This window comes from Scophthalmus maximus, chromosome 12 (genome assembly GCF_022379125.1).
Source record: "Scophthalmus maximus strain ysfricsl-2021 chromosome 12, ASM2237912v1, whole genome shotgun sequence".
NCBI classification, from domain to species: Eukaryota; Metazoa; Chordata; class Actinopteri; order Pleuronectiformes; family Scophthalmidae; genus Scophthalmus; species Scophthalmus maximus.
In genome coordinates, this window is record NC_061526.1 from 2,332,722 (window position 1) to 2,824,589 (window position 491,868).

Sequence of the window (491,868 nt, forward strand, 5' to 3'; positions counted from 1 at the left end):
AATATTTGAGGTTGTCCTGGACTCGGGAATTATATCAATAGATATTCGTTTGTTTACCCTGAGGCACAGCGCACGTCTTGTGCGACAGTCGAACCTTGAGCACAAGGTCAACAGGGTAATCTACTCGTCAGTCCTTCAACGTAATGCTCGGTTTTGCTAAGCATGGAGTGACTTTGCAAAATCTGTCATTTATTTGATGCCAAGGAGGAAAAGCAAACCTTATCTTTGACACTTGTTTAAACAGACCATGGATGCATATAATGTGTAATCTCCCATCATCCTCTCCTCATGCATTTGTGTGAACAGCTTTGGCTGCAAGGATCAGTTGATTGACGTTGTGCAAGCAAACACAATTAATGCTCTCAAAGACTTTTTAGTTTTCAGAGTAGCAATTTTTTCGTGCTCTGTTGTTCCTTTGCATGTTGCAAATGATCAAGCAGTAACCCTCTGGTGCTCCTAGACAAAGCACAAAGCGCTGGAAAACTTGTTGGGCAGGTGATAATATAAATATGGTAGTCGGTAATGATGTTATATAGCCACTGATTATTTCATCCTAAGATGTAGGACAGCCCATGCAATAATTCAAAGCCTTAACAACTTTAACACCACAAAGGAAAAATTCAGTCGTAAGTTTTCACTTGGTGATGAGCCGGCACATACAAATGCAAAATACAAATCAGTTACACAAAACTGGTTTTGGACACTGTGTGAGTTGTCCCTTTACTCATCTCAAGTACTTCCAGTAGAGGAGAAGTGTACCCACGATAATCATGCCAATCATAAACAACTTAGTTTTCATTAAGCCTCTTTATGCCTTATGATAAATGTAATTTTTACTCTATCTTGTGCTTAATGTTCTCAGCTGACTATACTTAAGTGGAGCAGTGGGGCAGCGTGCACTGCTCTGAGCACAGTCAGGGGAACACACAGAATAGTAATCAGCATTCATTGTTGTTCATCGCTCCTGTGATGGTTGCGATACGCACAAATGAAAGACACTTCATTTGACAGTTGGGAAAAAAAAACAACAACTGATCTCTCGGATTACATGACTTGTTCTTCTGCGACAGGGATTTTAGTTTTTGAAAACTTTATTTTGAAAATGGGCCAGCTACATGTCTCAAGATGATTGAAGAGCAAAACACACGAAAGGTCAGTGTTGAAAACAAAGGAATTTCAGTGTTTGACTTGAGTTTTATTGTGAATTATAATATCAGGCAGGCGGTTAACCACCAGCAAGGAGTGCGTTTGAAAATGACAATGTACATTGTTAACAGAGGCCAATGTAGCATGTGTGGATTTAAAGCTAATACTGGAATTTAGAGCAGTCTTTGTGAGATCAGGGTTCTGGCATGCCTCGTGTCATCCGTTCGACAGTCAGCTTCCTGTGCTGTGCTCATGGCCCTTCTCTTCTCCGTCCCACGATGACAATGTCTCGCTCGCACACTTATTTCATAGGGAAAAGTACATGTAAATATTCGGTGACATTTGACAGAAGCGTGCGCACAGACAAACACGTGCGTATACAGAAACGGATCACAACCCCCACTGCTGTCATCGAATTAATTCATTTTGGATCTCACAAATATGACCTGTGATTGCTGGTTGTCGGGTATGGCGGGGGGGGGGGGGGGGGTCATTCGGCAGCTGATACATGAAATGATTGGGAGAGTGCAGCGTGTTCTCATTATCTTGTCCCTTGCATTGTAATTATCACTCCTGCTCTTTCTGCACCACTGCTCCCATCTCTCCTCGCCATTGTAATCGTGATTGACTGGTGCGGCGGCCAAAACAGCGCAGTCTGAAAAGGCATCAGACACACATCTCATAACCGCCCTGCCATTTGATCTTCTCCTCCTCCTCCTTTACACTGAGTGCTCCTCCATCTCTCCATCCCTCCAGTTCATTTTTGATGATTTGATGTGCAAAAAGTCTCTTTTCTGCGCGAATACAATTACAGTTTAAGTTATAGCCACGCATGCGTTCGGTAGAGCTGAGGGGCTTATGCAAACACGCCGCTCTACTTTCTACTTTCACATTAACTCAAATGTTCTAAAATTCGAGTTAATATGGGATAGGTGTTATTCATAAACAAGTATGTGTGGACACTGCAGTGTCAAATTTTTCACAGTTCCCGTGGTGCTTTGAAATGCCAGACGGTTTTGCTCTGCGACAGGTCTGAATGATACACCTTGTCAGAGAGGGAAGTTCATCAGCAGCCACTGAGAGTGCCATCGATTGAGCTGCCCTGAGCCTCGCCAGGTAATGGATTGGATTTATCCCTCTCTGGATAAGGCTCGTGTTCAGACGTATATACACATGCACGCATGCTCCCACGCACACAAACACTAAATTACAGTAGTGCTCCCTGCACACCTGTGTGTGTGTGTGTGTGTGTGTGTGTGTGTGTGAGAGAGAGAGTGAGAGTGCGTTGCACGCAATAATTCAACTACACATTTCATCCACACCTGCATTGCACACATTGCTCACAATGTTGGTCCACACAACACCCATTGACAACCTGTCTGAAAACTTGTGTGACATTCAGCAGACATTTAGACAGTTGGGATCAAAGGCAGTGATATATTTTCAGCAGCTGTATGGATGGGGGGGGGGGGGGGGGGGGGACAAGACAAGGAGATAGGACTTTGATAGATATCAGGACATTTGTCAGGCATCCGTCTGTGCTTATTTTAGCAGTGAGAGATGAGTATCATCAGATCCATATATTTTGTGGAGGAGAAATGGCTCAAAGTTGATGGGAAATGTCTTTGATGAAGAAAAGTCAGAGCGGCTCAACTGCTCCTTTGTGGGTTTCTGCATTGTTTTTGTGGCCCGGCTTTCTCAACAAGATATTAAGCAAATCGTCATCAATAAATCGTTTGGAGAGCCATTTAAGCATTTCAAGTCTCATTATTATGATAAGCGTAAACAGATTGGAAGATGTGAAACACTCTATTAAAGTGGCGTTCTACTTGCTTCTCTAAAATTTAAAGAGGCAATGCATCATGAATGTGTCCAACCAAAGACGAGCATAGTTGAAGAGAAAACTAATTAGACTAATCTCTTTGCCAGGAGGTTTACCTATAATGGTTATAATCTATGGACTGTAATATGATTCAGAGAAGCACTTGGTGGCAATTCATCTTCCCCAATGCCTCAAGGCGATGTTGTGTCTGTTTGTGTGCGTGCCTGAATTTGCACGCCCATTTCTATAATGTAGAAACAGCAGAACCATGCTCCTCAAGAGCAGAGCAATGTCCGCTGTTCAGAAGCGCAACTTTCAACAGTGGCTGTCAATTAAATTCTTGCTTTAGCACACACACATATATATATATATATATATATATATATATATATATATATATATATATATATATATATATATATATATATATCACAACACTGCTGTTTGCCAGGTGATACATTTGAAGAAATTATGTCATAGTTTCAATTTTTGACGTTGGCATGCTTCAAACCGATGCACAGTGTTTTTAGAATACAGATGGCTGTGGTCAAAGTTGTAGTTAATGGTTCAGAACCTTGATGGCCTTTGCTAATGAGTCTGTGTGTCTGAGGCATCTGTCTGCATGTCTAATGTAGCTCGCCATGTGGAGAATGTCATCCGCCGTCTGGCCTCGAGCCACTGTCAGGTCCCTACAGGCAGGGTTTACATTATAATTAATCCACAATCAAAGCATCCCGAGAGGTTGAGCTTACTTTGTGCCGACCATGACTTATCAAAAGTACTTTTTTCAATGGGAGTTGTGCTTTTCAAGTTCCACTTTAACCACATGAGAAGCAAATACATGGTTATGGGTCAGATGGATTTTTTTCTGCCTCACTGTTGTAGAATTGAGGAAGTAATGCGTTGCATAGTTTGTGGTGTTGATGATTTACGTCGGTAAAGGCATAACTTTTGCGTGCACTTAAGTGCCTGTAATGTCAGAGCTGCATGGTGGTTGTGGTCGTGTTACTGAAGTTGCCATAACATTGTCAATAATTATATATTATATAAAATTATAAAGGGTTGAAATGCTTGATTTGCGTTTAAAAGAATCAATTCTTCCATTTCTGGATTGGAGTGAGACCATGAAACTTGCAATTACTGCAGTTCGATACTTTCCTGCCACCATGTAGCCAGCATAAGGACTCGCAACCGTTCCAGTTTAAGGGCTCTCGGAGCATCTTTTTCACTCTATGGAAACTGGAAAAACTGCGAGCAAATACAGGCAACTCTGCATAAAAGCTAATGAAGCACCCACGTACCCGCTGTCGCAAGGTAATGAGTGTACTTAGCTCTAAGGGAAAGGACATCTCCAAAGGACTTTCAGTGTGTGCCCACTTCCCCAAGTGCTTAATCATGGTGCTTGATTATGAGCAGCCATTAGGAGCCTGTGAGTCAGCCCCACTCATACACTGCAAGGAATTATGGTGTGCTTGATTGAATTCAACATTCTTCGCCTCTGGACTATGAGAGCTTGCCAGAAGATGCCCCCCCCCCCCCCCCCCCTCCCCAACAAAAAAAAAAAAGGCCAACAAAAGCCTGCCTCTAATGGTGTTTCACATTAAGCAAGCAGACTGGCTTTGTGTGGAGTGTGCGTTTCATTAGAAGCACCTCCGAAAACGGGCCCGCAACTCACAATCGGACTCACTGACGTTTAGCCTGATCGGTTTCTGTCAAGTCAAGTTGAACACATACCAGCCCAGGCCCCCGGTGGCCTCTCTGGCTGGGCTCCAGAGATCCTGTGTGGAAATGTGAGTGACTTCCAGAAGGAAAAAAACCCAATTCCTAACGTAATTTCTACTCTCTCCCAACATGATGATTGGAATCAAGGCTGTGACGTGTCAGTCTTGGATTCATCAGTCCAGAGAATCTGTTCCCCCTTTTAAAAACCTTTTTTTTTAAAAAACACCCCAGATGGGTGGAGTGCTACAATGATGGGTGTCCTTCTTGAATGAACTTAATACTTCTCTGGAGCTGAGCCAGAGTTACCTTCGAGTCACCTCTCCTACCGAGCCCCTCTCCCCCCACCAATGGCTCGGTTTGGCATCTTTCATTGATTTATTACGGAGGACAGTGTTCTTGGGACGACCGGCCATCGTAGAAATGTTTTTCTGGCCTTCCCCAGATCTGTGTGTCAACACATTTCTGTCTCTGGGCTCTGCAGGCAGTCCCCCTTTTGACCTCCTGGATCGCTCCGAGTGCACTTTTATCATGTTGTGGTACATTTTACCTTCCTCCAAAAAATGCCAGCGCCCTGCAATTTGCATATTGAACTTGGTGACGCTGTCATTTCAAAGATTTTGATTAAATGTTCATTCCTGAGCTGATATATAGTTCTTTTTTGAAACCGTATGTCATGATACCACCGCCCCCTTAATAAGGTCGGCATTTGCACCTAAAATAGAGATACAATAGGCACCACGTGCACCGCCACCAATTTGTCTTCGGTGATACTAGGATGAGTTGCATTTAAGTGTTGAGTTCAAACATTCAACACCAAAGATAAAACTGAAACAACCCACATTTCATCTTAATGCTTTTTCTTTGGCCCCTGCATCCCCTCCGTCTCTCCCCTTTTGTTTTTTAGTTTTTTCATTTGGACAAATAAACTCGGGTTTCCTCTTTCCATCTCCCTATTCTTAGATATCTGTGCCAAGGAATGGTCCTTTTCCTTTAAAATAAAATAAAAAACCCCATTGTCCCTCCTGCTTCCTAGTGCCATCTTGTGATCTCTCTGTGCCTCTCTCCTCTGGCTCTGTCTCTCTCGCCTGGTGCCACCGTGTCACCGGGCACACCTGCTTTCATCCAGCTGTCAATTACAGCACAGCATTACAGACCGGCACGCCATCAGGGTCCGCCTCCCGCACCGGCCCACGCCGGTAATGAGTTTCCCCAGTCATTGATCAAAGTCACAATCACACTTTAGGCCAGAGTCTCCCAATTAATTTTTTTTTTGCCATCCACAGAACGTCTATGTTGAGCCGCCCAAGTCTGTTTCTTCACGTCTGTGTGCCAAAGCAGCAGATTTTCCCGCCCAGGAAAAAAAAAGAAAAAAGATAAGCCAATGTCCGTGTTAGGGTATGACTCTTTTTTTAAGCGGAGTCTGTGGAGGGAATTTATATTTGCTCATTAAAAAAAATTTGTCTCACCGTTCTGAGGATTGGGAAGAGGGAGGCTAGCCAGTGAATGAACTGCCAGTGGTATTACGATTGACGTTATACTGATAAACATTTGGGGGGATTTTTAAAAAAAAAAGGTTTGTCACCACGTCACGTGTGAAGTTTTTTTTTTTTTTAAAAGCACATGAAATGCAGCTGCGAGAGGAAATGTTTGGCTTCGTTTCGGAGGAAATGTTCATGCGTTCTGCTCGTGTGTATTCTTTTCCACATCCGACAAAGTGTGCAAAGTCCTTGGGCTGTTGTTGTAGATCATTTAATAGAGCGCTCATCTGAGAAGGGTCCGCATGTACATCTACTTCTCATCGTGCAAGTGTCAACACTTGAGTGGTGGGCTTCCTTGCAAATAAAAGAGGAATGACATTGCTTGTTTGTTTTCCCTTAGATTTGAAATGCGCCGAAGACGGATGGAAATAGCTTGCGTGGAGGGGTGCAGGCGATAGTAAAAGAACAAGCCGAGCATGGCCGCACACTGTGCTCAAAGCCACCAGGCACAGGTTTCTGTGACTGACAACTTGCTGTAGATGGGAACCTCCCAGTCATACTTTCCTGTTTCAGGGAAATTGCCTCAGTGATATCGTGACACTGTGTTTTGCTTTATTCACTCAAGCAGCTATATTGTAGCCAGTTTCTTCATAGTAATTGGATTATTTGGATTCATCTAGGTGGGTTTTTGTGAGGAAAATATAGAAAAACGCCAAATGTCTAAGTTTGAAATGAGTCCAGAAAGATAGCAATCTTGTGGTGAAGACAAGGTAATGAGTTAATTTTGGTTCATGGCTGAGTAGTGAGGAGAACAAGGTTGAGTAATGAGAAGAGGAAGCTGTAATAATGGAAATCTAAATGATTAAAGTGCGTGTTTGTGTGGGGTGGGGGTCGGATGGTGGGACTTGCAAGAGGGTTAGGGAGGTGTGATGGTTTGCAGAAGTGCAGCAAAAGCAGTTCTGTGGTAGAAGTTGTATAAAGTCCCCAAACTTCCTTGCGCTATGCAGTATTACTAGCCCAAGAAAAACCTCATTGCAGGGCCTCAAGGCTGCTGCCATGCAATATCATTTCCCACCACAAGGTGGCTGCGGTTAACTCCTACAGCGACATTGTTCTTAGAATTTATTTCTTTGTTGCAAGGCAACTGACTTGACGGTAAATCATTTCTGTTTTGCTTGCATTTACAGATGGTCAAAAATGGCAAGAAAACATTTGCTACATTTGTAATCCTCCAAAGCCATTATATGCTTTCCTATATGAAAAACTTAATAGTCAGCGTTCCCAGTGATCGTGGCTACTATTTTCTGTGCAGACGAAAAGCTGTAGCTAGTGTTCAATTTCATTGTCGCAGTAAAACCCAAGCACAGACGTCACAGCTTGGTAGGTTCACTACCAAATCCCTATCGCATCCATTGCTAAAGAAAATTCTCTACATCTCCATTTAAATAAGGTTGGTGCAAGGTTGGTCATTTGTAGAAGTGGTTCACTGTATATATTTGTTACAGCTTATATTATCATTGTCAATTTTGCCAATTTTTTTTTTTGCAGAGCAAAATCCCCATGCGGTGCTCAAGGATTTGGCGTAAACATCGAAGCTCCATTGCTCTCTATAAGGTAGACAGGCAGTGTGATTCAGTAGACATGCTCATAAAAAAGCAGATTTCTGATAGTGTTTATTTGCCTTTAAAGCACACTTCGTCTCTCAGCCTCCTAATATGTCCCGACGACCCAACAAGTTATGGCTCATTAAATGAAATGGTGTCAGTGACACTTGACTGACCGGAAATGACCTCACCCATCCACTTGTCTCCTCTGTTTTTGTGCTGCGCTGATGTATGCAGACCCCACTTGTACACACTGGCATATACACGCACAGTACACATACATCAAACACCGTGGGTACATACATACACTCACAGCGCCTCTGTGGAAGAACAGACTGAGGGTAGACATTTCCCTAATGGAAAAGCTCATTGCAAAAAAATAACTGTAAAACCAGCCCGTGCTCTGTCAAACTATTTTACAGTGTCAGCACAAATGCGGCGGGCTCTCTTCACTCTGCAATGAAATTTATGGCCATTGATGACTGATTGCATTTCTCCCCCTCACTGTACCCTGAGCCTTTTGAAAGTAACCCAGCAGCACATTAATTTCTCCTAAGTCATCACTTCCAGCGCAGTGACTTGGTGGAAAAATAAAAACTCGGATGAAGAGAGTCTAATTTTAGCAGTTCTTATCAGTGGTGCCGATGGAAAGGTTCCTAAATCGCAATTTAGTCATTTTTCATGTTTGTATAGATGTGTGCAGGAGTGTACATAGTTACCGTGTAAGTGATGTCTGCGGACTCTTTTTCTCATCATTGAATCAACCGGTGTCATCACAAATTAAAGGTATTATGTTGTCACGCTCGCAGGAGCAAGAACAATCTAAGTGCCTGAGAGCATTCTCCTGAGCATCAATATGCAGCATGCATTTAGTGGAACCACTGAGGTAGACACAGTGGCTCAAAAGTATGACTCCAATTAAAGGTCTAATGTCTCATCGTGTCCATGCCTTTTCCATTCCTTTCTTGCCATTCCCGTTGAAGGAAAGGAACGCTCAAGCAGAGATGGACAAAAAGCCTGATGAAAAGACACTGATTAACCTGTCATGTTCCAGACAGGTATCCATTAGGCTTTTTAATCAGAGTCTATATGGCATGAAATTGACATTTTCAACCCACCATGATGCCACACGAGAAGCATTGAAGTGAAGAGACACCGCTCTATATACGTCAGTGCGCTTGTAGCCGTTCCAACCTGTACTTTCATTCGCTGTCTTCACGTGTCAATGCTTCCGAGAGACCACTTGTTTTTCCAAGCCTGCATTGAAAATCATTGTTTCTCATCTTGATGGTGTTGGAGGTCTGTCAACCAAGCTGGTGGCCTAATTGTAAGACATTAGTAAGACAGGGACACTCTCCTTCTTCTTCTTAGGCTGCAAATATTGACACATTTTCAATAAACATCAGATTTACCTGCTCTTAAATTGCAAAAATGATTTGTTGATCCCAGACAATGAGCTAGAGGAAGAGAGAGGGAAGCCATCATGAACTAAGCTAAGCTAAAGTAACCAGCAGACCTGAATAGTGTATGAACAACTATGGTATTGGTGAGAAAGGGAGTCAAATATAAAGAAGAAAGTGTTTGAGCAATGTGTAAGTTTAAATTTACAGTGGGTTATTAGCTGCTGTACTGTCTCTTTGATTACTCATAATCTGTATCGACTTTGAAAAAGCCATATCATTTGACCCCTAATAAGTTCATTTTGTAGCCCTTCATGTTGTCCATTTCCACGCACCACAGAGGTGAGTTTCAGTGTATGTAAGATATGATCCTCTGAGCAATAATTGTCTCTCCCTCGTCAAATACAGTTTGCAGTTATCCAGGATTGGAGCCAAAGGGCTCCCTGGCTTAGGGCTTTTCTGAAGTCGGCAGGTCGGGTCATACATTCAGTACCTCTGCCTCTTCTTCCTCTCCTCCCTCACATCTCTCTTCTGCTATGTCTGTCCTTAAGTCACATGGAGAGAGAGAGAGAGAGAGAGAGAGAGCACGGTTGTTTTGATGTAGGATTTGATAGATTTGTTTGCTGCTGCATTCATTTGCTCTGTATCAGGGAGCTGACGGGCCGTAAAATGAAAATTTGCCTTAGATTTTCAGCATGACTGTTTGGGGGCAAATGTGAAAGAACTCCCCATGCATTCCAGATACATATTTTTCTCTATCTTAAAGTGTGTGTGCGTGCACTTGCGCGTGTGTGGGTGCGTGCGTGTGCGTGCATGCTATGCTTTATATTCAAAAAGGATTGTAAAGTTCTTATTAATTGCAAAAGATGTGATTCATGTCTGTTAAAAAGGCAAACTTTTACCTCCACATATCCCTGGCTTATACTACACCGTGAGGTTGTGGTCCTGTGATGAGAATTGCTCCCACTTTCACTTATTTTGTTGCTCTTTAAAAGGAACCTCATGATTAAAAAGTGACAGTTATGGATAGAGTCCTGCTTTTCAGGTAATTAGATTAAATTAAAATGCATGCTGTCCTCTTGCGATGCCTACAATCTCTAATTAAAATGAATGCGATGCAAACAACGGCGAGCGCTTCTCTCGTTAGAAAACAAGTTGAAGGAGAGAAAGTCAAACAGCAGGTATGCCTTTTGTGCAGCTCATCGGACACCGGTTGCACTAATGTCTTGTTACCGGAGGGACATTTTCGCTATAGATGTGCTCGCTGAATAGTGTTGATGGTGGTCCACACTCCGATGAAGTCCCCTAATGTCTTTGCCCAAAAAATGAAATCTGAAATCTGTGACCTATTTCATTGAACGTATATTTCTTTTTTTTCCTCTTTTTTTTTGTAACTTCAAACGGGACAAAAACACATTATCTTTCATATTGGCGACTGCCGTAATGGCCTCGATAGTGAGCAGCCACCAAGGTGCTCCCTCTTTGTTCATGTGCAGTCGATGCGTGAGGTGAAACCAAAGCACGCCCGGTCGCGCCACAAGGAAGGCGCTCGTGGGAGAGCACGACACCCCATTGCTCTTTCCACCCTGTTGCCCAGCTGATGTCACAGGGTGCGTTGGATGATGGAGCACCCTCATTCCGAGTTGAGGGAGCACTGAAGGTGAGAGTCAGCCCGAGACCCACTTCTTTAATCCTGGCTGGCTTCTGCCACCTTGTTCAGCAAGATAAATTGACTTTTGACACGCAGTCAGATCACACTCTGGCCAAGCTTTGATAAGCAAACACTTGTTTGCTCTTTCCCATCTCCTGTAGCGGTTGCCTGGTGAGAGTCCGAGCCCATCAAAGACATCAGCTATTAAATGGGTTGCAGTAACGTTTGCGGAAAACACAATTGCAATAGCACAGAAAAAGGCAGAGCTACTCATGCCGTTTACATCTCCGTCTATTTCACTCTCTTTAGTGTAACAGAAGTTGCTCACTATGTTTTCAAAGCAATTCTATAGCTAATTGACTGAAGGGTTGTTAAAAAAAAGTGAATCTGTTCTGCGCGACAAGATGCTTCTTGTGTCGGTCTCAACTGTGGGTGTGCACTGGAGAAGTTCAGGTGCGATGCACACGGGCAAACAGGGAGGGCACTTAGAGAGGATGTCCAACACCTGGGTCCAGAGGTGAGATGGGCACTGGAGAACATCCCAAGTGACACTTTCTGCGACATCACTCAAATCCACAAAGATAATTGCTGTGTCTGACACGGGATACTTTTAGTACAGTGACATGTGGTGCACCGTGTGCACGGTAAAGTCAATGTGAATTCCTAAAAAAAATAAAATAATTTAAAATAATTACTAGCCCTTATGCTCACTCCTGGTTCTCACCCTGATTTACACAGAGGGGAAATTACATCGTCGTCTGCGCCAATGCCGTCTCCTCCTTCCTTGGCCGCCGTTTTCACAAACTTGAATCCATCGCTCTGCTCTTTTGTGCATTTTGTGCACCTTCTGGGTACATGTAGTGTACTGCATGTTGCCTTGATTGTCAGTGTAGACAAGCTTATGCCCTTAAAAAAATGGCAAGTGTATGGAAATACACGAACTGAGACACAGCTTTGCTGGCACACAATGTGCAAATAATAAAAACAATGTAAATGTTTCTGTCAGAGGACCAATGTCAGCACAACTTAGACCTTTGAAGCCAACAGCAATGACCAATCACAAAAGTTATTCTAAGACAGCTCAACTGTCATGTCTGTTTGGCAGTTTGCTCTGGAAAATAAACCTGTTATGTGGAATTGCATAGTGTATTTGTCAGTTTTCACTGAGGTACCTTGCGGTACATGTACTTGAATATGATTTAGTTTGCTACTTTGTTACTAGAATAAAATATATGTACTTGATTTTGTTACTTAAATTTAAATGCATCCTACATAGCGGAATCCTAAGTCACATTGACGTGGTTTAGTTCCATCACAGCGCCTCTTATGCCTCACTTTATGACAGGTTAGGGCCACAAACTTTGTATTGCTGAAAATAATATCTTTATCATCAATCTTTTGAATGAAATCAGACTTTGTCTCACGTCTACTATTGAGATGCCAACAGTGAATCCCCAACACTGAAATTTGACTTTGCTTAGTGGTGCCATTGCTTTTGGCCATAGACCACCAGCAGACATGCATCTACCCTTCTATCCATCTTTTGTGTCTCCCTCCCTCTTTCTCTGCATCGTCTTCCCTACTGGCTTGTAGCATAAATGGATTTTCATGCATCAACCGACCGGGTATATTGGAGTTGATGGAGTGAGGAGGATGACGTGGATTCCAGTCACAGCTTCTGTCCTGTACCTCTCAGTCAGTTCCCTCCTCATCTGTCAGCTCACCCCCTTTTCCTGATCTTTTGTCTAACCTCTCCATGATGAGACAGTTCCCTTAATTTATAAGATTAGCACCACTGTAGTTGTAAGGCATGTCTGTGTATAAAGTTGGCTCAAAAGGGTGCAAAGAATGTATGTATTTGACAAAAAATAGCACATTTATAAGAATTGAGTATTCAGAGGAATGTGTATTGTACTTTGATGCATTCCCTTGTCATATAAAACCACTGGTCTTTTACTCTATGTGCAATGATGTATATACAAGCTTTCCTAAGTTGGCCAGATGTGTTAACATCTGGCCACAATGGAATATGAATGTAGAATTAATGGAATTTATTTTTAAAAAACATGAAACTGACACCTTTAAAGCACCTACAATCCAGGTTATTAAAAAGGCTCTCCACTTCATTTGTACCAACACAATGGATATAACAAACCCCTGAGCCTTGCGGTCCGTCGTGCCTGTTGGCCAAGACTCCTTTGTCTTAATGTTATTGATTTTAATTATTTCTCGTTTCAAGTTAGGTAATATTTTGAAAAGACTTTTTACTCATTTTAATCTGGGTTACTCCAGCTATGAAAAGCCTCCTTCCCCCCTGTGCCATCAGACAGAATGAGAGCTGATATTGTTCCCTTTACAGCAAGTCGGCTTCCCATTTGATTGCTTATCTCTTTTATTAGCTTGATGCTATTACTGGCGTGGCTTCTTGGCTTTCATTATCCATTTTTATGCTGCAATATTCTCTTGGAATTGTTATCCTAGGCATGCTCATCGCGTCGCGTTGTTTATGCATGATTGATTTGTGGACTGCTGATCTTGCCCTCCACCCCTTGTTCTGTGCAGACTTGGCGGGTCGACAAGGTTACTTATTCACAGATGATAGACATCTTTATTAGGGGAGGCGAACGCTTTAAAACCTTAAGCGCAGGCGTTTATCTGGAGCAAGGCATCTTACGGGCCGAAACCTGGCATGCCCAAACCCATCCATCACGGGGTCAGCTTACGGCCCAAGTTCCGCCAGTTTGCCCTCTCCATCAGCCTGAAGGACGGAGCTAGGCTGAAGTTGGCTGCAAGGGACTGAGTAGGCTGTCAATACCATTATCATTTTCAAGTTGAATTCAAAAACAGTTTTCTTCTTTTAGATTTTGAAAAAACTCACATAAAATAAGTTTGTCTCTGTTTTGGTTTTAATGTATATTGCAGAAGTACATGACTTTGAGAATACTCATTATGGATCTTACTGGAAAAACAGTCAGCCTTGTTTTACCCAGCGGCCCTAGCTTTAGTCTTTATGCATTTATTACATTGTAATGAAGTTTTTGCCCGGTAGTGATGGCGAATGTCATTATTGCCCGCATTGATGATGACTTGGAGTACTCGCATTAAGCCAAAAGTGTGGATGCTTCTTGTTTTCTCTAAGACCTATCATTCTCTTCCCCCGCTGTGTGTAATGGGACTTGGCATCAACACTTGATGACGAGGCAATTTAATTTATCTCTTACTATTTAGTCTAGAGTGGCTCTTCTCTGCCAAGGCTATAGTTATCACAATGATCCTTCTCCAGCCAGACTGACGTGCACGCACACACACGTTTTTAAATGCTGTAGTTCTGTCGTCGCTGAGATAGCTTGTTCGGCAAAGGCATTTGCCTCTCAGGCCGTCTCATCCTGGAGCTCCATAATCCTGTTCGGACAGAAGCCCCATAAAGCTCAAACAAACTCCTAACAAGCTCATGAGTTAAATAAATATGATTAGTCTGGGCAGGTGGCTTACAACTGGGAATGGTATGTTGGGTATGCAGCATGTAGATACACAGTGGGGGGAGTGAGGTCATCGTGAATCAGTGTAATGGAATACTTTCCAAATTAGAGCCGTTCAAGGCCTATTCAAGATTTCAGCAGTTGGCATGGCACTTTCCCTTCATCTTTATTGGCCAGCTGAATGGACTTTTCCCAGAGCTTTAATTATTCATTGATATTAAAGATTAAATCCACTTCCTCTTGGAATATGCAGTCGTATGAAAACAGGTCATTAACATTAGATTATATTAGTTTAACCGTTCAGAGATAATATGTATCGTGGTCTCGTAGTGCTTAAACATTCTTTGCTTAAAGTGTTTTTTGACAGCGTTTAAATCTGTTTGTGGTGCAAGGATAGATCAATATGGATTTCTCATAATTGTAAAAATCAGGGAACCTTTTATTTGTCAAGCATTTTTTCCTCAAAACAAACAAAAGTCAAACAAAAAAACTCAATAATACATTAGAAGGATTAACTTTGAATCAAAAACTGGCCACAAAATGAAAGGGGGCCATTGGTGTGGGAATTAAAAACTGTCACAGTGCCTGATTAAAAAAAAACAAACCACAACATTTTTTCCAGTGGAATTCTTGGACAATTGATTATTAAAAGTCTTGGCTGCCATTTTACATTAAGGCTTCATGATGCCCTGGAGATGATTGCTTACTGTACACGTGCTCGCTTGAAGCTAAATTACCATTGAAGAAGCATTTGCCTTTTTGGCATCATAACAGAACTGGAGCTGAGGTGGCCGTCGAGACAGCAATAAGCAGTCATTGTGGATTTAGATGCAGTCCAAACATTTGGCCTGAGTGTAATTGTCTGGTTCGTCTTCGCCTGCCGCTTCAAACAAATGCGGACTTTTTACACAAGTGATGATTGCCAAAGTGGCTACAGGGGGCACTAGCCCCGCCCCCCGCAATAAGTTAGATATTCAAAACCCCGTTTGGGAGAGCAATTGAAACTAACTCCGCTGAGAACAGCAAGAGTTTCCAAAAATGCACACTGACATTCAATGCGGTGTTGTCAGGTCTCACATTTGAGTTAGGCTCTGTTCCTTGTTGTTTGTATTAATTGTTTGCATTCTTGTTTTATTTTGGCGTCTCACGTCTCCTCCCGTTTCAGATCCCACTTCCTGTCGTGTCATCCCCCCCCCGTGTGATTGGTGGCCCCGCCCTGGCGTGTATCACCTGTGTCTCGTTATCCCTCGTTAGCCCTTTGTGTTTCTGTTCTCGTTGCTAGTGCGTTGTGCGCGATGCCCCCTGTTTCACCTCGTGCCAGCTCTTGTATTCTAGTCGACTCGCTCATTGACCCTTGCCGTTTTTTTTTTGCCGACCATGGTTTTTGCCTCTTCCTGGATTGTACTCTCGCCTCTCGATTTCTGCCTACCCGCCTACCGACTTGGACCGAATGAAACCCCGTCAATCTGAGCCGCCCTGTGTCCGAGGCTGCATTTGAGTCCTCCGTCTAGTTTGGGCGTGATGAATGTGAAAGACTAGTGAGGGGGATCTCTTGGTGCTGTCTACAGGTAAAAGTTGTAAATACATGTGTAATCAATTATTTTTTCTTCTCCATAATGCATGTACTTTAACTCTGTATGAAATATATGCTTTCTTTTGACAGTTATTTTCTTTGAATATTTTGTGATATTTCCACCTCTTCCCTCATGCCTTGACTCTTGCAAATTGCAAAGTAAATTCCCCCGACGTAGCATCGATTAAGTCTTATTTCATATGAAATTTAGCCCAGCTGCCTGGAGATTTATTTTGATCAACAGCATCGAACTATTAGTGTTTGAAAAACATGTAATTACATAATTGGTTTTAGTATTGTCTCTACAACAAAACAGTCAACAAAGTAGTGAATAATAGTCTTAAATTGACTTTTTAAATACTCCCTCTTCACTACAAGACATAGTGATAAACATTTGTTATTTGTGTTCCCAACATATAATGTAAAAAAATATATATATAAATCTGACGAGTGTCAAAGATAAGGGAAAGAAAAACAAATGTGCTTTTTCTGAAAGATCACCACCAGTGATCAGGGGCCACAGACAAGAATTAGTTTGAAGTTTTTACAGTCAAACAGGCTGGGAACCACTTGTGTAAACCTTTGCAATTCATCATGCTGAGATTAAGGATGAAAGGAAACCACACTATCACAATACCGCAATATTGTGATGATACTGCGTTGGTTGAGGTCTTTACCAAATGTGTAACTAATCTCTCCATCAATTTAGAAAGGGGCTTGGTATTGTAAACTTGAAATAACTGCCCAAAGGCGTTGCCAATATGTCTGCCAAGTGAAAAGACTTTCAGGACTGAGAGATCGTTGTGAGTTATAATAAAATACAGATCTGTGTGCGGATGTGGACATGCTTTCTCAAAATAAACGACGTTGCACGAAATGTTGCAGGGATGGAGTGGTAAACGAGGAAATGGCCACAGTGGGCAGATGACTTTAGATGAAAAGTTCCACGTGACGGGCTCGGCATTCAGCTTGGGTGAACATCAAAACATCATCAAGGTGAGTTACACACACAGAATCCCTGTTGTGTTGAAAATCATTTGCTGAAGGCCTCGAACTCATTCGCTGGGGCTAAGCTACATCGCAGATGTCCCAACAGTATGTCACTGTCAAATATACAAGAATTGGTCAACTTTTAGCACATTACCAGAGAGTTGTAGTGTCATAAGAAATAAGGAAATGCCCTCTTGGGTTACGTCCCCCCCCCCTCTCCTTTCCCTGAGCCGTAGTCGGACTGGCCTCCAGGCTTACTGGGACAAATCCCGGTGCACCTCCACGTTGGCTGATCAATCAAGTTTTTTACCGTCACCTCTCGGTGTACCTGTGATCAGGTTTGGTTCGGGGACTGGGCTCACTGGCCAATGCCATGAAGTTTCAACCCTCATCCTCGAGCTGAGCTGATACGTTAACTTGTCTGATCGTTTTAACGGTGGGCTGTTTCCCTCCGTTATTGTTACACTCATGATTTCGCGGCCAGTCTGTCAAGAAAGATAAGAGGAAGATGTAGTGGTTAACAAGCTGACTTCAGAAGATGTCTTTGCAACACAGTACGTGGAGGTATTTGACATAGCGTCAAAACTGTATTTTCTTCACGTATTAAACTCAATTTTCCGTAACCCCCTTTAATGTTCACAATTTCAATTTCTGACACAGCAAAGTAGCAGTATTTTCTGAGTATCTCTCTTGGATTCAGTTATTTCAGTGTGCGCGGTGGGAAAACTGCCTGACCGCAGGGGTACACTTTATTACCACTAGAGTAAGAAATTATTAATATCGTCACGGCCCTGAAGGAGATTCACTTTATGAAACACAGTACGATGGTTGGTTCACGTAGTGCTTCATTGTGAGCGCAGTCCAAAGATGACTCGGAAATCTTTGTGGGCTTTGATTGGTGAAAACCATGATTGACTTTTTCAGGGTGTGATCGATGAGAGCCCTCTCTGCAGATGGTTCAAATGGCATGCCTTCGGTATTGATAAACTCACATTGGAGGGAGAAAAAAAAAAAAAAGTCTACTTGTTGGATTAGAGGCAGCATCTGCGACTCCCAGGTAATGGAACTGTCATTCTTCCTCGCTCAGATAAAAATCATCTCCCCCTCTCCTGTTTCCTTCCTGCCATCTTCTGCTATGTTAAAAGGGCTATAAATTCAGCAAGGTGGCGACACCATTACTGAAAAACTTGCAGCTTTTTTCCGTTCGCCGTTTCTGCTCCTGCAGATTAAAACAGACAACTGCCCCGACAAACAAAAGAATTATTAATTTGCATGTCATGTGCGTGTCAAACTGTAAATGCACTCATATTCTCTCTGTCCATACTGGTAAGTATTTTAGTCATTGGTTTTGAAAATCTCTGAACGATCGACTCGTGGAGCTGCTACAGAGACAATTATTAGGTGGGAAGGGCTATTCTGTAATCTTCACCGTTGTAGCTGTAATTGGAGTTAAAGGGTGAGAGGTGTAGGTGTCTAACTGCCCAGAGTCGCCCGTGGTGTTTTGTAGAAGGGTCAGTGTGACACATCACATGACTCATTCTGTATCTCTATGGTCCTTCCTACAGTTATTCTATTTCGGGAGCAGCTGAGATGTGTGGGATTTTTTCCCCCCAGTCAGTTCACTGAGCGTGTGTCAGAGAATGGTACGAGAAATAACGAAAAGTAAAGGGGAAACAGAGTGGGCGTTAGGGAGAGAAGTCTCTCGAGATTCTATTAGGGCTGTTCTGTACGTTGGCATGACTGCCAGTTACACAGCTGACAGAGAGGGAGACTGAGAGAATGAAGGAGGGAAAGTGAATGAATATTGCAAGCAATAGAGGAGAACATATGGTCATGGCGTCCACATGCCAGCAGGGTCCCGGTGGCCTGAAAGTCAATGCTCAGCTCTCAGCTCACCAAGTATTGTGACCATGTTGCCAGCAAGACACATTTAATCATTGCTTCCACACACAACTCTGCAAATGCAATTATTTCACGTCTCTTAATTTTGGAGCATCTGTGATCAGGAATAAGAGCACAATAACTTGTAAAGGCTGTAAACGGCACGCCTCTAATTTGTTTTTCGCGGCTTTTTTCGCAGGACTAGCAATCGCATTGCAATTGTCGGTCTTCTCCATATTCCGGTGGGTGTTTGTTACAGCAGCTTTCATCAATCAGGTTGTTATCTGATTTGGCACCTGGCTCGATCAGTTGGTACAACATGCTGCCGACATCCCTGATAAATAAACCTGGAAGAACTATCCATCCCATCTGCCCCTACATATGTCATCTGATGTAACTCGCTGGGATAGGAGCTTTACACCTTACTGAGTTGGAATCAGCATATGCCTGGCTGCCAGGTGCTTGTAAAACATTCTCTCAGAGGTTCTGTGTGAATGACGACCAAAGCTCCGGTGTGTTGTTCAGTAAAAGTGCTGTCCTGAACCTGACTGGTCGATATGATTTATATTCCCTTTGTGTGCTTAGAAGATATTTAATTTTGTAAATGCATTCATGTCAAAATATACAGAGAATGCAGCTGGATCTCGATGAAGCTCTTCTCCTCTGTCACACAGCTGCTGCGCTTTCGGCTGTGTTCTCTGACTGGTGTTTTCTGCAGGTCATTGTGGAATCGGTGATTAAAATGTAGGACACCCCATCTTGGTCATGGAAATTAGAAAATAGTAGATTTTCTCAAAGTCCCACTTTGCTAGTACCGTAAGACTGTTTGGACCTGCAGCTAGGTCAAGTTTTTGGTGAAGTGTGTCAACATAGGTTGGAGGTTTCATAACACCTGTAGTTGACTTGCAGGATAGTTATGGCTGTACGGTGTGTTGGCATGTGCTGGTGGAAAGACCTTGTGGTGGTATCTGCATAATAAGTGACAGGAAAAGTGAGAATTTATAGATGTCACAAATATCTTTATAGTTCAACAGAACTTTATTGTAAGTTTGAAAATTCATCAGCAGTTCACAAACCAACAGGTGATGTCGCGATTGGTTGCCACGTAAGTGGGACAGTAACTGTTCTGTTGCACGTAAAATCTCAGGTTTGTCTGGTTCAGTGCAAACAAGCAAAGGTGACATAATGGACGCTTCTTCTTTCTGGCAATATGGTTCATATATTTTATATCGTTATTGAATCATTACAAAATAATTGACATTCTTGTGTTATAATGTTACTAGGATATTAGATATATGAGATATATTAACTGATATTTTTGCATTTGGATTTTTATGCCATTTTAGATTAGTTTTAACACTTCATTCAGTACAGTAATGGTGGCTTTGTTCTATTTTTCTAGTATGGTTTCAACATTATTTTGTAACTCTCTGTCTGCACCTCCAAATAAAACATAAGATTAGGCCGAATATTCATTCACAAACCACATCTAGTGCCACTGTCACTGAACCAGTTTATCTCTGTGAAACTAGAGGCCTCTGTATTATTAATGTCCAATGGCTGCTTACATTAATTCCAAAGTAATCATGGCATAAGTAACTTGACTTTAACTTAATTGTGATGTAGTAATGATTTGTGAAAACAGGAATTATAATTCCTAACTATACTGTATATCTGAACATATGTTTTGTTATGTATTTAGAACTTCTCATACTGAGATAGCATTAACCTATTACAAGTTAAAGTAGACTGCTGTAAAAACACATGTTCTCAGCTTTAACATTTATTGATGTTTAAAGTTTTATTTACTCTTAACTGACATGACATGTCTGACAAATTCAGATACTCCTTTTTATACGTTCTTGCACTGTTTCAATTATATCCCCATTTTGCACTTCACCTCTGGAGCGGGGGAGGACTCCATTATGTGTCCCCTCACAAAAAGGAACTTCCATTTTCCTCCAGACTTTCAATACGTCTTAAGCTATGATGGCCTACGCATCCTTATTTCTTTCTCTACGGAAAAATAGGGGATGATAAAAGTGCAGAGGAAATCCTTGCCCTTTTCATTATTTTTTTTCACAATATGTACTCATTACCTATTATCTACAGTACTGGCAGTTATTATATATATTTTTGAATAAACAAGAGATAACTGAAATCCCCCATCTCTTTCTGCAACCTTGGCCCAGACCTGGAGCTTTAGATAATGAATGCAATTAAGGGCTTGCTGCATTAAACCTGCTGGTAAACAGTGGGTTTAGAGCTGCACAATATTAGACTTATTTTCTGTGTTTAGTGCAGAATAAGGGCAGATAGGAGACTGCATCCACGGGGGAGAAGACAATTTGACAGAGGGAGACAATATTGTTCACATATATGGCGGTTAAGGTTAAAGTTTTAGAAAAGGGAACAGAGATGAAGTACATTAAGTTTCATACATTTCTCAGGAAATTGGAACGCATTGAAGTTCATATTCTACAGACAATTGATAACTAATCATTTTGTGGATGCCTGTGCATATTATCTATTTTCATTTGAATACCACCATGTCTCCGTTTCCATTATTTTGGCTACAGTTTTATGTTGTAGCAAATGTTATCATCGTGTGTAGTCACACAAGAAAATCAATACACAAACTATTTCTATCCAAAGACACTACACAACCCCAACCCTTTGTCAGCATCCTTATCCTTTTCCTGTAATATACTCATGGCCACAACAAATAACACAAAAAAATGGTGTTGTTTATCAAAAGACAGAAAGATTTCCAATGAACTATCCTTAAATCGGTATAGACTGCATGCTGTAAATTGTCTACACATCATCTAACGCAGGTGAGGTTGGATACAGATCATTGATCTGCACCTCTGTAAAGTATTACATTAAATTCTGATGTGGACCGTACCTAGATTGAGGCTGAACTGTCAGTGTGGACGCCCCCAAAGGTATCTCTCCTATCTCCAAAACTGTGCCGCCACTGTAGGTGCTCCACAAATCTTTAGAGTATGACATGCCTCCTGCCTTCCTGACAGCAAATAACTTAACTTCTATGTGAACATTTTCAGAGGAAGACAAATAACACACCAGTTTAAGCCTCGGGCTAGACCGACCAAGCTAAACCAACACGGCTGGAGAGCAGCAGGAAAGCAAAGTTTGAGTTTTTGAGATTGCAGTGCAGTTTAGAAAGGTGCGTGAAGTAGATATGGTTGACATGTGACTGTAGTAGCACACTGCAGGGACGTATAATCTGCCATGGATGGAAGCATGCATCCTGTAGCATTTTTATAATCTGATCACTTTTATAATTACCCGTGTGTAGTGACAAGGTCTTTGGGGAGTTAGTACTTGTAAATCATAGTGTGGAAATATTCTACCCTAATAGAGTCCAGAAGTGATGCTGCAATGCATTTCCATGTGCGGCATATAGTGAGCCATACTTACATAGCATCAATGTACTAATGATAAATTCTAGTTAGCGCCCACATTTCTTCCTCAAGCTGTTGTTCAGCTATTATTGGTTTTATGTAAATGTACTTGCATTGTAAAGCTCTCTGATGATGATGATGATGATGATTGTTATTAAATGTATTTCTTGCATCCTGAAACATACCATTACCAAGTTATTCAAACTTAGTCTCAATCGGAGTTTCAGTGTTGTGTTGAAAAGGGCCTTCTTTTCCTGACTAAAAAATGTGAGTGCACAGTGACACATAAGGAAGTGATAATTAGCCAGCATTAGATTATAATGTTCCTCAAAAACCACCCCAACCCCCCTCACAGGAATTATAATGCCAAGCAGGAACAGTAAGACCTTAAAATAAGAGGTTTTAAATATGAATCTTGTGTTTCAGAAAGGGATGCTGAAAGCTCAGCTGTCCTACATCACGGCACTGTTACATACTATCTGCTGCAAGCCGTTTGGTGGACACTGATGCAGAAAAAAGATAGATAGGACTTTTTTTTTTTACAGGAAGTACAATATTTGTTCAGAATTGTTGGAGCCATAATCCTCAGTCACCAGTAGTAGAATGATGATTCTGATTTCCTAACGCATTTGTCTGAAGGAAAAAAGAATTTGGATAATAGATGGATACTGTAATAAAATGGATTTGATGTCGACATTTCTTTGTCAACATTCACTCTTGGCAGTTGCCAATCAGGGATACTGTCACCCAAAATAACTAAGTATGTATATTTATTTATAAAAAAGTTTGAGATGCGATAACTAACTATTTGGACTCTTGCGAACAGTGGAAACAAGTTGTGAACACACTCGCATACGTTAATTGATATTTGTCAATGTTTTAGACATCTAGCAGTTGTGGAGAAACGTTATTTATTCGGGGTCATGATTCTGGACGAACACCTGATGTATTCATCTCCAAATTGCCCAGTGTTTCAGTCCCCAAAACTCGGAACCGAACAACTAGACAACACCACCCCCCACATTTTTCTTACTTCATACAGCTTCCCCTGGCTTTGTACAACTGCTTTTAACAAATGTTCCTTATTAATTATTTTCTCAATGGCCATATAAAAAGATGCTGGCCTATTATAACATGTCTTAGCAATGCTCCTTGTTCAACATTACTACAGATTCCAGTTATGAATTTTAGTGAAGAGCATTTTTTAAATTTTTTTATTAGATTTTAATTTTTTTTATTTGCAAGATAATGTTTACAAAGATAAGAAACAAAACTGAGCTACGATGGCATCTGTGTTTAAAGTCCAAAGTCACATTCATCCTTGTATAGAAGCTTATGCTCTGAAAAAAATGTGGGCTCTGAAAACTGTGTATATAAATAAAGCGCTCTCAAATATATCTGAATTGTAAATAGTCTAAAAGCATCTGCATGCAAGTACACATAAGCCGGTTTGCCGAAGGGCATTCGGAAAAAGATCTGCAGGTGGTCTAAATAAAAGCCATATTGTTGGCCACTGAAAAAAATCACCTAAGCAAACAATCAAATTAAAGCAAATGACACCTTTTCAGAAAGCCAGTGAGGGGTATGTCAGCCTGATGGAATCCTCATTTCTCTGGACCATTTGGCAGCAAGTTGCACCCCTCTTTTCCTCGTGCTGCCTTAATGGAAAAGCTGACAGTGACATGATATTCCACATAAAAGGAACCAAGAGGAGCGAGACGGAGTGCAAACCTTACATTAGCGTGATCAGAAGTTGCGTCGCCTCAAGGCCTTGACAGGGCTGCCCATTATCTCTCGTCTGTTTTCCTCCGTTTAAATTGTGCTAAGACTGTGTGCTCCTGGTGTGCCTGCTGTTATGTATAAAAATGTATTTTAAAAAAATTATGAAATAAGCAGACGGTCTATAACATGCACTATCAATGTCTTTGTTTCTGGTAATTGTGATTCCTCAATAAAAGTTAATATCCTCTGCCTCCCCAAAACATTATCGGCAAAATGTTGTTTTATGTATTGAAATGCATTAATGGTACAGTACATATTTCTATGCCCATACTGGGGTGATGTATAAAAATGTGTAGGTTTGTGTGTATACAAGTGTACTAGATGCTCTGTGAACACCCTGGCTCCTCCCCTCGGCCTTGTTCCGGCGGCACAACTTCAGCAGGCTAATTATAGCCGTCAATCACCGCTGTCTCCCCACAGTTTTTTACCCAGCAGCCCCTTTGTGCCCTTGCTCGCTGCCGCCCACACTGCTTAGAGCCAGATTAGCTACAGCCAGGCGCAATGAGTTGAGCTGCATATGAGATACAGAGGAAAAATAGGGGAGAGTGGGGGGGACTGAAGAGCTGTCGATGGACTCACTTCTTGCTCTGATGGGGATGGTGGTCTGTAGCCCTGAGGATGTTCCGTTGAGCTTCGCAAAATGAACGCAAGGTGCAGAGTGCCTTAACAGTAAAGATACAGACCTCGAAAAAGTTCTTGTAGTATAAGAATACTCAATTTATCTTGTCTTTGGCACTTCCTCTCATCAATCTCCCATTTTCCACGATCAGTTTCACTTACAGACACTAAAGTGATCTTTCTCGCTGTGCTTATAATTTAATTGGCTTATCTAGGATATGAGATCATTGTTACCTTTTTTTTTTTGTCATGCTGTCATAGTGAAAGATTTGATATTATTCAAATGATAACTCAAGTTAGGTGAAGACCACAATGACTTTAACCGGCGTTAATTAAACACTTATACCACCTATGATTGATTGCACAACCCCTTTATGAGGCTGTTTCTGCCTGTTCTCCCTCTCACCCTCACTCTGCTGTTCTGGCTGGTTATTGCGTTTTCTACACCTGGGGGGCAGTGTTGTCTTTCCTTGTCTCAAGGCACTACTGCTACTGGAGTTATATACAGTTCAAGCATGTGGCTGTATTTCCTTTTCCCTGTTTCCGTATTCGTCGCCTGTGTTAGGCTGAGGGAAAATGGTGAGTTTTCTCTCACCCCGACAGATTTTGGAAGATGCGTGAGGATGGGTTTCCTCACACCACTGAGCTGAGATGTGGAATCAGGCAGGAGAATAGGAAAGGTGGGCAAAATCTATGTTGTGTAACTACTTTTTACTGCTGTCTCAAAGCAGTAGAATGTTGTAATCTCTTGAAAGGTGGACATAACCCTTTGGTTGTTGGAGCTCATCTTTTATCTTAAATATGAGCTTGCTTGGGTGAAAATGGCATATGAAAACTTTGGGCAATGCATTAATTGATTCCTAAAGAGAAACGGGAACTTGCACTATGGGGAATAAGGGATGGTCATAATTCTGCACACCTTCCTGAAAAGTCTAAAAACACAAATGTGTTTTTGTGCGTTTGTTTTTGCTGAACGACGAATTGCTTCAGTACTAATTTGGTGTGAGTACTTGAAACAACATCTTGCTCTCTCTGCAGCATCTTTAATCACAGCAACAGCCATTAAGACTGCTGGAACAGAACTGATCTGAAAACAGCAGCTTGCTATCTGCGCCCTGCAGTGGCTCCACTGTGGATACCAGTACATGATAAACACCTTTCACTATCAGAGCCCAGCTCAGTGCAGTAGTCAGTCCAAGAAAGTTGGACTCCAAAATGGCAACATTAAAGTTGTTGGTCTGATTCTGTGAAAATATTTTTTTTATTCTCTAATTGTGGATGCATTAAGCGCATGTTATCGTATTTCCTAGCCGGTCACACATTTTATAACTTTACTTTTGCAACCCCCTAGATCCTGGCTGTACATTTTACTAATAGGACCCTTATGATCAAATCATGCCAATCTTGCAGGGCAACATCTAAAACCCCCATACATTATTTGCCTGAAATATACCCAGCAATATCCAATATATGGTTTTTATGTGGTCATGGGTATTTCATTATACCCCGAGAGAAGCCAGTGCAATTGCAATTGGTTTAACTTTGCCCACCAAGGAGACCATTTTACTGCTCTGACCCGTGCAGCTCACAGCAGGCTCAAGACCTTGTGCAAATGAACAGAGGCAAATGTCAGTGATGTGTTGCTTACCTGCTGGGCAAACAACTTCCCCCATCAGCAATTCTACGAGGCTCTACTTGAAACCTACTGTGAAATTAACTATGCATTCAATTTCTATCAGACAAGAAAATGATCCCTGGAGTCCACGCTTTTCAAGTGTCAAAAACCTGCAAAGGTGTGCAAAGAAGCAAACTATTGAAGTGAAAGCAGTATTATACAATACATCAGGGTCAACTGCATTTAATGCTGGTGTTGGATTTTTTCTTTTTGTATTATGAAATTTTGTATGGAAATATGAATTCACAGAGAACTTGTTTTTCACCGCCCCAAGGGTAGCTTTTTAATCCTACCTTTATTTGTTCTGCCTACAACCATGTCAACTACGTCTGCTGCTCTCTTCACGGTTCAAAGCTTTTTTCGTCAACACTCTGCAGACATAGTGCAAAAGTGTGGTCCAATCCGAAACTTATGTGAAACATGAAAACCAGACTCCGCTCATGTCATCAACTAACAAAGTGTTGTCTAACACATCAAAGTTAATACATTACATAAACAGCTAAAAAATGTTAAACATTTTAAGTTGCAACATAACCCTAGATGCGTCCTCAAACATCGGCACCATTACATCACACAGAATCGTGAGGCTCAAAGGACAATGAAAATACAGACTGTAAATAATGCATTTTTCCAACAAAAATATTCATTTCAACTTTTAGAATGTGCTGTGAAGTGCTTCATTTAGGACATTTAGAGTTGATCTGCCCTGGCTTTTCTTTGGCTAAACTCTTAACACAATTTGAACATAGCACATTATATTCTTTTCGGGTCTTGTGACAGTTGTGTGCATGCTAATCCTAATTCAACCTTGCGCCCACACTGCGTGCTGATGTGCTTGGCATGTTGGCACGGGGTCACGCAAGTAGTCAATCATGGTGCATCTCTGTGGAACAGTGACTGTCCCCCCTCCAATGTCTCAAAAATCAACTTGACGAGGGAGCGACTGCCCGGCGGTCTGCAGCAGTAGCGAGTTGTGTTGTGATTCAGTGCGGTGCGTACCGCCATTGAGGATCAGACAGATTTCGGTACCCAACCCTAGATTTACGTATATGAAACCTAACTAAGTTGCGCTTTGAACAATGTACTGTTGCAATAAGTGTTGTTTTCTGTCCGTTTGTTCTTGGTCTTTTCTTACATTTCTCTCTGTCTTTGTGTCAGTGTTTGTTTGTTTTTTCTGTCCCCTTTTCAGGCTCTAGTGAACACAAACAGCTTTTGCCAAGGGATTTGTGGATGTGTATGAATCGGGGCTGAGACTTTGGAGCACTGGGCGTGCCTTTTGTTAATAGAATACGCATGGTTGGGTCTCCCTGGGGCTGTTAGTGATGAGAATGAAAATGTTAATGTTTGTGGTGCTGTCGTGGATTCTAAGAGACCTCTTCAGTTTACTTACGCACCCCACAAAGGAAATATAGGAGGAAGAATGAATTGCTTCAAAGGTAGAAAATAACCCACATTTCATCTCTCGTTTGGCTGTTCAAACTGCATATCATCACCAGAAGTCAAAAATCTAGTTGTATTTTTACAGTACTTTAACAAGTGTTGCTGTAATATTGTAATTATATACATATGCATCTATTTTCCTACAAATGTAGGAGAAACATTTGAGTCCTAAGAGCCAAAGGTTTGGTGAGCGCATATGCTCCTTTTCAGCGGTGCCATTTCACACTCAGTTAGCCACAACTTGGACCTGACTGGCTTCCCTGGAGAAGTTGAGGCATGAGTGCATTGGGTTTGGGAATTTCCACAGTCGCCTCTGACCAAAGAGCGCACATATCCAAGTTAATCTTTTTTCACCAAGTTACTCGTGGTGGTCAACCGTCCTGTCTTTTTTGTCTTCTGCTCCTAATTGAACTTGCAAGGACACACAGTGGACTTTACATTCTGTTTATGGTGTCATTAGCTTTGTCATAAGAAGCTCTAGCAGACATGCAGGTATTGTCGGGTTCCTCAGTATTTACTACTTTCTGTAAATAAATATTTTACACCAGGAAGATAATATTACCTTAGACCACTGTCGTAGGGTAGTGTGGTAAACAATAGCGACCACTGTTTAATGACCACGTCAGGCTTCCAAAAACCACGAATCAGAACAAATTCATTTCTTTTCCGGGGATAAATGGGACCTGTATTTCTTTTTATTTTCTGGCAGAAATGATTGTGCACCGCACTTATTTTCTTTTCTTTGCTCAGGGAACAAGACAGACTGACAACGGGAGACACATGATGCGATTTAGTCTGAAGAAAGCCGAGGTCAATATGTGATTCCAGAGGCAGAAGCTAAACACTAGGTTATCACAGTGTTTGGTTGAATGGAATAAATAGACAAACAGACATACACATGAACATAATAATGTCCAGATCTTCCCCAAATGTTCTTTCCAAAGGACAAGCTGCCTTCACGGAATCCTCCCATGTACCACATTATGAATCATCATTCCCAATACAAAATCACAGAAATGTCAAAACATGTTTGGACACCCCACCACCTTTGTGTGGTCTCTTACATCAAGCTGATATTTTGTACATGTTCCAGTTTTCATGTTAACCATACTCACCTAAGTTTTAATTATTCACTGTAGAAAAGAGTTTGAGATTGCTTTTAGCAATGAAAAGGGCTCTATAAATGAAATTTATTATTAGGGCCCGAGCCAGCAAAGCTGTTAGGATTATTATTATTTTTCAGGCAAATGAATCACTAATTAGAGCCCCTAAACATACTCAAAAAGTTGTAAATATTTGCACAAACAGCAGAACTGTTGAAAAAATTGATATTTTAGGGGTCCCAGGTAATAGCGGCGCAAAATGACTCACTAGCGCCAGCTACAAATTGCAAAATACCCTCATAAATCAATTAGTTTCACCAATCTGTACGAAAATTGGAGAAAACGTGTATCATGGCAGGAGCTACAAAAAAAACACTCGCAGCCATGACCTCTGACCTACAGGAACTCCACCATTTTCGGACCTTTTTCGTCGTCATACTTTGGCCAACTGCTCGTAAACATTTCACACCAGCAACTTTGAACTTGGTGCCTGTCATCTCCACCTCCATGGGATCAACGTATAAAAAAATCCTGACTTTTGGCCGGAGGGCCTGGACGTTATGGCTCGATGAACATTGAGCCTTCGACGAACCCTCGCCAATCCTTCAATGTCAGAGGGGAAGCGGCTCGTAATCGCACACACATGGTCCCAAAATTCTCAAGCATCATAATAGGCCCGGCCTCAACACAGCTATATGTCAATATTGAACACATGTCACAGGGCCACCTGCTGGCAACAGGAAGTAGCATGCTCTACACTTTTGAGTCCTGTGCATGGCAGGTTCACCCAAATGATGCGCCGCTTCGACCGCGACACACCCCGCCGTCCCGCGAGTACTCGGGCCCGTCCAATGCTGCTTGCAGCTTTAATTATTATTATTATTGTTGTGTGGTTTCTCTAAACCTCCCGTTTCCTCGTAAGACAGTCAGTGTCAGTTGATATTGGTGCAGCAGAAATGGGATGAAGTGTTTCAGAAAATATTTCATCTTGACAGTCCATAGATCAGATAGGGAGGGGGAACTTCAATGTGTGTTTACCAGAGTAAACGGCAGTGTCACAAAGGACGTTTTCCGTGCTACCTCCTGTTTTCAGCTCAATCCATTACTGGTGGACAGGTTTTTTCTAGTGTCCCGAGATGCAGCAGTATAGTTTTTTTTTAGCATTTTGATTTATTTGAAGTAACTTTTTTTTTTTTCTTTCCTTACAATCTGCCTGTACTCTGCCTGTTTGATGTTCACGTTGGATTATGTCCTTTGTGCCTGCGGTTACTCTTTTTCGTTGTGAAGTGTGTGGGGGTGGCATTTAATCAAACTTGATATTACTTTCATATTTTCTTTTGATTCATTTAATAATAATTCAGATTATCATTAATCAGTTTAAGTTATCAAGAGGCAATAGTTTTTAAAAACCACACCCCAGAGTCTTGGTCGACAGGTACAAAGTCAAATATCAAAGGTGACTCTCTCATATTTACTTGCATGTAACGTTATAATAATACAAACTAGTAATCGTAATACTGTTTGTTTTAAGACTACCGTTAAGTTAGAATAAGACAAACACAAAGATGGTGATGTATTTTTTTTACTTTTGACATGGTTCATTACTTCAATAAACACATATTACCATATAAACTACCATATAGAATACAGATATATGTTCAAATTTTACATGTTTTACCTAAAATGTATGTTGTGGCTTAAAAGGTGGTAGGCAACAAAAGAAAACAAAACAGTTGGAAGCTGCAGAGATTAGCAGCTGTGGTCTGCAGGAAATCCTGCCATTTCGAAATTAGTCCACTGGTAACTTTCCCTACAGAGTGTTTGTGTTAGTAAAAGAACACACTTTGAGTCTGCGGGCAGCGGAGCAGTCGAGCAATGAGCTGCCTGATACATCTGACCTGCTGACCACATACGCCACGGCAGCTTCCAAACCCCAGAGCGTCCTTGCCAAGCAAACCATGGGAACAGCTCAACTTCTCCCTAATGACTGGACAGACCTGTTATTTATCATATGTGCAAGCAGTTCCCACGATCAAGACCGAGCATGTGTACTTGCATCAACTATGTGTGGGGTACATGTGATGAGTTGAGTTTTATATTTCTATTTTTATGTGTGGTTTTGTCCATGCTATAGTATGTCAAGTTTTAAAATGTTTTCCCCAAATTATAGTCAATAGCGAGCTCTATGTTTTGACGTGATCTGTGCTCTTTGTGTGAAGATTTCTCCCCCATTGATCTGGAGGAGATGGTGAAACTCCACTTGATGACTGAGAGAAGGTGGTCTCACTTAGCCCGACCACTCCAAGTGATCAATACGGGATGGTGCAGTATGATAACAAATACTGATAGAGGCAGTACTCATTCAAGAAAAAAACAAAACAAAAATAACCCATACTCCCACGCTGAAATTCAATCATTTCAATCATCTTTTCAGTCCCTGGGCATTCAACAGTATACTTCTTTTAAAAGAGTAATATCATAAGGAATAATTATGCCAAGGTATAAACAATAGTCTTACACATTCCCTCGTTCATACAGCACTCTATCACTCATAGAGTACATCCACACACTGACAGCCATCAGTGGCATTTTGGGGTTTCATATGTTGACCGTAATAGCTGGGGATTGAACTATCAACCTATTCGTAAACGAGCCTCACGATGGCTGAAATGTAATGAGTTTAGACGTTTCTCAAATTTAGAGCAAGCCTAGAGAGGGCCTCATCACTTTCAAGTGATTTAAGTAAATCAAATTTTTCCTGTTCCTTGAGCCAGCTCACCAAAGTAAATGTTTTCCTCATGTAGTTCCACAAACAATAAATCAGTAGTGCTGGCTGAAGTTATTTGCCCTCTCTTTTTTCTCACTCACGCTCTCATATATTCATACAAACACGCACGCACGCACGCACGCACGCACGCACGCACGCACGCACGCACGCACACACACACACACACACACACACACACACACACACACACACACCACACACACACACACACACACACACACAGTAATCCTCTTAAACTGCATTTTAAGCAACCATTTGTCATCCTGCTGTTGCATCTTGGGAAAACTGCAGTCCTACAGGAGGAGGAGGATGTGCAGAATGACTGAGAGGTGGCAAACACCGTAACGTAGCCACCTTTTGTAAATGGCCACTTTTCAGAGTCATTAAAAAAAGGATCCAATAGCCCAGAACACATAACAACTCCCCTCGCATCTGTCTTCCAATACATCACTGTTTGTACTGTTTGTGCAGCTTAAATTTATTGATATCTGGAGGGCTAAGGTGTCCCTCACCCAGAATACAGTTATCATTATTCTTCTAGTAAAGGACATAAGCATCGGTCCACAAGAATGATAAGTGCTAATAAAAACCTTAAAAGATTGTCTGTTATACGAGCTGTGGCTGCTTTACCTTGGGTACTAGTTCAAATGAGTCTCAGATTTCTGTCAAATGAGTGTCATTGTCTGATTGTACTGCAGACAAACTGATGCCATCCTAGTTATCTCAGACAATATTTTCACATTAAAACTTTAAGTAAAAATAAAATTAAAATATTACTGGTTAAAACAATGAAAAAACCTTATCCTCTAGCACAGGGGTGTCAAACTCCGATACACATTGGGCCAAAATTTAAAACTGGGACAAAGTCGCGGGCCAGATTTCATATTAATTGAAAAAAAGCATGTTTTCCCCTTTCTTTCTAGATATAATAATGCACCTTTCCATATGGGAACAAACTTAAGTTTGACTTAAACACTGAATCTGGAACAAGAAAAGCTTCATACTATAAACACCTGAGAAATCAATTTCAAATAAAGGACATCAGTGGCATTCATTTCTGAAATAAAAATAATATTATGCCTCTTTCTCCATCTGTAGCCTTTTCAGTTAATTTTCAATGGAATAATTTTTTCACAGGCCAACAACAACAACAAAAAATGATAACAATGATGATAATTTCCATCGATGAAAATCCAACCATTCGTCCATGCCCTGGAGTAGCAAGGTTGGTGCGCTTTCTACGTCAACTGCAAACGGATTACTGAGCAAATCGCTTGGCAAATCGCCGGGTAAACTCGGTACTGAGTACTGAGTTATTCAGCAAACTGTGCACTTGGGAACATGGCGTTAGAAATCTGCGTTCTTATGGTTTGGCAGCACGCAAAATGGCCCAGGTTTCCTTGCAGGGTGTCTGACATCTGCCCGAGGTGACTGGTAGCATGAGGTTGCGAATGAATGAAAACAGAGGAGGGGATGCCTCGGGTCTTGACGCGCCAAGGCACTAGCAGAGCATTCTGGGATTTGTAGTATTAGCGGTGCATGCGTTACCGGCGTCCAGCTCAAATAGAAATTTGATATTATCTCGCGGGCCAAATATAATTACACTACGGGCCAGATTTGGCCCACGGGCCAGAGTTTGACACCCCTGCTCTAGCATATTTCATGCCACCCCAATTGCATGGCCTGCTGGTCAGTCCCCCACCGTAGTCCGGATTAGGGCTGCCACAGTTATTGCAATATCGCAGTTACGCCATCACGTAAAGTCCTCTGCAGAGTCAAACTAACTAACACGTATCTCCAAAAAAAAGGGAAAGCATTGGAGGGGCGAGGCATACTCTGCATGCGCATTATATGTACTATAGCCTATATTCACTTATATACTATGTGTGCTCTGCCGCAGTTTCATAATTATACAGGAATCGAACTCTACTAACTTGGTGTTTTGCGACGTTGTCTTGGAATTTGGCGTCAAGGTGGTGAATCAAAATTACTTTGGTGATTTGCCTCAAATGTTACCACAAGATAGACTTTAGTGGTTTGGGTCAGCTAACGCAGCTGTACACTCTCAGATTGTTTTATTTGAGTTTGACACACTGCTGGAACTGAAATGATTTAATTGTGTGTATTTGTAATGTTACATTTTACTAAATAAATGACAAACCAAATGTATACATGCTGATAGCCCATCTAAAAATGGTGTTATGTTTGACTGGGTATTTTAGTGACGTTTTTACCTAGAGTTGTGGATTGGACAAGTTCAGATGAAAGTTTAACGGGAAAATGCACATGTCGCTTAACTCATACTAAGAAAGTGACAGTGTTACAGCAAAATAACTTCACTTAAAAAGCATTCACCAAACTGACTCGGTTATCACTGCTGTTGATGCTCTCCAAAGAAAGAATAGCACTTTTGTTCCAGCTTTTATTCAATGTCAACAATGTGTTTTTTATTTAATCACCCAGCAACTGTGCTGATAAGACTGAATATTCTTAAGCAACAGCAGACTGAGTTGTGACTTCACTCAATTTATATGTAAATGTAATATTTCCTGCGTAATGAGATTATTGTATTATGTCAGCAGTGGCTGGTTTTGCTTTGTGACATTCAGAATAGCAAGTACAATCAGTGTTATTATCTGGTGTTCATTTTTCTTGAAGAGATTTGCATTGTGCACACTGTGCTGGCCTCAAATCTGTGACAAGACGTATAAGATGCTAAATGGAACATATGTGAGCGTGAAGAGGGAAATGCCTGTAAGTGTTTATGTCACAAAAAATGGCTACGCACTGGAAGCAAAATGCATTCATCTGTTCATACATGTGGAATTTAAAAAAGGACTGATTCTTTTTGAATGTTATTGTCATACGGCTAATTGAACGGTAGATTAAAACTGTTAAAATTAGACCTTTGTCTTTTTGTATCTAGTTGTGTATAATATTGTACAATGCTTAAATGATCCACAGTATGTGTGATCCACACAATTGTGTTTGCACTTTACAGTGACTAATCCCATATGTGTTTTGACATCACTTAAAGTTTCAAATGGTACTGTCGATTTAGAAGTTAATTTCAAGTTTTTCTGTATTGCTCGTTCACCCAGTCAGTAGAATGTTAACAACATCAGTCCTGTGATTAGAGCTGTCCCAAACGATTATTTTTCAAACGATTAATCTAGCGATTATTTCTTCGATTAATCGACTAATCTAACGATACATTTTTTGGGCCGGTGGTGCGCCCGGAGCCCACCTCAGCCCACCGGCGCGCGCCGGGCCCTCACTTTCATTGCGCCACGGGGTTTCGAGTAGCGGGCCCTCTGATTCGCGCGTGCATTAGACTCCTTGGTCCGTGTTTCAAGACGGGTCGGGTGGGTTGCCGACATTGCCGCAGACCCCTTGCGTCTGTGAGTGCAAGGGGGTCGTTTGGGACAGCTCGCGCTGCTGCCGCTGCCGGTGCTATCACTCGCTGCCGTCATTGTTGTTGTTTGATTTCTTCTTCCTCCTTCCCGTCACCACTGGACTGGAGTGTTTGACAAGAGTTAATCTAGTAGTTTGGGGCGACTCATCGACGCAAATTATTTGATTCGACGAATTTATGTAGTCGATTACGCCGACCACGTCGACGAGTCGTACCAGCCCTGTGATACATCACTGTAGGTGGTACTATCTCCTCCTATGCAATTTAAATAAGCTTCATGGTGTATTTACTAGCCTGATCTTGGCATGTTGTCTTTTATGAGAGGTGGTTCAGTCAGGCAATATTGAAAATGTTTTTTTAATCCCGCTGCCTGGTAACTGCTTCATGTTAGCTCTGAGGCAGAGCAATTAAAACCGTTGCTGTGTCTGCATTCCGCTCGCCAGCACAGAAAATGCCACAGAACGGTGTCATTTTCTGTGGTCATTTTCTCACTTTGTACATAAGTTAAAATGGAGATGTCCCTTAACATTGGCTATTCAACAACTTTGTAAGTAACAGCAAAGTTGCTGAAACTCTGTTCAGAAGGCATGGAGTTCAGTTTACAATGTTGGTGGGTAATTAATTTAATAATTTGATAATTTGGCTTTTCAAATTTACTTTGGTTCTGTCTCTGATGGCACCAAAGGCCGGCATTTGTTTTGTGTTGCAAGTTAGACCTGCATCTTCCAGTGTGATTGAGTAATCTAAAGGCATTGTTGATGTTTTAGATTAGCCCTTAGTTGACCAGAAACATTTTTTTTTAATTTAGAATCACATTTGGTTGGTTGGTTGGTTATTAAAAGCTACTTCTGCTTAGTGATAGTGGTTGTGTGTTTTACCGTGTAAGCCTTATTCCTATGTGTTGATTTTTGTGCGTGGCAGAGCCTGTCTTTGAGTTCAAATCGAACATACGAGCATGTTTGGTCTCAAATTTGTTAGTTTGCGTTGACACAGATGCAGGTTAACGTTCACATACTGTGAGCGACTGTTTCAGTTGCCTTCCTATTACCGGCCGGTCCTTGTCTTGTCTGAGGATACTGTATACAGTAAAGCTTTTCAGGTAGGATGAGCGGGTGATAGATGGCTCATGTGAAAAAAGTGGTAGCGTCTTCTTGGAGACATGGAAATCTCATGAATTTTGCCCCGTTCTAATCTTCATTCCTGCCAACCTGGCCCATTCATCCAATGCTAAATGACTATTTGCCATCCACTTCGTGAGAGATTTCTGAGGAGTGGTGCACAATTCGTGTGAGCGAAACAGAGCATTATGTCACAGCATAGCTCCATTTCACCCCCAAAAACCACTTTGTGAAAGTTTGAACCCAACCACTCAAGAAGCTGTGATTCACTCCTTCCTTGAGCTGTTGCTTTTGTAACTCCAGTCATGAAACAATAAACATCCCTGACAGAAACTGGCATGTTGGGTTCCAAAATTAAAACCAAAACGGTTTACAGAGAATCATTCAGTTGTTTTCAACAGCAGTGACGCAGAGGTTTGGTTCTATTTCGACCAACATTACAGTCAACAATTGACTTGCGAAGGGCATTTACAGATTTATCTTGTGGAAACTTTCATGTGGCATTTAAAAGAGCATTGCAAAGCAAGGGAGAAAAAGACAAAGAGAGGCTAAAATAGTACTTGAGAGTGAGAATTAGGCAGGGAGAGACATGGGTGGACAGACTTGGTCAACAAACCCCTTAGTTGCCTTCTCACCTGACACAATGTCAAGATACAGACGGAATGGGGGGATGCAGTGGGTGGAGGGGTGGAGGGATAGCAGTCATAGGAAAGGAAGCCCCAGACCAGGCCCTGATAACGGAGAGCTGTCGGGGCCCAGGAGAGGAGTGGGAGACATTAGCCAAATCCGGATGGATCACAAGCCTCTGGATGCAATCCAGTTTTGCGGGGCTGAGATAAGGAGGCTGATTATGTGTCACCCATCAATTCGCCCGCCTCCCGCCGCTGTCTCCCTAGCCATAAATCCACTCATGACAAGCTCTGCTCTTCGGCAATCACCCCTCTCTACTTCCTCGCTCTCGCCTTCCCTCTGCTCACTTCTGTCTCCACTATCCTCTCTGTGGTTTGCTGCAGAGAGGAAGCGAAGAAGGGGATTAAGCAAGTCTGTAAGGGACTGCAAGGATTGGGCCCCAAGTAATAGAGATTTAATTGATAGATCCTTTATGAGACAGTCAGTCTTTTTGATAGGTTAGAGTGGAGTGTGAGGATGTGTTGATGATGATTTATTCAAGGTCCGACTTAAAAATTAAGCAATTAAAAAAAAAAATGACGGGATCATTTAAATCAGGTCCTGTCAAATTTAATCTGCTGCAGATTATGGATTATCAAATCAAAAATGAAATATTTACATGCTTATTTATTTATAAAATGTATCTGTCTGTCTGTATCAATCTGTAAATCTTGAAATCTAATCCAATATATCCATGGGCAAATCATCTGCCACCACTACAAACTAAATGCTTTTTGGCCTTTTAACTGTAATGGTATATCAGAAAATCTGTTATCCCCCACATTTTTTTGACAGATGTAAATAAATCTTGATGCAGTCAACATTTTTTTTTTCTGTTTCCAAGGAAGTATTGGGCTTGTGCTGGCATTGCATTCTCTGCATGCAACGTCTTGCAAAGATTTCAACGGCAACATAATATTTTCCTTTCACATGCACACCAAGTTTTCCTTTAATAGTCACTTCAAAGTGGCGTCCACAAATTATGGCCAGTTAAATGCTTTTAGCACTTATTAATTACATTAGGAAACTAAATTGGGCAGCCGAGGTTTGATTTATTGCCCAGCTAACTGGTTTTGTCACTCTGGGAATATGCAGATGGGGGCGGATGTAAGGATGTTCATAGAGAGAAAGATGGAGAGAGACAGCATGGCCAAGCGTGGCCTGACCCTTACACACACATCTCCATGCTAACATGCATCTAAAGCAACGGAGTCTTCTTGACCCCCTCATAGCCTAAGATGATCACAATTGTAGAGATGATTAAAGGCAGAGCGAAGAATAACACATAATTTGACGCTCATGGGTCAGCCACTTAATCACTCCTCTTATTTCAAAGGACTTGCAATGCACCGTTCTTGACAGTATGTGACATACAGTAAAATGCCAGTAATTATTTCCAGAAAATTAGCCAAAGAGCTTTATTATTTCAGTTTGTTGTACCACAGATTGGTAGCAAGCTAAATGTAGTGTAAAGCCTTCATTTAAACTTCATTTAAATGCAAAGTGTATTGTTTGTGGTATAAGTTGTGTGGTATAATTCAAATAGCTTTATCTAGAACATCAAAATTGAGGAATTCAAAAATATGTTGTTTTTTCCATTTCAAGGAAAGGGCAATGACTGATTGGCTGGTAGATACAGGTTTCTGCAGTCGATCTAACACCAGGGAACAAAATTCACAAATTTCCACAAGTTTTCGGTCACTAGCTGTTCCCTCCAGCAAGTAGCTGACAGTGGAGCCCGGCCTGTCAGCAATAAACTCGTCTGATGTGTCCTTGGAAGTCACAGCACTGTCAGTAAACTGCTCGTTCTGTCATTTACTCAAGCAGAGTTATACCTCATTGATTACATTTGTTCAACCTGTTGATTTAGTGGACATGGTTCACATTGAAGAGAATGAGGTTTGATCACTCAGGCTTTTTACAACAGATGACCTCACAAACATTGCAGACTCACAAATTTGTATAATTATTGTAAAACAAATGCATCCCAATGTAATGACATTGATACATCTGAAGAAGGCAGAAAACCTGTTTGCTGTAGGATCCACAACTTCCTTCACATGTTGAGGGGATACTTACATGATTTTATCTTCTTGTTAATCTTCTACTTCACAATGCAGTTAATCAGGATTTTTTAAATAATGCTTTTCATGCTCATCACTGCTTTACCCAATAAGACTGTGTGGTACACCATCAGCACACACTTTTTTAGTTGGGGCTTCTCTGTGTGAGGTTGGGATGAAGGAGTTGTTTAGGGCAAGTGCTTGTGGGCGTACTCTGTGGTGGTCTCTTTCTCAAAGATTAGAGAGCATGTGTTGCATCTTAAGAGGTATAGCAATGGGAAGTGAAAATCTGTTATTCAAAGGAAAGTATGAAAAACATGTTTGTTTGGTTTATAAAATGATTTATTTTTAGATCTATGATAAAACAGGAAAGTTTTCTTTTACTAATGTTTTCCGGTAACATTGCCGGATTGTTTTTTGACAGTATGTTGGCACTCTCTTGTTACAAAAGCCCCGTTCACACTGGACAAAAACCCCCCACTAACATCAAGCTTTAGTCTTGAGTGTGAATAGATACAATCAGCATTCATTCCCGGCCTTAAATGACTGTAGTCATCAAGGGTATTTATTGGCTCCAGCTCCGATTTGCAGTGATGTAAACACGACTTCTGGGTATAGTCTGACCTTTTCCCCTGCTGTGACATCTATAAAACACACCTGTCACCCACCCACCATGGTGCTGTTATACCACAAACACTGCAGATACACCTGCTCATTACTTTTATATGGGTTACACATCACATGGCGCAGCTATGGTAACAGTGCTTGTCATGCAAACTAGCTGTTAGCCACCATGCAGGCCCACTGTCAGAAAACTGCGCTTTAAAAAAGATCACATTTTCTCACCAATGTGTTTTCCCACTGAAACTCAAAGACTGACAGGAGCACAAGCCATTGATGAGACGTAACAGATCCATTTCACCAGTCTGCACACCAGCTAGCAGATCAAATATTTGGAAAGGAGTCAATTGCCTTTTCTTATTTGAAAAACATGCACATATGTGCTAATTTTGCTTTGAAAATGCAGGACTTTCCACATAGATAGCCACCTTATGTAGCTTGCCAGGTGGGTCCAGAGGCATATACCAACCAGTTTTGTCTGTAAAAGCTGAAATTTGGTGGCCTCTGGCACATTTCAATGCCTCTATGCCATTGTATATCTGGTCCTAATAATTGCATATTTTGAGTTTGCCTACCATTGACTGTTAACATTTATGACTGTTAACATTTATGAAATTATTGTAAAGGAGAACTTGAAATATGAAAATTAAAAATGAACATAAAATTAGTTACATGCAGAAAATGACTCAATGACAGGATAACCTAAAATGTGTAATGTGAAAAAAGCATTTTTACTTTTACATTACAGCCGCAGGAAGTTCCATTACATCATTTTTTTTTTTAAATCATATAAAAAAGAAAGAAAAGAAAGATAGAGCAGAAAGTGATGTTCACAATCCCAAACGAACTCAATCTTTCACTGGAAAGAACCATCGCAAGTCCTTTCGTCTTCAGTTGGACAGCTATTGTTTGTGCTTCTTCGTCACAATCCACTATTAGCTTAACCGATGCACTGTGGCAACATAAAACATGCTCACTGTGGACAAAACTGTAGAAAATATCACTTTTCTCCATGTTTGGTGAATATTCATCGAGATTCAGCCATAAAACTTTCACAAACTGCTAATGCTAACTCTAACTGTCTGCTGACACACCTGCTGTCCTCTCGTGGATGCGCTGCCTCCTCGTGCACTGGAAGTTTCCGGTTTCTTTGCCTACATTTGCACATTCGACAGCGATTGGCTTTCTGTATTTGTGATGTACGAAATCTAGCTTGCCAGGATTCATTTGAATTTCAAATTTCAAAGAGAAGTGTACGTAAATCTCCTACACCAGGAGAGGAATGTGAAAAAAACCTCTATAGTGACAAAATACGCTCAAATACAAGTCCCTATTGTCAATTTCAGACATCGTAGAGGACAGAAACAGAAGACATAAAGGCCCTGGTCGCTATTTGTGGAAACACCGTAAGAAAGAAGCCTCCTTGAATTTTTAACGAGTAGTCAGCTCTTTGGCCGGCGTTAATGGAAAGCTCTGAAAATGCTTCACATATTCAGTCAAATTGTCAAGTTACCAGTGGTCATTCCATGCCAGTGGTGCTCAAAAAGTCATTGCACATTTCGTGTCACTGATGACCAAGAAAATCAAACTGATGTGTTTAGGTGCTGTGCCCATTCAATGACTTGTCCGACTACTGACCCATTCATCCTATGTTTGTGATTGGTGGCTCAGTGCAAATCCAGCTTCAGGCACGACTATGGTAAACATGCCCAAGGTGATGTCTTCAGACAGCTTGTTTTGTCCCACCACCTGTCTAAAACCTAAATAAATACTGCATACTGCCCTTTTAAATTTGCTATACTATCGTGTTCAATGGATTCTTAGATCCTTAAAAAATTTCATAAGTGGCTATCAAGCTCTGCTGGTAACCATTTCTCTCTTCAAATGCTGCCTTATGTGCAGCCCCTAGTCATTGCTGGCCCGTCTAATAACTCTTCCCATGTTTAAGCAAAGCGTGTGCCTAATAGACTGCTCTCAAATCACACATTGGGGGATGCTGGAGTGAGCTGAATGTCACAGTGCATTTATCTCCTTTTTGCCCCCCGACTACGCTGGGACCATTATTTAACCTAAGAGAGGTCAAATCCTCCCTTTAAGGCTGGAACAGACCATGAATTTAGTTAAATAGTGTATCCATCCATTAAAGTATCCATTGGCCGCTTTAAAAGCTCTTGAAGCACTACCATCCTGCATTTCTCCATGGTTGTCACAGACCAAATCGGCTGATGGTGGGAGTGTCTGACGGCATCTGACTCCCTCACCTGCCGGGGGAGGGGATTGAAGGGCAAGAGGAGGAAAGGGGGCTGGGATGCTGCTAGGTCAGCACTTGGCATGCTATGGGGGAAGTAATGAGCCTTAGAGAGAGAGATCTCCCTCTATTACCTTGTACAGTTTGTTCCTCCATTTTATGTTTGGGAGAGTTCATCCACTTATGCTGTATCTCATGATTTCTCTCGTTCTCGCACTTTGCATTTCACTTGCTGTCAGTTTTCATAACCGTTGATTAGAGCAATATATTGTTCGGGCAAAAATGCCCCTTCCGTATCGCCGTATATGTTTGCAGATATTCGCCGTCATGAAAACGTATTTTACAGAATAAACAAATCAAGCATTTATGTAAATTTAAGCATTTAAATGTTTTAAAAGTTTATTTTATTTATGTTCCATATATTTGTTAAGTTTATGGTTAAACTGTAGAATATCAAGGGTTTGATAACAGCATCACAGGAATCATTCCAAATCATCACCACATTTTTTATGTATGTAATATTTGTATATCAGCCGATAAATCGATATCAGAAATGTTTTACTCCCTAATATCTTTAATGGCATCGGCACCCAAAAATCCATATCAGTTGCGTTCTACTGTTGATGATATTCCACATAGACCAAACTTAAATGGATAAAACAGGAAACAAACATAGCTCGGAACATGAAACTTTAAATTGTGCATCATTTAAAAAGACACACGTTGGTAAGAAGCCTGAAACTGAAAAATGAGTGAATTAAAAGAAAACTCTTGTCATGATGACACAAAGACATTGGAGCGACTAAAGTGGTGGGGGGAAATAAGATTTTCTCTGCATCCTGACTGGAGTATGAAGTTCAAAATGCAAAACGTGTTGTCACAAGGAGCAACAAAGCAGCCTGAGAAACTGAGTAGTTTCAAAATAAGGGTCGTCTCATTGTTCCTTTATCAACGTTTAGCTGGATTTCATTGTTTGAAATTCAACAGGAGTCTAACATAATCTATGTCTAACATTCTTTTGCATTTTGGCTTCCCACCGAAAGAATTATGCTGCAGGGTAGCTGTTTGCAGCCAACTGGACAGCTAAATTTGGATTTGCCCAACAATGGAACTAGGATGCGCAGCTGTGTGACCATATTGCATAGAAGACATGGCAAGACATGGCTTATTTTATATTCTCCCGACCATCTGCGATGTATAAATACAGCTCTAGTTCTCTCACATCCAAACAACGAAGTAATTGTTTATGAAGATACATGAATAACACGTTCTAGTATTAAGTGACCTTGAAAAGTATAATCCTATAGAAGGAGTTGAAATGGATTTACAGCAACCTTTTTTTTAAATTGCTACAAAATCACATTGTTTGTTGGTAATTATCAAGGTTTTTTGTCTATGTGTGGTGGCTAATCTAATTGCCTATTTATTGCCAGGGATTTTAAGGCACCATGTATTCTGACCTGCCGGAGTAAGCTGTAGCAGCGGATCTTAGCTCTGTCAAACAACAGCCGAGCTCACATCTAGGGCCAAAATAAGGCAACACTTAACATAACTTTCACATATTGGTAAAACTCCAAAACCTCAAATCAGGACCTCATTCACCTCCAATTTTAAAGCAGGTTTTAAAAACCTCTGTCTGTCCAGCTTTGGCAAGTCTCACGTTTTCATACATAACATGAGACGGTTTGCAGTGGTTCAAGCGGATCATCCTGGTCCCTGTTTAATGTGATGGATTTTTACGAGGGTCCTTTGCAAGGATATTTATGTAAGGACATATTTCATATCTATATTTGTCACTGACCTATGATTGTCCCGCTGGATCTGTGCTTGATCAACAATGATCTGTGCATGATTCGATTCATATGCAATTAGAAAAAGGTGTGGGTACGGAGGTGTGCATGAATCAATACCATCTCCACGAAAATCAATCATAAACGCTGGCTGAAAAGAGGGGAATGTCAAGATTTATTGATTGGGCTGCGACAGCACTACTCTATGAACGCGCAGTGAAAACACCTGGTGATATGCTTAGTGTCAACTCTGTAAGCCCAAATGGAAAACAAAAGGAAATAAGAGGTTGTAAATGCCATATTGGCATATGTACGTCAGCTCCCCCAAATGCATTTTTGGCTCTGAATCTGCGGCAGCGGAGCAAGATCTGGCAACCCTCCATCCCACAAATGGCCCTATTATTTTTGCTTCGCACCCTCCGGTTACTCTGAATAAGCAGAATTTATCTACGTCAAACAGCCTTGTCTGTGTTGTTCCCTATTTTACCTCTTCACCAGTTGTAACTCCACCACCACTGCCACCCACATAAACAGATATGCCAGTGCCACCTCAACAGCTCCAGCTCTTCAAAACTTTCCTCTTGTTCCACATCTTCAGTGACTTTGCAGTTTCGATTTTTTTTACCGTCTTTCCCCTCTATCCTAAGTTTGTCTTTAAACAGTTTATGTAAAATATTCATATGGAGTCCTTTATCTTGTTAAACATGGCTGTTATTTTGTTTTTACCATAGTCCATGGTTACTTTAAAATTTCAGAGCTACTTTTGAGCCTTAATGGGAAATACTGGTATATTTTTCTAACACTGGGTCGATTTCGTCTCACTATATTTTCCAACATGCATGTATGCTAAGGCACTCAGGGGCATAGTATCATTGCAAATATGGTTGTTTTACTTGTACTGTAAAATTTTTGTTTCCTTTTTATTAGCGTTCTACATGAATCTCTTTGCCCTCAATATTAATTTTAGATATTCCTCCACATGGGTAACATGGGTATCTGTAACGAGTGTGGATAGAATTATTAACATAACCCTCTTTGCACTGCTTCTAAATGTGCTATATTCAACATTGCATTTACATTATTATACAGTTACCTGCAGCATATCTTATTAAAGCAGCAAATTGATGGAGAACATCTCAATTGACAATACTCAATACATACTCTAGGTCTCTAAATTGTGACTGGGGATAAAGTTAAACAAATCAAACCCATCTGACTAGTCCTCAAATAAAATGTGCATACAGTGAGTGAAAATGTCAGCATAATGCGATAGACACGGTGAGTGCCCCTCCTTATTGAAATGTATTATTAATAAAAATATTTGACTTTCTTGCGTCATGTAAATTGCATACCAGATGAATAATAGTGGATATTCAGTATGGAAACCCATTCCCTGTTTTATTTTATTTTTTAAAGATATGGAAATGTTTAAATACTGTATGCCATTGATATTAAATCTGTTATATTTGTAAAACATATAATATGGTAATATGTAAGGACTTTATTTTATTGGGGTTAACAGGCATCTGTCTGGTCAAGGTGAATATGTTGCATAGCAACACTTGTGTTTTGTAGGAGTGAATGTGTGCACATTGCTGAGGTTTCAGAGAGAGAGAACACAGCTCCCACACCTTAACACATTAATAAAGTAGGTACCGCATGTGAAATGTGGAGTACTGTGGATTTGAAGCAGAACCGAAAAACAAAGCAGCCTTTGGTTACTGTTTCAAAACATGTGCTACATAGTGTTCTTTGGTCTTCATCATCATCTTTTAAAAACTGCAGCATTGTAAAAAATTGGCTTTATTTTGCACGTGCAGACTGACCCGAGAGAAATTGAGATTGCTCAGTAATCACAATGCTTTTATATGGTTATACTTTGTTAGGGTGTGCACAGCTAGAGTCGAGTGCCTTTATTTCATTTTTTTACCAATGCGGTGTCTGTAACAGAAAAGGCGGATCGAAGCTAATGTCTATGCCAGAAACACAATCCGAGTGATGTTCCACTCAAAGTGTTTATATTTTCAGACCAAAAAAGTATTTTCCACGGCTTGGTTGGGTTCATACCTTACCATTATGAAGAAAAGGAAAAACCAGTCAGCGTAGCCAACCACAAATCATAACTATCATGCATGCGTGAGTCACATATTCTTCCTCCCACAGAGTTCAGCTGAGGTGAGGACGAGTAACGTCAGATGAGTCAGGTTATGCACTCATAAAGAAAACCCCCAAAATTAAACACAACGTCATTCTCTTTGTTTTACCCTCATCATATTTCCCTTTCATCTCTCTTCAAAGATGTACACAAACACTCAAGAAGATCTTTATAGGACTTCCCTCTAACAGTATCTCTTACTCACATCAGTGAAAATGTGTACACAGACTTCAGAGAAAATTGAGATCACAAGATGAGAGAATTTGACTGAGGGATTGTTTATTTTTCACAAATTATGATCTGTTCAGATGTGTTTAATGCCTGCATTTATTATTGTAAGATCAAGCTGTCTTGTTAAACTTGTTACACTCGTCTTGAAAATATTTGGTTAAATAAAAAAATAAAAACTAGTCTTAATTACTTTATTTTCCCTCGCCTGTTTGTCTTTTGTAGATTTAGTTTCATTAAACGTTTAGTGAAGTGGACTATATTAATAAAATCAGCTTTATACTCTATTGTTATATTGTATAGTATGTAATATTGATATGATCTTGTTTTTTGGGGGGGGAAATCAAAGGAGAAACTGCCATGAAATATCTGATCTTAGACTAGAAAACTTCCACTGAGAATCAGCCAAGTCCTTTCTGCTACTTGAAACTCGATTAACTTATTCTTACACTTGAAATAAGACAATTCGGAAATATTTCTCAAACTGCTGCAATGTTTCATTGTTTTCATGGACAACCTGGCTTTAATCAGTTTGGACATGCACAGTACAGCGTTTAGAAGCGGAATGGCCATTGAGGCTTCATCCACTCCACAACGAATATCCTGTTCTAATACAATTAAACTGCTTTTATCACAACTAAATGGGAGGTTCATAGCAGTGAATCTTTGGGACCTGTAGGTTGGTTTATCCTTGCTGGTTGCTGTGCTCATTCAATGGAAGCATAGATGTCTTCATTTTTCATAGGTGGTAAGGGAATCTGATGAGAAGAGAGGGTGCTTCTTTCGCAGCGCGGATCCCTAGGGTGTATTGATGTCTCCCACTTTTGCCTTTCTGCTGCGCCTCTGGCAGATTGTCATCATCCAACTGGCTTTCAAATCGGACCTGGGATTTTCTTACGCCTCTCTCTTTTCTGTTCCTTCTACTCCTTCTTAGTCCTTTTGTCACTTTAAGAGCCAGATTGAACTTGAGAAACAACGAGGACACTCCACAGGAAATGCGGCAGAGTCTGCCTGAAGGGCTACTGTTGAAGCTTAAAGATGTGGTACAGACCATGGAGACATACAAGCATCACCACCGACCTTTTTACATATATCTTTTTTGTCATCAAAAGGCCAGTGTTATTCACATTCTGCCAAAAGTATATGAAGCAAAAAACACTCAACGCACAAGTGCTTCGGTGGCTTTATTGCGTTTCTCCTTAAGTAGTGAATATTAACTGCAAAATGAATGATCTGCAGGTCAATTTTCAGATCAAAAACCTCAGTGTAAACATTCTGGTCTCTCTAGGATGAAGAAAGACTTTTTTAAACCTCGATCTAAATCTGTCCAGTGCGACCACAGTCTGGTATGTCTGACCTCTTTGCAGCTTCCCTTGAGCAGTTGTGAGCTAGTGAGGGAAGGACCCTTCATCCCAGCTGGACTCAACCAGAAACAATTTGTTCTGTTATTCTATCCTTTGAGGCTCCATTGTACTTGGTAAGAAGTGTTTTTGAAATTGTCAGATTTTCAGTAAGAGTATAATGATGGATAAAGGATCTCTGCTCATGATATTTCAATGCACTGATTGTGTTCTTGCAAATGGGTTTGTTTGATTAAACTCCCAGGGTTTTTCCCTGGGTTTCTTGGGGCTTCTCACATACTTTTGGACCATTATCTTTACAATATGTTTTTTTTTCCCCCCAGCACACTCAGACATTAGAAAGAAGAAAAGTGAAATAATTGAGCACTATGTGCTGAAATAATCCGGGTAATAAGAATTCAAAAAACATTGGTAAAAAGTTAATAGATTTCAACTGCAGTTTTTTGTTTTGCTATCCAGGATCTTTGTTTGGTTGGTCATCTCTAGACAGCTAATTGTTCCCCTTGTCAGCGCCCCTTAGTTACTGTTGTTTGGCTTTTCCTCTGTCACTCTTATTCTTCTCACATAATTAAATCCTCTGTGAAGACCCATTTGTTGCCATGATATGAATGCCTCTCTTTCCTCCAAACCACCTGTCATTGGAGTGAATCCTCCTTCCCAAAATTTTGTTTTACTGGAGGAGTGATGGCCAATACCACACTCGGACCCCACTCTTACACTGCATGTTTCCGGGCTCTCAGTGGGTGAGTGAGTGAGTTAAGAGGGGGTTTTGCAATGATTTTAGGAAAACGGACAATCACTGGCACAAGGAGTAGACCATAAATGATGTGAGAATTCCTCCCTTTCTCCAATTTCTACATATCTAGCCTCAAATAGTATTGCTTGAATCTAGTGGCCACGGGACATGGACTTTCAAATGGCTTTACTTGCCATTGTGAATGGGATTTTTTCAATATTTTTTACTTGAAACTTCCTTTTATTGGTTTAACCCCCTGTTTGCACGCCGTGGGCTTATGCTGCATCTGCAAACAATTTTTAAGAATATTTGTCTTTGGATTTTTGGTTTGGGAGAAGTGGAGGAATCAGAAATATAATTCATCATGAGATATAACGCATAACACAATAAAACTTTGATAGGATGATGGTGAGTGCAACTCTAATCCTTTCACATCACGTCAGTTACGACAATCTCAATCTGAAATGTTAGGTCCTAAAAAAACCATTCTGTTTTGCAAGGGAACAAAGTACAATATTTAGGAACGTCGGATGTGCATTTGGCAAATGCAGTGTTAAAATGTTCTACAGTCATACGTTTAGCACCACAAATGTCAAAAGAAGATAACAATTCTAGTGATTTAAGATGGTAGTCAAGATGGGATAAGGGCAGGAGCTACAGTTTTTGTCATCTTGACCTACCCCCTGTTAAAGGACACTAGTTACAGCAGTTTACAGTGCACACGGTCCACTTGTGGTAAAAACAGCATTAAAATCCAAATAATAGAAAATAAACAAGACGGAAAAGGAAATATATTGCTCTTTTCTCAACTTAAATGACTGAGCTAAGAAGCTGGACTAATTTCAAAGGAACATGACGGCAATCTGCAGTGACAAGGAGAAAAATAATAATGGGGTCTATATATGCATCTAGCAAATGTGGCTAAATTCACATACCTATATTAAGGATGTGGTAAATACCATGCAGATTATTAGCTTGAGCAGCCTGCTCCGGCAACCACCTCCATAGGGTGAATTTGAGGCCTATCTTTGGATGCCACCCTGGAGACTACATTGTTTCTGTTTTCCTGAGAGTTAATGATATGCTTAAGCTATGCAAATTTTCCTCGCTGTTTTTAATTGTAGTGTTTGCAAAAGCCCACCTGATGTTCCTCCTCCACTTGGCTATAAAAAGCTAAAGATTCAGAGAAATAAACATGTCTACCTCCATATGAGTAAACAATTATTTCTAAACTTGATGGGATGTGGTACTTTTAATGCCCTTTTTTTCCTTGACACTTTTTGTGCTTTTGTGATTGCGTAAACAACCAGCAGTTTCAGAACACCTCCATTTTCCCAGTTGTTATGGGAAATTAGGTACAGTAGTGTAATGTCTGTACTCTAAAATTAAAGCATAGATCTAGTAAATAATAAAGATTTGAAGAAAGAAAGAATCCTGGAATCTAACATCCTAATTGTAATCCGACCTCTTTAACTCATTCAGCAGCTGGACACATTTTCTATTAAATGGAAATCAATTCTTGTTCAGAAAGTTTGTCCAAACACTGTTGCAGAAGTTTCAACAAATGTGTAGAACTTGCAGACTGCTTTGCTTTAACTTTCTGTCCAGTTCATCCTAAATCACTGTTCTGGCCTTCAGTCATTAGACACCAGAGTATAGATCTGCTCTGATGGCTCATTATCTTGCTGTAGGATGAACCCCTGACCAACTAGTCTGCTGTCCTTTGTCACTTGTTGACTTCTTTTGCAGTAAAGTAGTGTACTGTAGTACTGTGTTGTCCTGATCAGTAACACATTTTGTTGTGCGGGTGTTGTAAAACTCTAGACTGACAGTATACATTTAGTTTGTCTGTACCTCTTTTGCTGTTGATGCAATTGCATGCTGATCTTTTCTTTATAGGCCTCTTGCAATGTATCATCTTCCAAAAGCAATGCAATTCTTTTACTGCGCAGCTCCACAGTAAGAGACAGTAATCTTTATAGTCGTAGCCAGAGCACACCTTGGTGACATAAGGGCTCAGAGACCAGGTTGGAATAACACTGCATGGTTTCAAAGTAAGTCAACACCAAAACTGCTGTCAAAAAACAATGTAACCAAAAAAAAAACTGTAATAAAAAAATTTCCAACTGCTGCTCACATAACTTTTGACATTTAACTGATAGATGCAGTGTTTATAGTAAGCACTAATGTGTAGCGGGTGTCTGAGATAACACAATTTAAGAATAAAAGCAATTTGATGTGAAGGCAACAACTTGCTGGCAAAGCAATGTACAAATCCATCAGTTGGAGTAACCTTGCTGGGTGTATTTTGATTATTTGAGACTTGGCAATGCAAGCGATAATTTATGAGGGAACACATTTTACCACTAATACAAATGTCCTATAAGAAGACTGCTTTTCATCTGTCTGTGCTGTGTTGGTGCCCCATAGTTCAAGGTCTGTGAAAATACCACCATTTTTGTTCCGGCTGCTGTGTAGTGATCCATATTGTTCTGCTGTGTCCTTTCAAACACCTGTCTATCAAAGGTTAATCTTACCAGAAGCCAAGGTGTATTTTCACTGAACGCTGCCTACTGACCACAGTTACACATCTAAGAAATAAGGGCACAAGCCAGACTTTTGGCTAGCTGAATTTCAGAAAAAAAGATTCAAATTATTTCCTCTGCCAAATGAATGGATGCAAAAAGCAAAGTAAGAAAATACAGTAGGTAACTTTCAGCTACATTTTGCAGGTTTACAGTACCTCATAAGTGCTGCTTTTGTGGTTCAAACTGCATTTGAGTGTCAGTGTGTTAAATAATGCTGAGGTTGAGAAGAGGCTGTCAAAAACCTGTCCGAACTTCTTTCCACAGAGTGGCACTTTCCTCTCCACATCAGAACTACTTTAAAATATTATTCATTATTCAAGTGTTATAGGAAACCATTGAAGCAACATTTCGACCCAGGCTATATCTTTTTTTTTTTTTTATAGCAAATTTCGTCAGCTGTCAGATAAAAAAAACAAACACTAGCCCGTAGGTTTTCAGAGTCAGCAGCGTATTGCGATCTATTGAAATATTTTGTTGTGAGGCGATGTCTAGCGGCTGTAGTTATTGTGACGGGAGCAGGAGAGGAAGTTAGGTGACATAAAATGACGAAGTCCACATTAGGAGGAGGAAGCGGTTGAGGTGGACAAATCGGAAGATTTGATACTATCACAATACTTGGGTACTGCTTACAAATGTATTGCAGTTTTTTTTTGTAATTCTACAATTATTTTCATTTGATACTCGCATTTATTAACTTTTTTTTTTTTACACTTCTGGAATATGTCCTGGATGTGGTGACAACAAATTCCTTTTATATTAACCATATTACCAAAGAGTTGTGTGCAGTGCATTTCACATCATATTCCCACTGGTGCTTTTTCGCTTTGACTGGTCACTGAAAACCATTCCCACTCTCTGACATGAACCGTCTGTTTTCATTCATTGTTGTTATGCATGTCACCGATTTTCAGCCATATCCTATAATTACCGTTTCTATGGAGAAAATGTTTTTAACTTTAGTGTTTATATATGAAATTTAAGTGGCTGTCATGGCTGGTTTGTAGCAGTTTGTGGTTCCCACAACTACCACAACAGTTTCTAAGAGTTGATTCATGGTGAATGTTGTAAGAATCACAACAATTCTGTCACCAACAGCCTCAATGTTGAAATGAGTCATTGGCGTCTGTGAGACAGTAACACACACACACGTACAAACAACCGACCCTGCCAACAGAAATCTTGAGTTTTCCCAGCTTACCCCAAATTTGAATTTTCTAGACTCAAAACAGATCATTCATTGCTTGATTACACACCATTTGTAACAGCATGCTACTTCAAAATGACCTTCTCTCAGTTCTCTGCACTGATGTTTTAATGATGCATGAAATGTGTAGATTAGCAGTGTTAGTTTTATGTCAGTGCTCTGTGCCCCCCGCAAAATTGGTCATAGGTGCTTCTATGTCATATTTATGAGACTCAAACTGTCTATTCAAAGAGGACCTTTTCTACTCTTCACATGGGAACAGGTCAGCAAATGTCAGCTCCAGTGATTCATATTTCATGTTAGAATTGAAATGTCTCAGCCATCCATCATACCAGGTCTAATAAGGTGTCATTGAAAATATGTATTCAAGTTACCATTTTTGTCAGAAAAATTGAAATCAGTGAAATTTGCGTCATCAACTGTCTAAGGAAATAAGTGTCTTCACACCTGACTTCCTAGGGGTGGGGACAAAAGCGAAAATAATTTTCACCCATTTACGTAATTAGTAGTCTAACAAAGAGAAGTGCCTCCAGGCAAATATCAACAATTAGAAAGAAAAAGAGTCCTGTGTTCAGGTCATAAATAATATTTTCCTGAGAATTCAAATGAGGTGAGCTGCCACTTGGAAGCTGTCTGCGATCGTATCTTTAATATTTCATTGGGGCCACGAGAGTTCATATTGTTAAGGTCTCTTGCTCATCATGAAGGAGAAAAAAACAGCAAATTAACTTTACGTGTCATGCTATTGGTGTGTTTTGATTAGACTTTTTAATGAGCTTTAACTCGAGCCCTGAGCAAGAGCTTTGAACAGGATTTAAAGCCTGTGATCTTTCTTGCATCCTCCATAGAAAACACTATGTGAGGCAACCCTAAAAGGCCTCCCTGGGCATTTAGACAAAAAACAAATAACATGCGGCCTGTTGGTTTTATCAATGTCGAATGTGGGAGGGAAACACCACAAAGCTTGTAAGTTGCCCTGGGATGCACAAACGTTGTTTTAATTCCAGTAGACTGAGTAATGAATGGATGGATTGATGCAACCAAACCAGACTGCAGTTATTTAGAAGACAAATGTTTATGCTATTAACTGTCATTCCTTTCAATATTTGCAAATATGTAAACAACAAACTCCAAAAAACATGTTGGGCAGCTTGGACGCAAACGTGACCCTGTGAAAGTGAGAGACGTCTCTCCTGCTGGTGGTGTATTGGCACCTTCTTAATGGATGTGTAGTAAATTACCCTACAGTGTTTGTCAGCATTAACGCCGTTCCTCTCCGCTGAGAGTAATGCCACAGAACTGCCTGGGTGACAGCCTGCAGTGATTTGTCGCATTGCAAACACACAGCGTCATGACACTCCAATAATGGACCTGTGTGTTTGACTCAACAAATGGCACGATGACTGCCAAGGTGGAAGAAATTGACTTCATTTTTATTCAAGCAGGGCTGTCCGGCGCAGTGCAACAGGGCAGGGAGAGTTCAAGTGAGCCACCATCAACAAAAGATGGATCCATATTGATAACGATTTAATGGAGAGGAATGGAACATGACTGGAGTGTACGCAGCTGAAGGGCCTTACTCCTCTGAACAGCTGCCAATACCTGCTCAATAAGACGCAGAGAGGACACGGGCCTGGAAGTGGAGTTATTGCTCATAGTTTTAGAAGTTCTGCTATGGCCTTAGGTTTTCCTCACATCTAAAAGATTATACAATGTGATGAAGCAATTTGATATCACAACAGTGCAGTGGCTGTTGTGCATACAAAAAGAGTGCAGCTCATTGCATGTAAGCAAAGATAGTGCTCTTAAGCTTTTACCTGACATCTTTTTAACGAAGTCCAAGGTTGGTGCGATTAATAGTCTTCCAAATTTTGTGAAACCAACCAGAACCAGCACAATTGTTAACATGCTAGTCGCATACTTCTTTTGATGAGAGCTGCCTGACCTAACCAGCTGTGACCTCTGAAAACAATATCCATACTTTTTTGGGAAGCTGATAATGGTCCTGTAGATGGACTCGTAAAATCTGGCAGGGTAGTGTGTTGCGCTCATCGGGAGCTTCATCACTGACACAGAGTGGAAACTTTGTTGACATCAGCAGATCTCTGTCATGTGAATCTAAGTGCGGGACAGTCAGAAGGGCACACGGGCCGTCCTTGGTGCCACTCTCACTGACGTTTCTCCTGTCATTATGTCACACACCCTCCTTTGCACATACGTGGTTGCCCATGGCAACAGCACTGTCTTTGTAGACGTGAGGCCACTGAGAAAGCAAAGTTATTTAATTAAATAATCATAGTGATGATTAACAGCCTGTGAAATGAACAAGTAAGAGGGTGAGTAGCAGAAAGGAAAGGTGCCTTTCACATGTCTCTCTGCTCTTAAACCAAATCAGACGCGTGAGTTGTTTTAACACGCGGAAAAGAAAAGATGGTACACGCAAACATTTTGGTGGATTCAATATTCTTCTTTTTAGAAGATTGCAAGCGATGGCAAATCATTTCAAGGTTAGTTGTTTTCAAGCCAAACCAAAGATATTAAGCTTTACTCAATATTATTCTGAAGTACAGCCTTTGAAGAGAAACTGCTGGAAGGCATATGGCTCATCTATAAATAATTAAGGCAGCAAAAGTTATCACAGATAAAGGAGGCCATTGTATTTTCAGCTCAGGTTGAGGCGTCAGACTTTGTGCTCAGTAAAAGCCTTATATAGCTGTAAATGGCTCAAAACACTGTCCATTGAAGGGTAGGTAACAACGAGAGCTCCTGTCGAGTAATCTACTTTTTTCCCCAAGGGCACCTTTTATTTTGGCACGTGCCCAATATGTGTAATATATGATTGTGATAATGCAGTTTTCATATTCCCATATATTCCCTACCAGGGTTTTACAAGATGTTCTCACCAACACAATCTTAGCATAAACAGTGGATAAGGTTTAACAAAATTTGGATCCAGGAAATGAAATGTCTCTTATGCTGGAAGAGAGAGCTTGAAGATAAACCAAAACAAAACAAAAAACAGATGACTTGAGCAATGTCACTTTTAATACCAGTGCCTGACAATACAAATTTTATCCAATACTATATCTTTTAAACCAAATAGGACAAAAACAATTCCCCTATTACCCCATTCATCCGTTTGTCTTAAAGAAGGAATTTTCTCTTCTTTCTCATATCCTCCAGTGATGTTTGTTGATGTAACTTATGATGTAACTTTATTGTAAAATGTGAAGAAGTAGAAAGCTTGCAATTCCTTTTCTCAAAAAAGACATATAACCTAATTGGCATTTTTCTATTTTGCTTAAAGGCAGGCGTGTGAGATATTATATATATATATGACTATTGATATTAATACTATTGCTATTCTCTAGACCAGAGGCCTGTAGTGGAATTTGCAGGATTTGCAGTTAGTGTAACTTCAACATTTAAAATGTGTATTTACTCACACTTTTATTTAAATGAGATAGTTTTTGTGTCAGCGAATCGATTAGTTTTATTCTGTTTCACTGTGCTCACAGCAGCATGTGAATCCTCATGTTTTATTCTTTATTCTATTTCCAAATGTGAAAAATAAGCACCTTGTTAGATGTCAAACAGTTAACAGTCAGTTAACAAGCGTCGGTTATCGGTTAAAAAACAAATTCTAAATGAACATCCCTAATACAAGACGAGTGGTGCATTCCTAAAAGACAGAAAATAAAGAGACCTTTGCAAAATGGAGTGATGTTAACGTCTGTGATGTTCTACTAAAACAGCTGTACTTCATTTAGAGTTTTGCAACAAGCAGTTTTAAGACAATTTCCTCACCTTTGATTTCCTTAAATCTTAATCATTTTCTTTGTGGGCAGCTCTTCCTGACAATAAATTAAATAGTTTGGATTCTGCGGCACCGCTATTTCTCATAAACAAATAAAGCCACAGAAATGAGGCTTTTAGGACTGCAGTGAAGCTCAGACTCTTGCTGACCATTTGTGTTTGACAGCTCAAGCAAGCAGTCACAAGTGTTCTTTGTGCACAGACATTATTGGAGAAAACTATCAGTCGACTGAATGTTTGGGGGCCAGATGGTTTGCAAGCGCAGAGAACATTGTGCTTATGTGCCCTCTGTGGAGGCGAGATAGTGAGAGCGAGGAGAGAAAAAAGGACCAGAGGAAAAGGGTAAGACAGAAGAAAAAGAGTGAATTAAATGAGGTCGTAGCACAACATATGAACTGAAGCTGGGGAATAAAAGAAGGATCAGTCAAGAGAACAAAAGTCAAGTTAACAAGGTGGGAGGAGAGGCAAGTGATAAAAAGCAAGGACCAATAGAACACATTATCAGTCATGTAAAAATCTATAGTACATCTATAGGCAAAAGTTATCTTTTGCAATGTGACAGAAAGTGACTATGCACATGTATTGTGTAAAGTAAATTACATAAGAATCCTTTATTATCCACCAAAGTAGATCCTGTATTGCATAAGTGTAATTTAAATCCTTTGATGAAGTGTTGAAGCTCATGAATCTGTCTTAGCAGGGCAAACATATGGCATATTTTTTATTATTTTAATAGCGTATCGTTTGTCTGTAAAGTTTCCATGCATTCACTATTATGAAATTCAGCCTAGTAGTCACAAAACTGGAGTGGGAGTGGCAGAGGGAACTCCATTCTTTTGGATTGGATTCTGAGATGTGATGTCTGCCAGACCATGACATTGTCAATGCTGTAAACCTATGCATTTATAATGCAGAAAACTATGCCATCAGGGCTCACCTCCTACCTAAGGACATAAAACTTCCATTTGAGCTTTCGTCAGTCACACAGGGTAATGGCAGTTAGAAGAAAGCAGTGCAGGAGTGCTGTCCAATGATAAAATTTCATCTATTCTTTTGTCTGAGCTTGCTTTTTGTCAAATGTTGTTATCGATGCACATGCTGTAGATGTGCTGATATGAAAACGTTCTTTTGTAAATGAGCGGTGTCCGTTGTAAAAATGTGGGCAAACCCAGGATATTGTAAATACTGTGCTGCTTTTTAGGTTGATGCTCTGATATTCTGCAATATACTTAAAATGACAAAGCTCACGCAAACCTTTAATCAAGAGGAACGTTTAGGTTTAGCTACCATAAAACACAGCATTTCACACCAGGTTATCAGCTTAGCAGTGGAAGTGTTTTGGACATTAATTTCACCTATAAATAAACACCTTGGTGTGCAGGCAATTAGAATTGTTTCATCGTATTTTCCGAAAGATACAGATATTAATTTCACATTTCACAGGGCATTGACAATGTCTCCAAGCAAGCCAGTCCAGTTTAACAAGCTTTGAGATGGGGAGACAGTATCTGATGTTCTTTAGTGCCTTAAATTAAATTTTTTTCTTTGCGTATGAAGCTATATTAATAAACTATTCCTCCTCATTCCCTTTGACTCAGTTAGCAAACGTTTTTAAGGCTGCAATCTTTTCTATGATGGCATTGCCCACATTTTAAAGACTGCATAATGGTTTCTGGAAACATAGTTTTTTATAATAATTATTTTGTCAGTGGTCCTTGCTCCTTGTTTGTCTTGAGTCAGGGCTTATGTATATATATTCACACACAGTACATTTAAACACATACATTAGGCAGACACCGTTTTGTATGTAGAAAAATAAATCCCCTGAATTTTCTGAGATACATCAGCAGCTTTTGTTGAAAAGATTCAACATTGGAAGCTGCACAATGCCCATGGCTGTTGTATTGTACTGAGTGATATTCAGTCTGTAGATAAAATGGGTATATGATTTAATGTAAACTTTTCAAAAGTGTAGCACTGAAATTATATGTATAAACACGTACGTGTGTGAGTGAATATTTCCAAATGTGAATAAGATTTACTTTGGGTCATTTTGCTCAAGGTATTTCAACAATATCAAATCCTTTTCTAAGCATTTAAATCTCATGTCCTTCCTGTCAAATCCTCACCGACTCATTATTCTTCAGGATCTCATACCTGACTGGAGCCTCTCCCATCATCATCATCCCTTTTTTCTTTAACAGCAATTCATATGATTAATTGAATCTATTTTTGTTTTACATCGCAGGTGACATGGAATGGCCTCTTATCAGTTTCCCGTCATTAGCTGGTGGGGCTTGACAATGGTGCTGCTGGCTCAGGTCGACATGACTTATCAAGATAATGTATGGCCTCCGGGTTTCAGGTTCAGAATCTTTACCCACCGGTAATATTTCTTAATGTTTCAAGCCATGTTCGGCCTTTCAGTCTGGAGAGTCTCCACTCTTATCGTTACGTTTTGACTTCATAAATTGAGGTTATTTATACACATTTGTTGATTAAAAATAGTGACTTTGCATTCATTTATCCATCAACATTTGTATTGAAAGGATAAATGTGGAGACACTTTAGCTCTTTTTTTCACCTGTAATGAATGAACCTGACAGCAGGTTCAGAACACATCCCGTCTGATTGGCATAGAGGTTGTCCCCACACTAGCTCAAAGACCTCATGACAAGCTTTGTTGAAGCCAAGGTGCAAACTGACTGTGAGGTAAGCCAAAGACATGCCAGGGAAGGTGGGGGAGCTGGTGATAATGCCACCGGCAGTAGTCCGGGTCTGCTCAGTGCCAGGGTCGAGGTCTGCTGGACTGGCATCCCTTACAATCTGCAGAGTGGTGCCAGGTACCTGTGGGACAAGTGACGTGTGCCCGGTGTCATTTTCTCACTTTACACTTAGCAAGGGCTGTCTAATGTCAAGCATGTGACAGTGTGAAACCTGTCACGTAACGGATGAAAAATGAGCATTCACCTCACACTTGCCAGCTCACATAATGCAGTGAGGATTCCGAGAGCTTTCACATGAACATAGTATGCCACACAAGGTGTGTTTACCAGACCGCAAATAATTCAAATGGATGGTGTACTGCGTGGCAAAGCTCAAGTGAGCAGGACTTCATTTTGTGAGCCATTTCACCACATCACTCACCATTATTCTTAACATCGGCTGCATGTGCAGTGGTGTGACAGGCACCTTTCAGAGGCCTCAATGTGACACATGGTGGGATGTTCATGATGACAATACAATGGTACTTTTTTTTCTTCTGCTTGACAAGTCGTCTTTTCTTCCTCTCCCCACAGACAAAATAACAATCATCGCAATTTTTAAGACTCATTGCTGTAATAATACTATTCCATGTCAGATTTTATGAGACTTCAATTAGTCGTTTTTTTCGCCTTTAGAAATGTGAATGTGACATGTTAGTACGCAAGTACAAATTTGACTATACAGTGTATATCCATGAATGTGTGTATAAGCTCGAATGTGATCATCTGGATTGTTGATATATTTGGAGTTAAAAGGTCATATGATAATGATATGATGTATGTGCTTTCCAGCTACAGCACAGTCTCATCTGTTCCATGTAAAGATTTAGCCGCAAACAAGAAAAAAGCCTGGGGGTCAGGAAGTGGGGGCAGAAAACCACACAGACCATGCATTATGCATTAAGATCTCCCTGGCTTCTCTGAGTGAACGACCAAAAACTCTGCAGAAATTCATTCACAGGCCCATTTCTGCAGGAACCAGGGCTGCTTTTTCTCTAGGTGAAGCGTGTGCTAGGTGGTTGGTTGGGTAATGAGACAGATGGGCAACACAGATTGCTGACATTAGCCTGCTCTTGCTCTAGATCATGATTCCTCATCAAGCTAATCATTTATCAGAAGAGTCTATCTTGTTTTTTTGGGGGGGGTTAGATGACAAGCTGTGCAGCCTTGGCGGCTTGAACACTTGACCGCATGGAGAAATGGCGTCATGGAGTTTGCTGAAATGACAAAACATTAGGGGTCTTTCGCAAATACTGCTTTGACGGCACTCATCGAAGCATACTTTGGAGCTCAAGAAAGGTGGCTGTTTATGAAAGGTTTGCCAAATTCCTGGAAGTGCACTGTTGAATTTTTGTTAGTTATTACTGATGTTCTTTTATCATTATTTATGATCCATTTAATTTTTTTTAAATGGCTGGAGCAAACACCGTTCCAAAAAGACAATCGTGACTACACCTTGCACATTGTCAGCCACACTTTGTTCGTACCATTTATCAAAGTCATATCAGCAAAGACTCATTATTCGTTATTGCAGCACATGCAACTCAGGCAGATGTGTGGCCAAAATTAGTTGGTTTTGTTTTTTTTCGTTTTGGTTTTTAAGATTTCAAAATTAGCTGAGTTGAAAGCTTTGTGGATTTGTTTTCCTGGATGAGGGAGTATCTTGTAGCGCTACTTACCAAATTTCAACCATCTAGAAAAAGCTCTGTAGTCTTAAGCTATTGTTGATGGTACAGTTGCTGTTTGGATATGGATTTTATGCCAAGAGACCTCAAAACACTCTTTGGCAGCATGACTTGGATTACTTATTGATAATTTGATATTTTTCTGTAGAATGCTTTCAGAAACAATTGTCACCATCATATATTCATCAGTCTCCCTGGTCTCAAAATAGGGTTAAATATCGACATCAACTATAAGCAATGTGGTGAAGTCAGTCAAAGCATTTTTTTGTCAATGTAGAGAGTCTTTGGTAGGAATATAGTGTTTCTTATGGATTAACACAGTATACAGTTTACAGGTTTGAGAGCAAATATTATAATAATGAGATAAAACAATCAATGGGGATTCTGGGTTAAAGCCTTTTTTGTGGTTAACACGATGAAGAAGCTCAATCTGTTGAATTTAAAGCCAGGCTCAGCAATGAGCAGGTCCCAGGCTCTGCAAAGCTGTACAAAATAACTTTAGTTTAATTCTGTATAAAGACGGAATGAGACCAACACTTGCTTCGTCACCAACAGATTTCAACAAATCTTGGCGTGTACAGAAGGTATACAATGAGTCTTATCTGGATTGCTCAAAAGCATTGAGCCGTGAGCAAATATATATAGGCCATGTTCTCTTGCACAAGTCAATGTGGCACTTGGGATTTTGGTTAATACACTCCCCCAGAACATGCACATTGAAATTGGTTAAATTCTACCCATTGGGCTTTAAGGTACATGATTTTGGTATTTGTGTTACACACTTATGGGTCAGACTCAAATTGTGTTATAAAAAAATAAAAAATGGCCATGATCCATAATGACAGATGTTTATCGTCCATTAGGTTTAAAAAAAAAAAAGAAGAAGAATTGTGAGTATTTTGAGTTGAAGTTGTGAGTCACATTTGAATTTGCCTAATTACAGCACCACCATCTGGTCGATTGGGCTCATTTTCTTTTGAGGCACATGCTTATCATTTCCAGTTACTGGTCCAAGTTTCTAACTCATTACAGCTCACGCCAATCTGAGTCAATGTGGCAGGAAAAAAAATAATAATAATGAACTGACAGAAACAATGGGGTTCTTCCCATTTGGGTCTTGAACCCTGAAAACAGTAATACAATATTTATTATCAACAATGCTGTGATAAAAAAAGGCTATTGTATTAACAATGAACACTTTGTTGTCAAAGTGCATATTTGAGCTTTGACAAAATGGGGCTCATTCAAACTAAAGTACACATCTGTGTGTGTCGAGTACACATCTGATCTCTTTACGGCATTCACTGAATCTGAACTGAATACACCACAGAGCAAAATCTTCATATTTCTTGTAATACACCATTAGGCCTGACATATTGGCCTGCTCCGTGCCACCCATCTGTTCACAGCTGGGTATAGTGGATACAGCTCGTGCAGGCCATAGTCAGTGCCACAGGGGTAGAGGACTGGGAAAGAAGGGCGCTGTTTTAATGAGAGACATCCACACAGCCGCAATCTCTACAGAAATATAACAGAAACCAGACCAGCGTTTCCCCTCTGAGTTTCCCATCTCTTTTCATGACCTAGTGGGAGATAAATGGCTTAATTTTCTTTTGCCCTCGGTTAAAGTGGCATCTTGTCCACTCACTGCCCCTCTCACCAACTGATGTTGGGAGAATAGGGAGAAACATGCTGGTCATATGCCAGGGATAGAAAGAGATAGCTTTCTGTGTCAACAGAAAGACACACGAGCAAAGCAGGCACCATAAAGGCTCGCGGGCAAATTGGATTTGAGTAATGACTCAACCTGTCACAGCAGACAGGGACTTGAAATGAGCACCCGTGACTTTACCGCGCTGTGGCAAACTACAGCAGAGTAGTCAAACAAAGCTTTTAGATATTATAAACTAAAGTTATTTAGTTTGGTATTTGCCTGAAACTCTGGAGCCTTAGGCTGGGGAGGTAAATGGCTTTTTGGTGCTGTGTGATGCACATTGCAATGATTAATTAGTCCCTCAAAGGATGCAACAGCTCCGTGACGACATGAACATCCAGAGCAAATACACTGTGAGGTGATGTGGGCCAAAACAATGCGAGTGTACCTTAATCTCAAAATGCATTTTCTTTTTCATTGGGTTTTCTTTGTTAAAAAAAGGTAACCGTATTGTTGACTAAACATGCACTTGCTTGGTTATTATTTGTTCAAAGCATTTCAGTCGATTTCATATCAGTTGATGTTATCAGGGGGTCTAGGGGTGAAAAGCTGCAAATCCTGGCAGTGTTAGGACATGAGCTAGCTTAATGGCATGCTGAATAATGTCTTGTACATTGGTAGAAGAAAGTAATCGCCTATCAAAATAAAAAGATGAGCCGCAGCTCTTTGTGTCAGTTCAAAGCTCAGTTGTGCGTAGAATTCATGTACAGTGTGTATGACATGCACTTTCCTAGGTGTATGTCTGCCTTTTCTCGGGGTTTTGGCCAAATGGCACTTGGGCCAAGACCACTATGCCAATCGGGTCATACAGTATTTCTAAGTGCATCTGTGTACAACCATGTAGCGGCTCTTACCCCCACTGAACATTTAAGCACCGCAATTATCAACTCACCTGGTATTGGTATCTAGAGCCTTCTCCAAACCTCTCTCCGTCTTTTTCTTTCTCCTGAATGCAGCCATGCCCACCCTCACAAACCATATTGAAATAGTTAAAAACACTTTGGAGATTGGCCAAAGTAGTGTGAGGAAATATACAAGATCACTGCCTCAAATAGGTAGGCATGTATATGGCTGCATCAGAAAATAAATCCTAAAATGCAATAAGTGTCACTGACTGATGCTAAAGAACGTAACAGCATCAGAGGAGAGGGAGAGGGACAGTTTTTTTTTATGAAAAAAAAATGACAGTTCCTGTCAGATCCTTATGGAAAATACGAAATTCTAACATGTACCTTATCTTGGCTGAAGGTTTATTATTAAGTCTAATGTAAACTGTAAATGTTACAGTGTGCAGTTTCTAATGATGACTACTGCAGTGCCAGTGGCAATGTTCAGTAAGCATTATATCCTCAAAATAGGTCTAAGGGCTGAACTCGCCTCATTTGCATGCTCTCATATTGTTCACTCAAATTAAAGACCCTGACCTAACCTCCACCCCAACTTTTTTCACTCAAGTAGCACTGGCTGAGAGCTGATGAAGTGGTGGCCATTTCCACGTAACGGAGAGAAAAATGGGGAACCTCCTCAGATGGTATCATGGATTGAGTTATTAAGTGCAATGGCTCTCCAGAGGAAAAGACGAGATTAATTTCCGCACGGAGGGTGGTGGGATTCAGGTTGTTGAATCCCTAATAGGCATTCAAGCATGCACTGGAATATTGTTGTGGCATTTCTCTAACCTCAGTCACCCCACAAAACACAGTTTATTCCTATAGAATGATTAATAACTCCCATTAGATCCCCTTGTTACTGCCGAATAAACTGAGTGTTTGTGTTACAATGAATATGGAAAATGTGAGCAAAACAGTGATAAGGAAGTCACACTGCTTAAACAGATTAGACTGAGTAGATACAGAGTGTTAACTTGGGAATGTGCTTCATTGTCTTGGCATCCCTGTGAAAGTTGCCAGCATTGATTAGTCATAATCACCTCCAACCACACAAAGGAGAATAAATGGCAAAAGCCCCATACTCCATCTCTCCTATTCTGTCTGTTGCAACCAGGCATCTAATCCAATTACGGTCACACTGTGCTCAAGGAATCTTGCCTGAAAACAGCCTTTGTTGCTTCGTCCTCATGGGAGCTGAATTTACTCAATCAATGTTGTTCCCAAATTTCTCCTGTCTCTAATGTTCGGTTGGATGAATCATGTTGTCAGATTGTCCTGTAATGTGGTTGCAGATAATAGACCATATGGATTGTCTTCCTCAGATATGATGGTCCCATTATCAATAAACTAGTAGCACCAAAAATCGAAAATGCAAACAGTTCAAAGATCACCAATGCTGAATCCGCCGCACCAAAAACTAGATCTTTCACTTTGCCGTGGTGAAGAACCATAGATTTGAAACCGAAAACACCCCAGTAGTGAAGAGGGCAACTATTGTGAGGGTCATCTGACATTTGTAAAGGTACAATACAATGTGATGTTTTAGTAATTTTGATGATAATAGCTTGCCTAAAGCAATCAAAATACATTAATAGAGTACAGTAGATTATTTCAAACACAGAATCAGAAATTAAATAAAACACTTTTTTTTAATTAAAATGCTGCTCACTGTGTTTGTTCTTTACCTTAGTGAGCAGCATTTTAATAAAAAATGGCGTCAGCCTTATGAATCTGGATTATTTTTTAACCCACTTGACGGACATTGGACTTTTTTTAAATAACAAAGCACAGGGCTTCAACAACTCGGGATGGGGACCAGTTGGCGGTAGCTTTAGCAACCAATGCTAGTGGTATTTTCCTTGTGTTGCCTGTGCCTTCATATATCTGCATTTTCAGCTCACACATCCACTTCCAGGAGCCATATTTGTGGTGCACCCAGCATATAATATTGTCAAATTGCACGTCGCGTATGAATACGTCCGGGAAGTGCTACACTCAGTATGGTCCGACATTTCGCCAAAGGAATGCGAATGTCTTGGGGAGCTCGAAGCGGGTACAGGAGAGAGGCTCCAGGAATACGGCATGTCACACACACACCAACACACGCTTGAGGCATAAGATTGGAAAGACAGAAAAGGAGTAACCTGGAAAGACAGGATTTGGTAGCTGTATCATTGCATTTTTAATTTCATGCAGAAGACGGATTTGGATCTGTGGCTGTGAAATCACTGTAGCCAAATCTTCGATACTGTTTCAAAACAAAGATCAATTAATCTTTACATAACAACTCGGATCTGACGAACTCAGCCATCTTTACACGTTACCTCCTGCCACCTGTGTTGGTTGATTTTAATTTCCACATCTGGGCCATTTCTCTTTACTTATTTTTAAGAAGGATGTCTCCTCGCCTTGTTCCCACTGGCTAATTGCAGCTCTATATCTGATAATAAAATTCCACCTGCTCCTCTCTTTAGCACTTGATTCCCAGTCATGGAAAATGTTCTATTTGAGTAATTATATATGTAAACAGACGCAAGGCTGTGACTTTGAAATATGCACTAATTTTGCTCAAGCAGGTGGATGAAAATATTAAATTGAAATAAGGGGGAAGTGAAATGATGTGTGTAATTGCACACAATGACCAAATATAAAAAAAGTGCACAGGATAAAAAAAACAGCTTAGGAGGGTAAGATAGAACATATGTATTTTACTTTTTACAAGGCAAGTAAAGATGAGTACGTTTAATACGACTCAGTACGACTTAATCGCAATGCACAATCCTATTTTTGATAGTGATTTTGCTAGATTTACTTTTATGCTGGTATTTCTGATAATAAATAATAGTAAATGTAAGGTGATGGAATTATCTCATCAGCCACTTTAGTTTAAACATTATTGAAAAGACTCAACTTTAACTATCACCTAAAGGTTAAAACAGTCCTGTACATGGAAATCTCAGCTGAGGCTCTATCCATTTTTAGATCACTGAAGATTGACTTTAGTCGAATGGCAAGGCGCAGACTTTCAGTTTTTGAAGTGACTGTCTGCACATGTCAAGGAGAAAGTCATTTTGAAAAACGCATACACAGATAAACAGAAACATTTAATGTACGAATAAACTGTAAGTAAAGCTCACCGCTCCTCTTCCTATCTGTATTTTCTTTTGCTGTAGTATAAAAATGTTCTGTCTGCTCAAAGCTGAATGTTAGCTAATTATTTTTGTTATCTTGCACTATGGCTAGAGGCCCTATCAGACTTATATGCATGCAGTACAGATAAGAGCTTATTGGCAGACAGAAGCGGACGATTTTTAATCATAAATACAGACAGCTCTGCTCATCAAAGTAGCACTGTCTGTAGTTTGTCTAATCTGGTCTGTCCAAACTCACCCCACTTCCCATGTTTTACCAACATGATTTGATTTCTTCCCTACTCCCACTCACACTTTTCTCCTCTCTTCCCCCTGTATTCGTACATTTATGTCATTACCAGCACAGACGCTTGTAAAGCATCTGTGCTGGTAATGACATAAACGTCCCATTTACGCCTCTGCGTAAATGGGAACTCCCTCGAATAGACATGTGTAATCTGGTACCAGTTTAGGGACGTTCACCCCACCCCATTTAAAATGATTTGTGAAATCTTTGCATGTACAGCAAACAAATGGTCTCATACCTTGTGTATTATGAAAATAATCTAGTGTTTGGAATTTTGGGGTCTTTTTTGGGCTTTGAAGCTGAAATGTAAAAACATTTGAGAAGTTTTGTCCAGGCTTTCTTCTTGTGTTGGAGGTCAGACTAGACCGGCTTTTTGCACATTTCAAAGCATGTCTGGGAGAGATGGTAAAAGGTACAAGTGAAGTACTTGAGAAAAAACAAAACGCTGCTCAACTTTCAATGAACTTGTATCTGTCATTGCATGCCATAAATAATAAAGAAATAATCTCACTATTAGAACAATAGCACTTGTGTTCACTACCAGCTGTCATCCTCGTCTTGCAGGCCTTCTTTTTTCTTCCCAAGGCTCGATGGTACTCCTTTATGATATTATTTGCAGAGGCCCGACGTTTCGTGTAAGAACCTGCCCACGGTGACAGTGGCATGGAACAGGCAGGCTCAGAGTGGGCGGCCATCTGCCTCCACTGTTTGGGTTGAGAGGGGGAGCAGGTCAGTAAAGTAATACTAATGGTAATAATAATAGTGACAATAAAAGTGTGGCCTTTAAATTATCATTACACTGCTTTACATGATGTTAAACTTAACCTGATCATGTGGCTTAAACACAATTTTGTTTTGGATTATAACATAATGCTGAACGCTCATATCCCAAATGGATGATAATTTTTCCATCACCTAAAAGTTGTCAAATGGAAGGAAAACTCCCTCTTCGTTCAAGGAAACCTTAGAAACCTTAACTCGGATTTCCATTCTGACTCAGTTAAGCCATTTAAAAGAGCTCTACCCTTTGTAATTTCATTTTTCTTCTTTTCTTTCTTACCTATAATTGCTGCTTTATCCTGTCCCTGGAGGGCATGGGCTGCAAACGTAATCATGCTTTTGTACTGGAATATCTGCTTAACCTTGGAGGCTACAACAGCACACAGTGTTCAAAGTGTATTCTTTTAGGTCCGGTACACTACACTGTGTTCAGTATACTGTACGGTGGTCCCGTTTGTGTTTGCTCTGAATGCAACTAATCTATAGGCATTTTGGGTTTACTGCTGGTTTTTGTAAATTAGATTCAGCATTAATGATATGCAGGTAGATGGGGGACTTTATTGCCCTAATTATATTACAAATTTGAAACAGACATTTTGTTTAATAGTGCACCACATTTAGATTGTAGACGAGCAGTGTTAGCGATCAGATATTTGGGATACGAGCACAAATGAACATACACATTACTTTGTCGTGGACATGAAGTCATGTGGAAACTGTATGCATGTGTTGTATAACTCACAATATGCTGTAACCAGTATATCTTTGTTTATATACTGGATATGTGAAGTATGCTGGAAGTTTCTTAATATATTTAATTCTGTTGACACTTATTTGAAAGTTGGATTTCACGTCTTTGGATGTTTAATTTCCGTGCCATTTGTCATTCAATGCAACAGTCATCTCGAATTTCCTTTTGCCTTTTTATGATCCTCCAATGGACAGTTGCTGGAAATAAACCCTGTCTTGCCCACTTGAATTTTATTTTCTGTTCATGCCTTAAATGGGCTTTATCTCTGTATATGATGCACTCATGTTTGCTATAAACGGTGGCTGCTGATAGCTACCTGGTCAGACAGATAGGATGGATAGCATACTGTAGGCCTACACATCTTAGTATCAAAACTTGTCAGTGTGCCTGGATTTTCCTTTCTGTGTGTGTGTGTGTGTGTGTGTGTGTGTGTGTGTGTGTGTGTGTGTGTGTGTGTGTGTGTGTGTGTGTGTGTGTGTGTGTGTGTGTGTGTGTGTGTGTGTGTGTGTGTGTGTGTGTGTGTGTGTGTGTGTGTGTGTGTGTGTGTGTGTGTGTGTGTGTGTGTGTGTGTGTCGATGCTGACATTAGGGTGAACAGTGCTGAGAATACACACTCTGTGCCTTTGCCTTGTACACGCTCAACGTAATTGTTGCCTCGGCTGTCGTCGCTGTTCTTAACTGTAGTTCTCCCAGCGTGTTGACTTTTTATAGACAGTTCCTGTCTCTTTTTACTCATGGTTCTGAGCAGACTTGTCTCATTGGCAATTAGTTTGTTGGCAAGGCAGAGTGATGTAAAGAAATTGTCCATGATGACATTCCTCCCTTTGCCTGTGAAATTTGATGCCTCACCACTCAGCCGTTGACTAGTGGAGCAGGGTCTCTCTGCGTTAAGGAAATGTGTTTTTGCATGTATCCGATGTCCAAAATTTGATGCCAAATTGTTTTTTGCTTGCAGTGCATTGGGTGAATTGACACGGACATGTCATCTGGCAGAGCTGTTCATCAGCTGTTGTGTTTCTTTATGGCTTTAAAAAGCCAATGTACTTCTGCACAATTTATTCCTAGTGATTCTCTCTCTGCCATTTCTCTCTGATGTCAAAAAGCACAAACAACACGATTTAATTATTGTCATTGAGTGACACTGTTCTCTTTGACATGAAGCAGATTAAAGGTCTTTTGAGCTCTGGATTTCTCTTTCGATATCCAGCACAAATGTGGAAAGCAGCCACTGAACACAATATGCGCCAAGCTGATACTGTAGGTATGAAATTCGAACTGAAGTTTAATGTTTGTAAAGGGTTGTTGGCTGTAGCACGAGTAAAACAGTACAGTAATCTGTGCGGTGTGTAGGTACTGTATGCACGTCTTGCACAAGCAACCCACCATGTTTTCCTATTAGAAGGAGCCTATGTGCTCTAACCCATGTCCTTCATTTCAGTTTAAAAGTGACTCACCTGATGATAACACAGAATGGGTGAAGGTAGAAGCATATCAAAATATGCTTTGCACATTACAGTAAAACGTAGCGTCTAAAGCAAACTAAAATGAATAAGAAATAAAAACAAAACATATTGATACAAGTGTATGGCTTAAAATAAGGGTATTTTAATTGCAGCTGTGAATTTGATTAAGAAGAGGATATGAATATTTTTTTTTCCCACATCAATAGTGTTCAATAATTGATGCTGCCCAGGAGGGAAGTAATAATCTATTTCATGGCCACATACCTCTGTGTTTATTTGGGATATGTCTACTTAGTGGAGGTTTTGAGTGGGCAAGTAAAATGTTTTGCATGCGGGCGGATTATGGGGCACTGTGAGGAACTAGACAGCTTCTTTTTTTTTTTTTTAAATGATTGTAATTTCCTGGGCATGAATGCATTGTTAATTTTAGAGAGTCAAATTGGATATTTGTAGGATAATTATTCACTTGCACAATGCATAAATAATCCCAAAAAATTGAAGTTTAACAGGGGGAACATTACCATATGTTGGATATGCAGTTTTGAGAGAGGAAATGTGTGCGTGAATCAGTCCAATCACCCTGAAGCATCTGTGATTTGACTAGCAGGAATTACAAAAATAATCGTTATCTTAAAAGTTAAAGAATGTTGACCATCAAAAGGCAGTTTTAAATCTGCCATAGTCCCCCCCCCCCCCCCCCCCCCCCCAAAAAAAAAGAGAAAAAAAAGAAGAAGTTTATTTTTGGAACCTTTAGTAAGCTCTGCAACTTCAGGCTACAGTATTAACTAGAATGGTAGTGACAGTGCATGAACTCCTGCTCACCTTTCTGCTTGTCACTAAAAAAACCTATTTATTGGCAGTGGGTACAGATAGGACACACACACACACACAAACTCACACACACATCTGTGGATCCGCTGGAATTGGTAATGACACGATCCATCTCTAACCCATTTCCAATTCAGCCCTGGGAAATGAGATAGGACGGTAATTGAATCTCATTGATCTGAGTTTGCTCTCATGTTTATGGTCCATAAGTGTGGAAGTCATTTCAAATGTTCTTCCTCACATTGGAGCTTTGTGCATGCTTCCATATCCGTGATATGTGGGCTCCGTTCAGCTTTTGAGTTAACGGCAATGCGAGATGTATAAATAGTGAATTAATATTCAGCTACAGGTAACACGCGAACTGTGTGTCCAAGTGTACGCAGTGTTTATTCACCAATAACATTCAGAGCAATCCATGGTGTTGCACAAATATCATGGTGTGAAATTTTGAATGGCAAAAGTTTTTAAGTGGGGCAGATGTGACAGATGTGCGGCACATCCAGTGGTTTCAGAAAGTGTTCATATCCCTCCACTCCTTCAACACTGTAATGTGTTGTAGACTCGACACACACACGCACACACGCGCACGCACAGTGTCCTCACCTTATCTACCTTACCCTCTCCTTGGTGCAAAATTATAACAGAATGAAATCTGACGGCGCGTTGAGTTATTCCAGCAACTCTTTTACATACTCATCCACTCCATATTCTCGGTGAATATGATTGGACTGACGGTGCAAGACCCCGGCAATATGGCTCCCCATTACATCAAAAAGTATCAAGTGAAGTGTGAAATTAGCTGATGCAATCATATGTCAAGATTGCTTAGAGACATCAGTCCATGGGCAGTAAAGTCTATGGTTTGCATCCAATTAAGCAACAAGGTGTATATGGTATAAAAAAACATGAAAACAATGTTGGTATTGGGGTTGGGAATGTATGAATGAACACAGTCGGTAGTCCCCGTCTCATTTGTCTTTTGTACAGTTAATGAAAACTGCCAGTTGGAAGTGTGTCCCATTTTCTATTGTGGTACAGGGGCGCTGGAGTCGGTGTGTTTGTGCACAGATTCCATTGTTTACTCCACCGTGGCCACCTTTTTGGCTATTTGGTTCGGTCATGTTTGGCCGAGTGTATTATATATTCTCTCCAACCCAATACTGCAATAAAAGCACAGCACATTGCAGGCCAGCACAGAACCAGCTTTTCTCTAGAGAGCTGCATTAAACATAACAAAACCTAACTTGTTGACAATGGGTTTTGTTAGGACAAATCAGTCTCGCACTCTGCGGCGCAATGGAATTTAAAATAGACACAATCTGCTGGAGGTGTGTGCGCCTGCTCCTCCGACGCACACAGGGGCACATGCCTCCTTTGATACGGTGCGCTCAGAAAGTATTCACGACCCCTCACTTTTTTTTCACATTTTGTTACGTTGCAGATTTGATTCCTTCGACAGCCGCGGCCAACATAAATAGAGGAGCGTAAAAACAACGGGCGTCTCCTCCATGTAACCGACGTCTTAGATTATAACAACGGCACGTTGCAAAGATGGCTGCGCTCGGTCAAAGCATGCATTCCCTGGAAAAAAAGGCTTCTCCCCTCAAAACCTAGCACGGGATCATCCCAAGTGTGGGAGTGTGTTTTAGACAGACAGCAGCTTCTGCAAATTGGAAATGGCTTATCACAGCCGTACAACAGCTATGCTCGGTCACTTGAAGCGAGAGCAACCCATAGCGCTTTAAGACTCCGTGACAACAACACAGCACTGTTTTGTTTACTTTTCATCCCCACTCAAGGATGATACATTAGGATTATTAACAGGTTGGAGCAATTCATGTATGCACAGCTGCTGTTATGGCAACATTACCTTAAACCAAGCATTATCTACAGTATTATTCGTCCCCTGTATATTTTCCTTTCATGGCCAACTTTGAGTGTGAAATAACGTTACAGACTGTCGTTATAGTCTGCAAATTCTTCCTCTCTGATGCTAAATGCATTTGCCATTGATTTTTTCTTAACTGCCTCTTACTGCGGTGATAAAATATATCCATGCTATATCAATTGTAATTTCTAAGTTCTTCAGTAACAATACTGATTCTTCAGTTCGGCGAAAGGTTTCACCTACACTCATCAGTTCATCAGGTACATCTAGATAGAAACCAATGCCGGATAATACAACAGCCCTGCATTAAATCTTCCCTTCATTAGGGATGGTGGTGTTTTTATTGAAACTTTTAAAGAGGATTTAAATTTATTTCAATGGTCATTTTAGAGGCTGTAATTTGTGCTGCTGTAGCACTGAAAGACACAATATTAGGAACACCTCTCAGTTTAACAGCCTCCAAAATGACTATTAAAATAATTCAAGTCCTCTAATAAATCTAATCCTCATGAGGAGGATTTATTGCAGGACTGTTGAAGTGTACTGAATCAGTTTTAGCTAGGTGTAGGCTAGTGAATACATTGGCAATATTATTAACATCAGTAATAATAATACTACAATAATTTCAGTAAGTGCTAGTACTTTTTCAACATTTCCAGCACAATTTAGCAATACTGTGATATTACTGATAATTTTAGTCGTAAATTTGACTACAGTTTCATCAGCACTTTGAAATTGTTGTTAGCAATGAAAAGTGCTCTATAAATATAATGTATTGAGCGTGAGTACAATGATACACTTTTTGTATTGACAGCGGTTAAGTGGCGCAAATGTAACCGTGCCACGTATGACAATGACATTTGCCCACTGGTGAGTTAGCGACACACATCATTGCATAATCATTGGGAGGAATCCAAACCCTGAGCAACACTGACCTATTGAAATCAAGACCCCACCATTTATTTATTTAGACCCTAGTTTAATAAAATACTAAGACGCGGAGATTGTTCACATCTGAACAACATTGCCACAGTGTTGCGGAGTGAGCTAACTGTGTGAGCATATTGATCCTGTTGTGTTGAAGAGCTAAAGGTTAATGTGTTGTCTATCGATCAGAATAAAGCCTTTTACTTAACTCCGCAGACACTGTGTTCAATAAGGCCCTGCGGGTGCTGTTTGCACCTTTGGCCCATTTTAGCTTTAACTGCCTTTTTGGATCCAATACATGGCCCAGGGGGAAATCTACTGCTACCTTCATACATCACATTCATACATCACATTTCATGGTACTCCAGTGCTGAAATGTATTCAGACACCACTGTACATGAAATAACTTTATGATCATTGTTGCACAAGGGTATGTGCAGTGCTTTTATAGATTGATGACCATCAATCCTATTTCAGCGCAAATTTGTGTAAAAAAAAAAAACGGCAACCATGAAGCTGCATTCTTGGATTAGGTCTCTCCCTTAGTTCCATGAGTTGATTCCAGTGGCAAAGACTTAGTCATTGAACAATATTTCAGCCATTGCAATAACAAAAGCTCCTCATGAGAAGATTTTATTTCAGTCAGGCGGATTGGATATTGATGTAGTTGGCAGTTTTCTTTGAGAAATATTCAGAAATGTGTTTTCGTTCATGTTTTCTTGGCCAAGACAATCCACTGCTAGGTTGCTTGAGGTCACGGCAACATTTCTCTCTTTAAGGTCTTTTTGAATATTAGTTAAGTCAACTATGTGTAAATAAACAACGACGCACTACTGTGTGCATGGACAAGACTGGTATTGCATTGATCTGTGATGCTAAACTGAATCATCAAAGCTGCATATTGTATTTCTATTATTCTTTCAGTACTACATTAGAGGACACAGAATGTCAATATTTGAAGTGATTACTTGGCTGTTGTGAAACATGAAATTGACCAAACCAAAACATGAAGCTACAAGTAAATCTATAAAATCAGTAAATACACTGACTAAATGTGGGTGTGGGATTAAGAAAAGAAAAAGAAATCCTCACAGAAAAGTGTCATGAATACAACATTCAGATTGAGTTCTCTGTGGTCTTCTGTTCCCTATTACAGAAATTAATACTTTCAATATCTGTGCAATGGCGTGTTAAGAACGAATGGAATATCATTAACAGAAAAAAAAGGCTATTAAAACATTTTATTTCTCCGAAGGCTTGGAAGTGAATCCTGCCACTGAGCAGAACTACTTTTGTTTACAGAAGTCATGGCATATTCACACCCAAACAATTGATCATAATTGAGATTATCATATTAAGTACTTGCAGATATGATTTCATTAGAAAATGTCTTGGATGAATGAACAATTTAAATTCTGTTGAATGAGGAAACCGAAAAAATGCATATTTGATGCCAATCCCCCAACCCAGGAGTGTGAGCAGTATAGACACACGGAAACCAACAATTTGTTATTTTGTGTTGCATATTCAAAACTAGTTTAGAAGTTTCTGATAACCATATAGCTTAAAATGACTTGGATGTAGGTTCTCCACTCTTCCTAGTTCCTAATTTTATACAGTAAAAACAACCATCACATTTTCGCCTGTGTTTTACGTGCGTATTAATTGTGCTCTGTTTGATTTTATTCTGTAAAACACTTTGTGTTTTGATGAGTGCTATACAAATATATATTTTGTAAAAAGAGTGATGGCCACTTTGTAAAGAACAAAGCAAAGCACCTAGTTTGTTCTGTGTTTACATTTTATTTGTGGTAAAGTTCAAGTTGTATCTGCTTTATCCACCTTGGTAATGCTATGGTAATGCTAACTTATAAAAAAATAAAAAACTCTGTTTTCTGTCCCTTAAATGCATCTCTATGGGTGTAATAGCAAAGCCACTTGACAACGTATTTCTCTTCAACTTACTTTTTCATAATTTTACATATGAAGTTCTGAATCTACAAAAACGTATAGTGACTTCCGGTTCAGACCAAGGCTCATGTCGCACATGAAGTTTAAAAAAAATAAATATATCTATATAGATAGTCAAACTTGCATCAAGAGGGACTGTACTTATATTTAATTTCTACAGTTATGCTTCCATTTGTTAAACCCAGAGTTTAGGCTCGGGGCATTGTTGGGTTTTGTCATGAAGCTGGTTAATAAAGAGAAATTATTAAGGAATCCATTTAATTTCCTGACCTGTCTCCAGACAAAAGTCCTATTTCTTAATATGTTTTTTCAAAATCTGCAGCTAAGGCAGGGGATATGTAGAGATTTCCATTTCATGCAGTTCTAATTCAGATCATGTTCTCTGCTTCTCCCCTTCTCTTCAGTTGGGTTTGTGTTTGATATTGTTATGTCATGTATGTTTGCAGTACATTTGCTGCTTACTATAATAGACCCTGTGTATCAACTGGTCCCCTATTTTCTTTGAGTGTGCAAGCTGCTCTTAGAGGAATTCCTTAAATTTAGTCTCACAGGCTAAGAAAGAGTGGAAGTTTCTGATTTGTTTCGGTGAACCATGTTGATGATCTAGAAACATTAGGTCATAAGACATAAGAGATGTTATTAAAAGTAATAGTACAGCTAAGCCCATTTCTACAGTGATGCCTTAACATCACAGGAAGGTTATTTCACTTGTTACATGAACTGCTAAGAAAAATATTGCCTTGGATAGACATGTTCTTAATTTTCCTTCATTAGTATCTCTAGATATCATTCAGGGAAAGTGAGTAAAATAAACCAATTTGACTGTATAGTCTGAAAAAAATATTTATGAAACACTTATATCCATAAAGAGTCCCTTTCAACATGATATATCCAGAGGTACACACCATCTCTGAAAAATGGCTCCTCCATGTACGTGTCTTTTTGAATGAAGCCTCACCTCCTCCACTTCTGTTATTATCTGACCAACTGGTTGGCCTTGTTTCCGCTCTTGGCCAGTGCGTCACTGTTACCCACTCTGGTAGCCTTTTCTTAGGGAAATTTATCCTCGCTCCTCTTGGCTGTTTTGGTGATTTCCATGAATTATCAAACTCATTTTGTGTGAATAAAGAAGTTGTTTTCCATAATGCCATGGGCAACCACAATCTGATTTGATGGTGTACACCCAGAAGTAGTTTTCTAACAGAAGGGCGCAGTAAAGTTGGTTACCTTGTTGATTTGGATGTGTGCAGTCTGTTGCCTACTGTTCCTTATCCAACCGCTCTCTGTGGCTGCTCTTTCTTGTCACATTACTCTGAGCAATGTTTAAACCTGTGCGTCACCATTCGAATGCCTTTAATAGGAAGCAGCAGTAGCAACGTGTTCTGTTTGCATTAGCAGTAATTTAATACAGCACCGATATGATGTAAAGTGAGTGAACAGTGAGGCTGTTATCAAAGAGATAATATCAGACTGGATTTCATGTCTAGTTTCTTGTGAATCCATCGAGCACGTGCAGGGAACTTGAATCCAGTTTGGAAATGGCAATGACATTCATCGGATGGCCATTACAGGAAAAAATGCTAATCAGAAGTGAGATTGTAGTTCATGAAAATCTTGGATTATGACCCTAAAGACAATTGAGAGAAATTACAATTCAAAATGTGTTGCTAGAAAAGTTTAAGTGTTTCTATCTTGGCAATGCGAAGATTATCAGCTCTTCTAAAAAACCTCCATGAAGAATAATTAGTTAAATCTTTAAATCTTTATTTTTTTTTCTTTCTTCCTGCACGTGGGAGGGAATACCAAACCAAGAGAATCGGTAAACCGGAATACATTATCATCCTGAGTAGGTGGTGAAAACCCCCGTCTCTCATGTTATTATGAGACAGAGAAAAACACCTGTTGCCGAAATCAGCGAGGCTTGCTATTTAATTTTATCAGTCCACAAACAATCGCTCATTAGGTAGCTGGAATGACGGTGGAGCGCAGTCAGCTGTGAAGCACCGCATTCTAGGGCACAGCACAGAACAAGAGGCCTCTTTTTACATGGGGGAGGAACTTGCTCGGCTGAATCATCTCTGGCAGGGGGACCCTCGTGGCAGCAACGCTGGTTTATTCACAGTTAATGTCATGGTTCTTAATCTTTTTAATACTTACTGGGGAAGAAAAAAAAACGAAGCAAATATATGTCCAACACCGGAATTTCCAAAATTAATTAAGTGAGCACTTACCATTTAATCAAATAAACAAGCATTTGAAATTAACTCAGCCGGCCAACTGCTTTGCGGGGAGATATTGTATAAATGCTTGGCTCACCATTATAACGCCCCTCCCTCGACCAAGCAGGGATTTGCCTTTAGCTAATTGGCAGATGTTTAACAACTGGGGACCCGATTTCAAATCTAATAGTAGAACCCAACACTCATAAGAGTGGTGGTAGCACTGTGGCGTTCAAAACATTCATACATTACTTCACAATACAATTCATACATCGCAGCTGACATTACTGCGAGGCTTTTTTTTTTTTTTTTAAAGCACAGTGTGTCTTTCAAGAAGGGATTTTAGATTTCCACTAGGACTAATAATCATGTGGAAAATGAGTAGGTCGTGTTTCCGCTAAGAATACTTTCAGCAGCAGGGGGTAGGGTGGGAGGTGTCACTGATGTGGCTGCACATCATTATTTGTCCTAGTATGCCTAATATGCTGAATATTAATAGGTAATAAAAAATATATCTTTTTCGTTTTACCGCGTTAGCTAGTTAAATCAACCTTCCTCTTTCTTTTTTATCTTCTTCCACCTTTTCCTCGAGTTGCAGCTGCATATACATGCTTGGCCTTGGTTGAGTTTTACCACTTGACCCTGCTTCCTGTATGTATTGTTTCAAATTTGAAGCACTCAGCAGAGTTATGTAATTGTGACTTGATAACACTGCAGTGGCCACAATAAGTTCGCAGCGGTGGACCATCACTGTAAAATATACATAGTGGAAATACGGAGTAGGCAATTAGGAGTGTAATTAATTATCTGGCAGATGAAGAAAAATAACGTGTTTCCAATTTCATTAGAATCACCGATCAGTCCGTGCAACATTAAAAATGCCCAACGTCCCCCTCGACAAATAAATCCCCTCTGAATGAGGATTTAGTCTCATCCCGTTTCCAAGTGCTGCCCTGTCTCAGTGTAGTATCTTCATGCACTAGTCTGACTCGACACTCACAAAAAGACAGCTGCATGTCCTTTGATTTCACTGAAAAACACGAGTGCACCCAAACACTAAAGCAGGGGCTGTCAATTCCCATTTAGTGACTTGTGGCAGCAAAATAAACACACAAGTTCTCTGTAATCTCAGCAAGTTGACTTGCCTGCTTACTCCTCCACAAATTAGTCTGAGCTACTTTTTCCCAGCAAGTCAGACAGCAAGGTGTCAGGCACATGTTGATATTATGTCCTTGACATGCTTGGTATATGATTAAGCAACAGAATGGGAAGACAGTTTCCTGATGCAACAACTGTTATTTATTCATAATTTTGTAAATTGTATTGACTAAGAGAGGCCATCGGTTGTACACAAAATTAATAGGACAAATGCAGGCCATGAACATCACATCAGTTAAAATGTTATTTCAAATATTACAAATAGTGTTAACAATCTTTATGATTTCTGAATTTAAAAAAAAAAGGTGTAACAGACATTTAAAGAAAGAAGTTTGTAGTTTTTATTAAAGGTTGCATATTAAGATTGTTGCATTGTGCTTGAAAAGCTTTGAGATGGTTTATACAAGGTTTTCACTGACTTATTATATTCAGTGTTAGTATAAAAATATCTTGAGAAATGAACACAAAATTAAATATGCTCTTTGGAGGTTTTTTACTACATCAGGTGTTTGTGTGTCCTTTCACATACATACACAAACATTTACAAACCAGATTTGTTAAAAATAGGGTATTCTTCTTCAACCACTGTTTCCCCTACAGTATATGCATTCAGCGGTGATGCATTGCTTGTCTAATTTCTATATATTAACAAATAACAAAATATAACTACCACTGGAAAATAATTTACTGATCTAATGGCTTTGGCAAAGGTAGGAGAGATATAACATAAGTACAAGAATTGAGTTTAATTTCTGAATGTCCCTGGTGAAGTGATTGTTACAAGCCAAGCTAAATGGTTACCAGTTAATCCTGTATGGCCACGCTCTTACACTGTTGCTCAGCCTAATCTGTACACTGCCCTAATGCCTGCACATTTTGCGTGAATTACTCAGGTGGGGTGTCTAATTAAACAATAACCTTATAATTATTCACTGAAGTATTTTTAGTACTTTTTTTCTTTGGATAAGCACCGATCTGTTGTTGATCTACATTTCTCCCCAGGAGCAAGATAATATTTTTAGAACAAAAAAAAAACTAAATCTAAGTGAGGAATTAAATGCCCCATTTTTCCCACACATAGTCTGTCATAGTTTTACTCTGTAGTCAAAAAACTCCCTCACATTCGGTCTATGATGCACAACAGTCACAACAATCACAGTCTGTCTTCCAAAATCCATTGTATTTTCAATTGTCCCTGCCGATCACCACAAAGGAGGCAGGCTGCAGTGTGGCTGTGTGGTGGTAAATTGAAAGTGTAATTTCTAACAATATGGGGGCCCAGCAGCAGAGATGCAATTGCCTTGTCTAGATTTCTGAGCAAATGTGAAATAAAAATGGATGTTCCATTCCAAAATAAATAAGATGGGAATAATAGTGAGCAAACAACATTCGCCCGATGTAAGGGAGGCCTCATTGGGCACACCATTGGGAAAAGGGACACTTGAACCATTTGTTTTTTATCGCTGGTCCATAGTTTGGACGGCATTGTGTTATCTCATCTTTAAAAAGATAATTGGAAAAGAATGTGCATTTTAGTCAGTAAAGTTAGTTCAACTTGACAGTAAAGGATAATATCATACCTACACTTTAATTATGTTTAAGGAAATGTGAAAGTTAAGTTAGAAAAGAAGAAAAGAACGTAGGTTTCAGTATTACATTCTCAGAGTAGTGTATGGTTGGCCACAGATTAACACAACATTATTTGTTGGTTTTTGCAAATTTCGAATGTTATTTACTCAGTTTGATGATAAAAGGAATAGGATTCATGGAGTTTTTTGTTGCAAGATTAATCAGAATATGCCAAAAATGATTAACATACCAAATGAAACTCCAAAATGTGGTCTTAGTTGATTTCTCCTCAAAAAGCATTCGTCAAAAATAATGGCTTTCTAGCTAATGAATAGCAGTGACATTATAATTTGCACGGCACTTTGTTTTAGTGAAGACTTCCATGAGAAGAATTTGCGTCAGTTTACATTTAAATGTGGTGCATATGTATCTACTGTATATAATATTAAAACATACTGACTGAGCCTAATGTTATAAGAATATTAAACTATGAAGCTCAGCTTGGTAAGTGATAGGGACAAGAATTTAAGGGACTCTTGCAGATACTGTAGCGGTCATACAGCCCAAACATCCATCTCTACGTTTCCCCTTTGACCCTATTCAAATTTTTTTCCCACTGTAGACAAAATCTCTGCCACACGCTGAGTTACTTTCTGCAAATGGCTCTGCAAAAACTACATTTGCATAGGTATCATATTTCACACTAAGAGAGTAAATCAATGGGGTCATCTTTTTCTTTGAATTAATGAGCTGAGGTAAGTCACAGTGGTGGACATGAAGGCTAAAGCAATTAGCTCCATTGAGCTAAGCAGGAGGCAAGGCTGCTAATATTTTTGCAATGTGCAAAAACAAAACTGTAGAGAGCAGTGGTACTCAACAATCAAATGGAAAGATGTTTGAAATTAAAAAACAGGCACGCTCAGTCTTCCTCGCCGGCATCTGTTGCACCAATTAAGTTTATAATGTTTAAAAACCACTTTACTGATGCTACATGTGCATGACAGTCGTGGTTCGAGAGTTTCCATCTTCCATCGTTAATAATCCATCCAGTTTACACAATAGTTGACCAGTAGTTAAATGTCACATAAAAGTGATTAATCTACAGTATTTATATGTGTGTATTATTTTAAAATCATACCATAACTTTTATGTTGTGGCCCTTTAAGAAAGCACATATGCTTTACCGCCGACTACTGTCCAAGACGTTCTTGTTGTTTAGTTTTTAGATGTGATTGTCAAAAGTTAGTTATTATTGCTTCATAATGCAGCTGTGAGTGCAGACAGGTCAGATGTCCACATGTTAAGAACACTTCATATATACAAATATTTTTCTGAGGATTTCTGTACTTTTCATAGTGTAAACAATTCTTTATCCTGGTGATATTTGCAGTTTTTCTCTTCTACTTAGTTCTGAGATCAAGACATTACCCGAGAGTAAAATAAAATAAATAAAAATGCTTTCGAAGGGCAGGAACCAAAAACTAGCCCTTGAAATCTTACAGTAAACAATACTGTCAGTACATGCAGAATAATGTGTACGTTTATCTAGAGAGCTACATTTTTTGTTGCAGTAATCTCCCTTTAATTCAAAGGCAAAGTAGATCGAAGGACAGTGACATTAAGAAAAAGCTGACATAAGATGATTGAATCATATTTTCCGTGATGAGACGGTAATAAGCATTATTTTGTGATGCTCTTCTTTAACTATCATAACCTCGCTACCAAAAAGATTTTTGAGAATTTCTCCTCAAGTGCTTTCTTTCAACTGCCAAAACACAGAAGTCTGTAGATTGAAAAACATTTTGAAGATTGAAAGAGCACAGTTATTTCCCAGCGCAATGACCCTTCTGAAAAGAACATCTCGGGGTGTCACTCCCAATTAACATTTGTCCTCCTGATGCCAGTGACAAGTTGTCACCCAAGGGAGAAAAAGTTGGTAAAGGAAGAAAATGGGTCTGTCCTCACTTGCCCCCAAGGATCAAAAAAAATACTACAGACAGTTTTATTTTTTTGAGAGCAAACATGCAATGTTACCCTCTTTCTGTCCTCTGCCAGACAGCCCCGAGGCTGCCAGAAGGGAATCCATTGATTATTTAGTTCACAGGGTGGACTTTGTGATGTTCAGAGTGAACATATAGCATGGGAAAAAAAGATTCTGACGAAAAAAAAAGATACATGTTTACCTCTTGGGTGTGATCCATTAAATATGGTGCTTTGACGGTGTCTGCTCAACAGCCTCCATCCAGTCCTCAAGAAGTCAATCACAGCTCTCCAAACCAGCAGGGACCTTGCATGTCTCTTAACGAGAGCTGGATTGAAGATAAATTATAGCTAGAATTGGAAAGCTTTACATATAGCTTATTAATATATCTCAACGTGGATAAGAAGCCGTTTGTTATTTATGTACAATGCTGCAGACCCTTGTATTATGAGCCACAAGTGTGACAAGCACATGGAGCTCCAGCGCTTTGTTGCCTAGAAGCAAGTGGAAACCCTGTTATTACTCTGGAGAAAATATATATTTTTGCGCTTTTTTCTGCTCTCAGCTTTTACACGAGGAAGACTAATTGATCTCTGCAGATGGCAGACAAGGCAATTGGTCATAAAGCCCGGGCCACTCTGCTTTCACACAACTTGCTATCACTTTTCTCCCAGGGTGTCATCAGCAACAGCCAGGGAAAAACTCGGGACATAATTTGAGGCCATACATCTTGGCAGACGGCTACTTTTGTCATTTTAAGTGGACTTCCAAGAAGAAAACGCCAAGGGCCAGTTGTGAAGTTCTGACTGTGAACATCCCTCTTAAAACCGAAGTGAAAATGTGCACTAGAGTGCACGTGAACATCACCCCTAAAAAAATATCACGTGCACCTTTTCAGAATTGAAAACGTGACTATCTTCAGAAAATACTCTGATTGTCATGCGATTCATACACAGAAAAAAATGCCAATTTTGTAGCAGTGCCCCTTTTGTTGTACACCCACGACATATATGTTTTTTTGAAGTAGTATGGGCAGAGGGAAAAAGAGGACAAAATGAATTTTTTAATTAGTATTTTCCTCACTCCAGCAGATACAATCAGTAGCAGCTGACATGTTATCAACATTTCTTGCAACAACTTGATTTAATACTTTTTCATGGACCTGCTGATAAGGGTTTGAGTTTCAAAGATGATGGGGGAAGGACAGAAGGGATGAAGATAGGAAGGAAGGATAACACGCACACAGAGAATTCAAAGCGCATTACCGATGTGCAGAGGACTCGGTTTTACTTGCTGTCACGGTAGCAGTTTGTTCACATGTATGCTGTTCATTGCTGCCCTGCTGTAAGGACTCCTGGTTATCACACAGAGAAAACATCATTGAAATGATGACTAGGTGTAGATGTAAGATGTCACTTTTGCCTCATCATTTCCATGTGGAGGGACGTCAATCTTTGTCATTTCTGTCACACAAAATACCCATGAATCTCAAGGGATGCCTGAGCATGTTCTTTAACTTCATACATGGCTTCTACTTTTATCTTGTGTTTATTCTTTCCAACCTTGTAATACAATCATATCGCACATTGCTCTATATACCATTTTTTTCCAAAGAGCAAATTCCTTCCATACAGACTTCTGGGACAATATTGACTCGAGGCAAGCCAAAATTGTAGGTTGTGGTTGCTAACTGCTCTGGCACTGTGTGAGAATTTTAAAATGAAATCTGTTTGCTGTCTGAGGTAAGGAGTTGGCTTTTTAACAGCAGGAAAAAGATCCTACATGTTTTATTGATCCATTGACTTTGAGAGTCTATGTTTAGGTTTCCCTTTCCTCAAACATGACAAGTTAAAATATTGAAGAAACATACCACACATTTCCCATTATTATGTTTAAGCGCATATTCGCTATATGTTTATATCAACGATAGATCAAATAACAATATGCAGTATATCTGAAAGGAGTCGCTTGTAGTGACATACCCACAGATAATCATTGCCCAACTCTGCAGTTTCTCTCAGCTCTTTGAGTCAAAACAATGAGGCTAAAACAGTGCAGTCTCACCAATCTCATAAACCACATTTTCAGCCAGCAGCAAAAAAAAAAAGGAAGTACAATACTGGCTTTACCACTACTGCTCAGGTGCTTAAGTGACAGATTTTTGATTGAGGAGTTATTGGAGAGCTAGGAGGAGGATGAATGTTGGACCCACATTCGTGTGGTCGCCTAAAACAAAGCTCCGAACAAATCCCGATGTTGCTACATGTCTGCTTGATGTGTAAAAGGCCAATTATTTGCCAACACATATGCAATTATTGCAGGTTCAAGTCGTGTTGGCATGGAGACGGGAAAACCGTCTCCACGCTTCTTAATGTCAGTATATCTTTTTTGGATTATGGTGCATTCAGTCTGCCTCACAGAGGAAAAAATCAAATAAGTCAGTGCATTATTAGAGATATTCATGACATTAACAAACCCAATGTTTCACAAGATTCCATTGAACAGCACGGGCCGTCTTACAAAATTTCGACTTGCACTCTCTGAGAGAGGGGGAAAAAAGTAATAAGGAATTCAAATTTTTTTCCACCCTTCCATATGTTCAAAGAATACTTTCAAGCCCGAGCTCTGAAAAGGCGCTCAGCTGTTGAAACGTCGGCTACAATTCAGAGTTGCAGTCTCCTGTGCTGTTGAGCTCAGATAATTCAGTCATTGCATTCTCCTCTCTCTCTCGCTCTCTCACTCTGTCTCTCTCCCTCTCACCCCTGCCATCTCTCTCTTTCTTTCAACCGGGGGGCCTCAGAGGGTTCTGCAATTACGTTCGGGGCGCTCGGCAAAGGGGAATCTAGTGAAATAAATCGCTCCATAACAGCTGCGGTGAAATGGCGCTAATTGCCGATTGATTTGAAGCAGAGGCAGCAGATATCTGCAATGCAGAGCCGCATCTGCCACCTCGCCTCATCATTCCCCTCTCTGATTATCCATTGTGCAGGCTGTTTACTTTGTGGTGATGAGTGGTAAATGGCAGGTTAAGGAAGCTAAGGGGGCCAGACACAAAATTGGGTCCCTATCAAAAAGACGGAGTGTAAAATTAGACATAATTAACACACCCTTTAGGCAGATTCTCCAAAACCTCGTGGAAATGGTGTGGAGATGCAAATTAGCTATAAAGATACACACTTTATATACAAAAACAGTGATTAAGCTGCCGGTGCTGTACAGGGGCTACAGCCTGTCTTGATTAAGAGCAAATCAGTCACTGAACAACTTATTTTTTCTTTTGTAGGACTCAGGTCTTTGTTTTTAAAGGGGTCATATTATGCTCCAGGCACCTTTTCAGCCTGCCTCCACGTATATCTGGTTATCTGGGGTGTCTGCCAGCCCACGAAGAATGAAAAGAAAACAATGAGTCGTTGATTCGTGGTTTGGGTTGATCGTGCAGACGGTCTGTAAACGAACCATTCACAGCCCGGGCGTCAAGTGACGTAAGTTGACTCCTGCTACTGGGGCGACCACGCCCCCAACCTGAGCAGCACCTCCCCCCTTGAAGTGCGGAAAAACAGATCGCGGCTCCCGGCTGCCGGCGGTCGGTCGCGGCTCCCGACTGCGCGGCTCCCGGTTGCCGGCTGCCGGCGGTCGGTCGCGGCTCCCGGCTCCCGGCTTGCGGCGGCTCCCGGCTTGCGGCAGGGTCTCTACGTCGTGTGCGTGCCTTGTTACGTGTGACTGTTGTCATGGCAGCAGACGCGGGGAGGAGCGAGGAGGAGCGAGGCGGAGCTTTGCGGAACACGAAGGGAGGGGGGCGAGGAGTGAGCAGGAAAGCGTTGGAATCGACCATAGTCTCACAGGGCTGTTTATACAGAAAGAGGAGGGTGCTGTGTGGCTTGATCCTTGAGGTGTTTTGACATGGAATGGCAAAGACATGTAGTTCACACACCTGAAAACTGATGTAACTTGTGTTAAAGGGGGCATAATATGGGCCCTTTAAGCATTAAGTACCCTGCCAAACAGTGAAAAAAAAGGTTGCCTTGTAAGCAGAATATAAAGCTTTATTTTAATAAAGTTTTAAATAATTGTATTTTTACTTTTGCTCAATCATTAAATATGTTAAAAACATACCCACATTGACAAAACAGAGCGCTGGTTAGACTCGATATGATGGGTGACCAATTCATCCTATGAAACAAACAGCATTTGACAAAGATGAGCCACTCTGATTAATTGCGAGCCGCTCACGTGATACTTTAGGCTCTGCGGGTGTCACTCTATAATGCTGCAGCTGTTTGTTTGCTCCTCCACTCTACAAATGTTGCTGTCAAATAATTGATTTAAGAGCGTTTCCAGCAAGCACATTTTGACAACATAGATGTCACATTCTCTATGCTGTTTTGCAGTGAAGCTTCTCGGGCACAGCGTAAATTGAATATCTTGGTGTCTGTCAACTAAAACAAACCTTGTCAGTGTTATCCAGAACTGGAGCCCAATATACTGGTTGTCCGAAATGAGCGTTTCACAGCCGTATCGGCGCTTATGTTTACTGATATGAAATCTTAGTACAGAAAGTACAAAACAAACACAGCAGGAAAAATGTGCATCCATGTATTACGTGAAATAAATATTTTTTTTTCTTAATTCAAGTTCTCTATATTTAGTTGTATTTGTGTTCTTTTTATTTATGATTTTTTTTATGGAGAAACAAAAATACCAAGCCTCAATAATATTTCTTTGTCATAAAGGTTTGACAACAACATCTTAGGAATTATTGACAGATAAAAAGATGTATATATATGTCGGCCGATGTATCAATATCAGAAATCTTGTACTCCCTAATATTGATATCGGCCTCCAAAAATCCAAAATCGATCGGGCTCTATCCAGAGTATAACTGCTCTACCTATGCATGAAGTGAAATCTCGGATGAAGAACAGAAATCTTTTAGAGGTGAGAAAGAAAAGAAAAAAAAAAGAAACCAAGCTTTGTTTGAAGTCCCTTGAGACCTGACCAAATGACCAAATTTGATCCTGACTTCACCCTCTGACTTTAAGCTGTTACGGCATAACATGTTAAAATGCCAATAGCTTTCATGAAGAAAGAAATACATAACCAATACTTACAAATAGAAATGTATCAAGGTTTGTGTTGATTAAAAAACTGGCAAATAATATTGAATCCTCATAAAGATCATATTGTTTTCTATTATAGTGCTGAAATATAGATACTGTGTCAGTACTCCAAATGTCACAATGACATAAAACAATGGAAATAGGTGAATTATACAGTACTGTTCCTGAATTGTGTAGCAGCATAACAAGATTAATAATAATTTTTCACTTCATGTCAATTAGCTTCAGGATGTTGGAAATATACCATGAATGCTAAAGACAATAAAAGTGAAGTTTAATCATGCTTTCAACATGTCGCCACTGTAGATCAAATTTCATGGCATTTACGATGAGTGCCCAAATTTTTGAGTCTGTAATATTCCCCGTGAAATTGAATGTCGAGCACAAAAAATGAACGTAGTATGGGTTCACCAATAGAAATACTGTGGGGGATGATAAATGCATATTTCCTTTCAGATCATTGATAGAACGCACTTTCTCAAAGTGATTTATTTTAAACATATGAACCATGAAAAAGGCAAAGGAGCACGATCAGTAACTACTGATGCTCCACACAATACGTTTCTGCTTGACATTAAATAGATGAGATCTTACACTCAAGAGTGGGGTGAGAAGATACTTGTAATAACTTCAGTTAATCTGCAGTTGATTGGCAAATGCCATCAGTCTCAAAGTGTTGATTATACATTACCATTTTTATATTGAACTTCCATCATAAAAATGTGTTTTTATTAAGTGAGCTCATAACAGAGTGCATTGTGAATCTCGGCCCCCTGCTGAACAGATTGTCTTTTCACAGCAGGTGGACTTCCATTTGCTCCAAACTCATGGAAAAGACACCATTATACCTCAGTTTTGTGATTCATGTTAGTTTGTAGGCGGCGAGATATCCCATTTCCAGAGAATTGGCTACTGTCTTCCCAGAAGGTTTTTAGTAATCTTTTTATGATTCACATTGTCATCAGAATTTAAAGTGTAATGTTGCCCCTGCGACGACTTAAGAAAAGGAGGATTTCTGGGGATGATGACTGGTTTGAGTGAAAAAGTTTTATTAAGAAAAGGCAGAGCAACAAAGCAGTCCTGCGAAAAAGTGTGTTGGCGCTCGTCACCTTGACAGATTGTAGGTACACAGCCCACAGCAACTTCAAAAATAGCATAACTCGTGCAATTTTTGTCAACAATTAGGTGAAATTATGATAATTGTAATCATGCAGGGATTAATGGTTTCTCCTGGTGAGGGGTTTTAAGGTATTGTCACATTGTGGGCATGTGCATAGTTTTAGAATAGATTCACTTTTAAACTGAGGTGGCTGCCACACCAACCCTTATACAGGAGACTTAACATAATATTTACTTAAACACAATTTTTTCATTTTACATGAATGAAAAAATGAAATGCTGATTACATTTTTATCACAATATCCCATTACTTTATTCAATAGACACAGCATGAGCTTCTGACAATCTGACCAGCAACATGGAATAAGTAAGACATTTACAAGAATAACTTAGCCATAAGGTGTTCACCATGTGGAAATGTTGAGTTTTGGGTTCATTGTTGATTAGGCTTTGTGACCTCCAGAAGTGTTCTTTAATTTTCCATTTTCCGCATTTGGGTTTCTGTACAGACAAACAAACAAGATATAAAGTGTCAAAAGGGTGAGCGATATACAGTAGGTGCTGGCAGGTGGGTGTTTTTATTTGCACAGAGCCAGGCTGGTTAGGTGACAGTCTTTGTGCTCAGTTAGGTGTTGTCTGACCGCAACTTAACATTTAGCTTACAGATATTGGACTGGTATCAACTTATTTGTTTTTTATTTTAGTGCGTTATTGACTCTTTGCTCTGGCAGCCTAATGGGGACAACATGTTAGAGTGATCAAGAAATAGTCCATAACCTGCTAAACCGCAAATGCTCCTTTTTATCCCACACTGCAGGCTTTGTTAATGTTAAACAAAAATATGAAGGCTATTAACACTTATTATTTACAGTGTCACGAGTCACTTTTTAAATGGTCACTTTCTTATGCTCAACAAAAGCCTACATCCTTAACAATGTAGTGAGTGTTCAAGAACCCCGAGTAGATAGGGTCTTTGTTTCAATGTGCCACTCTGGCACAGAATAATCCATTTTATCCTTGTTGCCAAAGCAGCCCCGGATCCAAGTTCGATCCCACACTGCTTCTCCCATTACGTAAGTGTGTACCCGCCACTGGCCAAGTCCGAGGACTGAGGACAGTGTGGTCAGGCGGTAATAGTTCCTCGTATAACCAAAGTGCGATGATGTCAACATAATGACATTGTTTGTACAGTAACCACTGTTTGGAAGGCTGTACTGTTAGGTCAGTCCTTCCCTATTTATGGGGCTCTCTATGTGAGAAAATGAATGATGGCACGCTATATCCCTCATTCTGCCAAATGTGTCCTGCTGCTGTAAATTCAATAGTGTCGCGCACGCACGCACACACACACACACGCACAAGCACACACATTCAACCTGTCATCACTAATGACCTCATGGTGAATTGGCTCCAGGGTTCATCTCTCAGAAATAGGCAAATTTTAGACCACCCGCAAAGTGTACACACACAGAGGCACCAACAAAACCCCAAAATCTCACGTGGCACGATGCAGTGCGACTGCAGAACTGAACACGACGAGCGTGTGGATTTATTCACACAATAGGCCGTGGGCCTAAGTTACACCCTTTACAATCTTGGGTGTGACACTTATGGCTCATGAGATGCAGAGCCACTGAACTGGCGCGCTGCTTATGAGAAAAAGACAAACGTCCTGTGGAGAGCATTGAGACTGGAGCTCTTGTTTTCATTACTTTGGTTTATCGGCTCAATAGTCACCTCCATTCTCCCAGTGCTAAATGTCCCCTTGATTTGCTCCTCTTGTGCCCGCACCTGAAACAATTCATTAAAAATGAATGAGAAGAAAGCAAAACAGTGAGGAGATGGGAGGGAGCTGTAGACAGAAAAAAGACTAACAACTGCAGTATGGATACAGGTAAAGACTGTTTGACTAAGTTATCCAAAGTGATGTTTAAGTTTATATACCTAAATAAGAACCTGTTCTGGTCTATCCTTTTGTGACACACTACAGCTTATTTAACTGTGCGTCATTGTTCAATTATTGCTTCTATCTTACTTTGTGGTTTTATCATTCAAAATAGCACTTTTTATATTTGTATATATTTTAAATGAATCCATGCAGTGTATTGAATCAAGACAAAATCTGTGGATTTAGGAAGGCATACATCCCTGCTTTAGTTTCTTCGAGGAACAGCAATGCAGTTCACATCAACCACTGACACGAATTTAGAGTTTATCATTCCCGCAGCTGTTTCTATCTCTGAATGACTCATTTTCTCTGAAAAGAGAATGACTCCAAAGTGCATTTTCAGAGCTTTCAGGGAGCAAAGTGACAGAATTTCCCCGGTTAGTTCATAACTCCCTATTTTGGTCAAAAGAACCTATACTTAATAGTTCCATAATGCCTTTTTGATTCTTACGTACCATTAAGACCTCACTGTGGGTGTTGAGAATTTCTGGTTGCATACTGTGAAAGAGCTATTCCACACTGCTGGGGTATTAATGTTTACAAGCGATATTCCAGGAAGGACGATTCATAGAAAAAGCACACGGAACCCTTTCTCACTTTGAAGTTGGCTTTCCATGATGTTGTGCTCCTGAACTTGATGTAGCAGAAAGTGTTTACTTTTGAAATGGCCTCTTGTTGATTTTGTGTGATGCTTTTCTCTCTATGCCCTTTGTGTTGGTACCCACTACCAAACCTTGAAAGAAACCACCAAAGCAATCATTTCAATACCACGAGAGCACCAAGATGAAACATTGTCATTGCTGTTTAACTTCGATCAAAGGTACGCAAATGGTTAAAGAAAAGTGGATATTTCAGTGTCAATAAGTCAGCCACAGCGAAACAAGACCTTTGTTCACAAGAATAAGCCCGAAATTTAATTTTCATCAACAAAGTATTTCCAGCTGTATCAGAACTATTTTCGTTTTGTTTATCTTTCCCCATTTGCATCATTATGAAGGGAGAAAAAAAACTATAGTGGAGTTTGAATGGGTCCATAATGAGGAGGAGGAATCAATCATCCCTTCAAAGTAGGCCCGCTGCAACGATGGGGGTATAAATTCACACTCATAATTTCTACACTTTTAGGTCCCCACATTCTTCTTAATGTCTCCAGAGTTTACAGTGGCCTTATGTTCGATACTCCACTGTGGATGGCCCGTTTGATTTAGCGGCGCTCATTCCCTTCCGATTGGGAGGTAATGGTGGAGATATCCAACTCAGCCTTCCCTGTGTGAGCTATAAAAAATGCTGTAATTGCCGTGTTAATTTTGGGCCAAACACAAAGGGATGTTCCGCCAATCCATCCAGCTATCAATCTACCTATCATCTCAACATTTGGTGTTTGCCGTGTGTGGACCATGATTACATATGCCACATGAATGGGCATAATTAAAAGGAAGCATAAGTACTGTAATTAATGTCAGTTGTCAAGCGCTAAAAGGCAAGGAGAGGATAATATTTCCCTGTGGCTTGAGAAGGAAGACCTTTGGAATCAGGAGGCTTGTGATTGATATGACCCACACACTAATGATGCAGATATTCATTGAAAATTATTTTCCATCAGTTGGGTCAAACTTAAGTCAAAGTACACCTCAAATAATTTTATTCCTAATATGGAATTTTACTATATAGTAAATTTGTTTTAAATTAATTATTTGATTACCATTACCAAAAAGGGTTCAAACATTGTTATTATCGGCCGATGCTGACTCGGGATTGGTCTAGCGCCTGTACCTGCTGGACCTTGATACAGCAGGTCCACACCACAATCAGTACTGCGCGCACTCTGGTTTCCAAACAAAACACCAGCGCCAGATAGCAGCACTGATACTTGGCATGTTATGCCATCATTTTTGTGCATTGGGATGAAATGTTAACACACGGTGTGTTTTTACCCTGCAGTATAAAATCAGTGCAGCTCCTTTATTGCCATGTCATCTGCATGACTCATTATGAGGATGCAAACTTTGTCTTGGACTTTGCAGTGGTACGGTAGTAATTTAATTTTAAATCCTCACTATCATGTGTGTTAAAGTCATCCATTTCTACTTTGGCATTGGATTCTTTTTCAGGAAAGATTAGAAAAGTCATACAATTTAGCTTTGTGCCCATCAATGTCCTACTGTACCAACAATTACTTGAATGGGGGAAATTCAAAGCTGCAGAAAAACCCTTTGTTTGTGTTCATGGCCATGACCAACAGGAGGCCAAATCAAAGGTGTGCAAAAGTAGGAAACCGCCAGAAGGGAATTGTTTTAATGTGGAACATGCTTTCAGTACTTTTTAAATGTACCTCTGTTTGACCCCTTGCCATATGAGATGTGAAGTCGCAATGCTGATGCTGGTTTAACTGGAGATCAAAAGTTCAAAGATATTCTTGCTACTATGAATTAGAAAATATAATTGATGTACACCTCCAGCAAAAATCTGGGGTTTGGTAATTCACTGTAGGCAATAATATTTTTTTTTCATTTCTCACCAGTCAAGATTTAACCACATACAGGAATTCAAAGTTGAATAACATGACTTTTGTTTTGATTATTGCTAAAATAAACTTATGGTTCATCTCGCCTCTGATGGGTGGCATAGTAAAAGAGCAGAACTTTCCAGCGCGGACATACCTCCTTTAAAGAGTCCAGTTTTATGGCCTCATGTATGAAATGTATAGCTAGTCACATACAGTACAATGACTGCCCTCCGAGGAGCTGAGGCCATACCAGAAGGAAATATTTGAAACACACATCAGAATGATACTTTGAGTGACCTCTCCCGCACTCAGTTTATTTCCCCAAGCCACCTGCCTCCCTCAGTGTGGGAACACAATGCTGGATAGTGCCGTCGACTGTAACACAAATCAACCACAGTAGTAAATCACTTGATGACCTAACGTAGGATGAGAAGAGGCAACATCCTTTTTTCCCCCCTGTACCACATGGGATCTATTTCCTCTCAACATTAATAATACTCTGGAGCATTAAGGCATGCAGCACAAGTAGATGTATTCTTCCCGAGGCTGATTCAACTTGTAAGCATTTCCTCTCCCAAGCCCCCCTCCCCCCTCCCCAGTCCTGAGGCAAAGCATGATTAGCCGATTTTAATGAGATTTTTAATGTGATTTTTTTTCTTCTTCTGTCCCTGCAAGACAATACAGCTCTCTCTTATGTACATACAGTGGTTAATGTTTGCAGTCTGCCCATATGTAAAGACAACACAGGCCGGGGATTTTGCTTCCACGCTTCCTTCCTTTTTGTTTGTGTAGGCAAGAGTTCTGCTACTCATATGTTTGCATGATGTTGATACATTTCCGGTGAAGGGAATGAATTAAGGGTGAAGTTTTTTCCATAGTCACAGCTGCACATTTAAACAGTTCTCACACCATGCAGACACTCGTGATCTTTGATTTACATCATGAATATTTGTGCGATTGTTGTGTTCAGTGCCAGTGGCCTAAGTGTAAACCAGGGGATGCTTCAGGAGCCTTTGGTCTTTTCATGGTGCCCCTTACTATTTGTACGTCCGCTTCTTAGTGTGTGAATTTCTACAAGCCAGTAATACTGGCTCTTGCAAATTGAAACTTCACAAACTACTTATTTTGATGTTTGAATCAAACTGATTATGCCAGGATAACTACCCGCCACTGCTGCATAGCCTTCTAGATTTCTTACAAATGAGATGTTATCTTCACTCACTCAGCATAAAATTGTAAAGTAGGCAACGCCACACAACAAGTCGTGTCCCCGTGGTTCACCCTCAAGAGCCTGAACTGTGGTCTGCATGTGAAACACTCGATCAAGTGCAGCACGTAGAGAAGTAGAGTCGACAAGCCGGTTTGTATTAAGCGTAATAAGAGGTGCACAGCGAGGGATAAATATCTCTCAGGTTTATTGATCACACAAAATCCCTGAGATATATTGAATCTAATGAAGTTGAAAATTGAGGCGTTTTGTTGCAAAACGTTCAACAAATCCTTTGTTGTGGACGTGCAGACTACTGAATTCTTCGGATCTGTCTGGTCTGTTAGTCACACTGATTGAGTTCGGCAAACAGGAGGCCACCACAATTACAATTTGCTGCTTGCAATTTGCGTTAAATAGTTTCATTTTATTTTTAAGGTTATTGTTTGAAAATTATGTCTTATGCATTTAATTGCTGTTTTGAATCAAAGAATACAATCTAAAAAGAGGTGCAGTTTGAGAAATATAATATAGGACATTCATCTTTGTATATTTTACCATTTGTACCTGTTAAGCTAATTACATATAAAACAATTTGTCAGGTGAAGGGTTAATGATAATGTCTCAGTTGTTGTATTTTATGGTCAGCTGGATGGGATGGAGAGCATCTCTAAGTCGTAGTGCAGGGTAGTAAATCCTGTTCTTTGGGTAGGGCCCCTGAGAATGAGAAGAAGAAAAAACATTTTCTGTCTTCAAGTATCGAGATAATGATAATGAGCATTGTTGAGGTCCAATGTGTTTGTTTAATTTAGTGAAACTGTCATAATTTAAGAGATACCCGGACAAAGCCCAGAGGACCATTCTCTAGATCAGGACCTTTGTCATCCAGCGGCTTTGTAAAACTGCTGTTAGGACAGCGGCCTTTGAACCAGACCACCATGGTTGATTAATACAAAGCCCTGCGCAGTAGTGTCTGTCGGGCTGCCAAGAATTTGTTTGCTTTGCTCCTTCCAGGGCCGCACTTGCCCCCCACTTTTGCTCTTTGCGCTTTTTCTTCCCCAGTCTCCATTCTTCTACAGTGGGGTCATGGTGTTCTTAAGCCATGTCATCCCAAATAACCGTGAGAGATGACAGACCCTTGGCTTCCTACTCACATGCTCGCTTTATATTTGGACAATATCATGACATCATAGGGCAACATGCCTGGTTTCCGCGATGAAATTATCCTCCCTTTTAGTTTTACCTTTACTAAGTTCCCACTGCAGAGACAGCAGCTGTTCCCAGTCCATTTTTTTTTTGAATGAAATGCAGCACTTCCTGTGATTTCTTTTTAGACTGATGGTGACCATATGCTTGGACAACAACCAGAGCAATAAAAGTCACAGGATTTGAATTTATTTTCTTGAGATACTTCATCAATCAACTCTAAAATGGTAGCATAGAGCAGGTGCTAAAATTACACCACAATACAGTGCATGATGCAGTTTTCAGGAGTCCACACTGAGCCTGACTAAACAAGTCCCAAGTCCTGAACACCGAATTCAGCATCATGTCATTAGTAGGAAATGTAATATTTATCTAGAAAGACGAAGCTCAGAATATAATACTGTTTATCTGGTCTCATTTACATTCATCTGACTTGAGGAGCCAGTTTTAAAATGCCTTGAATTGTAGTAATTGAGCCAAAAAACGACAGTGAGGTATTCTTCAAATAAGTAAGTAAAAAATAAATAAGTTGCCAGACTGACTCCAAGCTAAAAATAACAGTAATTTAAGCCTTATATAGTTGGACCAAGTATTACCTGGGGACTTCTAGTGATGTAGGAAGTTGGCCTTCATGTCTGTGTTTGTATGATGTCCTCAGATGGAAAATGCCTTTATATGTCTTAAGCTTATTGATGATCGTAACAGAACATTGAAATATTATAATTTCCAAGAAGTGAATCTGAACCTTAAACGTTCATTGTTTCAGGTGCTTAGCTTGGCTCGTCTGTTCGGGGTGTTATGGTTACGAAACCTAAACCAAAACTGTGATTAAAAACGACTGTGCTGACTGACTGTAGTCATTAGGAGAACTGGGGCCATGTCTTCTATTGCTTTTTTTTTTTTTTTCATGGGGACCGAAGCAAAACAAATTTCTGCCAAGGCAGCTGAAGAGAGGAGACAATGCATTGAGGACAAAAAGAGATGAATGAAGAGATGATGGAGAAAGATTTGAGTAGCTGAAGCAGTGACAAGGCTGCCCATTAGGCCCACTGGTGCATTGTAAGCTGTGTGTGGGTTGTATGATTATGACACTTGAAGTATGCGGACCTTTGTTGCAGTTATCTGTGACCTGCCTCAACACACTGCATGAGCTGATGCCAAATTAGCCTGGTCAAATTTTAACTCTGGTCGACATCTTTTTAAATGATAGAAGAGGAAGTAACATGACTGAACGAGAATAGAAATAGCCTAAGCAAAAGAGCCCAACCTGGTTAAGTTTTTGAGGCATTTCAAAAGTGTCTGAAAGTCAGACGGGGAGGACCAATGTGGCAATGATTGTGATCACTCCTAAATTTGATGTGTCGCATATAGGATGGGTTTCCCTCCGGAACTTTGAGACACTGGCGCAAATGAACTTAGATGTATCCGTTTATTTTCCTCTCAAATGTCGCTCACTGTTTCTCCCCTCCTCTGTTACTTTGTCATATACAAGACAGACAGCCACATGTTAGGTCGCTGAGTAAAATTGCATTTGTACATAATTAGTATGTATCGTAGGATATCAATCAGCAGGTTTAGGTGCATGAAGGGCTTTCAGACGTATCCCACAGCGAGGAGAGTGGGAGATGAGACGGGCTCCTATGCCACAGAGGATTTCCGGGAGCTGTCATTGTAGCTCTGAGACAGCTCCGAATTTATCTGCAGGCTGTCGGTGGAATTAAAACAGATAAGGTAAAAATATGACAAAAGTTTGAAAGTCTGTAGTCGAAAAAAAAGGGGAACTCTCAGTGTTTCGTTATTTTAAAGACTAAGGCCAAATGGGGGGGAATATATCTCTAATGGGTCGCATTTGGAAGCTTAGAGAGTTTAGACGTCACCCAAAGCCAATTATATCTGTGCTCGGTCCGAACTTAATCGGTACCCCAAGGTCTTTTGGCTTCTTACATTTAATATTATTACACAGTAGTAAGAGTGTTTTTTCATGACACATTACCCGTTTCCCTGCTGTTCTTGTGATGGGAGTGGGCCACTAGATGTTGGGTCTCTTTTGTCTTTGTTTCTGTCATGTTAACAACTCGGGGCTCTTCGGGGTTTAATGGTTGCAATAAAATGACTGTCAAGTTAAGGGGCGGAAGCATTTCAATTCAGAGAGCAAAGCTAGTGTCTCATGGCCAAAAATTATAACTCAGCTATAACCTGCAGTGTAGAATTCCACTGCAAATTGAAATGCGTGGTCCTAACATTTTTGAAACATTTATCTATATCTTTTGAGAAAAAAATGTTTTGTAATGTTTACGTTTAATTTCAAGCGGGAGTAGTCCAAGTGTTACCTTATAGCCACTCAAATAATTAGTGTAATATTTGAACAGCTCACAGCTAAGACTGTCAGCATTTCCCCTGAGGGGAGTTTTGGTGTGTTTTCCTAAGCACATAATCCAAACTTTAATTTTAAGTTCCTTGGTTGTTCTAGATAAATGAGATTGTTGTCTGTTACCTTGAGCGTTTTGGCCCACAGTGTTTAGATTGAAGAATATGAATTAGTCTGTAGGTGCTGTGCAGAGTTATCCTCTTGCTTTTTTTGACATTGATTAAACTCCATTTGTAAAAAAAAAAATAAACAAAACAACTTGAAATTGATGTAGTTCCTATGATACTGAAGGACAGTGGTTACTTGCATCAACTTGCAGATTATTGAATCTAGTCTCTAATAAATATATAGCCACACATGTTCTGAACAGATATTTGTAAGGGCTATAGGATGTTCTCTCTTTGAGAGCGGCTTATTTCTAAATATGAAATAGTCTCCCTAACTCCAGATGTGACAGATGTCATTGGGGTATTCAGTAAAACGGTTGAGAGCCCAGTATTGCACATTACACACATTACACACATTACACACGTTGCTGCAGCCACTTTGGTGCTTCTTCTCATATTTCCGGAAACATTTAACTGGCTCATCTGTTCTGGGAGTAACCTAGTCCAATATTTGGCTGGAATTGCTACTGTAATCTTCACAGTGTTGTGCTAAGAATCCATGACATCACTTTCAAGTTCACATTGTTGGCAATAATTCAGTTCCTACTAGACCATCTGATAGTTCCGTGTGTTGACATAAAGGGCATTCTCTCAACATAAAAAAACCCATAAGTTTAACATACATAAATACTTTAAAAGCAGGATAATGTCTTTCAAAAGCAAAGCAACGGACACATTTTTCTCAAAGTAAGCATTCCTTAATCCATATTATATATCTTTCAGCCCTCAGATGGCGTGTTCCGAGGAGGAGGAATGCCAAAAAAATGTATAAAATCAAATCCTATTAAAGAGCAATAAACAAGAAGACAGTAATCCATCCCACGCGTGCCTCTGCCAACTCTTAGCCAGGCTCTCTTCATGAGATACTGGCTACAGTTGTACCGAGTATTTACCAGTCACTCGCCCACTCGTCCTCATCAGTGTAAATTAACTGTAATGTAGGTGTGAAGCTATCCCAAAGTGGGCTTGATGCTCTCCGACAGGGCTGCTGCTCGAGTTTAAGCTTGTAGTTATTGGGGGTTTTAATTAGCTTTATTTTTGGACTATCCATATGACCTCTGAAAAATTCATGAAAAACACAATGTATGCAATAGGGATGGGACGATACCACTTTATTGTGTCCGATCCGATACAGATCCTGCAACCTTGAGTATCTGCCGATATCGATCCGATAATAATCTGATACAATCTTTTTCCCCACTCATAAAATAAAATATTAATAATCCATTTTTCAGGATGCACTTTGCTTAACCTAGCCATTTAAAACCTCACACTCAAATGTGACACAAATAATCAACTCCCCTAAAGGAAGACATTAATAGCAACATGACTGAGATATGGAATACTGCTTTTTTTATTTCTCACAGAACTTTTGGCAGAATTTCTTATGGTCGGCGCCGTTCAAACAAGCAAGAAACTGTGAACTGTTAATTAAATAATAATAAATTAACATTAAAATATGATGCCGGAATGTCATTGAAGGCTTAGTAGCCAGTTAATGTGCCTTTATTCGTTATTTTTACTGTAATGTATAGGATCAGATTTTACTTTTATTTCTTCCGATATCCGATCCAGTCATTTTGGTCAATATTGCCCCGACACCAATATGGAATATCAAATCCGATATCGGAGCGGGACATCCCTAGTATGCAGCAGTTTGGTTTTGGATGCAGGTTGATAAAGGACCTCAGCATGGGTATGTTTTGATGTTGTAAAATAAATAATAGAAAGGAAAGAAAAAAAACAATAGTCATGATAGATTCACATATTTTACGCTTGCGTATGAATAATAGCCATTTAGCATTCCATGCTAATAGTACACTGTAATATAGGGTTAAAGCAGCGCTTTTGTTGGATTCCCTCCTCTGTGGGTGAGCTGGCGTCACGGCCAGAAGGACCCACAGAGGTCTTTACCTTGACAGCTGTCCTTCGCTGTGAAATCACTATTGGTGCTGTATCACTACGGCAGCATTTAAGCCTGACCTCATCTGCAGGATCGAATGACTCAGCACTATCAAACTGCAAGGTGAGCCTCTATGGGGATAACCCCAGAGTGGACACGAGGAAAGCTACCAATCCCATCTCATGTACATTACGTTAATGGACTTTGTGAAAATGTATACTCATCTTATACTGAGTGAGATCGTAGGATTTATACAAACCAAGAAGGGTTCCTTTTCAGTGGCTATTAGCAAACGACTGCTGCAAAATGCTCAGTGAACGCGGCTTGATGTCGAACATGACTATGTCATAATGACGTCATGTATACCAAATGATGACGAATGATAGGTTTCTCAAAATAAAATGTTGATCTTGTTGATCATTTTTTTGACCTCATGATGATGTCATTCCCACTATACAATCATGAATTATTTTTCGACCTATTGAAGCATTAGGTTGTGTCTATCATCCTGAGAACGAAGAGATGAAGGCGGTTTTGAACTTATGCATGGTGTCATTTTCTGACTTCATCATGACTTCACTTATCATTTGACATCATATAATTTGGGAATCATTTTGTAATCATTTTTAAGCTGTATATGGTCTGTCTAGCCCAATGATCTGCAGAGATATCTTTAAAAAAAAAGATTTTTTTGACATTGTTGAACTGCTACAATTGTGAATCACCTGGAGATAGCCTCCAAAGCAATAATCCGAACAGGTTCGGTGGAATTCCTTCCACGCTTTTTTAAGTTATTTTGTAAACAATACCCCGCCTCCAGTGTGCAGGGTTTGAAATCCTGACGACATTATGAGCTGGATCGCCACACTTTGTAGTTTGCTACAATATATATTTTTGTCTGCTTACAAATGTTTTGTAGTCTGGCCACATATCTGTACAAGCACAGATCAAACAAGAAATACTGCATATTATAGAGCCAGTCTTGATGTGTCGGATAATTGCATCTGTCAGTGTGTCCTACAGTACATGGCTTCACACATCATCTCTCCTTGGCATTTAAATTGCTGTTATTGGTGATGGGCATTCACTCACCTTGTTGGATGTAAAGGCATGCCACTAGAATTCCATTGAGACGGTCCAAATAACTGTGACTATTGACGACTATTTAGTTCAAACTGGCATAATGGTTCATATTAATTTGTCACTGCTAAGTGCACACATGCAAAGTGAACCATTAGTGTTGTCCACTTTGGCTTCAATTTTGGACTGAAGCTGTCATGGTGGCACATGGTGGCTCATCACCTTACTAAATGTTGCTTCTCCTTTTTAACGTGTCACCCTTCGGTATATAAATATTGAGTGATACCATGGTGAGAGAGACCTGTCAAAGGTAGTTGTTTTTGTCCCGCGCGTTGACAAGGGAATACAAGTTTTTGTGTGTATATGTAAAACTGGGTGGGGAAATTGTGCTCCTGCATCAGTGTGGCTTCAGTGCAGCTGGTACTGTTTCATTTCCCTCTGTTAGGTTTGCTAACGTTAATTCACGGTTACCACTGTCACAGTGACACATTTAAATTACAGTGACAATTACACTGATGGAAAGGGAAAAAGGGAGAGGGAGCAAGACATATTTGAGCTGCACAATTCACCTCACACCAGCGTAACACAAAGAGCAGAAAAGACTCACACCTGCATTCATTAGTTTGTTCGCAAGTTTGCGCATGAATTCAATTAATCAAGACTACTGCTGTTTGTAAGAGTGAATTCTAAATGTGATGGCCCAATGTGAAGTAATTATGTGGCCGACGACTTCCACCTTGCTGTCTCAGCATCATAAATATACTAGATGGTGAGTTTCACATGGGGTCGGCAACGCACACACACACACACACACGCACACACACACACACACACACACACACACACACACACACACACACACACACACAATCAAACAGGGCCTGCAATGATAGCCAGAATCCTCATCAACACTGAGATGAGTGAAGCTTCTGCTCTACCCAGACATTAACCCGCGTGCATCTACAATTTTCTCAGGCTGACACTTCAATTAGGCTAATCCTGCCTGCATAACAAAATGCGCACTCCCCCTCCTCTATGAACCAACATTTCTGGAGATGCGCCATATTCCTGTGCTTTTTTTTCACTCCGCATCACAAGCGGAGCAGCTTTTTCGGTGATGGAGAGGAGAGAATCCAGAACGATCGGTTCCACTCCCAGGCAGAAACACAGAGGAGAAGACGCAAGGAAGCCGAGAGATAAAGTGAGAGGGGGAGGGAGGAAAAGAAAATGGTGGGCGCTCAAAAGAGGGGGGGGACAGAGTAGCCCTGCTGTGTGTTTCCTGCATTCATATATTCCACTGGCACATAGAATACATGAGGGAAGCCTATGGTGCAAGCTGTTGATATAATGAACAACTCAGCGGTGTTCCTGCAGAGTAGTCTATTGTCCTGGTCGGGGGTCTTAATTCTTTTAATTGCAGTAAGGCTTTTGTGAAAGGGACTGTGAGAACAACCAGCCTCTATTAGCAATACAGGCAAACTTGAACATTTGATCAACCAAGCTGCCAGTATAGTTGCTTATGTTGATTCTGGAGCTAAATTACATTAAAGCAGGAATTTTGCTTGTGATCTGTGTTGTCTTGAGAGTTACAAGATGCTTGGTATTGCCTCAGTAGTTACTGAATATTGTGTGCGTTTTTTTGTAAACATCCCTTGGGAAAATAAAGTTTAAATGACAAGTTATTACAGGAAAAATACTGCTTACTGTGGATCACATGCATGCAGTAAATGCTTGCAAGACACCTGATGAATTGTAGTCCCTCAAAAGGGGCAAAAGTTGCATTGATTTTCATAACTAAGTCATAGTCAGCTTTGGCATCTGAATTTTCTGTGACCTGTTTCTGATTTGAATCGTATCGTAACATACAGTGTTTCCAACATGAACGCCATTGGTTGTGGCTGTGATGTTACGAATGCTAACAAGCAATGGCCTGGGTAGATGTCACAGCTGCATCAGCAGCGGTTGAAGGGAAGATCTACAAATATGTCGGTCCGATTTAGGGTGATTTCTGTCATGTACGGTGTATTTTGAGACAGTGGGAAAGTGAGAGACAGTTTTCAGTAGTGAATAAATTGGCTGGCGATGCTGTGCCATCGTTTCTGAAAGTTTCTGTCAAAAAATAGAATTTAGGTCAAGTTGCGGAGTTCAGGAGAAGTCACTTTATTCCACCATTTTTCCTCTTCTTTTCCCTTTAATGTACCCAACAGAGAAAACACAGTTGTAATTCCATGTGATACTCAACATGACACAGGGTTGACCCAACGTCAGAGAGCACTGCTGAAATTTTAAAACAGTGGAGGCAGCGAGGCTGTTTTTGTTTTCTATCACCTGCCACCCTATTCTCTCAAGTGTCCAACACTGTCAGCAATACATTCGACACTCCACCCCCAGCTCCCTTTTCTTAGTTCCCCGCTCTGGTGTATTTCCTCCCTATGGCGGTACACTAGGACATCTAGGCCACCAGTGGGAATACCATAGTTAATCTCTGCTAGTTAAATGCTCTTGTATGGCCCTGAGCAGTAGCAGTCAACCATCCCCTCGTTTTCGGCTGCTACTCGCTCTCTGGGGAATCTGTTCAGCCCCGTTTTGATGCATTCCACGGGAAGAAACTGAATTGACGGTTTGACTGGAAGTGTTTGTGTTTGGGAGAAAAGACAATTCATTTTTTCTATTCATCGCAACCAATTTTTTGTCAAAGGATGTCGTGGTATTAGTGTAATTCCATTCACACATTTTCATGTGTCAATCCCAAAATCCAACAGGATTCCTCACGCTCATCATAAAGCACTTGATGAGTTACCACAACACATTGATCGCCCCACACATCAGGCTTGCAGATGAAGGTGCCCACTTAATGTTTTTTGTATTTTTTTTTTAAATGATAACACTTTCTGTGCTCCAGTAACCTTAGGTGGGAATCCCTGCCAAGCAGAGAAAATGGAATCTCCGGCAACTCTTTCCCTACACTGGGGAGGTTGTTAAAGCATATCCTCTGTTGAAGGCCAAGGCTAAAAGAACTATTACCACTGCGATAACAGTTTCAGCCGATGAAAGGTTTACTCAGTAGTTCCCTGGAATCAGCACTTTAAATACAGTGCTTTTTTTTCCGATTAAGTCAATGAGATAACAGTAAATGTATGCTTTGATTATGAAGTGAGTGTTTAAACTGAACCGTGTTGTGAATACAAGTCAAAGCCCCTGTGAAATATATCTAATAACTCTTAATTGATCCTGCACATCACCATGTGACCAACCTCACAGCTTCATTTTACTCCTGATAAAGTGTAATCTAATGCCAACAGCAAAAGTGTTGTGAACCAGAGACCAAAAGATGATGGATCAAATATAATATAAAAGCACCATCCCTAGTTCATTTGAGCAGAACTGTCCTCACCATCAGCTGCAATTATTCACACCCTGACAGTGAAATGTCTACCAGCTGGCACAGGCAAAAGGGGGTAAAAGAAAAGAAAAAACATTTAATTTCATGACAGCCTGTTTTAATTACACACCCCCACCCCCACCCAACCAACCCCTCTACAGCATTGCATTAAAGTTTGAACTCACACTTCCTCCACGTTTTCCCCATTATATGCAGGAAGCCGAAATTTCCCATTACAGTGAGTTAGTCACAGCCACTTTCAGTTAGCGGAGCTGCCATATGCCGAAGAGTTTTATCATCAGAATGTATTATGTAAGATTGACTGCAGGGGGGTGTGCAAGGAAGAAAAAAGAAAAAAGAAAGAAACTCCTGTTATCAGCTCCTGCGTCTAAAATGGAAGAATCCTGTGCAGGGGTGGTCATGGGGCGGCAGCCATTCAAATAGGCCAAGAGTGCTGATGCATCCTATTTACTTTGTGGTAATGGGTTTGTTTGGGGCCAAAGCCCCCCTCCTGTCTCGAAGGAATATCCGGGGCTTAGCGCCATTCACTTTCTGCTGCCCTGGCCATTTATTTTGATTAGGGAATGAGGTCCTTCCACAGAGCCGTACCCAGAATAATTGACACTGTGTCCTCTGAGGTCACCAAAAATATACCCTTAGTACATATCCCCCTGGTGAAGTGGCAGTGTATAAAAAGATTGCAGCTGAGCACTGAACTGAAGGTGCATTATTGCTTTAGGTTGCAACAAAAATCTGTCAGGGAGCTTGTAAATTAAATGTCCTGTAATTAATTTTTTTCCCAGGCTTGACAGGATAATTGATGTGTGCTCTGAACTTCCAATTGGCTTCAACTAGCCTATATATTGTATATATCTTTCTTTTAATGTCATTTAGGTCTCAAAGGTCACTGGGGATGCCTTGTTTATTCTTTTTCATATCAGGAAATCATGTCACTGGGAGCATTGCATTTACTTCAGGTTTCAATTCGACAAAAAAAACATTTTAAATTGTTTTTGAAACCAAGCACACACACGTATTCGGAGATGAGCTCCTAAAAGGTGCCCTTATGCATGTCCGCTCCTAGATGAGGCCAGACAGGGATGAAGAGGAGTGAGGAGGTAGAGAATGAAGGGGGAGGCAGATGACTGGAACTACGGAGGTCCTGAACACAGGTATATTGGCAAGATGCTGAGTTGCAGAAATTAACCTTCAGAGGTCTCTACACTGCGGCAAATGTTGACTGGATTCATCTCCAGCCCTTCTGACGCCTCCTGTCGTGTCTATCCTATCCCTCTCAATTTTCATCAGTTATCATCTCTCCCGTTTTCTTGGTCACTCACTTGAAGAAACGTCTCTCTTGAACTGTTTTCATGGAGCTGTTGGTAATGGGCACTTCAGAGCCAAAATATATGATCGCACCAATAACTGCCTTCTTTTAACGGCCGTGTGCGTTTGTCTCTTCCCTTCCTCCCCTGTGCTGTTGAAGTACTTTCAAAAGGTCAAACCTTTCTTTCGCCTCTGAAGATGCTCTAATGTGATGTGCAGACAAAGTCAGTGTAGCATCGGCAGCCGTGTCAGCTCTTATCTGGGTCCGTCATCTTTGAACTGGGAGCCCGCTCGATCGCGGCTCACCATATGCATCATCACCATCAGACCGCTCCGGGCCACGGCTCTGTCTCTCTGCTGCACGACGGCCTTCCTCATTTTGCCGGTATAAAGCCCCTCCGGGTTGCGCTCGCTCTCGGATGCGTGGCCGTCCATTTAATTCGCAGCGCACAGTTGCTCCACTCGTTCGGCGCTGTGCCTTTAGTCCAGTCAAGCCGAGATTCCAGGAAGTGCAATGTCTGTTTACTCAGCTGCTGAGCTCTCAAGTTTAATATTAGCTTTGCTTGCAGACTGGGAATCGGTGACAAGGGTGTGAGCTCTGCCCTTAGCAAGTATATGAAATCCCGGCTCAGGTTTTCTCACTTGACATTGTAAACTCAAAACTGCCCCAGTATGGTATACATTCATGCTGCAACTACATTGGCTTTAGTTTACTCTGCAATTGAGGCATTTTTACCCAATCGCACCTGATGATTCCATTGCGTTTGAATTTCAGTCCAAATTACGGGTCGCCGAGTGAAGCTGTGTTGCATTTATAGTCCATGTCATCATTCTGTTTTGTTATTCTTGAGGTGTGGAAGGAGATATTTTTTTTAAATGTCAGTAGAAATGGTTTCAAACAGGAAACGGGCCCTCTCCTCTTATCTTGAAAACTGAAAACATGTTGCATCAAAGGGCGGTAAATAAGATAGCATTTTATAACATTTGCTCAAAGCGCAAAACGGGTTTGATGGAAAGTTTTATGGTGAGGTTATGAATTAGACAAGGCACTGCAGCTAACCAGAAAAAAAGACAAGCAGCGGCAGGAGAAAAAAAAAAGTCTGCTATGATGAATCATTTCAGATTCCCCCCCTCCCGAAATTTTTTTTCGTCTTTTATTATGTACCATTGAAATGACAAGAAATTTAAGCAGGATTACAATTTTCTTTTATCTTTTAGAGTTAAAAAACACAAAAACAATGGGGCACCTTGTACTGTCAGTACTTGGTAAGACCCTTTTGGCAAGTATCACAGTTTGTTAAACATTTTCTGCTCCAGCTAAGAGTCTTTAATTGCAATAATTTCTAGTTCTGTGAGATTCTCGGGCTGCCTCTTCAAGGAGTCCATTCTGGATTTTGATGTGAGTTTAGGATTATTATCCTGTTGTAGGAGACATCTTCCATACACTTTTAACTTTTTTTTACAAACTGTGTGATGATTGATCCACCCTTGTGCTCAGCAGATGAAGACAAATTATTTTCATGAAATTCGGCACCTTTTCCTCAGAATATTCCTTCCAAAAAGTTATAGTTTGACCTTATTGTTCCACAGGACTTGTTTCCAAAATGCATCGGGCTTGTTTAGATGTTCCTTTGCCGACATCCGATGATGAATGTTGTGGTAAGGACTTTTTTTTCCATGAAGGTCATTTGTACCAACTTCAGAGTCTAAAGTTGTTTCCTGGTGTTTGTGGTCAGATTTGGGTTCAGATTTGCTTTTGTAGCAATTGTATGAGCAGTTCTCTCCGAACGTCTTCTTGGTCTTCCAGACCTCAACTTGACCCAACAAATTGAAGAGACAACTGCCTCAAAAGCTTTTGCCTTCTTTTGCAGACGTGACACGTTGGTCTTGGTCCGTCTTAAACCTCACGCCTTATGGAGATCACTTCATCTTCGTCTTTTATTTTTACAGTAAAAGAAATTTTGACCACATTTTCTCATGCCCCTGCATTTCACTTCTCCATTTATTTAGCTATTCACAGCAGTGTTGGCATGGGAGATAGATGCATGCATGACATAACTGCCAACAGTGTCTTATTAGGGAGAATTAGAGATACAATTAGTCTCACCCTGCATGGTCCAGGAGTTGATGAAGTGCTAACAGGTTTCAACGCAGGAATGGGGCAACAAAATCACAGTGGTGGAGGCTGTGAGTGTCAGGCGTCTTGATCAAAGTAACCTTCCAACGTAATGTAATTCTTTGAATGCACAATTATGCAAGCGTGTTTTTTTGTTGTTGTTGTTTGTTTTGCTGCAGGAGAATTAGGTAGAGAAGGTTTTCTTCTGTCAAAATTGAGAGAATGAAAAGAAATGTCTCGTTCTTGAACCTCACTCTCTGCTTTTGACATCAAAGCTGCACTGCCCTTTGGAAGAAGACAGAGAGAAATCCTTTATTGGCCAAGTCATGCCTGTGTTCAAACAGACACACACACACACACACACACACACACACACACACACGGAGCAAGGGGCAGCTGCGGCGCCTGGGGTTAGGGGCTTTGCTCAAGGGCACTTCAGCTGTGCACGTGTTTTTCCTTTACAGGGATTAAAACCGGCTTCTCTAACCTCTAGGCCACCGTAGCTTTCATCTGGGCGCGTTTTATCAAACTTAGACTGTGGAAAACAAAGTAGTAGAGGAGTAAAGGAAGCTGCTGCTGTTTAAGGGCAGAGAAAAAGGATTAATGACAAATTACTTGTTCACAGTGTTGTGACTGGTTTCATAATACGGCAGAAACTGCTGAGAGACGATGTTGGAACATCTGCTAAATAATCCGATGACATTAGGAGGTCTTTATTTTGTTGTATTCTTGTGTGGTGTGAATCAAACATCTGCACCGACGCTCAAGACATTTTGAAAATTATTTTTGGCTGATTTCCATCAAATTGTCAGATGCAAGAGGAAGCAATAATTGCTCTTGCTCTGCTGTGATCTAAATGTTTTCTACACGTCACGTACTATTCTGTATACGCACTGATACGATACTCTAGTATTCACCGGAGTCTGTCTCCACCAGTTTCCATTTTGTCGTCTGTCCTCTTCATATACTCTCGCAGTGCAGTCATTACAATTGTGTATGATGTGGACGTATGTTGAAACAATGTTGATGCTTCATAACGCAGCGAGAAACATCAAACATCAGCACAACAAACATTGAGCGAGGCCCCTTCGTGAACAATCCATTTTTAAGTGACAGTAGTTTTGCAGATAATAAATACTTGAGTTACGCTGTATGTTCAATTTGAGTTGTGACAAATGTCAGCAAGCATTCAAGTCATCACTCCCACAGAAATCATAACTGCACATCACCACTGAAGTTCTAGCAGCATGTCATTGTCTTTGACATATCATCTCTATTTTTTGTATTTTAACAATACTGTGATCTGCCATTGTGGACTGACACTTTGCAAAGCTTATTGTGCATCCAAACTGTATCCAAAGAGTGGTAGACTCTGGAGCAATGCTTCTCACCAAGTTTTATACATGACTGTCGTTTGTCAACATGTGCAATGATGCTGTCAATAGTTTTCAGAAATTTCAAAAACTTCTCGGGGGAAAAACATTTATTGACTTCCAAATTTCCCCCCAGCTGTTATGCAGTTTAGTATTATTATTAGTACTATTATAAAAAAAACAAAACATTTTTGTGTTTGTTTGCTTCAGGTTATTACCATGTTATTGTACTTGGAATATGGAATATGGGCTGTAACATGTAGCCAGTAGACTGTGTCCCACAGTGTAGTGTCAGGCTTTTTTTCCCCTTCTAAATGTATGACTTTGTGAGTCAATCAGCAGTGACCTCTGCAAAGGACTGACAATAAATATATCATCATAGCTAATGTAAAATTAATAATTAAAAGCACAGAGCCCTAATTATATTAAATTCCATTGCCATGCCACACAGTTAAGGGTGAAATGATGTCATCTTTATTAACAATAAAATGTGCAGATAGCTTTTTTTGATATGAATATTTATTTTAATGTATCGGTCTTATGAGGTTTGGCGAACAGTTATACGCTTTGTGAAACTGCTGTTATGATATCTAATTGTCCTGCCCATGTGCCTAATGTGTCCAGGTTAGAGGCACAGCTGTTGCCAGTAATACGAACATTGTAGCAAACCCTTGTTTACGTAAAGCAGAGGTTGAAGCGTTGCGTTATTCGCATGTCGAAAGTCCAACAGCAAGTCTAAAAGGGTCTGTGGTAGTGTAATACAAAAAGTTCCGACGACACGACTTTCAAAGTCATCTGATCGCTTTGCAGTTCATTCTACAGCACTGACCGGTGACAGGAGGTCACACGCGCAAAAAAAACCCCTGACTTGTATGTCTAGTCTCCAAAAAACAACAAAACTAAAAATGCCGTTGTCTAACCTCCCCTTGGAGCTGATTTGCAGAATCCCGTCCGTATTCGCATATCTCGAAACACATTTGCAGATTGTGCGCAATCGGATTTGTAAATGTGTACACGCGGATTGAGATACAATTACACAACTCTCTGCCCGCACGCACACACACACACATCTAGTCATCAGCAAGCCTCTGGAATTGCATCGTTGAAGAGGTCCGACAGCGATTGGTAACTGTTGATCAAACACAGATTTGGCTCCAATCTGGGGATTTGTCCGCAAGTTCCAAAATTTGTCAGCAAGCGGAAAGTCGGGCCAAAAATCGCACCGTGTGAACCATAGGCATAAGCGGCATGTTAGCAGCCGTGCGGTAATACCTTCAGTCTTTCATCAGCTTCTGCACTTGATGTGTGCAGGCACAGATCTGTGGAGGTCAGCTGCTTTGGCAGCAATAATCACTATATGCATGTCAAATTGAGGAAAAAAGCTTAAGGATGTGGATCTGACAGCTACATGCCTAAAGCGCGAGTGGAACTAAAGCCTTTATGGAGCCTCTGTACTCAGCTGTGATGAACCATGTGTCTGCTGGAAGATACATGATAGATGAAAAAACTGTCTTTAGTGAAAACATTTGTGAAGTTGGTCCTGGTACTTTACATTTTTAATTTGCATTACCCTGGCACATGGGCAGTGTTTCATTTACTGATAATATGATGATATATACATTACCAGAGAAGGTTAAGCTCTGCAACTCATTTTTATCCAAACCATTGCAAGTTAAGACTAATTTAATTTAATGTTTTGGGGTTGGCCTTGTAATGTGACAGTGGTCAGTGGTTTTAAAGATCTTATTCTCTTCATGTTAAGGTAAGAAAAACATAACCAGTAGATAAAGAAGCAGAAACAAACAGCCTAAAACAGTAGTAGTTTAACTGGTGTAACTGCAAGTTGTGCACTTGAACTGTGGTTTTTATTGTGAGTTATAGCACCATGCGCGCAACTTTGTCACGAGGGTGAACAAAATCTGTTAAAAAGCAACCATGGCAGCTTCAAACACATTGCACTCCAGCCGTCCAATGTTTTCCTGGTGATTCATTGCCGCTGACATCAATGACAGAAAAACCAGAGCGATGGAAATCTATTCAAATGTGGTGAGGCTCAATTTCCCCTTTCATGGGAGAACTGTGGATAATATGTTGGACCCAGACCAGTAGGGGGTAAAATAGCTTCATCAGTCTTTTCAAGTCAAAGTGAGGTGGAGGGAAACAAGTGAAACGCCGATGCATAACACTGACATTTTTTAATAGAATTCATTTATAACAAATGGAACTTGTGTCAGCAAAGAACTGATTTTCATACACTTCTTTCTCCACCAATGTAACCTAAGTAAGAAAATAAAAAGCACTCCTTTCATTCAGAAAAAGAAACATTTTACGCTTACAACTAATCAGAGGTAATTGTATGATCTTTTTAACAAGCCTTTTTTTTTTTTTTTTCACAATTTCATTATTTAGTTTTTCAGTCTATGCATCCAGACGAGAGATAGATAGAGAGAGCAGAGAACACAACGTTTATTTCTGTTAATGACACTCCAAGCTTGAATGGCAAAGCCACGAGAACAGATGGTTGTGGGACAGATTTTTTCTGAAATCATCTGCTGGAGTAACCATGGCATCGGGATGGATGCTCTTTTTCGCCACAAACTTCTTCTTTTTTTTTTGTCTTTTTCAATAGTTGATACCTTTTTGTGTTATTTACATACACACAAAGTGAACGTTTAAGGAGATCTTTTTTTCATAGATGGGTTCAAGTAATATATTATTGGGTTTAGAATCAATAGGGCGGTGCATAGTACAAAGATAGAGAAAGTGCAAATCTTCCTACCAGGCCAGCTTCGGCCATTCTGCAATGTTTCACCATGCATATGAAAAATCAATAGGAAAAGAAAAGAAAAGAAAAGACTGAGATGAGAAAAATAAACATGTTGTGAGACTTTAACATTTGATCATAATGTAAAATTAGTCACAATGAAGTTAAATAATAGTACTTTTACATCGCAAAATTATGGCAAAATAATGAATTATGCGGTCGACAATAACACATAGCTGCTTGAGTTGACAAGGGAAAGAAAGCACCTGGAATGCACATCCACAAAGCCATCAAAGAAGTTACTGAGAAAATAAAGACCAAACAAAACCCTTATAGTCTCTAACTGTTATTTTAAAAAAAATGACACGACACACCGGATTGTCAGGATAACAGAACCGATAGACCGTTTGTATTTCTCTATAAATTGTCTTTCTAATGACACACATGAAGTCTTCAATTCAAACCTAAGGCATGAGGAAAAAACCCTTCAATGATGACATGTGCATTAGGCATTCTTTTCTTTTTTAATAAACCAGTTTTTACTGGAGTTTGACAAGCCATTTGAGGATCTTGATACGCTTTACTCGACTGTTGTAAAATGTGATCTCAGTCACAACTTGTGACAAGCTAATTAATTCTATGTCGGGCCTTGATACATTTACTGATGGACTGTATCCTGTCATCTCATCCCAAGCTGCAGCTTAGAAAATTTTAAATAATATTTTTTTGTACCTATTGTGTTTTCTGTAGAGGTCAGTGGTACTGTATACAAACTCTTTTATTCTAATTCACTCAGCCACAATAAGGCCACTGAAAATGAAATATATGAGCTTTGAAATGTTCTTATTTGCATATATAATCTCATCGTGTGACAATGAATACTAAAAGTAGGTAAATAAACTATACAGTTACATTGACACTAAATGCCTAGATTAGTCAAAGGATACATTAACATGTTAAATGAAACATTATAAAAACAGGCATAAATATAAGGCACTCTAAATGCAAAATGAAAAAAAAAAGAAAGAGTCATTACTGCCCAATGCTTGAAAGAACCACAAGAAGGTGATGTCTTTGTACCTTGCCCTATTGTGTGGTGCGAGTGGTGAGAGCGGCTGTGTGACACCTCTGCCTCTAATTAAAGAACTGTATGAGAGCTTGAAAATTGCACCAGTGATGCTTTGACTGGCACCTGACATTCCCACTCCCATACCTCACTTGCGGGGGGGGGGGGGGGGGGGGGGGGACGACGACAACAATGTCATGAGTGAATGACACATCCACATAAAACCCTATCTAAACACGCACACGTATTTATTGCACAAGAAAAGATGCACTGAATCAGATTACAATTTTGTCCTGCTGATGTGCATTCCAGTGAAAAAATCTCTTCATTTCCCCCATTAGCACACAACTCTAAATTTTGAAGCTTTCGTAGACAAACCATATTTTATATGCTTTTTACCCATAAATGATATACTTTTATCAATATGTTTTTATATTGTTATATTTATAATTTATTATAGATATATTTATTTCTATCTGTACCATATATTTCTATTTCCATATACATTAACCAATTCATCTGGCTCTCTCTTATCACCATTCTAACAAGGAAGAACTGAGATAATCGGTAGCAGCAACTTCATACTTTGCTCATCCCTGTTGATTCCACAAAGCCCCAGTTTATCTTATGGGAGTAATTAAGTTACCATGTATGAAACCATGGACAATAAACAGAGAGAAAAATCAAGACCAAAAAATAACTCTGACAAAGTTACATTTTGGTAGTGTTCTGTGCACTAAGTGCAACAAAATGAGGGGAGAAAGAAAAAAACAAACAAAAACAAATAACGTAAGCGGAAAATATTCTCTGCAAAATAGAACATACATCATAACAGTTCTACAGCTTTAAAAAACCAAACAGAACTTTAACGTAAGTACATTTTATCACTTTTTTCCCCAAGCGATAAATTTGTGTAAAAAAAGTAAATTCACACATTTCAAAAAAAGCACATCAGCTGTATAATAAAGTACTAAAAAACTAAATCAATAATTTTTCATTTATTTCATAGATCATTTTGACTTTCCCCCTCTTCCAAAATTTGATGACGAACATTGTGACGGGAAAATGAGAATTTATTCATTATTACTTTAAGTCTGTCTTGCTGTTGTGGACCAAGCATTGTCTTCTTTAGCGATGGTTGTCTGTGTGTACTTGATTGTGAAACAGATTTTTTTTTTCTTCTTTACAATGTGCATCAAGTCCCCCCCCCCAATTCCGTGTGACTCCGCTGCCTCTCGTAATGGTTCATAATCACTGATGCATTTCTGCCGATGTCATTATTGTTCATTTACTTTTTTGTTGTGTTGGTTTCATTCAGTTTGAATATGAGCCCCCAAAGATGAATCCTTGAAGCAAAAGAAAAGGTAATTCCGTATGATGCTTCAGCAGTCAGGATTCCCTCACCCTGTCTCCAGGTGAGGTTTTTTTGGGGGGGGGGTTGGGAAATACTTGGTCCTCCAGGAATCATCTTTTTTTTTGACAAGTCATGTCGCACATCCAACACTTAATGAGTTGTTAGCAAGGAGTTAAGGAGTACTTTCTCAAGCAGGAATTTATGGCTCAGAAGAGAGGCTCGCTGGGTTTTCTTTCCAAAGGGCCCTCTGCTTTTTTTTTCTTCCAATACTGGGTCTTTTACGTTGCATAGTGATCAAAGCTTCCCAGGTACTCCAAGCCGGCTCTGTAGCAGAACTGGTATTGATCCTGGAAACAAGGAGGAGAAATCTTTAATATGCACTCAGTCGCCTGCCTGATTCTCATCATCTGGGTCCATTGTGCTTTAATCGTGACTGTTACGAGCCTAGATATTCCACGTGAAATCTCTTCTCTTTCCTTTTCAGTGAACCAAAACAGTTGGTACAGTCACTGAATAACATAATTTTAACCATATTTAAACAAACATGCTTTTCAAAACTTTAAAGAAAAATTAAGTGGGATGGTGAAGAAAAACAGTGAAAAACAGTGATTGTTATGAAAGATGAGATGAAACCGCTGTGGAGAGCAAATGGATGGTCTTACCTCCTAAATTAATCATAAATTAAGTTAATCATAGTCTTTAACTGAGGCCTGACTAAGTGAATCGGTTCTGCAGACGTCTGCTACTGCCCCGGTATAGTTTGAGTTATATTTTCTTTACAAGTCTGGTAAGGAGGAGAGAAAAAAACCACAAAGCGTCTCACCTCTGTCTGCACCATCGCTGGTCTCTGTGTCCGTAACATTTTCACTGTCTGAAAAATGTCTACTACGCCCTCATATCTCATTCTTTCCAAGACGATGCTGAGGGTGATGAAAACTCCAGTTCTACCAACGCCCGCGCTGTGCAAGAGAGAGATCCAGAATGTAACAAGATCCATTATTTACTCAACATAGCTTATTCTAAAGCAAAACAGTATACCGGTATACCAATTTGATGTACGTGTGCATGGTTTCTATTGCAATTTGTTTGGTTGTGGTCACACCAGTCGGTCACTCACCTACAGTGGACTGAGATTGGCCCATCTTGGCCGAATTGCTCTTTTGTTTTATGTACTTGACCAATGAAGTCGATGAAGCCCTCTCCTGATTTTGGCACTCCTTGTTCAGGCCAGTCAGTGAACTGAAACTGCCTTACTGTTCGTGACTGTCCGTCCTGGGAAAAGAGAAAGAAAAACACAAATTGAACATCACTCAGATTGGAAACAAAAACAGAACCAGAGATTAGGAAGTTGTTATCTTGACTCTAGACAGTTAAACCGTGGCATTTAATTGCATTACCATCTCTGTCATAATGATTCACACCTTTGTGGGGTTTACGGTGAAAGTCAACATTCTTGAAAAAAAAAAAAATGGGGGGGGGAGCACAGGGGCCAAGTTTAAAGCATTAGAAAAAATGTTTGGATATCAGAGATGCCTGTCATTTTACCTGAATGTGTTGAACTGAACACTAAAGATGCAATTTCCTTTGATGTGCTACCCCTCGACAGGGTGCTTGGAGAATCGACTTTGAGGGTGTGCATTACTTAAGTGATATTGTATCCCCTCGATAAGGAAAGCAATCCCGTTGACGAGACAGTGAAACGTGCACTACAAAGGGAGCCTGCGCTATTTATCTATGTAAGCCTTTGATGGAATTAAAAACTTTAGCGGCTCAGTGCTGCCGGCATCACGTTTGTTTCTTTTTCACGTTGACATGTGTCATAAGTTCTGCAAATATTGGTTTATGCTTATGGTACACTTAAGGCCATAGTTTGGTATAAACAAATATTTGAAACAATGCCAACGTTTTTTGATCTACTGCTGCAATGTTAAATCCAAAGTGTTCTCCATCCAACACATTCAAAAAAAGGTTGTGTGAAACGATGTCTGCTCAGGAACATTTCATTATATAATCCAATTTTTAAAAAAATCCAATTGTACAAATTAATATTCAATTATGAAAATCTAAATTAAAATTGTGGTACAAATGCAGCACTACCACGGCTGTCTACCTAGCAAGTTCAGACTGGGGTCACAGAATCCCTTTTGGGTTGTTGTTTTTTTTTCGATAGAGAATGAACTGTGCAGAACAAGCAAATAATTCATCACCACCTTGGCTGCAGGGAGTGTGATTTAAGCTCCAAAAAATCTGAAAGTTCACATTGAGAAATACTTGGAACTGATGGAACCTACAGTTAGCCTTACCACTCCAGCAACAGCAACCTGAGGACATATCTCAAAAATATGCACCCAGGGGGAGGAAGGAGGCCTGATATCCTGATGGATACTCAACCCAAACAGCCATATCTTGAGTCATATTTTGCACCGTAATGTGTAGGTATGTAGATCTTTTAAAATGCATGTTTATGGTGAAACAAATATCCAAGCATTGTTGTATTGATTTTGCCCTCTTATCGGGATAATGAGCATAAACAAATATCCATAATGGTTTTTGAAAGAAAAGAAAAATCGAATGTAAAATCTTTGCCTGTAACGTTTTTCCAGTTTTGACAGCGCCACTGCTTACCCTGGCATCAGTCACTTTGAACTCTCTCAGGATATACTGGGGCATGTTGTATTCGGCCATTGGGTCCACCACAAAGTACTGGTATCTGGCTGACCTTTCTGCTGGCCAGTACTGATGGCATTTTTCCTGCAGGGAGTGAAAAATGGAATACCACAATGAGCCAAAACATTTGCTTCATACACCAGCTTCATTGTGTCAATTCCCAGAAATTGTCTCATTGTGTTCTCATGGTTGAATTGATGTATGGTATTTAATATAAGACTGCAGACTGCCTCTGCGTTCTGTTGTCGGTAGACAAAGGCGCTTCACGTGCCCAAAAAAAAAAAAAAGGGTATGCATACCCTGCCCATTTCTCTAAGCTTGGTGAGCATAACGACGATAGTAGAGTTGTGCTCCCAGAGCATTCTCCAGAAGTCCTCTGTGGTCTCCGCCAATGGTCCTTGCGTGGCAATGTAGGCTTTCTGTTGCCTATGGGAATGCATCAATTGCATGACAAAAAAAAGGTGTGATACAGCATAGGAATGCATTTGGACTCTCAAATCTCTGTGACTAGTTTGAAGTTGAAATATACACGTCAAAAGAGCCAAGACTGACAAAAAACATGGAATTTTCTCTTGCCTTGTATAAATCCACTGACACTATATCAATCTGTGCCTCTGACATGCAATGGGTGTCAGAGTATCTTAGCACTCACCTGTACCCATCAATGAAACTGGCATTGATGTAGTCGGAGCCCTCAACTCCTCGAATGGGCTGAAGACACACTCGTGTGGACTCGTATGGCATTATGTTGACAAGGCGGTTCTTAAACTTGTTGCAGGGGAGATTGGCACTGATGAAACGCGACGTATGGGCTTTAGTGTTGGCTAAACGCTGTGTAGGAGAAAGAGAAAAAACAATGAATATATTTTTGCGTACCAGTGTGAGGTAAGAACCACTGACATTTTGGTGTTTGTTTGTTGTCCTTGGTGACTGACTGTGCAACACTTAAGGTGTATAATACATGATAAAGATCTGAATAATCCATACCATAGTAAGCTGAACATTGGGTGATGGTATCTACACTACTAATGGTACTGTGGATAATTATTGTTTTACACCATAAAGTATGGAAATGGTATCAAAGTGATTACTATCACATTGTGCCTAAGCCAAAAAAAGAAAAAAAGCATGTTATGATGAAAAGACCGGGAAATGGATACCCAAGTGTGTCTGGACTGGACCGAAGTGCCATTTAATCTAACCTGCTTATCGTCTCTTCATGGAATCAGCATCCATCATAGAGCAAGAAAGTAGGTGCGTGACAAGCAAGGCAATACCATGCATACAAGCAACACCACAGACTGCAAAGGGCTGAATAGGGTTGGCGGTGCCTCTTATTGTAAATGCAGAATATATTGCTCAAGTCCCTCTGGAAACTGTTCTGTGGTGGGGAAAACCTGTGTTTGGCGTTTTAATGTAAACTGAGACCCCTGTTACTCAAGGAAAGGCAGCTATGGGAAGGGGAAAACAGAAAGGGGGAATTTATCCTATGTTGCGTTATACAAGTGAGTCAACTGAAGGGAATAGAGAGGAAACCACAGGCCCCATGCTGTCTAGTGGGCCTAATGGGAAGGGGAAAAGAGTTCAGGAGCCATACGGAGAATCTGTGACATCAGGGCCCGTGTGTGACTTGAGACACAGCGTGCCAGTTTGTAAATTCTTGTTACTCGTGGAAAGCTGCCTGAAAACCTTACGTCAGGCATTCAGATTGTTGTGGGAAACAGTTTTTTTGGAATAAATGAACAGTTTGTACCTTGAACTCAAGTTCCATGCCAGTGACATTCTCTCCGCCCTCTATCTGCGTCAGTTTCTGGATGTACGCGAATAGGTTTCTGGCGGGTACTTCGGTGGTGCCGCAGTTGACGGCCTCCTGGAGCGCGTCGTGTATGAAGACGTACTGGTCCTCTGTCTGCACCATGTAGTTGCGCTGGGCACGCATTAGCGTCACATGGCCATAGATGTCCACGGTCTTCTCGTGCTTGATCCGTTCCATCATGGCGTCGATCACGATGAAGCAACCTGTGCGTCCCACCCCAGCACTGTGATTAAAACAAGATCAAGAAAGGAAGCATGTTATGAGGGGGTGTTCTCAGTTGTAGCTTTACAAGAGAGGTTCATTTCAGATTGTACGCATACATTTTCCGAAAAATAAATATTTCGGAAGGTCCCTGATCTGACACATTTGTGCTTCTGTATTAAAACCTCCATACATTAATACAACACTTCTAGATAAACCCCTTTTCTATCACAAATCATTCACACACTGCCAGCACAGCCGTCAGGGGCAATTTTGGGTTCAGTATTTTGCCCAAGGACACTTCGACATGCGGACAGGAGGAGCTGGGGATTGAACCACTGACCTTCTGGTCTGCTCTATGCCTCCTGAACCGATGATTGGCAGTCCAGTAGATGCAAGTGTCTTTTCTGAACATGTACAGGGCTTTGAAGAACTCCCAATTTCTCCAAGTGACGAGGCAAAACTGTAAACTCCCTGCGCCAAGTTTGCTGTCGTAGGACGGACCATTTGGCTTGGGATGTAATTAAATCTGAAGTGGCACTGTGTGGAGAAGAGGGCTCTGGCAGTCACAGCCTTCAGTGGGCTCAGTGCTGGCTCTGCAATCTAGTCTCTCCCCTCCTGGACCCCACCTGTGCTCTCCAACACATCAGGACTAATCACTTATGCAACGGCAACATTTAACCTTTACCTCGCGGTTCTGAAGAGTGCCACTACAACACGTGTGGATAACGTCGCAGTTTTTGAGAGTATGAAATTTTTGTTAATGTGCTGGGCCACTCCGCACATGCAGCTGACTTCAATTAATGCCATCATATTAGCACAGTGCACCTAACTGGCCTGAGAGCTTTACAAGAGGCACTGAAAGGCAGGTCTCTGCATTAAGATTCTCATCGGCACATTTTTACATCAGGTAGGGAAATGCACAAGTGAAAAATCACTCAGACAAGGGGGGGGGGGGGGGTTCTTCCACTGTTTCTCTTTGACCTCTCCTTGCAGGCCAGCTTGAGACATGCTGTATAAATGTAACCGCCCTTTTTCAGACTGCTGACAATGTCAAAATGCTCACCCCTGCACTCTACATGTTTTAATAGCACCAGCCTCAGCGCAGATGTTTTCTGATGACAATATATTCATCATGGGGGCGACCGGGTCGGTGCGTTACATCTTGTCCGTTAACTCTCCTCCTGCATAGCCTGGCATTGACGAGACTACTCCTTGCACTTGGTACTCCAAAGTAAACGGGTTATTCAATCCATTAAGCCGACATGCCTACGAGGTGTGAGCCATGCTCTCGTGCCTCCTCCTTCCGATGAAGCATTTGTTTTTTTTCATTTGCGCTGAAGAACGGGGAAAAGGGTGTAGAAGGAAAACTCAAGAGGGAGTAAAGTTAGTCCCTGGGGGCCAAGTCTGGTTAATGTGCCATGCTGCGCTGGAACTGTGCTGCGGATGGAATAAAGACACGTATGGGAGCCATTGGCTTTAACAAATGATTTGATGATCACTCTCAAAATGGCTGACATTGGCTGAATGAAACTGAACTCCTTTTTTTGTGTGTGGTTATTTTCTGGAACAACTCTTCACAGCTCTAGGTTCAATTACAAAATGTGCATGTGAGTGAAAGGGAGAATTGGGCTGCAAAGAAATGTGAAATTGTCCTGGGGATATTTGAAGAATGAATCACTTCCAGGTCTGAGAACACCTCAGCCCTTGGGTGGGGGATGCAGAAAGCAGAAGAGATTTCTCCCTTTACCCCAGCTGCTTTCAATCTGAAAACATTTTATCGTACAGACCTGAATGTAGGAGAGTGATGACCTGCGAGAGAGTAAGTGACAGGGTGACAGCACTGAGCCAGAGAGACCGAGACGGAGGGAGATGAGGAATGGGGGAGAGAGGTGAAGGGAAGGAAGGCAGAATTGTATAGAGAGATGTTGCGAGTTATATTGAAGTTGTGTACTTTTTAACGATAGTTTCAAAAAGACTGGGGCTGCAGGAACATATATATATATATATATATATATATATATATATATATATATAACCACAATTTTTTCCTAAACGTAAGACCATAAAATGTTAGAATTGTGTCATATTCCGTTATCGACATGATGGTGTGTGAGGTGGTGCAGAAAGCCATCGGCGCATTTGGCAGTTGAAGGGGAGCTGGCAGAATGACTGCACTAATGACCTGACACTGCCTTTTCAGCCAGTCAAGACCAGCTGCTTTGGACATCGACACACATTAAGTGTCAGACTAATATGCTTTCCAGGAGTTTAGGGAATATGGGGGCTGGGAGGAGAAAAGTGCGGCCTAAAGTACAGCTGCAACGAGTCTGGAGAAGATAAAGCATGAGCAGCAGTGAAAGCAATTACAGATGTATTGTTACTAAATCTCTTGCTGTCAGCTAACCAGTCACCATTTCCCTACCCTGCCTATTGAGCACACACATAACCTCAAACTCACCAGGATCACTAATGGAGTCAAGGATAATTTGGGTCTTTCGCGTGTAGGAGTACTTCACAAAATGTGGAAAGTCATTTTTTTTTTTTTTTAAGCATGAGGAGGTTTGGAATACTGTTTTTAAACAGGCAAGAGTGAACTTTTTTCGGTTTAGCCACTTTTCCGTCACAAACCACCGGAGAGTGTTGTGTGATGATTGTGTCATGACAACAATAGGAGGACTACTCCCTTTGCATGCAACTATTCCACAATGGCAGGAAGGTGGAGTACCGAACACAATTAGAGCAGCGTTTGAGAAACTTTGTATTTAAGACAACATTAAAATGCATGTTAACAGCTATAGTTTTGTTGTGCTTATTATGGATCAACATCCGTTGTAAGCGTTGTCGTACCTTTTCTGACCATGGATCTGGTGGTGTTTTTTTGGGATCTAAAGTCCCTTTGACCTCACAATGCCTGGTTTATTCATTTGGTCATTTAGTGGAAACAACAGGGAAGGAAACACACTATAATTCACATATGTATGTGCTATATTGACAACATGTACCGTGATCTCACCTTGAGAGAAATGCTCTGCAGTAGAAACACATGACTACGTTTTGATAGGTATATTAAAATACTTTAAATACTCCTCTTAGGGGATACAATAGCCCAAAATGCTTTGTCTGATTTCAGCTTCTTTGAATATTTCTTTGCCTTGATATAAGTTCTCAGATAGATTTCTTGCACTTTGTGAGGCTTTGATGCAAGGGAATAAAAGAAAGTCATGTTTTGATAAATTGGGGCAATTTAAGTTTTTTTGTACTACCACAAATGAAACACAAAGCACTTATAATTCAGTTTGTGTAAAATAATGGAAGCTGGAACAATCTCATACTGTAACCTAAAACGAACAAGTCACATTTGAAATGTAAAGCTAAAGTCTGAATAAGAGATGGTTCATCTTTTTATTTTCACCTGCGTTTCAAAATGTGTAGGTTTAAAGATTCTTAATGGAAATCCAGTAATGTGCGAAACGAGTTATTTTGCGGGAATTCTGCAATAGTTTGAGTCTCTTGTTGCTGTGTTGTAAAACGGACATCGTTTGTACATACCCATCTGATGTTCTTCATTTTATCGTGAAAAATATTTGAATGCAGAGTAGACTAAATGAGGGCAGGTTACATCTAAGATTCAGCGTGTCCCACGTTCGTCAAAAGACTATGAAAAATCCCCAAATTACCAATTAGTGTCTCGTCCAGTTTATTTGAACAGTTCAAAGTAACATTAAGCTCGTAAGCCGACATGGAAACAAAATAACAAAAAAAAAAAATCCACATCCTGTAATTGCTTATCTGTATGTCTTTATGGTCTTCACATAAAGCGTGTACATATCTGGTAAGCATTTTTTTTGTGCACCAACTAATTAATCTATCACTCAAGAGACTGTACCATGATGTTAATTATGGGCAGAAAGTCCTATTTCTTTTGTTTAGGCCCATCTGCATGAGCATATACAGCTTTAGCGAAGTACAAAAAAAAATATGTTGATTTCTACAGTACAAAATATATTTATCTACAGAATATCTCTGCTCATCATCATCATCATCATCACTTCACACTCACACTAAGTTGGTGCATATTAAAGATGGCTCTATTTAAAATGGTGGTCTAACATGAAGAGAAGAAATGCCTCTTAGAGGATTTGGGGCTTGGAAACGACTGTATCTGATGGGGAGCCAGAGGAATTAAAACCTCCCATCTGCAGAGTGACATTAATTCCTGCATTCTGCTTCATTGTAAAAGTCAGGACTTTCAATTTGCAACTAGCAACTAGCTCTAATTAACTTCAGCATGTGGTAATTCTAATTCTGCACAAATCCCCCCTTCCCTTTTCTTTTTCACTTTCTAACACCAGTTTGTATCTGTTACACTCGCTATCAGTGTTTCTTCATTTTTGCTGTCTTTTTTCCCCCCTTTCAGTCACTTGCTCTCTCTGTGTGCGGAGTCTCAGAAGCCTTCGTGAGTTGAGAGCAGCCAGCAGTCTGTCTTATGTCTCTTTGCCTCCCTGTTGGGAGTCTGGCCGCTTGTGCGGCCGAGGGGAGTGAAGTTGGCATGAAAGTGAAAGTTATTTGTTTCAGATGCAGTAACCCAAGGGGATAAACCTTGGACTTGTGTGCTTCTGATGTGTGACACGTTAGGATGAAGGAATGGCGACGACAGGTCTGTGGGAGTGTGAAAGGAGATGTTTAAGTTTGCTGAGGGGCAGTGATACTGGCACTCTTTGTGTTGTGATGTTAAAAACGCGTCTTCAGATTTATGGGACCTTCTGTGCAGTGAGCCGATTTGTTTGCGCTACAGTGGACTACATTTGACTTCAGCGAAAGCAAATCGCCTCGAATAATCATGTCAGTCTTTTTAATGTACAATCATAATCCACAAGAGAATCATCAGACCTGAACCCGACCCTGGTCTTATCTATTTGCACCATTGCATTTTGCATCAAACATATTGCATCAAAATGATTATTAAAACCTGAATTCAACTTTGGCACCAGCTCCTCGTCTGCCATGCTGCTTAGCCCACGTTGAATTGTTTTTCAAATACGTCACACACGAAGGACCCTGTGATGTAGACATGAGGTCATTTGGCCAATCAGCACAGTCATCTAGACAATCATCGTGGTGGTTTTTGAACGGTGTGTGGATCCACGTAATTTGGGGCAGAGTGTAAATATCATAAATGTCCAAATTTACTTGAAGACATCTTCAAGATTGATCACGATACAAAACCCGGCAGAGCGCCCACTGCTATATCAAATATTTTTTTCTTCTGATTCAAATCTCTTCCAAAAATATTTGTCATTAGTACACAGATGATTGAGATATAAACCTCTAAATAGCAATGAATGTATTTTGTTTTTCATATGTATTCATATATTCATTACAGCAAATGGAGAAGAAGAAGAAAAAAAATCAATTTCATGCTTCAGGATGTTTTCATGAAATCCTGTTTCTTACCTGCAGTGTACCACCATGGGCCCCGCATCTGGAGGATTGCAGGCTTTCACCCGTCTCAGGAAGGCCAGGAATGGTGTGGGGTGCTCTGGTACCCCGTGGTCTGGCCAGGCTGTGAACTGGAACTGCCGCACCTCTCTCTTCTCACTGGAGCCATTCTGAATATGGAGATGGAGAAAGGTTTGTGTCCACCACGTCTCGCCACGACTACCCAGAAAGTTATCATGTTGCCCAAGTGGCTAAATTGCGGCCTTGGAAAGCCTCTTACTTTAAAAAGTGCAAATGTCCTGACACAGTACGTAGCCAGCTCCACTGTGTCCAGCAGTGTCACTTGGATGAGACCGTAGGTTTCTGTGGCTCTTGTGGGCCAATATTGGTCACATTTCACCTGTAGCAGACGGGAATATCACACCAAACAAGGGTCAGGCAGGAAAATACGAGGTCTTTAACCATTGTAGTTAGAACAGATTAGTCTAGATACATTTTTTGTAATTTTTTAAAACTTCAATCTGAGGTGAACTTAAAAACTATCAACCCTGTCTTTATCAGTGCACTGCTTCACATTCACAAAGATATATTATACACATTCTCCTCCTTCCTGCTGACTGGCTTTGATTTCCTAATCAATTAAATAGCTTGAGATATAGAGCCGACGGTGTCAATTGTCCTGACGTACTCGATAATTACAAAGGTAACCACAGTTTCCAATCATATTACTGCCTCAGCTTTATTGCTACTCGAGTGTACAGCTTTGTTTCCCACCAATAAAACACTGTTCCATTATAGCAATACTGCTTAGCTGACGCGGGGAAGCGCCATTGGTGTTGGGGAGGAAATTACAGTGTTTCGATTCAATTGTTGTTCTTCATATTATCCATTAGAACCGATACGATTTTAGCAGTACGTTCAACATAATCAAGATTAAAGTCTAAAATATTCAAATCAACCCGTGTACTACTGTGTACATTAATTTCATTTCCCTAGACACTGTTAAAACATTGACACCAGGAGTAATCAAATGACTCATGGCATTTATTTGCAAATACTCCATCTTCAGATGGGCAATACAAAGACAGCTCGAGTAGTTCCCAGAAGGATATGACTGATGAATATGAAAGCTGGAGATGATGTCTCGGAGGAAGCCTTTTATGGCAGAGCCAAGAGAAACTGTCATCTTCCAGCATGCACCCAATTTAACTGAAGAATCGTGCATTTTATAGTACCTGTAAAATTGAAAAACAGCCAAAGGAGCTTATTTGCTTTGCATATTGTAAGGATACTGAGCGGAAGCTGTTCCCTGAATTGAGTCAGCACCCCAGTTAACACTGTGCCAAGCTCTTAGAAAAGGCATACAAGTGTGAAGGTCAGTAGCTTATGAAGCCTATGAAAGCTTTCATGCGCTCAGTCAAACTGTCCAAGACGTGCCAGAGAGAGAGAGAGAGAGAGAGACAGAGAGGAAGTGTCTTGACCATGTAAAATGTTAAAGGAGTAGTGACTGCATGCAGCTGGGCCATGTAGCTTTTCAGTCTTCTTCTTTCATGATAGTAATTCTGTGCTTTCAGCCGTGCTTGGCTAATGAAGTAAGTCACGAATCGGTCATGACTGTATGGCTGCATGGCCCGGTTTGTGATAGTGTGTTGTTGTAAAGAGAGTATTGTGTATATTAGTGGGTAAGAGAGGGTTACTGTCTTCTCTTGTGTAGAGGGCCAGAGTACAACATACTGTACCATTTAAATGGGGAAAAAGGGGGATAATTAAGACAAGGATGTCAAACTGATTGTATGAGTGATATAAGTTGAGGACACTGGAGACTATGTTTTGCAAAATTTCGATGTCAAACGAATAATGTAAAAGCTTAATCTCGAATGCTTAATATGAAACACATTTCTTTTAAGTATAATAGAATAATATGGCTGTTTCTGTATTTCTCTCTTACCCTGGACCTCTCCTCCAGTTTTGTCATCATGACGATGATGGCACTCCTCTGCTCCCATATCATCCTCCAGAATTCACCAAATGTCTCTGGCAGAGATCCTTGCGTGGCAATGTAGGCATTCTGCTTCCTGTAGCCGTCAATGTAGTTGGCGTTGATATAGTCACTTCCTGGGATACCTAAGAAGATACAAGTCGTAACGAGTTGTTAAGCTGAGTTTTTTTTTAAAATACAAAAAATACATGAGGGAAATGAACATAGTGTGAGTTCAATATCTCAAGTGGTCCAGTTTAGATTTTTTTTTCATTTTGGTAAGATTCAACCCTGCTCCTCATATGGATCAGATAGAGCTGTGCGAGGCTACCCTCTGTGTTTCCTGTCCGTTAAGCCACACTTTCTCCAAGTATTAAAACGAAAAGAAGCATTAAGCAGTCTAGTTTGGAACCAGGGTTATAGTCCACGAGGATTTGTATTTGCTATCAACAGCACATTTAAATCCACAGTTTTTGTGTCCCTCTTCCATATCTGCAACTGACGTGCAGATAAAGCTTGGTCTGTTAAAGTCTATCGCCTCACATGGAGCAAAACAAACCAACAACAAAAAAAAAAAAATAGCAAAACATTACCCCCCCACCCCCCCACTCCTCTTTCCCTTTGCGTATATTAAATGAAAGGCACAGCAGCCTTTTCGAATTCCAAGGGGGGGGGGGGGGGGGGGGGGGGGGGGGGGGGGAGAGAGAGAGAGAGAGAGAGAGAGAGAGAGAGAGAGAGAGAGAGCTGACAGCTAGTCAATGCTTCAGGACTGGCAGTTTAGGGGCTCCGTGCACACATGGTCGACCAAGATAAGTCTCATCTGCATGGACGCCACGTCCCAGAGAATCCCCTCACTCCGATTGCTCCCTCTTCCCCCAGACTGCCTTTTACTCCCAGGTAACTTATTCAGCATAAAAAAAGCAAAGGAAATGGAATATGAACACTTTTAAAAACTCACCCACATCATTTTAATTTCCTACTCTCCCACCACCCTCTCTTTTTGCTGTTGAAGATGTCCACACAACCCGGCAGCTGTACAGTTTTAATGACGGACAATGGATAGATGCAACTAAACCCAGTGTGTTTTCAAATCGCAAAAAAGAACACGCAAGGAGAGACATTACTGTGGTTTAATGAGAATGACGCGAGTTTTTAAAAAAGATACATTTGCAAATGGCTTTTGCCTTTATGCTTTCTGTCACTCAGGATTTGTATAAATTCTACAATTTTCTCTGTCGGTATGCTTATTAAGAAATAAACATTGCTCCATTGTTGTTCAGTACTCAGTCCTCCTACTAAAAAAGCAAAAGGAATCTTAAAGGAATTACGGAAAGATTTCAGTGTGCAATATTGTAATTCTGATCATGACGATAGTTCTTTTTTGTTGTTGCTTTAGTGGCACAAGCAATTTATAGATTTGAAAACATTGTGCATTTGCAAACCGTTGACCAAACACATTTTTCAGATTCCTGCACCGTCTTACTACAGCACAGATAAATAAAGGTGCTTTTGTAGGATGCAAATGACTCTTATCATTGAATAAGAACAGACTTGTGAAGTTAAACTTAACTGAACGTGTGACAGCTTCCACACTGAAGATAGAACAATGGAAACATTAGTGACTTTAATCTTCCAAAAACAACATTGGATTCGCTGAATTTGATAGAAAACACTGAGATGCAGCAACAATGCTGACAAACTAATACATACTAATTGAAATTATAAAGTGTTCCGTTTAGCCAAACCGAGGGTCGACTAACTTTTAGGGATTAGATACCAGTTTAATCCTACTAAGACTATGTTTTGTGTGGTCAGACTACTTGGCAAGATGTTCCTTGTCAGTTGCGCAAAGTAGAGCGCATATAGTGACATCACAACCGTTTAAGTCCACAAATGTTGTCGAGCTTCAGAGCATCTGTATCCCAAAGATCCTGCTGATCCATCACCACATCGATACATTCCGAAAGTGTCTTCAAATTCTGATGTCAAATCCCCAAAATCCCTTTGCATTCAAAGAACTCAATCAAAGTAAACAATGGATGCGTTGCTTGCCAAAAGGCTTTGTTTCTATGCCTGGCTAATGGAGTTCCATCAACCTCGCATAAGCCGCGTGTTGTTTCTGAGACACAGGAAAAAGGGCTCTCTAAGTCCATCTTCCTGTTTTTTGTCACATTAGCAGTTTACTATTCTGTTTTGTTTTTTTCCCTGGTCACAGCTCAGTGGAAATGGTTAATTGGTAGCTATGTGTGGATGTGCAATTGTTTTGCTGTGCAATTGTTTTAATTTAATATACTTGTAATTTAATATAACAAGCTATAATGTACTAGGCAACACATCCTAAATGTGACACTTTTAGCGGACTAGTTCATGTAGAGTTCTCATGTGAAATTCTGAAAATACAAACTTGTGGATATATGGCTTCAAGTTTGGGCACTGATGTTCAGAGAACTACAACCGTATCTTGAGTGAGTCCATATAATGCTATTAGGAATGCCTGGTCAATTGTGTCAGTATGACCAATGACATCTTAGCGTCCATCTTAACCTTGTGTTTTGCTGTGAGTTTTGATTGTCAAGGTAAACAAGGTATTTTTGTACAAATGCATACCCACAAAAAAGTAATATGTATTTGCAAATAATATATTGTGTGCTACCCTGGGTTCTTATCCTCTAGTTTGCTCACTGCTCTTGTTCCAAGATATAAATGACACTTGAGTAACAAGCCATGGCTTCAAACGAAATGTAAGTGCAGGGCATTAAAAAAGATTGACCTAACATGAAGTTCAAGAAATGGACGCTGGTAAAAACTCATCGGCAACTCTCACTCTAGGCGATTGGTTTATCTGATTGCTTGCCTCAGCGTTTGAAAAGGGAATTGTCTTGCACCTTATAGGCATGACAGGGAATGAGTAGCCTGACATGCTTGTGTAGACATATCACTTAAAAGTATGGTGTGGTCGCGCTGCTGAGGTCTTAACAGATACAGCTGTACTGGCTGTGTGTAGAATCAATATAGCTGTTGGGAGGGAAGATACTGGTGGGTGGCATACCGTCAATAGCAGAGAGCAAGACTCTGGAATGGTCGTACGCGATGACGTTGGCATATCTGTTCTTTGGTTTGTTCACCTCCAGGTTAGAGTGCTCCCACGTGAACTGCTGACCGGGGTCGATGGACTGTAAGACAAGAAAATGTAATTTTTACAATGAAATATTTTGCACTTAAGGAATATTTTAAAACGGTTCATAACCAAAGTTCAATTCTGTCCTAAAATTCAATTCATTACCCATGAGGTGGTCGTGCAAGATCAATATTTGAAATCTTATAGAAATTTGCCTTTTAACACACAGTTAAATGGCAATTAGATTGATTGTCGATTACTTCAGAGTTTTTAGACTTTCATTTAGAAGATTCAAGACATGTCATTTTTGTCCCACAATCTACTTTTACATGCATTTGCACTGATGACACATTTGCAAGAGAGGACAGGCTAAGAATACACATTTTGCTTTAATACATTGCATGATATGAGAACATTTAACGGTACCACTTAAAATCTATGTGTACAAAACTGTGAGGAAGAAAGATTGTAAAATATTCATAAAATATTGCTTTGGCCCTTCGTCTTGAAAGAGTTTGACTTGCATGAATAGTTCCCCTCAAGGTCAAATAATGTAAAGTTAAAGACTGCATTATTAGAGCTTAATATTTTCACTTAATAGTGAAGAATAAAATCACACAAAAAATGTGTGGAAAAAATTATATGCTCTTTAAATCTTAATTTCTTATATTTGAAGTGAGTATTTTGTGGAGGAAATTTGATTTATATGGAAAGTTCACTTGTAAGAACTGTGTGAACTATTTGTTTGTCTTTGGCATGAAATGACCACAGCATATAAATTATTAGATTTACAAAAAGAAACATCTGAATCGGTCACCAAGGAAAAGCTTGTGTTCCGTTGGCTTTGCACATTTGATTAGTATGACTTTATGGCAAATACTAGAAAGCCACACTTGAGACTAGTTTCACAGAATTTGCTCCCAAAGTCCTTTCTTGGCTTTGTAAAGCAGGGATTGTTAACGGTCCCTCATCACCAATAAATGGACTATAAAATGTCATAAAGGGAAAATACAAAGACATGAAAGATAGAATTTCATTTGATATTATAGGGAAAATATCGTGCTTGCACTTTTAATGGCCGCAGACAACTTTTTTGTTTTAATCTCTACTTAAAGTAGAAGAAACCACAATGTGGACAGATTTGAACAATTATCTTCCATATGATCCTGCATTAAGTTTTTATTTTTATGAGTAACTTGAACAATAAGGGTTAGGGTTAGGGTTAGTTTTATTTTTCACATTCAGACCAGTATAAAGAAGGCAAACTTCTACAGCCATGGCAGGGAAGAAATGAGACATTTCAGTACCGAGTTCTTTATCTGAAGAAATTACCTGAAGCCAGCAATATGTAGCAAGGCAAACCACTGGCTTAGCCTGATATTTTATCAAAATATGTTGAAACAGAAGGCTTCAACATTGCTCATATTCAAAATCTTCATTTCATTGTGCTTGCAAAATTGCTTTCCACTGCTCTTGAATGAGCACTATGAAATTGGAATTCCGTGTACTTAGGCTGCAATAATGATTGGGCAGCTTGGCAGGCACCCATGTGATGACCTCATAGATTTTGTCGCTGTTGCAGTGCCCGCAGAGAAAGGGTGGCTGTGTTATACAATGTCGCAGAAAGGACCTCTTGTTTGGAAAAGTGTTTCAGGCTACATATGTTTACTGCCCACATACAGTAAGTTCATCTGCAATGCAATTCCAACATGAAGGAACATGTAACATTGTCTGTCTACAGCCAACATGGTTTTGAAGGAACTTAAATGGTAAAGATTTTTAAATATGAAGGTCTAATTGCACAATACATTACTTTTTTATGTGATATTTGTTTTTGTCCTGTCAGTGTTCTGAAGCCTTTGAAATCTCCAGTATATAGGTGCATGAGTCACATCAGCAGTAAAGCATGAGTTTTCTCAGGGATTAACACGTTGAATATTTTTCTGTATATACGTAGTACTTGTATACTGCTTGCATGTTGCTTGGTTTACCCAGCATCTTCATGCTGAAAGTTGTAGCGTTGCCTCTCAGTACTGATTGCGGGATCTTCAGACTTTTAGTCCTATTATTTGAATTGACTGCCAAGATTATTGCACATGGTCAAAAATGTTACTAAGTGAGCAGTTAACATTAACGAAAATATATGATTTGCTGAGGTCATGACATTGGACAGAACTTTACGTTCTGTTTTAAGTGTTCTACTCCTCCTCACTACACAGACACCCCGTATGATCACAGTGTGTAAACAGCTAAACTTGTATTAGCCCAGGTGCTGGAATGTGCAATGTAGCCATTATTGATGTTCTCCATTCAACCCGTTTGTTTCCTGCTATGACATGTCAAACAATCTGTGGAAAAAGAAAAAAATATATATATTGGCTTATTTTAAATCTCTGATATTTACTCATGATATTTTTCACGAAAATCGTTTCTAATCCCCCATACTGGGCACTCATCCACCACACCCAGGTTTCACATTGTTGACCTGATTGAACTGTGTCGGCATGGGTACGCAATGGCAGCATTAAAGCCTCCAGGAAAATATTGTTGAATACAAGACTGTGGTCTTTGCCCACCACACTTAATAGTGACAGTAATTTGAAATCATAGTTCATGTGAGCACCTGGTGCATGCTTGTATACAATGTTTGTGTCTGTATGCCACAAGCCTCAATCAACATCGGGACTCGGCTGACCACCTACCTCATATTCCTGTGAAAACTTAAGGTTGTCGTTGGCTTTTAGGCGCTCCTGATGATCTGCCAGGTCCATGACCGGGATTGGAGGGTGGCTTGCCATGCCTGTCAATAAGATGGACTGAAGGTCAGTAACGAGTCTTGTAAGCAAGCATTACCCGAGCACTGGGTAACAGGGAATCATTAGATAAGCAGCATGTGTGTTTAACAGAGGCGTGTGGAAGAGTGGATATTGTTAGGCTAGTTTGTTCACTCAAAGCAGTGGCCATGCTCATAAAGAGTAAATGGACACAGAAGCCAATGAGAGTCATCGAGCACACTTGCCCCACTTTGACTCTCCCTACTGAGACAGAAAAAGGTTATACGCAGGGAAAGCTGCGGTGTATAGTTAGCATTGGCGGTAAGACGCAGATACAAACAATCCCAAAAAAACAAACAAAAAAATAACATTCAGAATATTAGGCCAGCTGTTGATGTCTGCTTTGAGTGATGGCATGTTTTCAGGCTGTCATTTTAAACTCCTCCTCCTGTGATGACAAGGCCTTACACCAGATGGATTAGATAGGGATGGGAATACAAGACTAGGCAGAAAAGAAGGAAATGAAAGCTAAAAAAAACAAAATCAAATCATGTCAAATGCATAATCGAGACCAACTAACTTGACAAATGGAGGTTACTGGGGTGACAGGGCGCACCTGAACCTGTGGAGGAAACCGCGGTGTAATCAAATATGTTACAGACCTCAGAGCAATAATGATGACTATGGTAGGAATTGAAGTGTGACAAGGACTAGTTGAGTGATTATGTGTGCTCTAAATGGGATATGATTAGTAACATACAAATGATCATGCTTGAAGTTTGACAATGCCACCAAGCTTATTTCATAGAAATTAGAAAGCGAACAGAGAATAAAAACACAAGCAACCATAGGATATTTGACATTTGTTTTACCCTGATGATGCTGACATGGGATACACTGCTTGCATTGTCTGCAGTTAACTTGACTTTGACATTGTAAACTTAAGTCAACATTGGTGCTACTCGAGTAGGTAGAAGCTATAAATGAGTTTTAACAGTACTGAGACACATTTTATTACACGTTGTTGCAATCCAGCCGACAATTAAAGATCTGTGACTTGAGAATGCAGGTGCCATTTTGACACACCAGTTGGTTGATGGACTCCCTCTTGTCCCTCCCGACAATGTGATGTTTCGTTTTAGTTGCAGACACAAGTGGGCATTAGCTAATGGAGGCAGTGCGTCAATTTTCCCTCCCATTCTCATGTCTCTCGGCAAGATGGCCAAGGGTGTTACTATCGCAGCCCACTACTCGAAATCCATTTCCACCACTGGGGGACAATGAAAGTACCATTTCCAACACGCCGTCGCTCAAACATCAAGCCTCCTTAAGATGAAATGTCCATTGAGGGGTAAAGAGGTGAAAGGAAGGGTGGATAGAGTGGGGGGAGAGAGGTGGTCTAATGTAGAAGTGCTTCAGGACTTAAGAGAAAGTGGTCACGTGGATGGGAAAAAAAAATGTTCGGTTCTTTCTGAGCAGTGAGATAGCCAAGATACCAGCTCTCAGGAAGGCTGTTGGGGGAACAAAATGATGGCTTGAGAGGCGAGTGAAATAGTGGGAGGATGGTTGAGATCACTCTGAGCCAAAAGGAAAAATACCCCTCTGCCAGGATGAAACGACCAGTAATGGTCCTAACATCACTGAAGAGCTTTCATAAATATGCAAAATCTTTTTTTTTTTTTTCCAAAGTGAGCCTGCGGAGATAATTCATCCTCCTTTCACACCAGCTGACCTGAAAAATATGGCTTTGATTTCACAACATTATTGGCCGTCTCTGAACACCTGTACCAAAAGCAGTCGGCGCCAGGGGAACTCAAACGGCAGTTAGGCATGTCTCTCGGTAAGGGCGGGCGCAAAGATGCACACCACCTTTCCAGGTGATAAATGGACTGTGACTCCCCAGTGGAGGAGCGACAACAGGGATGAGCCGAGGCATGACCACTGACCACCGCTCACCCCAGCGGTAAAGGTCAGAGCGAGCACTGGCGATTACAGCTCGTCTCCACCGTTTCATGGCTATCCGTTGTCTCGCTTGCAAAATGCCAAAAACACAGAGCCACGACACATTTTGTATTTCCACAATTTTGCATCCCGGGACGTCCAGCAGCAGGACACCGTCCTAGCAGGACTGCGCCATTCTGAGTAAGCACGACGAGTCTCGGTGACCTGGATAACCCCGGTGCAGAGGAAGGTGACAGGTGCCATGGAACTGTCAAGCTTGCATTTCTGCCTCTTCATTTTCCACTGATAAGGGCCTCCAGGGAGGACGTTGTCAGTTTTGACCCTCTGTACCTTCTTTAAGCACCTGTCCTCTGTCTGCAAACTGGTTGCTTGTATCGTGTCAATCACACTGCAAAGATGATGGGACCTAATTTTTTTAGGACGTTATTGTGTTAAGCTTCAGTGTCAGCGCGGGTTGCAAATGTTGAGACAATGGATGCTACTGTATGAAGCTAACTGTCTCCCTTCAAAGCGGGCAATCAGTAGCATTGTCAGCCTTTTCCAGGGAGCATGCTCAATTGTAAATTCCCAGTGAATACCATCAGTGTTATTGGCCTGATTTTGAATACTCACCAGGTGTTTGGAAGTTGAGACGTCGGAGCTCGACAGGGTCAGTGGGATTATGCAGCGGCATTTCCTTGCTGTTGGGAAGACTGCCTTTTCTAGCTTCCGATTCTGCTCTTTTTCTGCAGGATGAAAAGCAAATTGTATTTTTTCACAAAAGTCTCAACTCTGTATGACTGCAAAGCGTGCCTCTTGGTCTTGATGGATAATGAATGCAGATGTATAATTAGAAAGGTGGCGGGGGTCATGACCACATTCTGACATCTCACTTATGGCAAACAGGGGATTTGGACTAAATAACATTATTACTTTGCAGAATAACACAATCCAATACAGTAGCTCTGAGCTAATAACTACTACCTTTGTCACGCCTGTATTGTTCACTTTTCAATGCTTGTGGCAGAGAGCATAACGACTCAACAACTCTGTAGTCATTTTGAAGCTGCCGTTATAGTAATTCTTTTATTTTATTGTAAATCGCACCTGCTACTCTATTTAAAAAAACACGCAGATATAAGATATCAGAAAGATATCATTTATTAAAGGACTATTGTACTTCGCATGTTTGTATTGTGTTGTTGAGTACTCTTGTTATTTGTTCCACTGCCTCACATTTTATTATTATTTATTTTTCAGTTTTGAGATTCATTCATTTTGAGAGTATGTGATCGTTTCTCTCATTCACATATTTCTTAGTGCACAACATTGTCACCTCAGACAAAAGCTGCTGTACGACTCAAGTTTTGGTTTCAAAAAAGGCAATGTGGTCTGTTCGTGATAATCAATTCAACACTGGTCGGTGAAGGAGGCCACTAGTAATTACACCATATTATAATGGGAGGATAAGTTCGTCTTTATATGGCATTTGAAGTTTATTAGTAGGAAAAGTCAAACCATTTGAACTTTGATCTCTCAATAAATCCCTGCTGACAGCTGCCAGAGGAACACTGTTGCGTTTTAACATATGTTCATTATGATTTAGCACACAGCAGTTTTCATAAATTACCAATTTCAAAATGTTCAGATAAAATATGTACAATTAAAAAAAAGAAAAAAAGGAGGGTTTAAAGGGGATTAGTTTTCCTACTTCTTTCTCACTCTTACCTGTCTGGTTTGCTGCTCCATTGGTCAGCAAGGAAAGAAATATCGACACAACATTAGGTGGCAAGACGTTCAGCTTTAATGGAGAATTCCAGCAACTTTCTTGAGGATAAGTGAATGGCTTGAGTACGTACGAGACAAATGATACCAATCATATCTCTATTTGCTGTGTGTACGAGATTAGCGATGCTTCACTTTCCGAGATTATACTCAATTATGCCGCTTTGGGTCTCTTTGTTTCAAATACTGAAGTTATCCCAGGTGCATCCGAGATTTGTACATTGTATCACTGCTTTTTCGAGCAGTTTCAGCTGATTGCTTCTTGTTCAAGCATAAAAGTCATCTCTTGACTTCTAATTGCTGTCTCGGTCTTCTCCTGCGAATAAGCCTTCCACTGTTGCATTTATTAAAATCAAGAGGTACGCATATTCAGGATTTATGCATGTAGTATTATAAATGTGAACAAAGTGTGGAATCGTAACTTTGAATGAAAGTGTATACATTAAACATATAAAGATTTAGAATGTATTTTACCATTTATTTGGCTTTTTATTTAATTTCTTTAAAAGAATGACCAGAATAAATTGGTCTGGGAACATTATTCTAAGTGTAGGTTTACAATTTACGCTGATTTATGTCTCTTTGATGAAGTTGCCCTTTTTTATCCCAGTGTCTTTTCCCAGAGCTCGGATTCACATGGTTGTTGCCCTTTGTGTAGCACAAGAGGAGCTTTCTGTCACATAAAAATTGATCTTGAGAGCACATTTCTCCTGGTTATGCACTCAGCGTTCCCTAACATGATGGTGGCACGGGGCTCGGTAATCGATGTGTAGATCAGCCTGCCACAAATGGAAACACTGAAGCCTTCCACACACGCAATCTTTGTTCAGTTTCAATTTGCCTTTTTTTGTTATTATTCAAGCCAAAACTTGATATGAATGGATCCCAAGGACAATACGGTGTAAGAGGGAGCCAGAATAAAGTGGTATGCATAAACCGCTTACATTATGCTGATGCTATTGATGGATTTTTTTTATTTTTTTATTATTTCATTTTTCTTCAGCTGACTCTTCATTTACTAATCTTACCCTTCCAAAATTACTTCTCGAGGACTACTGGGAAATTCTGCTTAGGGATGGACATTTGATGAAATGAACTCTGCAGAAACTCTGCCTTATGTAAAAGGTGAGAAGGGACAACATGGCAATGGATGGGAAATTCTATGCAAACGCGTGTGTGTAAAATAGTTGCATGTGTGTATCCTGGCAAAGCAGAGGGGCGGGCAGCATGAGGTCAAAGTCGGAATCTAGTTCCCCTGTGAAATAGGCATAGTCTTTAAAGGCGAGAGGTTTGGGTTGGCTGGGATGCTAGCCCAGGCCCCAGGGCCTCCATAAAGCTGCACACACATGCAATGACATGCAGCAGATAGTCAAAGCTCCCCTCCTACGCTTGACTGATGAGCAGTGACAGCACACGGTCTGGCTACCACTAGGGGGTTTCTGACCCAAAAAACCCTGCTTTGATTCAGTGTGAAAGTACACTACCGCAAGTATTTCCTACCGTTTTACATTTACTGTGTTTGTGAGTGTGTGCTGGTGCAAAAGGGGGGTAGATGGATGTGTCTGATTAACTTCCAGTCGACGCACGTGTCTGCGTGAAGGACTGTGGGCGTCTGCATTTGATGGCTTGATGTTTGGGTAGCTGTGTGCCTGTATCTACTCATCTGAGATTTAATGTTTGTGCTACAGTGAGTGAGGGTCACGGATAGTCAGGAGATCAATGCACCTCAGGCTTTTGAGTCAGAATCTTACATTTACATTTAGGTCCTTGCATTCAGACGTGCAAATTGAAGATGTGAGCTAAGTGGGATGTTGCTTTCATGAACGTAAAATATTGAATGGTCAAAAAATTGAAGTTGAGCGGCTATACATAAACATGAATTTTAAATGCAGGTACAGAAGTGATAATGTGTGCGTGTCTTGAACCTGATTGAATGTGTATTGTATTTACAGTACTCATTAAGTGTCATGGTAGTTGTTTCATCTAAGCTGGATTCCTGTTCAGTTCTTAGACAGGGTGGGGGGAAAAAAACCCTCTTATGGGTGGACTGTATTTTTAAGTACCTACCTCTTGTAGAGGAGAATGGCAATGACGATGCATATGATGAAGACGACTGCTAGCACAGGGCCCACCACCCAGATGAGGCCTTCCTCCTCATCAATGATCGGCTGGGGGTCGATGTCAGCTGATACAACTGGGTCAGAGTAGGGACTGGTGGCATACATGATCTGAGCCGGGCAAAAGAAAACCACAGATCAATATTTCATTTTAAAATCTGCGTCAGCATTCTCATTTCAACCATCATATTCTATGTAAACATACTGCACATCATGCTGCCCCTCATCCACTATTTTATTTATCATCTAGGGATGTTTAAATAGATTTTCTTGCCATTGTATCACATTGTGCCCTTGATATAGATGTATAAAAACTGATTAAGTTCCATCGACATCCAGAGCTGAGTGCTTCAGTAGATCCGATCTTGTTTGGGATTTCCAAATCATTACTACAAGACTTCACTTAATGTGCTCCCACTACTGAGCATAACAAGACTCTGACAAAGGCAGCATGACCAACCATACAAATTAAAAGTCAAGTTTCGCCGTGCAATTTCTGTTAAGCTGCAATCACAATTATCTTCAATATCTCGCCTATACTGGAGCCTTGATTGAACCTTTTCACATTCGGAGCGAAGATTAAAAAAACTGGTCTTGTGGGAAGAAAATATATGCCTCAAAGTTAGGGTCAGCTGTGTGTGTGTGTGTGTGTGTGTGTGTGTGTGTGTGTGTGTGTGTGTGTGTGTGTGTGTGTGTGTGTGTGTGTGTGTGTGTGTGTGTGTGTGTGTGTGTGTGTGTGTGTGTGTGTGTGTGTGTGCGCGCGCACTATGGACCCCGCAGCTCATCAAATCCATCATCTCACCTGCAGCCACCTAATCATGCAGCTTTCAGGTCTTCAGTCCAGACAGATACATGCACACATACACACTAGCTGCAGCCGGGGAGATAAGACGGGACTGCACGTAGGACGCAATTAAAGAGGAGCTCCGTTATCAAGGTATTCTTGCAGTCGGCTAAGGTCTTGAGGGGTTTCTCTCCCCAGAGCAGGAAGCAGGAAGGGTCAGCTGCATCTTTAAGTTTTTAAGTCAAAGTCTCACAAGGGCTCAGAGGACCACATTTGACCACAAATAAACTCTGACCCTCCACAGAGATGTGGTGAATTTAACCCTCTATGCTTATTAGCTGCTATAGTTTTTAGCACAAAGAAAATATTGCTATCAAGGTACACGACATACGGATGAAAATGAGACAACGCGTATGTGTGTGTGTGTGTGTGTGTGTGTGTGTGTGTGTGTGTGAGAGTGAGAGCCGACTCACGTTTTCAGACATCTCCAGAGCAGCGAGCACGAAGAAGATATACTCCTGGCCATTCTGGAGTTGCTTGTTTTCAAAGTCGCCATAGATCTTGCCATCTCCCAGGGTGAAATCTTTAGGCAAGTCTTTGAAGTAGGCAGCGATATAGGCTTTGGGTTCTGCCTGCCTCCGGAATCGAAGGCCTCTGCTCGTTCGGTTTATCTCCTTAAGCAGCTACGTTGAGGAGTGGGGAAAGCAGACAGCTGATAAACATTCAGACACGTCCCGGCACACGCATGAAAACGCATTCCACACAAACCAAACGCTGTCTATCTAAATCTCCCATTTTTCTGACTGCTAAGCCGAAAATGCTGATGCAAAAAGAGCAACATTACAAAAAAGATCAATTACTTATTTCATCTGTTTTTTGGGCTACAAAAGATTGTGAGATTAAAAGATTGTCTGGCTTTCCAGCATATAAAAGAGTTGAGGATTATCCAACAGCTTCAAATAGTAAAAAGACTAAATTCATTTAAAACGTACACAGCTCATTTATTTTTCCTTCTTGATACAATAAAAAAAACATTTTTTGCTTTAACACAGACAAAAGGGGGATTTGATAAACCATGTACAGTTGCTCCAAATTACATTTTTTCCACTAACAACTAATTATATCTTCAAAATTAAGATACTAGTGTTTTTGGCAGGGATTACCGAAGAAAATTAATACCTGTTTTCAAAGGAAACTTTTACATATAACAGCACTGTTGTATTCAAATTCTAAGGCAAAAAAAAAATTCAATTAAAGTGACACATTAACTGTGTCCTTTCTTACAGGTCTGACTTTAAACTTGAAGTACAACGCGTGGAACATAATTATGCTGCTCGAGCCTGGCTAGTTGTTTAGGGAACGGATTTCCCATCTTTGCGCGGCTGGGTGTGCGTGCGAGCGAGCGAGCGTGTGAGCGCTGCGCGCCTGTCATTCACATTAGAGTGTGTGCGCTCTCGTGTGTGCTCTGTTTGGGCTGCTGGGCTGTTGGTGCGGCCCGATAATGTCTTCAATCATCTCTCCTGTCAACACTGCTAAATCTAGCTGCCCTTGGGAAAAGTTGTGAAAAGGTGAGTGCCAATATTGACAAACAAATAAATTCTGACAAGAGGGGCGACTTTTGGGCAATCCGTCAAGGCCACAGACGTGGGCCCGTGGGCATGAGCTGTAAACCCTGCAGATGAGACATGGCGGGTTTTCTTTTCGCCTCATAGACATGCCATTTATTGTGATGTTTGTACAATAGAAATAAATATTGGAATATATTGATTTAGAAAAAAGAATCCTTGCCAGAATTTCAACTTGTCTTCGAAGGGGCGTGTTTACATCCTCCGTACATTTATGGTTAAGATTGCCACACTGAATGTGAAGAACAATATCTCACACTGCATCCGAATGAATTCTTAATCACAGTATAGAATACGTGTTGATAAAAACTTCAGTTTTCTCACTCATTTAATCATGCATGCAATGCATTAACGCACCGGAATTGTCTCAACGGGTTTATTATAAAAAGCTGTCAAGTGTTTTGTGCGCGCGCAGTAGCCTAGCTTCGCTTGGAATGAGAAGAGACGTGAAGGCCTGATGCAGCTCTTCAGGTAATTACCACAGACACAAAGAAGAGGAGGAGGAGGAGGTGGGGATGGGGGTAGAGTTTGCAGTGCACTTGATGGCTACTTCATGTTCTCATTTCCATATGAACAGAGTTCTCTGCAGCTATTTGTGTCAATCAGTGAGACTCATCTCCTGTTCCCTCTTAACTGCCACAACCTTTTTTTTTTCTGGTTTTGAGAAGAAAATGTGTTATATGGAAATACAGGTATGCTGTTAAGAAGCTGAGTACAATAACTTTATACAACAAAATAATAATAACTGGAATTTTGCATGGCATCAATTCCTTTATGATCCCAGTGCTTTCCTTATAACCCCAGTCATCATAACCAGATCATCCTTTAAACCTACCTCCTCCAGATTCATCTCATCGGGATTGTCCCAGGGTTTGAAAAACTTGCCAGTGCGCTGTTTTTTCAGGGGAACCACCACAATGAAATATCCCCTGCAAAATAAAAATGGAAAGTACAGCATATTAACATTCAAGACAAGATCAAATAGCACTGCCACTTTCTACAAGACGAATACCCCAGTTGTATTTGCAAGTCAATTCTTGCTGTTTTCTGGACAAACAAACCCTATTTGACGTCAAAAATAAAATGCAGCAATGCACAGTGCCCACGTCTAATTGCATTGGCGAGAGACGTTTGTTTACCAGAGACTAATGTGATACATAAACATAATTACGCTATTAGCATGTGATGCGACTTTTATCACCCGATTAGGACTATTTTCTTCTGTTTTCTTTTTAGTTTAAGCACATTCAGGGAAGTCAGGCAATACGGTAACACCTCAACGGGGCCCCCTGTGGATTAATTAGGAGACCTCTGTGAATGCAGGAAAGATACAGAATTAGAGGGATTTTCATCCCTTCATCAGGGTGGCAAGAGAGATAACGGCCTCTGCCAGAGTTGGGCTTCCTGGTTGGGCACTGCGCTACCTAGCGTTAGCCAGCAAGGCAGTGTGGCAGGCTAATGGGAAACTAATTAGCTTAAGCCCTGGCATGGGAGACAGAGGGCCAAATGCATCCAGGAAGATCAAAAAGCCCAAGATGGGTTTGAAGCGTCAGTCTACAATCGGATACACTCCTTGGCCTTTTGACAACCCTGGGCTCTGTCGAAAGGCTATAAGAGACTTTATAGGGCTTAGAGCAATGTGCTTAAATGAGTTGTACTGCTCCAGAGTGTAATGACTGAGGTGAAGTGGATATTACACTGAAATGTAGGGATGAATATAAATGACTCTGTTTTGGATGAATCACCCCTGACAAGGTCAGCTATCAAGTGAACTTGTTTATTCCCATCCGCAATGTATCAGTAAGGAATAATAGTCAGTAATATGGCAAATGGTAAAGAAACGGAGAGAGTTCCACAGCACGCAGTCATGTCTGTACCAGTCAATCCTATTAGGATTCCACAAAACGCGACTTGACTTGATGGCTTCTAAACTGATGATTCAAATTGATTGATCCTTGGCACTCACCTCACTCTCTCAGATGTTTGCACTGATGGTAGCTCCACGGTCACCATGCCATCTGAGTTGGTCTTACCAATCAGGTATGGTTTCTGGCGAAGGATGTCAGGGGCCGTCATGGTGGACACGCGGTGCTGCAGCCCTCCGGCACTGTTGCCACGGTTTGTCAGGAGGAAGGAGTACTGTGTCTCCGGTTGGAGACCCGTGATTAGCTTCTGTGTAAGCTTCCCATCCACCTCCACACTCTGGCCATTATCGTAGAGGATCTGTATACGAATGAGTTAATCTTTCATGTGCACATTGAGGTCTTGGGTTGTGGACATTAGCTGAATAATTTTCCATGTGACACAACAATGTGAAGAGCAACTCAATACATGTAAAAGTGTAACATTTATCTAGGCAGTGCTCACAGTGAAAGGTTGAGCTGGGTTGTAGGTGTCAGGGATTTCCCAGGTCAGCCACACTGACGTCTTCATGGCAGCTTTCACGTGAAAATTTTTTGCAAACACTGCTAAAAGAAAGGGGGAGCAGATGATTTAGAAACAACACATCCCTTTTTTTAATCAGATTACACCAATGGTCCCACGCCAGTGCTTACCTGAGAATGTCTCTTTCAAAAACCAGGCTGAAATCAGTGCTACACTGAACTCAACACTGTCCTCTTACCTTCTCATCAACTCCAACTCTTAAGATAATGACTGAGCTTTGCTTAACTGACAAGACACGAAGAGACATACATACTTACTCCTTGTGAGTTTCTTAGATCATGCTTAGAATGTGGAGACTAAGGGTAGGGCGTTTGTTAATACCAGAGTTCTCTGATTGTGTCTTGTCCGTATTTTTTCAACGTCTGCCTTTTGTGGCTTTCTGAGGAAGCTGCTGTGGTTGGAAAGGGCTGCGATGGGTGAGGCTGATTTTAAAAAAAGGAAAAGGGCTAAAAAGGTTCATGGACTGCGTCCTACCTTGATCCAAAGGCTGTGTTCTGAATTGGACGCTTGGGCTATAGGGACCAGAGCCCTTGCTGGTGAAGGCACACATTTTGATATCATAAGTAGTATCGGCCTTAAGGCCATCCAAGATGACAGTTGATTCCGGGGCGGTGATGAAGAGCTCTGAGGGACTGCGCGGGCTGTTGATGTCCTTATACTGCAGAGCATATTTCACTATTTGGCCGTTTTGCTCTGCCAGCAAGACAGGTTGCCAGCTAACCTGAATAGTGGAGGTGGTGGCACCCTCTGCCGTAATGCTCTGAGGGTAACCGCTTGGAAAGTCCTCATTTGTGGTGACTTCTTTGACTGTCTCTTCGCCAAAGCCCACCTTGTTGCGCGCAGACAGGCGGAAAGTGTATGAGGCTCCCTTGTGGATCTCCTTGGTAGTGTAGTGGTTCTCCCGCTCGGGGAACTCAATGACAGTCAGCGGATCCACGTCTTTGCGACCAAAGCGGAGGCGGTAGCCTTGTAGGGCCCCGTGGGTCAATGCTGGGGGATGCCACTGGAGGAGAGCCGTGCCCATGTTGGTTGTGCTGACCATTAGTCGAGGTTTATCAGGAACTAAACGCCAATAGGGAAACAACTTGTTATAGATGTGCAAACTATTTTCCATTTTTGTCATAGGCAGGCATTTAGTATCAGTTGATCTATCTGCCTGCGTCTTTCACGGTGGCAAAACGTTGCAAAAGAATTGAATAACAAAAGCTGAACAAGGCTGTCCTTATTTCTTGTCTTTCTTTCACTCATGTTTACATGTTCCAAATACTTTTACTTCAGCATCACCGTGTTTTACCAGCGGGTAAGAGTTATTGCACTAAAGGAGACAGCAATTAGCTGTTTCACACTTGGTGACAAGAATATTAGCCTTGCGCTTTTTAATCCTCATTAGGTGCGATTTCACCGCTTCACAAGGGAGAAATGCAGTTTTTATAAACATAGCATATTAAAAGAGAACCGCGGGTGATTTGTCAGCAATGATGGGACACGTTACCTGCACCAGTGGTTGTGATCAGTTTGGGCTTGCTGCGCGCACCGTCGCCCTTTGTCGTGTAGGCTCCTACAGTGACTGAATACGTGGTCTCAGCCTGCAGCTCTGTGATGATCATTTCCTGTAAAGATGCAGGACTTAAGTGGCAGGACACACGCACTGATTTACAGATATGAGCAAGCAGTGAGATACGAGTGGACTGTGTTGTCAGCATAATCATCACAAAGGACAACAGACACATTCTCTCAGCGTGTACTTATTTTGAAGGCATACTTCAGTGGATGAGGATAGTGTTAATTTTTAATTAATAAATAATTTTAAAAATTGGCCTCTCCATGTAACAATTTCTTCATTATTAAAAAATCTAAATCTTTAAAGTCAGCTTTTGCTGTTTGGTCAGTTTAATTAAAAAAAATGTTAGTCAAGGAGTCCCATCTGCAGTTTTTAAGGCAACTATCTGAGGCAGGTGAAACTGGGCTCAAGGTGTTGTTATAAATCAGGCCATGGGCCATGTTGAACAAAAGACACGTGCCATTCATGCAGACGAAAACAAGATCAGCATTTTGCCAGGGTTTAGCTACTCACATGTTCAGTTGAATCATCATATTCCCACTGATTATGATATCAGAGTGTGGAGAGAAAAGAGACAACAAATAAGGCCAGGTACAGAAACCAGACACTACTCATTAGTGAGAAAATATACACACACAGCCTCTCTGCAACCACCAAACACATTTGTTGGTTGATAAAAACGTCGATAGTAAAAGTAGCAGTAAAAAAAGACTGGCACTAAATTTTTGCATCCAGTAGAATTACTGTATATTCAGTGACCATACAGTTAAATAGTCACAATTTTATTCAACTTATATAAGATGAAAACAAGCTTTTTCCGACTACAAATGACAGTGGATGTTGTAGCGCATGTAAAGAGTGAGAGAGAAGTCTATGTCTGAGAGAAAAACAGGCTGGCTGAGGAGGTTGTTTTACCTGGGCATCATCAATCAGGATGTCCTTGATGACTGGCTGTCCTGTGGGCTCCCCATTAACCATCCTGACATAGTGCACCTGGTACCCTCGAATCTGACCGTGCTGCTTGGTGGGCATCGGTGAGCGCCAGATCACTTTAATTGATGAGGAGTTGACAGCCTCCACCTCAACTTTACGAGGTGGCCCACTAGGAACTGGAGGAACACCATGGGATAGAAGAAAAAGGTCAAAATTATAGCGAGCCCCTTCATTTCCTTTTCAAATCTTGCCCAGAGTCGTAGTGCGAGATGCTGCAGTGACAAAAAAAAAAAATCACAAAAGCGCAGCAAACTGCAACAACCACTGCATGACATCAATATTTCAACAATGGTAAGGGGGGAAAAAACAACAGCAAAAACCGGTCTGACAGCTGACCTAATCATTAAACCTTAAAAATGGGTCGGGTGGATTTTCAAAACATGGAATAAAAATGTGTTTAGCCAAAATAGAAAAGTGGAGCCAAAGTGGGCTTCAAGTGATTGAAATGCTTGAAGCCCTACAAGAAATTTGGCTATGGAGCAAGGAAAAATACATTTAAAAAAAATGATTATATCACATGAGGGGGAAAAAAAAAATTGGCCTTTAAAAAAATTCTTCCATCTTTTCTTATTCCCACTGTCCAGAACTTTTGCCAAGTTCCGAAAAAAGAAAAAAAAGTCAGTTTGATAAAAAGGCTGCCGCTCAAAAACACTGCAGAGTGTATTTCACTTTTTAAAAAATGACAGTTTGGGACTGGAAGTTGGAGGCCAGTAGTTGAAAAAAAACCATACCATTTGTTGAAATTGAGCAGCATTGAGAGGAAAAAGGCAAAAAGGTTGCTTTTGCAAGGTAAGTCACAGTTTTTGGCGTAAAAAAAAAGCGCAGTGTCCAAAACGGGGCGAAAAGTCAGAAGCAGGTAGAGAAGGGTAGAGAAGAAGAGGGGAATTGTAGATATAGGCGAGGCTGTTAGTATTTGACGGAGTGGGTTAAGAGGGGTAGACTGGATTTTCAGTCGGGGCTTTGTTTGAGCAAACACATACCATCCTCCTCTGTGCGGATGAGCTGTGGCAGACTTTCTGGTCCTGCTCCGACATCTGTATGAGCAATGACCGTCACATTGTACTCTGTCCATTTTTCCAAGTTTTCCAAAAGGTACTGGGAGCTTTCCGACGGGATGCTGGCGATTTGATGAGTAGTTGTGTCCTCCCCTTCAGCCGCAGCATATTGGATAGTGTATTGTGTTATGATCCCATTTTGTAATTCCACTGGGGGTGGCCGCCAACTTACCAGAACGCTGGTGGAGCTGGGGCTATGGCACTTGACTTCCTGAGGTGGGCCCGAGGGTTCTGGTTGGTGGGTTGGATATTGGAGCAGGTTTGGGGTTGTTTTGTTGTTGTTGTTTTTTTTGGTGAGGTCGTTCATAGAGTTGGATATTTGTTTTAAAGGCGTTTCAGTTTTTGTTTTTGATCAGGGTGATGATGGTAGAATTGACCAAACAAAGGGAAAAAAAAGCAAAGGAAAATAAAATGACAAAATGAGGAAAACGCACAAGGACTCATGGATGTATAAAATATTTTTAAATCAATGAAACATCACAGACAAAAAAAAAAGGGAGAGACTAACACAAAAGTGTATACACTGATGATGAATGTAAGGTGTTGATTGGTAAAAATAAGGACAGCTTTACCATATGTAACCTACCTTTGTGATGGAAAAATAATATATAAAAACAAAGGGGAAAAAATAAATCCTAAAATTTTATTACTTAGTTTCTTTGATTGTAGAAGAGAACCTATGCAGATTTCAAACTACTTTAAGAAAAAAAATTCCAAAAGAAATGTAGTAATAACTGTGTAGTAATAACTAACACAAATTTGGCAAGCAGTTACCATCAATCCAAAAACATAAAGGTTGATGCTTTAGTTTAAGAATAGAAAAATGTTGTTTTTGCCACCAACCTTTCCGAAGCCTGTTGGTTTGTGGTAAAAGCCTGATTGTACAACAGAGAGCTTCCCAAGGAGACATGACTGGTTTATTAGATTCTGACGACATTGGCATGCACTCTTTAATTAAGTCCATCATTTACCTCAGAACAAACATCTGGGCAGAGTTTGAAGTTCAGAGCTTTCATACCCACCTGATATCTGCCCTGCCCTTGTCTTTCAGAGACCTAAGATTTATGTTTAGATGTGCAAGGACACGTATAACAGTTCAGTGTTTTTTTTCCCCACTTACTGTATGAGTTCAGGATATTTATCTGACTGATAATCAAAACAAGTGGATGCAAACTGCAGTGAATTTGGTTCAATTTTGTAAAAAAAAGGTTTTCAATTTCAACCTGTTTCATAAATCTGAGGTCTGAGTTGGGTGCAAATGTTCCTAACTACAGAGACACTACTGGCATTGAGCTTTCTATGATAGTTACTCCACAACTTTATGTATTCACATTTGAATTAAGTATGAACATCAGTGTTCAGAGATGTGGTTTTAGGCAGTGTAGCTACATAGAAAGGTCAGTCTAAATTTTTTTTTCTTTACTTATTTTTGACCTCAATGCAATGTCAAGAGACAAGGCTTCTCAAAGGCCAACCATGCCAGTCCACTCCTAAAAAAAATGTTGGGTAATGCAAACGTGGGCATTCAAATAAATAATTCAAAGCTTTATCATTCATTTAAGCCTGGTGGAGAGGGGCACCTTTTATATAACCTTGTCTCCTGACTTCACAGGAAAGCCTGTGTACGCTGCCCATGCAGCCTTTACCAAGTGAATACTGCATGGTCAGGTAGACTTCATAACACTTATTTACTGTATAAAATGTTAACACCCTTTGCTATTTTCAAATGCATTAACCCTTTAAAGGGGGGGGGGGAGTTGTTTTTCTATCTGATCAGGACTTTCCTGACATTTTTGTAACTTTTTTTGGAATTTGCAGCAGACATAAAAATTTGGAATGCATTTGAAAATGTGTTCCTCCCCAAACAGTGTGAACTCTTTCAGATAAGGAAGGAGACCTACGTGTTTGCGGAGTTTCTGCAGAGATCTCATTGGTGTAAGCTCCAACTCCATGTTTACTGCGGGCAGCCAGTCGGAAAGTATAAGTAGTGAAGGGCTTCAATTCCTTCAGCAGGTACGTTGTTGTCGGCTCAAAACTGATACGTTTCTGTGGGGGGAAAAAACAACAACAACATGGGGTTACAAATGATATAAATTCTTGATATAAAGATACTGCCCTTTCAAACAGGAGAAAGAAAATGAGTGTAAAGGATCTAATTCAATTCAGGGTAAAACAAATTTTAGAGACCTTTTAATGTTAAATGTAAAAATCCCGTTATTCTGCGTTATCTAGTTTTACATGTTGTTTTGGTATGACGACAGTTCAACTTTGTAGGTAATTACAGACTCACAGACAAAAACCTAATGTGTTGCCAAAGCCTTCAAGTAGGACAATACTTACCTCCTCTTTGTCGTCCCTCTTCCTATACATAAGCTCATATCCGGTGATTTGATTTTCCTGTCCAGTCTGTGCCGGGGCGATCCATGAAAGCAAAATGCTCGTTTCCGATTTGGCTTCTCCCTTGAAGTCGGTTGGTTGGGAGGGAACTGGAATTAAAGTGAAGAGATGGATTCATTAGTCTACTCATCTTTGCACGGTTACAGGCGCTCACTTTGTGGTAAGGGCTATCGCCACAAGAGCCTCAGAGTAATTTCCGAAGATGCAGTCATTTCAGCCTCATTAGTACAATGCAGACACATAATACATAATTACTTCGTTCTGAAAAGAAGACTTTTGGATTTCTCGATCGTGGTTAATTATTCTCGTGAAAGAAAACATTTTCCCCCTCTTGAGAAAGCCAGTTGAAAGTGTTTGTTGACAGCCTGACGATGTTTGTGCGTGGTAGCCGGGGTTAACAGTTGTAACCCACTAATGAGGATGAATGACTAAAAATGCTTGTGACACTTAGTTTAATTGTAGACAATTTTTGAAATTTTTTAAATGTGTTCACTGATTTTTTTTTTTTTTATTGTCAGTTCTTTTACAACAAAAACAACCCGTTCTTACCTCCTGTCTTAGCAATGATTTGAAGGTCTGGAGAAAGGGGTCCATCACCAACTGAGGTGTAGGCCAGGACCTTGATGTAGTAGGTCTTATTGGGGATGAGGCCCTGGATGGTGACAAAGTTGGCCCCCCGAACAATCTGCTTTTCCCAGAGGTTGACATGCTGGGTGGAGTCCATGGTGTAGTAGACTCTGTAGCCCATGATCTGCCCGTTGGCCTCCTCCGGTTCATCCCAGTGAATGACGGCTGTGGTGGTGCTCAGCATGTGGCCCCTGACCTGCCTTGGTGCCGTGCTGGGTGCCTGCTCAGCTGTTTTGGCCTCGATGCTTTCGCTGGGTGGCCCTCGCCCGATGTTGTTCACGGCCACCACCCGGAACTCGTAGTCGGAGTACGGGCTGAGGCCCCCCACACTGTACCGAGTGGTGGCAACACCATCAATCTCCTTGTACGAATCCTCCGAGTACTTGGACTTGTGTTGGATGATGTAGTAGGACACCGGCTCGGGATTGCCAGAGTCCCATGTCAGTGTTATGCTGGTGGCTGTGCGCTCTGTCACCACAGGGATGCCAGGAGCCTTGGGCAATGCTGTGATGATAATAATGACATAAATATTAATAAAAATGCAAATGATATTGCCAACATTACAAAGTTCTACCTCCGTAGAGTAATTTATGCCATAGTCCATGGAGACTTTATTTTAATTTGTTGATGGTTGAATAATATTGATTGCATTCATTTACCAGCCCACTGCACTTGACACTGATCATATACCGTATATCTCGAGTCATGAGAGATTCATATATTGTGTGGATAGTGTTGTGCCCATTTCACTTTCCTGGTGAACATTTAAAAAAAAAAGAAGAAGATGGAAATGAAACAAATATGTGAGATTAAAAATGTGCATAGCCCATGTTCAGCAGCTACTACTGCTGTTGTCTTTAATCTCAGACTTTTCAGTGTTTATCACTTTAATAATTTAGCAGGTGAATTTATTGCTTTAATTCCCCACGCCGTGGCACATGGCAAAAGATATCAGGGCAATAAATTGTATTTATATGCCATCTGAAGCATGCTTCTGGGGGAGCTTGCTGCCAGACTGTTATATTGTGACTAATATCTCTATGTTATGTCGAGGAAAAACAAAGGTGTGTTTGTGTGTGTGTGTGTGTGTGTGTGTGAGTCTTTCCCTAGTGCGCACGTGAACACGGTGACACCAGTCTGGGATATCTTTCTGGTACGCTGCAGCGTAGATATGATTACAATCTGATAAGTACCATGACAACAGAGGACACCAAACAATACTCTATGTTTCACACGCGACGCCCCCCCACCCCCCACCCCACCCCACCCCCACCCCTTCTCCCCTTCCCTCGCGAACAGAAATGGTGAGCTTTCTGGCTCTGTAGCGCTCCAGCTGAGATAAACACTTCACTATATTCTTAATCTGGCATCTAATGCAGGCTGAGGCTTGTCTAAGGCATCACGGAATTCACTGCAGATGACTTATCGTGGCAGTGAGAGGTAAATAAATTTTCTATGAAGCACTGCCAGTAGAAGTCTACGCTTGCATAGTTTACCCCAATGTATACCACCTGCAAACTGAAGTATATCATCTTAACTACATGCAAAATGCACATGCATATTGTGATAACCACTATTCAGTCCTTCTTCTGGTCTGTACATCCATTAGAGATGCATGAGATCCAAGCCTTTAATTATAAATAAGAAGAAGCCCTACCTTTGACCGTTATCTGTGCCACAGCCTCTATCACCCCCAGGGTTGACATGGCCACACATGTGTAGTTGGCTGACTGCCGAACGTCTGTGAGCTCCAGAACGTTTCGTCCAATGGGCATGTCGTCCTCCGGTGTCAGGTCTTCAGCACCCAGCATCCACTTGACATACGGCATAGGGGAGCCCACTGCCACACATGTGATGTTGACGCTGCCGCCTGGCATGATCTCATTGTCCGTGGGCGGGATGGAGAATCGGGGTGGCACCCGGCGCACTAAAAAACGACAGAACATGGTACGAAAAACAAGCAAAACACGGAACAACTGAAATACCTTTCTAGAGAAATGTCCTGTATTCTCAAACATCCATTTCACATTCATGCTTGTCTAATAAGAACATTTCCAAAATGTGAATGGTTAAATTATAGCATCAAAATGAAGTTTAGTTTATGATCGTTTGATGAAGGTTAAGAAAACACAAATTTAACACATTTGACCTGAGACTTAGAGATTTCAATGGTGAATGGGTTAACACCAAACACGAGCACCATGCACAAAATACTGTATCACCATCGGCACAGATATACAAAAAACGCACAAAGTGCCGGAGAGTCGACAGAAACCACTTTTGAGCTGTGCACTTCCAGCTGATGTGAAATAATGCGCCGCATCACATTCTCACATCACACAAACATATACTTTTACTGAGAAGTTGCAAAAAATAAGGAAATTGAGTTTTCCTGTGCTGTTCAGGCTCAGTTCAAAGTGGGAACTGTGGCAGTCAAATGTTATGCATTCACACTTAAGATCAACTTAAGAGTGAAAACAATCATCAAAAAATTAAACCCTCCTGCCTTTGGCTCTTTGGCTATTCTAAACATACACTCCCAAGGCTAAGCCACGCTCCTGCAGTATCTTGTACAGTATGTGTAGTTATGCAAGATCACAAGGCTGCTGTGCTTTGTGCCAGCCTACCTTGAATGTGGACAATGGCATGAAGATGGATAAGAAAGGTAAACCCATGGCTTTAGACTTTTAGAACTTTGTCGGACACCTCATAGGATAACAGTTTAACAGTTAAGTTAAACAGACGTACACTGGCGAATCTAATGATGAATGACAAGTCTAAAGCTTATCAAGAGAGGACCAATTATTCTTAAAGCGGTAATGTGCCTTGCCATGCTACATTCTGTGATTGTGCAAATCGATCCATGCCTGTGAATGACTGCACCTTAGTCCTTGAATCATTAAAACAGGAAAAGGGCTTAAATAATCTAAAATGGAGCACTTGAATCCGTTTTGCCTGTTTGATAAATGCTTATGTACTTCTTGCACTTTTTGGGTAATATCTTCATGGTTGAATGCACTTATGGACAAAAGTGTAAGCTAAATGAACGTGATGTAATGAATCAAAATCAAGAGCATTAACTGTAGCTAATTTAAACGATTCCAACAGGACTGCAGGTTTTTTAAGTGCAGTTTTAAGATAGTGCTGGAAGATGGTCTTTCAGATTGCGAGTTCAGAAAATCCATCTTTACCACGGAACATGTGTTGCAAGAATTTCTAAAAACTAAGTACAATAATCATCTACAACAAAGATCCCTGATAAAAGCTTTTCAATACTTTAAATACTTACTTATGTACAGTACAAATAAAGCAACCTTTTTGCACAAAAAAGGTGCGTTTACTAGAGTAATTACTGTAGAAATGGGGTTTCTTTACTTTTTTCTTACCTCACCTTTTTTGTTACATATTTCTTGTGATTCAGAAATGTTGCTATTGATAAACAGTATTTTTTCATGTGGTTTCAAAATAAGACTGACTAGATTTGAAATGCATATCATTTGACAGCTTGAGAGGATAAACAATCTTAAAACAATTTTTAATGACAAAGAACAGAATGCTAAAAAGAAAAAAAAGTAGCACTTTTAAGTTAACTTAAATGTAAAATATCCAAAATGCACATGGGTGGCCTATTAGAGTAGAGTCCATCATGCATACAAGAACAAGAAATGTGACTTTGTGAGAAAACCATGTAAGGGAGTCGGGGGGAAGACGGCTGCACAGGCAAAATAAACAATAACAGGGTCAGAGATGTGGTATTGCACACTGTAAATGGAGACGTTAGTCTGGACTTAGTGTTACATTGCTGTCAATGTGGCGCGTACAAGACAAAGGTCCTAGGAGAAATAACAATAGAACTCTTTGAGGAAGGCAACGACATCTTATGAAAGGGGTAAGGGGGTGGAAAAAGAAATCGAGGAAATATATCAATACATCAAGTGAATGTGTTGTTTTTTTCAGATGAGTTTTTTTTTTTACAGAAATATTTATGTACAGTTCACTAAGATAAGAATAGGTGTAGGCATAAGGGAAAAAAGACTTTCCTTAAAAAAAAAAAAAAAGATCTAGGGATTGAAATTAAAAGTAAAGTCAGTGTTACTGCTCATAGTGTTTTAAATCGATTACAATTGGCTTAGGTCAGATCACTTGTTTAATTCGTTAGTGACCCTTGGGGAAAAAGTCACTTTTAAAAGTCTGATGACTTGTTCCCTAACAAGTGACCCTGCTTCGTAAACAGCCCTGTGACTCTGAACTAGTTTGTGAAGGTACTTGCTGTAATTGGCTGCAACACAGGCTCACGGTTACTGTTGCCTGCCCCTGATTCACAAAGCCCATTCTGTTGAGCAGGCTGCTGCTCTCCAGAGAGGAAGTCTAGGGGAACTGCTTGCATTATTAAATACAACGTTTCTCTCGCTCAATATTTAATTAATAACCAATTGGATCGCGCTCCCCACAGACATAATATTATCCTGCTCATTTAAATATCATTACATTTGTCAAGTCTTGTGGATAACGCATTAAATACATAATTCTTTCATGACTTCCTGCGCTGAAAGATCCTCGTCAGAGGAAGTGTATAATCTCTGAGGGCAAGGTTGTTTTTACAGCTTGGTGCTTGAATTTAGTGCTAGTTACAAAAAAGGATGGATTTAGCTTCAACATATTTTATCTATGAGAAACTTCAGAGAGAGAGAGAGTGATAGATTTTGCATGCAGTAATCATTAAATGGCTATATGGTGGGAAATATTCAGCGAATTTATGAAGCAGCACTGAAGTTATGTAGAATAGCAGTTATTAACTGCAAGAGCTTATAGAAATCAAGTACATTGTTCTGACTGGTCTTGTCAGACTTATTTTTATTTCTTCAAAAATGAATTATTTTCTTAACCCAATAACCTGCTAATCATTAATTATTCGTGAAAACAAGCAGGAACATTGACAGGGTAAGTGTCGGGGAAAAGAGATGACTAGCTCAAGCATCAACAGGAGACCATGCAAATAGACTCTCAGGCAGATGCAAATATCTTCGCTGCCATCCCACCTCAAAGATGCAAACATGCACCACCTGTTGGACAGTGAAGCATTCTAAAAGGACTAGGGGCATACCCTAATAGGAACATGAATTGAGTGAGCAACAAATATATAAATGGTATGAATAGAAAATGAAAATGTACGAAAAAAATAATAATAATATATATATATATATATATATACATATAAAGGCCAGAGCAATGCATTTGTGTTTTCAGTTGAATGTCTGTCAGAGATGATATTTTTGTGGACAACGAATGAACTTGTTTCTGTTTTGTGTGGTGTTCAAAGAATCAAAACACACCAACCTTCTCGCAGCTCTGAGGGATGTAGGGAAATTGATGCAGAACAAAATTAAAAATAAGGAAAGGAGAAAAACAAGGGAAACACAGAGAGTAAGAAGGCCATGTTGTAGGTGTCAAGATCCTTCTTAGACATTTCGAAGGACCTTGTGTCTCTAAAGTGCAGGGAGCCCCTTGTGTCTCTCTGGAACCCAGGTTCCAAAAGTCTGACCGGTCAGAGCTCAAACATTTTAAATAAGAAATAATATTTACTTTAGCAAAGATTCATCCCCCGTAATGTGGTTAGCTTATAAAGATATTTAAAATGTTGCTTTTAGTTTATATTGCATCAAATTATTTGGGAGCTGGATGATAACTAATGGTTATAGTATAAAAGCTAACCACAGGACTCAGGAGCATTTTCAATTTTCAATTAATGAAAATAAGATGGACATTTTCTATAATCTTATTCATATTCATTTGTGCATTTATAGAGAAGTAATGCAATACTGAAAAAATAATCAAAGCCTGGTAAAAGTGGGCAGCAGAAACAACAGTTGCACCAATGTGTCAAATATTTTGACATGAATAAAGGACATCAGCCTTTGTGAAAAAAGATTAATGAAAGAAAGCCACTGCTACTACTCTACCAGTGCTATATTGTGTTTATTAAAACCATTAATCTTCTGCGTAGAACAAAATACTTTTTTTGCAACCCTAGTTTTACATATGAGTAGGATAATTAAATTCAATTTCAAATAATATTTTTATCAGTTTTAACACTTTTTTTTTCAATAGCCAATATAAAAAATTGTGAGAATAAACGCGTCCTTCCAATGTTGATCAAGGGGAGGAAAAGTAGGTCAGAAAGGATCTGTTCACTGCTTGGGAAAGAGTTGGGGCTTATGGAGGAGGGCAGTCCACCCTTTACCCCAACAGTTACGTTTAAAAGGCAATTAGTAGATAAACACAGCAAGCAGTCTAGTCATTGGTGTTGGACTCGGGATAATCAACACACAGGACCAAAAAAACACAAAACAGAGCAGATACTGTAGGTTCAAATCAGTGCAGGTAAGTCAAGTGCAAGAAAAAGTAAAAATCCAAAAAACAAAGCATACTTACAGTGGCCTCACAGGGTATGGCCCCTGTAGACTTTACTGGCTGATTTAAAGATTCCTCAAGAGTTTTTAAGAGAAAGTTAATACAAATATTTGATAGAAACATGCCAGTGTTGTTGACACGTTTTTCCTACCTCTGACATATAGATTTGCTGGGGCAGAGTAGCGTGTTCCATCGTTGTTGGTCGCCACACATTCGTACTTTCCCTGGTCAGACTCTTCGCTCTGCTCTATCTGGAGGGCTCCTAGTTGGGAATAGCAAACGGGGTAGTAGAGTATGTTTGGTTAAAATGTTGTCCTTTCATCAGATTCGCAAGCAAAAAACATAAAGATGTCGTTTGACCTCAAGGAGGCCAACATCAGCCTCCTTCATTTCTAGTTTGGCTTTGTCCTTTGAAGCTTCAGTAGTTGGACAGTTTGAGAGAAGTCATAAGGAAACAATATCCAATAAGCTGCATGAATGAAATACTACAGTCTTGTATCTGTTACTATGAACTGTATTCTAACATGTATCCGCCATCATTATCACAGCTCGATCCACTGGCTGAGGTAAACTGGAGACTGTGTAATCCGATTATAGTTGAGGGATAGTTTAAAATGGGCACTGCGATACAAATATTGCTCCTCTTACAGGCCAAGTGAAAAGAAAATAACACCTTGGTAACCAAACCAAAAGAAAATATGATAAGTTGTATTCTGTCTCTAATACATATACCTTTTTGATGGTGTCTTTAGTGTAAAGAGCTGATTATATATAACGCCACAGGGTCTAAAAAACACTCATCCTAGTGCCAATGTAAAAAAAAAAGAAGCCATAATTTCACTTTGAAGACTGGGGGCAAACTGTTCAATATACAACATGTCACTGGACTGGTCAATATGGGGATGAGTGATACTGCTTCAAGGAAACATGGATCAAACAAAAGAGGTTTACAGTATAAGAAAGCAGCATAACAAGGGAGGACAATTGAAAGAAAGAAATTTAGGTATGAATTTTAGCATATTCAATCACAGATCAAGTGTAATATTCACCTAGCAGAATAATTTTGGACTTCATCTAGTGAAGTTATGTTCAAAAAAATGCAGCGCATACAAAAAGTTGAAAAATGCTGCTTATATTTGGGGAAAAATTTTAATTTGAAGTGATGTGTACGGTAAAACCAGCATATAACCCTCAGTAGCAAAAGTTTGACATGCAAATCTTAGTAAGAAATGTATGTCGGCACAACTTACAACCTTCTGACAACCCTTAGCTGAAAAATAAAATGCAGTTGTATTAGAAGACAAAATTCAAAATATCGGCCTGAGCCAACAAGAATGTAACCAACCACTGCTTTAGCTTGTGAAAGCTACAAAAGACACCCATAAAAATCCACAAATGGGATCAGCAGTGTGGTGTCATATGACCCAGGGAAAAATGGCTTTAAGCATCAACAACTCTGCAGCTCCATGTCACGAGGCAAAAATGAGCCAATCAGGTCCTCGCCAGACTCTACTGTTTGCCTTCCCCAAACCCTGAAGAAAAAAAGTCAAAAAGTAAAATATTCCTCAAACCCAAGAAAAGTAAGAAAAATAGGTGAAAGAGAAAAAAAGCACCGTAGAAACTTTATCAAAAAAGTGGTTGTTTGGGCTTTTTTATAGAGGTACAGGAGAGGAAAGCAAATAGAAGAAATGGGAACAAAAATAGTTTGCAAAGATAGGAAGAATTCTTTGGGAGAAAAAAGCAGAGTAGATGCAATGTTGTCTTCAGCATGCCTGCGTGATTCCACAGCATCTGTGCATGTTTTAGTGCTGAACAAGAACAGCTAAGGGGGAAAAAATGCTTGGTTGTTTTAGTTGGACAAAAAGAGGGACACATGATTCGCTATGGCCAAAAAGAAACCAAAAATGAACGGAAAAATATAGTTAAAAAAAAAATTGTCATTGGATATGCTTATTAGAGCCAGGGCAAGCATATCGCAACTGAGCTAAACAGGCTCTTGAAACCAGAAGACAAAGGAGTAAATAAAGCATAGACAAAAAAAATGGAGTACAAATTTAGTGAACGAAACTGGACAAATAAGAAGGAAAGGTCCATATGAACGTAATGGGATTTGGTCTCGGTAAACAGGACAAAAATGGAGGTGTTTTCAAGTGAATATGAATGGGTTGACAGCAAGAATGAATTTTTATCATTTTCATTCTGTGAACGTCAGTTCAGCACTCTTACCTCTTATTGGTGTACCACCTGGGTGGATAATATGAATGCAAATAAGATTAGAAAGAAGAAGCATTAGTACGAGTAGATAGAGGCTGGGGGCTTTGGAAGAAGAATCAAATTAGATTTAACAGGGTACGTAAATAAAGGTACTGGAGGAAAGAGAAAGGAGAGAGAAAGAGAATAATAACTTTTTTTTCTGTACTCTACTGGCAGAGAAAGACAGGATTCATCATAGAAAAATCATTGGTCAGAGAGAAGAACTTGTACATTGGTGTACCACGGGGAGGTTCCATTTTTGGAAGTGGCAATGGCTTCTGAAGACCATCTACTGAAGGGAAAGACTTTTTGACGACTTGGTATGTGATTTTCAGAGCAGACATGAGATCCCTTACTATGAACTGAGCTCATCATCTCCCTAAAATTCGTGAAATTCCCATACGTATGGTGCTGGTGTTAAAAGATTATGTGAGTGGGTAAGTGGTGGGTCAGTGAGTCAGCAACAAACATGTGAGGACGGCTCAGTATATGACTTTTTGGTTTTGTGACTTTAATCTCTGGGTAAAGGTGAAACTGTAGCTGGCAGTGGTAGGACACTTGAACAACGTGGGGTGAGGGAAGAGTGTGTGTGCCTCAAGTAGTAGCCCTGAAACTAAGCTATCTGTTAGTAAAATGCATGCCATGCATTTTAATAGTTGTTTGAAACATGAACATTAGTGGGGGGGTGATGTGTGCTTTAGAGCTAAGCACTTACCAAAGGATTCTGTAGATTTAAAAATATAGAGAGAAGAAAGACAGCATAAGAATGAGTATATTTTAGAAGTAAGTTTAGTTAACAAGGTTTGGTTAATGCTCTATAAACTCTACTTGAATCAAAGTCGCACATTCGAAAATACGGGGTTAATTCTACACACTTCTGTTGAAAAACAAGTCAGCAGGGAAGGAAGGTTAACAGAACAATTTAACAGAGGACAGCTGTGACATCTGTGAAGACAGGTGGTCAAACATACAAAGACTTAAAATTTACAAGGATTTGCGCTAATGTGTTGTGCTTTAGCGGACACACAAAGTGTAAAGCTATGATTTCCTTCACATTTTTGGAAAAAAGAATAATCTTTCTGGATTGAAATATTGAAATCAAACTTGGGATATTCAGGTGAATGGATATATTAGGGTATGTCAGGCAAATCAAAGCAAAGATGGCATTTACACATTAAAGCAGGGGCTGTAAGTTCAAATAACCAAGGGGTAGGGGAAAAGCCTTGTGAGGTTTTTACGCACTACTGTGGCTAATTAATATCCAGCATTAAATGTTTAACCTGAAGCAAATATAAGGACATTTTGAGGATCACTCTTTTGAAAGTGAAATTTCAGCAAATGCACAAGATCAATTCATTTTCTGCATGTTTCCTATTTTAAATTCATGTAATCTCCTTTTCAGATTCTGAATGAAGCCAAATATTGAGTATTAATTGTTAAAAAAAAAAGACAGGAAATGAAGGGAATGGATCCCCCCCCAAAAAAATAATCTGCACCAATGCAGTGGAAAGAAAATCAACTTAAAAAGGCAAAAGAAGTCATTGTAAAAAGTCACAGCAGTGAGCAATGAGGGCAGAGGTTAGGGCGGAAGCCAGCAAACACAGAGGGGGAACAATCCCAACAGCCCATGACAACACTGAAAGACAAAGGGAGACACGGATACAGACAACACACACTGGGGTGTACAGAGAGTAAAGGACAGTAGATACAATGCCATTACCTACAAAATAAAGGCAAAACGAGAAGTTAAATTGTGTGAGGAAGAAGAGGATGAAAGAGCAGAGGAGACAACAGGGGGAGCAGATCAGAAAGAGGGGAAACAAGAAAGAAGAGTCCCTCTTGTATTTTTTTTTTAGTTTTCAGCCCGAGGAAACCTACCTGATCTGAGCTGCTTAATGCGTCCATTGTTGTTGGTGGTGTTGACGGGGAGGAAGTCTTTAAACCAGGAGATGTCTGGGTCGGGGTTGCCACTGGCGGCACAGAGCATGGTGGCAGTGCGCGTTCGCTCCACAACTTTCAACTGTGGGCCCATGTCTATGGTGGGGAAACCAGGGGGCAGCTGGTCCTCTGAAAATACATGAAAGGTGTTTAAGACTGAACACGTCGGTGTTACTCCTCACATGAACACTTATAACTGTTAATAAAACAAGCAACATTTTTAAATCCAGTTCCATCCAGAGATCACTCCTTTGAACAGGGTTTTGGTTGTTTGGCTTGTAGTAAGTGGAGATGGTGGAGAAGGTGTACAGTGGAATATTTCATACACCATAACATCCTCACATGAAGAAAAAAAAAAGTCTGCCTCTGCGCAGTGTTAGCCAAGTGTTAATCTCCAAAACAAGACCTGCTCATTCTGAATGCCAATGAGGTTCATTTGCACCTTTTAAAGTTTTCATTTCCCTGCTGTGATATGGCTAATTAGTGCCTTCCATTGCTTTCGTAAACAGCACCTTTTTTTGGAAACATTTTCTTCATTAAATTTTCATGAGGAGACATCAGTCTGGAAACAGCTTTGAGATGCCATAGCTTGCACACAGCCAAACGACAATCATGGCCCCCTTCCAACAATGCTTTTGGGTATCTGGCATGGGAAGCCACCGCAATGGATAAATCTTCTCAGAAATATTGTGTGTATTACAAATGAGTGACTTCAGACTGAACTGCGAAACTTTCCGATGCAACTCTGCGTCCCTGCCTGAACTGGAGGGTTTCGACAGTGATGGAATTGTGTTCTTTTTGCATGTTTTAAAAGCAGCGAATCACACAGAAACATTCACCAACTATTCGAATGAATACCAGTCCTCTATAATGGGCAGATGTTTCCCGTTGGTTATCCAGCACATCTTGGCTCATGTAGTCCATCGCGAGTCCTTAACATTGTGTGCAATATATTATGTAAGTTACACTCAAACTTCTCTCTTGCTAAAAGCTTGTAGGTGTCTGGTACTATGTTTGCTTGGTTTTCCCAAACAATTTAAATTAAATTAAAGTAAAAAATAACTCTGATAACATCATATTTAAAGTAGGGACGTTCAGCTGGAGGATAAAGGTCTAATTCTCAGGGGGAAAAAAACATAAACATTTGGTTTTCACAGCTATTCATTTCTTAACTACGGTCTCACGGTTCTGGATACAGTGTATCCTATAAATCTTTGAAGTTAAAGTGATAGCCTTTAAGAAATGTAGGTCTGCAAATTATGATCATCCACATTTCCATTTCTGCGTGTTTTCAGCATTTGCAATAAACACATGAATTTAAAGAGTGCTCAGATATTCACACAAACAATATATGACACCTTTCACGAAGAACAGTAACAGAAACAAAAATGAAACAGTCCATCATAACAACTTTTACAAAGGCACCATGTTAACACCTATCAAGAAATGAAGAAACGGTCTAATACATGCTTTCAAATATGCTCATTCAAATGGAGATTACGGGAGAGGGGGGCGTTCGCTGTACAAGGTAGCTCCTGTCCAATCTCCCCTCAGCCTGTTCAAGGTCGAATGGACAATTAGTCAATTCTACAGTGAGTCAAAAGTATTGCTGATCAAACGCAATAGCCAGAAGCAAGCCCCGGAGCACGGATGTGTGTTGAATGTAGTAATTGGTTGTGACATGAAAAAGCAGCGCCTGTGAAATTGCAATGTATTCTAAAACAAAGTGCTCAAGACATCATAATTGAGCTGTCTTTTAAGAAGTCAGAATTGTTCTCATGCTGCAATAAGAAACGTCGCCGGCTATGTAGCTCTAAGGAGAAAACAAGAGGGTGTGGGACAGCAAATTGAATTAAACCTTAAATGGTGAAGCCTTATAGTCAACATGAGTGTCTTCCAAAATCAGGGATGTAAGGGCAGTAAAACTGTCATATTCACATCTGGTTTACATACGCTACTGTGTGACTCACTAAAATTGTGCAAAATAAAATCAGGCTTGTTTGAATGTAGAAATGTAACGTAACTAAATCCATCTTCCCCCTGCTATAGAATGCGTGTGTTACAGGATGCTAATTCCAGTGCAGGCTACTGATATGACTCCAGGCAGTGCTTTTAAAATTAATGATCTGTTGCAAAGGTTGCTGGTCCTTTGAATACATTCTTGCTCAGCCCAGATATGTAATTTATAGGTGCTCACAGCTGAGCACTCATGCTCATCTAGGATGGCCAAAAAGTCACGACATCAGCCATGAGGTGCCTGAAAACGGAGTATAAACTTTGACGTGTTCAAACTTGTTGAAATTACCACAGTGATAGTACATAGAAGAGGGAAATTCAACCCGTCTTGTTGCTTGTGTTGTGATTAACAGCCCACGTCAACAGAGCTGCAGCAGCATTTTCCTTACAAGGCCGACGGACCCAAATTAAATCAGAATAATCACTATTTAATTTGAGTCAGAGTATGTTTGTTGTACGTTTTTTTTTTTTTGTAGAAGATGGATTATTGACAAACTGTTAAAAGTAGAGAATGAAATAATTAATCAACCTGGGGCCGGGCGTCTACAAGTGTTCCCTGTGTGCTATGTTTGCAGTTCCATAAGCGGTCATGAGTTTGGCTTTTGTGTTGTAGTTACATAAATTATTCAGCAACGAGCTAATTCGTTGCTACTTAAGGAACTCTTGAGCTGCATTGTAATAGGATTGGAAGTTGTAAAAGTCTTGTCGTGCGTTTGTTTTAAATGCATAAGTGTTAACATACTCTTTGTTGTATGCCAAGCTAAAATACACGAAAGTCAAAGCTGAAAGGTGAAATTAAAAGAAAGAAAAAAAAAGGTGATGTAACAGATTTTTACCCCGCTTCCTCTGTCTACCTCACCGAGGAACCGCGATCTCAAGGACAGTCTAAGACAAGGGCAGTCAAAGCAAAAGATGGCAAAAAAGATGGCAAAGTTTCAGCTTTACAGACCCATATTGTATATTCAACAATGGATCTACACACTAAATGAGATGGAAGGGAGAGAAATGCTGAAGTCACCTCGAGAAGTGCTGAGCACTGGTGCTTGGTATAAAGAGACTCCCAATGACAATTTGCACACATTAGCCACTACCGGGGCTATCGGGCTGTGCGAGTGCGTGGTGCCAAGTATGAGAGGAGTATAAAAAAGGACATTGGCCCAAAAAGTACCTCAGCGAGCAGATTTCTGCTGAAGACATAAGGCCACTGGACGTAAACCCAACCCCATTAGTAGATTATATCTATTGATCATTCATACAAAATACGAGCCAGGAAGAGAATTTGCCATGTATAACAGCGGTGGTCATTTCTGTTTCTAAAATAATGCTTAAATACAGCATACATTCTGCACTGTCATCCCACTGCAGTGGCTACCGTTGTACCGTCTGTTCAAAGTAAACATCTCACCTGCTGTGATGTAATGATTTGAGCAGCACACTCAAGTGACGCTCTCCTTGTTTAGGCTCTAATTAAATAAGCCTAATTGAGTCTCAACAGATAAACGTACCATTCAGCTGTCATCGGTTGCTGTTTGCATTTTTCCGCAGCTAGCACTGCAGCAACTGCGTTTGTGTGTGTGTGTGTGTGTGTGTATGTGTCCGTGTGTGTGCATCCCGACGTGATGTTTACAAGGCATTATGGGACTAATGCAGTAACATCTATGGGGTGGAATTCATTATAAAGATTGGGGAGCCAGACAGTTAAATTAAGGCCGGGGTGTTTGCTTGGGTTTGACGTGTGCTCAGATGTAGACAGCTGTGCGACACTGGCTCTTGACATCCAAATCGAAAAGGCAGTTTGTTTTCTCCTGCATTGCACCTATACAGGGTCAACAGAAACACAAGCATGCCTTTGCTGTCACTCTCTTTTGTTTGATGAATGTTAAACTGTACACATGGCACCCATTTTTGCGAGAGAGCAATTTTGCAGCGAGGTTTTGCTGGCAGATACCGAGTCTGTTAACACTGTATGTACTCACGCTAACGGCTTTACAGCTTTAAGTAAAGAGGCAGTTTATCCATCATATGTTGATGTTCCCAAGGTGGGCTGCTTAATTAGGGGGTTAGGTGTTAAATTAAGTGTTAATCTGGCTGATTAATTAATCATTTAATAAGTCAAATATATATATGCTGTTGTATGTAACATTTGGATCCCACATTATTATGTAACTACAAAATAATTTGAACAAAAAATTAAATTACTGTAAAATTAAATGTTGCAAAAGACTTTCCCAGTTCAGCAACAAAAATGTAAACCTCCATGGTCACATTCTGGCTCAAATTCAGTGGTTGCTTCACAAGGATTGGATTTGGTCTGACCCTTTTCTTCCCAAGCGGAACAAGGCTTTTCACCCTGCGGTTGAGGTTATTCTTCAGGGAAAATCCCCAAAGGCCATAATAAGATATATTTGTTGAACGTATTTGAGTGGATACAATCTCTTCAAAGAGGCTGTCATGGGTCACTTGCTGGTGGCGGCGTAGTGGATAGAAGTGTGTGTCAAGACATTCTATATTGTTGTTTGGGAATCCCTCCTCAGCCAAAAGAGGCTGGATTATGGCAGTGTGGGAATTTAGGACAAATGTGTGACACTCTTAAAATTTCCCTCCGCCTTAAAGATTATCTTTGCCCAGTTTATGAATCAAACAGATTCTTGCTAACCCTCCTCAGATAAGATCCGGCTACAAAAGAAAGGAAGAAACAAGCCATAAAAACATTCCCCATGGAGTGTGACAACATGCGCTTAGTTTTCTTCTGCAGCATATGCCAAAGCCATTTCTTTCACACCCCACAATAGCATATGATTTAAAGTTGAGGGACACTGATTAAAGCTCTTTCTGCACTCAAAAAGATCCAACACAAGTGAGAGAGAAGATCAGAGATTTGAGCAAGGTTAGGGTGCTAATCATGTTAATCACACAGCACTCTTACTGCTCCCAAGCAAGGACATGATTTGGAATTGACTTGCTGTAATGGCTTGCTAATGCATTAGACTCGACTAGACTGAATTAAGACTTGTGTTTGATAAAGAAGTGTGAGGCAACGAAAGAGGAACATATTTCAATGTCCACAATTTAGAATGAAAGGAGTAGCATATACTGTTCAGTATTTGGATAACAGTAAGCCAGAATATAGGGTTAAAATGCAAAAATCTTTGGTGCAGGGGAAGCAATAAGTGTCTTTTTTTTAAACGAGTTTGTTGATTTTGAAAACATTAGCACGCAAACACTGGCCATTATAACTTGTTTACAGTTCTGTTTAAAAAAAGTCGATTGATTAAAAGTCGACCTCGACCATTTCTGTTCGGCTTCTGTTCAACTGACATATTCATTCCCCCCCCCTTTGGCACGGAAAAGGGAACTGTTAATTATGCTTTTGTTTACACACAAACAAAATTACTCAACCAAATGTAAAAGCTTTTGATTAACAAAGGCAGGCAGTAATTCCATTTTGTGCCAATTCTATGACGGCATCTGTTCCATTTTTTCTCTTTCTCCAGTCTGTGAAGTTTCACCACTTTTACCCACGCTGCTGTTGATTTCCTCGCTAACTTACAAGGCACGCCTTATGCAGGGGTGAAAAGGTGTACTTTTACAATCTAGCACACAGTGACTGACGTTTTTTTTTTTTACATCTGAGCCCAAACTTTGCAGCTCGGTTAAACCAAACTTGGACTGCGACAGAGTTTCTCTACTCATCACTCCATCCATCATTCTGCCCATAAACTGTTGCAGAGGTGAAACTTTACGAACATTAATTTTTGACCATGGGACTAGGACATAGCTCGTGTCTCTTTTCTCTGATTTTGATTGAAAAACACATGTTTGATATCTATTTAAATGACTTGTTATATGCTTTTTATTCTTAACTTAGATTCTACTGTTTCAGTCTGAAGTTATGTAGAGCCAGACCTGGACTGGATGGAAGGCTTTTTTGATAATTACCACTGCATACATGCCTGGACATTGCTGTTAGCATATAGCTGTCTCAGCACCGCCTTAGGTGGAATACTTGAAATAGTTAAGATGCTCGTCAAAGTAATGACCCTCAACATTAAGTGTGTAGAGTGAGGTAGAGAAAGCCATTAATTTAGAGAGCATCAAGTGAGACAAGCATGCAGACTGTAAAAGCACATGTTGCATCATTGCTGAGCAAACAGAAGAAACGGCAAATTGAGATGAATACATTTTCCCTTAATACCCTGAGAGAATCCAAACCGTGCATTTATCTCACTGATACAACCCGGTGCTGTTTGGCACACATGTTGTCCAGTCTAAATAAGATTAGGTTTCCCCCTAGAGCTTCCTTTGAGCCAGATTTCCCAAATAAGCCTCCTGGCACCCGCAATGTGTAGATATTGCTTAAGTAATCCAATAATGGAAGACAAAAATGCCCAGCACTTACGTCTAATAAAGCACACAGTTTGTGTGGTGAGGCACAATTCTGAATACCACCATCCTGGGTCGTATGTTTGGGGTTCACAGGCTAGTAAACTCTGTGTCAACCCTCTAATTGTTTCAGACCGTGGCACGCATCAGGACTGACATTTGTGTTTTTTGTGATTGCCCAGAACGGAGAAGACTGAAATGTGAGCGTACATCCCAGTTATACGCCCCGGGGGGGCCACAGCTCTTTATGTTCCAAAGCCTTAGACGAACTGATTTGAGAAAATGTTAAGTGGCAAGGCATGACTGCCTCCCAGTTTAGGTTTACAAATGTGTCTGCATAGAACTTACAGGTCAGAACGAATCCTGTTGTATCTAGCTGAGTGCTGGAGAGTTCACATTGACTATTGGGGAGGCCACAATCCATTTATCTCAACTGAGGTTATGAATGTATGTTTCCATCTTCATAGTAAAATCAATGAAGTGAATAACTTAGAAAGAGGATATGATACCCCTCATTTCTGCATGCGTCTCTTGATGTACTCTGTGCCGAGACAATATGCTCACAGGGAAAAGTCAAACATTCACATCTAGTGAAAAAAATAACATACTTCATTGAAATGAAATGTAAAACATAGCTGGGCTGTGGACAATATTCCCCAGTTTAGTTCATTAGTTGATTCTACAGGTGTAGAGCTTGCTAATGAATATTACTGTGAATGTGCCACAGTTGGCTCAAACAGCTAATTTCAATTTACTGTAATAGAGTTTTTAGAGGAGCAGGCACACTCTTGCACAAAGTGGCATTAAGTCCCCCTCGATTCATACCTCTGAAAGGTAGTTCAGTAATTTGCTGATCAAATACAGTCTCTTTGGAGAAAACGTCTAAAACCACAGGGCAGACGACGAGAGTACATCGAGTATGCACTAAAAAATTTATTTTACCCTCGCTGCCTGGAGGAGCGAAATGGGAACGGATTGTGAAATACTATCCATTGTGTTTCTATGATGATGAACGTTGGAACGAAATATAGGAGGGGGGAAGGTGAAAGGGGGCAGAAAACTCTCTTAACCCGAGGTCCATGGCACTCTGTCTCGGTGAATAATAGCATCCTCTCCCCCCTTTGCCCTGCGCTGATTGTTTCTTCCATAAATCCCCTTTGAGATTGGATAATTAATTGAATGCTGCTTATTTGTCATTAAAAACCCTCACCTAATGCCTGAGATTATGAGGGAGCCATTGTAAGAGTCAGTCTATTAATCATCGCCCCCCCCCCCCACCCCGAAAAACCCTTCACAGATGAACAATCTGAGCTATTTCTCATTCTGAGCGATACTGTAGAACTAGTTGTAAAACTCTAGAGTCAACATACTGGTGTCATGATAGCACATTTCATCAAATGGTGCAGTGCACTTTTCTTTAAGCACTTGAAAAATAAGAGTATAGTACATTCAAGTACATTTCATTAGTGGATAACACATCTGCAAGTGAGATCCCTACTGTGGACATTTGTGGGATGCTTGTGAGATTGATTTTTGCTCACTGCTCACTGCTCCCCTTGGGGCTGTATCGGAAAGCCCTACACTTACGTGTAAGGAGGTTCCATCTGGTTGGAATTTGATAGAACGTGGCAGGGAGAGAGGATCCAGGTCAGAATCGGCTGGAGTTATGCTTCAAAATGACCCTGGCTCGTGTTCCTCCAAGCCTGCTATCCCCCGCAGACATTTTTTATGGCCATCGCTGCTGGGCTAGATTGGATCAGCCAAGCAGAGGGCATGCAACAGAGATGTACGCCACGTCTGGCAAGGCACCCCAACTCTCCCTATAGGCCCAATGTCATTCATAAACATGACGGATTAGCTGTGATATTCCTCCATTTACAAAATAAGCGAGGGGAGTGGGAGGAAGAGAATGAAAGCAGAGAGAGAGTGTTAGTGTCGGATGCCCCTTAGGGCCAGTGCTAAAATGGATGGGTAAAGAGGGAGATGAAAAGGAGAGATGAAGCAGGAAGGGCGGAGAGTGGGCCTTTCTCTGCAGGCCTGACTGGGCAAGCAGCAAGGCAGGCAGGAAGCCAGGCACAAAGCCCCATTTATGCTCAGATGCCCCCCTCCTTGCTTTACAGACTACATGTCAACTCAGCCAGATGTACTGCTCTGAGTAAAGATCACCTGCGGGGAACGCAGAGAGGCACACATCAGGACCTCATCTCCCGACAATCCCGTCCGTCTTCCACGCCGCCATTGTCTTTAGCATTTGCCTTACTCACCGACTTCATCTGCCTCGAGTCCGCGTGCAGCTCATCTGAGACCTTAAAAGACGCTTGACGTTAAAGACTCTCCCTCGATTGGTCTTTTGTCTGTCTCCCGCTGCCTCTCCCTTCTGTCCCTCACCCTCCCTCGTCAGGATTTCGCTTTGCATATTCCATTTGGTGGTTGTTACCTTGAGCAATGATTCCATTTACTTCCGAAAACAGTGTCCCATTTATTTAGATTTGGGGGAAGAAGAAAAATGAAAGAAAAAAGAAAACAAAACGGAAAACTTCTGCTCGTGTCTCCTTATCTGCCATCAGCATTTTTATTCAGTTATTATTAGGAATATTCAAAGGAGGAGGGAGAAAACTATTTGACAATGCTTTGAGCTATTTACCAAACAGAAAGCTGAAGCGGATGTCGCTTATTCCCTCTCGACTCCACAAAAATCTCACTCAACTCCAAAAAAACAGCTTAGGAAGCTCTCCTTTTTTAAAATATTAATTTGTTATTATTTTTTCTTTTCCATATTTTTCTTAACAGTCCATCGCACCCCATTTGATCCTCTTGAGTGCATTAAGCATTCACAAATAAAGAGGACGTGGCAGGGAAAAAAAACAACAACACACTACCTTCTCCTTAGAGATGCCTCCGTTCTCACCGACGCTCCCGTCACTTTGAAGCATATACTGCCAGACATCTGTTCTGTTTTTATGTTTCAGGCTCATTCATTTTCTATTTACCCTCCTACTGCCCACTTGGGATGACTATATGACGCGTGATGTTTAGCCCTAATTAAGTATATGCTTGTGCTTTTGAACAGTGCATTAGCTTGCCATTCTCGCTGTTTTTCTTTAAATAAAATGAAACCGTTTGATTCACTTGTTTTGTGTGTGCAGGGTTGCTGTTCATGAGGGCCACTACCAGAAGCAGGAGCTCAGGAGAGTATCAGCAACCAGGTAAGAGGAATAAGACAAATGGACAAACTCATTGGCTTCATTGACCTTTATGTACGGCAAATTCAGAAACAGGTAGGTCAGTTTGATCGAATAGTGTTTTTTAATGTTTTGGCGTGGATGTGTCGAAATAGATTGTGAAATCGGTGTATGTTAAGGAATCTGTTCAAAAAAACAAAACAAAAAACAACTGTCTGTTCATGCGATGTCTGTATTTCCTTCATTATCAAGGAAGCATCCCATCAGCTGTCTTAGTGTTCACATAAAATCCTCTGAACTTTTAGCATTTTGCGCATGACAGCGCCAGATATCTTTATGGTTCATGGCTCGGGACCCTTCCATTTGATCATGGTATCATCAGACTCAGATGAGTTCTCGGAGAGACGGGCGGTATAAATGTCTGAGGAAACCGACTTCATACAAGTTCCCTTCCTCCCGAGAAAGGGAATAAAAAAATTTTAAAAACCTAGCATCAGCCATTTCAATAATTTCTATAGCTAAAAGCTTGCTACTGGAGAGGGGAGTATAGAGATTATCCATGCTTGCTAACATCCTGCAGAGAGGACCTTATGGTTCTCAAAGAGCCCTAATGGAAAACGGGGTTATATCAGGCTTTTCAAATTCACCAGACAGGCATTCTTCCTGCAAGTAACTGTGGGAGACGATGGGTGTCACAGCAGGCAGTGGGTGGCATTATTTTATTATGGAAATTACTATATTGAGACCACATGTTTTGAGATTTGACAGCCGCGTTTAAAGCTGATGAAATTTCTGATGAGAATGTGCAAGGTTTTGTCCCCCTTTCCCTTCACGCAGCAATAAAACACATAATTAGTCACTGTAATGTATAGACAACTAATTACATCCAAAAATCAATTCTGGACACATTTTTTTTGCCCCACTCCAAAGATGTTTGGCTGGCTGTAATTAGCCAGCAGCCTTATCCAGCTTGAAAAAGTTTTTCAAGATCATTAGATGCATTAAGGATGACCCTGCAGTGCCCAATTAATCTAGTAGAAAATGACTTTTGAGTGCAGCTACAATCAAAGCTACGAACATTAGCACCCCTCGACTACCTGGCACAGACTTACACACTCCTTGTTTAATGACCTTGTGTCCCATTAAATTCATTTAGGTGGAATAATCCTTACTTAAAAATTGCACAAAGCCAGATAGTAGTTTATCAAGTTGAAAAAAAGAAAAAAATTGTAAAAAAAACAAAACAAAACACGTTTGATCTTTTGATAGAGCATGCTAACAGATTCATGTTGGCAATATCATTGTGAGGATGTTAGCTTTCACCTCAATGCACGTGCAGCCTCAGAGAACCGCTAGTGTGGCAACAATAACAAATTATAAAATTATATGAGCCGTTTTTGCATGCATTCATGCCTGATATCAAAGATTTTGATTAGCAAAGAAACATCTTTTAAAAATTGTTTAACATGTTTTAAGGATATTTAAATATATATATATATATATATATATATATATATCATTTTCAAAGCACTGAGCATCTAATAAGACTGCCAGTCCTGTGAAGTCACTGGAGAGCAGTGGCATCTAAGGCCAGTGAAGGGGAGAAAAGAAAAAAAAAAAAACTACCTCATTTGTCTGAATCCATAATTATTAATTTAAAAAGCTGCGCTTACTTTGATTTAAACAAAAACAGTCGCAGCATGTGAAGTGTTATCTATCATGTTCACAGTGCGGTCCAAGAGTCTGCAGCTCCTGCAGATGGTTTTTCTCACACACTATGCAGACTTTAAAGTCTTACATCCATCTCGTTGGCAGTGTTTTTGTCTTAAATCATCCTGCATACTATATACAGATACTGATTGGCTCCCATGATTAACCACGCAGAAGATATTAAGTGGGTGTGGGGGTTGTTGTTGTTGATGTGGGGTTGTTGTTTTTTCAAACATTTACTTATTTATTTTTGGAGAAGAGATCAGTTTCTGGTAAAGACAGTCAACTCGATCTTTTTAATTACAATAATGAATAACTTGTCATCATGTGCTCTATTTTCGTGACATATGAAAGAGTGAAGTTGTGGGTTGGGGAGAGCCAAACAATCACTAACGCTGAAGGATATTTTATGAAACATTTAATGCATGTTAGGATAAATAATAGTCTGTGACCGTGGGCGCTGTCAGTCACTATTTGCAGGCATGCTTAGGTGAGAGGAGGAAAAGCTCATGAAATGAAAATGGCTGAAAACAGGAGAACTAGTCGATAGTGACATAGTGTGAGAGGGCAAAAGCAATACCAGTTGAAGCTTATAGAGGGACAACTACTTTGATTATGAAATGATCTTAAATGCTGTTCTAAGACATTTCGAGTATCTGTTTCATGTTGAAGAAACGAGTTAAGCTCCTACAGTGAGTCAGCATGTTTCCACAGCACCATATCTCTGGGGATGAATGTATTTTTCTAACAAAAATTGAGTGTTCCATGTGGCAGCGCAGGTCTAGTCATCTATGCGGCTCCCACCAGGAAACCAGAGAATTGCATGGTAGCTGCCAGCCCCGTACTCTCCTTCTTTTTGCAAGCCACTGATCACAAGCACAGTAATTTAACAATGGTCACTTGCTTCATCCCCACTACATCCCTTGCTCCGACAGTCCGAGGCAGCTGACACAGCATTTATCTTCCTAGGCAATTTGAGCATGGGGAGCGGCTTTTGTTTCGCTGCTCACACTGCTCTCGTCAAATTGAAGGCATAATACACTGAGGATTAAGGGTTAAAGTATTTTTAATTTTTTTGCTTTGCTTTTAATCAGTCATCATTACCATTTACTACATGTTTTTGCTATGTTGGCATTGCAAAAACAATCTTATGGATAAGCCATCTTGGAATATAAATCAAGCAGCTGCTAGTGTCTTGTATGTGTGGAAACAATTTTTCTCATAACAATGACAAAGAGCCCAGTGCATACATTGTCTATGAATAATCGGTGATCATGTAGCAGCCCTTTCATTGTGTGCGGAGAGATCTGTCTCAGCTACGCGGCTTTGACTGTGCCGTTGCACCATTCCATACAAATGGAAATGATGCATTCTGTTTTTCCGTCACAGGAGAGTGGCTTCCCATTTTCCACTCCCACTGTCAAGTTGTGCACAGCTGCATAAGTTTGCACTCCTGTGTGTGGGGCACAGGAAATGGCTGTTGACAGCATAATGGGAGTATGAGAATGCAATATAAATCCTTAATCATGCCTGAATCATGAACTGCAGCAGTCAAACGCACACGTCATTCCGCTGCAAATACTGCTCAGACAGAGTCTAGGCTCTGTCAGATGTTTTGGCCACATTTTTTGCTTTGTTGTTATTGATTGTTAATGAATCAAAGTGTACACCCGATTTGTAACCTTATGCTAACATTGTCTTGTGACACATATTCTTGTCAGAGGCTCTCCATGAGTACATGTGTGTATGCAGATATCTTACAGAGGCACATTCATAGATTAGATGAAATACCACTTCACATTCTGAAATCGTTTTCCCAGCCTCGACACCCAAAATGTGCTGTTTCTTCATTTCCAAATCCATTTCTGTCTTTGGCGATTACCAAGCAAAGAGAGACAACCTTAATTCAAAGACATGAGTGGCATATGAGTCAGGTCATTGCATAGTTAATCAAAGTGGAGGGCGGCAGAAAAAAAAAATGAACCACAATAAGAGAAGCCATACCTCATGCTGTGGCCTGGCAGATTTGACTTGGAACATCATTACGTTTCAGCATCCGCCTTTCATGCAAATGGCCTCTCTAAGCCTGGAAGTTCATTACTAATGGTGCTTCCCATCATGTCAGAGGCCCATCCGAATGCTAATGTCCCGCAGCACTTGGGCTTTTGGATTCACCTCGAGTCCCCTCTCCTCATGGCATGGCAATGACAACAATGTGCTTTTCCTTCATGGAATTAGGCATCACCCCCTGTGGCGAGCTTCCCACAACCGATTTTTTTGACTTTGGACTCGTTTTCACAGACCGTTGGAGCACAAATGAATTAAACGAACAGACACTCGATATGTATTAGGCCTGGTGTAGTAGCACTCATCTTCATTTTCATTATTTATCTATCTCTGTAATCCTGCATCGTACACTTGTGTGGAAGTTTACTCTTTCTCCACTAAAAGGGCCAAATGTGGAGGGAAATCATTTCTGCTGGCCACGATGACGGACCAGAGATAGAAAAAAATTTGCAGCTGCATTTTTCAAACTGAAGTTTATATCATGTGAAATGATAAGTAGCAAACCGGCAGTTCAGTATTTATTGTACTGTATGAAGTATTTTTGGAAAGAGGAAGCTTTTTTGTCTTGTAAATTATATATAAGGCATCCTGAGATAACCTGGTGTTGATTCAAGTGGCTCATACAGTACACTGCTCTCAATGCAGTGTTCCAACTTGTTCTCCACTAATCGTTGTGTCCTGAATCAGGGAGGGGATAGGTTTGGTTGTATTATGGCCTTCAACGACAAATTTATAACTGCTGAAGGAAATATCTGAAGTTTAAACTACAATTATAGATTTAGTTCATGTCATGACTTGAATCCTTGTTTGTGGTAAGCACTGTGGCATTTTCCCCCCTTTAGTTCCTTGTTCCTGTTATCTTATTAATGATTCGGTTTTTAAAGGCATCACTATCAAAGTGCGTGACAATATATTATCTTGGTAAGACCTACCAGACACCAGATGTCTGTCAAATGTTAATTCTCGAACCGCATCCCTGTTGTGTCATGGAAAGTGGTGACAGAGGGTAGTCAAACGAAGACATATTCCTATACAAATCTAACAGATTGATTCTGCATAAATCATTCATTTGCTGTTTATATGTATCCACAGGAAACAAAGCGAAGACACATCTTTTTATGTGCACCAAAGCCCCAAAAGGGGTTATATATATATTTTTTTTTGTTCTGTGATAGAAGCAGTTACTCATCTTCAATACATTGCTGGGAAAGGAGAGTGAGCAAAGGAGCAAAATGGAAATGTTCATAAACATGCTAATGCTAGGCCATTGAGCCTGGGAAGAGCGGCTTCTACCCATCCCCTCAGTTATCTGTCCATGTGTGTATGTGTGTGCAGGGAAAAACAGAGATAGAGGGGGCGAGAGTGAAAGAGGAAATGCACTGTATTGCGCATACACTCACACACTCACACACACACACACACACACACACACACACACACACACACACGCATACACTTTGTGCTCTAGAGTAAACAGGAGAGAGCTGCGTGTGAACGTGCCACCTTTCTCTTTCAATCGGCCTCTGGAGACGGTGCAAAGGGCCTTTTGTTGGCTCATTGGTGAGATAAGAACCAGAGGATGGGGGGGTTGGAGACTTCCAGAGCCAGCTTTTTTTTTCTTTCTATAGGGTGGAGGGACCCCTCTCAATAGGAACTCATTTGCCATGTTGTGTAATTGTCGCCCATAATGGAGCACACCTAATTTGGGCAGCCCAAGGCTTTTTTTCTAAAGCCATTTTCTCCATTCACAGCCAAACAAGTCATGTTTTAGAGAGATATTATGCAGCCTTTTGAGCTCAAGGGCCACCACACACTTGCCTTTGAAAGGGTTGTTGTGTGTAATCAAGATTAGTCTAAAAGAGGCACTGTCACCCAAGTCAAACCAACTTAATATTTGTATGAATTATTGTTAGGTAGGCAAAGTGGATGCCCTTTTCCCACCACAATTGTTACTATACATTTGTATAGATGAGTGCTGCATTAACAGCAATGGTTACTGAGAGATACTGGTGTTGACTCAACCTGTGACTAGAATACTACCACAAACAATATCATTAATCACATGAGAATACACTGGTTTATTTTCAACACAGTCAAACGGATATCAAAGCTGAAGCGCAGAGATGAAAAATGACTGATTTGAAAATGATTGCTGAGATTTTCCGTTAAACCGCCGCAGGCCAGGAATGGATGTCCATTTGCATAATTTAACTGGCGTCTTAATTATTGTGTCAGGGTTGTGTATGCAAATTACTTAAGTCACTTAGAAATGGAAACTTAGTTGGCTAGATGGCTAATGGACTAAATCTTATCAAGTTAGAATACACAATGTGAATCTCTAATCTGGTTTGACTGCGCGGTGTGACAAAGAAATGAGGACAAGGCAGACAAAACAACCAAATGCAACCTTACCTGGGAGAAAAATGGTAGGTTAATGGTGTGTGTATTTTTTTTCTTTTGGGGTTGTTGAGAAGGACCTACCACGTAAAACAGTGAGTTTGGTGGTAGCGCTCATCTCCCCAACACTGTTGGAGGCAACGCATTCGTATATGGCTTCGTCTCGAGGCGTGCGCAATGGCTGAATTCTGAGCACTGAACCAGAGCCGTCATCGAACTCGATCACCTGCAGGTGCGAGAGACACGATATGTTAAAGGAGATTTTTTTGTTCACAACGGGCGAGGGACCTTCGGCAGAGACAAAAATAACAATCAGACAAAGAAACACTGTTGAGGACACTTGGCTAACAACACTGATGGGGACTGACACACGGAAAAGAGGTGCTGCCTACCCTACATTCAGCCCTAGTGATTTTATGTTAGTTTGTGAATATTGCGGTTGTACACTACTATGTGCAAATGGTGACCTCAAGATCAGTGCAGTATTAAAAATGCTCATAAGCTAGATAATATTTAAGCACTGAGCATGTTTGATTTTTTATTGTTTTTAGCTTATTAGTCGTAGATATGTGCTTGATCAGTTTATGTGTTCATGTATGCTGCCTTCTTGTGAATAGACAAGAGCAGATGTGCAGTTTATGGATTAATTGGTAAGATATTTGATGCAGCTGACTAACTTTAAGAATGGGGAAAGTTATCTTGGCTCCAATTTTTAAAAAAAAGTAAAATTTTAATCTGAATGTGCCCCACTCTTAAAGTTAACATTCTATCCCTTGAAAAAATGTATCACACTGGATTGTGTCAATGGGACAGAAACGAGCACAAACAGGTAAAGGTGGCTTGATAAACGGTTACGGACAGTTGTACCATGGGGTGAGGTAGTGGTACAAAAGACAGGACCGACTGTATTGGACGGACGACACATAAAATGCTCACAAACAGGTGTTTGTTGTAGCTTATTCAGCTATTTTTTGCATGCTACATGTTGTATACTCACTGAGTTTAGAAAGCCCTGTGTCATAACTCAATCTCTTTTAAGCATAGAGGTAGATTTCAATAAAGATAGGCCTGAGACCTCTGCCTCGCACACGCGCGCGCACACACACACACACGCACACGCACAAGCAAAGGCCTACAAAACATTTTTTTTTTTTTCAAATTCACAACATATCTGTGCAAGTGTTAGTTCACAATAAACTTCCAACATTTCATTGGCCAAGCTACAGCTGTGTTGGCATTCAAGCTGGCGGCAGGTGATGGTGAAGCACAGCCTCCTTTCTTAGTCAAAGCTGAAGAGCAAATTAGAAAGGATGTTGTTCGACTTCTGAAAGGAAATGGGTTTTTTGTTAGAAGATGAGGCGGCGGCGCATGATTGAATGGGTGCGGAATGGCAGCAGCCAGGAAGCCCAATGAGGCAACGGGGTAATGAAAATGTGTGTGTTAGCATTCAGCACAACATGCGATGCAAACGCGATGGACTCTGATAAGATTAGATTTCTGCGGGCATGAGGCGTAAAAGAAGAGGCGGGAAGAGGTCCCCGAGCTCTGTTAAGCCCTCCCTGCTTTGCAGTAGCAAGCAAAATAAGGCCTCAAGAGCAGAGGGGGAAAAAAGTGACACCATGATAGTGCTGAAAACTGACACAAAAATTAATAGAAATCTTATCAGTGTTCCGCGAAGATGTGCTATTTCTCATGGGTATTGAGCCCGAGTGCATATTTAAGCTGACCAGAAATCAAAGCTTCAGCCAAAATAGGGAGGGGAGGACATGCAATTAGATAAAGATGCCACAAAGCAAAAGGACATTTTTTGAAGCGAAAGCGCTACTTTCGCTTTGCATGAAGCTGGCAAAATGTGGCGTGATCCTAATGTAGGCATCTAGGTCACACCACAAGTTGTTATTTTTCTATCCAATTGCTCCTTTCTTGTCTCGTATTCGATTAGAAATCTGCCGTTTGATCTTTTGTACACTTGCTCATTAAATCTTGTAAATCATGTTCAAAAGGCTGGCCAGCATGATTATTAGAGCCTGCTAATGCGTGGTGGCAAGTCAGGGCGGAAAGCAAGTGAGCATGGCTTGGCGCGATGGATTATGTGCAAGCGGAGCCAAAAGCAGTGCTGAAGCATTCCCATTTTGTCGAGCATTTTACATCAGAACAATAGACCTAATACCTCAAATCTCTGGTTGCTGACTTTCTTCCCCTTCTTGTTCCACACGATTTTTGGCCGAGGATCTCCCGTAGCTTGGCAAATGAAGGATGCCACGCCTCCTTGCACGCCTGTTTGGTCATTGGGGGTTCTTAAAAACTTTGGTGGCGCTGGAGAGAGACAGAGACAGGAGAGAAGATAACAAAAATAGTTAGCGAGCAAGCTAAACACTGCCGACAGAGCAATTAATCTCTCTTATCAAGCCACGCGCGCACACTAGAAAGTAACAAAGTTGCAGATTTCAGCATGTGGTTGTTAAGAGGATTGTCTTTGGAGGTCGAGACGAGATTGTACTGACTTTATTGTGCAAGTGTAAACAGATGATCAGTGGCTTAGATCAGAAGTAAAGGACAGAGGTCCTGGGAGCAGAATGTGCAAAGCATTTTATCTTGACCCCGGAAGTCCCCTCTGAGTAACTAAGGATATTCACTCTGATATACAGGCTGATTTTAGGGAGGAATTGTGGGATTAAAGGAAAAAAACATGTGGGTATTTTCTGGAAAGAAATAAAAACTACACAATTTTGTTTTGCTTTAACTTTGATTTGTTCCTGAATGTTGCAAGAAATGTCGGGTTGGATGTCAGCTATTTAGACTGCAAGGCTGCAATCACGACATTTTTATTTTAACCTTTTGCTTCGTAATTTGTAATCCTGCGCCGTTGCTCACGAGGAACTCATTTGAAATTCCTCTCAAAGTTCTTAAATGGAGGCAGAACACAAGTTTAGATAATTCCGCAATTTCGAATATTTTTTGTGTGAAAGGAGGATTGTCTGTGAACCATTTGTTCCAGTGTCGTTCAACACGAGTCTAAGCCGTTTCCCAGCTTATTCTCCACATTCTGTTCCACTGGATATAAATGAAGTGGTCATTATAAATTTTTTTCTCTAATAACAGAGGCAAACACGGTTCTGGAGAAACACAAAGCGTTATTGGTTCAGTAGCAAACAATGCTAATCTCTGGACAACCACCAATCGGAACGGCGGTCGTGCCCCATGCAAATGAGACACGCACCTGATAAGGTCCTTGCTATGCTCTGATTGGCGATGCAGGCATTCTGTTGCTCCTAATTGGTCCCTCAATTCAGCACAAGTCAAGTGTTAAGGCAGCGAGGGGAAAAAAAAATGCAAAGAAATGCAGGGGACTGGAGGTGAGAGAATAGCAGAGGGGAACAATGTTTGCTTTATATGGATGGCATGGACGCTCCCTGCTACTGTGGCAGTTTTGCAACACTGTACAATAGCGTTTGCCCAGGCTCTGATCAGTTCCTGCACTAAGACAAAAATTCAGCCATGACATTTAAAAAAATTTTTTTTTTACATTTTATCTCGACGACTGAAATTAAGTTCTGTTTTGTCTCTTTCGCCCTCAGTTCCTGCTCACGAGCGGACTTTTTCTATTACAACTGGCTAAAAATCCAAACACATGAAAGTGATTAGTTATCAAAGGAACCCCGCCTAGCCTTGATGAGATTTTGATTGTGAGTTTTACATTACAGCTTTATCGCGACGATCCAAGGCTTATAATTTTCTATAGAAATAATCTCAATCCCCCCGGTATTCTCCTCTGAAGCCCGAGTGCCAGCTTCAGTGGGAGGTGTAGCTCCATCTGCCCCCCCCCCCCCCCCCCCCCCGCGGAGCAACCGTTTGTCTTTTATCAATCACATCAGCAGGCCATTGGTGGCCACACAGCTGCGGTAATGCACACCGTCTGAATCGCCTCCTCGGCGGTGTGTGAGAATGCGCGTTTGTGCTCGTTTGCGTGTTGGCCTGCCCGTGTGTCGACTGATTTCCCCTCCGAGGCCGCGCTGCCCAGCAGCTGCGGCAGCAGCACTGCGAGCGGGGGGGAGGGGGGTGGGGGTGGGGGGTGCAAATTAACCTGCGGGATTCGTGGAGAGGTGACACATAAGATGTGTGGTCAGCAATCAAAAGGGCGAACAGATAAACAGGCAGGCAGCTGGGCTTCCACTGGGCAAATGAGTCTGGGAAATCGCCTGATTGCCGCATGACATGCACACAGACTCGACCGCATTTACACATTCACAAACTCCCTCTCTCTCTACACACAGCAACAAAAAACACACGCGCGCGCACATACACTCGCACGCACGCAAATCTCTCATCCGCTGGCTGACAGATCTGACAGGTGGGCAGTGGAGTTGACACTGTGTAATTTGTACATGACAAAAAGCAACATTATATCTGCATTTGCACCTTATCTCATTCACTTGGCCGGGGTGTGGTGCACGCTGGCATCCAGCCAAAGAGGGTGCTGATGGGTAATTGATATGCTATTGGGGCTGTTTTTCGCTCCGGGGCCATCCATTACGGCTCAGTGCGTCTCCGTACACCGGCTGTGATAGACTGCTACGACATGTACAGGAGATCAGCACTGGAGGTGAGGGGAAGGGGGTGGATTGGGGGGGGGGGGGAATCATCGCACAATGTGGAGTTATTGAGGCGTGACACAGAGGTAATGGTGTTTTCACAGACATGGCCGCTGATATCGCCATCATACCCCCATTTTAGGTCTGCCGCTGACAAACATCCATTTTGGTAGACTCCTTGTATGGCTTCAGGTAGACAAAGGCTGATTGAAATCTTGGATTTTTCTGAATAATGTCACCTTGCCAAAGTGGCACCTTGACAAGAACCAAAAGATGTGATATATAACAAACATCGTGCTCATTGCAACACTAAATTACTCCTCTGAATGACAATTGTTTGCCCCTTGATCATGTCTTTTTTTTTCTATTATGAGTCACACTGTTCAAAGTAGGTGAATATCATTTTATTGTAAATCAAGCAAAATTAATCTGAGCTGATCTTTTAAAAAGCTCCTGTTACCTCTGTTGCATGTTGGCATCTCCTATGAGATCAACATGAAATAATACCATGGCTAGGCACTTCTTAATCCACGGCTAAGCTGCTGCCACCAAACAAATTAGAAGTGTAAACCCTGTCACAAGCTAAAAGGTTAGGGACGTGGGCCCTGTGCCTGCTCTCGCTTGAGGTCATTATGTAACCTTGTTCCCATTCGCTGCCACCGGAAAAGGAGGAAGCTCTTCGTCGCATCCCACTGCTGTATTTTTCATGGATCGATGCCATGTTAATAATTTGGCGGCTGACTGAAAGCCTTTACTGTTCTTAAGAACACCCATGTCCACAGGGCTGAGGGGGCTGAATGTTTCATGATCGGAACTATATATTTTTTAATGGATAGACATAAATGGAAGTTGGAAGCGTTCGACAATGTGGGTGATATGAATCCAGATCATGAAATTTATTACTGTTGCTGCTACTGTATACTGCCCTTATTATTTTGGTACCTTTTGGGGTCTTTTAAAGTATTGAATGCCTCAAATTAAGTGGCCACATTAATCAACCTAATGCCATCACCACATTGGGGCAGCTAAACGTGACATTTTTGCGCCCTGAGTATATGCTACAGAATCACTGTTCAACATTGTACTGGTCCACAAAACAGCCTCTTGCACAGGCACCAGCTTTGCCTGCTAGTAAATGTGTGATACAATTTTAATAAACAGTGTCAAGACGTAAAACAATAAGGATTTAACCTCTGGAAGTTGTCTTTTAGGACTTCAAATGGAAGGAAAAACACAATAAATGTCCAAACAGGAGAAGGAAGGAATGGCTTGTGACTTACACTCTGCTATTCTATACCAAGCATCACAACATAGAATGCATGACCTAAGATCAAAATGCTCGTTATTTTGTGTCCCAGATTAACCAAAGAGAAGCTTTTCTAAAAATGAAACCAATTAATAGTCGGTCAAAGTAGAGTCACTGAAAATAACGCTGATTTAAAAAAGTGAAAGTAATTTTAAAAACCTGAAAGTTTATGTCCTTGACCTTTAATACTCATGTTTTGGTATTTGTTGAGTTGAAGTCGCAATGAATTAAAAGCCTCCGCTCTAAAGAGTCTAGAGAGTACCTGCTGCGGGGCCAGACTATAAGTCAAGTGAAAGACTGCATGCAGCTGGTTTGCTTGGGCCAATGATATCATCAGGCTGAACTCGGAGGACCCATGGATTCAGAGCATCTTGCGGATCTGCATTCATTACAAGTTTGTTTGATATTGGCTTAACTCGCAGCCAAACATTGGATTTAAAAACTGTTCTCAAAGAGATCAGAGTCTGGGTTTCATTCATAATGGCAAAAACATTTCAAGTCATCAGGACTCCGCTTTAGACTAAAGTTTGATCTGCCAAGCCATTAAAGAGCGTGAATCAAAGACTGGAGAGAAAAAACATGAATAAACCGACTTTCTGCTGGAGCCTCTATTCGACACAGACACCAGTCCAAGTCAGCTCGGTTCTCACAATTATACTGACTGACATATTCAATTTCATTTGCATGAAAGGGGCCATTTCCTCTCTCTGAATCTTTAACTTGCAGGGTGAGGTGGGGTTGTGGAGGGCGATAATTAATCCTTGCACATTGGGTGTCACTCTGCAAATACTCTGCTCCATTTTGGACATAGGGGTGGAAGAAAGAAGCATTTAAAGATGCCATTAACTTCATTCAACAGCTTTAGGCCCCAGCATATCAGTTCTGCGATATTGATGAATCGTCACAATGGCGGCAAAGTGGGGCAAATTGTTCTGAAAGGGGGTGACTAATGTTGGGAAAGGGCAAAAAGTGATGCATGGAGTAAATCTCCCATTGACATTTGCCTGTATGTAATCCTTAAAGTTTTCTAGAAGTCCAGTGCAGAACTATCATTATCATAGTATTTAAATAAAGAAAGGTGCATAGATGGTTTTGTTTTGTGATTTGGGAAATGCAGTCGCAAATGTGTGTTTTATAAAACAACACCCTCTCTGTGGATTAATCTACCGTCTATACGCTGCTCAGAAACATCTGACCCCATGCCAAAAAGAAAACGGGCTATAGTAGTGCAGACACACAAACGCAAAGATAAACAATGCAAAAAAATATGAGGAGAAACAAGAGAAAGAGAAGATAAACCACACATACCAATCAATGGAACAAACACAAGCATAAGCCATTTTCTTGGGGCACCACACAGCTCTCTATCTGCAGCATTATGATAAAAATTTGTCTTTTGTAATGCAGAGGAAACAAACTCCACATTGTACGTGAGCACAAAGGGTCTCGGCAGAAAGAAAGGAGAAGGAATTGGAGCTTAATTAGAACTGTTGGCTGATTTGCATTGCACGCTCATCTGTAATCTCGCTTTAAATGGAAAGTGAAATTCTTATTGCAATTAGTGATTACTTGAAAAGGGATATGGCCCCCGAATGATTGTTAATTACTGGATCAGGAATAGTACATTAATTCACTGCAGAGGTTTTAATGCTGTGCAATGATGGGGACCCGCTCTTCCATCAATATTGCGCTCCTTGTAACACATAATGAAGTTCATAATACAAGCCTTCTCCCACTCTGCCTCCTCCCCCCTTTCCAAACTGCTTAAATCTGCTGTATAAGCAAAATCACAACAGTCATTATGTAAAACTAATTCAATAGAATATACAAGAATGCAGCTTAATGACACATTAATATTGAGACTGCATATGGATAGTAGGGCTGCAGGTCTATTTTGAGATAGGGTCAGGGTCTGTTATTTGGCTCATAAGCCACCAAGAGTCTCCTCTGAATAAATAAATGCCTATCATCACTTACAGCACTGCTTCAAAGACCGGAAAACTACGACGCGCATAATGATACACGACTCACCGGCCAAATATTCAGCCCAATGACTAACATTGCAAAAAAAACAAAATAAATCATATTCCAATGGGACTTTTCTTTACCCCAGTCAGTGTGTATTACTTATGCTCAGTGGCACTGCAATACAAGGTCTGAGCTTCTGGCTATAGCTCTGCATGAGTTGGGGCACTTTTGCACAGACAACAGCAACAGCTTCAAAAAGAATGGTTAATGCTCTTGTCCCACATTCAGCACACTGACAGATTCTCTGACAAGACGGGAGGATACAGGGAGAAAAAAGGCTCCAGAGGTGTATAAGCACCAGCTATCAAGCCATGTGCACGCATGCACAGACACATGCTCTTACGGGTGTTTGAATATTCTCACTGGATGGACGGGGACACTGCAAATGGGAGAACAACATTAATAAATTGGAGGGTGTGGGACAATAGAAAATTCTGGGAGGCTCTATTAATTAAATATAAAGGGCTATTTGTGGAACAGTACTCAGCTTCTTAGCTTGTATTTTTACAGGATAAGATGGAGGCTGAAAGGCTTCCTACTTCAAACAACATTGTAGAAACTTTCCACGGCTACAATGGCAGCTACGGCACATCCATGATCTTGTGTCGTCTGTGGTATAGTACAATGTGTGCAGAGGAAAAGTTGTACATACTGTACCTCTGTCACTCTCTCTACCTGCATACGTCTCTCTACCACACACACACACACACACACACACACACAAGTGACCGCCACCTCCCACGGGACACATTAGTGAGTTAGAGGGATTCAGTTTGTCACTTAATAAAACGGGCCACTCAAACAGATGGCTTTGTTCAGACGGCCCCCAACGCTTTAAAAGCTGGAACTGAATCGTCGCTGTGGCAAAATCAGACACATGAAAGCCCACCTCCCTTTGCGGTGAAAACCAAACAGAAGGAGACATATAAATATTGAATTGCGCCACTGTCGGCGCGATACCATCCACCTGAGGTTAAAAAAGGAAAAGAAAAAAAGGAAGAGGAAGGGGAGGGAGATGGAATTACAAAACGCTAGACCCTCCTGTCGGAAATTCTGAACATCTGGGCTGAGGTTGTCAAACGCTGATGCAAAATAATACAGGGGCTTTCACTTTCAATAAGACTTTATTTTCATCTCCCCGCATTCATTACTTGCTCATTTGGGTAAGAAAGGCACAAATCTGGAGCCAATTCGTGTGTGACCATTTGAGAAAAACAAACAAATAAACAAACACAAAAAAAACAGTTGAGCAAGAACTATGAAATTTGGATTTGTTTGTCTTGTTTGTTTTTCCTCCAACGTCTGCGGGGAAAAAAGAAAGAACATAGATAAGTAATTCTAATTGTGCAGGCTTACTTTGTTTGGTAGTCAGCGCAGTCTATTTGCAAAAAGTTAATTATCTGATAGGATAGGCAGTGGCAGCCACTAACACAGAAAGCCATTCGTTCATTCTATTATCCAATAGGCAATGGCACGATTTATTAAATGGCAGTGCTGCAGCAAAATGGCCAATAGTTATCATGCTGGGGCTGCACGGACTTAAAAAAAAATATGCTCAGAAGTGATAAACATTGTTTGGCCATGTCAGCTTACTGCCAATGAAATGACATGTGTAGATACTAAGGGGACACAATTTTTCGTGTGATTCCAATGTGTCTACCACACGTAAAGCACATAGTAATAAATTGAGTGAACTGATGTTGATAAGAAAATATCACCATGGCAGCACATGCAGATGACAATCTCCAAAGCTGCTGGCTTTCCACTTCATGTAGCAGAAATCAAAAGATACGGATGTGAAAAAAAGGGGAATGGAAAATCAAATAAGCAACACATTCGACTGCCTCTATTCATGAGAGAATTGCAGTACGCCTGGGCCTGTCCTATTTCTTTATAGCATAAACTTCACATAATTGTCTTTGCCCTCAACCATGGAGCGGAAAAGCTTGCCTCATATTTGTCTCCGTGGGAGCAGAGATGGATTTGGTCGCAAATCATTCAAGGGATTCGACATTGTATATTTAAACAGACTCTAATTTTATGGATAAGTAGTGCCAAGCCATTTCCGATAGCTGCCAGTTGTCAGGCCATAAGAAGTGACACATTGCCTGAACTGTGTTTTCTCAGGCGCTTACAGGCAAACTAGCTCATGCTCCAGCAATCCTGCTAGATGACAACTGGCTTCCTTTCGCCGGCTCCGATATCCTGCACATGTTCCTAAGTTCAGCAAGCCAGGTTACACACCAACCAAAATCATCAGAAAAGAAAAAAGAAATCTCCAACCAAACACCACAGTCCACCTGTTTTTGCATTCAAAGATTCAGGGAATATCTCATTAATATGGTGGGAATAAATATGATGAACTGTGCAATAAAGGCAAAATAAACTGCAATTAAAATGCAGTTTCCGAGAATCCCCAAAAGAGGAAATCTCTCTGCACACACTCTTCTACAGCAACCAGCTGTAGCCCCAGCTACCCTCAAAACGAAAACCTATTACCGGGACAAAGGATATGCAGGGGAGGTACTACAAACAGTCACGCAAGAACCAAAGTGACCTTTCACAGGCCACTAATTTTATGCAGCAGTGAAGAAAGGTGTTGCATATAAAAGAGGGGGAAGGAAATGGGAGTAATTGAAACATTTTTTGAGGTAAAAATCACCTTTTCCCTTTTTGAGCCAACACTTGAGTGAGAGTCGCATAGAAACCATCTGGAAACACTCATTGATACTATTTGGTGGAAGCGATTAACTTTAAGTAGTGTTTAGATAGTGCACCATAAGCTGCTCAATGTAAATGCCAGCTTTAAACACATACTAATATGGTAATTTGCTTTGTTTAATGACTGAAGCTATATATGCAGCATGGGCATATACAGTATGCCGCATGTGAACTTTCTGACTCCCGGTTTAATGATTTTACTAAAGTTTCAGCAAGTCATTAATTGCTAATAATTTTAATTATTTATGCGGTCAAATTATTGCCTCTAAGCTGCTGTATATGATATATGTGAAAATGCCACACAACTGTCACAATCAATTACATTTATATGATTATTCCGATTGTAAGTCTTTTAATGACATTTTGATGAGTTTGCTTCACGTTAAATCGGTAACACGCGGTACCGCAGGACAACATGTTGGCTGCGCATTTGCCGGTTTGTTCTTGTCACCTTCACATTATTAATATGTCTCCAACTAAACCACACGCAGTAAATCCCGAGATGAGGTCTTTGAATTCTTAATTGCGAACCCCCCCGAAGAAAACAGTTCAGCCTGTGTGTGTGTGTGGCCGTGTCTTTGAAGAGCTACAGATGGGAAACAAATGAGGGCGGGTGGTGTCAGGGTCAGACTGGCGGTTGGGGGTTTTTCTCTCGGATACTAACAAAGTGCAGTGTCACCCCAGGAGCAAAAAAACAACCACCCTCGGGGGACATCATTAAAATAATCCAGTGAAATTGAGTGCTTCAGATCACCTTTGTAAAGGCGTGTGGATGATTCACCAGGAGAGGAGTCTGTTTGTCTGTTTACAGTGTGTGGGCATCACTAGACAACTTTTGAGGCACACTTTTTAAGGTGTATTCATATTTATTATATAGGGATGTTCTATAGTATCACCCAACTGGTTTGTAAACCTTTTACTTTTTTTTTGAAAATAGTCTCAGTTTTCCATTGAAATAGACAACTCTGTTCAGGCTGTAAATCGGTCACAATAAGTAAAGAAAACCACAGTTGGCTAATAGAATCGCTGTGGGAGAAGCAACTGCCAAAAAAGATAAACAAAACAAAAGGGAGAGACATGCTCAGTAACTCGTGATAGCTTCGTGAAAATCTTAGTTGTGATGAAAAATATATATAATAAAGTACTTTTCTGAGTTGTCAAAATTCCTAGCTGTGTTTCCGTGAGCGATTTAATGGAAAAATTGTGTCATGTTTTCTCAGAGGCTGTGTGTGTGTGTGTGTGTGTGTGTGTGTGTGTGTGTGTGTGTGTGTGTGTGTGTGTGTGTGTGTGTGTGTGTGTGTGTGTGTGTGTGTGTGTGTGTGTGTGTGTGTGTGTGTGTGTGTGTGTGTGTGTGTGTGTGTGTGTGTGTGTGTGTGTGGGGGGGATTTCTGAAGACAAGGATCCTCCTTATGGTACAAGACTATGTGGGGCCGGAGATGTGGCATTCAGACTGATGGAGTCGATTACGCTTCTCTTCACCCTTCGCCAAACTGAGTCTAAGTTGACAGAGTGCGCCGGTACACAATGGCGGCGTCCTCGAGTGCAAATGTTTGCCAGCAGTAATGGAGTCAAGTAAATGCGCACGGTTTTTATGAATTACGTGTGTGTACATTAGCTTTTCAAATTGGAATAGATATACTATACAAAATTTAATTGTGGGTGTAGATGTTGACCTTATGTATTTGTGAAGGGGGGTGTCACACTAATCATACACTTGCAAGTGAAGGGACAGACATTTCGATCTACTATTCCTCTTTCACAGTAGTCTGGATTATTCTAAAAGCACGACTGTGACTGATGGCTAGCGCTCTCTGCGTTTAATGTGGAGTCGTGAAACTGTGATGGAGGGAGTCAAAATCCACTGACATTGTCACAAAATGCAGGAAGGTACTGTTGTCCTCACGAACTTATGACTTCATCAGCTTCCTCGCGTAGATTAAAGGTTAAATAGTAAGACGACACGTTGGGTCGGCTTGATTTGTTAACGTCATGAATATTCAGGGGAAAACCTGTGCACACATAAAGTGAGCACACGCTTACGGATTTTTCGACTTGAAGGGGGTCATTTTGTACTGTGCCGAGCTCATACCATCAAATAAGTGTGGCTTGAAATGCCAGTTATATGAATCATAGCATGAATAGAGTTCAGATACATCCTGACAGGGTTATATAGAGTGTCCTTTCTTCCAAACTATCTATCAATAAATTAACGGGACTAGCACAGCCCTCTTCGCATGAGGAAAACTTAAATGTTGTATTAAGAATAGTTCCACTTGTAAAGTAACTTGTGTAAAAAAAAATATGCAAATCACTTGAACGTACGTCTTTGAATCAGATATAGGCACTAATGCAGTTTTTCCCACCTTCGCATTCCTCCCTGAATAAAAAGGTTTCTATTTCTATTCTCTTTCCAGTGCTTTTTTTTTCTACTGTGAAAGGTTATAATCATACATTATGATCATGATGTAACTTGCATGAATCACCATTATATCATTGAGAAACCATTTGGGAACTTCATAAAGTACAGGGAAAGCAGCATTATTTACTTTGATGAAAACAGAAATTTCCACAATGATCATCGTTTGACTCGTCGAGAGCCGTAAACCTGCTTTTGTGTAATGTACTGTTAAATCGCACAAGAAGCATATTCATAGCGGAGTTCTCCTTGGTGTGTTTGTGGAGCAGACATTTCCACGCCGCAGCATGTAAGGCGAGTCGGCTGCCATTAATCATTCCACAGGTGCAGGAGCATTGTCAGAACCCATACGTCCCTTTGCCATTTCAACCTCGGAGGAAAATGGAATGGTCGAGAGGAAACAGGGAGGTTGGGTGAACACGTACCTAAAAAACAATTTCCCTTCCTCTTCTTCTTCTGCACTGAATTTGTCAGCAAGTCCAGATTAATTATATTCCATTTTGTGGTCATCTTCCTTTTTTCCCCTCCTTCCATGACTCTTCTTTGTGTTGCCTACAGTCCTTACAGCCGTCCCGGCACCATTTATCACGTTGCCATCTCGACAGTGCCTTCCCCCTTCCTTGCTGGGAAGCCATTAGAGCATCTCTGCATCGCAGCAGCCAGATTGCATTCCGGTCCCCACTCCCGACATTTATCATCTTTTGTCCTAACTTTGTATCTGCCCCTGCCCCGTGTGAAGCCCTATCTGCAATGCCCGCTATAATGAAACGCTAGGAGGTTAGGCTGAAGTAAATAACCTAATTAAACCTCGCAAAAAAAGGGACAAAGGTGAAAAATGCACCAAAGCCCTCCGCGAGAACGCCAGTGGAGGAACACTCACAGATGGCAGTGAGGAAGTCGAAGCAGTGAAGTGGCACCATGCCCATGCCACCTTCTCATCTCAGTATTTATAGTACTCCTCGTGGCACTGTTGCTTTGTCCCACAGTGTCCTCTCTTACGCGATTAGGAACAACAGTTCATCTTTATTTGGACAAAGCACTGATTATACATCAAGACGTGAGCAATGTAAGAAAAGAAATACCAGGCATACCAGGTATGACAGGCAAATATCTCTGTGATAATGCCCAAACATTGAATAATGGATCCTAAGAGAAAAATCCATCCTTCCGTCTCTCTCCTTCTCACTCCTTCTAAATTCTTAGGCAAAAGTTGAGCCAACTCTGATCGGTCTCATTAGGGACAAAATGAAGAATGCCAAGTGTCATAATTATCGGCACTATGCTGCAAACAGTATCGAGTCGATACAGCAAAATGTCAGGAGGGCATTAGTGACCAATTATTAATCAATATCAAGCTAGAATGGACAATTTAATTATCACCTAATCAATATGTCCAGATCTTGTAGAGATGTAGAGCAGTGACCGGGTGGATAAATCTACTTTCTGAGAAGTCCTGTGCAAGAAAAGAGGCAGCTGGGAACGGTGGTGGGGCTGCAGGAAACATGAACGCAGTTTCTGCATGCATGGCCAAGGGCACGCTCTACGGCTCCCTGAAGTGATGGACAACGACTCCACTGTACCTGAATACATTATGGAAAGAATAAAAAGAAGTAGATACTGTTTGTCCAAGGAGAAAACTTCCCTCTCCTCTGGAGTTGTACAATTTTCGAAGGACCCACGAGTGACTTGAAAGGTCCACAAGTTTTAGTGCCAGTGTGTGGCCACTTTGACTTTCATTTTTGCCGTAGTGCTGTTTCCACAGGTGACCTTAACCAAACATATAACTTTGTGTTCATTGTAACCTGGTGCTTCTCAAACTTTGTCATTCACTAGAAAGGCTCAAAAAGCCAATACCTGATATGGGAGTGGTGTACTGATGAAATGGGGCTATGAATTATGAAGAAAAAAAATGTCTTTGTTTGTGTAGCTTTTTACAATTTGCAGTAATATTCTATCATTGGCAGTAATATTGCTTACTTTCTGCCGGATGCTCTCTCTGTTCCCAGTGCAGCCTGAATAATTACTCTCATTGTACCTGAAACAAACTATCTCAAATAATGTCAGTCAAGCCTTTGTGCGAGTGATGAAACAAAATGAATGCTGTGTAACAAGCCCTCGTGGATTTCAAAGATGCCACACAATGAGGCATGGCAAAACAAAAGTGGCCGCCTTCCACGAGATAGCAGTCATACTGAGATAAGAATACCCTCTCGGTTCTGTTTTGCTTTTTTTGTTTGCTATTATTGTGACTCCCATCGCTGTCCCTAAATCACTTTAGTATTACACTATGCAACCAATTGATTTCTGCTAAGCCGCCTGGTCCTGGGTTAGTCTCACTGCCTATTGCCTTCCTGTCTGTTGCAATGGATTACAATTTTAACAGAAGATTGGATTTTCTACTCACTTTTTCTTAGCCATAACACAGTATATTATACCCACATTATCATTTCCATTTTTTCTTCCATACTTCAGTTTCCATTTTCCATAATGATATTTATGACACCACCAGCCAAAAGTGCAAGAACCAAAGGAAATCCCTTTGTGCACACGGATAAAAATTCACTTAATTCATGTAGACTTGCTATGTTGACTCGCAGCTTTGATAGAAAGTTGGTTGTCATTGAATTTAATGAGAAATGCTTCCTAGATTGCAGTTGACTTTGTTCATTGTGTGTGACAAGAGACTTGAAATAAGGTCAAAATGGCATGCAGTTCAAACTGCTTTCATCTGTTGAACTTTGACTTTAATGACCAAACTTGAGATACTTCAAAAAGGGTCGAGATCATCGAACTAATAAATCCAGAAGGATGATCTCAAGATGGCCTTTCTGTCTGTTGCTCGGTTTTCTTCACAACTGCTCATTCATTCGACTTCAAACGTGCTGGGTGTATTTTCTGAGGACCTTGGGAAGTGCAGTGTTGACTGTTGGCCTGTTTCGGATGAGTGGTTCTCGAGACCCCCCGACCCTAACCCCTGACCCCCTGCACTTGCTGTGATGTCACTGACTTTGTTGGGGTAAGGATAACCTAATGCTGCTTTGGGACTTTGTAACTACCACCCAACCAAACCCGTCGAGCAGTTTTTTTTGCCACGCACGTTGAACAGGCAAAAACATAGTTACATGGTTTCATTGGATGTCAGGAGCCTAATCCTATCTGTAGGATTAAAGCTGTACATTTATTTACTATTACTTATCTCTGAGCTCTGCAAAAATATTCCTTGTAACTGCACAGTGAACATTCATGAATAATGACTAATCTGGTTCGAATGCCTTTGAAAGTCAATCGGTCCGTTCTTCTAATCTCCACCTCAGCTCTTTCACTCCCATTTTTTACTGTTGTCTATATTCCAACTCTCTATCTGTCAGCATCTCATTGTAGTTTGAGATTTCAGGTCTGTGTCAGTTTCAACACTGATTATTGGTCATATTTTAATTGCATTATTTTACGAATTTGAAAACAGAGTTGTGTCATTTGTATACTGTAAATATAGCACATTACTGAGGCAGACATCACAGAACGTGGTTATTTTTAGTGTAAGCCAAAGTGGCTTTTCCAGACCATCTGATCAGTAGTGTTCTTTGGCAGTAATGGAGAATGAAAGCATATTATTAGAGATATGCCATATTGTCCATCTCTTGGATCCATTAGATGTTCTGTGTGTGTGTGCGTGTGTGTGCGCGTGTGGGTGCGTGTGTGTGCGTGAGTGCTTGTGTGTAGAAGACAATGCTATTTTTATGAATTTATATTTTTCAGCCTATGAATGTGTATATAACTGTGCAATTACTGCCAACATATTATATACACGTACTGGATGCCTGAGGATAGTGCTTGGATCAGATATTATATGTGGGAGTGTGTACAATAAAATGGATGTATTTGCATCTGTATAGAGGTTTTTGCACACTACCACACATGCTAAAATACATTAAATTGTATTGATCTTATGTTATCATTTTGATCAACTGTCATCATGTTGTGTTTTCAAAGCAAATGAGTTGCTTGAGAGTAAAATTTGAAACAAACCTGTATTTGTAGCAGAATGAAAACAATTTGCAGAATCAAGAGTCACCTGAACACATTTCACCCAGTTATGTTTAACCAGATAATCCAGTTGTCCCCTACTACCTGTTAACAGGTAGCTCAGTTATTAAATGTGCATTTTCATCCTCCTCCCGCAGGAGTTGGCAAAATGTTGCCCCCCCAAAAAAGCAAATAAGGCTGTCCCTATGGGAATTAATGGCGAAACTACAGCTTATCCTTTATGTGGACATCTCTCCTTGAATAATCACAACAGGGGGAAAGCGCAGCTAATTAAATGGCGCCGTGTAATGAGAGGCAACACATCATGCGGTGTTAAATTTCAGTTATAACCAGGCTGTACCAGTGAGGGAGTGGCAGGGAAATTTCTACGCGACTCCCACATAATGTTTTATTTTTCCTCTTTCTGAGGGGTAAGGGGAAGAGAGTATGCTAATCCTTTTTTTGTATTTATACTTAAAGACATCCACGAAGGCATAAATCCTGACATCATCGAACCCCCCTTCTCCCAGTACCAATGGTAATAACTATCAGAGTGAAGGAGAGATAAAAGTGGGGAGATGACTGGACTAGCAGATGACTGCATAAGGAGTGAAGGAGATTGGACCTAAGAGGACAAAACTTTTGGGTTGAAATATGTTGGAGCCTCTAAGATGGGGAGGGATGGACGTCTCACATTTCAGGGCAAGTGACCAGTCAGATTACAACTGTAAAACTACCCCTCTGTTGTACATAAAGTATCTACACTTAAATTGAAATATCCTTCATCATGACTCAAGTGATGTTGTAATTAATTATTTGATGGGAGAATGATGAATGAAATACGGCACCAAGGGAATATTAAAACTAAGGATAAAACAGACTGTTCATGGATGCTATGATGGATGCTGTATAAACACCTCGTAACCGTCCAGGGACCCTTTCGGTAATTGTGTGTGTACGTGTGCGTTTGTGACAATCCATGTTCCACGTGATTGAATGAGCACTGCACCATTAGAAACGAGGACTTGGCTCAGTTTCAACTGGAAAAACCCATGGGCCTGCCTGTGGTGTGAGAGCGTTTTCACCTGTCAATGGAGGCTTTCATTCTCATTTGCTATAACTAATAAACCACACCAAAGCTGTGTGTCACAATAAATCTCAGCTCCTCAAAAGGCATGACTCACTTGACGTTGCAGAGAAGCCAGAGGAGGGAGCAAGTGTGAATCGCAGAGTGTGTGTGTGTGTGTGTGTGTGTGAGAGAGAGTGAATAAGTGCGGCACAATGAGTTAATGAGTGAGCAAGCAAACAAATAAAGTGAGGGGGCAGAGTGACAGAAGAGTGACAGATATAGTGTGTGTGTGAGAGTATTAGGTGAGAAAGACGGACTTTGAGCACTCACTCCGTCACTCCGCCAAATGTAAATCATCTGCGACAAGAGGAGCTTAGGGCATAAAGATTCCCAATCGGCATCAAGCATTGGAGAGTGCTGCGGGTAAGAAGGTGGGGATATGGGCTTTCTGGCCGGGACGGCGAGATTGCCCTTAGGCACTCTGTGGAGATGAATGGTTGAGACCATTAACCCCACTGCAGAATCTCAACATGCCCCACAGGCACATACATGTGCTGTGCTGAGATCAGTGCGATGTGTCGCACTCTTAAGACCCCTGTTGTGAGACCAAAAAGCTCCGGCCGAGGGCCAGGTGTTAACCATACCCAGCCCCCTTGCACAAACACAAACACGCTGAGGCTTTGGAGGCTGAGAGAATTCAGAAACTCTTTGATAGCCCAAACAGTTGTGGACTATAAAAGTGTACAGAAAGAGGTAGCTATAGGAATAGCTCTCTAAGCATGGTGTTATTTTGACTTGTATTTCTGTATTCACTAAAGTTTAATATGATTTTTGTTGGTGGAACTTATAGAGTATAAAAAACATCTATAATCAGACCCTCCAGTCTGTTTTTGTTTGACTTCTCTGTCTTGACTTGCTGCCTGTGTATATGATCTGCACTCTTGCTCTTCATCGTGCACTGCAGTAAAACATAATCTGTGCAGCAGACACTGATGTATTTCAGACTTGACTGGTCCAGTAATCCCATTGCTGCGGCTGCAGCATGAATCCATTAATTGCACTGTCACTGTGGCAATGTCACCAAACACCTGCACTGTTATACAGTTCACTGAGGTAGCGTCATGAACGGAGATCAGATTAAGTGCACGTGCCAGTGAGGCAAGAATCGTGCCAAGTGTAAGCCAAGCAGATGCAAAACAGCAGCCATTATGCTTAGCTCACCGGATGATCCCAGCTTCAAAGGCATGCTACAAGGTACCCTTTGTGTGGGTGTGGGCATGTGTAAGAGAGGGGAGGATGTGTAAGTTTAGAAATGTCGTCATGTGCACTGTGTTAACATGGCCCTCCGTTTTTTTGGGCACTTTAAATGCTCAAACGACAGATAAGGAGGTGCCAGGCTCATGGAAATCCATACTATTTCACAGTAGGATACTGAAGACCCAGTCATTTCACATAGAGGTATTCAAAAAGTATAGATTCGTGGAAAGGCATTCTGGGAGATTGTTGATTGCCACTCCAATGGATTTACAATTTAGCTCATATGGTGCTTTTGTCTTGTCAACGTCCCCGCTCTGAGACATGAACGGTTCGGTATGGTTCAATTACCCCACCATTTTCAAGTCAATGTGTCTTGGAGTCGTAAGTGCACTTAGACATAGCATTAATGGCTTGGGGGCCAGCCTTTAATTACCTGCATCTGGGCCTGTACAACATTTCTATATTGTATGGGGTCTATCTGCTTTCTTTGGTGGGAGGGTCAGGAGTCTGGTGAAAATTGCTCGTCTTTTGTGCGATTCTGTGGTCTGAGTGCAAGGCGAAATGACTGCAATCCATAGATGAGGCTAATGGCCTTAAATAATACACTTGAGTGTAGTTTCCAGAGAAATCGGCATTCGTGGAGTTAATCATGGGCCTGATACAACCTTTAAACATAATTGCACCGCACATTGTTGGCAAGCAGTCAGCTCCGGCTTATTTAGCCAAAGAAATGCAAAACAACTTTTGTACTTATTCTATTCAACCTGCGAGCAAGAAGCATCTTGCACAGCACTGATAACACTGTTCCATCTCCGATTACTAGTCGTGTGACAAGGTCTTCATCCAAACATCTAGATGGTAATTAAGTGTTGGCACACTCAGCCGAAAGTGCTTTCATCACATATATCTGGAGTGTGAACATGATGTTGATGCTGGTTTAAAAAACAGAAAAAAAGATGTACTTTACAAAGACACGTTTTGAAATGAACGAATGGAGCCGGCAATGAGATTTCCACTTGAGCGGTGTCCGGCAGAATGATAAACGAGGTGGTAGACTGGGGGATTGCAGTGATTTAAAGTTGGATGAAAACAGCTATGAGTTCTTTTCACCTCTTTCTTAATGCAATTTTCTGTGGATACACACACACATGCAGGCGATGTGTGTTTATTTGTGTGTCTAATTCAGAGCGCACCAGGTACAGTGCGGGGTGGTGAACGTAGGCTGCAGCTCTTACAGAGTACATAGTGTGCGTTCATACGTGTACATGTACTAGAATTTGTGTGTGTGTGTGCGGGGGGGGGCTTTTATGTTAGCACTGTGTGGGTATGAGTGTGTTAAAGGGAACGGAATAGACTCAATTTAAATCAAATTAGCATGCAGGCAAATTAAGCAGAGGGATTTAATTTGAGCTGTTGTAAAAATGCTAATTCCAGTACAGCCCGGAAGCTTATATGCAAATACAACACTATTTTACAATAATTCATATTAGGCCAGGCATGCATAAAACACACATATTACAGCCTGATGTCATCTGGGAAATAGAGTATCATTAGCTCTTGGACTTGCTACAAGGTGATCCTGTTCAGGGAATATATTTGTTTGGGACTGTTCCATTAATCTTTGCTTTTGCTTTGTTACATTTTAGGATAGCATTATTGTATCCATGGCAGAATATGTATATGTGCATGCTTAGGGCTAGGGTCACATCTCATCATGCACCTCCCCGATTCTGTCAAAAGTGTTTCCTCACGAAAAAAAGAACTGAATAAAAGTAAAAATCTTAGCTCTATGAAAGAGGAGAGAAAAAACTGATTACTGAACAAACAATAAAATGTGCCAATCCTTAAATTGACGTCTGACTAATTTTGCCCCCTACGCTACCCCCATCCTGCTATTTTCCCATCACTGCGATTACTCAATAAATGTGCTGCACCGACAGAAAATGCTCTGTTTTCGTCCCATGTGGTTCACTTTTGCTGGCTCAAAAAACGATTGCACATACATTAGTCGCCTGTTGATGCTGTGATTGTGTCTGTGTGTGTTTGTGTGTGTGCACGCATACTGCTGTACACACAGCTGCCTGTAAATAAGCATAAGTGAGAGAAATTAGGTCCGGGTGTTAACATCTTAATGTTTGGAGAGGCTGGTGGAGCCTGTCGATACCCATTTGACATGTCAAGGCAAAGTGTGCTGGCTCACTGGGACCCACCATGTTATCCCCCAGTAATGGGCGGAATCAGTTAAAGATTATTAAGCCCGGGGTTTGACATGGTCCAACCCAACAAGTGGTATAGTGGTATAAAATCTATTGGTGATTGCAAACTGCATTTCCATTCACAAAATGAAGCCGACGGGAAAAATTCTAACACCAGGTTTGATTTTGCCTCATATCGGTGTGAAACACTCTATCAGCCCAAATATTTACTGCTGATAACCACACCAAAGTCTTAGGCCTGGCCAGGTGGAAATGTTTAATGCCTCCGGCACTCCTCTAATCCTCCAATGTTTCCCTGTTGCATTACTGTTTAGCGAAAGACACAGAGGAATTGTTTGTTGCCTCCCTGCTCTTCCTCCCTCGCGCTCTGTCCTCTTGGCTCACCAGGGACAATTATGCCCCTCTTTCAAAATGATTGCCAAGCCCAATTTGCCACACAAATTAAATGGGCTGCATTTGAAGGGTGAGGAGGACGGGGTGAAGGAGAAAACGGGAGAGAGAGCCACAGAAGGAGAAGGCCACGTACAAAACAAAGAGGGATTGTGAACACACCAACGGACCAAAAAGAAAAACACAGCTACACGGTCCTTGACAAAGATTTTTGAATCCATTATGTTGCTCCCAGCCACATACAGGTCTCATTTGTTAGCAATCCAATTAACACATCAAAAGCAATATGTTTATTAGAGGATTGATTGGCATCATTCTTGGGGGGGGGGCGCTGTAGTGTCCACTGTGTGGGGTAGCGAGTAGGACTGGCCCTGAGGATCGAGCCATCTGTTAAGCAGGCCGACTCAGCCATTTTCTGCTCTCGCGTGTCTCATATCATTCACCAAATCCACAGCCGGAGGCTCGCACCAACAGAGGGCAGCTATTTCTCCGTGAATGCAGTCGCGTTTTGGTGCCGAGGGGTGAGTCTGGAGCGGGCGAAATTGAGGTCTTTTTGGTCCTGAGTACGCACCACAGATTGGGAGGGAACCCCCAGGGTGTCTGGGCTGCCTATGAATATGCAGCGGCACAGCAGAGGAAATGAAGGCGCTTCTGAGTTGCTGAAAGGGGCCATTGCACTGCTTCCAAACAGCATGGGGAGAGGACAAAAATGCAGGCGGGAAAGCGACGGAGAGAAAAAAGCCCAAATAAGAAATGAGGATAAAGTTGGCAATTAGCAAGAAAAGCAATGGAAGGCATTTGGGAAGGGGAGAAATAACATGTTCGCGTGGGAGATAAGGCAGACGGGACGGAGCAAAGATAAATCCCAGGGCTAACACGGAAGGCCTAAAGTGGTTCTGAACTTTGACCAGACACTTGCTGTTGCACCTCAGTTAGAGAGAGGACACGCGTGTGGTCCCCGTGAGCTCTCCGACTCCCACCCACCCCCCTCAATTATTAACAGACAGCCACTGTGGCTACCTCATGATAAGTTTGTTTTGGCTTTGAAATGATGACCCATCGCAGCTGTCTAAGTAGGGTACGGGGGCATGAGCAGCTGCTAACCGCCAGACGGCTAAAGGGAGGAAATTGATGGGGGGGGGGGGGGGGTTGTTTGGTGGGACAGTGAGCGGAGAGAGAGGCGTCAAGATTTGGGGGCTTCTGACTGCTGTTACATTTGAGCTCAAATGTGACTGTGGAATGTCGGGACACACGAGAGTGGTAGTCTTAGGAGGGACAGTTGTCTGAGGGAAGACTTGGCAATTGGAAGGTTTTTTTTTATCTCTCGTCAAATACTGTTATGTTAATTCACACAAGACTGTGGAAGATGTGGCTTTCTAAGACGATGGCTACTAAAGAGCTCCCTCCATGCTAACGTTTATCGACCGTTAATGCCGTAATTAAATTGTGTCACTAAATTCTCGAGCTGCACATAAAATGGAGGATAAACGGAGAGTACATTTCTCCAATGCCTCTCCCCTGCTGTGAGACATATGTGTCGGAAGGCAAGTGAGGAAAAATAAAACACATTTGAACAGATTGCAGGGAACATTTCTCAAGCACAAAGTTGGAAATCACACCCATCAATTCCAGTTTACGTGGCTCCGTTGTATATGACCTTGGGTGAACGATCCCCTCATTCAGAGATATTCAGCTGAACTGAGGGGTTTCAGTCGGTGCATAGGGAGCAATAAAACTTTTATTCCTCCCCCTGTGACTCCAGAGGCTAATGATTCATGGATCTTAGTGTAAAAAAAAAGAAAAATGAAAGGGCGACAGAAGGGGATGATGCTGTGGTGCAGGACCGAAGCTCAATGAGGTTTGAAAACTGTTGTCACACATCGATGGGCAGGTGTCTGGTGTCAAGTAACTCAATTCCAATGACTTCTCATCATGAGATTCTTGGCTGAGGCCTGAGCATTTCTGGTTCACAAGTTGGAAAATAGGGACTTGAACACAATGTGACATTTTTTCGCGAGACGAAGAGATGGATCTCTGTGAAACATTTGCAGTGTGTGTGTGTGTGTGTGTGTGTGTGTGTGTGTGTGTGTGTGTGTGTGTGTGTGTGTGTGTGTGTGTGTGTGTGTGTGTGTGTGTGTGTGTGTGTGTGTGTGTGTGTGTGTGTGTGTGTGTGTGTGTGTGTGTGTGTGTGTGTGTGTGTGAGAGAGAGTACAAAATGACAACAAGATTTCGACTTGCCAATAGTCATGCTAGACTTTGACTGATACTGGATTTTAGATATCAATCTTTTTAATTCTTCCAAGAACGTCAGCTATTAAATTCTGTTTAGGTTGTGACACAAACAAATGCACATTTTAAACTGACACAACACACATCTGATGGCATTGTTCCCACCATGAAGGACTGTACATCCATTTGAAATGAAAACATAAATTATACCTATAGTTTTGTGATGCTAGGACAAACAAGCAATTTCTAAATCGTTTTACATATGTTCAACATTGTTATGAAACATACCATTGACTTTTCTACTGATTGTGGAAACTATTACTGATTTACGTTTGATTTGTGTTTTCACACACCCATTTCTTCAGTGCTTTTAAAAGATACATTCATGGTGTGGTTCAGGTATTTATGTAAACACATCCTGCTTTTTTTATGTTCAAACTTTTTTTTTATGTTCAAACCATTTTAAAGTTTATTGGTCAATATCTTGAAAACCTGGTTGAATTTCCACATCATTTACAGTAATTGGTTATTAAGTTTCATGTTTTAAGCTTATCCCAGCTTACAGCAATATGAGCTGCAGGAGAAGACAAATGCAAATTATGATAAAACAACAATAGGGTCCCTTTGGAGCTTGAACTCTTAAATACTACTTCTCTGTCATTGAACAATCCATAACTCATGAATTTAAAAATATATTAATATGTGTTGTTTTTTTTTAGCTTTAATTATACTACAATTATACTACTTTTTAAAATTACCATAACTACAGATTTGGTATTTCTGCTAAATATTCCTCACAAAGCAGGATTTAAAAATGAAATAATGTACGACAACATCATTGATTTCAATTTCATATTTGAATTTCTTGTAGGAAAATAGATTTGAGAGATGAATATCATTTACTAGTGGTGGTTAGATTATCTGTGTATCAGCAGTCTCATGACAGCATATACCAACACTTGTTTCATGAATAACTTTTATGTTTGTTTTTTTCCTATTGTACGTGCATTACATTACGTATTTATGTTTCTGATGATGAATGAAAAAAGCAATGCAATGTGCAATGCTTCCCTTGCCGCCCCTCCCAAACCCAGCGGGACACAACACTTGAGGCCCACGTGAAAGCCAACGGTCCACTTACTTTGAGCGTCAGCGAGGTGGAGGAGCAGACCCAGGACAAGCAGCAGCGGCAGCAGCAGCAGCGTGGGTCTGGCTCTGTGCATGGTGGGACAGCTTGGCACCAGCATGCTTTGGCAGCCTCGGTGGCACTGGCTCACAGAGCCCTGTGAGTCAGTCTGGTCTGATTTCTCAGATGCAGGGTATTCACAGCCTATGCAAGGCAAGGAGGGAGAGGAAGAGGGAAGGAGGAGGAGAAGGGAGAAAAAAAAGAGAAAACGACTGAATGAAACAAAGCTGTTTGGCTCCACGGGTTTTATCTATCCCTGCACATTTTTGACATACCCCCACACAGCCTCGGCTCGAGCTGACAGAGGATAGGAAGAGGCTGATGTGCTCACGGGGTATGTTCTGACAGTTCTCTAAATGGAATAGTCACTTCACACAATGTGTGTGCATTTGTGCATGAGAGGGAGAGAGACAGTGAGTGCGAGAGAGAGAGCGGGAGAAACCACACTGATGAAAGGGTGAGGTAATAAGATTTTTTGTCTTCCCTGCTTTGGTCACGAGCTCCAATTAAAAAGAACATGTTCTACGTCCTCTTCAGATCAGTGTTGATATACGTTTCACATGAAGAACGACTCTGTTACATGTAAGCATAGTTCGGGAACATTCATAAATGCTGAAAGCTATTTCATATTTGCTCAGATGGGAGTTGCAGAACATTTGTCCACTTGAAGATTCCTGAGAATATCTCAAGTCGCCTTTACAAAAAAGATGTAAAATACAAGATAAAAATGCTATCTCTGTCACGGCGTGATAGACACATGCAATAAACCGATTCATCTGAAGCATATATTTATGCCTCTACCAACACATTTAATCCACAGTAGATGATTTATTAGCTGCAGGTGCCTATACACAGGGATGGGGTTCCCTGGCTTTAACACACTGACACGCGCGCGCACACAAAAGCATTTTGTCTCTCATCCAGCGCTGCTACAAAAACAAATAAAATCTATAAGACAGCGTTCATGTGTCGCCATTCATGTTTCAGCCTTTTATCGAAAGGGGCCACTACATGGCAGTGAAAATCAATGCGATGCAGTGAGCTAGTATTAGCTGCAAGACCGTCTCTATCCCTTGTCATCCATTTACTTAAGCCAGAGCTTGATCCTCAGTGATGGATGCTCTGCGGCAGTCTTCGGCTCGTAACGCGCCTCCCGGCTAATCCAAGCGTGAGCTTTGATGACATACTGTACTGCTGGTTAGTACGCTAGCAAGTTTGCCCGGCATTGTTCTGCAGGATGCTGTTGTTTCAGCCGTCGTGACCGGTGGAGGCACACCAGTGCATGGTTTCTGTGTGCCGTGACATTCCACATACTTTATGTGCCATGAGATCAAACGCACAACACGTCGGATCCCTTGATGTTCTGGAACTCTGCAGTTTTAGAAACTGCCTACTCAGGCGACGGCGACTGTGTGTGAAATGCTTTTGCTCGAAATAACATTTTATTGGACTGTTTATCTGCAGATTTGACCGCCACCCAATAAAAGGAGGGGGGGGGGGGGGGGGGGGAAACCAAGCCCCCCTAAGCCCAATCAGTAGGCACGATGATGACAAAGTACCTCATTTCCCTGTTACCAATCATCCCCTTTCTCGCTCGTAGCGCTCCTCCTTTGATTTCTGTGGGCTGTAAATGGCTGAAAAGACGGGAAGATAGCACACCTGTCACACTCGATTTGTGTTGGGGGGAGATAGACACGACTACCTGTCTCCGAGCGCTGCAGGGCTAGCAGCAAGCTCAGCAGTCGGGGGGACGTGTGGCAAAGGGAATCAATTTGAGTCAATCTCATCCCGTGCTCACGCCACCTCAAACACACACACACACACGCGCACACACACAGATCTGTTTAAATTTGAGCGCGCAAGACAGACATTAGAAATTTTCTCATGAGTAGTGTTTTGTAGCTACTGTGAATTTGATTAGAATCAAATGGAATGGAGTAGCCTGAGCACAGTGCGAGGGGGAAATAACGCAGTGTGATCCATACGTAGCGCAGGTACGGCTCTCCGTCTCCTCCAGTTATTGTTTTACGCGTCTACCCCACCAAATCTAAACCATAGCCTTTGAGTTAATTAATGAAGTGTGAATTTCCATAATGACATGACATTAGGCAGCACACAAGGAACAGTACTCAGCAACCCTCCCCCTCTCTATTCATGGCCGTCATGGACACACACACACACACACACACACACTTGCTGATCAAGGCAAACAGAACCATCTGCATGTTGTATAACCAACAGTGAGACAACCGAGAGGCTGTGCCATGTGAGTAAATACAAGGAGAACTAACGTGAGCACAGGTAAAAAAACACCGCCCCCAACTTAACTCATACCCCAAAAAATGAAAACAATTTTTCACTGCAGGATTCTGTGTGCGAAGAGACTATTGTATAGTATTGCATTGTTGATTGACAATGGATTTATCTTAAATACTGGCGCTTTTAGTTTGAAGGCTCGTGTCATCACATGTACATGAGTTTACATCATTGGACCATTTAAAAAGGACTCCCTCAAAGGCGGAACCACCTTTGCCCATGTTGCATTGCACTCTGCGTCTTCGCATTTGGTGGCACTGATGCTTTCCATTGAACATTTATTACAATAGAAAGAGAAAAAAAAACAATCTTGTCTTTCTTCCTGAGCCCCCGGTGGTATTATTGTGTTCCCATTCAGTGGTGCTTCATTCAAAGGATTTCGCTGCTGATAGCAATCATGCATTATTAAACAAAGCCTGACAACATGCACAATGTTAATTAGAAAAGGAGGGAGTGTGTGGCGAGAAAAAGAAAGGGGCTGTTGAGCTGTCTACTCTCTCTCTTTCCCCGTGATCCTTATCAGAAATGTGTGAGAGAAGGAGGGAGGGGAGGGATGTTTATATTCTCCATAATGGTTGGTCTTTTCTCTCATTTGAGCATGGATGTGTTCGGTACTTTGGTCTATTTAGAAGAGAAATATTAGTGGAAAGGAAGAAAACAAAAGAATCATTCACATTTATCTTATATTCCTGCCATACAGCAATAAACTTTATCTGGCAGAGTAGTCATGATCTCTTCAAAACAGCAGGTTCACATCATCGTCAACAAATGCTGACATGAGAATGCTACCGATTGTGCCATTTATAACATATTCAATATGGGGTTTGAGCACAGTGGTTGCACCGCATTACGCTCATCCTTCGTGCAAGTTGAAAAAAATTACTTTTTTTAAATTACGTTTTTAATTTCAGGCTCATGCACAAACTGAATTGAACTTCAAGAAATAGTGGCGTTACGGTATGCTACCCTGACAGACCAAAGCAGCCACAAAAAATGCCACTAAATCCATTAAGGCCAGTCCCTCTGTAATTGGCCCAACACATGCAATGACAGAGCACGGCAACACTACCTAGGATGTGATCCAAACTGTGTCGCATTATGAAAAGTCGCCTAGTATCCGACCCGGCAAGACAGAGCAAATAAAAATTGCCGTCCTTTACAAGGCAGGACTTTCTATTTCCCTCTGGTCAGGCAGAGTAAAAGAATGCAGTAATTACCCCCCACATGCACACTATACTGTACTGTACAGCTATATGCAGGGTTATAGCCCTGGCCACAGGGGGTTGGCTGCTGTGTTAGTACAGCAATGATCTCTGTGATCCCTCTTTTTGATTTTGTTCTGATGCCGAGGAAAAACAGCCTCTGAAGTCTCGCTTACGTAGCTGTGAGAGGACACGGGGTGGAAAGGAGCCAGGGCTTCAGCCGATGCCAATTCCACTTCCTTTTCATTTGCTGTTGACGTAATGCGTAATCAATCTGTTCTCCAACGCAAAACACCCCGATGAAGGCACGATAGTTTGTTTGGATATGAATATGATATTGGAGAAAAGTCATCTGACATTGTTGGTTTTGTAGAACCAAAATTAAGTTTACACTGGTCTGCACCACACTGTGTTTTCTCAGACAAAATCACTGTTGATATGCTGTTATTTATTCTATAATATCATATCAATATATAATATTTTCTCCTAAAATATACAGATTATTGTTAATTGAGACTATATAATTTAGATTTTGAGTTTTATAGTTATTTATTTTTGCTAGTTGTTTTGAATCTGACTTTCTTTACTGCATTTTATTCATCTAGGATTATATCCAAAATGCATATATATTGCACACAATATATATACATTGTAGTGGACTATTTAGCAAGTTTATTTAGCAAATGTAGCACACTTTAGATTTGTTGTCTGATGTGAATGTGAATGCTATACTTAAAATTAGTAGCAGTAGTAATATCAGTGCAATTATGAAATTGGAGTAAAATACGAGCTGCACACATCTCTTCTTCTTGTCTACATGTAGGTGTCGCTGAGCTGCCCCTTGCTTCTTTTTTTTTCTCCCTCTGAGAACCTGGACAGCACCTGCCGTGGCATCGATCTGTCGTTCTGAGGTGGCTCAGAGGATGACGGGGACAGGAACAAGGTTCAGATGCTTACCGACCAATTATCACTTATTTAAGACAATGAAGCACTCTCAAGTGGCAGGGCATATACCCCGGTCAAATGTGAGCCTCAGAGTCAAAGGGCACATTAAAGGGCACAGGTTGCTGTGCACTGTTTGTCCTCAATCAAGAGCCCAGAAAGGCGGTAAAAACGTGGCTGCCCGTGACATGCACCCACTCATGGTGGCCCCCAGGCTTTTTTTTGTTGTTGTTGTTTTTCAAACATCGTATGACCGGATTTATAAAATAAGCTCATCAAAGGCACAGCTCTCCATCCGCATACATCTCCACCCACCCACTTCCTTTTATAAAAACCCTGCTTCCTCGTCAAGAGAGGTTAGGCTCAGGTTAAGTCACAACGTGTTTTACATGCTAGCTGCAGCTGCCTTTTATCTTTTTTTTCCTCTTTCTTTTCCCGTTGGTCTTTCTTTAAACGCCACAGCAGAGAGTCCCGGCCTCTCTTCGCTGCGTAATGCCCCTTTCCTAACGCGTCGTTCTTTTTTTTCCCGTAACCACTCTTCCATTGTGCTTTTATCACGTCTGTTTTTCCCTCTACGTCTACTTTCTTCTTCTTCTTCTTCCTCTTCCCGCGGTGGTGTGATTTAAGAGCGAGTGACGAGGCCGTTTCTCACACATCGCTCCCGATCAGCCGGCATGTGTAATGCCATCCCTCAAGCTAAGCTAAGCTATGCCCTCAAGTGCAGCCTCCACATGAAAGACCCTGACAACCGCACATCAGAGGAGTTTATTTGCTATCCTTATTTATTTACTCTTTCCCCCTCCCTTCTCGCCACCCCTGACCTCCCTCGAGACCAGCCTCCCACGGTCATAAACCATCCCTTGGGGTGGTACTGCCTGACTTTCTGTTCAAAAAAAGAGGCAGGGTTTATAGCTCCGCTCGCAGGCCAGACTCATTTTCAACAAGAAAATTCAGCTAATGCGACAGCGCATGTTCTTGGCTAGGCCTGTGTCTTTTGCCTTTTCTGAATGAAACGGCCAACATGCAACACACAGCAGGAAACTGATTGGGTCTGATGACATTTGTGTGTCTAATAATTGATTTAAGGTCACCTGCTGTGGCTTCAGGACAAGGAAGCTATAACAGTCCCATCTCAATTGTGTGTCCATTGCAAATTAGCGCCAGGGCAATTCAAAGGCGTCTCCCCCCTTTCTGTGGGTAAACTGAACTGCAATTTGAAATGTCACACCACAAATAGTGTTTTAAAAAAAAAAACATGTATTCACTTGTGAACGCTCGTGTTGTGATGATTTCCTCTTTCATGCCAATGCCGACCTCAGCAAATAAAAGCATCTTTATAGGCCACAAACTTCAGCAAACATGTTATGTGTTATAAAGCACAGGTCAAGGAGAATGTGCCTCAATTTGAAAACTGTTACCTTGTTTGAGTGCAAAGAGCAAGGTTGTGTCCTCATGAGAATTCAGCCCACCCAAACTGACCTTGTGCATACACTTCAGAAACTGAAATGACCACGTAGCATCAGCTCGCAAATTCTCCTCCTCTCACTCATTCTGTGTGCTCCTCTTTTTTTGGTTTTCAACGGCCTCTCCTTGACTTTTCTCTCTACTTGCCGTACCCCACCTCTCTCTCTCTCCTTCGTTCTCTCTCCTCAGCGATCTTTTTTTTCTTCTTTCTCTCATCTCCTCATTCCTCCCACCACCTTTCCCAGCAGCTGTTGGGTTCAGATGGATGGTCCCCACAGTGCAAGACCCTGACCTGCAGTCTAGTGACTGATTATCCCAGTGCCCTGTTGTGCTGCTCCCTGAACGCATACCAACACTCGGCGCACACGCAGGTTCTCAGAAACAAGAGCGCACGCACGCACGCACGCACGCACACACACACACACACACACACACAAGGTCACAAAGCTATTGGGTAAAAGCACAGGGACACTAGGGAGTTTACACAAAAGCAACATTTTCCATCTTTGTCTGAATGTTTGAATCACCTCCTTTGACCTTGATGACACTGGTAAACACATGTCCTATTGAACTCTAATAGACGCCACTAATGCCTTTTTCAATGGGCACCAGATAAAGCCACAGCAGAGTACAATAAGCCTTTGGGTAAGTGTGCGATATTTGTAAACTATTCAAACAACTGCCGGCTCATTGGGAGGCCTTCTCTTGTGCCACGTTTGCTTGTCACAGTGTGGCCGGCTTCTATAGTACTAGCATGTGCCACTTGGGTCGTGCTTGACCTTGCACAGCAGCATTTAGTGTTGGAAAAGAGCTTGTTATCATACAAACAGGCTGGATCTTGAGGAGTCTATTGTGTCGGGAGCAGAGAGTGTGGCAGGATCGGTGGGGGGAAATGAGAAAAATGCTAGACGCAGCAGCAGCAGCCAACCTGGAATGGCTGGGATTAAATTTACGCCGCATGAACAGGGGAGGGCTAAATCACGTTACATATTATGAACCAGAAAAAGGGAAGAGGGAGTGAGAGGGGGGTGGAGCAGAGGGGCGGAAATATAATGGATAAGGGGAGCAACGAGGCAGAGAGGGAAAGAGGTGGCGAGAGAAAAGAGGGGAGGACGAGGGAAAGTGATGTGGAGGTGAGGAAGGGGAGAGGAGCACACTGTAGGGTAGAGAGCGGGAGAGGTGGAGGCAGAGGGAGGGAAGCAAGGGAATGTGTCTCACTGCCAGCTTTTCTCACGCTCCGTCTGTGCTTGTATGCCTCACACGGGCACCGTGAGAGAGCATGAAGAGGAATGAGGGATGGCGAGAGAGAGAAGGGGGGGCAGGCGCTGCTGAACACGAGGAGATAGTTGCGAGGCCACTGGGCCAGTCGAAAGGTATTGTTTCCTGAAGGGAAGGAAATAGAAGGGGAACAGCAGCTAAAAAAAAAATAAACGGAGAATAATGAGAAAAAGAAAAAACGTGAAAACTCTACTCACCCTCAGAAAGCACAAACTCAGTATCAGGTCTGCATTTAATCAAATACACTATGCAGCCTAAAAAATTAACAACAACTCCTACATGCACTCGTACATACTCACAAATGTAAACTCAGGCAATCATGAGCACAAATAGACACAAGCAGAGCACAGGCACGCATAGCCTTTGCACCACATGCTCCTGGCACTTTGACATCGACCCCCAACACTGCAACAGGCTGTGGGAGGATGAATAATCTCACTTCCGAGAGGCACCGAAAATTAGAGAGGAAAGAGGGTGAGAGGGAGGTTGTTCCCAGCCTGAGCTCACGTCGTTTTATGGAAAGTACAGAGCCCTCAAACAGACAAAACAACATTCCACCACCACTGCCATGGCATACAACATCAGTACAGGCCTCTTTTGAAAAAAATCTTAACAACACACTGCTGGGAATTGTGTTGCCCCCTCATACATATGTCATAAGTCAATAACAATATGCCTCTCTATCTTTCCGAAGCAATTGAACACCAAGGTGCATTGTGTGGAAGTGACATTTTAGTAGCTTTTGTACACAAGCCAAGTCGCTTGGTATGTAAATGCACTACTTAGGCGTACATGAAGGATGTTAGGAGGAGCTCTGGGCATACACGCTACACTCACAGGACAGCAAAATAATTAAAATGCCAAGTGTCTCCCATTATCTAAATGCTAATTTGCCTCAATATACCCTGAGCTAAAATGTAATGCCACATTATGGTTGCTTTAGTGCGCTCAGGCGACAGCGAATTTCCCTTCAATTAGCCAAGCACACAGGATGCTATCTTATGACTAAAGGTGATGCCTTGGATGTTTTCATAAGTGCACTCATGAGGCCTTTCGCATCAATCCATTCTTATAGTTTTTGGCATGATTTCTGTGGCATTATGTCACTTATCAACAGACTTCAAGTAATGCATGAATGCCATCCCGTCTCAGTCTAGTCCAAGTATTTGTTGAGAGAAAGTTGGTCAAACCAGAGTCCATGGAGGACACTGAAAAGAGGTCTTAATTTTCTTTTCTTTTTAATGTATTATAGGCACTGATGTTTTTGCCATGACTCGGATTTGATAAGAAAGCCTGAGTCAACAACTGAAAGAGCAGACAGGCAGCACTAGAACCAGCATATTATCAAAACCCCTGTGCATTAAAATACATGAAGGCCAACAGCGAGGGAAATGGGACAAAATATACTATCACAGATACCAGAGGTTTTTGCTGGATACAGAGATAAAGCTGAAATTGTGTTGTTTCTGTCTTTCCATCTACATCCTGATAGGACTTGGTGGGGATGAACGGCATTTAAGAAAGCTGTTTCCATATTTCAGAGGTTCAAGTATCCTTACCAAAGTTTACTGAGCACTTTGATGTGGGTGCTACTGATTAATAGATTTGAAAAGCTTAACTTTTTTTTTGTTCTTGGACGCCCTTGAAAGGCGTTTTATCCAAGCTAAGCTATTGTTCTCGTGGAAGGCAGTGAAGCTCCTTGTGCAATTTAGGCGAGGGAAGGCAATGGCTCACCCTAAGGCAAAAGCAACAATTCCCCCTTTGTCGTTTCACTAAGACAAATGCTTCCCATTGCTACGTTAGCAACCAACAAGAGCAGTTTGCCCGTCAGTGATGGTATATTGTAGCACACGAACAAGACATTTTATTATGCTGGTGAAAATGAATGAACAGGTCCTACTACCCCGCCACAGTTTGAAGATGTAAATCCAAATCCAAATGCCACCTTCAGACAAATGTCAGTTCAGGATATCAGAATTGTTCAGTCAATGCGTGGCATCAAGCAAAACGTTTGACATTTGGAAGTGATTTTCTCTCCCTCTGTCCTTGCTTAATATGAACGTAACTTGGTAAGTGTCAGGAAAAATGCATATAAACCCACAACATACAAACAGTCTTTGCCGCGCTCACTCTACATCTTACACCCTCTTGGAAACCTTTATACAAGCTCCCCCTAAACCAATACACTCCACCCCCTAACACTCACAAACATGATTAAGACATTGTCAAGCTTGACATTGCCATCTCCCATGCTGTCAGTGGCCCTCACTGGGAGACGCTGTTGACTGACTGCCTGGATGTGCCTTATCATTAACAGGGCCGCCTGTGCCTGCCCCTCCCATTTTGCTTGCCCAAGTGTCATCTAAATGAGATAGGGCCCAGGAGCTAGGGAATGAGGCACTGCATAATTACCTATTTAAAGACCCTAATTGAGCATTTCATTAAGAGACTGGCACTGAGATTTTGCCAAGGAGGGCACTACAGGGAGAGCGACGTATTTGTCTGTGTATGCATGTGTGTGTGTGTGTGTTTGTGTGTGTGGTTTGATACGGGTATGTGGGCGTGCATATTCCTGTGTGCATTTCGGAACTGCAGCAGACTGTAACCTTGAATCCAAGGGTTACCTTGTTAGCCTGGATGTGTCTAGCCGTATTTTTTTGTTTACATTGCACTTACACTGTTTGTCACATGATTGTGTAAGTTAATCCAATGAAAATTCACCTTTAGAAACTGGGTGACAGTCATACATGAGCATAGTATCTCTCCACTGACGAGTAATGTGCTCTTTCACATGCTCAGCCCTTTCATAGTCTAAATGAAGTTACTTGTTCAGATAAAGGAGGTACAGCTGTGAGACTGTCTGTGAATTTATGGCAGTTGTTAGTTCAGCTGCCCTTGACTGCATCCAGTGAACTAAGAATAAGTGTGACCCCACTGGATTTAGATGACATTTTTGCCATTAAATCAAAGCTGTTATCTCATTCTCTAACTCACTGATGATAGACTTTCCTTATCTACAGTAAAAGTTAGCTGAGTGGCCATTTTCCAGCTGTCCAGCGGTGAGCAAAAAATGCATAAATGCAGTTTTTTCATTCTTTAGTGCTTATATTTCATATTTGAATGCAGGCTATTATCTTTCCTTATTTACTTGATAAAAACAAATTGTTACAAGCAAAATATTAAGGCATTCACCCCTTCCTTCAGCAAATGAAAACATGTTGGGTGTATATGTGTACACTACTTTTGTTAATGTAATGCAAATTCTGCTCCAGTAGTTCCAACTTCTATTTTTGGTCTCTTTAACGGTCTCAATGCCAGACCAAAAAAAGCTACGAACCAAATTAGAAAATTTGAGAGCACTGGGCTCTGCTACACATGATAAAAGCAGAACACTACAATGCTATAAAATGTTCCATCTGCTAAGCTAATTGAATCCAATAGAAGGGAAATTTGTGTGCAGACAGGTCTGTTTCCTTTAGCCCACGACAAAGGACAGCAAGTGAGTTAAATGCCAATAACATTTTCAGCAGTCAAACTAAACTGTCATGATGCATAACTGTCAGCCCCCAGGTTTCCAGTGCTACATATATCTCTGTTTTGTCAGACAAGTGTATGTATCTTTGTATCTGCCTCACAGAAACTAAGATAACAAAATAATTAATCAAGATGTTTAGCACTGGAATTGAATTTCCTGTGCAGAGATGGGATAGTATTACAGAAAAGTTTACATCTTCAAAGCTATTATGACAAAAAGTACAAGCAGTGCAGCACAGGGAGAATGCTATTCATTTATCTTAACTGCATTTTCCTTTTTTTTGGGTGGCCACAAATTCCTTTTGCGATTCCACAACATGACTGTCTAAGTTGTAATTATCTCATTTGCTCACTATTTCAATGCTGGGACATTTGCAACAGATTCTCAGTTCAAATCATAATCTAAACAAAGTTTTCAGATCCACAGTCCTTTCTGGCCTATGACAGGGGCTTAAATCTGTGAGTTGGACTCCAGATGACACTGGGGGTTCGTTATCTTTTGTCATTACAAACAATTTCAACAGTAATTCAACATCATTTGAGCAGAATGCTAGACCCTGATAGTTTGCTGATGACCAATTTGACCTGATTTCCATGACCTAGCAGGCCGGGACGCTGCTTTGCCGCTTCAACTCTATATCTGGGATCACTGGGGACGGTGGCAAGTCGCCGGCAGTTGCCTTGCACTTGATTGACTTGCTTGCTAAATGACTAGAATCTGAAGTGGCAACACTAGCTGGAGGATATTGGGCTCTTTGGGGAAGACACCAGCTGCTAACTGTTACAGATAAACTGTCCCACCCTCTGGGGATTCATATGAGCTCTATGGTGGGAATGGTCTGGCCAGAGATGCTCAGGGCTGTAATGACACTGAACCATCATGAGTCATTCTACAGCATGACCTATTATTCTTCTATGACACAGAGGTTCAAAGAGTTACTGCACTGCCTAGGAAATTAACTTGGATCTTGAGCAAATTGGTGAGAAATTGGTGCCTGAGCGCACATGATAAATTCATGTGCCAACCCAATGTCTCTTCCAGTGCTAATTCACTTGACAATTATGCTATATTTCCATGTGAATGAATCATAGCCATTCATTTAACATTGGCAACTGTTTACGTTCCTGATTTGAAGAAATGGAAATGTAAAGTGTCAGACATACTAGCAATCTAGCATCCATGTAATCCCGAGGAAATAGAGATATTTGAGCTGGCAACATGTATGGAACATGACTATTGACTTCTCATAATCTTTTCAAGTTTAATGTAAGCATGGGCAGGTTAATTAGTGGGTAGGATCCCTTATCTAAATCATTGTCTATATCTCTCTCTTCCTTTGTTGCCTGACAATGAAAACAATGAAGCACACAATAAGCTTGCACCACTGGCAGATTGGCGGATGGTACTGTACACAACAAAGCATGTCACACAATGTCAAAGAGAAAACCCCTTTTTGCTTGAAAGCGTGTCCATGTACTCCCCTCCAGCGCAAAAAAACTTTGAAGGCCTTGTCACTGCTGTGATTGTTGAGTAGAATATAACCCTGTACCCTCTACTCTTTCAATGCGGAAAAAAGGGAATTCCTGATAGCACTCAAGACTCCTATGACTATGGCTGTACCTTGGGACTGATCTAATGGCTATGGAGGACAGTGATCACGTGCATGTCCCAAGTGTGGACAGACTACTCAGCTACTCTACTCAGCTTGTAAGTTCCCTATCTGAAAACCACCCATGACTATGAGAATTATCTAAACCAGGCTATTCCAACGTTTCTCAGTAGTTCTGGCCACCTTGGTCACTGTGGAGCCAATCTAACAGGAGGCCCAAATGGGGTCCTATCGGGCCTCATCTTGGCCTTGCGCATTCCCTATCTCCCCATCTCCGCTGAGAAGACATTCATCTTGATTTCTGCTGAGTGCCAAAAAGAAGTAGTCGGAGAATGCGAGGGGGATGCAAGATGTGTGTACTTGATGAGTCCGCTCAGAATCAGAAGAGGGGATCTCGGGGAGCGTGGCACCAACGTGCTGGAAAGAGGAACTTCATCTTTACCTAATTACCACGGGGTCATTTTTGCCAGGGTAGATAGTTCAAACGATAATGGCAGCTGGTTTGTATCACAGGACTCTCATGGCTTTGCAGGCACACGCATTCTCACGCAAAAAAAACACTCTTGCAGATATGATTAACATTCAAATACACTTACAGTGACGCATAGAAGTACAAGCACACACATGCACACACACATTCATGGGGGCTCAGGGCTGAGTGCCATAACAGCCGAATGAAATATATTCAGATTAGAAAGGTGTCGCATTACTCTCCAGCTGGATGATAAATACGCGGTTAGCACCATCATTAATCTTGTACCCCACCCCACCTTGCACCTCCCGACGCGGGGATATAAGGGGAGGGGAGCCAGCATACACTGGATGGAGCTAGTGCCTCAGTTGCGGCTGCAGCGGCACAGCCTCGTTCTGCTAGGTCTCACAAGCACAAGAGGTCAGGCCAGTCTGACTCACTGGGCTTGCTCGTAATGTCAGTGTTCAGAGAGACAGGTTGTCGGGCTGAGTGGAGGCGATGTTCGTTCTTTATTCTGGTCTTGTTGCTGTGAAGAAAAACATACAGACCCCCCTCCTCATTTGTCACAAACACATTGTCTCTTTTGTTCTCAAGTCATCCATGGACTCTCCCTGTCATTCCCTTTACATTTAGCTCTGTGCTTTTTGCTCCAGCCTCGTCCTTCTTTCTAAGCACACCACCCTCCCTTCTTTCATCCCATGGGCTTTCTGACATATTGCCCTGGACGATTTTTCACGGTTAGTGGCCATTGTCTGGCTAATGAGCAGCATGCATAATACTCCAGAGGCCCGAGAAGACAATGATAGACATTTACACACAGACAGAAACACATGCTTGGCACAAGGGTGGATTCGCTACTGATGACTTAAGCAGCATATTTCTCCTGCAACTAGTGGTGTGTCCCTCCAGAGAGGCTTCAGACGGACAGTTGAGAAAGTGGCACATTGCTCTCAATACAAACACAGCCCGAGGGAGGGGTCAAAGGTCAAGAGCTGAGGAAATTACTTGTCATAAATTGGCGATGGTGCCAGCAGTGTTGTGTATATGGGAGTGGGGTCATCCTCTCCTTCACTGGTGTATTTGATGAAGTGTACAATCTTTGAAAGTACAGCCTGTGTCTCCAGCAAGCTGAAAGCGTTCGAGTTTGAGAAGGATTCTCATACAAGGGCTGCCTCTTGGGGAAAAAATGAGGAGGAGCACTTCATTGGATTTGGTTCAAAATGATGACTAAAAATTTCAACGCTCAGTGGACTGAGTCACCAAGTGCTCAAGCAGCATTATGTATTTTTTAATTGTCTATTGTAACATCTGCTCAGAGATTGAAATATGAAAAAAGTCTGTTTTGTATACTGTAAAGCTCCATTATGGTACCTGTTGGTGGCTACATTAATTATATATGTATTATCAGTTACAACCTCTACAAAACTACATTACAATTTAATTTAAGCTTTAAAAAAATCACTGGCACAGACCTTATGTCTGTATCATCCTTTTTCAACGTATAACAGATCCAACCCAGTGATGCATTGCAAACTGTGTCCCTGAAAACTGGTGAGACGTCATATTTACAAGATGTTTTGCTGATTCAGAAGTCTTGCAGGAGGGGAGTCGAGTTGATTGAAAATTCACGGCTGGTCTCACATTCCAAGGACAAGTTTTTGAGGGACGTTTTCCCATTGTCGTGAGAAGCTTCTGTCCACAGTCCTGCCCGCAGTTTCCAAAAATACTTTGGTCCTAATTTCTGCACTCTCAGACTTTTGGCCTTTTTTTTTGGTCTGTAATTGCCAAAACGGCAACAGGATGAGCTCCATTCTTGCCAAGACCCTTGAGATGAACAACAAGCGTACATTGGGACTATTGTGTGAGAAGGGCCAATATAAACTGGAGTGTTTCATTGCAAGAAGGCTGATTGGCTCTAAAGGGAGTTGTAAAGAATTTGGTGCCTTGGTTTGGGGCTGTACTCATGGGGCGCTTTTTAAATTAGGGTGATGAAAATTATTCTGCACATGCATCACATACACTGGACTATAAAATGATCCTATAACAGGGCTCAAATTCCACACCAAAAAAATTGTCTTGCTCACACAGTAACCATGTGTTGAGCCAATTGTGTTACCACATTTTTATTGAATCTCTCAGTCGCCCCCAATCACTCTCTGCTCTATAAAATGCGGGCGAGTGGATTGAGGCTACTATAATGGTGGCTCGATGCAGAAATAAACTTGTTTTTACTGCTGCAAACAAAGTGATGTGACCTGTAAAGGTTGTATTTTTTGCTGGGATAATGACTGAATTTTAGAGTCAGGACTCAGTGTGAACTGTAATTACTTGTCTGGGGCAATGGAGCTGCATTGGTCTCAAGCACTTAGTAATATAGTCCGTATTGGTTCCATGTTTATTAAACACAACATCAATGTCTGGTGAAAATATATTTCCGAGGACGCCTGCTCTGGGTTTATTGGTGCTTCAGGTAATTTCTTTGTACAGGAGAACTTGGAATGTCATCCTGTAAGTTTTAGTATTTAAACTAAAACCAAAAATATAAAACGAACCCTGAAGCTTATAGTTCAAGTGCTTGTCTGCCACTGTACCATGTTGTGATATGAAACACCAAATGCATGTTCTAACCATATTGTTGAATTCAAAGCCAAATTATTATTATTATTTTTTTAAGAAAATGTCCTTCGACTTTCACATTTTATATTACTTCATTAACCACACTGCAGAAGTGGCTCCCTCTTAACTTAATCACTGTGACACCAATTTCTCATAAATATGCAAATACAACACAGACATCTTCAGTACATTCAGAGTGAAATGGGACTTCAGGCAAAGACCTGCTGAAGACCCCATTTCAAATCGCACCTCAGGTGAGGTACTTTTGTTTCAGGGATTGAAGTTTCTGCGTTCCCACAGCAACATATTTTGCCAAAATACAGCATGCTTGCCTGTCACAGTAAATTCAACCCTACGAAATGGGAGCACTCTGTGCTGCTCTCATCACTGCCACTCTTTTTGAGTGGTTCTGTTTCCACTGTGGATAGAATTGAATCAGACAGAGCAGAAGCACAACAAAGAGAGAAAATCATCCCTGCAATCTTAATGAAAATAATACATTAAAAAAATTGCACAATAGAGGTCTGTTTATATAGCTAGAAATATAATTTTACACTCAGGTCGCCCCCCGCCCCCCCAGACCACTGGCTCACTACTAAAACAGTACTTACTCCACAGACTGAAAGGCGGCATGGGTTTGTGAGCTGCTGGGGAAAAATAAAGGGGACGTGAGGCAGGAGAAGGGGATTTGTAGGGGTATTACGGCATTGCACGCCTGCTGGCTTGTGCCTTATTCCACTGTACATTCCAGTGGTGCAGTGTGCAAAACTTTACAGTCCTCCGCCAACAGAAAATTGATTGAAGGACTCCAGTGGGCCACATGCAACGGGTATCCTCCTTAAAGAGGACCATCTCAATCCATGTTCTGTCAGCTGTCCCGTCTTGCCCCTGCGTACAGTGCCTGTGTTCCCGCTGATCTACTTAATCTCCGACAGGTTTGCAGAGCTTGTGGACTAACAGCTGGGAAAGCTGTGCCCCCTTGCACCCTTGTGCTCCTCCCCCTCCTCACCAGCCACTCTTTCTGCCTCTCACTGCCCTAACGGGTCGGCCTACCGGCGGCTAATAAAAGAAGCGACCCCCTGACTGTGAACAGCTGGGTTCCTGTGATCTAACTCCACAAGCGGCTTGCAGGGACTTTCTTCTCCAAAAGCAGAATAGTGAAACACATAAGAACAGCGGAGGGACAGGGACGGTAAATACAGCGCAAGAGGGGATTACGATGAAGGGGGGGAAAGAGGGAGCGTAAAGGAGAGAAATGAGAGACACAGACACGCATGCACCGATAAGCCAGAGGAAGGACTCAGTAGCCGTCTTGTCCCTGGTTTTTCAATGCCTAACCAGCTAATCAATAGCACATAGAAACACTATTTCAGCTGGCTCACTGAGCGCCAACTCCCTATTTCCTTTTTTTCTCTTCGGTGAGCAACAGCTGTATTAGTTGTAATATATTTGGCTGTTATACAGGAAGTGATGTATCTCGATGTAGCGGTGGCGAGTGTGCACCAACGCAGGAATCTCATTTGGAAAGGGGATCGCAGAGAGAGAGCTGAAGTGTGTCGTTGACGTTAACAAGGGAGCTTACACAGCAGGGACAGCAATGCTTCAAGAGTTTGGCCGAACAGAGGAGGTGCTTTTGAAAGAGTGAAATAATCAAAATCCTGACCATAGCCATCTCATTTATCAAATCTTTAAACAAACACAGAAAGCGATTTCAAGAGGCTTTGAGGATTATTTTGGATATAGCACCCACTTTGATTTGAAATTTGTTTGGTCCTGCGGGACAGCTTTGATGCATCTTGAGGAGTAGACGAGCAGCTGGAAACGGATGAAGTCCTGCTCTGTCTTCCGTTGGTATTCCAATCCTGAGAGAGACGCGAGGGTGGCACCGTTCCTCTGAAACGAGGACTTCAGACGCGAGCGTGGGTCCGGGCCGTGATGTGGGGGAGGCTTAAAATGAGGCAGACTTAAATAGCTGTGCATTTGGCCGGTCGTGCCTGACCCACACTCTCTTATCACACTGCTATTCCATAGATATCTTTTCCAAGTTTGTGTGTGTGTGTGGGGACAAGTACGTGTGTAGTGGGGAAGTTGCCGAGTATGAAAGACGACTCCAGATGCTCCCAGCTGGCTGTTGCCCAGTGAGGCTAATACACTTCTGCCTGCCTAATTGGAGCACACACACAAGCATGGTCGACCCCTCCCCACCACTCATGTCCCACTGTTTCAATGGGTTTATGGTAGGAAGAACATATGCCCCCCCTCTGTTTCATACAGGACACACATGTAGACAGCTAAACAAACAACCGGGGGCTTAATTACCTCATAAGGGAGACCAGGGGTGAGGGCTGCTGCTGAGTCACAGTAGCATAATGTAAAAAGATGTGCAACATAACGCAGGAAAAGCCAATGCTGTGCTGTAAATGCAACCAATCTGCAAGTGTAAACTCAGGAGCAAAAATTATCTTTTGTGTGTCTTTCATCAACGTGAGCTCTCAATGTCGCGGCTGTTTTGTGTCAATACACAAACGCTCACAAGACTCGACAGAAAGGAGCATGCAATGATTAGCCTCCAGGCCCTGAATGTGTGTACAAAATACATGAGCATTCTTGTCAGCCGTGACGCAAATTTATTCAGGGTGCCATATGTACATATGTGTGACTGGATGTGCTTGCCACGCTGACCCTTCCTGTGGGCTGTCAAACAGCAACTCTGCACTCCGGCAGCAGCAGCAGCAGCACTCCCTCACTACACATCGTGTCAGATATTTCCTGCCAGCTTGTCAATGCGTGTTGAAATTTTTTATTTTGTCTTGTTGGCGCAAACAAAAGCTATAACAACTCATATCATCTGCATGCAGAAGTCAGTTTCATGTCAAAGAATGAAGTGAAAAAGACACTGGGTACCTTGTCTTGCTTTCTTTAATTTTATGCTTGCAAAACATGTCTGTTGTCGTGTGTTTCCAAGGCTGCATTTGAGAAACATAATTCTACCATAATCAATAAGCATTTGCTCACTAGACAGGATATGATTACTATATAGCCACTGACTACATCTGCTCAATACTGCATAGGAGCAGAAATCCAAATGAGGCCTGCTGCTCGTCAGTATTTCAACATCAGTTTGCAAGTCGTGTCTGACCACAAAACAAGGTCTAAAAGGGTAAATGATAGCCTCAAAACACACGCACGGACACAGAGCCAAATGAGGACATAGAAGTAGGGGGGAGGGAGGTTTTTGGGCAGTGGAGTAACGGAGGGAGAGATCCCAAGGTCAGTGTTGTCGGGTGTGGACAGATGTCAAAAGTGATAAACGTCAGCCCTGACAAGCTCCAGCTTGGCTATCAGTTACTACTCCGGGCCTGGGGTTCGGGCCGGTGCCAAGACAATGCCAACGCCTCTCTGTGACGATCAGTGCCTCCGGAGCTTGTGCAAAATGGCTTCCGCCATGCCAACGCATTATTACGAGTCACTGGCTCTGCCTTTATTTTATTTTTTTCTTCTTCTCAAAGGAAGTGCCATCTGTGAGTGACAGCGGGGCCTCTGCCATTTATTTTGAATGCAGTAAACAAAGCTGCCATTCTTGCATTTTGAGGGTCTAGATGCTTGCATGTTACCAGCGACGAGGTTGTTTGTTGTCACGAGAGATGTTAAGCGCGGTGTGATATACTGTATGTCCTCTCTCCATCTCTATTTGACTAGTTGGACCCATGCTCCCTTTTATAAGCATCACTCAAGCAGCCGGACAAATATAAATCCTCATTTTCACATTTGATCGCAGGCTGGACAAAAATCCAATACCCAGGAGAGTGCTTGGTCTTGCTTTAAGCATAGCAGCTCACGAGAATAGAGGGGGGGTATTGGGAAAGTAATCCATATCAGGTCATTTACTATCATATTCTGTGGTCATTGATGATCTGTCAAACCATTTATTTCAGAGTCTGAAGAATCAGAGTTGTTGTTTTTTTTTTTCTTCCCCAAAGAACTTTCTCTACATCCAAAACAAATAATGAATAACTCACAAATCGATGCAGTGTGCTTTATTGAGCTCACATACTTGACTTGACCCTGGCACCTGGCCTAATTGTTTTTCATTTGCCAGATTTACTCTTCTCTCCCTCCTTTGTTCTGCTCTGTATCAGGCTAAATAACAAAAACGGTGCAAATCTCAAACGGTGTACAAATACAGTGGGTTTGACCTGAGCCATAATAGGAAGACTATATACGCCAGCTTCATTGAATCACGCATTTCCAGAAAAAGGAAAAACAAACCCAATTTTGTCAGGCTGATTTGACAGTTGAATATATAGAAGCGCAGCAGTGTGATACAAAAACATCCGGAGCCCCTGATCAGTGCCTCTTAATGGGCCTTGGGTTTCCCAATGGAAGTGTTGGCAATGCCACATCGACCACGGTCACACCCTGCTGTTCTACTGAGCGGGGCTGAATAAAATCATTGCACGCAGACTGCGAGCCCGCCAGGGTAGGGTCAACTGCTCTGACCTCCACCGGGAGGCCAGGCCTCATTTTCCTGAGAGAAAATAAAGAACCAAAAACAAAAATGCCTGTATCAGCAGGACACTGGATCACTGGATGAGAGGTTCCGCTTAGAAGTTTTGAGTGACAGGCAAACTGGCATTTTGTGCAGTGTTTGACAGGAACGCATACCCAGCTCTTTGAGGAGGTCTGCTTTCAAAGAGAACTGTTCACAAGTCAAATCAGTGAGCATGTGCCGCAGAGAGCATAGGAAACGTAACATTTTAAAAGAAGTCGACGATTTGAGAGAACAAAATGCAAATGGCAACTGCCTTATTTTAAGTTGAAAAAACATTATGCCTCCCAATTACTCATAGCAGTTGGGTAAGGACAGAGATGAAGCTTCTTCCATTTCCAGCCCCGCTCTCACCTAGGTGAAACGGGGGCATTCCTGTCTGTCTAAGCATGGACAAACTACCGATCCTCACTGACCCACTCAACTCCACTGTCTAAGGGTCCCTCCTGGGTCATGGCCTCAGTGTCACATGCCAGTGGACGAGAAAGGGATATTGATTCCCAATAAACTCATTGAGAACTCAGAGAAAGACTCTCCGTACAGACACAACAATTTGTTTCTGTCAAAACTAGAGCTTGGCGGGCAGATTGCTTTTCACCGATTCAGTTCACGCTTTTGCCCTTTTGAACTCGTGGATTTGCATATGAACTATGGCTCCAAGCAATACAAATTATTTTAATATCTACTGTCCTGAACTTTATTTAGGTTGGACAATAATTGAATGCGCATAATGTTATAGCTCGAAAATGAAGACAATTAAGTAACCATAATTCTGAAAATGCTGAAATTATTCTTTGGGACACTGGCCATTATTTTAAAGAACAAGCAATTGACAACCATGTCATATATCTGCTCCTATTGTGCATCTGCTGCACCTGATGTTACTGTTTGCATGCTATCCGAATATTAAGTTTAATATGATGTGTATCTTTGCATGAAAATTAGCATACTATGAACATAGAGCGCTTCCAGGGCTTCCCATGAAGCGCTGGTTGGGGAAACACTGTTTGCTGTACTTGGAATGCAGGGAATTAGAGACTTTTCCCAGCATATCAATGATAAACTGCCAAGTCGTCGCCCTTTTGCACCCACCATGACACCTCTACTCTTCAGGCCCTGGAAAGTATGTGCCTGAAGATCAAGATACCAACTGAGGGGGTAGACGACTATGGTTATCGCAGCGCTGCCATTAATAAGATTGCCCAGTGGCTTGTGTCCCGAGGTTTGCTGGTCTGTCTTATCATGCTTCGGGACAATCTAAAATGAAACATCGCTGGAAATATGGCGCCACTGTGACAGGGGGTAAAAATGGGAAGAAATGTGATGGGCCACGATGTCAGCGTGGTTAATCGAAAATAATGGCCAGCAATTTATAGTTGCCTTCCTGACCAGCGCTGGATGTACTGATGCAGGAGATCGAATTTTAATGTGTACAGTCCATCACTTTATACAGGCTACTGATGTTTAGGGCCCCAGCCAAACTGAATGAATCTATGGACGGAGGTTATCATAAAGCAATGATAAACTGAGTAACACTCTAAGCACAGCACTCCGCCGCCTGTGTTTGTGCATTCATGCATTTGTCTGCGTGTCTATAAGAGAGACGGTCATCTGATTTCCACCTTCGGTCATTGTCATAAATACATGGTGAAGGGATGAGGAAGCTTTCAGCTCATTGGACACCTGCTGCGTTGTTGACGCCACGTCATTGTTTTTGCCCAAGTCTACCTAATCTCCTTTCTTCATTAGTTCCTCTAACTTTGTGTCAAAGATTTGAAATGGATCCTGGGGGTAAAAAAATCTATTTATATAGGTGTGTACATGCAAAAAGTTTTGCGACTGCAGTTGTAAAGCTCTCGCAAATTTTGGCAAACTGGCCAAAATATAGTCAACACAGGCAAATGAGCATCACTGATGCCTCTTTCCGACAGTGACCTGGTTAATTAGTCTAAATGGGTCATGGCATGTAATCTGACATGTCTGTGTATGTCCCGAACACAAAAACAGACGTAGAAGTAGATATTCAAAGGTGTGGAAATGTATAAACAAGTTAAATGTTGGTGGTAATTGAACCGCTGATTACTTTTTATCTTCTTTACTCTATATACACACACAATAAACCAAAGAAAACCCAACCCACATCCTGTAAGTTTCTCACATACAAACAAAGCACCATAAATCAATTTGTGCACTGTAGGGATGGAGCGAGTAATGACTAATGATTAACTGACCTGAATTGGCTTCCTGATGCAAGTGTTATACCACAAAGAAAAAGTTGGGGTTTTTTTTATGAAGAGGAGATTATTGGGAAGGAGGTTGATTACACTTTCAGTTGCAATCTATGCTGTTACCTGAATTTGAGCAGCACTTCAGCAAATCATTAGAGAGCTTTTTGTGACGATGCGTACCTAAAAGGGCCTTCGGCGGTGGCAGACAAGTATTTTTTTTTTGTAGGGGAACCACAACTGGCAAATGGTCTGCGTCAGTGTAACAGGCCACGATATGAGTATGTGATCGGGTTTCTTTTGTGTCATATAGAAGTCAGCACAGCTCAGCTTGACTAATCAGCAAAGCTGCGCGCTATGAAGGTTATTCAAAAGTGTTTCTGATCAGCATGTCTACATCGAAATACATCATTTATAGATGAGCTGTGACTCATGCTCCTCATCGTTAGGTATTTCTTATTAAACTCACTCATTAAGCTCCGGCTGTACTGCCGGTTCCCTCGGCTCGGGGCACAAACACCGAGTACCCTCCTATAAATCAGCTGCATACACGGAGTCATTTTCTGCATTTTATTCCTGACGTCAGAGCTTTTAATGAAGACAGCGTAGCTCCCACTGCCGGGTTCTGCACAGCCAGTTTAAAGATTTTATTTCACTGCCTCCACAGCTTGCCTTATTTCACTATGGCTTAATGAGAGTCGTTTGGAATAATAGGCTTCCATTGAACGGAGGCATCTGCATCCACACAGCTCTAAATGAGTGAGCTAATTTCCAAAGATAATCACCTCGCCTGCTGTGTTTTTATGCGGAGATGCTGTAGATTTTTAGCCTCGGATTTAATGAAGTCAAAAATTACCTCCAATGCTCTGGTAAGGTCTACGGAAGCTGAAGGTGTCACGAATACTTTTCTGCACTTCGTGAAAGAACAGGTGTTAGTTCCACAAACATGGCAGTTTTTGAAAAGATCAAGAAAAAGTTTTTTAAAACTTATATATTGAGGTGGGAGTATATTTTAGCAATTTATTACTTAAGAATTACCACTTTTACAGTGATGATGAAAGCCGCAAGTAAACCAGTAAATCTCATTTATGTCCATGTCCATAAGCTTCACTAAAAATGGGGCCATATTCAAAAACAATGTAGGTCTGATTGTCTTTGATTATGCAGTGAGTTTTAAGACTAATCAACAGAGAAAAAATAAAACTATTATTTTATGTTAAGTGGGTATGTCCTCCTCAGTTCTTCTACTGTAAATGATGTTGGTATGAATAGCCTGCTAAGCATGGCCATCAGATCCATCCATAATCATCAGTACTTTCTTACTGCAAGGAAAGCCTTGGCTTTCACTGACTGCTTGAAATACGTCTCTATGTGTATGCCAGAGAAGTTTTGACTAGCCCGACTGAAGCGCTTCACGCCGCTGTAGAGACATTAAAGCAACTAGGAACGCTCACATGTTTCCGAGAGCAAACGAGAGATTTCTGAGGAAGTCTGGGTAATGACCTCCGCTGGGACATTGAGTGAGGTCAATTTTTTTTTTACAATCTCTTATGTTCTCGCCTTTCTTCCTTTCCGCTCTCTCTTGTCTCGTCCCACTGTGTCTGGGTGGGTGTGTGTGTGTGTGTGTGTGTGTATGTGTGTGAGCGTTGTCACCGATGACACAGAAGCTGTGGCGTCATGCAGTCACTGCAGATGGCAGATATTAAAAACAAGGGACAGGAAGGGAGGAATCGCTTACAAATGGTGTAGGCCATTTTGACAAGAGAGAAACCCTGTCTTGTCAGAACAAATGGGAAAGGTCACAAACTGTGACAGTGTAGTGTTGTCCCGTTCACTGAACTAAACTACCCTTTATTTAACTCCTTCTTTCACGTCAGATAACTTGTCTTTAAAAAAAAAAACAATGGCATGCCCTTTTATATTTCTTTAAAGGTTGCACTAGAGGCCGCCACAAGCAAGGCAGGCTGAGCTGTTGATCACATTCACAGTCAGTTTATGCAGTTGGGCTGGAGACAAGCTGTCAGTAATTTGGCAGCATTTACAGTTCTTTTCCCCTCGTGGCTCTGTTCGAGTGGCCATGCAAAAATGTATACAATATGAAAGAAGCGGCGGCAGAGGTTAATTCCCCAGTGCTGTGTTACGAAGGCTGGCAGTCCAAGTGGAGGAGCAACACAACAAAATGGCTAGCCGCTCGTCACAGCCTTGTGTTTGGCTTATCACAACAGACGGTCGGGAAGGTTTCCAAATAACGGCGGAGGGTGGGAAGATGAGGGGCAAAGAGCAGCAGGAAGGGATCCATTGTAATGTGTTTCCATGGCAAACAAATGAACCTCTCATGTGATAGAGGGAGCCCAGTACTGTAAAACGCGCACACACTCTTCTTGGACTGTCACAGGAAAGACAATCAGCTTCAGCATAAGGAAAATCTATTTTGACTATTAAAAGCTCTAGGGTTAAGGGGCAGCATCAACAGTTTAATTGTCATCCAACAACGTCTCTTTTTTGAACTTTCACAGACTGGGGGAAAAAAAGAGAGGGCCCTACTCAAACATTCCAGTTCCCACGTACAAACTTTCCCTTTCTCAGTGTCAAACATGCACGCAAGACACGATGGTGTCGCGTTACAGAGAAACTATACTTAAACTCTCCTGGAATGTTTCTTTAGGGTAGATCGAGGGGAGAACACATGCAAGGACAAGGTGGGAGTAGGTGGAGGATTAGGTGCGGCAGGTAGGGTTACACTGCCCTACACCTGACATGGACTTCTTTGGAAAGCACAAGAAATTCAGCGACAAACCCATTAGAGGTCCGAGCAATTCTGAATCTCAACATTAAATTATCATGATGTAGATCCATGTTACATGTAGAGTCCAGAATAAGTTCGGTGACTTTATGGGGTTTGGTATGTGTATCTAGAAATCTGGGCTATTTGCGGTATCTTAATCCATTCTGCACAAACTTCATTTAAGAGTAACTTAAGTCTGCAAAACAGCCCTGGCTAAAACGGACTCTCTATGTTTAACTGTTGCTATCTCATCTCCCAGTAGATTTGAATATACACAGGTCCAAATATAGATATTTGCCAAATAGGCTCACGCGGCTGTAAAAGATGGCGGATACTGATGTCTCCCCGTGTCATTTTCTTATTTTGTGAGTGATACTAGTCCAGTGTGCTTCTCTGATGTCGGAATGCTCAACATACATTAACTAGATGTTGGGAAATATAAGAAAAAAAACTTCCTTAGCAGCCCCTGGTACCTAAGGAAATTTAAACACTGCTATTATTCTATAAATACATTGGTGGGGTCATGTGTGCCATAGTTTTTCTAACCCTGCTAAATATAAACAAGGCCTGTCTGTGCAGGAGTGATGCAACTCTCAGAAACCCCTCTGAAACAGTCCCTAAAATATACATGAAAAGAGAATGGAAAGATATGCCCGTTCCTCTCTATGTCAGCTGTTTGAAGACACACACACAGCCTCTGTCTGTCATCCCCTTAAATATCACAAAGAGGGATAAATAAAGGAAGGAAGGGAGTAAGAAGGGAAGAAACACTGAATGAACACGACAAAGAAAACCCATGCACTGAACGGAGTTGTCATCTCTGCTAGCGCCGCTGAAGCACATCTGTGTGTGCAACAACACACCAGAAGGTTTCCTTTTAGATCGTGGCAGGTTCGAAATAGGCAGGTCAAGGAAGCACTGAAACACACATTAATGTCTAAAACGCGCTCATTTCTTTCCCACACAGAGCTCTGTATTCCCCCCGGGTACCATTTGCTTTGCGAAATGCATGCATGAAATTCTTGAGACCAGCCTCCCCACGAGTCTAAATAATAGATTGCCAACACAGCATCCAGCCTGCGCTATAACTTCAGCCCCAACTGTCTGGCCTCATTAGCGGGGGAAGTGTAAAAAGATAGCCAGCTGCTAGCCCAGGTGACGGCACTCAGCTCTGGCCTTTGGCAGTAGTGGCCCACCCCTAAAGAGAATATACGGCGTCTCTCTGTGCAATTCATCTTGTAATCCGTCGTAAAGCTGCTAAGCTTCTGTTGATGGCAAATGAATGGCGACCAAAGGCAGGGAAGATGGAGACAGAAGGAGAAGAAGGTGAAAATTCCAAAAGTGAGCAGCACAACAGGGAGAGGAGGAAAAAGCCCAAACTGTAGTAGATTCCTCTGTGAGGATCGACAATGGGGCAGACGGTTGGTCGGTTGGAGCCGTCTGGTCAGAACCAGAGGTGACCTAAACCATTTTCATCCACTGATTGTCCCCTTTTCTCCCTCCTTCTGCCCCTCCCTCCATCTCTTTTCACTCCCTCTTCTATGGCTCTATCTCTCTCATCCTCTCTCTCCATGTCAGCTTCCAAATGGCAGTCATTATACCGGACATGAAAAGTCATTTTAGTTCCGCCTGGCTTCTTCAAAGCAGCTCGCTATAATTGCAGATGAGTGGAGAGAGAATGCCGGGGTTACACAGAATTTAAACACTGACTTCTAACCTTGCAGTGTTGCAGGAATTTAAATCGGAGTTCAGAAGAGGGAAGGAAATATGAGGGATAATACAGAACAAATATTTACACTATGTCAAAGTCAATCTGTCCAAAGTTGCAGGCTTTTATGGACTGCATTTCGTACTTTGCTTGTGAGTCCACCCTCTATTAAACGCATTCCTCATTTGTGAAATTGCTGTGTCAATGATAATGCACTTTTTAATGGACTTTTTTCCCCTCTGTGCCAATGCAACTGGACATCAAATCAGTCTCTGTTCTTTATTCATTTGAGATAAGACCTTTTATTTTACATTTCTTTCACACAAATAAGTATCTGCAGAGCTGCTCCAGCAACATACACTGTGTTTTGTCTATTCTTAGGGTTAGTTCTATCGTAGTTACACGGTCCATGTGTGTGTGTGTTTGTGTGTGTGCGTGTGTGTGTGTGTGCACATACTTGGCATGCGTGCATGTCTAAGAGAGTTTGTGAGCTTGCGTGTGTTACAAATTCAGCCTCGAAACCTTTTACAGTCCCTCAGGTCATATATACGTCGCTCTTTCCCTGTTTATGAGCTAGCCACCAGTCCGAGCTGAGCACCCCTCCCTTGCACTTATCTCTTGCACCCTTTTATTTGGCACAGAAGGTAGCGTAATTGTTCTTGGAAAGAGCCTATCAACTAAACGCTCCATTTTTGACTTTTTGTCACAAAGACCTTTATCATAACACCCCATTTTTTCGATGAGTGCCTCCAAAGAGAAGTGTTTCAGCTAAGTCGTTCCCGTTTGATGGAGAGGGGGTGAGTGAGGGGGAGGCGAGTAGATGGAGAATATAGACTGGAAAATATGTCTACTGTACAGGACCCTCCCCGCTGTCCACTCCCTTGCCCCCAACCCAAGAAACACAACCCCCATTCGCTCTCTTGCGAGCAGAAACAAATTCTAAAACTGTCATACTTTAATTGAAATTCCATCACTTGTGTGGCTGCTATTGTGGAATAATTTGATAAAGCTGTGACATGAATGCACAGAGCCGCCCGCCACTTCGATTTCTTCCCCCAGCTTTTATTTCCTCATTCTGCTTGTTATTCAAATGAACCTAAGTGGATTCTGCTCCCAGCCTTTCAAAAAATTAAAAAAGGAGACAATGGGAAGGGCATAAAAAAGAAATAATGTTTTTTGTTGCAACAGAATCCAAATTTAGCCCTAAAAAATATCATCATCACACATTTTCACACCCCATAATTTTGAAACTTGCAAAATTTGAAAGAAGAATTATTATGTTTCACTCGCAGTCTTTAGTGTTCTTGTAATTGGTCCTAATTCTCTCAAATTGCTAATAGCGACAGGCTGTTAGTTGCTAGACGGAAGATGATCCAAAATGGAGGTCAAGGGCAGAATTCCAATCCTCTGCCAGTGCCGGTGACCCCCCCCTCCAAATTCATACCAGTATAAACCCCCTCCCCCCCGTCTTCACAACTGGCTAGAGGCGTTTGGCATCCATCATATCTCCTGAAACCTAATATGCAAGCAAAAGACAGCTGCGGCGGAAAAAAAAAAGTCCTCCCTTTTACTGACACATCAGTGCTCCCCCTGCACAGGAAGGCTGGAGGCAGAGCCTTGAGGCGACATAACTGCCTTGCACCCAATACGAAGTCGAACCACGCTGGAAGCGACGTATGCTTTATATGATCAAATTACCCACACACAAATTACACTGAGGGATATATGAAGTGCAGTGGAATCGGGATGAAAAGATGGGCAAGACGGAACTTATTTTCATGAGATAAAGAGAAACAAAGACTAAATGAAAGGAAAGAGAATAACAGCTAACAGGAAGGAGCTCGGCTATATAGCCCTTATGCTTCCTCCACCTCCAGATAATATCTACGCCTCAGCTTTCTGCCCTGACAGGGTGATGGACAGTAGAGGTGATTTTGCCTGGGCGTGAAAATAGGCTTCTTATTATTCCAACCCAGTGGCAACTTGACTATCAATAAAAACTACTAGCGTTCCCCTATGTGTAAAACCAATGCCCCGTAGCGGTGGTTTTTATCAAGCAACCCACCCTTGACGCTGGTTATGCAGTACTAGAGGTTACGGGAGGAAATGCTTGCCAAGTAAATAAGTGACTGAAGCGATTGAATAGAGGGGAAAAACACAGCGGGACCGGGGCCAAAGTGAACCAAGGGTAAAGTCATGATCACTTCATTATGCCGCGGTTCAGCTCAGTGTTGTGCGAAATCAAACTGCTCTCTCGTTTGTCACAATGCATCAAGCCGGCCACTGTGAAGTGGGTTTTTAGTCGGCTGGAGGCCCCTGATGCACAGGCGCAGAAATGGGCTGGAAACGCGCGGAGACTGAACGGCAGGACATTCAAAATGTATAACACACATGCACATATAGTTGTGTACAGTGTGCAGCAAATGTCCTACACTGATGCAACACATACACCTTGCAGCCCTCTTACACTCTTTCCCTCCAATACGACCTCTACCAGTCGTCTTTCGCCGACCGCCCACCCTGCCAGCTAGCCAGTCAGTGGGTAGTTAAGGGCCATTGCTGGCACCAGAAAAGCTAGAATACACCCACTGAATTACAGAGCGCAGGCAGTGAGGGGGGTGATTGCTAACAGACCTATTTGCACTCCATCTCCTCCAGCTCCAACACCACGGCGCCTGATAATTGTGGCCTCTATGTTTTCGTATCCATTTTTGCAATGTGCATGTTGATTTCTCATTCCACACTCGTATTAGGGTCCCTGGCCTTGGAATTCCTGAAGTAGTGCTCACACACGGGGATAAGCACACGCTGATAGAAAACAAACTCTTTTTTTCCTGCTCTTGAAAATAAACTGGTGAGTCAGAGCTACTTGGCTTTGCTACGACAATGGGACTTTGCAACACTTGTTCGCGAGAGATCTTGGCTTTGTGCCTAAGAGGGACTTGGATAAAGAAATCTTCAAAGCTTCCAAGGTCCTTCATGAGGCCCGTGTTACATTAAATGCGCTGCTGTCAATGAGCTTATATCTCTCAGCTTAGCATTCGGCCAACGTTTGCAACAGCGGCCAGAAAAATCACGTAGGCAGGTGTGGCAAATGTGCGTCGGAAAAAGTAACACAAATGGGGACATTTGAAAGACATTTTGGACTTTTTTTGAACATTCAGTCTTGAAAATACCCAGTTGTCGCTTCCAGACACTGTCAAAACTGAGGGAAATGATCTCAGAATGTGCTTCAGGCGCAGAAAGCTGGAGAAAAAGGTAGATCGGCAGGCACGCAAAAATGGCCTAACTCCCTCATAGGCACTTTCCAAGCCCTTATATCATTTTTCAATTCAATAGCTTGCATGCCATGAACTGTTTTTATCCTTCATACACAAACACACACTGGTAACAGGTACACCCACACACAAGCTTGAATACTTCCCCTGTTCAGTACTATCACCTTGTCACAACTTAAAATTTTTCACCGAAGCACTACACGTCATTTTGGAGGATTTTCTTTTTTACACCTCAAGGTGAAGGAGGGAGGGTGTGAGAGAAGATGGCCGTGTCAATGCAGATTTTCCACAACTGAGACACTGCTCCCTTCAACGACTTTGAATAGCAGCACTTAAATGGAGCACCGCCATTGGTGCATATCCATTTTGTCTGCTCTTTTGAGCGCGGCTGTCGCAACAGCGAAATTGGAAAATCGAATGTGTGGTGACAGCGTTAATTGTGCTGTGTCAAAATTGGGCAAGTGCTGTTTGTATGAGCCGGGAACTGTAAAGCACCAAAGACAGTGGAGGTGCTTGGGTGTGCCCTCCTGGAGTGCTTACTGGCTGTAAACTGGAATTGCTTGAGCAAACGCACGCACGCACACGCACACACACACACACACACACACACACACTTTCTAAACACCTCGCTCGCCTTCTCCACTAGGGATATTCAATCACTGCTTTTTCATTTGGCTCAGACAGCAACATATTCTAATGCATATGGTCAGAGAGATAATTTTTAAAAACTCTACACATCCCCCCCAAAAAAGCTTACATTTACACCGTTGTAATTTCTCATAACATTAATTGCATGTTGCAAATTCTCTGTTTTCAACAACCCGAGGAAACACTGCTTTATAGATTTCATGTCAACTTCTTTTTTTTAGTACAGGTAGGGGGGTCTTGGCGTGCTAATATTCCTTCTTCACGGCTTGTAGCCCCTCTCCACTGCATTCCCCTCACTGGCTGGAGAGAACGAGTCCCCTAGCGGCCCGACTGGCACACTGAGCACAGGTGGTGTGCACAGCTCCACTGGAAATAAAAAAAAAGGTTGACTTTCACCTGATTGACAGCACGGTTTGCGTGACTGACTCTGCTCTCCCCACCGACATTTTTGCTGCCTGAATATGTGTGAGCGCTTAAAAAAAGGGGGGGGGGGGGGCAACTTAAAACCCAGCGAAAAATAAAAATGTGTTTCTAAAAATAAGTCGGATGGGATGGGGGGGATCTCTGGAGAGCTGCAAGTTTATGCACTTTGAAGAGAAAAAAAACCCTCTCAATCGACTCGTGTGGAAAAGCTTCCACAACTCAAAATAATAATAATAAAAAAGGTCATCTGGACAAAATGAACTATTTTTACATTATAAAAATGAATAACATACTCGAGCTGTCTGATTCTATTGGTTTTTTTTTAATGATTTCTTGAATGGCCCACGGGGAGGGGACAGATAAACTGTAGCCTATAGCAACAGATATGTTTACAATACATGTTAACATATTGATGCGTTGGTGATCATTTGTTGAAGACTAAAGCTGATCATTTAAACCTCAACACAAACCACACATCCGAGACAAAAAACAAAAAACCCATTCCACCTGCACATGCACAGATGCAGTGTACATGTGCTGCTGGTCATTTTTTCCACAAATACATGCATGAACGCAGCCAATGGAGGAATTCATGCCCCTTTCCCCACCGTAACGTGGCTCCCGGAGCCTTCAGAACTGGGAACTGAGCCTGAAAATCCGTCGCCGACGCACAACTCACACGGTCCGGTCCCGGTCCCGGTCCGGCGTGTGTGTGTGTTCCCTTTGTGCGTCACGGGGATGGACGCAGGCCAGATGTGTGTGTGTGTGTGTGTGTGTGTGTGTGTGTGTTTCGCCTGGCCGCGTATGTTTGAACCAACTTCGCGAGGCTGCGCGCACACCTGAAATCCCCTCCTGTCACAGCCAGCGAACTGCCAGGCTCGTCCAACAATCTTACCTTATCACCATTCTGCGGGCCAATTCCAAACTGCGCGTCTCCTTTTTTCTTTTTTCTTTTTTGGTCTCTGCAAAGACAGGTCGAGAGTTGTTGTTTTTTTGTTTTGTTTTTTTTGTCTTCTTCTTCTTCTTCTTCTTTTTCTTTTACATCCAGTAATGGCAGTCGAGTCCCGGCAACGCAAATCAAATACAACGTGGAGGACAGAAACCCGTCCTCAGGTTCTCCTCCTCCTCAATCCTTTTCACCCGTTTGTTCCGCTCTTGTTTGGTTTCTTTCCCAGAGTTGTCCGCCGCCAGTGCGTCGACGATCTTCGGCGCGATGGGACGAGGGGCAACGCGCACGTGGAGCGTGGATAATATGTTCTCTGTGCTTTGGAGCCTCGTCTGCGCTGTGCGCCTCGGATCGCCGTTGAAATGAACGTGGCGAGACGGCGGTTGCGTTTGGAGAGTGCGGTGTGGCTGGGACACACAGCGCCCCTCTCTCTCTCTCTCCTTCTCTCTCTCTCTCTCTCCCCCCTCTCTCTCACTCTCCCTCTCCCTCTCTCTCTCTTTCTCTTTCTCTCTCTTCCTTTGCGGAGACCACCGCGCGCACTAAAACCTCTGGCAGAGAAAAACTGTAGAATGACAGGAGAGAGAGAGAGAGAGAGAAAGAGAGAGAGAGAGAAAGAAAGAGAGAGAGAGAAGGGGTGGGGTGACGTCACTCAGCGAGGTCCCACTCTCCCAACTCTCCTGGACCAACTTTCCTCCCCGGGTCTATGCTGCAGAAATGTGCGCTTGGACGCGACTGTTTTGGCCAAACGTGCGCTAAAGAGGGACGTGTGTGTGTGTGTGTGTGTGTGTGTGCGCGCACAGGGGTCCGACTCGGCAATTTGTTTCAGATGGTAAATCGTGAGAGAGTGCGCGCCAGTGTTGGTTAGTTTGCAGCTGCAGACACATACTGTTATAGGACATTATAAGAACAACCCCAAATGGTATAATGAATTGAAAAAAAAATGTGCTTAATGTCTAAAGTAAAAGTTCTTAATTTGCAGAGTGACCTGTGTTAGTTTATTATAAGTTATTACTACATTATTATTATTGATGCTGTAATAGGTAAGCAGTATTTCTAATGTTGGTCAAGGTGGAGCTAATGTCAGCTACTTAATATATTTTCAATGAATCTATAAAAATGTATTAAAAAATTATTATTAAAAAAAAAATGTAATATCTCAACGTGAAGCTCAAATAAATGCTGTTATATATATATATATATATATATATATATATATATATATATATTGATATATAGCATACAATGGAAACGTGTGTAAAATATTTCAAAATTGTAAATCAGTACAGTATATTTACTCTCTTATGTCCATTACTAAGTAACAAGTAATAGCCAGAAAGAAAATGTTTGCAGTAAAAAAATGATAAGTAGTGGTGGTGAGGCCCGGCGTGCATACATACTGTACATGCATCACGTTTAGGGTAATGTCAGCGCAAACTCCATAAAAACGCCATCATGTACACTAAGGTCACCATTAACTCATCACTGAGAGCCACAGACACACTATAAATCCCTGAAGGGAGATTATATTGATTTTGTTGTCAGACTGGGCTTGAATGTGTGAGCCTTCGTGTCTATTGGGATGGCACATCGTCTGCCATGTTGTTTATTTTTTTATCAAAGGCATCATTTCTGCATGTATTGAACGTGCCATACTGCTTCAAGCAACAAGTTCAGCCTGTCACAAGGTCCAAGTTGAGCGGTTACCTTTTTATAATCCATGTGTAATGATCTCTAACTTTTATGTAATGAATCCATTACGTGATCTATTCACATCCGTGTCACTGAACAGACAATGTTTCACAACGACATGTGAAGGGATATTATTGCTCCTGATAACGCAGTGGGAACTACAGAAAAATATCAGCAGTGGCCCGGGGTGACAGATGACTATGACCAATTGTGTTTTGAGAAAAGTTGCCGCAGCAACCCAGACCTTCTGATGAACAACCTAGCCCCGCAGACACGAACATCTAGCATCCAACAATAGCACGTTGAGAGACAGAGCGACGGACCACTGCAGTCAGCAGATCTGTTTTCATACCTGCACTCAGACACGTCATGTATCTGACTGAGTATCTGTTATTGTGATTTATACCTGCAAATTATACCGAGCTCCGTTTTCTAAGGGCAGAATTTGACACAGCCCCCGCATGTAGATTCATATTGCAAAAGAAAGTGTTGGTTTTTGTGACAATGAACAATGGAGAAACTTGATGAAATTACTGTTATGTGAACTCTTGGCCTCAACTCCTGGCTATGAGAAAGTACTGTGGGAGTGATGGTTGTGTCTAGAGGCATAAGGAACTGTAGATCACACATGTCTGCCTATCTGACTTTCACATTCGGATCAGCTGTAAAGACTGAATGTTGTGAAGAACCTATGCTTCTTAGCGCATCCAAACAAATATGCTGGTTGATAAACCTCACTTCTTATTGCAAAAAAAGAAACAAAAGATTCCAGCCCTATATATGAGGCCTGGTAACATCCACTTTCAATCCATGATTGTCGGAGGCTTTTAATGTCAAATGCTTCAACTGTACTCATGATTTTTAGAGCGTAATTGCGTGCAACTCTGCAATTAGAATCACGATTCTGCTCTGCATCCAGCATTGCACTTTCATATTCTTGGCTCCAGCCATAGCCATAATACAGCAGCACTTGCTGATAAATGGGGGCAAGGGTAAGATTTATCAAGAGCCTGTCTCTCCAGCCTATCATGGCTGAACTTTGTCGCTCAGCAGGACACCGTAGTCTATAAAACAACTGTCCTTCAATAAGAAGGATCCAAGACGGAGGAAAAAGCCTGAGTGCCCGGCTGAGATACAACATCACCACGTGCTGCAGTTGCCTTAGTATGACAGACGGGAGCATTTAAAAAAAAAATCTCACATGGCAAACGTTGTCTTTGTTGTAGGATGATGACAATTCGCTACGATTATACGAGTCAACAGTGTTTCACATACCGCCGCGGGCATGTTTACATTCAAACGTGTTTAGGGTCATACAAAGTGTGGCTCTGACTGACATTTGCTATGTAAATACAATGCAAATGGGGCTAAGGGATGCTAAAGGTTATACAATATCAATATGCATTTGCTTTGGATGAATAATGTTGGCAAATCCTCTGATGTATGTGTTTCTCTGTCTCTACCTGCGTACACAGGGAATCTGTGGGGACTAATCTGATTTTACAAACCTAATTACCATAGAATATTCTCATTTATTTTTATAAAATCTGTGAAATACTGTTGTTTTATTTATCTACATTTTTTTGTATTTTTAATGCTGAACAATGGTAGTGGGTTGCCTTCCAGGCTGCAAAGAACAATTTGAATGCCATATTTAATAATTCATTTGACTAAATATCTCTGCGAGCATCGATATTTAGATGTTGCGCTGCTCACGCAAAGTATCATAATGGGACTGACATATCTTGAAAACTATTGAATCGATTGCCGTGAAGGTTTGGACGTACATTCATGGTCACCGCATGATAAATCCTCATGATTTTAATGATCCCTGACATTTCTAAGCAGCATCACCACCTATCCCGGTGGGTTGCATTTGTATTTGTGAAGTGTTTATCTCAGTGGGGATAAGGTGGCTTCTTACAGTCGGTTTTCTGTCTGTATCAGCTTTAAAACTGACAGAGGCAACAAAGGTAGAAAAATCATTCCTGTTATTCTTTAAAAATATGTTCTGAGAAAAGATATTTGCTTTTAAGGCCGCGAAGAGAGGTTTTAAGTAATGCTTGTCAGAAGAGTTTACACTAACAACTAGGCTCAGACTGGATTTTGTTGCTTTATAGGTTGAGGTCAGATTCATTGTAACTCAATCCAATAACGGCTGTGTCAGTTTAAAAACTCTGGATCGGAGTGCTCTGACAGCCACTTTAGAAGGACTTTTCTCCTCCATGGACAGCATTTCAATTCTGGAAAGGTTGCTCTACTTCCTATGGATCACCGATGAAAGTATTGTCATATTTACAGTATATGTTTTGCAGTATTGCGAGCTGAGTGTCTGTAATCATTTTCAGAATTTTTATAATGTACGATATCCCTCTGCTGCAGCTTCACTTTAAACTAGTCAAATACAAGTTTTGCTTTGAAGAAGTCACAGGAAATGCAATGTGTTTGTCAGTGAGCTTAGCACGCGGCAGTGTCGTTCACCAAAAATAGGTCTACAAAGCAAGACAACGGGCATTTTCGGCATCTTTTGACTGGACCAATTTGAAATATTGCAGGGAGTAATGGAACAAGAAGGAGCCGCCGCAGTGAGCTGTTGGATGAAGAACTGCAGGTGACAGGCTGCACACCTTCAACTTCTCAGTGAGGCAAGGCACTCTTTTCACTGTGCCCTCCTGTTTGCAGACTCATGTCACGTGCAGCATGAAATCAGATCACAGTTGCTCAAACGATGGGGAAAAAAAGCCAGTTATTGTCCGTCATCTTTATTTAAACAACAGTTGCTGCCCCTGGAGTGTTTTGACCCGTATTAAGCCGCATTTGCTCTTGGCACCAGTAATTACAGGTGTCGCCAAATCAACCAGGAGTGAAATCTTTGAAAATTGCCACTTTAATATTAGAAAGACAGATGTGAAAATACAATATCTTTCACTGTCAATCTTCTTCTAGCCTGAGGTGCAGGTCGTTTCACCCTTGACAAGTTGCTGGCGCTTTACAAATGACTGTCAGTCAAGTCATTACTCTCGTTGCTGCGATCCAACGACAACACCATGTATAATACCGCGGCGAAGAGAGACGACTCGTCTGAATCAAAAACAAGGACTGTTGTTTTCAGCTCCTCACGCCCCAGACAGAGTTGATACATTTACGGCTCCCACCTCCCCCACAACTCCGATCAAGTAAACCAGTCATCGTAAAATTAATTTCCCCATCAAGCGAGACCCGCGCTCTTTTGGATAACAATCTATTTTAAGCTGATAAATCTAATCCAATGTTTTGAGACGGATGGAGATTGACTTGTTAATGGCCGCTGCCCAAGCAGTCAAGGGAGGGAGAGAAGGGCGGGGGGTAGGTGGGTGGTTGAGCTAAGAACGACAAGTGCCAAGGTGATATGACAAACATCTCCAAGGCACAAAAATATGTAAACCAATACCTAACGCTAGGCCTTGGCAAGGAGACACCTAATACGTCTCTCCTTCCTAGAATCTGTCAGACATGATGAATGGCTAAGCATGCAGTCACGCTTTCATGAGCAATTAACATTTAGTTAAAATTGGACGACTTAATAGTCACGGAGTTCATCGCAGACAAAACATAAGATTTTATGATGTGGTTGAAATGATTGTAAAGTTTGAGAGCGGGATTGATTGGCATAATTATGTACATGATGTGGAAGAAGCGGTACATTTTCTGGACAGGTCACAGACAGCTGCATATACGAAGCCTCTCACAATCAGTGATAACATCTATATAATTCAGTTTGTGAACTACATAATGTAACTTGGAACCATGACAGCTGTGTAACCCCTCCCCTGGGGAGGATGGAACTATTTTTCAAGGAGCAGGTACTGACTACTTCGCCCAACACACATTATAGACTTTACCCCTCGCGCCATTATCACTTATTTCTTGGCAACCCGCCCTGGACAGCGCTGTCCAACGCAGCAGTGATGACGAGACTGAGATATTAATGAGTCTGACCCAAGGCTTTACTTTCAAATATCGAAAAAATAATTGTCGGCGAGAGTAAAGATTTTCAGTTCTCGTCCCACCACTGTATGAAGGCTTATCAAATCTGAGAGCCACAATGTAATTTAAATAATATATTATTCATGATGAAAGGAAATATGAAAGACAGAAATTAAAGTCAAACAAATTTAAGCACCAATTCTTTATTTAAAAAAAAAGAAAAGTTTGGTGCAGTAAAAGGAAGCTGAACACCCGGTCCTCCAATTTTAAATTAACCCTATTTATTTTCACCCATCATTCCTGTAGAGAGTTCTCTGGGCCTAGCAACAAGCAAAGTTGAAATATGGGGAAAACATCCTTAGTTATTATTTATTGAACCAGCTAATCTACCTCATCAGGACTATGTGGGTGTGGTTTGATCAAATATGATTGACAGTGCAGGCAACATGAGGATCCCCACAGCTGTCATAATTTTTTGATGCAAATGGTGCTTTGGTGCAGAAAAATACATGACATTGATATTTTATGTAATATGAACCAAAGATGTTTAGCTATGGCAAAAAAAATGATGTGTTTATGTAGGACCCGAGAGGATAGTTTTCTAAGGGCCTTGAAATTCGCTGCCACATTGCAGTGTTAAATCAGGATACCTTTCGTAGCCGAGTGCGCAAAGTCTTAAATTCCCGTGAAGCTAACTGCAAGTTTTCTCAAACGTGACATTGCTTCAGTTTGCAGGAGCTGAATCAAGGCTTTTGTTCCGTGTTTGATTGGCTTTGATTAGCTTCCTCGTAGCTTTTGACGAGCGTGCACAGCACGGCACCAAGCAAAGGCCACAGTGGTTGAGTTGTGAGGCCAAAGAAGCTGACATTAATACAAATTATATATATATATATATACTCCTCGTGTATTCTGAAGGGGAGGGGGGGCAAGTTGATTATGTGACCTGAACAGCTGTCTGTCATGGGGGGCACACCACGGCGAGAGACGCTCGCTTAGTCATCTGTTCTGAGGCTGCTGAGTCATGAGTAGTCAATATCACCTTATTATGATGTAAAGCAGAATCAGTTTCTCAGTGAGGCTTGTGGATGGGAGCTCGGTTTGATTTAGTTTAGTGTTGGCATGGGGTGCAATGAGCTGAGAAGCAATTAGGTCCATTAAGAGATCAACTGGGATGGTGCGAGTAGCCATGGTGTGCAGCAGCCTTCACAGAGGGACAGAGAGGGAGATAGAGGCGGCGAGGGATCGAGTCCACTCGTGGCTAACGGAGTCACACTGCGGAAACCCAGCTCGGGACATCTGTCTCCTGAAACAGTGGGAATTCGTATCTGAATACAGGGTGTTCACTATTAAGAGGAAGGGTATATTTGCATAAACAATTGTGAAGAAGCACTCACCAAATCCCCTACATAAGGGGCGACACGTGCATCACCATGGATACCTACTGTATGTATGCATTAGCCACTCTGCTATTGTGTTGCCTTGCGTTGTTTCCATGTACATGCAAAACATCCCACAACGATTGGACATGTTTATATTCTAAGCTAGTCTTGAAATATTTAGTTGATTAATATTTTTTGTATGATAAAAAATTTAATATAAGGCCTTTTCGACTCCCGGAAAACACAAGTCATTAATAATACAGACATTATCCTAGGCTCTTGACTTGTTTGATTGAAATTTAGTCTAATTTATTACACTTTATTATCTAAATGATGAATGAATAAGTCAAAGAAACAGATGAACTGATACACTAATAAAAATAAATGTTGGCTGCAGTCATATTAAGCTTACTGGGTCAAGTCATTCAAGGGACAAAGCATCCTTTTTCAGAAGTTGACTTTGTGAACTTATGTATGTTATATATGTTGATATGTCAAACCCTCCACAAAAGGGAAAGAGTAGAAAATTAGTAGGTAAGATGAAGTAAGAGTATTTTCGCATTTGTACTTTTGTTTTGGATTTTTCTTTGTCAATAGTTTTTCTTTCTGTCCTTTTCCCTTCACAGTGTTTCTGAACATTACAACCCTGTAATCCTGCTTTCCCTACACTCTCCTTTGTCCTTCATTCATTCACATCTTCCCTTCTCTTAAAGCCCTTTACCTTCTCCTGCCATCATCTGTCCTACTTGCTCATTTATTTTGCCCACTCTCCACCCTACTCCACTCCTTCTGCTCTCTATCTCCCTGACTCTCCTCCCCCAAATTAATAGTGACACATACCTCATCTCAGTTTGTGTCTCTTTCTCACTCACCCCATCTCTATCCCTCTCCCTTTCAGCAGGTGTGGGTTGCCATGGGGCATTTCCTGAGAAGCCGCTCACCATAGCCAATTGATCACGGCTATTGTTTGCACTCCGCTCCTCCATTTTACAGTTCAGTGTTCATGAAAAGGAGCTTTTGCCACTCCTATCTGTCACCCTCTCCCAAAATATTCCCTCTTGCTCTCACGCTCCCTGGCCAGTGATCCCCCACTGACATTTTCACAAGCACACCTTTATCAATTTCACACCTCCGATGCCCTTCTATGCCATGTGGAACTCAGGTGAATTGATGGGTGAGTGCTGACAAAGCTAGCTTAAATTCAAAGTCGGGTAGTGACAAAGTTCTTTGAGTGTAGGACAGATAGGGCACGGAAGGCCATCAATAAGTGTGTCATCAAAGCCCACAAACTGCATGACATGAAGTGGCCCAGACTGTGAAAAGCACTCCCACAGAGTACAGTGCGATTGTCTTCATCTCAGCTAACCATTTGCTGCCCCCTGTAGTTTGCATCCTTTTCATTTATTCCACCATAGATTAGTCATGCAACTTGGGCTATAAATCCAATTAGGCAATAAAAGGTGTCACGGAAAAAAGCCAACCGGAAGGAAAACATCCTCCATGCTCGCTTCCTCCCTTTAGTCTTTGTATTCTGTCATCAGCCAACTGGTGCGTTTATGAGCTGCAAAAGTAATTGGCGGTATAGCGGCGAGATCTCAGCTGAGGCAAAGGTGGCACATTCACCTCAACAGAGCCCTCGGCTAAATGCTTCATTGGAATAACAGAGAGGAGATGGAGGAGGTGGCGGCGGCGAGTGGTGCAAAAGGGAGTAGCAAGGTGCCTCATTCACTGGCTCAGGGGTTTATGGGATTGCTCCCAGCTGTCACTCTGTGTAGTGAATCTGCGGCACCGTAATATCTTAATTGTTTCAAATTAAATGCTCGTAAAATGGCAAAGGAAATTAGTTTTTCTCTCTGGCTAATCCAAAGCAGCCCCTTGACTTACATCTGGGCCTGCTTTAAATGAGAGGGGGTTTAAGAAGTGGAATGGCTCCCACATGAGATGGCTATGGATAGGCTGGCGTGGAATTAATTTTGATAGGTTGTGAACTACAAGCCTATCAATGTGCATATATTGAATCATGTGTCTCCGAGCATCCCCTGCTCTTTCTCTCTTCTGTGTCCCTCGGCCACACGTCTACAACTTGATCTTTCCCCTCTTTCATTCTTCCTTTACATGTGTGAACATGAGTTAAGGTATGCGTGTGCTTCCGTGTGTTTATGTGTAGGTTGTGTGCACGCAGAGGCTTATCATAATAAGCCGTCTAAATATCCTGTGGGGATTCACACATTTACATAGTCTCTCCCCATCCCTCCCTCTGGCAGCTTCTGAGAAGCAGCTCATTCCATAGCACATTCAAATCACTCACCCAGCAAAAGCGCCCTGAATGACATCAGCCTTGATGTCAAACGCACACGATGCAAGCGCCGAAACATTTAGACCCCTTCCAACCTCAGTCAGGAACAATAATCTGTGAATGTACCGTTATGTACCGAAAACCTCAAACTATACATGCAATTTACACAGTGAACATATGCTGTCTGTGTGAACACTATATGACACGTCTCTCACGTCTTTTTCTGAACACAATTCCCATCAGAATTTCCCATTAGCCCCTGTTAACTTGACATCTTCGCTTCCATTCAAAATATAAATACCAGCTCCCGCTAACAGGAAAATCCTGCAGACAATCGTGTGTCATTTTGTCTGCAAAGTGGTTTTGTTGTGGGGGCTGTAGGTGGCGGTGACGGCTCGGGCCAGTGAAGTCGATTACCGTAAAATGAAACACCGACTGAAAAGGCCTGACATCTCTCCACTTGGAATCACAGACTGATTGAAAAAAAAAAAAAGCCTAAGCGTCATTACCGCCTTGCCGGATGGTGATACAGGCGAGCAGTGGTAAAAAAGTGACTTGACAAGAGCTTGAAAAGTTTCTGACACTCCTATCAATAGTGCCATCTGCTGTTAGGAACATCGGGAGGGAAGCCGTGTGTCTTAACAGTGGCAACAGTGCTCTTTGTGTCTGTCGTTAAGGTCCAGAGATTGTGTGCTGTCCACCTGAATAGCCATTACTCGTAGTATTATTTTCATTATCAGTTGAAGTAGCATCAGCAGCTGTAATATTTCCATAATTTTGTGTATTTAAAAAAAAAAAAACAAGATTGGAAAAAGCTTTAAAAGTTGTTCAAATCAATTTCAAGTTGTTGAGGTCCAACACTCATTCTGATATCACATTGTCTTCATCGGCAGATGGAGTTTGCCAGTTACTTCTGAATTGAGGATGCCGAATAATTGTCATTTTGGAAATTTGGATAACAATTTTCATTTCAATTTAAAAAGAATAGATGCAACTCTGTGACAGCTGCCAAAATCGATCTGAGGATCATACAATGAAAATGGACAGTGCAATCTGGGTCAAACTTGTCCGGCACGTGTCCAGATTATTATCTGGACTAGGTTGTATTCATTCATTTGATTTTTATATTAATAATGTTTCAACTCAGCAGCTCCTCTCAACTCTTTCATCAAACAAATTTTCAAGGTTCTTAATGGTTAAATAATGAAAGAGAGAAAGTGAGAACAGTAATGGCATGACACAAGCCTTTTTCACCGCAGATATTTTGACGTAGGATATTTTATTATGAAGAAAAAAATGCAGGTAAATTATTAACATCAAGAATAGCTCAATTTTGTGACCCAGTAAGCTATCATAGAGGGAAAGTGAAAAGACCCTGAAACTGAAGTAGCGAAATGGAATTCAGCTATTATTAATTTTATTAATTACACTTTTTTTTAAGGATATAGGAAAAGTGCACTGAGGCCAAACTACGACGATTTTGCATGTATGCTTGTCGATACTGTGCAAATGTGCATAACCCGCAGTCCTTCACTGAATCCATAATCATGTTTTCTCTCCTGTACTCTACAAAAAGTCCATCTTACCATATCTTTGCTGGCCTATGTGCAGTCTCTCCACCTTTTCCCCTGATGCCTTACATCCCATCTATCCTCTCTAATCTCTATTCCTGGGTCTTTCATTTCCATCTCTCTTTTTTTCGCTGCGCCTCTTCCCCCTCTCCCATTCGCATTCTGCTTTTCAAGCATCCTCTTTCCCCTGTCTCTCCATTGTCATGTCTCTCATCACCTCCACTCCACTTCTTTTTTTCACCTGCACACTGTACAACTTTTTCTTCCTCTTCGCTGCTCCCTCCTATGCCCTTCCTCTCACATTTTCTCTTTGTCGCTCTTCCTTTTACTATTGTTTCTACCATTCCTGTCCTGCCTGTCTGATTATCTTTTTTACCACAGCTGTAGCAGCAAATGCCCTCGACCCAATCCCCTTTTCTTATTCTCACTTGTTCCTCTTCCACATCTCCCTTGTGTCACTTTGACTTCTGTCTTTGCACCACTTATTTATGGCCTTTATTTGCCTTCTTTTCCCCTCTCCTCTCCTTTAACTTATCCTTCATTAGTTGTTCCTATAAGCGTCATGTTGGAATATGCCCTATCACTGCCAGTCTCGCACTGTCTCACTCTCTCTTTTCCTCCTCTCTCTCTCTCTGCCATGTTTGTGGCCTTTCGCTCTGTGCACATCTAATGGCTGGGGTGTAATCCACTGGCTAATCTGCTGACAGCCTGTGTGACAAGGCATTAGCTTTGTGTCACTGCTTACCATGCTGCTTCACAGCGTGTGTGTGTGTCAGAGAGAGGGAGAGAGAGTGTCAGAAAAAGAGAGGAGGAAAATTCTGAATGTCAGTGTCCATATACATATGAGATTTGCTGGCATACGTACGAGCATGTGTGATTGGGTGTGAGTAATGTCTCATGTGTTTGACGCTCAATGTCCAAGGGAAACGTGAGAGTGATGCCGTGGCCCCCTCACTTGTGCATGACCTTTATCCTTTCCGTTTCTTCCACTCTTTATGTCCATAGCCGCTCTTTTTTCAGGCGAAGTATGAGTGCTAGTGAATACAGCAAGAGGCAGACTGGCCAAGACAGTCCGAATTAGACTTGTCAGACCGCCTTGCTGATCCAGCAGGCATCCAGCCATGTCAAATAGGGCTCAGTTTTCAACCAAATATTGCATTTTCTATTATTTCCACTATAATAATTTGGGCATTATTGCCTTTCTTTCAGCAGAGGCTTTAAAAAAATTTATATTTGGCCCAAAAGACTGCTGCTCATTAGGGCTGCAACTCACAATTACAATTAATCTGATACATGTTTTTTTTCAGATTACCCAATCAATTGTTTAGGCTATACGACATATGGAAATTGTGGGGGGAAATTTTTTTGAAACCGATAGATATCGACTTTACACACGCTGTAAATCTCAACTTTTAAAAAGCTGAAAGCAGCCAATACTAAGTATTTTTGCCAGTGACATAGACAGTTTATTGATCATCAGAATTGTTGTCGATTGACTCATCATTCCAGCTTGTCTCCAAATGAGTCGGTCAGTGTGCTTTTGCATGTGGGTACGATCATTTGTGGGCACGTCTGTCCATACATGTCCTGGTGGCTTTGCATGTGCTGCACAGGAATCCTCTTCCTCCTCTAAATTGCCGGCCGAGCTCACCTCGCACTTGCCCACATCCCTCTCTCTTTGGTTCCTGTCCCTTTCTTTAGTGGCCCCATCTCCTGTCTCCACCTGAGCGATCCTGTTATCACAGCTGACCCCTCACTGGATCTGTCGACAGCCAAAGAGATTACACCAAAGACTGTGGAACACTCTGTTTGAAAAAGGGGGGTGCGGGGCGCGCAGATTGCCTGATCCCTTGATGCTGATAAACTGGCCAAGGCTTTGGTGATTCAATAGGGTCCAATTGGGAATGGGGTGTGTGAGGCAATGTGGGACGGGTGGGGGGGCTCTAGTCAACTTTAAGTCTTCTTCTAATCACTAGGCTTTTCAGAAGGGATAAGGGAAAGGAGAATTGGAGCTTGGTCTGAAATGGAATTAGGCCCCGATGGAGGTGGGGATAAGGCTGTTGGGCTTTGATTTGATTGGTGTGTTTGCTTGGAAGCCTGTGAGTAGCATGTTTGATCAAATCTACACTATGCACAGGACATGCTACACAGCTTAGGTGTAAAACAACAATGATGATGAATAAGAAAAAAAAACACATTACGCTTAAGTCCTTTTAAGGGAATTTTCTTTCACCCTCTACACCCCATTGGATCAGCTACAGCTGAAGAGTCACTGCCTTTGCACAACTCTTCAACATGCATTCATCATGCACATAATAATAACCTTGCTTTTCAAAGCTGCTCATAGTTTATATTTTATTAGTTCAATTGGCACAGTGCTACTGGTGCCTTCTGCACTCCACATTTTCCAGCTAATGAATCATAATCCTCGGGGAACTGTGATTCATTTCATTCATGCTAATTTCTGGGTATTCCTTGATCCATCCAGCAAACTCCCCTTTTTTGACTGTTGCCACATTGGGGGATACTTCTGCCATTCAAGAGAGAACACAGCACAATTATCATTGATTCATGCACCACAAAAGCAGAGCAGAATGAGACAGACTCTTATGAAACGTGGCTTGCCAAAATACTGTCAGAGACGGAGGTTTGATGGCTCACTCGTCCGTGGCCTCCGCACCATGTTGTCTTCACCAGCTGTTGTTTGACAGAAAGGAATTCTTCCCGCAGTGTGCAAAGACACAGCTATCAACTTAAGAGGTTTGACAGCAAAACACAGTGGGGCCTTTCTCTACTGTATTTTAATAGGTGTTACTAGTTGAGCATCTGCAGATGGCGCGAGGCAAAACATCAGCAGCCATATTATGAGGAAAGACAATCGCGCAGTGGAACTTTTTCTTTGCTATCTCTAAAGTAAAATGTTGTTGCACTGCTATATGTTTGTAAGATATGGCATCAACATATTTTTCAACATTTTATGATGGTTTTGAGTCATAATACTGAGTGATTGCAATAGAAAGAAGACCTTGAAAAGTGCACCAACCTACAGGCCTGGGAAGCCGTCAATGAAGCTGCCTGCTATCGATCTGTCCTAATTACGAGTTGCAATACAATTTATGGCTTTCAGACTTGCCAGAAGCCACTTATATGGCATACTGAGTTGAGTAATCACTTCTAATGGCAAGTGATCAAATGATGTACTGTTCTGCCAAACAAAAACAGTGCTGGACAAACATGGGTATAAAAACTGGAGCCACATTGCCAAACAAGGCATTCAGAGCTGTGGTGTTGTTGCTTTTATACTCAGTCTAAACCACTATTGATGGCAAACTATATAATAAACTAAGACCTGATATTTTCTGTGCAGCTTCCCAAAAAATCAATCCAGTACTATAAATATGAAAAAACCTGCACTGCTTTTTAGATCGTTATTTTTATAATTTTTTATCATAAAAAATATATTATTTTACATGTCCTTTCAGCATTCAGTCCACCGTGGCAGCAAAGGGGCACCATCTTTACAACTGAATTCTCCTACGCCATCGCTTCAAATCGACATCGCTGAAACTCGGGGCAGTTTGATGAATGCAGTCAAAAACCAATGTCTACCTATGAAGACAGAACAATTCAATGTACAATGCGATCCACGCTGCTGAGCTTGTTGGTGCCAATTGTGAGACCGGGGCTACGCTCCCAACACTTAGTAGATCATCATAATTAAAACATAAATTGGAGGTATTGAGCTACATTCAGTCGCCAGCGCAGGCTCAAGCGACGCATTGATTCATGCATGCGCTTTGCAACAACCGCTCTGCTTTGCACATAGTAAAATATAGAAGCCTTGTAAATAAAATCAATACCAAACAAGCTCTTCAAATCGTAGACAGTGAATTACGATGAGGCATCGCAGAAATTATGAGCGAGTAGGGACACATGGGAGAGATGCAAGCTTTACCATGAATGCAGAATAAGATACAGTATATTCGAAGTATCTGGATTGATTGATTTGGATGGCCCAGTGAGAAATTGAAAGTATTGGAGCAAGAATTTTACGCTGGTTGCAGAAATGTTAGTCATTGTTTTATTAGACTGGTCTTATATGCCTTAATTACACCCTTATATTCGGGCTTCAAAGGTTTGCCAGCCTACCCCCACACTATCTCGAGATAGATTCATTCAATACCTTCTAAAAGCTAACACAAACAAGGAAAATATGATTGGAAATTTAAAAATTTAACCCAATGAAAGGGCTTTTTTTATTTCTGCCATTTCCTCACTTGATATTGAATTTAAAATGTCCTCGTAACCATCAAATTCTTCTACCAGAAACATGTTTTTGTCCTGAAGTGAACAGAGCTAGGCAGCGTGGAGCTCTATCTCACAGGCCATATCTGTTAGTTTGAGAGCAGTCTTAATTTGACCCAAATACATAAAAAAATTGTCCTACTTTCAGGTAGTCAGCAACAAGAAAGTATTGTGCAACCAGTCGACTTTGAAGCATGTCTTAAGACTGAACATGCCATAGTCTGATGATTGGTAATTGAAAGGATATAACAGAAACCCTCATGCAGATCTTTATGGCATAGCAGTTTTTTTCTTTTACTGAACAATAATACATATTCTGATGACGCACGGATGATGTAATGATTTAGCCACCTGCTGAATCACATACCTAGCATGTGAAATTGTATTTTTCTGGTAGGTTTGTCCTCAAGGGAAGAATTTTTCTTTTGCCATGTCCCCCATAGCTATTTTATTCAGGAAGTAACCTGAATAATCCAATCTAAAAGATTAGATTTGTAAAAATGTGGATATTGTCTGACTTAATAATTCAAGTTCACTCCCAAGGTTCACTTCCAAACACACTGCAGTTGTGTTGTTTTTTTTTTAATGACTTTTTTTTTTTCTTTTATCGTAAAGCTAATATAGCTTGATGAAAGAACAGAAGCACATGGGTAGCTGTCAGCAGAGGTGCCACGTGCTGTGGCGGAAGGAATATTACTGAAAATGGCTCTGGGCATGCACCTGAACCCTGCGCTCCACATTTATAATTTACATCTTGAAAAAAAGTTCCCGATTTAAGGCGGAAAACTATAGTCCAGTATGGAGTTAGATTTTCCAATGCGAGAAATGAGGACTTGTTCACGTCTGCGTAACAGATTTCTGGGGATGTTTCTTAGTCTAATCATCATGGTGTGGGCAGTGACCTTCACTACTGCCAACATCACATAGGGATAGGAGAGAGGGTTAAAAAGAATGAATGGTAGAAAAAAAATTAATGAGGGGACGACAAAGAGAAGAGCAGTACAGATGAGCACTGGCATGAAGGCAGCTATGGGTGGGGACAGACGCTACGGTGGGCTGGGTGCATACTGAATGGTGGAGAAAATTGGGGAGAGGCAGGCCAAGGGGAGATAGATAGGGTAGAGTGACAGCAGAATGAGAGAGGGTAGAAAGGAGGCAGATGAAGGAGAGAGGGGAAATTGGAGAACAGCAAAGCAAGGTGGTGGAGGAAGATCTTTTCCTCCCAGTCGTCTATACTGTATCCTCAAAGCAGCTTTCATCCACCCTCACATCAACAGCCTGGGTTGAGAAACCCCTCTGCAAACTACACACACTTACACAAAGGCACACACTCATAAAGCCAAAAAGTGTGCTTAAACAGTAATCACCAGCCTACATTTTGGCATCATACAAAACCTTTTTGTGCATTTTGCTGCTCTGGGGGAAAGGTTGAAAAAGGAATAGAGACATCCTAATGAGGTTGCTGCTAATTGTAGTCAAAATGAGCCTCACAAGCCAGCTGAATATTGAATGGTTTGTTTTTCTTTAGTTCTGCAGGAAATCAAAAGAGCACTCGTAGACAAATCTTAGCACAGAACGACAGAAAAAGACAAACATGAACATGAAAGGGAAACTCACATCTTGATTAAATGTATTTCCTGTATTACCATTAGCTTTACATAGAGTAAAATAAAATGTTAACCAGATCCATTTAGTATGCACACGCACAGTGACGCCTGAGTAGAGATACACAATTACATACACATAGCCTGAATAAATGCTAGGAGCAGAGAGGAGACAAAGGAATTAAACGCAGGCTGACTAACAAAGTATGACATGTCCAAGGCCTATCACTAATTATGCCCCCACTGCTACAAACTGTTCCCTTACTATGATCCACTGAAACAGGAAGCAGGGGGAAAGGGCTGCAGATAGTATTGCTGAAACCACTTCATAAGTTAAGAGTACGTAAGCCATTAGTAAGGTTTCAGAATCAAGGGAAACATATTAGTAACAGAGACATTTTGCCTTTAGTATGTTCTAAAATGTTTATCACAATTCATAATCTTAAAAACTGATGGCACTTTTTCGCTACGTTACTTTGTAAATCTCATTATTATTAGAACTGCATACTGAAGGAAACTGAATGACAATGTGTAGTACATTTCTTGCTGTGAACAATTTCAACCGGGGTTTCTCATGGAAATAAATTAGCAGGACTTGATAATCCATTACTTTATGACAAGAATTTTCCAAATTAGTTCATACAGCAATAATTCTGTGTTACAAATTCCAACATTTTGATGCAGAAGAGAAGATGAGAATGATCACATCTTATAGACTGTCTAGAACATGTTGTACGATCAGCTGATAATCAGCAAAGGCAAATAGATTTAACATAAACACATATTGAGTCAGAAGAAATTGGATTTTGCTGTGATTAGGTTCAGTCTGATGAGTTCAGTTTTTTTGTTTAGTTTTTTTTTTCCCATGACACTTGCATAGTTATGCTGTTTTCAACTGGGAAGTTTACCTGTGGCTACATGAAACACAAGATGTTCAAAAATAGCTTTTACTCAGTCAGATAAGACATATCTATGTATGAGGCATTAATCTGTTTTCAAACCCATTTTTGTAATTTAGGTTTAGGAGATTGTTTGGCTAACAAGTCCACATTACTCACATTATCATCTGCATCACTAATTATCGTGGTATATGATAGTGTGTTATCTTTTTTTCATGAACATGGACTGGAGGTCTCTATGTGTGTGAAAAAATGTTCTGTGTCAAATCTGGGACATGTTGGTTCTTGACCAATTCAGCAATGCAACAAGAACAGGCTCAAAGGTCTTGAGGCTCGAGGATCCTGCATATAATGTATTCAGTTGATGCGCTCTCTAATTCTGTCTCTTGCATGGATGAATAACTGTTCCCTTGTGTCAAAGATGGACACATATTCAGTAAAGAAATGCTCCGCTAATTAAATGTTCCTGGTCCAAAATACCTTTCTGATCAAGTCAAAGTAAGTCATTTATGGGCCTCTTTTTGTAATTGGCCCAGGTTTACTAACTAAAACCATCATAAATGCTAAACCCAGCCTCTGAATCTCCATTGGTGAAAAAGAACATTTGATGATTTTAAATCTCTCAATTTCTCAATGCAGCCTGCTCAGCATGTGCTCAGCAACCGCACAACCATGCATACAATACAAACCGAAGCAGGGTCTGTTTCATTTCTCATACATGCTGCATACGCAAACACACTGAAAACACCCACACAGATTTATGCTGTTATTGAATGACCCGCGTGCCCACTTGGATTTGTGGCACTGATGGAGTCTTCCCACAATGCACAACTGCATGAGTAAAGGAGATGGTGGGTGAGGCTGAGATGTTGTGGCATGCCATTTATCTTTGTCAGACGGGGGTTGAACACAAAGTTCTTATTGGCTGGGCAGGATTCGCGATTGCTAAAGCGGCACCCCAGTCTCTGGGACCATGCTAATTAAACAGTGGGAAAAAAAGAGCAGGAGACCTTCTCATTCTACCCTCTGAGGCTCCATTCTGCTGCAACCAGCATTAACATAGCCTTGACACTGAGCAGAAATGGAAATCCAGCTTTAAAATGCCATCACCCATCTTTGCTGTTGACTGTACTGTGATTCTTGCACCAGATCTGATTGCAAAAGCTTACCTTTCAGCACTCAAGCAACCTTCCCAACAGTTCAAGAGCTGCAGGATGAAGAAAAAAACATAGAAAAAGAAGGTTAGATTACAGTTCACCCCATACTGTCATAAAGGCTGTTATGATAAGAAGTTGATGTCATTTATGGGAAAGAGTTCAAGGAGCATGTGTGAAGATAACAGTCGGTTTTGTTGTGGGGGGAATAATTTTAATCACAGCTACGACAGTGTAGTGATCTGCTACCCAGAGCTGAGCATTAATTCAGTTCTGCCATTGCTTTTTATAGTGTAAAGGGCAAACATTTATTACCCACTGATTACATTTGGCAGGCACATGTGTCTGACACTTAAGCCCTTGTAATTTTCCAACCCCCTACAAAAAAAAACCTTCTTCACCACTGATATTCAATCAGTGCTTGAATGTGGTATATCTCCCATGGATTTCATTGGGGCACAAAAAAAAGGAGTTGAAAGAACAAAGGCGAAACTGGAGTTGGGGGGGGGGCACTGTGGAGCTTTTTAGTTTAGTACTAATTAAAATGTGGGTGGCACTTAAAAGGTCAGAGATTGACCAAAAAAAGAGCGGGGAAATGGGCATGTCACTGCTGATTGTGTGCATGAGGCACACAAGGTCTTGCAGATTAATACCAAATTCACTTTCAAAAGCGGAATCGAGAGAGGCGGCAGAGAGAATTAGTCGTCTAACTGATAAACAGCATAGCTCCATGCTCTGTTCTCTTTCTCCCAACCCCCCCCCCCCCCCCCCCCTGTTTTTTTTCTTCCAGCTGGGAGATAAAATTCAGGCTTGGCACTGGTTGCCAGCACAATTGATTCTGGCAGAGGAATATGACTGCATTGAGTATGAGGGCTAAGTATCTGAATAGCTGCTGTCAAAACGCTGAAGGGGAATTTATTTTCTAGTTTATATGCAAGCTATATCATGGAGTTACTGAGACTAAATGGCTACAGTTTGATGTACAGTACGCTGCCATTTCGCTGGCGTATAATCACGGGGCTGTTCAGGCGCAGGCTTATGGGTGCTGTGCCAATTTCAATGACTGCAATGAAAGCGTACAGTCACTTGGATATGACAAATCCTTTTTTTACGTTTTGAAATATAATCATCTTTAAACCATTGTTGTAATCACCATGAACTTCTTTTTGCTGTACATGTCAACTTGTTGTGTCAAAACGAGCATTTTGCAAATCTGATATACTTTGGCTTAAAAATCCATTTTGAAGTGATGTAAGCAGGGATGCAGGAGGGAACAAATGGAAGAGAGCAAAACACAGTGAATTACAGAGAGTTAGGAAAGAGGGAATTGGTAGGCCCTCTGTGTCTGATCCAACCCTCCACTAATAAGACTTCTTGACCAGCAGGGAATACAGTAAAAAAGATTAATATATACACTCCAGCAATCAGCACACAATGAGATAGTCACCTGTCCTACGGCTTTTTTGTAGATGTATGGCTAATAATTGGACATGAATGTAACCACTTTGGTTCTACCAGAACCTCACAGGGTCAGTTGGTTGGAGATACAATCAGAGTGAGATCAATCTCTTTTTTCTGCTGAAAACTGTGAGGGTCTGTGGAGATTTAGAAAAAAAAAATCATACTGAGAATAGACTTGGATGCTCTAAGATAGAATACTTAACGGTTCTAATTGGATAGTTTATGAAAATAATGTGCTGCTCAGGGTGCACTCTACATTTCAATCTCGAACACTCCATGGAGAGCTCTGCACAGTTAAATGTGTAAAAACAAGTGCAGTCTGTTCTGCTGCAGTTTGACAAAACCTTGGAAGGTTCCAGATTATGTCTTAAATGTACCCAAATAGTGAAACGAGCACATGTAGAACATGGGGGAATAGGCATGGTGACCTTCTTAAAAACACCATCTGTTGCGCAGCAGAACCACAGCAAAGGCGAGATTAGCAAGTGAGGCTGAAAGAGTCACATTATGTGACACCCCCAGTGTTCCACTTCACTGTAAATGACAAAACACAGTATTTCCATGTCGCTTGATTTGAATTGGTATCACGCGTTCACAATGACGCGATTCAGAAGCCAGAGGAAACATGTCTTGGCTATTGTTATCAATAAAATGGTAAGACTGGATGGGCACAAAGGCTACTGTAGATCCCCATGAAAGGGAGAATGGGAGCGATGTTGACGTTTAGCACTTCCATTTGTATCTGTGACAGGCGATCAAGCAAGCCAAGAAAGCGATATTATCCTGTTGTACGTAAACACAGTGTGGGAGTATCAAAGCCGATGAAGAGTTGGCAGGCCATCTATTCCAAAACTGGTGTCTCCCTCCTCTACCTTACCAATGCTCCCCCACCCATCCTACTCCGTGTGCACCGCTTTTTCACTTCCTAACTTTATATAGTTCCTTTTTTTTTCAGGGTTGGAAACATTTATTTTTCTGTACTCTGTGGAGTCAGGGTCACTGTCCTCTCAGCCCACCCACCCTCCACCTCCCTAACCATTCCCTCCATGTTCTGCCCCCCCCCCTTTCCAAATTCTCTGTCCATTGCCCTCCTGACAGCAACACATCAACCTGGGTGCAATTTAAAAAGCCCTTCAACAGCTGCCATTCCACAGGGCTAGCTATCAGTCCAGCTGCCAAAGCCCAGACAGGGACTCTGCTTCAGCAAGCAACTTTGAACGTCAGGTTGGTTCCCCCAGTTCCAAATGGACTGAAGGTGAAAGACTCTATTTCTCAAAGATTGGTTCAGCCTAAGACAGGGTGACTGAGGGGGCATTTGGAAGCCAGCCTCGCTACGTCCTTCCTGACGTGTTGCAAGCCAACATCTGGCACGCACTGTTGTGGTCTGGAGAATAATAGTTTGACTTTAAGAGGTCTGATGAATATGGTTTTAATAATGCCAGCATGAAGCAATGCGTTGGATTACATTTGTAAACAGTATGAGGCTTTGGGGGAAAAAAGAAAAGGCTCTTGGAGAATTTTGTACATGGGGTATATTTGAGGCTCTGTTGAGATTTATTACTTGCCTCTGTGTCTGTGTTTTTGAGCTAAAGCATTGTGTGTGTGCCTGCCTGCCTGCCTGGCTGCATGTGGACACTGCATACATTGCTTGCCTGAAACAATGAAGTGAAAACAGCTCAGGCTTGAGGCTGGGCAGCCTGCTGCTGTGCACTTCTCTCCACCATATGTCTTTGTCAAAAATATTTGCTGTGCGCCGAATGAGGGATGAAATCAATCCAAGTGCTATTTTCCCAGTTGCTTCTTCTTGAAGGCAGCAAAAGAAAAAGAAAAAGGGAAAAAAAGTACTGATACTTGCCAGATCACCCCACATAGTCAAATCTAACAACTGGCCACCATTGACATTCGCAGACAGACCATCTGGTCTCCAGTGTCCAGTAGTCGTTTAGGGAAAGGATGGAATGGCTTCATCCTTTCTCCTGCGTCAATTAGCAACTGGAAGCGATGGATGTGAGGAACTGTCGTGATGTTATGGACCAATCAAAGATGTGTGCTATGTGCCAGTAGGGGAATGTGTTGAGGTGGTCCACAGGCACCAGTGCAGTAAAAAAAAAAAACTGGCCTTTGTTTTCCTCAGTTTCACCCAGTCAGGTGGACATCTGGCACACTATATCTGAACTGCTTGAAGATAAAATCAACAGTGCAGTAAGGTTGTGTCAGGGCGCTTGGTAACACAGAACATGGTAGAGTAATAAAAACTCTTTGAAAGTTGGATTTAGTATTGGGCTTTTCAAAATGCTATATATCCACACATATGCACTTAACATTGTAATAATGGTCTTATGCAAATATTTAGCAGTCATCCAAATAGCTGGTGCTGACGCAGAGGTCTATTTAGTAAAAGGCCGTCTCAGCTGAATTATGTAAGTACTGCATTGCTGAGGGAGTGACACTATTTTCAAATAATACTTCTGGACTGGCTACAGCCATTGTGTTGAGACGCTTGCTATCCACCCAAGCTTTTAGTCCATTGTGTCGCAGCATCACTTTTGCCCAAAGCCATACGTCTACATGAACAAAAGCTCCAGTTGGCTGGGTCACACTGCGTCATGCCTTCAGGCTGTACGCATGTTTTTACATGGACTAGGTAGGGAAATTGTTGGGTCCATTAACCTGGGAGAGTGGCTGCAGCTTCCAGGCTGAAAAACTGCCCCAAGCAAGCTGACATTGTGCAGAGGCATCTTCCCTGATCCCATTCCCCAATGAAAGTTAATGGAGTTGAAGTGGGTCGTCTGGATTTGAATTAAATCTGACGCCAATGGAGAGGCTTTGATGTAGGAAAGATTAAGCAATTGTTGTAATTACATGTGCAAACCTTCACTACTATCAACCTCAGAGATAGTATAATCTTATCTTATAAAGATGCCTTAGTCTTATCAGTGATATATATATATATATATATATATATATATATATATATATATATATATATATATATATATCATCATGCAGGTGAGAATGAAGCAGGTACCAGAGAAAGGTTTTATGGTGGGATTGAAGTGGATGTTCGTAACAGTTTCATGCTAACACTGAAGCCTCCTTGTATTTGTAGCATATAGGTCACGCCCCCCCCCCCCCCCCCCCCCCCTTTTCCTTTGTTCCTTTCCATTTTCAGGAATACTGTTGAGCATGGTCATAGTCATGTGTGTCAGGGTCCCCCCCCCCCACACACACTCATCTCTGAAGCTCTAACAGCTTCTCTTCAGCCAACGATGGTAGGAGAAGTCATGGATCTCTGGTGGGACTTATCAGTTAATGGTAGACGTGTCCTTCCTGTGCCCTTCTGTAATAGCCAAGCATCATTAGTAAGAGGGTTAAGAGAGGGCCCAGCCATCCATATGTTTCAATAATTACCTTGGACTTCTGTCGAGGCACATACAGCAAGACTGAGCTTACATCACAGCATAACAGACAAAAAGAAGAATGAGGAGAGGAGTCTCATTTTCTTGTTGTTTTCCTCTAAGGACATTTAAAGCAGCTGAAGGTGAAAGGTACAAATGCTCAGCTTTTATCACATGGAAGACGCAAACCTTAGCCTTGGTTGCAGAGGCAGCAGTCTCTGCACTGTGAGTGACACACTATTTCTCTGTAACCCCCGCCACTCCCATTCTAACTCCCCCAAATCACAACCCTCTATCTATTTTCTGCCTGGCTAGTCTCATGAAACTGCATATATTCTGTCAGATTACTCCTACCTTATTCCCATACTGTTTAGTTCCTGGGCGTTTGAGAAGCAGATTTGAAAATGAGGGCCAAAAACAACACAGAGTGTGTGAGCTGATCAGTAACACACAGCACCTTAGAGATTTAACCATGCACCTTTGTGCCTAAAATTTGAATTCATGGTTTCCTGATCCTGCGATGTGGTGAATACATTAAGAATCATGTTTAAGGTCGCGGAGGAACATTATTACATGTATATCGTATTATTATGAGAATTCACTTTCAAATTTTCAAATCCTACCAAATATCCTAATGCTAGGGGGGAATGTACTCCCTTCGTAGAAAATGAATGTATGAATTTATATTGATATTTATGAAAGTTCACTTTTCATACTTGTATGCTTCTTAAACTTAGTTCCTTATTGAAAGGTCTCACTGCAAACAATGAGTTAATTAATAATTACCTTTAGTTAATGATTTGCCTGTGTACGCAAATAGGTTGTATATTATAACATTTTTGGTTAGATATTTTCTGTCCATACCTTTCTTTAGAAGAAAAATATTTGTTTTCAATAAGTGTATGGACTACAACTAACTACAAAAAAATTACAGAATATATAATTTGCTGGGAAATTACCTTAATGTGGCTATTCATTCTGGCCCGGTGCATTAAAATGGCTGCATGAGAGACAACAGCTGATAAAAATGGACATGAAAAGTATGGCGTATCATTGCAACAAATTGGAACTAACGGGGCAAAGGTATTTTTTATGTGCCACCAAGAGGAAATCACCTAGATTGATCTATATTGATAATATAGAAATATTGATAAGCTGGCACTTAAAATAATTGTTGTACATAGTTATGGATATCCTCTTATTTTGGCTTAAGTGCAGCTGTGGATTCCAAATGCTCATGATTGAATAAGGTTACGGCACTGTACAGCTTGCCGGGTGTTTGACGATTCTGCTTTGGCTGTTGCTCTTTTAAAAGCAGTGTTTCTAACTTGGCACTTTTGTTGCTTGTCGCAAGATAAACCAACTTTCCGGATGCCTCTGGTGACCTTTGTTTAAAAAAAGCCCCCAGAGTTAAATTTAGCGACTTTTTCAACAACACTCACTGGGCTACTTTCCATCCTTGAGAGTTGCTGTAGCGTAGGTTGTGCTTTCCCTCCCAAAGCACACCTCTCTATGCCTCTCATTGACCACACGACAGCTGAAATAGATGTGAATGAGCTTCTCATTTTCCATCTGAGTGATCCTTTCACGAGTAAATTATATAGTTTAAATTACAGCAAAGCCTTTGCATGTGTTGTAGCATTGCAGGTGGGCCATGCTGGGGGGGATAACTGAAGGTGATAACAATGGTCCTCACAGTTAATTTGAGCAATTTTATACTTTGAAGCACAGAAAAGGCTGACAGAATGCTAATACAAAAAAAAATGTACGCTATAATGTAATGAATATGCTATTTAGCGTTTAATGTCAACCAATGACATTCAGCGACTTTTTGAGTAGGCTTTAGCTACTCTATTGCCAGTCGTTATTTACAGAGGTTCCACTAAAGTTTTCAATAAGAGCACTCGGACGGCGCAGACCTCCACCAGTGCTGCGCAATCACCACCTTTATGTGTTGCACTCAAAACTTGCTTTCCCATCTCCATCTGACAGAAGTAACTTAGTGGTTCTCAAAAATAAAATTAAAAAAAATTAAAAAGTCCATATCCTTCCACCATACACAAGTTTTAGCAATCATTAACAATAATAGGGGAAGCAAATGATTTAAAAGATCCAATTTGACTTTTAACCAAATAAAGGTCAGCACAATAGCCTCAGGAACATCTTGCTTGTTCATTATCCCTAAATAAATCATGTTCATTCAATTTAATTTCATTCATTTTTTTACTTGGTCATCCAGTGGCTCTATGTTCCCCAAAGGTGCACACCCCCAGTTTAAGAAATCACCGGCCTACAGACTTAAGAACTAGTCAAATTTATTTCATGTATAATTTTTCTACCTGAAAGTGTAATTGTACATAAATGGAAAAGCTTATTTACACAATGAATAGAAAATGTACTTTTGCACAGTTAAACATGTTTTTTTTCTTCAATCTTACACTAGAAATAAGCTTTACATTCCAGTCATGCTGACAATTCTGGACCTTTACATAAAGCCCACTGGAGCATAAAAGGGAAAATGGCAAGTGCATTGGTTCACAAAGTCAGTGTTCCACTCTTTGTCTGTGGAGCAGCTACAGTGTTTGCAGCCAGACAACTGAACTGTCCTTGGTCACTGCAGTAACATGTGATTCATTCAACGCAGTGATATTAAAATAAACCACATTAGCTTAACAGCAATTCAATAATCTAAATTGAAATGAAATTTCCTGCGGCACTGGTTAAAGGGGATTTATGGTCTCTGTGCTGATAAACCTTAAAGGAATTTATTGTTGTTTTTTGAGGTGAAGCCTCTTTTAAAATAAAAGGGAATAGAGACGTAGGTTTTGAGTACACAGGGCATATTTTTTTGTTGTCACAATTATGTGAATACAAATATGTTGGTTATATTGGGTTTTAAAGTTTAATGTGTTTTTTTCCAGTTACTTACTGTATCTACCCTGGATTTGGTGTCAAACTTGTTGAAATACTTTAGTTTAACCTTCTATATTTATTTTTCTCTTACCTGGACCAAGTAACAGATTTTAACCTCTAAACACTTTTCATATTTTTTTGCATGTCAGTGTGGCCATATCTGTCTTTACTCTAAATGTAGTACAAACTTGTTTCTTAATGCATTTTTCTTCCAATCCCCATCATATCTACTCTCCCATGAATCAAAAATCTTGAACACCACACCACAAAAGAAATTGCTAAGCCATTTGGATCAAGAATCTCCCCAGGCAAATCAGCAATTAGAGCCTAAGCTGCCTTGTAAAATCAATTAGGAATTGTAGTATATATTACAGATGCGGCACTGGCTAGCACCTCTCTAAATGGACCAGGAAAAGTGCTTCTAAACTGCCATGCAACAGACTGTAATCTGCAGCGCTTGGTCACAGGCTGACTGTAAAATCTGCCTCCCTCTGTAAGGCGTGGCTCCGTACTGTAGGATTATTGTAGTTTGCTAAGAAACAAAAAGTTTTGAAAGCAGTGGGTTGCAATGCTTAGACAGTTTATACACGACATTGCAAGTTCCTCTGCTGAATATATGTTTGTTCAATGATGTAATGACTTATTATTTATTGTGTCTAGACTACAGCAGGGACACTGGGTTATATTTGTAATATGTCTTTTATGCTATTAGGGCAAATAATCATAGTCTACATGTTGTAGATTTATTGTAATTTAATGTATTTTCTAATATTGTTACCTCAAATTTTACTTAAACCTTCAATACTGACATTTTACCACCTTCTAAGTTGATATTGTGAACTTAGCAGTATGGTTGAAATGCTTCATCGGGCTGAGGGGAAGTGCAGAGTCAGGAGAGAGTTCCCTGCAGGTAATTCTCCATAAGCGACCACTTTCTCATTACACAGTCATTTTATCCTTTGTTACAATATTGACTATAGGTGCTTTTGACTTCACGTTAAGCATTGGAAAAAGGTTTTGTCATGGAATATGATTTTGCTTTGTGAGCGCTCAGGTGTGAAACTATCAAAATGAGCCATTTATTTCCCACCCCCATGAAAACTGCTTCTTCAGTTATCGCTGCGATTATTAATGAGATCGACATTTTCAATTATCCGTTTCCTGCCTTCGCCGGGCTCTCCGAGTGCACCGCAGACGAACAGCTGTTGGCTTTGACAGGGTAGGAAGACGTGTGATGGGGAACAAAAGAGGGCAACATCTGCCTCTTTGAACGATGGCATGTTATTTTTTCATCAATATCTTCACGTGGCATACCACCAACACAGCAGATTTCCTCCAGGTGTGTCTAATGCAGTCGGACACGACAAGGTGTACCAGTATTGCGTAAGTTATGCAGACAGACGTGGTGTGGTTAATGTTTCGTTCTGGAGCTGAACAGTTGGTAGAGAGGCCTGTGCCGCAGAAATAGCTGGCTTTTTGATGCTCGTCAATACCGGTACCTTAGAGACACTGCCATATATAAACCAGTGAAGAACTACTCACTGTTTAACAGTAATCTCCCCGGGGTATGTGACAGATGTTAACTTCTCTCTCAATGTACCACACAAGCAGCTTTCCTTGCTGGCACATGCAGCCATTGCTGGCACATGCAGCCATTCACAACTGCCTTTCAAAGTTGTTTAATGACAAAATGGGTCATGTGGAGGCATGGGGCCTTTTGTTTAATTTTTTTATTTCTTTTTTTACCTTTCACCAAGGTCAGTAGGTCTGTTTTGGCTTATGGCCTATTCAGCTGGGAGCCGCAATTAGACTGTGAAGCCATGTATCATACCGAGTTAGTCACCAGCTTCAGTTGCTCACTAGTACTATACATCACCCTCGGTAGCACCACGTAGAGTATTTGGAAGGCCACAGTCAGCCCACAGGGGAATCATTAGCTCATATGTAAATATGAGAAATGGATGCTGGTTTCACCTTGCCTGTGTGGATTGAAGGTGTAGTAGCTTGGGAATGACAAAGAAGGGTTATAGCCACTGCAAATGCCTTTGGCTGCTGTTGTAGTTATGAACATGCATGATAACTGGGGAATAATAAATAAGGAGATGTGGGAAATGCCGGCCACGCAAAGATAGCAAAGACAGCAAAAAAATGAAAGAAAAAGAAAAAAGACGAATGACAACCAAGTGCTGTTTACTAGAGATAAAGTAAAATAGAATTAGACAGAAATTATTTTTGCACGACTATGTCGCTTTTGTTGTCTTGGTACAGTTGCTCATGTGCTACAGTGAAAAGTGTGGCACCATTTTCATGTGATTTTTGCATTTCTATAGTTTTATGCGAGCGAAGGCGCACCCTGCTGTGGTGAAATAGTTTCACACTGAGATCAGTGGAGCGCACATAGTTCAGCAAATGCTGTTGTACATTCTCACTTTTGCACATCACAGGAGACGCAACAGCTCATTCTTCCTCACTGGGCCACAGTGAGTCAAAGATGCAAATGTGGGCATTCAAGCGTGGAGCCCCTGACCTCGGTCGACAAGTCTGAAATTATAGAACAGCCAGCGCTTTCCTTTCTCCTAAACAAATGTGAAATATGCATCAGCTTATTTGTTTTTTAATTATTTGTATGTATGTATATATAAACATTACATGTTTCTTTATCTGCATGTTTGCAGCAGTGTGTTCAGGAACAAAACAGGGTTGTTTTATCTGTTTTGTCTTGTGCTTGTGAGAGCAAAAAAAAAAAATGATGACAAACATCAGAGAGATTTCTGTGCTGGCATTTCAGACAACTACGAGCTCAGAGTCTAACTGTAACATTGGTATACAGGTGTGCAGACAAAGCCAAGACACATTTCGCATTGTGTTTCCAGACCGCATGTTTGAGGGGAATGTGAAAATGTATAGCCGCGAAATTCAGTGTGCCAAGCAATACAATGACACACTTCTTTTCGCCTCATCACTGCGTTGCCTTCATGTCCGTGGTATGCTGTTTGTCTGTGGCAATTACTTGTGCAGCTTTTGCAAAAATTTGATGTGCTTTGTTCATATTTTTAGCCTTCTTGCATTACAGGGGGTGACGTACATACTGTAGAATACAAATCAACCCTAAAAAGGCAATATAAACAATGATTTGATTTTTTTCTTATATATATATATATATATATATATATATACTGTATATTAAATTACCTGAATATCAACACTGTGAGAGCAGCTTTGCAGGAAATTTGCTCTGCACAAATCATATTTGGCTGCAAAAGCGAAGAGCAAGAAAATGCTCCATCAGCTCCCATAAGCATTTTCAAAACAGTCCATAGTGTTGAGGAACCAATGTGTCACACAGCTGGGACGATTTTCAGCGTTCCTTGTGTTGGGTGCTTCTGGGGTAAGGAGAGAAGAAAAAAAAAAAACAACAACAAAAAAACCACTGGGCTGAGCTTAAGCGGTCCAAGCTGCGAGCCACTGAAGTGGAACGTGCTGAAAAATAATTAGCACAATAACGTGGTGAAAAAGGAAACGCAACATGAGGAAATCAACTGTTAAGGAACATCTGAGGCCGCGACAAGCCCGTGCCTACAAGCATATGCTCCTTTGGTGTTTTCAGCAATGTTCAATTTTCAGTCCCTGCAGGAGAAGAAGCCTCTATTTATAGAGCAAACCCAGTCATTCAACTTCAAGGATTCCTCAAGATGGGCTAGGGCTAATTTCACAGATATATATATGTATATGTTTATTTAGTAGTAAACTTGTAACGTAGACAACTCACACAGCTGTACCTACAAATATGACCATACCTCTTTGGTATTTTAAAGCATGGTAACCTTTAGAGGTTATGTTTTTCACCTCAACAGCACCATATTACCAATAAGTATCATGAATGTAAATGCATAACTCTGATTTGGTATACCCTGGAGTCATACTGGAGTGTTCAAGCTCAATCTTCAAGCCAAAAAGACACGGTCCTAGCCACGTACTAAATGAAGTACTGTTCAGCTCCCGTGGCACCACCACCACTTCATCATTTCGCTGAAGTTCATTCAGTGGCATTTGTCGACAGTATGCTGGCCACCTCTTCATATAATCAAGAGTCCATAACAGTGAGTTGTAATTATCTGTACATATGCAGTCCTCCCACTCAGTCTATTCTGCTCGGGCTTACAGCAGCAGCTCGCCTGAATTGGGGGTATTTATACAGGAAATTAAGGTGTAATTAAAATAGGTCTGGTGCTAAAGGGGCTGAAGGTGATTATGCTCATTTGCATAGTACACTGATTTCTTTTTTCTAATGCCGCCGCCACAATTACGACTGGTTCTAACACACTTTCGACATTTTCGTCATTTTCAATATTTCAAACAAAATCCAAACTTGGGGGTGATTATAAATGTTTTTCTCTGCGATAAAATTTAGCATTCTTCATGTTACTCCACAGTAAGGAAAAGTGATTGACTTGCCACCGATATTAGATAGCAAAAAAAAACAAAATTCCAAAATTTACAGTGTTTATATTCAATGATATGTAGCAGTTGGTCTTTTCTCCTGAGGGTATTACTGTCACATTGTTCAAGATGAGATTAGAATAGAAATTGTGAGCAGTGAAACACGATTCTGGTGAGAATCTGATGAGGAATTATTGAAACTGGACCCCTGAAAATAAACATTAGTATTCAGCTCATTTTTTCGCAGGCAAAACATTATCTAATTTGCTCCATTGGGCTTGTTTTGAAGCAAATGGGGGACTATTATATGGGCTGCAGACCAAGGAGAAAGTCATTACTTCTCACATTATCACTGGAAATGTGGGGGGGGGGGGGGTCTGACGCTTCATCCTGGTCGCAGGCTAAAGCCTCGGCATCTCGTCCAGGTTGTAAATGGACCCCCTCTCGGCTGATGCGCCACTGCGTCCTAAGCCATCCCTGATATTTGGTGAAGGGATGTCATGACTGCTCCAGCTGTCACCGACACAGCTGTTCACTTTCCTCTTGAGTGAGCAGAGCTGCCTTCGCCCCGCGGCTTGATGCCGTGTGCATGTATGGGTGAGAGTGTGTCCAAGCACAAGCTTGCAGGGATACTGACAAGGTGCACTAGCGACACAGCTTATTTCAAGACACGGGAACATAAACAACTGTGTAAAAGTAAATTGGCAGAAACAAGTCAGGAGGGCGGTATCGCTACATGTTTCCCGAACATCGAGTAAAAGGATTTTTCTTCTCAAGATGTCACTGCGGTCAGAAGGACATTTTTTTCATGAAGCTCACGGTACGACGTGGTAGAAACATGTCCACTGTACACGAGAGTTGATGCTGTGCCTTTGCTTCTTGTCCAACAAAGCTTCAAGAGGACCTGAAGAAAACGTGATGCTGATGAATGCACTCAAACATAATTGATGCGTCTCCCTTTTGCCCCGGGCAAGCATTTACTTTATCTAAACACTCTTCGCACCATGCCTGTGTACCTCTTGAGGTCTAGGTGTCCAAAGTGCTAAAAGGGCCATATTGATTGCAAACTGAAACACTCAGTTATGATGAATGGACACTCGCTAAATCAAATTTAGAGATTAATCGGCCAGCGGCGGTGTCATTAGGGCTTTGTGATGGGTGAATTAATATGGTGATTAAATAAGAGGTTGCTACTATGTCACCATGTCAGCTCTGACAAGCTGACCCCGGATCAGCTGGCAATGGAGTAAAAGACACTTCATCATTTTGCACCTGAAGGAGTGTCTCTGACCTTTGGCATATACATAGATCATCTCGGGTTTTCCTTGCACTTGTACACTGGCGTAGTCCATTGGTCACATGAATGGAAACTGCTTGTTCAGGCAAGACAATTCTTGATTTTAATTTTAATCTTAAAAAAAAAAAAGGGGATCCCTGGATAAACTGAGAAAAGAACACAGCCATTGTGTTAGGTCCAACACAGCAGAATGTTAAAAAAGACGATGAACTGTTTCCTGCATCTATCTTGGTAGAGCTAATAAAAGTATTCTTGGCTGGCAGGAAAATGCAAATGCTGACAAAATCAATGCACCCCTCTGCCAAATCCACAGACACAAGCGAGCAGATTTGGCACATTCCACAAACACGCAATACATACACACACGCACATGTATACACACGCGCTCACACACAGAGACAAATCTGTGATACAGAGTGTCCCTGTGACCCTTATGTTCCATATGGTCAAGAAGAGGGCAGAAAAAAACAAGCACACAGCTCTGTGGTTGACTGCAGCTTGGCAGCCAGCAAAGCCCCACGGGTCCTTGGTGTTGAAGCAACATAGTGATGGTTGGTACAACCCTCTTTTCCGTACCAATGCTCCCGTCCGACTTCATATACTGTAGTGTAGTTTATAAACATGATGGTTGGGGGGGGGTGGACAATGGATTTTTTTCTGCCTTAACTGCCCCTGATTTGATGCATCATATAAGAAGCCAGACAAACAAAAATACATAGATAATTTATTTACACAGCACGTGACTTCAAGTATGGAGCTGCACATTGACTATACAATGATACAGCAGCGGAGGAAGACCAGCTGGAGGTTGATATTGAAATAATTGCAATGTTTACAAGCAAAAAGTTCACACTTAGTTAGTTTACCTAAAATATATACATATATATATATATATATATATATATAAAAATTTATACAAGTAGTGCTGCTTTTGAGCCATGAAGCTCTACTAAAAACTGTGAAAGGTTTTAGGTAATCTGGGTGAACAAACCCTTTTTGAACTGATCACAACTAAACCTGCGGCTCACAGTATGCATTAGGCCATTAGTCGTTGAATGCAGTTCATGCTGTCAGGCATGTTTTCAGGAAAAGAACCTGCTATATAAGCATGAACAAAGTTGCCACTGTTTCTCAGCGGAGCTGAAAACACCGTCTCTCTTTTATCAATGCGGGGAAATAGGCCTGCTTTTGTCAAAAGCTTTTATGTCTTTTGGAAATTTTTGCCAATGACCGTGCCCCCGGAAACATTTCACAGTGTTACTGTTCAGTTTTGCCAGTGGTTGCCACACGGGGCACTTGTCACTAACTACTTTAGTCGACGGGGGCCAGCCTCATGAAAAAGATCATCACTCACGAAACAGGGCACTGGGTGACCTCTAAATGTTTTGATGTGTGAAATGATGTTATTGTGGTACAATATTCCTAGAGTGTGATTGGTCATTCATATGCAGCCGTATCTTCCGAATGGTTTCCTAATTTGAGCGGACAGGTCCACCATTGTGGCACCAGCAGCATAGTCATGCATTTGACCAGGAATAAAGCTGAAATCAATTTCCCCTGGTCTCTCTGTGGGGCCTTTTGAATGGCCTTGTGTTTGTGCCCGAGGGCGCACTTACTCCACTTCTGCTGACCTCTTTGTCCTTTCCCTTATGAGCATATTGCTCCCATTGAAATGATAACTGCTTTTCAATCTGTGGTCAAAACAACTGGGCTCACTTTTTTTTTCTAAACCCCAATGGCTTTCAAAGCACTTAATCACAGCTAGCAGAGAAATACATTTCAGGCAGCTATCAATTTGGGTCGAGCAATAGGAATTGACAGAAATCAACCTAAATGCTTTCCATTATTTTGTGACATCCCTGCTGGTTGACCACCCATGTCTTCCTGTACAGTGACTTACAAGGTTGATGGGATTATATAGCACACTACAAGCAGCTACTCTTATAAGTTTACCCATTCTAGTACATAATTATTTCTGTTTGCATTAAGGCTCCACCTGGAAGGAAGCGTCAACTGAAGATCTTAGAAATATTCAGATGAAAACTGTACCAAGTTGCTGTTCATACAAAGTTGGGCTTAGTATGTAACATAAAAAGAAAACAAATACAATAAGTCTCAAACTTTCTGTCATCAGCAATTGTAATTCAATTACTGTACCACCAAGGAGGCCGGGAATCTGGTGCAGAATGGCTTGTTACGTCTCACTGCTTTGGGTAATGATGTTTTCCTTGCTCGCAAAATGAAATATAATATCATTAAATAGAGATATGCAGAATGAAGTGTTGGCAGATCCATCTTGGGTGCCTGCTCAATCTGTTTGTGGGTGCTGAGAGTCTCCTAAATGACGGATCCAGCTCATCATTGAAACATCCCGCTCACGGAAATCTGGGAATTTGGCTCAACCGACAATTTCGAGATTTATGGTTGTCAATACGTAGGAACATAGACAGGCAATTTAGGGAAGATCATGCAGAATGGTGCACAGTGCAAAAGTGTTAGATTTGCACCTGTCCCAAGGATAAAATCATTCCTGAACACCGCTATCAGCTGTGATTGAAACCATTGAAATGAGACAGTTAGGATTTTCAGTATTTGCACCAAACCCCAACCACTGTGTTTAGTTGAGGAGAGGAAAAATGAAGAGAGGCTATATAGAAAAGCTTTGATGTCATCATGCATGATTGCGCGGTGGCGTCCGCGGGCTTGTCGAGTGTGTTGATTTAGTGTCTGCCGCAGAAACAAGAATAGTGATGGCTACTGGTGCCATGTGGGGCTGGGCTCTGAGAATTAAAAGCCTCCCTGACATCCTTTATCTTGGGTGACACTTCAAATACTTCAGACACGAGCATCAGTTTTTGTTCCACAACTGTGGCACTATGCCCATTTAATTAATTTACTTTGGTGGTGGGCTGACTGCCATTCGGAAAAGGACTATGAACAGGAGCATGAAAGCAATTAAGAGCGTTTACAGCACTGACCATGCCAGATAACAGATTATAGGCCTTCTTATGTTTGTTTGAAAAAAATTTTTACTGTTACAATATAAACTATTTTTCTGTTAATACACATTACATGTTTATAAATTGTGCTTGATTTCCAGTCTAACAGACAGCTAGTTAAATGATTAATTATCATAAAATAGCTGCTGTTCGGACTGATTCACCACAATTTTAATTTAATTTGAGCGGGATGTATGATGTCACTAAAACTCAGAGCAAAGCCATGCGATCTCTTGGCAATGACTAATTCTGGTGACACACGTGAAGTCTCCAGGTGTTTGGGTCTTGCCTGTCTCTATTGCAACAGCAGGGCGTTTCAAATTCCTAACAGGAATCTGCACCTGAGCTCAAGACTGCAGAGCCAAACAATATGGGTTGAGGTTTTTTTTTCTGAAACATAATCCATGGATCATGCAAGCAGGCACTTAGGCAAAGGTGACAGATGTTCCCCTATCAGACCTAGGAAATAAATAAATAAGTTAAAAGTGCAATAAATGAGATGCGTCCACTCCATGTGGTGGACATCTGTGCCATATACTGCCTCTAGTTGTGGCTTAGGTCCCTTTGTTTTAGTATCAAGGGATGATTTTGCTCTCAAAAATAGAATCTCATCTGTTTTGTTTAGTTGCTGAGGTGAAAATTACTTTTTGTTACTCACATTTATGTGTGCTTTTCCATTTCCACTTTTTTGTTAAACTAAATTAGTGATATATAACATGTTATTGACAAAGAGCTACAAAAGTAAATGGTAATAATAATAATCACTATCATAATAATTCAATCATGAGGATATGTGACTGTGTCTTACCAGGCTACACCAAGACACTGAAAATATCTTTAACATCCAGAATTTAATATGAATTCTTTCAAGGCCACGACTTACAATTACACAATTCATTACATTCAATATACTGTATATAGAACATATAACCAGTATTTTGGATTCCCTGTGCTGACCAGAGATACATGACCTTAACTTAGTTTTAATTTCCCATGATGAGTAAATTCAACATGAAGGATTAAATCTGCATGTAAATAATCTGATGGAAGGGGACTTCTATGTTTTTCCTTATTTGCATGCTGTTTTGTATTAATGTGACACACTAGCACTGGCTTATTGTACATTACACTTGCAAGCCATGCACATTAGCCTAAACACAGGTCAGAGGCATAATGTAATCAGGGAATCCATATTCTTGACACACAGAATACCCAATATTTTGGAAAATGGGATTTGGTGCATTCTTCTGGAATGAAAAATGAAAAATTATAGCTGTGGTATTTACTAGAATAATATACTCGCCGGGTGAATAATCACTGTGGCTGTAAGTGACAAACCAGTGTGCTGCTCCATAAATAAGATGGGAATGGAGAAGAGGGAAATTATAATTTTACCCGTAGAGTGGGGTTCTGCTTTTACTATTGTAAATTATAAGGCTAGCACTTTTACATATAGATTCACACTAAGGGTGTTTAGCACCAACCAGTGTGCCAAAACTCAAAAGGGCTTTAGATAAATCACATCTGTGATGACATGCATCCCCAAACAGTTAAGCCACAGTTTGATAAATGTGATCCACTAAATACAGTGAATGTGGAATATACTGTAGTTGGCAGAGGTTAGCTGACAGGGGTTTCAGGCCGAGTAAGCCACAAATTGCTGTCTATATTCAACTATTAATTTCTACTGAAAGCTAAAAAACACGTGTCACTGCTTCTGCTTTCAATTCTATCAATGCTATTCAAGACCTGCATGCTAATAACAAGGCTAACAGTCAGTCATTCAGACAGACATGCCTCTTTGAGGCTGCACAGCAGGGCTTTGGGCTTAATGCTAACATTTAGATGTGAATTCTCACATGTACAATGAAAACATGGTATTGTTTAGGAAGCATTTACTTTGTTGAAAATTGAGGCCAAAGGGCACGTCAATAATTTATGAATTTTGTCATAAACCAAAGTATTGTGCAGATAACAATTTTAATCTCATAGTGTAAAGGATTTACACGGATAAATTAATTCTAAGGGATACGTGAAAGTCGGCACCACTTTTCATGGAAATATGTTTAATAGTTGTTTCAATGTTTAAGTGGTGGATGAACCAACAAAATGATTTACAGACTGACATGCTTTCCATCAAACAGAGTCATTAGAATTAGCTAAAATCAGAAAATATCTTAGAATGCTTAGATCCTTATATTAACAAACCCCTTTGTCTCAGATTAATTCCACATATTTATAAACTGTAAACAATTCCAGCAATTTCAGATCCGAAATTGCACCCAGACTTTTCCTTGTTGCAATGCCGATTGTCATTAAATGACAATCGGTTTCCTGTTGGCTCATGACATTCACTCAGCTTTCTTGCTCTGAATGGTCTGAGAAAATATTTTCATTGAGGTTCCACTGCCTGTTTATCATTCTGCTCAAATAATAGACGTATCTGCAGTAATTGGAGACTTCCCATCCTTCCTGGTGCGATGTCAAAACATTTGCACCTTGACTTGCAAATCCGATAAGACCACGATTTATAGAGATAGGGATCTCATCTCTGACTGTTATTCACAGATATCGTCTGACAGTCACGTTTGACGAGGCCACGACCTTCAGAGTCGCTGCTCTGTGATGGAAAGAAACCAGTTAGCTTGAATTAGTGAACCACATCCAAGGGTTCAATAATGGACTCCCTCCAACCTGTTACTTTGTCAGAACAACAGATTGATAGGAAAGCTATATCGGTTCTCGTCTTTGAAATGCCACAAAGGGGCAGCTTGAAAGGGGATGGATTATGTCCTCTTTGAAACCTGTGATTCCACAGCGCTAACCTGAGTCTTAAACTGGTGGATGATTTCTGATATCTCCTTTGAAAATAAAATAAAAAGGGCAGCTCAGTCACACCAAAGAGGTCAAAGAAATCGAGTGACTCCAAAAGAGCAGTAACGCTTTCGGTGGGGTCCATTTCTTAAACTAGATAAAGTGTTCCGTTGGGGTAAAACGAAAAGCGTTGTTTCTCATTTTCCTGAGGTTCCATTCAGCTATGTCAGCCTTATCTTCCATCCACAGCCAACTGTATAGTCCAACGCCGCCTTGATACGACAAGAGTAAGATAAACTTGACAGATCAACTTTTTGATAGTCACCAAGCCAATAAACAACTGGGGCCTCTAATCTGATAATCCACCAATGAAATATTAGGCGCGGGGAGTATTATTGTGTTGTCACTCTTGCTTACAGGGTCACATGGGCTTTAGATGCCAGGGTTAGACATCCCTCGGCAAATCTTAGGAAGGTGTCACATCTCAGCAGGTGAGGTGCGGAGATAAGACAGACTGGGGGATATTAAATGGACAAACTGCAATTATCACTGGCATTAATGAGAAAAAAAAAATCTACAGGAGGTTGGCAGGGTGGCTTTGGGATTAGAGACATGTTCTGTATCTGAAAGGTCACACAGATTTGATCCGAACATAGTCAGTGTGTCTGTGAACAGCTGTTTCAACCTCAAGCAAGCCTCTGAACGTATGCCTGCACGTTCAGTTCTTCATTTGACCTTGTAAAACACACTGTCACCTCACTTGTGGAGTTTCAAACTTAAATTATGGCAAGTGTTTAAAATCTAAAGCTCTCATTTGTGCTGTGAATGACAAAAACAGTTCCCACATTGTTTCCGTCTCTTTTCAGGAGAGGAAGCAATTCTGCTTCTTTGTACATTTCTGAACCTGATATTAACCACCCAGGCAGCTCTTGCATATGCTCACTGCTATCTCACAACGATAGCCAGAGAGTTGGAGTAATCCAAACATTCTTCAAACTGCAATTTATTTTCCCTGAGTTGTAATTATAGTCTATTAAAATGCAAATGATGTCAATGGCAGTGCGCTGCTAATAACTCAATGTCTGTTTACGGGCAGTACAGCCACATTAGAGAGACTCACACAGTGGAGACTGAGATGAACGGAGATCCTCTATCTGTGAAGAATCCAATAAATGAGACCCCTCTCTCGGTGGATGGTATGCATTTTCTCAAGGGATATAAAGCTACTCTGACCACATAATAATAAACAAGTTACATATGGTACGTTATCTTCAGTTTCAGATTTTAGAGACCGCTTGTATCAACAGCAATCTGCAAAACATGTGCCTTCTGTGGACTGTAGCTATTAACTGTTGAGTTTTTGAATTTCACAACACAGCTGATCACCTTTGCAAAGTACATGAAAATATTGATTACTGATGAAACTATGTACAGCCTCTGCCTTGGAGTTCTAGCACATTTTAAACAAACAAAAATACTGATCATATGAAATTAGTCATAGATCACATTATTATGATGACATCGCAACTATTTTTGACAGATTTGATCTTTACTTTTTTACATCCATTCCCAGTCCATTCATGCGAATGTACATTGTGGTAGGAAGTAATCGGTGATATTCAAATGTACAGATTTTCGGCTGGGTGGTTGTCTACAGTTAAATATTTGAGCCCAATAATGATCCCGTTTTTTTTCCATGAGTGCATAGCCACGGGTAGAAAATGTTCATGCATGTTAAATTACACGTGGGTCATGTGAGTAAATAGCTACACAGCAGCTGCACCTATGGAATGATGAATGTGATGAGCATGAAATACATCTGCGTCCTTGGCAACCTATTGCGCATGTGCCTCTGTGCTGTGTGACTTTGGCACACTGCTATTTTATTCTGTGGCTGATGTTTGCACGTGTCTGTTCTCTGCACCCATCAATTTTTCTATGCATTACATCGAGCCTGTAGGGGATTAAAGCTTATCTTTAGCTCTGTTAACCATATGCCATGACAACAACCTCATGCCCCTTATCAGAGCTGCTGACAAGACATGGTGTTATTATTATTATTATTATTATATATAATCAAAAAACCTCTGAAAATGTTCAACGATGGAGCCCTACAACAATGCAGAACTTTCAGCGAAAGAATATTAAAAAAAAAAGTTTTCGTATTAAAAGTAAAATTGTGTTCATGTTGACTCTTGAGATATGATGGGAGCATGTTTTGACACTGTGACGAGGAGTCTGAAAGGAAATGCTGCAAAATGTGCATGCTTAGATAACATTGCATGCACATGAAGCAGACAAACTGTTTCCCTCTACACTTAACAAATTGAGAACAAGCTGGCAGCAAAAGTGGAGTGCTTTTGTAATCACTGGTGAGAGGATTTGTGAGAATATAAATAGCACTTTCATTAGATCAATACTGTCATCCCTCCTCCGTTGGCTCACATTAAGAGCACAAGCTGGGTAATAATGGGGGACTAGTTGGACACACTCTGTAGCATTCTGTTTGATCATAAAGGGTGGTGTCCCCCCGGGCGCAGTCTCCGGCCCGCTGATGAATTCATCTTTCCCACTGTCCCCGTGGGACCGTGCCAATGAGTGAGAGACATTGACTTTTCATTAAGGAGATCACTGCATTGGAAAGTGAATTTATTTTCAGCTTAAGAACATAGGAGCTGTGTGCAAGTCAGCCCAAAGGCCACAGCAGAAAGATGCCAATACACTGAAAGCTGATGGAATGTTCTAGTTGACTAATAACGCTTGGCTGTTCCCTCTAGTGAAATACGTACCAGGTGTCAAGATGTCACACGCAGAGTTGAGGACTCTGCTTTTGTTATTGGCTAGCGTGTGCTGCACTTGAGCTTTACATTAGACTGCCTGATGCTCTTAGCCCCGTTTGATCGCACAGTTGAATACAGGAAACGTCCAATGTTTTTGACACACTTACGAACCCACTGCTCTACAACAGCTTTTGTGTATATCATCATTACTGCGGCTTTTGTTTTTCTCTTTTTCTCTCTCGTGCCACAAAAACAGCTCTGTCATCATTCAAAGCAAAAACAGAACGAGCTTGGTTATCCAATTTAATGTGTTAATTTAATATGCTCATTACATTAATATAGTATTTTATTGCTCTATTTCAGTCACAATGCAGGGGAATTCAGTGTTATTTCTGGACTAAATTTTACCACCCAAATTCATGAGGGTTCAGAAAAATATCAAGGGTCACTCTCTGGCACAGTACCTTCCACCTATGCAAAGCTTTTACACTTGCTGTAAATTTCATCAAGGTGAGCTAAAGTGTTTACCCCATTAATTTATTTCAGCTAAAGCCAGGGCATTGACCCATAAAATGAGCTAAGATAATACTGACCTTAACATGGTCTTCTGCACATGGAGGTAATTGCTAAGGCTCCAGATCAATCAATATTGACTTGCCAGTTTTTTCTCCCTTTCTCCTTCCCCACCCACTATTACTTGAGCTGAATGTGTAAAATTGGCTTTAGACGGATGGAGAACATATCCATGATAGTTTAACCTTTATCTAGCTAACATGTTCACGTATCTGTACAATTATAGATTTTGCCAGTCAAGCTGTATCACAGAAAATCTGTTGAGTGGTAAGAGACTGGAGAGCCATGCACCAATCAGCCACAACATTGAAACTGGTAACTGGTTTTAATGTTGTGGCTGATCGATGTACTGTGCTGCAAGGCTAATTGGGGACTGTCGAACAATAGAAACATAGAATAAGATGCTTTTCTGTGCATAAGCAGTACAGTCACATGGAGACCTGTTTCTTTTAGCAAACACCACATCCAAAATCAAACAGTGGATACTGAGAAATAACATTTCAATAATAAAAACAAGTGTGCTGGCGTACACACACAAACACACACACACATCTTAACATCACAATTTCTGTGTACTCGGAGGCATTTTGATTTCTCTTTAATTTTTCAAGGTAGAGGCACAGACTTAGCAGGCATTTCCGTCTTGACTTGATAAATCTCACAATCTTCTTTTCCTTGCCACACTGAAGTAATTTATTTTCTATCTCTCCAAGCTATATTTTCCAGTTAATATTTCATTTTTTTTTTTCAGACAACCTGACAAAGGATGCCACAAGGGATGATAAGAATTCTGAAACCTTTGCACTCTCACTTTAGATACAGGATTTACCTTGAAAATGTTCAAAGGAAGAAAGACTTCTAAAATAACCAAGACACTAGAAACAACAACTATGTGTTATTTTTTTTGCATAAATACAAGCTATACATTAACTTTTTTCAAATAGTTAATTGACATGACATGTATTTATGCTTACTTTTTTAATGCGAGTTTTCATTTACATTTAAAGCACAGAAATACCTGGATTGGATATCTGGTAGAAAAAACAAAAAACAAAATCACACATGCTTCAAATGTGTTTGCCCCCTGGTAAAGATCATAAAGACTGTCTGACAAGAATCTCTATTTATAGTTTCCAAAACGGCAAATCCCGATTGTGTCACTCAGACCTATTTTCATACCCAGAGGCTAAAAATTCATCATTCATATGCTACAAATGTGCTCTGTTTTGTCTCAGGATTATGAGGGGCAAAATCAAAGCACGACAACTATGATCTCAGTGATTTACAAAGCGCGCCGGTATTCTTTTGAGCAGAGCCAAATTACATGTTCCTTGAGTGACGGGTAGCGGTATCCTTCTGGCTATTCAACTTGGCCTTAATTTGAATTTGATAAGATTTCTTTCTGAGACATTGTTAGGCTAATGTAAATTTGGAGGGAGGACGGGGGCCTACCACTGGCTTAACTTTGATGAGGTGCTAATATCTAATATCAAAAGCAGATAAAACCCTTATTAGCCCCAGTGGTCTTGCTAGAGTGGGAACTTATTATACAGAGGAGATGAGACGAAAGCAGATGAAGTAATAACATTGCCGGGGGCTTTGTTACATGTCCTTAAGCTTTCTGACAGGGTCAACTTAATTTTGTGACTTAAATGCTGAGGGTTTGCAAATGCAGACAAGCGGACATTGTTTGAGAGATCTAATTCAGACTCTCATATTTCATGGACTGCAACATCTGGGGGATTACAGTGTCTCAAGCCAGGGGCAGTTTGATAATCGGCTGTCATTTTAGGAGTCGTATGCCCCTCCCAGCTTTGGCTAGTTGTCTTTGGTTCAATCAAATGTGTGTGAGATTAGTTGGCTGCACTCCTTTCAAGAACTGTTTTCATGTGAGTTGGGTTTTTATGTTTGCCTTGAGGCTTGAATGGTAAAACATGCTGGACGACTGATAATTTTGAACTCTTAAATTTGTTTTTGAGGAACATAAAAATGGGGTGACCATTTAATGGTCGCAAGGAATAATATGCATTGTGAACTCAAACCAGCTGTGAAATGTAACTGACATAAACGCAGATAAACAGGATCGTTGGGGCTCAATTTCAGATGGTCACGAAAGTCTGTAATATACTTAATGGAGACCTCTAGTGTGTCATATAGTTTTCTTGTGTATGTGAAAGGTCTGCAAAGTTAAAAGGCCCGCAGTCCATGGTAAAAGGAGTTCCTCCCCCTGATGCTCCTGAAACGCCTCGTCAGCAGTCCGGCCGATACTTCTGTGACATTGTGATGTCACAATGTTACAGAAGTGCACAACGCCTCTAAGTCCATGCTTCATTGGGAAGGGGGTCTTAAAGAGACATGAGCTTAAACCAAGCGTTTCAGACAGAGGCTGGAAAGAGGAGCTGTAGCAATGGACAGTATGAGGAAACTGATGCTTTATTTATTAGAGCATGTAAACCTTCATTATGAATCTGAATATGAGCATAACATGTCTCCTTTAATACAAGAAGCACTAAGTACATTTTTTTGCCAACTATATATATTTTTGGGGCTTTATAGAATCATACAATAGTGTAGATGATGTTGTTTAAACCTCTTTAGATATAAATGAAGGTTTACATACACGGCAGATTTGTAAGGCATCCCATACTACCATTCGCAGACCTCCCCAGAAAGCACAAAGTAAGCACACTGTTTGTATGCCAACAATCAATGCTTTGGACCAAGAGGAATGAGCTTCTGACTCGCTGACTGAGGGACGGCGTCAATACAGAAACGTTCATCCTAAACAAGTCCGAAAACACCTTGGGTTCCAGCACTATGTCCCATTGATTTCTATTCAGCTCAACACGGATTCTACACCATTTAGACATTTAATTCCCTTTCAGGCAAAGTCATTACACATCCGAGCATTTAATTAAGCAATCACAGCAGTGCAATCTGAATGATTCAGAGTCTAAATGAGGGCCAAGTTGGCAAGTGTCTAAATGTGGGCCAAGTTGGCATTATGGTGCCTAAACAGTTCAAGATGAAGCTGCTTGTCACATGTAGGATTCAGGGAAATATCTAATCATTGGAATGGCATGCCCTTCCTCATCATATAAAGTGTACAGCTTCTGAACAACATGTTAAAATCTCAGAAAATAACAACAGCAACAAAACACAGTTTCTGAAGTCACACTCAAACGTCCACAAAGTTACACTCTTAATTGAGTGTGTTAAAGGGTTTTTTGAGGTGGAAAGAGCCAGGTACTCAGGGCTGACCTATTTCATCTGCAAGAGATTTTAGGGGCAGGGGCACAGATGTGTCTGAGGATGTGCTGGGGAAGTGTTGTCGCCTCTCCACGGCTCTGTGAACAGGGTGGCAGTTTATTATGTCTGAATGTGGCCTCTGTGTGCTTGTTTTGCCTTTTCCCCAAATGAGCTCAGCTGCGGTGACATTGAATTCCATGAAATGTTTATTGTTGGTCAGTCGGCGCTGCTTGTTGTGCATTTCATAATGAACTTTGAATATCTGTAAAAAAATACAGTACTTTCATGTTTAAAGTTTTTGCAAATTTGAATCATCAAGTCTTTTCTCAATGTACTTGACGGCCACGCTGTGTAAGCACTGTTTATCGAAAAACAATTACCCAGAGAAATTGGAAAACAACATTTTTTGCACTTTGTGATTCATCCATTAGACGATGCCATTAGAAAACTGCAGAACTCCTGCACCCGATTAAAAACACACAATTAAATCCATGTCCTGTTAAAGCGTTGTCTACACGTTTTGTCTCAGTTCATGGTCTCATATTTAAAAAATACAATGTTCACAAATGTAAGTCTTTGGTAAACGGAGAATTATTTCATGGCAGGTTTGCTACTAATGATGCAAAAAATTGTATTCAGAACAAACGCTCTGTGCAGTTCATGCTTTTCACCTCCTCCGCTGTTCTATGCGATTCTGCATCACCCTCGCGTCTTTTCGCAGCAGTGCGGCAGGTGTGCAGGTGGCAGGAGCACCTGCAACTGCACCTGTGTAGTTGGTGTCACAGTATGTTGGTCTCTCTAAACCATTTGTACGAAGTCATGCTGGTGTGCTTACTACAACTGCTACAAACAAATTGCTTTGTTTTGGGGGATTTTCTCCTCTTCTGCGTTTGGACGTGAATCGTAATGCCTGTGGGTGATTTTAAAGGAACAGTGTGACATTTTGGGAAATGCACTTACTTGCTTTTCTTGCTGAGAGCTAGATGAGAAGATTAAAACTGGCTATTTCACTCTCTCCTGGCCATTGAAACATTGTCAATATGCACAGATGCGTCTCCTTGGTTCTGCCCTCGGCAAATTTGCATCTAATCACATTTTCACGATGACTTTGTCTGTGATCATGCCACCTCTACAATTTGCTTTGCATTCTGTGTGAACACACTGTTACACTTAAGGTGTTGTATAAATTAAACAAATTAGATTATAATGTGTTAATTAGTGAGAATAAAGGCACTCGTATGCAAATTTAATTTCTTACGCTTCATATTTCCTGAACAGACACGGGAGTAGTTTTAGTCTTTAGTCGTTCATGGCAAGAAACTGAATAAGGACATTTCCTAAAAAGTTAAACTATTAGTTAACTAACTAATTAACTAAAAGTTACTACTATTATTGCTTTAACAAAAAAGGAGGTTTTACATGTATTTGGGCTGTTTAGTTTTACTAAAACTATTCTGTGGTTCAGATGTATACACTAATGTAAAGACCAAAAGCTTGTTAATATAGAACTTGCTGTTATTTTTTATTCCAAATAGAAGTTTTGCTTGATAACAACGCCTGGTGCGTATGCATTTTTAAAATACGTTATTTTCCCAGACGTGAACTTTGACATTCCAAACTCAGACTACAGATGTTAATCAAAGTCAAAACTTAATCCCAGCCTGATAAGATGCTCTATTTAACAGGCTCGTTTTAGCGGGGGGCTCGATCAGGTGAAATGAAGAGGAACTGATTGCTTGTGGTGATTGTGCTGATTACATTTTAAATTTAAAACTTTTCCTCCTTGTACATGGCTCTGAACAGTTTTACAGACAATGGCATGGCAGGCTCAGTAAATGCCAAGCTCCCTGCAATCACTGTTGGGGAAATACAACACGTTCGGCTTCACTTTAACTTATAAAACTGTGACTGTGTGGGCATCGAAAACCAAACCAAAATCACCTAACAATAATTATTTTTGTTGTTAGCAAGTACGGTCTACACATTATTTAAAGCATTTAAAAATAACACTGAATTACCCCTACCAGATCCCAAAGGACAGTGCCCTGCATTATTTTGACGGGTGAAAAAAACGAATTTTATATTATCCTGTGTATGTATTGCCACAGCAGCATTAATCATCAACATGTTTTCAAAGTTAAATAAAACAATCATGTTCTGTAGGAGGGAGAGTTCAGCCTTCCTGACCTTCTCTTATTCTGACTGTGGGCAGAATTTGCACTGACTGAGATCCGTGTTGCAATTTCCCCCCTAGTCAAAACATTATGGATGCTTGTGCTACACCTGTCATATAAATGACATTTGAAAATATACGATGAAAGACATTTGCATGAAATACGGCACTGGATAAATTATTTGCATAATGGGAGGGGGTATTTGCAATTGTGTCCATTCCCCTCTCAGTGATGACGGATCATGTCATGCACACTCGGTACATGGATAAATCTTTACATAAACTACAATCCACAATTTAAAAATCGAAATAATTTTAGAAATCAAAGAAATATTGGCATTTGTTTGGAGTAGCGTTTACATGTGCACAGTACTTCAATGCAGGTCTAGTAAGCGTTCAGTCCAATCACTGTTTGTAAGCTTGAATAACCTTGTGCTGTTAAAAAAATATCACGAGAGGACTGAGACTAATCTGTGATCTCAAATGTGAAACCTCTTTCGGTGACAAAAAAAAAAAAAGTGAGACTCACAAATCATCTCACAAAATCACAGCAAGTTTTCAGAAACTTGAATCCCAGTGGGTTTAATATCATGGCAGCGATATCAATTTCAATGCGGAAAATCGCTCTTGATCTTTTTCACATAATTTTGTATCTGTTCCAAATGCGTTCTCCAAAGATCCGTGTGTTGGTGTCACACCACCGATTACAGAATTGACAGCACACTTTCTTGCCATCTCTCTCACTAGTGCTACCGTTGTAAAAAATGTGAGCAGGAATATTTTAATGTCATAGCCTACATGCACGTGTACTGTTGCTCAGTCTCGTGCAGTATCATCTGTACGATGAAATCCCAACACCAGCCGTTTAGAAATAATTTAGCCTTTTTATAAAACACAAAATCAGCATTGCATTAAAAAACAAAACATCCCTTATTGTGCAGTCATCTTATGTGCATGCACTAGCTTGAGCCCATACTCTCGCTCACTGGCTCTATCAAGGTATTGCTACTTCTTTTCCTCTCTAACAGCTGTTCCTCTCTGCATAACTGTGGAGCAGAGGGAGAGAAGAAGTTTCAGATCAGTGTTGGAGCAGAGACATTTCACTGTGAGCTCAATCACATCCATTCTTCCAATGTTTTTTGTCAAGTCAAGAGAGAATTCTCGTTGATGTGACTTCATTTGCTGCCAAGTTGAGACAAAAGCAGCTTGTATGCGTCATGTTGTTGAACATGACCTTTTGAGGTGAGGACGTCCGTTCATAATGCCTTGCTTGATGCAAGGGGAGATGATTCAATACACCACTGCATCTCAATAGCACCGAGTGAACGTAATCAGCTGGGCATGTGAACTGGATCGGTTGGAGAGTCAGAGTCGGCAGTGGTGCAAACAAGACAGGCGAACACGTAGATGCAAGATTATTTGTTTTTCTGTGAATACCTCACTATACCCTGCATGAGTGAGCCTGGATGTAATGTCGCATGTGAGGGTGCATTGTTAAATATAAGTACACAAACACTGACATTTAGTTTTAGAGGGATCAGTTTCATAGGCAGCTGCACATTCAGAATTTGTCTGCTATGCTAATGCCATTTGTGCCTCAGTGAAGACGTGAAGGGCTGACCATTTGTGGCATTTACGACTTCTGTTCTACACTCACTGTAATACATTTTAAAGATGTGACAAGTCCGACAGCAAATATCCCTCAGTCTGTAATGAAAATTATGAATATTGTAAGAACTCAAATGGGGAACTGTAGCAGTGCAAGTTTTTTATTGCTGGGCTACATTGTTTATTGTCCTTTAATAGCCAATCACAGATTATATTGCATATTTGCTTGTGTGTGTTGATAAGAAAAAGTTAATTCTGATTTCTGATGTCATCAGGGCCATTTAGATAATCAGGGTATCCTCCGCCCATTTAATTCGCCTGTCCTCACCACCTCTACCTGCATTTGAAATTGATTTATAATATCCATCATAAAACCATATAGCTCTAAAGATAATCCACAGAGAGAAAAGTAAAATCCTTGGAGATTCCTACCTTGAGGTCGAAAGTGTGAAAGTCATGGAACATTCTCTCCCCTGAGACCTGTGACAGAGTAGGGGGGATGAGACGTCAGTCATGATTAGGCCACAGTGCAATTACAGAGCAGCTCCTTTGACAGTGATTGATCAATGAGGAACTCCCTTAATGAAGACAAGGACTCAGGGGCTCCCAGTAGCAAATTGGCAAAAGTAAGTATTTGGAATAGTGTCCCAGATTGTTAAGGCGTTAAGAGGATCAGCCTGTCTGCGGCAGCGCTCTGGTACGGTAGCAGCAGACATACAGTATGCAGGTACATGTCTGATTTCAAACAGTTGGAACAGAAGCTGAACTAAAGCAATGTCTAGACATTTGAACAATAGAACATGATTTTGTCCACCATGGCCACAACATGACATCACCCCATACCTTAAGTTCAGAATCTTGTCAATTATTCCTAAAACTAAAGAAAAAGTCTTGTTAGAACAATGAATTATTCAAACATTGATTCCAAGCACACGTCCTTTTTCAAAATGTATTAACAGATAATGTTTTGGTCGGTACTGTACAAAACTATACAAGAAAAGAATGACTTTAGATGACTGTCATGCATATCTAGTTATGTCTTATTGCAAAGTAAATGATCAGTAAATTGACAATTAAGGGTTTTAGTTTATTTTTGGGGTCGACTTTTCTGATGAGAACTGGCCTGTTGTGCTTTTATTACGCCCATGAGTTCCAAGCTGATCCTCTGTGGCGCTTTTCAACTCTGTTACGAAAAGCAGACTGGACTCGAGGGCCACTTGAGTTCAGACGTGACTTTCTAAGTTGGACTGTCGAGTACAGCCTCATTGCTAAAACACCAGAGAGCGAGGAAATCAGGCCCTAGAGGCAAACGCGTCATATGCCACTGTGTTGAAATTCAGTGTTTGATTTAGCCCTGTAAACTCTGAGAAAAATCTGGACAGCCTTAGAGTCTGACCTACCATAAGGAGGGACACATTTGCTTTATGCTCTATTCATGCCGTGTACGAGGGTGAGGAGGGTGCTTGCCAAAAACAACTGGCGCTTTTAGGAAGGCATCTGACATGTGCATTAACTTTTTTCTTCTCCAAACTTCACAGCACACACACACACACACACTTTCCTATGCTTGAGGGCACACACACACACACACACACATACATGCATTAGTAGATTTATAGAAACAGACATTCAAAGGTTGAATGAAAATTAAAAAGACGTGCGTTTTTGATGGTAAAGAAATATAAGAGAAGACAGAAGGTTGACTTTGTTAGAGACATGGCAGTGGGAAACTGTGTATAGATAAGCAAGTTGACCCTGTTTCACTGGAGTTGAAAATTAATAAAACAGCACACATATTGTACCCCGTGCTCCTTATTAATTAGTGCAGGTGAAGTTCACATAATCTTTAAGCCAATCTGTTTTTTGCAGGCTAGAATGTAAAAACGCTGACAGGTCATCAAATCAGTCCTTTACTTTGTAATAATCACTGTCTCAATAACCACTCGAATACAAAGATTCGCACATACACAGATTCTGCAAACAACCCTTTAAAACAAGAAAATTACTCTTTGTGCGTTTAGGTGATTCATTTAGAAGTCGATTGCTGACGGATGTTCCGAATACAGAGGAGGCAAAGATGCCTGTCATCTTTTTCCCGACGAGTTTTGTATTTGAGCAATTCTAAGCTCACAGTGCAGCTGTAAATTCAAACCACCCAGCGAAGACGAGTTCAAACTTAAAGGACTCCACCTGCTATCTCCGTACTGGCTTTAAACATCAAGATTACAGAGCTCAAAGTAATAAAATTGGGAAAATCAAACACTGCTAGAGTGCATTGTGTCTTGCAGTGCTATTTTCCCGTCTATGTCCAGCTGCAAAACATGTATGAGGCATTAACTTTTGCTGATGTAAAAAAAAAAACAATTGCTACTGATTGTTTTCACACTTAAAGAAAAAGGTCCTCTTTTAGTCACTGATCATTTACAGTCTCTCTTTCAACACCATAATAAGTAGATTTAAATTCATTTTGCTTTATAATGCTTTGTCTTTTTGCACAGCAGCTGTTTATTCCTTTTACTGGCATGCATTGCACTTCGGTTCCCATAGAAACCAAGTCCAGTCAACCAGTGGTAGTGAGGACAGAACATGTATGTCGTTAAAATGTTCAGATTATGTATATATATATATTTTGCTGTGTGAGCAGTCTCCATTTGGACAAAATTGCTTGTAATCAGTACTCAATAATCCGGCAGTGTACTGACAATAGATGGAAACTCAAGCATGCAGGAACATACAGCAAGTGCATATTTTCACCGTGTAATTATAAACACGTGATTTATCTGAGAATTGTTCTGCCCCACAGCGATAAGCATTTTGAATTACATTAATTGGAGCTCACAAACCATCATCTTGCAAAAGCTGGGCGACAATTGGAGACGTTACAGTTGTTGTGTACCCCGAGGTGGCATGCATCAGATGCAGGAGTTCTCCTCAAAAAAACAAGTGTACTCGGTGTACTAACAGAAACAGCTGAAGACTGTAATAGCTTGAGGTGGCATGAAATAATACAAACGCCGAACTCTGAGGATATTTCTGTGCACTAAGGTACTGAGCTTTTGAAAGACTACAATATCTGGTGTGGATAGTTTGCCTCTATAGAGTCAACTTTATATATAAATGACCATAAACACACATTTCATCCCTTTCTGATTTGCTATATAATAAAAGCTTGAATAGAATAAGCAGACCTTTTCAAAAAAGCTACCAGGGAGGTTTAATTTCAAGCAAAATTCTAAATGTGTATTCATGCAAGTTCAAGGTATGATGCTATCAGACAGCACTGAAGATGCAATTAAATTTTTAATACAGCAGAATAATCTCAAGTCCTTTGCTTTGACAGTAATACATTAGCTAAATCATATTGCATTGATCTCCTCCTTTAGGAACTAAACTTGCACTTAGTAATTTGCATTTGTGGTTGACAAGATGGAATTAAGACCACAGCGTATTCTCAGATTTGATTTCATTCATTACCGACCTAATAATGTTGCTTATTTAGCTTTTATGGCATCCAATGACCTTTGTTTCTTTCCTTTTTTACTGTACTTTCTTTCCTTTTTTAACTTTACCCTGCGTGTTTTTCTGTCTATCCCTCTCTCTATAACAGTGAAATGGGTCCTTGGGAGCTTCAACAGCTGAAAAGAGCAACTATTTGGCCGGGGGACCTGCTTGCCTCAGCACTTAGAAGCACACATTTAAATGTTCGGCTTTCACCCGGAAAGGGCCACAAGAGGGACATCTGAAAGGGGGTTGGGGAGAGACTTGATGCCGAGGTCCCTGGGAACCACATGGTCATTCATCACATTAATGAATCATGTCACTTTATTTACAAAAAGGGAGAGGTTTTTTTTTCTCCCATGGATGGTCCCCACTATCATGATGTGGCATTCTGTTAATGTTGGCTGAAGTTAATCGAAAAAGGCAATGTAATCTACAGTAGTCCAGGTAGCCAGCCAAGTCGGCCTGATTGAAGCTGAATATTGTCGCACTCCGTTGTGTTCTGACAACAAAAGTCTACATTTGGGGAATTCCTGGGATGGAGACATGGTGCAGTTTGGGCCTGGCATCAGTGCTAGTTATTAGCATTTGGGCAAGCTTTGGGCCAGAGGCAGCTCATTCATCATACCTGCAGCATTAGTCTGTGCAACCAGCTGTGCCAGAATTGGGTCATGGGTTGGGCCCAGCCATTTTGGCTAGCCTGAAAAAGTAAAAGTCTCTGGGTGTTTTCGTTTGTCTACAAACTACTGCTGTTAACATGAATAAGTGAATAAGTGAGTATGACTTGTAAAGTGCTTTGGGTGATTGATAAGACCAGACCAAGACCAGTCTATTTATAACTTTAGTGGTCTGAACTAACACCACTCTACCCTTTGAGGAACCACACACATAGTTGAGAAGTATTCAACTTAAGGCAAATGTAGTATTGTGAGAAGCCGTTGATGTGGACATTGTTTTTTACATTTTTAATTTCAACTGTTAATTTAGTTAGAAATAAGAAGATTTCGGGGATCAGGTGATATTTGGGATCAAATGTTTTCTATTTTCTGAATGAAATGACAAGCAAGTTTCTGCAAGATCTGAGCCAGTATTGCTAAGAGTATTTAGAATTTTTGTAAGTTTGGTAAACATCCATTTATGTTCCAATTGTCTGAATTTGCGTTTCAGTGATGTAGTGTGTTCATTGTGCGAGGAGAAGGTGTTGGATTTTAACTTTCTAATTTTCATCATATCGGGCAATATTATTGAGAATGACAGGACAGTGACTGTTAAAAGGAATTTAAAAGGTTGTCTTGATTATGAGTTGTCGGGATGGGAAAAGGCCAATTGAAGGCATCACTGAATTGGGCTGCAGAGTCAGTATTAAAAACATGCGAACATCATGTAGATCCACAATATAGAACAAACCGGCCATGGTATGCTGCTTAAGCTTTAAGTTAAATCCAACAGTGCTGCAACTTTTCTAATGATGCTGGTGTACTAATATCACTGTCTTTTTTCCATTCTTGGGTTGCCTCATGTAATCTCTAACAGAGTCAGGGAAGTGAGATTTACAGTAAATAGGAATATGAGGAATATTGGAACTATATGACATTTTCCCTTTCCTAGATTATCAAAATCTGCGTTTTACCATTTCAGGTGTGAATGGATTTAAATCACGATGGACGGATAAATGTCGGGACAGGATGAAATAGATGAATCCCAAGTTATTTACCGTTTTTAATTGGAAATGTCTGTCACAGGGTAGCAAGCCGAGTCCTCTTCCCAGCCATTATCTGTCTGCTTTGATCATTTGAAGGTATTTTATGGAGAGTGATGTGCTCAGTGACTACGGTAGCTATTGAATTTATTCCCGTTGAATTATAGGCCTTAAAATACTCATGCTGCAGATTGAAAAAGTTGGCTAAAAGGTCAGCGTGTTAATCATGTTACCACGTTTACAGAGAAGCCAAACTGTTTAATTTAGCTAAAACCTTAAGTCTGAAGCCACATGGAGTTTCGGCACCAGTTCAGCTCCAAACTTAATTTTGCAACTAGCTAACTAGCAGGGATTGTTATCCCTCAACAGGGGCCGGAGCTGCATTTTTAATAGACGCCAAATATGCCTGCGAACAAGCCCTTGGGCTTCACACATAATTGCTCCCCAGTGTCCTGTCACTAGTTTCTACCTGCCTACCTACCTTGAGCTCTCACTCCCGGGCTGTCATCCTTGCTGCACTGTCTGTCTGGGCCCTTGAGTGACACAGCAGCATCACGGGATGAGCTCTGTTGAAAGATCTCTGTGGCTCCAAAGGAGGACACCACTGGGACACCGCCAGCCTAGCTGATGATGTCACACTGTGACAGCGGTGACTACTTGAACTCAAAACTGTCGGATGTGGATTGCCCAGGGACGGAGGATTTATGTGAGGTTGTGTACCCATTGTGTTTTGTGCACGAGTTTGTGTGTAGGACGCTCCCTACAATGAGATCAAAATGCATATCCAGGGAAACTGCCAAACATAATATTCTTTACACGGACTGATTTGCTGTAAGCATAGACACATTCTTGGACTTCCCTTTGACTACATTGAGAATCCTCGCACAGAGAACTGAATGTGCGTTCTGTACCAACACACGAACAATGATCTCACGTCTTATTCATACAGAACGATAAATCTTGACAACACAAACCTCCATATATGCTACAAAAAACAATAATTGGTTACTCTAGTCTGCATCTGTCATAGTAAAAACGCTGAGAACCAACAAAACATTGATTTAAGCACTTGTAGTAATACAACAATCCAACTTGGAAGCAATTGCTGATGTGCTTTGACTATGAGCACTCAAAGCAACACTATAGTTTCAGTCTTTCAGTCCATGCAAACATGGATCTCTAATGATTGCACATTGGCGGCCCCTCCTTGTTTTCTAGCAACGGCATATGAAGACTCATTTGCACCATCTGCACCATCTGCCAGAGGAGGTGACAGGGGCAACTCAAGTACTCAAGAGGGACTATTGAAAAAGAAAAAAGTATGGTTGCCACAATCTCCCTTGCCCTCCATGGAATATTTCTCTTGGTTAAACTAGTCTTTTGGTGGCTTTTAAATGGCAGTTGTGATGAAGGACTGAGACACTGTATGCTCCTTTACACTGTCACAGCAGGAATTAGCACTTTGTAGCTAATGTTGTGGGCTGTTAAGAGTTGACATAGGGTTGTGGGAAAGGTCTGATTCACAAAGAGTGACTGCATCAGGGCTGTATAGCCACATGGTTTTTAGCCATGCTAGAGGTGTGGATCAAATATCTCAACAACTTCTTTCAAATGGCTTTGGTTCTTCCCTGGCTTTTGTTCCCTGCCACCGCCATGAGGTCCACACTTGTGGTCCTCAAACGATGAATCCTAACGACCTTAAAGATTCCCAGGACTTTTTCTGTAGCTCCAACATGATGCTGACATTTAAGTGTTTGTAATTTTCATGAAATTTTGTGTCGCCCTCAGGATGAATTGTAATTACCTTGGTAATCTTCTGACTCTTCATCTTGCACCACCATCAAATAATTTTAAGTATTTACAGTAGGTTTAAGAAGAAATTCCTGCAAAAAGAATAAAAACCCCACCACCATCGTCACTGTGAACATTGTTGCATGATGACACGACTATGTACTGAAGCTCATAGCACAGCTGTACCTAAATACAGCCCTGCAGAGCCGTTAACGCACATCATAGTAGATTTTTTCGAAATGAGATTTCGTGAGATTATTTCAGTGCAGAATTGTATACATCTGTCATACTTTTAGTTCATTTCAACTCTGATTGTCAGCGTCAAAGAAGAGAAGAGCATGTTCCCGTAACTCGAAGATGTTTAATGAGACAGTCGTGGACAAACATTAGTCAACCCCCTTTGTAAACGACCAAAGTGAGGGATTCCGCTTTGATGGTAATTTGAGGACAGACATTCTGAGACAAGGATATTTCATGAGGGTTGATTCTGTCGCTTCGTATTTCGCTTAGAACTTCTCACTTCCAGAAACTTCCTAACAAAGTTAATGATCGTTGGTGCAATGTGACATGATTCTGACGGTTTGATTGTTTCTGTGTTTTCACATGCAGAGGAGCGGAGAGAAAAAGAGAGCGCCATGCGTTGCTCAAGGTCCTTTTTAGATACTCCCCATCCCACATCTCCCTGCACAATTAATTTTATCTTTGGGGTATTATCAAGAGGGAGCCTGGCAAAGCAGCATGACAGAAAAACGGTCCAGAACCCTGAGGCCCAGGGTGGGAATTAATCTGTTTGACAAGATCTCTCACAAACGATTTGCCTGGCTTTCCTTCAGTTGGATGTTGCCACTACCCTGCATATCTGAGGGGGTGAAGAATAAGCATGTTTCAAACATAATGCGGCCTGAATCGACTCAAAACATTGAAGTGAGCAGTGACAGGTTGTTTGTTGATGTGTTGGAAACACAAGGAAATAATGCAGCCCTGACAATCTTAATGTCGTGTCTGTTAAGTGAATATTAGCATTATTTAAATCAACCGTACAGCCATAATAATACATTTCCATCACGATCGGCTGACAAAGGCATTCTTTTCTCCACAAAGCACATTTTAGGCGTAAATCAAGCTTCCAAAAAAATTGGTTAATTTTGTTCATCTCACTCTTTCAAAACTATTGACACTGAGCAGACGTTTGAATCCATTATCTGGGATGCAGAAAATTAATCAAAGTAATGATTGAATAATTATCTCAAGTGCAATTAATTAAACATGCCAATGAACTCATCTTGAACAGCTGTCCTAGCTTCACCACTTAATCACTTGTGAGAATTACAAAACACAAATGGAGGACGCTGAGTGCATGCAATAATCTCTGCAAAGTGCATTGTTTACAAACAGTAATTAATATCACAACGTGTATTAGCGGGCAAAGTGACTGCAGTGCAATTCTGTAATTGTACCAGAGAGAGTTGGGGTTTCTTCCCCACTCTTGCCGCAGACGTGTCTTGTTAAGACAGCAGACTGATTATAAGGCCGAGTGTTGATATAATAGACTGCGTTCTCAAAATTCACACCGATTTATAGTGTTTTTGAGTCTATATTGTGTGGGTGCCATAGTGCCTTTTAAAATGTCAAAAACACATTGTCCTTTATTGCAAAATCTATAGTTTAACCTACTGAATGTCCTGGACACCATTATCCTGATGATTCATGCTCCGACCAATTTCTACCCACATACTGTAAAATGGATTTATTTTATGTTTCTACCTGAGGATGCAAGATAGTTCCAGCTATATTTGTTGGCAAAGAACTGTCCCAAAAGCCCTACTGAGATCCTGTAGTTTCTCTCGAAGCAAAAGTTGTGACCATGCCATCGTGAGAGTCTGTGGGATTCTACAATAAGGTAATTTCGGGCATCACATACACAGCTTTCATGGTCCGTGGAGCCTGACAGTCACAGCGGACTCAGGAAATGGTCTGTGTGGTTCTGACATATGAGGGATCTGTCCTCGACAGAGTAGCGTCTGGAGGCAGGAATGAAGACTGACAATAGGGAGCAGGAAGCCTACAAAAGAACAGTTTCTAATTTCCCATATGTGGACCGTAATGAGCTTAAGTTATTGTTTGCTGATTAAAATGATAAAGAAGATCTGTACTTTAGTTCTGCACAAAGAACTGCTGTATTATGACACAAGCACATATTATTATAATCTGTAATTATACACACTTATTATAGCCTATACAAAAAATGGTGCTATTGTCATTAGAACATAAAACCATTGTAGGGTTGAGAATATAAAAAGGATAATTAGCATATTCATTATGATTTTAATATATTTCATTGTACTGTACATTTAAGTGAGGATTGTACCATTGGAGCACAAGTGAGATAATACAGTAATTGAAATAAGCTTTGTGCAAACTGTGTGAGTCACCGCTCCTTTTTTTTCTTCTTCTTCTGAACTTCAAAACTCACATGTACAATGACAACATAGAAAATTAAATCCCTCAGAGGCGAAGTGAGAGATGATAAAATACGGCGGTCGGGGCATTTGACGACTGTCAGCCAAAGGTAACTTATTAATTAATATGAAGTATAATTAATATATAATCATCTCTAGGCACATAGGGTACATAATGTGTACATGAATTCAAAAGGCGCAAAATTACTGTCAAGGGATATTGCTGTGCTACCTAGTGCACCAGTAATCACCTACTTGCAACAACCTTTATTGCAAAGCATTAATTTAAATTCATGGCAGTGCATTGAGAATCTTTATTTAAAAAAGGGAAAATCAATCGTTTCTGAGTATAAGATGACGTTACTGTACGTGTAAGTGTGCTTTTTACGGTCTTGCATGACATTTTCGTTGAGTTCTTTTACAAGAGTGTTCCATTTGCAGATGTGAGAAAAATAATAGATGAAAATAACATAGTTTGTGCGCGACCTATGAATCTGCATTTTGAGCTACAGTTTCTTCAAATACAGTGTCCTTTGTTGTTTTCCACTCGCTAATTCTTCTCTCTGCCTTTTGCATCCATCTTTTCATGTCACTCTGGAGAATTCTCTTAATAGTGTCAAGAATTATGGATTTTTGACTGGGTTTAAAACTAAGTTGAAAGTACAAACCAATGTTGCCGCTTGTCGCCGCCAAAACATCCGGTCACTTTGATCATTTTATTGTTTGTCCCAGCAGAGTGCTTTGTTGGAGTCGATTTTCCTCCACTATAATTGGTGTCATGCCTGGTTTGGCTAAATAAGCCGTTACAACACAAGATACTCTGGCAGACTAAAAGGGAAACGTTGACACTTTGCTTAAATATGTATTGAGCAATTAGACTGCCGAGAAAAATCTGGGAGAGGAGGGCATGGTGTTGTACAAAGCTCTTACGACGACTTGTCGCAGTATTAATAGGAATAACTCACACTTAGTCAGATGATGTCTATTATCTAATGGACAGTCCCCCTTCTGTGTACGTCTAAGGTGCAATGTATACAATGTACACCATATTATTTTCTTTCAGTAGTCTAGTTCTTCCTCGCTCTTGCATTTTTTTTTATTTTAGCATGCGCTTCATGTTACATGTAAATCATTAACGACAACAACATTTACAGTGTTCTTGCCAAATTCTGAAATATTTCATCCCAGTTTTACATGCATGTTTTTTGCAGACTTTTGCTGTTATTTGGGCACATTACCACAAAATGGGTTCACCTCTGATCATCCAGTTACGCTCACCGAGAGTCAATAAAGTATGTATTTTTGTTAACAGAAAAGTACAAGGTTAAAATGTTAATATCTGGCAGTGACTACAATTCTCTACGCTACTGTCGCAGCGCCCCCCCGGCTCACACTTTCTCTCCCTCCCTTGCTCATTCGGTCTCCACAACTGCGCAAGTGCACACTCGCAGATGCAGACGCGAGCGCGCTCATGCTTCTCTCTCTCTCTCCTCCCTTCAGTGTACAAGTTGAGGCAGAGCCATCCATCCAAACCTGTAGACCATGAAATTAGGTTAAGACGTAAAGCTGTGAATGACACAGGTGTGGGTACAAATGAGAACATCCGAATGAGGAAGTACAGATCCAAGGCGGCTGATACTGTAGTAGTTATATGCATTCAGAATTGTATTTCACAGCTTCCTCCTTCATTTTATTTAGCCCACTTTCCCTGTTGTGTATTACTGGTCAGGACAGTGCATACGCATACATGCTGAGAAGCTGTATATAAGGATGTTAGGAGCTCTGTCATATTCTAGATCTCATTTCCCGTAGAAAACTTTAAAGTTAGCCAAGCTTGTCTGCACTTCTCTGCTTTTTTATATAAATCATGACATTTCTTTCTTTTTTTTCTTTTTTTGAAAACATTCAGATATTCAACATTCAAGACATTCTTCACTCCTGTCTTTGTTTGAATAATTTCCCTTAATGTACATCTAAGATTTATCAAGTGACGAGCGCAATAGCGATGTATTTTAAGATAATGTTAACCATATCACCAGACGGACCTTTGGTTTTGGATATTTCTTCTAAGCCTCTCTTTTTTCTGTCCTTGTAGAATTTTGGGGCTCAAGGGCATCATTCATTTTATACGTTATTTCTGCTAGAGTACAAAAATGTGTACGGGGTCTTTGTAAACTGATTGCAGGACGACATGCCATCCAACTGAAGGCCCATGTGTCATAGTTTTCAAATCTCCAGATTTTGCCTTAGCTATCTGTGAGGAAAAAGGAGCAACAGTAGGTCTGACAAAGTTTTAAACTTTGACGGCAGACATGGGAATTCTAGATGCAACAGATGTGTCTTCAACCCAACAACTCATGTCCATACTATAAAGTCAAAATGTACTGCTTAATAGGGTGCAAATCATTCTGCATTCACGAACAGCCACATTCATCCTGTGTGTAGATTAGATTAGATTAGATTATAAATCTATTTTTAACCCCGAATGGGGAAACTCACTTGCCACCAAGCCATACAGACAATGGACAATACAGACACTGCATTGGCACCGATGCCTCACTGGTCGCCCACTGACTGTAATGTAGTCAAGACATCCCCTCTCAAGGTCCATCCCTTTTTTCTTCACATCCCTTTGCCGCCACACAATACAGAACAAGAAATCTGACAACACAATCGCCGTGTTGTTAAACCATTCAATGCGGCATCGCAGCTCTGTAGAAAGGTTCAAAGCTTTTGAAAGCAACCACATCCACAGCTGGTTATGTGAGAGCACCATATTGACTATTGCTTTTACCATAATAGGTATTGACCTCCACATCAACGAGGATCTGCTGAGATCTGCAGTCCTTCAAACTCCACCGAGTTGGAGCACGAGAGTTTCTCCTCCAATCACCACAGGTCCACATTGATACAAAAGACTGCTGAGCACTTAAAAGGGAATAAAATATGCACAATGGCGAATGCGATGGCTGAATCTGATCTTGATTGATAGGGCCTTCGGGGCCATGTGGGGTGGGATGAAAGAAAGAGTCAAGAATGAATTTGCCAACTAATGATCCTTTCTGTTATTGAATTATGTTTAACTCGGGTATTCAACATACCATGACAGTGGGAATGAAAGAGTGGAGGTGTGAGTGGAATTGGAATGCCAATCAAAGAAAAAAAAGAGGCTATACACTGCAGCACAGGTTTTTTACTAATTGCCATGGAAGGCAGAGGAATAATTAACCTCAGTACATTCTGAATGCGTTGACATACATTACCGCAAAGATACGATATCAGAATAATTCTTTTTCTAACCTCAGATGCGTAGGTAGTATGGAAAGAATAGATTCAAGTGGGAAATGAGCTAATTTAATGTGTCAATTGCGGTGGCTTATGTGCTTACACACACGCACAAGCACAGGCACACACTACATAAGCACTCGTGGAAAGCCAAGGGTCAAGTGGTTTTCAATGTGGGCAATGAAAAGTCCTGACGCCAGCCAATATTTCCTGATGTGTTCTTTTTTGTATTTGCATACCGGGTGCTGCCTCAGCCAGCTCCTATTGTCGTAGCTTCCCATTTGAATGTCAACACTGTTATTAAAGCAGGTGATTCAGCAGCAGGTGTCTCTGTCCGTCTTTATCGTAGCCTAGATCTGTCTTTTCAGTGTCTTTTCTCTCTCGCTCTCTTTCTCCCTCTCTGTGTCTCTCCTGCCTTCCATCCCTGAGTTTTGTTTAACAGCTGTCATTATGTTTCTGCCACTTTGAAACCTCTATTTTTTCTAGGCCTGACATTCTACCACTCCTATCCCACTCAGTCTGACTGTAATGGGTGTAGCAGAGAAAGGTCCTTGTTGCTTCTCGCCTATATTTTCTTATTGTTTAAAGCCATCCCTGACAGTGTTGCCTCTGAGTAGCTCGGAGAAAAAAATCGACACTTTGTGGCAGCGCATGGTATTACCAGTAAACATTGTTCATTACCGCCTTGCCAGCTGATGACCAAGATTCGAAACCCTCCCGCACCTGCCTCTATTGTACTTCGCAGAAAGGGGACTATCTCACTTTAAGATGATAGCGCAAAGATGATCGATTACCTTGTTACAACAATGAGAATGAATTCATAAATGTTTTATTGTAAGCATTGAGTTTAACAATTAGGTTGCTCTATCTAATTGCCTCATTTGTCAACAAAATATATCTCCTTCAAGATAATGTTAGAATCAGCAAGTCTGAATTTTCCCTGTCAATCATTTTTGGACTATGTCAGAGTCAGTATAATGCAGTAAGTATAATTCAATAGGTTTTCAATTTTAATTAATGAGGACATGTTTCATGAGCCTGTAAAATTAATGAGTAAACCTGCAAGAGTTAATTTCAGTGTCTTCTAACTATCGATGAAGAAGCTCGCTGTGATTATGACATGGCTGTAAAAGGCTCATTCTAATATTATACACATGCAATAATGTAGGTTCAGGTCAAGTGTGTCTGTACATTCAAACTGGATCCCTAATTGATTGGTGATTCATTCAGGCAAGGCTCTTTTGTTTTGTTTTTTTACTTTGTTCAGTATGTCATTTAAAGTCTGGCATACAGATTTTAATGGGTCTGAAGTGGTCTGGATTGCTTAGAGAATGTAAGTCCTTCATGATTTAAAAGAGGGAGGAAAATGATTTCATTTTCTTAGAAATATTAATTTGCTCCTACGCTGAAGTGCACAGCTATTTGCGAACATTGGCTTAGGAGGTAAGAAGGATGTTACACTTACATCGAGATATGGGAATTTACGCTCATGCTCTCGTAACACACATTGAGACTGCCATACATAAGACATCCAAGTTGAAAACTGCAATATTTGAGCCTGATCAAATAACTATAATAATTGTGTCACTGAAAGAAAGAAATTAATGTGTAAAAGATTAAGGAACCAGAATACTGCCTTCTGGTTCTCCAGTTACCAAATACTGGAGGGGATCATGCTTGATCACATCCATCATAGACAAAAACAAAATTAATGTTTCTCACATATTTGCATTTTTCTCAGTTTGACTAATGAGGACTCTTAATTGTCATGTAATTAGACAAAAGTGTAGTTATGAACTTCCTCAGGAATGAACATTTAAGAGAAGATTGCTTAATACCCACTGGTCCAAGGGGTAGAACTGAAGACCTGTGCAGTCTGTGTACAACATTTTTTAAATTTAATTTAGAGTGGAAAAGGAGATTGTTGTGACTGTGGTTGTCGTCAGCATTTAATGGTTTCCATATTGCAAATACTCAAACAGTAATTGCCTCTCATCTCCCATTGGTTTGCCCATTTATTTTTCAGCCTAATTTGATTTTACCATTAAGATGAGACATTTGATACCTGGATATTTCAATTACGTGTTGTGGTTTTTTTTTGTGGTTTTGTTTTTTTGGTACAGATGATTAACCATAGTTTATTAGACTTGTAAATCATTGTGTAGACATATATTTTAACCAATGCCCTGCTGAAAGGCTTCAGCAAAAGGTTCACAGCAGGTTTCTGTCATGATCTGGTGTTTTCATTTCCTGTTTTATTTTGAAGTAGTTCCTTGTGTTTCCGCACTTCCTGTTTCCCTGTCTTTTGTCTGTTTCCTTTACTTTGCCAATGTCGCCTGCCCCTGTGATCGTCTGCACCTGTTCCTAATGTGTCTCACCTGTGTTCAATTTGCCCCACCCTCCACCTGTGTATTTAGTCTCTGTGCTTCGCTTTGGTCAGTGTTGGGTCGTCTGTTACACTCCCGGTCTGCGCCTGTTGTTTTCCCCCCCAAGTCTGTTCATGAGATGCTGTTGGTTTCCTTGTCGTCCACCCCGGTATGTCCCTGTGGTTTTGGTTCCCAATCTGTTCCTGAACGTCTGTGATTTTGCCCCTGGCTCTAGTGTTTAGTTTGGACTCCGTTTTTTGCTACTTCTTGTGAACACCTTTTAGTTGGACTGTGTTTTGTTGTTTTATGTACAGACTCCGTAGGTTTAGTTTCTTTTGCTGGATTAAAAACTATTTAAAGTGCACTCCTGCATTTGGGTCCTGCTTCCATCTCAACCCTGACAGGTTTTTTTTGAGTCATGATGATGAGGGGCAAAATGTTGATACTTAATCATGCAAATGGTAGATTTATTGGTGACTTTTGAGATTTGAATAATAGATCTGACCATGAATCACTTGGCACAGCCGCGAACCGATGATGTAACCAATAACCAATCAGCAAAGTGCATTGTGGAAATCTGGAGCCAAAGATGATTCAGGGTCTCTAAATATGGCCATAGAGAGTATGGATTTGTAATTGTGATTCTTCCACCAGATACTTTGTTTTCTATGGGGGTGATTTGCACATGAGAGTGGATAGAAGGAAATAAGGTTTTTCCAGCTCTGAAATATTCATAATTAAAATTATAATAGCAGCCAGCAACCAGTATGTAAAAAATTAATGGCATCCAGAGTTGAGAAAGTCACAGTGCCTCTTCGTGTTGCAGTCGGAGCTTCTCTGTTTGTTGTTGTTGTTGTTTTAGTGGCTGGTTCAGACTTCATTCACATCAGTGCATGCGAGTCCCTCTCTGTGAACCCAATGGCCCTCCCCTTGTATCGTCACACTAATTTCCACCCTTTTCCGGGCTGTGGCGTCTTTCAGAGAACACAAACGTTGTTGCCAAGTCCACTTAATATAAGCGACTTTGGGCTTGTTTCAGTTTTTTGGGCTTGTTTCTAAAGTGTAGTTGCTAATTTGGGCTCGCTCCCTGTCCGTTTGGCGCTCTCTCCACTCAAACAAAAATGGCTAGTTTGTCCCATAATGCAACTACCGCCAACAACTCAAGTATGACGACGCATGCATAACGCGCCCTCGGGGGAAAAAAAATATCAGGAAAACACAAAGGGAGCGGTTTTGTGTAGCCGACAATCCTTTTCTTTTGGTCTGACATGCTTGTGCAAAATCGCGAGGCAGTGAATATTTTATTTAACCAGGAAATTAGCTACAAAGAGCTGATAACATAATTGGAGGTCTTTTTCAATAACCATGAATTATAGGAATTGTCAATAGTTTCTTGGAACAAAGGTGGTATAAAAAAAGGAATAATCAGGTTATTGAACCTGTATGATTATCTGGTAGAGAATTAGCTCAGAATATGCACATTTTATGTCACAGTTTTCCTTGAACCCATGTCTATACTATTCATGTCTGACGTGACTCATCACTGTAGAGATATGGAATTCATTTTTTCCCCCTCAACTACGCATTTTGATATGACTGCCACTAATATCAATCATATTGGCAAGATTTCCAGTTCAGTGACTGAATATTCTCATATCCGGTGAGACTGGGGACGGCACTTTTTCTTCCCAAGCAGGCAATGGCAATATTGCATGTCTTTTGAGTTTATGCAAAGCATCTCCCTTTTCCCTACAACAGCACTCACTCAGAGCAGCCATGGCAAATATCATTAAATGCCCTGCTAACACCCGACCCCCTCTACACGCACACACACGCACACACACACACGTACTGTACACCAACAAACACACTGCTCCCTTCTCTCTACCGATACTCATTTCCCCCCTTCTTTTTCTTCCAGGCTATCACTGTGGCGGCGCACGAAGGAAGGAGAGTGCATTGATCTGCCAAAGTGAGCAGCCATTTCACAGGGTGAGTCTGTGCGGCGCTCCTGTCCCTGAATGGGAATTGCTCATTTCACCTGGCTGCCTTGACGATGGCAGAATAGTGGGAAGCCCCACTGGAGGGGAACAAAGGGAGGGAGGGAACGCAGGAGTCAGGGCCCTGGTCAGGACTTGGCAGGCAGCAGATAAGAGCTCCTCATGCGGCTCCTGCATGCACTCACCACTGCTGCCGGAGCCTCTCTTTCTCTGTCTTTCACGCACGCACGCATGCACGCACGCACGCACACACACACACACACACACACACACACACACACACAGCTATTCTCCACACATGTGAGGCACTAATAACAACTTTGGCGTTCTGGTGAGTCAGTCGTCTTTCTTCAGGCAAGGATAAAAGTAAAACATGGTGCCATTATTGAGTCTGATGTGGAATTCCTAGAACAGGGCTTTAGTTCAGCCTGTATTCCACTCAGTGCCAAGATGCCATGTGTCCACGAGATCTAATATTATGTCCGAAAGCGGGCACTGGTAGACTGATAAACAATCCACTAAAGTATTCATGACAGTCACAGGGACAACATACAGTATAGGAAATCTGTAGAGTGGTAGATCAGAAGAGTTGTAGCTGCTGAATAACTTGGGTCATTTGCATTTTAATATGAACTATGTCATATTTAAATTGGAACTATCAATCGGGTGCCGGTTTCATTTCATGTGTGTGTGTGTGTGTGTGTGTGTGTGTGTGTGTGTGTGTGTGTGTGTGTGTGTGTGTGTGTGTGTGTGTGTGTGTGTGTGTGTGTGTGTGTGTGTGTGTGTGTGTGTGTGTGTGTGTGTGTGTGTGTGTGTGTGTGTGTGTGTGTGTGTGTGTGTGATTTTATGAAGTACTGTTTCACATTATCTTTTGTAAGTAGAGAAATAAAGTTGGGGTCAACTTCAGGTGTACAAGGTGCAGAACTTTGAAACTGGAGGTCACAGTTCACAGCTTGAGCACCATGGATGGCACAGTGGTGACTAACTCTGACTGCAGACACTGAGGTTGTTAAAATATGCCGATTCGCTGAGCCTAGATGCTAATAGTCATTAGCAAACAGTGTAGAAAACAATTCAGCTGCAGGGTCTCATTATTTTTGATCTGGTGCTTTAGCCAGTTGAATTGACAAACATTGCCGGCGAAACGTCATATCGGCTGTCGCAAATTTTATGTTAATTCCGTGGGTAACTTGATGACAGGCCTAAATTAAACTCGGCTGATGTTGGTTTGTGTGCTGTACGCACGCTGATGTCGGTGCTTGTCGAAGACAGTTTGTGAAGGAAAGACCTCCAGTCTGAAACACCACTGTCTGTTTCTTCCCCTTCGAGCATATCATGTCACTGTCAGAGATGTCATTCTCCCAACTGAACTCCCCTTCATATTATTTCCGTAACTCACATGTCATATCACATTAGTAACTTAAAACACAGAATTTGCAAAATATCTAATAGTTCGTCAACAGAAAGTGTTTTTTAGAGACTTCAAACATTGCATGTTATTTTTCCCTGCAATTTAGCCAAATTGACTCTTAGGATAATGTACCACTGTAATTGGTCATTTGGCTGCAATTTTGCATATTAAAAAAACAGATTTCATGCATGTTAACTGGCATGAAAGTGGAGCCTTCAGCCTTCCTGTATCTCTCTGGCAGTGCTCCCATGCCCCTAAACCCACTCCTATCCTTCATGTGTCCGAAACACATTCTATCCAGCCACTTCATTCCCTCACTTCATCCTTCACATGTTCTCAAATTTATTTCTCTATCTCTCCCCTGGTCAGCTCACCTCCCTCCCTCCATCTCGCCTATCTCTCCGCTGCTTTCCTTGCTCAGTGACAGTCTCATCACACTCTATCAATCAGGCTTGTGAAGAGCGGGCGCAGTGCAGCACAGCATTGCACAGTCCTAGTCTGGTCCCATCAGTGCCAGTCAGTCTCCCTCACCCTCTCAGTCACTTTAAAAAGGTTTAGGTTTGCCAGATATAGTCCCTCCCCACCGCCCCGTTGCTGGTCAAGAGATGGGAAGCATTGAGCTGGCGTCTAGATTTGGCTGAGCACTTGATTTGATAGTGCTGGACGTATTCTCCGGCCCGTCTTGGCACTCAAACTGAGCAGTTCTTCTCTTAAACAAAGATTGATATTTGGACACGTGATCTCATCTCCCAACCCTTATCGGATACAGTCGAAAAACATCAAGAAAGCGCAGCATGTGGGCATCCTTGATTTGTCACATGGAATTTAAGCAAATGGGAAATGATGCGAAACAGAGGTCAGAACATTTTTTGTCATCAGATAGCTATCATTCTTTGCTGTTTTCCTATCAGTTTCTTACCTGCCGCAGGCCTCATCCTGTGGTTGACGTCTCAGGAAAGAGAACTGAATAAATGAGAAAGACAGAGAGAAACAGGATAGGGATGAATAGTTTAATCAACCTGTCTTTGTGAAGGGAAGATCAGGCATTTCCCTGCATTTATTACATACAACAAGGACTGCTTCATAAAAAAGATAAAAAGCGCCAAGTAAATTGAATGTACGTTATAAAAACTATTTCTGTTATACTGTTCATTTAATTAATTCATTTATTCTGCTCCATTATGTGCAAAATAAATGGTCAGGACTGATAGAACACTTGTTTTGCGACCAAATTTCAGTAGAAGGAACAAAAATTGCATGTGCAGCAGAGAATGACTCCACCACAGTTATCGATTGGCTTTGTGAATTATAATGAAAACAAGTGTAATTACATTTTCCTTTAAGTAGCACAACAAATTAGGCTTGAATTATTCTGGAAGCAAAATAAGGGGGACAATTGCATTCAATGTGCTGGGAAGATTTTCTCAGGCTGTTTTCTTGCTCAATGCATTAGCAGATGCTGCTGTGCCCATACAAGCCTGTGGTCTAATATTCTTGTAAATGATAAGCTACTTGTTTAACCAACAGGGAGAAATTTGCTTTGGGTGATTACAACAAAATTGACTGAGGATAAACGTTTGTTTTTTTCTTTTGCCCAGCCACACTGAGTTTCCTTTAATTTGACTCATTATCGTTTAAAATGTTATTGTTGGGCTTTTTGGCAGTCAAATGAGATGATTAGCAATGAATGTCATGATTAAAGCAGTCTTTGCTTAAAACTGCTTATTCGTGTTAAATCAGTCATTTTCCTATATGAATGCAATGTTGTTGGCCATTTTCTTATTTTTTCTTAAGAAATGGAAGCAAACATAACTCTCAATATTTAAATGCAGTAATGGCGGGAATTAAATCATTTATTGAGACTGGGGGAAAAAATTACCCAGGTGAGAATGTGGCTGGTACCAAGGCCCTTCAACCTAACTTCAACAACAATGTGTTTTTCAGAGTTCCTTGTTATCTCGGTTCTCTCTATACACCCTGTTCATGCTAATGAAGCCACAAATTAAATTGTAGAACAGAGGAATATTAGGGCGCCTGCCGTTTTGATGTGGTGAGGAATACTCAATTAGGCTTGATTTGGCCCCAGTAATTATTAAATTATAGCTCAGATAAGTGTTCAATGGCAACAAATGCTTTGATGGACTCCATTCTGTAACAAAGGCAACGGGTGAGCAAAGACGAAAATGCCAGAACAGAAGAGTGAAAAGGGTGAGAAGAAAAAAAACAAAAAACGCAAGTGAAAAAGTGACAAGAAAGCTATCGCACTGGAGCCCCTGTCTGCAGCAGCCATATTTCATTACACAGCACCGAAGCTTAGGAGGCAATCAAGCATATTTAGCCATCATCGTCTCGCAACCCCACCCCCCCCCCCCCAAAGCAATTATTACACCCCAGTTTTTTACTGTGCTTTGCCATGGGGAAAATGAACCACAGTACTTATCAGCTCAATGCATACACAAGTGACTGGGGTGGAGGACATGGTGTGCATATGTGTGGGCATGCGCGGATGCTTGTGTTTGTTTTGGGGAGGGTGTCGGAGGGGAGCGGCAAAGCCAGTTGACCGCTAGTGAGCAATCGGTTACCTTTTTCAATCCCATTAGCTCAGTTACATCAGCACATTTAGGAGCAGCAGGCGGAGCGAGTGGAGATACAGAGATAACCATAAACATGTCACCAAAAATGCATTGTTATTTGCATTCATATTGGAAAGAGCCAAATTGATGTGGGGTCAAACAGGGAAGGTGAGGGTTTATGACCTGTGCATAGCTCTGCTGTCAGCAGCTCTGATCTATCGGACCGGTCAGCCTTGTCAGGCTTTACGCCTGATTATATTATCATGGCTGACGATCAATGAGAATGACTGATCGTTCATGCGCAAAGGGGAGCATAAGAATGCAAACAGTACATTCTTTTGTAATATGGTGAATGCAAATGCATTTCCCACCCTATAGTCATCTAGGGAAGTGATGCTTTGCATTCCAGTGCAACACAAAACACCTCAAAATACTTTGTCTGTGTCTTGCTCTCTTATCTAGTCTGTGTTTTCTGAAATATTAGTGAGCAGTAATAGAGTGAAATTGCAGAACTGTGGGAAAAAAACAACAACAAAAAACCCACCATACTTTACTAGTCTGTGGGTTTTCAGCAGCTAATGTGCAGTCATTTGGGTGGCACAGCCGCCAACTGCAGCATTAGTCCCCATCTGGGGACTTGTGTTTGGTGAAAGTGCGTCTCCATTTGTGAGACTCTTCAGTTCTGGGCATCCTCCCCGAGTCCATAACTCAACGTCTCTCTATCACTCCCATGCGACTGGCTGTCATAATCATCAGCATTATGCTTCCTCAATGGGCCTGATTTACAAGTCTGGACATGGCACCAGCACGGTGCCAAGGGGTAAACATGAGGCTGTTTGCTACGCCCAGTCTATTTCTCCCTACCGAATGTCATTGGGGGGGAAGTAGTTTTTTGGATGTATGATTTATATACAATACTGCAAATAAAAGCCTTAATAAATTATCCATTTTTGTTCAAAATGCTTAATGTAAGCTTTATTTATGCAGTTAAATGTGTATAATTAAGTGTACATGAATGTATTCATTCATTAGGTTCAGAATTTTGCCTTTTAATGAGGGACTGTACAAAAATTAGAAGGCAGTTGAGGAGTCATTAAAGGTAGACGGTCATTGACTATTTTATTTATTTTTTTCCCAAGGGACGGTGGTCTGAACTTTTGAGGGGGTGTGGCGGGGGGTCTATTTTGGTCTTTTGTTCATATTTAAATTCAGTCTGATCTTGCAATATATTGCAAGATATATATATTTTTAGAAAAGTTATGACTGATGGTGGATTTTAGTGTACATACTGTAATGTGTTATTTATAGTGGCACATGCCACATGTAGGACAGCAATACTGTCTGTGTTTGCAAAAAATATGCCATAATAAGTTAGCATGATACATGGTGACCTAGCTCACTGAATCATAGCAGTAATATCTGTTTCCGTGAGAAAAGATTTAGATAGATATGACAATTAGAAGTGAAGTTTTTCAAGTACAATTAGGGCTATGTGAAAATGATTGTTCCATGAAGATATTAAAGTTGAAATTATAGTATGCCATTTAAATTCTTTGCTATTTGTCTATTTTAGTCAATGAGGTAATGAGTTTAACCTAGTTAATAATATGGTATTATTTTACATGTTGGGAGGCCCAAAAGATAACAACAACAAAACAATTGACATAAGACCCACCCTTATGATTTTCAAGCAGCCCCTTTTTCATTTGTTATTGTGATGTGTTTTTAAATTAAAAGGTAATCAAAGTTTCTTTTTTAAAAATAAAGTGCAAAGTCCATGAAAGATAATCAGACAGAGTTAAACTCGATTGAATTCCGTCTGCATCTGTACTAACTGGACAGTGATATGTAATGATACGTTTTCTAATATGTATGTGGACATTCTTCACCTCGAGGCTGCACCTGGCCCTTTTCTTAACCCTCTCACTCATTCCATAAATTTATATTTTCCCATATTCATCCACATATTGCACCTGTTAAGCGATAGGCCACATAAATCAATACACACGCGCAGACACACACACACAGACAATAATTGCTATATGCGGCTTCCAGACTGCCTGCTCATGGCTGCCATTTCTTATCACTCTGGATGAATATAGCACCGTCCACCGTTATGAAGGCACTTTTGCTCGCTGTTAACTGGAGGAGAAGAGGGAGAGGAGGATTGGATCTTTTTGTTCAAATTACCTAAGCTGCTCACAAAGCTCTTTGTAGTGCGGCGTGCTTATATGAAAATTCACTGAAAAGAGAAGGGAATCTTGTACAGTGGGAAAAGAGTCTTAATGACAGAGAATCACCTCCACTCCTGTGGATTTCACTCATTCCGTTGTGTATATTCCGTTATTCATGGGTTTGTGTGTATTTTATTTTGCACATATACTAAATTAATACTGTCCAATATAGTCAGGAGGCACGCAAAGAATTTCACTCTGCTTTATTACAACTTTGGGCGGTAATGGCAGCAGATAATGTGCAGATTCTTTTTGGGATCACTCCGTCTCAGGGCACATGAACTGACTTCATCCCTCCCAGTTTCTTTTGCTTCACATTTCCGCTTCTAAAGAAATGGCGAGTGTAATATTGCCATCTGCGGTATTAATTTGAAATGCCTAATACATAAGCTAATCAAGCACGTTTATTTTTCCTCTTGTCGAGTTGTACGCTTTTTTTTTTTACATTTGCGAGGAAATAAGAGCCCTGTAGTTAATGAACTAAGCCGAAATGAGCTTTCATAACTGTGAAATGAAATCACTAAAAAACACAAGGCACATATCCTCTTTCTCTATGGCTCGTAATGTTCCACTGAGAGGGAATTCGATTTTTTTTTTTTCTTCCTCCAAATGGCATCAACAGTAGGTGTTAAAATAGCAGGGGGAGCCCATCGGCGGACAGCGTGATGTTGTGAGACAATTTGATAGACAACAGCACAGCAGGAGAAAAAAAAAGAGGAAGTGGGATTCAGGACTACAGAGCCAAGAGACACTTTCTCTTTCACTCTCTTGCTCCCAACTGCTCCCAGTGACAGAGTCACGGGCCGCTGCACAGACAGATGGCTGTGTGTGTGTGTGTGTGTGTGTGTGTGTGTGTGTGTGTGTGTGTGTGTGTGTGTGTGTGTGTGTGTGTGTGTGTGTGTGTGTGTGTGTGTGTGTGTGTGTGTGTGTGTGTGTGTGTGTGTGTGTGTGTGTGTGTGTGTGTGTGTGTGTGTGTGTGTGTGTGTGTGTGTGTGTGTGTGTGTGTGTGTGTGTGTGTGTCGCGACGCGACGCCGTTCGGCTTTGTACAAGTGTTAGAGATGGAGGATGGAGTGCGAGAGATGGAAGGGGATAAAATGAAGGAGGGAAAAACACTGCAGAGGTGTGTGTGTGTAAGAGAGAGCAGTGACTTTCTCATGCAAGCATTAATCCAGGTACTCTTTTATTCCACATCCAAATAGCTTGTGTACTTCATTACAGCAGCAATAAAGGTTTATTTGCGCCGTCACTTGCGTTCACTCGTCATACTGCGCAGTGAAGGCATTGCGCGCAAGGGACCTCTCCCGATGACAAGAGACACACCTATTAGAAGTGTGTGTGTGTGTGTGTGTGTGTGTGTGTGTGTGTGTGTGTGTGTGTGTGTGTGTGTGTGTGTGTGTGTGTGTGTGTGTGTGTGTGTGTGTGTGTGTGTGTGTGTGTGTGTGTGTGTGTGTGTGTGTGTGTGTGTGTGTGTGTGTGTGTGTGTGTGTGTGTGTGTGATAGATTCTGTGTCGACATACTGCCATCTACTGGATTTTACCATAATTTCAATATACAGTTCTTTACCATTATAACTCTACTTGCACACATTGCATGCAGTCATGTATTTTCCTTCACTGGTTGAGTTTTTCTATACCCATGACAACTTTTTAGATATTCCCATATATGCATATGTCCGTGGACAGAAAGCAGTAACTAATTTACACTGAACGTTTCTCCCTTGTTTTGTCATAGAAAAGTATTTTCTTTCTCTTTGAATACATGGAGATAGTTAATTTGCATACCAACTTGAGATGTGTACAGTATGTATTCTCAGATGAGGACAAGTGTGTTAAACTACTGCAACCTGTTGGTTTTCGCCAACTAAAGAAGCTTACTTATTTTGGAGTGAAAATCAATAGGTGATAAATACTCGGTTAACTTAATCGTTGTATGTATCTGTGCATCTCTGAGGGTACGGAGCGGCATAAATAGAAGCAATCGGAAGCTTATCACTTTAATGATGGAGGTGAGACTCAATCTGTTAAATTTTGGCAGTCAAATTGTGATCTGCAGCACCATCTTGTGGCGGTGTAATGCCGGGTGAAGGTTAACACCAGCATATGGCAGAAAAAATATCTAAATATGTACATTTGTAGATAATAATAATCATTACATTGACATTTCAAACTGCGTGAGTGACCTTTCTATTTTGTCTTTTCAAACAAAGGTAGATTCAACATTTCCCTTTCATTCCTTTTGGGGAATATAACCAGGCCTTAATTGATTAGATCTTGGAGCTGCTATCCGAGCGCCCGAGAGTGAGATCTTGATGATGCATTTCAAAAGACCACAAGAACCATTACCTGTCACATGACTAATGAGCAGCCGCCGTGCAGTTAACGGCCATAAAATATGCACCCGACTTAAAAAGCTCATCCATATAGTGCCTTGAGACAAGTCCCTGCATTTCATTAAACACACACATTGCCTCGGCTCTCTTATTTCCTCCTTTGAAGAGGAAATAGTTCAATTTTTCTCTGCTTGTTGGCTCATAATTACAACAGCAAAGTCATGTTAAAGAATTAGCACTATTATTACGACAAATTAGGGGAGGTTATAAAATTGAGCCCACAAAACCTCCTCGGAACAATCCTGCCGATTCAAAGTCGCGCAGTGTAGAATCATGCACCGTATTTCCGTAAGAAATTTGGAGGTTATCATCAGTTGTCACTAGTCATTTAATATTATCCCCTTTTTGTATTTTTTTCTGATCTACAGTACTGTGGCCAGCACGTCAATCTCTAATCCTGTCTGTTTGTGGCTCAGTAGGGAGATTCGCCCTGGGAAAACCGCGAGCTACTATCTGACATGAAACAAATTTGATCCATTTTCCAGTGCATATCTGTCTTTTTCAGACAGGCGCTTTTCAAAAGAAAATATGTCAGCAGTCTGGGGATTATGCTTTTATGCTAATCACTAAAAGACCCAACCTGCCCAACATTTCTTTGGTTTTTCGACGATGCGGAGGGACGATTAAAAAGTTTTTTTTTTTCCCATTCAGATGCTTATTTTTATCTGCTTTTATTCTCATTGTGTGAATACAATCAGACGTATTAACCAGTAACGTAATGCTTCGCTGAACTACATGATTATCTTGAGCGAATGGAAACGGATTTGGCGGAGAAAAAAAGCAGATGGACTAATTTCACGAACCTTGTTCTGCTGATGTTGAGTGAACTCATCATTATTCCTGCACATTTGCTCTTTTCACAGTGGGCACACTGAGTTGACACAGTTCATTCAGTTGGGGGTTAAACTCTCTGAGCAACCTTGTGGCGATGTATTTTCTTCTCAGTCCTGGGTACTGGCAGCACAGCAACATACCGTACTGCATGTGCTCATGGAGGAAATGATGCTGTATAATACACATTTGTAATCAAGCACGTATGGTGTAGTGGAATAGCTTCGAATGACGACAAAAAACACTTGTCTTTTACTGTGAACACTTACTGCTCACTATGCTGCAGTTTACAAACAAGAAAGTGAACTAACTTTAGCATGACGGACATTCTTTCATCCCGCTCTCACGTTCATCTCATCACACAAGCTAGCGAGAAGACACAACAAACAACGTCCGTGTAGGCCACCTCCAAATAAAAGCACTTTCTGTGACATCTGTAGTAATACTGAATCACCGTTATTAACAAGTAACGTTGTGTACACTTCTCACATGTTTAACTATAAATCATGTACTGTAAATAATGTAAATAGGCGAGTTTTAACCACGCTATAACATTTCCTCAAGACTGGATTTAAACTAAACAAGATGGATTGCTTATTTAAGAGTCTTAACAAACATTTCACAACATATGGTCCGACTGTTTGTAACATAGTACATATTTGGTAGGCGTTCTTGCCCTCATTGTTCTTCCTCCCATGTCGAGTATGTGTGTTTGTGTGTGTTTTTTTGCGAACCGATTGTTCGGTGTGCTCAAGTGTAAGCGCACAACGTGTGGGATGAGTGTGATGGATTCCTGGTATCGTTGGTATTTATTTGTGGCGTGCCTATCACCACAATTCCCCAGTCGCAGCTTACTGCAGGGTGAAGCTGAGCGAGATGTACTCTCGAAGCTGGCATGAAGCCACTGGACTTAGCAATAATTCATCGGCCAAAAAGCCCTCCATGTACTCACCCTGCAATATTTATACCCCGCCGAATGTATTTTTCCCAGCTACATCATTGCACAGACGCAGGGCAGGGATTTTCTTTTTCGGAAAACAGTTCTAGTATTTCAAACCTTATCTTAAATCTGGGAAACAATTCAATGAATTTGTCCAATAATCACGTTCTGTCCACTTAGAATGATGTAGCGCCAAAACCTGTTTTTTAAAACTTTGGTTTTTTGGATTTTTTTTACATTTTTCATGCCTAGATCTAATCCTGTTTCGACATTTTCAGCTATCTATGTGGAACCGTATATTCCTCTGGCAGCAAAACTCAATTACAGTGATGATAATTGTATTACTTTTACAATTTAAACAACAGTAATTTGGGTGTTTCTCCAAAAAACAAGTACTACTTTTTCGTAATTATTTACTCAAACATGGAAAACACAAAATATAGATAGATAGATAGGTAGGTAGGTAGGTAGACCTTTCGAGTGTGTAAATGTTTAAGGTGAGCTACACCATTGTTATTGTTTTCAATATTTTTAAGTCTGGCAGCTATCCAATAAGTCGTGACAAGAAGACCCCATTGACACGTTTAAGTCACTGCAGCAGTGTGTGCTTTAGGTCGTGTATTTTTATTTTCGATGAAAAATAAATCCAGCCTTTAAAACAAATTATCTTTTAAACTATGGCCATTGAAAAATGTGGTAAATTAAAAGACGATTTTTACAAAATCTTAAAACGTGCTTATTTCATCCACAAAATTGCAATTATGTTCTCTTTATACCATTTACAAAATAAAAAGCTCCAACTCAATTTAAAAAAAACAAATACCTTGTTTTGGTTTAGAAAGGCTTTTCATGTTTTTTCCCGATGAAAATACTGTTGTATTTATTCTGAAAGCAGCTTTTCTCATATTAGAGACTTACAGTGAAGAGAAAAATGCTGCAGCCTATTTTGCAATTAAGCTTTTTGTTTTTTTTCTTTCCTCAAGAACTAATTAGATGAAGCTATTACTACATTATCAACCACAAATATGAAGTTTGATATGGAAAACCTTGTCTGGGGAAAACAGCTGCTTCATGGATTGTGTGGTTTTTTGAAGTGGAATGAAAAATTGTCCCACTCACCAAGAAATGAGGCTCCTCTTTTGGTTTCATGCAGGTGCCAACATGCTGCCCCCGATGCTGCTGTTTAACCTCGCCGACACACCACCAAAGTGAATGAATGCCCCCGTTGCCCCCACCTAGGAGATGAGGAAAAAGTCAGCAAGGTGAGGTTTTCATCTCCCACGTCTGAACATGAAATGAGGCACAAATTTTAGTTCAAAGCAAACTGAGTAACAATAAAATATTCTACTGCTGTGTTGATAACAGCATCAAAATCAACTAACATCAATACACCGATTGCCTGAGAGGCTTAATCCATCAATATCCATAGATGAAATGTATTTCTAATAATATCATGTTTTGCATGGGCTCTTATCAACAATGCACTCAATACAGCATTTCATTTGGCAGAGAGGAGGCAAAAATATACCAATGTCAGTTAGCGCAAACTAATATGTCAGATTTCATACGATCACTTTGCCTTTTTTTGTTTTTATCGTGCCGCTCAATTTGTTTAACCCCCTTTGGATGTCATACATCTTATGAAAAGGACAGATGATATTGAACGTAAAACCAAATCTTTGATACTGTAATGGACTGATGTTCATCATCACTGACATTTGGCCAATGTAGGACGACTGTATTTCCAAACATGTGTCAATAATAGAAAGAACTACTGTAGACAGGCTTGAGTCTGATGTGCCTCTGGAATACATTATGTTTATTTGCATAGCGTTTGCCCTTCTGTGCAGGTGATAAAGCTGTAATAAGCCTGGATTACATTATTTGATTTTGTGTGTCTGTGCGTGCGTGTGCGTGCATGATGAATATGTATTCTTAGCAGTGTACCTTAATGTGTGCAGACTGAAATCTGTTTTAGTTGTTTTGGCATGCCTCCCCATCGCCAGCAGGGCCAAAGAGAGCCCGACTGCCATGTTACTCGTGTGGCATCGTGAAAGTGCAAGTCCCTCCAAGCGCTATAATAAATCATCTCAGATGGGGCTGGGCCACAACACATGCGCACGCATACACACACACACACGTTTTCTTTGACATAACACAATTCATCACATTTAATTAGTATCGTGACAAAATCATATCAAGAGATGCGCGGTGGCAGGACGAACTGTTGTATTCAGTCAGGTAATACCACACATCTGAGTGGAAGACCTATTTTTCTTTTTAACACAATGAATGACCATTCCCGCTGTAGTATCCTTGAATATTAGTCAACCACTAATCTACACAAATGAACATCTACACATAAATCCAAGACTGAACAGAGATTAAATGTAAATTCCTTGGGGGCTGATTAAAATATACAACACTTGTCAAGACAGCATTTATCGCTAGTAATAGGTCACTTTTTTTAATTTTTTCATCAGTTTCAGGAAGTTCACTTGGGAAAGTGTTTGGGCTGCGCGACCCATTGCTATTCTAAAGCAGGTCGCCTGCTACTGCTGTGAATTGTCCTTTATTTAACACAACTCTATCTGACAGGTGTAGGGCACCCATGTGCCCAGCGTTCTCGCTAAAATGCACTACAACATAATTTAACAAGTGTCTTTAAGGTTCTCTCTCTGAGAAGAAACCGGCAGACTCAATTTAAATTTAATGCCTTAATGGTTCTTGAGCAGGACATTCAACTGGCCTCCGACAGACTAAGTGATAGTGACAAATGTTGCTGTCATTTACAATACATCAGGCACAAAGTCTAACTTGGTTAGCTGAAATAGTTAGACTTTTAGTTAGACTTGTCTATTTTTATACTGCCTTTCCACTGAAGCTACATTTATGGCTGTTGTATTTAATTCAACTCTCTTTGCCACCAGAGGCTCCAACTAATTTTCACAAGTTTTCCCAATAACTGCAACAAGGGACAGAGGGAATCATAATATATATGTGTGTGTGTGTGAGATGCTGTGGGTGAAAAGTATCATTGCCTCCTAGCATCAGCACTCACCTCTTTAACACGCTTGGGAATATGTGGCCAGGTTCTTTTTAATCTTTACATTGATGCTCTATCCAAGCAATTGAAATCCTGCACTGATTGGTAACACTCCAGTGAATCATATTCTGTATGCAGATAATCTTAAGGGTCCTAAGTGCATATAGTACTGTGTATGGTGTGGAACGTGAAGTCAAATACAGTGCAAGCAGGCTGTTCAAATTACTGACTTTACATTGTCTGATAACAATATTTGTAATAAAGTGAAATACATTTGACATTGTATCATAGATGACAGATGATGAGGATATTTTAAGGCGATTCTGCACGATGTACTGTATGCACAAGGAAACATTCTCTTACACAAGTGCACACAAGCATAGTCTACATTACTCTATACTGCTCACTTGTGGTGAAACTACAGAAAAGCAAGCCTACAGACTTGATTTGAAGTAGCTTATAATGAGGCCAGCAGGATATTACTTACAGTAAGGTTGGTGAAGTGCCTAGGTGGTGAAGTGTAAGTGAAATGATGAGGCTGCAGGAGTCAATACGTTACAATGTGTTGTAAAAAATCTCATGTAAGAATTCATTTTTGGGGCTAAGTGACCCTGAAAATAGAATCATCCTAGTACTACATGCTCCCAGCACCGCCTACAGAGACATCGGCACTTGTCTCTTTGCAGGACACTGATGTATACTGTTTTTAAACCATTTATTTATATATGTAAAAGGGCTTCAACTCACGATTATTTTCATAATCGGTTAATCTGTCAATTATTTTCTCTATTAATCAATTAGTTTTTTGGTCCAAAAAAGTCATAAAATGTTGAAGATTGTCGATCGTGTTACCTCAAACCCCAAGATGATGTTTTGTTTTGTCAACACACCTAAGATATTCAGTTTACTATCATAGAGGAGCAAAGACACTAGAAAATATTTACATTTAAGAAGCTGAAATCTAAGAATTTTGACTTTTTCTTAAATAAAAACTACTTGAATAGATTCATTCAATTACTAATCGATTCATCGATTAACTGTTGCATCTCTAATATGTAATTTATTCTATGTATTTTGTCTTGATCCTGCGTCTGTAAAAAAGCATGATAGACAGAAATACGAGCAAGGGCCATGTCCCAATAATGAGACTCTGGGTTGGAACAGCCCTGACACAATTTGATCTCGAAATGGCACACTGCAAAACTTCTCCTCGCAGGTGCATTTCGTAGGCTCAGTGGAAATCCTATGGACATGTCGAGGAATGTTCGGGTTGTATGCCGGCCTCTGCCCTGGGAACAGTAGCTTGCAGCAACACAAGCACTCCCAATTACAGCAGCACCCGCAAGTCCTCTGGGGGGAAACCTTCGCACTACTCATTGAAGTGAAAAACAACACAGTTGTAGAGGGGGAACTACACTCTGACTGGAAAAGAACACAAAGTGCACTTTTATCAACCCGACTCAAACATTATTATGTGGATAGTGATTAGTGAACACGTTATAAATTTGTTTAATTTATAACACGTTGACTTATTTCTGTGTAGCTAAGCATTTGGGGTCATGCGATAATGTTAGTAATTTATTTGCAAATGGTATTATTATTTTCCATTGACTGGTTCTGGAGATGTGCGTGTGTGTGTGTTTTACATTTACTGTAACTAACTTGATGCAGATTTTTCTATTTATTATATAGTCCCTGTGTGTTTCCATGTGTAGCCAGGCCAAAATGTGGCGAACACACTTGTCGGTCAATCGAAACGCTGCGAGTGCTGTGAGTTTTATCTACAAAGTCTTAATGTAAAAAAAGATCTCAGATCAGCAGCAGCAATGGCGACTCCTGTACAGCAGAGGGCAGCATTAGCATGCTTTATGTGTGCCTCTGTGCTACACACACAGCAATGGCAGATATCTTTCAGCCAATTAAGCATCAGTCCGTTACAGTCGCCAAACCACAGCATCACTGATACTGATCTGCAAATGTATCTGAGGAAAAAATTGCTGGTCAGATCTGTTTAAATGTCATTGCAGCTGATGAATTTACTGTATGATATATCACGATTAAGAGATAGGAAGGGGGAGTTATTGTTTGCAATTTGCAGAACACGCAGCCTGGTTCAAAAGAGCAAATCAAACTTAACTTGTTTGCCGCAATTCTTATCTTATCTTGTCTTATTTCATATCAAATAATCAAAGTCTGACAGTTTTAAAATGAATTTACTGTGACTGAACAATAGATCATGCGCAGACATGTATTCTCTCCATGCATGCATCTATACTAACAACATTAAGTTGTCTGATTTCTATGGGCTGACATTATTATCTTGTTGATATCGCTAGGGGCATTGACATTTGAACAACGAAAACAGGATTTTGGTCACAGGTGATTGTCATAGATGGATTTCCTTTATTAAATAACACTATTTCAAGGGCATTCTTTTTTTTCTGGATAACAAAATGTGGACCTTACCCCCTTTGGAATAATCAATTGCGATCGCTGCCTCCGACCAGAGTGATGAAAGAAGAGAACTCCTCAGAATATCCCTGGAGGGAAAGAAAGAGAGAGAGAGAGAGAGAGAAAGAGAGAGGTCAGGACGTGTCAGTGTATTCCACCAACAATAACACTTACATCACTGCACTGTAGGTCAGTGCTTAGTCCACTACTGTAAGTGCTTGTTCACTTTAATCACCAGTGTAGAAAGTTTTACTTCCAAAATGTACAGACGACAGGATACAGATGACATATTTTGGATTTCTTAATATTGTCTGACATTGTTAACGTGTATTTAGTGCAAATGAATGTGGCCGTCACACAAAACTGCTACCTGAAGGATGAAGACCCACTTTTCCCTTGACTTCTTATTTTCAACAGCATTACGGTTAGAGTAAGAACCAGTTAACAAGACCAAAATAAAACTATGTGAATTCGGAGTTCCATAACACGTTTTGTTTTCGCTTTCTGTCTTGCAACTTTAAGCGCTCTTAAAATAACAATAGCACCAGAAAAGGCTTCTCTGTTTTCCCGCAGCATCAAATAGGTTAAAGAAATAAGATATAAATAAGAATAACGCAAATCTAGAGTAACACAGTCTTCACAGAGCGAGGAAGCTAGCTCGCATATCAGAAGGTTGTAGTTTTTTAAAGTTTTTAAAAGTTTTTTAGAAAGTGCATATATTCATTGGATGGAAATAATTGGCCAAAAATATAGTACACATCATGTTCTACTCATGCACGTTGTAAATTGGCTAGGTTTGTCAGTTTGTAAGTTAGACCTGTTTCGCAACATACCGTGCAAACAAGCTAATCTGCAGTCAGCGAGCAAAGTAGGTATGTCTCAAAATAGACAATTTGACCAAGCAACTAAAACTACTTTTATATTTCGCAAACTTGGAATTATTTTTATTTAAAGAATGTAACTATATTCTGATTACCAAGTATTTAAATTGTAACTGTAACTAAATGCAATGAATCATGCCGTCAACACGTAATCCGTTACTTTTGTTCTGTCTCTCCCCAACATTGATGATCATTTATTGAGCTGCATGAAGACAAGCATGATCTGAGGAGCGCTGCAGCATATTTGCATTCGCAAAACATGCTTTGTACTTTGAGAAGGTGATTCTTCCATTGTGCATAATGAGAACTGCTAAAAATAGACTCCTGCATGAATGCTGACAATGTCTCCTACACATACTGAAGACAGGATAGCAGGCTGTTTGGTTATGTCTGATTCTAAGTAATAATTTGTGACAGTGACTCTCTCTCATGCACAAGAACGCATGAATATGAGCCTGACACACACACACAAACACACTGATACACATTCACAACCAGTGATAAACCTACAGTGCACATACATGAAACCATAATTTATTTTGTCGGCCACTGGGTTCAAATTGACGACTGGAAAATAAATAATAGGGACCCCAAATGATGTCCAATGAGCACAGGGGCCCTCGGTATTCTCGAATACACACAGAGCGTCTTTGACAAACACGCACATATCAGTATTAACAGTCTTCCATGTTTGCTTGCTCAAAGACCGAGCAAGTCGAAGAAAAACGGAAGTACAGCGAATGCTTACAAAGTGTCTGACTGTACTCAAACGTCACACCAGCACTGCTGATTGACAGATCCCTGTTTGTTTTGCATGACACTGACACTGATAATTGGACGGTGGACACCGTTCCCCTCCTATCTGCTGTCCTCATGCATCTTCAAAGCCCCGCAAATGTGAATCTAGCTTGACTTTTTTTTGCATTTCAAGCCCTGCTTCACATTTTTTTCTCCACTTTGCTTAAGCACTTGATATGCAAAAATCACATGTTTGCTTTCAAGATCAAAGTTTCTCTCTCCCGGCCCCTTCTTCATTTTCTCCGTCTAAAAATGGACTCCTTTCATTATGCAAGCCAACAAAGAGCAGCGTCTGCTCATATAGCCCATTCCAAGCATACGAATTAATTAGCTTGTATAATTAGCTTAATGATTTGGAGAAACATGGCCATGGCCACCCAAGAAGCAATGCTAATGGACCCCTGTCTATTGCAATTAAAATGCCCATAACTTAACAATGGTTGCTTAGAAGTCCAGGTAACTGCTGTGAAAAAAGTATGTGGTGCAATAATCGATGTAGCATCATATGAGCTGATGTTGTGTTGATGAACGCCGTAGTGTCGATCACATTGTGAGGCTGTGTTGCAAGCGATGTGTTTGCATTGAATAATATTTTTTCCGAGGTGCAAACACCACTGGAAGACTGCGCACTAATGAGGTGTTCTTATTTCTCTCTATGACGATTGAGTTTAGAGCTGGCGGCACGCACGCTGCACTTAGACCTCAAATTATACATGAAATGTGATGTAATATGCTGAAAGTGTGAAACCTGCTTTAACTGTCACAAATTTACCTTCCATCTCTCTCATTGTGCCATTTGATACAAAATGCTATTGCCGGCCAGGTATTTTTTAAACTCCTTCTCTGTGTGAGCACGTACTTTGAAGTGCACAAGTTAGGACATGCTGTAGTGGACCAAAACTAGATAGTTCCTCTGCTCTCTGACAGTTGCATCGGCGTTCGTAGCTGCACCTCAGACATAAATCGCCCGTTTATGACCTTCTCCTGTACAGTAACCAATAGAGACACCAGCTCAACGCATAAAACCACCGGGATGTTACGGTTTCCAAAATCCATACTCAATTTCTAAAACGGCAGTCAAGTGGGAGTAGTTACAAAAAAGTCGAATCCTTATTTTTTATTTCATTTTTCTACTTATTTATCCGTTGTTGTTTTGTTTGTTTTGTTTGTTATTTTATTGAATGCCGTGAAGGTCACACCCAGTCATAAATGACTTGTAATTTACTGCTCACTTTGCTGCTGACAAAGCATTGGGTTATGGTGCCACTGGGCTTGTACAAACAGCATGGGAAATGGACTGTTGAATGGAGAGATTTTCAAGAGCACCAGTGTCGAGCCTGTGACCAAAAGTGGCAGTTGGAAACTTGGAAGATGTGAATTAAATAACTGTCTGGTTACATACACAGCCCAGAATTGAATCGTCTATGCGACTTTAAATACTACTTCGGTTGGTACCTCAGGAGTTCATTGCATATTCGTACTGTGACACAGGAGCAGCTACTGTAACTCGGTTATCAATCTTGCAAATGTTGCCTAATACCACACATTAAACTGCACCTGATATTCACGACGACAAAAATCATAAAAATCCATTTAACAGAGTTCAGCAATTAATATGAGCTAAGGCTGAAACAAATCTGCTATTAAATATTGTTTGCAATTTGGGGCCAGCGGGAAAAAAGGTGTTTACACTATCAATCGGTTAGAAACCGCTTTACACACAGCATCATTCATAGCCATGTTTCTGACCACCCAGCAAGCCGTCATTGTATTTCTGTGTAGGGCTTGTCGCTAACTCCATATGTCAAGGTTAATCAGTTTTTTTTTTAACTCCAAACAATCTAAAAAACAAGGTTGATGAGAGAAGTGACAGTGAGTCAAACAGTACAGTTTTGGGCTATGAAACCAAAACGAAAAGAGACGTCACGACGGAGCTGACACAGCACGTCAAAGAAATCATCGAGGCCTACATCTGTTCGATCATTTATACGTATGAGGGCAGAGACGAAACGGAACTCTCCAGGCAGCAAATTCTCAAATCACGCAGGTGCTAAGTATGGCTCAGCAGACTTGACTTTACCTTTCAACTTGTTTCAAGCACTTTGCTGAAGTAACAAACAACTGAGCGAAAATATCATTTTTTAGCGTTAAAGTGCATTGCGCTGCGGTTCCAGATTGTTACAGCGTTCCGTATGCCATCCCCTTGAAAGTCTTTTTTAATGAAACAATGTAAGGCAAATGTGTCATTAAGATTCACAGCAGTCCCGAACACTAATTGCACACAGGGTTTTTGATAACAATCTGTTTGTGTCTGTGTCTGCATGTCGCCAGCAGGTGCGATGCTATTCACTTGTGTGAGCGGAACATCACAGTCCCGGGGTTTGACACCATTGTGTCAAAAACTCTGTGCTCAGCTCGTCAGCTCTGGTGCGCTGTTCCCAAACAAGCCAGCTAAAAATGAGCATTTGGGAAGTGATCTGCCTTTCACTTCTCCTCGCTCTGTCTGTACCCACAGCTGCCTCAGTGGCACAGGGTGGCGTCACTGTCAGACGCAGATAGAATTAGTTATATAGTACATCATATGTCTATTTAGAATTGGCGTCATGCAACCCCCCGCCCAAAAAAGATGCGCTTCGGGTTGGAGGAGGTTTGATATTTCCGACACATTTGCATAGATTTGCAGTCGTCAGGCTGTTGTTGACAGGATATCACACATGCCGTGTGATCTTTCTCAGTGAGAAATGTTCCCATCCAAACTCACTTTACGAAGAAGCAACTTTTATTTAGGAGTTATATGCATCTTATTCATGAAATATAGGCATGAGTTAGGGCTCTATTTCTAAATCTGACCATTGATATCCTTCCTCCCTTAATGCAATGCTGTCCTCTGAGCTCAAGGGCTATTGGCACTTTTAAAACAAACTGAATTTTCCCATCGCTCTTTCTCCTAGAATGAAGATAATTGAAGGCTGCGGCCCAGGTGGTGAAGAATAGCCGATGGTAGACTTCATCTTTGCAAGGTTCCTTCCTCTTGTCTGCAGTCAAAGCCTCTTTTTTTTCTATCAGTCGAGTTTTCTACCATAGTGAAAACTCTCCATCACGCTGAAACTGCTCCTCCCCAAACACTAGGATAATCTGCTCAGCGTGCATACTATTAATCGTTTAAATATCTCATTAGCGCAACAGGATAAGCATGCTGTAAGTGCAGAGAGGGGAGTGAGTGGGTTAGTGTGTGGCAGTCAGAAAGTGAGAGGACGTAGAGTAGGAGAAAAAGGTAAGGGCCTAGGAGAGATCAGATGCGATGGTGAAACTCAGTATGTAACAGGAAGATGGGGTGAGAAAGGACAGGATGAGGGGGAAAAAAAAAATTATGGCTAAAGTAGGAGAACCCGATAAAGAGAAGGAGGGAGGCAGAGAAAGGAAAGGAGCACAGTTCCATCTGCCTTTGGCACTCTAAGGAAACTCTACGCCACTACGTTCTGTCTCTTTTTCCAGTCACTTTTGGAAAATGTGATAGCATTGATCATCTTCTTAAAAGACTGCTTTTCCTGTCACCGTATCACCTCATGTCATTAAGATGACAGGTTGAGTTGCCTTAAAAGGTTTCTCTTATGCCCCGCAAGCTATTAGGTTGCCTTCCACATTCTTGCCTCGCTTAATTTGGTGGGACGACTGACGAACATAAGAATGCTTAATCGTCCCGTCGTATTGGTTTTTAGCGATCGGCCCTCTTTTAAAATCCGATTTAGAGAAAGAGTGCAAAGTCAGGCGACCAAATCTTGTCACAACTGTAATGGATTGTGAGCCATTCAGCGGCAGTGGGTATGTTCACGTGAATTGAGATGCTTTGTAATTGGAAACACATGATCATCAATCTGAACCAGGTAATTCCATCACATTCGTCGCCTCCTCGACAGATATTCCATTTCTACTGTCCTGATGCATTACTTCTTTGACGCTCACACCCCCACGTTTCCCCAAGGAGTTCCCCCTCTCAAATCTCTTGAGTACAGGCAGGAAGAATAAAGCAAATAGATTTTGTTCTCCAAATCGCTCACATTTCCTCTACTATAAATCCACTTTTCTCCGCATAAATCTCTGGGAAGTTCGGGCTGCCCTGTGCCTCCGCTTATTAGCCAACCAGGGATCAATTTATCACCTTTGCGGACAAAGAATGGAGGCGTCGGGGGATTCTCCCTACGCCTTTGATTTATGGAGTCGGAAGAGAGGCAGGGCATTTTTGGGTCATGCAAATTTTTCTCGGCACAAGTGCCTGCCCCTCCTACTCCTCCTTTGTGTTGAATTAATTCATTTGGCAGCGGGAGAATGACCGGAATTTGTAAGTAAGCCAAGTGGCTAGAGTGTGAACGAGAAGGTTAGGCGTGCTCAGGTTAGTGGTAATGATGGTGCGCCGTGAAAAGCACTGACCGTGCATGAAATGTGGATTATCCACCTTCTTGCAGAGATGGCTGAATTTAGGGTTGTTGGATTTGACCGCATGTTTCTCAAACTCCTGACTCGCCATGGATGCTTTCACACAGTTATGTGCCTTCACCACTAGTCTGTGCTATTGGTCTAGCAAATTCGGCCTCCGCTCTTGTGACCCACTTTTTTTCTTTCCATGCAAGGAGCTACGGCGAGGTGGGAGCCCCACCTCACCTGCACTTAGTGGTTTGGCAAAGGAACTACAGTGCCATGCTCCTGCTCTGCAACTCCTTCATTTGCAATTGTCCTCATGTAAACGGTGGGCTGGGGACGGGGGCTAGTGGGCGATGTATTTCTTGTGCAGTAGCAGGGCTTTCAGTGAGGTTGATGGAGTGTTGCTGGTTCTGCATAGCGGTCGGTTACAAGGCAGGTTTGAAACATTGCATCACATATTGTTTGGTATGCTAGTGTGATTGAACCTCTTATCATCCGACGCTATAGAGAGAGGGAATGGGGGAATAAGACTCTGTTCTGAGGTTGTACAGTCGCGCACTCTTTTGTCAAAACACTCATTCTTTTTGTAAGTTGTGTGTGTGTGTGTGTGCATAAGCCACGAGTGTGCGTTCTTTTGGACATCTGACAGAATACAGACTAAAATACAAAGTACGCACACATATTCATGTGTTACTCTATTTGGCAGCTCTTTCAGATGTTGGAATTTGACAACCCCCGACTGAATTGCACGCCCCTGAAATCAACCCAAACTCCATCTTGTTTCCTTTTCTATACATGTCATAACTACAAGCTGTGTGCAGGCTCCACTTCACAATTCACTCGCCACTGCCTTGGCTATCATCCACACTCCTCATAACAAATGAGCCCACACCGGCTAGCAGATCTCTCCAGCGCCAACCGGTGCAGCCACATCTTTGTCATCTTGTCTCTCTCCTCTGCCCCTCCCTTTTGCTTTTTATACCCTGTTTCGGGCACACTCTTGCCTTCCCTGTGGCTGAGAGAACAAGACTCGCTGTTTGCTGAGTGGGCAGTGGCGAGCGGAGGAGGAAAGAAGAGAGAAATATAGAAGGAAAGGTGCAGAAGGAGGAGGGAGAGAAGGAAGAGAGTTATCTAACAGGATTAAAGGAGAACAATGGAATGGAGAGCACTTAAAATACTTATGACATGAGCCCTCTTGCAAAAAGGAGGGGATGAGTAACAATGGCTGAATCACTCTTGAGGCTCTCTGTCTCAACACAATATGCTCTCTCGCTCACCTTCTTCCACTCTCTCTCCCTCTCTCTCTATTGCCACTTCTGTCTCTCTTTCATTCTCCTTCTATCTCCCCCCTTCGGCTTCATTTTCACTTACCGGCCAGGGGATTTGATGGATCTCAGAGGAGTCATGTTAATAATGTGTGTGAGAGAGAGTTGCTTTAATTAACCAAAGAAAGAAAAGGTTTTTGAATTCAACTGGAATGACAAGAGCTTCCACCAGCATAGCTGGACTAATCCTTGGGCAGATATTGTTGGATTGAGGTGGAGGAAATTGGTGTGGGGGAGAAATTGGAGGTGGGGGTGGATGAGGATGTAATGATGAGGAGGTGCGAAGAGATACCACATTTCAGGAGTAGGGGAATTGTGATCTGGTGGGGTGAAAAAAGCGTGAATGAATGGTATTCAGATTTAGTTTGAGAGAGAGAGCGAGACAAAATCAGATATCTGGCAAAAGGCTTAACAAATCCAGTGTGTAAGCAAGGGATAGTTTGAAAGATGGAGCAGTTGCTGTCAAGAATTGAACTAGAACAACTGCTTGCCCCACTTCTGTCCGATACCAGAGAGAGAGAGACAGAGAGGGAGCACATAAAAGGATTCCACAGCAAGGCCAAATAAATGTCTAAGTTACCTTTACCGGTCTGCTACACTCAAGTGCGCGAGTATTGAGACGTCGACAGCAAATTAGAACAAATACCCTTCCCCTCACCCTGGCCATATGGGAATCAGAAAGGTGGAACAAGATGACACATTTCCTCTGGGTGGATGGAACTTTCGGGAGAGAATAGCACTTCAAACGATCGGCGTGCCTCGCCAGCTTCCCTGCCCGTCTGACTCTCAGAGATAGTAGCCGTCTGGCAGCTTGGCTGAAAACTCGCACACACAGATGCGCTCCTTTGCACACAGGTGTGGGAGTACACCAGCTTTTGCATAAGCACACACAAACTCCTCTTCTACCGTACTCCGCAAACATCAATTCTTACCCCAAAATACACACACAGACGCACAGCCTCCACCTTTTGTAAATGAAGACGTGGCAAATCCTTTGTCCAAAGCTCGGCGACTGCCTACATTTTAAGTCGATTTTAATGCAGGGAACTAATGTGTTTACACTTGCTATCAAAAGACGCCGCTCGGCACATACCATCGGTGGATGAGGTCTCTGGAGTTGCCGCTTCCTCTCTTTTTATATCACATAACAAACATGTGACGGCAGTCGAAGAAAAACTCTCCAGCCTTTTGTAAATAGGGCACCATTTGAATATTTCACACACAGCTTGCGCTTATTGAGCATTCATTCCTTTTGAAAAATGTGACTCCTTCCAAAACGAAGAGAGGAAAAAAAAAACACGTATATGAAAGCATCTAAGTAAATAGACTTTCGGTGGGTCCATGTACGTGCTTGCGAATGCAGGTATGGTGTATTATGTCCTTCGCAAAAAGACAAACCGCGTCCTTGATAGTTATGTAAGGGATGCATTTTAATGACAATAAGATCATGGCAGTATGCGCGATATAATGACGACTTGGCCGCCTGTAAATTGACTGAGAGATTTGGGTTTTGGTGCTGACTCTCCAAAGAGAGGACTTAAGGAGCTTCAGGGATTTGAAAGTTGAAAGATAAAGACGCTGTTATACTGAGTGCCTCAATTTTCACTTCTGCGCCATCACAAGAATCATTAGGCTGGAAAAAAAAAAGCTGATGGACTAACTGAAAGGTGTAATCAGTGGTTTACTGAGGGTGGACTGGGAAAGTGGAAAAGGAGGTAGGAGATGGAGAGAAACCTTCACATATGAAGGAGGTTTACATTTTTTTTTATTTTTTTTAAACTCAGTGACCAGACGGCGTGCTGACGTATTCTGAATCCTCGCTGACACACTCCTGATGTGTGACAGGGAGGGGGACAGATGGGAAGAGCAGAGGGACAAATAAATGTAGGGAAGGGTGAATAAAGGCAGAGAGGAGCTGTTCGAGGAGAGGATATGAACGGAAAAGGTATAGGAAGAAGGCAGAGAATGGACAGAATCGCCACATGCCCTAAGAACTCTCAAGTTTGCTCATGTGACCTTTAGCAAGGCCCACTGCCACTGAGCAGCTTCATCGGAGTGTCAAATTATTACAGCACTGGGCAACTCGCAGGTGTAAAGGTGCGAATGGGTGAGACCCTTTCTCACCCTGCAACTTCTCCCTAAGGCTGTTCCTGGAAAGAAGAGTGTTTTCTTAGTCGACATGCCTTGTCTGAGGATTAAACTAAAAAAAAAAAAGCAAGCTATTTCAGCTTGAAATACAGGAAGCAACATGCATTTACATCAGAGACAGTAAGGTCAAGGACATTTTGCAATGCATGATTGCAGCTGACCTGAGGCCTGTGATCAAGTGAGCCGCGTCATCATACACCATTCACAAGTGACTGACAAGATACCAAAGAGAAAGTTGCGTCACTGGAAGGAGGGAGGGAGGAAGGCAGTGAGGAAAAGACACCGTGTCGAGAGGCAGCATGAGGATGGAAGGAAGACTATTAAAGCACGGGATGCAACCTGAAAGGGCTACAGCGAGACAGAAACACAGCCAGAGAAGGACAGGCAGGAGACAATATGAATGGATATTAGGGAAAGGGTATATTCACCTGCTGTCGATATGGATGAAGACGGGGAAGAGGAAGGGAAGGGAGGTGGGGTGGGAGGAGAGGGTCTAAAAGTAAGGAAGAGTGTGCAAGAGAGAGATAGGGGGTTCTTACTCTCCTCTGGGAGACTCAAAAAAGAAAATGAGAAAGACAGGTGAGATAGAGAAAGTGAATGGGAGAGAATGGCGATGGGACTATGGAGAAATGTGGGATAAAAGAAAGGAGAGAGAGCAGGAACATTTTTTGGGGAGGAGAGCAGAGATAAAAAAAATAGAGAAGGAGACAGAAGGAAAGACATTCCGAACAAGTCCAAACTATCGCGCTGGAACATACTTATCTCCCAAAGTGCAGACAGTGCATTATCGCCACCGGTACTAAAAACAGCCTGAATCAACAATAAATGAAATCCGGGCACAGGTAAACCCCATGCAGTGTTTCAAGCACAGAGGAATCAGCGCCGACGAAGGAAGTGCGATGTTGAGAGGATGCAGCCGCGCGAACCATTTCTCATTATCTGCCGCGCATCAGTTATTAACGCGGTGTCCATTCGAAACATCTAATTAATGCAGATAGCCAAATGCCAAACCTGATGAAATACCGTGATGAGGGATTAGCTGGAATAACAAACACTCTGACCGGCATAACTTTGTCTTCCTGATTAGGTCGCAGAGAGAGGAGGGCAAAGCATTTCTGGATCACTTAAGTCTCTCTTCCTCTTTTTTTTCTCCCTCTTTTTCTCCTCCTACCTCCACTTCACTGTCCTTAATGAAGACTTTCTCCTTCTGCCATGTGCCCCCATTCTCCCAGCTCCCCTCCCCTCAGATGTTGAGCGCTGTCCTAATTCTATTCTGATGGATGGAGAGGGGGAAAGGCTCATTAAAAATTGCTTTGCTGATTGTGCTGTTGCTGCGCGCGTATGTATGTATGTGTGTGTGTAAGATGAAATGGGACTTGGAGCATCTTACTGCCGTGCTTTGCCTTTGCATGGGTTTTTACATTACAGTTCATGAGGAGACAATAGCCTCGAGAAAACAAGGATGCCGCTACTTAGAGCCAGAAAAACCAAGCCCAGATTGGCAATGGTAGAGAGATCAAGTCTTGAGCAAGGTTAAAGTACATGTGGTATTTACTTCACGTCGAAAGAACAATAGGTGAAGGGGAGTTAAAGGAGGGGGATGAACCAGAACTGACAGTTGTGTAATGCGGTGCATTTCCCTCCTGGAGGAAAAGTGTCCTCTAGCCAACGAAAACATAACCGAACTTGGAATCCGTTTCATGGCGGAGAACATGCAATTCCCACACTGTCAGGGAAGGGACTGTTTGCTGTTGAGCGTTGCACAGCGTGTTCAGAGATAGCTGGACTGCTATCCTGAGCGGCATCGGGGACTTTTAGTCAAGTTTGTAGATGAAGCAGCGTCTTAGAGGAGTGTATCAACATTTTAGGAAATTATACATTCTCTTTCCAAGAGTTAGATTAGAGGGTCTATATCCCTCCGATACCAGCGCATTAAATATGAATCTAGGTCCAGCAGGCCTAGTTTAGTATAAAAGGGTGGAAGGGGGAGATAGTGAGCCTGGATATGTCCACATTTCTAGCTTTAAAGGTGCTTGGTGGTGTATTTTGGAACTTTAGAGAGACCCAGGCTGGCTGTTTACCCATGTTTCCAGTCTTTATGCTTAGCTAAGCTGATTGACTCGAGGCTCTAGCACATATTAATGCACAGATGTGAGGTTTATCAGTTTTGTCCCCATCTAACTCTCAGCAAGAAAGATAATTCCTTTCTTCCTATCGCAAAATTTAACTACTAATTTAAAGTGTGGAGACATTTAAAGACATTAAACTTTTTCAAATCCCCAAAAAGTAATTTTGGCAGTGTTTCAATGCACTACAACTTGCCAATTTTGAACAAGGCAGTATAAAAAGCAAATGTGGACTAAATTGACTGAAAGGAAAGAGCCCAAACAAACAATCATTTTGGATGAACCATAATACACCCCAAAGTGCAGGTTATGGTTCCAATCATTTGCATTCTGTAGATTTAAACAGAGGCAGAAATTACTGTACAGGTTCTCCTTCCTCAGGTAGACATGTCAGCAAAGTCTTCCGCTGGTGATGCAGAACAGACACTTAATTGGGGGACAGTCATAGTTTCTCTAAAACCCCATGCACTTTGAAAGACTGTCACAAACATAATATCTGCTCTGATGACCTGTAATCGCTGCTTTACAGTGCCACTATCAATGAGAAAAATGACAGGTATATGTTTAACCAATACTGTCACAGGCCCGCTTCTTTTCATCAAACATAAAATTCTGTAAAATCGTCTGTTCATTATTATAAACAATAAGTTCATACATTAGTGTACAGACAGTAATAGCTTTTCATAAATCACCAATCATTCAGTTCAGTAAAAATAATAAATGTAATAAAGATGACACAAATGCAGAAATAAAAGTTATTTTCGCTCAGCTTTGATACGCTCAAAACTAAAGATATTTTTCTGCTGCAAAGGTTATGCTAAATTAAATCCCCATTAGACGCATGTCTGCATGAACAGAGTTCTGACTATCAGCATCAACAGGCGATCACCTCTTTCTCAGAAATGTTCAAAGCCACGGAATGCGGCTCGCTGCGTACCGAGACACCACATAGTGCGCTCACAGATTGCAATTGCGATTGTAAAAGAAAAGCACTTAAACACTTGACACGGCGAGTTAAGTGCTTGTTGCTACAAGGTGCACAGGTCACCATTCAGAAAGCGTCTCCATGGCCTGTGCAGAATGAACCTTCACCTGGTGCACCATGCACAAACTGTAGCTCCCTGAAGGATCATAGGAAGACGTTTTCCCTCGCACAGAGAGCGGCACTTAAGGTGGCTTTTAAGACACAACATGCTTTTCAAATTCTTGCACGTGACAGTGATTCGACGATATTTGCAGGGTGGGTGTTGTCAAACCCAGCAATTCCTATCCACAGTGACTAAAGAATGTGAGGCCATTCTACTTTAGCACATTCCTTACTGAGGTGCACTTATAATATATAATATATATAATATAATAGTAACACACAAAAAACTAGAAAGATTTACTGTTGATTATTTTCTTTCTTTCTTTTTCCTTTTACTGTTTTGATCCAGAAAGTCTCAACTGGCTGTCACAATTTTCCAACAACCACATTCGCTAATTCAAAGTGCTTTGTTTTTCTTACCAACTGTCAAAAATCGAAAGACAAGGCTGTCACGGAACACACCAAAAACACAGCAAATACTAAAATCAGAAAAGCATCTTTTTTTGGACCATTTAGCTTGAATTTTTGAGTTTTTCGGTCGGTGTCACTTCACTCACTCTTACATACCATGTTTCCTCTTCTACACTATAATCACTGTGATGATCTGTATAAATAGCTCTCAGCTCCTGTGTCCTCCCACATGAGATCCAACATGCATAATACTCTTTCACTTATGGGCTCTGCTGCGAAGACACGATCTCACACATATCACTGCTGGGGATAAGCATCCCCTTGCAATTAACAGGCCACGAGCTCCATGTATCTCTTGAAATATGTAAAGGCTTGCAACCTACATTTCACCACCATACCACTATGTTAACAAAGTATAGGTGTGCCACCACACACATTCTCAATCAAACAGGCTATTTCACATATCCATGTGCAAGTATCCGCGGTCTCCATTTATTTTCTTGCAAAAAAATGATGTTCATGAATGTGATTCAGTGCACCATTTAAAGCTTTGCATCACTACATTAAAGTGACAATGTGAGAGGAGACACATGGGAATTGTCTCTTCCGTGCCTGCTTCTCTTCCTCAGAGCTTGCTTCACTCTCACGCTCTGAAGACGACTGTTTCCTTTTCCTCTTTTCTTTTTTTTCTTTCTTTTTACGGTCCTCGCTGTGTGCACAATGCTTCAAATTAGTTAATTGCGGACAGTGAGGCGAGAACCAACCTATTTGCTTCAGACTTAATTCCTCACATTTGCAATTCAAGCCGAGACAAGGAAGTGGGAAAGTACTTTGCGAGTCTGGTGAATGTATAATTGTTGCCCAGCATGTGACAGTGAGAGCTAGCATAGTATAGACTGCTTGCACATACCATTACACCCATACACATATGGCATGTTCAAACACTTGAAAGCGAATGCACTTGACAGCTAAAGTGATGCAGTATGACTGTGAAAATGAGCACAGCAGCCATAGGGGGCCCATGGCAGGACGTATTTAATGCTATGAGGGTTTTTTTAGAAAACTATTTACAGGACTATCATTTCTTTTCTTTTCACTCACACTCATCCCCACATTGAGTGTGTCCAAAGCACAGAAAACATGTATTTTTCCCGCACGATTACCATCCTAATCACTGTACTTTCCATGTGGGAAGCTGCTTTATATGAAAAGTGAAGGCTTCATGAATAGTGTGTTTGTGTGTTGCGTACGTGCATAGTATAGTTTGAAAGGGTTACAGGGTGAGACGAGTTGTGTCGTGATGAAGAGCTCAGAATGCATAGAGAACTACAAGTAGCTTTTTTACTTTCATAGCTACTGTCATGACCAGTCCACAGGTTCATCGATTGCCCTTAATAAGACTGTAACTTTTAAGAGTGGAAATGATCAGGACGATACATAAAGAGGCTACTTCTCTAAAGCTCTGGTGTGTACAGTGAATGTACTAGGAATGGTGCAATGTCAGTGTCGGGATGTGTGGGGGCCAATGGAACCTGCAGAGTGAGCTGCATGCTTATTGCCTGGACGGGAACCCTGGTTAACGCCGGTAATGTATTCTTGGGCATCAAAGGCTCAAAGTTGAGAGTTTTTAAAGGAGCTCGTCACTATTGATTTACACGAAGAGTAGCTTCCCAGGTTCATTATACGGGAGCTCTCAGCCCTCTCTTTAGGCAACTGGGCCATTGCACAAACAACAGGGAGCTTGGGGTGAGCGTTCCTTTGTTGTTTAGAACAGAAAAATAATTCTCCGTCATTTACTATTTTGCATTCACTGGATATAAATTATAAGCTAGGTCTAATGAATACTGTTAGAATGACTCCAGTCCCTGGGGCATTTTCACAATTAATACACATTTAAATTGTGCGCAGAAAAATAAATAAATCACCGTTTCGTGCTTAGCAGTAAGGAACAAAGGAGGATGGGGCTAAGATGTAATTGCTGAGGTTTTCTCAGGCTTGTCTCTCAAGGAGAAACTGTTTTCCTGCCTGTGTGTCTTTCAAAAATGCTAAAAATCATGAATTTTCACGTGTTTTGTTTGGGTGCAATTTGTGCAGTGAACGGGAAGTGTCCAATTTAGTTGTGTGAGTACGCTATGGTGGTGTCATTCAGGATGAAATTACTTGAAAATTATGCATATTCGTTTAGCTATTTTTGGTTGTTTTGGTCCACTTTGTGCACTGGGACTAAAAGACTGAGTATGTAAACATGCATTAATTATGTGAGTTATACCAGCTTTATTATGTACCAAAACTTTTTTTAAACATCAGATGTATCTAAATTGCACAACAGAGCTAAGGATGTGCTTGAAAGTGGCTGATTCTTCATAGTGGACTTGGAGACTATTAGACAGGCAAAAGTGTAAACATCAGTGCGGACAATCAATATCTCATTAGGGCGCCTGCTTTAGTTCATGTTTTGTCGCTTTGCATTCTCCCCACACACTTTATCGGATCGCTAACTACAGCCATTTGGTGGCAAGGGCAATGCAGTACATGGCACACGATACAGGAAAATGCGCCTGTGCTCATCTCCACGTTCGCCACACACTTGCTCCGAGTCCATCATCTTGCGATATGATCGGTGGAAAACATCCGAGCTGCACAACTTGTTCACACTTCTGAATTTCTAGCAATGCCATCACCCTCTTTTGCATATTTTAAGACGGAGGGAACCAGGGACACAAGATAGCTCGTGGTGCTGGTACACTGCGAGATAAGGCAGGATGAGCCGCAGGCATAGGAGCGCTGGAGGACTCATCTTGTCACTTTAGATAAGCGGAAGGAAATGGGGCTGGTAGCTGAGGGACCAGCTAAGTGCTTGTCGCTGTCCCTTCAGTTTTCCAACAGCAGGCCTCCATAGTGCATCTGGACAGGCCGATGCCCATCTTGCTAAAATCAGTTGCGTAAGGGAGTTCATTTCCAAATGGATAGTTGGATAGCCAGGTTGATGAAATTGGCTGTAAAGTCAATTGCATTTCAACTGTCACCATTTGGTAATTGTATCTCATGGAAGTGTCAGGGCGGAATCGTGGTTAGCGCGACCGTCCATCAACCAGAATAGCCATATTTTTAAGCCCATGTGTCAGCAACCCCCTGCCCTGCTGGAGTGTCCTCGAGCAATGCACTCGGAACTTTTACACTTTTGGCATGATATACTGTCAGAGCAGTTTGTACAAAATTTGAGTAAGATCTAGTATTATTATGGGGGCACTCTACACACATGACGTTCAGTTTCCTCATTATGGGGACAAACACACTGTGGCTGTGTAGGGAGTTTTGAAAAGTTCTAAAACAATAGGTACAAACTAGGGCTGTGGGATTTGCAAAACGTGCACATTTAGGAGGCAAGTCTCTTGAGTCCCTCAATTATATGATCATGCAATACTAAATTGTGGGAGTGCCCCTTTATCAATCTGAACGTACACATTGATCACTGACATCTTTCTATTTACACATTTGAATTCACTAACTGACACATTTTACAAGTTAACACTTTGCTTTTTGGCCCTGAAGAACAGAAAGAAAAAAAAAAAGCAATTTCTATTCCCTTATCATTGATTTTTCTTGCTGGTGTTTGTTGTGCGGCTGTTTTTAGGGGTGTATATAAGAAAGTAGCTCAGAGGGATATCTGTTTAGAAAGTCTGTTGTGGAATACTTAAAAGGGAAGTGATGCGTGTGTCTGGCCATGCTCTGTTCGTTCTTCAAAGATGGTATTTACTGGCCAGTGTGCTTTACCCTCTGGCAAAGACAAAACCTAGGCCGAACAGTGTTGTTATCACTGTTAGTATGTACGTAAAGAGTCATATCTATACTCTAATTACCGCTGCTTAAATCCAGAATGATTAGAGTGTAATTTCATTATTCAATTTAGCAAGTGATATGCGTAATAATCTTCCCAGAGGGGATTTAGTTTCATAATGTAAATGCTTCATGTTATTGTGAAATGGACTGAATGGTCTCAGAGTCAGAAATTAAAATGATGAAATAAGTGGTGAAATGGCGGCAGGTGAAATTGCACTTGGCGTGTTTAAGCTTGCGGGACATTAAAGGCTTTACAAGAAGAGGAGTGTCATTATTAACAGACCTGACCCCGCTATTCTTTACTCATCTCTTCCACTTTGCGCAGGACATGTTTTGTTTATGATGCAGCGAGACTGATAGATAGCAGCACTCACACAGGCATGTACAAGCACACAAACACCCGTCACATACCTTGCCTCATTGGAAGGTCAGCTGCGTTCCAAAGTGTGTTTATTTTGAGGGTAATTGCATGCGATTGAACAGTGAAATACTGTCACCTGACGGCCCCTTGGAAGATTAGCACCAAGGCCATCAGCAGGATCGATCAACGCGCCGGTCGGTGCCCGCTTGAGGGACGGGAAGGTCAATGGCTGTGATATTACTCACGCAGTGGGAGATCTGGTGTCAGGGGTTTTAATTTTGAAGGGACTAAATAATTGGGATAGTTTATGGACAAGCAGGTGGTAGATTGGCCTCAGCGATAAGATGACACAAGCACAAGAGATTAAGAGCTGGGAGAGTAACTGCTGACCCAAGAACAATTTTAAAGTTCTTTTTAAAGACAGTGACTAAATTCTCTTGGATACCTGAGTCACCCTACACAGGATATAATCACCAGTGTCTCTCTGCACCATGCATACGCAGTCACAATCGGATGTACGCCACCCTCAGCTACCAGCTCACACAGAACGAGCCCTACTTTCTCGCATTCAATGAAAGCTGTGCACATTTTTGTTTCCCTCAGTGCAGTTTTTTAATGCTGAGCACATCCTCTGGCGGGCCCAGATCATCAGAGAGAAGGAGCTGACTAATCTCAATCCTTAAATTTATTCATGTTCAATAAAAGCTGTTCATCAGCTTAAACCCGCCTGTAAGTTCAAACTAAATTCGAACCACCTGGGAGAAATCTAAATGACTCGAAGTCTGCATGGTTATGCAGCCAGGGTGGAAGGAGTGGGAAAGGAATGGCACACACACACACACACACACACACACACACACACACACACACACACACACACACACACACACACACACACACACACACACACACACACACACACACACACACACACACACACACACACACACACACACACACACACACACACACACACACACACACACACACACACACACGTGCATCTGCGAGCACTTCTGTTTGTGTTCATCAAGACTTGGCTATTGTCCAGCCACTGTACACAGTGTTACAGGTGAGTTGTCTTGGCAGGCCACGCACATTGATTATTGATTTCGCAGAGTGATGTGAGTGGAAGTGTGAGAAGGACTGGGAAGAGGACAACTCATGAAAGAGTTCAGTGAAACGATGCATCAAAGTACACGGGAAGCCAGATAGAAAGATGGCAACATCCATGACTTGAATTTTAATCTAACAAGAGCGTGTAACCAAGCACCTGTCACATGCAAATGTAATTGCTATTGGCTTAAATTAATGTTACAATCAAATTCATGTTGGAATTAAAATAGCCCAAATAATCAAATATAAAAGAAACATTGACTGCTTCCTGAAAGGTGCTCTTTGGAGGTTTCTTGACGGTTTAACAAGCTGAATGTACTGTATTTCCATCCTTATAAAATATTCGCAAGGACTACAATTTTAATCATACAGCGTTTCCATATATCTTTGCTATCTCGCAGACTTCTTCCCCACTGCCTTTGCTGGCACACCGCATGTCATGCTGCCAGCAGGTAGCTTTGCAGTTGTTGAGCGTAAATGACAGACAGCTGGTTTGCAGAGTTTTCAGATCCTCGCTGTTAAACTTTTAAGCACATCATGGCGTTTTCATTTTACAACTTTAACATTTTTAAATTGAGACTCTTAAGGACTCCGAGCAGTGACAGCAGCCCGTCCTGTCAGTCCGTGAAGCTAATTTTAATGTCAGCAGCTACAGTGCAGAGCTGTCATCAGTAGCCATTAGTAAATTTTCACAATTTACAATCATTTTAATACCTTATAAGAAGAACAAATAAAAGAAGGAGATACAGCTTTACAAGATTTTATAGAGAAAGACGGGAACAGGATTTGAATACTGCCATTTCAGGAAACGAATAGTAAGGAGCATGTTTTTCCGTCCATAAATTAGAGAACAGTACAAATTGGAGGAGGTTTGACTGTAAGGTCAAAAACAGATATTTCAGAATGCCTGCTATAATCACTAAATATGAAAACTCCTCGGGTTTACGTCGGAGGGGTTGTAGCCAGCGAGGAGACCTTTCAAACACATTCCGTGTGCTGTCACTGCAGGTGTTCTGACAGGGTGTTAAAAAGGAAAACAGACTAGTGATGGATTTAAATTTCAATTTTGATCTAAGGCCGTTAATCCTTGGCATCCACTTAGATATAAAATGATGAAAAACAATCTTTATTTATTAAGGATGCAACTTTTACAGGAAACAAAAAAAGGGATTACATTTACAAAAGCCCTAATAACCAAATATAAAACAGTAAAAAAAAAGGTTAAAGATTTATTTTTTATGGAAAAGGTCACAACTAAAATTGACATTTCTAAAATATTGTTGCAAGGTCTCCAAGGGTATCAAATATGTCAAAAACAAAACGCCAGAATATAGAAAGGTTGTTTGTCCATTTTTGGGTTTTTCCACCACCCTTACTTTTATAGTTTACAGTTTTTTTGTCTTTTTTGAGAATATGAGGAAATGACAGCAAAATAAATGGCAATCACAATCAATAATTATAAAATATGTGCATTTAATTACAAATACAATATTCAGTATCATATTTGGATCACAATACAGGCCTGTCGTTTAATTAATTGGGAAGTACTCACAATTTGAATAACAATAATGATCAGAATAATCACAATTGCATATTTTCCTCTGATCCTTCAGGCCTGCACAGAGCAAAACCAAGAAAGAGTGAAAGCATGAAGGCTTACTCTGGAGACTTCGCCATGTCTAACGTGCAGTGGACCATGAGACTGCACTCTCCACCTCAGTCACACCCTGCTGTTCTTCTCAGGTAAACACACAAACCAAACCCAATGAATGAAATGAGAAAATACACTTGCAGGTGCACACGCGCACACACTAACAACCACACACGCGGCCTCATGCAAACAAAAGAATATGGCTGGCACCTTTCAGGCTGCAGTTTACAGCCTCAGAGGCCGTTTACAGATGACGCGAAGGAAACGTATCAGGAGGCTGCATTTGTTTCCCCTTTTCTGGTGGTTGAGGACTTTATAAGTTGTACAACACATATTCGTGCAGAGATTCAGCTCTTGAAATAATAAGGGCTGCTGCTCACTTTTAAGATCGCTCTGGCATGCCCTTTTTTCAAGTGTGATAATTACTTCTGACATGTTAGGCTCAACCTCACCACCAACTGCAGAGGCTGAGCTAAGTGGGTCTCCCTCTTTGTCCCTGTCTCCTCCCCTCCACTGTTTGCATCACTTCTGGTATTGCAGGCAAATGGGAAATCAGAAACATCAATTATTCCAGTAAACAAGTTTGGCCATGTAGAACATTCAATTATACATTCAACATTAATAGCTGTGGCTTATTTCACACATCCATTAGGTTGTGCTAAACATGGATACTCAATCTTATTAATAGAGCTTGAGTGACTTGATTGTATTTTTTTTTCCTGACTTGCAGTTTAATCAGGGAATAATAATGGTGTGATTGGGTGGCATTTTTTCTGGAGAGGGCTTGTCTGAGAATCACAGTGCAGAAAGCACATAGAGAAGGGCAACCAGTGTGAGAGGGTTTGAGAGAGAGTTTGAGGGTTAGCACTGTGTACAGGAGAGGACACTAGAGCACACACCTTTTAAATGAGTGTTGGATGGGGGCTGTGGTAGTAAGCTGTGAATAATACACCTTGGAGAATGTACATTGGGATCTTCACACAAGCCTTAGAAACACAGCGCAGGGACTCAACACCCAGCAGTGGTTAAGCAGTAGCACAGAATCCTTGGAAGTCTACCAGTTGTTTGCTTTAGCCCTCTGTGTTACCGCAGTTAATAAGGAGATAATGGCTTTCATTTTAAATTTGTTGGCACCTTGCTCAGTATAATAGTAGCAATTAGTCAGATTTCACAAAGTATTAATCTGATGAGAGCTATTCAGTTAAAAAACAAAGCCTCCACAAAGACATTTATAATACAGTATATTGTACTAATTTGACATTGGAGATAAAATGTTATATATTTAACACAGTCATTTGACAGTTGACACGGACACCCTGTCCAGTTTCAGCACTTGTCCAGTCCTCACAGGTGCACGTCGAACTTTGCTTGCTTGAAAAGCCACGGGAGCTCGGTGTGAAATATAACAGAAAATGATATTGACTGAGTTCAAGGCCTCCTTGCTTTGAGCTGTTCAATGTTGATATATCACACAGACCAGGCGGGTCCGGGCATGATGCCCAGAACTCAGAGAGGTGCGCCTCCTTCTCACCGGACCTGGCTGATACTGACTGTTACATGGTCAGTTACGGTTAGAAATAGGAAATTGTGTTTAATTTATAAAATTATGTATGTTATTGTGTATTCAAAAAGCTAATATTTAAGTCATTTAATGCTGAATTACACAAAATGTTGGTTGGTTGCCTAATGGGTTATAGACATGTCTAGTTATTAAACATCAAGGTGAATTTTGTTTTTTACTTTAACACCCAAATGGATATTGAAAAACGTCCCCCTTGAGCAAAGATACAATTTATTTTTCCTGTTATATGTAAATCAATCAAGAAACTCAGTGTTCTCCCCTCTATTCCTCTTTTACCCCCTATTAAACATAAAACAAGCAAACAACTCGTAAACCAGAGTTAAACATATCCACCATTCCACGGGCTACCGTATCAACACCAAATGTGGGAATAGTAAAAGTAATAGAAATAAAAATTGTGGTGTAAATTTTAAAGTCCTTTCCTTCGAAAAAAGAAAAAAAAATCTTCAAAACATAGTTAGCCAATCACCCCACAGCAAACACAGCTGCACAGGTTCAACACTTTTCGGAAGTTGTGAAGCAAACCTGATGACGTACGTCGAGCAAAGTTTGAGAGGAGGCAAAATCTACTGTGAGGATGAAAACATGCAGCTAACGAGCGTTTTCTCAAGCTGAAAGGTTGTTAATTAGTGTTCATCACACATTCAGGGGGCGTCATTTGCCATTGCTATTCTTGTGGATGTGTTAGAAAAGAATATTTCGAACGACGAAAGTGGGAGAAGAAAAGTTCTTGTATGTAGCCAGTATGTTGTGTAATGTTTATATATGTTCTGGTGTCCCATATGTGTTATGCATTTTTCAGGATATCACTGGCACCATAAATGTGAGTTCTCCCTAAGGCAACTTTTACACCTCACGTTGTTGACAGCTGTAATACCTGCTTGTCCTCCCATTGCTGCGTTCTGAAACACTCTGGATGTGAGTTGAAACCGGCAGCATTAAATGTTCAATGTACATAAAGTGTGACTTTGTTTCACATAACTACAGTGGAAGTGTGGATCACACAATCCTCTCCGCAAACTCGGAGCAAGATGTCAACGCCACACGAGTGCTATAATTTCTTTTAAGATGTTGATGTGGAAACTGAAAAATGGAGAGAACATTTTACAGCACCTCCTAGACTAACATTCATTTCAATGTTGAGAGTTATTGGTTTGGGCTTTGGTTCCTGTCTGTTCCCCTCCAACTTTGCTAATCACTAACTCTGTGATTTAGTAGTCTGCGGTGTCACCCTGAGGCGATTTATGCCACTGTTGGCCGAACAGAGACACATGGAGATTTGGTTTCTTAACACTTCTTTTCACTGCCTGTACCCACACACACAATTCTGGTACTTAACCAGAGAAGTGATGGTGCAGAGTTAGCTCGCGTAAATAACCGCTGGCCCAGGTCAGAGGCAGGATGTCAGTGATCCGACGCCAAATCATGCGTGTGTTCCAAAGCTCCAGACTTGGGTCTTTGTTATTGCGTAACACAGTAACCGCTGCACATGAGGAGTAAGAGTTTTTCTTAATAGCTTCCTACACTGAGTATGCTAATGTGCAGAACAGCTTTCTAGGGCCAACGCTTAATTAACAGAGTCCACAGCCATGCTAGCAGCGAATTCTAACAATTGTCTCCTAACACAGTCACACTGAAAATACTGTCAATGCTATAGGAAAATCACCAACTCACCAGCTCAGTCGTTGGTATAGATCTTCTGGAAACTATGAATACAATACATGTGCCATTCTTTTCTCTGGATGTTGAGATATTTTGAGCCTGTCCTCCAATTGATAGGACAAACAATAACGTTTTTAAAACAGCGTATTATGACGTTTGTGGTAAATAAAAGAAGAATAAACGAATAAAGAAAATCTGTGTAGGTGGAACTATTAAATGCAGAATTTATCTTTTACCCCTCACAGTTCAGGAGTTACAGCCAAGTGAACCTGAAAATGAATCAGTCCCTTTCTTGCTGGCTTCGCTTTCCAAGAAATTTCGTTGAAATATTTTTAAGTTTCAAGATACAATCGACCAAACCAACAGACAAGCAGACAAACTGAAAAAATCATTTTGTTGGCAGATGTTATAAAAGCAGCATCGGGTAATCTTTATTTCACCGCCTTAGTGGGGAAACAAATAACTTGAAGATGAGGATGGAGAGAGGATATAGTTTCCAGAAGTTAAGTAGTCAAATCGATGGTGATTTCACTGGTGAGTCGATAGTCTCAAAATGAATTGCAATGATGACACGCCTTATCCAATAGAGCTGAAGTGTATATCACAGAGTCAGGCGTACAACCTGTACCAATGGACAATTGCATGTCTTGGCTGTGACACTTTTTACAGCAAGAAAAAATGTTACAAAATACAGTGGTGTGAAAACTTTAGAAAGATTTCTTCACAAAGACAAGAATTGATTGGACATCCCTGAGTTTGATAACCAAACCTAGTGTCTTCAAGTCTCAGGCAGATACACACCTCTACGGTTCCCCGACTGTAAAAAAAAGATGAATAATAAAGTATAATATATATAATAATAATAAAGATGAATACGATTGGATGTTGGAGCAGAAAATAAACAGAAAACCCTAATGAGGTTGTCATATATCATAAAGTCCTAAAAATAATGCTGAATACAATTTCTAAACAATCTTAATCACTGAAGTGCACTGTTTAAAATACAACTAGTTGGGAGAAATTTGAAGAATTTAATGAATTCAAATGAATGAGGAGTTGAGACCAAAAAGTGAGCTCATAGAAAACGATTGGCCTTGATAAACAGTCCCAGCAACCACTGTTTTATTGTGGTCACCTTGTATTATGTTTCTGTACAGACCCTATCCCCCCTGTAATAACCCTTCTTTTAGGAATCAGTCTCGAATTCTAATCTCCAAATAAACAGTAATCTGCAATCTTCAATGAAGTCAAGCTGCTGCCTCCACTGGCAGTGTTAATGGGTCCTGCACCACATTGTGTTGCAGGATCGTCTGGTGTTCTTTCCATTTACTGCTTCCTGTTTCTTCTGGCAGTGTTGCACTTGGTACTGACTCAGACCTTCACTTGCAGTCAGGTGTACGGCCTGGGCTTGCGTGAGTTCAACCCTGACTGTCCCTCACACACCCTTGGGCTTTGTGAAAAATGAGACCACAGAGAATGAGATAATACCATTGTGGAATGGGAGTGTGTGAATCCCTGGCGGATTCGTGTGCGCACTGGGTATTTCTGTGTGTGCACGCTTTGGTGCGCGCCCATGTAGTCTGTGGAGCATAATTGTGTCCTCCCATGTGTAAAAACTATCAATCGGCTTCACTTAATGTTGTGTCATTATGGGTAAATTAAAAGTCCACAGTGATCGATAGGGTATTGACTATCATATTATGTGTGTGCATAATGAATAATCCTTGCTAACTCATTTCATTCACAATTTATTTTGGACATAACATTTTTGTTTGTGTGTCCAATGGGAGGCAACGAGATGGGCAGATTGCAAAATGGAAATGAGTTCACTGTTCACACCTGAATTAGCATTATGTGTTGTCAGATAGCTTGATAAGACAGCAAATGGCTCCCATTTGACTGCTGTCTGTGATTCTGCACATTAGCTTTCTCGTAAAATGTCAGCGCCGCTGAGTGTCTCACTTTCCAACCAGGACCGATAATTGTCATGAATTAGCTCAAATGATCCATGATAAAATATTGGCGAATATTGAGGAAAGCCACTGGAGAGGGTGTATCACAGTTGTTCATTTTGGGCTTTTTTATTCTTTGCTTTACGGTTTCTAATGTGGCAACTTATAATTTATGTGAGATTTAAGCACTGTCTTTGACAGTATTTCATTTTCAAAAGTCTCATTTGATGGCAAATCATGGAGTATCAGCTGGTCTCCATTCCATAGACTTTCACAAAACGCTTATAGTGAAGTTTTTAAAAAGAAATCCCTCTGGCTTTATTACAAAGTGTAATTCATTTGAGAGAGGTAGGCACATGAACTGAGACTGAAGTGAAAGTGTGTGTGTGTGTGTGTGTGTGTGTGTGTGTGTGTGTGTGTGTGTGTGTGTGTGTGTGTGTGTGTGTGTGTGTGTGTGTGTGTGTGTGTGTGTGTGTGTGTGTGTGTGTGTGTGTGTGTGTGTGTGTGTGTGTGTGTGTGTGTGTGTGCGCGCGAGCGTATGCTTTTCTTTGTTTTTGTGTGTGCCAGGTTCTGTGTAATTGTGTGCACAACACGGAGAGCGCGTGTGTGTGAGCGAACTGAGTGAGGCAGACAGATAATCTCTACCTGCCATTCAGTCCCTACGCTTCCTTGTAAGTGCTTTCTTACTTCTCATTAGGACTTTAGCATGAGAGGAATTAGCGAATTAGCGAGTGAAAGCTATGCCTGCTTTAATAATATCACTGATCCAATTTAACAAGACTGGATTATGTTAATATAACCATAATGCACCCAATGCATCCGTAATTTATATGGGTTGGATTTTGACGACTTGATTTTGGTATGGGGGATAATGACATAGTTCAACATCTCATGATTTTTCACTTTATAATTGCATTGGCATGAGATGGCACGGTGAATGGATTAGCTAGATACTGTAGGTTTTGAGAAAATCGTTGTGCTAAGACGGCTAAACGCTTGTTGTTTGCCTCACTGCATATGACTGATGATGTCTTTCATGAATGTGAACGGTCATTCACAACTGAACAAACTGTTCAATAATGTGAGGCGTGTAATTGTGTGCGTGACACAGTGTGCTCGAATGAAAGCCACCATGCAAGGACACACATGAAAATATGAAACAATAGAAAACCAGAGTAAATAAAATTCTGTTGATAGAAAAGATGGAATAAAAATAGAAAACGGACTGTGTTTATGGTAGAAATCTCGGGGGAGGAATACAAATATAGGATGGATTATTCACTGCTGTACACTGTGCAGTGTCAGCTTGTTATTCTTGTCTACAGTATTTTGATTTATTTTTCTTTGCCTGCCATCTTTCAAGTAAGGTGATTATCATGCCAGTTGAAAGAGGAAAGTTTGAGCACAAGAGAATAAAAGAAGTGAGAGGTGGTTGTATGGTAACAAGATAGCAAATTAATGATGGGATGTAATGCTGCGGTGACGCATGTAACAGCCTCCTCACATCTCAAAACAAAGCAGAAAATTAATACGGCCTAATGATGAATAGCTCTTGTAGCCAAACAGTCACGTAATTTAAACAGAGCCATGTGAAAGAAGAAAAAAGCATCTCATTATTTACACTGAATTCCAAATAGCAGCGTCACTGAAAGGTAGTTGTAAGATTATTTTAGGGCATGATTAATTTAGGTAGAACACAGCATGTTTCCCTTTTAGTTAGCGTGTTCTGGCCCATTTGAAAGAACAAATTCACTTTATACCTTGGTGGAGAAGAAACAACGCCATGCACCAATTAGTTGCTCACGAAACAAACACAACAAGAAAACATTTCTTTCCAAAAACCATGTCATAGCTTAGAGGAGCACTGCCAGACAGTTTAAACTTGAAGTTGTATGTTATTTATTTATTAAGTCATTTTCACTGTCAGTTGTGACTTCAGAGACACCGATTTAACATTTACAAGCTGGATGTTGGGAGTGTCCGGATGCATGTTACCCATCTATGTTCACCACTGTAACAGGAGTTTCTTTCTCAGTATTTGGACTGTCTGCCTTTGGAGATAGGCTCTATGTTGCGAAGACATGAACATGCTGAAGGACACGGTTCCATTTTTGCTTTGCTAGTTTGACGAGCCGTGATAAATGAAACACATCTGCCGTGTTAATGAAACGTGTCAACCGATGTCACGCAGTCAGATACGGGATCCGAACTCTGGTCTCCCAATTAAAAGTCTGGTTCACGTCATGCCAACCACCATCGCAACCTCCACACCTTCAATTTTACTACTTCCAACAATGAACGCTGCACTGAAGGTAATCTGTGAGGTGCAGCAGTTACACAATAGAAACATAGTTCCTGGGATACAGGGCTGGCATAAATGCAATGTAGGCCATTGTCCACGAACCTCTGTGATAACCTGCATCCTCATTTGAATTTTCTTAATTTAGCACATATTGTACACCACATTTGCACAAAAAGATGAATCAAGACAAGAACAATAAAAACAAACTGCTGATAGCTGAGGCATGCTTAAAATATTCCATCTGGGCAATTTATTATGTGGCTTTGTCTGAGCACAGTGGTGATACTACAATCCTGTTTTCTGTAAACACCTGCTCATTATCCTAATCATGTGTCCCAAGGTTGAGTCCAATCCCGCAGCCACCGTTCTGTGCCTACCCCAAAGGATAACCCTTTAGCATGGCCTGTGGTCACTTAAGGCCCAGAGCAAACACAAGCCCACGAGTAATTCCCTTCTCTAGCTACAGGAATGTCAGTGCACATAACAAAATATTTAAGAAAAACATTCTGGCTCAAATTTCCCACCTGGCTTCAGGCCTTAATCCTTAACAAGGGACAGTTGAGGACACATCCTTTGCTGTATTTACAAACCTGGATGCTCAGTGTGGCAGGCCGCAAAGGACTAATTAACACAGGTTTTCTATTTCGGTGTCGGTCAAGAAAGCGAGAGAAGTATTGTACTGGGACATGGCGAAGCAGCTTTCTGTGTACATAGAGCTCTGCCGGGTAAATATGCTGAAGCCTCTACAGATCCATGCTTAGCTGCCCCCAAATGTGGCGCTGTTAAAGTTAATAAAAAAGAAGACACAATTTAATACATCAGATCAGTTATTGAGGCTCCAAGCATATAGTTTGTTATATGGAACTCTGTACTCTATAAAAATGCTTAATTCTGAATCTTGATGTTGATACTGTACAGTGCATGACCACTAATAGTGTACCAGAGCTGAACATCGCTATAATTCATTAAAACAAATTCCTTCTTTTCCCTGATCAAGTACTATATATATAGCATTATACTACAACAGGTAACTATTGTAAGATGGAATGAAAGTGTTTTTTGGTTTGAAAAATTTGGTAATCCTGTTAACTTTGCACCAGATACCGGCAGTATTTCTGTCAAATCGCAAGATTTTGCATTAGATATAAAAGGTAAATAAACCAGAGGACAGGTGACAAAAGATTTGAATTCAATTTAGGGTCAGTTGGGCTTCACATAAATATAATAGATTATGGTTTTAACATGTCATTTCATTTATTTGTTACACCTGACTGCTTAATGATGCGTCACATAAAACAATGTAATGATAATAACCTTTAAAAAGACAGAAAAGGTTTAGGCTTCAACATTGGTCTTCTCTAAACTGATCTTATCTGGCCTTGCTTTGTAAAAAGACCGACCTTTCAATTTAATTTGTCGTCTGCAAAAACTAAGAGATCGTGGGCCTTCACTTCATTCTCAACTGAAAAAAAGTGGGCAACTGCTTCAAGGCCACAGATCACTTGGGAATCTAAAAATGTAAAGTTCAGTGCTTGTCACTCGCACCCCTGGCGTACATTATCAGTTACAGTGGCTCCTGTGTAGCTAGCTTAACATAACTCAAAGAAACCAGGGTGTCAAACAGGGTGCGGCACTAGTTTTAAGAATCTTTGCTAAAAAGAACTTTCCTTGGTGCCAGTTAGTATTATGCTGGTTACTCCTTAGGTGTGTCGGCATATAGTGAAGCTTACATACGCAGTCTGCTGCGTTCTCTGTACCTGAGAGAGCATGGAAATGATGGGGTCCATAGGACATATACAAAGGACATGTGGGGTGATGTGGGGTTAACCAGCCAAATATCCTTTTTTTATTTTTATCTTTGGGGTCTCCCAATATTTAAATTCATCTTTGATCATGTCCCCTGGCTTGAGCAAACAGCTTGTTTTTTTTAAGTTTGGACAATTTTAAAATGGTTCGCTGTAATATTATTGAAGACTATGAAGCGTATCCCCTTGCATCAGATGACTTTACAAACCTTGATTACAGCCACTTACAGCCACTTTGTGTCTGTCAAAACATAGTCGACCAATGATGATGACAAAACTCTGTTGGCATGTGAGACTGGGATGTAGATGTAGAGTATACATTGTAGCAGACCATGAACACAGCCTGTCGCTGCTTAGACACCCACGAAACATGCCACTCTGTTGCTAGCACCCGGTCTGTACTGTATGTGTCAGTGCCAGACTGACAGCTGGGTTGGCCAACCCAACAACCTCTGACATTCAACCTTTAGAAAGTCAAGGCCATGGATGCTATCCAGTGGTCGTCATCACTCTCAAATGTTCTGCCAAAATGGAAGCAGGATGCTTAAGCCAACATGGGGCAGATGCTGTCTCAAAAGAGGCTATATGACATCAGCTGAGATCCAAAAAGATTTCTTTGTAATGGAAGACATTTCAGGCTTGGTACTGCAAACTGTTCTGGTACCTTAAAATCTGCAGCATATTTGTAGCATCGTTTCTGTTGATGCAGAAGTTTTACATGTGCAGCACCTCCACCACTTCTGTCTTTTTGCAAGCTGACAGGGAAAAAAAAGACTGCGACGACACTCACAACATATTCCTGTAAATTGTATAGTCAACATGAGATAATGGGATGGTGTAGAATCAAGTAGATTCCATGATTGTTTCCCAACGCAGTTTTGTAAGAGCTGCACCCTTAATCACTGGAGCCCATTGTGTCAGTCGTTAGACTGCCTTTGTTCATTTAATGACCAAACCCTGAAGACACAATGGGAAATTATGTATTTTGAAGAGCAGGCTAATTAACGCTGCTTATTAGAGAGACGTCAACACGGCAATAACAATAGAGAAGTGGAAGCTAGAGGGGTTTGGGTGGGATGCATGCTGTGACATATCAGAGGTTTCATACATAAGTAGAAACTTTGAGCATAAAAGGGGTGTCAAAACAGAGCTAGGAAGAGAGAGAGAGTAAATGTAAGTAGCACTGGATTTTATTATTTTAAAGTATAAGTCCTGTTAAAAAAAAATTACTAAAATAAGAACAAATGTAGTCAGTGTAAAAAAAAGGAAATGACCTTGTGGCAAGGTATCATTAGTCCTGAAGACTTTGAATGAATTTATTTAACGTACTTTTTATTGAATATTCATAAAAAATCTACTCTTGCATACTACTGACTGACACACATGTAACCATTGTATGTGCAGCTATGGAGAAACACTTTTAATTTAATGTTCCTGCACCAGAAGTGAATAACATTTTTCAGTGTGTCTTATTTGTGTCCAACGCTGTGCTGTCATGTTGATCCATCAAAAAATGTACCACTTGCTCAAGCAAACAAGGCTTTGATTGACATTCAGCTCAACGCAACGCATGGAGGACCTGGTATCCAAGGCTTCCTTCCAATGTTGGAATTGAGTACTTTGCCCGGGTGGTCAGGTTGGCAAAGAGGGGGGAAATAACACAAACAAAATAGGAATGAAAAATAACAAAATAATTGGTTGATTGTTTGTTGCGTAGGTAGATGGTTTTGGGTGAGGGCCCTGCGCATAATAATGAATAAATAAATGACTGAGGAACTTTAAAAAAAAACACATGAAACAGATTAAACAGGAAGCACAAGGTCTTAAATTAGTCGCCACTGACCCTCATATGCACACACAGACACACTCAAACACACACACTGTCGTGTGAAGTGAGAATCTGTTGCTTGGCTGCAGAACCACTCATAGAACAGAAAGATGGGGAAAGGGAGTGAGGACACCCTAATGTGCCATCAACATATGTTGTTGGCTACTGATGGATGCCACTCCCCAGTCTCTGGGAGCAGCTTATCATTGCATCGTTAAAGCAACCTCCTTAATGCATCATACTATGGACAGTCACTCACATGTGTGATCAACTACCACGATGAGCATTTTTTGGGGAAAACATTGAACAATGCCAATCATAATTATATCACAGGATTCGGCACACTCTGCAAGCACAATGCCGTGTAAGCAGAATTCTCAGAGATGGCCGTAGAAGGCTTGGTGAATCTGTCCCTCAAGTCTAATTATTGTCGAATGTATGCAAAGTCATGCTAACAAGCTTTCAGTCACATTTCTTATTATAACTTAAACAGCAGTAGTAGGTCTTCAGAAAAGAGGGCAAACAACGAATATACAGCAACCTTAAGCTCCCGCAAGGGCTTTTAATGATGCAAGCAGCTTTTTGACACATGCTAGACAAAGTCACGATTAGCGAAATGGCTCGTTACCCAGAGGGCACAGCTAAAAGAAAAGACAGCAATCACATTATGACTCACAACGGGAACAACCTATGGTTATTCGCTACTGCCTGTTTACGCTCCGTACAAGGATTGCTTTGAGGGCTTTCAACTTGAGATCATTGATGAAACATACTATGCTGAACGCATCGTTGACTTATATAGTCCCTATTTAGAGAGGACATCCCCTCTCAACTTAACAAATTATATAGTGCGCAATGATAAAAGAAAAGGATATGATTCTAATTAAGTGTTTGTTCTTTATATTTGATATATTTTGAATGGTATGTAAGACACATTTTTTCCCAGAATCCCAGATGGAGACTTGAAAGTGTTGTATTATCTGTGAATAGCACTGTGCATATCCTCTAAGAGATAAACAAATCAAAACCCTTTCAGAGAATCCACTCCTGAGTATTAGAAAGCTGCCAGTGCTTTGGACACCATCCGGGCTGGCCTTTTTTAGTTCTTACCAAGCACATATCTACTTTTAGACTTCAACAGCATAATGGTATTTGCTTAACTGAGCAGCCAGCAATCACTCTGTTCTCTTCCAGTGTCATATCACTGATCAAGTGTGGCTCAGCTCCTGTCGGAGAGGAGGACTGCCAGCCATAGCGCAATAATAACTGGTGCACAGCTTGTCTAAGAGAACCAAGGTCCTATTTCACTGCTAACGATACTGGGATGGACTCTTTGTGCTTTTTCACTCGTTCAACCTCTCTTCACCAGCTCTGAGGCCCTTGAGCTTCAGAAGTCATAATGAGCCAATTGTAGGATTGGGCCTCGAGGATTATCTAAGACAGAAAAATTGCTTTTGAGTTACTATTTTGTGAGTTAAAACTTGGGGGAGACATAGGGAAACAGTGGAGTGGGAGGTGTCTAAAAATTTCCACAACTATAAAACAGAAATTCTTATATTTATCTCGTTCCTCACCTCAGCAGCACAGCAGCATCGGGCTGCAAATTGAGTTTAGTGTCAATTAATAGCTACTGAATGCCTGGAAATAGTGATAAAATATGAGTTAAATGAAGAAGGCTATTACACAGCACTTAGTGGCTGCATCTGCAATGGCCATGACCATCATATGAAAAACATCTTTAAAGCTTCTATTATGGAGACCATTATTTAAAGCTTTCACTGTAACTGGTGGCATTAAAGTAATGTGACTGACCTTGAAAAAAGGCAAAATGCATCAACTAGATGTGATATGCTAAAAATCGAACAGCTTTTGGTCTCGACAAAGAGCACTCCTCTTATCCGACATGGTGGACGTGAACCTGCACTGCTCCCCCACAGATGCCTAGTGTGATGTTTGACAGATTTCTCCCTCTCCAGCTAGGCTCACAGTAAATGTCCATCTGGCAGCTTCCCATGGGTACTTATTATTCTCAGCTAGCCAGGGGTTTTCTGTTTCCGAGCAGTCAGCCAGCGCCTGCCTCAAAGAGTTGAGAGCCTGACCAGAACTGCTTGCAGATGCTCTGCCGGGTAGCCACACTGTGCTAGTGTAGTGGCATGGCACTGGGTTTTCAATTACACAGTGAGGTGGCGGGCTCCGAAAACTGTCCAAGTATTAAAAGTACAAAGCACATTGAGAACAACTATGTAACTGAGACAAAACACCAACTAAGCAAGAGTAACATCAAGGTTTGCTGTTATTTTTTTCGTCCAATACTCTAGCTCCACCTTGGAGATGAGATGATTGATTTTCCCTTTATGAACAGATGCTCAGAGCCATGGGAAGTGTTGAAAGGGCCTGCTGTCCTGGTCTGGGATCCTGCTATGGTGGATCCAATCATGCAGTTGACCTCTATCACACTTTCGCAGCCTGCTGAGCATCTCCAGAAAAAAGTCTGACAAAACACGGGATGCTGCACTCGTCTCAACATTCAACGGCTATGGGTTTTTTTCACACTGGGTTTGTTTGTTTCTACCAGAGTTCAGTTGTTTCCCATTTCACTCAACCTGCAGGTCTACTGTTGGCAGTGATTACTGCTGATATGATCTGTGGTTTGCTTGGATAAACTATTCCACAACAAAGAGCGTTAGCAACCCCATTGTGAGGAAAAGCGATTGTTGCCATTTTTGCAAATGGTAGAAAATAAGGAACACTGTGCCTGTTGGAGGAGAGCAACATGAGTAAAACTGGAAGGTTGTTCTCTTTCACATTTCATTGCAAACAAATATACTTACAATGTCACAATACATTTATATGTAAGCATCTGTGGAGATTCTCATTCACCCAGATCATATTTATCCACGAGGGTCTTGAATCAGTAGCAACTGGACTTTTAAATGGACTGAGCCCATGTTAAAGTGCCTCGTGATGTCTTTTGATCCTGAATAAGATGAGACCATAGGACTCTTGTGTAATAGTCAATATTATAACTTACTACATGGCCATTTTAGAATTTTTTTCTCAAGTGAAAATTGATTAAAAGGTCCCCGAGAGGTTCTTGTTAGGTTATCCCTAACAAGAACAAGAAGTCCAAGGTCATTTCACCATATGAACACTTTAAGTGTCCGCAGTAGAAGGGGTTTCATGTTGACATGTGGAGTTGGGAACAGCTGAAGGGTTCATCCGCTTAACATATAAGATATTTTCACACACTCACCATAATGTGGAAACAGACACCGTCCGCGCTATGCTCATGTAAGTCAACACTGCGGGCGTATTCTTTGAACAATCTGGGCCATTTGATTCTCATTTGAATAAAATTCAAATTGAAGGCGCAGAGCACACAATCTGCTTGCCAGAAAAAGCTACCATTGTGTATTGTCATGCACACGTGTGGGAAAATGGGTGAGGATTGCAGAGCATTGCATACCTTACTGAGCAGCATCTTGGTGCCGCTTCGAAACCCTCCCCCCATCCGACTCGCTTCCATATTTATGCATTCACATCAGTCCCAAGGACACATGACAACTCAAACATGATTTTCACTCTTGAGAACAGTTCTATGTAAAATTTAAATGAGTCTTACCTATTGTGGAATAGTTGGTCACATCTGTAAGCAGGCCAGTGGGGAAAACGGGGCGGGGGGGAAAAAGAAAAGAAACATCAGCAAATTACAATGTACAGCAAACTAAACTTCATTGCAAGCTGAGGCTGTCACTGCCTCCCATGAAAAATTATGGTGTCCCAGCATTGTACAAACTGGGGGTTAAGAATAGTCCCTGTCAAGATGGGGACATCATTTATTAATCGAGAGACATGAAAAGTCTGAGATAGTCTCCCCTGAGAATCCAGAGTTTGCACAACTTGCATTAATATTTGTCAGTGTTTCAAAATGTCGAGGTTGGATGCAGAGAGGATGTAAGCAGAAACTTAATCTATTACGACAAGCCTTTGCCTCTTTTGCACTGGTGTAACATAACCGCCGAATCCACAAAAGTGATCACACAAACATTCAGTAAACCAAGGTGTTCTCCTTTCTCCATATGTCTCAGAGGTAATTTAATAGCCCTCAGATACTTCTCGCCCTGGGTGCTTGGACCTTTGCAACATTTCCCCAAGCTTGTTAGTTTGACAGCCAACATCCAAGGCTCCAACAGCATAATAAAATGGCAGTCCCACACTCCCCACAAAGACATTAGGGTGGCCCCGGTACAAACAATGAACCAGCGCATTAAAAAAAACAAAAACATTTAGCCACATCTTCACTGTTTCACTACTACCTGACATTGATACCTCTAAAGATGTATAGAAAGGTATATGATAAGGGTTAGGGTTCTCTGTGCTTTCCTCCACCTTTCTGTACTTACTCTGCGGCAGTCTGAGAAATATAGACTGGATTTCCATTACAGCATGCTTTGAAAGTGGTCCCTCTACGAATGTACTCTCCTAAACTACTAGTTTTGCTTTCTTGTTAATGTGCAATAAAACAAGGAAATGGAGGGAGCTGACAATAACAGGGCGCAGGTCGAGGGAAATAGTAGACTCAGGACTAATTTTCAGTCGCCATCGCTTACAGTGCGGTCTAGTTGTGTTGCTAAGCAGAATTTGTTAGTAATATGATTTATCACTGATGATGTCTATCCCCCCTGCATACATTTACATTTTCGGCGTGCATGCAACAAATCCCCAAGGGGATCGACGATGGAGGAATATGATTACAATATCTGTCTTGCACGTGCGAACAAATCTATTTTCAGGCAGTGGGGGAAAGACCGGGGTTCAATCTCTGGGACGCTCACCTGTCTGACACAAATTCACACTCGCTGCTACTGTTGTTGCAAAACAGAGACCTCAGCTGAGGACCTTGAAACACCATGCCGGGAAAATTGGACTCAGGGGAGAGGGTGGTAGGGACTGATGTCATACTTCAAGAGCCACTAGAAGCACCTGGGGTTTCAATGACATTAGAATCAGTGTTGTTTGGTAGAGAGAGTGTGGGAGACCAAGACACTTGAAGGATGCTGTTAAAACACCATGAAAATAAAAATGGAGGTGAATGGGATGTGGTAAAATTTTAATGTGATACTTTCTGGCATGAAGTGCAGACAGAAGACAACCACATGGGGTGTAAAATTAAGCCTGGGGAATCACAACAAATGCAATATTATTCAGAATTCCTCTTTGTCAAGAACGACTCCGATACTTTTACTAGCTGATATAAAGCATCGGTACTTAAAAAAAAAAGACAGCGTAATAACCCAAGTTCACTGCTCTCAACTATTGAATATTTCTCCATCTAATCACATTTCGTGTTTTTTAATAGAAGAGTTTTTTGTCATGCAGTGAAGATTATTGATTTTTCCTGAGTCCTATGGTGTAAATTTTGGAGCCTGGCCAATCAAAACCAGTGGAGGTAGCGTCGGCCTAAGTGGATTAGACGGGAGGGGATGGTGGAGGGGGGATCTAGAGGGAGAAACCAAAGCTCTGGTGGCTTCAATAAACCCAGTCTGTGAACCAGGAAAAAGATGGAAGACGGAGACACTCTTTTTTTCCACCCTCTCTCACCCTCCTGTTTTAAGCAGATAAGCTGCTTCCAGGGTCTTAGTTATGCTGTGTAGAACCCACAACACGAAATGGAAACTTTTAACAAGGCAAAGAAAAGCTGAGATGTCTGCCCTTCATGTTGTCTTTTTCCTATTGACAAGAGGGATTTGGGGATGTTTGGTGTGGTCAGTGATGGGGGGCATTACGAAAAGCTGCTGTGATGCAACATAGTGAGCATGTCACTCATAGGTTTAAGTGAAGGCTTGGACTAAATTTTTTTTTACCGACAAGCCGTTGCAATAAGGCAGAACTGGCTATGCCATGATGAGTAACTGGCAACCACACTTTGACTTTGCCTCCAGATTTAAGAGGTTTCTTACTTGTTTGTGTTGATAATGCTGTAGCTCCCTATCACATCTCTGGTTGGGGGCACAGGACAGTGGAATGTTTACAGTATGTAGTTCACAAGACGTTGAAACTGCTGAATTATTGAGATATGTTTTGCAATTTATAAATCCAGTTAACATTTTAAACTGCCGTGCAACGGTCTGAGGCTCACTTTGTGAAATGTATCAACACATTTGTTATTTACAGTATGCACACAGTGTCTTTTCAACATAAAGCTGTTGTGTGCGATGAATACACACGAGCAGAGATTACACTGGCTCCAGAAATTTGGATTAAAGTGATTAAAGAGACATCATCTGCCCTTGGTGGGATATTTGGGGGAATGTATTTCCTCAGAGACTTTGCAGCTCTCGGACAAGGACATCAGTTTCCTGAGGGAGATTCTTTTTGACACAGCTGGCCTCATTCATCACACACCACGGCGGGTGCAGCACTGCATTGTAAGGTACACAGAGAACCCGGTTTTGTTTCGTCACTGAGAGCCAACCACAACCGCACCCACTGAACTTCAAATTAAGCTGCTTTGTACTGCTCCTGTAGTTTTTCTTTTACCTGAATATGCTACCAACAATATGGTAGGGCTGGATTCTCTTCAAACTGGTACAGTACAATGTTGGGGTCAGTGTCTGAAACCGATAATTTGCTGATTTTCAATGCACTGATCACAAATCCTGCATAATCACTGCGATAAGAAAAAGCGAGACCGACAGGGATGTTTTTCATTGCCAGCGGGTCAATTATTTGTTCGCCAGCCACTGGAAATTGTATTAAACCGTTTCTTGCATTTTAGACTACTCTTACTCAATCCAATTTGTGACTTTAAGGTCAGTTAAGGGAAAAAGTAAAACCCTATTATTCTTTTTTTTTTTTTAATAATACGAAATTCAATAACCATTTATATTTCCTTTCACTCTAATTATGTAATTTATTACACTATTTACAATTATCTTTTTGTTTGGCACCTTTTCTCTGTCACAATAGGGAAATGTACTCTTTAATTTGAAATTTATGATAATGATCGAGGATAAATGATAGAGCAGCCTATATTTAGATGGCACAAGCTGAAACATTCATATCTACACACACACACACACACACACACACACACACACTCAACATAGTCAATGTTTTTGCCAGCTATGCTCTTTCCTTTAGTTCTTCATTGCAGAGAAATTTCAGTTAATCAATGGATCAGCCATTTTTTGGGGATTGCAACCTCTTTTTTTTCCCAGTGGCACATGGAAATGTTTGCACATGCACTGACAGAGGGGGAGAGTCAGAGAGCAAGAGCAATAGAGAGAAGTTCTGTCTCTAAAACGGCTGCAGGACTGAGAGGCCACTAATTGTAAATCAAAAGCAATGGAGCTGGAAGGCATTCGAAAAGGAACAGTGGAACCTCCAGCTCCTGTTGTCGCTCAATTTAGACCGCGACAAAAAAGACCCTGTTCCTCGTGTCACCATTTAACCTATTCATCAGCGTGGAATGAGAGCAGCTGTTTTTTTACAGTGCCACATAATGGGACAAAATGGCTCTGGCTGGCCGAGCTCCAGCTCGCAGCCAAAAGGCCTCGGCGCAGAGAGGAAAGGGATAAAGTGTGAAACACACATTGCAGAAGAGAAAAACAGTGCCGCTATGTTACCGCTGATACCGAGAGAGCTTGCAGCCCTTCCATCTGAGCTGATATAATCATTACTTCTTTTTTTTCTGTTACAACAAAGAATTAGAGAAGCACTGACAGAGGCTACAGATGGCCTGGGCTCACACAGACTACAGAAGCATCTAGAAGTTTACACAAGTCAGACAAGAAGCCAGATTGGATCCAAAGCTGAGGCTGTTCTTTGCGGGCGAAAAAAAATATTTTTCTCACTTGTTTTAATCTCTTTTCAAGTCGAGGTGTGAATAAGTACTTTGTGAGTGACGGCATGATGAGCGCAGTAACAGAAACTTCGAACTACATGAGGCGGTTGTCAGACTCGGTGCAGTCCGGTTTCCAGGCCGCTCAGGCATGACAGTGAGGGAACAAGGTATGCTTATGTTACCACTGCAGCAGATGTTCTGCTCTTGTTGCAGCTGTCTCCTTTTTGCAAACAGAAGCGCTGTGCAAGTGCTCTGTACATCTCAATCCCCACATTTTCAAATCTGCTCCCAATTTCCCCTCCCCTCAGGTCAAACTAGAGTCAAATTAGAGGATGACAGACATATAATCTTTTAGAATTGATCATTCTTTTGCAATTGTAAGCTCGTCTTTGTCATAGAGAGTTTAAGCATATCTGCATGTTATTGAAAGAAAGCAATGATAATATTGTTATACCCTAGTACCACCTGCTCTGCTGTAAGAGTCTGAAAAGGAGAACAGAGTCTGAAAAGGAGAACAGAGCTAAATCAAATGCAGACCTTGTCTGATGTATTTTTGCGGGGCTCACCCTCAAAAAAAAAAAAAAAGCACAGAGGATTTAAAGGACTTTTTCAAATGCAGCTTCTTTTTTTTTAAGAATTCTGCCTGGCAGCCTTGATGAGTGATCAGAAGTTGTGGAGATCAGAGACCCGTGGGCTCTGTGTTGAGTTCTGACCCTGAGTTCAGCTGTGTAGAGGTGGGATAAAGACTCTCTTGCCTGAGGAGAAGTGGGTGGACAGACAGAATAGAAAGGAAGTAATAAAAGGAGGGAGAGGCAATAGCCTTGATGCCTCTAGTGGCGCAGCACTGGCCTGGCCCTTCATATCAGCCACTTGTGAAGTCTGGGGGGAAACCCCACAGGCGAGTCGTATGTTGACTGGAGCGATCAAGGCCAGCTAAAAGAAGGCTGGACTGGAGTGGCACCTCCAGGCTCTGGTGTGAGAAGGAGAGGCGAAAACGGAGCTTTAATGATGTTTGACACATCAGCTCACAAATTAGGTTCCTAAACATTGGTCTCTTGGAACAGGAAAAGCTTTAATACACGCCGCAAGGAATCGCTCGACAATTGACTGCATTTCCGCAAAAATTCTTCAGGTCCAAGATCACCGCCGTTTATGGCCTCATTGTTCTGCAAACACTCACTGACTGTCTAAAATGCTCTTATGAAGGAGTCATTTAATTCTCTGACTGAAACAGATAATTAGACATAATGAGTAACCAATGCGGCCACAAGATGCGAGCGTGCTTATTGCTTTTTAATTGTGTTTCCCCCCCTGCGCGCTGGGCTCGTTCTAAGAGCTCGGGTACATGTGTGTGTTGGCCCATGCAAGGCCAGGTGCAGCCATTACCACGGGACAGATGGATCAGCAGAAGCGGTGCTCGTTTCACTTGCACGGCAACACGGTGGCTGCCATATGTGGGCTCATCATTAAAATGTACCTTTGACCCTCCAGTGGGTGCCTGTCATTCTAATGGAGTTAATTAAGAATGTCCACCAGTGAGTAGGATGTGGTATTTTCCCTCTGTTTGTGGATGTTATTGGATCGTGAAGAACTGGCGATTATGCACGTGTGCAGTGTGCCTGTGTGTGATATGCTGATTGTGTTCGCGTCCATTCGTGCGTATTAGAGAGAGCACAATGCTTGGGTCTGTTTGGGTGCGCACCCATGTCATCGTGCGCATGCGCGTGACTCCGGTGTCAGACGTGTTGAAGTTTGGAAGCTCCTTTTAATATTGCCAATGCAGCTCCTTTGAAAATTCATTAAAGTGCTTCGACCCCTCTGCCATCTGTGTTAGCGAGAGGGAGAGAGGCGTGCGAGGGAAGCAGCTGGGGAGAGCAGGAAGATGAAAATTCTGACATGGGCAAAAGCACGCGGGCGCGTCGCAGGACACCGAATGTAGAGCCACTGATATGCCAGCTTTGAACTTCTATTTATTTATTTCTATACCTTATTGGAAGGTTGAATTCAAATTGACACCCTGGGATAAAGACTGGGCTGAGATCACATCTTGCCCTGGATAAAATTTAAAAGACAATTGTTATATAACTGTGATGCTAATAAAAGGGGGAAAAAAGAGACCCTTAGAGGTCTAATTAAAAATGCGACACACATTTCTTAGTGTCAAGCTAAAATGTAATTAATTCACACAATTACGTGCAGTATATTACTAGAGAAGATTGCTGCCCAATTATACTAATACATCCCCATTGTTGACGTGAATTTCGCATACACGTAAACATAGCCGAGGCAAATCATCATCACATACTGTAGTTCAGTAACTTAGCACACATTTGGAACCTTTATGCCTCCGTGTCTAACACTTTAACACGTAATTTGAGCTTCCATTTAATTCACTAGGACAACTCTTTATATGTGTGACTCCCCCCACAATTACCGTCAATCACCGCCGTAAGGCACTTAATTAGCACTGATGCAGGCACTTGTCTTCGGGCTATATCTTCAGCCGCTGTCATCCTCATGCCAGTTACTTCTCACAATAAAGCAATATCTGTTGCGGTGGTTATGCCCTGTAATCACTTTCTCCTACACCTGATCTCCTCTCCGTAAACTCAGCGCGCCAACATTATTGCTGTTATAGTCGAAAATATGGAGCTATGTATTATGCATTAAGGACGATCTCCCGGAGGGGGGGCACACAGACTTTGATGCCGAGGCACACACATACACACACACACACACACACACAGTCATAGACAAATGTCTGGAGGTATAAATGCATGCAAGAATGTACACACATATGCACACATTTCCCTACTTTTTTTTTCCCGACACACCCACACGCGCGCACACAAACACACACGCACACTTCAACATGTGCCTCAAAGCATTGGGGTGTAATAGAGGCTGCCTGCACTTTGCCCTTGTCTCTCCTTCTCTGACACTAATCAACACCTCTTCTGCTATTAAAAAATCCTCTCCATGCCTTTTGATCTGCTAACTATCTAATTTACATGACTGGCACTCAGCTACCGAGCCTGGTGCTGGGGTAGTGTGATGAGCTAAGGTGGGGCATGGAGGAGGGGCTGTTGGGGAGTGAGAAGACAGAAAGGAGGAGAGGGAAAAATAGTTCCGAAAATGGAAGATGGCTGCTTGTGGAGCAAAGGATCATGCTCTTACGAATGCATGCTTGAGTTGCTCCGGGATTTTACATTTTAGCATTGATCCAAAATCTTTTGGCAGCAACCGTTGATATATTCATGATAACGTGTGAAGGGCTAAAAATAACACGGCTGAAATGAGAGTGTGATTTCAAGTTGGTGGGGAGAAAAAACACCAGAGCCTTCGCCTCCTCTTTCCCCCACCTTTTTTCTTCCCTCCTCTTGGCTGGCTTTGTGTAGCACTGTGGGGCTTCCACTGAGCAAGAGCCTCTTTGGCGAGAACTGTGAGCCTGGATGGCATTGAAGAGGCTGGGATGATGCATGCAGACAATGGGTGTAGTTGGGCATGAACACGAGGAGTGCAGATAGAGGAGTATTTGGCAAACCAGGGAGATAGGTGGGAGATAGGTATAAGGAGAAAGTTAGGGAAGTTGTGGGAACTATTGTAGGTGGTTTCAATCACTCTGATGCCATCTGTTCCTCTCCATTTCTTCGCATTGACAGTAGATATTTTCCCCTGGTGAGATGAGAGGAGTCTGTGCGGGTGTGTGCACGACAATGAGAGATGGTAAAGAACAGACGAGTATGAACACAAGTTTATTTCATCTCTCATGAACACACTGTACATTCGAAGTACAAGTAAAAAATCCTAGGTTTTTGACTGCAACCCTGTGTCCTTAAAAATAGCGTTACTATAAAACTGAAGTGAAACACAAATTACATTTAGTAGGAAAACATGATTGTAGGAAAACTTTTTCCCATGATATATTATTAGAAGCTGTTGAAATTGATTGGTTTTCTGTCATTCGACACAGCACTAATATGTGTTTATGTGAGCGCATGCCATGATTGCCAAGTGTGCCTGCCTCACCGTGGCTCTCCACACCAGAGAGGCAGTGCACCTGGTGTCATCTTTCTGGCTGGATGCTGGTGCCCACATCCTCTGGGCATGTAACTTATGTTAACTTTCTGCTTAAACATGCATGAAGTTATTGCAGTGCTCCCCTCCACCTCCCAGCACTGTCTGTCTTTATCTCACTTGCTCTTTAAACTGGATTTTTATCTGTCACTTTCTGCCTTTGTCTCTTCATCAACTCAGTCTATTTCTTTTCCTCTACCTTCTCCTCCTCCTCCTCTTTCAGCCTTCATTACCTATCTGGCTTCTCTAATATCTTTCTCTTTCATATATCTCTTTTTTTCCCTCCTAGATGAAAGCTTGCTCTGAAAAACCATCTTCATGTCACCTGGTTGCTTATATAAAAATCCAACTCTTCAAGATAAAAGACGGCTGAAAATTATACCAGCATTAGGGTTTCCTATTTCACCGCGTTGCAGTTCTGAGGGGTCAGTTAATCTGTGTGATTTGGAATATTGAACAACTTCTATATGAAGATAGGGACATGCCGTGTTTTTTCAGCATGTTTGCTCAGAAAATGCAGTGTTATTGGACCTACAAATTCTGCTGTAAATCCATCAGCTTATACTGCATCTCAAAAGAAATGCGGGGTAGGCAAAAATGTATTGACAGAATTTTGACAAATAAGAGAAAAGCCCACAGAGGACCACCTCTCGATTGATGATATAATGTTGGAGATATTCATCACAAACATGAATATATGAATAGAGCATCAGCTTTATGCATTACTAATACCATGTTGATATCTGCCATTTCATTTGTCATGAATCACAGAGGTTATTGCAGTAAATCTAGGGGGACATAAATGATTGTGTGAAATGTCATGGAAATCCATCCCATTGAATTGAATGGGAGAGTGGTTTTTGGACTCCATTGTAGTAGATATTGAAATATTTGACACAATAAGTTAAAATTTGTGACCTGCTGATGGAAAATGATCGGAATTCAAGGGATAGAAATAATCAGGGTTGACCCTCAAACAGTTCCAAATTTAATGGCAATCTTTCAATTAATATCTATTTATTTAAAGACAGTTGTTATCATCATGCAAACAATAATAGTGATCATATACATTACTCTTAAAATGTAAACTCTAACCAGACAGTCAACCTTGGCATCAATACTCACAATACTGCAACCTCCCAGCAAGTTGCACTTTCAGCAACCGGGAAGGTAAACAACAAGGCTACTTAAGACCTGGAAGTCGTCTGCTGGGACCCAATCCCATCTAATAATAGTCTAATTAAAGCCATTGATTGCTTATGTGAGCACACATAAGCAGTGGACATCCCCCACTAACAACCACCCACAGGACCAGTAATTAGCACAAATTCTTGGGTGTTATTAACTCGGTCTCCGTTTCTCCGAACCTCATTTGTTTGGTGGTGGGCTCTGTTTTTATTCGTCATCACTCCTGAGTATCTATGTCAACCAGCATGCAAATCTGACCCTTTTCTTTTTGTAGGACTAGCTGGGACACTGGGCTTTGCTGTAGACCTTTGTGAAAGCTGTTTGCATTCATGGTCCCCATTCATGGTAAGATCCATTATCAAGATCACAAAAATTCAGACACCTTTTTTTACATCCTCAGGCTCCCTCTAGGGTGATTTTATGATCTCACTGTTTGTGAGTTGTGACTCTTGAACTTACTGAATGGAAACCATATTTAATGAATACAGGTTTTCCCAGGTAGATGAATGGGTTTCTTTGAAAGTGAATTATGTGACATAAATATAATAGGCTCCAATGAAGGACAGCACCTGTCTTGTGGCAATATATGTCTGAGGGCTTTTGTCCTACAAAGAAAGTTTTATCTTTTAGTAAGGATATAGCATATTGATAAATGAGTACAGATGTTGATTATCAAAGATGTGAATTTTTGTTAATATTTTTATGTACTTGGATAATTGAAAAGTAAAGAGAGTATGAATTGCTTTGGCCGAGAAGGAAAACAGTTTTTCCCACATCCTCTAGTAAATTTACACAAGGCATAAGAGAGAGGGGACTTCACCAGTCAGCTATATAAAGCAAATTGATCTGCACAGTGTGAATGCTAACGTAAAGGAAACACAGGTTAAGCCTGTGCAAAAAACAACAAAGAAAAATATGGAATAGCAACAACAAATTTGATCACAGACAATGCAATTCAGTGACAAAGGTCAAGAAGATTGTTTTGGCACATGGCAGCACATTGGGATGATAGTGCTGTCATGAAAATTCATTGGTGAGGATACAGCTGGTTCGCACAGTGATGTGAGTGCAGAAGAAGAAAGAAAATGGGTAGTTCATAATACAAGGAGAAATTGAAGAAAAACGAATTGAGAAGAAAGAAGAGGAGCAAGAAGTGCCTGACACTCTTTCTACAGTTTCACTAAGCTACCATATTTTCAGAGACCACAGAAAATACATTTGTCTGGTTTGGACATGTTGAATAAAGGAAAATAAACCTTCAGAGCGAAATGCCAGGACCATGCCATAGAATTTTGACGATTGTGACCATTTTATACATCCAAGCTGTGATACATACTGTACCAACTGACCCTGACCCGTTACAAGATCTTTCTGTGCATGCAACACAAAAAGAACGCTATCCAGGGAAACGTGCTTCACAATACACTATTGATTGAAACTAATTATGCAGAAAAGTCCTTGTTCCGTGTATCACAGAATTCACAGTTTGACAGCTGCCACTACTTTCAGCTGGTATATGGACAGGTTGAACACTGAATGTGCTTTGATTTTGTAAAATGTTACCTACTGTAGACCAACAGTGGGCCAAGACAATGTCTAATCACTGGTGTGCACCATATGAGAGAGAGAGAGAGGGAGAGGTTTGTTTATACTGGCAGAGAGAAAAGGCCTGTATTATGGCTGGGCTGGGCGCTAAGCTGCGTCCAGGTGTTCGCTTCTTTCCAGGTGGCCATGTAATACTCTTGCCGACCCAGATCATGGCAATCATGGAGCTGGCAGGGATGGCTCGTTGCCGGCACCAGCGTAGTGCCTGAGCAGTATGCCAAGTTGGCACTGCAGCACGCCTGAAAAGCAGGCGGGCACACAGGCAGAGTCTCTAATGCTCTTGTGGAAATATGGCGGAGAACCTTTCATTTTTCTTCTCAGAATTCTTCTCAGGCTGAATTCTTTGACTTGTCAGTGTCAAGAGAAGTGCTGGTGCATCAGATGATGTGGGTTTTTAAAAAAATCTTATATACTGTGACCAAAGAGCAAGTGCAATGTGTCAGTATTTATATACGTATGCTTTACTGTTGGAATTCTTGTGGTTCAGTGACCCTAAACCCCGGCCATCCTGCAGTACAACTTCTGTCAAAGATTCACATGCTTTAACATGTTCATACAGTGGCACCGAGAGCTAAATACACTGCAACTGCAGCGCAACTAATGCAAATAGACAAAACACAAGCAAATGAAGAAAATGTCACAAATCCTCACTGTGACGACTCATGCTGCAAATACAACACAGTTAGAGGAAACAAATGCACTACGAATAAACACGACACAACCAGATAGACAAACACTTTTTTTATTCTTTGAGAGAGAAAGATGTTTTCTTAATTTGCTTTTATTTTTGTCAATTTGTCTATTTCTTCTCTAAAGATGCAGCACGTCGGGGTTCTCAGGGCCACCGTATGTTCACTCAAAAATCCTGAGCCAGAAAGATGATCTTTATTAGCTCAGGAAGCCAGAGTTGTATGCAGACCAACTCGGGCCTGTGGTGTCTGGGCGCTGTGTGCTCCACAGTGTAAGTAGCTTGGATGGCAGGCAGCCACAGACAAGCACGGTGTTTCCGCTTGCCATCCTCTCATCTGACTGCATGGTAATTACCGTCTCAATGCGGTACGAAAAAGCCGATTTTGGTAGAAGGATTGAGAGAGAAAAGGGAAAAAATTGTGAGGGTGGGTGGCTTAGCAGCCTAATGAACGTGTCAGATGTATTTAAACAAATGGATTACCACCACTGTACACACTCAGCTGAATCACGCTTGCTGCGAAACACTTTCCAGTCTGTGGTGGCAGGGTGAATGAGAAAGTACTGGAGATGTGCAGATATGGTTGAAAATGGTTGCAGGAAATATGGCGCGCCTGCATTACTGCACATAAAGGAAACACACCTGTGACAACCAAATCAATTCTGGCTGTCACCTCAACTGTACTGCTATGGCATCCATTGTATATGTCATCCTATATATAATGTATTGCTCCTGAGAGGGTGCACATTTAAAATGCCATACATTTGCATCCCAACCAAAGGTCAGAAAAAGACCACGTCTCCTCTTCCATGAGCCCCTGTTAAAGGTATATCATGGATTATTTGAAGTGGGTTCGTGTGTGGTACTGTACTTATCCAAAGTCAGTCCACCCTCGTTTTTCAAGCGCGGAGAATATTCAAAATGTAGTGTAAGCTTAAAATTATATTTCTTTTTTTAGGTTGGCATTTTTCAATTGGGTAAAATATAGCTGCTGGCCCTGTCCACATTAGTACATGGCTCAGCTACTGTCCCAATATCCCTGCCTGCTTCTCCAAACTGGAAGCGTGCCAACCCAAAGCCACTGCAGGTAATAAAACGACTGTGCGTAAGTACCTCATTCAACTCCACTTCAAATGATCCGAACTATCCCTTTAAACAGAATTTATACTCGTCAGGTAACTGAGCTTTTGATCTCAAAAACCTTTTATTTCCTTCTATAACTCTGTTGTTCCCAGATTCAATTTCTCAAAGCTTTTTGCCCTGACTTTACCTCTGTGCTCACCAGAGCTGTCCATGTCAATACATTGACAGATGAATAATAGATGCTCTTTCTGTGGAATCCTTGTGCAAAGCCGTTTTCTCAGCTTTGAAACGTTCACATGCTAGTGATATCTGGAAGATGTTCTTCAGCATACACTTTTCTGTGTCAAACTTTGAAGGCTTTTCATCATTACTTCATCATCACTTTGAGGGCTTAATTCACATAACAATAATCATTTGACCTTTTCTCTCTCTTCATGGAAACCTTGTAAGCTGCACAGTTTAACATGGAAATAACTGAATGTACAATGTGTAAATTACCTAAGAGTGATTTCAGCACACTTGACACCCTGCTAAGGCTGTAGGCATGTGTCTCAAGGTTTGTTTCTCGCCTCAAGCAATGTTTGTAAGGACACATTATTGTGGTTGGCTGTCATGAAAAATCCATTCTCTGCTAGTTAAGAAATGGTGTAAATTCTCAACAGCCTAGCATTTTGTGGAGGGCATAGGGGCCACTTGGAAAAGTATTTGTTTTTTTGGGGTTTGTTTTTCATGTTGACTTTTTCATCTTTGTTTGAGTAATAGCCGCTGTTTGACTCCATGACTTCACAATCTTCTTCCACCACTGATGTTTGCACTGGAAACAAAAAACAAAGACAAATTCTACAGTACACAATCAAATAAGTGAGGTGAAGTGAACGTAGAAATTGCACCAGGGGTATTGTTAGCCAAGACCGTCACGGTGTAAGCTGGCAAATAATGAAATTCATAGCTACGTCCTCGTCTAATCGTGTCCAACACTGACATCTGTACTCGCATGTTGCCACGATACTAATGGACACAACTCACACGCATTGGACGCATAACAGCAAGATGGCTATGACTAATCACTGCATCATGGCGTGGTGGAGCGGCGGAGTGCCAATTCAGTGCACAGGGGATGGTACCCTTTACCCAGAAAAGATAGCCCAATTAAACGGACCAATTGGAATTAAATGAGCCTGGTTGTCTACTTGTTGTGGTAGGGTAGAAAATGCCACTTCTACTCATTGCTCATTCCGGACGATACAAGACCCGTTATTCTTGAAGTCATTACTAAGCAAAATGTCAATAGCTTATTAGAGAGAGAGAGGGAGACATGGTAAGGGTGATGGATGGAGGAGGGAGGGAACAAGATGGGGAGGAAAAGGGACAGAAGGAAAGAAGGTGGCATGAATAGAAACCAGAGGGACAGACTGTGTCGCTGAAATACAAAACAAACTTTCATGCAGGGTCAAAAGTTTGACAATGTGACAACAATTGATACTCTGCACCGTGTTTGTGCTGTCATTTGTTTTTAATGGCTTGCTATTGTGCCAACCTTTTTCTAAGCGTTTTCCACCTTCCTTTCTCTCTTTCTCTCTAACTAACTTGGGCATTCAGCTGAAAAGCTGTCAGAGTCCTGTGAAATATCTTCCCTGAGTCCAGTTGCATGAACATTAAGACGCATCACGTACTGTAGAGTGAAATGACTGACTCCGCTCCCTCTGCTGCGTCTCTCTCTCTCTCTCTCTTTCCTCCACCTTTCTTTTCTCTCTGCCTCTTCTTCATTCATTTGCTCCTCTGTTTGTTCCTCTCTCAGCGTTGTACAAATGTTTCTCTTGTCTGAGGAACCATTCCATATGTTTGCAATCACCGGCTCCCTTGCCTGCACAGATCATTTAGCCGACTCCCTCATACATTTCAATTAGGGGCCCACCTAGCGCAGCCACAGACATGGGAAAGCAATATTGATTTCCTGATATCCTGTACGTGGGTTGGACCAAATTAACGCTTGTACTGGGGAATATGATAGATCCATAACGATTCACTTGTGTTTGTTACCATATGTTTAGTATGCTGGGCTTCTTAGCATACGGAGGAAAGTCAAGTATTTAACCAATTAAAAGCTTTATAGATGACAGTTGTCCCGAGTGCACTTTGAGTATGGGATACTGATATGACTTAATGATAACATGAAACAAACTGTTCTACTCTTCATAAAAAGGGTTTCTACCTTACCTAACTAAACTAACTGAACTCAAATAAAGTCTTAGTTTGCTTGAGAGGCAGAAGGAAAGTGAAAGATGCCTGGCAAGACAAAGAAGGGAGCCCACACGTTTCAAGTGGTTGTAGGCACTAACCAAACATTGCCTGCATCCTAAAATGCACTTATCAATGAATTACTACCAGCTTTTAAGGATAGGCAGGCTGAAGTGTGGTTGCTGGGGGAATCGGCTGCTGCCTGGTAACTGTCAGTCACTCTCTGCCACCTCATCCATTCTCTTGACACTTTGCTGGCGCCCAGAGAGAGCAATCAGTCAAAGTTCAGGAGACGGGGGATGCTGCATCAAAAAGCTAATGAGACTCCTGTAACTTGAGACACTGTTTACAATTGAATTGTGCATCATCTTTAACTCACAATTTTTATAATGATTAATATCTAGACAGGATTAAAAAAATCATGAATTGTGCTAGATTGTTTGGAAGTGCTAGGTGATATACAGTATATATGTTTATTAATGTGTTGCTAATAAGACTGGCAGTAATATTTCTGCATTATTACTATTAAGTATTGCTTCCAATTCATGACACTGTACAGTATTTTTACCTAGTTTATTTTCAGGAGAGAGAATATACGTATTTTTGAGTAACTGGCTGAAACCAGCCATTACTATAACCAACATGCTGCATATTGGAATTCCTTTTCTCCAATATATAAAGATGTCTCACCCAGAATACCCTCTAGGTTTCATCACATTAAAGCCTGGCTGGGCTCCATGTGCTCACCTTGCATACAGATAATATCGAGTAAAGTAGCAGTGCAAACATTGATTGAGCATATGACTCGTTATTTCTAACATTCTTTCCCCAGTGTTGCCATTTTAAAGAAAATACACACTACTAAAATATTTCATTCATCATCCAATTTTCACTCTGTTACTTAGTTGCTCACATGATTGGTCTATAACGGCTCAATAGGGATGATTTAGAGTTACTCACGGGCATTTAATTCTGATATGGAGGCCATCTGCGGCTAATGTTGACTAATTGTTCCAGTCAAGTAAATGCAATGCCTTTGCCCTCTTATAAAGATACATGTCCAGCCTTGTGGTTTATCGCTACTCAAGGGTTGGGTCTAGGGGAGGGGGGGGCACACGTAGAGTCTGACATTTGTAGTAATTATCTTTATGAAGATGGGAGGCCTCTCAATTAAGAGTGGCACTTGATTAAAACTAATGGCTCTCCCTCCTGGGCCGGTGAGCCGACTGACAGGGACAGCATTAAGTTCCCCAAGTGCAGGACACTTCGGGACCTTATAAAAAAACAGTGTTTTTTTTCTTTAATTTTATAGACTCAATTGTTACATTTACTTCATTAATGTGAATATTGAAATCTTTAGCATGTGTGGCATACTGGAATTCCTAAATCACATATATAAAAGCATAATATAAGCAACTAATGCACTATTGGTTTGATGACAGCATATTTTTTTTAGTGAAAGGTTTAAGTGAAATATAAAGACATGATCATCTTATCCACTTTTATAATTCCAAGTTCATCTAAAACTCCCTTTCCAAGTGTTTCCCATATGCACACAAGACACACTCACTTGGAGGTTGTGTCATTCCTCAGCGTGTAATGACAGTCTTAATGGAAAACAAAACTGGCTCTCTGGGGAGTGTGATGGTCAGGCTGGCCATTACAGAGTCACTCAATAGTGGGTGATTGACTCGCTCCCCTGCTCCGTTATAAGCCTGTTAAGCTGCTACTCAGCGTCAGAGCTGTGCTCTGGGCATTCAGTATTGCTGGTCCTTGCCGCTATAGGCCGCCGGATAAAGTGCTCACACTGATTTAGTAAAACTAAATAGTTGAAGACCTCATTTGTGATTGCTGGGCATATAGAGGAGCATCAACCTCAAGCGACAGTAAGAGAAAAGCAGGGTTCAGGTCAAAGTTTGTCATTGTTGTGATAAGAAAGTTGTGTAGCAAAACTTACATCTTTCTTCTTTTCTGAGACATTAGTCAACACACAGCACCTCGGATTTATCTCACATACCCTTTAGGGGGGCACGACCCCTAGGCTGGGAATCATCTGGCTCAACTGTACCTCAACTGCATATCCATTTGATAATATCATATATATCAGTCACAGGGGACATTTTACTGCAGAACAGGATTTGCTTTTGATACCGCTTGGCTGGTAACACATACATTTTTTCTTTTAATTGAAATGCAATTTTGAATTAAGGATTTTTACTTTGTACTTACTCAAAATACTTCACCATCGGCTATTCTAAAATATAAGATGGTATATGCATTAGATTGAAAACAGCAAATACTCCTCTTTAACGTAATAGGATAACATGTATTTAATATTTTTGTGTGTAAAATGAAAATATCTAGTTACTATATGCCTCCCACATTTCATTGAAAAAAATGCAATTTGCGTCATAGCTCTAAAATATTGGCACATCATAAATATGAAAACTGAACTGCCTTTCATTCCAGTACAGGTATGCGTCCAACAAGTTGTTGGAAACAGCATTTAGGAGGATTTTATGGTGCCAACTGGCAAATCATAAGCTGCAAATCCCTATTAAGTGGATGTTTAGGGACTATGGAGGCTTGCATTAAGTCACTGCCATGTCCCTGGAACTAGTGCTTTTTCACATAGTGTATTATCATGCTGGCAGCGCAGCATGCGTCCATGAAGGAATGCATCTTATCGGCAACAATGCTTTCGTATACGAGGTGGCTTGACAGTGATACTCAGTTTGTATGGTAGGGTCCTAATATGTGTCAAAGAATCACTGTTTGCACCACTACATCGGCATGTGCAGTACAAAATACAGAATAGATAATTGGATTGATACCAAACCTGTTTTGGTGATCATGTATGCAAGTATTCTGCCACTGTTGGTCGCCCACTTTATATCCACTGGTGCACTGAACTAGAGTTTGCATTCTTGTTTCCTTCCTGTTTGTTCAAATAATTCTGGCCAAGTATTTTCCTCAGAGGTACAGTATCTCAGTGAGAAGTTGTTTTAGCAAAAAAAGGCTGCTGACTGCATGTTTTTGTTTTTTCCATTGTAATGTCCACTGCCAACTTCAGTCAACATGGTGTTTGAATACCCCAGTTTTTTTATTATAGAGTGACCTTGCCAGGGCACCAAAAGTTTTTACCACCATGAAGTCAGTTAGGTTCTGTATCTTGATCATGCCTATGCTAGTCTAAGAAGTAACTGACTTCCTTGCAGGGGGGAGGAGGAGCTACCTTTTTGTGTTAACAAGCGTATAGCTGATAAAATCGTTACTTGCATATGATCCCTTACCCCGTTCAGAACCATAAACTTATCCAAGAGCCTGTTTAAATGTGATTTAGTGAAAAGTAATAGACCTAATGTGCACCCACTGACGTATAAACATGTTAAACATAGAGATTGCTTGGCACACACATTCTATCATCCCTTTCTCCATTCCTCCCATTCCTTCTACCTCAGGGAATCTCATCACCTCCTGATGCGAGGCTTAGAAACAGTAATACAATAGACAGTGAACTGATATTTCCCCAGTGAGACAGCCACAACAAAAACTTAATATTCTTCAGCGACCACACAGCTGAGGGAGGATATGGCTGCGGGACATTAAGGAAAAGAGTCAAGGAGATGGATGGATTGATACCGTTCACAAATTGATATATAGTTTTATACATAGAGATATTTATATACATGCCATTCTTCAATATTTCAGGCTCAACTCACTAGCAGATGCTATGGTAGCCTCATTCAATTCTTGGAGTAAAACAAGGCCAAATTCGAGGTGAAGGCTCTAAAGTAGTGGCAATCAATACCATGAACCTCCCTCACTTGCTGACTGTCGGACTAACCCCACGGGCTGACCCGGCTAATGGCACCTAATCATATCAGTGGGAGGAAACTCTAACCACCGAGCTTTCCCTAAAATGGTGCATCCCGTCAATGAGGAGACAGTGAAAAAGAAAAAAGTTAAAGAGGGCGAGGCAGAGAGATAAAGAGGGAAAGAGATGGAGAGACTGGAAAATCTAGCTAAGGCATTTGTGGATAGCTGAAACAGGAAGACAAACACTCAGGCAAACAAGGAAACACGGAGTCACAGATGTGATGTAGCCTGCACAGATCAGCAGTATTGCACAGATCACCCGAGGGAGTGAATGATCATAATTAAGTCTGGTGTCTAAAGAAAATGCAGTGTCTGCTACTGACCACTCGCAGGCCGTGACACTGAGAAAGTAAGTGAACATGTTTCAAATGAATTTGAATGCGTTTTTGAATCATTGAACCATTTTCAATTAGTTTAGAAGCTTTGTTGAACAGGAAAAGTGCTTTTAGGAATGATAACACGAAATATGCTACAAATAATAGTATATTTTGACGATGATCAAACAGAAATAAAAAAAAGCCCTTATACAATCATTAAATAAAAAGAGATCTTAAGCGACCACATACCAGCACAAGAGTTGCTAAAGCCTTAGAAATATCGCAAAGCATCTGCAGTTCAATCCAGTTGCAAAGGGGTTTGAAGCACACGGAGCAGCATAAATACAAGTCCATTTAATTACTATGAACACACTTTGACTAAAATATGTAATGGGATGGGTGACATGTTGATGATAACTGTTATGTTATAGCCTATGTGTTAAGACTGTTGAGTTCAGTTAAGGTGGAAAAGGACTGTCATGGCATTTTCCAGGATGTCAGTGAACATGTTAGGAGCCTATGCCAGAGCTGGCATAAGCAGCTAACGTAATGTATCTTCATTATTTAGGGATGCTGCAATTTTATGATTGATTAGTCATTCAAGGTGAATGTAGTCCACTGCAATTTTGATACCTGATAAAAAATAAAAACTTTATTCATGAGAAAAATCTGAATAAAGCTCACTCGATACCTTGATACTTATCCATCAATTTATGGACTTGCACAAATTTAACAGACAGAAGACCCACACACAAAAATACATTAACGCGCTATATCCGTATACCTATACACAGCAATGAATGTGAGTATGCAAGACAAAAATACATGTCGCCCTTGCACAAAAAAAGTGAAAACTAAAACAAGTAGAATATCTTCGTCTCGTCCCTAGACTGGGGGGAAGACAGAGAAACTCAATAAAAGAGCTCAAATTACCCAATGAAAAAAACCCAGTGTGTTCATGCATGCCTGGGTGTGTGTGCACGTGTGAGGTTCAACAAAGCCTGGCACTGAGCCAGAAGCGTGGGAAGCAAGGTATAATACATAATACTTGAGGAAATTCTTCGGCAACAAAGAGGAGCCAGGTGTAATGCACTCATGGATAAATATGCAGAGGGCTGGAATTGATCATTAGTGCTGTCTAGAAGAGCAATTTGATGAGCGATATCGAAGCATGCAAACATCCTTGAGAGATATTTTCTATTGTCAGTGATGACACCTTGCTAGCCTGTGCCTTCTAAATTCAGCTTTTCCTGCTTAATTTAGCTATTTCTTTCCCCAAACATTGCCACATAACTGCTTGACAATGTGAATTGCAATTAGTCCTGTGTGTCGCTCTGTTCTTTTGGTCTTCTCTCGTTCTTAGATTTGTCAAGTCTGAACTTATGATGATGTCATGCGGAAAAGCGGCACAAACACAGACCTTCTCTTTGGAGTGCACCATTTTTGTTTTCTGCTGTGCCAAAACTGAGCTGGACATAATGCTCCTGGGCTCTCGTCTCGTAGAGTGTGATGTAAGGCCAGGGAACAAAAGGTTGTCTTCGCTGCCTCTGCTGAGGAGTGGTGCGGCACAGTTCTTAATTGGTGCCCTGATCAGAGAGAGGGAACTGGGCTGAGGGACCCGCAGCTCCCAGCAGCACCGTCATCCTGGGAACACTAGGGTGTTGCTCCTGTCTGTCTTGATTAACAACCTCCCCCTTTGACCCCTCCCGTGAGTCCTGACAGGTAGCTTGCTGGAGCAGGTGCAAACACAAACCAAAAATGCATATATACTGACAAGAGCTTGCAGGCACACAGTGCCATGGGTACATGAAACATACAGTCATGTAGCTGGGTTCAATGAGTAGTTTCCCGAAGAAGAAGCAGATAAGTGGCTCTAATTGAATCAAAAAAGGGAAGTACATGTCATTGGCCATTGTTGACAGCCCACACCCAAACCCATGCACACTCTAGTTTACAGTCATCGTCCTGCTATGTCCGTTCAAATGAAATAAAGATGACCTGAAGTGCACCTGTTGTCATGCATTTGTGGGAAAGAAAACAAGCACCACGCCGCATTTTCCCCCGTGCAGCCTCATTTTTGTCGTTGGTCAGCACCATTTCTGTGTGCTGTTATTTAATCTCAGGCTCCAGTGATAAATCTGATTCTTTCATGCTGATGCTCTCTACTTGTTCCTTGGGCGCCAGTGAGCATGAGGAATATGTGAATCAGAAAGCCAGAGAGCACACTTTTGCTCAATCAAGGGACCCATGATGGAACGGAAAAGTGGTAATTGCACTGCAAGCATTGCATTGACATTCAGTCCATTTCCAGGCTCTATACGTTCCCCCTAGGACTCCTGGGAATCACAAAGTTTTATTATATCCCCTCCTTACCTTAAATTATTCTAACCATATGGTATGCCTTATAATACGAACCATTAGTCTACTGTATATGTCTTCCACTTGTCTATCTGTGTGTAGAGCTGCATAACCATTCATATTTAAGGTTATGGTTAGCCCACAAGGTTAACTTCAATCAACCCACATAATAAGTCAGTATCATTACTGCTGCTTCAATCTTTTAGGGCATTGTAAGTCTTCTGTTGATTAAATATAAAGAATGGTTGTAATGTTAGGAGAGAAAGCCCCTTCAGTGATTCTTTTCTTTATTTCTAATATAAAATGTTAAAAACTTGACACAACTGAAATGGACAGGGACGTATGACCCTGTTCAGACAATGTAGGAGCCAGTTTGTTTTTCTTGAGAGTACCATGCCACACATCTATTAAACACACTCTCCATCAGGGTAATGGCAAAGCGCCTTCATCTGTAACCGTGTATGCCAGCTCCCCCACCTCCTCCCTTCTATCCCCTCATTGCTAATTATCCAGAAGATGGATTACATCATGGGATCTAATAGAGAGGAGCACCATTACATGGAACCATCCCCAAACACACATACACACATACACACACGCCCCCTCTCCCTGACGAAATCACTCAGCCAATCCATCCATTTGGTTCTTATTAACAAAAGTGGGAGGAGTCTCTCATGATTATTACTCCAAAATATGAACTGTCTTAACCAGGCATTCAAATTATCAGGATGGATAGCATGTTACGATTAAAAATAATAATAAAAACATACAGTAATTGCATGACTTGTAAAAAATGAGGACGTAATGAAATTAGAGAACACAATATATAATGTCTGCAGTTTAGAAAAAGAGCTTTACAAAGATTATATAGGTTTTAATTTAAAACGGGTAGAACTTAAAGGAAGAAAACTTTAAAACTTGAGTTGTGAGAGTTTGATCAGGATAAGTCTTGCAGGATATATGTACATCGAGTGCAAATGTACTGCATTTGATTCAGTGCAAAAAAATACATTAAAGGGTATTACCTGCAGATCTCTTTGCAGAGAGCAAGTGAAATCAAACAAGCAGATTAAAATGTCCCCGTCTTGTGGCTTCAGAGAAATGAAATTGCCAGGTGCTATTGTTGGCACCGCTTCTGCCCTGGCCTCTTCAGTAGTGATCTCCACATTAATCTGGTTATTTTAAAATCACCAGACAACCGCGAGGGAAAAATGGAGGAAGGTTGAAAAGAGAAATACACTTACTTCGCAAAATGAAACTAAGGTGTAAAGAGATCCAAGAACTTGACTGTGATTGTTGCCAACTCATAAAAACGCTTTTCTTATTTTTTCTTATTTTCCAAAAACCCTCTATTTCTGTAGCCATGGCAACCGAGAGCGGGTGGGGAGGGGGGAAATCAACGTACAAGAGACCTCCTTCGAAACCAATATTGTTGGAAAAGTCACAACTGTTAGACAGAAATGTGTCAAGGTTTTCTCTTTTTTTCGATGCCCCAAGGCTAAAATGACAGGCCTGACGAGTTGGTATACAGACGTGCTTATCACTTCCGAGGCAAGGCAGAATGTATAATATATCGTGTTTGCTCTATTCGCCTGTTAATTCCTGCTGTAACTTGCGATCCCCCAAAAAAAATCCTTTCCGAGGAAGGCAGTCAAAGCTAAGCTGTTTGCGAGGAGTCTGCTCCATTGAAGATACTGCCTGTGCGAGGAGGTGCTCGCTGCGATCACCACGCCGCCTCTTTGCACTTCACCCTATCTGGCATTATTTCACTCATCAATTATCTCTGAATTTCTCTCTGTCTTTGTATCTCTACTTTTATTACACTCTCCTCTTTGCTCCCCTTCGCTGCCTTGCCGTCCCCTCAATCCCTCTAATCCTCTCATCCCTACCTCTCCTCCCAGATGAGGTGGTCTGGCCCTGGCCCTGGCTATTGCATTCCCTTGTAATCTCCGTCCCTCCACCTTCCCATCACCTGATTTGCACACTTCATGAACTGGAACGTCTCTATGGCTGGTATCCCCCTTAGCATTCGCCCCAGCGCCCCATCCTTGAGCTGTTGTGCCACCTTGAACACACCATCAGCCCCGGCGACCGTGAAGACAGACGGCATATGCATGTGAGCGCACACCAGCACGCTCCAAAATAATAATCACATGCTCGCCTCGGTTGGTCACACTCAGTCTCCCACACTTTGTGTCTCACAAAAGCGCGATCACAGGCATGCTGTCTAAGTTGCTGCAGGCTCTTTCGCGCTCACACATGCGAGCACATCCTGTCAGGGGACGGGATGTAAGTTGGGAGCTCAGTGATGATCATCAGAATAGTCACAGAAGTCAACCTGTGTGTTGCGGAAAGTAAGCTGCCACTGCCTGTATAGAAAATATCTTTCGATGAAGATAGACATTTATTCCCACACTTGAAAGTGGTGAAGACGGCTTATCAGTCCTGTGTCAAAGCTTCAAAAAATTGAAATCAAGAGGATACGGGTGACTTAGTTTATAGCACCACATTCCGTAGTCCCTTGAATATATACCTTGACAGAATTTTCCTCAGTATGCACCCAACCAGTGACCTCTGGTGTTAATTCACCAGTAAGCCATTCACCAAGGACAGCAGTCCCCAGCGGAGCTGGTGCAGGACGCCTGCTCGCGTTTTTGTCAGGATGGGGAGGTCTGAGTCATTGTTCGCTTGGCCTAAGCCTGTTTTGGCCGGGGAGTGTAGGGGTGAAAGAATGCCGCCCGCCTCATGATCCAAAGGCTGGCCTAATTTGTAATTACCTTCTGCAGTGTTCTGGAAGACTGCAGTTTGCGCTCGTCCAGGATGCGGATTATCTAGTGTACTGAGATGGCAAAGACGTGTACATGCGTGCACAAGCACAACCACACACACACACACACACACATGCACATTCCCTTGGTGAGACACTGATGAGTTTCCACAGCCTAGCACTTGATTGACTGAGGCAGCCGTGTTCTTAATTCGATTTTTCTGTCATGCTATTGTTAAATTTTTAATCAAACCTCTGTGTGCAACCTCCATTACCTACACTGGATTACATTTAATTGTGTAAATTGAATTTGGAGTCAAGAAGGAGTGAAAAGTAAACTTGGATTTAGGCATGGTAACAAACACGGTTTTTCTGCTGAAGCCTTTGAAGTAGACAATTCGGTCTCTCATCCACTGGATGCTGTTTTTTTTAGGTTTTTTTCATTAAAAGAGATATAAAGTTGTATAGACTGAATTGAATAAAAAAGGCTCTGCAGACTGTCTATTCAATCCATACAGCTATGGACAGCCCTGCCAAAGCAATTTTTGAGTCACAAGACACTATAGCCTATTATGTGTGCGTGCAGAGGGGAACTGTAATGGAGGAATGAAGCCAGGGATTAAATATAGATAAAGTAGCAGTTCTGTTAAGTCCAATATGAGAGGGAAAAGGAGGAGCTCTGGATTGATCTTATCTTGCACCTATTTGTCTATGATTTTTTTATTTGGGTGTCTGACAAAATAAATGACTTTAGGGAATTTAAATGTATGAAACCATATTCATTTATAATCAAAGGATATATAAAGTGAGAATGAATGATGTCCCTCTTACAGTGATACATTTTACATCCAACAATTAAGAAAACAACCTCTCTTTAGCAGGTAGTGTAGAGAGTTTGCTAGGCTAAAACAGCCTAGTCTCAGATCAGTGTAGTATAGTTGTGATGTGTTCTGCAGTCACCCTGAGTTGGATTAGGCTCAGTCCACTTAATCGCAAGCAGTTTTTGATAAACAACTGCCTTTCAGGCAAAAATAAGAAGGGACTGATCCTGCAACCTCGAGTAGCCTTACACTGATATTGCCAGAGAGAACAAAATAAAAGGTTGCGAAAAGAGCAGTACTTCCTTGCTGGGTTGGCTTCATAAATAAGAAGGTGCATGCTGCTTTTCTGGCCCTGACCCACATCGTGGCAGTGCCAGGTCTGACCCACCAAAAATAGAGGTGTACACTGGATGTGACTGTGTCAGGGAGAGAGTGGGATGAAAGGAGCAAACTACCGGAGCATGCAGAAACCTATAGGGCGTTTCACTGGTGGGAAGGACTTTGCTGCTCGCTCCCACCGAGAGGGCTTGTGGCACAAACTCGTTGGCCCAATCAGCTGGGCCACAGTGGGCGAGAGAGGCCTGGGTGGAAGAAGGGCATGATTAAGGGACGGGGGAAAACAGAGTCCCAGAAGCAGGGTGACATGTTGAAGTACTGCTTTCAGGAGCGACTGACTTCGGCTTATGAATTTAGACTTGTTTTCGAGCACCGAGTTAATAGGGACAACATTTGAACCACTGAAGTAATTCTCTTTCCCATCTGGTGTCAACAAGGTTTTTAATGAATAAACCTGACTGAGCATGGTGTTTAAAGCTTTGATAAAGGGTGCTCCATGGCTGCAATCTGTTGCTACTGATACTCAACAACAAGATTACGTTGCAAGCAAGTATGGCTGGTGGTCTGTTGGTTACATTTGGGCGAAATGAAGCTCGAATCGCACTTCAGGTGAGTAGCACGCAGAATAGGGAGCACCGGGGAATACATTAACTTAGGAACCAGTTAGCCAGAATGAGCTGGTGGCTTTTTGATTCACAGCTTCATTACAGTCGATACTCTCCTGCGTGGCACAACTTCAAAACTGAGCCCTGGCTACCACAGTGTGATGTGGGACTGATACTCAGAGTGTGCAGAGTGGCACCCGTGAAACACTCGGCGGCATGGACGTTTTTTGCATTGTACAGCTCTCATAAACATTTACATTCATCACGCATTGTCCTTACTCGCACGCTAATTAGACTGAGCTTGTCACTCGATCATCCCTGTGAACAAGCCTTAATGAATACAAATGTTTGGACCCCTCAACAACAGCTAATAATACTACTCAAGGGCATAACTCGATTGGATGGCATAATTGGCACTCAGAGAACAGAGGCACTGGGGAGCAGCCTCCCTACAGTCCATACTGGAACGAAAGTATGACAGAGCTGGAAGCGCGTTGGCCTTTAGCTGAGATCAGGATCCCTTGCCAAGATTCTCTCTGAGCTGTGTAGACCCTGATGACTCCACTGTCACTACACACCATTATCTAAACAGACTGAACCGTCACACAAGTACATTTTTGAGTGGGGGATTAGTACACATATATAAAAAAAAAAAAAAGTAAGGCATGTAATGAACTAAGAACAAAATCAAGAAGCGTAGCGAATAAAAGTCATAAAAACATAACAGATGTTGGGGTATTTTTCCCACGGATGGAGCCTCTGCCTGGCATTCACAATGGCTCATTTTGCCGGAGCTAGACATGCAATTATACAATGTAATCTTTTTCAGACTGCACATCCTTGGCATTAGGATTAATTCGCAGTAGACAATGCAGAGGGGTTTGCGCCTATTCGAGAACAGTTTAATGATGTCAGCTTGAGCCCATCCAATCTGTTGGCATCCTCTTCTAACCTCACAATTATGTTAAGGTTGCCTGTGTCTCTCAAAAGCACAGAGGTGACTTTGGACATGGGGAGGGTACAATGAGAGGTAATTGCCAAAATCCACGGCGGAATAGTATGATCTCTCTTTGACACCGAAGGGAGGGAAAAAGACAAAGAGCCCTATGAATATTTAAATTGCAATTTGCTTCATTTTCTTCAATTGACCCTTTTTTTTCTTGTTTTTATTGCACAGAAGGGAAATGGTGGGCAGACGAGGGTGTCAAAACAGGAGTTCATGGCTCAAGGCAGAAAACCAGATCAAATAGCAAAAGAAGCAGGGATCTGCGATGTGTAAACAAAACAAGGCCTTGATGCAGTGGACTTTGACAAAGAAAATAAAGAAACTCTTTTTTTTAGGTCATTGAATTAGCATTGCCTGACCAATACTGTTATTGTACAATTATTGTTTTTAATGCTACATAAACATTGATTAACAGCTAAAAAAATGTAAAAATGTGATTGATGAAATTAAGTGATGGGTTGGCTAATAAAGCTGGAGTCTATAACCCGTAGGCCATAGGACACTTAAACACAAGTGGTACTCACATTTAAATATACAGTCCAAACTACAGGCAGCTCTAAAAAGTAAATGAAAAAGGCATCATGGTTATTTAACCTCAAGAGTTTAAATTCATTAGATAATGTGGAGGCTGATTCTGTCTATACCAAGCCTGTGTTCACAGTTTAAAGTCATTAAAAAAGAGGCTATCTAAGATTCAGGGCACCACTAATTTGTGCAATTACTAATCATATCATCTCTATTAGCTGCTAATTATAGCACATGCACAAGTGTGCCGAGGCATAGCTGATAAGACGAGGAGATTAGCTCAAAAAACATCTTGATAGTTGCAGATGTACGCAAGGCAGTGTCCACGGAGACCAGCGGAAAATGATGAATACAAATGCAACAAACTGTATGAAAACAGGTCCAGCAAAAGCTGAAATCCTGCAATGTTTTCTATTCTTTCTACCGATAGTCCTCAGAGCAGATAAACCAATAGATACTTTGAATGATTACATTTTATGGAGCACTGAAAAAGCCCAAGCCAAACCAAACCAATTAAGCCTAATAAAAAGACTTGTTATCCTTATTAAGAGTAACTTAAGTGGTAGTGGTTTTGCCAAAGAAATCAAATGTAACTGATAAGATACATCAAGCTAACCGCCGTCCCAGTCCCCAGCTGATTCCGATGGTTAACCTTCCGGACAGTTCCTGCACCTTGGTGCCCGTCGTCTGTTTGACCTAAAATGAGTCACAAGCAGGCCCAGCGTGGCCCGGTGTGGTGAGAGACACAGGCTCTTTGTCTCGGTTACTAACCCGAGGCGATACCGCAATGTTTCCATTAAGTAATGACCAAGTCAAGCCATTCTAATACACTTTACTGTACCCTGGCTTTGCACATCCCTTCAGTCTTATTTAGACTGGGGACACAGGCTAATTTGCAAACATCTTTGAATTGTTTTGCATACTGCAGGACAGGCTTTGCCCCCGGGCAGCATCTACTGATCGGCAGTCCAAGCAGAATAGATAAGGAGGGGTTTCATTCACAAAATTTTAAACTCTATCTGGGGAGTGTCCTTGTACCACTGTGTTCTTAGGATATTGGCATGGCCCCACAACCCAGGTTCATTTCCTTTTACATTCTGCTATGCTGGTTTCTGTGTTTAAGCCATGAATATAAACCAAGAGTAACAGGCTTTCATATGAGCATCTCATAAATGAAACATAGGTTAGAGAAATAAACTCTATTCGGTTTGTATTAAACCCCCCCCCCCCCCTTGCCGGGACAACATGGCATTGTTATTCACCTTAAGACAATTATTTGCCTTCCACAGCTGTTTTGTGGTAGCGTATTGCCAATAATCCTCACAGGCGTGGAGGCCTCCCTGTGCCGTTAACCCCACGCAGCCCTGCATAATAAAGGAGTGGAAATGCCGCGGGGAGAGCTGAGAATGTATTCTCCTCTCCTCCCCACCCCATTACCCAGCGAGATCTGACACCAAAACACCTTCCTGAGTATCTGATGCCAGTGTCAACGAGCAGTATAAATAATTGCTTCCCTTTTCATCTTACAGTTATTATATCTGACCATTCTGGAAATAGGTTGTCTTTTTCCTCCCTAAAAGTCGATGAATGAAGGTTGAATCCCAGCTAAAGGGTCATTATCACAATGACACTCGGGCATATTCATATTTCCTTTGAAGGCGCTCCACTCCAGCGCGTTTAGTTTCTTCCTTTATTTTTCCCACCACTGTTATTTGTATTAGTGCGCCTTTTTACATCTCAGCCATTGCCGAGTGAGATTTTGCATTTGAAGCGTGCTATTTTGATCATGCCAGTGAGCACATCGTCAGGGCGTCTCTGCATCTTTGATGTGTTACATACTGATGGGGCACATGCATTTTTATCCCCCTGCAGGTTTTAACAATCTCGCCGACTTCCAACTGCTTTTTCAACAGGCCAATGAATCATCTGCCAGAATTTGCACCCAGGGAATAGATCTTGGGCGCTGATGAAGACAACTTGCAAAAGCGATTGTCTTTAAAAGTGCTGCAGCCGAGGCTAAAGATGGACATCACAAGGGTTTCACAATTATTTTAAATTTAATTAGAGGAGGATGGGAATGAATCGACACTAACGGTGTGGCATTGCTTAAAATACACTTCCCCGCACAGCTGTCTTCGATGAACATGGGGCTATTAGTGAGGCAAATCAGTTGCATCAACATAATTCATTATGCATTTTCAAATGCCAAGGGTTGCATCGCGACGAGCTGCAGCAGCACTGTATATGGGGCAGGTGGTTTATAATGCAGGAACCCTTATTGATCCAGATTGGTGTAGAGGAAAGCAATCGATAAAGCTGATCCCTCTCAGTTGATCTTAAGAGAGCTAAGGTGCCAGGTGAAAAATGATCCATTAGAGGGATGTGAAGGCATTGTTCAAGGCTTTGCTACTGTCCAGTGCAGCTGTATGGCTTTAACCTTTTCACTTCCACGTGGGAGGAAAGCACACTCAGGCTACTGTGTCCTTCAAAAGTGACCTTCAAAACAATATGATGTAAGTAAAGAAATATGCAACAAAAACTATATAATGCAACCTGAACTGAAAAGCACTGAAAAGGGCCATGTGCACCCTGCCTGTGCATTGTGTATAATATATGCTATATTTGTCCTGCCACAGTTTCATATGATACCATTTTTTAACACAACATACAATTCCTCTAACTTTGTGTTTTTTTTTGTTTTCTGTTGACCTCCCACCACCACATCTGAACTGCAAAAGTTAAGCAACTGGAGATACCCTCCTAATTAATATTCACACTGAGTTTGGTGAAAATCCCTCCATACGTAGTTGACTTATTTTGTACACACCCACACAAACACAGACTGGGGTAAAAAGAAAATACCCTGCTCCTACAGTGGCTATGCCAGCTCGAAGTTAAGAAGATAAATAAAACAACATTTTGCCAGAATCTCCGTGAGGAAAAAAATGTAACGACACAATGTTCATTTAAGGGAACATTGTTGTCAATATGTGATAGTCATTCTTACTTTTACCTGTGTGTGGTTTTAAGACAAATTTTGTTAATTTTAACAAGCTGTGCACATACTGCAGACTGAGTTGGGAATTGCAAATTAGTCTTTACTGTGTCTCTTTGCTGATTTAAGTTTGCCTGGCAGATCAATATACAGTATTGTTGGTCACATTTTTGTCTGGTTTGTGTTGTTCTATGAAGCTACTAATGGAATTGATGGGAATGATACTTGTGCCTTTAACATGCCCTGTTAATTTACCAAATTTAAATGCATTTAAATGGGTACCAACTTCTAATGGCTTTAAAGTAACTCATAGATGGAAAAAAGATTAATACAATTTTCATTAAATTATTATAAATGTCATGTTCTTTCAAGATGAATTCCCTAACTGAATTAAATTGACTCACTTGCTGACTTCACTCTTGCAGTCTGTTACGCATGAAATCAGTCTTGCACACTATTTCACCTTTGATTCTAAATTAAACCGCGCGCTAACTATAACGTACCTTTTACTCACCAATCTTTTGTTTCCAGAAAACATAATACTGCCTTAATCTACACTAAGCATAACTTTGAAAAAATATTTATTTAATAGAAATGGAAGAATATTCTTCATTTCTTTTTTTAAGTAAGACTGTTTTATATCAAATCCTCAAGGAGAGTAATATAAACTAAAAATATTGATTCCTACAATTTTCTTAAGAAATCTCAGAACCAGATGTCTGTAGGTATATGTTTGAAGATATATATATACTGTTTTTGGAAGAAAAAATCCCTCTATCTTTGACAAGAAGACAGCCTCTGGAAACCCCACTAAACGTGAGCACTCATTCATCTGTCTACTCGCTCCAGCATAACACACACAGCGCAACATCTGCCCCAGTGTTCAATCACTTCGTAAGGACATTTCCTGGACATTAATCTGAGATCACAGTCAAAAACCAGCAGTGGGATGAACAGGGATTACTGTCTCTTGTCACTTTTATTTGGCAGGAACACGGTATGATCACACCTTGGGTATTATCATCACTCTCGCCCACTGTACTGTGTCTCTGCATGTGGCACGGATATTCTGTAGGTGGTTTCTAAAAAAAGGTGACTGATAACACGAAGGCCGCAGATGGGTCAAAAGAAGAAACATGATTCAATAGATTTCTTCAGATTTGCAGCGTGTGATTAAGCAGTATTATCAAATTATTTATTCTCTGATGATCTATTGTTTTATGCGGACTAAAATACCTGTAACTAGCATTTACAATTGTATATTATAACATTGCATTACCGGTACTCTTTTTAGTATAAAGTTATATATATTAATGGTGAGTTGTATGTTTGCCTTATAAATTTCCAGTGTCTCATTTTTTCTATGGGGTACGTGTTGCTATTTTTCTACATAAGAGCACACAAAATCTGACAAAAACAAAAGAAAGATTGATGAAAAAAAAACGTGCAGACCCTTAGAAGGACACTTAAGGGCCAGTGTGTGGCTCTCTGTACCCCGCAGACAGGCAGTCTAGAGAGAAGATGGCAAAAAAACACAAAACATGTGGAAGTGTGAAATTTCTTTTCAAAATGATGAAGCCAAGATTACAGGATTAACAATGACACAAACCAAGCCAAAGTAAACATCATCACATTTGTTCCAACCAATTTGATCCATTGTATTTTACAACATTTATCCCCCAGCAACTCATTTGTTCAACAATGTTGAACATAAATTAAATCCCTTCTCATTTAATGTGTATTTTTCCTGCCACCTATGTCTGCATGCTGTCCGGGGTAAGTGACAATCAGTCAAAATATATGACATCATTTTGGGGGTGATTCATATAAGCACACCGGCCTTGGCAAGACGGTGGTGGGGTTTGATTCATCACTTAAGATAGTGTTTCACCCAGCCTTGACCTGAGGAGATGATGGTACAGGAGCACGGCACGGCAAAGCACAGCACACCATCTGAAAGACTGCAAGGTTGGGGTTCCCCCCCCAGACTTGATACCTGGTTTTGTTAAACTCGATAAATTGCTGCACATAATTTGAAGATAAAGCAAGACTGCAATTCAATGTTTTATAAAGAAAAGGTAAGAGAGTATTGATTCAAGCTACTATTGAACATGTGCAGGGACGGATAGCTGCAGCATCACGGTCCAACTCTCATTCGGTTTCGGTGCAGCAGTTTCCAGCAAAGGCTTTTTAAGAAACAGGAAATGGCTTGAAAGACAAGTGGCATGTGCTCCTACCCCTGTAATCTTCACACAAAGTGAGGGCAGTAGTTTCTTAATGAACAACTGATTGCAGGTAATGGCACAGTCTTTAGTCACAGAGTGTCTTAAAAGTCAGCGCAATTTCTAACATGTTAGAAGTATTAAGAAGCTTTTGCCTGAGTGTTACACTGCTGAATGAATGCACAATGATATGGTGTACTGTTTGGCACTTGAAAAGCTGACTGATTTCAATGAGTCATTTACCCTAGGACGTGGAAAAAAAGGCATTTGGATTGAGGGATAATTCAAAGTTTTAAATAAAAAAAAGAACAAGCTGCTATTTTGGTCATTTTAAACTCCCCTTGAAGTGCAGTGAAATAACACGCGCCAATCAAGAGGTTGTTATGTCCCTTCCTTTCTTTTGCCACTTTGGTCATAGCTTCATTTCTGCAAAGGGTTCACAGCATTAAGTCAAAGAATCTGTGAAAGATGAATACCCAGTCCGAGCAGAACATTAATCGCACAAATTATGTATCGGAAATCAAAGTGTAAAAATTACTTTGTGAAAGAGTGTGTCCCGAACGTTTAGCATTGCAGACAAACACTAACAACTAACAACTTGTTATATTCTCAAATGTGCATAGAAGCCCCAGGCATATACAAATAAAGTATATTTAAATATATAAAAACTAGTACGACTAGTATTAGTCGTATTTGCTGTGTGTACGACAGCACACACCCACTTAACATTAAACCTATAAGCTGGCATAGGGGCACGTTCTCCTGAAATATATGTTCCCAGCCTAGGAGCTGCTCAGCTGTCAGGTGGAAGGGCACTCACTGTATAACTACATATACACAGAACACAAACTGCCAAGCATGATAAGAACAGGAAGGAGGCTTCAACACCATTTTCGACAGGAGACAAATGACTGCTGGTGGACTTATCATTGTCAATTCGTGTAGCTGGAAGAAGCTTTGCTTTTGTTTTTTTCCCCTCCATCTGTGAAGATGTTATTTATAGTCCAGGCACTTTCTGCCTCCTTCTTGTTCTTTCCAAAAAGCTGAGTGAGGGATTGGACGTGAATGATTTTAATGTGAACGCCATTAAAAGTTGATGAGCAAATGTTCCCAGGTGGCTGTGCAGCCATCTAAGTACAACATCGTGGGTTCAAATACGAAACACACCATCTTTCTCTTTCTCCCACAAAAAGTATTAACGGTATCGACGCCTGACGTGATTATATTTTGTAACTGAAGAAGGCAAGGAAGGCAAACATAATTATAGCTTTGACAACTTAAGTTCTCATGACTTTCTCATATTATTATATGAATGAATACACCAAATGAAGGACAATCCCACAAACAGAACAAGCTTACTCTTTGGTTTCTTCCGTGTCCTGTCAGTGATACTCAGCAGCTCTGGCTTATGAGTTTACTTGACGTTTTTATACTAGCCTCTGTGTTTTATCTGCATGGCCCGTCAACACAATGCAGTTTATGCGGTGACGTAAGTACATGGCGAACTACCCCCGAGGTATCCCCTCTGCCACTTGAGCTCCCCTTGTTGTCGACTCAGCATGTTGGGCAAGCTCCCTGGGTTCCTACATTGCCGAGCCTGACACACAAGGTGGTTAGTATGTATGAGTGTGTGTGCGTGTTGCAAGGTCAGCCGTTGCCAAGAGCCGGTCGCTTGAGAGACAGCAACGTTCCCAGCGGCCACCTGCTGCGTGGCCCCCCTGTGCTGTGTATTGTCACACGTTATCATAGCTAAGAGAGGGTGAGGGAAACTGAAATGGGGGGGGGATCAGCATCAACGAGTCCGTGGTAACCGCTATGTGCAGAGGGTTATGTTATGTCATAGTTTTAATTGATGTTTACAGGGTTATGATAGGGATAACATCAACATATGGCAATGGGGTGCCTTTCACAGGCATAGCGATGCAAGACATGGAACTGGTAATTTGCTGTAAAACTAGTGCACTGTGATTGCAGCATATTGCATTGTTTTAAAATCCAGAGCTATAAGGCAAAATGCTGTAAACCTGCAACATTAAATACACTACATATGTACGAACTCGATTCTTGAAAAGCACCTCTCGCATCGTAATGAACTGCAGTAGTGAACTGTGTTAAATTGCACTTGTGATTACAGTTTTGTTGAACAAGCCATTTGAGTATGAGGCATAATAGGCCCCAATTTTATGGCTAGATTTTACAGGCAGTAATCATCTCAGAGTCCCCTCGCCAAATCTCATTCTGTGTGACTGGTGTTCAAGAGCGATTATTTTTTGTTAATACTCCTGTAATTAAATGCATGCGTAGACTCTGAGTTATTACAGTTCTTGACGAGTAATTGCTCTGTGGCTCAGATCATTGTGAGAATGATAATCAAATATGCAGAGTTATGTCCATGTGTCCTGAGAACAACTGAATGGCAGTGAGTCACCGCTCTGGCAAAGAGAAGAGCAGTCAGATGATGTTCCTTTTCAGTACCGACTGTGTTCACTTTAGATGACTGTTATTATATTACCATAAATGTGTGTCTTCCTGTGTTCTTCGGTTGAAATTCCCTACTATAGCAGACCATAAATATTAACAATTAGAAGAGTGATACTGACTTCTATAATCGTGCTCCTGCTGTCTACGCTTCTGTGCAGTCACGGCCTCGTGCAAGAAACAGCCGGGCTGCATCATAGCGTCACGCAACACCTTATGGACACACTGCCCACATATCTGACTGCATGTATTCGTACTGACTAAACTTCACACAGAGGTTGTTTCTTCACTTTGCATGTGCACTGTGATGGCATTCGCCAAAGCCGCTATTTATTCCACTTGTCATTCGAGAAACAATACAAAAGTATGCCCATCAAAAGCTCTTTAGGAAAATTTGGATCCAAAACATCTTGAATAGCTGCCACAAAAACAGCAACAAAATCCCGAAGAGAAGATCTAAATATGAACACAAAGTGAATTTGGCTGATTGAACAGTGATTCCTTTGGTAAATCCCCACTGTTTTGTTTTTAGTTTTTTTGCAAGTCTCAGTTGGACATCATGTAAGACAGGAAAGGGGACGGCAGAGATGGAGTTGTGAGGAAAACATACAAATGGGCTTTAAAGGACGAAAAATGCATACTTAAATCGTGGCGGCGTTAGTTGCAGAACCTCAAATTATGATCAGTGTGATCAGATTGAGGATGGAATAACTTATTTAGGATTTGCTGGTGAGAGTCGCAAACACTAAAACATGCTACAGTAAATCGCTCCGTTCATTAACAAGAGGATAAAGCAGCAATTAGTATTTGGCTCACTGAGAAATTTATGAAATGGCGTTATCACAAGCATAGCCCTCATTGATTCATTCAAGGGTAAAATGGGGACAAATGTGCAGCAAAATTGTGAGATCATTTGCTCATTTATTTGTTAATGAAAGGATTTTCGTACACATCAAGCTGAAGATGTTTGAAATATGGGTTGTGATTAAGAGAACAAAGATAGGACACATGAAGGGGTTCTTGTATGTTGTATTAATAGGCAGAAAGGCTCTCCACCATCATTTCTGTCTGTTAAATATTAAGCCCTGGCCAGGAGACAGTTAGCTTAGCTTAGCATAAAAACTTGAAGAAGGGGGAAAATTTAGTAAGAAAATGCTCACTTGCACCTTTAAAACTAACTAATGAAAACCCTGTATCACATTTGTTTAATTCGTGAGTGGTTTTGTGCTTTTGCAAGGACATTGCGTTATGTGCAGAACCTTTTTTTTTGGCCAGGTGCACTGACTTCATGGATTCTAGGCTGGTTGCCTGGTCGGCAGATATTATTACCATGAGGCAGAGTAAGGCTGCTGGCTGCAGTTTGACAATTAGCCTACAGATATGACAGTGGTATGGGCCTTCTCAAGATCCATTAATACTGAGATTTAAAGGAGAGGAGACCACATGTGAGCAGTAATTAGACAAAGTAAGTTCATTTTACATCTGCCATGTGAAGAAAGGCAGGAGTGCGAGAGACCAGTGGCTGACCAGTTTATGGATATCCTTGACAACCAAACTACGCCCATTAGGCTTCTGCAGGGGGAGGTCTGCTCCGAGACCCTGTTCATTCATGGTATTAACATGTGGACAGAACTGAGTACGTCAGTTCCCACCTGGCATCAGAATGGATCTCCACGTGTCTTGTGATCAGATCTCACTTCCTTGCTCTACAGTACAGTAGATGCAAAATAACACGAACATTTTTCTGTTTACAAAGACCAAATGCAATGTTAATTTTAGACTATTACAGACAGGTCTGTTGTAAATGTGGGTGTGTGTGAGTGAGTGTCAGAGAGAGAGCGAGAGGGAGGGTGGGGGGGGCATGGCACTGGGCGAAACAAATCAATGCGCTGCGCACAGCTCAACAATGAAATAAGATTTTACTCATTTGAAATGCTAAGAAATAGAAAATCAAAATGTGGCAGTCAAAGTTTATATCTTGGCAAGCCGCCACAAATAAATCAATGTATGGGAAAGTGTGAGTGTAGAGTGCAAAAAAATGTTTTCCAGTTCATAATGAACTATAACAGGCCAGAAGACGTCACCTTGGTAGGCGGTTCTTCAGTGTGTCCCAGGACACATTCGCTGATACACTGTAAAAAGAATGTGGCCATACACGGCTCAGACCACCTCCATTGTGTTCTCATTGAGTTTTTGGGTGCTTTGCCTGATATACTGTACACTTGGAATCAAATCACCCTGAGACGCATGTTAATGCCATGTATTAACTGGGCCAGAGAGGGACATTACAAAGTGTATTCTGTTCCTGTGGGGTATATCTTCAATAATGCAATCATGGTGCAATACGTGTGCATTTTGACCTCCAATTCCCTAAAAACTGTTTTCCTGCTCTGTATTATCTCATTAGGTAACCAATTGTTCTTCGCAGGCGTGGCTTTGGTGAATAGGGCCTTATGTTCTCACCTATCTTCAGGCATCTCCAGGGTCCAAGCACCATCTCTTTGACCCGTCTCTCTCTCTCTCTCTCTCTCTCTCTCTCTCGCTCTCGCTCTATCTATATACTATATATATATATAAAAAGAAAATTTCCCATCAAGGCTCACTCAGCTGTATCTTTCTTATTTCAGCTCGCAGACTCTCTGGGATGCTCTCATTCCCATCACTCCAGCTACCTTTGATATTGTTGATGCACACAGGTGTGGAGATACATGTATACTACGGGCATATAGTTGGAAATTCCATAACTATATCTGCACATAAAGTATGAAAGCAGGAATCTGATATTAAATACTAGACATTTTCCCAGCTGCATGTAATGGAGCACCAGCATAAAAAACACATTTCCCACACAATAAAAAAAAAGGGGCTTCATGTTAAGATAAATTGTCTGGCTCCAATTCTATGCATAAACATTCCACATTGTATAGTATTGCAGTCTGAACATCTAAACAGTCTATTTATTTGGAGAAAGTCGGATGGAAATTGTTTGCTTAAGGCCTGCGTATGCGACGCAGAATTATTCATATATTAACCAGGGATTTCCATGCCGGTTACTTGTATGCATGGTAAAGGATGTGGTGCAGGTTCGAAACGTGCAATGAATTCTAAATATGTTCTTTTAATGTAACTCAAAATAAAACTTTTTTTTTGCATGTTGGTCGCTCAATAAAACTCCCAGTAAGACCCAATCTCAAGAGGCAAAAGCATAAAATGACATATCCAAAACCCTTTTAGCAGAATTTAAGAGAAACATGACTTGTATAATGCGATGTATAATCTGGGGTGTGAGCAGCAGTATCAGTGCATCATGATTAAATGCTTGCGTGGGTAGGAGTGAATGATCTCCGCGTTTGTCACCAGAACAGAGCATAGCGTCCGTCAGAGCTGCCAGCGGAGGTGCGTCTGCCACTGAGTGGGAACAGAACAGGCCAGATTGTGTGGGGAGGGAGGCCTTGGCACGTGACCAGGTGCATCTGAAGCCTCCTCTGATCCTCCAATGTGCTGTTGAGCTGCTCTATTCCTCCGACACAGCGCCAAACACCTGCTTGGCACGATTGTCAGACTGAAAGCTCTGGTATCGGCACAGGCCGTCCAAATGGTGACGCACCGTGCTTTCATTGGCAAGTAGGTGAGATAGGCAATTGATGTCAGCCTGACAAGGTTTTTTTTTAGAAGATGGAGACTTTGTGTGGTCAGTTTGATAATGTGACAAAGAGATATTGCTTGACAAAGTGCAGTGTGGCAACCTGTAAATGTAAGAAATGCGTGCAGCATGTGGATATTTGTGCTAGTGCCAGGAGAGCTGTGAACCAAAACGATACATGTGTGCAATATTGGACTTGCAAGCTATAAAATGGAAAAAGCCTATCTTCTTCCGTGTCTGTCTTTTGTGTTGAATGTAAATTCAAATGCACTTAATAAAATATTGGTAGCTGCTCCGGTGAAATACGTACGTGGCGCCTATCTATGATAATTAATTGGGCTCTAAATGCAAGGGGCGTGGGTCATCATCAAAAGGATGCACGGTCAACAATGAGTAAGTTGCCTGTAATTGAACAGAGATGCGTTTGACTAATGAGAAACTGTGCAGGGAAGGCATCCGTCAGATGGAGAACGAATGTCCAATTCCGTCTCATCGCTGGTAGCAATGGCAAAAGATGAGTGAGGAATAGCTTCATGACTTTCTGATTGAAGCCGTATTTCAGACGACAACAATATTATGGGGTTGGGGGGGCCCATAGCTATTTTACTACCATGTTACAGGACAGAACGTGGCATATGAATGACTAATGCAGTCTTTATGTGGAGCCTATTGGTAAGTCATTAAATGACAGGACTCTGGTGACAGCCGAGATGTGAAATTGTCGGGGCAACAGGCAGCTTTTGGAGTGGCCGATCACAGCATTTGGCAGGGAAGTAATTGATGGAATAAAGCAGAAGTGACGGCAGTTGTTTCGGCTCAACGGCGACGGTGAAGGCGTGTTAGACAAAGATGTCTGGAGTGGAAGGGGGTTGGGGACTAGGAGGGGTGGTGACAGATAAATGAGGCCATTGCTAGCTGAGGGAGGAGGGGAGGAGGAGAGAGTTGCTAGCGAGCTCCCTCGCGGTCTGTACCTGCCAAGTCCCTACCCTGAACAGCTGCTGGTAACTCTGAGGATGTGTAGCAGCTCACTCCCTCACCGCATCCATCTTTAACGGCTCCTAATCCGAACGAGATCTGTTTGACGTCTTTGATGCGGAATTTTACTTTCACAGAACTGCGTTATTTTAGCATCATGGCTTTCATGCAGTAGTCATAGATGAAACACAGAACCTTTTTCTTTTTTATTTGCAGGCCAACACTCTCCTAATTCAGTCCTATCCGGTAAATTATAGCATTTCGCTATGGTACACTAGCATGATCAGCTCTGTGAGCTGTTCTCACATATTTCATACTCAAATCCTGTTTTGACAAACGTTCAACTGCCTCGGTACACCAGAAATAGTTTGATTATCGTCAGCATGTCTGAGTTCAGCTTCAGCATGCATCACTCCACTAGTGTCACGCTTCCAAAGCACCCTACCCCCCCCCCCCCCCCCCCCCCCCCCCCCCCCCATGCCCCCCACTCACAAGCTAGTGGCCACTTACAAGCTGCCGTCTGCCATTCATATCCACGCTCTAAGAGTTGCACCTGCAGTGGTGTGTTATGTAACAGACCAGTCGGAGAGCCATTCGACAAGCCCTGCATTTGCAATGACGCCCCGCCATTAAAGACATTCTGTCATCCGGGGCACATGGGTGTTCTCTTATTCATAAACTGAAAAGGGTTTCAATTAAGCGTTTGTGGCTTAGCCTCTCAGCCGTTTGCATATTTAAATGAGATGATTCAGCAGGGAGGACAATGAAGGGGGTCTCTTAAAAAGTGGCTAGCAAGGGAGAGATGATGAAATCTATCTAAATAAATACAGTACATCTGGAGTTGTAATTGTAATTTTGAGACATTGGGGAGATGCATTTTCTCATATAAATCCATTGGAAATCTTAGCAATTCCTTTTTTTTCTTTTTGCAATCTTCATGGCGCAACATATATTTTTGAAGAAAAAACAGTTTGAATATAATGCTTGATTGCTAAATAAACTTGAGGCGTTCCATGGTAACTATTCCCAGCGTTTTTCACAGGCAATCTCTTGAATTGAAGTGTTTAGATCTCCCCTGGGTGCTGTAATTTGGACAGAAGCCAACTCTATAGTAGGTGATAATGAAAATTCTACCACAAGATGCAACACTAGCCAATTAAATAAACTACAAAGGAAGTAGGATCCTGCCATGACTGCAACCCAGCTGTGAGTGAAAAAAATAGAATGAGGACGTGAAAAAACAGTGAAAAAAAAGCGGGGGGAAACAAATTAACAATGCTTTTTATTGTGGTGCTCTTTAAGAAAGAGCTGCAGCATTTATCCCCAAGTTTATACCGTCTCCAGCACACAGCTCCTTGGTAGATCGGCGGGGCACTCCAAATGCGGCTGTATTAAGTGGGATCAGGTCATCACTCTGGCTGTGATTGCAGCGCAGCTCTGACCGGAATAGAGAGCGCAGACAAACCCTTGTTGTGTGAACGTAGGAAACTATAAACTGCTATAAACTGTTTTTTTGATGTCAATAACGTGAAAGCAAAATATCAGGGCTGATTAAATGGTGTATTCTTTTGTGGATGCCCTGTAACAGAAGAAACATGTTTGAGATACTGAGGGAGATTCCTTTTGAAGGAAGGGTCATAAGCTATGATTAAAGCATTATTCCCTTTAGACTAAAAGAGGTGCATTATTTCAGCAAAACATTTTCTCAACAATGCGTTTGTCCTTGAAAAAATTGACAGGGCAGGAAAGGTGAGTGGAGAAATTCTTGGCGAGTTAAAAGTCATCCAATTTTGTTGATCTGTGTTAGATGGTTACACTTCTTTGTAGCGCCTGGTTTTACCAGATTGACATCCACCGTTTTGGAAAATTCATACACATTACAGGTAATAACCTTAATTTCAATGCGATACCCAGGTTATTGCTTATTTAACTAGCTAAATGGCCCAAGTCTGGGTGAAAGGTGATTTTAATCTTTAAAATCAGTATTAAAACAGTCAACACTGGCACTTGAAAAGAGGACTCAATGCCTTATATTTTCGCTACGGACATTTTCCTATTTTTAAGCACTATAACATATGATTGAAATTCCTAAAATGGCTCTTGAAGTTCATTAGCTGACAAAAACTACAGCAGGCTGGGATTTGATGACGTTATAAGATAGAATTTGTGAAAGGAACTCATCGCAGACATGTTGCAGGTGACGTGGTATGTATCGTGCAGAGGTTTATTTATGACATCTAGAAATATTAGGGTTGATAGATAGAAAAACTATGTTTCCTTTTTAGACCTCCATACGTTGGCATCATTGTCGTGCACAATACATACTGGCAACTTACAGATGTGCTTGAGCAGACAATCTCAGATGACAGTCCTTTATTCATGGCTGTCATGTGATGGAACTCTAAACCATAAGTGCATCTGCATTTAGATCAGCCACACACAACCCTATATCTGGATCCCCCCATTGATTTGCATAATGGGAGATTGTGGCCGGGTGATTGTTATTCATTGACGTGACACTGCAGAGGCAGATGGAAAAATGTACTGAACTGAGTGTTCCAGTTTGTGTCGGGTAGAGGAGGCTACGTCTTGGCCAAAGGGACCTTTGCCAAAGGGAGAAAACAGCCTTGCCGCCCCGTGCTATGAGCAACACTACATCTAAGCACTTTTATTTATTTATTTCGTTTTTTGAGTGCTGAATTGCAAATTGAAATGCAGGCCAATGTCTAAGCACCAACAAAATAATAATAAAATAGTTCTGTGAACAGCTGGAAAACATCTAAGTAAAATGAGCTCCAGTTCCGCTCTCCCCAGACAAATTTCAGACTTACGAAAAAACGAGCCATGTGCGGTTTACTGGCCAACAGGCCTCTAAATAACCCAAAGTGCACGGAGCACCTGGCTGAGAGGAGACGACACTGACTGAGTGACACATCTATCTCCCCTGCTATCTGTCTGACTGAGGAACGGAAGCGATCGCAAGTCCCTCATGCATGCAGCAGACAGCACTGCTTATTAGTGACGGGAGACGGGGAGAGAGAAAGGAGGGGAGAAGGGGGGGCGAGGGGTGAAGGGGAGAAAGAGAGATTGTATCGTCTCCGTTTCAGTTTGATGGAGGACACGGTGTCTACTCAGGAGGAGCAGAGATCTGTGTCATGTCGGCATGGTTAAGACGTCAACAGAGTACAGGGAAAACGGCTGTAACTTCAAATGGTCTGCACATGCAACTCTACAGTGACATGGGACCATCTTATACTCACCTATAGGCCCTTATATCCAGTGTAAAACCAGCGCTATTTCAGAGGTTGACCTACATATTAAACTTCATAAAAAAAGTTTTCAACAACTTTAGGGACTGTCAGAAAAGACTTTATTGAGTTTCTTTTTCTTTTTTGCCTTTCCTTGTGATAAAGTTAATAGCTAAATTCAATAACTTAAAATTTGGACTATTAATCTAACAAAAGCAAAAGCATGTTTCACTATGTTTTGAATATTTCATAGACTAAATGGGTAATTAAGAAAATGCATGATTCAATGATGCCTTAAAATGTTCTAAATCCAAAGATGGATCCAAAATACCTTTTGTTCCTATCTTTTGTGTATTTGAGTATGAATCATTAGGATTCAGCTTCCCCACTATAATGACGTTCATACTTTTACGTTTAAGAAATGCTCTCAATTTTAGAACAGAGCTATAATGGTGTTCATCGAGAAAAGGTCTGCCTCTCCCAAGTACATAGATGGCACTTATTTGAAAATCACAAGACAAAGTGAGCAGCAAATGTCAGTTTGCACCTTTGCTGTAACACTTGATGACTGCGGAGCCATTCACATGATGCGTCTTAAGAAAAAAACAAAAAAAGCGTGACAGCAGAGGTGAGACAATGGTATGTAGTCCAACCTATGAATCATATTTCTGGCAGTCAGTAGATTGGCAGAGAAGTCACTTTGTAATTTCAGAAACTTGAAGTTGCTACGTATGATTTATATAGCAGGTCTTCACAGCCAACAAACCTTTCAAACCTGCATTTCCTGTGAAAATCAGTTCAAGAGAGACATTAAAGTCTTGACCTGGACATAGATAAATCATGTACATTTTCTGCTGTTTACTTTATACATGGACATAACATTTCACACGGAGCTGTCCTGAAATGTGTGTTCATGAACAGATCAATCAATACATCTGACCTATTACCTGCAAGGGCTTGTCATGGGTATTATTTCAGGTTTACAGCCTTTCAGCGTGAGAGCCCTATTGATTGCTTGCCTTCAGGAACACTTCTGGTGTAAGGACATAAAGGGGGGGGGGGGGTTGCTTCATCTCCTGTTATTGGAGTTGTGGGGATTTTGATCTGAGGTTTGCCAGAACCACAAGAGCACTAATACGTGACAGCTGTACAGTGTCTGTCAGTGAAATAGCAACATTTAGAAGATGAAAATATGATGGTACTTGAAATAAGCAATAAAAAAATAAACCCCTTGATATTGTGGTGACAATTTTGGGATAATTCTCAGATACTCAAATTCAAAATTTAAAATAATCTGAATTGTCAACAATACAATAAAACATATACTGTACTTTTTTGGTCATTTTATAATAGAGCCCGTTTTACTCGTTTGCTCGTTCTAGGAATATAATAATAAGGTTCAAGATGTCTTGTGTTCTGAAAATAAAATACTTCCATATCTGTACTTTCACAGTTTGGGTACAGTGTGCTATTCCAAACCCACAATTGGAAAAAAAAACAACAACTCTCTGTAGCTCAGAATAAAGGATGGCATCCTTACTGTCCACGTTCACGCTATTTCACAGTAGCTCTGAACATGAAGCTGTGCACTTCATAACAAATGTTGTTTTGCCTCGCCCTGCGATGCAGGCGTTTTGATGAAATCAGGCCCAGTGAGTCTGAAGCGTCATGGTCAGAGGGATGCCTACCTATTCAGTGAAAAACTAAGCAGTTGTGCGCTGTCTGGCTTGGCAAACCATGTCTTGTTTCAGATGGTTGATTCCCACGGATAAGCATTTTGTGTTTGAAGATATTAGGCTGTAGGAATGGAGAAAAAAAAGCAGAGACGGAAACACAGCAGCTGTGCACTGTTGCACTTAAGCATGTTATTTTTAGTGGCGCTGCTTTCCAAACATCACTTATACAATCTGACAGTTGCGAAGATTTGCTATGTGCTGCAGAGTCACAGAGCGTCACTAATTGTGCTTCCAGATATTCGATTTAGTTTAGCAGCAATTGGTAGTAGGGAGGCCAAGCAACAGACAGAATAAAGGACTCAGCAAAACAGATTGCTTAGAGCGAACAGACTAACACCTGGTTCTCAGTGCTCATGGGAAAGAGCGGAGGCTAAAATCATGCACACAGAGGAAACATCATCTGATTATACCGTATTATGACTAAATAGGATGACAGCAGCAGTTCGTGTCGATGAAGAAGGAATGAAGGGGAGAAAACACCCATTCCAATCAGCACCATTGCCGTCCCCTTCATCAAAACACAGCCAAAGCCGCCATCACTGAATTTCATTTTCACTCCCAGTGAAATAACTGAGGCAGTGCCAGTGCACTGTGGAAATAAACATCACAAGCATCAGCCACAAACAAGCTCAAAAGACATTCTTCAAAGGGTCTTTCAAGTCAAATGGATGGATGAGGAAAATTAGTCTCCAAGTGAGGAGGAAGGGGGAGGGCTTTTTTTTCTAAACAAGTGGCACTAAAACACGACTTACATTTGCAAATATTTTCTATTTCTTTCTCGCATGTCCGACAGGCTGCAAACCCCTGCAGTTTGTAAAGAACTGTATAGTTCCCGTTCCTCAAAATCGCCGTGGCGTTGCTCTCCACTGCAGATGGAGCTCTAGGCGAGTAAAGGAATGAGAGTTTGATGCTGAACTCACTACGTCACAGCTAGATTGGCGAGTCAACAGCTGTTAATGCAGACATTAGCGATGTAACAGTAGCACAACTCACGTATAGGTTCATCAGAATTATATATATATATATATAGTATGCGCTGGGTGCAATTTGCAGTTTTCTACATACTGTATGTAAGAAGGAGAGCAGTGTTGTTTGGAGTTGTCTTCCTGCTTCATGTTTCTGCACGACTACAAAAAGGTTTCAGTCCTGGTATAATTGCCGTCATGTGTTTTATTTTTATGAAACCCAGAACAAAAAGAATATTCAAAGGATTCGTACTTGTGAAGTTACGCCTTCAGTGAAAATATTCCAAGTCTGAGCAAGACAACTCCAAAACATTTTAATCACGGCTATAGTTGATAGGGAGGACCATCTCTGTGAATTAATGAATCCAAAAAGGGCCCTTTGATGTGAGCAGGACTATGACATTCAGATTTGTGCTTGACTGAGTCTGAACCAGATAGCTCCTCAGAAATAGCTGACTTTGGCATTGGTGGGCCATCATCTATCACATTTGGTATTAGGCTGCAGACAGGTAGATTAATACCCCCGATACTGATCCAACAGAGGAAGAAAGCCTTTACTTTAGGCCAGATCTCGGTTCCTGGTTTTAATAAAATTGGCACGTAAAGTGATTGTCAGCTGCAGAGCAGTGGTGAAATGACACGCGATTTAAACTGTTGGGGGGGGGGGGGGGAGATTAAATATAAACCTTTTAAACTGCAAAGTGATATGATATTAGAGATTATTATGCCAGCGTATATGAGACTCTTAGATAGTCTGCAACATGTTTTATCTCCGCCCGAGGGAAAACCATAGACCGTGCTGTGGGTGGACCACCAGACTCAAGCACCGTGTATAATGTGGCACCATATTTAATGAAAGGGAGAAGAAGAAAAAAACAGCCCCACTACTGTTTGTCAACACAGAGTAATGTCTGCGTTTTGAACCGGTGCCCCGCTGTAATGGCTGGGAATGGTGCGTTTCCTAGCCCCATGAGCTAACAGGCAGCTGACCTAGTAGCCTCTGACAGGCAGCAGCTGACACTGCTGTGTCTTGTCAAGACTCCTTGGCCTTGCAGGCTTAGTGTGTAGAACCTGTCTAAGTGGGGATTCACTGGTGTGATGCAATTTTACAGTCCTGGGCAACATAAGCCCACGAACTACCCCCCCTAATATAACATGTAACTCACTTCTATTCTCTTACCATCTTGTATTTCTACACATAATTATAATTGGCTGTTGATTATTTCCAACGTTGTAAGATGTCCTCCTGTAAAGCGTCACAATGAGGCAGTTGCAGTGGGACGTGGGATTTGCCATCATGTCACTACTTCATGATGAAATTAGCAGTTGGCTCAGGCAAATGTGAATTCCAGCGGTTGTGTGGTGCACTTGATCTCTTTAATAAGGTTAAGGGAGCAAACTAAAGGATTACCCCCGACGCAGCCAAAGACAGATGGTAATAGGACACGACCTCATAACTGTGGAAAGCTGAGGGTGTTCTGACTGCAAAAGGGATCATCTAGCACTGGAGAGGATTCCGCAGCCGGCGGACGAATAAACACAACTTAATTGACTACAAAAACGTTTGTTTCAAGCTAAATAGGACAATGCACATGCACAATCATTTCAACAGGTATGCCACAGAGAGAGAGTTGCTGGAATGCTGGAGCAGGTCAGAACAAATACAGCCTGCGCACATTGCTCTTAGGAGGGAATTGCATCATGAGCTGGATGAGGCTTTATGGTTTCGGACACGGTGCACCTCAAGGCAGGGTCCATTTTGGCACATTCAAGAGAGCTTGGCTGCATGGTGTCCTGTATAGTCTCTGAGAGTACCACAGGCTCCAGACAACACATGCTTGAATGGACACTATGCCCAGATAGACCTCCGCTCCCTAATTGGTGGAGATTGATGTTCAAAGTCAGTGTGTTCAAGTGGGAAAACCAAGGTGACCTTCACACTCCGAGGTTCACGCAATATAATCATCTTGATCGTTTACAGCACTGTTGGCTTTGCTGCCAACGGTGGGCTGAGCAGAGCACATATGAGCTCGCCGGCGAACCCACACTTTCTCAGAGATGATTTTTAGCATACATCTAGTTTCAGCTGGAAAGGAACACCTCATTCTCCCAGAGATAAATCATTCACCAGGTGATTGACCTCTTTGTGGGCCAGTGATTCTAAAGGGATTGTGACCTGTCAAAGCTGATTTGTTTCAAATGTCAACAGGGCCACAAATGACCCCCCTGACTTGAACTCTCAGTGATGAGAGAAGTTAGAAAGAAAGAGGGAGAGATTTACCACCAGAGATGCAATTTAGCAGCTCAGCATAAATTCAATTTATCATCAGAACATTATTCTGCCCTCTCCTGAAAGAGTAGGGGGAAAAAAATAATATCTCCAGTGCTTTTTCGATTAATGATCCTTCTCAAGTGAATCCGAAGGCAGAACAAAAAATTATTTTTTCCTTTGCATGCTTTTCTCGACCATAGTTACAAAACTGCCAATCTGTAATTGCTCAGATTGTATTTTATCTTTATGTAAAGTGTTAATGTTTGTTCTCTGAAACCCTGAACATATATCCTATGTGGAAAAATAGATTTATATTTTTTCAGGGTTCAAGTGAGGAAGAAACAGCACACTGGGCTGTACGGTTAAATGAAAGCCCTGCTAGCAGATCTGATAGATACATTCATTCATCTATGAAACCCACTGCACTTTGTCAAGTGTCAAATTACGCACAAGCAGAAAAAAATCCATCCAAAGCCCTGCGAAAACCTGAACGATCTTTTTCTATGAAGTCAATTTCCTAACCATGTGAAGAATGCGAATTGTCGGCATGAGCGGTGGTAAATTAATTTGTGATATTTCTCCGGATCTATATCCTGGGATATTTGGCATACTATGTGTGAAACTGCATGCAGAATAACAGCCTCAGAGATCAAGGAGTAATAAATAAACCTGAAGGCTGTTACCTGCGAACAGCGGGTGGGTGTTTTCTTCAACCCAGCAGTGATGTTTTTATTTCATCCTTTGCAATAAACTCTAACACTGCACTGTAATTAAAAAAACATTTAAATATATTTTCTATATAATTCTAATGGGTTTTTTCCCCACTCCTTCATGTAATTGAGTTTATAACTAATGAGCAGATTTCACTTTGTTGGCCTACAGAGGAAAAACACAAAGACAACATGGCTAAAAATGCAATGAAAGGAAAGGGACAGAACATCTTTCTGGTCCCAGCAGATTTTTAAAGGCCTTGATGATCCTTCCCAGCTAAACTTGGGATTATTTCCGGAGTTGGCAGTTCATCACGCTTGCATGCGGGAGCCGCCTAGGGCGAGAGACTTGTCAGGAAGGCATTCTGCTGCCAATTAGTATCAATCGAGAGGAAAATAAGGGCTGCACTGTTGCAATTTTTGCAGGGGGCTTTTTTCCCCCCTTGCAGCTCTGCTCCTCCCCACACATAAGAGATGTTTTCACCCCTTTATGTGACTGATCAAACCTCTGAGCCTGAACGCTATCTGTGACATAGGGGGTCTGATCACACTACTTTGTGTGAAATGATATTAATTATCACTCTTTTGCTGTGTTGGAAAAGAGATCTGAATCGCAGTGAATTTTGAATTAGGATTAAACACACATATAAGGCAAGTTTCTGACTGTTGTCACCTATTTCTATGCTTACAATCGTTAAAAAAGTGCCATCATGCAATTTGAATATGCATGAGGCGTAATCTGTTTAGAAATTACATGACAGATAGGCGTGTCTGAAGCCTATTCTAGTAAAGCTGATAATTTGAGCCAAAAGGGTGGGGCAAAAATATGAGTAATATGTCATTTGATTTTCAGAAGAAAATGTAAGATAATTACTCCCAAAAAAAGAGGTATAGCTGCATCTTTCAAATGGATTTCACTGAAATTAGTTCTTTCTTCTGTCAAATTTCTTTTTTATTCCTGTTAAATTAAGCAGAATGGAACAGCATTGTACTGTAGCATGAGTGTGGAATTATGGTCTTGTTGAGTTAAGGAGGTGAAGCCTTTAAGTACCCAGAAAATCAGATACATTTTAAGAATACTAGTCCAAATCTAGGGGCCCCATTCAAGTTCAATTGCTTGACACGGCAACTTAATTCTAGAACTAAGTTAAATCTGTGTTGGGGAAACCCGACAATTCTAGTTCATATTAACGTAAACATGAACATTTATGAGAATTTGGACGTGCCTCTTACTAAACAATGGGGATCGTGTGGGTCGGTGGTTCTGTGCCAATACAAGTTCAAGTACACTGACATAAGTTGACACAGTCACACATTGTGTTGCCCGCACTATTGCTACCCACTGTTAAACACCGTGTTGACCGTTGTTACCTTTAAATGTTCAGCTCAGGGGACACCTGAGTTGCATCGCATGCCATAGAGCAAAAGCATAAACTAAACTATGGATGGATGCTTCACCCTTGTCTCTCCCATGTCTATTAAGTGAAAGCATTCTCTTAGTCAGCAGGGAGGAGTAAGGAGTAAGGGGCGGGGGGGGGGGGGGGGGGGGGGGGGGGGGGGGGTTCTGTAAAGAGACTGTTGTGTGGGGTTGCTGTAATGCTGTTGTAAGCCAGACAAGAGATGTTGAGGGTGTGTGTCCATTTACAAGTATGCTACACAGCTGTACTTCGATCGCCATCATATACATAGATGACGGTGATGTTCATTGGGCAGCCTCTGTCATATATTATATTTAGGTGTCTGGTTGATGTTGTAGCTGGATAGATTAGGTAAGCAATACGCATATTTCCCAAATTCCCTGTTTTTTACTGAGCATTTGATGGTTGGATAAGACCATTAAAGCATCAATGACTCTATAAGTAATGTGGCAGAGCTCCATTATATCATTCCATCCTTAAAATCGGATGCTCTCACAACACAAGGAAATGTGTCTCACAATAGAAGCCATCAATTGCTGAGGTTATGATAATTTGTTGGGGTTTTTTTGTCTCTTTTATCTCACAAGATCAGCCTAACAACTAATTCATCTGTTCATGTAGACACCCACATAAATCAGGTGTTTGTAACACGTAGCCTATGGATGGCATTTTGTGTTTTTAAGTCAAGGCCAGGTATTGAGGTGGAAGAGGCTCAGAGAGATGATTTCTTTTTCATGGCAGCGTAAGCTTCACAGGTCAGCCCCCCTTAGTAGAGCACGACCTACTCTATTCTGAACGTATTAAATATTCAGCTGACTGGGAGACAAAGGAAGTGCTCCATTGACATCGACCAACACAAGCTGCTCCATGTGGCTCTACCTGTGGGCTGCAGCGTGAGACTGCACCTGGCAACCTTTTGAGGTATTTGCTGACCCTCACTCCCACTCCAAAATGGGTCAGTCCTATATCGGACTATGTGACTGGTCATTCTGCATTTTAAAAAATGTATATTAAGCTCCATGCCACTAGAGTTATGGAAGGCCTCGCCTCATGAAATGATGATTCTGAGCAAAGGGGATTTACCTTGTCATACCGCAGGCCCCAGATTTATTTCACAAAGTGATTTATTAGACAGGTTATCTAGTTTTATACTGTAGTGTATGCTGGATCAAAATAAAGACATGGTTATGAGAAAACAAATTGTTATAGAGAAGGAATGAAATGGATATGTCAAACAGAAAGCCATCAAGCAATCAGTCAGCAGCGGCGAGCAGTGCATAATTTGCAGATGGCTTGTTACTGAGAGTATGATATCATGACTTCCTTTCTCTAATACCCACACTGACAAGAAAATATAACATCTTTCTTTGTGTCTTTCAGCCTAAAAGCTAAATCCATTGGTGGTGTCACTCAAATGCTCCACATTTGTGGGAGGCAAATACAGCTCCGTGAGTTCGAGGCTTATGATGCATGCAGCCAGTGTTTTAACCCAGACTGTTGATATTCCGAGACTGCTCTGCCGCGGCGAATTGTCCTTGCTGAAAAGAAGAAAAGTAGAGCGCTTAAACTGTTTCGTACCCCTTAAAAAAAAAAAGCCATTGTGTTGCCTCAGCGGGAGTCAACAACACAGCGAATTGATTTGTCTTTTACTGTAAGTCAACAGTAATTGACTGTGGTTGAGTACTTAGAAGACATTTCCGTCCACAGAACTCATCGTGGTGTTTGGGGGTAAGGGAATTAGTCGCAGTGGGTTGCCGTTGCGATTGTATGTGTGGTAATGGCCAGTTTGTCTTTGTATAGTACACTGACCCCACCTTCAGAGGCCCCGACTTAAGAAACCTGGCTGACTCATTAATCTATATTTGATTCTATGAATATATATTTATCTGCTCGTGTCCTAGAAGTAAACAGGCAAACTCTTGCTTCTGTTTATTGGCCTTATTAGAAATAGTATTTTCAAAGCCCCTTAAAACTTGTTTTTAAGCATAAGTATTACCATATGAGATAAGAACTTGTGACTAAAGAGGCCGACCCTAATAGCTGAATGATTAGAGTCCATAATGCATCGATTGGCGAGTCTCAAGCTCGACTTTCAGCTGGTTGGATCATTTACTGCATGTCATTCCCCTCTTCTCTTTTCCCTGCATGTCCCTTCTATCTTCACCGTATAAAAGCACCAAATGCCCCAAAATATCTGGTGCAAAATATGCAACAATCAATGTTAAAGTTAGCAAAATTAACCATGATTTAGAGTTTAACATTTAAAACGTTAGATAATCCGCTTCATCAGGATTGTGTGGTTTGATCAGATTTGACCGTCTCAAATTTTGATTCAAATGTTAAAGTCTTATTCATGCATGGTAACAAGACCCTCCTGCTCCAAACTGTAAGAAAAAACAAGGACATAACTGTGGCGGAAATCTTGATTTCCTCAAGCAATGAACAAATAATCATTCAAATTTAACAAGTTTGTCAACAAGTCATATTTAATTGAATCAAAGTCAAGAATAACAGAGTCTATTCAGCTGCTTCAGAGCTTCTTCACCATGGAATGTTTCAGAGGTCTGACCCAGATCATACAGAAAAGACATCATAAATAGCCAGGCCAAGGCGGCCGGGTCAACAAGAATGTTGGCCTCATCATCTCTCTGAATCCTTCTTCCTGGCCCAAATGTCTTACTACCCCTAATAAATCCAGCTGTTCATTAACCCCTTGTAAACCACACTTCCCTCATCTGCTTTTTTCTACCCCAGGCTCAGATAATTATTACCTCTCGTAGACAGTCTTTTTCCCACATACAAATGAATACAAAAACAAGTGAATAATTCTCCCATGTGAAATTAGCCAAAACTGTACCGTACAAACCTTTCGAACTCAAACTCAGGATCCCATCACTAAAACAGAGAAACAGGCTGACAAAGACAGGAAGCAATTCATAATATGCTGACCAGACAATTGTAAGTACTGTCCATCAGTGAATCTTAAAATAAAAAAAATGCAATAATATAAAATAGCATGGAATTAAAGCAAAAGGCGTCAACAAAGTTTTCAAAGTATAAGTAGACAAAGTGGACACAGTCTGGATATTTCCCCTAATTGTGCCTGTTAACTTTGTGTTGTTTCAGCAGTACCGTGTCAACTGCAATTAAAAGATCCAAAAAATAGATAGCTCTGATAAGATGTCCTTGGGAGCAACAATGACCATCTTTGATCTCCGCCCGCTGTCCTCTTGGTGGAACAACTGGAAGTAGCTTGTTAATTCTGCTGCCCTGTGTTTCTCCAACGGTCGACTGTGTGATTCATCTCTCTGCTCCGTGGCTACAACCCTTAAACTCCCCTTTCTCCCACTGCATCCCACTGGCGAGCCGGCCAGTCTGGCGGCCTGTGCCTGCCTATGTTTATCATTAGTTCATTAGGACATGAAATGTCTGCAGTTTTCCCCTACCAGCCATTTCCTGACACCATTTTAGTCCTTGTCGAAAGACTGGTGAGCATTTTGACTTCCTCCTTCCCTACAACACAATACTCCAACACTTTAATACAATGCCACTCACAGTGTTCTTTTATGTTGTCCTTATTATTCACTGCTTCCACATTTTGACTGTGACACACATGAATTATAGGGGGGGGGGTATCCAATCTTTCCTATTACTTTGAATGTCAGGGCTGAATTGTTCCTGTTGTCAGCAAGGTGATCAAAGAGACGTTTGAAATGAGGAGGCTTTCTGCAATGGATTCAAATCTCCCTGCGTCTAATTGTGCTGTTTAGAGAGAGCTTCGGAAAGGCTGGTGGCTTTCATTTTGTTGTTATTCATTCATGACTAGGATGTATTCTGACAAAATATTTATGCACTGGGTAACATCAACATTATTTGCACTGCTCCTATTATGCAGAGATGATATTTGCAGTGCTCAATTTCCTCATCCGCAGCAAAATACTGTACTGTATGTTGGAGATTTGACTCAAGTAGCCAAAGTTGATAGAATTGCTGTTTAGCTATTCTGCAACATGGATGAAAACAACTGATTTCATTGGTGTCTACATATACTGTGTCTCTTGAAGCAAAATAAATAATGTGCATGCTTGTTAAATATTATTCCCATAAATATAAAATCACATTGCAAAAACAAGGACATGATGTCGGTACTGATTTATTTCCATTCTTCCATTCTGCAAAGCCACAAATCAGTATTTCATAAAATAGTGATACTTCTGCGCTACAGCGATGGGTGAAATATATATATTTCTTTAAAACAAAGTTTCTATCATAGGGGGGAAAAAGTTTCCAACAATTCTTCAGGCTTGTCTGGATGTGAAAGATTTTCTGTTATTGGAGCATAGCTTTTACGCTGCTATCATCCTTCTGAGATACCACAGCCTGCTTTGTCTTGGAGCCTGAGATTGCCGCAGATAAATGCCAGATTCTAGATTCTAGGTAGAACAAGAAAAGTAGAGCTGGACCTCTCACTCAGGTTCAGACAGAACCAATATCCCTGAGCATCTAGCAGGGGGAGCTGGCATAAATAAAAATGCCGGTGTAGAAATGTATTTTCCGGGGGAACACACACGGGGAAAGAGGCGAGGACATCCCCTTGAAGGGCCCTCGCTCGCTTACTCGCAGGTCCGCCTGTCACCCGTCCTCAGTGTGTCACAACAAAGTGGAAGCCATTCCGTATTTGACTCCAATTGTCTTGTGAGTCATTACATTCCGCTCAACATAGGGCCTATTTCACTGCTGACACGGCCTGCTGTCACCACTGAATCGCATTGACATTCACAAAGTCTTTCTCCACTGGGGCCCTTTACATACGTGTGTGCGTGTTTTATGCTTGTGCTTGTGTGTGTGTGTGTGTGAAAGACATTGCATGAATGTGGAAGGGGATACTCAAAAGCTGTCTATTACGGCTCTTTAGCATCCACTCACTAGAGGCCGTCGAACACTTGTAGACCCTAATTGAACTATTTTCATAGATTTGCAGTGATATTTGTGGGGCATGGTCATGGCCTATTGAGCCGCGTGCGACTGCAGGAATACTAACCTGTGGGCCCCTTTACATGTGGATTTGTGCAACAATTAATCCATTATGCATGAACTCCCTCATGGGATGGCAAAGAGAAACTTGTCCAGAATATCAACGTTGCTTTGCAGCGTTTAACCCACTGTACAGAGAGCCACTCAGATAGACTCTCATCACATCAAAGACAAGTAAATCAATAGAAAGGTAGCAGTGACGGGTGCTGGGCTGTAATGAGTTGTAATGAGGACAAAGCTGCAGCAAATGTGGATGTGTGACGCAAATGAAATGAAATCGCTGTTATTATGAGTAGCTGATTCATTTCATAATGATATATTCAGTAAACCGTAGGTCTGTAGGTCAATTAAGTCCTTGTTTGACAGAAAGGTAACACTCACAGACCATTTATATTCTCGAACAAACTATTAGTTTGCTTAGGGTAATTTTTATGTTTTTCTACATTGTACCATACCAGTGAATTTGCAAGTTCTAGTGTTTCACAAAGCACTTTTGAGCAATTTTTGCTCACCGTTTTCATCTGAATGCATTTATTTTTTTCAGGCAGCGATTGATTTCAATTAATTTCTATAATTAAATAAATTCACCAGCTGTTGAATTGTTGAATTGATCAAAGTGAACATCTAGTTTGCATTATTTTTATTATATTTATACATTATTGTTGCATAGAATTGCACGTAAAGAGCAAAGAGGTCGGCACAATGTCACCTCATGTCAAATAATACAAGTTAAAGAAAAAACATTGAAGGAGAGTTTTTGTTGATGATAGCACATTATATAACTCACACAAAGTCTGAAATTCAGTTTTGATATGATACGTACGTGAATGGATATGTGAATATAACAACATTTAGACCACAAATTGTCTGGAGTGTAAGATCAGGGTGGGTGAATGTGACTATGAATGTTACCCAGCAACTGCAAAGAATTTATGGATTTGCATGTATCTCCTGGTGGTTGCCTACAATATGGCCCTTTTAATGTTCTCAAAATGAATGAATGTTCAACGCCATTGTAGCGTTTTGTAAACACATAAAAAATATGCAAATTCAAGTAAATTATTAAAGATTTTTACATCACAATGCAGCCACCTTGTAAGGTTTGGTGGGGTACAAATAAATACAAATAAAACAGCTTAAACTAGAAAATCTTAAAATGGTAATAGTAAGAAAATGTATGCGATTGCTCAATGCTGTAGGTATAGCTTTCCCACAACTTTGTGACAGGCACAAAGTGAAGCGCTCTATTAATTTTTTCGATGTACTTTTCTCAAGAAACTGCATAGGTATTTTCTAAAATGTACAGTAGGTTTCTGTGTATATAAGGGCACAAGCACACGCAAGACATAAATCCCAACCACCATGCTACTTTTGTAGAGGTGCTGTTGAAAGCCATGGGTAATGAGCTTTCACTATTACACAGACGACTTTTCCCTTTTGCTCTCACAGTAATGTCTGTATGTGTATCATGTTCCAGAGGAGCCAAGGGGGATCATTTAAAAAAAAGTTGAGAATTATCAATGGAATCGCAACGAAAATTGTCTTCAGTTCATTAAGTTCTTCACAGCACATCTGGACATGTTTAACCTATTCCACCGAGCACAGAGTATAATCCATGGGGCTTCTAAAAATGAACTTCAAAGAGGAGGGCTTTTAAGAAGAAAAAAAAAAATCACACAGAACAGTGTGAATCAGACTTCGATGTAGAGCAGGGAGGAAAGCGTGGGGGTATGATAGCATAAGGTTCATGTGAGTCAGTGGAAGTGGAGAGTGATCTCCTGGTGAGGTAACTGAGAGCGCCATGAATGTATTACAATAGCCCACAATTAACCACAGCTATAAAAAACAAATAATGCAACAGCTTTTGTATTTATTCTGCCTGTAGTACAATATTTGACTGTAATAATACGAACATGACGATACAATATGAAAATCTAAGTATGTCAAATAGGTTTAGCCTTTCAAATTCAATTAAGAGCAGGACTCGAGCTGCTCTTGTGAGCCTAAACACTGATATAGCAGCATCCAGGACAAGCTTCCACACAGTGTGCTATTGTGAACAAGGTGATTTTGATGTAGTAGCAACTTAAATGCCGTTGGCCTTGGGTGTAAAGCTTGGCTATCGTTGCAGGTACCAAGGTAGTTAGTCGGGGATGCTAACAATTGCATCTCATGTTAGAACTGTTTAATTGAATTCTTGTACTTTTTTTTTTTCTTCTTTTATTTTTAAAGGCTAAGACTGATTATGTATTGAGCATTGGCCTCACAGCCCCATGCACACCACTTGAACATGTGGAGAAATCCATTCCCACGCTGCCCAGTTGGGGAGTACTAAGCAGCGACAGGATAATCGCTGTTCAGGGAAGCGGTTGAACACACGGTCCGTTCAGACGGACGATTACACTCACTTGTGTGCAGCCAAATGGCGTTTAGGTCCCAGAGGAGCGCAACTCTTGCTTCGAAAATTAACCCATTCTAAGGTAAAGACATGGTGGTGCCATCAACTGCCGTTTTTATGTGTGCCACAGAACTGAACTTATGTCCCCCCCCCCCCCCCCCCCCCCCCCCCCAAAAAAAATCCAAAACACATTTTTGAGAGGCAATTGATATGAGCTTGTGACGACGTTTGTGGCAACACATGTCCCTCATGAAGAAAGAACTGAATAGATGTTTTGTGAAGTCCAGTGCCAAACATGGGATGTCCGCGACAGCTGATACAAACATGAAAGTGACAAGGACACTTCTGTATTGTTGCTGAATGCTTGAGTGCTTTCTAATGGATAAGGACTCACAAATCCTGCAATGTCGTACACTGAATTTAATACAAGAGTTCAACTAACACAATTTTCACATCTATTACAGCACTGGCACTTGTATGAGCGTGACTCCTGGCAGCGTTGCATTCAACCAAACATCCGCTTCTTTTATGCTTCAGTCACTGGTAAATTTTCATGTGCATTCGATTTGCGGGCAGCAGGAGGGGACAGCGGGAAGGTGGCTGGCGTTGGGGTGAATGAAAGTTGGTCCGCAGAACTAGAGAGGAGAATTATTGTTGGCTCTCACCATGTCAGCTGTGACAGTTAAGAGGCCAAAACAGCTGCGGTCTTCCCACCCTCTCCCTCTTCATCCTCCCTCCCCTCTCCTTCACTTCCCTCTGCGCCACCCCCAACTTCAAAGGCAGTCTGTGGCACAGCCTCAGATGAGCTGGTCGAGCGGCTGGAGCTGCTGCACTTAGGGCAATCTACGGTTTAATACTGTATGAACATCCCACAGTAAATCTGGAAAGGCACCAACTTTCTTCTTTCATTTTAGTCTCGTCATCTTCCATCTGGCTCCCTCGCTCTCCGAGACACACACCAGCATGCCCCTGGTCTCTTCGCCTCTGTCTCTGTTTCTCGGAAGCTCATGGTGCCACAGATTGTGCGATAGCCATTTGCTGGCATCGCTCGCCAAACCCGGCTGAGGTACAGGGATGCAGGCGAAACCTGCTGTGACGAATGTTGCCCCGAAGCTCTCTCTGATCTGGGCTAAAGAGGCCTTGAGCATGAATGATTCTGTAACTCGCGTACCCGTCGAGTCCACCATGCACCACATTTCACCAGGATTAGTCACCTGTGTAATCCTGTACCTGGATACAGGGTCTGTGTTTGCTGCAGTGGCAACACTGCGAGTTTCTTCGGAGGCCAAATTTGAAGAAGTTGTACTGTACTTTGTGTGCTAAATAACTCAAAGTTCTGTATTCCCATTGTTCTCGGCTTCAGTCTTAGAGGAAGAAAGGTCACTTCAGTACACTGTGCAAGACACGGTGTTTATCTGAGGGAGGCGCCAGGACACTTGGCCAGTCAGGCACCTGCTGGGAAGATGAGAACGTACCTCGGGTTTGATTCTGGTGTGTGTGTGTGTGTGTGTGTGTGTGTGTGTGTGTGTGTGTGTGTGTGTGTGTGTGTGTGTGTGTGTGTGTGTGTGTGTGTGTGTGTGTGTGTGTGTGTGTGTGTGTGTGTGTGTGTGTGTGTGTGTGTGTGTGCATTTGTACGTGGTATTGTGCAAGACACACTAGACACAGTATAGAGAAGTCTTTCGGAATAAGTCTTTGGAAGTGATAATTGTATTTTCACAACACAGAAGAGTCTCTGCAGCTTTGTACTTTCTGATGACCTTATCCAGAATATTGCAGTCCCTAAATCTAGTCAGCATAATGTAATGTGTTTGTATGTTTTATATTCACAGTAGTAAATTCCTGGCTCATACTTATCATTTATCTTAGAAACAGAATTGCATTGAAAGTTAACCAAAAACAAAATTCTTACCTTGGACTTCAGAGTAATTTATGATGCTAAAAAATCATTATCTCAAAATTAATTTATACTTAATAAAAACCTAATAAAAATGTCAATATTCATACAGTCAGTCAATAGTGGCAAGCAACTTGTGTACCTTTACAAATGTGTATTGGATTCAAAATAGTACGACAGTAACTTTGACTGTACATGGCATATTGTATTACAGAGCATTTTGTTGTGGCTACTCCACTTGTTAAACATGTGACCAAATTCACCATAACTAACAGGCACATTTCTGGCAACTTTCATAAACCCACCTTCTTTCATTTTAAATACACAAATATGAACATGAGCAATCACAGTTTGATTGACTGGAATTATTGCGTGTGACGGATCCAAATCATCACTGTTTGCATCGCTGTATTTGCCCCCCCCGGTTTTTTGTGGAGAGCATGCACTCTCTGCACTCCACACAAAATCAGTCACAACAGAAATATTTAGGGGTAGACACTACAATTTGATTTTTTTATTTTGTCAAAAAGGCATTTTTTTAACGAATACAAAAGAGTAGTCCCTCCTGGCTGCCTGCACAGTGCACCTTGTACTTTGAGCTACTCACGTTGTCACAACTGATTCAACGTCATAGCCTAGTATACGCTCATTATACCACGGCTATGAACCAATCAGATCGCTTGATTTGAGCTTCATCTTAATAATCCCATTGGCATTGATGAACAGTTAATAAGAATAATAAAATATTGAATTTATAAAGTGCTTTTCAAAAACGCAAAGCGCTCCCCTACCACAGAATGTGTGTGTAAGTAGGACACCTCTGGAGCCCAAAAAGTGGGACCAAGATGCATAACTGAGAATATGTAGCCACTTGAGGGTGATTGTTTCTAAGAGGCATTATACAAATGGGCCTGGGATGAAAGTAGACACACAGTTTCAGCGCCTAGGTAGAAATGTTGTCACCCATTGGGCTTGTTTATCTAATTTGATAAAGACATTGTGTGTACATTAGGAAAGCATTAGGACAGCAGGCAGATTCAATGCAAAATCCCGGGGAAAATAGCTCCAAAGGGCACATCAGCAGAAAGGGGCCTTTAAGTCTCTGTCACTGTCTTTTGCTATAAGAGAGACTGTGGGGCTTGGGGAGAGGAGAATCTCGCTGTCAACTCTTCTGACACTGCTCGGGATGATCGATGGTGAGGTCTAAGCTTAGCAGCCGAAAATACGGCTACTAAAAGTTTGACATAGGCTAGAGAGAGAAAGACATGTTCAGGGGACATTGCTCCTCTGCAACACGATTCTGCTCTCTTTCCCTCGGAGGTGTCAAAAATGTGTCAGAGTAATGAAGTTGTGCTCCCCTTTCATTAATTAAATCTCAACACCTACATGATTAAGCAGCTACTACTAATGCAATCTCTCACGCTTGGAGTTGTGAAGAGAGAAGAGAGACGGCATCTATGCAGCGATAATGAGGGAGAAGAGGTCAATCTATAGGCAAAATCTTAACAAGCTGTTGAAATACAAGATCACATTTTTTTTCACTTAAGAAGAACATGGAAGGGTTGTTGCAAAGTAAATCCATTCTGAAAGACATGGTTTCCCCCAGTTTGACTGATCTAACGAGTGTCAAAATCCCATTTCTCAAAGAAAATGAGTCAGAATCACGTAATTAATTTTAGTAGCAGCAATTACTCTTCTTTCTATGTGGCCCTTTCCATAACTCCTGTCTAAAATGTTTGGGGCAGGGATGAACGGGTCTGCATGGTGAAATTCAAAGCTTTGCATGAAGAACTGACATTTTTTGCCTTCACATTTCTTTACCACATCTGTTGAACTAGCTGCATGCATGTCCCATAGCAGCTGGCGCAGTCCTGTTGCATTTGCATAAGATTCTTAGTCATCGTGGGATGCATTTTGGATTGTCAGTACATTTTCATTTGCCTGTGCATTCAGATCTTCAAATAGGGGAAGCGTTAGATTGAGAGCGTGAAGGCAGGGGCGGGGCTGTGTGGGTGGGGTATAACCTTGCATATTTTCTTCCTGTACCCATTTTTCGGCAGAGCACTCCATGCCTGCTTGCACCCTCACTGTCACACACGCACCTAATCCTAGGAGGGGATTGTCAGGACTCCTATGCATAATGAAAGATATTTCTCCTCACATAAGTAGGCTGGGTGATGTCAGTCGTGGCGGTGTGTTGCACTTAGTGCACTTTACATGGCAACACAAATAAAGTACTGTTTGATATTTAACATTAGTAGGGATAGAGGAGTGCATGACGTTGTACATGCAGCAGAGTGAGGGGATTATAGGGTAAGGTTGAGTGCCCATTCAGCACATTGCCGCGAGCAAAACGCAGGAGAACTACAGCGCACAACACCATTGATGATGTCTTTGAACATGTGATTTCATGAAACAGAGTCCACTATTTTATTGCACTGATAGCAGTCTTGTCATGTGTCTCCTCGGCTTAATGAAGGAGGAGTGATATGGCGAAGAGGTCACGTTGCAAGGGTGTAGATCTCCACCTCGAAGCCTGCACTCTTAACAGAAAGACGCTTGGGAGTCGGGGTGTAATGAAAGGGGGGGTCAAACTGTGGAGACAGGGTTCCTCCCGAACAAGGTCCCTCTCCGCCAGCGTGGGCAAGAGAAATCTCATGAGGGCAAACACCGAGATATGTATCTGCTCAGAAAATTAGAGGCAAACCTATGACCCGGGCCGTGTGGAAGGTGCACCTCGGGTTTCTATTTCACAAGGGGAGGTAGACAATCTGAAATAGCGCAGAGGAATCTTTGAATGCTGCAAGTGGGAAAAACAAAAGCCCAGAAGAAGCATAGGGCTACCAGTGACAGCATTATATTCAGGTCCATGGAAGGACCCTAAATAGTAGGGTGACATGGAATGACTTTGCAAGGAGACACGTTCACCAATTATAGCAGTCCCGCATGCAAAACATTGAGCCATATCCATCTACATCTACAAACTGACGTCTTTCTTTATAGCTGTTAAGGTTCAGATATGCATTGCAATTATTATTTTATACAAAATCTCCTATGAAATCTGTCATTTTAGGCTGCAACAATCCCCCAAAACAAAGTCCGTGGAATCCCGGTGGGACCAATAAGTGTACACAGCACCATCTCAGTGGGACAAAATGGGAAAGGTCAAGTTCAGCACCACGGACAGCGACTGAGTTGAACAATCACAGTAAGTCTGCTTCCCCTCTGCACTATCACCTTCATGATAAAACAAAAGGAAAGACAACAGGTACCCTGCGACACGACGTGTCCTTCCCAGTCAATGCGTCATCAGAAGCGAGGTCAGTTATTGATGACGGCTGCACAGCTGGATTACATGTCAGCAGTCTTGTAGCTGCTCTGTAGCACAGTGTTGCCTTGAAGTTTATGTTTGCACAGATAATGTGATGTAGCCGTTGGAGTTATTTAGGACGTCCTTCCACGGGAGGTGACAGAACAGAGAAAATTATTACCCTGAGCATATTTTCCTCTCAAATGAATTCCGTCGCTGGTTTATTTAACAGGCCACTAAAGAAATTGGAAATCCAACTCAACATCAGACCGCAGTGTGTCCTGTATTGCTCCAAAATCAGTCTCTCTAGATCCCAGTTAATAATCACTGGGGCCCCACAGGGTTGCGTTCTATCACCTCCCATGCATTATACACAAACGACTGTATTTCACATTGTGACTCTAATGACAACAGATATTAGACAGTGAATCTGCCTGCAGAAATTAGGTCTTGTGGGATTTACCGCGGTCTCCCATCAAAACTAGAGAGCTGGTGGACGACATTCAGATAGATGGGAAGGTTTCTCCTTCCACTGACCAATGGTCCCGAGGTGGAAAAAGTGGACAGCTTTAAATTTCCCTTCAGAACGATCTCCTCCTGTCTGAAATTGGATGATAACTCGATCTGCATCATTACAAAAGCCGAATTAAGGGGTGCTCAGAAAGTGGCTGCAGCCGTTCTGCAGGGCTGCAATAGAAAGTGCCTCCTCCTTTTTCTACTGTGTATCTGCGTGGTACTGTTTCTCCACAGCCTGAAATATCACCAACTCGCCCCCATATCTGACATCTACGATTCCCACATTCATAGCACAGGCCTGAAATTACGACAGGACTCCACGCACACCGCTGCCAAGCCATTCTTCATAACTGTCCCCTTAGGGAAAACACTCAGGGCCATCAAAACTAAGACTTCTAGTGTCCTTAACAGCACTTTCTGTAGAACCATCAGATTACTAAATGGCTCCCCAGTTCTGCATTAGCACTTTTCAAACACAAAGCTCGAACTACCACTGTATTCTATTATATTCTCTATTTTACTTTTACTTTTTGCTTTATGGGGTGGGGGTTATGTGTAATGGGCCATGTGTATTTATTTACTATTTTGTGTTATGCTGACATTGTTGCTGAGCACACATTACTTCCATTACTAGTAACTGAGTTGTATTGAATTAATTACAAGTAGTTTCCCTATGACACCATAGACAGTTAAACCATAGATGTTTAACATGCAGTACCACACATGCAACAAGAACTTTTCTGAAAAATGTCTTATTGCTATGTTTGATGAGTGAAATGATTGTGGAATGTGGATAGTTGCTGAGCTGTGAGAGAATGTTGGATGACCACGGTGGCAGTGACGATACAGTGAGCAATGTAAAAAGAAAAACAATTGAAGTAAAATAGAAAATATGACCCCTTTTTTACATAAACATTTATAAGCCTCAACAAGAATTTTATAGCATAGCCAAAAGGAGTTAACGGAGACTAAATGCATTTAGCCTCAAGCAATTTGTAGGAACAGTGAAGCATTTCCCTTGCAATGATTTGCATATGCACCCATTCATTTATATATTTATTTCACTTTTAAATTAATTATTTAGTCGCTCAAAGTATGAAGAGGATGGTTGATAATCTGCAGAGATCATTTATTTACTGTTTTGGGGGGATAAAAAGAAACAGAAAAGAAACCAGCTATGAATGCAGCGGCTGTTTCACTCCAGCGTGCAGAGATTGATCGCTTCACGGTTACTGGATATAAATGACACAGATAGACGAAATAAAATGATTTCATTGCAGAGCGTAAACTTATATCATGATAATAGCCTGAAGGAACGATTTTTATTCTCTTGATTCCCCTGTTCTTCCTGAAAATGAGCCAAGAGCGTGTTGAAAAGGAAAAGATCCTTTAGAGAGCAACGCTAGAAAAGTGGATGTTTGGTACATTATGTTTCTTTCATGATTCAGGCCAACGTCGAGCGAGTATTAGTCCATTTTATTTGATGAAGAATGAAAAGATAAATGTGCTTGATGTCAAGACGGTGTTGACATTTGTCCTGAGCATGTCTGCAGACGGTTTCAACGCAAGACGCTTCTCTATAAACCGGCCGCACTCACAAATTTCCATTGAGCCACAGTGTGTGTGTGCCAGAACAAGGCAGTTCGTACAGGAGAGAATTGTACTGTGTATCCTCCCTTAAGTCTCCTCTGGATAGCGTTCGGGGTCCTCGTTCCAGATCGAAAATATATTTTATCATGACCGACCTGATCAATTCCCAGGTCATGCAGGGATGGAGGAGATATTAAATAAGAAAATGTATTCTAATGCATTCAAAAATGAGTTTCAGTACGTCGGACAGCACTCTTTCACTGACATTGTACAAACTGTGGGGGAGGCAGCAACATGAGTTAGGATTAGGGCTACACCAGGTCTAGTTTTGCAGTCCCTAAGGAAAGCCAGACATAATCATCAATAATCATTTTATTTTCTACTTTTATTAGATGGTCTCTTTGCCCAGGGACTGTTTGGTTCCGCAAATATTCAGTGACATTAACAAGCTATATGCAAATTGAGCAAATAATTATAATGACCCAGATTGACGTTGAAATCAGCTACAGTGCCAGGACAATGAATGCATACTGTACTAGTGTGCTTTTTTTTCATGTGCATTTGCTATAAAGGGACATTATTTTGTGAATGACTCACTGGTGCCGATCAACCACGAATGCAACAAGAGCCGGTCATATCAAGGCCATTGTTACTGCCCTGTGAGGCAGGGCAGTACCATCATTGTTATGAATGACGCCGTGATTGCTATGCTAACACGCAAGTACAACCGGCCTTTGTCAAAAGATATTCACAGACTTATTCGGGGCATAATGAGCCATTTAAAACATACAGCCAGGCCGTATTGTACATGGGGCAAACAGAGAAGTGGGGATGGGGCCTCATGCTGAGAGGCCACAGGAAACGACTGATGGAAAAGGACCATATGTTCAAAGGAGGACGTGCCAGAATCAGAGGTGAAGGACTAGAAGCAAACAAAAAATAGGGTACAGTGAAAGGGACAAAAAATGATGATGACCAAAAAAAGCAATATTGCGCAGTGGAGGAAGAAGGAAGGAGTGGAAAAGTGAATGAATTAGTATGCGGCAGTTGGGGGGGGGGCCTTTGAGCCTTCACTTGAGGACTCTCTCTCCTTCCAGGTGCACAAAGTGGGGATCTGTTAAATGTGCCAGAAAATAAGAATCAGGGAGGCTGACATGCATATATGTATACGGTATAAACTTAAGTGCATGTTTCAATAAATTATGCATGACTTTATGAGTTTGACCATTAGTATTCCAAGGCCACACAATTAGTTTAAGAAGTACCACTATTTATTAATTGAGGAGTTTAATGTGTTGATATTAATACTCTCATTTTGAAGCAATAGTTAAATGTTTTAGGAAATAATACTTTTTTCTTTTGTTCTGGTGGAGAGATACTGTAAGTGACATGATCAATTTACTGTACAAACCCAAATTGAAACCTCAATCAAAATATATTTTACAGCATTATGAATTATTTAGCACAGGTTAAGGCTGTGACATTTATTTGTGTCACCTATACGCACGCTTTTTGCCACTATCAGTCATTTCTGTTTCTAACTTGAATGAAGGAATGCACCAATGTGTTCTGTGGCTTTGTTGTAATCTATCCCTGCTTAACATAATTAGGGTACTGGGATCATTTTAGTAGGATTCATTAAGTGTAAGGTCGGACAAATGCATGGGAGAATCATATGGCAATCATTAAAACAACTATGCAACACAATCTGTCAATAGTTGGAAACCAATTCAGTATAGTAGTAAACTGCTACATTAGTGGCGTTTGGCCTTAAGAACCAGCGAACACACAAATGACTGTGAGAAATTATAGAAAAGCTGAACATTAACTCTTTATCTTTCTTCCATTTCTGCACTGGACTGAATTCAAACGTTGCATCAGGTTCGGTATTATTCTCTCTGATAACCTAAGAGAATGTGTCTGACTGGCCTTGGGTACGTAGACGAAAAAAAAATCTTATCCACTATTGAGACTTGTATGTCAAGTCCCGAACTATCATCAAATCCCCTCAAAAGAGAGTCATGATGGCTGAGCTGACCATGAAAGCCAAATGAGCTGTACAGTAATACTGTGTTGCATCCTTAAAAAAAACCCACCCTGGGTGCCATCTAAAGTGGCTGATCTTTTCATGTGATTGTCTTCCGTGTTGATAATGCTAAGTGGCTTTGTTTTTCGGTTCACTGCAGAGAGAGACACATTTTGATTTGCAGAGGCGCCGCAACAACCTGGGACAGGGAGGAAAGAAGTGTGGCGTTTGTGTGTGTTTTCAGGGATTTGACTGTGGCACACTGGGAGGTGAGGGAAGGTTATACTTTTGCCGGATAATTGGCATTTGGGTTTTAGATTTAATTAGGGCCCTGGAAGTGTGAGCTCTTCAGGTGCCAGTGCTTGCAACGTTTTTGCCGATGAGTGAGAATGATTGACAAGCAGAAGGAAAAGGAAGAGTCGGGGACAGGCAGGAGGCTTCTCTTTCTTAAATCATATATAGAGATGGTGATCACATTGCATACCAAATATTCTTTCCTTGTTTTTGTGACAATGTGTACACTTGGTTCCAGTGGACTTCTTTTGTGCACACATTAGTCACGAATTTGTTCGTAGTAATTATCTCATTGTTCAAATTATTTAACACCAATGGTTGAATTATGTTATCATGTCAACACTCTTTAAATGACCAGATAGCAACTTGTAATTTCTTCTGAAGGATAATTTTTTTTTTAAATAATTTAATGGCACTAATTGTTACATCTGGTAAAAAAAATATCACGTGATTAAAGGGTTTGAATGACTAATTCATGCACAAAAATGATCTGAACTCCTGTTAAATGCAGATCCAATGGGGCAAAAAACCACACCAAGTCAAAATCCTTGATTAAACTACCACAAGTACAAGGGAAATGGACAATAGAGATGCAATAAAAAACCTGATGATATCAATGCTCAGGGCAAAAGAAGCTCATAAAGAGAACAGTGACTTAAAAATGTGGGCCACTCTGTGGGATTTTTTTTTCTGAAGTAATGAGAGCTGTAATATAGCTGATGAAATCGGGACCCATGGGCTGGAATTCAGAAAGAGAAGGCATAAAAGCCTTTGATTACAATGCCACTGGCTTTTCTCATAATGCAATAACCTAAAATGCCACGGAAATCAGGTAGCTTTCATATTCACAGCATCACTCCTCGGAGAAGGGGTCACACAAACTCGCACAGTGCCATTAGAATGCCGTTCGAAATTAAAAAGCACTGTGGGGTTTGTCTTGTTCGAATGCTAGGTCTGCGTTTATCCATCCAGTTGCCTTGCCATGAAAACCTATTGAGAAAAGCCAGCCATGGGCTGTAGTGGTGAGACACGACAGAGAGGATTGTCTTCTATCCCACACACAGCGGCCCGGCCGCTACACTGAATTAGACGTGGAATGAGATGTTTTGTTGGTGTTATTATGCTCACATTACACGGATTGCTAGGCCTTCCCCACTGGGCCCAGTGGGCTTAGTGCCTGAGAGAGGGGGGGTGCGAGAAAGAGAGGAGAAATGAAGGAGGGGGAGGCAAGAAGACCTGCCAAAAAACAACTGCCTGGCAAAGTGACCGATCCTCTGGATTTATTTCGACAGGGGAAGGAGGAGGAAGAAGTAGGATAAGGCATGGGGATGGAAGAAAATTGGAGTAATCGGGTCCTAATGTGCTCAGGCTTGCAAACATCTCTGGCCCTATTACATTGAAGGAAATAAAAAATAAAATAATGTCAAGCTTCTCACTACGTCTCCCTGAACATGAAGATGATTAAGCCTCTCCAGTCTCTCCCTCTCTTTTTTTCCCAGAGAGGGGAAAAAAAACAAATGGCACTTGAAATAATTGGTGGCAGTTGAGCCATGGTCTTTGAATATTAATTGCAGCGGGAGCAGTCAGGATTTCAGTTTTGTAGGCACACAGCTGTGAAGCCTTTTATTATTTTTTTCATAATTTCCTTGCACGGCTGTTTGTTGTCTTTGCCTTATTAATTCTGGTCTCCCCACTAGTGCATTTCCTCTAAAAAGCCAGTTTTGTTTTAATGGCGGTAATATGCATACAGTATATGCAATTATTATCCAGAGAGGACGCTAACATGATGTAAATAGTCGGCGTTGTCTGTGTAAATCAGAGGGTGTGATTGGCTTCCTCACCGGGGTGCGGTCGGGGTTAGCGAGCACAAGTGCAGCCGTGTGTTTAGGACACGACTGCCTGTCGAGTGGAGACGGAGAGCGCAGATTGGCAGACGTGGTGTCTGACATAATGAACTTGATTCAATGCAGCATCTCTCGTGTCACTCAATATTTAATCAACGCAGGCTTCAAATAATGACTTTGTCGTGCAGCACGGACTCAGCAACTGGGATTTGTGCTCAGTGGGACAATCACATTGAGCATTATCCCCTCCACCCGATGACTTTGCAGGAAATGGGACTCTGTCTAGGTGAGATTGGTTATGAGTCTGATTACTCCTGAGCAGTCATGTCTACAGCAATAGGCTGTGCATTCATGAGAGGGTGTTCCATAGAACAAGGCCAGGCGATTGTTTTCCTCACGATTATAGCATGGCAGCTGTGAATGATAATCAACACCCAAGGTGAAAAGTTTTTGGTTTTTTATTTTTTAATTAAAAAAACAAAAATAGGAGACTAGAGCTTCTCCCTTACTGGTCACTTCTCACTGAAACCACCTCACTTGTGACATGAATACAAAAAACGCCGCCTCTTCTTCCGTCTGTTCCTGATATTTATGAAAGGCCTATAGAAGCTACGAGTGGCACTGAAGTTCAATGCTAACAGCTGACAAATATGATGGGGGGAGGGAGGCTGGTGCAGGCTTGGCATTGAGTCTGTTGTTTAATTGGAAGCTTTGCGGGCTTGCTCGTAACTTACCTGAGATTCCCATCGACAGAGGGATCCTTCAGTGAAAAAGGGGGGGGGGGGGGGGGGGTAGCAGGACAGGCGTCCGGATGCCCGGATCGATGACTGCCATCTTTTACAATGCAGGAGGGCAGGGCCCACAGTGACTTAGACCGTGAGAGCTAAATTATAGCTATTTGCACGCAAGAGAGCAGTGGCGGGGGGGGGGGTCTGTGTAGAGAGAAGGAGACCGAGGATAGAGAGGCCCCTCCTGGAAAAATCAATGCTAATGACTGTTGAGTGCTGCCACACACACACACACACACTATGATACACACCCAAGTACACACGCTGATACACACGAATGCAAAGGACACTTTATGTCGTTACACACTGGGCCCAGGGTCACAAATTCCCATGCACACCTTTGTCTTTCTCATGCGAGGACAAGCACATAGTGCCGGTCTAGGTTTGTTGCAGCAGCAGTGAAATTGACTGACACCCAATTAAAAATTGTTAAGGAAGCTGTAGTGATTACTGTCTCCAGAGCACATCGATTGCTGATGGGCACAGCTGTCTCATTACCCTGCTAACTACCTGGGCCTATTTTTATTCATCTGCCTCTTTATTTATCACTCCCTCCTACACCCGCCACAGCTGATGTCGTGGCACTGACCTTTTCCACAGCCTCCTCCCACCCTTGACTGATAAATTTCCCGGCTCTCATCTAAAGAAGAGCGTAGGCAGTAAGGAAATTGTCCCCAGTCAACGCGGAGATAGGCGGGTACAGTGAGCCGCCGCGTTGATGAATTCAGAGGAGACAGATTAGATGGTCGATGTATGCAATGCGTTGCTTTCTCAGCAAACCCTCTCCGAGAGAGGAAGTGCAGAGGGGGGACGACGTCAAGGGAAGAAATAAGGGGGACGAGAGGAAAGAACTTATTAAGCACTTCGTCCCATATGGCCGAAAAAAAAAAAAGCAGATGGGAGAATAGAATAAATCTGATTTTCTTCGAGCATTCATAGATTTTAATGAGTCGCTCTCGAAAAATGAACTTGTAGAGCAATTGCCAGCAGGTGGTATACAAAATTTGCAGAGAGACTCTTTAATCTTTAGGAATCTCTCAAACTTTACCATAACATCATCATTAATGTTGACGTACAGGTACGTGCAGTCCAACTGTAAAATTAATTGGGCTTTGTAAAATCCTGTTTTTGAAGGAGTGGACACGTGTGTATTTCATTCCGCTCTCTATCCATTTCTTCCTCCCCACTTCTCTTTTCACAACCACTAGTTTTCTCAACATTTTCCAAGTGATTGGGAAGAATCAGCTGTTTTAAGCGCTGCCCCGCTCTTTCTACCTCAGCATGAGAATCTCTCCAGACATAAGACCTTTTTGCACTCTCCACCATTATGTGTATAGTAGGCAGATAAGTACAGCTAAGACGACAGCAGCAGCACTCATTGAATAGGACTCTATTTTCTTGCAGGTACTACATTAGAACACAACTGCAGGTGCAATGCCATCAGGAACAAGCCCGGCAGCAGTCGCCACAGTACTGCTTTGAAAAATCTTCACGTTAATTTAAGCAAGTAAACATAACCAAATTAAACCGGATGAAGCATTTTCACCCAAATCCATGCGACAGTTACAAAAGACAACTCGTGCTGACGTATACTGTATCTCTGTACACATCCCTACATATCGGTAATTTTCTAAAACATAAAATCTCTGAAAAGGAAATTAGCAAACCTGTGCTGCACCTGTTGGTGCATCTAACAATTATTTTCAGTGAGAAACTGGATCTCGATAAAACAGATTTGGTACAACTATCCAATGGTTTATTTTTACTTACTCTCATAGGTTTGTGTTTATGTTGTCGTCGTCGTCAACAATGTACTGCAGTGCTTCCACAGTGCATACTGTAATATCTCCCCATAAATAGTGTGAAATTCATGTGCACTTGTTTCCACACTCAGATTTCCAACATAGCAAAAATCTCACATACTGTTTTCACGTTCTTAACAGCACGTCTCCCTTTGTTATATTCTAATTTGGTTGGTATGCAATCTTCCTAGGGGCTGCTTTGCATTTTTGCGAGAAAAAAAATGACTTCAACAATTAATCATTCATCAAAATAATTGCCAATTAATTCTGCCAGTGCACTGACTGATTAATCTTTTGTTCCAGCTCTGCTGTACTGTACGTACTGTATATTTGTTGCTGTGTGACTAGATCACTTTCATCTCAGGAGAAGCCTGCCTGGACTTCTCTGACTGCCCATTAGGAAACTGTGCGCTGCCTTTAAAGGCGGTGACAGGAGCCGAATGATTGGTCGCTACTATAGCCCAATGAAACTCCACCTGCGGAGAGCGTATACCACTTACTTTGAAAATATTCATTAGCTCCAAAGCATACTGCACATACCCTGATATCATTATGTTGTGTGTATCTGTTTATCTTTACTTTCAAAGGGGGACAATAATGGACCTTTGAAGTCTGTTTAATCTTTTTATTTCCACATCTTATCCAAATTGTAACATTTTGTGAGCACGTGCAAACACAAACATGCACAAAGCTCCTCCTCTAACATACAATTGGTGTCTGCTGAAACAAATCTGTCAGACAAACATAAGCTCAAAGCTGACGTGGCCAACACAAAGCCTGCAAGATGCAGCAGTGGCGATGCATGCAGAGATTTCTCTTAACCATGTTCCCTAAGTTTTAAAATATTGATCAATTAATGAACTGTGGCACAGAACTGGGTGGGAATAATAATATATTGGACACAATGATATGAACATTTTCAATAGTTGATTTTTGTTTTGAGGATGAAACAACTGCATGCGTGCACAGCAGTCATAGCGGGCGGACGTCTGGGGTGTGTTGCACCTTGTCAACCTGCTGCTGATCAAAGGGCAGAATCAAAAGACCCTACCTGTCAATCACTGGACTAGACTAACAACTTTAAAGACATTTTCCAAGTGTTATCACGGATCAACAAGCTAACATTATTATAACATTATTGGTGTCAAGGGTTTTCAATTTTTGGTTATAATTCGTGTGAACTCCCATTTTCCAAACTTTATCCATTGAATAAAAGTCAAGTTTCATCGTGACAACTTGCCTCTTCTATTTTTCGACAGACTTTTGCGTTTCATGTTTTGGGGTCACGAAACACTACTGGTCCACGGAAGATTAAGTCGCATTGCAATTCAAGAGAGACATCAAAAAAACATTCAAACAATGAAGATACAAGTGCACAACAGCACCAATAATGTGGTTGTTTACTCTTCTGGGAGATGTCTGAATTATTAATACTTGCAGAAATATTTCTTGTCTCTTCTTTGTTCCCTTTTCTTCCCTCATGCATCTTCTATTTTTCCTTTGTTCTTAATTTCCATACCTCCCTCCACCCTCTCTCTGAAAGCCCAGGTATTAGGTGGCAGACTTGGACACAACTGCTATTAGTCAGACACAAGCACATGATTATGATGCAGCAGGAAGCACACAATTACACAAAACCCCTCATTTCGCACATCATTCGCACTTGTCACACTCAAAGCTCCGGACTTTGCATTCTTATCGCATCCGAACGAATATTTCATCCGCTCATGGGCAGTGAGTGAAATGAGGGAATAAACATGTTTTAGCCCTTGTTATAAGAAGAACGGACGGAGGGAAAACAAAGCAGGCATATGTAATTAGAGTGAGGGATTTCCAAAAAGGGCTTTGTGGGGGAGAATGCAGCAGCGTGCTGAGGAATCAACATGGTCATTGCCATTGGCAGGCTCATATCGATCAGCAAACCAGCCCAGTGTAACTGAACCTGCAGTGGAATCTAGTGACATGCTTTTTCTCTGTCGGAAGGTGTGACTATAGACTATTTGTCTTGGGTCTGCAAATATAGAGCCGCAGGGTAACAGGTCTGAGCGGTCACTCGCACTCGTTCTGTTCCGAAACTTTCCCAAATCAATGGTCTGTCCAAACACAAAAGCCGAGCGCGCTGCTTTTCAGCTCTATTCAGTGGGTTTGAGTATGGTGATTGTACCGTTTTACTGTGGTCTGATGCGATTCTCCACAAGTGACTGAGTTTGTGATATTGTCAGGAAGGTTCACCGATGAAATACTGTGAGATCCAAATAAAAATATTTAGCCGTTGCCCTTATTTTCGGCTGTTGCGTCTCATGTGGTCTGAATGAACACCTTGATGAGGCTTATCGCACTAATGCTTTTACCATAGGTGCTCTTTTTATGTGCCCCTCATTTCTAATCATGAGCCTAATCCGTTTTAAATGTCTATTAAATTATGAATCAGTCAGAAAATCTTTAAATTTGGGTTTGCCATAAATATAACCAAACTCCGACATTTTGCCAATATATATTGCACAGTGAATCCCTCGCGATGTGTGGGACTGGCAACAATTCTGTCAGTTATTCACTAATGAGGCAATGTGGTGACGGTTATATTACCAAGACATGTCTCAAAAATGCAGGAAAATGCATTCACTCATTAGAAGTCAGCTCTAGTATGTCCCACAAACTTTTTTTTCTTAATCCCAGCTCCTGGCTTTGTTGTTGCTGTTGGCCAGCAGCAGCAGCAGCAGCAGCAGCAGCAGCAACTGTTGGAAAAACTTTCCAGTCTCAGCAGCTTAGCTGTTTCTCCTTCCAGCTGTTTTTTTCTTTTATTCTTTACCTTCTAACACTCTTCTTGACCACATCTTGTGTTTTACATGATTAATATGTGATCACACGTGATAGGTTGCAAAAAGCCCTGACCACGTCACCCTTCTGCGAGTTTGTTCTCTCAAAACGATGATTGTTTGGCGGTATACTGTACACAATTTATCCTTAAAGTCCAGGTGGTGCCCTTAAATGATATCGAACACAAGTCAAATGATATTGGTTGATACTAAGGCGCAAGAGCATCAGATCAAGATCTTACATATGTGGCTCACAGCTGCTGAGCTCACCTCACAGGAAAGGGGTGAAAGCTTGATAATTGCTGTAGGATAGATAAAGTGACTTGGCTTAATCCCATACTCGCTGCCTCACTGCCTCATTATCTCATACATGAAACCCATAGGTGTTATTTGACCAATAAGTGTTTCATGACTGAAATGTAAAAAGAAAACATATCTATATATCTATATATCCAGTATATATATAAAAGACTTCATCTTCAAGTATAGTAATGAATAGAGTTGGAACTGTTCAATCTGTATTTACATAGAGTATGTAAAGATAACGTGTTGGCACAATAAACAATGCCTTTCAATTTTATGTACGGTAATTCAAAGGGAAGACATGGTATTGCAGAATCAAAAGCGGGTTTTTTTCAAGGTGCACAGTACACAGTTCCCACAATTTTCACAATAGCTTCCCAATTTCACCCCACTGTTAGCCACTGGAGCCCTAGGACACGTGACAACTTTCGATCATTGAATACCACTGTTTACCCAGAGCAGACAGTAGCAGGACAATTAAAAATAAAGCCTGTTCAATTTATATCAGGGTCGCATTAACACTAATGAGTATATTAGTCTCAGAGTGTCACTGGGAATGAGCGGCAACATTGATCTCTTGTCATCATGCTGCTGCACTGCCCCCCACCCCGTATATTATTGTGCTGCTTTCCCCTGGGTACCTTTGGGAGTTGCTTTCACATTTTAATCTCTCCACTTAAAGAAAAAGCCCTTGTCTGCACAGCCAATGCTAATCACAACGTTTGCCGTACTGGCAGTGTGGATGTATTTTCAGTTGGTTGCAAATTTGCATGCACTGAAACCTTAGAATTATTGCTCGGATTTCCATATACTTATTCCCCACTGAGATTTATCTGGAGAAAAAGTTGCTTTCTCTAAACAAATCAGATGTGATCATATTGAAACGCAAATCCCTGAATAAAATGACACAATTTAATTGCATGTAGCCTACAGTTTTAGCAACAACTATACAACGCAATGCACCATCTGGACATTTCCTCACTATTGCCGATATTAAAACTGAGTTGGATTCATTCTCCCAAATGATTAAATGGCCTGAAAAATCTAGGCTGTGCATATAGCTGACTCTGGTTCTTGCTTTAACGTTATTGCTTTCACTGGCTTTACTTACCTTAAGGGTCATGCAATTTTGTGTAAAAAAAGATTATCTCGACTGCATGCATGCGCACACACACTGGGAGTTTACTCGATGAATTATTATCGTTTCAATATCACCATCCTTGTAGCACATCCACTCAGCCCGGTCCTTGATAACAGTCTATTTGACAGACTTTGGAAGACAGTGAGAGTTTTTGTCTCACTCAGGGGACACACTTGGCCCTTCCATTAAAAATAGGCCACTAATGGAGGCGGAGGCCCTTGCTTCCACTCCACACTTGTATGCAGGCAATCCAGGCATTTATGGCAATTATTAAGCAGGGCCAAGCGGATGGTGGGGTCAACGCTAAGCGCAGAAAAGCACTGAGTGTCGTCTGAGTCTTGTTTACAGCTGCGAACCTCCCTGTAAGCCACAGCAGGTGTCTGCGATTGCTCGATGCAAGAAAAACATCTCGCAAGGACCCAGAAATGAGACCCCTTTTGCCCCCCGAGCCCATCCGTGTTGCTTGCTCTGCCTTCCTCCTGCTTTTCTCTCAATGTTTATGAACCTCAGAGGGCAGTTCATAAAAAATTCATTGCCTCAGTGGGGCAACAAGGAAGCGTAATGTTGTATGTTGTCTTCCCCCCCCCCCCCAACATGCCATGACATCATCCACTTCTCATATGTTTGAGAAAAGGGGGGGGCTTCAGAAGGAGCAGAGGTGGCGCAACAGGGAGGGGGAAAGTGTCTCTGGTGAATCATTACCACGCTTTATTAACATGCAAGTTTAAATGTGGATGCTCGTGTGTCTCTGTGGAGATGCACACCATGGGTAAAATAGAATAGTCCAAAAAAACGAAACCACATCATTGCTGTGGTCTGAGCTTTGTTTCCTTGGCACAACTAGGGATGCAGAATTCCAGTCTGGAGCGGTTTTGAAATTGCCTCTACTGAGCACAGATTTCACACTTCTCCTAATGTGACTGTGAAGGAACAGGACAAAATGCTTTCAGAGTGGGAGAAAATGTTAACACTTAACAAGTCATTTAAGTATATCATTTTCAATTATGAGGAGGAAAGAAATAACTTTAGGTCAGGATTAAATTAAGAAAAGACTGTAGGGATTTTACAGTGCTGGGAGCATTGAGAGACATTTCCCTGTGACAGTGTAATCGGATGTATTGCGTTAGAAAAATAAACTGGAAGTTACATTCTTCATGGCTTCTCATCCTTTCAGTATGGGCAGTTAGCGGTTTAACGCTGGGGAATAGTTCATAAATGTGTGAGTAGTTCATTCACAATCCAAGGAGGTAGAATTAAGAGTAAAAAGGAGCTCGGAGGGAAGAGGCACAAGTCTTCAGAGGAGAGATTAAGCAAAATGGCAATCACGTTCCAGCCAATCCCCACTAACTGTACTTACGAAATACAATCCAATATGCAGACCCTTTGTAGATGAACGGGGCTATGGGAGCCATGCGCAACAGACTGACAAGGGCAATAATAATGTGGTTTGTTACAGCAGACTTTTATCAACTCAATTTAATCTCAGTCCGCTGGAATTACACTCAGAGACCAATTCAAATATATTCTTAGACAATGTAATCCATATCCATAGCCTTACAAATCCCTCAGTGCAGTAATTCATCCCATACAGTCCACAAGATTAATAGCAGGCCAGGGCACGATGTGATAAAGCCAGCAGAATACATTGTCCCACTGGCCACTGGCGCAGAGGCTAATTTGTATGGTACTCAATAGGCGCGCACAATGGTCATTGTTAAGTCTGATCAAATTTCATAGACGCTCGTGCTATGATTAGCTTGAGGAGCTAAGTGTGTTCACTGATACAAACCCAATAAGAGCATTAAGTCCTGTAGGCACTTAAAGAGGAGACTGGGGGATTCTTTCAGTGCTGAGGGCAGCATAGGCAGATCTCCCTGGAGCACAGGATGACATAGATCTGTGGATTTCCACGTGGAAGATCAAAATGTACCCAATCAATCAATAACCTAATGATTTAACAACAATAATATTAGTGTGCTCGTACCTGTAGGTCAATGTTGCTTGTGGTGCAGGTGCAGCTAAGCTTACTAGCTGCTGGCTGTAGCTTCATAGACTATACAGACATAAAGAGAGATGTTGATCCCCTCATCTAAATGTTAACAAGACGCCAATAAGACAATTTAGCGAAATGTCAAAGATGTTCCTTTACAGTTAGTGATCAAAATTACTGCTAATTGCCTTTGCTTTGATTTGAGGACAAGACTCAACCGGATGCAAAGTTCTTCATCAATAGTGGGAGAAATATAAGGTTTGGGGGGCGGGGTATTTAGATTCAGCTGATTCATAGGGGGACCGCATCTCCGTTTAATTTCCCAGCTAATTTCCTGTACCATCTGTAGGCCACTTCACAGAGTGCAACTTCACACCTATGTCCCCAGTTGCTTCCATGCAGGAACACTAGTTTTCACAGTTACTCCTTGGGCACGAGCAAGGGGTTACTTCCCCCAGTGCAGCTACCAGATGTAATACGCACCCACATCACACTGACTGCAGTCAGTGTTCCTCACCAAGCCACACCAAGACTGTATGTCACGGAACTAGAGGGAGTAGAAATGGGTAGCTATATCCAGTTGTTGTTTTACAAGGAGAGGAAGTTTGTTGCTGTTGCTGATAAGTGGCATCATGCTTTTAAAAGTGAAACTATAGTAACGTGTGTGTTTGTGTATGACGTATTTGGACATGTGTTCTTCTAGGTCATGGCAGAGTTCTCTAGTCTTTACCCCGAGCCCTTTCCCTACTTAATGGAAAGCGCTGGGGGAAAAAAAGCAAGATTTAACCTCGCTTTTTTCGCTCTCTCTATCTCTCTCTCTCTCTCTCACACACACACACACACACACACACACACACACACAGACTCAAAAGCTTTCACAACTCGGTCTGCCTGCTCACACACCCACGTCGGACACATCTAAAGATTTTCTGTTAAGATGAAGTTCGGACTGAAGGACATTCATCAAGCACTATTATTAAATGATTTTCTTTTCCGTGACGTTTTTGACACGTTACATACTTTAACCTGTAGTAGATTGGGTTGCTCACAGGGTATGAACAGACAAGACATTATGATTCAAAAGAGAGTGAATGTTTTGAAAGTCTATGACACAAGGTGTAAAATGAGGGTTTTAGTCACACAAAACAAGCCAAACAAGTCTGAAATACAGTTTGCAAAGCATGAAAATGTAAACATATACATGGTTTCCCAGTCAGCCATTCGACTCTTGAGATAAACAGAAAACGTCCCCTGAAGGAAATGTAGCAGATTAATAGTTTGTGAGGTAGTTCAGAGGAAAAACAATCCCACATTCAGACCATGCCACGTAGCAGAGGGACTAAAATGCATTCATGATGGGGGGGAAAAGAAAGAAAAAGGATCTGCTGTAAAGCCATAAAATACAATTCATCTTGTTGCGGTCCCTGCGAGGAGCGTGTAATCGCAATGACACACTACTGTAATCCATTTAAAACACTTTGGCTCAGGCTTCGGCTGCTTCGACTTCCTCTGCAGGCTTGTGCCATCATCTTCATTTCAGATGCGTTTCACTGACTGCCTGCAATTAGCGAAACCGTGTAAGCTGCCTCGTCGTCCACCTGCGCGGGCTGCCAGGCGAGCGTCTTGTCCTGGATGCATTACATGACTGGCAGAGAGAGCGTGGAGAGAGAAAAAAACATCTCACCAAAAGATAATAACCCGCTTGTCTGAGGCGGAGGGGAAGCGCAAGCATACTCGCTTGTCCACAGACATGTAATCTGTCTCGAGGGGGGCTCTCTCTGCTGGCGCCTCTGCACTTCGACTTTCGGAGGCAGGGCAGACCCACCCAACCTGACTAGGCAATGAGCTTAGAGTAATGGTGTCACCAGGGCGCTGAATCTCATTGAGAGTTGCTTGAGCAAACATTATCCCACACTGAGCCGTCGCAACCCTGTCTGTGGGAATGGCTCTGGTGAGTTATTGCGCAGTGAGTTCTAATCTTACAGGAGGAAATACACCGTTGCCTTTTAATGCGGGGAGACCAGAGGGCGACCTGGGTCCACTCTGCATTCTGCCTCTCCGCGCTGGATTGAGGCTAATTGAACTAATTACACACTCAGAGGGAGCAAATTAAACATCTTGTTGGCATTAAACTGCGGATGATTTACACTCACCTCTAAACTTTACCCAGGACTGCTGCCCACCACAAGTGTGTTAACGCATCGTTGGTTTAATCATGACTATTTGTTAATGGGCATTCTAAGAGGGCTGGAGATATTGAAAATATTCAGTGTGACAGAGAGAGGAAGGAATAATAAAAAGTGGTTTAACTGCAGCAGTATTTCTCATGAGCAACCTTTAATATACCTGCCACAAAGCTGCATATCAATGCTGCAACGGTGACCCAAATTAATGATTGTTTTGAGTATTATCAATTGCTTATTCTTTTCAAAACAGTTTTCCTTCTTCCAAAAACTTTTCAGAAGAAACAGAAGGACCAGATTGCAATTATGGATCAACTGCAACTGTACAGAGCAACTGACATTTATCAGAAGACTAGAATTTTACCCATATGTCAACCACTGGGGGGGGGGGATACTTTTTACTGTGGCTTACAAACTTGCACTTAGTCAAAAATCCAAAGATAGTAAATTTAGAGTAATATATACATAATGCAAAAATATCAAATGTTTAGCATTTTTTGCTCACAACAACTACTTAATGATTTATCGATCTGCACAGGGTGCATCAGTTAGTTAGGCAGCCGAATGCACAAACGAGTTCTAATTGTATGAGCAAAACTGAATTAAATGAGGGAAGTCATGCATATGTGCTGAAATGGATTATCTTTACACCTAGAGCACGGGGTTAATAGTGTCAGGCAGTAGTGAGCATGTTTCCTCTTTGATTTCCTGATAATGTCAGACCTTTTTTTGAGGGGGGGGGGGCTTTTCAATCACCCTTGCGTCCAAACAATGAAATCCATATTATTTTTGGTGCAAAATTACAATTTAGCCGAGTGGAAATATCAGTGATGAGCCTAAATGTGAGTCAGGTATCAATATTGTGCAATCGTTTTCTCTCTCTCTGAGCATATCGCATTCCCCAAGTCAACAGTTCAATCTCACCTTTCTCGCCCACTTCTCTCCGAGCAGCAGATGCCATAATTTTTCTTGCCCTCACCTCTCTTTTTCCTCACCAGCATTCATTCTGGGCACACTAGATGGATCGGCTCGCCCTCAATCCATGCTTCCTCCGTGCCTCCTCAGACGGCGAGATTGATTTGTCTACAGGACGCCTCTGACCTTTGATATGATCCGATAAGGGACGCGTGGCCCTAACCGAATTAGACAATCAAAGGGGAGGCACATTAGGAGTGAGATGAGGGTGTTTCCCTTTCCCTCAGAGCATACCTCTGCCTTTTTCCGTGATGGTTAGATCCACCGTCCATCTCATGCCCGCCCCTGTCAGACGCCCAGGGGAAAATAAAAGATGTATTTTCAAATTGCACTTTGCCTAAAGGCTCTTTGGGCCAAATTGAATTTTCACCTTTCATCGATTTTCCCCTTACTCCAAACTCAATGGGTCCTAATGTTATCTATTCCTGTGCTATGCAGGAATAAAGCGATATCATGGGCTGGACTACCGCATGTCTGAAGACAGTGTATGCAATATGTCTTCCTTGTAGTGTTCATGGAAGGAAATTGAATGAGGAACTGCCCTTTTCAACATGTTAGGGTATTTTTTACAGCCTCTCTATTATCTGGGATATTCCCAAAATCAGCTTTCAATTAACTGGACTAGATCCTCCAGCTATAATTTAGCATATGTATCTTACTTCTATTTTTGTATCTTTCACTCTTCATCTTTTCTTATGCTTTTGTGGAAATGTTTGTGGAAACCTTTTGGCCAAATGAGCCTTGGACTTGCAATTTCGAGTGGTCCAGGTTAAAATGGAGATACTCTGCACACCTTTGAACACTCTGCCCGTTGATTGCTATGGTGGTGCCCGTTTTGCATTTTTGCACACTTCATATCCGTAGGAATAACTGCTGCAGAGATACACGTTGAAAGAGATTCAAAATGTGTTAAGCAGATCTACCACTATCTATGAATCCTTATTAATTAATTACAGTTGAAGTTACTATTGCTATTATGCAAGTAATATCATGAGGAAAAATACATCATGACATGAAAACCGGAAATACTTATGAGAATACATAAATTGTATTTTAGCCTCTACCTGTATTGACATTTCAAGAACCAGTGGGGTGTCAGGGCTTAGTGAATTTCCAGGGCAAAAAAAGTTGACAGGCCAGACATAAGACGTGGTGTTGTTTGACAGATCCCAGCCTTCTCTCATTGGAACATATGAAGGGGAAAACAAAGGGAGGAGGAGGGGGATAAGGGAAGGGGGCTGGCTTCAAAGTGGGCGACGGTGCCTCAGAGCCCAACAAATGGCGTGAAAACACACATCAACTTGCAGCGATACACATGAGACCTGGTATCACAAGCCACGACACATAACCAGGCTTGTGTATGAACAGAGAGGGTGTTTGTGTGTGAGGGGAGGATGAAGCAGTAGGCGTAGTGTGAAGGGATGCAATCCCCCTCTTTGGCAAACCAGCATTCCTTGGTACCATTTGTTTGTCGTCTGGCAGAAATCTCAGAAAGCCGGCGTCTTACATTTACCCTACCGAGTACGGCTCTGTGCTGGGGAACTGATCCCTCCCAAAACCCTCATTGTTATTCTCTCATGATGGCCAGGGATCTGCCGAGCAACCCACCGCCAAACCTACAGCAGGGCTGAGTGTGAGGTGGGGCTGCTTATATGTGTGCTCTGTGAGGGGACTGAGCCCACTGCACACACAGGATTGTACATGGAACGTTATCCTTTAAGATTGTGCTATTAAAAATGTCCTTTGATTTCTTTCTTTTTTAAGTCTCTGGCATGTTTGCCCATAGTAGACTCGTACATACGCAGCCTCACAGACAAAAAAGAGGTATGGATTCCGGGTCCGTTACACTGCGGACTTTATGTCACATCATTTAAAAGACTCCATGAGACACGTCTTCTTTGTCAAATTAAATTCCCCACAGAATAACTTCCCGATCGCCAACCCATAGATATTCATCTTCAAAATGTTCAATATAATAGAGTCTAGCAGACTTCCAGGGGTGTCCACTTTCACCCATGTGTAGAAATTACGCCCCATCTCCCAGCAGTAGACCTGCTGAGCCTGTCAGGGGTTTGATTTATATGTCCAAGGTGGGGCTTGATCAAAAAGTGTCCTCTTTCAGTCCGATCAAAGACAATGAGGCCTCTGGGTCCTGTGAGATCCACGCGGTGGACTCTCAACCTCTGCAGTATTTACAGTACAGAGCTCAGCTCCATCCAATGAAATATGCATAACGCATCAACTGCTGTATCTCTTTATATAAAATAATTTTCCCATGATCGTCGTGAACTCCATATATTTGAATTGGCCTATTTCGTTAAGTTTGTCAGTAGGATTAAGAGGATGTCTAAATCTACTATGGCACTGCATATATTTTTAAATCACAGTGTCTGTACTTTCACTGACTGTAAAATACGATTAATAAATAATATACTGTGGATACCAGTCACTGATCTCACCACAATGGTTTGACTCTTTCATATTTGATATAAAGAATCTTTTTTTTTTGCTTCAGGGACCACAGAGTTTTTCTATAAAACCAAACAACGACTTAACTTAAACTACACCCTGTTCAGATACAACTTGAAAAACTGTATGTTCCCTACCAGTCCAACATGTTTGCTCTTTTCTTTTCAGCAAAACAAAAACCTGGTGCTGATCACGGTGTGGAAACCAAACGTCGTTCACGGTGACCTCCAAGTTTCTGCTGGAAGGCTCTAAGGTATGAATATAAACATAATAGTTTGAATCTAAGGCTGCTGGGACAACAGAGATTGCAGCAGCCGCAGGTAAAACGGAGCTAGGACTCCATCAAAATATTCTTGAAGGGAGCATTTCTGCCAGCCTTTCTTTCTTTTTTCTCATTACTGACCTGAAAGGACAGTAAGAGAGAAAGCTCTACAACAGTGTTTTTAAAGAGAGAGAGAAGGAAAGTGTCTGGAATTATAAGCATGCCTTGGAAAACAGAGCGCTGAATGTTATCTCGAGGTCAGAGGCGGTTGATCTGACAACGAATACAACAAACTGCCACTCGAGTTCACTTTTCTCTTCTGCTGCTTTCTTTTTTGTTTTCTTTTCCAAATGCTTTGAACATTTGAACTACGCTTTCCCATGGTCCAGGTCCCTTGGATAGCAACCGAGTAGGTCTAATTGATTTCTCTAGTTCATGTTGGTTAGAGGCAGCGGCATCGAACTGTACAGAGTACCCTGGCTCCAGCTTGCCTGCGTTCCTTCCTTTCTGTTCTCTTTTTTCCCGTATCCCAGTAGACTCCGATGCAAATACTCAACATACCAGTGCCCTCTGTAATCCTGTAGGCCGCTGATAGCAGAGAAATGCCACGGCCATAGCAAGCATAGTCATAAAATATACACACCCTGGTGCTATACATGTGGCTTACCAGAAGGTCAGGATGTAAGACCATGATGGTATTTACGCGAACCCGCACCGTGTCATTATCTAAGACGCCACCTTTGACATCAAAAGAAGAACTAAGCTATGCTAACACACACATACAAGAGGTGGAGATGCAGGTACAGCCTTGTGCAATCGAATACAGAGGGCCCAGCAATACATGCCCTTTGTGTAGGCAAAGAACATTCACATTTTGTGTGTTTCATGAAACGTCAGGTTGCGTTTCTGTCGTAGTACCCATGTCCATAACAGTGTGCACTGCCCCGTGCATGTAGACATTAGTTCAGTCAGTGATTCTGATTCAGGGGAGCACATCCACTACATTCTCCTCCCGTTTTCGACTTTGGTCAGTGTCCATCAGTTCTAAGAGTTCCTGTCATGTCAGGGCAGAGGGATTGCAATGTTTTTTTGCCCACCTTCACTTGCGCCGCACAGACGCAGCCTTTCTGTAGGCAGTAACAATACAGTGAGCAGAGCGGAGAGGGGGAAATATCCACCGCAGCCTTTACTGCTAAGATGAATTACAGATCATGCATCGCAGAGCCCGAGTTTGAACTCCTGCTACGGTGAGAGAGAAGTTAGATAACCAGAAATTATAGAGTACCACAGAAGACAGCCCTGTGCTTGGTCACTTCGTCGTGGGTTTAAGGTAATGACAGCAAAGCATGACTAAAGGCAGAGCACTGATAAAATAAACAGCATCTCACGCATACAACTCAAGCCACTGCCATCCATGCTCATATACTCAGCAGGGCCACTGCAAAAATTGCATTTACTTGCAACATTGCTTTAAATACTGTGAAGAGTTAGAAGCTGACACCATTTTAAACTGCACGGTTTTCCACCAGGGAATATTGTGACACTTGTTCACACCTAAATTTCTTTTACTGTATCACCAGTGGAGCAACAAAGGTAAGGAACCCTAGTTGACCGTCAGGTTGACAAGGAGACTCTATGGGCGAGATGGAATGATGTGATCAAGCTGACATCGTGTTCGCTGTGGGGCATATACTGCCCAGTAAGGCCACTCAGGTCCGGCTGTACCTTAGATGTGTTGTGCAAAAAGATCTTGCACTCTTTATTTCCATCCAATGACTTCAAATCTGGTTTTTAATAGAGAAAGCAAACAGACGTGTTGAAAAGTTGTAAAACCTGTGTTCGCTAGCGTCAGCTAGATATTGCAGTGTAACTGATAGTAGCGAGTCGCTTGACTTGGTCTTTTCCAACGTGCTAATGTTAGGCTTTGTTGTAGCATCTGCCATTATCCTGTTGCTGACATTCATGGTGACAAGTTCAGGGAATATTACACTCATTTCAGATTGCAACAAAAAAAAATTCACTAGCAAATCTATTTCAGATATACTCAGTTCGAGGAGCACCTTTTAAATAAATGTTTTAATAAATGTTAAAAGATCAAGTTCAGCTGTATGACTAGTGCGTCTTCTGAAGTAAATGTTCTGCTAATCTGTAATTTGTATAGCCTCCTGATACCGACTTAAGTATCAGCGTTATCTTGAGCTTTTTAAATAAGAGTGTGACCAGAAAAAAAAATACATCGCTTTAAAGGATAATGAGCAATCTGCAGCGGTTCACCGTTGTACTGTATCATAAACACACACACACACACACACACACACACACAGACACCACACTGATGTCTCCTGAAGAAGCCAAAAGTTGTTGTTTAACAATGTAATGAGCGTCTGATTTATGACCGGAGCCATTTGCCTGATAAATAAACAGCACAGAAAAATAATTTAGATTTAAGATTGTGCCTGTGCGCATTGAAAGTTGTATCATTGTGAATCGGTGCACCTATGTGTGGCTAGTGAAGTGAATGCATGAGTTGCATATTCACTGCTTGCTCTGTACAGTGCATGCGCATGATTTTGATTGAATTTCAAAACCCCCAAACATGTAACGTCTGCACTGAAACATCATCAACGAGGCACAAAGGGAAAACACACACGTCGTCCAGAGGTTGCCTCCTGATACACACCTGTGCTCTTCTTATTCGCAGACACGTGACCGGCCACATCTAAGGTTGTGTGCGTGACGCACGTGTCGACGCGGCTGTCCGAGGCGTGATTTGTATTTTTCACAGCGCTGTCTCCGGATCAGAAATGCGACGAGTTCTCATGCAGCACAGCGAAGGAAGTTGTTAAATTTAGCGGCAGCAGAACATTCGGTCTCAGAGAGTCTCTGTCCGCGGAGGGACACTGGCACCCTTGTGAGCGAGCAGCTCACTCGGCAAGAGATGAGAAACTTTGGCAGCTAATGCGTCCGCTCGCACAAAAACGAAGCCCTGCCTCATCCGAGAGCATTAAGATGTGGCTAAATGAATAAAAAACATTGCCACCATGAGAGGAGAGGCAATGTGACAGTGGGATTTTTTTTTTTTTAAATTTTATCTGCTTTCATGTTGGCAGCCGCAGATATTTTATTTTGGGATGAATCAAAATTTCCTGAAAACGCCTGCGCCAGGTGTATCTAATTATCTGACAGCGCCTCCTCATTATGAAACGGCTCCTGGGAGTCGTCTCCTCGGCGTGCCAAGCCTTGGACCGCCATCAAGGCGTCACCGCACAAACACGGGCATTATATAGCTGCTGCTTTTCCATGGGGGTAATGCTTTTATCCTTTCTTCTTTTTTTTGTTGCTAAGAATTGGTCAGTATTTGCTCGCTTGTATTACAATGCACGGCTTTTTAAAAAATATGAATCACTGTATATTGGAAGTAGAATGAATGTAGCTTCAAAACTGATAAATTATATGTAGTGTTCGACATCTGACAAACATTTATCTACACATAGTCCAAAAAAAAGAAAAAAAAGGAATATAAATTTATTAGCGGCTGTTATGACAGCCCCGTGCCTTCTCTGCCGTGCCCCCATTATGTCACCTGGATGAAGTTTATGAAGCATAATTACAGCTTGCTCCCGTTTCTCAACAGGGAGGTGCAGCAGGCAGAGGGAAAGTGGGTGTGTTGTCGACACGGGCGCACAAGTGCAGCCTACGTTAATTAGCGAGAGAAAAAAGATTTGCAGAAATGCGGCTACCCAACTGGCAGTGCAGGCTGTGGCTCCGAGGGTCACGGCGGAAGAGCTCGTGCGACTGCGAGCAAGCAGACCTGTTTTCCCTGCTCGCCACTAGTAGCCGTTGCTCAAATCCCACCTAACAGTGATTGATGTGGGCCTGGAGAGCGGTTTTGGGAGTGTCACTCAAAGGGAGGACAAAGGGAAATTTCCTGTGTACTGTATAAAATAAGAGTGCTGCTGGGTAAAGGGTGGCATGGGACATGCTTACCTGGGTCTAGTCCTGGAAAGCTTTGCAAGGAATTCACTGCCTGACAGCAAACGATCCAAATCCACTTTTGTGCTCAGAAGTGTCTTTACACACGGGGGTAAGTGGCCTAAGGGACGGCTGCATTTCAACATTTCCTCGCGTCTCTTTTTGCTGCGCAAGCGGTGATACTTTAAAACGGAGGAGGATGTGCTTTTGTCTTTTGTTGGTCTTCCAGCCGGAATTGATCATTTCCACATGAATCATCTATACACACTGAGTTTTTTCTATTGTCATGTTCACGGTGTGCCTATATTCATTGGTGCCAATAAACACATGCATAGATAGATAGATAGATAGATAGATAATATTATGCCTAATAAGCTAAGCTCAGCATCATGTAATAACTTACCCAAGGGCAACATTAGTGAAGCAATGCTAATTGCCTTAATGACGGCAGGAAAGCGATACTGAATTACCAGCTCTCAGCACAAAACGACTTAATATCAAAACACAGTGAACATATAACTAAGAATAGCCGCGATGTATCGTTGAGCCATGTGAGCGTGTTCGCATAGGTGTTCCGTTCCAAGTGCCCACGTGTAACCATTTCCTGTCCTGTATGCCTCGCCATTTAGTGCTTGTTGAAATGCAACAGTGGCCTATCTCTCGCCCTGCCTCATGACTGGCAGAGCGTAATGCTATTACCTCTCCTCCATGGTCATGCTCACTTAGCCCTCTGTCACTCTACACAAGCCAAGGAAGAGACATCTCCTGGCACTGTGAGCTGTCCTTGCCCTCATTTGCGATTGCTTCTCCTTGGCTTGGCTTTTGCTACAAAATACAGAGGCACACAAACTTTTCAGTTCATTATCTTGCCTTTTAGTGGCTTGCCACTTTTTTCTCTCTCTTTTTTTTTGTCTGGGGCTGCAGAGTAAGACTGCAGATCACGGGTAATTGGCTATATATGAATCACTTGTCAGTCCTAGTGTCACAAATACAAATTACTCTTTAACACGGAGAGATGAATTTGATAACTTCCAAACGCAGCAGCCTGGCGGGGGGGGGGTGACACACAATGGCGCATGATGCATGTCAATCACCATATCTGACAACAAAGTCTGTCGGGTACCAGAAGCGAAATGGGTCAACTCAGTGAGTCACAGCCCACCCACCGTCTACATCGGGACTCCTTGGGCACGAGCGCGCGCGCACACACACACACACACACACACACACACACATTAAAAGTCAACCATCCAAAAAAGGTCCTCACTTGCCAGAATGAAACATTCGACCAAACTTTCGCAACACGTCCCAGAACCAGCACGCAGAATATCCCGCGATGCCAAATTGCTCGTGCGTGCTCGGGCATCCTCCGCGCAAGCGAAACGAGGGCAAAGATGGCTCTGGTCTTTGAGCGCAGTATGTGCTATAAATGATGACGGTACAAAATTATGTAAATATCTCGCCACCATCTGGAGTGTAACGGCGAGCAGCAGACCGGCGCACGCTGGGCGCAACATTATCCATAACGCAGCACCAAGATATGCAAAAATATGCGCCCTGGGCACCTACTCCCGTCGCGGCACGATACAGAACTTGGGAGTGGAAGGCAAACCGACACTTCATTCCAAACATGAAAAAACAAGAGTCCTTTTGACTGCAATTCACATCATTAGAAGGTGCAGAAAAAGTCTGTGCACTTACTATATACCCAGGCGGTAGAATGCAAAGCCCCGGTAACTGTAATTAAAATAGAAGAATGGAAAAAATGGAAAAAGGATTTCCTTAATGAGAAACTGTGAGGTAGAAAATAGCTGCATGCATTCTAAATCATTGAGCTCGTCGATGTCAAAATGTCCACTCACCGGAGCTGTCCGCGTAAATTCCTTAGGAAATTCCAGAGGAGTCCCTTCTCTCTTCTCTCAAAGTCAGAAAACAGCAATGCTTTTTTCTTATTCCAAAAACAGGCCCCCGGTTGAACTGAAAGAGAGAAGAGACCAGAACAGCCACAACAAATTCCGTTAGAACCTGGAGTCCGCCCCCCCCCCCCCACCATCCCCAAAAGTGTTGACATAACTGTGAAGAGCAGCAAACCAAAAAAACAAAAAAGAAAGGCAACTCGTAATAAACTGGCGGAATGGACAGTTGGTACCTGCTCTCTTTATCACTGTCGACAAAGACAATGAGAGCGCCAATAAGACGGGCAGAAAACTGAGAGAGCTGAGCTCATTTCTTGGGAAACGCAGCCCCGGCGCGCTGTCAGGTTACACCAGCACACACACACATAGACACACACACTGCTCCCGGCGGCGGATGGAGAGAGAGAGGGAGGGAGGGAGGGAGGAAAGAGGAAGAGAGCGGGAGACATGAGATGCTGCGCTCTAAAGCTGCACTTCACAGCGCAGCCGCTGGGTGGCCAGCAGGAGGAGCAGCTGACAGCGGGGATGTTTCCCCTCCATTCCAAGTGGCACAGCCAAGTGAAGGCTGGTACAGGCCTACACAGTCTGATCATAAAACAATCTTAACAGGAGTATAACTCGAGGTAATATTGCACCTGCAGCCGTATGAACTAGCGAGTATTGCTGCAGCTTGCAACTTAAATGGCAGCTCATAAACAGGCTATTTGATACTTCGTTACATTTTATGAGGAGATATTGTACTCTTCACTCACCTTACTGTTCCTTTACAGGTTACAATATTACACTATGGTGAAATGTGCCATGTTACAGCAGCAAGTGGGCGTAACCGAAATGGAAACATCGGTGAAAAAAAGTAATCAATAAGTAGCATGCAATATAAACACAAGTTACAGCAAACAGAGAACATTTGAATATGTACAGGGTAAACAAGTGTAACAGGATTTCTCAAAAGACATTTAAATTGCACTGGTAGAAAGTGAGTATTGCACAGTTAAATGAACATATGAACAATCTATGACATACTTAAAATTAGCCCCACAGCAACCGAAAACATTATGCATTGTATAAGCCCAGTGGCATTCTCCCGAATTAGTACTTTCACTTATGATGCTAAAGTTAATTTATCTATTGTGTGCTTTAACCGAAGTGACACCTTTAGTGCAGGGATTTTACTTGCTACTAAGTATTTGTAAAGAGTCAGAATAATTTCTCTGCCAATTGTATGATGCAACCCACCAAACATCAGACGTCATCGGGACGTAGCCTTAATTTAGCCCTAAAATGGTACTCCAACCAAATCTAGACATAGTGTAGACGTAGGCAAAGATGACTTTGCCTTTGCCTACGGTGGGAAGAGCTGTCTGCCATTTAGCTTAATATTATTTTTCAGGATTCACTATAAAACCTGGGGAAGCATAAGTGCCCTCTGTTGATTTGACTTGTCTTGGCAGGAAAAGCACATATGTTGCTGATGACATCAACAGTTTCAAATGGTAGGCCAGCGTGAACCGTCTCACCTAAATTCTCGCCTTCATTCATAAATCGGCCTTGTCCGATTACAAGTTGTGTAGTATGAACTGAACAGCGGTCTTACGTGTAGTGTGTCTGAGTATAAAGCATATTTTTTTCAATAGTTTTTGAATTTGATAGGTTTACAATGGAGTCTACTGCATCAATTCACTGTACGAAACACAGATACACCTATGCCTGTGATATAGATAGTAAAATATTACAGATATCAATTTTAAAACCACAAGGAAAAAACAAATCACAGTCATTACAGACATGAGAAAAATTTGTTTGTCCTTATTAGACCAGCTTCTTTTAATGTGGTTGAAAAAGAAAAGTGGTGGATTTTCTTTAAAGCATTCATCGCATAATTAATTGGGAAACATTTAATCACTGAATTTGTTTACAGACATGAAATTGCAAAGTTATGCACAAATGCATAATTGCATTAAGCCTGAATTAAAAAAGTAAAAAACATTTGCAATGTGCATAATGAGAAGCTCGTTGATGTATAGACATGGTATGCCTGGATTAATCCGTGGCCTACCTACTCGCAAGATCAGAGCTTCAGCTGCTGAAGAGGCTCCGGGAAGAAGCTCTCATCAAACCATTCATTTTCATAGTCTGTACGTTTTAAAATGCACACTGGCTGACTGTGGGATCTCCTAATGGGATTTTACCAGATCTGGATTCAAATAAAGTGGAGGGCTCATGCTGCCCAGAAATACACTTGATTTATAGTGAGACAGTTCACTCTTGTATTGTTTTTGTCTGTTTTAGTTCGAATTACACAATAGTTTCCCAGTACGTAGGTTCTGTGTGTTTGCTTGCTATTTCGCTGGCTTTTATTGAGACTTTTAGGCTTTTGATATGAAATGCAATTGTTTTATAATTTTCTAAAATAATGTTATTCACCTGCAGACACAATGCAGTTATTTTCTGGTTCGTATACAATCAAATAAGAGACATTTCATTAAAAGGTTGCTCGCCTTAAACTTACTGTACTGTATTTCTAGTGTTTGGCCTTTCATGTCTGCTAAACAAGAGTTTCATGATGCTGCTGTTTGGGGTGAGTTGGTCTTTTGCATTCTTGTCCCTTGGTGATCTTGGAAATGTTTCTCATCACTTGCAAGAACTAACTTTTAATGTAGCTTAACCGTCCTTGTTGGCATTTCCGATAATGCCCATGTTGAAAGTTATCATACAGCTTTTACTTGTGCAAATTTAATTAACAAGGTTATAAACAATCGATACTCCCTTGAGGACTTTACTGTAAAATTGGCTTGACTACAGTCTCTACCTTTTTTTCACCTCAAAGTCAAGTTTTGTTCAGCCTCTTGTTGAACTTTGAGCTTCCAAAATATGCAGCCTGAAGGAGATGATAGCCACTGCTCCTGGAAAAACAGTAGTCTGGCACAGAAGCCCCAGGAAAAATGCACACTTTGGGTTTTGTACAGATTTACTAAAGAATATATGTCTTAGTATAAACTTTAGAGTTGCTGTGCCTGGCTAGCTGTTCCCCCCTGCATCCATCCTTTGCACTAAGATAAAAGGTTTCTGGCAATGACTTAATTTTTAAGGGAGAGAAATGGGAGCGTTCTAGCTCTTTTTTATCTACTTATTCCTTGCATTACATTCCTACTCTCATGAAGGAATACCAAAAAAGAAGCAAATCTTCAGGATTTTCCCATTGAACATTGTTGTTGGAATTGAAACTTTTTTTAAAGTTTTTAATTGTCTGAAACAATCTGTCAGAGGAGACCCACAGCTTTTTTCTCCTCAGTATCTCCATCTAATGTGTGGAGTTATAAAGCTTCCTCATTCAGCATGGGCTATTTTCAGGAGAATAAAACTTGCTCGGCTTAAAAGCATGAAATACCCATCCAGACTATTAGTAATTGGTACATAATGCTGTGTGAGGCAGGACTTCCAGTGCGGATAAATCCAACCTTTCAGGTGAAAAATTGGAGATATGACAATGAACATCCTGATTGTAAAAAAAAAAAAAATGCATTTATCGCAAGCTCTGAAGCCGGTATTATAGGCTATCTAATCTATCATACTCATTATTCAGGTTTTTCCAAGATTTAGAACAGAATTTGATTTAGTCCACAGAAAGGTTTGGTGATGCCTCGTGAGAGCTCTATGCAGCAGGGCAAACAGTTGGGCTTCCATTAATGTTTCACAAAGCTCAATTTGTACCCATGCCATTTTGGGGCTGCCCTTGAGCTCAGGAGAAGCTTTCCAGTTAAAGAGGCAGAGGGAGCCACCCTTGGCAAATGAGAAACTGGATTCCAGGCCACGCTTCCCTTATGATAAACAAGGTCATGGGGATAATCCATTGACTCACTGACACAGTCAGTGGACTGAACTTCCTGACACATACAGCCCCCATCCATCCTCCTCTGCACAGCTGCCTGGAGGTGAGAGCCTTGGATTGGTATTCCAGCAGACTTGGCTGAGGAGGAAAGTAACACAGTTTCCAATGCTGCTGTTACTGTGTTCTTGATGTGGAGCACTCTTATGCCTTCTTATAGTTCATGTGGGTACATTGTGTTTGTTCACTCATTGTTGCAGCCTTGGCCTTAGTATATATATATATATATATATATATATATATATATATATATATATATATATATATATATATATATATATATATATATATATTTATATAGAAAGTTTGGCATTGTGGAGCTTGGGTATCAGTAAGGATCGGGGAAGCATCACCCACTGATCTTGCACCTGTGCCAGTAGTAGCCTGCTGAGCTGAGTGTATTTCCATGCAAATGTGAGCAGCCCAGGCCAATTGTTGTAAGTAAAATCACATTTCTTAGAAAAAGGACAACTTGATAGTATCAGGGAACATTATTGGTTCCCCAAATAAAAAGTAACCTTGTGTGCAAACTATACAAAGAAAATACAATTATCCCTTTGGTCCTGCACAAAATAATATATGTAAACATCCAAACAAATGGCGGTGGAGAAACTCTCAGGAAAGAAGGTGCAGAGACTCCTCATAGTCCAGGTGGCAATTGACCAGCACTGACTTTGAGATGGCAGCGAAGCAACCTGAACGCTACTGAGCGGTGTGCGGTCAGCATCAACCTTGCCAGCTTGTCTCCTTTTGATTGATGGTAGTTCACAGCCAGCATTTCCTTCAACTCTGCCACCTTACATGCTGTCTTTCCTGTCAGGAAGTTGGTAACTTACTGTATGAACAGTTTAAAAGGAAAAGGTAGCTGAGTTAACTCACTGTGGAGCCTTTTGTGTTGAAGGAGAAGCTGATATCCTCAAACGTGACCCTGACATACGCAAAGTTGGCATCTCTGGATTCAAGCCGTTTGAAGGAGTCCAGCTGGTTGAAGACTTTCATTTTTATCCATTTATTTTTGCATTATTGATTAAGGCAGTGTGTCCTGTAAGCTAAATATTGAGGATATATAAGATGGATGAAAAGGAATTTAAAGCAGAGGAAGTTTCAGATGCAATGGGATTGTTGTCTGGGGTGAATGTGGTATGGTGTTTCTTGGGCATACTTATACAATTTTTCCACACTTTTCTACATGTTTCCTATAGTACACATATTTTGTAAAACATCCATTGCAGACAATGGCAGCATAATAAGATCGTTAATTTATTTCTACAAAACGTATCCATACAAGTCCAAGACTTCCAACAAATCTAAAACTTGCATGTATCACTTGTCAGTGTCAGATCATCCATTGGCTTTGGGTGTTTGGTGTGACCTTTGTCTATCGTCGAAGGCTGTTCTCTGCATGTAGGAGAGCTGAATTACAAAAGTGCTCTTGACCTTCTGCGGTTGTGTTGTGAATGTCTCGTGAATATTTCATTTTGCGAGGGCCCCGGTACCACCTGTTGATTTACTATTGTGATTTCCCTATTTACCAGTTTCGATGAGTGGGCAGCATTGAGGGTAAAAGGAAAATCAATATCACTTACGCATAACTATACTCATGCACCGGATGAAGTACAGAGCCTGCACAGCCCTCTAAACATTTACAGTGTCGACAAAACTGTGTGATCCCAGATTTTGAATAAAAGTATTATCATTGGTGCTCCTTTTTAAACACGTTCACATTCCACTTATTAATTAAATACTCCCATATTATTGATGGTTTTCAATCATCATAATCATTATAACCTATTGACTATGCAACACAGACACTGATGGAATGATATTGAAACATTTTTTCAAACCCGGCAATGATGAAAAACGAGATTCCTCTGTTTTGAGCCTCATTTTGCCTCTGTAGTAGATTGGAAAAAATATATATGGCTGGAATTCTGCCAAGTATGCAATATAAATAAAAGTTGAGTGGGTGAAGTTATGCTCAGTGCTTTGTATTTGATATTCACATTGGTTCACACAGAAAGAGGGTGATATTTGTGAGTCATTGCATTATTCTGGGAGACAGGAATTGTTTGGAACATTCTCCTGCTCATACCTGTTTCAAGAGGCGCAGTTACGTGACTCCATGGCTCTTCAGTACCACTTGTGAGCACTGCTGGATTATAAGACAAAGAACATTTGCATGTTTTCCTTGTTCCGTGCATTCATTTGCCCATTTTCAATATGCCACATGCCAGAGTACAGTGTGTTCTGGTTTATTCTGAACACTTTTGAATGCAACATGATGAGATGAATGAGTGAATGTACAGTAATGTGGATGGAGACTGGGAGGGAGGAGAGCGCAGACGGGGGAGTATGCTCACCTCTGCGATGCTATCATTAGCTCGTTTTAGATTAGAGAGCTAACCTCACGCTGGCCTTGCCTGAGGTAAGACTGATGTGAGAAACTGAGAGATTGGTTGGCCACGGCCATGCTCAGACAGTAATACAAGTCCCTCTATGTTGTTTTCTGTTTTCACAAACCACATGTTCATTCCAACCAAAATTTTACGCTGACCGTAAAGGTTCTTTGGGGTTTTTTTCACCAATGTGACCCTGTCTGGGACTCTGTGCCACAAACAATTATATTTGGCTGATCTCCCGAGGCTCAGACTGAAAGTGACGGTAACAAAATCATTCGAAAGCCCAAGTCGCCAAGCTTGAACATCAACTTCATGGTGACCTATGCAGATCACTGCAGCCTCTAGGAAACCACTTCGTTACACTTTAGATAGAAAGTCTGTAACTTTAAGTCACGCGTCCTGTGTCAGGACTGAGGTCACATGTACATGTAGTCAGGCTGGTGTGGTGAATTTTAAATATTCCTCAAATAAACATACAGCTTAAAAAGCCCTCTGTGCATTCAGCTTTCCACACAGCTCTATCCTTCTTTGTGTAGAATTTCTCAGTTATGTTGACCTCTATGGGAAATGTAGGATTTCCCAGCTAATGAGGTTTTGCTTTGTTAAGGTAAATGAGCTATTGCAGTAAATGTAAGTAATGCACTGCCATGAATTCTTTGTCAAACGTGTGGCATGATAAAAGTTCCACACAAAAGGTTCCAGAAGGAATGAGTCAGGATTGGACTGTGATTGATCTTAATTGGATTGATATTTTGGGGTCCTGGATTGGATTCCCGGAAAAGATATTTTCTCCAGGATATTGTACTGCACTCGGAATATTCTTGCCAATCATGATGAACCTAGTGATATTGACATCCTAAAGACAACGTCACTTAGATAGCAAATGAAACAAAGTTTCGCTGGAGGAATGCACACAGCCGCACCAATTAGATAACCAGAGTCAGGGTTGCTGACACATATTGGAAGTCAGATCCCTCTGCAGTTTCCGTCTGTCGCCTTGACTCATTAGGCGCTGCTTGATACACGTTTCGAGAACATGTTCCCCTTTTATATGAGCCCACATTGTTGAGGGGTCTGACAAAGGAAAAGGGTTTTCCAGCCCAGTTATTTCTCAAACATTTGCACATTCAGAAGTCACAGTTGACTACGCTTTGTTAACAGTGGCTTAATGAGATGGGATAGCTCGTATGCCTTGCCAGAAAATGTTTACAGTGCTGTGTAATCTGAGCCAGACTGCACTGTGCAAGGAATTACCAAATCCATGGAGGAAAATCATACTGCCTCTTTATGTCAAACCACTACGGTTGTTTTTATTATACGTTTTCTTATTATGTTATAATGCCATATGCATGAAGAGTACATGTACTTTCAAAAGTCCACACCATTCGTCATCAACTTTTCTTCAGAGACAAAAGACAACAACAACCTGATGATGAGTTTGTCAGACAGCTGGAGCTGACTTCTTTCTTCTGGTGCTGTCTTGGTTGCAGCTGTCGACAGCACAGCCTCATCTTTTTTGGTATCAAACACTACAATAGGACCAGTCAGACTGCACTGACTATCTTCCCTGATTTTACTTCCAGAGACACTTCAAAGCCCTACTCTTTTGTCTTTGTCTAGATGCACTACTACCATTTAACCCTCTGGAGGACGATGACTCTGTGTTGCTCAGCACTATGTCTTTATTCTTCACTGAGCTGGTGTCAAGCCCCTCCACTGTCTCACAGGGGAACACAAACTCTGTCTTTTGTGGAAAACCTCTTCCCTCGGATGTCCTCTTCAACTCTGACATTGTAACTACTAGATGGCGTAAGAGCAGAAATGCTCCCTTTTCAAAGCAGATACTTTAAAATACTCTTAAAAAGACCCTTGCAGAATTATTTAGGTGTTCGTAGATCAGTGTTTAGTAGGTTTGATTAGGCGTGACTATCCTTAAATAAACGGGAAAGAGAGAGTTCCTTTTGGAGGAAGAACAAGCATAGCTGTAGCATCATATCACACTGTGCTCCAGCTGATTAAAAGGAACAGCGCATCTCAGGATCCAAAAGGAAACTCAGTTCAGTGCACTCCCCTCTGGCTCATTGCGTGCCACTGCAAACCGGCGTCACCAGACTTCTTCGCTTCTGACACTTACTTTACTCGACCATAAAGGTCCAAGGGGCACTGTGGTTAACTGGCTGACTCACAAGGACCCCCTCCAGTCGGTGATGGAGGAAGCATGACTCGATACGGGAGTGGCTGACCCAGCATGTGTGCCACCCAGATGGCAGTCCCCGGCTTGTGACTGACTGCATGATTCCACCGTCCCCCAACCCTCCCGACAGATGAGATGCCCAGCCCGAGGCAGCCAAATATGTTACAACATTAGTATTAGAGGAGTAATTAACACAGTGTTTATGTCATATTTGGCTGCCAGTATTATGATTGTGCAATTATGCTTGATGATCAAATTAACTGAGATGCTTTAGAGGACATCATAAAAGTATCTCTGAATGCAGGACACAGCCCTTGGCGAGAGGACCTGTGCCTCCACTGGGCACTGGTCGAATGCTGCATTCAGACGGACATTAGTCCTCCATCAAAATAAATCAGCCAACTCAGATAAACCTACGACCAGACCAACATAGTACTGTTTTCTTGTTTTAATTGACCACTTACAGTGCTGCACTTGCATGTAATGGATATCTTGCAACCACCGATGAGTGGCTTTTCCTATAGAACCCTGTAGTGAGGCTTTACCTGTGAATGTAAATCCTGAGTTACATTTCATTGCCGTTGTCATTGCTGCAGTAGATTATTTTATCCTTTAAATCCTTGGATGTCTAAATCCTCTAATGTTAAATCCTTTAGTGTCTAAAGCTTAGCCTCTAGTTGTAGTAATTTGCGGAACTGCTTATGAAGGTTTACTAGGTAAAGATAAAGAGTGGAAACATGTTCCTGGAAATATTGATGTCATGGTGGTAGATCTTGGATAAAGTGGGCAAAATAATGGCAAAGCCAAAATTTCACACTGTCTGCTAATATTGGTGACTAATACATTTGATGGCATACAGTTTTTTTAAAAAGGCAGTCTGTTTAACTAGTGGCTTCGACAAAATTAAACAGCAACTTCAGCTTACTAAGCTTCTAGTTTGCAAATGTTTTTTTTTATTGAAAGTATTTTCCATCCATTATCTCTCCACTTAATCTAGAAATACCTAATGACTAACGGTAAATGCTTAGAAATCAAAATCCCTTCTGGTCTGTGTGTTCTGTGAATACAAAGTGGGCACGTGCGCAGCCTGCGCTGCGTTAGGAATACTCTTTCACCTACAGAACCATCATTATCAGACCGTTGCATGCCTGTCATCTGTGGGTATGCAAATGAGGTCAAGCTTGGTCACATCGGCCCAATGTACAGTCTGGTTTTCTTTCAAAACCATTTTCTTGCCTTCATGCCAATTTATTGAGGGGGAAAAAAGACAAATTTAGTTTTTCCTCCATTCTGCATATCAGGCAGCTCACCTGTTGAGATCAGTTTTAAAAAAATGTTGGTTAATAGCATCGAGATGCTGTTGTAATTAGCATCCCTCAAGCTAAAATGAAATACCCAAAGGAGATTGTTTCAAGAGAAGATCTCAGTAACTGATCAATAATAGCAATCACTACATACAGACAATCACCAGAGAAAATGCCATGTGAGTGAAAAGAATATGGCAAGTAATTCTACAAGATACGCATCAGAGCAACAGCTTTGCTGTGTACATCCAGATATAATCTAAACTACTATGACAAATGGACCAGAATTGGGGTAACAGTTAGTCATCTGTGGCATAAATGGATTATCTGAGCTGCCTCTCTTACATTGGACAAAATACTTATAATACTAAATCCAGACGCCTCACAGAAGCTTATGAAAATAGCTCCGCAAACTGATATTAGCACCGTGTTTGGGCTGTAGCTCTCTCTCACAGCCTGAACCATCTCCTTTAGCGTGATTTTGCCACTGGCGCTGGAAGTTATTGCACCTAGGTAGGTAACACTTACGCTTTAGATTGATGGTTGTAAGTGCTGTTTGCCCTCTTTAGCTATTCACTCACCTTACAAAAAGTCACACTGCACCACCACATCTCAACGTGCTCACAATTGATTTTTCACCCTGAACAAGAACAGCTGCTCCAGTGGCATTATGGATTTAGTGGACATGAGCTTACAGACCTATAGCTACGGTGATGAAACCAACAAGTCATATATACTATATTTAGTATGCTGTACCAATAACAGACCATAATGTATTTGCCAGTATTTCATAATTCAGAATCACTAATTTAATTAAATCTCCATGTCGTATAAAAGCTATTCAGCGTCACCTGCTGCTTGAATCAATTAAGTAATACTGTATGTATTCTTCCTAGGGCATATGGACAATGATTGACATAATTTACAGACAAATGTGCACAATCTGGACGCTATGCATTTGTAAAATAACCATTTGTTTGCCTAATAAGCTTTCTTGGACTCAGTGGAAATGAAAAGTGTCTGTTCTTTCACAAGCCTTGTGTAATAGAACAGCTGAATCACTCCAGGAGACAGCTCATTCAACACCCCGGCTCGCCTTGGTGGTATGAAAGTATTATACACAGAATCCAGTATTATATTTTTCATCAGTTGAAATCATGCAGGCATGTAAAGTGGCATATGAGGTAGAGATGAGTATATTTTTGTCTGATGCAGTTTCTGGATGACATGTTTTGATGACAGGTTTATGGGATCATAACAACATGTTGCCACTCTTTTCCCATCAATATCCGAATCTAAACTTCCTTTAACCAATCACATGTCCACTTCGATTCCCAACTATAAATGCCCTTTGTGCCACTTTTCTCCCTCCCTGTCTCACCACATTGCTGAACACCAGCAATCTCCTAGATATTGATACTGTGCTCCCTTCTCGGCCCAAGTTTTGGCCAGTGTTCCAATTAGCTTCACCCTTGGGCCTTCAGTTCCTTAACTCTGCAGCCACTGTTCTGTGATACAGCCATGCCATGAAGCTCAGCAAACTTTTTGACTGGCTAAAGTAAGCGCTCTCTTTGCGTTACACTAACATTTACATCCCTTACTCCCACAAACTCCTTGTACAAACTTGATTAATGCTCCTGTGTGCACAGAGTGAAAGTTAGGGCTGTCTTTTATACTGCACACAAGTTTAGGGGAATTATTATTGAGCATTTCTTGCCGTAGATAGGTAGAGGGCACCCATACTACTTCAGCTGCCTATTTTGCCTGGATTCTGTGAGACCTGCTGTCACTGGCTAAAATCTTCACACGTCTTTGTCATCCACTGGAGCAGATATATGCCGAAACCAAGAGCAGCTCCTCTTTCAAATTTTTGGCAGCCGCTCAGCTCAACTTCCCTCCATTACTGATGGCTGTTGGTGGGCACATAAATTCAGCTTGAATGCTGAACTGTCTCGGGATCTCTTCGGTGCAATCACTCTCGCACCACTGACCAAAGTTCTCCTGCAGACCTTAAGCCGATGGACCTCTTCCTGCGCAACCTTTGAGGGTTTCTCAGCACATCCACAGTCCATAACCAAGAACTGACATTTCCACCTGGCATATGGATAAATCTAACACGATTTCTACATCGCATCAATTCGTTCACCAGATACCCAGACTGACACACTACGTTCTTTAGTATTTGGCTGTCAACTTTCATGGTGTGGACCTAACCAGAGGCAGATACTGAAGGGCCCCTATCAGGAAGCAAGGCTGCTTGGCCAATGAGGAAACTCTCCATGGGGCACAAGCATGAATTTCAGCCTTTTAGGCTGATTTCACACCAACATTACACGGGTCAGTGCAATGGCTTGTGTGAAAAATCTAGACCATCTGTCAGCAACAAGCAGAGTATCCAACTATCCTCAAGTTGTCACCACAAGCAAGGATCAAGGTTATTCATCAGATCAGCATCTATCTCCCTCCACATCCCCCTGAGTGAACCATTTGGTTTTACTCACTGTGGTATTTAGCAAAACCTTGGTCCAGAACCAGTAAATGATTCTGTCCTCCTTTTGACTTAAAGGTAGGGTAGGCGTTTTTTGTGAGAAGCACGCTCTGTCATATTACTTGAAACCCTCGTAACAAACCGATAGCAATGAAAACATTGAATGATCCAACACTGAAACGAAAACAATCTGTGGCCGCGGCACACAGTCGGGCGCATGCCAGTCTCCTGCACGGCGTCAGCAAACAACCGGAGCCCGGTTGAGAATGCCCGGTGTACGTGGCTAGAGGCTTGTAGTAGCAGTTGTTGTGCATGTTGCAGTCTGTGTGCAATAATAAATGCCGCAACGCCGGGCATGACGGGCAGGTCCCGGAGCGATGCAGAGCTTCGGCCCTAGAGAAACCGTCTCCCTGCTCCCAGACTACGGTCCGGACGACGGGCAGGAAATTAAATGAAAAGTACTGTTCAATGTAAGGTAATTTGAATTTTTCACGAAGTTGACCCCCTTTCTCTTATACCAGGTACAGCGAGTTGTACATGAAGAAGTCCAGGACCTGGAGGTTGTCTGCCACGGACCAGAGCAATGACCAGACGATCCCCGTCAACAGCTAGAGAAGCAGGTCAGCAGAGGACCAGGTGAGTCGGCTAAGGATACTATAGGTTGAGCATGAAGTGGTAACTTACTTGTGTACAAAAGCTACTTTAAAATCCATATGGCAATGTTGTAAAAAATTCCAAAATGTAAACATTTATGCCAGGTGGGTTGTTTTGAATTTTTTTTTTTAACAGATTCTGAACCTCAGAACTACTTGCTATGATCTCCAATATTTATCTAAACAAAGTCATAACACAAATATATATGAAATAGTGGCTGGTATCAATTATAATTGGCTCCCACAAAAGGTGACACAGAAAACTGTGCTTGTCACTGCAGATAATGCTGCTGTAGTGTTGTCAGTCTTTTACAGTAATGTTGATTGTGATATTCTTTTCTAATGGACCACTGCCTAAGAGTCGACGACAGCACAGCCTGACCCGTCAGCTGACAGACCTGCTTTGACACTAGAGCTAGGAAACCCTGTGCAGACAGTATCTTTATTGTTGTACATATGTTGTTTATGCTAATATTATAATATATATTTGGTATTATGTAATGGTGTAATGGATTGTTTATGCTGAGAGTATAAGGAAAAGGCCTTGAACATTTAAAAGATTTTTATTCCAACAATATAGAGAAGGTTATGCAGAACATAAATAAACATTGGTATTGCACAAAATACTGTGTGCAAAATGTAAACCTCCATATGTGGCAGCCTGGACACGGGGGTCATGAAGTCGCCCACAGCACTTTCTTTCCACGCCTGTGGGCAGTTCTGGCAGACACAAGTAGGTTGACCTGTAACGGGATGGCCCGGTGGAGAAGCATCTGCCGATGTGAGGTGTAGTAAGTGAAGCAGCAGGCTTGTGTCACGTCACTGCTCCAAGCTCAGTCCTCGAGTTCTGGCCTGTACAGTAACACATGATTGGATCAGATACATGATAAATGAATCGATGTATGATTAGATACATTGAACAGAGTCTGGAGTAAACTCAATCTGAGCTAACAACACTCAACTCATCGTGGAAGCTCTGACGTGCCAAACAACATACGATGAGTCCTGTACAACATTCACCTTCATTGTGTCACAGACAGTAACATAAAAAAAGGGCAGAAAGCTCTGAAGGTGCTGCAGCTGTCTCATTGTCACAATATGGCTGAAATGTGCTGAAGCCACGTTCATTGTTTACGTTTATATTATGATAATGTCCGGTGTTTTCTTACTTGTGAATGAGCCACGAGCAGTCAGTTAGCATGTTGTGCTCCGCTCGTGTCTTCCTCCCTCCGACGCAGTCAGACTCAGACTGAGGCAGCGGTGCGCGTTCATGTGTTGAGGGGGAGGGGCTTGGGATGGAGGTCTGAAGGAAGCGAGTCAGATTTTGCGGCGATCTTTCGAAATCACCTTCTCATTCTTTAACTTCAGTTAAAATATCGAATAATAATGAATTGAAATGACAGATTTGACATTCATTTGAGGATTTGGCTGCCTGGTAGGCAACATTGACTTTTTTTCAAATTACATTGCATTCAGAGAAAAAAAATGTTAAATGCCATAAAACGTAACCAAAAACATAAAAAAACATACATTGGCTATCCTGTTTAAAAACTTCCATAACTTTTACTCTTCTGGATTAAGAACTTTGAGGGGAAACAAATTCACTCGCATCTGGGAATGTAACAACAAAAATGCTCAATCATTTTGTTTTGTTCAGCCCAGTTAAAGAAGATGCCAGACAAACTAATATCATCGGAGCGACATATGCCATAGAGGGTTGCCAAAACAGCGAGAGGCTCCGTTATTAATTGCTTGTCAGATGTGGCTCTCAGGTGTGGCTGCGACAGATGGCCTATAAGGCTCACCGAAGTGGCTCCTTTCCTCACTGTGCAGCACCCTTCAGTTACATATAATTGTGCTTGACCATTTTTAGTTGAGCATCTGGTTGCACAAAAACTCGAATCAACAAATCGCTCAAAATAAAATATACTGTATGTGGTTTTATATACATGACCTCCTTTATCTGCAGTATTTCCTGGCAATGTGTTGACAGGGAGTATCATCAAATGCTGTGAAAGACTTGTGCAATGTGCTGATAATGCCTCTTGGAGAGGACAGATCAATTCAAAGGAAAGACGGTGAAACACAATACATAATTGAATCTGTATATCAATACAAATGCACAGTTTTAAGACTGAATAATTGAAGAGCTCCTCCACAGATGAAAATATAGAATGGATTCCAGGAACAGGGTCTTTTAAAAAGTTGATTTTAAATGTCACTCTGATGTCCAAGATGTTGACTTACATATACTTATACACTTGCATTCATTCTTATTTTCCTTCCTTAATTTATGGCAGTGTTTGGCGCACAAATGCAAATTATTATTTCCCAAAAAGGGCCTAACCCTAACCCAAAAATATAAAAATGAATGTGAGGATTTCTGAATATAAAAATCTATTACATTAGATTTTAGATATCTAACACTTTTTGCACCTTTAGGAGGATGAATTCAACTCCACACCAGCGTCATTATTCCAAGAAAATGGTAGACTTAGGCCATAAATGGGCATTGCTGCTGTGTTAAGTCATTCAATTGTTTGATATATAGGGCTTGGATTCGCATGCTTAGTCTTTCGCTCACAGGCACTGTGAAGATTTACTTAAATAATAGGAGCTTACTACCTTTTGCAATGCATTTTATTATACCCAGAGGTCATGACCACATCACACAACCAGGTCATGAAAATGGCTGAAATCCAGTTTCTGCAGAGATCCTGTCTTTGGTTTGGTTTGTAGGGCTATCATTTAAATTGAACTGAGATGACACTGACCGTTATTTCATTTGAGAATTTGAAAAAGAGACTGATTACATTTCATATTTTGTCTTGTAATTGAACAGGTCATTGAGCAATCCTCGCCAACTGGTTGGACTCAAGGACAGTTAGTGTGGTATTTAAGTGGTATTCACTAAATTATACATTAACAGGCTTGGATGAATTTCTCCACTGGTGTAAAGGACCACTCCAGCCCTTGCACATGCTCTCTGCTTTGTCTTGAATCAGAGCATGACGAGAGAACAAAAAAAAAATCCATCTGTCTCACACATGACAAGATTGTAAAAAAGATCCTTTCATGGTCCTTGTTAACATTAGAAATTATATGTGAATGACATTAACAGGATTAAGGTTATTACTAAGTGATTTTCCAGAAGTGGTTTCGCATACAATTGCCCCAGTCTGTATACAGACTGGTGTGACTAAGTGTCACCAGATTTCTGTATACAGACTGGGGGAAAGAAAATCCATGTTATAAATTAAATACTAATCTTGTTAATGATTGCCATTTAGCATCGTGTGCCCCTGTCACTCGTCCAATGCAATGAGTCAACCCTTAGGAAACACTTAACGTGTTTACACATCTGACCTTCATGAACTGCACTGAACATTCAATACATTTACTTCACTACACCACTCATCTTCATTCAGTGTCTGACCCTGCAAGTGTCTGCCCAAGGTCAAATAAATAATAATAAAAAGACCCCGTGACTGATATTGACATAGATACCCTATAACACACCTCTCACACTGGTCGCACCATTGAGCCCCTACTAAGTGTCACCAGATTTCAGAATTGACCATCCAAGAATATCGTTTATAATCTGACACCTTCCATGACAACAGAGCTGCTGTTTACGTGTGTCAGGCAAAGAAGAAGCATGCACCAGAGAACTAATGTCTACAAAGCACAATACAACACTGCTGCATGGAATGAAAAGCCAAAGTGTTTGTGTGAGCCTGGTTAAAATGCCTCACGCCTCGAGCCATTTTTGATATGTACCTCTATTTTTTTTTTCAGTCAACATCCGAGGTAATAGATCTTGTGGTTTTCTCGGCTTTGTTCTTTCTTCCTCCGCTGCTCTTCAGAAGGAGTGATTTCTCCGCATGTTTAATATCTGATGATATTGGTCTGAGTGTTGGTGAAAAACTCTTGAGCAATATCTTTCCCAGCCCTCCCTCCAACCCCGTCAAAAATTCAATAACATCCCACTAACTTGGATCTTTGAAGTGGCTATATCAACTTGCAGAGGCTTGAGGAAAAAAAAAGTTGGAAGGGCTTATATAGTTTCCTCTGTAAGCAATTATATCTGAGAAATGTGTCAAATATCATGTCAGAAGATCAGGCATTGAACTCTTCTATAAGGCTCCATGCCATGACTTGTCGAACGGTTAGTGTTAAGAGTTTGTTTTATTTCTTGTTGTTTAGAGCGGTGTCTTTATTTTTATTTTGGAACCCACTTGCTTTTTTCACATGAATATCAAAAAGAAAATGGAATATATTGTTATGCACATATAGTTCATCATTCAAGGCTGTGTTTTGTTCCAGGGACTTTACTGTGCCACAAGCAGTGTGATCGGCTGAGGCATAGGAAATTAAATCTCCCCCCTCACTCTCTCACTCCCTTACTTGTTCTCTCCCTCTGTGTGTGTATGTGTGTGTCTCTTTCTCTTGCCAAACATTTACTCTGCTGGGCACACTTTCTGAAGTGTGAACTGAATTATAGATTTCTAATTTCATCTAAACTTCAGGCCAGTAGGCCTTTGGTGAATAGCATGGATATTTTATCACAAATGAAAAACTAAATAAAAATACAATAGCCTAAGGGCCTGATGGGAAACCATACTTTTTGAGAGGATAAATGAAGGGATTTTTGACAGTAACAAAGTTTCAGTCATTTCCTCTGGGTTCAGTCCAAAAATAATGCAAGCAGGAGGCTGCCACGTGTGGTTGTGATGTACAAACATCAGGCCTTGGCGACGACCTGTTCCCAAAGGCTTTGGCCATTCTGTGCCACATTAGAAACTTACGCCGCAGTGCAAAAGGGAAATGTCGCTAAAGTTCCTGTCCAAAAAGAAATCGAGCCGGTGCCAGGGTGAATTAACTTACCTGTTTCCATCGGGAGGTCAGCTTAAAGCAATTCAATGGCAGCCAATCAGGCAGTCTTTGTTTTACACAAGCTTGCAGTCTGTGGGGAAACACTTCCGCGCTCAGCAGCGGTGTTTCAAGATTGTTTCACTTGTTTCTTTGCCTACTGAGAACACACTAAGGGTTGTTGGCTACCCTATGTCATGCTACCAGCCTTAATTAGCGCAGCATACAAAGAGAGGTATTAGCGTACAAATATTTGCAGATGATTCAGTTGAGTGTGCTTAATGATGATTCCAAGAAGCTTTGCAATGAGACAGAAAAGTGAAGAGCGAAAAAGAAAGAAGAAACAGATTAGGTGACATAAATGACAAACAGGACGATCAGCCTAATAATGAAGCAATCTGCATTCAGCTTCTGACTGTGCTACATGTGTAAATATTTGAATTCAATCATATCAGCGCATGTTTACAGGCAGTAATCAAAGTGCAGTTGACAAATGGGGATTTTTAAAGAATAACCCAGCTGTGGCTAGTGGTCCACTGTTATATAGTATAATTTTAAGTATTGTGATTGGTAAAGCCACTTTCATTCAACTATTCCATGTTTCCATCCAACTGTTGTGCCGATCAAGATTGTCAGTACTGAGCCCTTTTTCAGATGTGCAACCTCCATGAAAAATTGCCGACAACTTGACATGTTGGTATCGAGTCACTTTTATGTCAAAGGCATAACGGCAAAAGATTAGGCCTGATGACATTATTGGATCACTTTTAACAAGGCACACGTCTGAACTGATTGCAAATTACTATCAATACACAGAGAGAAACTGAAGGGACGTCATGTACTCCTGAATAAGATCACTGTAATTAAAAAGAAGCCAGTGTTATATCAGCTCATTCAGTGTTTCTTATATTTTCAGAAAGAGACAGAGATATATATTTTTTTAATGCTTTTCATGTCAGATCAGTTGGAAAATCATTTTAAATGACAAGTCTCAACTTAATATCTCATTCTTCTATACTTTCTAGGCTTCTGAGGCAAAATACAAACATCTGTTCTTGATTCAGTCTGTGAGAAAGGGAAAAAAACTCTTCAATTCACTCAATCTTTGAACCCGCAGAAGTTTCCTGTTTTCCATCTTTCCCTAACTGTCCTGTCATGTCTGAATGAAACCATAAAAAAGATAACTATAAAAGTCACATATGTTTAAACAGAAAGCCACCAATTTTAACAGGTTCAGAAATATGAAATTAAATTCCATTTCGTAAAAAGGCTTTGGACTTGGATTATATCTGTACATCCAATGCCAACAACGATATCAGAGCATTGCAACCATTGTATTATGAAGCTCAAAAGAAGATTGTGGTTATGTCAGGTAAACTATGACAAAGGTAGGGTTAGGGTTATGGGGGAAAAATTTATAACACCTTTTAGGGAAATGCTTAATAAAAAGAATAACATTAATTACAGGTCACAGGAAGGAAAAGTAAGATCTCTGTATGACTGTGATGTGAGGATTCCGCTGATATGGAAATAACTCCCATCATACTGGGCTGCTGCATCGACTTGATGTAAAGATTTCTTCATTCTTCTACAGTCACCAGGCAAAGTGTGTTTCTGCACTGTATTCTGCAATAGTATTCCCAGTCAAGAAAAGTGATAGGGGACAAAATGCTGATGTACTTTGCACAGTTGTCAAAACAAGAAAATTACACAGGACGTTAATTCCATGTGCTACAAACGGAAGATAAAGACACAAGCTGTGTGACAGCATTTCATTCTACTGCAGCTACTATCAGAGAAGGAAGATTGTATCTCTGCATATTATTCCTTGTACGATTGTTGAATAGTGATGCAAGCTGATGACTCTCGAAGAAACCCTGCCTCTTTGCCTTATTCTGTAAGGATGACACCAAAACCTGACATTTGCGTTTCATGGTGGGTGATAGACGATTTCCTGTTATGGAGGTCTATTTCTATGTATGAAATATCGGATTGTGACATCATGTTGTCCACATTTGGCTAGATACCTGTGGTGAAAATATTCTTTTAATTCAGTAACTCACAGGCTTATTCTTCCTTTGGGGGTTTGCTCTACTTTCGGTTGCCACTTGCATGTCCCACTTTATCTCCACCTGCTGAAGGCCTCTTTGTGTTTTCCTTTTTTTTTCTGGCTCCTATAACAAGTTTGTGGATGTGAATCATGCCTTCTTTACAACAATCTATGTGATGAACTTCGATCTGGTCTCCACCAGCTCATCAGTTTATGTTATAAGTAGTTTCTCCTCTACATCTTTTCCCCAAACAGATAAAGGAGTACGTGTGTGCTACACTTGTATTACATCCCTTCTTTGTGGGTTAGAACTAAGGAGTTTAGACATTTACCAAAGTTTTTACATTAGAATAGAACTTCAGTGGCTTATCACTATCTTGAACCTACATGAATAGATTTTGTTTTGAGCCACTTGGTGCCTGGCAGCACAAAAAGCTCATTCAACATTCAAATATTATCACCTTATAAATTTGATATGATGAACATGTAGGTCCAGCAGACACAGAGCAACAGGAGCTTTATTAGTCAGGGTCCAGATTACAAAATAATAAACCCAATAATAGCTGGACCCAACAGACATAGGATGTCGTAAACTGGGGCTCTGGGCATGCCAATTGATTTTGACTTGTGTAGTGTATCATAGTGGACAACAACTGATGTCACATCTAAGACGCTTTGTAATGTCCCTACAAAAAGATATATGAGTGTCAGAATTCTTTAGCTTTATCTTGCCTAGTATGACCTCCACGACTTGCTCCATGACATTGACCATAGGAATACAGATTACTATTTCACACACTATTGTTAACATGGTGACTGTTGCTCGTGCTGCTAGGTGCAAATGTGGAACAGAGGAAAGGTTAATATTGGCAATATTCACATTTTTAAGGTATGATCGATGGACTACCTCAACAGAGTCAAAACATAAAAATGTCGGAAATAGGAGACATCTTTCAGTAACCCTGCGGCTACTAACATTAAATCCAAGCTAGCTAATCACTCATCATAATTTCCTTTTAAGATTGAAGGATGCTTGACTTGATGAGCATATAGAAATATAACATTTGGATGTGCTCGAAATTCTTGTCAGTGAGAGGCAGCAAGCTTTGAATGGTCAGGGACAAATGTGTAATCTGTTATGTCTCTCAGCTAAGTCACAACAAGAGTTCCTGACTCTATTATGCCTAATATGACACAGTGTCCAATTTATCAGGGGTGAATATTGTTTAATCTGAACTCAGCATAATGTGTGGTCACTGTCCACCTGGGAAATGTAAGTCCAATATCACTTTTAATATGATAATATGCTGTAGATAGTTCCCTCTGGTTCAATTCTTTTTTTTTTCCTCCTTTGATTTCTTATTTCCAACAAGTAAGGGTATAGTTGGATTTTAAATATGCTGCCTCACACCATGCACAGTTCATAGTTTCATTTCAATACATTGGTTATTATCATCTATCATTCAAAGATGGTTCATACAAATCGATTTAAAAGCATCCTTATGTACTGGCCTTTACACTCAGCACAGTCTGATTCTTTTCTGCTTTTACCTACCACCTCATAATGTTTTATTCTTCCGTTTTCCTCCTTGCTACATTTTCAACAACTCCCAGATCGAGACTCATTTTTGTCTACTTGGCAATGATATATAATTCTACCCTGGCTCAAGATTACTGTTACTACTTACTTGCGTTACACATCATTTTATCATCTTTAGCTTTCCTCTGTAAGTCCCAATCGAGCTACTGTTTAGCATCCCTTGGGGGTTTTGAGGGACCAGAGTATCTTGCACAGAAATGGCCTGAGCAGAATAGGTTCAGTGAGATGTTGGCCAAGGTAGAAAGAGTTCAGTGGTGCAGTAATGCAGCAAAGTTGCATGATAATGAGCTTAGTTCCTCTAATACTCCCCTGAGAATTAAAGAAAAGTATAATTTGCATGAGGACAAAAAAAAAATCGTTCCAGGGTCAAGGTGCCCTCAGAGGCCAGAGTCAGACAGAAATAACCGTACATGGAGGGAACTGTAACAGTAGTGTGTTCTTACTATATCATTATTTCTTCTATTGTCTTTTAGAGCTGAGGATGAATTTGAGTGACGTGTAGCTAAAGGTTTGCTTTTAGAGCTGACTCACATAAATAGCAACAGCTCAACAATTACACTGGAAAAAAGTGTCCACCCACCATTTGCCATGTTCAATGCCTCTGGGAATCGTGAAAGCCACTGTAGATCACTCCCCGCCACTGTTCTACATTGCCGTATAAATCCATCTATTTTAACACTTCCCCATATTATTGATTAACTAATACACTCAGAAGCCTGGCTCTCCTTTTCCCTGGCTCACTGGCTGCTATAACTTAATAGATCCCTTTGGGAATAGTATGCACTGAACTGTGAGACAAAATGTCAGGCTGCGATTGGCCCTGTTAAGGCCTGCGTATTTGAGAGGAACGTCGGCGCTTGGGCGCATATCCCCGCATGTGCCTTGAAGTGGAAGGTTGAAAGAGAGGGGAGGCAGGAAGGAAGAGGGAGGACGATTAAGGAGGGAAAGTGAGACAAAGTAAGAGGAAGAGGAATAGATTTCAGAGGTTGATAAGACGTAACCTCAATAAGCAAGGAAGAGCTGGGCCTGGAGCAATAAGCCAGGATGCTTCAGACATACAGTAGCTGTTCTGCCATTTGAATTCTGACCTCCCACTGTCTCTCTCTCTGTTTTACACTGACTCCCATCACCATCTGAAGGGTTTTGGTCTTGCTCAAGTGTACTGCTAAAACATGAGTGCAATCAGAGAAGTATGTGAAAATGTGACACAAAATCATTCCCAGCTATTTTTGCATTTCCTGAAAGATTGTCGTTTTGGCAATATATTGTTTTCATTGGAAACTGTCAGAAAAAGTAATGCTTAGCGTAGCCTATGTCTATCTTAATGACACATAGGGGTTATTATGTTTCATGGCAAGAACGACATCAAAGCAAGTAAATCTATAGTGGTTTCTCTAAAATCTGACCTTAAAAGCTCCTTTGAAAACAAAATAAAGCCATTGCAATGCTGGAATTCCCTGTAGCCTTGTGCACAGATTTGTTAAGCAATGATTCCTTTTCAGGTTACTACAAATCTCTCTGCTTCTCCCATAATACTAAATCTGTCTTGTGTGAGATGCTCTACATCAAAGAACAAATAATCAAAGTGGCATACGTCAGACATATACTTAAGATGAAGGGGCCATAATGGAGAGACAGATGATGATTTCCAAAGAAAATTAAGTTTAATGTTTGACTAAAAGAACATATAGAGCGGCTCCAGCTTTGAACTTACTAGGAGCACAGTGGGTGGTAAATGGCTTCCACCAGGTTCCTTTTTCCATTCATATAATTGAGATGTGTTTGGTATTCATGCAGTTTTTTTTTTTTCAATTGTGTTTCTTTTCGTGAAACAATAATGACTGCATGCCGCAACTGGAGGTATAACCAAAAAGTGCAACTAGCGAAGTCATCACAAATTTTTGAACAATCCAACCTTTGTGTCCATCCTCTCCAAAAGTACGTCCAGCATTCTACACATACGACACAGATGGATGAATCCTATTTGATGTCATGGGGGGAATATTTTCTGATCTCTCCTGTACAAAGTGGTAGTGGCAACAGAGCAACCAGAGCAGCCCATATGTCCGATCCCCTTGCAGCTTTCTCCTGCTTTCATAGGTCTAACTCAGGGTTACCTCCCATAAGGCCACATCTGGATCACCTCCAAACTCGAAAAGGGAGCAAAAATGAATTCATGTTCAGTGCCAGATTCCTCTCAACTTCTCAGTGTCAAGGAATAATGCCTACAGAACAGGTTTCCCAAAAGCCATCAGGATCTCATGTGTACACCTAAGGGAAGACAAGCTTAGCTGTAGCTTTCCCACTACATCTGATGCAAAGACTGCATTGAGGGCAATTTAGGCAATACCTAACCCGCAGCTGCAATTCCTTTTACCACGAATGAGTAAGACCCCAAGATAGTTAAACGCATCCACTTAAAGCTGCTGTCCCTTCATTTGGATCATGAAATCAACCCATGGTCTCAGTTTTGGAGGCACAGATTTATATCAGGACAGTGTGTCACAGCTGTACCCTGCTCTAGTGCATATGAGCTGAAGCTCAGGTGAAGTCCAAAGCACTTCTTCTATTTGCCTGTCCAAGGATACTGTTCTTGCACTACATGCAACACTGAAGAGATACATCATCCATGACAGCTTAAAGGTTTCCAGTGCCTTCAGTAGTCCAGGAGGACTCTCACCCGAGTCCTCCACTTCGCCACAGGGGAGCTTATTGACTATCCCAGTGTCCTGAACCATGGAGATGGACTGAAAATCTTTCAAATCTTCCAAACGTTCCCCCTCTTTAGAGGAGTTAGTCTGCTGGGTTTAAAAATTTCTCAAAGTACTTCTTCCACCTTTTAGTTATTTACAATATTACTATTCTTACTGACACGCCCGGACATGATGTGTCCTCTGCCTAATGGTTTTTCAGAACCTGTTCTGTAGTCTTTCCAAATCAGACCCAAAAGTAAAAGCCATGGAAACAATGACTCCTCATTAGCTTCTAACCATTATGACTGATTATTTTAATTATTTTATTAAATCTTGTGTTAGTAATTTGACTGATCAATGAGTCCATAAAATGTCACAAAATAGTGAAAGAAGTCTTTAATTAATAATTATTTTTTTATGTAAACAAAACCAGATACTGATGGAGAGTTTGCCATGACAAAATGATTGAAATGCTTCATTGATTCCCCTAATAGTTCTTCTTTGTGAGTACGATAAGATATTGTTAGTAACGTAGAACTAACACCACAAATATTTAGAGTCAATAACATTGTGTATCATACTGTTCAAAATATTTAAAATAATACATTTAAATGGTTTAGTTTGGCTAGTATTTGTTCAAATATTCCTAATATTTTTAATTTAATCAATACAATATGAATTAAAATATATTCAAGTTTGCAGGTATGCTCCCCACATGTTTAATATTATAAAGCTAGCAAGACCTTCCACTAACAAAACGGTTCTTGTCTGCAACGCCACTCAATAAGTGTGTCTCCGCTCTAGAGGTGAAAGACAGAGAGCCATGGATCTCTCCGACTGCTGTGCTAATTAAAGGTATCAGTCACGAGAGATGCATGTCAGTTTATAAGGCAAAAGGCGGGTGCAGGGGCCTCATTTGTCACTGCCCAGATTTATATCCAATAAGAATTCAATTGCTTGGCATGGTTTGATGTATAGTGTGTGTGTGTGTGTGTGTGTGTGTGTGTGTGTGTGTGTGTGTGTGTGTGTGTGTGTGTGTGTGTGTGTGTGTGTGTGTGTGTGTGTGTGTGTGTGTGTGTGTGTGTGTGTGTGTGTGTGTGTGCATAAAGAAGGGAGAGGAGAGGAGTCCTAGAAAGCTAGCCAAGAACACCGCGGTGGTAAAACATGGCAGTATCTATCCTCCCATCTCTCTCGCTCTCTCTCACTCTCTTCACACACACACACACCAAGTGCTTAAGCCAACCTATAACATTGTGTACTGTAAACACAGCACACTGACTCTGCCCATTGAAAAGACCACTGCCAGCTCAGACTGGAAATAGGCTTTAGGATTGTCAGACAAACTGGTGAACAAATTCTGCATTCATTAAGTATAGCCCAATGCTGATTCCAATGCTGATGCAGCACAGCATCTTTCAACAAATGTTCATGTCCCATGTGTATTTGTCTCCACCCTTTTTTTTTTTGCTGTTGGTGAAATGTTGCTATCCTATAGACTGATTTTTTTCTCAAATAACATATAGCTTCTTTGTTTGTCCTGTGTTATCAATTGTTGGAATCCAGACACTTAGAAGTTCCTTTCTTTTTTTCACGAGGAGCACCCACTGTTGCTTCATATGACAACAAATCAGTTTTCATCTCTCTTGTGCCAGCATGATGAAGTTGCTGATGGTAAACAGCTGCTATTTTGTCTGCTTCTGAGAGCATCACATCGGTATAGGCTTAATAGCCATCTGAGGACGTGATGACAGTTTAGACTGCGTGGGTCGTGCTGCTGGTTATGTGCTGCTAGGTGGTTATTGTGCCACTCTTTCACCATGTCTAAACGTTTTATTTCAACGTCTGACTGTCTCTCTTTTGCTTTCTCCATCTGCTCCAGTCTGAACCTCTTTACTCTGCCTCCCCCAGATACTTGTTTATTTTTTTTGTTATATTCTCATACTTTAATAGCAGAAGTTGTTTTTGTTTGCTTCACTTGTACATCTGGAGTATGCGTGCATTTTACACACTGGTAAACACATCGACATATTCGAAGAGATGGTAGTGCTTTTAATATTTGGGTTTAATGTAAACGGTTTTACTGTTTCAAACTCAAAGTGCTTTCCTGTCCATAAACAATGAAAAAGGGATGATCCCTGTAACAACAGCTACATTCAAAACACCCCTGTAGCCACAGGTGAGCAGGATGGTGCCTGTGTCTACAGCTGGCACAGCTGCTGGGTGTGCCAGACATAACCAGTTAGCTGCACATTGAAAAAGCAAATCTATTTATTATGCCCAAGTTATTCAGTACACCATTCACATTAAAAAGGGGGAAAAGAAACAAAAAAAGAGTCGAATAATGGACAGAGAGGCCTCACGTCACTAGCACTGAAAGCTCCAAGTTTAATTGAACGCAACGCGACATAAGCGCAGGTGCCGGTGATTGACTGGTCCAGGTGAGCAGATTGTCCTGCTTTCACTGTGAGGACTGCGGATTTCACTTGAGAGTACTTGAAAGACGTCACACCAAAGCTTTTCTGGACATGTTTTGAGACTTTATGCAGTCGATAGATAACCTCCTCCACTCTCCAGCCCGTCCAACCCCAAACCAAGCGCTCCAGCCGCGGCCCCTGGACCAAGTTTGGGACTCCTCCAATCCATCAGGGCCTCGGGAGCAAACCAAACAGACGTCGTGTCTGTCTGCTCTCATTGCCTCTCTCGCAACAAAAGCAACAGGTAAGCGCTGACGTTTTCTCATCGTAATTGTTTTTTGTTTTCTTTGGTATACATTGTGCTTTTTTTGCGCAGCGTAGTGTTCTCGGCTGAGGGACTATGTGGATGGACGGTGAACTTTTACTAATCTCACGTTTGCTATGTTGTTGCATCCACGATTGCTTACTTCGAGAACATGTACAGTGAGTGGCACGCTGTCAGTTTGTTTGTGCAAAAACAGGTTACAGTTGTGTTGTTGTCCGGTTCCGGTGCGCATGTTCAGTGAGTTGACATCAGCAGCTGCCACATCTCCATTTTAGTGTAGAAGAAGACTCGTCGTGTAGGATAAACTTAATTGATCACACGCTTGGGCACTGTGCTAGTTACAGCAGCAAAAAGAGGCAGACAAAATAATAAATAAATGGAATAAAAGAAAAAGAAAAATACAGTAGCGTGTACATAATATACACGACCACCACATTTCTTGAAACTATCACACGTTGGTATCAACAGTAAACAATGCTGGGCTGCTGGACATGCAATGTATACAATTTGAAAGTAGGAATATTGTTTTATTGACACCTTAAATATATAAGTTGATGTTCAGGTCACTTTTGCTGTGGTTTTTGCAGACATTTTGTTTTTGGTTATGCAATTGATGCAATCGATTCAAACAGAGTAAAGCGTACTTAATAGCCAGTTGCTTGGTGGGTATCTAATTAAATATCTCACCAACTGTTGACTGAATCGTACATACTTTGGTGATTCCTTGACCTTATCGTCTTGTGCCACAGTGAGGCTGACATTTGTTGTTCAGAGTGCAAGATCTGGAAGGATTATTTGATGGATTGCCTCGACATTTGCTGCAGATATTCAAGCTCCTGACATGATGACATAGCTTGCATGCAATAGAGGGACTGGCAGGAAATACACACGTTAATTGTTACCAGAATATTAATCGTAATGGCTTTGGTTAATTCCTGACTTTTTTTCTAGTGCCACCTTGACGTTTATATCTTTGAGGGAAATATCTTGTGAAATTGTGGTGGGACAGATTTGATTTCTCAGTAATTAATGGGAAACACTGATCCATTGTTTATATTTGGGAATATTTTGGGGGAAATTCTTGAACTATATTTCACGATTAAGATATGTCATTGGGAGCCTTGTGTCTGTGTTTAGTTTGCCGGGATATTCAAGGGGAAAGTGTCCGTGGTTATACAATCGCAGAAAGTAGACTTGGAACCATGTGCCTGAAAATGCTCCACACATTTTCTGGCCGGTTGACCAGCTGCTCATTTGGTCCTCGTGGACGTGATGCAATCAGGAGAAAATTGTGAGGAAATCCTACCTACTGTTTTTCACCTGCGGTAGCTGTTTCAAATGATGCGTGTTGATTTACCCATGCCTTAGCAGTTTGCTCAAACGACAGGTTCAGATTGCTCCTACTATATCTCTTCTTGCCTCTACTGGCGTGAATAGATCCCGTCGCAGTGTGACTCTGATGTAAGCATGCTTGTTCCATGCAAAAATACATATTTCCGTTCAGGAGAAGGTGATAGTTGAGAGACCTCTAAGATACTAGTCTGCAGTAAAAAAAAAAACGCTATACAAGAACCTAATGTGGTGCTGATTGGTGCTCACTGAACTAAGGTCAGACTTAATCAACATCAGAGTGTGTGGGAGGTTGAGGAAGTGGCTTGAAGACAGAAATTCCACTTGAATGATTGGATCTCATCGTTATCACTGGATGATAAGTAAAATTATTTTTTTTGACCCATTGTCAGTCTGATTTGATTCAAACTTTTTAACAGCTCAATGGTCATGCCTGCTGTCTGTTTTTAAACAGCAGATTGGCACCTCAAATTACCCCCCTCTCATTGTTCAGCCCCTCATAGCTTGGAATCCTTTTCGCATCCTATTGCCTTGTGTTCCTTAAAATGTTCTCCTTATGTGCACAAAAGTCAATGACCATACACTCCAATGATTTGAATGCCGCCTTGGATAGAGATGGACAGTTTCTTGGATTTTCCTTGCTTTCGTTCTTCCTTTTTGATTTACTCTGTTTTGGCAGTTTTATATGTGGAGTTCAACAAGGTGAGGAGAAAAAACGTGGCCATTTCATGGCGAGTCAGAATCACTTGATGGCCTGGAGGTGGTCTTACATTCTCTCCTCTTGCAGCATGTGGATGTTGTGTGAAATCTGTGCCAATTTAGGCAGCACAAGCCTCAGAGAGGAGTCTGACACCGCAGGTGTACTACACCACAAAGGCAAATACAGACAGCTGCATCACTACAAGTACAGGTTGAGAGTATTTTAGTCTGCATACAGATATTGTGTTTCAGTGGTATGTACCATGGTGGGGCTTTGGTGGGAGGTACAAGGGAGGAACTTGTGTGTTCAGCTTGAGGCTATTTTTAACAGCAGCTCCCTGCCAGCATTTAGCTAGATTGTAGCTAGATTGTAGCCATCTTACGCTCTCTCTACCTTAGATTTGCTCTTCTGGAGTATCTAACATCCATACATAAAACGTTGTATACTGGTGCAAAAAAATCATAATAATTTGCAATTCAGGAGTTTTTATACCACACCTTGGACTATTTAAATTATGACATACAGTATATGGTTTGACAAAGTTTCCCTAGTAAAGATATGTGTCCGGTGACCCTGACCGCTACTCTTCAGTCTTCTTGCCTGAAGCAAAGGCAAGACATGCCCAGGGTGGCTGGAAGTAGGGGTGCGGAGGGTGCTGCAGCAGCCCCTACTGTTGAGGGGTAACTGCAAGGCAAAAGAGATCACTATACAAATCAACAAATCAAATATTTCTTGAGAGATTTACCCATTGTTACATTTAACAGCTGTTGTTTATGCATTTGCTTCTCCGTACATGTAACATTTATATTCACTTACTCGTTGATATTTGTGCAGTAAAACGTCTTACAGTTCACCCTCGCCTCTACACGGAGGGTGGTTGCCATAAACTCATCCAGGCTTTTGTAGGAATGAAAGAAATAACACGGAGAACATGAATAACACAACAGAACAAGAATAAGAATGCGGAAGCCACGCCCCTCTGGACGCCACAGTATCCTAAATGAATTTTGCTGGCTGATTTTAAAATCAATCAAACTGTGTACAGTCATGCTGCAAATTAATAAACAGCTACTGCTAGGGCGGCGTAATTACGTTGTTAAACAGACAGAAATAAAACCATCGCCTGGTGTCCCGGGACCTGCTGCAGCCTAAAAGCAGAAAAGCTGCTCCAGGTACCTGGAGGATGGAGAGGAGGGGGGGGGGGGGATCAATGAATGAATGACTGCTGCCTTACAAGATGCACACAAGGTGTTTTGCAAAGTTTGAAGGAGGGAGTTTTATATTTCAAACGGCACGGTCAGGGAATGGTCTTTTCCCTTTTTTTTCTTCTAGTGGAGATGAACATGCAGTCGCGAGGAGGAACAGAGCAGCAGCCACGTGAAGGAGTGATGTGACATTCGTGTCTCACAGACATAAATAGGCGCATGAGATGAAGAAGGCATAATAATATAGTTTATGTTATGGATAGTGTTATAGTTACAACAGTCATTATTTCCTTTAATCACTTGAAGAATAATTAATTTCAGCAGAGTATTATATGTTAGATGTTCTGCAGCTATAGGCTCAATGAATTAGACACTGAGCCAATTGAAGCAGAACCATTAATAACATAACAACAAAAATTACAACACTGAACTTGAGTCCGGGTTATGTAAGCCGCGCCCCTCAGGCGCGGCTTACATAATGACCCTATGACGTCATACACTCATATCAGCACCCCTAACTCTGACCGACTTCCAGCGTCCCTGGACATGCCCAAATTGGGAGCACGCTATACATAGTTAATGATAAATCTTAATTACACTAACTTAACGTAATGGGCATTTGTCCTGAAAATTAGTTTAGCATTTACATAACTCCTCTATCCAAAGCAACTCAGAAATAGCCTCTCAGTCAGTTTTACACACACTGACGGTGTGTGAGGATTGGGAGCGATTTGGGCTTTAGTGTCTTGCTAGCTCTTCAAGGTTTTTAAATATTGCAGGCTATAGTCACGAGGGAGAGCAAACATGCATAAGACATTTGTGTATTTTTCTGATCTTGTGACATGCTTTTTTCAGATAACCCTGTCCCATGGAATACACGCTTAAAGGTGTGATGGGTTCACGAGATACATAGTGCAAGGAATTAAGTATTGCTTGCAAGCATTGTCGATTTGGTGAGGAATATAGCAAAAGGTTGCTTCAGCCCCAAACTACAACATTTTCTTTAATTGATGCTTGGGGTTTAGGTCCAAAACTTGTGACTTTGTTCCGGCATAAACTTTAGAATAAACTTTGCATAATGACGGAGACGGGAGCTTCGGTACCAGTGTTCACTGTTTGAGATACATAAGAGCAAAATTGATGATGATACCAAATACTCACTGTTAGAAGTGACCAGATGTCATGCACATGACTAAACCCTGCTGAAGAAAAAGCTGTAGTCCACTGACCTCAAGTGACTATAATTTTCCCTCATTTATTGAGCACTGTTGTATTTACAATTCTGAAAGCTTTGTGTAAAATTAACACAGTTCATGAAGAGATCTTTCAGGGACAAGTGTTGATGGTCGTGTGATAATTGAGGCTTTGTGATCGCCAGGTCAGCGCTCAATCTGTCTGTTTTAGGATGGGAAATTGGATTAGTCATATTGTTGCAACATGACCTCTTTGACCTGCTCCTTCTGACCTTAAGATCCCAACAGTTAGCATTTTCCATTGTGCATCTGCCATTAATATGCCTGTGTTGTGTTTAAGGCTGCAACTAATGATTATATTTTCTCAATAATCGATCGATCGGTTTCTGCGTTTCCTCTTTCTGAGAAACAAATATAAATCAGTGATTTACATAATGATTACTTTGCATTATTAACTTTCACATAATTATATTATTCACAAAAATTAAGATTTATAAATTGTGTGCCTGATTAAGAATAGTGTTTACTGCCTTTAATTGCCTTAGAAAGTGTTGAGTATGATTTACTTGGCTAATTGAAAATGAATATTTATCTGCAAAAGCTTGCTTATACTGATTTACAGCATAATGTTCGTGGACATGTACATTGTTTATTATTATAGATTTGAATGGACATGATACAAACTGCTTTCAATTTGAAAATGCGCTGGAAAGCACTTGCTTTATTAGCCTCTAGCCTTTGTTGAATAGTTGCGCTGCTCTGGTTGGCCACTTCAGTTTTACAGTGTGCAGAGTAGGCTTGTGCCGATAGCCAATGATCGGTGATCCTGAGTGGTCAGAGCAATCGCCGATATCCTTTCCCTTATTTTCCATTGACCTGTTTGATTTCTTTTTATCATTATTTAATTTAACCCACCATAGATTCATGTCTCATATGCATATGACACACTTGCTAGACCAACAACACACACAATCACACACAATCACACACACACACACACACCAACAGATGCAAATCTGCCTGTACCCCCCCCCCCAACAAATGTCGTACCCCTCTATGTTAAAGAAAGTGACAAATACATTAATGAATCCACTCCTTTGTGCAGCTCCTACCAACTTTTGTGGAAATCCACGGGGGACAGGGGTGAAAACATAACCTCCTTGGCAAAGGTAATAATGGATGTGACCAAATATATTTAATACAAGATAGGTGAATAAGGTGTAGCGAGCTCAGGTGACTGCACACTGATGATAAATGGCAGCAGATATTTGGATGGGTGGGGTTGTCAGGTGATTGTGGAAAAGGAGGAAAGTAAATAGAGGACGGCAGGTCTGTGGAGATGAGGGGAGAAATGTGGCCCGAGAGCAGTCAGAAGGAGCTGGAGACAGTGGCTGAGTGGAAAGACATGACAGGCAGTGTCAATGCAAGCGGAAAGAGAAAATATATGGACAAAATATAAATAAAAAGAACATTATTTGCACTTTGCTGAATCTGTAAAAACAGGATGGTATGGACGTTTCGTGTCCATCCCTCTGCTCCGCACACATTTCAGTGTTTACGCTTCATACTTCCGACTGTGGTTTGGAGAGTTATTATCAAAACAAGGTCTAACAACCGCTGCCCATAAGCTTGTGAATAATTCACAAGCTTATGGGCATGTATTTTCCTCTCCCATGGTGTGTGTCTCGCGTGCGTGCACACGCACACGCACACGGAAAAAGATCTCAGCTTTCACTAATTTCTGAATGTCAGAGCCCGGAAATAGAATTCCCTCTGTGCAAGTAACTTAAATTTTTTACCATCGCGGTCGTGATGTTGCTCCTGTTGACGTCACACATCAGCCTTCTCCTAAATACATGTCCGTTGCATAACTGAATTTGCACACCTCAGGGTGGGTGTGTTAAAAGATTAATCTGTGTGCCTGCAGCCTCATCCCAAGTTCTCCTCATTTAATCTCTGTGTCTCCGAACTAAATCAGGCAAGGAACGTGTGCAAAGGGAAGGGGAGTTGGGGGTTAAACTACTGAGGATGGTGAAAACTTTATGGATTTTCTGACTGTTCACTGGCTCATCGACACTGCAGGATTTCTCCTGATGCTTCTGGTGGCCAGTTGGACTTCTACAGAGGAGTGTAAGAGAGAAAGAGAGAGAGAGTGACAGCAGGGGCAAAGATAGCCGCTATAAATAGTTTCAGCAAGGGAAATGGCTGGTGGATGCATAACACTCATTAAAGCACAAAACAACATAGTTACTCAGTGTCCTACATAAAAATAACTGAACTAATTTGCATAATATAAATATTTTTACCACTAAATATGTTTCCCGATAATATAAAAAAGGGCTTTTTGTCCTGCTGATCTCACGGACAATCAACGGTCCAGTCTGCAGCTCTATGTTATTCATTGATATCATTGTAAACAATGAGCAGCTGAGGAGAAACGGGAAGTCTTGCAAACCAAAAAGAGAGATGTTTCTTGGGGCAACAGTTGATCCAACCAGAGCAAAAAACACCATCACTGACTCTAGAATTTAAGTGCCTTTTTATATTCTGTAGCGTATTCCACCCATATTTAATACATCACCAGCCTCTCAGTTGCTTTCATTCAGCATAGTCCCTTCATTTAGGTTGGACTATTAATCTATTTACATACAGAAAGTTACTTGCATGTATGTTTCCCTCCTGCAGCGAAAAAAACATGTGATTACATTAAAACATACGCGACAACAGCCCCATTTCCAGTCCAGTAAGAACATTGTTTAAGTGAGAAAATTACCAGTTGCATAATTGCAATCCTGCTGTGTTCTTGTGGATGTACAGAGAACCACCAGCAATTGCATTCCAGGCTTATCAGATTAATACATTTATTATGGAAATTGTACTACAAGTTAAAGCATTATAAAGGTGTTTTTTTAAACTATGTATATGATCTTATATGAAAACATATAGCAATTAAACGTGATATGATACAGGACAAAATGGACGCTTTCCAACTTATTGTGTCGCCCTCTGTCTTTTCTTGTGAGAGCACTGCCCCGAGTTGGTGTAGTTTCCTCTGAGGCCTCAGTGTTGTGTTTTTACCGAAATAAAGATTGGATGTCACGCTGAAAGTCAAACAACAGTTTTACTGATAACTGAGGCGCTGGTGAAAGTTATGAAACGCTCCACATCCTGAAGGGGGATGTGACCCAGAAATAGTCTGGTTACCTTGCAAAATGGTTTCCACTACTGTCTGCCACTCACCTGCGAAAACACCATCTTTCCTCCATGTGTCAATACACCCACCGTTAACCAGTGAAATGAGTTGTGGTAGCTGCACCTTGTCATGTCTGCTGTGATGACTCGGACTTCTGACTCAAATTCAACCTGTTCATAAAAGACGTTTACTTTCCCTGGATGAAAGATTTCTTTTTTGTTTTACAGCCACTATGGATCCTGTCAAAAGACCTATTATGTGCACAAGCATCTTGTGTAAAACTGACAATTGATCAACTCTAGGGAACATGCAAAAGAGGACTAGTGATAGAGTGGGCGAAAAAAAAAGATGACAATGGCAGGAATTATGCATGTTTGTGTGTGTGAGGGAGTGTGTTTTCAATAACGTGCAAAGTACTGTTTGGAAAGATCAGCCACAAAGGCGAAGGTCCCATATGACAAATGACTGCAGTGTTGTTTGAAAGTTTACTAAGACATTTGAGATTTAAAATTGATTGTTTGTTATTAGGGTTGCAGCAGTATCCCGGTTTCATCGTGCGCCACCATACGCGAAAGCTACAATAGCGTCGATTTTCTCATCAAGGTGAACACGTCTGTGCTTGTATGTGAATCAACACCAACTCTGCAAAGAACAAACAGCAGTGGAGCTGGCTGAAGCTCTAGCTCGGAGTCCTAATCCTACCAAAACAAGCTGTCGATAATCAAACGGAGGCTGGATCAATGGTGGCGGAGATCAACATGTCAACAACGAGCCTGTCCAATACCAACCACTAGTTCAACATCGAAATTGACCGGTGGTGCCCTTGCGTTGTCAAGAACGGCTGAGTTTGACTCAGCGCGAGAAAAACAAGCAGCTGCTTGAGGACTAATGTAACCATTAAACAATGCAGCGCAAGCACAATCAGAAAGTGTATACGCAGCTTTGAAAGGACACTAATTTGCCCCCATTTTGCTCTGCGGGGAGAAGTCATTTGCCTACTTCTCACAAACTAGCGACCATACTCATTTATTTGGAGCATTCTCCTACCTAACTTCAGATGATATAAAAAAAAAAGAACTATGTAATGCATGGTCCTCATAATGCAAAAAAGTTTGAGTGAGCGGCTATTCTAAACAGACCATGCCTGTCCTCCTGTGATCCTATTTGATATTGATTTTACCACCATGCAGCAGGTGCAACACACAGACAGTAGCTTTTCGACATTCCATGATCTCATAAACAGATATCGCGACCCGGCAGCGTTTTCAGTAGCGTGCTATTTTTGTCCCATCACACTAAGGTGGTAGCCAGACAGTCCAGGACACAATAATCACTTCCAGTGCATGGCACGGAAACCGGCCCCTTCCGATGTCACTGATCCAAAGATTTGTCGGAGCGCTCTAGGTCATTATATCCCACTGGAAAGTTAATCTCGCACCAATTAGTTCCAGCCCAGGAGGTACCACCGGCCACTGTGCTATGAAATGGTGGTATCCTTTGGGAACCCTCCTCCCACCACTCTCTCTCCCACCTTTTTTTTTTCCCCCTTTCCACAGAATCGACTTCTACACAATGAAGCGCGGCCTTCCCTACATACACACACACACAAACACACACACACACACACACACACACACAAAAACACTCCCTCTAAGGTTTTCTGTATTGATTCAGCCATCATTCTATTTTAGCTCTGCAATTACGTCTGGTGATATTTCCGGCGGTGTTACATGACTCTTCTAATTGGTGTGTCAATATGACGTCAGGTTTTTTTGCTTCTGTGTGATTTGTCCTGCCATTAAAGTACATCTGGCTAAGGCTTTTATTATTACTGGGTATTTGTAGATGAAGGGTGTTTTCATCATATCGTTAAATATTTTAATGTTAACATGTCAGACTATTCCATATCCGTGTGCACATTTTATTTAATTTCTTATCCTGTGACACCCTTGTTCAAGCTAAAAAGCCAAATTTCAGCCATAGAACATCAAAAACTTATTTTTGTGGATGTATACGTTGATAAAATATTTAACATGCTTGAGGAAAACTAGTTGTTTTTTTCGCAAATCATAAGAATTGTTTTTTATTAGCTGTGTAAATTACGTTATATATGGGAAGTTTAGATGCTTTAAATTGGAAGCTTTCGGACACGGCTATCAAGGCGCCTTGTCAAGTTCAATTGGTGATTTTTTTTTTTTATTTGCTTTCCATTTTCTGTCCGCCCTGCTTCCACTTTTCTGCTGTCCTTATTTTCATCCTCTGTTTATCCCACTTTCTTTCATTTCATCATTGCTTGATTTCTCACTCCCAGTCTCCTGTTCCATCCTTGTCCATCTCCACTTTTCTCTCAATAACTATGTTCACACATCTTTGTGACACGACTGGGATGGGGGGGGGGCTGTAAACGGAGAGTGTGACAGATGCAGATGAGTGTGTGACAGGGAGTTGTAGCTCTCTTTCACATTGCCATCCACAGCCACTTAGCATTGACATCATTGAGAAAGTGCATTTTGAGTCCTTTTTTAACGTTTGTGTGCTGCTGAAATACTTTGGTATTGACGTGTGCAATGTAAGCACAGCTAATAAACATGTCTACATGCGTCGGTTGTCAAATGTTTCAGCCAAATTGGATTTGCAGACTGTGACTCACACTGCTCCCTCTTGATTTGTGTAAAGCATGTTTTCAGGTGAATGAATCTCCCATCAGCTCGTAGATGGTGCTAGATCTGACTATGGGTGTTAGGGTGAACCGTATTTGTTAATGACTCATTTCCCCTTACTCGGTCTATTAGAAGGCATCATCATCTAACATGGTTTTATTAGCCATGTGATCAATGAGGCACCAGGGATGTTCACCACACTGAACATTGGATTGATTTGGTTTTTGGTTTTGCACTAATTCAAGGTCCTTTGAAGTTGAAGTCTGATGACTCTGCTCATTCACTGACTTCACTGAGCATCAGACACATGGCTGACACTGGTTGACATCAGTTTTGTACAATGATTTTTTTGTTAAATTAGTTTTCACTAGTGCAAATTCAGTTGAAGACATTTTAAAATATATTTTTTAAGAAAAATATTGTGTTGTTTTTAACTACCACTCTAACTGGTTAGAATGCAACTTTGTCTTGGATAATATGGATATTGATGTACGCGTTTGAGGAGTGTGGACCTAACAAAGGCCTGGCTAGGGGGTTACGAAGTCCTTGGATTAGATGGTTGATTGGTTAGATGGATTTTTTTTTTGTCATGATGGGCTGCCACAGAGAAATAGTGAGAAGCAAAGAAGTAGACTCTCATAGCAGTTAGCTAGGTTTATGCTGATATACGTGTCCCCAGTACCAAAATTACATCAGTGTCCCTTGCATCGATATATTATGAGGGTGGATAGCAAGGGTCTACCAAAGAATTTTGAAAATGTAATCAGTCAATTGGCCACTATGTGTTGTAGTAATGAAAGTTTTGCAGTGAATACGGTCAGACATTTATATATATTAATACACAGGTAACAACTGTGTTAATGACAGATTTCGTCCTCTGACCAATTATTAAACAGATCAATTATTATATATATTAAAAATGGTGTTTCAAAATATATAATTATATAGTGATCACCTTGTAATTATAATAATGTGTCAAATCAAAGTATGTACTTATTACAAAATATGTCATATTTCTTCTTCTTTTGTTACTTCAATGTACTAATAAAGTTACAAATTATACCTCACTATAGCTCTGTAAATACTAAATTACCATGGACCTTAAAGTAAATTGCCACTGAGTGTGACCGTGTACTCATTTCATGGATTTTATGAGACTCTGTTGTCCTGTTTCAACATTTTCTTCCATGGAGGTAAAATTGACTCAGCAAATTTAAACAGCAAGTGCTTACAGAAGTAGGGCTTAACTTATCAGCCTAGAAACAAATATATGATATACGGACCTAAAAGTAATTTATTTCCCAACCCACATTTTTACAAGGTTGTTTCTATTCCAATTTCTCCCATTTCTGTCCACTCCTTCAGTCTTATTTTTAGGCTTTTCGCTGCTGGCTGCGTTAGCTGCGAGGACATTGGACTTGGGTTTGCGGAGCCCCTCTGGACCCAAGAGATGTGTTTATGTAGAAAACTGCTCATGCTCCTCCAGAGATTTGGCTCTCTTTGCCAGCCAAGGCTCCCCACGGCAGATTTGTCTGCTCAGTTATTGTGTCTAATTCCTCTTGTTGGCAAAGGAGCTGCCCAGCCTGCATTGAGACCCCCTAAAGAGCCAGACTTAACAGGTTTCTCTCTAGACCTAGATGATGGCATTGTCATGTAAGGAGGCTGCTTCCTCTGTCACTCTGAGACAGAGCAAGAGAGACACCCTCTTTTTATCATGTTATATCTTTGCCAGATGGAAAGTATGGGAACATGTGTGGCACAGGCACGATACTTGCAGTCAACTTTCTCTGTCAGAAACTGTCTTGTGTGCTACAATCAGCACGGCACTCATACATTCATAAATATGCCATTAGTAGCTTTTGCAACTTTTAGCAACTATGGGGACAATGACGTCATTTGCTAAAAATATAGTGCAGTGACACACAAAACAAGTCTGTGGAGGTATGCTGCTATTACTTTAAAAAATATATTTAGCCTCTTGTCATAGTGGATAAGTACAACAAGTACAAGTAAATGGGGTTGAGTCAGAAATTTAAATATAACAGTTTCTAACGAATAACTTCTCTCCCTCTGCTGACTCTCAGACATTTGCACTCACAATTTGTTCCTTCGTCTACCCATAACACTTCATTATCACATGGAGATTTCTAAATAAATAAACTCTAAAATAAAATGCTATCATTATTTGTTTTTATTTGTTGTCATTATAACCATTAGCATTATCATGTCTTGAAATAATACACCACATAATATATATCCACGTTGTAATTCATTACATAGATTAATGCATCCAACACAAACGCACCCTATTGCAAATGAGTCTATTACAATCAGTCCCCAGGATTTCTAAGACAAGTAAGGGAAGGCCATGTATCTCTGGATGTGAAATCTATCTGAACCTCAAGAGAAGAGTTTTCTATAATTGAAGTTGGGATAGCGTCCCCAAGCCTGGGCACCATAACCTCATCCTCTATATACAAATGGATTGTTAAATGGACAGCCAGCAAATGTTTGAGTTGATTTTTGTCACCGACAATATGTCAGGGTGAACATTTGTCACCAGGCATATTGATTTAGCAATATGGGTGAGATTGGCTGAGAGTTAGGAAGCGGTACATCAATCCACAAATCAAGAGTTCAGAGAACACTCAGGAACAGCTTGTGCTGCACCGAATCGTGCCTGAAAATGCAAGGTTCAGTTTCAAGTAGGAAATTGTGGTTGGCATGAACACATTTATGAGAAAAACAAACATTGAAAATGACCATTTCAACAGTTGCCAATATTATGTTGAATACTAAGTGGCAGTATTATCATTCATAGAATAGTTTGAAATATCAGATGAATCCCACTGTGATATTTCAAAGCAACATGAGACACTGGCAGAGCTTAAACGAGGTTTGCAGGCCCATTTGTCGAAAAAAAAACTGCTAAATTCATTTAAATGTCAAGAAAAAAAGTCTGGAAAATTGTAGTTCGATGACATTTCTACTAATGCCATGTGAGTGAGAACATGGATGAAATTGTTGTGTCAAGACAGTTGAACCCACCCGGTCTGCACAGGCTTTTTACACAGTAAATTAATTCATGACAAGTTTGTCTGAATCACTTTTTCAAACAAGATTATCTATTGACACAAATGAACTCAGTATTTTTGAGATCATCTAGACCGTAGTCCAACCAAGGATACTGACATTAAGATCAATTCAGAACTATCTTGTTGTTTCACAGTCAGAAAGGTGGAATTATACAAGCCTTCTTGTCTTGTCAGTGGAGCAGAACAAGAATGGTGTGCTTTTGTTTTACGATTCTTTGGCTTCATATGCTTGTTCTTGTGGGTTCTAAATGAGAATATCATTTCCTGGTCCTAATTGGGTCTATTTGTCTTTCAACCTGTCACTTTGCTGCAGGCAGCCCCTTCTTTGGATACATTGAAATCAAAGAAGACACCTACAAAGAGCTGGCACACACCTACGCAGTGAGCAAAACTTAACACAAACACAGTCAAGCACACAAGAGAATGCACACATTCATAGGTTTGCACACACACAAACAGGGAGCACTTATGTGAAGAGTTTGACTTCAGCAGATTGTCAGCCATTGCAGACAGAGACACGTCAACATCACAGGTCTCCCACCCCGTGACAGGCTTCTCCATGACACCTCTTTGATCACCATGATGACACCATGGCAGCTCCTTACATTTCAATCTCCCCTCTCTTCTTTCCTGATTCTTCAAGCACCGGGATGTGGAAATATGTTTTTCACAGTCCTTTCAGACACAGCACTCTTGACACTGGCAAGAAGAAAGGTGAAACAAATATGCTCACTGACGAAGTGAGCAATATCTCCTGAAAATGATAATATATAGAATGATAATAATGAATAACACAGGTAAAACAAGACGTCTATGAATGGATTTGAACTGCTTTTTTCTCATCATCCCATTACCATCTGCCAATGTAACAGTGTTTGGCTGCTTACCAAGATTTTTTTTTTGGTTGGACATCTGTAGACAGCTCAGTTTCCCATTGGCCCTTAGTCAGGTGACTGAGTTACTGTAGAGTCAATTCCTCTCTCGCTCTCATCGCTCGAGCATAATCATTTTTTCTGACTGCTCTGTTCTTCTCCCTGATATTTTTTCAGACTTCAGTGTTTCTGAGCTCATCATCTGTGGCAGATGATAGGATTTTCTTGGTTTCATATCTGCAGTAAAGACATCAGTAAATGCTAAGAACTTGTTTTGACTCGTCATGAATTTATTGCCACCGAGGCTAACAAAACACTTTTAAGGCAGATTAACTCTGTAAAAACTGACTATAAACAGGCTTGAAAACATTCACTAGCCTAGCAACATTAAGCCTGTAAAAGACTTTACTTACACTGGTAATTTCTCCTTAAAAAATATAAAGTCCGTTGTAAAAGAACATGCAATTGTTTAGTCCTGAAATATAATACACCCCCCTTTTTTTGAAAACTTGAGTATTAGAAAATGAAATTGTCTTGTTTTTTTGCGGCAGGACAAATTGGACTGTGTTTGGCAGCTACAGTCTAAGTAATTCATGAGAAACTGCAATACAGACTCTTTTCCCTCCAGAGCAGTACAGATACACAGCATAGTTTTTTTTTCATTCATTTGGCTTAGATGCTGAAGCAAAAATGCTTAGACGCAGCACCTAAATCTTATCATGGTAGGGAAAACCATAACCTCTAATGTGGTCACTTACAAAATTTGAGAATAAGTGGACATCACCAGTCTGCAACCTGGTATTATTGCAATGAGCCCTGCCACAATGGCACATCATTGTGATTATGATACATTACATCATCCATTTGTGTATCCTACTGGTTGTCAAAACCTCAATGTCTGTATTCCTTTCTATGTGCAGTGAAGGGCACTATGCACACTATTGAAATAGAACAGTTAATCAATAAGGTATTTTTAAATCTAGAATAAAGATTGAATTGATATTAATCCTCTTTGATTTAAATATTATCTTCCTCAAAATACCACATGCTTCTAGTGTCCCACAGTCCAAAGGGATAACGGAAGTTTGACCAAAATCCCCTTAATCGACCGCAGGTATGAATAAATGAGAGTGATGGTTCTAATCCCAATGTCTGCCCTTACAGACACAGACACTGTGATGCTTGTATCCAATAACTCTAAAAGGGCTCAGGGCTGTCCAACTCTGGATTCAGCAAGTTCTTCAAGTATCTTCAGGAGGACTTTTCATGCACACTTTCAGTAAGTTGTAAGAATCCATGGAAAGAGTTTGGCAAATAAAGTGCCAGTGCTGTGTGTGGCAGTTTGTTCCGGCACGACTTGAATATGATTTAGAATTTTTTTTCTTCATTTGATCCAACAAGTTTAGGTTACCTGCTGAACAGACAGCAAACAAGAAACTACAGTCTCTTGAAGTACTTGCAGGACCTTGCTCTCATCTTCACCATCTTACTCTGATCTTGTGCAAACTGAGGACCTGAGTGCCATTACTGAAAGACTGCAAGAGCTTAGCTTTTCTTTGCTGATCCACCCGGTGTCTTGTATCTGAATGCTCACTGTTGCAATAAAGTAATCTTCGTGGGACAACGGTTTCAGCTGTGACATGTCAAGATTACACTGTCATTATAGAATAATCAGGTGGGCTGATCACGTTTTAAAGCACCTGAAGTTTTAAATTCTGTGGAATATAATGATAATAATAATTTCTTTCTACTCTTTGCGACTGCAGCTCATCATTAATGCGTGGGACATTCTGTTGCTGCCGGTATGATCTATTTGGGTTGACCATACTTTAGATCAGGCCTCATTATCTCTGGGGTTGTTTGGCTTAGGTCTGACTGGGATCCTTTTGCATCAACACCCTTTCTCTGAAACATTAGTTTATGCACATTGGGTTTTAGTCTTTCAGATTGAGTCCAAAGTTCACGAAGACCGCACCATCTGAGCCTGGCTTGCAATATGTATATAAAAGATATCCACAAAATATGATAGGCACTACCAAATTTTGATTTCATCAACTTAATTGCAACGTTAGTCAAAGGTTTCTATCAGTCTGTAGTTGTAAAACTAAAATCTGAATTCTACAGGATTGGGACAAACATAGGGATGTCTTAAGCATGGGTGAACTTGCATGTTAGCTTACTTATAACATTCCCCTTTTAAAACAAGTCAGTAGATTCACCAAAGAAAGCGAATACCTGACATGTCTAATGTTATTTATACTGTATGCTATAGTGTAGTTAACAAATGAATCCCTGTACATGATGTATTCTAATTTTTTTTCTATCAATTACTGGTCTAAGAGTAAATCTAACATAAGCATATATTACAGTTTGCATTTCATTGTAACTATGGCTGTCTCTGCCTATTCCATATTGTCCCAACCCTGTATTTTACATAAGCAATAAGCAATAAAACAAACCAAGCAAAAAGGTGACTCACACAATACACATACTGATGGATTTTGTTTTCATTGCAGTGTAGTAAACATATAGCACCCCTCCCCCCTGCTCTTTTGAGGTTTAAAAACATGTTATTGATTTTACTATTGCTGTTCCATGCATGAGGGTAGTAGCAGATTTCTGAGGGCACTGGCGAGCGAAGGCTATCAACAAGGCCTCTTGTGTTGGTGGGAAATGAACCCAGCGAGGAATCAGTTTGAAATCCTTGGGGATCTAAGCTCACATGTTATGACCTTGAACAGGCCACTGCATTCCTGCCTGCTTTGGTGACTTCCATGTAGCGCAGATCTATTTGTGATCATTTAGTTTGTAGACGTTTGTGAGATAAGATATGTTCAGTACCTTGCATGACAAAATTGATTTGTCAGGGGGAAAAAACTATGGATTTACTTCCTTGACTGTCCATGCTTTTGTCTACTTTGCTCATGCATGTTGTAAACAGATAGATCCATCCCAAACAAAAATATATGCCCACTCAACAGAAAGACTAATAATCATGTCAAAGTTGTTGTTTTTTATTGAGGTTTAGCTGTGGAAAGCACTGACCCTACTTTCCATGATATATTCAAGAATTGTTCAGAAATACACTGCTGGATATTACTTTTGATCCATTGTATCTCCTTATTGTTAACTGAATAATTTGCCATCTCTTACTGCCATTTCAAATCCTGAAGATCCTATTTATTTTCCTGAATCCAAGACAAAACATACAGGATTTCGGATTCTAACAGTAACTGGTGTCACTCAAATTTAGGCATGCTGTCATATTTGTTCATCATCTAAGCTGTTTACAGACTGTTCAGGTGATGATGTGTGATGAGAAGGGGCGATGCACCTTCATCCTCTTAGCTCAATGAGTCCCAATTTCTAACTTGTGTGTATTTACACAGCTCATAATGCTGCTGAACTGTCCCTTAGGGTAATTAAGCACTTACCCAATGATCCACTCGGAAAACACTGGGGACTGGCTCAACTCAATACATCCAGGCCTCCATCACTCGAATAGCAAACAAGGAGCTGTCCCTTAATCACATTCATGTTATTCTGTTATGAATGAGACTGGTGAGACTCAGCAGAAGGCAGATTAATTGGTTGAATGAGTGGATCTATTCAGTACCTGAGGCAATATGATTTGCAATAGGCGAAAGGAAACTGAGAAGGAAAATTAAGGTTATGCAACTGTGAATGACTGACCGAGCAGCTGTTGTGGCTGTTATTTCCAAAACAGAAGCTCATAGTTTTGTTTTGTTTTTTGAGCTTTTGTCTTCAAAGACTTTTCTATCTTCTCGCACTGTAGAACTGATTTAGTCATTATTTTCAACACCCTCAGAGACTTTTTATAAAAGGAAACAATGCTCTAACTAGGCATCAACTTTCTTTCATTAACTGTGGAGTAACACTGAAACTGAGTAGATTACCTGTGTGTTCACAGATGCATATAACTCCCGGACTTATTGGCCCAGTTTCATCTGACAACTGCTTGAATTAAGTGAGCATTTTTTGATGAGCCTGTTCAAACTGAGGGCCCTGATCATGCAGTAGCATGCTATCTCGAGTGCACAGTCCCCTTCAGACACTTTGTTTCATTAAGGGCCTGCCACCTGCCCAGCCACCAAACCAAACACAGCTCACTCAATGACTGTCATCACATTTTACATTTCAATAAACTGGCTGCCTTGGGTCCTCAAGGTGTTATAAGGGTACACTCCATTCGGTACATGGCTGCCTCGATAGCCATCTTTACAGGTAATTGAGTAGAAGATATCTGCTTGGCAGCATCTTGGTCAACATGGCCACCTTGTTGGCCTGTATGTGCAAGGGTTGTGTTGGTCCCAATGTTTTGTGCAATCTTACTAAGTGGCACAGGTTAGAATAAGGCCTTAGTAGATTACCCAATGGATACCTCCACCCTGTAAGGATGCACATGCATGCATGGTTGGTCAGTCCAGGTTTTTTTTTTAAATTTCAGAGGAAGTCAGAGGTTAGTGTTTGAGGTAAGACTGCTTATGGAAATACATGAGTGTATTCTAGTAGTTTTGCCTGTTTCCCATCTCAGAGGAGTACTAGAGTAATGTCCAGTGTCACAGTGGTATGGCTGTTTTGGGCTGCAATTGTTTAATACTACTCTTCAAGTCCGTAGCATCCATTACACAATACGCCAAGACAACTACTTTAAGTTGACACCCCTATACAAAATATGGCTTTTGAGAATAAGACACCCATTGTATGCATAAAATATATCTTTAAAAACTTGTCTGGCCATGTCTTTAGTCAGCTTAGTTTTATTGCAGTTTACAATGTATTCCAGTGATGACCCAGTTTCAAAGCAAAAAGCCGCCTTGTCTTAGAAATTCCCGTTCATAAGTACATCATATTTTAATCAGTGGCAGTCTCAAATCAAAGCCTGTGGATGTGATGGTGGTGAATAACGACTGTTGTGAAAATGGACGGCTTTGAATGGATCCAGTTGTGACCACTTTCTGGTCAAGACAAACGTCTCTAGTTATGACGAACAAAAGATGGGCATGAACATGGCTACAAATAGATTGATTTTGCGCGCGTGTGTGGAGACACATACACATACTTACATCCAAACTGTCCCCTGAGCTCACACCAATTTGAGACAGGCAAGGTTATTCATAAAGAGATAGATGTTGCTTTTTGTTGCTGCTGTCATTTGACAATCCATCTTAATGCATGATAATACTTGGCTGTTGTTTTTTTTTTTCCCTGTGCCAGGCTCCACATGAATGCATCCAGTTTTTCTGTAGCAGAAGGCTGATGATAGAGACAAATTGCTGTTCTTAGGTGGCTTACTGTACCTCCCAGTGGCCAAAGAGGTGACAAGAAGCCATTATGATTTTATACCCAAGGAGATGATCAGGTTTTATGAATGAGATTAGCAAAGCAAAACTGGGGTTAAGGAACTGACTAATTTTAGGATATTTAATGATGGAAAGCTGTAAATCCTTTCACCAGTCGTCAAACAGTTACAAGATTGATTTAGGCAGATATCCAGGTTTTATTCTGGCTTAAAAATAAGCCTAATAGGCCACGTGTGTATGTATATACTGAGATAGAAAATATTTCTCATACCGTTGATTGTAGTTCGCATATATGTGCACATATCACACACTAAAAAAGGAGGATTTACGAGGAACAATGTAATGGAAAATGTATTGCTATTCCATTCTAAGCTAATGCTTGTCTTCCTCCACCATTTAGTGACAACAATAAATGAGTCACTAATGGAAAAGGAATGTATGGCATGTTAAATATCCTTGTACCATATAAATGTGGGCTGTGGCTGGTATGTGATGAGTCATTCCAGTGTTGATGCAAAATCAATACGTTGATGTATGTAACAGAACATGCTTCGAACGTCATGTCCTCTTAATTAAATGTGATTAAGTATTTGCTGAGACTGCAGTTGTGCTGGGTCCACGACAGCTTTACTTGGCCGATGAAAGTATTGATAGCCTATCTATACCATCTCTCACCGTACAGGACATCTCTATAGCGTTTGACTTTCAACAGGCCTGTTGACAAGGACCATTGATTTAAGAGGGGGAGCCTGTTTGCCTACTGACTTTGTTGCACTTGCACATAGCGTAGATACATATATATAGAAGTGATTTTATGTCTAAAATGGCTAGATTGACTCCTTTTTCACTGCAGAATAATTACCCTGGACAATGAAATGGTTTTGCTTTGTTCTGCTGTAAACATGACCTCATTATCCACATTTGTAATCATAATCCTGCCAGTGACAAAAATTGCATGCATTATGAAAACGCTCAGCTCCATGTACAGTCTCAGCTTTCGGTAGAGAAACAGGCTGTTGTGCTGATGACAGTTTTTGGAAGCTTGTTAAACTTGTAATGTCATGATAGGTAGGCGTGCACTTGTTACTGTCTCTGTATCGTCATGCACAGAATGTGCTTGTTGCCGGGGGATAGCAGGACTTGGGGTATTATTCTGTCTGACTGTCGTGTTGCACAAAAAAAACCAAAGAATTAAGCATCCTTAAATGGAACTAATTCAATGATGGATTGCTCCCCAAAAGAAACATTTGCAATTTCGTGACGTACATGGATAATTGTTGGACATGACTAATTGTTAAGCCAACATTACTCAGCGTGAACACTGGAGGCTCTGGATTATGATCATTCAAACAACTAAGCATGGCTTTAATAGAATGTTCCAACAACGGAAAAGAGGTTTTAGTGCGGCATAAGAAAACAGCAAGACTATTTTTCTAAAAATGGGTTCTGTGGATATGTGCAAAAATCATGATGACTGTTTTCCCCCCTACATCTTACCTTATGCCTACCCTTAATGGCTTTGCATTTAACCCTTGAAATGCCTCATTTACTGAGCAGGGCTGTCATCCACCCTCCATCCGGTTCTCATTAGTCTTTCACAATCTGTACTCGTACATGACAGGACATCAGCCTGTTTGTCCTCCCCTCTATTGTTAGGCTGAGATGGGCTGACCGTGGTCTTGGATGAATGAAAGCCCATTTGAGATTTAGCAAAAGAGTGAACTGAGTAAATGGAAAATGGAGGCCAGTTGTTGCTGTAAACCTTGGATCAATAAAAGAAAAAAAAATATGTGTTGGTGTTAGCACTCGCTGATTAGTTGTAAAGCCATAGTTCTCTATATATGATTCGATCACATTATCACACTTGAACAGCTTTTATAAAAGAGCAGAAATGTCAATTATTTAAAATTGAATGCTAAGTGATACTGATAATGTGATAATGCTTTGTAATGTGTCAAGTTTAGATGGTCATATTTTTTGTACACCCTCTATTGTATAACGTATTTTGACAAATACAATGGACCGACTGTGAACAGTATGAAGCTGAGGCTTTTTTGGGGGCCAAAAAACAGCGACTATTATTCTGAAACAAACATTTTTTACAAGTAATAAATAATTATGAAGTCAATCCTGGGCTTTGAAAGGCTTAAACTTTGTGTTAACGCTCCTACATTCAGTGGTGTCAGTATCAAATCCAACAGTGCATAATTTACACTTCTTCCAGTCTTATTATTTACACCCTTTACTCCATGCTCATCGTCAAACAGGTCACACTACAAATCAGTCAAACTTTTACCATTTACTTGATATAGAAGTGTCTCAGAGAGAAGGATAGAGAAATTGACCCTCAGGGATAGTTGCTCAATGTCAAGGTCACTTGTGAGTTGTCAGAGCTACAAGGAAAAATTACTGGGGGAAGGGAAAGGTGTAATATTTGTCATTATCAGATGTTTCTTCCCAATTTGTTGCAGCCTTTGGGAGTTTGATCTGACCGCAGTAAACTTCTTTTTCAAGGTAAATCAAGAAGTAGCCTTGATCTTTGATTTGTGTCACATAAGCCTGAAAGGGGACTGCTTGCATTTTAGCTAATGACGAAAACTTCTGATACCGTTCTTCAATATATTGATTCATTCCTTCCTTGTAGGGTGTTGGAGATGGACAAACTAAAGCCAGAGTCAGTGGATTTTTTTGTTAGGTTGTTGATTTTTGGGAAATTAAATTTGACAATACCAACCAGTATTTATTTAATCACATGAACACATATCATAATCAATTAAATCTTTAAATCTAAGTAGGATATTTTAGATTTATGTACATAAATTTCTTGCTACACTAGCACTATTTAAAAAGTGAAAATAAATTACATCTGCTGATAGTTGTAAATGTACTGAAAGAAGTAGACCTCGTAGCATTCATTAAGTTATCCACTTGACAATATCAATTGTTTTTAAAATTATTATTTTAATGTGGTTTGAATTACTTGTTAATATGCTGATTATGTGTGAAAGGCATAATATAATATTAAAAGAACCCCACTGTCAAGCAGATATGACCTCAAAATGAAGATAAAGGGATTTAGTAAAGAGTCCATGACCCTTTCTCTCTCAGTCTTATTTAGTAATGATATGAAATGATTGCGCAAGAGAGACATTTGAAACTGGGTTACGCTGACAGTTCCCTCTGCGAACTGCTTTGACAAATATTCAAAATTTAATCTGTTTATATTTAGCTGCTTCATGATTGAATAATGCACCCTTTTTACATGCAAAAACAACTGCAGGGTGTCAGCGATAATGAAAAATAGATACATTCAACTTGGTCCCACAAAAAAAGTTCTCTTCTGCAAACTCTGCCAACCAAATCCATCATTAAAAACATTAAATCTATAAGACATCAACCAACCTTAGGAGGAATGAAGGGAAAACCGGCGCAATAGCTTACGATTAATTCCATCTCTATCTAAATCTGTTGTAAAGATTTATGGATTTGTAATTAGCATAAACATGAGGGAGATCGATAACAATGACATTATCTCCACTGAACTAATCGGTTTATTCACACATCAAAACAAGGCGATGTAAATCTTTTGTTTAAAAAGGTATTATCCCTGCACTGTATTTTGATGTTAAGATACTTTAATAACAAATTGTAACAATGGTAAGAGCCCATACATATTTTGATATGCTTGTTTTCTGGCATTAGCGTAATCTAATGTGGAATCAAGACATCAAATCTACTGGAAAAGGAGGGACAATCTTCACAGTGATAGATCATTTGATTCTGTGTTAAAATAAATATTAAAAACAGCAGATGAAGCCATTTTTAGGGTTTCTCTGGGAGACCTCCACAAAGCAACCCCATGCTAAGAGGCCAAACACACCTACAAAGTACAAAAATTGTGTCACCTTCAGGCTACATGAGATTACTGTGAAGAATTACTGTGCCATCTTGTGGTTTGCACCACTGTGCCTCGGCCACTTCAGAGAAAATCTCTGCAACATCTCTTGACTGACATGGTGTCATCTCCTTGTCAGCCACAGGAACGGAGCTCAAGGGTCGGATTCCCTGATGGCTTGCAGCCTGCGGAGAAATGCCAGGCAGCCGGCAGGCACTTGTGTTTTTTAATAGAAACCGGTCAAAAAAAGATCTGTCATTTCCTCGTTCACTGTTTGGGTGACTCCTGGAGGCCATTAAGAGCAACTTTTCCCTCCCAATACCACAAAGCATATGCGAGGCTTCCACTAAAAGGAGTCGGTGCACCTTCTTTACAGGAGTGCTCCATTTTTTGGGTGGTTATTAATTTTTAGCAATGACTTGCAAATGTTATGCAAGGGCATCTGTCTGCATTTACATATCACAGTGTGCATGTCTGTGTTCACGTAGACGCATGTAGCATGTGGATAAATTATGTCTGTGGACTGTTGATTAATGAGCATACCCTGCTGAAGTTGTTTCACCTTGTTTTCATGAATTCTTATAAACTACAGTATATGATGAGGAACAAAACGTAGCAGCTGTGTGTGTGTGTGTGTGCGTAGGCATGAGGTTCTCGGCGAGAGACAAAGTGAGAGAAAGAAGTGGTTGAGTGAGTGGGTAATAGAAAATGAGACCTTTGATCATGAAGTACAGTATTTGCAGGTACAGTATTTCATCCTGAAATGAGATCCACTCCATTTTTTTTCACTGCCACAAGATAAGTATTTTTCACCATGTGATGTATGCATGATGATGTGGTCTTGGCAATGAATAATATTTGATTTATTAACACAACAATTTTGAGTGCTTGTCAGGTAATGCATTAGTTAGTGAGTCTGTCAGAGAGCTGATGTAAAGGGAACATCTGAATGTAGGTTCCTGCTTGATAATTCTAGTGTTCCGCAACAACGTAGAAGATGAGCAACATGCAACATGTAAACAGGAAGAAAATGTACTGTGGTTTAGGGGCAGTCGTCACGTGTGGCCTGTGTTTACTGAGGAGGGGTTGCAGGTGCGAGTGCTGACCGCCTGTAATGGCCTCACACAGGAATTTCCACTTCCACCCCCATAGATGAAAAATAATCATGCCTAACAATGCTAACAGTCCGGCTCCAGTAACCAGTAGGTACATGTCTATAACTATATAAAACTAATGGCATGAACTTTCTATGAACAATGTTCACTTCTTATTCGCAAACATTAGTAGAGGTGAAAAAGTTTAAGAATTTACTGGGCTGGTAAAATTGGTAGGAGAGAATTTGTGCATGCCAGGACCTCTGTCCTTGTACCAGAGCCCACGTAGCTAGGCGTGATACAATTAACAAATAGTCAATCAATCATGTAATTGAAATTATGCTCATTGTTGTATATAAAACTAGTAATACAAAAGCCTATTTTTGTTATCCATGGAGTAATTTCATGTTTACTTGGTAGCAGCTGCTTAAAGCTACGGCCCTTTTTAAATTTGTATGACCATTTATTTAATAGGAACAAAAGAGAGAAGAGAGAGAGCTTTTCTTCCAGAATTAAAATTATTTGTATTCAACGTATTGCTCAAATACCCATATATATACCAATTTCCATGGATTTTATAATAATAATGGGCCATAGCAGTTGCTTTACACTGTTAATAAGTGGGGGAAATAGGCACTTTACTGTTTAATTTTTTCACATCATGTAAAAAGTAAATAAGGATTTTAATAATTTCCTGGAATTTGCATGGTTATCGAGTTGTTATCGAATGTTGTGACAATGGGAGTGGCTGCAACAGAAAATTCTTTGTAGCCTATAAACGGCATGTATTGAAATAACAGTGAAATATATATTGTGTTAGAATCTAAAAAGCACTTTCCAAGATATTGCAGTTGGATAATTCTGCCCCGTCAGTTGCATGCACAACCTCTTGCAAGCGTGTGCAAAAATCCTTTCAAGATCCATCTCTTCCTCCAAGATGTTTCTTCCTCGACTTGTCGGGGAGGACGACTCACAGAGGAGATAGCTAGCTGTGGCGGCCGGCCATGGACTTGGCTGTGTTTGCTGACTCAGAAGAGGACATTAGGATACAGCTGCCATTAGCTGGGCTGCAGCTGCTTCGGTTGCCTTCTTTGGTTTGCTGTTGGGCTAACTTGTGTGGGTGTGATAGGGGGGTTCTCAAGACCTGCACTCACGGTCCACAGAGACCTTTCGAATTGTCCAGATGACTGATGTTGTGCTGCTCTTATGAAACACTGATTATAAACCTTAAGAATGGTCTATTGTTTGAATAACATGATGTATGCCAACAAAAGAAATATGAATCCTGTTATGTAATTATGGAAATGCCTCCTGGCT

The 491,868-nt window shown here is 41.2% G+C and overlaps 1 protein-coding gene across 40 annotated transcripts; it reads right to left on the minus strand.

Moving 5' to 3' along the window:
• Nucleotides 1–110,616: 110,616 nt before the first annotated feature.
• Nucleotides 110,617–439,470, minus strand: LOC118282529 (receptor-type tyrosine-protein phosphatase delta-like). 40 transcript variants are annotated; one of them, XM_047336022.1, is made up of 46 exons: nucleotides 439,326–439,470; nucleotides 439,039–439,153; nucleotides 438,878–438,913; nucleotides 349,191–349,214; nucleotides 314,290–314,363; nucleotides 309,897–310,012; nucleotides 300,729–300,772; nucleotides 282,144–282,177; nucleotides 281,733–281,780; nucleotides 251,611–251,648; nucleotides 200,692–200,880; nucleotides 177,471–177,619; nucleotides 175,388–175,529; nucleotides 159,489–159,677; nucleotides 158,326–158,334; nucleotides 157,584–157,601; nucleotides 155,509–155,619; nucleotides 154,284–154,295; nucleotides 150,604–150,873; nucleotides 148,869–149,450; nucleotides 148,263–148,408; nucleotides 147,824–147,968; nucleotides 145,848–146,153; nucleotides 144,790–144,983; nucleotides 144,388–144,414; nucleotides 143,806–143,923; nucleotides 142,788–143,375; nucleotides 142,236–142,336; nucleotides 141,835–142,091; nucleotides 140,704–140,797; nucleotides 138,717–138,926; nucleotides 137,410–137,570; nucleotides 135,286–135,297; nucleotides 134,191–134,303; nucleotides 131,545–131,642; nucleotides 128,774–128,897; nucleotides 125,695–125,870; nucleotides 124,027–124,146; nucleotides 123,762–123,916; nucleotides 118,041–118,326; nucleotides 116,940–117,118; nucleotides 116,587–116,713; nucleotides 116,246–116,371; nucleotides 114,738–114,892; nucleotides 114,444–114,579; nucleotides 110,617–113,967 (listed from the first exon to the last, which is right to left on the minus strand). In XM_047336022.1, exons 11-46 carry the CDS (start codon nucleotides 200,795–200,797, stop codon nucleotides 113,899–113,901), a joined length of 5,811 nt encoding a protein of 1,936 aa, XP_047191978.1. In that variant the 5' UTR covers nucleotides 200,798–200,880; nucleotides 251,611–251,648; nucleotides 281,733–281,780; nucleotides 282,144–282,177; nucleotides 300,729–300,772; nucleotides 309,897–310,012; nucleotides 314,290–314,363; nucleotides 349,191–349,214; nucleotides 438,878–438,913; nucleotides 439,039–439,153; nucleotides 439,326–439,470; the 3' UTR covers nucleotides 110,617–113,898. The 40 variants fall into 40 exon arrangements, with proteins under 40 accessions (XP_047191978.1, XP_047191979.1, XP_047192012.1 ...); XM_047336023.1 differs by lacking the exon at nucleotides 282,144–282,177; XM_047336056.1 differs by lacking the exons at nucleotides 251,611–251,648; nucleotides 281,733–281,780; nucleotides 282,144–282,177; ... (5 more) ...; nucleotides 439,039–439,153; nucleotides 439,326–439,470 and adding exons at nucleotides 132,197–132,238; nucleotides 232,682–233,290 and having other exon boundaries at nucleotides 177,474–177,619.
• Between the last annotated feature and the right edge of the window lie 52,398 nt (nucleotides 439,471–491,868).

Bases quoted from the DNA above. Each gene is read 5' to 3' on its own strand.
- LOC118282529 (XM_047336056.1), bottom strand. From the start codon at position 200,797: ATGCTGGTGCCAAGCTGTCCCACCATGCACAGAGCCAGACCCACGCTG. The intron at 159,678-175,387 runs GTAGGTCCTTCT...ATGTATTTTCAG, and splicing joins CAAACTCACTGTTTTACGTG to AGGACCAGCTGCCCCCTGGT. The intron at 114,580-114,737 runs GTGAGTGACCGA...TCTCTTGCACAG, and splicing joins CCAATCTCAGTCCACTGTAG to CGCGGGCGTTGGTAGAACTG.